General features: G+C 40.5%; 5 protein-coding genes across 9 annotated transcripts; 4 read left to right on the top strand and 1 right to left on the bottom strand.

Moving 5' to 3' along the window:
* Positions 1-29,809: 29,809 nt before the first annotated feature.
* pnoca (prepronociceptin a) lies at positions 29,810-50,114 on the top strand. 2 transcript variants are annotated; one of them, XM_033617142.2, is made up of 3 exons: positions 29,810-29,939; positions 45,645-45,778; positions 47,743-50,114. In XM_033617142.2, the coding sequence occupies exons 2-3, from the start codon at positions 45,659-45,661 to the stop codon at positions 48,358-48,360; spliced, it is 738 nt and encodes a 245-aa protein (XP_033473033.2). In that variant the 5' UTR covers positions 29,810-29,939; positions 45,645-45,658; the 3' UTR covers positions 48,361-50,114. The 2 variants fall into 2 exon arrangements, with proteins under 2 accessions (XP_033473033.2, XP_033473042.2); XM_033617151.2 differs by having other exon boundaries at positions 29,815-29,939; positions 45,648-45,778.
* A 13,858-nt stretch (positions 50,115-63,972) lies between these two features.
* pdpr (pyruvate dehydrogenase phosphatase regulatory subunit) lies at positions 63,973-81,368 on the top strand. Its single transcript, XM_033622713.2, has 18 exons — positions 63,973-64,094; positions 64,798-65,071; positions 65,472-65,605; positions 66,157-66,238; positions 66,702-66,865; positions 67,078-67,199; positions 67,487-67,604; positions 68,206-68,355; positions 69,647-69,839; positions 70,003-70,127; positions 71,086-71,241; positions 71,698-71,831; positions 72,054-72,202; positions 72,289-72,401; positions 79,142-79,236; positions 79,484-79,573; positions 79,722-79,904; positions 80,820-81,368. The coding sequence occupies exons 2-18, from the start codon at positions 64,809-64,811 to the stop codon at positions 81,225-81,227; spliced, it is 2,679 nt and encodes an 892-aa protein (XP_033478604.2). The 5' UTR covers positions 63,973-64,094; positions 64,798-64,808; the 3' UTR covers positions 81,228-81,368.
* A 3,702-nt stretch (positions 81,369-85,070) lies between these two features.
* Positions 85,071-89,288, bottom strand: mrps11 (mitochondrial ribosomal protein S11). The gene is made up of 6 exons (XM_033622725.2): positions 89,112-89,288; positions 88,847-88,951; positions 88,576-88,674; positions 87,485-87,614; positions 86,344-86,409; positions 85,071-85,262 (listed from the first exon to the last, which is right to left on the bottom strand). The coding sequence occupies exons 1-6, from the start codon at positions 89,198-89,200 to the stop codon at positions 85,155-85,157; spliced, it is 597 nt and encodes a 198-aa protein (XP_033478616.1). The 5' UTR covers positions 89,201-89,288; the 3' UTR covers positions 85,071-85,154.
* A 516-nt stretch (positions 89,289-89,804) lies between these two features.
* On the top strand, positions 89,805-96,111 carry mrpl46 (mitochondrial ribosomal protein L46). Of its 2 annotated transcripts, none has more exons than XM_033618441.2 (4): positions 89,805-90,081; positions 92,497-92,695; positions 93,106-93,276; positions 95,732-96,111. In XM_033618441.2, exons 1-4 carry the CDS (start codon positions 89,821-89,823, stop codon positions 95,974-95,976), a joined length of 876 nt encoding a protein of 291 aa, XP_033474332.1. In that variant the 5' UTR covers positions 89,805-89,820; the 3' UTR covers positions 95,977-96,111. The 2 variants fall into 2 exon arrangements, with proteins under 2 accessions (XP_033474332.1, XP_033474324.1); XM_033618433.2 differs by having other exon boundaries at positions 95,729-96,111.
* A 125,491-nt stretch (positions 96,112-221,602) lies between these two features.
* ntrk3b (neurotrophic tyrosine kinase, receptor, type 3b) lies at positions 221,603-479,387 on the top strand. Of its 3 annotated transcripts, none has more exons than XM_078161658.1 (17): positions 221,603-222,234; positions 261,895-261,969; positions 266,897-266,968; positions 327,497-327,565; positions 346,616-346,770; positions 347,369-347,511; positions 352,421-352,562; positions 360,899-361,201; positions 361,846-361,860; positions 365,743-365,798; positions 368,757-368,850; positions 414,853-415,041; positions 438,300-438,430; positions 446,201-446,373; positions 448,325-448,568; positions 471,029-471,187; positions 478,572-479,387. In XM_078161658.1, exons 1-17 carry the CDS (start codon positions 221,993-221,995, stop codon positions 478,755-478,757), a joined length of 2,448 nt encoding a protein of 815 aa, XP_078017784.1. In that variant the 5' UTR covers positions 221,603-221,992; the 3' UTR covers positions 478,758-479,387. The 3 variants fall into 3 exon arrangements, with proteins under 3 accessions (XP_078017784.1, XP_033481802.1, XP_033481811.1); XM_033625911.2 differs by having other exon boundaries at positions 368,757-368,859; XM_033625920.2 differs by lacking the exon at positions 361,846-361,860 and having other exon boundaries at positions 368,757-368,859.
* The last annotated feature ends 23,762 nt before the right edge of the window (positions 479,388-503,149 follow it).

The following is a 503,149-nucleotide window of genomic DNA, read 5'->3' as shown; positions in this document are numbered from 1 at the left end:
TTCCTCAGTTTCGACCTGGACTGTGCTTTCAAGACTGGAAGGTGTCTGACTGACACCTGCTGAACACTGGTGGTACTACGTGACAACATTATTACAGCATGAGGCAATGTCAGATAATATCTATCAAATACATGTATCTGGCATCATCTGTGAGGGAGATGGTCCATTTTTGTGCTGTGTCTGAGAAACTAAAGGCACGAGTGACTAAACATTTAAATATATAGGGCTGGGAGTCAAAGGTACCTTAACTCCCCACCTGCTCCTGCTGATCTGCTGTGTAGTTGTGCCTGGATGTGAAGCCAGATGGAGCTAGTTAGCAGTAGCCTACATGAAGTCAAAACAATAAAATAAGGGAAAGGGTGATGAAGGCCTCCATCAGCAATATGAGGACTTTAAATGATTGTTCAAACACTTCTGGATTTATGCCCTAATGAGAAGCAATGGAGTGTAGCAAAAGTCATTTGTGGACCACTTTAGCATAATTACAAATACACATACACAATCACAGGTTGCTGAAACACTACTTTTACCACTAATTTCTCTATTTGCTTGAATGAAATCAATGACCTGCTCTATCTCGTTTATTTTCTCTACCTGCTTGTTTTGATGCTGAGAGTTTAACCACTGAATGCACAGACTGTGAGATGCAAACCATGTAACACCTATTTCCTCATATGTTTGAGAGTAACAAGACAAGAAACTTCAACTTTTTTTGTCAAGAAGAGTGGACAATTAGGAAACAGGACTTCATCCAAGTCTATATAAGGAGAATTTAAATCAGACCACAAAGAGGAAATGGTCCCTTCACTCACCCCTTTTTGAAAAGGACTGTCAGATGCTCCTGTCTCAAACAAAGTGTCTCATAATTTCTCTTTCACATTTAAAAAATAGAATAGTTACTTGTGTACTCTGAGGGACTTTGGGGCAATTATTTCTTATTTTTACTGAAAGACAAACATGGCCTCAAGAGACATTCTGTTAACTGCTGATTTCAGTTAAAGAGTCTGCGAGGAACATTAAACAAAGTCTGTAAAAAATCTGAATCCTTCTCTTTCTTAAAGAGTGCTTCACAATCTTATCTCAGCAAAGGGGTCAGACGTCAGAAGAAGGGTTTTGGTGTCTTGTTTATGGGCTCTTGAACAAGCAGTACTAACAGTTGCTGGTATCGAAACAGTGGAGCAGTTGAAACCACTGGAGGGCACTCTGCTGCAAGATGTAGCAGCATTGAAGTGTAATGTAGTAGAGAACGACTGACTGTTTAAAGGCATTCCCTGCAGTGTAGAGTTCACCACTTGTTTAACCTTTACATACTGTAATTAAAAGTATAGTTAATTTTGGATCATGTCAAAGTAGGAACACAAAGGTTTTCTCAAAATATAATCATCTTAGTTAAAATGAGTGGTAGGGTGCCTAATGATCAGGGAGTGGAGGTCATAATTTAAATTCTTTTAAAGTAGACCCCAGCATCCCTTCAGCTTGTTTCAACCAATCCCGTTCCACCAGGTGAACTGCGCCTTTAGGAAATGTTGACCTGAAGGATGGAATGCATTAAACTCTTGTCGTCAGAAAGTCGAGAGCGTAGGCAGAGGGGAGACAAACGCACACAGAGATGGTACCCCGCCTCTTTTTTCCAAGAACCATGTACACACCAGCATCTGGCGTCATTGCTTATGTCTGAAGAATTACTGTCATTCTTTTTTCTGCTGGGTGGCTCACAGTGTGAATGTACTGTGGTGCTATATGAAACAGAGCGTGGGTAAAAAATGCAATGTAAAAAGTACATTGGTCAGCTACAGCATTCCCTCCAATGACTGACATTTAGGAGATGAAAGCTAAAGAAAAGTAAATGTATAATTCAAGAAAAAAAAACAGTGTCTAGACTCCTTTGTAAAATGTCGATATATTTGGTTCCCAAACGGTTTGCATAAACGAAAATAAACAGATAAAGCCCCATAAGATGTTAATGTAATCTCACTGAAATGGTTCTCTCAAGCAGTAAAACAGTGAGATGGCTTTTTTCAGTATTAAAGTGTTCATCAAGAATACTCAGTACCTGATACACAATCACTGGCATCTAATATACTGTACACACTCATCCACAATGTAGAGAATATGTCTGAAAACCATTTTAATTAAGAGTTAGGATAAAGTCTGTAGCTGTGCTCATCTTTTTTTATGATCATAAACTCAGCAACCAAATCCACAAAGGGGTGAGGCAAGTAGACAGGTCATCTAAAGTGCAGTCAAACTGTTGTGAAAAGGATACAGAACAATGGCTAATAAAGCAACATAGACCTGTGTGCTAAATATATACCATGCGCTAGCAACTGCTTAGCTTAGCTTAGCTTAGCATAAAGACTTCAAATATGGGAAATCGGCTAGCCAGGTTTCTTCTTTAAGTAACAAAACAAACCTACCAGCACCTGTAAAGCAGCAATGATGTAATATGATGGACAAGTGACATACACCGATCAGCCAAAACATTAAAACCACTGACAGGTGCCGTGCTGTTGGAAAACTTTGGGTTCTGACATTCATGTGGTTGCCATTAGACATGCTCCACCCACCTAAACACCAGTGCAGACCAGGCACCCCCCTCATGACAATGGCACTCCTCAGTAGCAGTGCTCCCCCCCAACAGGACAATGCACCATGCCACACCACAAAAACTGTTCAGGAGTGGCCCAAGGAACATGACAGAGACCTCAAGGCATTGAACTGGCCTCCAAATTCCCCAAATCCCAGTTTGATCAAACATCTGTGGAACGTGCTGTTTCCCCACCTCACAACCTACAGGACCCAAAAGATCTGAAGCCAACGTGTTGGTGCCAGACACTATAGGACACCCCCCAGAGGTCCTGTGTTCATGCCTTGACAGGTCAGAGCCAAGTCCGGTCCAAGGAGGACCCACTGTGGATTGGGGGTACCTCTGGGGTACCAGCACGTCCCTCAAATATTCAGTCAATTTGGGATCAGGGGTATTTGGAGGCCAGGTCAACACCTTGAGCTCTTTGTCCAATTCCTTTGGTCATTCCTGAGTAGTTTTTGTGGTGTGGCATGGTGCACTGTCCTGCTGAGGGGGGCACTGCCATCGACAAGAATCATTGCCATAAGGGGGTTACTTGGTCTGCAATGGTGTTTGGGTAGGTGGAGCGCATCAGGTAGCACCTACATGAATGCCAGGACCCAAGGTTTCCCAATGGAATATTGCACTGTAACAAGATGATCAACGTTATTCACTTCACCCACCAGTAGTTTTAATGTTTTGGCTGATCGGTGTACATTGCATGTGAGTAACTTCTGCAACAGCCTGTGATAAACAACATGTTTATGCTATTAATAAATAACCAGTACAGAGTTTATGCCTGTTTCAATTATTTACACCCTGCAGGTTTCATTGTTCCAATTCATGCAATGTATATATACAACAAAACTACCTAAATGTAAGACATTGGTTAGGCTATAGAACATGGTCAGAAGATATTTCCCATCTTAACATGCTGATGAGGATCGCTTAAATACTCCTTTAAGGTCCAATGTGTAGGATTTAGTGCCATCTGGCAGCTGAGGTTGTTGATTGCAGTCAACTGAAATATCTCCTGTGTGCCAAATGTGTAGGAGAGCTACGGTGGCCGATGTGAACAGATGCAAATGTGAAACGACAAATGACCCTATTGAGAGCCTGTGTTTGGTTTTGGTCTGGGCTACTTCAGAAGCATGGTGGTGCAAAATGGCGGACTCCATGGATGAGGACACGATCCCTATGTAAGTGGTTTATACTAAGGTAATGACAGTGCAACAATTTTTCTTTTCAGGTGATTATACACTAAGGAGAACATATTTATTATATGATGTTACATTTCTGCCAATATATCTGCCTAAACCCTACACACTGGGCGTTAAAAGGATGGAAGGGTACATTGGTTGTGTTTTCCAAATTCTAACAAAAAGAAGACTGTTGTTGCTACCACATTTGGAAGAGCCCGTGGGTTAGCCCTTGTCTCTTCATTATTATGTATCATGCAAATTTCTCATCATCCAGCCCCTGAAATGGGGCCCAGAATGGCTCATGGGGAACAGGTGAGCGGGCAGGAGGTGGGATCAGGTGGCTGGCAGAGTGGGAATATTGCTGGGGGCGATTAGTGGACAGGTGATGGCAAACCACATTGCAGTCTGATGTTTCAGTATCTGAAGAGTCAAATGGCCATCAGTGACACTCATCAGGGCTGTGGGAGTGAGTGATATACACCTTAGGGCACATTACACAGAATGCATTGTGATCTCTCACTATTTCCTGTGCACAGTGCCCAATGGAAAATCAAGTGATGAAAGTGTAGGTAAAACAATGAGTGTTAAAGAAGTTATTAAAAAAAACCTTTCCCATCTGGTGGTTTTTAATCATTTATGATTCTCACATAATAGGCCTGCTTATAGGCAAGCATATTTGATTTTAATCCTCTGCTCCCCTACCCTATGCTCTGCACATGGCCACTCGTGACGTACATTGCTACGCAAGTGATGACTGGAAGTGAATAAGGAAATGTCAAACGATTAGTGAATTGCACCACTTCTCTTATACGTAGGAGAACTGGAAATAGCAGGTTTAAACAGAAGACGTGAGGGGCACAGTGCGGAGGAGAGAAGGATGTCACAGCTTTCACCGTGACACATTGTAAGTGACTAGATTTAAAAAAAAAAAAATTAAGTTATGCCCCACAGATCTGTTTACTTTCTTTCAGGCTGGTTAATTCAAAGTAAATGTTTGCACCCCACAATCGAAGGAAACCTGGAGAGCTTAGAGTGATTAAGACTCCTGAGGGGTTTTCCTGAGCAAAGGGCAGAGGCTTTGAAGAATATTAAGAACACTCCTACTGTTTATATTATTCAATTTCAATCAGCATCTTTCGCTCAGGGTAATGAGGAATTAGCCTCTTGTTATCTCCCTCACACAGATACGTACAGTAAATACATTTCAAATGAGAGGTCAGAGGTCAACAGGGAGAAACACCCAGGAAGGAAACACATGGAGCAGTTAACTACACCCTCAAACTGGCTAGATCCAAGTTGTAAAAATGTTTTGTTCTGTATTACTTTTGCTCTGGTGTGTGTGTGTGTGTGTGTGTGTTTGCGGGTGTGGTGATGTGAGTGATAAGGGCGGAGGGATGGAGGGGATGGTCTGACTCCTTATCTGCTCCTTTGTTGAGATGACACGATTACAGTAATTGTTCCGGCCACTAATCAGACCAAAGCAGGAGATTGTGTGTGTGTGTGTGTGTGTGTGTGTGTGTGTGTGTGTGTGTGTGTGTGTGTGTGTGTGGTGATTTGCTGAAAGATGGGGATTCTTAACATTATCTAAGATTATACAGAACAGGTATTTGGGCATTCTGATTGGTTACAGCTGTAGTCCATCATTTTCAGTTGTATGTGCGTGCTTTTTGGGTGTATATATATGATATCACACTTGTGGAGTTGTTGCGTTGCCTTGTGTCTCAGCCAAAAAAAGGTGCACATGAACACACCGCAAAGACTACGGCCAATGGACAACTAGCATGTACTTCCTGTACCTGCGTGAGAGGAAACAACTACCATAGCAGCAGGTGGAGGTAGTCTGTAATTGTCATTCAAAAAGGGAAAGTGTAACCAACAGGGCAGTCTGAAAATGCTAGTTACCCAATTAGCACATCAAATCGAATCAACATGCTGCATTGGCCAAAAAAAGCTGACAGGAACCACCTAGTGCCAGACATGCCGCAAAAACTAGGGCGACAGACACTCACCGACAGCCCAACACTGACCAACAGCAGACTGTCGGCTTTGTGTGTCAGGGCCCTTACGGGTGATCTGCCGCTTCTCATTACAGGCTGTTGGTATATGTGTTTATTTATTTATTTTTTACATGAATGTTCCACAAAATGTTTCTGGTGTTAAGCATGATTCTCCAGCAATAGGGGCTTAGGTGCCTTGTTCAAAGGCATGCTGACAGTCGTTACTGAGGATCGGGGGGGTGGGGGGCACTACACATTCTTACTCCCTGTGCAGGTAGTGATAATGTGATACATTAAATGTTCCGCATAGTGGGGACATTAACCAACTTTTCTTGTTTCCTTGTCTGTCTGCAGCCTACAGCAGTTGCAACAGGTTACAGAAGCCGGCTGCTGATTGGAGGGCTGCTCGCTTGAATTCCCAAAAGGCCTGGGGAAATCCAGGCGGAGTGAAGATATAATTGAGTGATGCTACCCTCCAGCCTCACACACAAGCACAATGTTTCAGTGCTTTTGTTGATAACGATGTCTGCTACTGAACATTACTTTTGAGCCTGCGGGTTATACCCTCTCACTGTCTGTCCTCACTCTATCAGGGCTAAAAAGAAGGCTGTGTGAGACTTACAGTACTTTTGGGAAACTAATGTTGTCAACTTCTCAAAACTTAAAATTGTCCTCCAGTATTTTACCAGCCACTTAAATATTTAATGTTCAACAGAACTTGTTGGACACGGACCATTTTTGACTATCCTACGCTAGACAACGTCACAAGTGACTTTTGACGTCTGAACATGATCTGAGAGTAGACCACCTAAGGACATAGTCACGACCTGAGCGATGTGATGTCATCGTGTCCATTACAAGAGGAAAAGCAATGCATCAAACCTTCCACATCGTCTAAACCTGAAGCTCCAGCCAACCAAACCCTAATGGGATCTCAAATGGTTGCTTAATATAATTGTCTTTATTGCCTATTGCCTCAGTGCAGGGCAAGGCGGGGGTTAGGGGTGCAGTTAGTGTTGGGTGTGTGCAGGGGAGGGGGCGGAGGTATGCGGCTAAAAGCAGAGCCCTGTTCAGGAGACAGTGGAGATTGCTCTTTATGGCTTCAGTGGCGGAGGTCCATGCCAGAATATGGCCGTCCATTACAGCGGGCTCTATAAGGTTAATGACTTTAGCAGCTTTATGGCCATGAGCTCATTACTTAGACAGGCCAATCTAATCAGCAGCCGCATTGGTGACCACCAACAAAGCAAACTGGTTTGTGGGTAAAAACAGGCCCAAGGGTTTTCCCTGTGCAGCCTGGGAGATACCGTGTTGTGCGTAGACACAAACGACTTATCAAAGGTACTACACATATGTAGTGTACGTGAAGCAGAAGCCTTCCATGAGCTTTGATGATTGCAGTGTTAGACTTTATCTACAACTTACGTCACATTAACAAAAGATCCAGGCTATGATGAAACAACACATTCTCTATGACGCTTTAGGTATTCCTCTAGCGTCAGTTTGGGAACTGCCCATTGGTCCGACATCCCATTGTTCCGACCATATTTAACCCATTGTTCCAAAGTCCCATTGTTCCGAAATCATCATGATGCCCTGTGGTTAAGGTCTGGTTAGGTTTAGGCACAAAAACCACTTGGTTAGGGTCAGGAAAAGATCATGGTGTGGGTTAAAATGAAAAAGAAAGTGGCAAACACATAAGCCGTGAGCCTGCTCTGCCTCAAGCCTTTCCCAGCTGACCCAGAGCTGGTCGCGGCACACCATCAAGGTAGAAATACACCTGCCGGGAGCCGTTCAGCACTGCGGACCGTCGGACTAATGGGATGTTGGACCAATGGGCTGTTGGACCAATGACATGGACCTGTCAGTTTTGGGCATGTCTTTTGAAAATAAACATCCTAATTCCCAGGAAACGTGCAGGGTTAGGACCACAAAAAGTATAGGCAACAAAACTAATTGGTAAGCCTTAGAAAAAAGATCATGGTTTGGGTTTAAATAACTGGTGGGTTTACATCACAGTTACTTGGAAGCCCGGAGTGTCTCATACAGACACTTTGCACATCAGTATTAAAAGCCGAGGGCACCTGACCAAGTTGCTGTTTTTGACGCCCTGGGAATGAGAACGGGTTGATTCTACATACACTGACAAAAGTGTAAAGCTCGTTTAAATGTCTGGAATATCGTGTGTTTATTTGTATACAGTATGCATGCTTGTATGTGAGTGTGTGTTTTTTGTAGATATAGACTTTTTAAGCCTCCATCAGACAGGCAGATAGTGATGAAACAGCCGCCTGCAGCATCATCATCGACTGTTCCTGCATCGACTCATTGGCCTGGTGCTTCCTGGGTCTGCAGTGTTCAATAGGAAGCTGCAAGAGCTTGTTTGGTTCATCTCACACAGCAACCACTGACAGGGTTATTTTAAACCCAGAAATTGATGGTACACAGTGGTCTAGAAGCTGGAACACGGCTTGTGATGGCCAGGGTAAATGTAAATCCACGTTGCTGTTTTTTTCATCCCATGTTCAGCAAACTTAATTTTGTGCTCTTGTGCCACTTTCCACCCTGCTTTATCTACCCCAGATGCTGATTTCGTTCAGTATGTATGTTTTCCAACATGTATGTTAATATATAAGCCCCCATATAATATGATAATGTGCATAGTAGGTGGACAGTGCGATGGGAATGTAAGAACGTTGTTCCAGATGACAAAACCAAAATCCTGCCCTGTAGAGGAACAAAACCTGTTGCCATTCAACCTGATCACCAAACATTATATTAATACTTATGTTTGATAATATTTTTGAATTTTTAATGCCAATGTTTTTTTAATATAATAATATTAAAGAGCAAGCTAATTAGTTAGTTGGGAACTTGGGATAATGTTGTGGTTCTTTGAAAAACAACAACATGGTAAATGTGTGGCAACATCACTTTGTTGAGGTTAACAAAAGATTAAGAGTTATGTACTTGAGGACAGTATTAATGGCTATATGTGACAGAACTTCAGTCTCTCCAGCATGAAAGTCACTCTGACTTGTTACCCTGACCTCTCAGTGACCACGTTTTCATGCACAAAATATTGGGGGTTTTGCCCTTATTCTGGAAAAAAAACACAGTATTCACACTGAGCTGTTTACATGGCTAATGAAAATGAGTATTCCACTAATATTCTTGTTTACATTCAGTCATGCATCTTTTGTTGTATCTGCTCTCCTTTGAATGGCTGACACTTAGCCAGGGTTGGTTGAGACAGTATATTCTTTAAAGTTTCACCTTGTTGCAAATTAACAAAAAGTGGACAAAAATATGACAGCGGCTTTTCCTAATTGAGTAAGACCCACTGTGAAGTCACTGAGTGAATGTTTACTCTGTGAACTTCATACAGGCCCACATTTGAACCCATGAGCATATTTTGAATGTGCAGAGTTCAAGCTGTTTTAACGCAAGTTGTTGTTATTGACTTCTTCTTTTTCTTTGGCAAAATGAAACAAACTCAGTAGCCTTCATAAAGCTATAGACTACATGTAGCCTATATTGGCACCACATTGAGCAGAAAGGTGCCACTGAAATGAAGGAAGCTAAATTCCATATCTCAGTAATTTGTGAAAATATAATAATTTTACAAATGTTTATGATTTCTCAAAGAAATATGTGAACAGTTGACATTGTAAATGTAGGGTGTTCAAATTTAGGCTGCAAAGTTTTCATGGCCATTTCATGATGTTTTTTTGCCCAGAACAACATGTCTCAGCCAATGCAACCCACTGCACCAACCATCCCAAGGAGGCTGAATTTTGGGAAAATGCACTCCTTGAATATTTTTAACATCAAATCAAATTATTGTTATTATTTTTATTTTTCAAGTAGTCTGTGAGTTATAGAAGGTCATTTCATGTTGATGCAAAAATGTCCCAACTGACCCTGCTCTCCCCTATTTATTTTTTTTTTATTTATTTATTTTTTTTTTTTTTTTGTATGATAGACTAAAAGGAGTTAAGCTAGCAGGGCTGTTTATTCCTAAATGGTCCAGTGGCATGTACAGCTACTTTCAAATCAAAATATTCTCAAAACTTTCATAGTTGGTACGTGTGTTTAATCACGTCACTCATTTCACACTTTCCCTTTTTTCTCTGCTCTCTATTTTCATGTACAAGCTGTGTATGATTGTGAATCAGTGAGTGTTTTGTGTGTGTGTGTGTGTGTGTGTGTGTGTGTGTGTGTGTGTGTGTGTGAAAGAGAGACACAGAGACATGACAGCAGAAGTGAAGCATCCAGGGAACACTGGTAGATAACAGAGTGTTTCTGTTCTCTGCTCTGCTGAACACCAATCACTTCCTCTTTCAGATAAAGCCCAGAGGAATGAAAATAGACTGGTGAATGTGTGTATGTGTGAGTGTATTTTTAAGTCCACACAGGGATGTGCAACAGTGAGCCTATTACTATTTTAAAAGTCCTATGTTTAATATTTCTGCAGTTTGCTGATCCAGCTGTCCTTGAGTCACTTTTCTCATCTTGGTTCGAACTGACCCTCAGGCAGAAAACCCCTCATAACCATTGGGCCATGCATCTCTCAGTCCCTGATGCTTTGGCCTGTTGTCCACATCCAGATTTCTTAGCTAATGGTTCTGACCTCTATTAGTGCCCCTTTCCAACAAAGACTTACCTCTTCAATCCTCCTCCACATATCAGCCTCCTCCTGTTCTGCTCCTGACTCTTTTTGTTTCTTAAATGCACTTTTTCATTTCAACTATGCTCTCTACCTCCGAATCCAACAGGAATGCCACTCTCCCTTACACTGGCAACATCAGCACTGGATCAAGATATAGACACTCCAGTGGGGTTAAACCAGTATGTGACACAAAGAACATGAGGTTTGTTAAACATAACCCAAAAAAGGATCCACTGAAAATCTACCACAGCCACGAAGTCTTGACTTTATCTTTATTGTGAGTATGTGACCTGAAAAGATGCTTCAGCTTCACTTTTAAGTTTGTAAAGTGCACCAGTTAAGAAACCCAAGACAAGAAGATAAGAACTTTGTATTTAGTTAAACTGTATCAGGTTTGTGGTATCTGGAGCTTCTAGAGCTTTCTCACATGAGAGAGCTGAAAATGCACATATCTGGAAAGTGTATTGTGAATATGGTGCACATTTGCAGACTAAAAACATACTAACTTTTCACATCTTCCGCAAAGGTATACTAAAAACTAATGTAATTTTTATAATTGTTTCTCTTTATCAGTGGTTCCTAGCCTGAGGGTCTACAGATAAATGTGAAAGGTCGTGAGATAATTTAAAGGAATATTTCACCCCCCAAATGATCAATTGTAGGTCAATTACTCACTCACCCCTTGTTACCTGGAATTCAAGAAGAAAACTATGTTTTTGCCTCCATGTTACTATTCAAACAGTTTCACATACAGATGAGTAGTGTGTCTGTGGAAGTGATTTAATTATTATGGTTTTGAAGAGGGAGCTGAGCCGGAAGGTGAAGCTTTCGATTTACTGCTCCATCTACATCCCAACCCTCACCTATGGTCATGAGCTCTGGGTAGTGACCGAAAGAATGAGATCGCGGATACATGAGGCCAAAATGGGTTTCCTCTGTGGGGTGGCTGGGCTCAGCCTTAGAGATAGTGTGAGGAGCTCGGACATCTGAGGGAGCTCGGAATAGAGCCGCTGCTCCTTCAAGTCAAAAGGGGTCAGTTCGGGCATCTGATCAGGATGCCTCCTGGGCGCCTCCTGCTGGAGGTGTTCCAAGCACATCCCACTGGTAAGAGGCCCAGGGGCAGACCCAGAACACGCTAGAGGGATTACATATCTCATCTGGCCTGGGAGCACCTTGGGGTCCCCAGGAGGAGCTGGAAAGTGTTGCTGGGAACAGGGACGTCTGGGGTGCTTTGCGTGGCCTGCTGCCCCCGAGACCCGGCCCCGAATAAGCAGATGAAAATGGATGGATGGATGGTTTTAGAGAAAATGTATGTGTTTGGCGAGCATACAACTCAATTAATGAGACTTGGATTATACTGCATGAGTTGTGTGAGAGTTTGGAAACGGATGTATTGATATAGTTTTGCTGTTGTTTTACATGATTCCCTGCGACTTCAATTCATCAAATTTTTTCTTTGTTTTTGGATTCTTCGTTCACTGAAGAGGCTTGTGAGAAAAACAAGGTTTTCATATGGAATTCAGCATAACACAGGTTGAGTATTTGACTTGCAAAGGGTCATTTGGAGAGTGAAGTATTCCTTTAAGTGTTGAAGAATGGAGGAGAGGAAAATAGTAATGCTTCAAAATATTATGTTTATTTCGGGTTTCCTCTGATGTCATGACACTTGACATTTTTTAGAAATATGCTTATTCACTTTCTCACCAAGAGTGAGATGAGTAGATACCGCTTTGGGGTTGCATTTTTGATGTATGTAAGGCACTATATAAATAAAGTTTGATTGATTGATTGATTGATTGATTGATACCATTCTCATGTCTGTTGTGTAAATATGAAGATCCAGCAAGAGGATGGGTGACGTAACCTAGCATGAAGACTGGAAACAGCAGGAAGCAGCTAGCCTGTAAACATAAAAACAGTTGTTGCCAGTGTAAGAATAACCAGGTGACCAGAAAAGACTACACTCAGCCAAGACGTTCTTCTGCACATAACAACGTATCTTTTATTTTTTTTAAACCCTTTTCACAAAGAAATGAGACATAACATGGTAATGAGTGAGCTTTAGAGGTGCTGGCAGGGTATCTTCTACCTGTGGACGGAGCCAGAATAGCTGGCTCTCCCTGTGTCTAGTCTCAGTGCTGAGCCAATTGCCTCATGGCTGTAGTTTACCAATTCATGAACAGACATGAAAGTGGAATTGATCTTCTCATCATCATTTGTGTGAAAGCAAATCAACATATTTCCCAAAACTATTGAACTACTTCCTTATGGGGTCACAAATCAAGAAGGTTGGCAAACACTGCTCTGAATCAATACATCCTCATACCCTCATATTTTAGACTGTATTGTTTTTTTTATGTTGTATTCAGAGCACATCATTGACTGCCATGTAAGGAATCACATCATCCTGTTTCGTTTTTAGTATATCTTTGATAGTTAAAGCATTTATTGCAGACAGTGAAGAGACAACAAGAAATGAGGGAGAGAGGCCAGACACAAACTGGGGTCTTAGCACTCTATGGTTGGCATGTTTAACCCAAAGATGCATATGATGGCAAATTAAAGGGATAGTGCACCCAAACATGAAAATTCAGCCATTATCTACTCACCCATATGCCGACGGAGGCCCTGGTGAAGTTTTAGAGTCCTCACATCCCTTGTGGAGATCGGTGGGGGGAGCGGCTAGCACACCTAATGGCTGACGGCGCCCCAGACTAACATCCAAGAACACAAAATTGAAACCACAAAATATCTCCAACATGCTCATCCGTAGTGATCCCAGTGTGCTGCAGCCCAGACATAAAAAGTTGTTTTGAAAAACGTCATATGAACTCTGTTTTTAGCCTCACTGTAGCCTGTAGCTCTGACTGCTTCGCTGTGCTCCGCGTTCACGTGTGCGTGCTCAGGTTGATCGGTGATGCACGGTCTCTGAAGAGCAGCAGTCTCGTCAGTACTGATGTCCAGATTCTCAAGTGCAGGCATCGCCAATTCCCAGTCTGAGCAGCAAAGACTTTCCTCATCCGTTGGCATTGCTTTCCATTTGAAACAACTACACCACCAGGTTTCCAGTGCTCGACTCCGGTATTCTGCGGCTGGCTGAGGGTTAGGCTCATGAGCTGCAGCGGCTGCTTCGTCCAGTAGCCTGAGTTCCGTCCGTATACTCGGGCTCAAACAAATACGGCTCAACAAAGAAATGCTGTTCCTCCTCAATTTCAAAGTCTTCAGACATGTTGGGCTGTCCTTTGCTAAAAGACCCCAGTGCAAATTATCTTTTAGCTACTGTGGTTACTGCTGTCTCCCCCTGTGGTGCACGTGTCACGTGATGTAAACACGGGTGAACAAAGCTCATGCTTTCGCTTTTGCACGGAGGACAGAGAAGCAGTCAGAGCTACAGGCTACAGTGAGTTCATATGATGTTTTTCGAAACAACTTTTTATGTCGGGGCTGCAGCACACTTGGATCACTATGGAAATACTTTGTGGATTCAATTTTGTGTTCTTGGACGTTAGTCTGGGGCGCCGTCAGCCATAAGGTGTGCTCGCCGCTCCCCCCGCCAATCTCCGCAAGGGATGTGAGGACTCTAAAACTTCACCTGAGCCTCTGTCGGCATATGGGTGAGTAGATAATGGCTGAATTTTAATTTTTGGGTGCACTATCCCTTTAATGGGGAAAACATGACTTTTTCCTTTGGTGTTGCAATGACTTAATACATTTCAATCTCCTGTCTTATTGTTTTGTTTTCTGGCTGCTTCCAAATCAACCATGTGACTCCTTTTGAAGTTGCCTATCCCAGGTTGAGAGCAGTTGGTGCTGGTCAACTTGCCATACCAAACCCCCACCTCAGACTATTTATAGAGACCTTCCGCTCTATCACTGATCACTCACTATCCAGATAAGGAGCTCTGTGGGATGGGGAAGGAACACATCAGTCCATTGACGTAGAAATCCCAGATGTGTCACTGCAGTCTGTTTATCATGGGAGTGAGTAGCGCTTTAAATTCCTTTCCTTTCTCCATCTGGCCCTCCTCCTTTTATTTTTCTTGTTTTTCCTCCTCTCTCCAACACCATTCTATTGAACAGCTGATGGCGAGATTATTGACGCTCTCGCCATTGACCAGCTGATGACTCCCTCCTATGAATAATGGGTATTGCATTGAGTTTTACAGCACCAAAGCCGCTCTCTGTCATCATTAAACTCATTGGATGCAACAGGCCATCACAAGACAGTGATGAAGAAATATGTTTATTCCATCATTTGCTCAGGAGTTCAAGCCGATGTGGCCATCACGGTGTGGCTTTTAGAGGCTGATAAATCAGCCAAGATAGTGGAGGTGGGATTAAAGCTCTAATTGGCTCTAGCCTCAATGTCTACTGTTAAATGAAGCAGGCGATGGTGAAAAGAGCAACAAAAACGAGCTGTGATCCTCACTTCCGTCATCATAAGCATTAGTCAAGGCCATGACGATGGGGCGGAACGCTTCCTCTCAAGTGATACCTGATCTGACGTCACCAATTGATTAGATGAATTGATCAGGACTTCAGGAGTACAATACTTTTTGAAATGTATATGGTAATAGGAGAGGAGTAAACAACAAACAGAATAAACTTACTGTTTGAATCGTTCAGCTCCAGACATTCAAATCAGCTCCAGTGCAAATTTTACAGAGTGGTGCAGGAATGAGTCCTCACACCTGCAAATGAGTTAGCATTTTTGCACTTCAGGTTCCCTCATCTCAGAGCTTGTGGGTTTTTAAATAGGTTGCTTCAAAAATCATCAGTTTGGGGGTCTTAGTCTTTCTAACACCAAAAACACAGTTAATCTGTATGAAATGGATCGAAGTGTGTATTTACCTGCTCTAACTAAACTGCCACTGATAGCATGTCTGCCTAACTAACTTACTACCTTACGGTGGTAAACCATAGATTGTAAATGAAAATGGACGACATGACTGTTTCATAAAAGTGAAGCCAAAACATCTTGATTGCCCCCTGGTGGCTGGCTGCAGTATAGCTCATAAAGCATGCCCCCTCCATGTTAGCTGATGGGACATGATCCAAACTAAAAACTCAAAGTACACATTAAATAAGTTTTTCCCAAAGATGTTTTTTGTCATTTTACAAAGTTATTGTCACCCTGATATTTGCTTAAGTATTCACTTTTCTGATAAGTTTGTTTATAACTAGTTATTTGGTGTTATTGACCTCATGATTGACAGCTGTGTGTGCCAATCTGTATGCTCACGATAAATGGCGTTGCACGTGATTGGTGGGACTGGTGTATGGGCAGAGATCGTTACTGTGCAGACTCTGGCTCCATATGATGTCACCAGTGCAAGATGGCAGCCACTGTATCTGGGATATTTTGGCTTCATTATTATACAGTAGGAGGAAATGGAGATGCATCATCCATCTTTATATACGGTCGATGTGATAAATGAAAAAAAAAAGCCTCATTCATGACTACCACAGCCAGCCAATAAAAAAGCAAAGCAACAGTAACTCAGCAAACAATTTTCAGCTTTACTTTTACTAGAAATGTACAATGGCACATCATCATCAGGTAGTGGCAAGAGGATGACTATTAACCGTAATAGACAGGGGCTCAATTATATGTGAAAGAATGGCAGCTGTCTGCAGCAGAGAGGAAAGGGGCAGTCACAGTAACCTTTTTGGCACCTTGGTGGGTAAGAAAGTGGCAAGGTCTGACGCCTTCTCAATGAATCACATCTCTGACATTTGGTCCATTGAGAGGTTTTCACACATGGTCTGGTGGCTAGCAACACCCCCACACAGGCAACTAAACATCAATCACATGGCTCAGAGAAGGTAAGTTCAAGATTGTTGAGTATGAAAAAGTTGCACACTTTCTGGAGCACGTGGAAACGGTGGCTGCCTACTGGACTTTGCCTATTCTGTGCTTTATTTGGTTTAGGAAATTGTGTCATGTCTAGTAGGGATGAGTACTGCGTCCCCTGAAGGGAACAATTCAAAGTAACTTGTCTGGCACCAAATAAGTGCTTCCAAAATAACAGCACATTGTTATCTCTGTTTGAATCTCTTTATGTTAAAGGGATAGTTCGACATTTTGGCAAATTCGCCTATTGCCGTAATCCCTATAGTCACGAGTAGGTACATTACCTTTAATTGTCAGTGCGTGCTGTTCTGAGATCGGTGGGGCAGAGCTGCCCGCTGAAATGGAGGTGAACGGTACAGGTCCCTCTCTCCCTCAAAACTAATCAAATACACCATCAAATGACTCCAAAACGCTCTTGTGGACAACTTGTAGCTTACACATTCACCACGCTATGAAATAATAATGTAATATTACGAGACAGAGTTGTTTTGAAGCCAAATGCACAGCTGGAACTACATTCCAGACATACAGTACTTGCTGGGCGGAGTGATTTCAAACAGCGTATGTTTAGTGCAGTTACTCCCGTCATCAGAACAACAAGTTTGTTGAGAAGAAGCCAGAATATACAGAGGAAGACTTACAGGTTTTGGAAGAAGAGAGAGCAAGAAGAGAGGTTGAGGCTGCCGAGCAACCAGGGGCTGAGGGGAGACCCAGAGCCGGTGGTGTAAATGTGGGGCTTACTGGCCACTTTATTAGGTACACCTGTGCAATATAGAGTAACTTAAGCCTCAAAATAATCACCGGAACATGGGGAGAACATGCTAACTCCACACTCATAAATCACCACAGCTCCCGAGGGAACAACAACATAAAATGTTCCCTAGCAGTCTGTTTATTCCCAACAATGAGAAGTAATGCCAGTGACTTCACTATGTGCTCTGGGCAAGCACTTATCCATAACATAACCACAACAACATATTTAGCTGAGCAAAATACACAATGATCACTTACCACGTCTGCTCGTTTGTGATGCCGACAGATGGTATGACAGTATCTTTGAAGAAAAGCATTTGAACCATTCCTGAGCTTCTGCGCTCCATCCTTTCAGCGTAGTCCTCCGGTAAAAAATGGCAGGAGCACGCAAACATTTTTCGATGTCTAGCACAAATAGCCATTGTTTCATCCTGTCCGTATTACTGGTTGGAACTACGTGAAACTTCACTTTGCTCCACGTCTTCGGCTTGTTACTGCAACCTTTTACAATGCATGTGTAAACCATGATTTACAAAAACACTTGTAAACTTTCCTCAAACCTTCTGGTGTGTTCAGCTGACGATACCGCAAATGGCTACAAGCAATAACTACGGCACTGTCTCAGCTGCGCACTGTGTCACTCCGCCCAGTGGTTTACTCAAGAAAGTAGTTCCGAGTATTTGCTTCATGTGTCGTAATATTACTTAATTATACATTATTATTTCATAGCGTGGGGAATGCGCAAGCCATGTGTTGTCCACTAGAGCGTTTTGGAGTCATTTGATGGTGTATTTGATTAGTTTTGAGGGAGAGAGGGACCTGTACCGTTTACCTCCATTTCAGCAGGCAGCTCTGTCCCACCGATCTCAGAACAGCACGCACTGACAATTAAAGGTAATGTACCTACTCGTGTGACTATAGGGATTACGGCAATAGGCGAATTTGCCAAAATGTTGAACTATCCCTTTAATGCCGTAACACTTCCCCAGAAAATCTCCATCTTAAAATCACTGCAATGCTCCTTTAAGATGATATGGAATTAAACAAAAGGAGCCCCCACCCCTCCATCAACATCTTTGTTTTCCCCGCAGCCTACTTCATATTGAGTCTTGGGTGTAAAAGTCGATGAATTCTTTTAACCAGGTCTCGATTGGATCAGGCCTTCCAGCATCTGGCAGGGAGAAGATAAGACCTGTTATCTCTCTCCGACAAACCTGCAACCTCCCTCCGTCCTCCCCATGACTGGACCAGAGGAAGAGGAAAAGAGATTGAAAGAGAGAAAAGACAAAAATACGTCAGTACTCTTAACGGTGGTGGTAACAATGCTAAAAAGCTCTGTAGAGTACAGGGTTGGCTGATATTTCTCTCTGGGTCCATCAAGATGACTGACCCCTTTCACATACAGCCAGTCATATGATCCACTAATGATATGAAAATATTGATTATAACAGCTTTAAGTAAATCTCAATCTTGTGTGACACAAGCAATGTGAAGTTGCCCAGTGATTCTAGTGCATAGAAGGTGCTATGGACTGGATTAACTGGAGATTCGGAGCAATAAAGGCGATTAGACACATTATTTATCTGATCGTTTCTTGGTGTTGCTATTTTAATTCTTGGTGGAGCCATTGCTGAATCTACTTCCACATCGCATATGGCAGTAATTGTAATAGACCTTGAAAAATAACTGAATACATCTACAAAGCTAATATGTGTACAGTGTGAAATAAGTTATAAACAGGATTGAAAGTGATTATGCTTGCTGATTTAAAGGTTGCTCTCGTTATGGTGGTGGTAAAATTGAACATAAATGCAGCTGAGAATGTAGTATGGCGCATTTGATGGAGCATGACGAGTCATGGAGATGAAACTAAATGCACAAGCAGCAGCTGGTGAATATAACAGGCGGAGTGCTTGGATATGCATGATTGGTAGATGCTTCGTTAGCATCAGACTTGTGTTTAAGATTTATCAAGTCGTGAACTTAAGGGCACTATTCCACATTAAGACTGTGGGCAGGGATTGCCTCCAGATGGCTCTCACCTCTGACGTCACACATAAACACGCAAGTGGCTGAGCCAAAATGGCGGCTGTGGTAACAGTGCTAACACCAAAGAGAACTGGAGGGTGGGAGTTAAGGCCCAGACACACCAAACCCACTTCAGAGAATTAGGAGCAACAAAGGGCCCCTGCTGCATTGCCTGATGTCACTGTGTCTCACCCAAAATCATTGCACATGAACACAGCACATGCGTTCTGCACCTGCATTAAAGGAAATAACACTCTACACGAGCAGATCGTGGTTGTCTATAATCCTCATTCACAAAGGGAAACCGTCTTGACATTAGCTAGCCAGTTAACAAATTAACAACACAATCCAGTGTTGAAAAAGCAAAGCATATTTACTGTATGCCAGTAAACAGTAACACAGACCATTGTGAAATGTTTCTGCTAAAGAGTTCAGTGGACAAAGAAAATAATGGTACCTTATGTAACAAGTTTGTTTTGATCTTACTCCCTCTTGCCTTTAGTTCTTCGAATACTGTGCTCACTTCTGTTTCTTTTCTCGTGCGCTGAGCTGAACTGCCAATCAGAGTAATTTAATTCACCAACAGGCTCTGCTGTTGAGGGACAATATTGCGAGACACTGCACTGATGAGGGCGGCAGACGCTCATCAGCGGCCCAACTTTGACCAACAGCTGACCATTGGCTTGGTGTGTCAGGGTCTTCATACTTCTGTGACAGTGTCATTCCACCGCTGTGGGTTGGGACAGCAAATTAGCGGCAACCAGGGGTGGACTGGCCATTTGGCATACCAGGCAGTTTCCCATAGGGCCAATGCAACTACTACAGGTAGTCTGGCCCATTGGTATATTTTCTTCATTGACACTGGGCTGGCACAATCACATTTTTAACCCCTTCCCCCTTTGGGCTCAGTACCAAGGGAGATGTGGTCAGAAAAATACTTATAATCAGGACTTTTACCTGCCTTTTAGCAACTTGCTGGCTGATCAGAATAACTCAGTCTTGTCTCTCCCACTCCTCTCTCACTGTGAGCAGGCAGGCAGGAGGGAGTTACTATGGTTACACAAACTGGCATCTCCAGGTTATTTTATTGTGAGCCTGTCATAATGTAAGCCTATGTATAGTTCTACAAAAACTGTGATAGTCTTTGTAACATGGATTTTGTCATGCCTGTTAAAATAAATGCAGGTCTGTGTGTGTGCTAAGTGACACAAGTAACAGCTGACAGGTACAGAGCACAGCGGGTGCGATTAACTAGCCAGTGGGACATGAAGGGGGGGTCTTACATGCATGGCCAGCCCTGCTACTAAAACAAAGGACAGAGAAGCTCAGATTATAACACACATAGAGGGAGTGTGACTTCATTCTCTGCTCAGGACACCATAACTCCACTATGACTTTACATTGCAAATAGTGGTTTGCTGCTATATTAAAGGGGAACTAATGTTTTTTTCAACCTGGGCCCTATTTTCCGATCTTCTTTTATCTAAATGAGTGATAGGATGTTCAATATTTGACATTTCTCCAGTATGAAGCTAGGGCTGACTTGCCTGCAGCCCGTGAACACGCGCTATATTAAATAATAGGGCACTCAGATGGCGTCAAACAACAGCAAATACATCCACTAAGAGTGCATTTTTTTCACACAGATAGGCTCGGATTGTTAGTATAATTATCCAACAACATAACGGAAAGCAGAAATGAACGTCAAATGAACTTTAAATAAATATGGGCGGTCATCAAATTCAAATTGCTCATCCAGATCCAGTTGGTCAATTCAGCCATGACTACTCCAAATAGAGTAACTCCTCGCGTTTGTAAGGTCACTCCAGCAGTAACTTCCTGCAACAACTCAAATCTCGCAAGACGTGAGATTTCAGAGCCAGACTTTCACTCTCTGAGCGAGTGTTTTGACTTGCCACAACAAACATGTCCGAATTTTTACCTGATTTTGACCAACTGGATCTGGATGAGCCATTTGAATTTGATGACCGCCCGTATTTATTTGTACACGGACGTACACGGATGCAGAGCTCATTGAAACTGAAGAGCGGACAAGGAGAGAGCAGTGTTACTTCGGTAGCACATATACTAAAATTGCAACAGGCAGATGAACATGTCCGAATCCAGCTAAAGGTAAAGACAGACGTTCATTTCTCCTTTCCGTTATGTTGTTGGATAATTATACTAACAATCCGAGCCTATCTGTGTGAAAAAAATGCACTTTTAGTGGACGTATTTTGACGTTGTTTGACACCATCTGAGTGGCCTATTATTTAATATAGCACGCGCTCATGGGCTGCAGGCAGGTCAGCCCTAGTTTCGTACTGGAGAAATGTCGAATATTGAACATCTTATCACTCATTTAGACAAAAGTAGATCGGCAAAAAGGGCCAAGGTTGAAAAAAACATTAGTTCCCCTTTAATATTCAAAACCTCACATATAGAACCTTAATTGTTGGGCAAGTGGAAATTTGGATAGATTTTAGTAAGTCAATATGATCAAGTTAGAAATAGTGATGACTTTCAGGAGGAGGTGGACAAGAGACATGATTTTGCAGCTAATTTAAGGCACAACAAAGAACAGTAAGACGTAATATCGGGTGTAAACTTTGGTGGCACCCGCTCAAATATAAATCACATTGGTGTATCTTTGAATAAAATTGTTTCTTCTTTCTTCTGGTTGTTCTGAAGAAGGTTAAAATTAGCATCTGTTGTGGTTCTATCTAATTTACTGTTGAGCTATCAGCCATTTCCCACAGGAAAAGTCTTAACGAGTATTTAATTAATGACATTGATTCATTTGGCGGAGGAAAATCTGCTACTTGGATCAGATACTGAGATCAGACAAAGCGATGTCTCTCAGTCCTTGTCTCAGTTACTCACTTTGTGTTTTACACACACTCTAAATTTCTTTAAATGTCTTTATAGTGCTCCAAGGTGGTCTTGTGTGTTGCCACTGTAGAAACCCAACATATCTCTGTGGTGGTGTTGAGCTCAATTAGCGATCAGCTAACCGCAGTCGGCTCCACAATGCAACCTAATTGCTCATTTAGCATTTTGTGTCTCTTTTCAGATCACCAAAACACCAGAATGCGTAATCAGGGGTGGGCACTCGATGAGGCGAGGCAAATAAGTCAGCATTGCAGAGCATCATCACTGTGTGGGTGACTGTCTGATGCCGCTGACGTTTGTTTCCTCCTGTCTGGTCTCTGAAGATGGAGTACTGAACTGAGGGAGATATCCATCTGATGACTCTGTCTCTGCTCTCATTATTACGCACTATCTGCCCTCTGTTAATTTCATTTGTGTGTGAGTTTATTCCATATTATTTGATCTGAGCGGAGTTGAGTCAAATTATTTAATTCTTTCTGGCCTCTTACTGACAACCAAGCTACAACCACTGCCCATCAGTGTTAATTACAACCAGCTAGGGAAGATTTATCATTCACTTAACTGTTAAAAAAGTAATTATGTGAGTACTCATGAGGCAATAAAACGCACTGTCCTCACATTGAAGTCATGTCCTTATATCTCTGTTCTGCATGAACAATTTCATATTCTTTCAGCAATGAATGGTAAGAAAAATTCAAGTTTCAATGCTTTTGACATTTTACTAATGTTTGTTGATTGCTTTGAGGTGTATCGTGACATGACACGATGTGTGTATAGTGGGGCTGGACAGAAATGTTAGACGTGTAGGCACTGAACCTGTGACGACTTAATTTTGGGACAGTCTATGGATTACTTGACCAAGCCGCTGTCTCTCCTGCGATGCCTATCTACTAATGAACCACTGACTAGAAGAGACAAACACCATAATAGCCTATTGAACTCCAGAGGGCTGTCTTTACTGCCGCAATAACCAGTCTGTCTGGACAACACTTTGCTGGTTTGTTGGCAGTACAGTAACATTTTTGGTCCACTTTACAGAGTTGAGACCTCAGCAGTGATTCATCATTTATAAGATGCTTTCAGTAACTCAAAGGACTTGTTTGTCATTTTTGGGAAGCAAACACCTATCACTTTCTTCTGAAGAGTTAGATGAAAAATAATATCTTTTATATATTTTGTTGGATACAAAGCAAGAGCCAAAAGACAGTTTTATTCATTCATTTATTTATCTATTATCCTTTATTTAGCAGGTTCTATTGATATTCAAGATCTCTTATTCCAGGGAGTCCTGGTCAAGACGACAGCACGATCAGTATTATCAATTAGCATCATACTGTCACTCCCAACTTGTCCAATACAGACACTTGGTCAGAGGCCCTACACGTCAAACTATAGCCCTTTTTCCACCAAGCAGTACGGTACAGTTCAGTTCAGTATGCTTTTTTTCCATTTCCACTGTGAAAAGTTATGGATGGTACCCCATTTTTGGTACCCCTTCTGTTGCGTTACCTAACACACAGATCTGGTACTAAAAGGTGGAGCTGTGAACACTGCAGTCCATTGATTGGTCAATAGCAGATGGTCACTTGTGCTGGTTGTGTGGCAGGTTTTGAGGCCACTGCTCATACCGTGGAGGGATTTACATATATTAGCAAACAGTAACTATAAAATGAAAGGATGTTTTACTGCCTCTTGGAGCAGCTGGAGTCTGAGAAAATATAACTTAAAGCAGCTGTGCGGAACTTTTTACCATTAATAAAACTGTCCCTAGTTCGTATCACCCCCCCTTGAAGATCCGCATATTTATTTGAACCCAACAGCGACAAAAAAGCCTTTCTCTATATGGCTATTTAGCGTAGCCTCGCTCGGGTCGGACACACAGCGGAAGTCAGCAAACCGGAATACGGCACCCGAGGCAGAAGTGATTCTGCTCGCCCACAGCGATTAAACCACAGAAGAAGGAGCCGTGTTTACAGTGTTCTTTGAGTAAGCAGTACGCAACGGGCATTGCTGAACACATAACACCTAACAGTTTTACCAGAGATGTATCTATGAGGACTTGGTTGTACTTTTGATGTCATAGCGGATAACGAAGGAGCATCATCTAAAATTATCTGTGACTGTGACCATGAACACAAATATACAGCAGGCAGTTGTCCTCAGTTTATAAGAAATTCAGAGCTACACCAGAACATTTATGAACAGGTCTTACTTTACTACTAATTTGTGTGTAACGTTAGCATGTTAGCATGTTTCCACTAATCACTTGGACTGACCTAACGTTAGTAGCGTTAGCTTTGCAAGCGAAGGCTGCAGGTAACAGCTTTGCTGTGTTAGGATTATGTTGTGTCTTCACTGTGTATCTTCACATAAAAGAATACTCCGACAATTTGGGAGGTATGCCCTTTCTCTATCATTTTCATATTGAGACAACATGATCGATATCTTTTTTGTGTCTGTACGTCCAGTGGCTGGGTCTCAGCGGTTAGCATTGCGCTTATAGGGGGTCAGTACGTCCTGCACTGTGATCCGCGGAGGGATACACCGGTGAGCAGGCACAGACGTAGCTTGTAAACAAAACTCAGTTGTTTATTTAGCCTAGCGATATCCCCGGATTTTAGTAGCTGCAATGGACGACTTTGAACGATTTTGAAGAGTTTCTTGTGGCGGACACAGACCCAGAGCCATACCTGTTTGAGCCGGAGAACACAGATGAGGAACACCATGTGTTGAATGCTGAGCGGGCGAGAAGAGAGGCTGAATCCTCCGCTCCCATTGTGCTGCACAGAATGGGATTCGGTGCTACCATCGTTGGGGAGATATATCATCAGGAGGAAAAGCGCCGCAGAGAGTGCATCACAAGGAGTGAAAACTTTGCAGCAATCACTAATCCTGGCGTGATTGAAACTTTTTTTCATGTTCCTAAGATGAACTGGAAAAAACGCCCCAGGCCTGCAGGAGCTGATGGACAGCTTTCAGTCGGGTGAGTAATATCGTCAGTGTCGTCTCTTTGTCTACTTTTACCGAGTGACCTAGCGTACCTGTCCCAGAGCCAGCTGCAGCTGTTACTCACCGGTGTATCCCTCCGCGCAAGATGTACTGACCCCCTACTAGCGCCAAGATATCCATCATGTTGTCTCAATATGAAAATGATAGAGAAAGGGCATAACTCCCAAATCGTCGGAGTATTCTTTTCACATAATAATGCGGACTCAGCAGATGAGTTATTAACTGTTTATTCCTCCTTACACCGAACGTACACGGCTGCTTCTCATTGTTTCCAGTAGCACAACAACGGTTACTACATTACCCAGAATAACTTGAGGCTCACACTACTACTGTAGCCTTAGTAGCTCAAAATACACAACAGATTAGATTAGATAAGAACAGAAACATGACAGGAGAATTTACTGAGTAATTTTGCTGTTTCCACTAATTACTTGGACCGACCTGACGTTAGTTAATCCTCTCGCTCTCCAAAACAAATGCATGCGGTAATTGCCGGCTGCCGTCGGAATTTTACGACACCAGGCTGTGGGTGTCATACCGCTTCGACCAAAGGGGCGCTATAATCAACGAAAACAAAAAGTTCCGCACAGCTGCTTTAATTCACTGAGCTGACTGCCGGTGACTTTTAAGGTGGAACTTTTACTTGTAATGCAACTCAATGAATGAGTTTACAACATGAATCAATCAACACACCTTAAATTTCAATGTGACAACTTTGACCATTACTTCAGTTTTTATTGTCTCTCTTGGATGACATACACTTTTAGTAATGAGTGTATCTTCATGCGTTTAAAAATATATATTAATTTCGACCAGATTATGTGAACTGCATATATTCTAATCCTCACTCTGAGAAAAAAAAAGTAATTCCTGTGGGCTCCGGGAACACTAAACCCCTGAGGTTGCCTGAGAAGGACTAAATGCACAAACCTGCTACTTTTAAATATCCCATGGAGAGAGACTCTCACTGCAGCCTGTTCTCTTATGTTCTGAAAATGTTGGTGTGCAGCTTTGTTCTGTGGATGATAAACAAGGTGCAGACTGATAAAGGAAGAAATACAGTGAGTGCTGGGCAGAGCAGTGAGTGACAACAACTCTGCCCACATTTAAGGGTACTGTTTGCAGTGGAAACACCAGGGTCTATGTACCATGTCTGAAGGCTTACTTTTGGTTCCAAAGTTACCATACCGAAAGTGTTTGGTGGAAACGGGGCTTATGACACCCTAGGTACCCCTTTAGCATCAGTTTTGAGGGACGTTGAGGGACGATGTGTCAATCTCTGCGTATAACATGTATTGTGTCTTTTCAAAATAAACTTCCATTTTCAAAGGGAAAGTTATAATTTCTGCTGATTAAATCCATACATCACATGACACACACACATTATGTTGTTGTTAAAATAACTTGATTGATTTTGTTTTCACATGGGAAACAAACGGCGTTCACCTGGAGTTTGTTTGACACATCCACAGACCTGCAGACTTTTTTGCTTTTTAAACTATGGCAGTTACTTGAAGTGTCAAAAAAATCTACCTATCAGCAACTCTAATGTTTCCTTCTTAATATATCTCACTTGTTTAATCCATACAAAAAATTGTGTAATGAAATAATTATGGTTTTACTTGGGGTTATATACCAGACTATTTCTTGGTTGGAAGCAGTACTTGAGTCTCTGTTGTTGTTGGGGAAGATTCTCAGTCATCCAGGTCATGGTAATTTGAAGTGCTATATCGTTATGCAACTGGATTTGAGTTTGAGCTCTTGAAGATGTTTAACCTCTCATCCAAGTGGCTCCATCAACTCTTCTCTGCTGTTTGCCTCACAAACTTCACTGTGACACCAAGACTCTATTTTACATGTTCAGTCTTTGTTTTTTGTATGGATATAACAAATTGGATAACAGATGTTAATCAGTGAGCTTTACAGGTGCTGGTATGCGGACTTTTGTATGTTTACACAAAGCCAGCTGTTTTCCCCTGTTTCCAGTCTTTGTGCTAAGCTAAGCCAACCATCTCCTGGTTCTCACTCCAGCTTCATACGTAATGGACAGATGTGAGAGAGGGATTAATCTTCCCGTCTATCTCTGAGCAAGAAAGTGAATTTAAAAAGAAAAGAGGCATATTGCCCACAATGTCTAACTTTGTCTTTAAAAAGAATAGGAAACGTCGTCCGCTGGCCTGTCTGTCAGAAAAACAGGGCTTGTTTGTTGGTGTGTGTGTACGCAGACTGAAGAGGAAGAGCCTTCTGCAGTTTTTAGATCCCATCTCACAAAACCTCTGTTGACTTAAGGAAACCAAACATGATGCACACAACCTGAGACAGGAAATACTCCAGAAATAGTAAACTAACCCACCAGGTTGACATGAATCCTCATGAAGAATGACCACTTGACAAAACCTATTTTAGGTTGCCTCAGCTCCTTGAAAATCCCCCATCTGAATAATTCATTCTGCCATTTATGACTATGATTTATTGTACAAAAATACAACATGCACTGTAGAATCGGAAGATTTAGCCTAATCTTTAAAATGCAGATTGATGACGGATGAAAGGGAACACCTGAACAAATGAGTGGAGACCCATATTGAATGATTCCATATGGTGCTCGAGGCAGTAAATGGTTTGACAAGCATGAAAATGATCTTTTTATATGGCCTTCACAGTAAGCAAATCACCAGAGACACTGATGAAAGCAAACCTTTCACAATAACAAAGTGCGCATAGGTGGACATGTGTATGCTCAGCACACACATGCAACCATCAATGAACATACACCATGTAATAAGAAGTGAGTGGTTCAAATACTATCACAATCAAAATCTCTCTTTGCACTTGACTGTTGACCAAATACACAACCAATATTTCTTTGTTTGTTGTTGGATTTAAACACTTAATTAAAAAAGTAAAAGTGAATACTAGATTGTTTGGCCAGTTCAGCAGAGAACCAAATATCACAATGATAAAAACATTCTGAAATATGACAAATGACCTGTTCTGTCATATAGATCCAAGGACCTGCTGCAAATCTTCGTCCTTCCTTCTTCGTGTAAGCTCTAAGTTTTTAAAAAAGAAAATGATTTTCTATTCTTCTCTCTTATGTAAAGAGATGCCACACTTTACTGTACGCACAGAGATATAAATTGATTCATTATATTACAGCCACACATCCCTGCTTTCAGTTAACCTTGTATCTCCTGTTTCCTCAAAGTTTTTTTTTATTGTTACAGAACTTGTGTGTTTCATTTTGAGTTTCATCCTGCATCATAACAAATACATGGCCAAAATAAAATAACCCTAATTAGAGAGAAACAGAACACATCCTTCTGATAATGAAGGCCGGACAGATGCATAATAAGAAACTCACGCTCGTCGTGATTCTTTTGTTTCAAGCTCTGATTTTTGTTTGTGAGCAGAATGACAGTAATACAGTCCTGCCACTGCCTGAAGAGAGGTTGGAGGACATCTGACTGTCACTCCCACAACATGGTGGAGGAGTGACAGCCACATGTCCCCCAACCTCTCCTGAAAAGAACGCTGCACATAAATACATTTTCGTTGTGTTTTATATGGACGTTACAGTTCATGCAGTGTATTAATGAGGGGATTGATAGTTAGTAGTATATAGTATACAAGTAATAATCAGCTGAAATGCACAACTGAGTGTACTGTTTAGCTGTAGAATGAGAAAGTGTGCTCCTGCTGGTGGGCAGTGCTTGGTTTTTGCTTGACTGTTTTCAAAATGGCAGCTGGGTCACTGTACAGTTCTTTTTGTGCCTCTGCGCATCTACATCCATCCCACTCTCATGAATGTATTATCTTAAGAAAGCCACGAGGGAATTTCCTCAAATTTGGCACAAATGTTCACTTGGATTCAAGAATGAAGATTTTAGTGGTCAAAAACCAAAGGAAAAGAAAAAGGTTACTGTGACCTGGTCTGTCTCATTCTAGTGAGCACGATATCTCAAGAACACCATGAGGAAATTTCTTCAATTTTGGCACAAATGTCCACTTGGACTCAAGAATGAACTTATTAGATTTTGTTGGCCAAATGTGAAAAGTCACTGTGACTTTGCATCCATCTTATTCTTGTGAGTTCGATAACTCAGTAACACTTTGAGGGAATTTCTTCAAATTTGGCACAATTGTCTCAACTCAACTCAAGAATCTCACACAGTAATTATAACAACCCGCAAATGTCTAATAGGACATAATGATGACATTTCATATCCAAAAGGTCAAAGGCCAATTTCACTGTCACATCATAATGTTCTGAAAAAACACTTTTCTGGTCATTATTCAATGCCATAACTCAGGAACAGAAGGGGAGACTGAATTGGTGACACTAACAGGGTCACAGGGTTAGGGTTGTATAGATCTTCTGTGCCGCTGGGTTGAAGATGTGTGTGAAGCATCTGTATTTAGAATTTGTAGCTTCTTTGCAGCAACATTCATATTTGAAGCATTGGTTACTGTCATGGCTACATATGAAAAGACATGGATGTAAATCATAACTGCATCTTGACTGGTTGGCGGAGGTGTACGATAGCGAGGCGGTAATTCTAGTTTTTTCCTGCCAGTGTCTATCTTGCCTCCTCTCTTTTCCTCCTCCTTCCTTTGGCTATTTACTTTTCTTCCTATCCTAACTCTTATTTTTCTCTCCTCCTCTCCCTCCCCACATCACACCCTGTCCCTGCTCTTCCCCCATCTCCTCTCTCCTCCCTCCTTCTTTCTAATTTCCATCCCTCCCTCCCTCTGTGATGAAAGAGGGAGTTTTGAAAGAGAGAGAGAGAGAATCAGAGGAGGAGGTTGAAGGGGAGGGGTGGGTCCCTATAAGAGCAGCTGCATTCAGCCTCCACATAGCCCGAAAAACCACACTGAGTCTGAGAGAGGGAAACGTATAAGCTGACCAACCTCAACCTGCACCCAAGGGACCCCTATCGGCACCCGCAATCTCACCCCAACACAGGTAAGAAGACCCTGCAGAGAAGGAAAAAGATAGAGGGGGAAAGAAGTGGCTTGACCTCTGACCTTTGATACAGAATGTTTTGCTTTTTCGTCATAGAAGAGAAAACTGACACTTGTTACTTTTGTTAGTAGGACTGACAGGCGGGAATTAAGGAAGACGAAATTTATTGTACAGAGGCCACACTCTCCAGGAAGAGGAAAGTACCTCTAACGTTGGTAATGTAGCAGATCTTGAGAGCGCAATAGATGGCCACTATTCAAAAGTGAATTCCCTTTTAATTATTTCCAAATTCAGCTGAGACAATCGGACACTAAGAAGAAGAGGGGACATGTTTGTAAATTGTTTTCATCCCTGCAGTATTTGTCTCGATCGCTTGTCTATAACCCGTGACCCTCTGACCCTTGAGCACCGTAAGGCTGAATGCTTGTGATGACGCTGATTAAAGAATTCAAGCTTTTCTTTTATTGACAGACAGAGTGGGTTAGGACAATGTCTCAGCTCAATGTAGTTAACCATGGTTGTTTTTTTCATGGCATCAATCCATCACCTCTAAAGGTGCAACCACAGACTATTACATCCCATAAACATTCCCCCAAGGTTAAGTACTATGTGTGTGAGTGGGTTAAAAGCAGCAGGGATGTGCACACTACGGAGGGCACGAGGTGTAGCCGCCCAGTAAGGACTACACACTGCAGTTTGTTTTGTCAAGAGGGAAAGGTCATTTATCGTTCGGCACGATTAGTCATTAATCTTTAGGGCCTGATTTACTGCCGAGCTCTGATGGGTTTCATGAATGAAAGGGGACTCTTCACAGAAAGCTGCTGCGTGATTGTGTTTACGCTGTCACTTAAGACACAGAGTAATGAAAGGTAATCTGGGAGAGTGCACGTTGATTAATCAGGGTCAGATTATCATTACTCACTTCTTTAAAAGATTATCCTTAGGCTTTTGTCTTAAGGTAACTAAGTCAATATTTTAATATACTTTGTAGGCAATGCCCCGCTAAATGACTGAGTATAAAAATGACTTATCTGTAAAGGTTTTTAATTTGTAACAAACATGCACAGTTAGAGGGTACTAATATTAGAATAGTGCTGTAATGTGAAATGAAACCTACTTATAAATGCAATGGTGTGGAAATTGAGGGTTTCACTGACAATAAATACGAACACGTCTCAGGCTGGTTTTGTTGTTGACATTCACAACCTGTTCAAACTAGAAAAAAGGGATGCTCAGCACATGAAGAGATGTTAAAGGTTAATGACAATAAACAGAGTAAATGGATTTAAACAAATTTTAACGATCACATAAAACAACTGACTGCATCTGGCCTGTAGCGAGAATGCAGACCACATTGCTCTTCATCAGCCAAAACCAGCCTTATTTTTCCAAGGTTGGATTTATGGACTAATAAAAGGCTACATAAGACTGAATCAGGTCTTAAATTTAAAATATATCATATATAATATTATATATATATGAAATGACATCATTATAAAATGTGACTTGGTTCTATCTAATGACTTGGAGTTAAGATTATGCAAAATTTTGAGATGATAACTCGATTTTTTTTTATCTGAATTTACCAGTATTGTCATTAGTAGCAGCAGCAGCAGCATTTCTATTTCCGTAGTCGGACTACCTACTAATATTATTTCCCTCATGCCTCAAGGCATTTATGTATAAAACTCATTATTTGGTGTATTTTTAAGCTGCCAGGAAACTGATATGAAGTTAATAAACTTTAGGTTTGGGTGTCACCTTATTTCACGTTGAATAATTAACATGGTGTATTTGTTTAGCCTGGGGCTCACTTTCCATTTGACCTTGAAAGAAACTCCATAAACAAAGACACCATTCAAAATTGGCTACTTTAAGTCAGCTATTATACAAAAGGCTCTTCGTTCCATTGATGATAATGGACATGAAAGTGCATGTAACAGGCTCTAATTGTCTGACAAGCTTCTTGCATATACTATATCAGATAGAAGCTGATGCAGATCTACAGATAGCGCTGGGGCTGGAACAAAGCTGTTTTGAACTAATTCCGAGAAAATTAGAAGCTGCTTTCTCATACCCTTAGAGCAAATACTCAGATTTGGGTGACTGTGGTGAAGTGTTTTTACTTTCTTTTAGCTTTGTATTATGTTCTAGCATTTCTGCATTGGCTGGATGAAACAAGGCAAGTAATGTCTTCAGTGAGGCTGTGTAGAAGGAACAGAACAGAAAAGTAAATAAATGAACCTCAGTCTGAATGGATATAGTACATTAAAAGGAAGCCATAATTTCTGCTGAAATTAAAGGTGTTAAATGTAGCTGATTTTAGGTAAATACATGAATATTCAGAGACAGAGATGTGTGACACACACAAGCTGCTGGTGATGAACATTCTGTGTGCATTGTGTTCCTGTAGAGAGATGGCTAAACATAGAGGAGGCGATGATGACATATGGGGCTGAGAGAGGGATTCCAACACCTGCTGTACTAGAATTTTAAACATAAAATGTCTGAAATATCCAACACAGCTCATGTGAACCTTCTGGTGCAAGTCCCTCAAACGCAACGGGCAAGGTTGTCTTTCTATTTCACCAACTTGTGTTTTGAGGAAAGAGTGCCATTTCTGGACTTTAAATACCCCAAATGGCATCATTCTGTCTACCTACACACAAAACAGCAGAATGCATCAAGTGCAAACAGTTTGTGTAAATATGGTGAAAACTCATCTGTAAATTATTGTTACCTGGTGAATTAGCACTGCTGTACAGGAAGTTATACATTTAATGTGTTGAGCAACAATAATGGCAGTTTGTTTGAGGTAAACTGATTGTAAGAGCTGGTGGTCATTGTGCAGACAGTGAGACATATGCATATAGATGAAAGAAATTCCATTAGCAAAAATCCAAACTGAATTGACAAGACAAACCAAGAATGTACACAAATCCATAGATTATTTGGTGTTAAAGGAGCAGTATGGAGGATTTATTGGCATCTAGCAGTGAGGTTGCGGACGGCAACCAACTAAGAACCCCTTTTCTCACCCCACCCTTTTCAAGCATGTAGGAGACCATGGTGCACCCCCATTCCCACAGCCACGTATCTCATCTTCTAAGTATCAGTCAATGCATTGTTTTCCTCCACAACACTCATATAAACTTCAGGAAACCACTCAAGACACCATTCTCATAGGCAGATGGGGAAAATGAAGGAAGGATAAGGAGCGTTGGATCACAGTTCACTCTGCATCATACAGGTGTGTACAGCTCTAGCGGCTGCAGTGAACGGACTGTGAATGTGGAGTGGAGTTAATCCAAGGATACAATGTTCCTAACACAGCAGGGTCCCTGTCCATCCTTTTGTACTGGGAGGATTTCAGAGATCCTCCTTCATGCCCCCAGCGCGCTCCTCTTTCTCCTCGTCTGTTTCTATATCAAAGACCTGACCCTTGTCAGAAGCAGTTGCACTGATGGCAGAGTTACACATTTTCTTTTGTCGTCTTTGATTACATGAATGTTTAGCAGTACAGGAAAATGATCAGAACACAAAGGCCCTGTTCTTTCTCTGGGCTCCTTGGTTTGTTTTATTGTAATTTTGGTAATCTAATAATTGGTAATCTAATAACTGAGTCATTGAAGCTGAGATAAGTGCCAGTTATTTACATATTACATATCTGCTCTGCGTATTAAGAGAGCTGGATATGTGTGCTGCCAGTTGTATACAATCACACTAGCCTCCTATAATTCAGAGTCTGAGATATCAGGAATTTCTGACAGATATAAAATCCCTTGCTTGGTGAAAAGAACTATAGGTAGTGTCAACTAACCACAAAATGGCCGGAAGGCTGCAATCTCTGATGGTTACATCTAAATAGAATACAGTACATTAGGAAGAGTAATACGATTGATTCAGGCAAATAAAAATGAGCTTTAGTATCTGGTTTAACATGTTGAACTTTTCTAAATGTGCAAAAGTAGTTATTTCGGCTATTTAAGTGATGTGACTACAAGGCTAGCAGTGGGTGTTAGCATCTTAATTAATGCGCAACAAAAGCAAGGTAAGAACAAGGAAAGAACAGAAAAGCTTTCCCATTTTGCTGATGTTATCTAAGTGCAGCAAGCAAATGTACAAGTGCGAAGGGTTGCACAACAACAGAATTTAACCAGGAAGAAAGAAAACCTCTTTTGGTGTGTGCACTTGGTGAGCACAGTAGGTAGAGCTGTGGCTGCAGCAGCGACATGACTTACCCATCATACCTATGTGTCAGTCTGCTATCAGTCCCCTTGGCTCCTTGGTCCAGAAGCCTTAAAGCAAATGCAAAGTTAGCATATAGCTATTAAGTAATGAGTCAACAGACAGGCGGTTAAGGTTACTGTAAGGGCAATGGTATGGATTACTGCTGCATTTGGCCTCATTTTTATTCACTACAACATTGCATTGTAGCAGGGTTCAGATAACCGTCCCGTTGTTGGGTTTGTCTTGTACTCGTGGTTGGCAGGGTTTGTTTGGGCATGTCACGTACACTACAAAGAGAATGTGTCTGTAGCATTCTCTGGTGAGTAACTTCCATTTAAATAAACAAACGCCATCTTGGGGTCTAGTATTCTGTTCTTAAAATAAATCTTTGTTGAATGATGATGTGCTCAGTTTTTAGCCTACTCTTGACTACAGTCAAAGATACCAATGAAATCATGGTGTCATTTTTCAGAATTCCATAAAAAGTAGCAAAATAAATACTTTATGAGAAAAGGTAAAGCTAATAGAACAGGTAAAAATGTAACCCTGTTTTGGAGGTGTACAAATGTGTATAATTAGCAGAGACTGTGGTGCACACTACCAAGGTTTGCAAGGGCCAAGTTCAGCAAGCCAATCACACCTGAATAAAATGCAGCCATTTGTGTTGTTGTTAGTTGCATCCATGTCTGATAAGGTGCGTTGAACATGCTAATTCATCAGTCACATCTCATTCCAAAGTTGTCAAATACTTCCACTTTGTCAGAGATTTTGGTGTCAGTCACCTTCGCCAAAAGCTGCCTTTTGCAGCCCCATTGTACACCTTTGGGTGGCATTAGTTGGTAACGTTGCCGGATGGAACCTTTTGTGGTGTTACGATTTGCCACCAGTTGGCTGGATGGCACCTGTTGCTGTGGTATGATATGTGGCTGGATGATGTCAGGTTGAAAGACTGCCAGTAACGATGTAATATAAGGAGCAGGAAAGTCCACATAGGGCACTGGACTGTTACCTGGGAGGTCAGTGTGTGCTTCCCATATGGATGTAGAGCCAAACCATGGTGTTTTTTTCTAAACCTTACCATGTCACTTTATTGATATCCCGGTGTTGGTAGCGACATCCCGGAGCAGCAACAGCAGACGCAGAAGGATTCCTAGTATGTAGAGGTGAAATGCCACTGACAAAGCAGCAACATGTGACGATTTGGGATGAGATACTTGATCCCAACAATATGTGTTTGTTAATAATCCAGCAATACAGAGGGATAGAAGAGGTGGGCTAGAAAAGCAAAAATATACAGGACATCACGTCATCTCAAAACAAAGAAAAAATCAATATGAAATGAGTTTAATGTGACCCCGTCTAAATATGAGTACACCTCCCAACCATTAATTGACCTTAAGTGACAAAGTGCATAAAGGAGGGAAATTGATTTAGCTTAGCGTGTCTGCCTGTAATGGCTTCAGTATGTAATCTACTGCCACATCACACACAGTCTGACTGACAGGGTACATTTCGTAAAAGCAGAAAAGGTTCCTTCTGGCTGGAGATAATCAAAACGCCCACTCTTCAGACACATCACTGAGCTGACATGGCCTCTGACCAGGAGACAAGGAGCAGGATCATAGGAAATAATGTCTTTTGCCAGTGGCAGTGGAAGAGTAGCTGTACTATTACTGCCTTTTTTCTATGTTTTCTTACAATAAATCAGATCATCTCAATATAAAAAAAGGCAGTTTAACATAACAGGTAAAATAATCAGTGTGAAATGGTGTCATATTTTTCATAACGTGGAATCTAGTTGATTCTGTACAGCATTCAGTTTTTAATTCTGAATATCAGAGTCCATTGTGAACTTTTAGGCCAGTGGAACCGATCCACACACCCAACCTAAGCCTCAGGGGACAACAGCCAATATTACAGGAGATCCGGTGTAGCCAGCAGATATCCAGGCCAATTCCACCTTTTCTATGCACCAGTCATTTCAGCCAGAGACGATTTAGAAACTAAACAGCGAACTTCACAGTCATATCTTGTATCTGTCATGTGGGTACCACCAATGCCCTGCCCATTTAGCAGACTAGCAGCAGGTCCTGAGTCAGTGCACTCCAATGGTAGAAGTGAACATGAGCACAGATTATGAGCGATTCTTCTCTTCATAGTCACACTGAAGTAAATACTGGACCCATTTTAACAAGCCCTAACCTCCTATAAACATTCTGACACTAAAATTGCATTTTACAGTCAGACCTGTCTCTGTCTCAGCAACACACTGTCCTAAGATCTAGCAACAACAGATACGATCTTATACTGACATCGGATATTAGGCTAGCAGATAAAAAAAGAAGCAGCAAAATAGGTAGCAAACATTAAATTTCTGCTGTATTATAGTGTTGTATTGTGTTGAATGTGCTTTAATCCATCCACACAATGCTCACATTTCAAAATGAGATGGGTGGATGGAGGAGAGACGACCCCACTCATGTAGGAGACATTTCATACCATTGGCGCAGCTTGTAATGCATCATCATTTTGTTAAAGAGCATCTTTGTTATGGCTAAACTCTACAAACAGATATCTACATTTGAATGCAGATACATTTTGAAAAGAAAATATAAAGCTAAATCATCGTCAGACAATAGCCAGTGCGTTTAGAGATTGCATTATGGCCTATGTACTCTGCCTCTCCACATGGACTGTTTAACCTGCTGCTTGAACGTGATTAGTCAGTACTAATTGAACTACAAATGGAAACCAGAACGAAAACCGATACCAAAATCTTGTCCCCTTGCTCACATATAGTGCATATATATACGCAGATATCTGTTTATAGAGATTGTGTCATAGTAGTAGTAATTTTGTCAGGTTTTGTGTGTGAGTGAAAGACAAAGACTGAAAAAGTGTGTGTGGGTTAGGGAGAGCATGAGTGGGTGGAAATGAAACTTTAAGGGAACAAAAAGTAATTAGAGGAAGAGAAAGGTAATGACAGATAAATCCGTTGGTAGATAATGTATATATATAGTGTCAGAGACCATTAAATGTATATTGGTAGATCAGATATTTTCAATCAATGTGATTGGTGTTATAGATCTACTGTCCTGAAATGTGTCACATCAATGACCACTCCGTCATGTTGCCAGATAGCCATCAATATTAAAACAAAGAGCACAATGTATTTTGAGTGGGCCTGAGACAAGCTGCCAATCAAAGTGACTTTTCTGACAGTTAAACTAGACGACCATGTGGCTCCAGGCAGAAGACTAAATAACATTTAATTACCTGTCAAACTGACTCATCAACCAACAAAGCCATCATCATGAATGTGCTCTAATTATTCAATATTTAATTTGTTTTCATTAATTTGCTGGCTCGCTCTCCTTAAAGGCTTGGAAGTGATTGTTCTTCAGTTTAATTTAAAGCTTTAAAGCAGATTTAAAGCCACAGTTTATTAGGCCAGTATGCAGTTGTGCAAAATAATCTTTGGTGTTAGTACTTCAGAAAAGCTTTGAATCATTAACATATCAGTTACTGTTTCATCACCCTAACTATCAGACGCATACAGGCTTTTTATACATGAAAAGTCAATAAAGGAACATTTCATTGCATATTGATATAGACCGGGTTTGAACTAGCACATTGAACTTTTAAATTAGATTTAACTTGAGTCATGAAGGACCCAAACTTATAATGAGATGCAAACACCATACCACAGAATGTAAATTAGGTGATAAAAAGGAAGCAATTTCTGATTTGCGTGCTGTACTTGCACAGACATGTGACTACAGTGTGTCCAAATGTCAGGATCAACATTATATAGAAAGCACCATCAAACACCCACTGACGCAAATTTGACGGTATTATGGTTATTACATTTTAAATAACTTAATAATCTGTAGTTCGGCTTTTAAAAATAAATGTGAACTGCAAGACGGATGCACCCTGCTCCTCTGTTCAACCATGCGTAAATAATCCGGCTTTAAGTCTGTCTTCGGGCTGAGAGTAATTTATTTTGTACTTCCTGTGCTCGTTTAGAAAATGGCAATAACGGAGGAAAATGGTGGGAAAAAGGTGCAAACAGTTGATAACACAGCGTTGAGACGGTTTTAGAATTTTGTACTTAGGAGTGAATTGTGAGTTGTCTGATGACGGGACTATGAATCAGACCGCAACAAACGTTTCTGTAACTTTAACAGTACTTATTTATGGTTGACTACACATATTTTTAATCAACAACTAAAAGATATTCATGAGGTTCAGTACTTTTCCTATCCAACCAGGTAATGCTTGTTGAACTTACATACAGTTACACATATACAGGAGATGCTTCCCAGGAGATAGACTACAGAACTTGTGCTGGTGTTCGCATTCAGTAAAGCGTCATTTCTCTGATTATTTATCTGATCACTTATCTTTATCTGTTTTACAAAACATGGATGAAACCACATACTATAGCTGATCTATTGGTAACCTTGAATTTAAACTTGGATTAGATGTTTCTCAGGTAGCAAAACAGATCAAATTGCACAAAATCAGCTCATGCAGTGGCATGGTAACAGGTTGAACCTGGATGAGAGATACTGTATGGACAGGAGTTTCTCTCATCTGAAAGATGGTCTTTATATCATCCACTGGACTGTAAGAACTCCATCAGCAGCGTGTCAGCACAGCACCAGACAGTAATGACTTAATTAACTGGTTTATTTAGTGGTTAATCAGTTAATTAAAAGCAGAGTAATTGGGTTTTAAGGGCTCTCGAGAGAACCTGGCAGACGTCAGTAGAAGACGAAAAAAATAAAATAAAATCAGTCGTTTTGAAGTCCAATTCAATTTTACAGAGCATCTAGTTTAAAGACAAGAGGACAAAAAACAGATCACAGTCAATGCAGTGCCTACCTGTGTGTCTGTGTCAAATCTATCTGTAATATCCTGAGTGAAGCTTGAGTGACTGCAGCCAGGCTGTATGCATTCTGTGTTTGTATGTAGGGAGAAAATCAGAGATGAACTGTCATCAGCAGAAAACAAAATGTTTGGAACTGCCAGTACTTAGTCTGGCCACAATAGTTCCCTGCAGTTGCGCTCAAATAGGATTTATACTGCTCCTTAAACCTCAAATGACAGCTGCCAAAACCTATTCTGTGATTCATGTTTATTCATGTTTTACCAAGTTAAGATTATTAGGAAGGAATTCATCCTCACAGGGGAGGGCATTGTCCTGTCCTGTCTGAACCCTTGCAGTAAGCATGTAAACATTTAACATGGCACAAAACTTAGTTATAGCTTTAGCTCCTGCTGCTTTTAGCTATGCTCGCGCTGTGGCTCTGGAGATGGAAATGTTGCTCTGTTGGTCAGTCTCCATCATTTAGATACAGACTGAAATATCTAAAACTACTGGATACTGGATGAGCTGCTAACCACAGACATTCATGGTTCCCAGGACATAAAGCCTAATGACAGTGGTGATCTCTGAGGATTCCTTTAGTACCACAATGAAGTTGACATTTGTTGTTTTCATTGAAATGTTTCAACGAATAATGGATGGACTTAACTTTTTATGTATCACCATCACTACAGAATGAATTTCTCCAATATGTTGATTCATTCCCATCAGCCTCAGCTGTTGGCTACTTTGTGTTTTAATTAGCAAATATTAGCATGCTAACATGCTAAACTAAGATGGAGATCATGGTAAACATTAAAGGGTTACTTTACCTCTTAAATGACCATCAATTACTCACCTATCTTAAGTTGACTTTGTGGAAAAAAATCTTCCCCATGCCTCTGGTGAACGAAGAATCCAAAAACAGAAAATTCTTGATGACTTGAAGTCATAGGCGACCACGTTTAACAACAACAAAACTATATTAAAAAATTGGTTTACAAACTCTCACTCAACTTTGGCAGTATAATCCAAGTTTTACTTATCCAGTCACACGCTCAGTACTTTCCAAATAAACAGTTGTTTCTGACGGAGAACTTAACTAAAGGTGAAACTTGAAACTTGGCTCAGTTTACAAACGCAGTAATTTTACCTCACTGAACACAGTAGCTGCTGCACTGCTACTACTGCCTTGTTCATTGGACTCTTTTAATGTGGGATGATTTTTGGTGAGCAGGGCTTAGCTGGAGGCAAAACAATTTTCCACAGACATTAGCTAGTGCAAGCTAGCAAGCTCTGTTGGCTTGTTTTAGACAATGGAGGAAGATGATGTGAGTGGTGCATTCAGAAATACTCATTCCTTATGCTGCAGCGTACTCTGGCACAAACTTGACCATTGGTAAATTTGGAGAATGTACCATTTGGTTACTGAGAGCACCGCAATCAGAGTAGCAGAGCGCACTCTGGGCACTCTGCCTGTGGAGATGGAGCAGCAGAGTGCCGAGCGGAGTGAGTGCGTGATTAGCTTAACCGTTTGCTAATTTATATAGAAATATAAAGCTCTGTTTCTTCAACCTACGGGGCTCTCATTGTAGTGAAGAGCATCAGTCTGAATTTACAAATGCACCATGTTAGGTCACTCACTCTCCGGGACCGCAAATCTTCATTGAATAAGTAAACATGGACCAGCGGGACCAGACTGGTCAACCTGTATGCTCTCAGTGGATGAATGATTGACAGGAAGGTTTGTGGCTGATTAATATGCCAGTTTTACAAAGGAAGATGACACTTGAACAGTTTTGTCCAGTTTGTTGCACTAAATAGTTAGTGTCACGGAGAAATACAAAATTCCTCTTAAAACCTTCCCAGTTTCTGATTAGGTGGACAAGTATCACTCAATACACATAACGTTATTCATCCAGTCAACAGTGAATAGTTTTCCCCTGAACTAATATGCAAGATTTTTGTTGTATGCCTGCATCCAGTCCTTTCGTCTTACCGCATTTAACCATAGTTGTCTTTGTTTTCGTTTGTTTGCGATAAAATTTGAGTTTTGAGCCATGCCTCCTTCTATTCTGGCTCCCATTAACCCAACAAGATGACATTTTAAGATTTCTATATAGCCTACAGTCCTGTGGTGCAAGTTGTGTTTTGCCTCCAGCTGATAAAATGACATCATTGTGACGTCAACCCTACAAGGGTGTGTAGTTTGTTTGCATTATTATGTGACTTTGCTGAATCTGAACTGACTTTAAAGTTCAAGTCACACAATAACACAATCTACTGATTGAGGCAGTGATAGACCAGCAACCCCTGTGTTCAGCAAGGTAAAAGACTGTTTTTGTCAATAGAGTCTGGCTTTAAAAATAGCAGAGATAAAGTTTCTCTTTTAGTTCAATTACCTGTTGGAAAGGATTGTGTGGGACACACTGAGCATATGACTCAATAAATGAGACTTGGATTGTACTGCATGAGTTGTGTGAGATTTTTTGGAAATTGATATTTTGATCTAGTTTTGCCATTGTTAAATGTGGTCGCCTATGACCTCAATTCATCAAGACTTTTCTCCTGTTGAGGCATGGGAGAAAAACGTTTTTTTCACCAATTTAACTTAAAGCCCCTACAAGGAACTTTCATTTTGAGTTGATTTTGGCGACCCTGTGGACAAAAGCGGTAGTGTTTTGCTGGAATGAAGCCTACATTTCCCATGAGCTCTAGCGCGTATTGTCGTAAAGACGCTTACCTGGCTCGCGCATGTGTTTGTTGTGGGGATGAATGAAACAACAAGACGGGAAAACTTTGCCCCCGCTCCTATCGGGGATCCCAGCTCACCTCTGCTGTGCCCCAGCTCCACCTCTCCGGCATAAGCGCCACTGCCGCCGGGGTAAATTCAGCGGTCGGCTGGTAAGGATGAAAGCCTGTTTGGCGAGCACTTCCACGGCTTCTTGGACTGAGTATGGAGCGGTGCCTCGCCTCTTTATTTCTCGGCACTTACTGGACCCTGTCGACGCCTGGCTGTTACCTGTCGTCGGCCCGGATGAGGTGTTCCAGCCCTGTGGCCCCTGCTCTCCTCCTCCCCACTGGCACGGGGTGAATCTGTGCAACCTGCGGCCTCTGTGTATGGCTCCCCAGACAGCTAACGCTGTGTACCCACTGGCTCCTGCCAGGATTGGGCTGGTAAATGCTAGATTGCTAGCGAACAAAACGTTTATCCTGAAGGATTTCCTGACTTCCCGAGGATTGGATTTTCTCTGTGTGACTGAGACATGGCTGACTGTTGGTGAGTCCAGTGCTTTCACAGAACTTTTACACGATGATTGCTGCTATTTTAACTCCCCGTGGACGTCGGGTCGAGGAGGAGGAATAGCGACTATTTATAAGAGTCACTAAATGTAAGCAGCTAGGTAAGATGAAGTGTGCCATCTGAGTGCCGTAAATCGCTTCGTCCTGGAAGCGACCTGGGGCGGACCCGGACACAGTTTCCTAAAGGTATGGATATACACTATATAGAAATAGCTTATCTTCACACCGATGGTCTCATTTGCTGTTGTAGGTCACGCACTGACATCAGCAGAAACAAGAGACTTTTGCATATCCAGTTAAAAGTTCCTTGTGGCGGCTTTAACATCTGGTAAGTAATTGATATACAAATGGTCATTTGCGGTATGCCAAACCTGTTGAATACAGCCTCACAGAGCTATTAGTGTGCCGTTAGACTTTAAGTCTAGAATATTACGGTTTGATAGTATGGGGGTAAGCGTATATTCCATTTTCATTGTCTTCACTTACTCTAAATCAAGGCCGTGTGTATGCGTCCTGTGGCGACCCCTCAGTAGATACCAGAGATGAGAAGATGTGGAGTCTCCTTCATGCATTATCCTTAATGATGGCAGTTCATTTTTGGAAGCCAAGTCAGCACGAAGTCAGTGACAGGAGGTTGGAGAATGGGATGCATTTGGGCCAAATGAATACACCCAAGCTGTTTGTCTAAATCCACTGCCATCTGCCAATACCGCCCGCCCTTAGCTGTCCTCCAATATCCCTGCCTAAAATGGCTGCGCTGCTCTTTTGTCCTTCACTGACAAACCCATCTTCTTTCCTATCACGCTAAAGATGCACTTGACACACATTTTTATTGTTTGCAGACTAGGACACTGATTAATTTTGATTAATTTTGCAGAGCTGCCATTTAATGGTTAGTTAGAGATTGGAACGAGCCGTGGTGTAATTACACCTTTATCAGCTTTTAATTACTCTGAATAAATTCCAAATTTCTTAGACATTATAAAGTGGGGTTTGATTGAAGAGAAATTAGTTTTACTTTCAGCCACGTCAGTTTAATAGATAATGACAGCAACCTACAATTGAAAGAGCAGTGTGGTAATGTGTGTGTGTGTGAATTTGTATTTCAGTTTGTCTATCAGTCACTGTGTAGTGGGCATACATAGTGGGCACATGCATGTATTTGTATGAATGTGTGTTTGGGTGCTGCACAGCCTAAATTTGTGTGTCTGAATGTTTTGTGCATGTGAGTGTGTGTGTTTGTCTGCAACAAACAATGACTCAGTTTGTTGCCAAAGGCATTAATTGAGGCATCAATTAAAGGAGTTAACGAGTTTGTTTAATGAGATGAAAACTCTGGTTGTGTTTCTGACGTCAGACTCACCAGACTGGGCTGTTTCTACCAGAATAAGGTCAAACTATTTTCTTTTGCTTTTTTTCAGCTGTTTAATCTTTGTTTGTCAAATTTTATATCTGCTGTGCCTTCTGTGTGTCCCCTAGTCTCACTCCATGTCCCCTATGATACTTTTACTGTCCTCTGTGTCCCTCCTCTTCCCATTGCAGTGTCAGAGTCAACAAATTTAAAAAAAAAAAAATACTCCAAGATTTAGGAAATGTTCTTGCTTTATTTGTTACCTTGAGTAAGATGAAAAGATTGATATCTATAGACCTTTTCCATGACAGACATTTTCACTTGTCATAGCAGGAAAATCCAAATTTCATCAAGTAATCCAGCTGTAGCCATAACAGTGATCTACATCACACAATACCAGGACCCAGACAGTAGCTCATATAAATACAGTGCAGTCATTTCTAATGTTAACAGTTATACATGTGCCTTTCCTGCTATGACTAAGTATAGAACGAGTTAGCTTAGCACAAACACATAAGCACGGGGAAGCCGCCAGTCTTGTTAGCCTTGATGTACTGTATGTTTAAGGGAGCAGTGTGTAACATTTAGGGGATTTTAGTGGCATCTAGTGGTGAGGATTGCAGATTGCAACCAGCTGAAACATCACCAGGCTAGAATTCCATCAGCGTTCATTGTTCAGGAGGTTTTTACCCGGAGCTGAATTATCCACGGAGGTCACTTTCTCTGCAAAACAAATGGACCTGGTGCTTTAAACCACTATAAACACTGAATAAAGTAGTTTCACCTTACAAATCAGTGTTTCTCCTATGCTGTTCGGCATGTGCAGACAAGCAGCTAGCCCAGCACCTGCTAATGTGTACTTACCTAGGAGGTTTTTACCATGAGTTGAATTATCTGCAGAGGTCCCATTCTCTCCACAACAAATGGACCTGGTAATTTAAATTACCAACTTTCATGTCGCGGAGGGGCTGCTAACTAGGGCGAGGACTTCCCTATGTAGATATAAACAGCTCATTCTAAGGTAACGAAAACAAAACGACTCCTATTTTCAGGCAGTTATACACTAAAGAAAACATACTTACTACAATATATTCCATTTCTGCCAATATATCCCCCTAAATCCTACACACTGACTGGACCTTTAACACATGAACAGCCTCATTCTGGAGCTTAACGAGCAGCTGATTACTGACCAACATCAGCTGTGCTTAGTGATAACATGTAGCATCTAAGAGGTTAGCCTTTGCACACTTTTGGACCTTTAGAACAACATCACTAAGGTGATTCTTTGATTGTTTGGTTGCAAGTATGCTGGCTAAGAAGATACAACATGTAAATGAAACACTTTCAAAGCTGTTGAGAGGCATGAAAGCTGCTTCCATTCTTGGTCTTAAGCTAGCTTTAAACGTATCCTTGGCTAATGCTACTTTGACTCTCCAATCAATACTCTGTCACTACTTTTATTTCTTAAAAGACAAAGGTTTGACTATTATTATTATTATTATTATTAATTTATATATAACATTAGATATTATCAGTAGTAATAATGTTTTTCTCTCTCCCTCATTTTTTTTTTTTTTACAAGGTTATATTGTGATGTTATCTTATTGTACTATGTGTTATGTGTATTATTTGCCTGTATTAAATACATTTAAAAAATACAAACCATAATGCACTTTGATCATATTTATGAATAGAACACTTTTCATTTCCTCTTTATAATTCTACCTTTGCTTGATCAAGCTTAGACACCCTCTCAATTAAGACAATATATGTTATAATAACCTGCATCACTGTTGGAAACCTTGTAATAGCAGTGCTTAGTAAAACTTGAGACAACCCAGTCAGAGACCACTCCATTGCAAAGAAGAAAGAGAAACTGTTTGATAAGTGAAGTATTAAATTGTTGGACTGAACATGTGTATTTGCTTTGTCCTGTGTTGTGCAGCAGACAGTGGGACCATGAAGACTTTGGTGGCTCTGCTGCTGCTCTGTCTGTGTGATCCTGGACAGAGTGACTGTCAGGCAGACTGCCTGTCCTGCAGCAACATCCTGCCCAAACAGCTCAGTTTCAACACTATGGTGAGTACTCCACACACACACACACACACACACACACACACATACACACACACTGCAGATTGCAAGAGTAGAGCTTCCACTCGAAAGGGTGGTCCTAAGTCCATTGTGTCCGGTGGCGTTAAAAACTGAAATAAGATAAAGACAAATCTTGCTCTGAAATATTAGTTAGCAAACCTCATAGCACTCTCACACATATACAAACTCACACACACAAAATGTCTCCACTGGGCTCTTTTAAATTGGTGATTAAAAAAAAGTGGAAACCCCTCACCCACCTTCCTGTATTCATCCCCTCTTCCCATCCTGACTCAACAAATTACCCTTTTGGCATTTGAGTTTTAATTTGTTGTGGTTAATTGATTCCTGGGGATAGATGTGTGTTTCTCCTCTCAGAGCTTATGCCTGGTGGTTGTTTCTTTCTGGATAATGACATGTCTGCATCTCAGACATTTTGGCAGCTAGCACACGGGGGAGACTCAAGTGCACATGGCTTAAAACATACAACTTTGAAAGCAGCGTTGTTAGTGTTAGGTGATTGAAAAGGACCTCCTACTGATGGCATTTATTTTCTTGTTAGACCGAGACAATTCTTGCCACAAGCCATCTACTGACTCCCCACACCACCCCTCACCCCTGTTGTTGTTTTTTTCTAAGAATCCCTGTTTTCTTCTGCTTATTGTAATTGTCTCCTCTCCTTTATCACCCTCAATCATTTCTGGCTGAAAGGCATTTTACTTGTAAATCAATGAGAGATCACAGCTCCCATGATTAGTATGCTTTATGGAAATGGTAAATGATGCAAAGCACTGTGGTCACTGTGGTCCTAAAATCCTTAGTCTTATTCTGACAGATACATTTCCTCAGATAGCACACACACACACACACACACACCAACAACAACAACACACACAACATCACACATCTATTGAACCACTGAAGATGAAGATAGAACAAAATCCAATCAATTTTCTTCTGTCACATTGAATTTTGTATTGTCCAAGTTAAGAATGAGTTGAGGACTTCCAATCAAAACAAATCTAGCACATCAAATCCTTTGAGTAATACACAATCTAGATCTCCCTCATGACAGACGTATTTGAAACATGTGTAATTAATAACACTAATAAATGACAGCAGTTCATCAGGACCAGGTCTTGGCTACCGTGCTTTAATTAATTAATTTTATTGTTGTTTAGTCCTAGTTCTAGTCATCTGCAGCATCTTTTTTTCAAGAAAATATTCAGGCAATGATTAAAAAAAAAAAAAGAACAATGATTATTTCAGTGTGTTGAAACTTATTTCCATTTAAATGAGACCATTCATGTACATTCACTAAAAATGAAACAAGAACAGCTTTCTGTTTACTTTGGGTATGCTTTGGATGTGTGTTTATTTGAATTCAGGTGAATTTTACAGGAATGGTAAGAGGTTTTAAGAATTTTGCATTTTTATTTATACACCCAATGATGAGCTTTAGGGGTTTGTTGCAAAGGGTCAGTTCACCCTAGTCACACAACATATTTGTAAATGTCTCGCCCCATGCTTATGCTCCGCAGGTATAATGTTCATGACCTTATTTTTGCGTGTTAGCATGCTAACATTTGCTAATTTGCATTGAGCATGAAGTACATCTGAGGCTGATGTAATTAGTTTTGCAGGTATTTCCTCATAATTAAAAGTACTGAACAAAAGAAATGTTGACCCCATTGTGACACTATATGAAAGGTTAAGCGACAACCCAAGCAATAATTCATCCCGAAGGGGAACATGAATGTGTGTGAAATAAAATCATGGGAGACCAGCCAATAGTTGTTGCATTCTGATCAGTGCAGTGGACTGACCAACTAAACGCCTGACAGACCTACACTGTCATTCCAAGAGCCAGGCTGAAAACTGTTCATTTTATGATATAAACTGCCTTCAGAAAGAAATTTCATATTATCTCTTGTCTTTGTCCCTGTAAGGTGTGTCTCACTGAGTGTGAAGCCAACATCTCCCCAGCCTTCTCCTGGGACTTCTGTTGTAAGGTGCTGTCCTCGCCAATTTCCTCCCTTACCGGTACTCTGCGGAAAAGATCTCAGGAGGAGGTGGAGGCCCTGTTTCCTGAAGAGGAAGCGCAGGTAGAGGGAGGTCTGTTGCTGCCCTTTGCATTGCAAAGGTACGATCACTTGACCCGGGCACTTGGGGTGGATCAAAGGGATCTAGGTGGCAAAGGCAACCAGCTGAACACTGCCTACAATTCCCAGAATGCCCTGTCTCTTGAGGATGAATATGAGGAGGAGGCAGGGCAGGACGAAGGGGCTGCTGACGCAGCAGCAAGAGGACAGAGCGACGCAGGGCTGAGTGTCTCCAAAAGGTTCGGCGGCTTCGTCAAAGGGAGGCACGGCTACAGGAAGCTGATGTCTCCAGGAAGATCGTACCAGAAGAGGTATGGTGGCTTTATCGGAATTCGGAAGTCAGCCCGCAAGTGGAACAGCCAAAAACGTTTCAGCGAGTTCCTGAAGCAGTACCTGGGGATGAGTGCTAAGGCCACTGAGTTCAACAGCGTGTCAGAAGACCTCACCCAACAGAATGAAGTCTAACAGAGTGCACCTTTATGCCACTGACATAAAACTATTTCCTGATGTATTTTCACTGATCTTGTTTTGTATTTCACCAACATGTCAAACTTTCTCTGGTGTCACCAAAGTTGACCTATTGAATTGAAGTAATTTACCACAAAGTGAAAACTAAGCCCATGATCTAAGTCTGCCACTGAAGTCCTCTTTGTCTCACGATATTAGAATTTGCTGTTTCTGTTTTCCTTTTAATTATGATGCAAACAATTTGCCTTTAAATATCAGACCTTTTTTTTATAAATTTTTTAAGCAGCTTAACCCTCCAGTAGAAGTTTTTCCACTCAGTCGCCAGAAAAAATATGGCCATTGTACATTTTTGCAAACCACAGATATGTTACATTTGTACATTATTATGTAGTGGATATGTTGAAACTTAACGCTGTGGTTAACATGTGGTTAGGTTTAGGCACAAGAACCACTTGGTTATAATTTGGAAAATATCATGTTTTGACTTAAAATACCTGCCATTGGTAGCACGATCCTGCCTATAAAAATGCAGTGATGCCTCTTTAAAAAACAATCACTTTTCATGGCACTATCACCGCTGATAAACAGCAATGGGTCCCTAAAACACAACCAGTTCTGTTGTTTGTTGGTCTCGAACAGTGGTCTGCAGTAGTCTGCAGGTCTCTCTCCTAAGTACCATGGTATCCACCACCACCTCCACCTCCAATGACAAAGTCACTTTTGAAACGTCGATATGATATGTATAAAACATGCAAATGTAATTTATTTGTGGTTTGCAGAAACGTAAAATGCCAACAATTTACTCTGGTGACTGGGCGGATTTTTAGGCCCCTATCAAAACAGCTGAGCTGAGCTGTGAGACTATATCATCCCTGGCATCTTCCAGGCCTTCTGTCCAGCTCTGGGCACCCTGAGTCATTCAGGCCTCCCATTTGGTACCAGTTGATGGATCATTTGATTAGCTGCCCGAGCCCTTATCCTCATGAGCTTTGAAGAAAGCCCTCACTATGAAAATTTCTTCCAGCCTTGATATGCAGTAAAATATAGGCTTCATTTTACTATTTACTATAAACTGCTAAATTAACATTTGCTTTTCTGATTCCCTTTATCATACAGTATATTTGACCAATTAATTACTCTGCTGGGTCATCTGCAAAAAGTTCTTAATCTTTTTACATGGAGGCCTCTGGCTTTAGGGGGTTATTATTGTTGAAGGTGTACAAGAAGTCTAACAGGGCCACTCTTTTTGTTATACTGCCATCTTGTGGCAAGATGCATAACTCAGTCTCTCTTACAGGACAATACCAGTGTTATTTTCATGTTTTGGCATTATGGTTAGGGTACTGTCAGCAGTGATGTAAACTATATTCTATGTGATTTGTGGTAAATAAATGAAAACATGCAAAAACACAGCTAAAAGTCAATGATGTATCACTGTGCCAAAACACACCTGAGACAGGGCTACTGATGCAGGTTTAATAAAAAGATCTCTTCTTCAATCTGGTGAAATGGTGACATGAAAGACAACAGAGCACTCAGTATTCATGCATATATGCTCCTGATCTGTCGGCCAAACTGATGTTATGTGCAAGTGAGCATCATCTCTGACTGGCTCCTGTGTCAAGAGGCCAGGTTCCTGTATGTACAAACAATTTTTTCTTTCTTCAAACTGTAATGGTGTGAAATGTTGCCCACTATGAGAACTTGTAAATAGCTGACTTTAAACATGTCAATAAAAATAGTTTACTATTTCCTTCGTGGCTTGTTATGCAGCAACTGATTCTGTGTCTTGAGGTGTTTTGTTCTTAGTATTGGGTTACATTAATCTCTTTACTTCTTTTAGTTACTTTTAGATTTTTTGAGAGTACTATACTTTTGTAGATGTGTTGTAAGCCATTGATAAGAACAGCATTAAGGCTGCCAAGTTGTGTAATACTCCTTTGGCTGATGTTTAAAATGTTTATATTTATATTTCATTGATCCCATTTTTTTCTTCATCTAAAGAGTAATTGGTTCCTCTGCAGACAGAGGAACATGGACTCCATGATACCTTAAAATAATCCGCAAGTACAGAAAATGTTCATTCTACTGTTGGAAATACAGATTAGGTAAAGTCCCACCAATATTAACAACAAAGACAAACAACAGAGATCCTTCATGGTAAACATGTAGAATACTTTCTAAAGAGCAGGGTGAGTGGAGGCTGGAGGAGCAGGCTCTTCAGGTATCTGACTGAAATGTTGAAATGCTAATGTTAAAGAATTTGATTTTTAACCATGCTAGCAGCACAGCTCTAGGGATGGCATTGTTGATTGGCCATTTGCAGTGGCGAAGGAAGTAACCAGATCTTTTACTAAATTAAAAGCAGCAATACCACAGTTTGTGAATATTCTGTAACAAGTAAATGTTCTGAAATATATATTTTTTCATTAAACAAAAGTACAAAAGTAGTAGCATCAAAATATACTTTAAATAGGCTATCAAAAGTAAAAGTGCTCATTTTGCAGAATATCCCATTTCAGAATTTCCACTTATTGTACTTACGTGTTTGTAGTACTGTATTTCTGCAGTGCATCAAGATATTTACAGTCTGTTTCTTACACATGCGGTGGGACCTACTGCCAACTGTCACACCAAATTAGGGGTCAGTCAGAACTTGTATATTGAAATTACATGTGTCCAGGTGTGTGTTACCTTCCATTTGGCCTTGCTTTAATTTGGACTACATTAAACCAGTGATTACAGCATGCATCTTTCACAGTTGTGGTCATTACGTTAGCTGTTACTTACGGGTAAAAAGCATGTTAGCTAATATTAATATTACTGTCAGAATCACCAAGGCCACCAAGACTAACAATTTAACAGGCTAGCGAGGGAGCAGTATCATAATGCAGGAAATGTATTGTAAATTGACTGGGGAAAAAGATAAAGCCATTGGGTATATCAACACCTTCTTCAGACATATGACAACAATTTGAAGGAACAGCTCTATACAACTAAAATTACAATACATTAACCTATCATGAATCAAAAAACTAACATCCATAACTTCTGCCATTTCTGAAAATGTCAGCAAATGCATCATATCTCGAGAACTTGAAGCTTCCAGAAAATTTCCACTTAAGAGGTCGGAATACCACAAGAGGGAGGCGTTCACAGGGACATTTGCTGTGAACAAGGTAAACACCACCCAACTGAAAGCACCGATATACAGGATGGAAAGCAGTATAAATATTTAAAGGTATGTGAGAGCATATGTAGTACAGGTGAGTGTGTGTACAGTAGACAGTATGTCAGTAATAAGTAGGTACAAGCCAGCAGCTGGTGAGTGGTCTTACTTAATTAAAATCAACTTGTTTAAAATGTCCAGTTCACCTGAATTGCATGTGTTTGGCATGTGGTGGGAAACCCATGAAGTCGCAGGGAGAACATGCAAACTCCACACAGACAGGAAGAAGGCCAAGACCTCCTGCTGTGAAGCCACAGTGCAAACCACTGAGCCACCGTGCTTAAAAAAGAAAACCTTCTCTTGTCATTCTCACTGAGTAAATGAGAAGAATGTCTTCCTCATACAAGAGAAGAAGCACTGGACAAAGTTCTTCTTTTTTTTCTTCTTCTCCTGGATCATAGTGTTGACTGAAAATGAAAGGACATTAAACACCTCAACCATCCTTCAAAAGAACAATTCAGACAGAAGAGGAAGTGACTGTGTGAGTGGCTGTTGTGTCACTGTCACAGACTTTTCTCTGAGGATATCTTGTCAGCCTGCAATCTATACACACACACACACACACACACACACACCCACACACACACACACACACACACACACACACACACACACTAAGGGTATTTATTCCTGTTATTGTCATGACATCTTCAAGGAATTATGTAAGCTTCAGTCATGACCAGAGGAAATCCACTGCACTCTGTTCATCTTCCAGCTGCAGTGTGTTCTCAGGTGCAGCAAGCCGAACCATGATCACACCTGATGGAAGACCTATGGGAGATGCTGCACTGTGTTGGTCTGGGTGGATGCCGCTGGTGTCATCCTCTCTCAGAGCAGCAGTAGCAGGCAGCTCCTCACTTACAGATGCCAATGCTGCATTTCTTGACTTCCTGTCAATGTCAGTCTTCAAACTAAACACACAAACACACACAGTTAGTGTATTATTCCTGTTGTTGTCATCTCAAAAGAAATGTCATACCTGACAGATATGTTTTATGACCAGAAGAGATAATCTCACCTGATGTCCAGATCATGGCGCATCTTCAGGAAGCCCTTGGCTGCTTTAGGACGAACCATGATCGGACTGGTTGGAAGCTGTGTGGAAGCTGGGCTGAGGCCTCCATTTTTTGTGTGTGTCATTTCCATGGTCATCTTGATCCTATTCCTGTTCTTTTTAATGTTGGGTTGGAAACAAGACTCAGAGCTTACCACAACAATAAACAAGTATGCAACAATCACTAATCCAATTGTAATAAAAATGACTCACGTCAGGACGAAACACACTCACACACACTTACTTGGAGCTGTGGTGGCCCTTGTCAATATATGGATGGATGATGACTTCACTGGGAGTGATCCTCTCATTCTGTTCCAGTTCTAACATGGCCTCCAGGAGATCAATGCACTGCCTTTGCTCAACAGCCTCAGCTTTGTTCTTCCACTCCAGACGTAGCTATTTTAGAAAGCAATGGTCAAATCCTCTGTTAGTCAAGTCCTCATGATTGATGAAAAGAGTTTCAGATCATCTAGAGAGGAATAACAGTTGGGAATGCGGGGCATGTGAGGGGATTGTCCCCAGAACTCTTGATGGGTCTAAATGAAGGTTCAGTGTATTGTATGAATGTTCCTCTTAAAGGGTAACTTCAGTATTTTCAACCTGGACCCAATTTTCCCAGGTTCTTTTGTCTAAATCAATCACTAATGGGATCAACAGTTTTTGAAACTGGTCCAGTAAACTAAAAGTAAACTAAAAGTGCTCGTTTTTGCCACTGACAGACTCAGATTTTTTATTCTAGGTGTCTGACAACATTATGGAAAAGATCCAGACAGAGATAGAGCTTTTGTTTAAGCAGAAACAGCCCAGAGCTCACTATCCCAAACCCACCAGACTCAACTCAACTTTCAACATAAAACACACATCATTCAAAGTCAACAGAAACAAAACAAAACACACAAAACCCTTTTTGGTTCATCTTCCAACAGAACGCTCAAATGACTGCTTTATGGTGGGTGTGGCAATAGCAATTTTGGGGTGGTTTCTGGTTAACAAAATGGACCATTTCATTTATATGTCTGTCTCTATAGGGACCCTTCCTATAATGCTATCAGACACTTTTAATAACAATCTGAGCCTGTTAGTGGCAAAAACAAGCACTGTCAGTGGAGGTAAACTGACGGTGCACAAACGCCCTGAGTGGTTACATTGCAGTCTGTTTCGCCACTGACGGCTGCAGCCCTCTTGCTTAAAGCTAGACTGATTTCAAAAATTGTTGTTCCAATTGACATAGACACAAAAACATATGATTAACTGTTAAATGTTGGGGGGTGTAAATTCTTATCTTAATTAGAGATGAAATACGTTTATTGTGGTACCTTGAGCCCCCAGCTGTTTGACTCAGTCCTGGTGAAATGCTGCTCTGTTCTTTGTCCATCATTGAGAAGATGGTCTGCGGACTGACCCAGGATTTTAACAATGGAATTCATCTGGTAAAAAAAACACAGCATCACATCAACACATGCAACAGGGACACTTCTTTTCTTTTCTCATTTAGATTCTACTGCCAATAAATCCTGTGATAGCTAATGCCCAAATTTCTTTACACTAAACATCACACTACTTTCTTCTGTGATCCTGAAGTTAGTTTGTCTTCAAATGGAAAAAAAACAACTACCAACAGAGTAAGGACATTTTTGAAAGTGAGGATGTTTTGGCCAGTCCTCACTTCTGCAAAGGCCTGTTTGAGGGTTAATGTCAGGCCAAAGTCTATCAGCTTAACTTTGAAGGGTCGTCTCTGCTGATCCACCATCATGATATTGTCTGGTTTATATCATTGTGGATCAATCCAGTCCTCTTCAATGTATCCAATGCTGTGGCAGACTTGCACAAGTTAAGTGACTGGCAAGACTGCAGCATATTTGCTGAATGAGGTCAAGCGCTTGAGTCAAGTTTCCAAAGTGTGCATACTAAAAGAATGTTGACTCTGGCTGGTAATATTACACCTGACCCCTCTAACAGGCCCCGGTTTGTTTCCATTTGCGCGTTCTGACATCCTGACGTGAAATGACCATGACCTTTTAACACCATCGTTTCTAGAGTACTATCTAAAATATCTGAAATTAGCCAACATCCTTGCTTTTTCTTAACATAGTTCATCTAGGTGCAGTGTCATTACTTGTTCGGCTTTACTAGATATTAGATATATTCAGTAGATCTATCTTTTTATGACCCTATTTTACAACTCTATTTTACAAGCCACAAAAACCGTTTCTAGCATATTAACTAAAATATCGAAAATTAGCCAACATCTGTACTTTCTCTTATCATAGTTCATCTAGGTGCAGTATAATTACTAGTTAGGCTTTACTAGATATTAGATATATTGGGTAGATATATCTTTTTTCAACCCTATTTAGAATCCTACTTTGCAAATCAGAAGAACTACAACTATGTTGCTGATATGTATCAAGCTGCATGGAGTAGTGCGATGGAATTGTAGTTTTTTAAAAATATAAGTGTTTTTCCTAGATTTGGAAGTTGGAATACTAAATTGAGAGTACACTGTGGACTTTAAGGGGACGGTTAACATACTCGTGTAATCAGATTTTAAATATCTAATTTCTAAATGGGTGAAAATTATTTTTATCCATATTTACCCATATCTGACAGCACCCCCAGTTTTTGACTCTACTCACATGATAGTTGAGGTCAAGAGCTCTCTATAACAGTTCGTCCCATGTCTGTATCCCCTTTTGTTGTTTGTCCTTTCCAATGATGTATTTGGTTTAGCTCTCAACAAAGTTTTGATTTTTTGGACACTAGTCATGCCAGGTGTAGTTTCAGAGAGCACTTTGAAGGCCCAGTGTATAAAATGATTTTTGTTTGTTTCTTTGCTTGTTTTTTTCTGTTTTACTGTCAGTTACTAAAATGAATCTTCCTCAGACAATACTACTAAAAAGTAAACCAATATTAATACTACAACCCCATGAAATCATTATACTATGTGATGTTTAGATAGACTAGGTTGATCTATTCTAATGTGAATTATGTTTTAGGCAATTACTATATAATTACAATGTAATGTATGTGTAATAACAATAGTTAATGTATATTTTTTAATCAAGAATTCAATATAAGCATGAATTATGACAACCAACTGCCAACATTGTCAACTGTGTTAAGCCCTGTCAACTGTGTTACAGTTGATGGGTGACACAGTTGACAGGTAACACAGTTGACATTACAGCCATTTTAGGGCCTTGTGCTAACTGCTAACCTTGGACCTGTCGCTCCTTGCCCTTGATTAACTCATATCTTTGTACACCTTCTCTACATATTTGTAAAAATAATATCTAAACCAAGTTCAAAAGAATATGTTAATAACACAGTTGACCGTCAATTAATCTACTCTATGGGTAAAAAATAGTATTGATGAAATATTGAAGAGAGGGAGTAGTAACTTACAACACTGTCTTTAAAATTCCCTCCAAAAGGAATGGCATCATTGTGGTTGAGCATGTGACTTTGGAGCAAACCATTGCTGTTTTATAAGAGCTTTTTCAACGAGTAACACAGTTGACAGAGATTTCTTGGACACATGCAAAATTGATGTTTTAATGTACATGAATGATCCAAATCATTTTTTTCTTTTTTTTTTCCATGTTCTGATGATTATTTTAAACAAATAATGATGAAAGTTATATACAAAATGTGTATTTTATTGTTATTTGGAAGAGCAAAACCTGACATTCAGCAAAGTGGACAGCACAAAATCAGCAGATTCCAGTATAGCATACGCATTTTCTGCTAAATATAGGATGGGACCTGTTGAAATATTTGTATTACATAAAAGAGAACTGTGCCACAATATAAATTAATCATTGCGTGAATATTTTATAAAATTTGATAAATATAACCCATGGACATGAAATGTACCTCTAATTATAGAATGACTCATAGTTATTGTTATGGACAGGGTGTAACACGCTGCTCGCACAGCAGCGCAGCACAGCACTGTACACACAGTCTATGTGTGTATCTACATACAGGGCTCTCAAGTCTCATGCTTTGAGAGTGTGACACGCATTTTAACCTTTTCACACTCTCACCCGCCACACCTGGTATTTCTCATGCATAAAAAAATAAATATTATGATAACACCCACAAAGTTACATCGTTATTTATGTAGTGGAACGTGTTGCAAGACGCCATGGATACCGTAGAGCTCAGCAATCGTTTGCCATGCTCCAGCCAATAAAAATAAGACATAGCTACATATCAGCCAATCAAAAAAATAACACAACAATAATAACATCATATTAGTGCAGTCAGTGGATCAGGATCCACAGGCCGACCCAGGACGTCTGATTGTGACAGAAAAATATTTAGCCAATATGTTATGACTTTTGGGCAGTGCCAGAACATATGGGCTAGTGAGGCTGGTGATTGCCCACAATGGTCGCAGACTGGACTTATATTTGGATACATTTTACAGAGCTTATTTTTTGACAAGTGAAGTCTATGCAGTATTTTAAATTGCAAAAGTCCATGTCTAGCACAAACTCAGGAAGAATGTGCCAGTAGTTGGGCTTTTGTTCATGGCTCTTGAAATAACATCCCGCAAATCATTTTCCCAGGCTACTTTTAAATACTCTAGGGAGGTGGTAAAATGTAAACTTTTGTTTTGTTTTAATTTGAGATTTATTTATTTATTTTAAAATGGGACAATATGCATTAATGGACATTTACATGTAAATGTACGAGATTATAGCCAGGTGGCTAATTTCCATCTCCAGTCCTATTGGCAGGTTGGTGTCAAACACACAAAATTAACAATGCCAACAAAAGAAAAGAAAATACACAGAGAAGAACAACATAAGGACAACATAAGTAAATCCACAAAGCACACAACAGGCAAAGAGTTGGGCGACCATAGAAATTTCAATCTGATTACAAAGTGCAGGTGTGCTAGTTAAAGTGGAGGGTGCCAAAATGCTGAGTGCGTATTGCAGACCCCCTGGTATATTGCACATGCCCTAATGCAGTAAAGTGCATAGTGCAATAACATGGTAAAGTGCATAGTGCAGTTTGTAAAGTGCTAATTTGCTAAGTGCCAATTCATATTGCACAATGTCACCTACAGCACTTGACACACTTGTACATACAAATATGGTACCCCAACAAACCAGTTGCACAGATACACAGAACAATAATAAGAGAATACATTAAAATAATAATAAATAAAATAAAATTCTTAGGATGCATAAGTGCAAATTTGATTCTCTAGTAGCCCTGTTTTGAAATGTCTAGTCAATGAGACAAGTTGGTGAATCCCGTATAGTACTTGGTATGGTGCTCAATCTCTGGGACGCTCGATATGAAAACACTGTCTGTCCGAAAACACTTTTCCTGAGCAGGACTTGACAATCCCCTCTAGAGCTGGCTCTCGTTGACCTCATAGGATTCCTTTTTATAAATTCATCTAATAGAAGCAGAGCCAGACCATGGAGAATTTTGTACACCAAGACACCATCTGCATGTTTTATTGTGTTTCAGAAGACCATATTTTTTCAAAATGTTGCAATGGTGGTATGCTTTGGGTTTTTTGTCTAAAATTTTGATGCCTGTTTATACACAATTTCAGCTGATTCAAGCGTGGCCTTGCATGCCAGTGCCCAGGTTGCTTTGCAATAAGTTAAACATTGAATTTCCCCTCAGGGGGATTAATAAAGTAAATAAACTTAAACTTAAAACTTAAATGTGGCATTGTGTGTATATATATATATATATATATATATATATATATATATATATATATATATATATATATATATATATAGCACTGAAGTATAGTTTTGCTGATTCGGTAGTCCAATGTTTCTTATGTATCTGAAGTTAGGTTGAATTTGGTTTCAGTTCACAGCTCTCTTTAGTTGTTGCTTAAAGCATAGTTGTGAATCAATAATTATTCCAAGATATTTGAATTCACGTACCACTTCAAGCTTGTTGCCGTTTACAAACACATCAGGTAATATGTCATCATTTTCTTTTGAGAAAAACATGTGGACGGTTTTTGATACATTAAGATGTAACAGTGAGAATTGTAGCCAGTTTGAAACATGAACCATAGCAGAAGATAGATCTTGTGCGGCCTCACATTTGTTTTTAGCCTGTACATACAACACTGCGTCATCTGCATACATCTGACAGGATACATTTCGAGGACAGTAGAGTAGAGAGAGTTGGTAGATCATTGATATATAGAATGAATAACAGTGGCCCAAGAATTGACCCTTGAGGCACACCAACAATGTTATCACAAGTTGCAGATTTTACATTGTCTAATCTGACACATTGTTTTCTTTCTGCAATATATGATCCCATCCATTTCAAACTGCTCAATGAAAAGTTAAAATAAGACAGCTTAGTCAACAAGGTCTCATGATTTACCGTATCGAATGCCTTTTTAAATTCTAAAAACACAGCTCCTATATCTCCTCCTGCATCAATCTTTGATTTTACATCTTCCAGAAAAAAACAAACTGCTGTCTCTGTGGAGTTTTTTTCTGAAGCCAAATTGCATTGGATTTAGTGTGTATGGACTATTGTTCACGTGCTTAATGAGTTGTTCTGCAGTCCATTTCTCAGCAATTTTGGAAACTGTTGGTAGAATGCTTATGGGCCTATAGTTACTAATTGATGTTGGGTTTATCTGATTTGAAAATTGGTGTAATAACTGCAGATTTCCAGGAATTTGGAAAAACCCCTTCTGTAAAGGAGGAGGTTAACTTATTCTAGTGGTGGCTATCGTCACAGAACATTGGTCAAAATGTACAGCAGGAGAAGAGACGTAGGTCATTTAAGGTGGTTTATTCTCAACATCCAGTGAATATGAAAAGGGGGGAAACAGATACACATGGATCTGAAAGAAAGCAAACATAAGATTAAAACTAAACATAAATTTGCCTCATGTCTCATCTTTTGAACTAAGGAAACAAACAAAGACACTCACCAGGGGCCTGTATCACGAAGCGAGATCAACCTTCCCAGGGTTACCCAGACCTATCCTGGGTTGACTAACCCTAACAATGGCAATCAGGATAATCGGTATCATGACGCTGGATATCAACTCAGTATTTCAACCCAGGGTTGCTTTATCAAGAGCCGTGAACGCGCACGCAGCGGACAAATCACAATCATGAGAGAAGCGCAGCATCACTGAGCGTCACTGAGCGTCCTCACTGAGCATCCTCACAGAGCCGTATGTGAGGGAAAAAAGTATTTCTTGTGAGGATCAGAGATTAATTCTACTAAAATATGAGGAGGAGAAAAGCAACATCTGATCCTATAAAAAGCACCACCCACTGGCCAATCAGCTGTTCGGAAAAAAATGACTCCGCTGACAGAAATGCAGCCCAGTCATGACGGGAAGTTTAATTCATTTGATTTATTTTGATTTGAAAGTTTATTTTGAACATTAAAAAAAGAAAAGAAAGCAACAACAACAGACAATGAAAAGATTGTTCAAACAAGAGTGGAAAGAAGGCAAAATTTCATCCCACCCCTTCATAAGAAAGAAACTGATCATTTGCGGACACTTAATAGCACCATTAATTAGTGCCAACATTTTGTTTTGTTGGAGGAAATGATCTCTGTTAAACATAATGGGCCTAATTGACAGCTTTGCTGCTGGAAATGTGGAAAGTAGCCTATCATGTCTACATTTCATGGTGTTTGAGGGATTTTCCTTTTTGTTTTTTAAAGAGGGAGACTAGGTATATTTTTGCGCAGCTGTTAATTTCTAACGCAGCTCAATATCAGGATGATTGTATTCAGACTATCAATTTGGTGTTGATATGATTTAATTGTGGCGGCAGCTTTAAGTTTTATTGTAGCATATATAACGTTATGACAAAGAAGACCAATTTATCAGACGCAATGATGTTAGACGATAATTGTAATACACGCAATTCATCTGCGCAGCATTGATTTCATGGGATTCAAGGGTGTGATCAGTGTCAGATGTACAGGTACAGGTACTGTAGCTGCTTGAACCAGTGATGAGTAGTTTAACCTACACATAATTTTATTTGCTACCTTGTTTTGTCTTGATTTTTCCCTCTCTCCTCCTCTATTTCTTCTTTCCTGACCCGGTTTTTTTTTCTTCTCTATTATGTGATTTCATTGATGTTTTGACGGGAATTTCTTTGATAAGCTTTTAGTGGCTTCTAACCTCTCCGGCACTTTTCTTTTTTTAATCTTGTAAAGTTTATACTGTCTGTTTTTAACATTATGTGCAAATAAACTAATCTAAACTAAAACTGAACATTATTCATCCCGTTATACGTTGCCACGCATGTTTCCTCCTCCTGCAGCTGCCACGGTGTTGGCCTTTTCTGTAATGTTGCTTTTCTCCTCATATTTTAGTAGAATTAATCTCTGATCCTCATGAGAAATACTTTTTTTTCCCTCACATACGGCGCTCTGTGAGGACGCTCAGTGACGCTCAGTGATGCTGCGCTTCTCTCATGATTGTGATTGGTCCGCTGCGTGCGCGTTCACGGTTCTTGATAAAGCAACCCTGGGTTGAAATACCGAGTTGATATCCAGCGTTGTGATACCGATTATCCTGATTGCCATTGTTAGGGTTAGTCAACCCAGGATAGGTCTGGGTAACCCTGGAAAGGTTGATCTCGCTTCGTGATACAGGCCCCTGCTCTGGAGCAGGATAGCCGTTCAGAGTAAGTTACCATGGTGATCTACCCCGATAAGAACTGAACCGGCTTCGCGAGACCGAAAACCCAGGGTTAACCCTGAAGTTACCTCGCTAAGACATTAATCCTGCTTCGTGATACAGGCCCCTGGTTTGCCACCCCATGTGAAGGTGAAAATAAAGAGTGAAGGGCAGTGCAGCCTTAAATAGGGGAGTAAACAGGTGAACTTAATCAAGGAAATGAGGTGACAAGCTAGAAACCACCCCAGTGAGCAATAAGGAAGTGAGACAGGAAGGAAGAAAAAGGTCAACAAAATAAGAGCTTTACAACACCTTAATTTATGGTCTGATTGATTATACTGGTAAGTGGAGCAATGAATGATTGTTTATTGGCTTTCACAAAAATAGTGTCCACAGATAATCCTGTCAACATTTATCTGTGATATTTCATGTAATGTGAAGACTGGAGTACCGCTATTCAGAGGCATTAGAGGCATGATTTGTGGGCAGGAAGTGGAGCTAAGGGACAAGTTTCTTACAGAGTCTATAAAATAGGTGTTAAGAGCAGTTACTATTGCATTTTGATCATGGGTTACATTATTATCTAATTGCAACTCCCTGATGCTCCTATTTGTGAAATGATTTCCAGTTAATTTCGTTGTTTGTCCATACTTCCTTAGCATTGCCCCTAGCATGTCTTTAATGAAGAAATGTGCCTTTGCATTTCTTATTTCCTTTGTGACTTTGTTTCTGAGTGTAGTGAATATTTTCCTATTATGAGCAGTTTTTGTCTTGATGGCCATTTTAAGGGCATGGTTCCACTGTTTCATCAGTGACCATATTTCACTATTCAGCCAAGGTAGATTATCCTTTTTTCATGGTTTTGATTTACACATTTTCATAAAGCCATACATTGTGTCCTGAATAACAGTCATGAAAACATGATCATAGGTGAGATGGTCAGACCAAATAATGTCATTCAAGGCTTTTACTACATTTTGTATCTCACCCTTGGGAATTCTCAATTGCTCAGATCGTTTACCTGGGAGACAAGTGAATCTAATTTTTGTCAGTTTTCTTGAAAAAAGGATCGTATTATGGTCTGACAGGCCGGTGACCATGTTATAGATTTTTTGTATTCTATCAGCTTTGTTGGTGAAAACCAAATCTATATGTTTCAGAAGAGCTGCTTATTTGTGTAGGTCCCTTTATAAGTTGTGTTAATTCAAAGCTATTTGCTAAGAGTTTTAAATGCTTCCGATTGGTTTTATCATTCCAGTTAACACTGAAATCACCAAGTAAACCAACCTCATTTTAAAAATTGCATTCTTTTAAAATGGCCTTCAATTCCTCATAGAATCCACTAGGAGCCAACGGAGGTCTGTAAATTCCAATTAGTGTAAATGTCATTTGCTGTGAGAGGGTAATAGTGAGGCCGATACATTCTAGATTAGTTACACTTGACCATGTTATTTGTTTACACTTTAAGTGGTCCCTAACATAAAACATCACCCCACCGCCTCTGCCCTCTGACCTGTCTTTTCGAAAAAATATTGTAGCCCGGTACATTTAGCCCTGCTGTTGGAGAGTTGGTGTGTAGCCATGTCTCGGAGATACAAAGATAATGTAAGTTTGAATCATTTAATATACTTGATCACATTTGGATACAATGCTTCGTATATTCAAGTGTCTGCCAAGAAAACCCTTAGGTTTAGCGTTGATGTCCCATACAAAATGAGCGTGGTTCAGAGTTTGAAGTAACCTGTATTTATGATGTTTAATAACAGCCCTATTTTTCTGCTTCATTGGTTTATCTTGATCAAGAGCACTTGGGGCAACACAGAGGGGCAATGGTGGGGAGAGTGCACCCATATTCACTAGCCCTTCGCTAGCTGTTGCTATGTGCTGGGGTAGCTGCACCACATGTTCAAAGAGTGATTGCTGTGTGTTGACACCAGCATCACCATTTATCGCTGTTGGGCAAGGGATTAACTCTATGTCACCAGCCAGGAGTACTGTTAGCGCAAGCTGAGCGAGTCCCAAGCTCAAGTTAGCTGGTGAGGGTTCCTCGCTCTCCTTTGTTGAAGGTGCCCTGGCTAGTCCATTGTCCAAAAACCTTTCAAAAAGCATTTGTTGGCTGCCCCAAGCATTAAGTGAACTGGTGTCTTCAGATCCTTGTGCACCCACAGGTCCTTTTATTGAGCCCAGGGGCCTGAAAAGCACGAGGTTCCCCATGTGGCTTTGATTGGGATACTATATACTAAAGGACTATGTATATATATATATATATATATATATATATATATATATATATATGAAGTGAATTTGCATATTAGCCAAATATTTAGTTTTACCCTATAGTTTTACTTTTTTTTTTTTTTTTTACATAAACCATGTAAGATTTAGATTCAATATTTAATATTTAGATTTAACATTTAGATTCAATATTTGATTTAACATTTAATATTTAGATTTATTTTTAACAAGAAAAATAAATATGACACAGTTCACATATATTACTGTAAATCTAGCCAAACAAACAAACAAAAAAACTTTAAAAAAAATCACACCACTTTTTATAGTTGTTGTTTAAAGACGGTTAGACGCTTAGACGGATAGGATTTTATTTTGAATGTTTAGACCGGAAGTGCTACTAGTGATTGAAGTTAGCATAACGCAGAGCACGGCGGTACTGACTGCTGCACACAAACAAGACTTTCTGTCATGTCAGTCAGTTACTGGTAGTCCTCTCTAACTTTACCATACCACAACGTCTGGACTTGACTGATTCGGTGAGATTTATGACGTTTTAAACAATGAAGGTAGTGCCAGTTGGAAACTTTCTGAAGACGGTTGACGTTTTGCTAGCTTGTGGTAATATCAACATTAACTGTTAGCTAGCTTTTCGGTAGCCTAAGCTATGTACGCTAGCTACCAGTGCCACTTACACTAACTTTCACCATGGGAGCTCAAAAAACACACAGTGACAGAAAGATTTTTCAAAACTCTACACGTGTACAAGTCAGCAGAGGCTCTTTACCTGTAAGATAAAGTTCAGGATGATGTATAGAGGCACTGACGTACTGAAAGCTAAAGCTAAATATGCTGCCAAATGGATAACTTAACGTTACATGATTAGAGCTAACATTACACTGTAATAAAATAGTGACAGTGGAAGGACTTTTGTGTGGTAAGTTAACCTTGCTGGCTTCTGAGGCCCTGCCTTCGTTGCAAAGGGTCGAGTACTGTATTTAATGTCAACCTGCGTTAGTTGATCTAACATTAAACAACAACAACAACAACTTAATCGCAGTCTCCAAAAAGCTACAACCAAATAAAAAACAGCATTAACTTAGGTCTTAATAAACCTTTTAGAGATTGCATTGTGACGATTGCAGTGTTGACAGTGTAACCTGCCTTATGGTAACCTTGAATCCTTGAAGACATTAAGCGCTATGTGAGGCTGTGCGTTTATGTGTGTCTTTGTGATTGCAGACGGCACAGCTATGTGCAGCTGTGTGCGGAGCTCCAGGGCTCTGTCCCCTGTGCTGCTCCCCAGGCTGCTGCCTCCTCAGGCGGGGTACAGATTGGCCGGCAGGGGACTTTGGACCTCCCCGCACTGTATGGCTGTCAGTGGAGACTCTCAGCCGCTCCCACTGCCCAGTCAGGCCCGTGTGGTGATCTGTGGAGGAGGTATTGTGGGAACATCAGTAGCCTTCCACCTGGCCAAATTGGGCTGGACTGATATAGTGCTGCTGGAACAGGGCAGGTGAGATAAGTGTCTGTATTTTCATTCGTTAGTTTTAGTGGTGGGTCAGTTGCATGTCCAGACTATTATTACAATATCTTTCAATGTCTTACATTCCTATGTTTATCATTTATTTTAAAGGATAAATAGACCAAACAATCGCCATATAGGTGGATGTCTCCTTTTAAATGTATTGTAAATCATCCATACTTTACTCTTTAAGCTCTCAAAAAGAAACTATACATCCAAAAGTAGGATACATACAAAAGATAACAATGCACATAAAAAAATACAGTCACAAAATAAAGCACACAAAATTAAAATAAACAAGCTTGTGTGGACAAAATATTCCATACTGCCAGATGTTGTTGGATATTGTTCTGCTAATGCTGTATTGCCTGTCCTTTTATCCTGTTGGCAGACTTGGGGCGGGAACGACCAGACTGTGTGCTGGCATTGTCAGTGTGGCAAAGCCTATTTCCATTGAGTGTAAAATGGCAAACTACTCTAATGGTCTTTACCAGCAGCTGGAGGAGGAGACTGGGGTCAAAACAGGTCAGCCACTTTGACATGTTTAGCTTTTACTCATATTTAACGTATCCTTATGTTAATCATGAAAAAAAATGGTATACTCTATTATAAGTATTATTATCCTGCTAATAAATTACCATAAACATATTCCAATTATGTATGACCACCTGTTCTTTATCTTGTTTAACTACTTATTATCTATACTTTTGTCTCTCTAGGTGATATTGAGGTGTGTAGTGCATCTTGCTTTTCTCAGACAGTGAAGCAAACAAATAATGCATTTTTAGAAAATTGCATTTGATTTCAGTGCACTCATTTTTACAAAAACACAGCTGAAACATTTGCATGTGGCATGCACTACCAGCCATTTCCTATTGGAGTCAGTTGATGTGCCTCTCCATAACACTTGCAAAGCTAAAATACTACACCCCTACAGTTTATGAGTTTTACTGTTATTTTGGCCTAACTTTTTTAGAAGTAGAATTAGAGTATTTGAGTGAGCAAGAGCCTTGAGCAGTTTGAGACCTGCTGAGTTGCATAATATGTGGTTTGGTGTGTTTATTTGTGTGTTTCAGGGTATGTGAAGACAGGGTCTTTGTGTCTGGCCCAAAATCAGGATCGCTTCCTCTCTCTGAAGCGCCTGGCATCCCGACTAAAGTAAGACCCTAAAAACTCAAGTCAGTATTTAGTAGAGGTACCTTTGGCAGCATCTACTGCTTTGAATCATTGTGGATGAGGCAGCTTTGCACATGGGGACACAGAAACTTTTCTTATATTTCTTGACAAAACTGCTGAAGTCTTTCAATTCTTGATTTAGTTGAGGTCTTGGCTCTGACTTGGCCCCCAAGGACATAACTATTTTGCCTGGTGGAGGCACAATGCTGCAAGATTACTTTTATTCTTTGACTGTACAGTTTTATTGCTGGTACAAAATCATACCTACACTCAGCTCCAGTATCAACAGCCTCTACTTGAGCTGAGCACTGCTTTCACATCAAAAAGCGATGTTTTTTCCCCCTGCGATATTGAATATGCTAATGTTACAACGCCCACATCTCTTAAATATAAAATCTGTATTAGCATTAGGCTTTGATCTTTATCTTTTTCACTTTATTCTCAGGGTAATGGGGATCAGCTGTAACATCATTAAGCCAAAAGAGGTGGCCAAACTCCACCCTCTTGTTAACATCCATGATCTGGTGGGGGCACTCCACCTTCCTGCAGATGCTGTGGTGTCTCCACCTGATGTTAACCATGCCCTGGCCGTGGCTGCTGCTGGGCATGGTAAGAGACTCAAGCTGACAACTTGCCTGTGATGGAGCACTAAGGGATAATTAAAACAAAATGTGACACAAGCAGTATTTATTTTCTACCTCTAATTCTAACCTTTTTACTGTTTCTCCCTTTGATTCTCCTGGCATCTCCTCTTTCCACGCTCTTTCCTCTTCTTCTCTTTCCCTCCTCCTACATCTCCTTATCTTTCTCATCCTATCCAGGGGTTCAGATCCTGGATCGAACCACTGTCCAGCAGGTTCTGGTAGAGAAGGGTCAAGTGATGGCAGTTGAGACTGATCGTGGCTCCATTGAGTGTGAATATTTCGTCAACTGTGCTGGACAGGTAAACTTCAGTGTGGGATTGTGGGATACAAATGGGGGAGTACCAAGAAATCCCAGTCCCAACTTTAATCAAACCTCTGTAAGCATTTAGGGATTTATTCATCATTTCTGCCCTAGTTTGGCATACATTTTGGTCTGATTCTCAACCACATTATGCTAATTGATAAATACAGTATGACTAAACCAATAGATTTACAGGACAGATTGTAGTGTTTCAAATCTGGGGCACAATATACCTGTGTTCAGAGCAGCAGATAGACATATTTGTTCTATCTGTCTCTGCTCTAGTGGGCTTATGAGCTGGGCCAGGCTAGTGAGACGAAGGTGTCGGTTCCTCTTCATGGCTGTGAACACTTCTACCTCCTCACCAAACCTCTCCAGGAGCCACTTCCACCCAGCACACCAGGTCTCACATATTGAACACATGGGAAATTTAACTGTTTTTTTTTCCAGCAGGCACAGTTGCTAGTGGATGACAGTTTTGCCAGCTAAATATGATTTCTGTTATAGAGAGGAATCACCACATTTTGATTTGTTATTTCGCAAATTGATGGATCTAGTAACTCATTGCACAGTGTATTACTGCAACAAGCGCCCCCCTGCCTGTCCTCCATTTTTCTCTTTAAAGATGAAGTTCCCAGTTAACACTCAGTGATATAAGGTGAAAATCTGCTCTGTGACTGTATGCCGTTATGATTTGCACCAAATATTTTTAGCCAACACCTCAATTTAATAAGTACCTCACCATCATTACAGTGGAGCGTATGTCAGTGCTAATAATGTGAAATGCATTTATAGAGTAGAGCAGGGAAATGTCTTGAAATACACCGTAAAACGTAATTTCCTTTGATTCTCGTGACTCTCCAGGTTGAGTGACTGTGTGTGTTCAGGAGAGAGAGGATAGAGGATGTGCTCATTGATTATTTTTTTGAATTGAATGTCTTTCTTAGTGTGAAATAATTTAGTCTGTTGGAGATGATATCACTGAGCCTGTGTCTTGTGTCCAGTGGTGATCGATATGGACGGCAGGATATATGCACGACCATGGCAGGGAGGCATTCTATCAGGGGGCTTTGAGAAGAACCCCAAACCCATCTTCACTGAAGGACGCAACCAGCTGGAGATCCAGAACATGCAGGAGGACTGGGACCACTTCGGTAATGGAGGGAGGGATGGGAGGGAGGATAGGTTTCGAGGAAGATTGTTCAAAAAATATGCATGCACTGGCAGTCCGGGGCATTATTTGTTTTTTGTTTTTGGCCCTGTTTAGTCCAGTATAATTCCTGTACTGATCACCCCAGATTTCTTTCCATCAAATTTCGGATTTATTTTTTGGCAAGGTTCAAGTCAAAGTGTTCAGTGTGTTATTATGCATTTTTGTTTAAAGTGTCCTTCAGTGATTAAGGAAAAAATACCTGTTTCAGTTTAAGAATCTTTTATACAGACGTTTGAATTGTTTATTTCATACTGTTATTTAAACAGTAAGCAATGTCAGTTCAAGGTACACCTCACACATATAAACACACACACACACACACACACACACACCTGTCTTTTGGCCTTGGCCTTATGCCAGTAATCTGAGATTCCTAATGCAGCCTGACTGGTTGTCGTAAAGACAGCAGTATATCACCAGCCAGCCTTGAAGTGGAGCAGGGCAGAGTCAAGCAAAGCCACCAGGCGTTCTGTAGTTGACATCATTGTTATTTTGCACATTACCTAACATTTGCATATTGTATTTTAAAAGTACTACTTGAAAAAACAGTGTCTCTCATGAATATATGTGAATGAAATATATGGAATTGAACACCAGTGCACCTTCTGCTACGAAGTGTTATTGTAATACTTGAAGGTATGAACAGTAAAGTCTCTAGAGTTTGCTCTTTAATCATGTTGGGTCGCAAGTCTGCAATTAAAAACAGGAAAGTTTCACATACAGATGTTAATGTATGTGTAACATATTGTTGTCGATAAGTGACTACATACAAGTCCAGCACATCTTTTGGTTTTTGCAAGCAATGCATATTTACACTCCGCCACTTTGGACCCACTGTTTCAGCTTTCATGTTGAGAAACCTGCTGGACTGTTTATAGGACAACATGTGAAAAGGTGCAGTTACTGCTGCATAGCTGGTTCTTTAGCTTTTTGAGTCTTTGTAATAGTCATAGTAGCCAACTAGAGTGGTTGTTCACTTCTGTTTTTCAGTAATGGGTGAAACAGTACAGAGGGGCAGGAGGAGAAGGAGCAGGAAGCAAGTGGGTTTATTGGAAATGTGGCTTTAAATGTTAAGAAATACTAATACTGATAATACAGCTGGCATAGCTTCAGGTCAACCTTTGTCTTTATCACATAATTTTAAAGCATGACTGATTTGAAAATGCTATATTTTGATGTGGACATAGTTTTAATAGAAATTGTGTACAAACCTTATTGTCTTCTACCTCCAGAGCCAATGCTCAGTGCCTTGCTGAGGAGAATGCCGAATCTTGAATCAGCTGAGATCCATCAGCTGGTCAACTGTCCAGAGTCCTTCACCCCTGATATGCGCTGCCTGATGGGAGAGACGCCAGGTGTCTCGGGCTACTACGTGCTGGCAGGGATGAACTCCTCTGGCCTGTCCTTTGCTGGGGGAGCTGGCAAGTAAGCATGGGTATTTGTGTATTTGCTTTGCTCGAGGATATCTTACGGTGTTTATAAGGACAGAGATTAGCATTGAATTAGTAAAATCAGCTCCGTGGTCTGGATATGTTTTGACTGCATTACAGTGAAGCACAAATGGCATGTTTTGTGCTTTGGCATCCAGGTACCTGGCAGAATGGATGACCTATGGCTACCCCACAGCCAATGTCTGGCCGCTAGACATCAAACGCTTTGGCAACCTGCAGAGCAGCCGAACTTTCTTGCGACACAGAGTAATGGAGGTCATGCGTGAGTAGTGAACTCTTGTTACAGTTTATATATTTCTTAAAACAATACTGGCATTCCAAGAAAGATTCCAAGGCACTGTGAATTCAGCTGGAGATAATATGTCTTGGTCAGACAAAACAAGTGTGTATCTTCCAAAGTTACAATCTCTTCAGTACAAAATCCTCTCATTGTTTTCTTTTCACAGCAGTTCAGCGAGGACACACTGCCTGAGGAATTTTGTTCTCAACTTCTCAACCCGCCAAATTTAGCCAGCTCACACTGTAGAAGCCTCATATTTCTTTATGTTGAACTTTGGAATGCATTTAGCATGAAAAGAGGATTGTGGATTTGTGGAAACTCTCTTTATGGCCAGCATTGAAAAGGGGAATGGTCGCAGCAACTAAAAAGCCTTTCAACCTAAGTATGATACTAGAAATCATTTAAACCTGTCTTTTAATTAAAGAGACATACAAGCAACCATGGCCTATATTTCTGTTGTGACAGGCTGGTTAACAACAACATACAGTGGCAAAGGTTATAAAAAATTACATATTGATTATTGATTGAACTGTTCTCTCAAGATGAGCAGCACCTCCAGCACAGTTAACACCTGATAAGTTACAACTTGGCAGCACGGTGGTGCACTGGTTAGCATTGTTGTCTCACAGCAAGAGGGTTCCTGGTTTGAACCCAGGGTGGGTTGGTCAGTCCACAAAAAGCTCCCCACCCTTTGGTGGCAACAGTTTTCACCCTAGGAACCTAAAACTTGTGTGTATGTGTATGTGCGTGCATGCGTGCGTGTGTGTGTGAGTTTGTGAAGGTGTGTGTTTCTGTTTATGTCAACTGGCTAAAAGGGGGCGTGGCAATGGGAGGGATGCATGAGCATAAGTGGTCGCTGAAATTGCTGAAATTGTTTTGCCTTGATGCCTTGTATGATTAGGTTTGTGCTTCTGATGTGTCTGCGTGTGTCTGTGTCCAGCCCTGCTGTATGAACTAAAGGTTCCTCGGTGGGACTTTCAGACTGGGCGTCAACTGCGGACCAGCCCTCTGTATGATCGTCTGGACACCCAGGGAGCTCGCTGGATGGAGAAACATGGTTTTGAAAGGCCCAAATACTTTGTTCCCCCAGGAAAAGGTACAGAGTACTCGCCAGGAACAGGCTTTTTAGTGTAGTATTTGTCAGTGAATCCTTGTAGACCTGAGGATGCTGATGTCACATGACTGAGAATCACTTTTATAAAAACGGATTCCTTAAACTAGCTATGGTTTATAATGCAGCTCTTGTGATTAGCTGAAAGTATGCAGGCTTTTTGTTAAAGACTGCAGCAGGTCATTTCACTGATAAGTTGTGCTATATTTTCCTGTAGTTGGACATTGCGACTCTAAAGCACTAAAAACTTTTGCATCTGTGTAAAGGGCTGTTTAATTTTTATTTAGTATTTCTCAGTGAGACACTGAGAGATTTATCCTATAATTTAACACAGCTTAATGAGTGTAATCACCTGGTGTGGATTGATTGTATATTCTCCATCCTTCATGGTATACACTCGCCTAAATTGTCTAAAGTATGTCTGGCTGTGTATGTGTATAGATCTGCTGTCTCTGGACCAGAGTAAGACCTTCTACAAGCCAGACTGGTTTGACATTGTTGGAGCAGAAGTGAAATGCTGCAAAGAGGCTGTCTGTGTCATCGACATGTCCTCCTTCACCAAGTTTGAACTTACTGTAAGTCATGATCACATCGGCCAGAAAACTGCTGTTGCACTTTCCTTTTTGTGGGTTCAGACTTTTTAGCAGCAGATGATGCAATTTTTGGTCAGCTGGGAGCCACTAATGAAAAACTGTCTTTTTAAATGAATGAGCTTCAGTTGTGGTTGTAGTTGAGTGCTGCATCCACTCGGATGACGTAATTTAATTTGAACCTTGTGGTCTGTCTTGATGTCCCAGTCAACAGGGGACCAGGCCCTGGACCTGCTGCAACATCTGTGTGCCAATGACCTGGATGTTCCTGTTGGACACATCGTCCACACCGGTATGCTGAATGAGAGGGGAGGCTATGAGAACGACTGCAGCGTGGTCCGCCTCAGCAAGAACAGGTTCATAACACAAAGACAATAATACTGTGGACATGCACTTGACTGTAGGCACTATAATATAACTCACGTTTTTGTCCCATCTTCAGCTTCTTCATCATCTCTCCGACAGACCAGCAGGTCCACTGTTGGTCCTGGATAAAGAAACACATGCCTAATGACCCACACCTCCACCTAGAGGATGTCACCTGGAAGTACACTGGTAAGCACACAGCACCATTGTTTAAGCATGCCAACATTTGCTGGCAGATGCCCAAAAGTTGTGCTGCAACGGCCTTATAGTTCTCTGTAAAGTAGACCCCACATGGTATTCAGCAACATTAGAGTCTCCGTGACACAGAATGTATAGTTTCTTATTCTCTAAATTTTTATTTTCCACAGGGAAAGCAGGTGTACATCAACATATAATGTCTGTCAGTTGTATACGATAAATATACATATCTTCTCACATTAACAACAGAACATTAACAGAGAAATAGATAAACAAAACAAAAGTAGCAAAACAAAAAATATAACTCCAACCCATTTCTGTTAAATTCATAATAATTATTTGCATTATGAGTAGTAAATAGGCCAGTAACAGATACAAGAAAAAAACAACAACAATACAAGACATCTGCATATTTTATAGCTCCTTAACCCTGAAAAAACAAAAAACAAACAAATAAGAATAAAGAGTTATATCTTAGTTCTACGTTGAGTGCCTCTTTCCTGGCCTTGAGCACAACCTGACCTGCCCCATTCATTCTAGCAACAGAGAGCTCCATAGATAACACCTCTTGTCCACTGATGCATAGAGAGAGTGTTTGGTGGTTGCCACCTAACCGCCAACATCTTTTTAGCAACAGTACATGATGACAGCCACAACAATCTTTGCATATGGTTAAAGTTCTGCCTGGAATCATCATTCAAGAGCATACATTTTGGAGAGCAGTCGATCTCTAAACCAAGTGTTTCAGAGAGACGTTTTGTTATTTGTTCCCAAAAATTTCGAGCTGATGGACACTCCCACATGATATGTAAAAAGGTTCCCATTTGATTCAAATCACATAAATTACAGTTTGGAGAAGTGGTTAAATTAATCATAAAATGTCGCTTTGGTGTTAAATAGGTACGATAGATGAAATTCAGATTTCTTTTTTTTTTTTTTTAAATCTTATCAGTCTGTTTAATTTATTGCTTTTCTTTTTTATGATTGAAACAGGGTTTATTTACAGTTAGAAATGCTTCACCATACAATTTAAACATGATTTTGTGTCTACAGTTACTATCAGCCCATAAGTGGCACAAAAAAAGAAGTGCCAAAGCAGTTTCCATATTCACATTATTTTACCCCAGTATGACGAAATTCTGATTTGTTAATTTATTATTTAGATTTTGTGAGGAATAGGAAACATTCCTCCAAACTCTAGCCCAGTCTACAGATGATTCAGAGCAGTCTTTATTCCATACTTTAGTTATCGCTAACGGGGTCTGTATATGTTTCAACAAAGTGTTATAGATTGCAGAAACATGTCCTTTAGTTAGTGATAATTTCTTAAATGATTCCATCATTGGATGATTAGTAGGTTGTTTTCCAATCTGCTAACATCATCTCTGTGCAAATGTGTCTCCTGGAACATAGCTAAATCAATTTTATTTCTTGCTAGTAAATCTAAGCAAGCCATTCTTTTATTAGGACAACTGAGGCCCTTTAAGTTGCAACAAAAAATATTTAGGCTAGCTGTAAGGTTTTTGATCTATAATGTTTTTGAGAAGGAAAACTATGTGTAGTTTCTTTAGCGTCATATTTCCCAGTGAAACTGAGGAATTTAAATCAAATCCTTTGCATTTAATTGGACCGCTAAAAAGTGGGCATGTTTAGAGTTTAGCATGATACAGAGCCACAGCTGAGTTCACTACTGAGGACAGTGTGGACATGCCAAAAAGCTGGGGTTCCTCAAATAACCACTTGAGGTTGGCTCCAGAAGTGACCCCATCTTAAAATGCCCAATTTTATGGCAGAAATAAACATGTTTACAGCCTGGTACAAAAAAACGGGAGGTGGCCATTTTGAGTGACAGGCTGTCTGCCAAAACCCAAATGTCCTTGGATTCTCAGTCAGATCCACCCATTGTTTCTCCACAGCTCCACCCTGTCATCCAAATATGGTCACTCCTGGCTCCAAAAACTTGAGGTGGCAACAGCCAAAATACCGAACTCCAGGCATCAACATTTGAGGCCACAAACTCATGTGTGACGTCACAGTGCCCACCACCATTATTTTTACAGTCTATTATTTAGCCAATTAAAGCCCCAGTTAAACAGGACTGTCTTTAGTTTGAGATTTTCAGTGAAACAGAATATTTGAGCCATGTAGTTAGAAGTGGTATTTGAATTAAATCTGTCACATTTGATTGGATTGCTAAAAAGTGGGCAGGCTTAGAGTTTGTTCACCAGGGAACCCTGCTGGTGAACGTACTGTTGACTCCACAACAAGACACAACCTTTGGCACTGAAAATGAGGACAGCATGGAAGTGCCAAAAAGCTGGAATTCCTCTAATGACCACTTCAATCAATCAATTTTATTTATAAAGCCCAATATCACAAATCACAATTTGCCTCACAGGGCTTTACAGCATATGACATCCCTCTGTCCTTAGGACCCTCACAGCGGATAAGGAAAAACTCCCCCAAAAAAACACTTTAACGGGGGAAAAAACGGTAGAAACCTCAGGAAGAGCAACTGAGGAGGGATCCCTCTTCCAGGACGGACAGACGAGCAATAGATGTCGTACAGAACAGATCAGCATAATAAATTAACAGTAATCCGTATGACACAATGAGACAGAAAAAGAGAGAGACAGAGACAGAGACAGAGAGAGATGCAGGACAGACGATAATGACAGTAGCTTACAACAACATTAATGAAAGTAATAATATTATAATTATAGTTCTGGCTACTGTGATACAATATGTTGAAAGTATATATTAATATCTGACAGTGTGACAATAATCATATGTGTATAATAACAGCAGAAGTATGACTAATGACTAATGATGGCAGCAGCAGCAGGAGGCATCTGGCAGGACCACGGCAGCAGCACAACCACACACGTCACACTATCCAGGCACCGCTGCAATATGATTTAACCTGAGAGACAATGGAGCACAAAGGCTCCGGAGAAGAAGCCGAGTTAGTGACATCCAGAATGGCCGAGTTAGCAAGATGTAGTAATAGGATGAGAGAGAGAGAGAGAGAGAGAGAGAGACAAGGAGATAAGGTGCCCGGTGTATTATAGGGGGTCCCCCTGGCAGACTAGGCCTAAGTCAGCCTAACTAGGGGCTGGTACAGGGCAAGCCTGAGCCAGCCCTAACTATAAGCTTTATCAAAGAGGAAAGTCTTAAGTCTAGTCTTAAATGTGGAGATGGTGTCTGCCTCCCGGACCGCATCAGGAAGATGATTCCACAGGAGAGGAGCCTGATAGCTGAAGGCTCTGGCTCCTGATCTACTTTTGGAGACTTTAGGGACCACGAGTAACCCTGCATTCTCCGAGTGCAGTGTTCTGGTGGGATAATATGGCACTATGAGCTCTCTAAGATATGACGGAGCTTGACCATTTAGAGCTTTATAAGTTAACAGTAGGATTTTAAATTCAATTCTGGATTTTACAGGGAGCCAGTGCAGAGAAGCTAAAACAGGAGAAACATGATCTCGTTTCTTAGTTCCTGTAAGTACACGTGCTGCTGCATTCTGAATTAGCTGGAGAGTTTTTAAGGACTTATTAGAGCTATCTGATAATAGAGAGTTAGAGTAATCCAGCCTTGAGGTAACAAAAGCGTGGACCAATTTTTCTGCATCTTTTCGGGTCAGGATAGGCCTAATTTTCGCAATATTACACAGATGAAAAAATGCAGTCTGTGAGGTTTGTTTTAAATGAGAATTAAAAGAGAAATGTTGATCAAATGTTACTCCGAGGTTTCTTCCGGTAGCGCTAGAGGCCAGAGCAGTGCCATCTAGAGAAACTGTGTCATCAGATAAAGAGTCTCTGAGTTGTTTGGGGCCCAGAACAATAACTTCAGTTTTGTCTGAATTTAACATCAGGAAATTGGTGCTCATCCAGGTTTTTATGTCTTTAAGGCAATTATGAAGTTTAGTTAATTGATTACTTTCTTCTGGCTTCATAGATAAATACAAATGTGTATCATCCGCATAACAATGGAAGTTTACAGAGTGATTTCTAATGATGTTACCTAAAGGAAGCATATATAGAGTAAATAGGATTGGTCCAAGCACAGAACCTTGCGGAACTCCAAAACAAACTTTGGTACGTAAGGATGATTCATTATGAACGTGAACAAACTGAAAACGATCAGATAAATAAGATTTAAACCAGCTCAGTGGAGAATCTTTTAGGCCAATTAAGTGATCCAGTCTCTGCAGTAGAATTTGATGGTCAATAGTGTCAAACGCCGCACTAAGATCTAATAAAACAAGTACAGAGACGAGTCCTTTTTCTGAAGCAATCAGGAGGTCATTTGTAATTTTAACTAGTGCTGTCTCAGTGCTATGATGCACTCTAAATCCTGACTGAAATTCCTCAAATAAATTATTATCATGGAGAAAATCAAACAGCTGGTCTGCGACTACTTTCTCAAGGATCTTTGAAATAAAGGGAAGATTAGATATTGGTCTATAGTTGGCTAACACCTCTGGATCCAGGGTGGGCTTTTTTAGGAGAGGTTTAATTACAGCTACCTTAAAAGACTGTGGGAAATAGCCTGTTAATAACGATATATTGATCATATCTAATATATGAGTGTTAACTAAAGGTAAGACCTCCTTCAGTAGCCTAGTTGGGATGGGGTCTAAGAGACACGTTGATGATTTAGATGAAGAAATCACTGCAGTCAATTCTTGAAGAGAAATTGGGGAGAAGCAATCTAAATATATATTAGGTCTTACAGCCGTGTTTGAGGTTAGATAGGTACTATCTGAGGACAAGAGGTCATGAATTTTGCCTCTAATAGTTAGAATTTTGTCATTAAAAAAGCTCATAAAATCATTACTGCTAAGGGCTAAAGGAATACAAGGCTCAATAGAGCTCTGACTCTCAGTCAGCCTGGCTACAGTGCTGAAAAGAACCTGGGGTTGTTCTTGTTTTCTTCTATTAATGCTGAGTAATAGTTTGCTCTGGCATTGCGGAGGCCCCTCTTATACATTTTGAGACTGTCTGCCCAGATTAAATGAGATTCTTCCAGTTTGGTTAATCGCCAATTCCTTTCAAATTTTCGCGATATTTGTTTTAACTTATGGGTTTGAGAGTTATACCAAGGAGTGAACATTCTTTGCTTTGTTAACTTCTTTTTAAGAGGAGCTACAGAGTCGAGTGTTGTTTGCAGTGAGCCTATGGTGCTATCGACAAGATGATCAATTCGGGAGAGGTTAAAGTCGGTACGGGAAACCTCTGTTACTGAAGGACATGGTATTGAATTTAACGACGGAGTAATCATTTCCTTAAATTTTGCGACAGCACTATCTGATAAACATCTAGTATAGTAACTGTTGCTGAGTGGCGTGTAATCGAGTAAAAAGAAATCAAAAGTAATCAAATAATGATCCGATAGCGAGGGAACTAACTCAGTTAACAGTTTGTTCATCAGGGTGGAAGCCCACTCACAGTCTCTGGGTTTTAGGCTCGAGTGTTGAACCAGTCTGAACCCAGAAACGGGGCCATGAGCCCACAGACCAACACATTTCAAACTGTAGGGGGGGGGTGACGGTACCTGAAAGGGGCAGGCAAGGGACGTGATTGAAGAGGCAGATGGTTCAGAACCAGACGAGCAGGTGTATGAGGCAGAGGAACTGATGAGGGATGAGCAGCAGGGAAACCAGGACAAGGCAATGGATTCAGAACCAGGTAGGCAAGCAGACAGAGCATAGGTGCCGAAAACTAGCAGAAAGCAAATAGAAACCAGGGCGATGTGGAGAAAAAACTGTTTGTTTTGTTTTCAGTAACAAGTCAAAGCCACATTTGAGGTGTCACAAGCACTTTTATAAAAACAGACTGAGATCAAAATAAAATACAAAGACAGGGATTTTATTCCTGTTTGAAAATATACAGCTGTCAAGTGCTGTAAAGTTTAGTGGATTAAAAACAAACATTAAACACACATTAAACACACATTAAGTCCTGAAGTGATGGCGCCATCTAGTGCCCACTCAATAGTAAAGCGTGAAAGCAATGCAACAGTACTCTTCTCTTAACCCAGTTATTTCAGTGGCCTGATTTAGGGTTTGGCATTTGCAAAATCACTAGAGGGACCAAGAAGGTAGTTAATTACATGTCCAGAGTTTAATTTGTATATTGATAATTTAATTACCATAGCTGTCTGAAATGTGAGAAACACTAGGCCCACATTCCATTTTTACTATGCAAAATAAAATCACCAACTGAGGATCTCTATCCCAGAATGTACCTTGTACAGTATGTCCCTGCACTACTGATAAACATCTTTTCATGTAAATATGATAATATGATATTCATTTCCTCCAAAGTAAAAAAAACAGCCAGCTCAGATTTTGAAAAAAATGATAAAACACTCATGAAACACTGTCCTCTCTGTGTATTTTAGACTCTACTCCTCAACAACTCTTGCCATTTTCAAGCAGGATAGCTAGTAGGGCAGGGTATCCGTACTTGATACCTTTCGGATATTGACCGAAATAACCCAGCACAAAGTAGTGTTGAAACTCCAGTCAAAAAGGACTTGTAGGTCTTGGTTTTGCTTATGGTCAGTCACTGGCATGCTGTGTTTTTTTTAACAATACCCAGCTATCATTACTAGTGAACACACATGCAGTTATGCGTTGAACAGATTAATTAATTGAGAACTGAGTCAGGAAACCTGCAGGAGGAATGTACCTGAACAGAGTCATAACTCTGGTTCTTTACCCACAGCTTTAAATCTGATTGGACCTCGGGCAATGGATGTTCTGGCTGAGTTGTCATATGTTTCTATGACACCTGATCACTTCCCCTCCATGTTCTGTAAGGTAAGAAACACAGGGTAGTTTCAGTAACATTACCAGAGTAATAATAACAATAGCCTATTGGTGATAGCCGTAGGAAGGGTGGTAATTGTTGAAGTAGCTGAAGTTGTTGCAGCTGCAGTACCTTATGTTGCACCTGTGGTTGTGTTAGTGTTGCTAACAGAAGCTTAAGTAACTGTTTCTATCTGATTATTTGTCACACATTGACAAGAACAGTAATTGACCATTTGTGTGTTCTGTGTGTTTACAGGAGATGAGTGTCGGCTATGCCAACGGGATCAGAGTGATGAGTATGACTCACACTGGTGAACCAGGTTTTATGCTCTACATACCTATAGAGGTGCGACCTGCTCACATCTGCTAACACACAAAAAATATGTTTCTATTCACCATTCCACAGGATGGTTGGTACGGTGGTAAAGTTCTAGTAAGTGCTACGTACTGTTCAGTGCATCAGGTCTGACAGTATTTCCTTCTGCTCTCCACAGTATGCTCTGCATGTGTACAACGAGGTGATGTCAGTGGGTCAGAAGTACGGGGTTCGTAATGCAGGGTACTACGCACTGCGCAGCCTACGCATAGAGAAATTCTTTGCCTTCTGGGGTCAGGACCTCGACACCTTCACCACCCCGCTGGAATGTGGACGAGAGTTCAGGGTTAAGTTTGACACGGTCAGTTGCCAGTTCATCTGTGTATGTGTAACAAACTGTGTGGTAATCAGCCAGTGTTTATTCTGAATGAGTGCTGCTGTCTGGCTTTTAGTTAAAAAAAGCCTTGTTTTTTGGCATTATGGTGTTTTAGTCAAGAGCAAGTCCTTGCTGTTACCAAGGTAATTTTAGTTAAGAGAGATTTAAATAATATGCTACTTTTATAATACTGTCTGTTACATTATTACACTATTTGCCAACCTGATTTATAATTGAAGCTCTTACTTAGATTTTATGCTTCACTCTTTCTTTCTTTCTTTTTTTTTTTTTTACTTTAAAGTGGTTGAAGATGAGGAAATAATTGCATAGTACTATGCCATCTGCATTGCTAAACCCTGAAACATTTGTGTTATAGTCTTTGCTGGGATGTAGAAGTAAAATTGTCACCAAGCTGCACCTGCAGGCACAACAGGTGGTACTTTACACCAGCAGTGATAAAGTTTGTCATTTTGAAAATGGTGGAACATCAGGTGTGTTGTCTGCTGCAAACTGCAATAATGTCAGCACAGTATTAACAAATGGACCTCACAGTGTAAAATTGGTTTCACAGATTGCTTTCAGATGAGCAGTCAGCAGCAGAAGCAATGTCTTAAATGTGAAGTTTATCGAAGAAGTTTATGAAATGAAAAGTTGTTTCGTGTTGCTCCCAACTGAACTGTGAAGTGTTTTTAGATTAATTGTTTACAGACCATGTCCATAACACCTAACAGTGCTCCTTCCTTTATCTCTTCTTCTCATCTTTTACTTTCCTCTCTCCTCTACTTTGTCATTTTCCTCTGTTTGACTCCTACTTTTCTTAATTTCCCACATTCCTCTTTCCCTCACCTATTTCTTCTATTTTCTCCTTTCTCGCCTGTCTTCTCTCTGTGCCTCCATCAGGACACTGATTTCCTTGGTCGTGAAGCCTTGATGCAGCAGCGTCAGGAGGGTGCGTCTCGGCGATTCGTCATGCTGGTTCTGGAGGACCACGACACTGAGCTGGACCTGTGGCCGTGGTGGGGCGAGCCCATCTACCGTAACGGTGAGTTAGCTGGGACGACCACCAGCAGCGCCTACAGCTACACTCTGGAGCGCCACGTCTGCCTCGGCTTCGTATCTCCACCGCCAGGCCCAGAGGGGCTTCCCACTCCCATCACCCCAGACTTCATCAACCGTGGCGACTACGAGGTGGACATTGCTGGCCAGCGGTACCCAGCCAAAGCTAAACTCTACCCCTTCAGCTCCCTCTTCACCCAACAAAAACGCCGCAAGGAAGACTTGGAGTTGAGCAACCTCCAGGGGAAGTGATGCGAAGTAATAGAATGCCTCTCTTTTGCTTTGGTAGAGGCTTCTGTGACACTCCTTCAGTTCACCAAATCCACTCCCGCACTTACCTGGAAGTGCCAACCTGTCGTCCCTTCTCTAGCTCCTAATCAGAGGGCTGTATGCACAATCACTCCATGTCTCTCTAATATTGAACTCCCACGCTGCATCTCCCTCTTTCAAAGTGCAATAATTAAAAAGCACCAAATGCTCGAGCTGTATCAAATACAGCAAAACAACTACGCCTGTGTCGTCAGATCCTGTAGTTGTTTTCAGTCATGCTTCACACTCAAACAAGGTCCACAGTTTACAGGGGACAGTCTGCGGTTAAGTGCCTTTGTCAAGGCAACATCAACAATATGTGTTGGAGGACTCTTTCACTTCGTTCACTTTAACCCACCCAGAAGGGATTTAGACCGACAATCTCCTCCAGCAGCGCTCCAGTCATTGTAACTGTTCAACACTGCACAGTCTGGAAGAGTCTGAAAAAAAATGTCATTCAATGCTGATGTGCAAATGCCTACACAGTCGATGCAGTACTTGACGTTATCGTCATTTTACAAGTTGTAATGTTGCTGCTGTAAAGCGTGAGTGATGTGGCCTAATTCACATACTTTATATTGTTCACTACTAAAGGTATCCTTCTCAGTCAGGGGAAGGAGTGATGAAGCCTGATGTAATCATTAGTAAACCATTGTTTTCCTCCTTTAGTCCTGTTGAAAAGGCTCCCAGGCTCTATAACATCCTCAAATGATCTTTTCCCACTTGATTTTGTCATTATCATCGAGCTGTTCCGCTGTTATTCTGCTGTGTGTTGAGCTTGTGGTAATGTATTTACAGTATAATAATATAATCCACCCTGTTATTTATGTATGTGGTCGTTTTGAGGCAGCGTTGCTTTTTTGATTGTCAAGTTTTCATTTTTGTGTAGTTGAATGTGTGGCTGATGTTCGGCGACCCACAGATTGGGGGGGGGGGGGGGGTAGTATAGGGAAGTGTGCGACTGGAGCTGTATTCCAGACATCTTACATTGTTGATATTTTTTTTTTTTTTTTTTGCCTGGTCCAGAGTTCTGATGTTTGTGAAAAGGAAGGACCTCATTGCTTTGTGAAATAATGCAGTGTATTTTTGTATAGCTAGTGTGTATAAAATCTCTATTTTCAGTACTGCACATTTTATCTAGCCAATCAGCTTTAAGTCATATCAGCTGTATAAAGCATCTGTGCTTTGGTTGGTTGTTTCATTCTTGCAGACGTCCCCCTGATTTTGCGTCACTTCAAATACTGTTCAGAACTATTCTGTCCATGTAAATGTCATCTGTCAGCCACAGCTTGATGTTTTCCGACATGTGCATTCATATTCACCTTTTCAGTCATTTGATCCTTTAACCTCTTGCCCCCTTCAGAGGTTAAAAGTCAGGGAGGGCTACAGATCAGCGTGGAGCTGGTCGTGCTTCCCTCCAGCACTGTTGTTGTGAATAACAATGTTGAGATCAGTTTAAAGTTGAATTCATCCAGCCAGTCACATCATACTGGGCAAATAGACACTTGAGTGTTTGATCAGTGTGTGAGGACTGTGTGTTTCTCGTTGTCAAAAGGCACCAGTGTTCCCCTGCTGGGAAAGTGAAAGCTAGCCTGACCAGCTGAACGCTTGAGCGAAACCGCCCTGTTGCGCAGTACAGGTGCTTCTGATGCTCCTTCATAATCCTGTCATATTCAGATTTGGATGCAGATTGTTTTACTTGTTACTTCCAGCATTTAGAAATGTGCTTGAGGAAGGCTGCACATGCGAAAATGTGAGGGAAACTATAAACAGAAGGAGTCCACTGTAATAACTCCCAGTGTTTGAGTAGACAGATAAGTAAACTGTCAGTTGAGTCACAAAAGGCTTATCGACAGTGTATCTCCAACTCTGTCTATACCTGAATTTATATAAATGGAAATGTACAAATTGGTCCTTTAACTATTGGCTTACTTGGAATAGAAAATCTTTGACCTTTTGTGTACCTTTGTAAGGGGAGAAAATGGCTTCCTCTTTAAGTTTGGATGTTGCAGAAGATCAGACATTGTGTTGACAAAACAAGAATATGAAACGCCCCACCAAACCTTCAGACTTGTTTCAATCCTACTAGTTTATTTTTTTTTATTATTTTGCTAACATCTCAGGCTTTTCCACTACAAATGATGCACTTACATAGGGATGAATACACAAGTTGAGTTAGTTGAGTTGAGTTAGATATACTCATTAGATTCTGGTGTGACGTATGAAGTCCTGATGGATCCAGAAAGAAGAAACCAGCTGCAACAGTGAGTCAGATGTTGCTTTCAAAGGGCTAATTTCTCATTGTGTGTGTTATGTTTGTAAATATTAAATGAAGCATAATACATGTGAGAGTGCGGTGAATCATTGTGAGTCTTTGTGTCAGAGTACAGTTACTGTGGTGCTGTGACCTGACCCTCCTGGTCCTGTAGTACCAACAACAGTGTTACTCTGCTATGACTTTATGTGGTAAACCTTTGCGTCCTCATCTATTCAAGAGTCGTACACATTTTACACTTATCATTTCTGTTTTCTCATGTCAGTGTTGTATACATAAGGTCCCACTGATAATAACAGTTTAACTGAAGGGGCTTATGATTAATGGCATCCCTCAAGTCCCTGTATCCTCACTGAAAGCTTCATGTCCAGTAGCTGTGAGGACGCCTCTGGCTTTGGTGTGAAGGTGTCTGAAACACATCGCTGCAAAAACAAACTGCTGTTGACACTGATCACATGACCTATTAGGTCATATCAGCTGTCGCCATTTTTCTGTTTCTCACCTGTCAGACTACATTTTTGAGTGTATGAAGGGAAATGGCCCCGACCATTTGCACTAAACAAAAGCAGCCTGCTGTTGTCTTTTTTTGTTTCTTTATATGCTTACAGGCTTTCTATGGGAATCTGGAATTTGAGTTTTCTTGTATTTCAAATGTAAAACAAACCCCCAACCCTACAAACACTACAGTACTTGGTGCAGCGAGCACTCCTGCTCCACATCAAGTGTAATGTAAACCATCCAAAGAGTTTAAAGGGACAGTTCATCCCAACATCAAAAATAGGTTTTTGCCCTCTTACCTGTAGAGATATTTGTCAATCTAGATTGATAAATGTTACTACAGGTTTAAGGGGAAATAGATATATATATATATTTTATTTGAGGGTTAACTGTTTCTGTCAGGAAAAAAATAGTGAACGGTAAAAATGCAGTGTTGGTGAAGGTCTGGAAAAGCATGTAAAGAAAAGTCTGTAGTAATGACTACACAGTAACACTCCACATCCTTGGTGAATGGTTTGGTGCATGTTTGTCCCTCAGTTAATGTCTCCATATTAACACCTCTTGTACTGGACTGACCTGTATGTATGTTTCCGTCAGAGCTTTACAAACATGTATTTATACCATGTTAAAGATGTTTGGCTGTCTAATGTACTTTAAATAAAATATTAAGAGAATTCAATTTGCTTTATGTGTTGACTTCAGATACACGTCGTGTGGTCCTGTGAGCTTAGTGGTGTAGTACTGCTTTAACCCAGCCCGCTTCATAGGTTCGGTCTCCATGGCGACCAGTACAGCATTGATGCAGTGAAACCTTGTGCTGTCTCTCTCCCCACACAGGGCCATCAGTCTGTTTCTGCACACATCAGTCTCCTAATCAATGTCAGAGCGGCTGAAGGTTTACTCACGTGTCAGCAGTCTCAGCAGAGGACTCAGACAACTGCACTCTGCTCGTTAATAACACCATCTGCAATTACTTCCACTAATGAATTATGTAAGGTCAGCGTAGAGCCGGGGAAGTTATACAACAACACACTTTATTAGCATTTTACAACACAACACCGCTTCCTCTCCTTGCAGTGCATTCTGGGTTGGGGAGATCAGGTCCTTCTTGCTTTGCGTGGGCGGCATCCATTGTGCGGCACGGGGGTGTTGTCGGTGATCGATACCACCTCCAGGCCTCCCATCGTCAGGCCTTTGATGGCAGACTGCACAACAGAGAGAAATACATTCATTCATTCCCAAAGCTAACGGGAACAGATCGAGATGTCTGTGGCTCCTTAAACAGCTTTAAATTACCCTCATTATAAAAAGACTCAAATTAATTAGAGGTCGACTGTCTTCATGCAGTGACAGGTTTATACGAGTTGTGCTCCTGCTATAAGATCAACACAGAGCAAGTCTGTAGCTTCACTTTCATCCAATTATCCTATGATCCTAAAATGCCTCTTTATGCTTTATAAACTTTAATGTGCTTCAGTGTGAATCTTTAAATTATGAGGCCACTTATTGCTATTAAATAACCTTGGAAAAAAAAGTGCATACAGGTAGTTATTAATACATATGGGCATCTTAAGCTGAGTTGATCAATGAGTTTGAGTGCTTTGTAAAGAACCAGAAATGTATGGAAAATAATTCTGACAACTGAATAATTATTTAAGTTGTTCGTTCAGCATAAATGATAAAGATTTGCTGGTTCCAGCTTTTCAGCCGTGAGGATTTGCTACTTTAATCTGTTTTATATCAGTTATAATTAAAAACTGTTGTTCGGACAAAACAAAATAGACGTCACCTCGGACACTGGGAAATAGCAGTGTGCATTTTTCACTATTTTCTGATATTTTATAGATTAAACAATTAAATAATCAATTTTTAACAACAACATTTAAGATTACTAAATGTTGAATGATAACATTTGCAATAATTCAAGACTTCATTCGGCACCTACAAACACAGTATAATATAGCTGCAATGATCAATTGATTAGTTGTAAACAATTAAATCAATAGCCAACTAATTTTATGATTGATTAATTGGTGTTCTTTGATTCCGGTGTCTTAATTGTGAATATTTTCTGGTTTCTTTACACAAAACAAGACATTTGAGGATATCATCTTGGGCTATGAGAGATTTTCTGACATTTCATAGATCAAAAAACAAATCGTTTAATCGAGAAGAGATCAACAGATGAATCAGCAATGAAAACAATAATTAGTTGCAGCTCCACAGTGGAACGGGATCATAATGTGATAATGCACAATCGAAGCAATCTCTTCTTCTTCTACTCACCAGACGTCCAGGACCAAGACCTTTGACCACAACACGGACGAATGTCACTCCCTTCGCTTTGGCTTTCTGTTCAGAGGAGACACAGAAGATTGACATCTTCATCTGCAGCCGTCCATCTGACTCCACTATTCAAGTGCAACTAGAGAAGTTTAATTTTCCCCTCCAGCATGGAGCGGGAAAATTAACTTCACTGCATCATGTTTACTATTAAGACTTCCCCTTTATATATGCCAAAAAACAAGCCCATCAAAACATTCTTACATTACATGAATGCATATACAAAAACTTTTATCTGTTGGTGACGGTAACAGACCGATTCTAAAACGTGGCTTTTTTTCATGGTTTACCAGCCACCTATACTGTACGTTTAGAACAGACATCCACTCCAATTGGCTGATCAATGTCAAAAGAGCCCTGGTTACAGCTTCGCAATTGTGAAAACTTGCTGTTTTTCTTTACTGTCTAATGTGATGTGAATAGAATATATTTCACTTTTAGACTCTTACACATAACACCTTGGGCTCTTTGATTGCTATTTTATCCATATTGTCTGACACTTTTCAGGCTGAATGATCGATTGGTTATTTGAGAAAATTAGCAGGTCAAAAGATAATAAAAATAATCAATGGTAGCAGCTCTACTTTACTGTCTGTACAATAGAAAAAGAACACTGAGGTTGACCAGCATGATTTCTTTTCTCTTTTTTTGGAGATACTAGTAATTGTCCATCCTGGCTTTCAGTCACTAACAAAATTAAATAAAACTCCCACAAGATGTAGTTACCAGGTTTCAATTTTTAGCTCTACAACATCCAAAAACAGCAGATCAGAGGTTAGAATAATCTCACATATCTGCCCACCTCATAAAAAATTGTAACTGTAACAGTAATCAGGGCAAATATTAAGTCCAAATGAGCACTCAACACCAACTGCTGCACTCCGACAGTCCTCAGAGAGGGCAGCTTATTTGCATCAAACATTTCATATTCATAAACTACATTATGTTACACAGTTAGAAAAAGCAGACTGGAACAAATATGAAACAAAACAAACCCTCAACAGTCACATGCTCCTGACCAACACACTTAAACCTGACCACTCACAGTGAGTTACAATCATCAGAGTAACATGTGAGAGCGTACCATAGCAGCAGAGATGCCTGCACTCTGAGCAGCGATGGGCGTCGACTTCTTGATATTCTTGAAGCCTTCTGTTCCACAGGACGTCCTGACCAACGACTGTCCTGTGCTCTCTGTCAGCTGGATATGTGTGCTAGTATAGGACAGGACAGTTGACTGTGTCAATGACTCATAACTGATGTTTTTGAAGTCAAAAATATGTACAATATGAGGAAAATATGCAACATGCAATAAAGTTGTTGAGTATTACGCTAACAATATTACTTGCGAAAAACATATCATAGCTCCAATGTGTAGCCCTATCTAAATTACTTTTTTTTTTATCATTACCCACATTACTGATTTGACTGCATCACATAACATAGCTAAAAAAATATTCATCAACTCTGTAGGGGTCTGCTTCACTTAAACCAGCTTCTTCTGGTTCAGGAGTCCTGTTCGACAGATCTACTCAAATCAACACCCAGTAGACTTTACAAGACCAACAGCCATTTTTTACCCGGGTAATTTTGATAAGAACTATTAAATTTCAAAATACATTTTCTACATGACTAATCATGTCCTTATCTACTTGAAGTAACAGATAAAGCTACAATCCGCTCCCTTTTACAAGCTCAACACCAATATAGGTCTTATCTTAAGTTTTAGAACATCTTCCATCTTCCAAGAGTCTTTGACTAGATCTTTATTAGCATCTAGGTATGCAGAGTATTTTGTTATTCATTTAGTCCATAAGGAGGCACTTGCAAAGCTAAACTTGTGATTTGCAGAAATTTGAAGGTGGCAAAATTAAATGCCAATTTGAAAACCACAAAAATATGGAGTTTTTTTTCTTTACAGAAATAATTAAGGTTTGACTTTTCATGGCAGGAAAACAGGCGGGACTAAAAAATTGAAGGATGGCTCTGCTTCAGCAAATATTGTAATGCAGCAGTCAGTAAAATGATGTTAGTAGCTGCACTTGTGTCTTTATTGTTATATTTTTGCGACTTGTCCTATTTGGGATCCAGTGACCTTTCCTAACTTTACAATTTGAAGATCAAGTTGATCTAGTGAATCACCGTTTTGTTGTCACTCTTGCAGTTTCTACTTACTTATTATATGTGGCTTTAATGTGAGCGATTGGTAACTCCTCAAACTTCCTCCCACTCCATCTCAGTGAACTGTCCTCGCCAGGCAGTGGAGGCAAGTGGCTAAAGGATTAGATCGAAGTAAATATCTCATCAGCATTATTATACTGCAGTGAGTTGTGCTTCTACTCAGTGAACAAACACATAAGTTTAAAGGTAAATACTAAAACTAGTCCAGGATCATTCAGTCAGTAGACAGACAGTGTGTACAGGTGCATGTGTGTTGTTCTCTGACCTGAAGCCTGTGGAGGTTTTCTCAGATTCTGTGGTGGATGCTGCGGTCTCCTGAAGTCTGACGACACTGGTACACAATGTGCGCTGCAACCCAATGTTGCCACACCTGTGCACACAGAACTTAATTAGCAACATCTTCATAAATGCTACGAGCATCACAAGTGTCAGCTGAACATTATGTACAACTGAAGGCATGCTACATAACACTTAGCATACATGTCAGAACTAGCCGTTAGCTAAGAGGGATGCTAGTAAAAAACACTTACAGAGAGCTACTATTTGTAGTTAGGGAGGCGGCGAGCTGTCGGCATGCGTTACCCACAGAACTAACAAACATACATTTTAATTTATACATGTTTAATGCGCTTTTAAAACTATTTCGCTATCATACATCAACTACTTTAACCACGGCAAGCGTGACATTGAAGCTGCTGTAAACTCAGAGCAGACCATTAATATCTTTATGTTTTTAGGGGTGGGAAAGTCACAATATCATTATTATTACTATTATAAATACAGTCATCACCAAAAAATTGGTGTCAAACACAAAAAATCTTTAAATAAATATCAATATTACTTTTCGTATTACACACAATGAGATATGTTGTGTAAAATAAAAAAAAACATTAATATCATCCACCCCCACTTTTATCTGAATAGACCGTTCGTTTTTCTGCACAGGATTGTGGGTAGACGTAGAATTTATGCTACCTTCAAGTACTACATAAACCGTCGTAAAAAATCCAAATATCATGGTAAACACTCGCTAGAGCTAACAATTAATCTGCCGCTTGCTCAAGAGAAAACAAATGAGAACATTAAACATCGTGCACTGGCGTTAATATTTTTTTCATCTTGTATTTTGCTATCACTGCGAGAGTAACGTGGTTTTAAACTCCTCCTCCAGCCTATTTTAATGGGTAGTAGCCAGCGTCAGGATTTTTTTGTACAGACAGTGAATGTAACAAAAAAAAGATGGCTGCGCCATGTAGAACGATGGCGAGTCGGTCTCTCTTACAGTTTCTGTCTTGTTTTAGCCGGACAGCGGTCGGAAACGCGAGATTTCGTCAGTTTTCCAGCACGTCTGTTTGTCGGGCGGCTTTACAGTCGCAGTGTGTGACGGAAAGACCAGCTTCTCCGTGGACTTTGATGGCAGCTGTGTGTCTGCAGAGGCTTCCGGTCATTTCAGCGGACCTAAGCCCGATAGAGCAGCAGTTCAAAGACATGATGTACCAGGTGCGTTTGTTTGGCATTAAAGAGTGGTTCAGAAGGTTTGTTAGCTATGCTCAAATGTGTACAACAAATTAAAGATTCAAAACTTAAAGGTCCCATGTGGTGGAAAGTCAGACTTCCATGTGTTTTTTTTTTTGTTGTTGCTATAAAGCATTTGTAGGTGCTCTATAAGTCTGTGAAAGTATTAAAACATTCACTCTACAGAGAAATGCAGAAAGTCCGCATTCAGAAACTGTGCCTGCAAACGAGCTGTTAGGGTTTCCTTAAAGTTGTGATGTCACAACTACACCATGTAAAGGTAAAAACTGCCTCTACATTGCAGTTACAGTTATTCCCTGGCTGTAACGACAATGCAGAGACACCACAGATATGGAAGACCTGAACGCTGGCCAACCAGAGCAGACAGGATTTTTTTGGGAGGGGGGCTTAACGAGACAGGTGCTGAAACAAAGCATTTTAGACAGAGGGTGAATACAGGTGTTTCAGCACAGACATTAGGAAGAAAATAAAGTGTTTTTGAACATTAAGGCATGTAAACATATGCTAGTAAGAAGCCGAAATACAAGTATGAACCTGATAATGAGTATAATATGGGACCTTTAATTACCATAGCTATTAGGAATAGATTGCTCCAGGGATGACATTGTTCTGTAGGCAGATGCAGAAGTTAGTATAGCTCTGTTCCCTCATCAAAAAGCCTATGGGAGTTTTTCACTGGATTTTTAGTTACTGCAGAAAAGAAGCTCTGTAGCAAACAAAAGTTTCTGATATTTATACATTTTGTTCAGCCAGATAATCTTCACAAATGAACACCACTTTTACAATATTTGAAGCCTAAATGCATTTGCCAGAAGTAAAAAACTAATGTTAGGCTATAAATGAACTACACTATGGTCGCATGACTTATGGCGTGATGACCTTCTGTAGTCCCATTTAGCCACTTGTTAGCAACCACCTTATTAAAGACACATAAAAGTTTCAAAATGAGCAGGTGGGGTCTTTACTGATGTATTTTATGTTGTAGAACAAAACGTGAAAATCTATCAAGTTGGTGTTAACCACAGACCTTACTTCAGACCTGTAACCAAAAACCAATTCAAAAAATCAATTGACTTCAAGATGAGGGACTTCTCTCCTGGGGCTCTTTATTTGCCTCAGTGTGCACATGATGACAGCTTAACCACCAATCACAGCATTAAAGCCGAAACACATAAATAGAAATCAAATCACATGGGCCCTACAAATGATGATCATCTGAATACTGAAGAGGCACTTATTTTGTTAACAATTATCCAAATAGCCTGTTCTTTATTGTTATCATTTGCGCAACAATTACAGAGAAGCAGTCGTTGTTGGCAATGAAAATCTAAGGTCTGAGGCTCCCTAAGACAATGCTCATTAAATATCTATAAAAAAGAATGTAGTATGCAAGTAAAAGCAAAATCGAAATGGACATAAAATTAGACATAAAATAGTACAAGTTTAAATGTAGGGCTAAAATATAAACATAAATAATTGAATAAAGTAATATGAATTTGTGTAGACAGTATGGCAAATGAACAAATTAAATTTAAGCAGTCATTTAGCACATGTAATGAGAAGTAATAAATATACATACACAGTTATACAGTTTTTAAAACAGTAAGTAAGTATATAAAGAGAGAGTGACTGTATAATGGTAGATAGACAAGTGATGAGCAGAGTTCACATGTTTCGTTTAAAGAAACAATTCATATTTTGAAATTACATGTGCAGTAATCAGTGTGGAGGATTCATATTTCTGCGATGTGAATCCAGTCTGTGCTCAGATTCCTCTCTCTCCATGAACGACTGAGAGATGCTGCCATTCCCAGATCATAAAAATGTGAAACTGTGCAGTCCAGAAAAAAAGTTAAATTCAGATCAGATGGGCAGTAATTGATTATTATATGATTCCTTTTATTAGAATTATATCCTTGAATAAAATACTGCTATACTCCTGTTAGCAGAATGAGTAACAAAAAAGCCAACAGCATCAATCTGTTTTAAATTGAGATCTAAAACAAATTAGTTTATTTGAGAAACACAGTTTTGTCAAACCTCATTTAACCATAAATGTCACCACACTAACAGTCTGTTTTCATCACTGTGCAAGTAATATGTACAAGTAATTTAGGATTATCGTGATATAAATTCTGTCCAAATTGCTTTTTGCTTCTTCACATTACATGCAACAGCAGACACTGATCTTTCACGTGTTGTGACACCTACAGCTGTAGAATAATGTTTATCTGCAGAGGGTTAAGAGGAAGATGACTGTCACATTGTTCCACTGCAATCAGATGACACCCAGCAACTATTTCCAAATGGGGTCAGTAAACAGCAGTCTGAAAAGGGTCCTGGAGGTTGAAATGGAAACCTGCTCTGACTTAATTTCAGATGGAGCTGGAGAAGAGCGTGCTGTCGGACCACGAGCTGCGGCTGCTGGAGGACGCTGACAGGTTGAGTCGTAAGCAGGCGGACGACTATGACTCAGATGAGGAGGACGTCAGGGACCAGGAGATCATATTGGCTCAGGACCTGGAAGACTCCTGGGAGCAGAAGCTGAGGAAGTTCCAGCCAGAGCCGAGGGTCAAAGGTCAGTATGGGAAATGGACAAAATGTTTGATCAGTGGGGTAATATGCACAATTTGAAAATGTACTGAAATATTACAAGTGTGCCTGATGAAATAGATGATAGACTCCATGCAGCTTTTGTGTTGCTCCAGTCATTAATCAAGTGAAACAGAATGGAAAGGAAATTTAGATCATCTGAAGGCATCGCACACATTGGGGTTTAAAGTAAATTACCAGGGAGGAAAGAGACTTGTATTAATCTCAGTGCAGGGTTCTAATGGTTTTTTGACATTCAGGAAATCTATTCGCTCCAGCACTCCCAATTTGCATTTTATTTCCCGTGACATTTCCAAAGTTTGTGTGAATTTTGCCCTACAGTCGCAGAGAGACGTAGCTGTCGTGAGGTAGCTGACGCTCCTGTCTCTTGTTTAGCTGATGTAGATAAGGACCTGACCTCACTGGAGCGCTGCCTGTCCGACACGCTGCTTCTTCTGGCCCAGCAGCAGGTTGGGAGTGAGAAGATGTGGTTGCTGCCTCAGACTCAGTGGCAGGAAGGAGAAACGCTGCGGCAGACGGCTGAGAGAGCCCTCGCTTCCCTGCCAGGTAACATAAACATGAGCTTTTAAAGGCTGACACAAAGAATGTTTAATTGAAGCTGCTGATATTCAGAACCACCCTAGAGTTGGTTATAATTTCGCTTTCAACCATGCTTGTTGTGGCCGTGGGTAACAGTATGACATCAATGTCAACAAGTTGAAATATCACAAGTATCACAGTGTTAATTTTTGATATGATATTAAAAATGATACCAGTATTATTGTGAATGAGATGATTTGGCACACCCCTAACCCAGACTGCAGCAAATGTAGTATTAGTATTAAGTATATTATTTAACCAATCAAGGAAATCTACATGACATAGTTCAACCACAGGTCATATAGTTATTAACACTATCCCTATAAAGCACAGTAAACATCATCCATGCTTGTGTCCCAGAGGTAGTTTAGGTATGATATCCCGAGCAGGAGCCATCTGCACTGCACTGCTCTGTCTTAATCTGTTTTACCCTGATATACAACTATTGTCATATTGCCAATATGCTTTTTATAAACTGTTTGAATGCTGTTTCCTGTATTTATATATCAGTGTCAGTGCATTATGATGACAGTGGTGCTGCACGAGGAAGCTATGTACTGCTATTATCATGCAGTCATACTATTTAGAATCACTATTAGGAGAGTAAATGTTTTATTTTTATCTTAACTACAGGAGCACTAATATTTACTGTCTTACCTTGTATTTATGGGTAATTCTAGCATCTTTGAATGTTGCTGTAAATAAATGGGTATTGAAGAGTGCAGAGGGCATGTGGAAATTGGTTTTAATGTATTTCGATTAACCTCAGAGCCATCACTTAGGCAGGCTATAGGGTACTATCCATATCCAAAACACAGCAGTTATAGGTTGTATTATTGTCAACACACTTCATTTGCTGCATTATTACTGTGTCCACATCCAAATCTCTTTAGCTGTAATGACCCAGTTTTATCCTGAGGATCATTAAAGTTTGATGTGATCATATCTAAAATAGCTGTGTGGTGCTTGCTGTACAATCATCCATATTAACCACAACAAGAGGATCAAACAGTCCTTAAAGGGACAGTTCACCCCCAAAATCAAAACTGTGGATTTTTCCTCTTACCTGTGGTGCTGCCTAGATTGTTTTGGTGTGAGTTGCCGAGTGTTGGAGATATCGACCGTAGAGATGTCTGCCTTCTCTTCAGTATAATGGAAAGAGATGGAAACTAGATAATCCACAGACCTTGTTGTGAGCAGTTTCAGGTAGGAATTGTTTTCTTTCTACTGAAGGAAACATGCATTTACTCATGGACGAGAGGCTTGTGCTCGTGACAGTGCAAGATATGAACATTAATGGCATCCTCCTCTGCTGTAACGTTAGCTCAGTGGTGCTGGGTGAGCTAGCAGTAGGTATAATTTGGTAGAAAGAAAATAGTTGTCTTGAGTAACCAGGTCATGATTTCTGAAAAGAGATATTGCTGTTGAGTTTTTTTTTTTTAAATATTTTTTTTTTTGCCACTTTGAGCACCACAAGCCGAGTACCATCTAGTTCCATTACATTGGAGAGAAGGCAGACATCTCTACTGCTGATATCTCCAACACTGAGCAACACACTCCAAAACAATCTAGGCTGGTAAACAGCACCACAGGTAAGAGGAAAAATGTGTATTTTTGATTTTGGGGTGGACTATTCCTTTAAACCTCTAACCAACAATTAATTTATATACGCAGCATTTTATCAATCATATTCCAGTAATTAGTTCCAAGTTGTCACCTCCAGTGATGTCAGCTGTCAATTAGGCTTCAGGATCAGCACCAGTAAGCAAAAAGGAAGTTTGGGTGTCAAGGCTGGCAACACATGGAATAAATGCTTGAGTGACCCTGTAATCATCCCTGGACAAGATATTTAACATTAACTGTAAAACAGACTTTTCCCTCAGTTTTTTCTCTCTGATTCTGACGGAAATCAAGCCTTTAAGCTCTTAACCATTTAAATAAACTGCCAGTGACTGAGCATGTTAAACTGTTTCACAACACTGCTCATGAACTATTAATGTGCCAACTCCATCAATCACTCCCCATTAAGACTTTCCACTTGACATTAACGTGTGCCATTTGGTGGAGGGTTTTATTTAAAGTGCCTCACAGTAGCAGGAGTCAATCCATTTTTAATATAAGCGGACTCAGTGGGAGTTGCGTCTCTAACGTGGCCGTGTTGGTGCCTTACTCTGCATGTTGAGCCAACTGCGAGCATGTGATTTAGACGACATGAGATTTGATTAAAACGTAATTGAGAAAAGTGTTTTGTTGTCACAGCGCAGAATGGGAAACAGTATTAGGGTAGTACCACACTTAATTATAACGCCGCATAAACTAAATACAGCTGCAGCATCTGCATAAAACTTCAGAACATCTGCACTTTCACTCACCTTTTGTCTCCAGCTGAATGAACTCACACCCTGTTCTCTTCCCACAGCAGCTGGTTTCAAGGCGACTTTCCTCGGAAATGCCCCCTGCGGAGTGTACAAGTACAAACTGCCCAAGGCTGTTCGGACGGTGAGCTCGGTCGGAAGTAAGGTGTTCTTCTTCAAAGCCATTTTGTCAGAAAGCGGCCCCCCCGCTGCCCCAAACGCTCCCATTCTATGGGTGAAGAAAAGTGAACTGCAGCGCTACCTGAAACCAGCGTACATGATGCAGGTGGAGCGCTTTTTCCTCAGCCTGTGATGAACACAGCGCCGGGACACTATTTATGAGACCCAGAGAGTTAACCATGTCACTTACCTGTTGTCTTGTATCATAGAATGTTCTTTCATTCATGTATGTGTTTAGTTGAATGAATAAATTGTTTTTCCAGACAAATTGCATGCTTGGTGTGTTTTAAGTCAGCAAAACCATCTGATCTGACGTGCACCTTTTCGACCAAGTAATATTTACACCAGTATGTATAAAACTTCTACAATATCATCCCCAAATTAGTCTAAAACTTTGACTTATGAGTAAAGAAAATTTTCAAATATGCTAAAATTTATTGATCACAAAGTCGAAGTGTGAGTCTTAAATAGTGAGTTGACTGCAATTGTCTACCCACAGTGCCCTCCCTAAAGCACTAAATCACCCAATGGCAAACCTCAAAAGATGATGAGCTGCATCATAGTGTCGCACGCACCTTGGTTGCAGACAAAAGATCCTTTTTTATTAGGAAGGTTCCCAACTGAGTGAAATGACCTAGAAGTATAAGATAAGATGATATGATAAGAGCTGGTCGAATTCTCTAAATGCTAAAGGAAAGGTACTTCTGTGCTTCCTCTCCCATTTCCTTTAGCACAGGATGCTCTGGATGATTCTTTACAAAAGGAAAGAAAATAATGCATCCCACAATTCCTTGCGGCAGCAACATTCACACTGATGCACCATTCGGCGGTTCACAAAAACAATACGCTGAGCTTGCATAAATTAAAAAAAAAAAATTCATACGAACACACTAATTAGGATTGTGTTGATAAATATGGACGGACGTTTCTCAGTGTGACAACCATTTAATTACCAATCACGATTTCGCAACAGCTGGTGTTGTTTTCACCTTGTGAGCTTGTGTCATCATACCAAAAATTGGTCCTGTAACACCTACCATAGTGGGAACTACCACAGAAGCCATTTTCAGTATTTTGCCAGGAGATGCCCCTGGCACACATTAGTTTTAAGTCTCAGCTGCATCGCCGCTGGAGTGATCCCATCACAAGATGGTCTCTAGTTTTTGTGACTGGTAACCTATAGTCCTTTTTCAATTTCAATTTCAACCTTGGTACTGCAGTCAATTTTTTATAAAGTCAGCATGAAACAACACAGTGAGAATACAAGGGCGAAAATACCTAAAGGTGCTTTCAGTAGTCCATCTTTGGAACACTGGAGTTTTACCTCGGCAGACCCATGTCAGTAACATCTGCTGTCACATACTTATGGAGCCTAGTGTAAGTGCAGCTGGATTCTCTGTTGTTGTTTTTGTTGTCTTTTCCTAAGTCCTAACGAATTCTCCTACACATCTCTTCTTGACCTCATGGCATTTTCCTTTAAGGTCACAGAAAAGTGTTAGGGGACCATAGGATGTAATTTTTTGACTCTGACTGCAGCCCCTGTCACTATCCTGCATGTGTTGCATATTTTAATGTATTGGAACATGTTGGAACAAACCTTACAGACGACATTTCCCCTGCACTTATGTAGACAATGTCAACCTGTGCTATGGAATATTAACGATAAGTAAGCAAGTGAATTAAAGAATAACGGTAACATTTGATGTGAGAATCATCTGCGGAGGCCTTATGAAACATTTGTGTGTTAATCAAATTAATATTAAATTGTTTCTGATTTTGCAGTTTATAGGCTTTTATAATTCACACTTTAGGTAGTACAATTATTAAATGTTTTATTATTGAAACATAGTTAATGTAAACATTTAAAAGAATCACACTAAGGTGAACATTTGATTGTATTCATCAGTCAGAGAGTCAGTGCATATCAGGACATTTCCCAGGAAATATGATTATTAGCTCAAACAAATCATGTGAACAGGTGCAGATGTCTTGCCCAAAGTGTTTCCCTCTTTTAGACCTGCTGCAGTTAATGAGTACACACGGAGTGCTGAAAACTGAAAACCAAATGTTGTTGCTGCTGGAGTGCACACTTAATCTTGAACTGTGTGGGCCTAGCAGGCCTGCTGGAGGTGAACTGCAGAGCTCCAGCAGCAGGCAGATTCTCATGGTGCAACAGTAGATGGCAGTATTTGCACACCAGCCACAGACACAGCACTGTGAGAAGCTGTGTAATTACGCCTGTGTGGTGACCTCAGAGGGGGACTGCAGAGAGAGCTTTTCTGATCAACTTGGCTTCCTCTTACTCATACTGAAAATATCCATCATAGCAGGCAAATGTTCCTCTGGAATAGTTACGATAATTCATCTTAGGTAAAGAGCATTCTGATGTTCCCGACCCAGTCTCTGCAATCAGCCTGTTCTTTCTATTTGTGTCTGCTGGGACAAGGAGTTATTAATGTTGGCATTAGATTTTTCCATCTTTATTTTCGGGTTTTGTTGAAAGCCTGTGGCCTGAGCTGTTTGTGAAATTGGCTGAGTGCAATGCAGCTCCGCTCTGTCAGTTGAGATGTGAAAGTCAGGATGAGCTAATAAAGGCCATTTCTAACTGTTAGACAATTTGGTTGGCACACAAAACCAGAGCTTACTGTTTTGCCAGCTGACAGTGGCCTCTTGCTGCCCTCCTGCTGCCCTCTTGCTGCCCTCCGTCCAGTTCTGGTACCTGATGTCCAATCAAGGTGTAATCACAGGTACAAAAAGAGCAGCAGTCACTGCTTTCATCTCTAAGGGGAGTCTGATGAAAGCGTCTTTACCCAGTTTGTAGTGAAAGGGCCTAAGAGGTTAGAGAAATTGGCTTGGGATCAAAAGGTTGCCAGTCTGAGTCCAGAAACCATCAGGGAGTTTTAAGTGACCAAATGTCTTTCTACCCTCCATGGAACACCAGTCAATGTGTTCTTGAGCCAGGCACTCTTACCATATGGGCTCTTGTTGAACTGCTTTGAATGGTTGTTGGGCAACTCATGGTTTGAAATAATGCCATAAATGCAAGAAAGACGAATGTTAAATGGTCATTCCACCAATTCTACATGTCAAAGTCAATTCAGTAGTCATGGGGAGTGCTACTTTGGCTGTGAAAACAGGTATAAATTGTCCTTTATATCTCTTGAGGAGGTTTGTCAAGTTTGAGCAACTCTGTGTCCTAGAAATTAGCCTAAGTATATATAAAACTAGATTGCATTCATAATTACGTCGTAGTGACAATGTTATCACTGTCTGGATTATGTTCAGAGATCTGTTTTTTTGTTAATGAAATGCTATATTTATGTATCACATAAGACTTGCAGTGAGGTGGAAAGAATTTATGGTGGACTTACAATGACCTAGCCTAGCATTGTCAGATAATTCACATATGTGAATTGATTTGATTTGATTTGATTTGATTTGATTTGAATTGAATTGAACTTAATTGAACTTAATTGAACTGAATCGAATCAAATCGAATTGAATTGAACTGAATAAAGCTGAATTGTCTTGACTCTCACTCTCGGTTCATTTTCAATTTGCAGTTGGAGTTATCAGTGGGCACAGACCAAAATACCTCTGGACACAATTGGATAAACTTTCAACCAGAGCAATGAAACGTGACAATCAAAGCAACATAACATGTGACATTGCACTGAATGACACATGCAATTTGGGGTTGTGCATGGTTCGTTTTAAAGCAGGAAAAAATGGCTGCCTGGTCACAAACTTTCTCCAATTAGAGCTAAACTGTTCTCAAAGATTTGAGAAGGTAACTGGGCAATGCAGTAACAAAATCCTGATTTATATTTGATCAGCATTGCCAAGTTTGACAGTATGATATCTGGGTTTCATGAGCCTGGTGCATTGCACAGGATGGAGCAGAGACTGATGATGCTGCTACGTCAATCATCGTATCAAACCAGCCCCATATTAGATAAATGGTTGTGACTGGGCTTCCCAGGATCTGGCTAGGGGAAATCTGTTTGAATAGGAGGAGGACCAGGAGCATCTATTTGAGCAAATGAAACATGAGCTTGCAGATTCATCTGACTCCCAAAGTGCAGGACTATGAAGCCAGAATCCTGGGTTTCATTTTAGGCAACAAAACCAAGACAGGTAAAAGATTGTGATTTTGGATTAAATATTGATAAGAAAAGGTAATGATAAAAAAGTAATGCTGTTGTCTCTATGAGTGGAAAGTGTGTAGCGAGATTGCATATTTTGGCAAAAAACAACTGAAATACGTTTTGAGTAAACATTTTGCGGATATGTTGAGTGTCAAGTCAGACGCCGAATACAGGTATTTATGGATGGGATTTCTGAGAGACAGGGCTGATTTCAGAAAATGGTCCTAATAATGCCATCAGGGAGGCTTGCACTAAAACATGCTATCCAGTTGCATTATGGGACGTGTAGAGTAATCACTTAAATTTTGACCATTCTCTTTTAAAATCTGTCTCTTGTGAGTCCCCCCCAACTTTATAAAAGTGCAATACTAAATCCTGTGAGTACTCTTGAAAAGATTTAAAGAGGATGAGTTCTGTCCAAACCCTTTAGTGTGAGCTCTCACTAGCAGTCAAAGGCAGAGTGCATATTTATAATATTGTGATTTCAAAAAGTTGGGGGACTTCTAAGTGACACTGGCTGGTAAATGCCCACATCTTTCAACAATATATAAATCTAAACTCAAGATACGATACGATACGATACAATACGATGTGATCCGATATGATACGATACAATATGATACAATACGATATACTATATACTGATATCAGCCTATACTGATGACATCACTTTGACATCACCAGGGTTACCTTAGAAAGCTCTAGTTAGTCAGCCAGTTAGATGATGATGATGGCTACTTTAGCTATGAGGGGGGAAACTCTCACAGCAGCAATACACAAATGACACAGCACTGAACAATAATAGTGCAAATAATCAAATATCAAATACATGAGAGTTAAAAGTTTAAAAAAGGATGCCCTTTGAACATACAAGAGCTTTCACAGGCTGAGTAGCAATCCTCTTGTTGAGTGAACTGAAATTTGTGTAACATCAGAGGAAAAATATAATCAGATGTTTTTCTTATTTTCTAGGACAGTTGATTAATTTTTGACTGTCTCCAAGCAGAAATTAACAAGACACATTTGTGCATGTGTTCTCTTGGTTTGATTTCCTGTTACTAAGATCAACAGATCATCCTGTGTCTTGTATCATACAGAGGAACAGATCTGCCAATGTTAAAACACCTGGACAGGTCAAGACAGGCAGAGGGAGAAGATCATGGATTCACTTTAGTAAAGTATCTCACCTCCTCCTCCTGCTAGAGGCTGGCCCCACAGTCTACCTCTTCATCTAATTAGATAGCACATGATAGCACCAGGATAACAAATGTCAAAAGAAAGGTCTTGCAGTTTTTTGCCACTGTAAAGGGTAGAAGTGAGATGTAAATACCGGGAATGAGGCGCATGACTTGGAGGTGGCTGATGGCTGCTTTTCAAGCCCTGGCGCTGGAAACAGTTGCACATAGAGCAAAAGATGTTACCACTGCGCCATACTGTCACATTCACACTGGCCTCGTTCTCACTGGGGATTTCAAACTGATTTTGAAGCAGGCACTGAATTTTTAACCTTATTCTTGTGATCCTTTGAAGTTCAATGCAATGAGTGAGGCACTGCCAGGCTGAGGGGCTCAGATCCATTAGGATGTCCTGTGCTAATAATAGTACATTCACTTATGGCACTGTCAGGCACTATCAGGGGTACAAGCCTCCACCAAATGCTAAATTGTATCTCCTCTTGCGTAGGTGCTTTTCTATCTACCTGTTTATGCCCATTTTCAAATTGCACTGAATAACAATCCCCCAAATTTGATAAAAATCTCAAAATGTAGCAAGACAGCATCTACACTTTAGTAGGGTGGAAAAATTGGAGGTGGATAAACATTCCAATCCTTTCATTAAAGAAATATGGCACAAAGTGCTTTACAATAAGGAAATGATATGCACGGAGTGCTTCACATGAATATAGAATAAAAGGTAAAGAGATGGAAACAGATTAAGCTGATTTATGATGACGTCGATGTTACCATCATTGCAGAGGCCACTGGAAGCTGACTTTGTTGTCTCGGGATGGCTTTTGACATAACTTTGTATGCACACTGGGCTTTTAGCAGAACTGTTCCAATAGCACATAGTCATATCATGTTTAAAACTCTTTATTTCCAATGTCTAGTGTTGCCTCCCCATTGTTATGCATCCATTAGTTTCCTTTGTTTTGGGTTTAACTGGTGCTCTTTTTACTTAATTGTCATCTCATTGAGCTCTCTGATTCTGTAGCACCTGACCACAGACTGTATATAGAGATGGACAATGTCAATGTCAATGTCAATGTCAGCTTTATTTATATAGCACATCAAAATCAGCCAACGGCCAACTAAAGTGCTTTACAGTTAAAATAAGCAAAAACAACAACACACAAAAACATTTATACAGTGAAATATAACAAAGATAACATGACAGCTCCAGGCCATTTCAGGCTGTTTCCATGGATAGCAAAGGAATGACCCACCCTGCTCTTACTCTAAGTGGCTGGGACTTGGTACCTTTATTGGGTGGGTTGGTGGGTATCAGGCAAGAGAACTGAGGTTGGTTAGGGTTAGGGTAAGAATGTCACGGTAAGCAAATCAGGGGTAGGGTTAGACAGAGTGGGGCGGGTCATGCCTTCATTATTCTACGAAACACAGGAAGTGTGGAGGGCTTTGAAGCCGATTTTTTGCAGTGGCCAAAAAGGATCAGATGGGTGTATATGTGGGACCTTGTTACTGTGGCTCCACCCCTGATCACTACCATGCAAATTCTGGCTCCAAGAGATGTCACCAGTGCAAGATGGCAGCGCCTGTGTCTGGAATATTTTGGCTCCGTTTTGTACAGTGGAGACACACTCTATGCACCTGACTGGAGAATTAGCACAACCCACTGCTTGTGTCTATGAACCATCTCCCAATATGCGGTTAAGAGTCGTGGATGAAAAAGTGCATACATTTGCATTTTCTTTTGCCAATTTTCTGAAAATTAGGTTTATAAATGTGTGCTACATTTGGATGGAAACCACATTATTGATAATGTTGGTTGATGCAACATTGTGTTCATATATCAGGACAATTATTTGTCTCAAGTACCTATGAGAATATACTGCACAGGTAAAATCTACACACTTTGGCAGCAGTTTTGCAGAGCAGTGAAAATGGATTTAGAGCAAAAGAGCACACAGTCAAACTTCTCCACTCTGACCTGTCGTTGTCATCTGTGGTTATAAACAAAGCCTGGTTGCAGAAGACAGCAACCAGCAGGGCAGCTCTGTTTGGAGTCAACCTGACTTAGTGAGAATAAAGGACTGCCCCCCTTCCCCTCCCCTCCCCTTCATCAACTGTGTTTATACACTGAACTTTTTTCTTCTGAAAATTTTATGCAAATCTATGACTGGGAGGGATGTAAGCAGGCCAGTCGTCCACAGCAGCTTACAAAACCATTTGATAAAGAAGCTTATTAAGACTCTTTATGTAACACACAATAACACACAGAAACATGCAGGTAAAGGAGTGCCGTTCAGAGCAAGTCTACTGGATCCCGACCGAGCTGGACCACCTTAAGCTCCTTAACCAGCACCCTCCTTAGTTCCACTCTCCCAGCATGCAGTGCTACCAGCACTGCACAATATTTCTTACCCTTAATCATTCAGTGACAGTCAGCTACGCACGCACACTTTCAGCCCCATCCTGCTTCTCCTTTATACAGCTGCACAAACTGAAACAGAAGTCTGCCAGGAGAGTTTTGCCTTTTTGTTAACCACCATTCAAGTGCATTCACTCACCGGTGTTCCTACTACCTAAGCACCTAACAACAGATTAGGTTAGATCCAACTTTATTGTCATTGCACACCGTAAGTACCAGTACTTACATCTCACCAGAGAGTGCAAACGGTAGTAAAAGTGTACATAGAGATATATAAAGATAAACTCATGTACAGAAGTAAACAATACTAGCCCTGCACAGCCAACTCACACCAGCTACCACACTGCAAACAATCCCTTTCTATAAACAAGCACAACAGTCTGTTATTTACAGCAACATGTGAGTATCAAACAAAAAAATCTACCAGGGTAGAAAGAAAAGGGACTTGGTAGGATCTCTATCATAAAATCAGGCCACTGCGAAACAATTGGCTAAAAATATATAAACAATTAGAAATTCAAATCAATTAGCGAATTGAGAAATACCACATTTTTGACTGAAAACAATTTACAAGTCTCATTTTTTTGATAACATTAAAAAATAACAATCAAAGTTAGAAATCCAGAAAAATAACATCAAACTAAGCTATTATTGATAAAAAGTTTAACAGGCGTAGACTCAGCTTATCTGCGTCATCAAGACTTTGTGTGTGTGTGTGTGTGTGTGTGTGTTTGTGTGTGTGAGAGAGAGAGAGAGAGAGAGAGAGAGAGATCAGATTTACTTGACAGTTGCCTGGCAAAAAAACAGACCACCAACTGACCTCTACTTTGTTGAGCTATTCTTGAATTACAGTGTACTGAAAACAAAACCCCCAGAACCTTCTTCTTCTATCCCAGTAGTCAATTTTACAACCTCTGAAACACAGTCTTTTTACCATAAGAGCAGACTGTTAAACTGTGACAGTGTTAAAAGAAAATGCAACAAATGCACTAGGCCTGCTACCTGCTGCGCTGCTGAGGGCTTTCTAACAGCCAGCGTAGCAGAGTGGAGGGGGAGGAGATGGGAGGAGGGGATGCATTTTGCAGCAGCGACCCGTCCTCTTGCTAATGTCTGTCCTGTTGCAGAAATGTGATTTCTGTCCCTCCACTGGCTGGATAAACATCTTCATCTCCAATCATAAGCAGACGACCAAAGTAGAGAGTATTTTTCCTGGATGTAAAAGCTTTGGTGTCATTTGGGGGGCAGTATGGTGGAAATGGTTGAGAGGTGAGTCACAGGTTCCATCCTCGAAACAGGCCTCTGCAAAACTGGATGCATATTTGGGTGAGGCACTGAAACCCTACCTGCATCATTGAAAATTTTATCCCGACATGCTTTAGAATAGTATAGAATATAAGATACGATTGTTTTGATGAAATAAAATACAATAACAATCTATATTTGTACATGTTGGTCACTTGACACAGAAAAAAACACTTTCGAAGGTATATACCGCAGTATATTGTAGACTTTGTGCATTATGTTTCTGAAGGGTAAATGTAAATATATGAATGCTAAATGAAAAATATGTTTCTATTCTCTAATTTGGGTGAACTGACACTTTAAAGTGAGACTATGTATTCACTGAAAGAAGTAATAATATGCTCTCCTCTTACAAATAGGTAAATTCCAATGGAATAAAAAGCATGCTTGCTTAAACCAATGTGCTAATATTAGCAAATTTAAGTTTGGTGTTGTGTAACTTACATTAATGAGTAATGTTATAGCTACTCTCCTCTTGTGCTCCTTTTACACTATGTCACCGATGAAAATGATTTCTTTAAAAAGGTACTGTTTTTTTTGCCATCAAGAGGCAGCAGAAACAAGCAGTAAACACATTATTTTATTGCTGCTGCATTAAAAAGTTGATTTTTAGCATGTAGTTGGGTTCACATCAAGCAGATATGATGCAACATTAACATCAATTTCAAGTCAAGTTTGTGTCCACCTGGCGAATGCCATGGCTGTATAAAGAGAGCACTGTGGGGCGGGGCCCTGTTCATTCCTATGACAACTGCTCAGTATGCATTAAGCTAAATCTTTGCGGTACGTACGGGCAAACAGCCAACTTCCGGTTTAGCCCTCTGCTAACTTCAGTGGGTCTAAAATTGATTTAATCATGCAGCTCTTGGAGGGTTTGGAAGTGTTACTGGACAAAATGAATCAAGTCCTGGTGCTGTTCCTGGGGGCTTCATGAATGCAAGTCCAATAATAACGCTCCTTTTACCTCTGGTTTGGTCTCCACCAGCTGCTAAAGGAAATATCTGGCTCTTCAGCTGCTAAATTCTCTAGAATGTTGACCAGCTAGCTACTAACCTTGTCTCTGTGTTGTCTGGTCCTGGAAAGGTAGCACACAGTCAGTTTTCAGAGATGTTTTTGCTAAAACAGTTGCCTGCTACAGTCAGAATTGATACTGATAAGACCACTGAGACTGAACTAACACAGTGGCCTACGAATGCAGGCCGAAAAACTGAGTAAAGATGCTAAAACACTCGTTGGAGCCTTTGGCAACTGCAGAGTCAGGTGATAATTATCTGTTGGTCCATCATATGCTGAACATGTAATCCAGCTGATCTATTGCTGCTTTAAAGCAATTGATGCAAGAGAACCCTGAGAAATGAGGGCAAATACAACAATTCTGTAGGTACCACTTGTGGCTACAGAGATTAAGCAACGTAACCTTATGTAAGGAGGTAAAGAGGCAGAGGTCACAGCACAGGGCTCCATAGAGAAAACATACATACACGCTAATATCAGTGATAAATGGGACCATGAAGTGCAGATTTTTTCAAATGGATAAGCTTAATGTAAATGTGTGAATTTATGTGTGAATGTAATTTTATGAGAGATGATGTGTATGCGACAGAGTCAGTGTACTGTGATGCTGTATCTTTAGCTGAAGCAAGGCATTAAATCATCAAACTAAATGTTTCATATTTCACTTTTGGCTGTTCCTGTTTTGTGTAAGTCCAGCCTGAGTGAATCTGCATGTATTAGGAAAGAGCAAGAGATTGTGTGTGATGTTGTTGGGATGGAACAGTTGGAGATGGCAGACGCTCCTCCTGCTTCCTCCTGCCCTAGTCTCTACTCTGCAGGTGGAAGCTTTAGTCCTCCACACCTCCGTCTATCCTTCCTTCTCGCCTTCCTCCTTCCCATCCCTTCTTCCATCCCTCCATCTAAAGCTGTGCATCTCTTAGTCATTCTTATGATTAATATATCAAAGATTTGTTTCTTATGTTGTGTTTTTGTAAATTGTACGCATGTGATGTGATTTATCTATATATCTCTGTCAGGTGTAAGCCTGGAGGGGATCATTCGTTCGGTTGTGTGTAAGCATGCATGCCTGTGTGTGTCTGTGTATCTGTCTGCAGCTAATCTCACACAGTATGGGACCCATCAGCCTAATATTTGTTGTGCACATACAGTACAGGCCAAAAGTTTGGACACACCTTCTCATTCAATGCGTTTTCTTTATTTTCATGACTATTTACATTGTAGATTCTCACTGAAGGCATCAAAACTATGAATGAACACATGTGGAGTTATGTACTTAACAAAAAAGGTGAAATAACTGAAAACGTGTTTTATATTCTAGTTTCTTCAAAATAGCCACCCTTTGCTCTGATTACTGCTTTGCACACTCTTGGCATTCTCTCCATGAGCTTCAAGAGGTAGTCACCTGAAATGGTTTCCACTTCACAGGTGTGCCTTATCAGGGTTAATTAGTGGAATTTCTTGCTTTATCAATGGGGTTGGGACCATCAGTTGTGTTGTGCAGAAGTCAGGTTAATACACAGCCGACAGCCCTATTGGACAACTGTTAAAATTCATATTATGGCAAGAACCAATCAGCTAACTAAAGAAAAATGAGTGGCCATCATTACTTTAAGAAATGAAGGTCAGTCAGTCCGGAAAATTGCAAAAACTTTAAATGTGTCCCCAAGTGGAGTCGCAAAAACCATCAAGCGCTACAACGAAACTGGCACACATGAGGACCGACCCAGGAAAGGAAGACCAAGAGTCACCTCTGCTTCTGAGGATAAGTTCATCCGAGTCACCAGCCTCAGAAATGGCAAGTTAACAGCAACTCAGATCAGAGACCAGATGAATGCCACACAGAGTTCTAGCAGCAGACCCATCTCTAGAACAACTGTTAAGAGGAGACTGCGCCAATCAGGCCTTCATGGTCAAATAGCTGCTAGGAAACCACTGCTAAGGAGAGGCAACAAGCAGAAGAGATTTGTTTGGGCCAAGAAACACAAGGAATGGACATTAGACCAGTGGAAATCTGTGCTTTGGTCTGAGGAGTCCAAATTTGAGATCTTTGGTTCCAACCGCCGTGTCTTTGTGAGACGCAGAAAAGGTGAACGGATGGATTCCACATGCCTGGTTCCCACTGTGAAGCATGGAGGAGGAGGTGTGATGGTGTGGGGGTGTTTTGCTGGTGACACTGTTGGGGATTTATTCAAAATTGAAGGCACACTGAACCAGCATGGCTACCACAGCATCCTGCAGCGACATGCCATCCCATCTGGTTTGCGTTTAGTTGGACGATCATTTATTTTTCAACAGGACAATGACCCCAAACACACCTCCAGGCTGTGTAAGGGCTATTTGACCAAGAAGGAGAGTGATGGAGTGCTGCGGCAGATGACCTGGCCTCCACAGTCACCGGACCTGAACCCAATCGAGATGGTTTGGGGTGAGCTGGACCGCAGAGTGAAGGCAAAGGGGTTAACAAGTGCTAAACACCTCTGGGAACTCCTTCAAGACTGTTGGAAAACCATTTCAGGTGACTACCTCTTGAAGCTCATGGAGAGAATGCCAAGAGTGTGCAAAGCAGTAATCAGAGCAAAGGGTGGCTATTTTGAAGAAACTAGAATATAAAACATGTTTTCAGTTATTTCACCTTTTTTTGTTAAGTACATAACTCCACATGTGTTCATTCATAGTTTTGATGCCTTCAGTGAGAATCTACAATGTAAATAGTCATGAAAATAAAGAAAACGCATTGAATGAGAAGGTGTGTCCAAACTTTTGGCCTGTACTGTATATGACTATGCTCAAGGAACTCTCATGGTGCCAGTAATTCAGATTTAAAGAAAAATATCTACTGACTGCTGACAACTCCTCACTCCTCTTAACCAACTGGTAAGGGCCACAAATGATCAACAAAATCACATGACAAAAGGCAATTCAGACAACCAGCAAGGCTAAAAACAAGCCTTACCTAGTGTGTTGCAGGCCACATTTTGGCCTTTGTCATGGCTCAAAAACTGACATTCACAGAAATGTTTTGGTTTCATCTTGAACTGGAGCATCTGCAGATTATATTTATACCAGATTTTTTTGATCCACTAAAGTTAGGTAAGATGAATAAAGCCCCGTTTTGTCATCTTTGCCACCATCTTGAATGTAAGGGAGTTGTGAGGGACAATTGAGTGACATTCAACTCTTCTTTGTTTTGGAAGGCAGAGGGAGGGGTTTTATTGGACATAGTCTCTGGGGTTTTTTCTCCGTACAGCCTGGACTGGTTACACGCCAGTAATGTAACCTGCACTCCCCTCCATTCCACTACTGTCATGCATACACACTGGACACACAATCTGCCCTGCTCTCCCTGTCTTTCCCCTTTTTAAAAATGTATTTCTTGCCCCTCTTATTTCTTCTCCCTTTCTCTCTAAAAACTCATCCAACCCTCTTCCCATTCATTCCTCTCTGCCTCACTCCCTCCAACACACACAAACACACACACACACACACAAGCAGATCCGTTCATACTGTGTCTGGCAGGCAGACCTCCGGCCTGCAGGGTGAGTCCTCCTCCCATACTCCGACTGTCTGGATATGCCACCTCCTCCGCATCCTTCCCCTTTTCCCTGGGAGCTGTCAATCCAAAACAGCCTGTTGAGTGGGTTGTGTGGGGGGGGAGGGGGAGGATGGATAGATGACAAATGGGGTGTTGGGGTTGGAGGTGGGGTGAGGAAAAAGAGAGTGTGAATGGACAGCAGGAGGGTTAAGGTCACAGCCTACTGTACGGTAAGATGGCATCATGTCAGAGCGGACGACCCCTTCACTGACCTCTACTTCCTCCATCACTGTCAACCCCTCACAGCGCCCCTTCTCTTTTCCTTCTAGCTTGCAAGCCGTCCGACTGGCTGCTGGGGTTAGCAGTTCACTACCAACCACCAGGTGGACCAGAGCGTCATCACACCTCCAGGTCAATGGTAGCATATGGAAGGAAGGCTGGAACAAGTTCAGTGGTTCAATATTGTGTAATAATGTATAAAGAGAGGAGACAGAGGTGTTTGATTTTCATCTGATCAAAGAACTACAAATGTAGAACAACTGCCGACACAAAATCAAATGAAACCAAATCAGATGAGTGGCCTTTAGATGATTATAAATATAAAAAAAGAGAACCTTCACATGCAGGGTGTTCATTTATTGGTGTGGATAATTTGTTGGCAGCAGCCCGTGAAGGGGCGAGTCCCCTTCCAAAGACCTTTCTGATGACGATCAATGTTCCCCGAGGAATTTCTGAATAGCTCTGCTTTGGCAGCAGCTCCCGTCCGACATCCCCTGGGACTGGAGGGACAACAGCTGCTACAGCAGGACCAAACATCTGGCAGAAAGGTAGAAAAGTCAAAGTCTTGTCCGGAAGGTTGTTAATAGAGACGGTGGCACTGAAGATCATGTAAGACGATGCTGTCATCGTTAACAGAGACTGCAAACAGCACGGCACACAACTCCCCAGACGGAGGAGTCATCTGTATCTTTCCTTCAAAGTGCTGCTGAACATTTCAGCAATGATAAAAGACACAGTGGTTTTGATAGGAAGGCCTGAGGGATTATGTTAGGCTGTGTTGCATACTGCATGCATGGTGGCAGTCGGTGTAGAAGACTCATTTTTTTAGCGCCTGTCTGTTGAACTACTGCTGCACTCCAGCTTCCTTCCTGTGAGGAATGAGTCAAGAACACTTAGTCTCCATTCATGCATTTTCATCTCTGGGGGTTGTTTACACCTTTGGGTCAGTGAGGTTAAATGAGGCTGTCAGAGTCACGAGAGAGAAGGTGTGATTTGTTGTGTGAAAAACAATGATAGCGTGAAAGAGGACTTTTATGATGCACGTGATAGTTGAGACCGTCACAGTCACCACCTCTAAGTTAACCTCGTGGTGATTTTCTGATCACAAGAATGAATACAAATTCAACCTGTCCCTGCGATATTTGCCTGAATCTGGGGTCACTATCCAAAGAGCCATTTCAGCCCTCCCCAAAAAAAGCTGTAATCATATACGAGCCTTACAATGAGGGTAACACAGCCTATTAAGTCTAAATTAGCCTAGCAGCATTACTAATAGGTCTAAATGAGCATTCAGTAATATGTTTTATTACAAGGTGGCTATTATGCAGCGGGCTGAGCGTAATTATGTGGTACTTTAAATTTGCAGTGTTGGTGACGAGCAAATAAATCTTTTTTTTTTTTAATACATTTTTTAAAAAATTCATTAATATTTCAAAACAACCAATAAATTACACAGTGACAAACAAAACATAATATTGCACATAAGAACAAACAATAGAAGGTATGTCCAAGACTACCCACCCAAGATTCAGCAAAATTAAGAGGAAATTTGTGTAACACAAATTTTAGCTGATGAAATGTTACAACATTTTTTTTTGATTTGGTGTAGAGGCTATACAATTTTGTGAATGTAACAATCACTTTAGGCCAACATCAATGATAAAAGAAAATTAAAATGGAAAAAAAAACAACAAAAAAAACCCCTGTTTGCTTTATCATTTAAATTTTTTTGTCAAAGCCAGTGACAAGTTGCCATTTTTATAATTCTCCAATGCAACATTTTTGTGTTCTAACTTCGCAATTTTCCCAAGAAGACAACACATAAACAGCATCAACAACCTAACCCTAACCACACTGTGAAAATACAGAAAAAAAGCAAACAGAAAAAAGCTGCAAGTGGTTCACAGCATCAGAATGAAGTAAACAGAAATGGGGCCAAATATCAGAAAAGTGTCAGATGCCCAACAGTTTCATAGAGCAATGCAATGTCATGTAACATCTTGTTTTGTATGACAAACATTCCAAAACAAACAAACAAACAATAAATACGTTTATTAATTAAATTAAAAATCAATTTATATCATGTTAAAGAAAGGAAAAGTGTTTTTATTTGCATTTGCATTAGTTCCTTTTGTTTTTTTCCTTAACTTGTGTTTGGTGTGCGTTCAGCAATTTTCAGCCCCCAAGTCAGAAGAATGTTTGCCAGTTTTACCTATCACTGCACTTTAATGTCTTAAAAGAAATACATATCAGAAACACTTTCAAAAACCAAAGTCAAATAAAAGTCAACTTCAGTCTTCACAAACAAATGCTCTGGTAACTAAAGTGGAAAGCCTTTGTTTCTTCGCAGGCAGCGCTCGCCCTCAGGCTACATGTATCACTTCAACCAAGCTTGTGCAATCGGCCAAATTTTAAGTTGCCACATCTAAATCTGTTCTAATCTAATACCTTTAACAAGCCATTTTTGTGCAGCGTAATGATAATGTTTCATGGCATTTAAAAGTTGCCTCAGAGACTAAATTAACTGAGCGAAAAGACAAGTTGAGATCCTGCGAGATTACAAAACTTCACTGGAACTCATTTTATGAATAAGATCTTTTTTCAGCTGCAATTTTTAAATGATATTACAAGTTATTTATAAACCAAGCAGAACTTTAAATGCTCCAAGGTGAAGCAACACCTCGTGCAAGACATCTTCAGGCAAAAACAGCCCGGCTACAAAAAAAGATCAACTCCAGGCATTTGCTCTGCCTTTGATAATGATTTCAAATACCGTTTCTGGCGATGTCGGTGTCTTGTAGCTTTCATCCCATCATGCACTATGCATTATTATAGCTAGTCAATGCTCTTCCAGCCATTTTTATTTCATTTGCCCTTGTCAGTACTTACCCCTCTTCACTCTGATGGAGAAGTTCCACAGGAGGTTGCTGAGCATACATTCTTAACAGAATCCCTTTTCAAATTAAATTTAAATGACCCCCTCAGCTCATAAGCAGAGGCTCTCCTGACAACTTAATTCATAATTCAGTGCTGAGCCAGGGCCTTGAGGGCCATAATGACGGCCTAAATGGAGGGGAGATGCTACTAAATGGGCTGTTTGTTTGCACCTAAACCTCTTTACAGGCCACAAGTCCACAGCTCAGCACTGTGGTGGTGAGCAGGAGAGGGGCTGATGTAGAGAGGAGGTGGAGGGCCAAGGCTATTTGCTGACCAGCCGCTTTCATGTCTCAGGTCCCCATGCACTGCATGACCACATAGGTTTGGGGAGGTTTTGCATGTTTAAGAGAGGATCTCCACTCGTAAGATGCCCGTAAGTTAATGGCTGTGGTTTATTCGTGTGTTGGCGTAGGCTCCAGGAAGAGACAGAATTGCATTCATGAGATATTTATGTGGAGGAGTAGATGATGTAAGTGGTGACACAGTAAAGCCACCAAACTAGGCCGACAGTTACAAGAATCATCTAATGGGAGGGAACATCTGAGTTTATCGCACAGCCTCTAACCTGTGATGGTGGATGATGAGAAGGAGCACACTGTGAAAGACAGTGGGGTGTAAAGGATGTGGAGGAGAATGCTGATAGATACAAACAACAGAGGTGGAGAAAACCACAGAAGGGTTAGAGAACACTGGCTACCACCCATGCTATTTTTTTTCTTTTAAAGTGAATGTGAAAGTGAGGCTGTACCCTATGGGGTTAGGTCAAGGGGTTATCTCAGGGTCTGAAAACTGAAGCCAATGCTGAAGTGCCTTCTACCTGCAGTCTTTTAATAGTCAGCAGGGGCAACTCTACTGGTTGCATAAAGAGGTCTACAGCGCCTTCTACACTAAAGATACAATCATGGAATGAGGGGACAGGGTTTTTTTTTTTTTTTTTTGCCTTTAAGGTGGCATCGAAGGTGTTAACAGTGCCAAAATAACGTTTATATAAATATTAAAGCCAGCAGGGACAGGATCATGAGTGGCACGGGTATGATTTTTTGACAACATTTTATGTGTGCAACCCACCCCCAGGAGATTTAAAAAGTAGCTAATAGCAGTTAGCAGCTAACTTGAAGAAGAACAGCATCCGAAAATGTCAACAAATTGGGAGAATAATGGGGTCAGGAAGCTCCATACTCTCTGAGCAGAGGACGAGATCAGCCACCATATAACAGGGATGGTACATAATTGTTATTATTTAGAAAGGACTGCCTACATGCATGCTATATATTACACGAGAGACTAATGCTGCTGTGTTACATGTCACGGCCACACGCCTCTTTTGCTTCTGCGATGCTGGCATGCTGTCTTAAATCATACAATGGAGCGGCATGATGCTGCTGTTGATTTGTTCTGTGTAAAAAACCCAACTTCTAACTTAATATATTACCTCAGTAAATATTTTTCCTAATGACTTTATGGTCTTTATTGCTAGTGTTAATGCTTCTTCAGTACAACGTGATATTCATTTTGGTAATTATGGTCTGATTTAGAGTAAATGGAATGGACTTGCATCTGTATAGCACAGTTCTAGTCTTCCGACCACTCAAAACACTTTTACACATGTCACATTCACCCATTCAGACACACATTCACACAATGATGGCCCAGGCTACCTAATCCAGGTGCCTGACCCATACAAGAGCAGCAGAAGCACATTCAGAGACAATATTTACCCCAGGAACATTGATCCTAAAAACACAGGTACTGTGCACCAGAAGGCACTCGTAAATTGTGATTTTCAATGGGATGAGATTCAAATTTCTCTTCTTCACAAATCACAATGGTATGTATGGGTCAGATACGTTATATATTGCCAGGACAAGATGGAGGCCCGCAGGAAGCTATGCTACAAGTATCACTAAGTAGCACATGCTAAAGGATGAAATTGAAATGATATCCACAGTTTCATCACTTTCTTTTGAATCCTTATTGCTGAAGACAAGTGAGCCTCTGACAAGAAAGGCTAAGCTACTATGGCAACAGTAACCAAGCTAACAGACTGTCAATGCAATCACAGCCTCAGTTAGCCTATTTGCAAAGTATCAGGCTTATTATTGGTAGCATTTTGCTTTACTCTGATGAAACACATTCATGGTGACAACAAATTTTCAACGACACTGGAGATACACACGTAACTCAAGGCATTGCTGTTGCTTCACTCTTGGTCTGCATTATTTTTAAAAGACAGCCATGGCAATGCATTACTGTCCTCGCCTTATGAAAGTCAGAGCAAACTTTTAAAGTTAGGCCTTGTAGATCTAATATGAGTGAAGATTCAGCAAATAATTGCCAGATTTGCTCAGAGACAGATTTTGGTGGACTGTTGAGATGAAATAACTGAGGTTTATCTGCATATTTTCCTTTTTTCCAAATCAGAGGACAGGACCAATGCATTATGTGCATAGGATTGTGGGTGCTTTTAAAGTGCTGAGGTTACACAGGTAATTCTCTGAATGAAGGGCTCGGTCCTTGGCAGAATTCAAAGGATCCTAGACATCGGAACAATCCTTTGGCGGGATTCGAGGAGGTAACATGCCTGAAAAGCAGTTAATGCAGCAATTTAAGGATCCTTTCTTGACTTTGAGAAGCACCTAGTGACAAAAGGACTCTTTTGCTCCAGGAAGACTAAACTGCTGAACAGTCAAAAGCCCATTGGTCTGTAATGGTTCATGTATCAGGATACCGTTTTGTGCTACTGTTTAGGGAACAGCTTGAATAGACACACACAGTACACAACACATTAGGAGCAGCTGAAAATATGTGCAGAAGACATGATGCCAATATGCATGGTAGAAAAGTGGGGATTCAAGAAGCTTTTAAAAATAATCGACCAGTGATATGAGCTCTCTGGTCAAAACATTCTCACTCCCAACTCATCAAATACTGATGCTTGGTCAGTCGCCATACACGTCAAAATAGCATATGTGCTATGTACCCCTCCTGCATCAGTTTTGGACATTCGGGGACAGCGTGTCAGTTTACACTTGTAACATGCATTGTGCCTTTTCAAAATAAACATCCATTTTCACAGGAAATGTACAGCATACTGTTTTTTCGTTCTTAAATAAACTTAGAATGTAGATAAAAAAAAACTTTGTTTTTAGGGTAACTTCCTGAAGGTTAGGCAACAAAAGCACAAGGTTGTCACAGCTCCACTCTCCCAGTTTCCCTGCTCTCCCTCTCCCTCAGTAATTTTCCACAATCTCCGCCTCTGCTCCACTCTACCTGCTAGCCACTCCCACCTCATCAGCCCAAGTCCACTCACCTGCAAGCACAGCTGCAGCTCATCTCTAATCAGCCAAGTATTTAAGCTTCTCCAGCTCACTCACCCTTTGCCAGATTGTTCTTCAGCTTCATGCAAGACTTCCCAGCAGTCATTTCCTGCCTGGTCTTCCATTGCTGACTCAGCCTGCCTCTGACCAGCCTTCCTCGTCCGACTCCAGTAAACACACCAGCCTTCAGTCTCGACGCCACAGTGTGAGAGTTCCCATCTGCTTTGCCCATGTGTGCGTACTCTTCTCTCCTCGATCCCTCGCCTGGTCTCTCTTCACCTCCTGCTCGTCCCCTGTCGGCACCTCTGCTCTGTCTGCCTGCCTACCTGGTTCTGAACCCTTCGCCTGGTCTTGCTCCTACTCGTCCCTCTGCTTCATTTGCCTGCTCGCCTGGTTCTGAAACCACTGCCTCATCAAACATGTCCCCAGCCTGCCCCTCTCAGGTACTGTCACCCCCTGACAGACTGAACTGTGTTGGTCCATGGGCTCATGTCCCTACTCACGGCCAGGTTTCCTGGTTTGCCCCGGTTCAACCCTCGAGCCTGAACCTCAGACTGCATGAGCTTCCAGTCTGAAGAACAAAATGTTACCTTTGTTTCTTCATCTGCCCAAGTGCCTTCTTGCCTCTGTTTAATTAAAGGTCATTACCAACTGTCACTGGCTTCCAGTGAATGCTTCATTTGGGTCCTCAATACACTCGTCATAGTGGTTAGGTTTAGAATAATATCACAGCTTAAAATAAGTAGTGGTTGTTCTTAAGCTAATTTAAGTGTTACGTGACATGTCACTGCCATATTATGCTACACATATAGCACACTACATTGTTATTAAAATAACTCCACTGACATTTGGTTTCACAGGGGACACCAACAGCACGCTCTGAAAGTGAGTTTATTTGACCCAACCACCTCCCCTTACAAAGAAGAATAATACATTTTATTTCTAGGGGCCATTCAAGACACTCAAGGTCACCTTACAGGGAAAGAGGGAAAATCACAAATCAGTCAACAGGATAAGCAATAAAGTAACATCAAAAATAACAAAACAACAAATAATCAGCAAAACAAGCTTACAATGAATTACATTTATTGTGAATAGCGGATATGTGTGGCTAGACAGACGGGAGTCAAACTGAACAGGCTATTTGAAAAAGATGAGTTTTAAGGCGGGATTTGAAAGCAGAGAGAGAGTTGATATGAATGCCTGCTAGGAGCGAGTTCCAGAGGCAGGGGGCAGAGCGGCTGAAGGCTCTAGACCCCATGGTGGTCAGAGGGTTGGAAGGTGGATGGAAGAGGAAGACCTGAGAGTGCGGATGCGGTGGAGGTGTGGATGAGCAAGAGTTCAGAGAGGTACGGAGGAGCTAGGTTGTGGATGGCCTGAAAGGTGAGGCGTAAGATCTTAAAGTCAGTGTGTTATTTAACAGGGAGCCAGTGAAGGTGCTGAAGGACGGGAGTGATGTGATTGATGGACGGGGTTCTGGTGATGATGCAAGCGGCTGAGTACTGGACAAGTTGAAATTTGTCAATGGACATAAGATGGAGATAATCAATATGGGATGTAACTGGGGTGTGAACAAGAATGGCGGTACTGTGCAATGTGAGAGACGGGTGACAACCGCCCTATGTGTACTTTCTCACTTTTTATACCTCTGTAGTTGCTTGTAGCATCAAAAAATAGTGCCATCCAGTTCGTGTCATACCGCCACTAAAAGGTGCCTCAGTGCGTCTGATGCTGAGGGACACTGACCAAATGCTGACGAGTTGGGAGTGAGACCAGGTTGCTCTGATCACAAGTATTTCTTTTCACCATGGAAATTTGGAGAAACAGCTTCAAAGTGTTCACTTCTCCGCCATCTTTAATCTGTCAACCATAGCAACCTATCCTTCCACTACTGCTCCAAATGGAAGCCTACAAAGACCTCACGTCCCTGAAGACCACACTGGTGAGGCTGTTGCCCAAAGCCTTACTGAGTGCACTGGCATCCTTGAGGTTGAGCCAAGACAGAAGAATGGGCATTACAACTAAGAGTGGGAATAATATGGTTAATGGCACTTAACCTAACAACTGGACCTGCTGCAGTGCTTCAGGCAGAGTAACTGTGATAATTGTTAAACTGAAAGAATAATCAGCACAAAAAAGATAAGGCAGTGTTTTCTGGCTAAATACAATTTAGGCAGCAAATTGTTATTATTTTATTGTTACATCATCTCTGGAATGTTTTATTTGACTTAATGTTAGTTAAAATTGTAATCTACCTGTTTTCATTAAAGAGCAGGCAAAGACTAGCGAATGAAGTGAACTGTGGCCGCCTTACTTACTTTTGGAAAAACGGCTGCTGCTCAGGATGAACATCACCTGCTAGTACACAAGCTGGTAGTCAAGTCACCAAGCAGGTGGGACACTCATTGAAAGATGATGGCAAAGCAACACAAGGTCATCTCATTCAGTGCTGACAAGTGGGTCACACACTTGATGTACTGGAGACATGAAGGAGGCCTTGAATCCACTGCTGGAATACTTCGATTCACCCGAGCCATCTTCAGCTCCATCTTTTCACCACACAGATTCTAAAAACCTCAGCGGACAATGCACAGCTCAAAAACAACACAAAGACATCAGTCAAGGTATATTTTGATGAATGCTGACCCGACAAAGGGCAACTCTCTTGGTGTTGTGACATTGCGCGATCCACAATTTAACACATAATAAATCAAACCGGACAAGACTGAGGTCACCGACATAAGAGCAGCTGCTGAAAATATAGAGACAAAGCGAGACATTTTCACTCACAGTGTTCAATCAGAGAAGAGGAGACAGGAAGAGCAAGGAGCTGCTGCAGCTTAAACTACAAGAGTAAAAGATGAAGTCACTGTACAGTTTGCTCGACCTCAGGACTCGATGACACACAGACAAGAGATTGAGAAGCAGTTACAGACACACAATGACAGACACTGAAAATCTCTGAGTTGATGTTTCCTGTCATGTTTGTTTTTTTCTCTGTTTATTGTCCTGTAACAACTGACAGCAAAAAATAAACGTCAAAACTTTGAGTCTGGCAAAAGGCAAATGATGTGTGCTGACAAAATTTGATGTCTAACTTTGTGATATCTTATAATTGTTACATTTTATGCTGTCCAGAAGGCAAATATTGGGTATGTGTTTTATTCTTTCTTATTTGTTTTGCTAAAAGGCTACAAAGTTGTTGTTTTTTGTGTACTTTTTTGAGTATTTTTGAAAATCTATAATTTTACTTTTATTTTATTATATTTCAAGTCACTTGTCACAGAGCAAAAACAAAATGAAAAAGTCTTGATAACCTGTCAGAGTGGAACAAAAGAAAGTAGATAAATCAGCAGCTGCAGAAGAGAGGAAGCTGCTGGTTTGTCTGCGGCCGCAGGAGAGCAGGACGTCACAGACGAGACACTCTACTCTCAGCTGACCAACCCTGTCTCCCAGAAATGACGTTTCTGTGTTAGTAAATTGCTTTCATAATTACATTGTGGTGACTGCGTAATCGCTCCCGGATTATGTTCAGAGACAATGTGTCTTTGAGTTAATAAAATACTATATTTATTTGCTGAGCTGGATTCACAGCGAAGTGGCTGGGGTGGATGGCAGACACACAAAGTGCAGGACTGTTACACTAGAACTCCTGGTTAACGTCCAGGCTGCTTTAAAGCACTTTGGCTAAAGTTAGGGAAATATTGCGGTTTTGGTTAAATGTTAATAAAAAAGGAAATAACACAAAAACAATGCTGCAGTCACTAACAGTGGATACTGCATCATGAGATTGTCTATTTTAGCTGGAAACAATAAAATACATTGTCAGTGATACATTCAGTATCAACATTTTTGCGACTTCTAAGGCACATTAATTTGCAGCATTTCCTCATTTTTAATAGAAAGCGTAATTCCTTGGGTCTTACATTTCCCTCAAAAACACATTTGCTGTTTCAGATTTGTTGTGTACGTAATTTCTCGGAGACAGGACTGAGCCAGAGTCCTGCACGTGTCTGACCTTCAAGACTCACTCCCGAACTGGAACTGTGACATGCACCACCGCACATACACTACATGAATATTTTTTGCTTATTCTGGTATTATTGAGCAGCACATCTCCACAGTTGACTTGCCTGTTAGTAATGCACATGGCTGAAGCATCTCTCATATTCCAGCTGGTGCAGAAGACAGGGCCGACACACAAAGTCAGCAGAGGATTAAAAATTTAAAACATTAAATTAAATCCTTCTTCTCATTTTGTTTCAATATATGTATCATCCAACACCCATGATCTGACCTGCATGTTCTTTTTTTGCCACCCAGAATTGAACCCAGAAAAAAAGGACAAAGTACCCCTTGTGAATTAGCTTTTTTTGCAGGTCACCCGCCAGGTAAATGCATGTACCCGACCAGATGTAGGGCTCTGGGCTGAGCTGAAGAGGAAGAGTTACAAGTTCAACATGTTTTCACTGGATGAGTTTTCAGGGGGCGCGAGGGTTTGCTGAAGCTAGCAGTGAATGAACAGTACAAGAAATGTACAACAATGCAATTACATTAAGGATCACCTCCTCATGGGTTATTGTTAGCATTATTTTATCTCTGCATAGTTAAAAACCCACACCCACAATGTTATATGAACAGGTGCATGCTAGGTCTGGACTGGTTATACTATGGTTAAATAATGAACAAGCAGAGAGGACGACTTTGCTGAACTCAAAACTTGCATAATGCCATTCAGAAAGGTGAGCAGAACAAACTCACTGAACTTATTCTTAAGATGAGGACATCAACAATTGGTGGTCTGGAGGCCGCTGCAGTGCCTCAGGAGCAACCCCTTACCACATGAGTCAGAACACCACAGGGCAGCCTGCAAGCAGTGATAACCCCTATAATGACTGCCCCACCTTCATATCTAGCCTCTCTAAAAATGTATGTACACCCCAGTTTTTCAAAGTGGTGGACATCACAAGACCTCCACATTTGCTATTGCGATTCTTGAAGCACCTCAGAGCAAGAAACCCAACCCCTACTTTAATGGAGTGGCAAACAAAATAACACTGTGGTCAAAGTGATCAGTTCCCCACAGTGAATAGTGAATGAGTACATGGTGTAGGGGTGTAGTGTTTATCTTGGGTAAATAAAGATTAAAGGGACAGTTCACCCTAAAATTATAAATTTTTCTCTTACTTAGAGTGCTATTTGTCAAAATTGTTTTGGTGTGAGTTACTGAGTGTTGGAGATATTGGCCACAGAGATATCTGCCCTCTTTTGGCACAAAACCCCCCCAAAACAAAACAAACAAAAACCCTTAAAAGCTTTGTCTCTTTCCAGAAAGCTTTGGCCACAGACCTTGTTGAGAGCAGTTTCATAGGGTTTGTTTTTTTCAACTGAACCACACCCACCATCTGTATCATCGTGCAGAAGGAAGCATGTATCTACTGCTAGCTCAGCTAGCACCACTAAGCTAGCTAAGATTATAGCTCCACCAAAGAGGATACCACTAATGTTTACATCTTGCACTGTCAAGAGTACGAGCCTCTCATCCATGAGCAGATGCATGCTTTTCTGCTGTGCAGTGATGCAATTGGCAGGTGTTGTTAGGTAAAAAATACTTCCACTTCGACTACTACTAATAATCTAGCTTGATAAACAGCACCATATGTTAAAGGAAAAATGTGTATTTTTTGGGGTGAACTGTCCCCTTAAAATGATCAAAAATTTAAAGTAATGATTATTCCTCTGTCTCCACAATTTGCCAAGTGCAAGAGTAGCATTTAAGAGCATGTGTCAAGTCACATCATTTGATCAAACACATGTATGCTCTGTGCAGGAATACCTAAATAAACACAAGCATTTACCCTCCTTTTTTTTTTATTTTAGGAAATAAATCCATATTTTTGGCTGTTTGACAGTGGATGAATTAATTAGCCTACAACGCAACTGCTGACCTAACTGACACTAACTGTCAGTTTTGATTTGATTGTTGATTGCAATCAGCTGTGAGGCGGCGTGATACATACACAGTGAAATAACCGTGATGTTGTACTCCAATATCATCACGGTTTTACTGTCTCTCGACCAATCAGATTGCATGGCCGGAACTAACTGTTGTATAATACAGATTTGTAATGGTTTTGTAAAGCGCAGACAAATGAAGCTCCAGCATTCTGTTCTATCAGGTAAACTTTCTTTTTGCTTCATTCATTGACAGTTCTCTCTCTTTCCATCTCACTCCCTCTGCTTCTTTCAATCAGCTGATTACGGGTGTTCGCTCTTCCAGTTAAACCGATCAAACTTTGTCATGATCTCTATCAGAAATATCATGTTACTGCTGTCAAACTTTAAATCTTTTCTCCTCTCTGCTGCAATCAGCTGTCATTTTAGGCAGAATCGCCTTGCCCTCCTCCAACCCAGTCATCATATCCAGTGCCCTGGTCGAGCTCATCAAAAGTCCACCCCTCATCACATTCAGATCCTCAGCACCCTCTTTAATTTGAGCTCACTTTATGTCAGAAAAAATCAGAAATTGTTTGCAGTCCAGAATGCTAAATGTTTCACTTAAATACAAAAATCCTTCATCTCATCATCACCACCATCTCATCCTTATTCTACTACTGCTTTACCAATCCCCTACAAATATATGACATCACAGTGGGGTCTAATCGCCAAAGACTGTTTATATTCTCATACTTTTTTGCACACCACACTTAATATTCTATCTCTCCTGTTGACATGTTTTATATGTCAGTCTAATGGGGATAGACAAAGAACACATTTTGTCATCTAGTTTGGAAGACTTGTTGTATATGGACCAGTTTAAGGCATCTTTTGGTTACTAGGAAACAACATCATTGTTCCATGTAGACTTCCAGTCCAGCCACTGCTGCACTCAAACGGCATATGACACATTGTGGGAAATGGCAGTATTAGTTTTAGGACCTCACTGCAAAATGATAGGTTGTCCTCTTTAACAAGGTACAACCTGATGTTAGAAATAAAAGTCTACCACCTACGTAAAGCAATGAACCAGTGGTGGAGGTGGAAACTCCAGGGTCTGTGGTGCTCATTTCAGTTTTGCAATTTTTTGGAAAATGATAATGACAAGACAAGACAGACACACAGCACACACAAAGACAAATGCTCCTCTCTTCCTCTGTACACTGTTGGCAAGTGATCATTAGCTTGAACAAGCTATTGATGCTGGCTAGCAACTGTTAGCTTGTTCAAGCTTATTCACCAGTGTGCGCTACAGTGACCCTGTAGTTTCCCAACAGTGTCCAGTTCTTTCATTGAATACTTCAATCCATGCTTTGCGCTAGTTTTTGCCTTTTAGGAAGCGGCAGACTTTCATTTCTGACATCAAGTTTGTATCTTTTCAAAAGGAGCGACTTTACATTGAGCAGCAACACTGCATTTCTCACAGTGTGTACTTCAGGTCAGGAGGACGAATAGTTCAGCGTTTCATATTTTGTTTTTGTGCAGCAGTGGCTGGACCGGAAGTTCACATGGAGCAGAGATGCCATTTCCCAACAATCAAAAAAATCCTTGAAATGGTCCATATGAAAATACAGGTGTGTCCACTCTTGAGCGTTTAATCTTCCATCCAGCTCTTCTTTCATAACTACAGATATAGAACTAATCATTGTGCCTTATAGAGTAGAGACAGAAGAGACAGTTCATCAGCAGTGTCTAAAGCCCATTTCTATAAAAACTTTATTGATCACTGCAGGACCTGAAAATTGAGGAGTAAAACACCAAATAACAGCTGAAGTTGTAGATACTAATTTAGAAATATGAAACGCTGCTTTTTAATTTTATTTTAAAAAGTCATCTCATGGATTTGTCAGCCTTAGCTCCTCAGGCACAATGTTCTAAAGTCTAGGAGTCCAACTGAGTGTGGACCCTGTAAAGAGGAGCCCAACACACATCTACAGAGAGCTGCTGTTACCTGAGGGGGCAGCTGCTTTTAAAGAGCCTGGACCACCCATGTCCTGCTGTGCCATTACCAGCTTTAACAGCAGTGATTCGTTGGTGACTCTCCCTGGCACTCTGTGATGTAGGTTTGGGAGTGAGCTCTATTAAAAAGTCATTAAAGCTGAGAGAAAGCATGGTGGGTTCAACCCTCTTGGCGAAAGGTGCCTCTGGAAATTACTCCATCCATCATAATTACACCAACCGGACACTGCCTCACAGAGGCCAGGGGACACAGATCCCTTCATGACCTCACTGAACCAGGCTAAGAGCATATAGGGAGGGAAGGAAGGGATGGATAGAGAAAGGGGAAGGTGTGGAGAAAGAAAACTAAAAGAAAGAAGGAAGGAAGGAGGCAGATCAGAGTGGAGCATTAAGAGGATAGAGGAAATGAACAGAGCAGGAGGAAGGATTCAGGGAGTGATGGAGGTAAGTAGGAAGGCATAAAGTAACAACACACGACCCTGTTTGAGCACAGTTAACTGTGAAGAAAGGCTGCTGTCATAAAACGGATGATAAAAAGAGGAACCCATTTCCTCAGTATCTCACTGCGGGCTCTGTTATGTGAATCAGTGGCACAGGATGTGAGTGCACAGGGTGTGGCGTCTCAGTTTTGGTAATTTTGAGGCCAGAGGCAAACAGCGCAGCTGGAAATTAGGTTGGATGTAGAGAAATACATTATCTGTGCGTCTGGCTTCAGTCACGACCAATCAGATAAGCACTTTCCTTCCTTTTAAAGTTGGAAAATTTTGTGATGTAATAGTCCAGAGCATCTCAAAAGCCTCTCTTGAAAGGAAACTAATGTCCTTGTGTGGGAGGCTCAGAATTGCCAAGTGAATATATGGTACCTTAAATAAACTACTTAGGGCTGTTGATTGTATTTGTTGCCGTGGCCATAGGGGAACAGTTGCCCGGTGCAGGAAATGATATTAGACAAAGAGACAATCAAAGGTTGGCAGCAAATCACAGTGTTAGCCCACACTATTGACTCCAGACTGTCCCAGTGCACGTTGTTTAGAGAAAATAGAAACAACCTTGATGACCTGTCAGTCCATTATGGGGCTTACCCAGATAAACACATATATTGAAATCCAAGAGAGAATTGTTCTCTCTAGAGTTGGAGTTTGATTTTATTGAGTCTAAATCCAATATCCAATCCTTTATTGAAAACAACTGATTCAACATTTACAAGTAACTAAAGTTTAAATAACTAAAACTCAACCATCTGTGAGTGTGATTTTCAAGGGATGTTTCAGACAGCTGATGTAGCCTTTCACCGGTGATGCTTCTCATTCGTTACTGGTGAGCACCAGTTATGAATGACCACACAGGTTCAGAAAGCTCTTAACAAGCAGTCCTGCACAAACTCTCCATTACCTTACCATCCTTAGTAACTTACTGAGTCACCACATAACTTGCCATTGTTACATATTCAGTACTTTCTCCAAGATTTGTGAAGACTGACTGTTGGGCAGATAAGTCTTGCTGAAAAGGTTTAACACTACCTTTGTGCACCTCACCCCTGAACTTGCCGTGGGACTTGTGATTGATCTCATAACAGGATTTAACATTAGTTCCTTGAGCACTGAATATTACATGTTTGCAGGTGCGGTCTATGTCTGTCCTCCGAGGTCCGATAATGTAAGAGTAAATCCATTTTTCCTGAAACTTCCTTTCCTCCTCAACCATACAGCATTATTTCCTGCTGGCATTACCATCTCACTTCTCCATTAAACTGCAGAGTTGTCCACTGTAACTGCTAATTTTAGCCAACAGCACTAGCATCGATGACCCAATGTAATTCCCGCAACATTCCCAAGATGCCATCAGTTGCCAAGCAACCAGTAGCTTTCTTTATGTTGTTAATCCTAACCTGACAGACACTTGTTAGGGGAGCACAGTTAGTGCATTAAATGTAAGATGTTGGATGTGGAAGTATCAAAAATAGATAATATAATGCATGCTTTTTATATCACATTCGGGGGTGGGGGGTGGGGGGTGGGGGGTGGGCGGTGTACAAACTAACGCTTACTATTTTTCCACTTCACAAATTTAACACGAAATGTCTTCTTTGCTACAACAGACCCTTCTCAGTGTAAGTGAACTGGAGCCTTCACATTTTCACATCACACTTGTGTAAGCTGCATACTGGACCATAATTGGCTTCCAATCCAGCCGTGTAGTCACAAAATAAAGCCTGTATGTACACATCCTCAACTGGGATATAAGATGAGCACACAGAAACGTCCCCCTCATCTGCAAATGAATGTGAAAACTGCCTTCTCTGTAGTATCCTTGTACACACATCACTCTGCACAGTGAAGCTCAAACATCCAAATTAGGTGACAATGAGCAAAACACAATTTTTTTTTAACAAATTTGTGTATTTGTTCAAATATCCCTTGTCCAAAATGAAACTGGCTACCCAGCCCTAGTCCCACCTTACTGACAGTAAGAAGCTCAGGATAACATGGCCATGGGATGATTGTGCAAGGCTGACACAGGAGAGACCCGTAAACCAACCCACCTACTGCATGCAGTGAGGCCACAGTGGTAGCCACTATGCCAAAGTGTCCCTCCAATGTAACTTTGCATAAAATGTACAAATAAATTCATAATTCTACACACACATACACAGGCGCCAGGGAGTAAAGTTGCAACACAGAAAAAGTAAGGACAGCTGGAGAATGTGCTCTAAATGTATTTATCATTCTAGCACTTTCAGTTTGATAAAAGTGCAATACATCTTCTAAATAAACCAATCAAGTTTTGCCTGACCCATTTAGTCTGGTTTATCAGTAGCAGCCTATCTCACATAATGAATTCAATAACCTTTTATAGAACAGTGTGACACAATATAATTTATTGTTAAACCCCTACGTTATATTTTTTAATCCACTGCGTACTCCATGTGAGACCAAATCCTTTAGTATTCCGAGAGCTCACTTTGCTGTTTGTGTTGCTGTGTGCAGCCTGCTGTCTGGATTTCACTACCTGTGTGTCTGGACTGATCTACGTAACTCCTCCATCTCTCTGTGCACTGGTGGCTTTGAGCCTGGCAGCGCTGCCAACAGGCTGGAGGAAACATCAGCCCGGAGACACAGAAACACGCAGCGAGCAGGGACTGGGGTTATTAATGATGACCGCTGGAGCTCGGTAGAATGACAAAACAGGGAAACAAATAGCGTGTGAAATGCACACCTGTCTGCTGAGTCTCAGAGGTGGTGTGAAGGAGAAGGTGAATTCTATGAAGATGGACGAGGAGGTGCGGGGCGCTGTAGAGAAGGAAGACGAGGTGGTGGTGCAGGGAAGGAGAGGAGTGTTGTAGAGGCCAAAGGAGGAGGAGAACAATAAGGAGGTGAACACTGTAGAAAGAAAACAATTGAAGAGCTGGAGGGAAGAAAACAGTGAAAGAGGTGGTGTAAGTCTCTGTAGAGGAGGATGGGATGTAGAACACTACAGAGAAAGAGGAAAGGGAGGTACAGAATACAGAAGAAAGAGGAGGCGTATAATACTGTTGCAGAGAAGGAGTAGGTGGAGGAAGAGAAAGCTGCAGCACAGGCTCTGTTCAGCTGTTTTTGAGTCTGGAATAGAGTCACGTCTGCTGGGTCTGACAGAAAAAAATAGGGAAAGGGAGAGACAGAAAGGAAAGAGAGAGAGAGTGAGATGCTAACCCATATTTCTATTACTATGTGGTGTCAGTGGTCAGTGTGTGAGGTTTCCTGTTGCTTAGTTACTGTATTGCAACAGCAGCGTCAGTGTCTGTGTTTGTATGTGTCATCCTCCCAGTGGTGGGTGTCTGCACGACTCTCCCACTGCTGCTGCCATGTCTGCTGCCTTGAAACTGTGCTGCTGTTGACAAGAATCAGTCTTCTGACAGAGAACTTTCACCCCGGCCGCTCCTATAGGCGCCTCAGCCGCCTTGCTACATCTCCTTCTCCAGGCTGTCGGTAGCTACTGTAGAGGGAATAACGGTGCCCAGCTGGCATAGAGGAGCCAACATGCTCCCTGGATGAGCTGTGTGCATTGGCCCAGGTGCCCTGTCATAACCCCGCCCATCAATCACCATTGGCTGACAGCCCCAGCCATGGCTCCCGCCCTAAGGAAACGTGAATCTCCCTTTTACCCCCTTCAGGATGATGGATGAGTACGGAGCACTGGGCCCTAAGGGCTCAGGCTCTATGGAGTGTGAAGTTGCATAGAGGTAGAGGGGGGGCAGAAGCAACCCAGGGAGAAGTTACTAAAGAATAAGTGAATAAGTCATATCTTATTGTAAGACTTGAAAATCACAATTTTTTGTCAAAATAAGTGAAAAATTATCCTTTGGCTGTGATGACTTCACTCCACGGTACATGAACTCATTTTGACATTTTTTTTCAATTGAGTGACAAAAAAAAAAAATACACAATTGCCTATTGACCTCAACTTTCCTGGTATTAGCAGCAAAGCAGACAGGGTCAGGGTCAGGTTTATTTCACTTGTATAAGGACACACTAAATCAGGGGAAACAAATTTGAGATGAAATGATTTCTTCAGTTGGACAGTTTTTGTGTCATGAGGTTTTGTAAGGAGGAGAAAGGTCCCAGAGCAATGTATGTGATGAAACTTGTTTCTTACAATGAACCTGTTTACACCTCACTCTACATGCAGATAAACACCTACATCATTGCATTCACCATTATTAGACAACCGCTGCAAGAGTGTGAGCTTCATGCTAGGGGCAGGAGAGCGTCCGCCCGCACACACACTGAACACATCTAATTATTAGCACGACACGGCTAATGTTACCTAACGGATATCAACAGGTTAAATGGCAGAGTTGAGCCTTTTGGTATCAGTGTGAGCTTGTAGGGGCCGTTGAAGAGCTGCTGCTGTGTTAGCTCATGTTAACTGGGCACAAGGGCGTAAATTCCATTTCACTGTTGGAATTTACTGAGAGTCTCATCCTACTCTCTAATGTGCTATGTGTGAGCTCAGTCCTGCGTGTTCTTTAATGAAGCAATAGGAGAAGATATTCGGTCTCAGTTAATGTAGTTTATTAAGCAGTAAAGGAATAAAATTACAGAGCTCTGGGTCTCAACTTCACGTCCCTGACGAACAACAAAGGTGTGTCAGTTCACGAAGTCTGACCTCCTGTCCTTTCCCTGACCCAGTATATTTGAGCGTAACAGAGTGTCATTGTGCACGCAAGGCGTTGTCCTCTTCTCATTGGCAGTTCCACTTCCTCCTTCACCACACCACGCCCCTGCCTCGTGTTAATCTGACTCCTTCCCGCTGGCGGTGGGGGCGTGGTTCCTGTTTTGAAAGACAAGACAACAACACAACTCCCTACACGTGCTGTACCTTACTATCTGTATATCACTTTCTATTCTTTTTACCATATATGAAACTAATTATCTAAGCATTGCGGTATGTGCTCCTCAGACTCCATGTCTCTTCCTCTCCTGTACTTCTCCACTTCTGCAAAGCAAACACATTCAGATCAGCTGAAATCATCTCAGTATTCTCATTGTTCACACATCTAAAACTTATATAGTGAAACACAACTTATAGTAAAACACATAACATCATTCTATTCCCAACACTGTTGAGGGGGAGACAATAAACAGAAATATTTCTCAAGAGTTCTTTTGGGGTGTTGCAGTCAAATGTACTGGAACCAGCATGGTCAGATTTAATAATCATATTAAATGTAATAATGTTTAGAACAGCATCCCTTATCAAAACAACAGCCCCTATATAAAAGTTTTTAATTTGTTCAACCCGCATTACCAAGAATGACTAAGTGGCAATGTACATCAAATATGGGCGACGTCCTTATTACAAACACTGAAAATTACAATGAAGATTTTTTCAGTTTGAATTTATCTTGTCATCATATATTTGTGTAGTCATTCAATAAGTGTCACTCATTTTATCTATTTCTGGTTATTTACAGTAGTAGGAGAGAGGCAGCACCTGTCAACTGAATTAAAGCTACTATATGCCTAATTGGATTTAATTTTTCCAAAGAAGCAAATTTATTTGTTTTGCTGTCTGTACATATATAAAAAAAAAAAAACTCACATCACTATGAAGGCTGCCGGAGACTTGATTTTTTTAAGTGTTTGCTGTAATGATGTTATTTTTCTAATCAAGTCTTCATTTATTTAAAAGATTATAAACAAAATCACACCATGGCAATGACTTTAAAGTAGGAAAAATATACTTGGAACTTAATTGTTTTAGGTACGTTGATTTTAAAAATAAATATATTACAGTTACCATTTACAAAAGATAAAAAAAAAAATTGTAGGAGAATGAAGTATGCTCTTTCGTAAACACACTTCTGTAAATTGTAACAATCTAAACTGCACTAAAATTGGTCCAACATTCTTTGAGTCTGAATGATTTTTAGCGGCTGGGCTGTTTGTGTGACTGCTGCATTCACACAAAAGATTCAACCGCGAGGTAATGAAGTGATCAAAATGCTGTCTGGTTACAACTGGTAACGTGTTTTATTCTGTTGAAAAGTAGAAGTAAATAAAGGTGTCCGACATGTCTCTTGTTTTAAGTGAACTTTTGCAAAGTAGTTACTTCCTGGAGCTCAGTGTCCTCTACTATGACACTCTCTCACTGATCCACAGTCAGTCCTGCAGAGTGCTGCTGTATGCCGGTGTATGTAGACACGGACCAAACCATTGTAAGGCAGATGAGCGAGGAGGAGTTTTAAATGCATTGTGTTGCATATATAATTGGCACAACTGCTTTCAGTTTTTATTATTATAAAGCAAGCAAAGCTTTCAATTTTACTGGTCCATCTATGTCCCAACCCTCATCTATGGTCATGAACTCTGGGTAGTGACCGAAAGAATGAGATCGCGGATACAAGCGGTGGAAATGAGTTTCCTCCATGGGGTGGCTGGGCTCAGCCTTAGAGATAGGGTGAGAAGCTCAGACATCTGGAGGGAGCTCGGAGTAGAGCCACTGCTCCTTCACGTTGAAAGGGGTCAGATGAGGTGGCTCGGGCATCTGATCAGGATGCCTTCTGGGCGCCTCCCCCTGGAGGTGTTCTGGGCACGTCCCACTGGTAGGAGGCCCTGGGGCAGACCCGGAACACGCTGGAGGGGTTATATATCTCGTTTGGCCTGGGAATGCCTTGGGGTCCCCCAGGAGGAGCTAGAAAGTGTTGCTGGGGAGAGGGATGTCTGGGGTGCTTTGCTCGGCCCGCTGCCCCCACGACCCGGCCCTGGATAAGTGGATGAAAATGGATGGATGGATGGAAGGATAGTTTAAAATTCTATAGTTTCCTCATATAATATTTTGGCAGGACGACTCAGCATTTCCACCTATGACCGGGCAGACATTAAACTCACTGTTTACTGGGAGGAGAGGTGCTCTGGACACAGTCATTCAGTGCTGCATTGACATGTGTAAAGGCAGCAACAGAAGGTTTTCTTATTTGACAGGGAGTTGCATAAGCAAGGATGTCAGCTGTCTAGGTAGTCCTTTAATGTCACCTGGGATACATTAGCGTGCACACTGTAGAAAGAATGTGGCCATATGCGGCCCAGACCACCTCTGATTGTGATCTGAGTGATCAGATCTCAAGACACATTGAGGATCCATTGGGCACATTCACCAGGTGTAAACAGGGCTTATGTGTAATTGCTTTACCATAAAAACATGTCTCTCCTGATTGAAATAACAGTAGCAACAATCAGTGTAGTCCACCACCATTAACCGTTTCTTGTTTTTTTAAATGGAACAAGGCTGAGTCAAAGTGCGACACAACACTGTGGTGTCGTTTGACATATTACTGGGCCATTCCTTGTTTGACTTCCAATTACAGAAACAAACTGACATAGAAAAACAACTTAACATTGTATAACAGAAATTCCTCCAGAAAACTCAAGAAATCTGACAAATTGCCTGGAGTAATGTTGTGACACCGCCACAAATATGGGGAGAAGGATAATTATTGGATGGTTTAATACTAGAAACCCTGGTAAGATTAAAGCTCTGGTGCATTGTGTCCATTTTGCCCAAGCTTTAATGTGTTTGTAATGCATAATGTCACATGGCCAACACTGGTCAGGTGATCTTTTTCCTCTAGAGGCACAGATGTGAGGGGGCAATGATGTTTTTTTCTTGCAATTTTCTGAATTGTATTTTTAAGTTTTGGAGGGAGGACATGTATTCAGTTTTTGTTCTTTGGACATTTTGCTTGGATTTTGCGCTCTTGTTAAGGAGGACATTTTTGTGTTGGACAAACCTTGTGGATATTAGTTATTTTCTGTACATTTACTGTGTTTGGGTGGTGGTGTTAAAACATAAATTTAAGTTTCCTTATAGTGCATTCTTTAGTTGTTTTTGAGGAGGTCTTTAAAGTCAGTCAGGGTCTTTGAATTTCTTCTTTTAAATTAATCAGACCTTGGTATCACAGTTGCTCTTAGCTCTAGAATCTAGTAGCTCTAGAATTATAATTGTTATGAGGCTTAACACTTACTAGCATAGCACACCTTAATTCTGTGAATATACTGTCAGTGGTTGACTTGAATTGTGGGTAATGTAGGAGCCAAGTTCTGACAGGTAAGAAGGATGCATGGAAGAACAAAGTCATCTCTAGTTCTGCTGCCAGAACCAATCAGTCTATTGTAAGCCTGACAGTTTTATTGGAGTGCAATGTCACATTAGTAGAGGACCCATACTGGCTCCAACAGCCAGATTTCTAATCCCACAGGATTCTCATGTTGCTCTGTCTGCTGGATATGTGAGTAGGCAGTTGTTTGTTTATGTGGTAGCCATAAGCCCTATTGGTATACCAGCTGTATTCCAAGTCTGTGGCCACCTCTTTTGTTTCAACTGCTGTTTGGACTTTGTGAATATATTACCTGCCTTTTCATTAACTTAACATTTCCAAACGAACAAACAAATACATTTAAATACAATTTGGAGGTACTTCTGATCATTCAGTTTTATACTGCTTTATAGTTCTTCATTGTATTTTGGAGGCAAACATTGTTCCTTTCACTCCACTACATTGAGCTTTAATTACTTTCAAACTATTACTGCAAAAAATTAACAGGTAATAAATTCTGATGTAATATTATAACTTAAGCTACTTACGCTACTCAGCAGTATATTAAGTAGTTACAATTAGCCACCTTTACTAGCTGTAATATGATGCTCACATATCAATGAATCCGTAGTTATAATCCAATAAAATAGGCAATTCTGCATAATGATTGCTTGAATTCAGGACTTTTACTCGTAACAGATAATTTCTATTCTGTGCTATTGCCAATTTCACTGAAGAAAAGATCTGAGTACTGCCTCTGACAAACACACAGCACATCCCTGCTGGATCCTTGCTGTTTTCAATGAACCTGCTGACGAATGTAGACATAAACTATGTAGTTTCTTGGTCACCAAGATCCCTCTCTTTTTAGCCCCTGTACACCTTGCATCAATACATGTCTCATATCTGGAAGATGTTGTTTTATGTCTTTATGACATTAGGATACCTCAGTGAAAACACAAGCACTCCTGAGGGCCTTGTCTCACCTTATCTCAAAGGTTGCCTCCTCAGTGTGTCTGTGGTTTTTCATGGCCACTGGTTTTAACACACTCATAAAGCAACATATGATATCTCTCCCAGAAGACACGCTTTCTAAATGAACAGTGGCAGCTGAGAGACTCAGTGGATGCAGTCATGCTAATAAATGTAAAAGGGATGAATAGTTGATTTTTGCTGCTCCTCTTTCAGCAGAGAAATGATAAGAGTGAAATTAAGGCCGTATGAGTTGATGTTGTTACGGGCCAGCTGCAGCACTGCTCAGATTATGCAAATGTGTTTAATGCCTTATCCTCCAAATAAATAGTTGCCGCCAATGTTTTTTTTTTCCCCAACTCGTGTTGAGATGTGCTCAGCGACGCAGCTCCACTTTATTCCACAGACGCCAGCTAACTGCAGTGAAGAGGATTTTCCCTGTAGCATGTTGAAAAATGAGAAACATTGTCTTCAATAGTGTAATGGCCATAAACACAAGCCTACAACTGGAGTTCTGCTGAACACATTAACTGCTTCATAAATGAGCTGACTTTATTTGGACCCTATTAGACGCGTCAGCTGCATGATTTAGATGGAGCGAAACTCTTAGTAGCGTAATGAGATCCTCATACAATGGCCTGCTTTGCATCTTCTCCGTCCCGGACAATGTAAAATATGGAGGCCCTCATCACAGAATGGGAGCTAATTGCTGTAGAGTCATATGTAATATTTTAAGCTTTTATGGAAGACATTTTCAGGCTCAGTATTATTGTGTGTAAGAGGGTAAAAATGTCAAATAGTGGAGATTTTTAGAGAGTTTAAACATTCAATAAATTATGAAAAATGACCAACATTATTGAGCAGGGTGAAATTGGAACATTATTGTGTGTTTTATAGTGGAGTAACAGAGTGGCTTGCAAAATGAACGGTTGCACCAGGAGCACTTTGTGGCAGAGACAATTCTCAAACCAAAATGTCCTCCTATCAGGTAATGTGAATTAATTAACTGAAATGTGTCCCTGAGCAAGGTGCTAACACTCTACCTGCTCATTGTCTCTTCATGTCCCGTACGTAAATGTAATACATATACATCTTATTGAATTTCCATACAGGTACAAATTTGTGAAAAACTATTTAACAAATCTATTAAAAACTGAAACAATTTCATATACTGACAAATGGTATATTCATAGCCCATACAAATATGTATGTTTATGTATAATACATTTAATGTCATAAATTATATAATTAAATACACATTACAAATATATATATATATATAACAATTCACAAAATATATATATTGTAAAACTTCAATTAATAGCCTGGGCTAATATTTCCTTAAATTACTGAAATCAATAGGCCTGTATTTGGGACAGGCATTGAAACTTGTATGAATATTACTTATTCAAAAATTAGGCTTCAGATTATATATCAATTATGAATCATTCATTTGATCTAGTTCTGACAAACAGTGCATCAAGGATTACGGCACCAAGCGTACTGACACAACATAACTTTATCCTGTTTAAAACAATTTTCACATCGTGGATTCATTTTTATGAAAAACCCTTTTGATGCTTTTGATCATTTGACCCTTACGGACTAAAGCAATATAAATAACTTACAGGGTAATCAAGAAATGGACGCATCATTTCAGGTAGCCAACAACCCGGTTTTTAAATCCGAAGAACTTCTATGAATAAACTGAACTGCTTGGCAACCAGACAGGTGTCTATTTGAGTCAATTTGTCAAAATGTGTAGCTACATGGGGCTAGTAAAAGGAAATGGGTGTTTAACTGGGAAGAGGCTTTTAATTAAAGTTTACAGTGTATTTTAATAAATTAATAGGATAAAGATATAAGCAAACAGACATTTTGTATATATATGTTGTTTTCATAAACTTGCATATATTAATTAATTTGCTGTATACATACACACACACACACACACATATATATATATATATACATATATATATATATATATATAATATAAAGTACAGGCTGATACTGTAGACATATATGTTATGTACATAAAGCCCATCACTATATGTTGGTTTTACATATTTAAATTGAAAAGATAGACACGTATGTCAAAAAATAATAAGAAAAACTGATAAGCATATAGTATTTTTGTCTAAATGTTGTTTTCCTTATCTTACGTATATAAATTAAATATATATTATTATAGCATAATACCATAATAATTCATCACATAGATATTTTTAATATAAGTACATAACAGATTTTATTTTTGGTATTTTATATACATTATATATCTTCATATATCTAGAAGATGTATGCATATGATGACAATATATTATGGGTAATATATGGCAACATGACTTTTGATAAAGAGGCCATATATAACATTTCTGTTAGGGGTTGCTTAAGTAAAACTCTATTTATATTTATATTTATAAAGCACATTTCATACTCAGACCAATTCATTGTGTTTTATACAACAACATAATTTATATGAAAATGATATTAAAGTGCATTTATCTTAGATTACAAGATATCTGTAAACATGAAGCCCAGCTGGCAGTAATAGACTCTAAAATACTATGCATCAATTTTTAAAAGAAAACATTAACTTAAGTTGATGGTTCAATGCATATTGACTCCAAAAGACCGAGTATCCCATCAGTTTAATAAACACAGAATTATTTTTAAAAAAAAAACAAAAAAAAACCTTACCAAGGACTTCAGTATATCCTTCAGCAAAATAGTTTAATTTCCTGCTATTGAACGTGTTGTTTTATTTCCCATGTAATTCATTTTGAAATAAACTCTTTGAACACTTTCCCAGCCCTGAACTCTCTATTGTCCCACTCTGATACTTAGTGCTGGCAGATAAGACTCCTTTATGTGGCGCAGATAGAGAAATGTGATCTCTTGCACACGCTGCTGCTCGCTTCGCTACAGAGAGGAATACGGAAAAATTGGAACTGACAAAACGACCTCCAAGACAGAGAGCATGTTGAATAGGATTTTAGAGTGCATTGCCTTAGTGTGCCAGTTCCATAGATTCTTGGGTGAACAGCACCGGTGTGATGTGCAGAGAGGATTCTTTGTTTTGATTTTAAGCATGGCCATGTTAATTATATATCACCTTCAATTATTCAGGCTTTAAAGGGGACAACTCATAATGTCTTGCGACAGTGCTCTTTTTAGACTTGTTATTTGTACTACTGAGCTGCATGACTATTGAAAGTTTACACATTTTAAGCGGGGGGATAGTGAGAAATCAGTCTGCCATGTTGAAGAACAGGAAGTGAATCAGCCAGAGTGGCAGAGCAGCTTTTCTTCTCCCACATAACTAATGATTTTCCTCAGCTGTAGGAGGAAAAGGTCTGGAATGAATAAAGCATTTAGTGATGTGCACCTAACATTTCAACATCAGCACCACTGAAAGAGAATTAAGACTACTCCCAAAGACTTCTGTTGGAATAGCAAAAGAAGGAAGTAACACGTGTGACCAAATTTGGACAAAACTGTACATTGTGGAGGACCGAGGGCCGAGGGATGGATCTGAGTCCGAGGACACTATCCATAAACAGCCAGTCACTCAAAGCAGCCATGCCCTCAATTATACTTAACCTTACCTGCTAATAAAATTTAAACAGGTGAGTTATATAAAAATCCATGTCATAAATATTGAAATGTGCTATACAGACCAAAACTGCTTTTTGTACCAGGCTGTAAACATGTTTATTTCTGCTGTAAATTTGGGCATTTTTACATGAGGGTCTATAGGGATTGACTCATTGCTGGAGTCAGCCTCAAGTGGCCATTAGAGGAACTGCAGTTTTTTGGCACTTCTGCATTTGCTTCAGTTTTCAGCCCCAAAAGTCACTGCTTTAAATCAACCAGTCCAAACCATGAATAGTTGAATTGAATTTTCAGCGTTTCCCAAACATGCTCGTTGGTAAGTTGATGAAATCACTGCATTTTTTGACATTATACATAGCCTAATAGCTAGATAGATTCTGATTGCACTTAGCTAACGTGAAATAACCTTTCGTTAACTTCCTTAAAGGGACAATTCATCAAAAATACATATTTTTCCTCATACCTGTAGTGCTATTTATCAGTCTATTGTTTTGGTGTGAGCTGCAGAGTGTTGGCGATAGCGGCTGTAGAGATGTCTGCCATCTCTTGAATATAGTGGGATTGGATGGCACTCAGCTTGTGTATATTTTGGCACTTTGAGCACCACAAGCTGAGTGCCATCTAGTTCCATTGGAGAGAAGGCAGACATCTTCATGGCTGTTATCTCCAATACTCTCCCAGACACGGCAACTCACACCAAAACAATCAACATAGATAAACAGCACTACAGGTAAAAGAAGAAAATATGTATTTTTGATTTTGGGGTTAATCAGATGTCAGTTGACCTGCTTTTTACCTCAAAATATTACACTTACTGGCATTTGTTGGCACACGCAGTTTATTTTCAGTTATCAAAATTATTATATTGTTGCAACACATACTTGGAACCATTTCAGTACATCTGATTGAAGTTCCCGTGAGTGGCTTATTTAATTAGATAATATGGCTAGCAAGATTCTAGCAAGGGTGGTTAATTCAATCACTATTACACACATCGTTTGATAGGCATTGCAGCACTGAGAGGTCATAAGATCAAAATGTGGATGATCACAGTAAAAAGAAAGTAGAAGCGCAGGTAGCTAATTGTGAGGGAGCTGGGAAGCATCCCCCTCACTAAGGTGACGAACATTGCACACATATAGTAAAGTTGGGTGTGTTAAACTAATACAGGAAGTTTTCTTTTGGTTGTTGTTGTGCTTTTATTTTGAACCCTGCTAACTCCTCTTTGTCTCTGAGGTCAACTTCCAGGAGGGCGTGGTTTCGTGGAGTGCATACATGAGCCACAGGACTCCAGCTGGCTCCAATAATTACCTGGTTAGGCTGAACCAAGAGTGTAGGAGCAGAGAGGGGAGGGGGTAGAGGGTTTGTGTTGAGTTTGGCTTTAGTTTGGTCTCTCGTCAGTTTATTATGTGTTTTGTTTAACCTGTATTAGTCAGCATTTATTTGTATTGTGTGTATGTAAGTATTAGTGGGGCTAATTTGTACATGTACTGTATATAGTATGGTAATGGGGTTTTTGGGAACCTTTCTATGTAATGGTACAGGCCAGGGGTAGATATGCCAGGTGAGGAAGGTAGTTTGGGTGTCAGAGAGAGGGGGTCAGGTTGGGGGCCACGTCTGCTGCCAGAACTGCTGTTGAGCATGGAAGCCTTTTTTTCCCCTTTTTGTAAAATCTTATGCTGTAACTGAAGATCATGGACATTTTGTACCTTGCTTATTTTGTATAAGTAAAGAAAAAACAGAGCTCTGAACAATCCCTGCTGCTTATTTCCCCTTGTTACATCTCAGTCCTGCCTGGTTTCATCCTGTTTGTAAGGGAGTACCACCTACGAAACCTTACACTAATTATTTATGTTATGCTAATTATTGTTTTGTTGCTGTTGTGATTGTTATGACCTTAAAGGCCATAAATCTACAAAAGATCCAAAAGGCAACAAGGTATGTAATTGTCAGTCATTTCTGTAGCATCAAAAAGTCAGAAAAACTCAGAAGTTGGAGATATTTGAAGATACAACTAGGCCCATATGTGTCTGGACACAGATACAGATACAGACAACTTTATTAATCCCACCAGGGGCAATTGGATACTGACACAATATCTGCCGATATCCCTGTAAGCTATGTGATATATTCTTGAAAAATAAGTGATGGGTATGCAAGAGTGCTGAATATCTTATATTTCAACCATGTAATGACGTGTGTGAGACAGTGTGTGTGTTCAGTCTGAGCTTTGTGAGTGGCAGTCGTGACAGTGAGGGCCGGATCAAGCACTACCAACGATCCATGTCCAGTCTGTTCCACCCATGGAGGATGGGACAGACTGGACATGGGTGCTCGGCTGTGGGATGAGGCGTAAATAGCCCATTCATGACCAGGTTTCAGCCCTGCTCTTGCCTGATAGCATAGTATGTCAATGAAAGGGGACTTGCAGCTGGTGGAAGAATGCCCTGGCTATTTTGAACACTTGTGTGCCCTTGCTGGTCAGCTTTCTGCCGCCTTTCTCTCCCTGTAGGAGGTCAAATTTTCTTTGATAACTGCCCATTCAAGGCAAAACGTATCCACTATCTTCCTTGACACACAAAATGTTTTATTGGGTGCAATTTGTTGCCTTGTATGTTTGCACTATTGGCTGAATTTCTTGCTTGGTTTAAACTTAGCAGCTACTGCTATTTATTGACATTTACTTGTTGTGCATGTTTATGTGAATGGCTTTACAAGAAGACCTATTCAAATCCTTTACTTAAGTGAGAGTATTAATTCTACACTGTGGGAATTCTCCACTACAAGTAAAGGTCCTACATTTAAGAGATTACTTTATCAAACTATGTAAGTATTGTCAGCAAAATGTACTTAAAGTATGAAAATTGAGTACTCATTGTGCAGTAAAATGTTCCCTGTCAGTGTTTTACTATTGTCTATGATGTTGTTTGATTAATGTTCCTGCTGTGTTATGTGCATTTTACTGCTGTACATCTTTAAGGTTGTGCTCATTTTAACTCCTGTATAATATATTGTTAGGAAGCTTAATCTACATGATCATATTGTATAAGATCATCATATGATTGTAGTGTTGTTGTTCTGTGAGAACCATGTATCTTGAAAAAGTCTACTTTTGATGGTGTCAGGAAACCAGCCCTGTTTTCTAGCCTGGTAAGACCATTCTGATGACATGAGCTCAATGTTTTGTTTCACTCTCTGTATCAGTCTGGACTTGATGCCTCCATGAACACTTTCAGAGGGAGTACTCACCTTGACAGATAAACTCCCTCAGCCAATCAGCATAACAATACACTGGGAAACATCTTCCTTATCACTTGATAAATCAAGCTTTTGCCAAATCCAGTAGGGAGAACGGCAAAAAAAACCATTTCCTCCCCAAAGAAACTCTGCGAGTGTGTACTCTTGTTCTTGTCTGATTGTTGTTACCTACTGTATTTTTACAGTAACTTCACGTACTGCTGTGTTTACTTACTAACGTTGGAGTTAGCGCTTGGTGCTTCGGGAGCCACCTTTACTGACCTGCAAGCTGCAGCCTGCATTTTACATCATCAACTTCAGTGCAGTCCCTGATTGGCCGATCACATTGTCAACTTTGGTACAGATCCCTGAGTGGCCCTAATTGAATCTCAGTTTCTGGAAAGTGTTTGGGCTGTCAGAGTCCAGACTGATGCAGAGAGCAAAACAGAATGCTGAGCTCATGTAATGGGGATGGTCTTACCAGGCTTCCTGTTTTCGGCTTTGTGACAATACATTTTTCCAGCCAATCACAGAGGGTTTTTAAGGGGTATGAGAGAGTATAAGAAAAAACACTGCCAGCTTGTCACAAATATTCAAAATCAAGTCATCTGGAGTTACATCGTTTTCATTGGCCAGGAAATGTATGAAAAAATGAAATCTGAAAAGTAATTAGTAACTAAAGTCACATTGCATAAATGTAGAGGAGTAAAAAGTAGTTGCCCCTGAGATGTAATGGAATGCAGGTATAAAGTGGCATAAAATGGAAATACTTGACTTACTAAACTTCTACGAACATTTCTGTGAGATGAGAAATTATGATGACAGTGAAGTGTTTGGTAATAGAAAGATATCTCGCTTTTAATCAAAGTCTCACCTCTTTTATTATGAACTGGAGAATTGTCACCTACAGCCAATTAGCCAAATAAGGTCTGGTTAAGGTTTTAAAGCTGCTGTCAGCAAAGAGTTCGACAATAGTTAAAAGCACTGCATGTTCCAGAGGAAAAAAAATGAATCTACTTTTTCTCCATGGTGACAATGCTGATGTTCATTATACTGCTTAAGATTTCATATGCAGACAGAATAAACAGAAAGCATTGTTGTATTATGTGGCATGTCCAGAGAACATTTATTTTTGACCCTTACAGAGATCATTTTTCCTGTGAAATTTAAAACATTGTGGAAAAAGCAATTGCAGTTACATTGTACAATTTTTTTTGCCCATGCCTTGTTTTGAGCCTATTGGAAGAAAAATTACTTTTTAACTCCCTTTATATCCACAATCAAACAATATTGATGTCCTGCAGTAACACTAGTTTTCTGAACATATTAAAAGCTTTATTCATGATCGTGTGCTCTACAACTCATCCATCCTACCTCTGATTGCCCTGTCTGTAGATGCACAGAAATCTTTACATGGGTTTAATATCTCATCCATCTTCAGCATCTGTCTGTTACAATTTAGGCACGATGCTCCTCTCCAGAGAAATGGACAGTGAATGAGGAGGAAGGGGATCTGTTTGTAGCTCAAGGTTACACCGACAGAACACGCGGCTGTTTTTGGAAACACTGGCTGTCGTGTGGGTCAAACGTGTGATGTTACAATCATAACCTTTTTATCCACTTGGTCATCCTGGTGGCCAATATGAAGAGATCTGTACGCAGAGCTGACAGTCCTGATTTGTTCTAGCGAGTGCAGTAACGTAGTTTGGAATGTCCACCTAACTCAGACGACTCAATCGCAGCGTGCCGGCTGTGCTTCATTGCCTCATCTCATATCTCATCCCAACCAGCCCAGCTCCATTGCTTTTTTCCCCCCTCTGCTAGTTTTCTCATTACATTCCTGGCAATCCAAAGGAAATAATACAGAGCTTTTCTATTGGTCTCCGTGGAAAAATGCATTTCCTTTCATCTAGCCCTATGTGTGCGTGCAGGATCCACATACAGTACCTGTCCTATCAAAATGTGTACACTGCCCCCTCTCCCACTCCTCAGGCTCCTTAAATAGGCTATTTTCTCCTCTAATGTTGTTTCCTCTCTTCTCTTCTCTTGTATTGATTGGACAAGCTCGCTGGATCAATAGATTGCTGTAGATCAGAGCGATTGCTGCTCAGGCGGGCTACCGCATCTCCCAGCATTCAACACGGCCTCCCCATAAACCACTCAGAGAGGCTCTCATTTCTGCGCCAAGGTTATGAAATAAAGGGCTGATAAAAGTTGACGGTGAGGCTTGTTTGTTTTGACCGATGAACAGGTTAACTGCTCTGGCATTGTAGCAAGCCTTCCGCGAGCGCTCTGGGTCTCACCTCATTGTGGAGCAAATTACCTTGAATCTATGGTCTCTTTATTGCACTCACAAATCCTGAAAGTTGTTAGTGCCACAGGGCTGTAGAACAGAAGGGAAGATTGTATACTAATGGCCCCATGATGCCTGTGTTTTTTTTTTTATTCAGTTGAGATATCAAACCATCAATCATTGTGCTGTGGGCTACTATTAAACCAGAAGTTCTTCCCTACTATCGTTTTACTTACTTTTCTTTTCACTTTTTGACGTTTGGCTGACACTGCATTCTCGTCAGAATTTCCAGTACAAACCTGACACTACCTCAACTTAAATTTCCCCCGCATTCATCCTGTATAAATCGGCAAACTATTCCTCTGTGTATCGCCAACAGAGAGCATCCTTCAAATGAAATACTTGTTATTTCCACTGGACTTTATCTCCACTAAATTTTTAGAAGAGACCACACAGTTGCCTTAAAACACAAACAGCTCTGAGACTATACCGCCAATGTCCTATACTAGTTTCCTTAAACGGCTTTTTGGCACCATCCTACTGGAAAAAGTCGTTACAAAATACCCATGTTTGGTGGCTGAAAAGCTGCTGGAAACACAGCAATGACTCGCTTTGCTCTTTGTTGGTTTTAAACAGAGGTCTTTAGCCTGGCAGGCATTTCACCACCATCCTCTCCACCTCTAGATGACAAAATCAGCTCATATACTACATCACTTTAGAAACATAGATATGAATAAAACATGCAAATGTATTTGTGGTTTGCAGAAATGTACCATGCCAATATTTTCTTCTGGTGCCTGGGCTGTTCAGGCTGTTAGAGGAACCACTAGATGGATTACTATGAAATTTTATTTTGTCCCAGAGGATGAAGCCTACTGCCGTCAATGATCCCTAAGGTTTCCTGTAGTGCTGCTCTGAGGTTGACATTCTCAGCTTTTAGTTAAATATTTCAACAACTATTGACTGGATTGCTATGAAATTACACATTCATGGTGCCCAGAGGATGACTTTGCTTAACTCTCTAACCATAACTCTGGTGCCATCAACAAGTCACAATTTACACTAATCCAGTGAAATATCTAAACAAACATTCATTGTTTAAAGACAATGTATCCTAATAACTTTAATTATTCTTTGGACTTTTCCTATAGAGCAATCTTGAGATTCACAGTTTTGGTTTTGAGTGACAACTATTTGATGGACTGCCATGACATTTGGGTCAAATAACAGTTCCCTGAGAAATAATTTTTGGCCCTATTTCTTTGCCTGCTGTATAACGTGCTTCCTTCTTCCAGTTGCTTTGCAGTGTAGCAAGTATGTCACACCCAGTAATGTATCAGTGTCCAGAAAATGTAATAAAACCTGAAAATATGATAAAATTTACACTTAACTCAATCGAAAATGCCATAAAAGTAAAGGATGTTATGACTTGACCAATGTAATAAAATATCCTGACTCATGTTATAATACCGGGCGGCACGGAGGTGTGGTGGTTAGCACTGTCGCCTCACAGCAAGAGGGTTGCCGATTCGATCCCGGGTGTGGGAGCCCTTCTGTGCGGAGTTTGCATGTTCTCCCCGTGTCAGCGTGGGTTGTCTCCGGGCACTCCGGCTTCCTCCCACAGTCCAAAGACATGCAGATTGGGGACTAGGTTAATTGATAACTCTAAATTGTCCGTAGGTGTGAATGTGAGCGTGAATGGTCAGCCCTGTGATAGATGTCCAGGGTGTACCCTGCCTCTCGCCCGATGTCAGCTGGGATAGGCTCCAGCCCCCCTGCGACCCTCAAGAGGATGAAGCGGTTAGAAGATGAATGAATGAATTAATGTTATAATACCTTTTTTTCTTATAATATAATACCTTTCTTAGATCTTAGACTGGAATCCATCAGAAGATGAAAAAATCTACAGAAGACACAAATGAGCAAAGAAGGCAAAACAGCTGATTCAATGAGAACAAGATGTTGCATGTGTCTGAGTTACTGCACATGTACATATGGCTGTATGGTGCTCAAAGTCTTCACTTTATCCTTGTCTTTCTATTATTTTAAAAAACATGTAACACTTAAATTCTTGGAGCAAAAAATGTAGAATGTTGCACTGAAAATGAACATAGTATTACATTATGCATCAAAAGCACTACATTTTTATCTGTAAAAATGTTCTTACAATGTAAGTCTGGCCATTTTATTAAATTATTGGTCAAGTTATTACATTATTGGGTTCTATTACATTTTCGATCAAATTTTATTAGGCTACATTTTCAGGATGTGTTATTACATTTTTGGGGTGGGATATTATTACATTATTGGGTGCTGCATACCTTAATCCATCTCATTTTTATTTTAGTGTCCTGCCATTTCTGGCCCATCCCACATGGGATTATAAGACACTTCTACCTAACAACCATCTTCCAGTCTTACATGCGCAGAGCAAAATATGGAGGAAGAAAAGAAAAATACAAATCTTAAAACAAGCAAGCCATCTTTGTTTGCTCTCTTATATGAAAACTTTTTAATACCCCACGCTACCCTGGCTGTTCATTGTTGTTTTCTGCAGCTGATGATCATTGATAAAAGAATGCCCTTTTATCTTTTGCAGACCTTGAGACTTTTACCCACACTTTTATCCCATCTCGTTTATACGACTGCTACAAACTGCACTCTGGGTTAAATCAAAGGTTGCTCTCCGTGCTGCAGCATGCCCAAAATGTAGGCAAGATACAAGGTTTTAAACAAGCTTTCAAGAGATTGCGAGCATATTCCTGTTTTAGACTTTCTCCAGATAACTGCTTCAGAGCTGAATTTTTCACTGGACACAAGTTTTACTTTAAGAAACAAGTAAATGGAAAATTTTCTGTTCTATTCCATTTGTCCTGTAATTGAAATATTATTTTATAAAGTATTTTCCTGTCCTTATTCTAATTGACTTCTCTCTCACTGTGTAGAGTTTCTAAAGGTGTACTCTTTGAGTGTATGTTTTATTTTATCAATGCTAACCTGTGTCCTCTTCTAATTTCAGTGTAATCCACTTGAAACATAGCATGTAAAATGTGGCCTAGAAGAAATCTTGGCCTTCTCCCTGCACCATGGCACCTGGCATTGCAACTAATCATAACACAAAGATGGCCCTCTACACACTCGTCACCAAACATGGTTTCTGTTTTGCTGTTGGCTCAAAATGATGTTTTAAAGTCTTATTGCATTGTGGAGTCATTTTACTACTACCTGTTATGACTCCTCTAGAGGGATACTCCAAAACTAAAGCCAACTCTCAAACAAGGGGGAGGGTTTTAGGGGGAGAACTGGGACAAAGCATTATTATTTGTATTATGACTGAAAATGGTTCATTTATTGTGGAAGCTGGCATATAACAGGCAAGGTCTTAATGAGGCCTCATCCATCTTTCTTGCTATGCAGCCTGCAACCACAGTATCCAGCACTCCAAAGGCGTGAACTGCGGCTCTGTCCATTTTAAATGACTGGCTTCTTCACCTGTGCTACATGCTCTGGGACATTATGTAAATGTCCAATCCCCTCACTAGCAGACCCCACTGCTCTCTGCCTGTAATCAGACGTGATTATGCACTGTTGGCTGCAAACGCTTCTTCAGCAAATAAATTCACAATGACCATTATCATATTCCGTCCTGGTGGAGCGAGGTGAGGGCAGGGGGTGGACAGGTGTAGTATATCCAAAGATGCACAAATTGCTGTGTTAGGTGGTGTTGGTTGTGGCGGGGAAATGTCAAGTGAAGGAATTAAGCTAGTGCGTGGGTTTGATCATGATCATGAATAAATTAAGATAAAAAATGTTCCATTTTGGAGAGAAACTGAACTTGCTATTCATGGAAAGATCTCTCAGTTGCTTTTTCTTCTTTCACAAAGTTAGCAGCAAGACCCTGAAGTGAACCTGTAAAGAGCCACAGCAGACAACCTTACAGTAAACAAGACCTCCATGCTTGGTGTAGTTCTATCCTTCTGTTATGCTATGTTATGTTCCTGTCTTCATGGCACCATGGAGGACTAACTCTGGCCTCATTACAGGGAACAGATTCTGCACTGATGAAAGCCTGTTGGCCATGCAAAATATCTGGTTCAATATTTCAATATTTCATCATGCCCTTACGGCAGAGAGAGTAAACAGCGCTCTGCAATTCCCCCAAACTCCCATCTCTTTTTCTATGCTAACATATCTGTATTGTCTCATTTGGTGCATTCTTATCTTTCTGCTGTCCTTTTATTTCTTTCCTATCTTCATTTATTTCCTTCTCCTCCACATGCTGTGCTCTTCTTTTCTTTCTGTCTGGATTAAATCATGTTAACCAAGTGCACTACAGAGCACACAGTGGGTATTTCAGAGGTCCTTGGAGAGTGGAGATTTCCCAGTAAATACACACAGCTGTGCCTTTCAGAAATTTTGGAATCTGAGACATTATGTTTATTTTGAAACATAACCCTGACTTTAAAGGGATAGTTGGGTTGTATGAATACAGTAGATGGTCTGCACTCCCCCAGTGTGGAAAGGCAGGCAGGAGTAGCAACAAGGTATCTAGACATTGCTTATCTCCATGTCTGTACCCTACTTCTCCAAACTGGAGGCATGCGGACTGACATTACCCAGACGGATTTATCACCAAACTGGGACAGCTGCATTATCCACCATTAACATAACTATTCATTGGTGGCTTGTGCTTGCCAAAATGTCATGTTAGCTAATGCCTCCTCCTATAACAAAAAAATAGTCAGTTTGCAGGACATTAACCCTACACTAACGCTAACCCTAACCATTAATTTTTCCATGACTTTCCCCTCTTCTTTGTCATTTGCTTTAAGTTCTACCCTCTGACATAATTTGAAAATTGACAGAGCTCAGTCACACCTGCATTTAAAACTGAAAACTGAAAATGAAAAAAAAAAAAAGAGTTTTGAGTAAGACTCTTGTATTTTTCTTGAATCACCATGATCAGTCGAGCAGACTAAGTTAAAGTGTGGTGAACTTTGACACAAATTCTTGTTGTTGACCAACTGCAAACTGGGAGGGTCTATGAGACACATACGTCACATTAATTGTGTTAACTAAGTGATGTAATGTTGATCCTTTTACTGCACTTAAATATGTTTTTCCCCCTCAGCCTGCTGTTGCAAAGCTGCTCTCCTCCAGACAGCTGGGCTCGACAGTGCGAGCATTTTGCGAAAGTGAAATATTGATTGTTTGAGTTTGACAAAATATATGAATTCACTGAGCTTCAACACTAACAAATCTGTTACTGAATCTCTTTTCTCCTCGCTCTTAGCAAAGAGCAGTGTACAAAACATTCAGGCAGCAGCTACTCTTTTTATTTTCACCGAGATTGACCGTTGCCAAATGTCACCGGCGGCAGGTCATATCCACTGTTGCTAATTAATGTTAATTCCATGAGTAGCTTGATGACAAGCCAAAATGAAACTTGGCTGTTGTCAGAATTTGGTGCTCTCTGTAAATTGGAGTCTGTACTCAGCCAAAGATCATTTGGGAGGTAAGAAACTTCACTGAATATCACTACTATACAACACTGAATGGACCGAGTATTTTTGTAGTTCCAACAACTCCAACATACGTAGTAATGCCTCTTTTCTATAGCTGATTACCAAGTCACTTTCAGGTGTTGGAACCTCCCAGCTAATCTTTCAGTCATATCATATTAATAATTTAATCTGGTAAATAGTTTTGAATCACACCCCTCAGCATTTGGGCCAAGAAGCTCATGAAAAGTCAAATTTGCAAAATTTAGAAGGTAACACCTCTTACTTCAATGTGTCAGATATGTATACTACATTTTTACCCAAAATTTTTTGAGGATGAATGAATTTGTATCTTTCAGGTAGCTTTAGTGTGCACTGGGCAGCTGGGTCATCTTATCTTACTATATAATGACGAAAACTCTGTGTGTGGGTCTGTCTGTGTCTCTGTTCCACGTTTTTCTCCTCACTGACTTGGTCAATCCATGTGAAATTTGGCACAGTGGTAGAGGGTCATGGAGGATGCGAATGAAGCAATATTACATCAATTGGCCAAAGGGGGGCGCTATAGCAACCGACTGAAATTGCAAACTTTTAATGGGCATATCTCATGCCCTGTATGTCGTAGAGACATGAAACTTTGCACAGAGATGCCTCTCCTCATGAGGAACAAATTTGCCTCAAGAACCTCATAACTTCCGGTTATATAGATTTTCCGCTAGAGAGCTAATTTCATATCTAGGCCTAACTGCCATATGGATTTTTACTAAACTTGGTAGATATATAGAACAGGACGCCTCAAGGTGACTGGAGAAATTTAACTCTAATTGGCAACTGGGTGGCGCTATAACAACAGAAAAATGCTTAAAAATGGCTAAAATGCGACAGATCGCTGTGGCTCCCCCTGTGGCCGAATGTTGCTGTTTGTTTTGGGTTTTTTTTCTAATTTTTGGTATGACTAAGTCATGGCATGGTATGCTGTACATAATCACGGAAACTGTCAGTGTGTCATTCTGTCAGTCCCACATTTTTCTACTCACTGACGTGGTCAATCTATTGTACTTTCAATAAAGCAATCATACTATCAAATTCACAAAAACTCTGTCTGAATACATTGCTCTTCTGGGTTCACTTGACTATTTAATCTGCAATTTCCTATGACCTATATCCCAAACACACACCATGTGAAACTGTACGTGGGCAGCTGTGCACTCAATGGGTATGGACTAGTGTATGTAATTATAAGTTTCAGATTGGACAAGGTATCAGCAGATACTCAGTGTTAAATGACTCGTATTGGGACCAAAAGTCTAGATTGAGACATCTCTATCAACCGAGGTGACCGAGCTGGCCCTGCAAGTTGTCACTGTGTTGGCAAAATTCCAGCACAGCCTATTTAATGAGGATATCCAAATGAACCTAGCAGTGCCACTCTTTGGCCTGGCTATGGCTTCATTTTCACCATCATGTAGCCTTTGGCAGCTATGGACCGGAGGGAGGGAGTGGTCTAGCTAACCGGTGTGTGCAGCTGCAAGTAGTTGAGTTGATGATCAGTACAGCCAAAAGGGCAATGCACCATCAGCCTCACTCTGCTCTTATGCTGTGCTGCTGCTGCCACAGCACATACAGTGTTACTGTATAAAGTGTTGTTATTGGACTGACAACACTGATACTGATCGGAAACCTGGACTTTTAAGGACCTGTTAATAAAATCTTGTGTGTGTGTGTGTGTTTGAGGGCCAAAACCTGTCCTTGCTCCATATATCATAACCCAGAGACAGAGAACATTATTACACTCACGGCCCTGACAGCCAAACTCTACAGTATGACCAGTTTGGAGCTGGTCATATTGTTGGTTGTCAGGGGGAATTGTTGAAACACATGCTCAAGTTCTTTCAAACTGGGTCAGCGAACCAGTGAATCACCACACATACCCCACCCACATCTTCCTCCTTGTTCTAACTCACTGAAGAAATAGCCTAACTACCTTTCTCCTTTGCTCTGTTTCTTTATGTATTCATAGAACATCTATCCCAGGAATATTGTCAAGCTACTTAATGTCCTGCATTTCTTACTACTTGTAATTTTGGTGATCCTAAATTCAAAGCGTATTCTGTTTTACACTCACTGTAATTCAATCTGGGTAGCAGCTAAATGCATAAAATCTAAACACCAACTCATGAATCTAATAGACTTTAAATCAGTGTAAGAAAGCATCAACTGATCCCTCTGAAGGTTTTGTCATTGTAGTTTTTCTAAACACCCCAAAGACTCAGAATGCCAGTCCCCGAGTGTGTTACAAAGGAAAGCTAACCAAACCTGAATCAAAGTCAATCATTTCCGTCAAACAGGAATTGCCTGTGGGGGGGCCCAAAACAGGTGTATAATCTACATAACGCAATCACCACATAATCACAGCAATTACATGCACACTAAATTGTGGCTTGCATTAAAATCCACTGAGCGTGTAGCTTGTTTTGGCATCAGGCCCCTCTGTGCCAAGACTTAACTGCAAGCACCCGCCCCCCCCACCCCCCCTTACATTCACATTTAATTGAGCTGAATCCCAAGGAAAATCCCTTAAGTAGAACAAACTTGTGGATCCTTAACAATACAAAATAAGTGATGGTAAGATGGTCAGGGCTCGTGGTCCCTGAGCGGTGTGACAGTGATTTAGCATTTATGGGTATCAAAAGTGACAAACGTAAGTGTTAGATCAAAGTAATTGATTATATGAATTAGCAGGGGCCACATGCTGACACTGTGCAGCTCAGAGGACAGGGAGGAGGCTTTAATTAATTTGCTTGATTGTTTTGACACTAAGTTCCTCCTGTAATGGCTCATTTCAATCTTTAGTGTTTACTTTCTTTCTAAGCCTGTGCCATTTTTACAAACTTAAATAGTTTAAGTGTCTGTGTCTGTGTTACTCTGACAAAGTAATACACACACACACACACACACACACACACACACATATATATATATATATATGTGTATTACTACTTTGTCAGAGTAACACAGACACAGACACAAACTATTTAAAACAAAGAGTGATTGTCATGTTATTGTGATACACGTATATTTTCAACCCAATAATAACAATAACATGACAATCACTCTTTGTTTTAATCTTTTGAGCAGATGAAACTATATCTCATCTTATAGAATATGTCTTGTGATATTCTTCTAAAAACTAAATACAGATCAATGAGTCACACAGCTGCACTGGGTGACACGTTTCTTCATTACTGTGAACATGGGCACTGTAGGTTATTTTGATAGAATCCCACATACATCATCCTGGTGCCATAAATACTAACAGGACATTAAATGTGTATTAATCTGCAGCTAAAAATAGATGCCCCTAAATGCATGATTCACTCCTGTTTGAGTAACATTTGCCTTAAACAAAAGCGTTTAGCAGTCATAAATGTTTTTTTTTAATGTCAGACATTTTATTTCAGTTTACAGATTCATGTGAACTGTATTCATTTAGTGCCTCTAAAATTCTTACAATGGCATGAACACTTCTTAATGCTAAGAATACCGCCGTGCAATGCATTACATTCTCTGTATGCAAAATTTAGGAGTGCCAGGACACGACAGCTAACATGTCAAAAAATGATAATAAGCTTGTTTATACTTATGGTATTAACATATGTTTCTGTGATCCGAACACAAAATGACAGCTGAAACACATTGCCCGTCACACCTGTGTCTATCATGCATCTCCAGTTATTACCTCCACACATTTGCTAGCTTCTCTTTCGCATAATCGCTAGACACGTTAGTGGTTGTGTCAGGACAGCTAGAGCTATCGCTGTCAGCAGAATTCAACATGTCTTCCATCGAACTCCACATAAAATGGGTAAGTTAAAGAGCTTTTAGCGCACTGTCACTAAAACAACCAGCATGGCCTGCACTGATGGCGTAGTCCTTGTCAGGGATGCATCGGGATGTGTCAGTGTTTATACTATAAAAGATATGTGGTTAAATGCATCCTGCACCACCTCAACAAGTGGTTTAAGTGATTGGATCACAATGCGTCTGGGTGGTTGTTTGAATATGTATTTAGCGCTATCCACTTGTGATCAGATCACCCAAAATGCTTAGGCCTACTACTTACTACCACATCTGAATGGGAACTGCCCATTGGTCCGACAGCCCATTGGTTCGACATCCCATTGTTCCGACCATATTAAACCCATTGTTCCGAAGTCCTGTTGTTCCGAAATCATCATGATGCCCTGTGGTTAAGGTCTGGTTAGGTTTAGGCACAAAAACCACTTGGTTAGGGTCAGGAAAAGATCATGGTGTGGGTTAAAATGAAAAAGAAAGTGACAAACACATAAGCCGTGAGCCTGCTTCACCTCAAGCCTTTCCCAGCTGACCCAGAGCCGGTCGCGGCGCACCATCAAGGCAGAAATACGCCCGCCGGGAGCCGTTCAGCACCGCGGCCCATCGGACTAATGGGATGTCGGACCAATGACATGGACCCCATCTGAACAGCCTCTACATGTGTCTCGAGCTAACCAGTTATGTTCAGATTTTGGTACTGCCTGCATCACCTACTGTATGCTACGGCCCCATGCATATTTATTTTGTCCAGAGTCTTGCTAGCTGCTTTCTAGCATTCTCGCTAGTCACGTTGGGTCCATGTCATTGGTTCGACAGCCCATTGGTTTGACATCCCATTAGTCTGACTGTCCGCGGTGCTGAACGGCTCGCGGCGGGCGTATGATGCGCTGCGACCGGCTTGAGGTGGAGCAGGCTCACAGCTTATGTGTTTGTCACTTTCTTTTTCATTTTAACCCACACCATGATCCTTTCCTGACCCTAACCAAGTGTTTTTTGTGCCTAAACCTAACCAGACCTTAACCACAGGGCATCATGATGATTTCGGAATGGACTTCGGAACAATGAGTTTAATATGGTCGGAACAATGGGCTGTCGAACCAATGGGCAGTTCCCAGTCACGTTAGCGGTTGTGTTTATAGAGCTGGAGATATCGCTGTTGGCAGAATTTAACATGTCTCCTTCCATAGAGCAAAAGGATGGATGGTCGTGCTTCACTTTGTCCATCTCGTTGTAAAATGGGCAAGTTAAAGAGCGTTAGCGCACTATCACCAAAACGACCACCTCATCTTGTTGACATAGTCCTTGTTGGGAATGCATCAGGACGCATTAGCGTTGACACTACAGTAGATATGTGCTCCACTTGTGATCAGATCACCCACACACAGTTTAATGTCAGCTGTAAACAGGCTTAATGATTAGTAAGTATCCAAAATGTCAATTTCCTGCTGACTATAGCGTAAACCATGTGTGTTATACAGGAGGTAGTGAATGAGAGGACGGGGGAGTGATTTTGGAGACAGCCTTAGTCTATTCATGGGGTTTGTTGACAATAACAAATATATAGAGTGCTGCCAGTTTTATCCTTTAATAGAGGTTTGAAGAAGCGAAGGTTTGGCAGGTGAAACAGGAGGAGGATGGGTGAAGAAGAGGAAGAGGCAGTCAGGGCTGCTAATTACTTCCGCCTGAGGTTTTTAACAGCAGGTCTGCAGGTTAAACAGCAGCTTCACTCTGGAGGCTGTCAGGACAGTCAGGTAGGGCTGATAGATGAACCAGCACATGGCTGTTGGTGGACTATTAAAGAAAGCTCATCAGCAGGACATACAGCACATTGCAGGCTCATAGCAATTCCTTGCTTGTACAGATGACCTAGCTTACAGGGACTGACAAACATTATTCGCCATTAGAACAGCTAAATATTGACAAACTGCTGCTAGATGATTTTTTTGGCTACGATCTTACCAATTTAAAAGCTGTTCTCAATTCAGTTTTCATTGACAAGCATGACATAAGGCAATCAATCAATGAACATGATGAGTGATTGGTTATCATAATTTATTGCTTGGTCGTCATCAGCAGCCTCCAATCAGCCAGATGGTTCTTGAAGCAGCATCCTTTGTTATTCAGTTTGAAAGGAAGAGACTGTATTCCTTTCTGTTTACAGCTTTAAGCCATCTGTGTTAATCTGTAAGTATGAGCAGAATTCTACATGGATGGATATTACACTGTCTCTGTAAAGGGCACAGGCTTATTTCGCTGAATAAATTGCAGGGAGGTTAAAAAGAAACCAAACAGATGGCAACTGCAGAGCCCACTGGCCCAGAGCAACACGTGTAGCTGGTTACAGCACAGGTATGATTGATCTAGAAAGGGGGTTAAGAAGCATGTGTTAGGAGGCAGGACAGATCTATAAATCAATACCTAATAATATAAAAAAAAAATCTCCCCATATGGGCTAAATCTGTTTCAAGTTCCACACTAATGTGTGCATTTGAAGTCTTTGACATGACAATGTGTAGATCATAATGTGGTATCACGGCAGCACACTTTGTTGTGCAGATGGGTGCCTTTTATCATGTTAATGCTCTTCATATTGCTGATAGGGGTGGCAGGGTACTCAAGCACTGGGAGAGACAGACATCCGTCACTGCTGCCTGTTCTTTATCAGATTTTGTGGGGTGAATTAAATTTTGGAACATTAAACTCAAATAGCTCAAACTGCTTCTTGTACGACCTGACTGTACTATAAGCACCTTCCCGTGGCTAAAAAATGAAAACGTATTCAATTCTTCCCAACAGTTTTTCTCAGAGGCATGAAATGCAGGACTAGTCATTCCTGTCATTACCTTACATGTCGTGAGTATAAATAGGCTAGTCATATCACACTTGTGCATTTGATAGCATGGGAAAGTTGTAAAAAAAAAAGGGCTCTGGTGAAACACATGATAAAGCTCTTCATTTTAACCTGAAGGTAAAACGAAGTTAAAGTCACAGTGAGTGAATGTAACATCTAATCCCTCCGTTTAATCCCAGCCTGAAGAGAAATGCTGACAAACTAATGCTGTGGTGAGAGAATTGCTTGGAAGAAATATGCATTTGCTTAACTTAACAGTGATGTGTGGTGGCTGCAAGCAGAGATAATCCAACAGGCACCATGCACACAGATGGAGACTACAGGCTATGTGTTGGCATCATTTTGTCACGTGGTATCACACCCCTCACCTCTACTGACTGGACAGATAAACAAACAGGTAATTATAATAACTTGCATTTATCTAGCATCTTTCAAGGGACCCAAGGACGCTTCACACATGGGAGGCAGCACAAGAAACACAAGAACACAAGAACAAAACAGTTATCTAAGTCCATAGGCTGTGGTGAGAATGGAGCCTGTACAGGGCTTTGCTGGGCTTTGGGTACCCTGAACAGGAGTCAGGTGCAGTCTCTTAAATGGGAGGGGATGAAGGCATGGATGGCAGGTGATGGATTTGATGTGTAAATGGAATAAGAGGGTGGAGTCCAGACTGACATCCAGGCTATGAACTTCTGGGGATGGGCAGATATGGAGCAACCTTCTATGTCATGGAGAAGATCTCTAGCCATCTGGCCAAGTTGGTTTCTTTTCCCCAACCATGACCACGTGCACATTCTCCTCATCCTCCTCTTCTTCAGATCTTTTTCAACACACATAAATGCCACTATAGCAAGGGCTCGATACATGTTCTCATTTTTGTCTTACCACTACAGTGGCATAGATGCATGATGCATGCTGATGACGTTTTGTTCTTGCGCATTCTTGGAACCCATCGCTTGTATTCGGTGTCTGACTTCCGGCACATGGCGATACAGCCTCTGGGGGCAGACCCCCAATTTTTTGGCATTCCGGTTTGATTTGTGCAGAGGAGGCGAATTTCCGTTTCCAACTTCTGTTTATATATAAGTAAATATGCTGAACCATTGCGATGGATTCAGAGTTTGTAGTGACGCCAATTATGTTCCGCCTCGTTAGTTCACTGCATGGATGGTTTAACCTGGCAAAACTGCAGCTGGCTGAAACGTGATTGATCAATATCACGCGGAAACCAGGGCTCTTCTACTCTTCTTCTGGAGGCAAGATCTCCGGGGTTTGCCTCTACATTCACTGAATGTAGAGTCTGTATATTGAGACTAGTTCTTGCATAACCTGCAATTCAGTAAGAGTTGTCATCGTACAGGATACGTACATCAAACTTGATGTTGTACCCAAGTTTATTAAATCATGTCGCCCAGTGTAAGATTGTAAAATCTAAAAGTTTGTTGGAGACTTAAGCGGGGAGCTGGTTGGATGGTAGATGGCATAATAGTGGAAGCTTAGGCCTTAATGACAAAAATAAATCAATAGTTTGGAAAAAAAGAAGACCATCAGAACTGCCAGTGATCCCTTTTAAACCCTAAGCCTGTTTTATAGGCCTCTGCTCGAAAATTGCATACCCATAATGAAAGATCTACAAGGTCTATTTGAATACTTTTGGTGTCATGGTAAAGGGAACACTTGTGAGATTTGTTAAGATGTGTAAATATCAGTATATGTGTTATATGTGAGGAGTAAATGAAGATGGCACACAGCACAAATTAAATATTTTGAGGTTCGCCTAAAAAAAAAAGCATTTTCAGGATGAGTATCCCTTTGGAATGATGCAGCTGCAGCTCTAAACCTCAATCAAATCATAGTACAATATGTGAACATTAACTCTGCAAAGGCTGATTCTGTGTGAAGCAGAACAATATTAGAGAGGTTTTAGTATAGAAAATTCAGACGAGCTCTCCAAAATTGCACCATGTTTGCATGTGATTTTTGTCATGTACAATCCTATATCTTTCATTTTTTGTTTCTGTAAATCCCCAGTGATGTTTAGGATATACACATACAACTGTCCATTTCGTTTTTTTCCTTTATTTCCCAGTCCAAACTGACCAATACACACCTTCTACATTTGAAACTGATTTTCTATTCTGAGATTTGGAGGCCCATATCTCTGTGACGGCTTGGTCGATTTGAGTGATTGACACCTCGTTTGATTCGTTAGAGCCAATAGAATGATGCTATACCCACCAAAATGAAATTGACAGCACTGTAAGCTAATCAGAGTCAGCAGAACCCGCTGTGGGGAGATGTTGGCTGCTGTGAGTGGTCATTGTTATGCTTACCCCGGAACCTCCGGCTGTCAAGGTTTCTGCCCGGATTCCTTTGAATGACGGACATCATGTCGGTCAACGGGAATGAAGCGTGATTTAACGGCAGAATGAGCTTTTCACGGCAAAATAACAAGGTAAGAGAAACATTACAAATATATATCGGTGAAAAAATTTCTGTTGTTGTTGTTCTTTGGCCTCTATCTCTCTGATGCTCTGTCACATATGTGTGGAAACAGCGGAGTCTCAGCTTTCATTTGAGAAGAACAGGGTGTTTTTTGAATAATGTGTGGTTGAGTTAGAGCCCGAAATATACCAAATGGGTCGGGATATTGGTGCTGTATGGAGTTGGATTTATTGTTGTTTATTTAGTTGTTGTTTGAGCTGTGTTTGGGGCACGTAAAAAGGGTTTCTACAGCCTTGTAGCCCAGGTTCTGCTATTTAATTTGATGTGCAACATCACTATATTCTTCGTGATCAGTGCATTGTTTTACACTGTGTTTGCAAAGTCGCTAATTCGCAATTGGGGGACTTTTGGTTTTAACAGGTCTAAGAAGAAACAGACAGTCTGTTGAAATGTGAATTCCCCAACAGAGAGTAGTTATTTTTGGTCAACAAAGTGTGTGACTTTGACGTAGCAGACCACTGTTCACATGCTTTTCCCCCAATAACATTCAACAAGGTTTTTAATTTTTTTATAGAGTATAACCATCTCCATTTGTGGGTACTTTCCAGCAACATTCACAAATTACTGTTGCAAAAGTAAAAATGTTTTTTGATTTGACAGCGCTTTATAGATTGGTTAAATGTAGTCACTGAAATGACTTAAGATTAGAGGGCCTTTGTTGTGATGGTTGAAATAATATTTACATGGTTAAGGCTAAGGTTAGGAAATAGTCAAGGTCATAGTTAAAAGAAGGCTCTGTCTATGTAACAGGAAGCAGATAGCAGCCTTCTGAATGAATATCCAACATTTTGTTGATCAGACATCCGTCTGATCTGATCCACTCCAAACCCACTCCCTTTGGAGAATAGTGGCTCTGTTTCTACATCAATCTACTTTGTCCTTTTCTCCAAAAGACCAAAAGGTCCAAAAAACTTAAGACTTGGCCCAGACCTTGACCCTAAAGATTCGAGACTTGAATCAGACTTGGTCCAAAAGACTTGAGACTTGGCTTAGAACTTGACCCAAAAGACTTGAGACTTGACTCTGACATGGTCCAAAAGACTTAAGACTTGACTCTGACTTGTTCTTAAAGACTTGAGACTTGAATCAGACTTGGTCCAAAATACTTGAGACCTGGCTGAGACCTTGACCCAAAAGACTTGAGACTTGACTCTAACACGGTCCAAAAGACTTAAGACTTGACTCTGACTTGTTCTTAAAGACTTGAGACTTGAATCATACTTGGGCCAAAAGACTTGAGACTTGACTCCACTTGACTTGGTGTGGACTTCAAAAGATTTAAAAGCTGGACCAATGGCTGTTTCTTCAGAACTTATTTCATTTAGTAGCTTATACTTGTACATTACTGACACTGACATTAAGGACTGTAATGACTAGTGGTTTAGAGTATGTCACTCATTGATACTGGACACTTTTGCTTTCAATACGTAACTAAGAACTCTGTATAAACCATAACAAGCCTTTTAAAGACACAATAATTTTATTGAAATGAAGCTAAATTAAGGTTAAATTAAAAGGTTTTATAAGAGGTGAGGGAGTATTTACTGAGCAGTAAACAAGTCATTAATCATTCCACCTCCTCACAGTTCCTCATATCTATATATACTGTAGGAAACAAATCAGTTTCTTTAGTTCCCAGTTGTGAGAAAATCAAAACCCATACACTTCACAAGATTTTAGAGGTTATAGTGTTGCGTCTAATTAGACCAATCATCCTTCATCTGAGTTTCCCTTTTGATAGGTTTAATGGCAAAATTGCTCCCACTGTTTCTCAACAGACATTCACTGGAGGTTTGAAGTAGGAGTGATTTTTACATTGCTCCTTGTAGATTAGTAAATTGACTGTTTTCCACAGAAACTGTCTCAAATGTGAGCAGTCAGAAAAAAAATTAAATCAAAAACCAAGAACTTGTCTGTTCCTTCGAGGGGCCCCATAGAGATCTGATGCAAATTAAAATCAGGTTGCCAATTATTGTGGAATATGAAGAGAAAATATGTCTAAGAAATTCGTTAAATGATGATTTAAAAGTAAAACGATGGATAAACAGGCTGCCTGAATGTTTTCTACAGGTCATCCAGAGGAAGAACGATGGTCTGTGCAGGTTATTTTCCATCAGCACAGCCAATGTTCATTTCTCAGCCAAACTAATGGCACAGGCGAGTGTTTGAGGAAAAACAGGAACGTCATTAACATATGAATGTGCTATGTTTACTGTCAGGAATAATTAATGGTGGCTACATCTAAAACTTAAAATGTTCCTGAAACATGCTGAGACTCTTTGATGCATCAATATGAAGACAGAGCCACACTGACAGAGTGGACCGATAATTCACTATTCACAGGCAGCTGCTCGACTCCATCAAACAAGGTGGAAAATAAACACTTTATTTTTGACATTCAAAAAAGCCATTTCTTCACTAAGAGTCACTAACTACTGCTCTACTTCTAACTTTTGCTTTCATGATTTAATTTCAAGGCAATTTCATGTAAACAGCGTAGAGCTGCAGGAAGAGGCGGCTTGTGAGCGGCCGGGCTTGCCCCCCGGGCCCGGTGCCGGTGTCGGCTCGCGGGGAGGGGACGTAATGTGCACCCTTCCTCACCCCTTACCCCAACCCCAAGCAGTTAGCTTTGCTACGCGTAAACATATCCCCAATCGTGGAGGTGATGCTGCAGGAAACAACACAATTTTAGCCAGAGGGGAACATTATTCCAAATACTTCTACACAACGCCAGAGAGACAGCCGGCCGGCACCGGTCTCTCTGGCTTTGAGGGTCGGTGTGTGTCAGAGTAAAGACATATTTAATCTATTAAGACTGGATGTGTTTGAATGAAAAAGGCTATTATCAGAAAAACAGAGCAGAGATTTATGTTTTCAATGAAAATGTATCTCAAAAAAGAAAGGCAAAGTGCTAGCCTCCCGTTGTCATTCATCTAAGCTAACACTGCATGTAAAAGTTATGCTAACTATTCTACGAAGTAACATTAATACAAAACATTTTGAAACTTACCATTCAGTGACCACCTGAAAGGAATCATTTTCAGCTGGCAGGGCTTTTGCTTCGTCCTCTGAATCATCAGAGGGCTCAAACATGTACGGCTGGATTAAATTTGTGGCAGCCATTGCTGAGCCAGGGAGATGTCAATCAAAACGTCAATCAGAGTGTTATCTGCCACGCCCACTCTGTCCTGGCAAGTGGTCTAAACAGCAAAATGAGCTGTTTTTCAACCAGGTTTTCTAATAGTTATGAATGGTTATTTTCACTCAGACTTTTGTGGATGATTAAAGGTAGGATCTGGAGGATTTTCAAACAAAACAAAATATAGACATATACAAATGAATCATCACCTATGGGCTTCTACTCATGTGTGGTGCTGACTCTGTTTGCAGAGCTCCTGCCCTTTAACTGTATTTTGATGTTTTTGTGAGCCCGGACCACTTCTGGGTGGAGATTTCCCCAGCCAATGAGAGAGCGCAGGTGCCGTGCCCGAGCGTGTCCGAGCGTGCACCAGCAGGAGCCTTGCCTGAACCTCTTCTGTGAAGCCTTTATCCGTACCTCCGGGCTCCGTATACCCGGGAGAGTTGAGCCTGATAGGAGGGGACGAATTTTACAGTTTACAGTTTACAAACAGCAACTGGAAAATCCTCCAGACCCTACCTTTAATGAGACACTCGACTTTGATATAATATATGCATTTTTACTATTTCAAGCTGTGTTTCCAAAGGCTTTAAGTTACAAGGACATGCTGTATACTGTGTATATTAAAGGCATGATGCACATTTTCTATGTTGCTTTTTATTTACTTAAGCACAAAACCCCAGATAGAGGAAAGAAAAATCAGGATTTTATCAGGAAGTAATTTTTTTGATGTTGCTTAAAATGGAGCTTGTGACCTACAGGACCACTCTCCAGTTATGTCAAACCCTACTCTAAGAATCTTGACATTTTATTTGACCTCAATCTTAAATCAAATAAATGCTGTTGTTGAGTCATATTTTTACCCTCTTAGAGTAAGCAAGGTCAAGCACTTTGTTTTCAAATCATGCTTTTATTTCTTATTGCCTGGTTCATTGTAGTGCACTATGTTTCAGAGTCAGTCAGACTCTCACACCTTCACCTGGTGCAAAATGCAGCCGCACATCTGCTCACAAAATCTAAATATTTTGCACCATATAACTCTGATTTTAAAGTCATTGTGTTTTTGTCACTGTCTTTGTGTCATTTGTCAGTTTCTCCACTTTTTCCGTTTCACTGTGTAAAGCACTTTGGTCAACTGCTGGCGGTTTTTAAACTTTACTATATAAATAAACTGATTTGACTTGAGAGCAAGATGCCAGATGGGTATGGGCAGAGGGGAAGCATATGGTGTCACTAGTTGGACTCAAAGTGAGTTTAAACCAATCTGAAGTTTTTAAAAAAGAAGTCTGGTGAAAACCAATAAATATTGCTATGGAGGATAACCAATTTATACAGCAATACCTTTTAAAATACCAAATATATCGAAGTATTTTTCCTGTTGGAGTCATTAGGTTAGTATAAACTCAGTACTCAGATCTTTTAATTTAATAAAAGTAGTAATAAATGTGTACTTTATTAGTAAAAGTACAAACATGTTGGCATTAAAATGTAATGGAAGTACCAACAGCAAAAGTCCTCATCATGCAGAATGGTCCATTTCAAAATAATAGATATTACTGGATTATAATTATTGATGCAGTGATGTGTATATTTAGGGGCCGGGCAGCCTAAGCTGCCAGGACCCTATTGTTATCCTGCATGCTCTTCTTCTTCTTCTTCTTCTTCTTCCGAGGAAATCATACTCCCCATGCGCATCATCACCATCACCAAACTTTGCACAATTAAAGGTCCAGTCTCATGGCAGACTGCTTCAGCTGCAAAAACAGGCCAATAGTCCTGATGGTGGCGCTACAGCAAGCCTCTAAATTTCAAAATTTTGAAAATTCACAACAAATCAACCATATGTGCTACAGATTTGCAACTTTTACCAAAATGTAGCCTCAATACTGAAGAAACTGTTGTACATTTAAACCTAGGCAAGGCAAGGCAAGTTTATTTGTAGAGCACAATTCGTACACAAAGTAATTCAAAGTGCTTTACAGAACAAGAAAATGCATTAAAATCACAATACAAAATAAAAACATAAATAATCATTATAAAATGAAAACCTATTGCAAATTATGAAGTTCATCACTGTTTTTTTCAAAAACTGTAAAACTTCTTAAACCTATCTCCTCAAAGAGGCCTATCTCCCACAATTTTTGCTCAATTGACACCAAACTTGCTACAGAGCATCTTCAGACTGTCCTACACAAACGATCCACACAGATTTTTGATTTATCAAAAATTGAGCCTACAGTGCATCAAAATGTTTGACTGTAAATGGTATTATAAACATATACTTGCAAATTCTTGCTAAATACATTTTCAATGTTGATTAAAAAAATGACAAAATTTTGGAGTCATGGTAGATGATGTGTGGCAAATTTCAGAATTTTATCTCAAAAACTGAATTTTTTACAGCATTTTGAATTTTGCTCTCATGTGAACAATTGGAGTCAATGCAAAAATGGCATTTTTAAACATCAGTTTTTCACTTATGGAGCAAATCAATCATTGTTAAAAACAAATTACCAACATCTCCATGCTGTCTAGATGCAATTTGTGTATTTTTGTATTTTTGTCTTAATAACTGAATTTTTGACAGCCATTTGAAATCTGCCTTTACACACTAACAGCTGCTGTCTTGCACACAGGTGACTGGCTTAGTCAATTTGTGAAGCCACACATGAACTGTCACTTGCCAGTTAGCTCAGAGAGATAAAAGCTGGACCTCACTCTCAGAAGTTGTGAGTTCAAGCCTCAGCTAAGGCAGAATGGACATTCTAATGTGAAAGTCCTATGTTCAGGCATCATGCTATGTGGATTAGAGACTACCAAGGTTAAAATAATTATGATCCAGGCAGGTTTGCGGAGGGACAAATACTCTTTATCAACACTTTTCCCTGGTATCCCTTGTCTCTTTTCCCTGTTTATTTGGCTTAGCTATCAGTCAATATGCAGAGTCTATCCAATAGCTACTTTTACATTTTAAAAAATGTTTTCATCTTTGTCACCATGGATAATGTTTAGCTTTAAGCTAGATCAGGCCGGTTTGTTCATAATTGCTAGCAGTTAATGTTATTCTTACTTTCTTGTTCTTGAGTTTTTTCTTTCCTTTGTATATTATGAGTCTGATCACTTCAGCCACTCATCCACAATTTGAAGGGCATGCCATAATTATATGATGTAACTTCTATGTTGTGATATGCTTTGTTTTAGTGTGTGTGTTGCTCAGAATTGCCTAATTTTGCCTAAAATTGCCCGGCCCCGACCATTGCTGCGCAGCAGCTATAATTACTTTAATGTTACAGCTGGTAAAGGTTTGGCAAATTTTAACAACTTAAAATACTGTGTAGCTTGTGAATTTCCCCCTTGGGATCACTAAAGGCTTATCATAATGTATAATAGTGCATCAACATTTATTTGTTGATTACATTTTGTGTTATTAATCTAGACATGCAAAGTAACTAAAGTTATCAGATAAATGCAGTGGAGTAAAAAGTACAATATTTGCCTCTGCACTGTAGTGGAATAGAGGAATACAGTGGCAGAAAAATGAAATACTAGGACCTCAAAATTGTTTTTAAATATAACACTTGAGTAAATATACTTAGTTACTTTCCACCACTGCCTGGTCATCACTTTCTCAAACTAAATCTCAGTTTAAATGCCTCCTGTGCTCAACACAAATCTAGTCTATACTGTGATCTTTTGAGTTATCAAAGCAATGTTTTCTACTGTCATGCTGATGCTGCACGACAGACTCACCCCCCTTTCAACTTTAAGGTCAGCAACTTTCTCATTCTTCACAATTTTTCTCTGTTTTAGATAAAAAGTTCGCTCTTGCCATTTATTTTGTTTATTTTGTGTTTGTGAAACGAAAACTACATCATTCACTGTTTACATGCACTTATGTAACCTTGCTCTCTGCAGTAATTCTAATGTAAATGAGAAACTTGGTTTTCTTAAAGGCCCTCCGCACCTACGGTACGCCCACACAGGTAATGTTAATTACTGTGCATGATTAGACCTTAGAGGACTGTGTAGGTGTGCACAGACTAAAATCTGTCTGACCAAACCATTAGCTGTGTGGCACCTGTTAGGGGAGAATAGCTATACCATGATGATTCTGACCTCAGATGAATTCACCATTGTTCCAACCTAAGTTAACCTGAGCTGAAATCCAACAAGCTGTCAAATTGAAAACACCTGAGAGCAGTAGTTAACACAGCTACTTCTCTGCAGGAGAAACCTACTTCTGTACCATGTGTACAGATCACTGGGATTCAAACAGGACAAAGACTTCAGATAGGGAAAGTAAACTGTGTGACAGTATGGTGCGCTACACAGACTTACTTCTTATATCCAAAATAATTCAAGCCAAAATCTGACCAAAACTGAAATAAATAAATCAAAATGAGTCAGTTTCTACAGCTGAACAGTAGAGCATTTGTAAAATCCAGACACATGCACACTGTAAGGAAAAACTGTGCTGTCACACCACACAGCCTGTCCTCTCACTGCACCGCCACTCCAAATGTTCCAACAAAAAGGCTGCAGACTCATATCACTAATTCACTTACAATGAGACAGCCTTACTTCAAAAATACAGTAAAAGGACATCAGAGGAATCTGATTACTGACCAGCTGAAGCAGCTCACTGCAGTGCATGTAAACATAATATTTCAGCCCTCTGTCCTCTTTGCTCTCATATATTAATGTATGACCCACATCTCTCTGTTGTTCTTATTCTTACTCTTATTAATAGTAGTAGTAGTAGTAGTAGTTTACATCTGTTTAAAGTCTAGTTCCTATTATATCAAGTCAGCCTGACATCAGTCAACAATCCTCTGAATTATCCAAATTCAGAGCACCTATGTAAACACCTGATGTTGATATCTAACCACCTGCGTTAAGATGTCCAGCATTAACCATGTGACCATATGGAAGTTTTGTTTACCTAAGTAGTATCTCTCCCAAGATGGAGTCTGTGCCAAAATTTCATCTTCATTTTTATCAACCCTTTGTACAAGTAGACTATCTGTCCTGATCGAACTGTCTTATAAAGCTTTGGCGCTCTCAGTGTGACAAACTGCTACTGACCGACTGTCAGGCTGACTTGGTGCATATAAACAATGACAAATAGGTAGCAACTCTTCCTGCGCCCACTCTATATAAAATGAATTATATATGATGTCCTGTGAACATTTCAACTACTCTTTAAATAACTGCGGCAGTTAACTGCAAATCATCTTGTAATAGAGTTCACTGCTTTCAAGAAACACTGGACAATATCTCCAAACAGGTGAGTAATGTGGTTTACATCATACTTGTGCTTGTAATTACAAAAAAAAAACCCAACCAACAACCCTGAAAATGCATTTAGAAAAGGGCAAAATTCAAAGAAATATGAAACTGTCTGGCTCCATTAACATTTTTTTCTTCTTTTAAATGCTTTTAGCAGAAAGAATGTTTGGCATCTAACACTATAATAAATAGTTAAGACTGCTCTTTTGCTGCCCATTACAAAGTTTGCAACTCACTGCATTTCCAAAAGGCTTCTGGTAAACCAACTACAAGCCATATGGACTGTGAATTATCCAACCACAAAATGTCTGCACCAGCACTAACTTGATCAAATCATCTGATTAATATTGAACTGTAACAGCACCTCCAGGCCTTAAACATCTCCTCATACAACTGGACTGCATTTTAGCTTCACAAATGACTCTGTGATTGGACAAAACATGCTGATGTGCATTTTTTAGGGGTGTGTGGAATAGCATTAGTGGTTTGGTATAGCCAGGGGGGTGGGGGGGGTGGGGGGGGGGGGGGGATTGGTTATTTTCAATAATTACATTAAGAAAGTGATACTGGCTGACTTAAAATGGAATAAACATGAGTGCTTAATGCACCCCTACATTATGCTTCCCATCCCCCTTGCATTGTTCTTAAGAAATTGGGCTTCTGAGAATTCATAATTACTTGTTTTATTCTTGGCCTAGCTTATGAAAGATTAAAATTACGTTTAAGGCAGGCTTCTGCCTCTGTTGTTACAGAAGTGCCTTTGTATGCCAATATCTGGGGTACTTATCACAGAAACGGATATCTCATGAACGGGTGCTCATGGATACTCACGGCTACTCTGCCAAATTTGTCAGCGTCAAATGTAACATCTAAACTCGGTTCAGACATGCTGGGCAAGTGAAGCCCAAAGGAGCTCTCTAAAGAGAAGATCGAAGGGACCAAATGACAGAAAATAAACGGCGTGGAAAAACATGGGCTTATGATAAGTCTACAGAGAAATGGTTTGCTGGCCCTGTGCCTTTTAATATCAGTTTGAATTAGAATGATATTATTGATTTTTGCAAGAGAGGCCTGACAATGCGCCTGTAGCCAGTCCTCGGAGAGTGAAGAGACAGCGGCAGAAAAAGGCGAGGGGACTGAGGGAGGCAGGGAGGGAGATAAAGAGGAGCGGGCAGAGGAAGACAGATAGAGGGAGGGAGGGAGGGAGGGAGGGGAGAGGCAGATACAGGGAGGGGTGGGATAAAGGAAGAGCAAGAGCCAGAAGCATGAGTGAGGGTCTGCTTGCAGAAATAGAACGACTCCCCAATCAATTGTGCGTCGGTGGCCCTGCTGTGAGACTGCAGGGGATCCCTCAGCAGGAACACATAAAGGAGAGGTCGTAATAGGCCAATACATTAGATAAATGGCATTTACTGCTATGGAAACGACTCCGACCTGGCTGGAGGTTGCCCACCGTGCTGGCAGCAGGTTTGTATTTATAGTCCTCTCCTGCACCTCGCTGTGCAATTTCTCTGGCACCCTACCACCATCATCACACACACGTACACCGCCACCTCCTCCTCCTCCTCTTCAGCCTTGTCTTCTCTCTCCTTCTTCACCTCCCTTGGTCTCAGTGATCCTACATCTGATATCCTGCCTCCCACGTACGCAGCTGCCCCTCCTTTTCCTACAACCAGTTCCTGCCGTCTGCGGCGTTCCAGGATGGCGCTGTTGGCGACTCACCACTTCCTGTCAGCGCAAGACATGGCCTGCTGGTGCACTAAGTGTTGCCCAGGGAGCACCAGAGGCAGGAAGTGGCCATGAGGGGAGAAGATCAAATAAGTCAAGACTGTGTTCAGGACTGTGGGACATTTGTGGCAATAAAGGACATAATTACTGAATGTGTCGTTAATTCTCGATCAGTTTATCCATTTGTGATGTCAGCAGGAACTATCTCAAGTGGTAATCAGCTGCCTTAAAAGCAGCTTTAATCAATATAATTACACTTCATAAAAAATACCATGTGTAAAATCAAAGGTGTTGCTTGTATTGACAAACCCACAAATATAGATTATCACCCAACTCTGCTGTTCCCCTGAGCTGTATCGACTGTTTTACCATATTTCAGCTTATTGCTCTGGCATACAACCAATATACTGTTTTGCTTCAGTCTTACTGCATTCATCAGCCTTGCTTCCAGCCACAAGCAACCAGCTGTTCTCAGGGGAAAATGCGCTTCTTATTTCCCAGCAGCTAGTTCCTAAATACAAGTTGTTGTTTGCAGCGTGTTGCAATGCCCTCAAGTGGCCAAGAAAAGGTATATACGGCAGGTTTAGGTCTTATGAACATGGATGTATAAAGAAAACTGGACACAGCACTGGAGGCGGGGCTCTGTTCATTCCTGTGAACGTTGCTCAGTGGCACATAAAGCAAAAAATAATTAATTTTAGGACATAAAATTACCCACAACTTCAGCACTGTGGGGCCCGCAAAACAAGTGCAATGGCGTTTTCTTTAACTCCATCTTCCAACTGTTGGGTCTCAGTTTCACTCACATTAGTAACATTTGGAACATTACTCTGGATTTGGCTATTAGTGAATTTTACAACTTTTAGGAGACAATCATTACGTGCCATTGAAGTATTCGCAGTGGGAAGTTGATGTACCACCTCTAAAAAAATTATCAGCTGATTTACAGATACCCCTTTCATGATGTACGTCTATGAAGAAAAACAAAAAAGGGTTCAAGGGCCCCATGGTGTCATGTAATGCGCACAGGAGTTGTAATTCCATGGTTTGGCCACTATGTCAAATTGGCTTTAAAGCGCAGTGCTGTTCCTGGGGGCTTGCTCATTAAGAATGGCCCTAGCAAACATAGCTAGCTCTGCTCTGCTGTTACCTAGGTGCTGCTGATACAACTGTGTCACAAATTCTCTTGTACTTCTGTGGGTTTTTTCCTGCAGTCAAAACAACACTGTAATAAAGACAGTGATGAGTCTTTTTTTTTTGCCTGAATAGGTTCCAGTAAAAATAAAAAGCCTGTTTCTGATTACAATGCGTGTAAGATAAGGTAACATTTATAAACTCAAATTATTATCTCACATCTCACTTTGGGAAACTAAGTGGGAAAACAATGAAATCGTGCCTCCTCCATCCCGACACAATTATTACATCCCCATATGACAGACATTTTAATTGGTTCTTGATAAGTAAAGTGCATTTTAAATTAAATCGTGATGATTTAGGATTCACTGTGTGAGTCAAGCCTCTCTGAGCATTGACGTCACTTGGGCAAAGGGATGATGAGTTTTAATAGTGTACAGATTTAGAGAGATAAATGGTCTTACAGTCTGACCTCTGGACTTAAATGGCTCTGTGGTGCCATAGCAACAAATACAAAAATTAGAGGACTGCAGGTGGTGTCTCTGGCTTTTGGTGAAATAAATCATGTGGTACACAGCCAACAGGTGACTGATCTGATACTGATTATTGTTACAGAAGGAAGATTGGGAAAATGATGGCATGAATGCTTACACTCGGCATTTTTAATTTCCGTCACTGGCTTTGATGTGGTTCCAGGAGTCAGTAATACAAGGACATTTTCATTTGGAATAAAGATGCTCCTCTGTCTGTTTTCACTGTTCCCATTTATACAGAGGCCTTAATTTCAGCTCCACTGACACCTAAAAAGATTTCAGAATCTATTGTGTACAAAAACACCGCCTCTTCTCTCCTCCACACTCTTTATTTCCCAACTGCAGATGAATAATTAATTCCTTATTCAATGGAAAAGGGCAAGCCATCTCACAATATTGTCTATGGACAAGTACTTATAACCCACAGACCATTGTCACGTTCATGTCTCCCAGGGGAGCAATTCCACCACAATTTACTGAGCATGAACATTAGACTGTCAGAACCAGGCCAGAGCTCCTGCCTTCCCAACACAACAACTGTGGTCAACTAATGCACAGGGGAAGAGAAGACATCAGGGAAGGCTTTGCTTTCAGGTAATGGCTCTAAGCGACGCCTATTCATTAAACAGAGTGTCTGAACAATAGAGCTCTATGTAATGCATCTACTTTACACACCCTGCATTATTTATGAGTGTAGAACAGCTTTATATTCAGAATGGGTTAAAAGCTTAAAGGTTGTTGAGGGACTTGTTTTTATTCAACTCGATGCATTCAGTGTAATGGTGAAATTCTAAAAGGACACTTATTAAAAGCTACAATGACCAACTTTTTCACGGTAAAAAAATATATTTTGTGACAGAGTAATAATTCTGTCTGCCACCCAATGTGTTTGTGTGTGTGTGCAAAGGCCTAAATCAGCCTCTCTGCCTAAAGGTGTCAGCTCAAAGTTCAGTTCACATTAATTGAAATGATCTAGTTCACATTCATAGTTAACAATTTGAATTTGGAACTTAGTTCACAGTCCAAAAAAATGAACTCCATGTCTTGTGATCATCAATTTGTTGCTAATGATAATGATAGTTTAAAAGTTAAGTTTCAAATACAGCTCAGCATCTTTCCAATTATGTCTTTCCATTCATAAGAACACGCCATTTGCGGGTGCCATGGTTAAGACAAGTCTGGATGTGGACTATAAAAAGACTTCCAGTTACTGATGACGAGAGAAGACACACAACACTAACTGTGAGGCAGAAAATGTTTAATACAATGTATATCACTGCTGGTAAAACTTTAACATCTCACCAAAATGTCTGGGATTATGAGTGCAAATGACTGACAGAAGGGAACATTACAAAACAGGTGTTAACTCCTGAGATACTTTAACTTCTTACTAGCAGCAGCCATGTTTCCTGCTAGCTTTCCCAACAGTGTCTATCCCACCTGTAGTGACAGTCCAGTCAGCCTCACCAAACTGAGCATAAGTGCCATGGGGGAGTGTAGTGCAGGTATGAGCTGCTGGGAAATAGAATTTTAAAAATATGAAACTTTTGGCATCTCAGAAATTGAAGAGTCACTTTCAAAGGCCTGGAATGGTGGTGCAGTGGTTGGCAGTTTCACCTCACAGCAAGAAGTTCAAACGCACTTGCCAGTTTGGTCACTTTATTTTGTGGAGGTTGCATGTTCTCCTTGTGTAGGTGTAAATGGGAGCTGAAACGATTGTCTGTCTCTGTGTGTCGGCTCTGACTGTCTGATGCCTTTTACAGGGTGTATCTCTCTTTTGCCCAATGTCATCTTGGGAAAACAATGATGTCTGGGAGCTCCTTACCCTCCAGGCAGAGGATGAGAGCAGCCCCCATGTAACAGGGACAGTGAATGATTGTTATTGCCATGTTTTGCCATTTTTATTGTTTAGAAAGTGCTGCCTGACGTATATGACATATGTCACACTAGAGACCGACAATCTTGTGTTACATGTCACGACCATCACACCTCTTGAGTCCACAGTGCAGACATGCTGTCTATAATCACACATGGGATTGGCAGGATGCTGCTGTTGTTTGGTTCTGTGTAAAAAATTAAAGGTGGCATGAAGAGGGGACTTAGTAGCGGCCCTATAGCATGTTCTATTTTCAAAAAGGGCTTCTGCTTTAGAAAGAGTGAATTGTGGATTTCAAATGCCGCCACGTCCACCGTGGAGGAGGCAGAGCCTGATGACTCGGGAGAACTCTTGCCCATATCCCTGGCAGAGGTTGCTGAGGGAGTTAAAAAGCTCCCCAGCGGCAAGGCTTCAGGTGTGGATGAGATTCGCCCTGAGATGCTGAAGGTTCTGGACACTGCTGGGCTGTCTTGGCTGACACGCCTTTTCCGTGTCGTGTGGAGGTCAGGTCTGGTGCCTGCAGAGTGGCAGACCGGGGGGGTGGTTTCCATTTTCAAAAAAGAGGACTGGAGGGTGTGCTCCAACTATTGGGGTATCACACTGCTCAGCCTCCCGGGGAAATACTCCAGGATGCTGGAGAGGAGGCTCTGACCGATTGTCGAACCTTGGATTCAGGAGGAGCAATGCGGATTGCGTCCTGGCCATTGAACAGTGGACGAGCTCTTCACCCTTGCGAGGCTACTGGAGGGGTCATGGGAGTTTGCCCATCCAGTCTACATGTGCTTTGTGGACTTGGAGAAGGCTTACAACCGCGTCACTCGGGGGGCTCTTGTGGGGGGTACCACGGGAGTACAGGGTACGGAGCTCGCTGCTAGGAGCCATCTGATCTTTGTATGACCAAAGTGAGAGCTGTGTCTGCAAACTTGGCATACAGTCAAACACGTTCTAGGTGGGTGTTGGCCTCCGCCAGGGTTGTCCCTTGTCACTGATCCTGTTTGTGATTTTGTGACAGGATCTAGAGGCGCAGCCAAGGGGAGGAAGGGGTCCGATTTGAATTACATCTCTGCTTTTCACAGACGACGTGGTTCTGTTGGCTTCATCACACCTTGACCTCCAGCAGTGGGGCGGTCGGGATGACAGTCAGGACCTCCAAATCTGAGGCCATGGTTCTCTGCTGGAAACCGGTGGACTGCCCTATCCGGGTTGGGGGAGAGTTACTGCCTCAAGTGAGGGAGTTCAAGTATTTCGAGGTCTTGTTCACGAGTGAGGGCAGAATGGAGCTTGACATGGATCAGTGGTTTGGTCTGGCTTCTGCAGTGATGTGGACGCCGTGCTGGTCCATTGTGGCGACGAGGGAGCTGAGCCAGATGGTGAAGCTTTCGACTTACTGGTTCATCTACGTCCCAACCCTCACCTATGGTCTGCTCTGGGTAGTGACCCAAAGAATGAGATCGTGGATACAAGTGGCCGAAATGAGTTTCCTAAGTTTCCTTAGAGATGGGGGGGGGCTCAGACATCCAGAGGGAGCCTGGAGTAGAGCCACTGCTCCTTCGCGTCGAAAGGGGTCAGTTGAGGTGGTTCAGGCATCTGATCAGGATGCCTCCTGGGCGCCTCCCGCTGGAGGTATTTCGGGCACGTCCCACTGGTAGAAGGCCCTGGGGCAGACCCAGAACATGCTGGGGGGATTACATATCTCATCTGGCATGGGAACGCCTTTGGGTCCCCCAGGAGGAGCTGGAAAGTGTTGCTGGGGAGGAGGATGTCTGGGGTGCTTTGCTCAGCCTGCTGCCCCTGGGACCCGGCCTTGGATAAGTGGATGAAAATGGATGGATGCATGGAAATGCAAAGAAGGGAAAAAATGTGTTATTTATTGGCAGAAAGTTTTATTTGTGAACCAAACTGCATTACATGAGAAGCACATTCATACACACTGCCCTGACATAATTCCATTCATCCAAGTTCTAATATATAAATATAACCTTGAAACCATATAAAAGAATAAATTAGGCAGTTTGCACAGCATCGCTTGCTCACATGTTCAGAGAGAATGCACCTCTTGTCAGCTGCTGATTTCAGGGCTTTCTGGTCTGGGTAATTTTGGTGTAAAAACCAAACCAAACCAAAAAACAAAACAAAAACTTTAAGATTTATTCAGAAAAGCCAAATAACTCAGTAAATGTGTTCGATGTAATGCATTTACCTCTTTCCAACTCCATTGAGCCAAACACACTTTGTTGTGTGAACAGCTGTTGTACAGAATTATGACAGATTGCCATTAAACTTTGTAAAGACATGTTCCATAGAACAAACCATAATCACTGTGCTGATTCACTGAATTTTCCACTTGTGCCATAGTTAGGACATTCAAATTTCTCCAGTACTTTTGTTTAGGCTTTGACCAAATACCTGCAAAAAGAAATGACAATAGCCTCAGCTGCACTCTGTGTTTAGTGTTAATTTGCAAACAATAGCATGCTCACATGCCAAACTAAGATTGTGAACATGGTAAATATTATACCTGATAAACATTAGCATGCCACAGTCATCATTATGAGCATGTTTGCATGGTGACCTTTAGTTCAAGGGACAGCTGTATCTAAATAAAACCTCACAGAGACACAACCATAAACTCTTGTTTTTATACACTGAAGCGGTATCCTGCCCCAGTATTTTTTTTTCCTTTAATCCATACTTCATTGTGTCCACCTGCTAAACTCCACCAGGATAGCCATTCTCAAGATGTTATATCAGGATAAAACTTAACCATTTTTGTACAGGTTGTTTTTTGACTTCATATTGTTTTTAGTAAGTCCACTGTAACTAGTGTGAACTCTTATCGGCACATAGAGACTTGCTGGAACTATCTCTCTCCAACAGCTCTGTTATTGCAAGCAACCAGGCCCATTCACTATTCTTGTGGTCTCCACATGGCATCGCTGCGGTCCCAACATGTCATAGTTTTTGAGGAGGTGCGCGCAAGCTCCGGAGCTTCTGCATGTATCTTCTGCAATGCCCTGACGCACATGTATAAATCCGGCACAACACACATATAGAACATTCGCATACGGCACATGCAGACATTCACACACACCAAGACACACATGCAGAGCTGGCATCTACAGTATCTCTGTGTTCTCAGTACAGATGGGGATGTAGGAGTGATTAAATGAGGTGTGTGTGTATGTGTTAGAGGGGTGATGGTGGGGGTAATCGTCTGCCTGCTGGTAAATCTTGTCCTCTATAACCTCTCACTTCCACCTATATCGTCACCTCTCAGCTTCCAGCAGAGTGTGTACATGTATGTGTTTTACAGTGTTAATAAAATGTCACACACATACAGCATATTGTATATTCACACACAGAGATAACAGAGGAAGTAGCAAAGACATAATATAGACACAAATTAGACATATTTAAGTTCATATAAACACTATTAAAATGGATATGTGTACATTCTGTTTGTAATTATGTTTGTTTTTGCCCCATATGTGTGCATGTTGCACAGTATACAGAAGTCTCCTTTAGCCTAAATAGCAAGACCCACTTTCAGGCTCAATACCTTATTGTCTCTGACAGCAAGTTAATCACACAACACAATACATAAAGAGAGTAAACACAATAACACTGCAAACAGAAACCAGAAAACCAAGCTGAAACTGGGTCAAATCATTAAAAAGCATGTAAGCTTGATTCATCATTTTGGATATGTGTTATATTTCAAATATAAAACATTTTGCTTGCACTCAGGCCATGATGCCTGAGTGCAAGAAACAAAACTTCATTTACTCACAAATTCAACTCAATTTTAGCATCCAAACCACATGGTTAGAAGGAGTAGAATTTCTTTTCATATCCACAAATAACCCTAACTCTTAAGGAGAGGAACGACAGTCAGTCCTTGCGACTCATAGTTACATTGAGGCAACTCTCCTTTCTCTGGGGAGAACTCTAATACAGCAGCACATAGATGGGGGCTTGTGAGCATTCCCCCTATCCTGCCTTTTACCCTGGATAACTCAAGAAAGTAAGAGACTCCAGCCAGGTCCAGAAGTTTGGTTCCAGTGCTATGTGTACAGCTGAGGCCAACTATACCTAGCGGGTACAACTCTACCAACCACACTAGCACACTATTCTGACCTTGCTGAATACCCAATGCCTGTTTCATATGGTTGGTGGGCCCAAAGGTTGGCTGCTTCATATAATTCTCCATGGGCTAAGGTCTGGTGCCCAAACACTCACCTACCAGGTCTGACTCCAGGGGCCCTGGTTTCCCTGATCCAGACAATGTCGAGCTGGCCAATTCTGCGTGAGCACTACCTATGAATAATTTGTGACATATAAAACACAATACTTATATGACTCTAAACTTCATTCATAAAAATGCAAACTTTATTGTCATGTATTGACTGTGTCCTTGGACTCGCAGCTGCAGCTCACTGCTTAAATAAGACAATGGAGAATCAGACACAAACTCTCTTCTACTTGGTTGTTTGACCTCTGAAAGGACTGTCAGTTCCTGAGCCTATCTCAGTGGAAGTTAGCCACAGTGTGAGTGGACTTATCGGCTAAGACACAAGTCAAAATGAATAGCTTCCACCTGGTGCGGTATCAGGGGATTACTGTACAGTTTCTGAACCAGTGTAGGCAAAACAACAACTGTGTGGTTCTGGATGAGCTGAAGGTTCCTCCCACACATCTGATGATGAATTTCCATGATTGACACCTGCACTAAGCTATTACTGTAAGCTACTTGGATCACAGTCTGGACCTGGGCAGAGCACAAGTGGTTTTCCATATGACAGGATGGCATGGTAAAAAAAAAAGTATCTCCTGATGACATGTTGGAAGTTTGACTTCTCCGTGACTGTGCCTGTTGCCTGCAGCTCTTCATCTTGTTGTGCACTATATCTAGGGATAATTATAGAATGTTCTATTTGATGTCAAAAATGCTGTACATTTCTCATATATCATTCAGAGACCTTGAAAAGTCTTGTAAACAAGCATTTTGTATTTTCACACACATAGCTGCAGTTTAATCCTTTGCTGGCTTAGTGCTTGGGGAATAGGATGGACAGTATTATCAGGCATTATACATTTGGGAAATCTGTCTGCCATCTTGTTAGCTCTGTAACTTTAGAAGCCCACATTGCTCAACAGTGATATACAGTATATTGACATACTAAGAGCTCAGTATATTTGGTGAAGTATGATAGCTGCTTTTGGGCCCAGGTGTGGGCCAGAGAAGCGATATTATGGTCCAAGTATTGGTCTGGGATTTGCTACAAGAAAACTGCAGTAGTAGAGGACTGCTGCCCTCCACTCCAGATGTAGATCAGCTGCACATGCTAGCAGTCTAATTATGTGATTATATGAACATGTCACATCATCATTTATCACGTCTTACTAAATTCTGTTCATTCTATTCATCTTATATGTACATTGTGGAAGGCTACAGATGTTTTGCAGAATTTTATTGTTGAAGGTTGGTGATTTTTCCAGACAGTTCTCATGCACTGAAAAGTAATGCACCCACTTAAACATGAGCCAGTAAATTTGTATGAGCCAGGTATTTGGGAAGGCTGCAATCATGTGACCAATGTGCTGATGGGAATACAGAATAAAGAAAAAAGCATTTCTGCCAGGTTGAAGGATGTGGTGGTGGATGGTCACAAAACACAGGACTTTCCCCCAGTACTTTCCCTTGGAGTATAGTGTTCAGAACCGTGTGAACTTTGAGTCAGTTTAAGGTATGTTGTCACCGCGTGTCTTTCCCTAAACCTAACCTCCGTAACTTTATCTTAAGTATGTTACTTTATGTTAAATACGTATTGCCCTTCATGGACGCTAATGCGTAGGATATCATACAAAGCTTTGTGTGTGCATTTTTGCACAATATCATACAGGCCATCGTATGAAGATATGTTGGCCTTTCCTCCTTTGTGATGCATGCATTGGTCAAAAACTTCTGTTAAGGTTTATACAGTATGAACAAGGTCTCATACCCTCAAATTCTTCACTTTAGTGTTTGGAAAGATTTTACTGGGGAAATGTTCGATCAGAGCTCTAAATGATTTAGTGGACCCAGGGCCAGACAGGGACTCTGGACCAAATACCACACACATTTACTGCTCCAATCCAGGGTCCCAGATGAACTGTTATCAGGGGGGCATAGAACTTCTAGTGACGCCCCTCTAAGGACTTCAGGACTTAATGTAGTGATGATCAGTTAACGTATTCCCAACTGCCATGTCAGTGGTTTTGTCTGTTGGAGTAACAAGTTGTTATCAGCACAGTTTCTCTTGTAGGAAATACTGTAAACCAACCTCAGGTGTCTGGGCTGGCAATGCAGTGAAGAAACAGAAAACAAGGGATTGCAACTCAAACAGACTTACTGCCAGAACCAATCAATGCTGAATTAGAGAGTGCAGAGTTCAGAGACTAAAAATCAACAGAGGTAAACAGGAGGTCGATGTCCAAGTTTGTTACAGTTTGTTAAATTACATTGTAAAAGTCATGATGGCAGTCTTGGCAAATCAGAAGTAACATCAACACTCTGAAAACAACACAAGCCTGAATCAAAAGTTATGGGATTAACATAATATAGGTTAAATATGTTTAAAGAAATCCACGACTTGTTTGCCTTATTGAGAGTACTGGAGTAAATTTATCACTTAACCATTATCTATTATGTACAAATTAAAGAAATCAGTTTTAGAACAATGTGAATTTTACAAGTACCAACCTGTGTTTTATTATAAATAAATAAAAGTTCTGTTATGTGTTTCTAACCAAGACACACTGTGTGTAATATTGTGGTCTAACAAAGCGCATTTCCGTCCTCATAAAACATTTGCAAAGCTGATTTTAAAAATATTTAAAATCATGTGTTTGCTGTCTAGCAGTAAAAACCTCACAACAATAATCACCAGATCATTACTTACAGACTGCTGGACATTATAAAACAGAATTCAAAGGCTGAAACTGATCATAAAACTTAAATGGAGATTCACTAGAGAAGCAGGGGCAATAATTAAGACCTCAATTAGAAATCATCTGTGATTCACCCTGTGAGAGAAGCAAATACACTTTTTTTTAATCATGACTGTCCAACTCATGGATGTTCTCCAGTCATGACGCTGCTCCCCTGCTCACATCAGGTGCCACATATTGTGAGTGCACTGTAGCGCTTCCTGTAAAGGCCCTGTCATGTGTGAATAAAGCAGTATGAGAAACATTTACATTACGTAGCTCTGGAAAACAAAGAGCCATCACTTACACAGACAGATGAAGCCAGGGATGTTATGAATTTCATGTCTGCAAGGGGCTACACAGAAGTATGTGAAAGACGTGATATATGGCACGACAGATGCTCTGCACCGTATATCTCTGACACATCTATATATAACTCAAAGGTGTCATATACTATGAATAGCAAACGTCGACATGTCTCAGTCATTTGCTCAGGCTTTTGACAGGTTGGATCATCAGATATTTATGAGATACTTTAAAATTCTGTCTCCTTTAGTCACCTAATAAGACTTTCTCAAATGGCTGGATTTAATATATATACATATACGCATGTGTGTGTGTGTGTGTGTGTGTGTGTGTGTGTGTGTGTGTGTGTGCGTGTGCCTGCGTGTGTGTGTGTGTGTGTGTGTGTGTGTGTGTGTGTGTGTGTGTGTACAGTATATGTGTGTAATTTAAATTAATTAATTTTAATCTTCAGGTGATATTGTATTAGTTTATTGGTTTTATTGAAGAGTCCTTTTACTGTATTTGTATAAATTATATATTGTATAAATTTTCATTCTTGTGCTTGAATCCAGCCATTTTTGATTATCTTATTAAGTGACTGAAGGAGACAGAATTTTAAAGCATCTTATAAATATCTGATGATGAAATATATTTATTTGGTTGTTGTTTTTTTGTGTCTGGTCAGAGGCCTGGGAGTTTGAGGATTCTGTGCAGTATCTTTGCTGTTCTGTTCTTTGCTCTTCTGGAATGAGACCTCAGATGTTGTACCTAGAATTTGCTGGAGCCACTCTCCTAGTTTTGGGGGTCACAACCTCTTAAAAATGACAAGAAATGAAAGCACACAAGTGTATGCATTCTGATCCAATGGTAAACTGATAAATAAACTATGTAAGAAAATTGTGAGAAATTAACAGTTAAATCAGAGATGAATGCATATTGTGAGCAGATACCAGCACAAGGACCTGTTCTTACTTTGTGTACATGTGTAACAGTTCAGACTCTATGGGCCATGGTTTTGAGGCTGTTATTCTCTTTGATCAAAAATATGGGTAACACAGTCGATGTCTTGTATTCGCTTTAACACATCTACAAACGAATCCAGGGTGGGGGGTTCAAACTACAGGGTGGGGGAGCCCTTCTAGGCAGAGTTTGCATGTTTTTCCCATGTCCCGTTTCTCTTCCTTCCACTTCCACTGAGTCCGCCATGTTGAACCCCAATGTTTCTACAGTAGCCCAGAACGGACAAACCAATAACTTGCTCTAGATAGGGCAATTTGCATTTTTGCGTCGGCCCCCATAGTTAGCAGCCCCCTCTCTGTTGATAATTTGATTCCCTGTACAAACCTCCTGAACAATGAACATTGAAGGAATTCTAACCAAGAGACATTTTGCAATCTGCAATCCTCACCGCTAGATGCCACTAAGTTCCCCTTAAAGCTTACACACTGTTGCTTTAAAGCTGATTCTGTTAATTAAAATCTTTGAAAATAATAATTTGCCAGGTACTATGCTGTCCTATTTTCTCAAGTGTGTGTTCCCTAGTTGGTATGTCATTTGAAAAAACAAAAGTCTTTACTTTGCTTGAACATCTGCAGTAGATGCATTGCTCCAGTGCAGTGATGGAAAATATATTATCGTGTAAAAGCAGTGCATAGCAGTGGTGCGTCACCATTTGGACTGAAAGATTTTGAGGCATTTTTACACTTGCAAGCACGTTAACTACAGGGTTAAAGATAAAATCGTTTTTAAAATGAGAGATGTTGAGTGTTAACAGCAGCTGATGTGCATCCCATCTCTGTTTGCAAGGTGCTGTAGGCCGATGAATAATTGAAACTGTGGATGTACAGCCACAAAGTGTAGCACTGGGCTGGCTGTGATAGAGCCTGGCTGAACAAACTGAGAACAGCAGGAGTGTTTTAGCAGGCTGGCTGCCGCTCTGTGATGCCACCTCTAGTCTGGCAGGGACAGATCGCTGTGTAACGAGCCTCATTAGAACACAACTCCATTGCCACATCAAAGGCTTCCCTTTTTATACCAGGAGTGGGATCACAATCCTTGGGATATTTCAGCACCTACTCCATCCCCAAAACCTTCACATCTCCTCTCTCTGAGAGCAGGAGGAGGCAAAGTCAAAGTTTTGGGTCATTTTTAGATCTCTGCTGCCGAGTAGCGGAGGCGGGCGCTGATTAATACAGAATTATGATAATGATCTGGAGGATGAGGAAAGGGCAGATGAGGCTTCTTATTATTCCCCCACACCCCCGCTCAGGTGTGATGGATCTGGGCTGTGCTGCTCTCTGACTTTGGGGAAGGGACAGAGATGGACTTTTTCATTTTGTCAAGTCAACACGCCTCATATCAGGAGAATGTTTTTGCTTTCTGATTTTTTTCTTTTTCTGGGCTACGCCACTGTCCGTTTCTTGGTCAAGGCTTTCATGCTGGGTTGTAAATATCTCAGGGAGGAGAGTCTGACCTCATTTCCACCTGATCTCCCCCATGCACCTCCTCCTCTGTTCTGCATTACTCTAATTGGAGCTCAGGCAATGCAGGCATTGCCAGACACCCCCTTTTCTCTTTCTGTCTGTCTTTATCAGTCTCCCTCACTGTCTCCATGTCAGAGTCACATTTATGTCTCTTTGCACGTCTCTTTCTCTTGCCATCTGCCAGTTTTCAGTTGAATTGAATAAGTTTAACTAGCTGTTTTATATAGCCATTTGCTTTATATTTTTGGTATAGATTTTGTAGAGGTAGTTGTTTGTCAGTTGTGGATATCCTCTCATAGACTGCATGCAGGGCCACAACAAGATAAAGTCCGAAACTGAAACCTTTGACCAATGACCCTTTTTTTCCACACAGATTAGTCCACAAAGAGTGGTTCGTTCAGCTGAACCTACTGTAGGGGCTGCTCTACCCTGCCTAAAGGATATTTACACCAGGCGCTGCAGGAATAAGGCCAGGAGAATCATTAAGGATCCCAACCATCCGGATAACGGCCTTTTCTCCCTGCTGAGGTTTGGAAAAAGCTACGGTATACACCAGGCCAGCACTGAGAGGCTCAGGAAAAGCTTCTACCCTCAGGCTAAAGGATCCTAAATGAAGACACTGCCTAAGACTGTCCAATCATATATCCAGTATTACAGTTTTTTTTTTAAAGACGCACAATATAGGAACTGATGGGATTACATTTCACTGGAATTGTATTTTATATGATTTCACGTGACAAAAAAATTGATTGATTGTTGTCATGCGCAGTTTGTAGGTATACCTACAAAAAGTAATGCACCGCAATGTGAATATAACCCATGAATTAAGCTAGTAATTTGTTTATTACTTGCATTATTAGGAAGGCTGCTATCACGTCAATGCACTATGAGAGAAAAGAAGGAAGTAGTGTAAAGACTGTAAGTCCATGTAAGGACGCAGTTTGGGGTGGTGGATGGGTCAATCGACACAGGACTTTCCCCCAGGAGACCAGTGATTGGAACCATGTGAAAACAGCTGAACTTTGAGTTATTTTAAGGTACGCTGTTATCATTTTTCTTTTCCTAAACCTAACCTACCTAACTTTATGTTAAGTATGTAACGTCATTTGTGGGGAGCTAATTAGTTAGATATCATCTAAAATGTTCTATAAGGGTACATTGGCTTGATTAATTGACTGATTTAAGATCAGTTTCCCTGGTAAAACTCAACCAAATGGATTTATTTCCTTCGTACTATTGGTTTATTTTCAACTACTACTTTTCTGTGTCATTGATCAATGAAATTCCAAGTCAGTCATCTCCAGCCTTCAGGCATACACATCACACAAATGTTCCTTCCACAGCAGTTCAATACTCCCACTCCACTCACAACAGAATTTTCATACACTACAGGAGATACTATAAAAACTATTATTGGTAACACTATTTATGGACACTGCTTAATGCTACTTCCACCATGAGAATCAGTGCACCTATAGGCATACGCAATTTCACAAGTGCAATTTGTAATGTGTTAAGACTAATTACTTACAGATGGAAAGCTGAAGAAAAAGGTCAAAAGGCTACTCTCATGCAAGACTATATCAAGAGCAATTTATTGAACAGTTTTTGCCTTGAGTCCATGGTACGCAACATCTCATGCATGGTTCAACAGTGGCGATGTTTACCAGTGCTCTTAAAGACCCCCTCCAATGAAAACCTTTTTTCATTTGTTTTGTTTTGTTTCTTAGATTTTTTTTTGGCATTTTCAGACTTTTATTGATAGTGACAGAGAGATATGAATGTGGACAGAGAGGGAAGGACATGCAGCAAAGGGCCCTGGCCCAAACTCAAAACCATGCCACTGCAGTAAAGACTTAGCCTTAATGATGTGCTCTTTACTCAGTGAGCTACCATGACACCTTGAAAATCAAGTTTTCAACCTTGTTAACATATCCATATCTGCTGCAAGGCAAATCATGAGCAAAATAAGCAGTCATCACAACGTGGCTTAGCATTTCCACCTTGGAGCTGCAGTTTACCGATGGTTCCAAAAACATGGATTTGACTAACCCTGGTTTGTTACATCACAAACTTAAGACACCAATCAATCATCACTTGAGGGGCAGGGCTTTTCATAATGCTGGCAAAACAAGGGGTATAAGAAGAGAAGCCAGGTGTAGTTATGTTAACATTAGCAGCGCACTTAGCTATGTGATAATGTAGTCAAGCTGAAGGCTCATGTTATCTATTACTGTTTACAAGCAGAGGATTGTGTGTTTAATGAGCAGAGTGAAGGTCAGCGGGTACATTGGAGCTGCAGGCAAGTGGTTCGGGGGTGGGGCTAATTTGCATATTCACAGATCCACGCATATTAAATAAATTTGAGGTGTACAGTTACATCAGATCCATTATAAAACATGAAGGGATGTTTTTCATGGAAAACTTTTTAATATTTAATTTTAATGAACAGATTAGTTTTGAGCAGTTTAATGAATGCCTGGAGAGGGAGTTTAAAATAGTGCCATAGGGATATAATTGTGCAAATGGCTAATAAAACTAAAAATTGCCATAGCTGATTTGCACACTTGCCAATGTATCAGGTTGTATGATATCCTATGAATTAGCACCCCACAAATGATGTTACGTCTTTAACATAAAGTTATGTAATTAATGTACAGTTATGGAGGTTAAATTTAGGCAAGTAAAGTTACTGTGGTAAGGTTTGGGAATAAAGAAATATGGTGAGGACAAACCTTTAAAATGACTCAAAGTTCACACAGATACAAACACGGTTCTCCCAGGGAAAGTCCCATGGGAAAGTCCTATGTTTTATGAACCATCCACCACCCCAACCTGTCTCATAACCGGACCACTCAGGACCGCTTCCTTGTTTACCCCTGTCAGTGCATTGGTCACATGATTTCAGCCTTCCAAAATCCATGGGTTGTGCATGAATTACTGGCTCATCATTACATAGGAAATGTATGAATTTGGTGCATTACTTTTCTTAAGTATGCGTATAAAGAGCGCATGAGAATAGCCTGCACATGGATGGTTATTCTTTGAGACTTCTTAAGCATAATGTCTTTAAAATGATCCACAAAATGACCCAACGAAGCCTTCTGCCTTACTGCATAGTCCAACTTTCTCAAAGCTTTCAATCATGTACCAGTAGCCTATTTGCCTGAGCGCTAGTTGCGTTCCACAAAGCAGGGGACTTAGAAATTGGCAACACGTGGAGATCAGATGGAAGATTGCAAGGAAATAGGGTGCAGTAGTTGGTTAGTGGAAGTCTTACTGCTTTGTTTCTGTACATTCATGTATTTGGTGTCGGCCCAGACAACCTGCCTTATTGTACTGCAATGTTCAGTTTGCAGGGAAAGACTCAAATTACAGCTTGTGTCTCAGTTATGGGATAATATGTGAACTGGTTGTCCTGTCACAGTTTTTGAAATGACAAAAACCCAGGGGATTTCGGGTGTGCTACATCAGAAATCCACCAAGTAACTTTTGATTCTTTGTCTCGACCTCAGATTATTACAGTAAACATAAAAAGAGGGAAGAGACACATTTATGACACATGCGATATAAACTGTAATATGAGCATATTTAAAGCATCAAAATCCTTACAAATAATTCAAATAAATATGAATATAAATGCAGGCAATAACTAAAACAACTGAAAAATTCTCCAAAACAGAATGAACTTTTTTTTAATGATCAAAAAGATCTTCTCTCCTCTGTCCCCACTCTTTCTCTGCCTCGATCTCTCTCTCTTTCCAGATCAAAGTAGTTGCTGTAGTCCTTCCAGTGCTGTTTAATGAACATATTTCCAATCCACCCACCTGCTTATTCAGAGCCGCCCACATCAAAGAACTTAGGAGGAACCTTGACTGTTGCTGTGATGAAGACTAGGCCTACCGTTCCGTTATTCCAGCTCTGCCTCGGGCTTCAGCTCCAGCGCCTGGGAGTTCCTCCACTTAATGTCCTCCTTCCTGACAGTGGAGAGGTCTGGAGCCGCGATTAAGACCGTGTGCTAAGATTTTTAGAAGCAAGTGAATAAAAAGTAAAAATCAGAGGCCAAGTTTGTGTGTGCTGGTTTATGAAGGCATGTCTCTGTTGAGGCAGAAGCTTTACCTTCAGGTCACTTTTGGAGACTTTAAGAACCAGGGACAAAGTACATTGTGCATAGATGAAGAGTTGATATCAAATATATATACATATTGTTTTCAACGCTCTCATGCCCTACTTACTACGATCCCACAGTAAATGTCTTATTTTTGTCCTCTGAAAAAGATTTTATTTGCAGTTCCACTCTCTCCCTAACAGATATCATATAACTCTCAGGTGCATGCAAACATCAGCACAATAAACAGAGGAAGAAATGAGAAGTAGGCATGAAGAGGGGGTGCCAGATATGGTTTCATAATAGAAAGAGCACTAGGAAGTCTGACTTAATCAACAGAAGTCCCATGGAAAAAAGTAATGAATTAATCACACAAAGCAAATCAAGCATGCTAAAATGGAGAGTGACTTTCTCAAAGCCAGAACTGTAACATTGGTATTGCCTTTCCAAGATGAAAAGCACTTAAAAAAGAGAGCGGAGGAAGCTGCAGATGTGGCTCTTATCCAGCTCAAGACAGTCTGATTATGGTCAGCTCAGTCACCAAAAAACATTAACTCAAAAGTGGCTTTGCTAGTGACAAGGCTGCCTATGCTGACTTTTGTTTATTGAACACTAATCTGACAAAATGATTTCCTCTGCCCCAATATTGCATATTTACCACGAAGCGCGCCGGTATCCATGCCTGCTTGTGATTTAGCTGTGGATATGGCGGCTGTCAGAATTGTCATCAGCAGAGCTCAGGATTTTAAGAGAGGAGGTGGTGGGAAAGTCACACGTTCCTGAGGAATCTGTCATGCTTAGCAGTGATTTCAGAAATAGCAATAGTATACTGTCTGACTAAAGCACCAGAGGGACAGATGGCATTTTTCATGAATCACCTTTCCAACATGTTTGCAACCAGATGGTCCGGTGGCACAGAAAAATCCACAACAAAACTGGTAAAACTGAGTACAGTTCTTATGAATTACAGAATTTAAGGTGACAGTTTAAACCTTTTTCATGAACATTTTTACCTGAATAAAGTGAAGTAACATGGGTGCAACACTCTTTAAGATGTTATAGTCTATACCAACTCTTAAGGTGCAGCTTTGGCATTTTAGTGGCTAAATGTGGCACGATGTTGACCAGCTAGGTCCTGACTTTGTCTAGCCGCCATTTGGTGTTATTGGCCAGGTAGCATACAGTGGATTTATCAGAGCCTTTGTGCTGAAAACTGTAGCCTGCTGCTGCTGGAAAGCTGTGACGCTCAACTAAAACAGGTAAGCAGCAAGGTGAAAAACATAACCAGTTAGCTTAACTGCTATAAATTAGTAGAGCTGATAGAAAATGCAGAGTTAGGTCATAATTTTCTGTGGGTTGATTACGAGCCCTTTAATTTTACAGATAATTTGACAGATTTTTAATATAAAAATTATGATATCTAAAGTAACACACCTATTCTGGCTCCCACTTTCTCTTACCTGCAGACAAACAAAAAGTTAGCCAAGGACAGCTTGGTCTGAAACTCCATTAGCAGTCATCCTCTGGTCTGCTGGCAATTGCTTATCCCCACGAGCAATGTTGCAAGTGTCTCAGCACCGAGCACGTGTGTAGTGGACAAGCCAGAATGCTCTCTATGCAGAGAGGTGCCGGCAGTGTTACAGATATTTTGGTTACTCCCCGGAGCTGCAGTTGGAACACAATGATAGTGACGACCTTCTGTGCCAGAAAGGATGTGTTCAGGACCAGCCCTCCCGCCCCTGATAAAAGGAGACTCCACGCCACCCACTGTTTGACACTGACAGTAATGCCCCCTTGGCCATGTTTGCTCATTCAAAGTTATATTATTTTATCAGTCCAGCTTCTTCTCTAGTAAGAGGAGATTTTTGTCAACTAAAAGCACTGACAGACTGCGGGAAATGTAGACCATGGTAACAGCACTTACAGATTGTTTTCCTGCTGCCCTCTGTGCCTCAGCTGTTCATACAGCAGGCCTACAGACAGGTGACAGGAGTGAGACCTGTCATCTGTTACAGTCATGACTGATTTATGAGGCAGCTGGGACCGATGAAACCGTTTCGGTGGTCCCCCCATAGTTACGTACAGGGTTGATTTTGATTCATAGTTTGAGTTTATTGATTTAACCCATTGACTTTCATGTCAACTTTGCATTATTTTAATTACTTTGGGTTCCAGAGCTCCAATCACAGTGAGGAGGTTTGCAGTGGAAATGGATTTGCTTGCAGTATGGAGGTTCTTCTGACTTGAGGATAGAGCTGGCACAGTATCACAATTATGGAGGCCAAAAGAATTCACACTATCAATATTATTGTGATATCCATTTAAAATTATTATTATTTAAAATATTGATAATGCTGTCCATCACATTCATCTTAATCTTTGTTTATGGTGTGTTTAGTGCTTTTTTTTCTGGCAAATGAATTACACTCAAAATAGAAGTGTAGGGAGGTGGAGAGGGAGACACAGCGAGACAGAATGAAAAGGAAATGATTTAAGAAGTGCTGCATTATTTCCATGATATTATCATATGTGTATCAATATTTCATTTCCAATATCAGGATTATCATCAGTACCAGTGTAGGGCGATACCCCTTCTGGAGGAGTTTACATTCCACACTTAAACCTAATTTACACATTTTAAAGCCTTATTTAATTTTTTAAAATCCATCTGTAACTTTGACTGTTTAGGGGCAAAAAAAAATTTTCCAACAGAGTTATATTCCCAACAAAAATATGAAGGCTTTGGAACAACATAAGGATGGTCATGTGCAAAAATGAAATAAACATGGAAAAAACATTTTACAGACTTTTTATTTTTGATGGGTAATAAAAAATGTATTGGAAGAATTTATTCTTATCACTTCAGTGTTTCTGAAATCCTAGCTACAGCTCTGAATATGTGATTACAATCTGTCTAGCATTACTATATAAAAGGTGAATGAGTATATCTTTAACCTACTGCATGCTGTCCTCACTGGCAATAAACACTGCCAGCACCATAAACATGTACAGAAGGAGAATACATATGCAGGCCAAGATCTTGCTATAATAGTATTTATATATAACACCTACGTTAACAGGTAGTGCAACAACCACATGAGGAAGTAAAACTTCATCTTGAGACTCTAAGCCTAGGTCTTAAATGTTCCATGGTCACTAAAGCTACTTTCTAACTAATTTGTTTGTGTTTTAAAATGCAGAACTGTTGCTATATGTTCAGCATCCACACTACTCTGGTGATTTGGAACCTCTAAAATGGAGACCTTCTGCTAGAAAAACTTGGGGGTTGTGAATTAGACTGGATGGGCGGACACAGATGACACAAACATCAATTTTCCCTTCCTGACTGGATCTTACCAGTCATGATGAGTCAGGCAAAAGGCTTACCTACCTTTTGTGATTTCATTCTTCTTGTGTGGGTACTCCTTTCCCATTGCCATGGCTTCCTCCAATGATGTATAATCCTCTCAGCCCGTACCGCTCTGATATGTCGCTGTATTTGGTTTACAACAACTCCTAATGTTTTCCCTTGCCTTGACTGCCTTGTACTTTTGTGTTACTTTCAGTTACAGTTTCATTCTTATTGTTGGTCAAAGCAACTTCTCTGGTCCCTGGCCTCCGTAATATTTTCTGTAACTAAGCAACCAACTGCTAAGAGATTCTGCCTTTTGTTTACACTGCCACGTGCGTGCCCTGTCTATGTGAATGGTTAGGTGATATCCACTCTCAGGTGTGTTAGTGTGGACGGAGATTATTTCTAAAATGGTACTAAAATGCTCATGCATAAGGGGGGCGTGTTCATTTTAAAACAGCATTTTAAAATGAAAGAAGTATCAGTGTTGCCTTAAGGCTGTGTTGCTATCATGGATTATGTCATGGCCCTGACCACTGTCAGAATCTGGTAGATGCAGCATAATACTGTATCACAATATTTCAGCACAACACAGGAATAGTTCCTGGATGTTCAGCCGAATGGTTGTGGTGAACAGCTGTGTGTGTCTGCTGTAGGCAAACAATTCATTCCAACGAAGGACTCTGAGGCATGTAAGAAGGAGGTGAAGGTGACCAGTTTTACATAGAGCTCTCATTTCCTGAGAGTCATCAGGTGAGTTCAGTCTCCCTCACCACTTTATGGTAACGCTGAAAAACACAGTTATGAAGAACCCTCATCAATTAAAGGACCAGTGTGCAGGATTTAGAGTAATCTATTGGTAGAAATGGAATATAATAAACATAACTGTGTTTTCATCAGTGTATAGTCACCTGTTAATTAAGAATGAATACTTTGTATCTACATCGGGACTGGGTCCTCCTCCATGAAGCTTGCTATGTTTCTACAGTAGTAAAGAACAGACAAACAAAATACTGGCTTTCAAGCTCTGGCTCTCTCTGCATTTTTACCATCGTCTGCATAGAAAAATACACAAATTAAAACAATGGACGTAGCCACTGTGAAGTCACCCAGTGGTTTGTAGAGTCCCGCTTTGAAGCTTCAAGTCTGGCATTTTGGCAATCACCATCTTGGATTTTTGGTGATAGAAACATAGATTTTGATAGCTACTAGATACCGAATGCCAAGATAGCGCCTTTTCATTCCAATGGAGTTGCCTCCCTAGCGCAAAAAAGTTTTCTAGCTGTCGCGGTATGCAGCCCACTGAATATGTGCAGTAGTGGTAATAAAAAATTGTTGCGTAGAATTAGGCAAGAGGATTGAGATTGGCCAGGGTTAGGGTAAGAATGTCAGGGTAAGCCAATCAGAGGCAGGGTAAGACAGAATAGGGCAGCACATGCCTTCACTATCCTAGTAATGCGCATTTGGGAATGTTTAAGCAGCTATGGAGACCAAAACTTCTTTTAAAGTTTGACATTTTAACATGGATGTCTAAGGGTATTGACTCGCTTTGGGAGGCAGCCTCAAGTGGCCATTCAAGGAACTGCAGTTTTTGGCACTTCCCAGCTTCACACAATGCCACCTGGTTTTTATGGTTTGGTTACCTGAAGGCCACCATAGGTTCTCTACATGCTTGGAAAAGGAGGGGTGAGGGAAGGCCTATTCAGCTAGTTGCTATTTGCAACCTCACTGCTAAATGCCACGAAATCCTACACACTGATCCCTGAATGATATCCTACTAATGGTTTGTTGTTGTAGAGAAAATAGCACTGCACAGAAATTATATATTTTCTTTGTTTTGTGTAAAAAGATATGGCAATAATGCTGATATGAAAGATTTTCTTCTTGTCTAACCATTGAAAATTATTCAGTGAGCACTCAGTGACAGGCCTCTTTTAATTTGTGTAGGAGCTTCTTAATGTTTGGATTATTCCTCCCACCTCACATCTCAGAGGAACAGCATAATCAAGCAAGTCACTGCACACAGTACATGCAAAACTGCACCTAGTACCTGAGCAACTGTGTAATCACATCTGAAAACTTGAAACCTGACACTTGCTTGACACAAATCAGTAGCACACGGTTTTAAGCCCTCTTATTAACAGCCATAATGTTTTCAGTGAAAAAGAAAAGCCTGTATATCCTGTGGTGCTTTATAATGAATGTGTAGAGACAGACATTATTACTGCCAGGGTTATGAGTTCAACTGTCTGCATAGCATGATGGGAAGAGCCGGGCAGTAGCAGAAATTCTGTCTATGCTGCTGGACTCATACTTTAAGAATTTGTAGTTAATTAAAATATAGTTATACTATGATGTATAGTTCTTGATCAAAGCCTTGTGTCCTTGAAAGAGTCTCTGTAAAGCAAATGTTTGGCAACCTGAAAGTGCCTAACCTAACATGGCAGCTGAGTTTTTGTTTTTTTTTTGAAAAGGCGGTAGCTGATAGAAACACAGACTTGAAATGTGAGAATCTATAAACTTTGGGGTAAAAGAATCCCGGACTTAAGTATTCCCACTGCAATCAGAATGCTTAATTTACGCCTTGGTTCGATGTTGCCAGCTGTGCCTGTGTAAAAACTCTGTACTTTGCTCGAATGATAGGACATCTGATGTCAGTCGAACGACAGCAGAATGAACAATATCCAGATTTGATTTGTTAGGGAAAAAAAAAGTTCCATATTTAACCTGTAGTTAGTCCGCTCCACACAGGTTAAAGTCCATCTGATCATTTCAGCTATTTGACAGATTTTGGTCTCAGACATGTGTTTACTTGACATGAGTCCTTTGTTTTAAATCTGGCCTCCAGACGTGTGTTGAAATTAGATGAGAGTTTGAAGCATGTACAGTATCTGTGAGCTCATTTCCACATTAACATCTGCGTTCCCTAACGCGTGGACTTGCAGAATGACTTGTTGGGGGACTTCAAAACTATTGTTGTCCATGGACAGATGGCATCCGACTGCACTGCAATTCTCTGGGCTGGATTTTAGCAGCCGAGTTGATAACATCCATCGACACAGTCACCGTGACCCAAGTATTGACATTCACAAAAGCCAAGCCCGTTGCACTCTCCCCACGCTTATCAGATGTGCATTAAAGTAGTTTCCAAGTACTTTTCAATGATGGTGCAAATTGTAGTTGTGAGGTCTCTGTGTGTGAGTCAGCAGTGCAGCATGCACTTTAGCCCGAGCCAGTCCTACTGAGTTGGCTGCCATACAATCCTTCCTAATATAATAGAAACCAATTAACTGAGTGGGTGGCTTTACCCAAATCTTGATTTAATATGGAGCTTTATTAAAAGAGTTACAATGTGGCAGCATGCTTAACCTGACTGGTGGCAGAGATATGATAAGGAATGTAATCCCTGAGGCGAGAGCTGATTAGCTTATCCAGTCAGAGTCACAGCTAGTGCAGAATTAAAATGGCTGCCGTACTGGGGTTAAAAAAAAAAAAAATGCTATTAAAAGGTCTTCAGAATTTTTTGTTTTGTTTTGTTTTCAGGGACAGAAATACAGACACTGAGACAGACTGACACATGCTCACTGATTGGCCGAGTTGCTAATGGCATTTTAATGAGGTGTCAGTGGGACAGTAATATACCAAGGGCGGTGGTAGAAGGATTGAAAGACCAGCACATCTACACAGATCTGCACACCTGTATCCACTGTGTCTGTCTGTCTGTCTGTCTGTCTGTCTGTCTGTCAATTTATCATGGATGGATTATGAGATAATGGGCCACTGGGCACAGATATGACAAGGGCCCCACCACTTCTCCTACATATGAGCAAGACACAGAGACTTTGTGGTGGTTTTGCATCTCTTTGTAGTTATTTTGTGTCTCTTTGTGGTTGTTTTGTGTCACATTGAGGAAATTTTGTGACTTTTTTAGTCTGTTTTTGTCCCTTTGTATTCATTTTGTGTCTCTCTGAGGTTGTGTTGTGTCACTTTGTGGTCATTTTGTGTCTCTGAGGAAATTTTGTGTCTGTCTTAGTCTTTTTGTGTCACTTAATAATTTTGTTCCCCCTTGTTGTTGTTATTTTGTCACTGTCTAGTCATTTTGTATCTACTTGTTGTTCTTTGTCACTTTTTTAAGAATTTTGTGTCTCTTTGAGGAAATTTTGTATCCCTTTGTAGTCATTTTGTGTCTCTTTGAGGTTGTTTTGTGTCGCGTTGTGGTAATTTTGTGTCTCTTTGAGGAAATTTTGTATCCCTTTGAAGTCATTTTGTGTCTCTTTGAGGTTGTTTTGTGTCGCATTGTGGTAATTATGTGTTTCTTTGAGGAAATTTGTGTCGCTTTGTGGTCATTTTATGTCTCTCTGAGAAAATTTTGTGTCTTTTTTAGTCTTTTATTTTCCCTTCATAGTCATTTTGTGCCTCCTTGTTGTTTTTGTTACTTTGAAGTCATTTTGTGTCATTGTGTGGTTTTTTTCTTTGTTGCTTTGTAGACATTTTGTGTCTCTTTGAGGTCATTTTGTGTCTCTTTGAGGTCATTTTGTGTCTCTTTGTGGGTGTTTTGTTGCTTTGTAGTCATTTTGTGTCCCCTTTGATTGTTTTGAATCTCTTTGAGGTCATCTTGTGTCTTTTTTAGTAATTTTTGTCACTTTAAAGTCAATTTGTACCCCCTTGTTGTTGTTTTTCTGTTGCTTTGTAGTCATTTTGTGTCTGTGAGGCTTTTTTTGTGTCACTCTGTGGTCACTTTGTGTCTCCGCATGGTTCTGTTGTGTCTCTCCGGTGATTTTGTGGGGTTTTTTTGTGTGTGTTTTTTAAGTAATTTTATGTCTTTTTGAGGTCATTTTGTATGTCTTTGTATGTGTTCTGTTGCTTTGTAGTAATTTTGTCTCTCATTGTGGTTGTTTTGAGTCTCTTTGAGGTAATTTTGTGTCATTTTCCTATCACTTTGTAGTAATTTTGTGTCTCCTTATGATTATTTTGTGTCTCTTTTGGGTAATTTTCTGGGGTTTTTTTGTCATTTTTTGTCGCTTTGTAATCATTCCGTGTCTCCTTGTGGTTGTTTTGAGTCTATTATAGTTGGTTTGTGTCTCATGTTTTGCTTATTTTTCTAGTTATTATCTATCTATCTATCTATCTATCTATCTATCTATCTATCTATATGTCTTTGCATGGCTGAGAAGCAGTGATGTTTAATGTATAATAATCCATAATGCATTATGTTTGTTGCTATGAAACATGCCCTTGCTCCTCACACAGTGTGGGCTTGTGTTTTATCCTTGCCAGAGCCCCTCCATGTCAATCAAACAGTGAATGTAAAATGTAATGTAAATGGAGCCTTGGTAGAAACCTCCAGCTGGCTTGTTTGACTTGGCTGGCCGGCACTCTGTATTGAAGGTACAGCCATCTTTTACTCCTGCAGGCTTCCTGTTTGCCTGCTCCTTGTCAGTGTTTATCTATGGATTACACCTTGTCTGCTTGTCTGCATGTCGCACTCCAATTGCTGCCTCGTCTTCTTGCTGAACAAGCATCTCTCTTGGATGGCCACTGCGGTGCAAATGAGGAAAACGGCATCTTTTTACACAAAACAGGATTTATGGGAAAGGTGTTAAGGATTTAGTCCTCATTTTTTCTAAAAATATAATTGTGTTCCCACAAATTGGCTGTAATACATTAAATAACTTCTTTCATGCTGGAAATTGAAATGTGTGCAATAGAAAAGTGTCGCTCCTTCTGCAGCGTATAGATTTCTGTTGTAGAGGCTAGGGAAGTAGGCTGACGTTTTACTTGGAGTGGCTGTGCTCTAACCTACCAGCTCAGTATCTGTAGGAAATGCGTCCTTATTAGGTGATTCTGCACCTCACGTTTGCCTTGTCATTTACCATAACCATGATCCTTCCCTAACCTCACCCTCAAGTGTTTGAATCACTGAACCCTAACCACACCTTAACCATAGCACCTTTTTTCATTATTAGTTGCCCTGGATATGACCTTGGTATATTGAACAGATCACAAATACACCACCATTGTGCTCCTGTCACATCCTGTGAGCTGAGAGAATGAAGCAAAATCCTTGAGTCTCCCGGGGTTGATGACCATTGTAGTTTGAAAGAATGGTGCTAATGTAAACAACAACAAAGGTTTACAGCCTTGCTAGCTGCTCTGTGATGTTGTATGTAGCTGTGCTTTCAGCTAATATGAGCTTTCTTACAATGTTAGCATGCTGATATCTAGTTGATATAATGTTTACCAAGTTCACAATCTTAAGCCTCTTTTCCACTGAACAGAAAAAACACCTTCCAACATCTGGCTTTTGTATTTAATGGGAAAGGTTACAATCTGCATACACACTTGGGAGACATGATTCTGCAGTGGTCATGGGTATTTATCGACTCCAGTGTGGCCCCTTTGCTGGCACAATGCAGTTACACACTGCCACAAAAAACATGTCTGTCTCTGTCCAAGCAGCGCTTGAAGATCCTTTCCAATTTAGTCAGCACAGAGATTGAAGGAGAGACTGAATAACTAAGAAATATAAAGAGGAGGTAACCACCATAACATCTTCACTTGCCTCCTTGCTGCTTCCTACTGTCTATGAACGCTGTTTTCCAGCCTATTCGTGACATTGAACGTGACACAGTAGTGGCCTGCAGTTACCCAGTCATGGACTTTCGTTTGCCTTTAGCTTACAGAGCTGGCATGAGCTGGTCTTGTTGTTGCAGTCCACCCTAAAAACTTACATAAATACACGAAATGAAGAACAATACACTGAGGAATTTTAACCTCAGTACACAACAGAAAAGATTTGCTTTCTGCGGAGCTGTAACACTAATCAGCTCATTACTGCTCAATAAAACCCAACCATACTCACTTCTCTTCAGCTCTATCAGAGCCAAGTTCCACTGATAACAATATTTTGTAAAATGTCCTATTGACGCAGATTACTAAAGGAAAATTGTGTCATTGTTTCAGCACCTGTTCCGACATTTTAACACCTAATATTCCCTTCCATTTCAATGACTGTAATGTATTATTTGCACCTTCTCCTCTTAACGATGTCAGCTTCCGTTCTGACATTGTAACATGGAATGGTCAATACCGTGTAAAATATAAATTTAAGACTTATGTCATACAGACACAGCTTTTCCCCAAACAAACTGATAAGTTGATGTTCTTTCCTCCATCCAAAACCATTTTGCCCACAGCTAGCTATCTTCCCCTTTGATTGATTTCATTAAAAAAAAAAATAGACGAAAACACATTCCGATTCAAGCCATATGATGAGAAATTACAGCCTGACCCAGCCCAAACCTGGTGGATCAGGTTGGGCCCAATCGGGACTCAGGGTTGGGGCTGAATAATTTTGAAGGACTCAACCACCATGTTGAAGAATGCTAACAGTCTGAATCCATACACAGAGAGGTGTTGACCAGTGTGAGTTTTAATACAAAACCTTCTAAATTAAACTAAAAAGTAACCTCTCTGAAGAAGGCAAGATTGTATGTATACTTTATCAGAGTATTAAAAAGCCTTATGTGACTTCATTTTACTTTTGCAGGCAGCATATGAGAGAGTGAGCTATATTATTTCAACCTTTGATCCAACATGGTGGCATGTGTCTTCTAAATGTTGGTTCTGACCCCACTGTGACAAGCCTCCATTAGACTCTGATCTGTGTCATCTTAGTAACAAGAAGTCATGTCACCTCTGAATGAAGAATATCATGACTTTTTCATTTACAAACTGTAATTTCTATTTATTCTCTTCCTCATTCCATTTAGTTCTGGTCAGGTCCATCTCCTGAACATTACTACACACAGCCCGCCTGCACCGGATAACTGATCAGTGGCTGATATAGGCCGCAGGATAATGATGGACTGTCTGATACAAATCAGATGGTCAGATATAAATCATCAGTCTCATTAATGTTCTTTTGTGGTACTTTCTGATAAGAATCTACTAACATTGGTTGGGTGGTGGAGATAAAACAGACAAAACACACTTGATTTTCAAAAACGGAAAAAAAAAAAGACACATTCAGAATCACACTGAGTCAAATAACAGTTCACATTTTTAGACTGACAGGCCATTACTTGATGAAACATCCTCTTGACAGAGACTGTATGTTGCCAACACACACATGGGTGCACAGGGGGCTAATTGCAGGGAACCGTGGTGGAACGTTGTTTGACACCACCTGCTGCGATGTAAGTATACGGAGGCATCAGACTACTGAAGATACTAGCTGAGAGAGAACCAGGTCACGGTTTTATTTTGCAACCTGCAAAATTCTCCTCCAAGACAGCCCTCCATTGTTAGACTTGCCATGATAGTTCTTTGATCTGGAAGTGTAGGAACTATTTCCATCTGGACATTTATAACGTGATCTCTACAACGAGAAACCAGTGAGTGCAACAATAAAAAGAAGAATATGCTTCACTCCGATAATAAACACCGGAGGAAAACTCACAGTATGAGGCATAGGGGTCACAGGCATACAGTAGAAACCTTTAATTAGATGTAATAAATATTTCTATATGGCTGGTATGAGATCACAAGCTGCAAAACAAAAAGGAGAAATAAATGTTTAGTGGGGAGGTCAGACATCTGTTTACTGCTGATTCCTCACGTACAAGCTCACTGAAATAACCTCACGTTTGAACTTAGAAGCCATAAATGCTGAAAATCTCTGGATGGAGCTGCACATACCTGTAGGCCAAAATACTGTTGGTGGACAAATACTAAATAATAATTTTACTGGTGCCTTCAGCTCAGCTTAAGAGACTCTGCATCATTAGCTGTTCAAGACATTTGAGAAATGGATTACTCTTATCATTGATATATGTAGTTCAAAGATATTTTAGCATTAACAACAAAAAATATATACGTCACCTGAAAGAAATGACTGTAATGCATCATCAGCGCTGTGGTTTAAGTGTGTTTATGTATAGGCACAAGAACCGCTTGGTAATGGTTTGGAAAATTTTTAACATTTTTAACTGGGACAAACTCTAAGGGTCCTGTGATACGTCTGGCGCAGACACCGGGCAGAGCAGCTATGATTGCTTGTTTCAGACCAATGCAGTTGTCATTTTCACAGCCTGAGCCCATGTTGTGTCCTCATCTGTGCACCCATGGGTATGTAGGTCTTAAAATGAGCTGTGGTCAGGCGCATTGTTGGTGTATTGCTATTTTGAAGCAGCAGAAAGAATTGTGACATCAACCAACAAAAACCTGTTCTAAAGTCAGAATGGCACAAGATTTTGATAAATGGTAAATGGACTGCACTTGTATAGCGCCTTTCTAGTCTTCTTGACAACTCAAAGTGCTTTTACACTACTGAGTCACATTCATCCATTCACACACCCAGTCACACACTAGTGGCCCAGGCTGCCATACAGGATGCCACCTGCTACACAGTAACCATTCGCACGCTCTTACACACCAATGGAACAGCCATCAGGGGCAATTTGGGGTTCAGTAACTTGCCCAAGGATGCTTTGACATGCAGACTGGAGGAGCCAGGGACTGAACCCTGACTTGGTGGGTGGTCCACCAATTGGACTGACTTTCTAATTGGTGGACCACCCGCTCTTCTTCTGAGCCACAGACATTTCCCTGCTATTTAAAGGGCTTATTAACATAGTAAGATGCACCTACATAGGCAGGTCCACTCTGCTTGTTACACAGGCAGAGAAGCGTAGATTGGTTGGGGTGGGTGAAAAATTAAATCCTTAATAAGTAAAATATCAATGACTATCAATTAATATTAATGAATTTTCTAAAATGTGAACATAGCAGAGAGAAGAGCAGAGCTGTAGAGTTCCAATTACGCATGAGGTGAAGCATAACTTTACTGTTTATTTCAGAAAGCTAAAAGTTTAGCCCTGTTTCCTCTGTCAGGTTTATAACGACAGTTTTTTGTTTTGCTGCTTAAATATCCCACACTATTTGCTTTAGTGACATTAGCGCTCTTACTGCATTACTTTCAGCAGATTATGCATCGTTTAATTAGCAAAAGCGGAGTTGGACACACCTTTAATGCACTTGTGCCGTGCACTTTAGACCATGTGTTACTGATTGTTTGAATAGGGCTGTAAGTTTTGTCTACATAGGAAGCGTTTTGTTGTTTCTAATAGAACTGATCTGAACACAGACTTCATGTCTATGCACTTCCTTTGTCTATTTAGTCATTGTGTATTGGGCTCTGAGAGTGGCCACAACAGATGACCAACACACAGTACTCATGCCTAAAATGCATTCTGTGGAGACACTGATGGAGGACTGAAGCTGCTGCTTCTGTACTACTGATGTGCGGCTTCCATCTTACAGCCTGTGCAGACATTGTGGTCATGTAAGAGCATCAGGAGCTTTGTCCAGTCTCCTCTATCAAAAAACCCATAGGTTCTTTAATGGACAGTTTATGAGATAATGAGCCCTTGGGCTTATAAGCTTTATCATTGTTGGTCAGGAGACTGCACAGATATACAGATTTATGATTTCTTCAGCAGATTCAGAGAGCCCATATTGCATGTTATTAATGCTGAACTCGACCTAAACATCCTACATATAACCTGAGGGGATAAATAATCCCTTTGAAAGTATCATGAAGGCAAATGCAAAGTGAATGTTGAGGTTAGTTGTACATCACTTCAGTCCAAGATCTGAATGGCAGTCACTTCACACAGAGGCTCTGACTTAAATATAAACAGCACAGATGCAACGTTACACTATGCGGCAACCTCCTGGGCTGAAAAGTGAAGCCAACAAACCTGCAGTTCTTCTTATGGCCACTTGAGGCTGGCTCCAGAATGTTAAAATGCCCAACTTTACAGCAGAAACAAACATTTTACATTTACATGAATGTTTACACTGTGGTACAAAACAGTTCTCTTTAACTAATTTCAACAGTCATGACAGCTATATGGGGGTGAATTTTTATATAACTCACCTGTTTACATTTTTTAAGGCTTAAAGTTACGTATAATTAAGGGTGGGACCGCCTTGAGTGACAGGCTGCCTGTGAGGCGTCACCACAGCCATCAGTCGGATCCACCCTCCACTCCTCCACAGCTCCACCCTCTTGTCCAAATATGGTCACTTCTGGCTCCAAAAAACCAAGATGGCGACCACCAAAATGCCGAACTCAAGGCCTCCAAATGTGAGTCCATAAATGGGTGACAGCATGGTAGCTATGTCCATTATTTTATACAGTCTATGCAGGTCACATTGGCAGGCTGGAAAAGTTTTTTTACCTGCTACAAAGACATCATGTTTGCAGCGATTGCTGCAAACTTCACTGTGTGCATATTGTGTTTTGCCAAGTCATCATGCAGTTGGTTTTGCCAGATTTGGAAGCTTAAGCTGTAAAAACTGGTACTAAATTGATTAAGTGGATCATTTTTACTACAGGATGCATTCATTTAATTGATTCATTTTAATGTGAAATGTAAAAACACCCACAAGGTTGCTCTGCTACATCATATTGCTTCACATATAATGAGGTGTTTAAAGGGAAATTTCAGTTTATTTCAACCCGTCTCCCATCGTCCTAAATTTGTTTCAAGTCACTAGTGACATAGAAATAATAGTTAGCATGTTAGCCATTAGCCTAGATACAGCCATAGCGTCAGACCTGTTAAAACGTAAGTGAACGGACATACTTCAAGTGCAAAGTTAGTCCACTAAACAAGCTTTTTCTTCACAAAGACCACCTCATATCGTTAGGATAAATGTCAGAGAACATATAGAAAATGAACAGCGTGGTGCCATGTTTGTTGTTTACCATTTAGCTAAGGCTTCAACAGGTCCCATTCCTTGCAACAGAGGTATTCCTCTTCTGTGGGCATTGGGGCACAGCATTCACAGGTAACGTTACACCACCAATCTCCAGAGCTAAAGCCTTCCAGCAGCCATTTCTCCCCTCTCGTCCTCTACCTGTTGTGCCTCTCTCTCCTCCTCCTCCGTTCTTCAATTTCACGAAGCTCTTCGTCAGTGTATTCTGGCTCAAATAAATAAGGGCGGCCATCAAACTCTGCAAAATCAAATTCCTCCTCCACAAAGTCGAAGTCTGGTAAAAAGTCAGCCATTATTCTATAAATATTTCATAAAATAAATGAATGAACCTTTCAGGCTACTGTCCAGTTCTGCCTTGCAGCTGCTGCTGCTTGTTCTAGCGAGATTTCAGGCACGGTATGAGATCGCTGCTTGTTCTTGCAATATTTCTGCCGCGCTTTGGGAAGCAGAGGTAAATGGTAAACACACCGTAAGGTAAGACAACAACTCTGAAGACCACCTAAATGTGGAATGTTAGTATATAGGCTTTCCACATCGAGAGTCGATGGCCGCCCTTATTTATTTGAGCCAGAATACACTGACGAAGAGCTTTGTGAAACTGAAGAACAGAGGAGGAGAGAGAGAGAGGCACAACAGGTAACGTTAGAGGACGACAGAGGAGGAATGGCTGCTGGAAGGCTTTAGCTCTGGAGATTGGTGGTGTGACGTTAACCTGTGAATGCTGTACCCCAATGCCCACAGAAGAGGAATACCTCTGTTGCAAGGAATGGGACCAGTTGCAGCCTTAGCTAAATGGTAAACAACAAACATGGCACCACACCGGTAAGGTAAGACAACACGTTTACATGTCATTTTCTATATGTTCTCTGACATTTATCCTAATGATATGAGGTGGTCTTTGTGGAGAAAAAGCTTGTTTAGTGGACTAACTTTGCACTTGAAAGGATGCCCGTTCACTTACGTTTTAACAGGTCTGACGCTACGGCTGTATCTAGGCTAACGGCTAACATGCTAACTATTATTTCTATGTCACTAGTGACTGGAAACAAATTTAGGACGATAGGAGACGGGTTAAAATAAACCGAAATTTCCCTTTAATCCAATCATTTTCAAACAGATTGTATTCAGTTTTTACACAGTTCAATGTAATTTTTACCTGTTGGAGGGCCGCAGAGACAAGCGTAGAGAAAAAAAAAAATCAGCAATGACAATATACTGTTGAGCCTCAAGGTGTCTGTGCAGGAAAGCGAGGGAAAGCTATAGTCACTGTAGCAGCTTCACCTGATTGAAATGGACTGCGATGGCCCCTGGGCCCCTGCCTGGTAGGTGTTTTGAGCAATCCATCTGTTGGCTCTTTGAAGTCAGACCAGAACTGAGAAATGTTAGATGGTTGCAGGAGAACTGCATCTTAATTTGTATTATTTAAATAGTTCTTAAATACTTAAATTTAGACAAAACCTTATTTTTCAATACAACAAGATATTTTATTGTTCTTTTCTGTCAGACATTTGTAGTTTGGACCATGTCTTTAAGGAAGCTAACAATATATAATTAAGTTCTTATCACAGGACAAAAAAGGACTATTTCATTCTGACATGCAAGTTTATTCAAGAAAACCCTCCACAGCTCCAGACCACGTAAGAAGCACTTGCCTTTTAAAAAGGGGAAAAAGTCTGAAAGACGCCTGACTAACATGACAGCAGTCTTTTTTTTAGAGCAGGTATCACATGTGTAAAAATGATGGACATCTTCATCATCTTGGAAAGAACCTTGAAATTGCTAAGCTGCCCGCACTTGCTTGTGTGTCCCATCACTTTCTGTGTGTTGAAGTGTAGTGAAGGTGATGGAAACCACATTCGTACGTGTACACCTGTCACACTAACAGCTTTGAAGTTGCTATCTTCCACTGTCTCTGTCTTTGCTTTTGACTTTAGTTGTTCTTCCTGCTTTAAGTTTCCAGGAGTGTATGCCCTTAATCACTGCAAATTTTCACTCAACATATTCTGAATTGCTACTCCGCTTTGGCTCCATCCGCTAAAGGAAAAAACAAATTTTATTCACTTTTCACCAGTGGAAATTTAAAAAGGAATGGCTAACGTGTTGGTTTGAGACACATTGAGTATTCAAACATTAAAGAGGAAATATCTGTGATATTTGTGCAGGAAATGAAGGAGCAACTCCACAATAACAATAAATGCACACATGCAAAGACATTCCAAACACACTCATACAGCCAATTTTCTTTCCTCCTGACAAAAAAGGAGGCCTATTCTGGGTGTCTGGCCTTTATAATGCTCCCTCTCATTTCTCCACAGTGCTGTTTGTCCTCTCAGCTGCTTCCCTGCCAGCCAGTGCTGCCTCTTCCACTCCCCTGCTCCTCCTGCTATTCTCGCCAAGCTAAGCCACAACTGTCCCACATGCCATGTCTGCTGGATGTGTGAACAAAGCTCGGAGGGAGCGAGGCGAAAACGGACCTCTTAAGTGAGTCGGACGCAGTCAGGCAGGACGGCTGGAAATGTCTTCCCCTTTGATTCCCTGGGGAACAGAGACGGAAAACAAATGGAGTCTGACTCCCTTATTTTCTCAAGGTCCTGGAAGTGACCTGCCGCTGCTGCGGAACATGGGCTGGAGCGCTGATGTTCGCTGCCTGGCCGCCGAGCTGTCCAGCGGTCTGTCAGCCTGAAACAATTGAAAAAGGCCCCTCAACCATCCCCCCTTCCTCATCCCCATTCAATCCCAGCCAGAGTCCACAGCACAGCCTGCTCAGTGGCACTGCTGACAACTCAGTCGGCCTGCTCACACGGCGATGACCCGGTGAGTAATTGGTCGATAGAAGTCGGCAGGCATCGACTTGTGTGGCTTAGCAGGCTGTGATGACTCATTGTGGTGTTCGCTCTCACTGGCCATGCTGTGGACGCACGCGCCTGTTCCGAGAAAAAATTACGAGATCCTGAGGGATAAAACGGAAATTCACAGAGAAGTAAAAATAACCAATGAATAATTAATGCAACAATAACAGCATACATGCACTCGCATTTATCTAATCATCCCGCAGTGGGAATGTGTACATAATAAGAATATTATCTGTCTGCAGTGTAGCTGCCAACAGGCTCGGCCCATTTGGCTGGGAACTCACAGAGCCGTTTGGCTACCAGTTATCGCACCACTGCATCTCAGCAACTGGATAGCTGATTCTGGCACATGAATACAGGATTTCCATCTTAACACATCAGAAGCATTAGGTCTGAATTGAGCATTGTGTTAATGATCCAGATTCTAAGAGAGACAGAGACGGAGGGAGGGGGAGTTAGAGGTTTCTCTACTCACATGCAAACAGGCACACATGCAGAAACACACACACTTATGACACACACTTTCTGCAGGGTGTTGCAACAAATGCTGCTCCTCTGCTCTGCATAGTTTAATAAAACACCAGGTTACAGAGTGAGACATAATAGTAGGTGCTTTGTCAATACTGAGAGTATCAACGTCAAAACACAAAATGGCCTTTCATCAAAGCAGTGTCCCACTTTACAGGCAGGGGCCTCAAGTGTCTTGCTCAAGGACACTTTGACGGGAGGCATGGCTGATAATTGGCACAAACTCATTGCACAAGTTATTGAGTGCATGAGATTATAGGGAACGAAGGTTTTTCAGGCCACTGTGTTAGCTCCCTAATTTGCTACTGCAAATACATTTTGAAAGAAAGGAGAGAACCTATGAAAACTAGCAACTGAGTGTGTAAGTACATTGCATGCACTCACTTCATTTTAAAGTCAGTACAAGTGACCAGCAGTGTTTTTTAAATTCACAGTGGTTAGCATTGTCACCTCGCAGCAAGAGGGTTCCCGGGGGTTCAAATCCTGAGGCAGGGGAGCCCTTCTGTCCGAAGATTTGCAGATTAGGTTAGTGACTTTAAGTTGGTGAATCTAAACTGGCTGTATGTGTGAATGTGTGTGTGTGAAAGGTTGTCTGTCTCTATGTGTCAGCCCTGTGATAGTCTGGAGATCTGTCCAGGGTGTACCCGTCTCTTGTCCAATGTCAGCTGGGATAGGCTCCAGCCCCCCAGCAACCCCCAACAGGATAAGCAGTTACGGAAAAATGAATGAATGAACAATGAATAAAACTGCAAATATTGATACTGAATGCGTCAGTATGAAACTGTCCCACATGATGCTGTTTGACTGGCAGTGAGTCGGGAGACAGGCAGAAGACTATACTCTGGCATTTATTAGCAATATTGCTAATATTAGCTAGCAAGTAAGCTTTTCGTGTCCGTCACATGAGGCCTCAGCAGGAGAGGTATATGACTGTGCCCTCGATCTTGTTTTCTGCTGTTTACCCCTCCCTTGTGTTTTTTTCTTTTTGGTCCACTGTTTGTTCTCTCTCTGTGTCTGTGTGTATCTGTCTGGTTGTGGTGCTCCATTTCCACTTCATACTTGCAACCAATCCACTCATCAAGCTCCTGAAGTACATATACCCCAGTTCTACACTTCCAGTCTTCACCAGATGGCTCAGTTTGCCCATGTGGTACTAACAATACAGCCTGTCTCAAGTTTAAGTCAGTATTTTCCTCATGTTTGCCTGCACTTTGAGGAACTCTGTGGCTACCTTTGCCTCAGGTCCATTGTCTTCCTGTGATCTGCACCTGCCTTGCCCAGCGCCTCGCCAGTCAGCCTTCCAGCTGACAGCCCAGCTCACTTTAAGGGCAGCTATTGGCAAACATTAAATACAATATTAATAACTATGTATTCATTAGTTTAAAAGGACCTAAAACCATGAATCCTCATCTTTTCATTACTTTTAAGTGTCCACAAATGAGCACAACAGGTATATGTTAAGCAGAATGAAATATAAGATGCAGCAAACTCAAAATGTAGTGTTCTCATATGAGGATCCAGGGTGGCAGGACTTAGGGGGACATATTGGCAGAAATGGAGAATGTTTTCTTTAGTTTCTAATCACCTGAAAACAACAATTGCTGTCTTTTCGTTACCTTAGAATGAGCTGTTTATCTACATACAGAGCAAGTCCTCTCCCAATGAGTCCGCCATGTTATTTCTACAGTAGCCCAGAACAGACAAACCAAACATTGGCTCTAGATGAGACTATTTATGTTTTGCACCTGCCACCATAGTCCTTCCACACACTTGCAACACGGGAGAAGTTTCACTTCTGCAACCTCACCACTAGATGCCAATAAATCCTACACAGTGAACATTCAGTTACGCAATAATCTTTTTTTTTTTAAGAAAACAAATGACTAAAAATAAAGTAAAGGGCATTGCTCTTAGCGGTGGCCCCACAGAAAGTGATTACCCAACTGCAGTTTTCCACAGCTCTACAGGGCATTTTAGCGATTTTTAGCTTATTGTTTTGGTTTAACGGCCTATGACATCACATATCATGAGTCATGACATCCAGATGCTGTTTAAGCAAAGAATGTTCAAAAAGCCACCGTACGGTATTAGCAATGAGCTGGTGAACATATTGTAGTAGCACATTTAGCAACAAAAAAGTATAAAGGAAAAGAAAAATGACTCCAAATGAATGCTGATGTTGGTGTGTCAATAAGCAACTGTTTGCTAACACTGTTGCTATGTCAATCTATAGATGATATTTAGGAGTTTTGTTTACAGTTTGTTTACAACGCCCCACAGTGGCCAAAAAAATCAGCAGACTTAAAGATTTGGAAAGAAACAAATACTGAAAAAATAATGCTCACTTCAAACTGCACAGGTTGGTTTACTTCTTCAATTTTTAACCCACACCATCAACTCTAATCTTTATACAAAACAGTTCAACTGTTTCACACCTGGATCTGCCCGGTGTGACCTCAGTCGTTTTGTTAGTGACTCCAGATGATCTCCCACTTCTGCTGCTAGCTGAGTCATTAAGGTGTTAAATACATTGCCTAATGGCACCTCGACAGGAGACGAGTGTATGATGCAGGCACTTTGCTCTCATTTTTTTTCCAGCCCAAATTATCCCAGCAGGTCACACATTTGAATACACAACCTTGTGCTCACAAACCCACATCTTTAAAGCATTCCAGGGGGCTCTTCACTCCAATCACACAGCCAGTGAGCTAATTGTGAGCCATCTAGAAATCACTTGTTATTCATTTTTTATTTCCTCTCCCTCTGCAGTAAGCATAAAGAGCGCGTGAATCCTGCAGAGACGGGAAGTGAACGCGGAGAATTTTGATGGCAGTGTCAGTAACACTCAGAGCTATGTTGGTCCAGTACAGAGAGAGTTTGTCAGGTGTGTATCTACCCAGTCTTAAAATAATATCAGGAATCTGGATTGAACTTTTAAAGATTCCCCATGTTGCTACATGCTTGCCGCTCTACAGTGGCACTGTTTTCCTACAGACGGAAAAAGTTCTTTTGAAAATTCAGCAAAGTGTTTCAAAAGACAGGGTTTGTGTAACAATGTGCACACTCTGTTTCTGGCAGGTTGAAATGCTGAAACATTCGATTGTTTTGAACCTTATTTTCTAAAAGATTTGAAAGCTTTTGTTATCCCCAGTCCAACTTTCAAGCCTCTCCACTGTTATCTTAGACCACTGTTCATGGTCACATTATTGGTAATCCAAGTGTAGCATCACCATCAAAATTTAACTGAAACCTGCTGTCACTTTATCAGTGATGCAACACTGGGCAACAGCTACATTTCAGTTTATTCTTTGTTGTTCATATACACAAATAAAACATTTTCAATTATTTCCCTGTTCAAATCATTTTTTCCTCCTCCAAGGCTGTCAGACAACAGGCCTGGCAAGGACATCGCTGCTGTCACTGACTTAAACAGAGTGAATGAAGCTGCGGTGTCAGGGCTCTGCTAATTTGAAACATCTAAAAACCTTTGTGCCTTGTTCAAATCTATCAACGCTTGTGATGTAATTACGTTTTAAATAGGCTTGGGTGATAAATTGAATCTCTATACTGTTCTGCCTATAACCAAACTTGATTAATCCATTTTTAATCAGTTGGTGGCAGGGAGGTGCCTTGATGTTTCATTTAACCGAGGCTGACAGCTGAGACAGTCACGCCTTTTGTTGGATGAATCCTGCTCAACATTGAGACCACAGATTGGAAACAGAGGAAAAGGCCGGAGATTTACTAAGAATTTCAAAACCCATATGACACCTAGTTTGTTCTGCGTGGGGACACTGAGTGCTCACGTGTACTCTGTTATGATGCTGTTGTGTTTGTGTAGGCTGATCTTAAAGAATGACCACCTTAAAGCAGCCCGCTCCCTTCAGTTACTGTACAGTAGGTGGGCGAGATAACAGTCCAGCTAAGCAGAAGCGCTGCTAATTATAGATGACAGACACAGGGTCCCCCAGCGTCTTCCTCCTCCCAGTGGCCATGCTGAGAAGAGAAACACTTCAAAATAAGGGAACCTTTGCCCTCTCATGTTGCAAACTAAGAAGCCAAATGCAATAAGAGGCCCAGTGATATAGTGTGTACTAAATATAGAAAGAGTTGTTCTATTATTAAAGCAAGATGTGGCAAAAGATGAGTGTGCCTAAGTGCAATTCAAGGTACTTCTACTTTACTTGAGTATTTCCATTTCATGCTACTTTACCTTAATCTACTTACTTTACTACAATTCCAATGGAAATACTGTAATTGTCAAGCTAAATTTACATCATATCTATAGTTACAGGTAACTCTACAAAATAAGATTTTACACACACAAAATTGCATATACCTTATAAAATATGACGCAGCTTATACTGGACAGCATCATCTGTGGCAACAAACCGCAATTATGTGACAAAGGTAGCACAAATAAAGAACAGTCAGTCACTCAGTAGTGTCCCCAGTGTTGCCAGATTTGTTAGGTTGTGGTTATTTGGACTACTTTTTGTACCATTAGGATGGATTACATTATTGAAAAGTGATACTCCGATAAATCAGCCCCTCCTCTCCTTGAGTGGTATGATTGAGACTGACAGCACTGAGTTTAGCTCAGCTTGACATGCAATGACTGACTAAATGTTAGGTGCTGAGGGAAAAAAAAAAAAGTTCAAAAAAGTTAATAACTTCCAAATTATGGCGAAAAGGCAGTTTCTTGCAACCCTAGAATTCAGATAAAAATATTCACAAATGAAAAAAACACTTCTGGTTGCTGATACGTAGTGTTTAACTTTTGATTTAACACTAAAAATTACAACCCTCTGCGCGCACTGCAGCGCAAGCAAAAAGATGCGCCACTCAGAGCAGCATGTGTCACTGACACCAGACTCAGAGTGCAGCGGACCGGTGGAAAATGTCACCATCGGCATATTATTTTACATCAATAAAATCTATTTAATCATTATTTTGAGTCACATTGTTGAAAGAATTTAGTTGTCTGTGTTCAAGCAAGATAATAGGTCTCCATTCGTCGGGCTTTCGATTTCCTTGTAGGAGATGGTGTTGCGTTCAAGGTCCCCCAAAAAAACGGGAGGAAAAAAAAAGGCCGAATATTCAATTTTATTTTTTTCACAATCGAATCCCGTGCCATCGAACGAAGCTTCGAATTTTTTGGGTCAGCCCTACTCTGTTTCCAACATTTTTTCTTCTTCTGAGAAACCCTGATGTCAGCTCATTAATGTATTTCTTTATATAGCCATCTGTTCCAGGCATGCATACTCCAAGTGTTATGTTATGTAGCTTACACGGCTGCATGTAGCTACACACTAACCTTAGGGAAATGATGGTTGCAGATGTACATTTTTCTGGAATTTCTTTTGGATCATATTCTGGTTGTGAAGATTCTGGTTCAGAAGCCTTTACCAGTAGTCTTGGTTGCCAATGTTGTTAATTTCTCCCTGATTTTGGATCATATTGCTGCTGGAATATGTCTGGCTGCGCTTATAGGCTTTCAGTGGTCATTTTTTTTATGATAAAAATTGCAGCTAAACTTAAACTTAAACTGTTACTGTCATTCCACCGGCTGCAATGCGGGTGAAACAGCACAGATGTGGAAGACCCAGAATCACTGACCAGTTGGAGCAGACTGTGCTCTTTTAGGCGGACAGACAGTAGTTGTTTTTTAAAGAGTTTTTAAAATATTAAAGCATGTGAATGTGTTCTAGTCGAAACCCAAAATACAAGTTTGAACCTGAAAATGAGCATAATAGGTCCCCTTTAAACTATCTACAAGGCTGTATAAACACAGATTATATATACAGTATATATGTTTGATTATATGTACAGAATATATATATATATATATATATATATATATATATATATATATCTGTATGTATGTATATATGTGTGTCCACACACACATATGTGTGCATGTGTGCATGTATGTGGACACACATATATACATACAGATAGATAGATAGATAGATAGATAGATAGACCCTTTCCTAAATAAGAAATTCAAAACTGGGCTTTTTGTCAGTCCCATCTGGCAACACAGAATGTAAACATGCTGGTGCCGGATGCTACCATACATGGCGCCTCTTGACTTGCTACTCATTCACACGCCCTCACTTTGTACTTCACTGTACTTTGAAAGTAAACTATGGTTACTTATGAGCCAGTTAGCTGGACATGCTAACATTTGCAGCTGACATTACAGCAGATATGCTCACTGTTTAATCCATGTCTTACACTTTTGCCCTTTGTGGTTTTGGTTTTGGAAAGGCTGAGATTCAAACTGTCATTTGCATGCACTTGATCTTAAGGTCTTGATCAGAATGTTTATTCATGATTCACAAACATGTAGTAAATATCCTGGTTACGCTGCAATGTGGATATTTCAGCTGAGGATTACTATTGTCTTATTTCTATGTGAACCTGTCTCTTTGAAGAAGAGGGCAGATGAGTCATGTGTGGCGCCTGTGCAAATACATTTGATTTTCAGGCTACAGTTATAGCTCAATGTAATGGCACTCAATTATATAATTCACATACAGAAAAATCATAAAAATCCACCATTTCCACCAAGAAACATGAACTGTCACCAGTTTGAGGGGATTACATCCGTCTTCTCGCGGCAGAGGCACTGAGGGGTGTAAATCTCAGGTCAGGATGACAATGTGTAATGCACCTTGACTAATTGACTGTAGCATTTTGAATGGCAGGAGCTGAATGGATGTGAAAACAAAGAAACTATAGGGGCTGTTGTGGAGCGAGGTGGGGTGTATTTACTGTAGCTTCTGGACTGCTGGGCGTGTTGGCTGCATCCTCGACAGAGCCGGAGTGGCTCGGAGAAAAAAAACATTCCTCCCATCCTGTCACTGTGAAGCTTTTCTTTCCAAATCCTCCTTTATGTCCCGTCACATTCATCTCCTCTTTCCTCCCACTCTCCTCATCTTAAATTTTCATCTGTCGTCTTTTCTTCCTTTTCCGTCTTGCTTTCCTTTTCACCTTCCGTCTCCTTTAAAAAATACAACAATTCTTCATTGCATCATCTAATAATCTTCATTGCATCAGTCATCTAACTTTTTTTCAGTAACAGCATTTAAAAGCTGTTACACAGGCCTCTTCAAAAATCAATTCATAATTTTAGTGATTTCCTGAAACAGTGCATACAATAAAACATTAGTCACTCCTCTACGCTCCCATCTGGTAGATGAGGGCAGGGATCTGACTATTTGAATAAAATGTTGACACAATCCGTCCTTCGGAAATAGCATAAAGTTAAATTTGCTTCCCTTCCTTACTGTGAATTAGTGAGGCGAGACACAATAGAGCTGAGGACAACAGGAACTGAACGAATGACGTCTGTGACAAGTCACTTCACCAGAAAGTGAGGCATGAGTGAGAACTTTCTCGGAGTTGAAACATTTCAAACTGAGTGCCTCTCTTCCGAGTGTGCACTGATTGAATGTGGTGAGTTCCTCCATTAGTCCTGAACAGTAGGCTACACAGGAAAGTGGATTTAATCTCTTAAAACAAATTATGATCTTGATAATGCAATATCTAAATTGACATAATTGATATATTTCATGGAAATTTAACCCTCACTAGATGCTTCCTGAGGAGCTAAAGTTCAAGAGGCAGCAAAATACTTTCCTTTATATACTCTCTTTGTCTAACTCGGGTAGTATTTTTTGTAACTCATTTCTGTGATTATCTAGAGAAGTCTGAAGTCCATCTAGCCCCTTGATGTTGCCAATTACAATCATTCTCGAGCTGTCGGCCCCTGGAAGCAGCCTGGTCGTCATCTGCTTGTGACCACAGAACAGACCCTCATGAGCTGCTGGGGTTAAATACCTTGCTGATTGGTACTTTTATAGTTGTCAATGAAATATTCACAGAATTGACTTCTTAGGCTTACTACCCTTATAAATAGACAAACCAGTAGTGATTTGACATTTGGTCCCCTTTTGATCTTACCCAAAGACAACAACACATGCACAAAACAGGGTGGTACCATAAGTATCCAAAGGTATCTTTAGTGGATGGTAGGCATGCTCATTATGGAAGGAGGCCCAGCACCCTACATAGCAAGGAGATCCCTAAACTGGAGCCTCTGTTTAAAGTGACAGATTTTTAATCCTAATCCTTTAAAGGAATAGTTTGACCTTTTTGGAAAAGATCAATACCACTCTCATAGCTGTGTTGTAAATATAAAGCAACAGCCAAAAGAGAGCCGAAAGATATGTGTTTGTAGGTTGATTTTGTTACTTTTGGACAGAGCCAGCTGTTTCCCATGTTTTTGATTGACTGATACTGCTCTTATATCTGTACCTTAAATATGAAGCTACTGCCAGCAGCTGTTAGCTTAGCTTCTCTTGGAGACAAAAAGCAAATGAATTAGCCAATATACCAAAATGATGGATTATTCCTTTAATGCTAACCTGCAAAACACCATGGAGAACAGCCCAGTCACCAGTGGTGTCTGCAAAACATTGATAGGTTGGTACGTTTTATTGGCACTATATCAACATTTCTTAAGTGACGTAGTATATGAGTTGACTTTGTCATTGATAGTTGGAGGGGATGGTGGATGGTGTGACACCTAGGTAAGATGACTGTCAATCAGCAGACCACTGCCGACCAGTGTTCGCAACCAACAAACAAGCTTTTTTTTATTTTTAAGGGAGTCATCAAAGTGTTGCAAGGAGCTTTTCCACCACTAAATGTGGATGTTTTTTGGCAGCCCATCGCTATGTTTCCAAGGGCGTTTGTGCCACCAAACGTCTGTGTTTTTAGCAACCCATTGCTGCATTTCCACTGGCATTTGTGTCACCAAATGGGGGTGTTTTTTGGAAGCTAATCACTACATTTCCAGTTGCATTTGTGCTATCAATTGTCTTTGTTTTTAAATAACCTGTGGTTGCGTTTCCAGTGGCATTTGTGAGACTAAACGTGGGTGTTTTTTTAACAACCTATTGCTTCGTTTCCAGTGGCAACTGTGACACCAAGCATAGGTGTTTTTTTTAGCACCTTACCACTGCTTTTCCAGGTGAGTTTATGCCACTAAAGTTCAGTCTTTTGAGCGACCCATGGTTTCTGGTGGCGTTTGTGCAATCAGGGTATTTTAAGTCAAGTCATGATCTTTTCTTAATCATAACCAAAGAAATGTAAACTTTCAGTGCATCCACTACATAAAACATACAAATGTAACATATCCCTGATTTGCAGAAACATTAATCCTGGAGATTGGGTTGTAGAAAAACATTTAAAACACCTGCAAACAAAATGGCAAGGTGCTCTGACAGAAAGAAGGGGCCTTTTCCTGTATGTGTCTGTACCAAGGGGCCACTGGTTTACAATCCATATTCATTAGAGAGCCTATCCTGTAAGCAAAATATAAAAGGGACAGCCAGTGAGTGCATCAACAAATCACCCTATGTGACAGAGTGGGCCAAATTCCTAAATGTAAAAGGGATTGAGTTGTACTGTTCAATGATAACTGGCACATGACAGATATATTCTTAATAACCTAAGTTGCATGTTGTATATGAGGTACTCAAGAAAAATCACACAGGAAGTTGTGAGAGTAGGTTAAGATGAAAGTTTCATAAGGTTACTTAAAAGCTTATTCTTAACTCCCGTGGTGACATGTACAGTGCACCACAGAAGAGAGGGAAACAGTGTAATTACCTGCAAGTAATACAGGAAAAAAGAATAATGTGAAAGCATCACTGATTCGGCTGAGGGAAAAACACACAACAGAGAGGGAAGGAAAATCGGTGAAGTATACAAGCTTCAACTTGTATATTGTATATTTTTATTTTTGAAGGCCATTTTAAGGCTTTTGCACACTGAGTCCGTTTTTTTGTATTTTTTTAAAAAATCCGTCATCTGAAAAAAACTGTACCTCACAGAAACCCTGTACGCTGACTCCGATGGGTTTTATTGTTGTATTTGTTGTGAAAATGCACAATACAAGCGAAATGTAAACACACATTTGCTCCCATGCTTCTCTCCACTGGATTACCTCCCTGTCTGTCACCACTCTCTGCTGCCGTCTTGCAGTTGGCACCGCAGCTGAAGGGACTGAGCCATCCTCACTCTCTGTCTCCATACTGTCACTCTCTCTATCTGTATGCAGTCCACATTCCCTTTCTCATCATCATCATCCACCTGAATGTCACTATCTGACCTGTGGAAAGTGGGCTATCTGATTTACGAAAGGATATCGTGTGACCTGTTCCTTTCTCTTGTTGCAGATGTGTTCTTCTGCCACATTTTCTTCACTGCTTCTTGGTCACCAACTCTCTAAATCTGCAGAAAAATCGAACCTGTTCCTAAAACTATAATGATGAACGAAAGTTTCCCAGGCAGTGTGATATTGACACAACATGTGGTCATATGTCTTTTTAGACCTGCGTCATCTTTGGATGAAAAAAAAAATGACCTCACTGTGTAAATACCTTCACTCTCAGTTGGGGATACATGTTTTGCAATTTCAATTTGACCCATTTTTTGAAAATACAATTAAGTTACTCAAGGCTAAACCTCTGTCAGAATTCAGAAAATCCCACTAAAACCTGTCTTTTAAATTTACCAGTCCGCATCAGAAAGTAGGTTAATGTGGGCAAACTCTGGTGAATGGTCATGTTAGACCTTCAAAAGCCCTTTGATACTGTAGATCATGATATCCTGCTGTTTAAGCTAACGACCATGGGGTTTAGCAAGTTGGTGATTCAGTGAGTCAGCTCTCATCTCACAGATAGAGATTGTCATTTTTGAAAGTTATAACTGACCATGTTTCTTCTTTTAAAAATGACATGAAAGAAACCAGTTCATCTGACCTTTTTATTTATGCAGACGATTCAGCTATTCTTGTGTCTCATGAAGATTCAGCAGTTGTGGAAAAGTGTTTGAGTGAAGTGCTTCAAAATGTTGGGACTTGGCTGCCTGATAACAAGCTGTCTCTTCATCTAGGGAAAACACAGGCCATCCTTTCTGGATCCAGAATAAAACTAGGACAGACCCAAGAGATGAAGGCAAAGGTAGGAGAGCCTGTTATTTTGGCTAAGGACACAACGAACTATCTAGGATGTACATTAGACAAATATCGATCAGGGTCGGCCATGGCTATGAAAGTTCTCACCAAAATCTGCCAAAAGACAATATTTTTGCCCATAAAATCAGGGTTGCTGCATAGATGAATGTTAAATACATTAGCTGAAGTTAAATAATCAGGGGTGTATTAAGTTACATCCCAATACCCATCTTGCCTCAGCACATTTTCTACAACTTAATTGTCTTCCAGTTGATAATAGACTCACACAAATCAAGATGGGACTTACCCCAGAGGATCACAATGGAAACGAGCCTGTGGGCTTTATTGTATAATTTAATTCTTGACAGTTGTAGGTGTATGTGATAACTGTCTTCAGGTGAAGCATGTGTATTTTATGACTGACAAATAATCTATCTGTCCATCTATGTTTAAGTCAGTGGTTCCCAACTGGTCCAGCCACGGGGTCCAGATTTCTCCCTAGTCATTAGGTCAAGATCCACACAGTTTAATACATGCAGCATCATACTTGCGTTTGGCCATGTCATCCAGTGAGTTTGCTGTCTCTGTTAAGTAGCTGTCTGTTAGTCACTCACTCTACAGCAGGAAACAGCACTTCAAAATGAAAGCTATATGCCAGAAATTCACTGCACTTAAATATAAAGTATGTTTTATACAAGCTTGACACATTTGTGAGTCACTTGCGGTCCATTCATAATGGAGCCATGACCCATTTTTGAACCACAACTCACCATTTGGGAACCACATCCTTTCGTAAATCATGCAAGTCCAAGAAGTTCAATGCGTGAACTATTTTAAGGGAACACAAAAACATCTGTATAAGAGCTGGAAAGGCATCAGTCCAGTAGTGAGCCAGCAGGGTCAGATGCCAAGCCAACTGAGAGCTTGGATAAACTACTTTTTAAGTTTGTAGTTTATTCTGCTAACAGACAGGCTGAGCCACAGAGTTTCGGGGCTTGAGTTTTTCGAAATTCTTCAGAACAGCCCTAAAAAGTAAGTTGGCCATCCTCCGTGGACACACTGCTCAGTATAACAACACATTTCCAGCCACAGAAGAGCCACTGAGGTTTCAGTTGTTGTATCCCTGGTAGGTAAATACTGTCGAAGCTTTATCTTTAGAGAGGTTTACCTGGGTGTCTTTTTTTGGCTTCTCTCATCAACCAGATCACATATGAGTTAGTATGTGTACTGCTGTAAGGACCAAATCCATAACCTTAGCATTAAAACCAAGGAGGAAACTCCATCAGTGCACTTGTGGGTTATTTGAAACTACTACAACTTCCAAATATTGCCGTACTTCTCTGCACAGAAGCAGTTTGTATGGAGAGCTAGTGACTAGAAGCACAATGTTCTGCTAAACTTTTAGTCTGATACCTTGCTGTGGTCCGGTAACACAGTCTTGCCCACCGCTCCTTTTACTGGTGTATAAGAGATCTAAGAGTATGTCGTCTTTTAAGTTGCTCAGTTTGGAGAGATGGCAAAACACTCCCTCCACTTAATTAGTCCTCTACAACTCCATGCTCTGCTCATGTAGCCCTTCATCTTCAGCTAGACCCTTTGAAGGCTGCACTGTCATATTGGGTGTTCCTGATTGATTCTAGCAGACCAGCTGAGCTGGTAAAGAACTGAAGGGAGATGGATGTCACGGCAAACACACATTTTAAATCAGACCGGCTTCGTGCGCAGTTGATGAGCCAACGAAGGATGATAATTGATTGAACAGAAGGAAGTAAGATGGAGGCCTGACGTCAGGCTGCAGATGGTCTGGCTTCATGTTGGCCTTCCCAGAGAGAGGTGTACTGATGGGTGACAGCCACAGTGATGGCAGCCTGTTTGAAAAGGAAAATGAAGATGGCCCTGGAGATCACCTGATAGCCCTGGAGATATTAAAATCCAGTGATTGCTCACAGAAGTTGTATGGAACAAAAGAGCAATGGCTCCACTCATTCTCATTTGATTGGAGATGGAAAGCTGTCATGTGCTCGATAAGGCCTTTGGTGACTTTTTTCCAACTTCATTCATGAAAATATTTCAAAGACAAGGACAAATAGAACTTCAGGATGGGATCAAGCGGCCGGGTGACATCACATTTTGATAGAGCGCCGGATGACACTTGAAAAGACCGTTCTCAAAGGGCTTTCATGTCTGTTTGGTTTTTTATAAATAAAACTTTATCTCAGATTAGGTCAGAATTACTTTGACACGTGGTTGTTATTATCAGCCGCCCATCTGCCCCAAAAATATATCAGAGAGGAAAAAGACAGATATTAGAATTCTCAAACAAACTTTTGAGAAGATTACATGTGACAAAATGATTTAAATTAAATGAAATTTAGATATATAAATAATGAAGTAAATATAAATGCACTGACATATACATGTGTATATATTTCATTTGTCAGTGCTTGGGATTTCTTTTCAGCATTGAGGGGCACTGAGATTATTGTATGGGCCACTGAACGTAATGGATTTAGTGTTTATCAAATGACAACAGACAAGAATTAGCAAGTTACCAGCGCCCAGCAACACTCTGCCTCACTCCCTGGGCCCCCCACAGTGATGTGGTGATCAGTGCAGCCTGAAGTGTACTGTATGTTGCTGCAGCAACAGAAGTTTGCTGATTTGGTGGGCATTTGGGGAGGTTGAGAGGGCAGTCTGGGATCAGACCCTTGGCATTCAGGTGTTCAGTCTTTCTCTAGCTGAATTCGAGTTGCTACAGGGCACTAAGTAAAGGCACCCATTGAGAAAGGTTTATTTGTATATATTATAGAGGAAGCAAATGCACATTGTCCAAAAAAGTTAACACAAGCTTAAAAAGAAAAAGTGCCTGTTGATTCTAAAATGACGCAAAAACATGCATGCACCGAACAGTAACTACAGCAAATTCTCTGCATAATTTCTTACTGTCAAAGTTTTTCCTGTAAAAACATGGTGCAGTTATGAAAGTGTTTGCACCTGTTGATATAAAGCAATGCCTTTTAATAAGACTTCAAAAAAAATCTGAAAATTTACATGCAGAACACAACTGGACTGGTATACAGACACTGCATGATACTGACTCAGGTGTCTGCTCCAGTGAGTGCCATCTATTCTTGCTCTTTGAGTGTTTCATATTTCATTAGCTTTCAGAAGTTATTAGCTTTATTTCTATTAGAAGTTGAATGGACATGCTTGGGGGGGGGGGGGCTGTATAATGGCATAGTTTCATAGAAGAAAATTGGTCATTATAAGTAATGTTACACACAGAAGATGTAGAAGGAAAGGAGAGAGGTGATTGGTTGACTGGGACATTAAAGGATACTGGGAGATCTCATCATGTATGAACAGGAGGAATGATTACAGCAAGAAGAACCTGCTTCAATTTTCATACGGCATTTGACTATTGCTTTAGGACAAACTTGAAAAAATGTGAACTTAGCCTTTAACATAAAAATTAGTTATTTTACAGTACATAGAGGCAAGTAGCACCAGCAAACCAGCTGTACAGTGCTATACATTACCAGTTAATTGATGTAAACATTGTACATTAATTCAATAGAGGACCTGCTGTAAAAATGAAAACAATTTGTGTTTTATTAGACTATGAAAGCATCAATGAAATTTTCCATAATGGTGCTTTGCCGGGCTCTCTCAGATAAACAATACAGGAACAACATTAATTTGATTTGATGCCATCTAGTCTCAAAACTGCCTGGATAATTACATTTGAACATTAAATCATTTTCATCCAGCCACCCACTAAACCTGATATTTCCTCATTGTCAGAACCTCACAGGATCCAACTCAGGGAATACCAAACAGAGCCATCATGCTGTAACATGCATTGGGCCTGTAACAGGCCCAATGCATCAGGGGCCCCCCTGGCCTTCATCTGCAAAATATCACCCAAATTAGAGACAAAAATGACCAAATTACCAAAACAACAAGAAAGAGACACAAAATGCCGATTTAAGTCACAAAATGACCTCAGAGAAACACAAACCATCAATAGATGCCTAACGACGATGAAGAGGCATAAAACAACTTCAGTCAGGAGAAACCGAATAATTAGCCTAAGTAAAGATAATATTTAATACAGAATATGACAGGACAGATTAACAGATGATTTGTGCTGATTAAGATTTACCAGAAGTCTTTGGTACTTGGACACCAAGAGGGAGATAATTTGTGATCGTGGGGCATCTGAGCGGCAGCAAGATAAAGCTGCCTGATGAAGTCCAGACACTGGTAGTCTCACCACCAGACAATCAGAGATCTCCGCCTTCTGATAGTCTGGGGACACTCCTTTCTAAAGTGTGTTTAACACACTGGCGAAAACGGCCGGCAACAAAACAACGCCTCTTGCATTTTTTAAAAGGACACGCCTTCCCGGAAATGTGCGCTCCCCCTTTTCTTGTCCGCAAGGAAACAAACACACAGAGAGCTTGAAAATGGATGCCAAGAGATTTAACTCCGTTTTATCAAACGTGTGCTCAGTCCACAAGATTGTGGAAATGAAGGACTTACAGCGACTTTGTTTAAAACTTTTAACGCAGTCGGACTATGTTTACGAGCACAAGAGTTCAGCGAGCCACCGAAGGACCGCCCTGCGGATTTACTATTGGTTCTGCAACGTAGGGAGTTTTTTTAAACTCTGAAATTGTATCCGCCCATCTAAACACAAAATCAGGGAGAAAGACATCAGTCTTTAGTTAAGCAAAGCGTCTAAAGACTGACTTGTGAGTCTAAGACACTGGTGGTGGTGGCTGCTGACTCTGAGACTGCTGACTGCTGACTGCTGAGGCAGATTAGGCTGATGAATCCATAAGGACCAGGTGTGATGGGGAGGTGAGGGTGTGCACAACTGCAGCAGGAAAAAACTGCAGCAGAAGAGAAACATATTTAAAATAGAGAGCAGTAAGATGATAGGCTGACAGAGAAGGTGCGTCGCTGTGCTATTGGTTGATTGTGAATCAGCTGAAAAAAAGCTAATGACTCAATCGACCTACCCAGACAATGACACCTAGAGATAGTGAGTGAGCATGTGTGCAAGGAGCTAATGGCAGGTTGATAACGAAAACTTACAGCCTGAGCATGAAAAGTATGTGGCGCCTTTTTGTGTATCTGTGCCCAGGGGCCCATTGTGTCATAATATGCTCATGGCACACAAGGTTACTTTTCATAACATGACAGTGGCAGTTATTTGCCAATTTATTTGGCAACATGGTGGCTGTGGCACAGGAGGTGCAGTGGTCGATTGTTAGTGGTAGAAAGGTCAATAGTTTGATCCCTGGTGCCTGCAGCATGTGTCAAAGTGTCCTCGGGCAGAATACTAAACCCTTAAATTTGGGTTTGATACCTCTGATAAGCAGGTTGCTTGGAGTAAAAACAGTGCTATATAAATGCAGTCCATTTACTACAGTATATAGATGATTTACATAGTAATACTGTAGTTGCCATTGTAGCTGAGCTGCTTCTAACTTCATGTCTTTCACATCTTTCGGGGTGGCAATAGTTCAGTCCATATTGACTTGGATTTGAAACAGAAGGGTCACCGGTTTCAGTCCCACTGCCAAGGTGCCCTTGAGCAAGGCATCAAACCCCCAACTGCTCAGTGCGCCTGTTCATGGGCAGCCCCCTCGCTCTGACATCTCTCCATTTAATGCATGTCCTCTCTGTGCATGTGTGTGTATTTCGCGCCTGTGTGTATGTGACAACAGAATGGAAAAACTGAATTGCCCCTCAGCTATTAATAAAGTATATCTTCTTCTTCTTCTTTTTTTTTTTTAAAGGTATTTTTTGAGCATTTTTAGCCTTTAATGGATAGGACAGACAAGTCTGAAATGGGGAGAGAGAGAGAGGGAGTGACATGCAGCAAAGGGCCACAGGCTGGGGTCGAACCCGGGCCGCTGCGGCAACAGCCTTGTACATGGGGTGCCTGCTCTACCCACTAAGCCACCAACAACTCATCTCCTTCTTCTTTTTAACCAGTGAATGTAAACAATGTTTCTTAGTAACAGATAAAGACCCTTTAAGGTCACCTTGAAAATAGATACCTACATGTCTATATGGCTTAGCTCCAAAGCAGCAAACCACTGATGATAGATACACCAGATCTGTGGCAGGAAGGGATTGTATAATACCTATGAGGTGGACTGCCTTTGGACAGGAAGCTCTCTCAGTGAGAGCAGCTCACACATTTGCCAGCACTCACCAGAGACTGTGACACATATCCTTTATTTAAAATTCATTTAGAATCATGGTTAAAAGACAATCAAGTGTGCGACCACACTCTATGACTTATTCAAATAACCCGAGGCGCTCTTTGTTTTATGTTTTATGTATTGCTGTCTTTGTTTTCAAGTATTTCATGTGTTTTTTATGAAATATGCTCTGCTACATACTGTATTGCTGTGCCTGTGTGAATATATTTCATGTGTATTTTGTAGCTGTCACTACACCTGCGCGGGGACTGCGGTTAAAAAATGAGCTAAGAGGGCTAAACTGGCACATTTATGGAAATGTCTGTTTATGTTCACCGTCCCTGTAACTCTATAAATAAATGAGTATATAAATAAATAAAGTGATCTAAATGAATTACGGATATAAAATGCATGTCTGGAGAGGTATGTGCCATCTACAAGTCAGTGGTTATAAAGGTGTGTCCTACTTAAGTATGCCAACATGTATTTGTAATTAATTTATTATGTGTGCTTTATAGTTGTGATTATTGTAGATCATTCTGTGTAGATCTCTTTTTACTTTGACATTAAAGGTCTTTTTCTGTTTTTCATTTTTTTTCCATTACGTATTTTGTGACATTATTCTAAATTATTTTTATATTTCCAAAATTATTATTATATTGTTCTATAAGATCATTTTAAGTACATATGGTTATTTTGGATTCACTAAATCATCAGTTTAATGACCCTATCATTCTTTATTTATATGTTTATGTGATGCTTTGTATTTTGATCACATAATAGGCTACAGTCATGCTGATGCAGTACAGCAGTCCCTGTATGAAAGTGGACTTGTGATCACTGTTGATTGCATGCAGTTTCTGCAGGTGTCAGTATGACTGTAGCCAGTAGGAGGGACTTGATGCTCCAACTTCTCATTTTGTGTCTCTCTGCTCTCCAGCCAGTCGTCCTGGTCCTGCTTGGAGAGAGACGACGGCATCAGCAGCACGGCATTCCGGGGAAACACCATGCATCTTAGGCTAAAAAGACGACTGGAGCCTCACCGTATTTCGCGTTCTTATTTTTGATTTCCGTTTTTTTTTTTGTTTCGTCTCCCCCCCTCCCCCTCCCTCCTCTCTCCTTTTCACCCAATCTCTGACGCGCAAGGACACTACAGCATCCATCCACGGCAGGAACGCTCACATAGAGCATCCTCTGTACAGACGCACCACCACCACCACCATCCTCCTCCTTCCTTCCTTCCTTCCTCCCACTCTCCTCCTCTCCTCTCTCCTGTTCTGTTCTAACCCAGAGGACATCGGGACATCTTCTCCCCCCTCTCTACCCGGAGACATGGATCTATGGTTTCATTCGATCCGGATTTGCTGGTGGAGGGTTTTGTTTCTGATGAGTGTTTTCCAGGACTATCTGAGCTCCATGCTGGACTGCCCGCCGACCTGCAGCTGCTCTCAAACAGAGATCTATTGCAATAAGTCCGACAACGGCAGGTTTTTCCCTTTACTCGCCCTGCAAGATACTGGGAGCAATGGGACCAGTGTTGACATAGCAGAGTTATTCAAAAACATCACCTCTATGTAAGTAGATGCGGATTATGCCGTGCGTTTTTTTTTTTTTTGAATCATTAATTGATCATATCCTCAGTGAGGCGTCTGTGCTTTCAGGCTGTCTGTTGCTTTCCTCGCACTGATCTGACTTGTTGGCTGATTATGTCTTATTTCCAGACTTTCTGCACTTCTATCAGTCTTATAAGTGGCCTTTAATGATAATACCACCTAATAATCGGGTTTTATACGGAGCGTAATGCGCTTATTCTGTCTCCCCTGCACATATAAGGCAAATCCTTTGCAACGTTTCTCAGACGTGGCAACAAACTACTTGATGTGGAGCCTCGGTTGATGGATGATTTTTTTTTTTTTTTTTTTTTTTGTTAGTGTGTCCTCATAAAGTTGCTCCTCCGCAGCGGCTCCGCAGGCCTACACGGCCAAATGACAGAAAGGATGTTGCGGAGAACCTCAGATTACCCATTCACTCGATTCCCCGTCCTCGTGTACGGCAACTGCTCCGACAGATTGTGCTAAATGAAACAGAAATAAATGGTGCAGTAAGGTCAAGCAGTTACATTTCAGCCCGCATCCTCAGACCGATGCGACCCGACAAACTTTATTATGTGCTGGGGGAGATCTGGAGGAGGGGGTGTTGGGAAAAAAACGTCACTTGTGGCGTTTTTTTTTGTCTCTCCCCCCTCTCCCCTGAAGATTTGGACGTGCAGCAGGACGCTGTGCTTTCAGAGGATTCATAAATCGTTAGCTTAAAACAGTGGAGCTATGATGACGGCAGCCTCTCCAGCTCCCCCTCACCCACACACCCCCAGAAGTACATTTTCATTCTGCATCCTCTCCCTCCTCCCTCCTGCTCTCTCTCTCTCTCTCTCTCTCTCCCTGGCATCGATCCTTCCTGCCAACATCAAAGCTTTCTTTCTTGAAAAGTCAGTACAAAAAAAAAAAGAAAAAAAAAAACGGAGCTCGGGCCTTAAAATAAGACCTCTGGTGTCGATGAGGCTGATTTGCATATAAAGTAAACATCTCCCCGTTAACGCACTGGAATTCCCCGCACGGCTTCCTCCGCGTCGTCTTACGCCACAAAGGGACTTTTCCTCCCATCACTTTTGGTATCCCGTTTACCCTTTTATCCGTTGGAGGCAGACAACAACTTATTTTGTGACACGGTTCATCGCTTCCCTGTGCCACTAGAGGGTAGCCTGGTACCCTCTATACACTGGGAACCAAGTGCTCCTTCCAACACTGGAGTCATTTACTGTACGTGACTGTTTTATCAGAGTGTTTTTAGTCAAATCAGGGCGCCAGAATAACACTCAGTCGCCACCATGAGCTTATGATGGTAAACAGACGAAAGGTCAAAGGTCAAAGCCCACTATAAGTGATTAGTGTGACCCCAGGGTGACCCTCGGATAAAGATTTTCTCTTTGTAAAACCTGCTCCTTACAGGTTACGCTCATTAGTCTTTGCTCTCGTCCACATCAACAGTAGAATAAACTACCTCTTGTTTTTAAATTGTTCAGTGAAATAGCCACTGTACAGAAGCACAAAGCCGTGCACTGATTGCCTTTTTGCCTTTGAGAAACCCTAATGCAATTGACCCAGGACTAACTGTGCATTTCATGGCCCCTCGCCAAGCAGACTGCTTGTTTTCTTGCTGCTCAGCATGGACGGCAACCTCCACCCAGCACCACCACCGGCAGCAGCTCAATGACAGCATATCAGAGACAATAGCTCCCAATGTCACATCAGCTAACACATCAGATAGGATTCATCCATTCAACAACACACAGAGATGATTTGTACATTTTGTGTAAAATCTGCTCAACTGTTGTGTCTATAAGCATGTATTTAAAAAGCACAGTTAATTATTTCAATTAACAATTTAACTCTTGCTTACACAACAACCATAAATACATACTGCACTAATTGAAATCTATAAATGAACAAGTATAACTGGCAGTTAAAGGCTTGATGCTATTTTATTTTCTGGCCAGAAAACACGCTCTTTAAAAATAATAACCAGTAACCATAGTAATACAGAGCAGGCAGTGAGCGAGGCCACATGCAGTACAAATTGTCCCCGGCCCTCTCTCTTTGTAAGGTGTTGGATGCATGAGTTTTGCTAACGAGAGGTCTATTCCGCTCATCGCAGGGGAAACAGGGAGCGATGGGGACAATTTATGGAGATGGAAAACTAGAGCGAGGGCCCCTAGCAGAAACCGTGGGACGATTGGCCAGCCAAAGAAAACTGCCAAGTCCAAATAATAGTTTTCCAGTTCTCTCACATTAGAGATTCATCACAAGAGGCATCTCTGTTTGAAGTGGATAAGATAAGGCCTTGCTGTGATACTTGAAGAAAAAAAAGGTTTTCTGAGAGCAGCTGAAGCGTTTGACAGGGTTGTGTAGCTCTGACTGCAGGTGCGTGTTTGTTTGCAGAATCCAATCAGCGCCTTCACCTCTGGTGATGACGTTTGGCCTCATTTTGTTCTTTTCCTTTCCGAACCACCCTCTGAGAGTGTGGTTTGTAAGGAGAGGCTAGAGTATCAGACCAGTCTGTGCAAGTCATCACCATGGCGTCAACTACTGTATGTCTCCAACATGTATTTAGATAAAAAAAATCACCTCTCTGCCTTCCTCGTCTCCTCTGCTCTTGAGTTCATCCTTCCATTCAGCTCCTATAATGGTATATGTATTCACCAGCATATACCTTCACCCTCACCGCTGAAACTGCAGAGCGATTAAATCAATTTCTGAGAATTAGTAAAAGTCAAAGTGTAAAAGGTACATCATCTGTGGTGTAATTGTGGTAATAGTCAATCTAAAACTTTGCTTTTCACTAGTAATATAACAATAAAATGGTCATATAATGTAATTTCCTCATAATTATCCTACAGGGACTTCTCTGCAGTCAAGTAGTCATTTACATAAAAATGGGAAAGATGATATTATTTCTTCCTTGTGCGCTCGAGATAGAAAAAATATTAGAACACCAGCTTGAACCAAAATCTCAATTTGACAGATGTATGACTGTTACCATGTGCTGGCTTTCTTGCAAGTGTTGCATTTTACAATTTTCTGCTGCACTTATCTCAACATTTGACAAAAAATGAGGTTAAGCACAAGGTTTTTTTATGTCTCACAATTTCCCCAGAATTTGCACAAGTAAAGATCATCATTTGATAGGGATTAATGGTTTGTCAGTTATTCTTCAGACATGTCTTAAAGAGACAGTTTACCCCAAAACCAAAAATACTTATTGTCATCTTACTTGTAGTGTTGTTTATCCATCTAGATCATTTATGTGTGAGTCTGCTGAACTACACCTGCCAACTGTATCACCATGCAGAAGGAAGTGTGCATCTACTGAGCTAACTAACGTTACAGCTCAGCAGAGGAGGACGCCATTAATGTTTACATCTTGGGCTGTCAAATGCATGAGCCTCTGGTCTATGAGTAGATGCACACTTCCTTCTGTGCAGGTTAGTGGCTGTAGTTCAGTAGAAAGCAGATTATTTTGGGTAATAGGGTCACGATTTCTGGAAAGAGACATTGCTGTTGAGTTTTTCAAATTGATTTTTTTTTCCACTTTGAGCACCACAAGCCAAGTGCTGTTTTGTTCCATTATATTTCTTCTCTACAGCCGATATCTCCAACACTTGGCAACTTTCAGCGAAACAATCTAGATCCATAGCACTACAGATGAGAGGCAAGATATGTACTTTGGATTTGGGGGTAGACTGTCTCCATAAACATATATAAATATTGTGCTTTGATAATATTTTGTGCCTGATATTGCTCAGTTACATCTGCTCCTTTGTCATTAAGATACAGAATCTATGCATATGCTTTTTTTAACTAGACACAAGATGTTTAGTAGTCCATTAACTGAGAAGTCCATTCTCAGTTAATCTGCACTGGAGGTTTCAAGTTTCAACTGTTGCATTGTGGACCATGATTGGCCATCTAGTTGTGTCATGGATGGACATCATAAGCTCAGTTGAAGACAGAGAAGCTTCCCTCTCATCATCAGATGAATGTGAAAACAGCCTATTAGTGTCGAACTCTGCACATATGTCATTCTGCAGTCAGTGAAGCTCAAAAATCTAAGTTAAGTAATAATTTAAGAAAAACACATTTGACTATAGAGGGAATTTAAAGAAACAATTCATTTAGTTAAAGTAACCGATAGCATCCCAGAATTTCCAAATTCCTCAACATGGTTCACAAATGACCTACAAACATCTGGTCATGAAGACATGTTGAAATTTTGTAGCATTGACAGGCTTGATTAGAAACCAAGAAGTGTACATATAACAAAAATCCATCCATCCATCCATGAAGAACGTCCGAATCCCTGCTGCTTTTGATGTCTTAACGTGTCACTTGCGTACTGTATATATCTCATTATGTATGATATTTGATTTTGCTATAATATTCATTAGAAGATGATGTTCTCTTTAAATGTGAATGTTAAAATCAGAAGTCCTCTATTTGCCTTTGAAATGAGAATGCTCTTCCAAAAGCGTCATAGTTTGGCTTCTTTAATGCCATCTCTTTCTTCAATCAAAGGGATTTATGTGGACTTGTAAAATTGCCATCTGTTTATCTGCAAACAAACTGAGAGTTCCACACTCTGAAATGGTTCAGCGTTTATCTACTTTGCCAAAATACAGCTTGAAGTTTATCGTTTGATATCTTTAAAATCTTGATCATCCAGTCAATAAAAGGCTGTGTCTTCTAATTTCCAAGGAAACAAGTTCTCCTTTAAAATGCATCATAATGTTATATTTATCGTGATTAATCTTTTACTTACTGGAGGTGTCACTTTCAAACAAAAGAAGTCACACTTTGGAATGAAGCTAAATCAGGTTCAGGTTTTATTTCGGTAGCATTGAACCAAAGGCAATCTTTAAAGGATAACGGAGAAGTCTCCTGTGGAAAAGCGAAGGTAAAAATGCAATTTCAGGTGTATTATGCCATAGAATAGGATCATGGGATAGGGTGTGATCTAACAGGACAGGATATGTTGTGAAAAAGCGCAAAAGAATATCAAAGCTGTCACATCCATCCATCCATCCACTGCTTTACTGGCTACATATTTCACCAGCCATCGCTTTCAACAATTACCCCCAAACTCTGGCTCAATGCCAGTTACTCTGCTTCCTTAAAAAGTATTTGGAGAAGTTTTTCCTCTCATTTTTCTTTTTCAAATTTTAAAACAGCTCAGCTCCGCTTGAAACTATCGATCGGTGGACACCTTCAACTACACATCTTATATGAAACCTGCCAGCAAGCTGATGCTGCCAAAGAAACCTGTTTTATACAGGAATGTTTCCAAGGTCCGCTTATAGGTGACTTGTGTGGGCTGCAAGTGTCCCCCGGTTCAGACGCTGAGCATTACTGCATTACATAAATTCAGCGTTTTCTCAGGCTCTTAAAACTCCTGTGCAGCCCACATAAGTGTGTGACTGTGGCCAATAGCAACTTCACATCCAAATATCTGCTATATAATTCTTGCATAAGGCTTCTGAATGGGAATTGATAACTTTTATGGAATTTCACTGAAACTGATGTAGTCAAGTATTCCCTGTTCAACTGAGAGTCTTAGCTAAAGTGTTGGAGTACTAGTTGACCCTACAATGATAAAATCTTTTGCACATTTGTGTAATGTATTTAGAAGAGGAACTCCAGCAATTAAAAAAAAAAGAAAAGAATGGTCGAACTTAAACAGTGCAGGACAAGATCTCCTGAATTTTAATCCCTACTATTGCTGAAGCTACAAAAATGCTGGAACAGACATTTCCCATAATGCAGCTCCATGCCTTCTTTCATTAGACCCTCACTAAATGCCCAAGTCTTTCAAACCTCCAGTTTGTAACACAGGCTTTCTGTTACTAATTTGGAGTCTGAAGCTCAATCAGAGATATAATCACTCTTCAGTGTTCAGCTGTCTCAACTTTGCTCTCAACCATCACAGGCTGATATGGACTTGTGTAAATTAGTGGATGTCGGAATACATGCTCTACGAAAGGTGAAGGGTTGGACTCATTAATAGAAAATACATGGATCCAACTGTGAATCCAAAATGTACTGCAAAATATGTTTATTTCTCAGCCTTGGGGCCGTGTTAAAAGAAGCATTCATTACATGAATGCTTAAAGCTACAGTTGGTAACTGTCTGTCATATTTTCCATTACTGTATCCACTCAGTAGCACATGAGACAGTTATGTTTCTGAAAACATGTGAGGGGAGGAATCAGCAATGCAGGAACAGAATCTTAATTCATATTTGATAAGCGCTGCCTCGTTTGACAGTTTGACTGCAGTTGATGAGCAGTGATTGGCATGACTGTCAGCTGCGTTAGAGTTTTCTCGGCTCTGATTGGTTGTTTTCATTCATGCAGTGATTTCTTGCAAATGTCATTATAGGCACTATGGAGGTAAAAGAACATGGTTTTTTCATAGATTATCTGTCTTGTGCACTATTGTGTGGATATAGTGATATGACAAAAATGTATTTTTATAAAAATGAACTACAGCTTTAAAGATTCAGTGTGTGAGATTTAGGAGGGGTTAGTGGCATCTAGTGGTGAGGATTGCAGATTGCAACCAGCTGAAACTTCTCCTGGTTCAGGTGCCATAGGTGGTTTTTACAGGGAGCCAGTTTATCCGCAGAGGCTTCTTCAGATCAGGTGATGAAAATTGGTAAAACCAAAACACTGAATAAAGCAGTTTCACATTATAAATCAGAGAATGGACTGCTAGCCTAGCACCTGTTAATGTGAGCTTACCTCTTACAACTTAGATCAAGACAGAGCAGAGGTGTCTGATTTTCCAAAAGAAACGAACCTGGTGATTTATGTAGTCTCATGTTAAAAAATTCTGTGTTTTTCTGACACTGTTTGTTGCGCAGAGGCTGCTAACCAGGCTGCTAACCATGGTGCTGCAAAAATGCAAATGGCCCTATCTAAAGCCAGTGTTTGGTTTGTCCGTTCTGGACTACTGTAGAAACATAGCAGTGAAACATGACAATCCATAGACGAGGACCCACTTCCTATGTAGATATAAACAGCTCATTCTAAGCTAAAAAAAACACAACTATTCCTATTTTTAGGTGATTATACACCAAAAAATATGCTTATGTCATATCATATTCCATTTCTGCCGATGAACCCCCCTAAATCCTGCACACTGGACCTTTAAGTTTGGTTGGTAGAATATAGGTGTTGAATTTTGGTATCATTAGTGGAGACATAAAAGATAAGAGAAATACCTGTAAATGGAAAAAATGTGGTATATCTCCTCAATATGAGTCATACTGACTGAGAGAAAATCCAAAAAAGGACATTTTATAATATAACCTGGTTTAATTGGTAGAAGCACGCTTGCAGACTTGACTGTATGAATCTCAGATATTCTGATGAATATCTTTTGGGAAAATAACTGATAACTTCCATGGCTCCCTGGGCCCAGTCAGCTGGAGCCCAGTCAAAGGGTTTGGTTTTGCCCCCTAATCTGGGGTGTTGGATGGATGTACAGAGCAGTCTGCCCCTCCGTCCACAAGCTCTCACACACTTTGATTCTGACTGAAACACTCCTACCTTCCCCCGCCTCGCTGCCAGTATGTGTATTTATTTCCCCACCTCCTCCCTCCCGTTCTTTATCCTTTGTCTTTGTTCTCGTCTCCGCTCTGTGAAGTTTTGAGATGTCGGTTTTCTGATGCCCAGCTCACCTGTATCTGTTTGTCGTCTTGATTTATTTTTCTTTGTCACCTTGATATTCCTCTCTGTCATTTCCATTTTATTGAGTTTTTTTTTATTTTTTATTATTTTTTTGCTCTTTAGGGGTGAGATGTTTTTACAAGCCTGCTGGGGTTTCTTTGTGTGATCTGCAGTTTTCAGTGCCTTAGTATCATTTGAAAGCACAAATAAATTATACATAAACCTCACTTACCCTCTGTTAGCTGTTCACGAGGAATGTAGCTCAGAGCTTTACACCTGTCTGATATCAGCCTTGGATATCTGCTTTATATCTAAGCACAAAACAAAAAATAACACTGTTCAGTTCTTAATGCAGTCGTGCTGCACTGCTGCTCCTTATTTAAGAGGAATTATGTGGAAACCGGTTAATGCATTGACATTTAGATAGAGCTGTGCAGTGCCTAATACCCAAACAATACTTTTGTTTTTCCTCCATTCTTTTTTAAATAATTTAACTCAGATGCAAGGGCGTAGGTTTTGTTTCAACATGGGGGAGACACAGATGAATGAAGGCGTTTTTGGGGGGGGGTCCGCCCCAGAAAATTAAGAGTGTCAAACACTTAATTTCCTGCATTCTGGTGGAGTTTTATGCACTAATTTGTGCCTTTTCTGCATCAATTTATGGTGTAAATGTCTTTCATTCTGTCAAAATAAAAATCTTCTACTACATTCCTGTTTTTATGAGGGGTGGGGTCGGGGGGCAATAAAAACTACACCTAGTTTTGAAGTATTCAGATGGCAAACACTGGCAGACAGCTGGCAAATCTTTAGATAGACATAGCTCCACACAGACATATATTTATTATTATTATACTGGATGCAGAAACAGATGGATTGTATTTCACTGAAACTGTATTCTTGTGATTTCATGTGACATTAATTGATGGATTGATTGACTGATTGACTGACTGAAGTAAATCAGATTAGTGCTGTGGCCAGGCGTTTGATGTCAAATTTCGATACTTACCATTTTTTAAGACTCATTTCATATGTTAAAAAAAAGGAAGTTTCAAGGGTTTTTGAAGAAGTAGCAGAATACATGATTAGATGGTGTGTTTGTGGCAATCTGCTTACTCAGCCCCCAACATCACTACAGTATTTTAGAAAAGTCTACAGGAGCTGCGGTACTTGCTGATGCAGGATGGATGCAACAAGGGGGACGTTTTTGATATCTGCCGTTGTAGTTTTATGTGAGCACTATTCACATTCATTCATTAATTATTAGCTTGTCTTAGGCTATTAAATCACTTCCAAATGAAGGGCTTGTCTTATGGGGTTCAGGTGATCTTGACAACCTTGCAAAGCCCTTGTTGCGTCACTTGTCCCATGTTGTATCAGTGTCATCAACGCGGATGTCGTCTAACCACCCAGGACGGAGTTGCTAACACGCGTCTTGCCAGTTGGTCGCTACCATACAGACCCCCTGCTGCCTCCGCATTGCGAGGCTCACCTCAGGCAGTGCACGACGGGCTCCTCTGTTATAAGCATATCATCAAGTTTGCATGAGCCTGTCTTTGTGGAAAGTAGGTCACGGCTGCCATCTGAGAATTAGGAGGAGAGAGAACGGTGGTTTTCGTTCAGATCCTCCTGCATACAGGGATGCTGTGAGAAGTCTCGGCCATGTGACTGACCCAGCTTCTCCCACGCCCCCACCACCTCAACTCCCGCATCTGCAGGCAGCCTTCGCGCCTTAAAAGATGCATACTAATGAAGCACCTTCCCCCCCCTTTAACAATCAAAAGATGCATTGAGGATCGAGGGGTGAAAAATACTGAGGGCTCGGCTGTTTCAGCCAGGATTAGAAAAACCCTTTAAAGCCTTGCAGCGGCATTCCAGGGGCTTTCTGTTGACATTTAGTTGAGCTTCTGCTTTTATACAGCAGATTATGAGTCAGTGCCGCTACTGTGGGCAACAGTTTATCATGTCAAATTTAGGAGATTGAAGGGAGCAGAAAAAATCATGTATCCACCTATTTAATCCGCAATTTGTTCCATGGTGGCATGAAAAAACACAACATAAACCCGACTGAAATGTTTCCCTTGTGCATAATCCATCAATTTACATCTATTTACATGCATTTCATTTTGCTGTATTTTTTATTATAATGTCTTATGTGGCTGCTCACGAGTAAGGAACAATTATCAAGTATCTGCTGCTGTTAGATATCTACTGATGAACACAAGACTGACAGTTTTATGTCTAATCAGGTAGCATGAGCTTTACTGAGGCTTTATTACAGTTAATCATGTTTAAACATGATATCTGTAAGCTCAGTGAAGGCACACTGAAAACAGCTAATTCTTTCGACTGCATCATCCTCCTTTATAATGTGTAATGGCGGTGGCTTGGAAACTCTCTTTTCTCTCTTGATCTCTTTCTCCTTCCTCTCTGTGTTTCTCTGTCGGTCCATCTCTCTCACACACACCTTTAATTTCCTCAGAGATAACTTCTTCCCTGGCGAGGATGTGTCTCTGACCTCCATGGTGTCCATCACCGTGTGCCAACTCCCACCAGGCACCACTGACATAAAACCCCAACCTTCCTCCTTTCTCTACCGGGCCCCTAATAAAGCTCCCACTTATTATTCATGTTGGATGTTTTGTGTCTCAAAAAAACATCAATCATCATGTATTATCAAGTAGGAGGAGTCACCCCACTGTCCTCCATGTCAGCGATGACTGGCAGGGCTGTGTGAATAATGCAGCTCTCTCAGTTTTCACTGAGCTTCAGCCATGTTCTCCTACACGACATGCATGTTGATGAAGGCTATTCAGCAGCATTCTCTCTTCTCTTTCACAGAATGCATCATTTTAAACAAAGTCCAAAGTGCTTTGGAAATGAATTGTTCATCTCTGTGTGTATTCTGTCCACCTGCACTCCTGTATTGTGTGCCACTGTGTGCATCAAAATCTTGCTTCAGCACGTCTCAGTGTGTCCTCAGATGGCTCCTGTTCAGGATCACATGGGGGATGGAGCTTATCCTAACTTAACACTCAAGTATTCTTATTATTCTTGTTATTAATTTTTATCATTTTTTAAGGCCATGGCATTTTGGTAAGCTCTGTTCTAGATAAACACACTTTTTTTCCAAACCTGAAAAGTACTTGCTTTGTGTTTTTGGCCTTTCTTTGTTCTGACAAAGCAAAGCAGTACATTACCAGCAGTGCGCTGCCCTCTCCTGCCCTCATCCGTCCATCAGCTCTCCATCTGTACAAATGAGTGAGGTCTGGTTGAGGCAATATGTGCGCTGATGTTTGGGCGGTAAACACTCACACAGAATGAATTAATGGCTCCACAATCCTCGCTGTTTAGCTTTGACCGCCAACATCATCATCCGTGAGGACAGGATAAAGCATCATCACCACAAATGCACCTTCATATTTCCCAGAAAGCAGAAAGATATATATATTGGCCCTGAGTGCCACAGCAGCCTCTATTTATTGATTACTTTAAATGCGCTGATATCTGTATTTGCTCTGTTCTGTAGACTATTGGTGCGTATTGCACTACATCAAAACATTATGGACCTGGCAGGCCATTCAGCTATACTCACCGATCATTCTCAGTGAGCCGAGGACTCTCGGTGGCAGTAGTCAAGAGCACCAGGAGGGTTTTTTAAGACCCCGACAGTGCTTTGTGTGAAGGCAGATGAGAACACATTAAAAGTAAATGGTCCACTGGGACTCAACTCTCCTTCCTACTGGCTCCCTGTTGGTGCAATGACCTTGCTACTCCAGTCAGAATATCACAGTCACTCTTCATCTTCCTTCATAGGCTAAAAAACTCATCTTTTTAAGAAGTACCTGACATTGCCCTCTCTTGCTGCTGATATCTGCCTCCTCTAATATGCTCTCTCCTTGAAGTTAAAAACCCCTATCTCTCATACTCCATTCCTACAATTTGGACTCTACATAAGTCCAGTGGATGCCAAACTTTTTCTAATCATTGCACCCTTTCATAGTGATTATCACACCCCACACATACACACATCAGATATGTCACATAAACTATATCTATATCTAGAATAAATCAAGTAGAAGCCTGTAAAAGCCTTCAGATCTGCAGTCCATCTGGGCAGATTTGCAGATACATTTAGGACTTGTGTATGCTCATTGGTCTCTTGCTGAAACGTTGATACAGAACATTGATGAGCTACCAATTTCATGTCTGCATGCCAAATATGTAGGCCTTGCTACAGTGAAGCAGTCGATCAGCTTAGTGTAGTATAAAGAGCCAAAACAAGAATCAGTTTGTCACCATGACAGCAAAGACTCCAGGAAGACTTCAAGGAGTTACTGCGCCTGGTGAAGACAAAGCCTGGCATAGAACCACCGGTAAAACCACAATTCGTTATTTTTTTCATGGACTAAAGCAGACCCCTAGGAATGCTGCTCAGTCTTGCTACCATTTGTTCCCAGTGGCCACTTGCGGTACTGCAGAGTAACATCCCCTATAGAGTAAAAAAGCATTTTCCCCATAAACCACCACTATAAAAGAGATGTCTGTAAAACTGTTGCCAGAACACTTCAAAGTGCAAACAAGGTCAGTTTAGAATCTTTCTATTATGAATTTTTGATCCATGGAGGTTTAATATTCGTAAAACTGTCCTTGAGCTGAGAAAAACTATTTAAAAATCCATGACATCATCACAATGTAAAATCTTTGAGCTGAGCAGGGACTCATGGGCGGAGCCAGCAGGAGAAACACTACTGCGCATATTTAGTGGGCTGCACATCACAACAGTAATCCTGGAAGCAAAAACATCTTTGGTATATGTGCCAGCCGAGCAGCTCCATAGGACTGAATAGGCAACTTCTTAGCATCCATTATCTGTGTATTATACATTTACGTCTATTTGACATAATGTGTTAATTAGTGATATTAAGAGTTGCTGGTAGTCGGAGTTGGTTACCTTCAGCCAGAGCGAGGCTAGTTGTTCCCCTCTGTTTAAGTCTTTATGCTAAGCTATGCTAACCTGCTGCGTCTTCATGTTTGGCAAACAGATATATCTTATCAGGCAACTTTTGCCAGTCAAATAAGTGCTTTTCCTGTTAAACTTAAGCTTTAAATCAAACAGTGAAAAACTGCACGTGAATTGGTTTCATCTGTGGTTGTCATGAACAAAAAGCATGCAGACATGACATCATGTATTGATTCTTACTAGCTGCGTGAATTATTCAGTATCTTTGCTGATCAAATCAAGGTTTCAAGATGTCTCCTGAGCTTACGTAGTATCATTGTTACATTTCACATTTGTTCTTGCAGATCAGGTAGTCTGGTGGGGTCAGCTAGCTTGCCCTCTCCATGAAAAGCTGTAAGCAAAGTAGCTTTCAGTAGTAGCTGAGGTCATTTGGTCGACTCAGGTTCTCAGCTGCCCCATCTTGTATGTGGCTAAATGCTACTAAAAATGAATAATAACAGATTGGAAGGAGTGTTGTGTATTATACATCTACATCTATTTGACATAATGTGTTAATTAGTGAACTTAAGAGTTGCTGGTAGGCGGAGTTGGTTACCTTCAACCAGAGCGAGGCTAGTTGTTCCCCTCTGTTAAAGTCTTTATGCTAAGCTATGCTAACCTGCTGCGTCTTCATGTTTGGCAAACAGATATAATGGTATCAATCTTATCGGGCAACATTTGCCAGTCAAATAAGTGCTTTTCCTGTCAAACTTTAGCTTTGAATCAAACAGTGAAAAATTGCACATGTGAATTGGTTTCATCTGTGGTTGTCATGGACAAAAAGCATGCAGACATGACATCATGTATTGATTCTTACTAGCTGCTTGAATTATTCAGTATCTTTGCTGATCAAATCAAGGTTTCAAGATGTCTCCTGAGCTTACGTAGTATCATTGTTACATTTCACATTTGTTCTTGCAGATCAGGCAGTCTGGTGGGGTCAGCTAGCTTGCCCTCTCCATGAAAAGCTGTAAGCAAAGTAGCTTTCAGTAGTAGCTGAGGTCATTTGGTCAGGTCCATGTCATTGGTCCGACATCCCATTAGTCTGACGTCCCGTTGTTCTGATATGTGATTATACTAGGCTATACTGTATTTGTGTACCATAGGGGATCAGCAAACGCAACAAAAGTAGGCTACTGGTCGAGATACAAGTGCCATAGAGAGGAGAGAGTGAAACACCATAACCTCCTGTTATTAGGGAGGGTTGTGCGGAGAGCTCTCTGCGGGGCTGAACGGCTCCCGGCGGGTGTATTTCTGCCTTGATGGTGTGCCCGCAACCAGCTCTGGGTCAGCTGGGAAAGGCTTGAGGCGAAGCAGGCTCACGGCTTATGTGTTTGCCACTTTCTTTTTCATTTTAACCCACACCATGATCTTTTCCTGACCCTAACCAAGTGGTTTTTGTGCCTAAACCTAACCAGACCTTAACCACAGGGCATCATGATGATTTCGGAACAACAGGACTTCGGAACAATGGGTTTAATATGGTTGGAACAATGGGATGTCGGACCAATGGGCAGTTCCCATTTGGTCGACTCAGGTTCTCAGCTGCCCCATCTTGTATGTGGCTAAATGCTACTAAAAATGAATAATAACAGATTGGAAGGAGTGTTGTGGCTCTGAAAATTGCCCTTTGTTATATGCTGAATAATGTTTGGGTTAGTAATCTGGGAATTAAAATTATTCACTTACATTCCAAAAATATACAGTGAAATGCCAAATGAGCATTGTATTGATGATGAAGCTGAACGAACACATTGTTGTAGCTGCTGCCATGACTCATATGTTCTTTGGGGATGAAACAGGCCGTGAAAGCAGAGGCGTCAACATAAGGATGTTTGTCAGAACTGTTAGACTGAATTAGCTTAACCTTTCACAAGGTTAATATGGGGGACATGGGATATTTGCATTGAGATTGTTCTAGGTCAAGAATCCAAAGGAAAATCATTAATGTGGTGCAAACTGAACTGTCATAACATGTTTTTGGCATTCATTTGCTGTCTTTGCTTTCTTTAGAGGTATTCATACTTATAAATATACCAAGATGACTTTGAAATACCTTCTGTGCACAATTTTACAATGTTAAATCACTGAAAGACAAACTTTTGACAAATGTTGACCTTAAACAACCACAATCGGGACACAGGAGATTTCAGCAAATTTCATCACCCTCTATTTCATGCATTTCATGAAACACAGAGGTGGGTTTATAATTTATTAATCACATGAGGCCCCCACATTATGTGAGTCAATGTCAACAGAGTCAACAGGGCTAAACAACAACAACAACCACCACGAGTGAAAATATTACTTGGGGGAGTGCCACCACGCAAACTAATCTGGTGCTTTGGCTAAATTGGCCTCCATGTGGAAAAGTGGCATCTCTTCTTTGACAACACTTTGATGGAGAAACTGGCTGGCACGACAGACAGGGGAAGTGACTTGCAGCGGCAGCTGTCTACATTTGACACTGTGAACTGTAGAGGCTTCTTATTTCCAGAGGAAGCCATAACCTGTCAGGCATCACTAATGTGTTTATTGTTACTGGAAAGATCAACTTGTTCCCCTCTGGTTATTTTAGAGAGGAGACAGTGGGAGTGTCAGTGATTGAATGTTCAGCGTTGTGCAGATTTCTGTGCTGTCGAAGTGCATTGTTTTAGAGCCTTGGAGTTACTGTACCTGAATAATTACTACACTTTTAACATCATCTGATATATAGGTGTATGCACATGGATGGATTATGAGAGTCATGAAAAAGGCACCCAGCCTAGACGCACAAAATGACTGCTGTGTCTTTGTTAGTTGTTTTGTGTCCACTCACAGTTGTTTTGAGGATTTTTGAAGGCAGAGACTTCAGACAGAGGCTCTGGGAGGACCGTTCAGTAATTCATACATGTGTATGTGTATCTTATCACCAATGATATGTTCAGAAGCACTTATAAAACATGCACCGACAGGTGACAGCCAGCTGCCAAGGCTTCATGTCTTCAGGTAGACTGATGAGATGTGTCCTCAGATTGCCCTGTCTCGCTGGCAGGATTAGGAGTCACTCTCTGACCGTCATTTTGATAAAGCACTGACTGTGTATGTGTTACAGAGAGAGTGTGTGTGTGTGTGTGTGTGTAAGTGTGTGTGTGTGTGTCTGAGAGAAGCAGTTGCTTAAATGGAAGCAAGGAGAAAAATAGGAAACAATCAAATATTCAACAACCTTGAGTTATACTGCTCCCCAGTTCCATCTCTCCTTCTGGAGGTAATTGGTTGACACTGTAGACTTATGTGAGAACTGTAGTATGTGAGGACTAGATGTTATTGCATTTCACATCTCAGTCAGAAAACAAGAAGACAAATTCGAGAGGAATTTAACAAGAACCTTCTAAGACTTCCCTCTCTGCTTGCATTTCACTAAGTCGGAGAAAGTTGATGTTTATTGATTTACCCAGAGAGATGAAATTGTAGAAGTGTTGTTTTTTTATTCCATGTGTATTGTGTTGTAATGAAACGATTCTTCTGCCAAACACTGACAGTGTCAACTATTCTGTAGTTCAACTTTTTGAAATGTTCTTCGGACTGCACCAGCACATGTACCAGCCCAAAATTTAAGACATTTTTCAGACAGTTCCAAGAGATCTGATACCACCGGTTCCGTGCACACCTGAACTAATTGAAGTCTTGACAAATGAACAGCTCAACATGTTTTGCCAAGGGTTTGATGAGTGATGGAAACAGTACCGGTCTTGTGTCTGTTTGGTTAGCATGAAGATTGGAAAGAGGGGGGAAACAGCTCGCCTGGCTAGGCCTTAAAATCCACCTGCCAGCCCCCCAACAATAAGTCTCACAAATTATAACACTTTCTTACATTTGTTTGATCCACAGCAAACTGAAAAGTTAAATGACAAGTTAGCTGTATGGTTGAGCTATGGAGTGAGCCATGTTTCCCGCTGCTTCCAGTCTTTATGCTATAACTCGACTCCTGGCTCTAGCTCCATCAGTCTTCTCATCCAAGTCTGAGCAAGAAAGCAAATAAGCATATTTCAAAAAACGTCTATTTGAAGGGTGGCATTGTCGCCTCACAGCAAGAGGATTCCTGGTTCGTCCCCAGGGTTTGGGGATCAAACTCTGGGGTGGGGGGAGCCTTTCTGTGCGAAGTTTGCATGTTCTTCCTGTGTCAGCGAGGGTATTCTCTGGGTACTCCAGCTTCCTCCCACAGTCCAAAGTCATGCACATTAGGTTAACTGATAACTCTAAATTAACTGTAGGTGTGAATGTGAGCATGAATTGTCTTTAAGTGTCAGCCCTGTGATAGTCTGGCGACCTGTCCAGGGTGTACCCCACCTCTCGTCCATGTCAGCTGGTATAGGCTCCTACTGTGAAGTATTTAGGGGCATCTAGCGGTGCGCTTGTAGATTGCAACCAACTCCATGTACCAACCATGTAGGAGAATCAAGATGGTCAGCACGAAAACACTAAAACAGGAATGGCCCTATTAAAGCCAGTGTTGGGTTTGTCCATTCTGGGCGACTGTAGAAACAGGATTCTGTGTAAGACAACCTGTTTCATCATATGTAGATATAAAATCAGCTTATTCCAAGGTAATAAGAACCTCACTAATTCTTAGTTTCAGGTGAATATATAATCGTAAAAATATAATTATTAATATTATATATCATTTTTGCCAATATAGTTCCCTCTAAATCCTACACACTCAACACTTAAAAGAAATTGACCATTTTTCTTGTTTGACCATTGTGATGAATACCTGAACAAAGGACCCATAATTTTATAACCAGCCAGACTGCTGTGAAGACCAGGAGTCACCATATTTTTTAGCATCAGATTGTATACTCTGTTGTGCATTGTAACAGGGTTATTAGACAGTCTATGAAAATATCCACAGTGACCAAAAAGACAAGATTATAATCTATTTTTAAAAAAGAAAACATAGTTAATGTTTACATGTACGTTTTAAGTCCAGTTAAGTTCTACATGGTGGTAGTGTCCTGCATGTGGAACAGTTGGAGGTAATATGTTAAGAGTATTGTGTCTATTGATCAATTTAATATCATCTTGTTAAAGAACAAGCATGGTTGTATAAATGAATTACACATATTTGCACTGTACTTGAAAAACACACTTCCCTGTGCTCAGCCTGGCAAATAAAGTCTGGATGCATCTCTAATCCTAATGGTCTCCCTTTGAGGTGAAATTTTAAATAAATTAAACCTTTGAACACAAAAAGTCTTTGATCCTTTGTTTTTCAGATGATAGTGCCGTTTTGTTTTTAGGTTTTTTATTTTCACTCTCCTTTTACACCTCAGTGCGTTTTACTCCCCAAAACAGGACACCCTCACTCACTGTCGACCCTGTTAACCAGTGTCTGTGTTCTCGCAAAAATAGCATTCTGTTATTTTGACACCTGGCTAAATATCACCCCGGCTGAATTTAATTCCAGCTGTGAGTCTTGTTCCTTTGCTGCATGTGTAAATTCCTCCTGTCAGAGTCCTCTGCAACATGGAAATGCTAATTTATCGAGAGCTCTAATTAGCACGAGGACTCAGGTGGAGAAGTGTCACACACATGATTCAGCTTAACCTTTCGCTTTGATTTCCCTCAAGCCTTATTTCTGGTCTTCACAGGGAAATATCTCTGAAGCTGTGTCATATCGTTGTGTCATTTTAAAAAAAATTATATGCTTCAAGTTAATATACATAATATATTTTTTACCAGGAATCAAATTATTGTGTGTGGTTGAAGCATCTCTGCACTCGGTTTTTTAGTTGCATCACTGTGATCTTACTGTCTTGCTTCATGACTAATTGAAATGATGTACATGTCTTCCTTATGAAAGATGAATACTCTCAAATCAGCTCCTCAGACCTCTTTCTTCTACCAGAATAACATCCTCCTCCACCCCATCCTCTTTTACCCACCTTAATTTGCTCTTGAAATAAAATGATAACAAAAAGAGGCAATCGTAGGGTTCTAAGTGCGATGCTCCGAGATGACTGAAGATTGCTTTCAGAGAAAAATGAAGAAGTAAAAAAAAGGATGTAAGCTCTAATTTTTGGGTGTTATTTCTTATCCATCATCTAAAAAAGTTGCACAGAAACATTATACACTGACTGTAATTGAATCTGGCATTTTGCCTGTCGTCATATTGTTTAGTTTAGTTTTATTTTTTTGAGCAATACTTGGATGAGAGGGTGGAGCTAACTGAGAGCCTGAGGGCAAGAAGGTGCACCAGTGGTAGTGACTTGTGAATCAGAAGGTAGCCACACCCGAGAGCATATCCTGTTTCATCGTTTATTTTTATTTACTTAAATAGGACCATTTTGTATTTAAAAGACTTTAAACTAGGGATTTAGACTATAAACCCGTTAGAAAAATGATTACTGAAGTAATAAAGGATTTTAACATATTGGACCATTCACATATATGATCATACCAGCCCAGTATCCCGAGGAACTAGGCTCATATTGCATGGTTCAACACTTCATGATGTATCAGCTAATGCCAATGTCTACTGCCAGTTGGGGAAGTTGTGTGCCCTGCAGTATACAGGATAAATGTAAAGTAAGGGTATGGAGCTCTGATGGATGGTATGAGTTTGCCTCTTGTTACAGACCTGCAATCAGTGATGGTTTGACGTGCACGGATGCTGTAAGAATCATCTTAAAAATGTCACTGATTCAAATCTGAGTTTTTGCTGAGTCATCCAACGTCTGCATTTTGTCTTCCAATATGATTGAGGATCATTGTTTATTCTGCTCATATTATTAAGCACATCATTCTGTTATTTCCAAAAGACAATATCACAATCAGCCTATCACTGTGACATTGGTATAAGAAGTAGAATGTACCAACGCAAGGCAAACAGGACTAGAAATATTGGCTCAACTCCTCATCACAGACACACATTGCTAGAGTGGGCTAGCGACTCCAAAATCACACATTTCTTGCATCTTTTGTCATACTTCCTGGATGAGAATATTTCCTAATAAAGGAAATGTGCAAATGTAAGGTATCTGTGGTTTGCAGATCTTCTGGTGACTGGGCTGACAGGTGATATGATAAGGAGGAGACTGAATATAAGTTGAGTGACAGCAAGTATTGTTTTTAGGTTGTCTGCCAGTTATGAGTGATGAATTCCATCTATATTTTTATTTACATTTAAGCCATCATCTCCCTGTTAATTATCATTTCACTTATGTAAAGCGCTGTGTTCAGTCAGTTTCAGTGTGAGATCTACTGTATGAATAATTGATCATCCCTCTGATGTTTAATAATAATCATGATTTAGATTTTACAGTGATGATGGTTTGCTGAAACGTGATGAATTAGCAGTATGGGTGCTACAAATAGTTGCAGCTGTGTGTACTGACAGCTGCTCTGTTAGAGAACCTCACTGGTGCAACTTAGTTGTAGAGTAGCTCTGTCTTATTTCTTATTGACAGGTCGAGTGGTGGAGCAGCAGTGGCGTGAGGTAGTTGGGACGGGCCCTAGTACATGCTATTATGACCTCAGTGCACGCTAATTAATAGTTAGAAAGCACACACACACACACACACACACACACACACACACTGTTAGGCATATATTTTTACTAACAATGTATCTGTAATATCTAATTCAGCGAACTTTGCTACATTTTCCTTTTGTTTTTTACATCTTGTCTTTTCTTACTGCTGCTTTTGAAAGGCGTGACTGCTCGCTCAGCTTGCAAATGTGCTTGTCAGTCTTGACAGAACTTGTGTCCAGTTACCGTATATTGTATCGTCTCATTAGATGACTAAATAGAGACTTGGCATTGGACAAGATTAACATACACACATTAATCATTACTGCATATCTTTACATGACAAAATACCAAAGAAAATGAGAATTTTTCCCTAAAATTAATAGTTTTTTTTTAATAGTTAATAGTTTTGTAATAAATTGCTACTGACTATTTTACCAAGAAAATAAATGAACACCATGATGGAAATGGGTTTGTCTTTTCAAGGACATATAAAGCAAATGACACAGTTTTTAATTTAAGGTGAACTGAACACAGATGTAATCCCAAAATGGCAATCTGAATCACTTGCAAGGGCCTCTTCTGCACCCAACACATTGTTGGAGGTGCCCCACCCCAAAGGCCCCAGTGCAACTGCATTGCCTGCACTGTCTATATTTCTGTCCCTGTGGAACAGGCACAAGTATCAGTATGCAAAAAGATTATAAAGAACGTTTATATATCCATTGATTGACTGTGTGTGTGGAAATGAGGCTCAGGCATGTGTGCCCAGCTCCACAATATTTTAGATTCATAAAACAGAAGCATGTGTATGTGTGGCTTTATAAGTGTGATGTAAAAAATGCATATGCATATTTCTGTCTTTGGATATACTGTGTTTTAATGGTAAATCTACACATAGTTTTATGCATCTGGCCCCAGATGTCCAGTCTGCACCTGCAGTATATGTAAAATTTATCATTGGTGCTCGTGAAATGTATATGGATATTCCAGTTCTGACCATGTTTTAGCAATTTAGCCAATTATTTCAATCGCTCTCAACCAGCTCAATGCTATAATCATCAACGTATCAGTGTATAATCAGTGAATGTTGGGGTGTGCTCCTGCACCAAGTAAAAAAAAAACAAAAAAATGCTGAGCAGGTCTGTATACACCGACAGTAAAATCATTGCTATTGTATTTCAGATGTGTTCTCGGAAATAAACCACTTTTCTTCTGTGAACCTTACAAGTCTCAGACTGAGAGTGTCATCAAAATGCTGAAATTTACATTTAATGATAGCTTTGAGTTTACTGCTAGATCGTTCCATCACAGTGTTGTTGCTACAAGTATGTTCTGATGTTGTCTGACTTATAACTACCCTGGAGGGCATGCATAAGGTGGTCCAATTAATTTCTGTGCTGGATTTTCTCTTACAAAGTGAGGGGAAAAATAATTAGAATATTTTAATGAATCAATTATGCTCCTCAGGGATACAAGGACAACTGTGGGCTGCAAAAGTAGTCAGTGAACATGAACATTTGATTGAAAAATAAAGCAAGGTACATCATAAATTTACCTAGATGTATTGTTTTAGGATGTAGCAATAAAGTTGCTAAATCAGAGTCACATTTACATTTTTGTCATGGAGCTCATCCTTTGTGCTGAGCTAGTTTATAAAAATAATAATAATAATAAAAAAAATACAACAATAAAACAACCATTATTTTCCAAATCATATCTAGCAGCCATTTTTACAGAGGTTGAAGGTTAGAGCATCTAAACAGCAAAGGGTGATAAAACAGAATGGATGATAAAGAACTGTCAGGTACAGAAATGACATATAAACAGAGATGTGAAAAGATCTCTAAATGTCAGTTTTAACTGTAAATCGGGAGATAGTGACAGACTTCTTTTTGACCGGAACACTGTGATGGAGTGCAGCGAAGTGTATCTCAACCTAAACCAAGTAATTACATTTTTTTTCCCTGAGCTGATGGAACTGCTTGGATAAGGAAGGTGAGAGGTGGGCAATAGCTTTTAAGTCCCTAAATGTCCAGAAGTTATATCAAAATTGGACTTTTGCATTAAGAACAAGATTAACATTGCAGATGAAGTCGTTATTTAAAGGGTGCATTTAAAACCTTTGGCAAGAGATAATGACTGTGGCTTAAATGCTGCAACTTTGGCAACTCTAAATATCACATATTTTTGCAACAGCTAAGATGCTATGCTGTACACACAGATCAAAGTCCAGAAGTCAATGGAGATTAATATCAGAAGTAGACACACGGGCACATTTAACCCAGGTAATATCTTTGTTTCATAATTGTGATAATAGTCGTGCCTTTGTCACGTAATCTCATAATAGGGATTCTTATCAGATGCTATTAAAGCTAATTATACTATTTATACTCGCACGATTAGGTACATCCTTGAGACTCACTTTCAGGACTGTGAACTGATCTCAACTTCAGATAGAGAGTGTGGACATGAGCAGAATGTATACATTATGACACTATAGGATGCTTACAGTATTCTGAGTTGGGTAGTTACAAGATGCAAAAAGTGTCGCTATAGCCGAATGTTTACTTACTGTAAAAGCAATTGACATGGTCTGGTGTTCATGAATAAATTCCATGTGCACAGCCAGAAACCAGAGACAGGCCATTCAGAGTGCATTTAACTGATAATCGAGATGTGAAGTAATTACAGAGCTGAAATATCGATCAGTTTGGATTCCAAAGGATCCGTCAAGTCTTGCCAGGTTTGAAAAGATCACAAAGTTCCTTAAAGGTTATCTCGACATGTTGGCAGGTGTCCGGAGCGTACAGGCACTTCACTCCCCGGCCCCTCAATCCAAACCATCACTCATATTTCAGTCCAATTCTAAATTTCAAACTTCTCCTCTCCACAATGACACCCAGCCTTTTGAGAGTGACTTTAAAAGGAGGATGAACTCTGAGCTCGGCTAGTCAAATCAATCTAGTCACGGTGGAGAAACGGAGCGGTTCATTACTGGGAGGGCTGAGGAGCTCTCCGATCAGCTCTCTAATATCACTGTGATCCTCTTCTCTTTTCTTACCTAATTGAATTCTCCAGGAGAGATGCCCCTCAGCTGCAGATTTATCATATCCTGAAATTGAAGGAGACTAGCTCCATGAAGGACGTGCGCAGAACATTTAATCCACTCCTCACGCTGTAAGCTGAGCTCTGCGGTCTCTGCCAGGACTTGACTTATCCCACAGTGGACCACTGGCCTTCAGAGAGGTGTCTTTATTCAGCAATGCCCAAGATGAACAGGAGCTGCAACAGGAGGTGCACGCATCCCTTATCAAATATGCTGCCTGTCATGTACAGTGTGACCACCATTCACAACAGATGGCATCATAATCTGTAATCAAAGCCCCTTAAATGCAGCTCACTGCACAATATGTCTCTCTCTACTTCAAACCTTTCCTTGTCTTCACCTCTAACTTCCTCTCTTCTTGCAGTCAGACATTTAGTGCCTCCTTTCCTTCCCTTTCCTTTCCTTTCCTTTCCTCTCTACACTGTAGTAATGAAAGGTTTTGACAGGGGAGATAAGATAACTGGGAGGTGGTCAAATGTGGGACTGGGTGTCTTGTTAACATAAAGATCGAGTGCAGATAAGTAAGTGAATCATAATAAGGAGCTGTGGAGAACAGTCGCACACAATGGAAATGTGCAGGGGGCTATTTCCATTGTTGAGGATCATGTCACAGTGCACCAACACTATAAGGACCTGTCTTTCATTATTTAGATTCATGGCATTCAAATCCTGTCTCATCCTATCGTGGTCTATCCTGTGCAACTTTATATTATTTTACATGCCCACTTGTATTAATTTGTATTCTGTATCTATCCTATTTAATTCAGTTCCATATCCTGTCCTGTATTATTTCATTTGCTATGCTTTTCAAAGCCTATTTTATTCTCATCTATCCTATCCAATCCTATATCCTGTCCTTTATTCCTTCCTGCCTTATCTCTTTTCCTATAGTCTTCTCTTGACTGTGTTTTCCCTGATCCTATATCCTATCTTACATCTTTCCTGTGTTGTCTCATTCCTGCTTTACCTCCCAACCTATATCTTATAGCCTATTTCAAATTCTTTCCTGCATTATCTCTTTCCTATGTCATCTCTGATCCTATATCCTATTTTAAATTATTTTTTGCGTTAACTCCTCCCGACGTTATCTCCTATCCTATATCCTATATCAGATTTTTTTATTCTTCCCTGTGTTATCTCATCCCTGCTTTATCCCCAATTCTATATCCTATATCAGATCTTATATTCTTTCCTGCATTATCTCGTCCCTGCATTACCTCCAATCCTATATCCTATATCCTATCATACATTCTTCCCTGCGTTATCTCTTCCCTGCAGTATCTTGGATCCTATATCATATCTTTTATTCTTCCCTGCATTATCTCTGAGCCTTTATCCTATTTTATATTATTTCCTTATCTTCTGCATTATCCCTTATGTGTGTTATCTTGGATCTTATATCCTATCTTTTGTTCTTAATGGTATGGTTATCTCAGATCCTAAATCTGATCTTATATTCTTCCCTGTGTTATCTCATCCCTGCGTTACCTCCAATCCTGTATCCTATATCAGATCTTATATTCTTTCCTGCATTATCTCGTCCCTGCATTACCTCCAATCCTATATCCTATATCCTATCATACATTCTTCCCTGCGTTATCTCTTCCCTGCAGTATCTTGGATCCTATATCATATCTTTTATTCTTCCCTGCATTATCTCTGAGCCTTTATTCTATTTTATATTATTTCCTTATCTTCTGCATTATCCCTTATGTGTGTTATCTTGGATCTTATATCCTATCTTTTGTTCTTAATGGTATGGTTATCTCAGATCCTAAATCTGATCTTATATTCTTCCCTGTGTTATCTCATCCCTGCGTTACCTCCAATCCTGTATCCTATATCCTGTCATATATTCTTCCCCTTGTTACCTCTTCCCTGCTTTATCTCGGATCCTATAACCTTTCATTTTTTCCTGCATTATCTATGAGCCTATATCCTATATCATATATCATATATCCTATCATACATTCTTCCCTGCGTTATCTCTTCCTTGCATTATCTTGGATCCTTTATCCTATCTTTTGTTCTTCCATGTGTTATCTCCAATCCTATATCCTATATCCTTTTTCCTGTCATACATTATTCCTGCATTATCTCTTCTCTGCGTTATCTCAGATCCTATATCCTATCTTATATGTTCTTTTATGCATTCTCTGGTCCCTGCCTTATTTTAGAACGTATATCATATGCTGTCCTATCTATTCTCAGGATAGGATGTCATCTTATTGTCTATTCTGTATTCTAAATGTATTCCATCCAATCCTATTACCTGTCCTAGCCTATTTTGTGTATCCTACTCTATGCTGCCCCATCCTGTAGCTTATTCTATCCCATATTTTATTCTATTATTACCCTCTCCTATCATATGTTCTAATATATCATATCCGATACTGTATCGTATCGTATCGCATCATATCCAGTCCTGTTTTCTATTCCACCTTATCTCTTATCCTGTCCCGTCCTTGTTTTGTCCTGTTCTGTCCAGCCCTGCTCTACTTTCCTCACTGAACAAAGCCTTCCATAGTATAATCAGAAATATAACCATATAAACTATACTTTTATAGTCTGCCTTTTTGAGATTGTGTTTAGTGTGTGCAGGAAGTGCTAAGTTTGAACGAGATCCCATGCATATCATTCCAATAATTATGCAGGTCTCCAGATGGGATGTATATTAAGTATACTGCCTCTCTCTGTGCTTAAGGTCTCCTACATTTGCATCCAGTATGGCATTTCTGGCAGAGATCCAGTGCTATAAGATCACTTATTTGATTAAACATTATCATGCTCAGCAGGACAGTGGAGCTCTAAGAAGAGTTGAGGTATAACTGCTGACAGCAGCAGAAATCCCTCTGAATCATGCTAAGGTTTTATTGTGGTAGTGAATGGGAAGATCTGCTGTTCATCATCGAGTTTCTCATGGCCAATAACCTTGAATATAATAAAAGCAGCCTGTGATTAGGATCATTGGGATTTTTGCATGTTTAAAAAATAATTTCATATCTCAGCATAAATTTTATATCCTTTTGCCTCTTTCAGTGTTTTGTTGATTTATTAATGGATTTACTTTTTTCAAGCTTCTTTTTCTACCAGAGGTAAACAAAAAAAGCTGTGCTGTGGACTTGTTTCATTTACGATTCTCCTTGTTTCACATTGGTAGCAGGCAGTCGCTGAAATTGTTCACAGTAATTTATTTTGACCCAAACCTTCCAGGACTCTGCAATCCAAAATATGATATCCACAAACTCAATGAAACCCTTAACAGCAGAAATTGTACATTTACTGATAATACTATTGTAAGAAATAGTTGTTTACTTAAAGCTGAGCATGTCAATATATTTATATTACTTATGGCTCAGTGAAAACTTGTAAGGAGTTGCTTGTGACAGAAACTTAAGAAAATTATCAACCAACCCTGCAGTTTCCTTCAGCTCCACAGAGCATGTTAGCATATTTTGACTTATTTTGGTTTTATGTCCCACAGCTTTTCTGTTTTGATTCACTGTCGCCGTTGTCATTACATTTCTAGGAGTAGTAGGAAGCCGTTATCAGCAATAAAGCTTAAATAAACCCACGACGCTGCAGACAGACAAAGTTAGCAACCAGTTGGAGTAAAGAGTGGTGCATTTAGCAGCTAAAGAGCCAGATATTTCCCTCAGGAGTTGATGGTGGCTAAACAAAGCTAAAAATACATATAAGAATATTGGATTTATCTGCCAGGCCATAAGAAATGCAGCTCCAAATTAACTCAGTGCATATGGACTATACCAGTAGCAGCTTCATATAGAGATAACTTGTCAATGTTGTGCTTACAGCTGGTTCTCAAGCCCCCCAAAATCAGTTTTCACTGATTTAAGTTTTTGGTTGCCATGAAAACAAAGAGGACTGACTCCTCTCATTGTTATACATACATTTTCAAATTTATGAGCGAGACACTCACAGGGCATGTCTGCTCTTTTCAAATGGCCTGTGTTTAAGATTCAGAACATTTAATGGTGTAATGATAACTGCGGGTTGCCAGTGTTGACGTACACTGCTTATTATTCCACACAGATGGAGGTGTACAGTGTTGAAAGTGACATCGGTTGATGTGCAGATCCATCGCCTTCTGAGCTGCTGCTGCTGAGTAACTCTAGAATGGAGCTGAATCCGGAGAGGATCATAGCCTGATGACACTTGGCAAAATGGCACACTAATTATAGTCATTTTCATTTTGGGCAGAAAGGCTTGAGCTTAGTCATGTGCGAAGTGTTGATACCTTTCAGAGCACGGACCAATGCTCCCACGATGTTTAGCCCTGCCAAATCTCTGCTGCGGATTGGCGGAGCCTGTAGCGAACAGTGACACTCAGAGGCTTAGGTAGTTTCCACCCAGGGCTGGATCGGCAAACCAGTGACACAGAACAGTCTGGGGGCAGCCGTGGGACGGCATCCTGGCTGGGAATATTAGCAGCGTTAAAACACTTTGAGCTGATGGCTCTGGCATGGCTTCAGAGAAGCACAGCTATCACACATGCAGGAAGTACACTGAATGGTAAACTGAAAGTTATTTTCACTCTGTATAGAGCTGCACTTTGAGTTTAGTTGTAGGAAAAGAATAAAATAATTCAATCACCACAGTCTGTAATATAAATGATTAAGTATTGGAGTTTTATAGTTCATTATTTTCACATAATTGAGTGTGATGCATGTATGCGCGCGTGCACACACACACACACACACACACACACACACACACACTACAATAGCCCACAGGCTCTAGTACTGTCTAGAATATGCAAAGCCCTCTTAACGAAATGAATGGTCAAACATTGTGCGACTTTATGCAAGTTTCTCATAGCTTAACAACGTGAGTTATTAACCAGGAACAATAATATTCTCTAAGAATATTATTAGAATCAGGAATAGAATATGACCTTCTTTTATACTGATTTTATGATTATAAAAAGCACAGGAGAATAGAGGTTTGATTTGAAGAATGGTGGAGACTAAGGACTGAAAGTGTAGAATGATATTGCCAGCCACTGCATGCGCTTCCTAAAAGCAGTTCTTGGTGTGATTGTTATTGACAGGTGTGCAGTTAAGGGCTGTGAAGGCAATGGAGAACGGGTAGGTAGGCATCATTAACTATACACTATGATCAGTATACAGTAACTACCCACACAGTCTGTGTAGTGCTCTTAAAAAGGACTGTAGAGTGTTGTAGCTCAAATAATGGCCAGGTCCACTGAGACCAGCACTTAGTAGAAGCAACTATTTGGCTGATTGGTCCATATTTCGGGCCATCCCTCCCCTAGAGGATCAGTCCCTGGGAAACCTCTGATAACTAAAGCAATCAATTGAAATTTCATTCCTGCTTTTTTTTTTTTTTTCATTTCGCTTTATACTGAACTCTACACTCTCTCTTTCCCTCCATTTATCTGTCCCCATGGATTTTCAGATGCAGTTGCTGGAAAAATTGGGCTCCATCCTTAGTGCTGAATCCATCGTTTCTATGTGGGGGAATCATTTTTAATATAGCTGTAATTTGGTCAATTTTGCCTGTCACTTTAATATCGATATCATATTCTCCAGCTCACAGTCTCTGCTGTTAATGTAATTGAGACAAATTGTCACAATTTGCCTGGTTTTCATATTTTTCCAGTAAAAATGCGGTAGAGAAGAACAGCAAGCCAGTTTGTCTCCATGATGTTTCCATCTGCCAATATGAACACTGAATCGTTTTTTAATTTTAAACTTCGTTTATCAAAGGAAGACTCGTTCAGCATGCATGGTCATTTTGTGTCTCCTGACCAATACTGGGACAAAATAAGAGAGGAAAGTGGATTATAGGCTTTCTACGGAAATCCATACTAACATGCTAAAGGCACTAAAACAGTTTGTGGGATTTTTAGAATGTCTAGAAGTTAATATGAAACCAATAGTAGTTAACTGGCTACTATTGGTGTTGACATTTAGAATGCAAACACTGGGCACTACGCATGTACATAAATATCCCACAATGCAATGTAGTAGATGTCAATCTTAATAATGGACAGCGACTGCGACAGCTCTGTAACATCAATAACACTTAGATTTAAAGAAGTATTTCACTGCTGGTCTTTTCAATAACTGGGCTGTCTATGCAGTAGAGAGAAGCAAATACTTTTGAAACTGGCGCCACATGAATGGAGAACACTGGGAAAAAGGACTGCAGCATTTACTTTTGCTCAAAAGGATAGAAAACGTACAGCTTCCAGGATGCACTGTGCCACACTAGACCAATAAATGCTCCCAATGGTGGGTAGCGTAATGTAAGCTTGGCCATTTTGAGATATGTACAGCTCAGACACATTCTGTTTGTAGCATACACGACATGCACCCACAAACCGCACCCACCACTAGTACAAGACACAGCCACCAACACTGTAAATAAGAGACCAGTATAGCAATAATCCCCTTTATAATTCATAATACAGGAAGACATGATTCACTGTATTAGTAACCAGATGCAACCCTTCCCATTAACCTTATATTACCCTTAACCATCTCACTTCACAGCTAGCTAATAGCTAACTTAGCATGTGCATTGGGGCTTCTGCTTCTGGCCCAAGGAGCAAAGGGGGCTGATTGTGGACTGATGTGTAGGTATGGTGGGCGAGTCATGTAGCTGGTGGGGGTGTCACACAGGTGCAGTTATACTACTCGGCAGCTTTTCCACAGGAAACAACATGGCAGCCAGCTGGTAACAAACAATATAAAATTACATTTAAGAGATAAGTGAGATAAAATGTGTTTCTGAAACATTTTAGGTGAGAGATAGGGAATACAGTAACATAATCTTCATATTTTACTAGCAGTGCTGTTAGATCACAGTCTTTTAGCCTTCATTTTTACAGTTCAGAAACAATATGGTGCCCACTTCCTGTTCATAAATTCTCGCATAACAACTCAACACTGCACTAAAATATATTCTGAAGACATTTTATTAAAGAAAGTGTAGGTAAGATTTCACTTTGGTGGCCGTAATATATTTTTAAATTACCATAGAGCTGAGGTTGGCACAGGTTACCATGGTTATGCCTCTTCACCTGGCAAAGAGGCTGTCAGGATATGGGGCATGTAGTGTGTGATCTTGGATGCAGCGATGGATTCCTTTCACCACTTCAATCTCGATATGCACAGCACCTGCTGTTAGGGTGCACTTGCAAGGCATGCTTCACCACACTTCTCTCGTAAATCTTCTCTTTGTCCATGTAGCTGTATGAACATGGAGCAGGGCGGGGCTCCAACAACCCTCTCTGGAGAAATAAAGGTGGGAAAAAAAGTACACCATACACCCCAGTTGGCTTTGTATATTAATACTGTTGGAAGCCATTTTATAAATCAGATTCTGACCAACAGATGGAAGGCGGATATAATTTCATAGGCTCATACATTAGGAGGGAAGCCTGTACATCTGTCTGCCTGTGCGTGTGATTGCATTTGCATAGAGGTAGCAGCCGCGGGTTTGTCTCAGTGAGTGAAACTGGAGAGATCGAAATACTTGATTCCTATTTACAAGCTTTGAATGCCAAATGTCCCTTATGATTGGTTTGGGGGATGACTTGTTCCAGCCTACCAGTTGCAGTAAATGTTGAGGGAAATAGCTTCCTTTTCCTGTTTTTCATCATCGCTACTTCCTCCGTGTCCTTTTAATACGTCTCCCAGCTCCATCTTTACAATGCAGCTTGCAAACACTTATGAGTCAAGCAACAAAACAAAAAACAAACAAGCAACAACAACAAAAAAACAGGTTATCTGATTGATGTTAGGCGTGTGCTTTAATCTAGAGGAGTGCTACTTCACCTCTGCATCCCCACTCTGAAGTGTTTGGGCTGTGGAAGACTGCTGCTCTGCCTCTGAAAACAGAGAGGGAGGCAGAATGTAGATCAATATCCCAGAAACACACCAGAGACATTCTATTTTATTAAACATTTTCCCATTAAAGCGGTGGTGCGAGCGTTGTAGATCATCCCAACAAAGTCGTAAATCACAGACAGACAGCGGTATTGGAAACAATGGGCAGAATCAGAGGAGATTACCAAGAAACAGAAGATATTTGGTGTTTGCACCACTGGGAGCCTCATGTATCTTGTTCTTATATTACCACACATTTCAGCTGAGGGATCAGTGTAGTGATAGTGTAACATCAAAACCACATCATGTACATCACAACACAACATACTTCTTCATTTCCCAGGTATGGCTCTCTAGCTAATCACATGTTTCTAATCTTATTCAAGACTGACTGAAGTTGCAAACCATGCTTTCTAACTGAGCAGATGTTTGGAGTAAAGGGAAGTGTCTTGCTAAAGGTCTCCAAAGATACAGAAGATCATGACTAAACCACGATGTGAACCCAAAGCAGATTTAAAGATGTACTGATTAATTATTCAAGTCAACAATGGATTAAGTGGCTACATGTAATGTGAAAGGGGATACCTGTAGTGACAAAAACAAAACACTGAGAATTGCCACCTGACTTTGAATAAGCTACCTGCCCAGAGCCAAATAGTAGACAGACAAATAGCTGGTGCACAAAGTGGAACATTTGGTCAAAACAATCCAGATATTTTCCTCACAATTTGGTTGAACTTAAAGGCGAGTAAATACTGGGCTTAAGGCCTTTGCATACAAAGTCTGACTTTTTGGTCCAATATTGTTGCAGATTTAAAAACCTCTTGATATATCTTTAATGTTTACACACCAACTCTGAAACTGTTGCCCATCATTCACATTTTGAGAACAGGTTTGGTTTTCTTCATTTTTTTGCATTCATGTGTGTGTGTGTGTGTGTGTGTGTGTGTGTCCTTACCTGACATATTGCCAGCTGCTGTTCAGGGTCAGTTGAGTCACAGAAATTTGTAGTCTTCTTTTTAATGTGTGATTTTCATATTGCTAGCAGCCATCAAACCAGACCATTGACATAGTCATCTGGAAGTGACGCCTTCTTAGGATTGGATGGACCCAGGTAGACAGTCCAGGTGGAGATGTGAAACACATTGGCTAAAATACAATCTCGGAACCCACAGGCTATTGTTGACAACGAATGAGCTTGAATTTTTTTTTTTTTTTTAAATTTATCGGCATTCCTACACAGATATCTGTTGATAGAGACTAGTCTGAAATGACTGGTCAATGGAGAGGAAGTCTTGGCTCAGATATCTGTTGGCTGCACCGGATTGGCCCAAAATATTGTCCCTCGTCCCTAGAGCATTATCGTCACCAGACCAATAGCTGATGTGTTTAGAGATTGTTGTTAACATACAAATAGCCAAAGTGAGAGAATGCACATAGACAGCACTGAGCAAGAAAGTCCTACTGTTTGCCTAGAAATATGAAGTCCTCCAATATAAGTCTTCTTGCAGTCCCTCAAATCCTGAATCGCACATTACTGCTCAGAACTATTCAGTGCTCGCTTAATAGTTTAGTCACTAATAAACTTCCATGCATCAACTGCAGTTGCGAAAAAAGACAGAAAATAGCCTCCAAATGACTTTTATTTCAGAGCTATCTGTTTGTGATGTTTGAATTTATATCTTTCTATTCTTTCAAGTTCTGCCTTTGTACTTGTTGTTTTCACCTATTAAGACATGAAAAACTGTCTTTTTTCTGGTGCTTGTATTCACAGGAGCTCAGAACAAGCAGGTAGGGGTTCAGTGCGTTGCCCAGGGCCGCTTCAACACAACAGATGGCTGTTGCTGGGATCGAATCTGTTACTGTTTGGTTCCAGGGTGTTCTCCTCAAGCACTGAACCACCCTGCCACCCAGTTCAGATTGTACTTTGTTGGAGGCCATTTTCTAAAGCAGATGGAAGGTGGCTGCAATTTCATAGGCTTTTATGTTAGAGAGCAAGCCAGTAGATCTGCCTGTACAATTTGTCCTGATAGTATCCTGCTCATTTCCTCCGTTCCTGCCAGTTATTAATCAAGTCCTGTCATGGAAGATTTATTTAGAAAGCCCTTCAAGAAATCTGAATTGTTATGAAATACCGTACAGAGAACAAATAATTTGAGACAGATAAGGGAGAAGAGGCAGAAATAAGAGAGACAGACTTTCATTCTGTTCGTGTTGCCAAGAGAAAAAAAAACGCTCATCCCCTTTTCTCCATCACTCAAATCTCTTTTCTTCTGTGTAATATTCATTTTGACAAAGCAGCAATTTAAAATTATTGTACTGTCTAAATCACTGTAAGTCTAGATGAGAGTGTCTTCTTCAATGGCCTGAAATGTAAAATGTTAGCATCTCCATTACCTTTGGAATAATGTTGATTTTTATTTTTGTACCATTTTATTTGTGCATCCTCCTAGGACGTGGGAATAACAGGACAGAGATTGAATGGCCCTGTATAATCATAGCATCTTTGTTATTCATATCCATCTTTTCACAGCAGTCTTATCCACATGCATATTCAATGTGCCGCGGACAATCAGAGGTTCTGAGCAGACAACATGCTCAGGTCCGCAGGGAGGTTGTTCTCTGCTTCCTCTGTTCCTGTTTGTTGACAGCAGCTTGATGAAAATGGGGATGGTGCTAAATTTTATCACAGGGCATAAAGCGGAGCTGCAAATGAAAACATTTTGTGCTCACATAAATTAGACTTTTTTTCATATCACAATATTGCGTCAGTATCTAGTATACAGTATTATTGAAATTATGTCCCATTGATGCGAGCCTGTCATATTGCCTTGTGTATTTAATCACTGTACATGCCAAAAAAAAGCTGTTTCCCAATGAGGATAGAAACAGTATAAAACTGTCAACTATTGCATCAAGTTAGCCTGAACAATGTGAATAGAAACAACTGCTGAGATCTGAGCGAGGTTCAGTGCACACCAGCTCTTTAGATATGACAGAAAACTGTTAAGCTGTTTCTTATTTGCCAATCATTTTTGGGACTCTGGGCTCAGACTCTTTTACTTTAGTTTTGTATCCATTTCTCTATGTAATGAAATTTTCGGCAGTATTAGAATCAAAGAAATTTACTTTTTTGTGACTTAAAGGTTCTGTATGTGACATTCAGAGCATTTGTATAGCAGAAAATGACTATTTGCTATTTAAAGACATATTGAATTAATGGCTCCTGAGCAGAGAATGAAGTCAAGTTAATACCTGTGTGTGTTGTATTCAGAGCTTCTCTGCCTGTTGTGGTAGACAGCCCGGCCGCACCTACATGTTATTGCATGTGTATATTGCAGCGTACTTATACAATGGTCAGTATCAGTATCAGTTACCACTGATACTATGATGGCGTAATCTGAGAAGGGTAGCACCCATCTTCCAAGTCCCCCCTGGTTAACACCATTAGCTCTGTTAGCACTGTTGCAGTTGTTTTATTAAGATATTTTGGGGGGGCTTTTTGGCTTTATTTGCTAATTTGCTAGGACAGATATAGCGTGACAGGGGTAGAGCGATGGGGGATGACATGCAGCAAAGGACCAGAGGAATCGAATCCACAGCTACTGCGGCACAGACACAGCCTTTTTACATGGAGCACCTGCTCTACCAGGTGAGCTAGTGGGTGCCCCACTGCTGCCGCTGTTTAGCAGTGTTTATGGAGTTGGCACTGTTAGCTGTTAGCTGCCAGCTCAGCCAACTCCATGTCAAGAACCATGTCCAGAGAACCCGTATGCTCTGAGTTTTGTATCAAGCCCCTTAAAGGAACAGCGTGTAAGATTTAGGGGGATTTAGTGGCACCTAGTGGTGAGGACTGCAGATTGCAACCAGCTGAAACTTCTCCAGGATAGAATTCCTTCAGTGTTTTTTGTTTAAAAGATTTTCACCGGGAGCTAAATTATCCGCAGAGGTCTCATTCTCTCCAACTCAAACAGTCCAGGTGATTAAAACTGGTAAAAAAAAAAAGAATAAAGCAGTTTCTCGTTACAAATTAGTGTTTGTCCACTGCTGTTTGGCAGGTCGCAGACAGGCCGCCAGCCCAGCACCTGCTGATTTATGCTCACCTTTTTTCCCTGAGGACTTAATGTGTGCTCACCTCATTTTCAGAGTATCACATGATTCTCTGAAAATCAATAACAAACAAGGCCTTGCTTTCATCTCAGTTGTCAGATTTCTTGCCTGAAACTGCAAAACTGAAAAACTGTAAAAACTCTCTAATGCTAAATATCTCGCCTCCTTGGTCCCAAGATCAATTGATTCATCAATCTGGGGCAGAGGGTCCGTGACACTGAGGAAATGGAAAGTGGCTGCCTGGATGTTTCATTTCACAAGCTGAGATCCAAGAGGGATGACTGAGGATTTTTGCATTAGGGACTATTATTCAATTATTCAGTAAAAGAGTTTTTTTTTTTTAGCTTATTTTGCTGGTTTTTAGTATTTACCCAGCTTTTCTGTGCCTTTATTCTCTTGTGGTTTGTGTTGCAGCTGCTACTGTTTAACATTTTTTCGAGTACTTTTATTTTGAAATGTCTGTATTAGGGGTGCAACATCCTTTAGAGGTTTGCCAAACATGTGTCCAGTCCTGATTGGATAATTAACACAGATTCAGCCATATTGTGGTGTTTGTATAAGCTGCATGTTTTCAGATTCTGTAAAGCAGTCTGATGAAGGCTCCCTGCCAAAATGTGTTGGTTAAATGAGATGCAGACTCTTTCAGTAAGTCAGCTCTTCTCGCTGTTGCTGTTATTTTCTTTCTTTTCTGTGACTTGAGCCTGATTTAATTTACATGTGAGACAAACATTAATGTTTCCTCTGAGCTGCTAGGGCTACAATTACGTTGTTAGAATTGATGCAAAATTGATTCTGAATATTAAAGTAAATTGTTTGAAGCCACAGACGTTTCAAACATTTGTCACTTCACCCACTGTTAAAGGCACAGGCAGTGAAAGATTGGGTTTATTGACTGCATATTTCTAACAGCTGACCTCTCTTCTGAAGTTTTTAAGTGCATTGTCTGCAAATTGCCCACCTCAAAATGTCAAAACACTATAGGCCTAGCCTAAATGATTTGGGCTTTAACTTGTAAGATTTTGATCAGTGCAACCTCACCCATGTTTCCGGTCTTTGAGCACATGAGACCCCAGTGTATAGACTTTCTCCCCAGTCCCCGGGGTAACACAGCAGTACTGTGAGTAAGCAAAGCCTTCCGAGGGGAATCTGTCATGTCTGCTTGCAGGTCACATTAATGACTCAGCTCCTTGCTTTCAGAATCAGCTGCCTTCAGTTCAACACTAATCTCAACATCAGCAGTGTTACTCTGCTGGCATGAAGCAGTTACAGCCACCACACATTTTTAAGCCACACTTTCACATTCCTGCCTACAAACACACATTTAGCTTTTATGTGGCAGTCAGCTTTAATGCCTTGATTGTCTGTATGATTGTTTCTGTGAGTAAGTGACTGTCTGCTGTATGAGTGGGCTTATGTAACACTGGTAATACTGGCAGCGTCTATTAGCACCCAGTTGCTAATGCCCCTAAATGCTAGCATTTCATTTTACTATTGATATTTTACAGTGCATATTTAAAAGTTGGATACCTTTGTGTTTTTGTAGCTCAGCTGGCTTGTTCTAATTCTAATATCCACGTTTACATGTCGCACAGTACTTCATGTGTCTTGGGCAGATCAGATCAGTTTGACGATTAAATGATCTGTGTGAGTGAAAGAGCAACGGGGACGAGAGCCTGTGATGGCAAGTTTATAATTAATTTATAAAAGTGATTCATCCATTAATTTGTGTTTAAGTTCTGGATAGTTGTTAGCTAGCTAACTGTTATTGCTAACAGTTAACTGTTGTAGACACTTGAAATAACAAACATAAATGGCACCAAAACGGATAGCAAAGTCAGTGGTAAACAGAGCGCATTTGGTTTACAAGATGGCGTCGCAAGCAATTGTGAACCAGTATGGTGCTAAAGTAGTATGAAAGCAGACCAGTGGGGGGTGGGGCAGACAAATCTGGTTTGTCAAACAAACAAAGGCAAGAACCAGACAGGAGTTCCAAACACTTTATTTGCTCTCAGTAGTTTTAATCATACCACATTTTGATCCAACAGAGATCTTCGTCAGGCATTTTGAAGTCACCATCACAAAGCAACTTTAAGGTCTTAATATTTCTTGTTCTGCTTTGTGATGGTGAGTACAAAATGCCTGACGAAGATCTCTGTTAGATTGAAACATTGCACAAATAAAACTACTAGGGGCTTTTAACCCTGTGAAACCTGAGCAAATTAGCTTGGTTTCTTTCAAAAACATGGGTAGAAGGCAATGAGCAACGAAAGACGAAATGACCCAAAAATTAGCATGAAATTAGTAGACAGAGAAAATTAAAAACAAGAAAAATAGTAAAAAAAAAAAAACAAAAAAAAGGAAAGTTAAGAACAAACAAAAACACAAGGAAAAATGATCTTAAAAATTACAAATAATTTTAAATATATAATAATGATAAGTATTAATATAGTTTTTCCCCTAGCTTTTTAGAAATAATTTTCAAAATCTATTTTTTACCAAGTTGCTCCCTTCTTCCCCTTCTTTTTTTTTTTTTATCCAGCACGTGAAAATGTTTTTTGGATGCCAAGCCCTCCACCCTGCTTGTCAAGCAAACAAACTCAATTTAAAAACCATAGACTGTCTAAAAATAATGGACGTGGTCATTTTGGAGGCTCGAATTTGGCACTTTGGCTAAAGCTATCTCGGAAAAGTTGGAGCTAGGGAGGAGCAAGGGGTGGATCCAACTCATAGACTATGGTGATGCTCCTGATTATGCGTAACTTTAAGCCGGATGACTTATATAAAAATTCCCCCCCTGTACAGTTGACATGAAGGTGAAAATAAGCTACAGAGAACAAAACTGTGTTTTGTACCAGGCTGTAAACATGATTATCGCCACTTTCTAAAATTGGGCATTTAAACATGAGCGTCTATAGGGATTGACTACTTTTGGAGCCAGCCTCTGGTGGCCATTCAAGGAACTGCAGTTTTTGGTATTTGTGTGTTTGCTTCAGTTTCCAGCCAGAGAAGTTTCCACTTAGTAACAACAGTCTTAGTCACATGTTTACGTTCACAATGTCCAAAACCATTTGGCACATTAAAGCACAATGTCCTGTGACTCAGCTCACATTACAATCTGAATTGCTGGTAATCTGGATTTAATCTAAATTTTAAGACTCATTTACTGGATAAACGACCTGAAACGGCATCACTCGTGTTCTCTTATTGCTAACTACCTCCACCTGCCAGCCTTCATAAAAAAAATTGGCAGCCTAGTAGCCAACAATAATGTCATGCAAAGCAAGGTTTTACCGGTGCTGGTTACATTTGGCAGACCTGTGTTCTCCTCCCCACCAAAGCAGGTGATGCACCCCCCGAGCTCAGTGCTCAAATAAACAGAATGTCTCAGAAGCCGGCTCATCATTGTACACCAGATGCACAAGAGCCAAAAGATATGCTACAGGAGCAAGTTTGCCAAAACCAATTGCAGGAATGTTATTTTCCTGCTGTTGTCATAAAATACAAACTGCTATCTGATTGCAGAGCCCATACTGAACGATGAAATGTCAGTGCAATTCAAATCTCAGGTTTAGGCTGCAAGATTGGTATGTGTTTCTGTGTCTATGGATGAGTATGTATGTATGTGTCTCTACTATATCTGTGCTGCAGCAAACAGGCAATCAGCTGTCATGCTGCCAAGTATAAACATCTATGTGTATCCCTGATTGATGTGTTCATAGTCCTAATTTGAAATTTGACATTTAGGATGAAGTTCCCTTTAGCGTTTAATGATATTTTCCCCTTTCCAAAACAAAGCAATGAAGCCTTTGCCAGGTCTACTGTTACATCTTCTCATTTCCCCGGCTTAATTGAAACCGGTGTGCCCTATGTGTGTTGCCTATTTCCTTTCCCCAACCATAACAAACAAATCATTTACAAATGTTCTTTGTCCTGGAGCTAATTTAAAGACGCCAGCTTCACCTCTTTTATCCCGTCACATAGAGAGAGTTTTTCCCTGGCAGTCTAGTGATAGTATTAGACAAAGTAAAGTCATCTGCAGTATTTATTGGGTCGGCCCCCCCTCACACTCCCCCCTTCCCATAGATTAAGCTTCAGAAGCCGCCTCTTGGCAATTAAATCTATCAGAGGGCAGCAGAGAGCGCTCTGTCAGAACTGTTCCAATAATTGCAATTTAAATGAATATGGATTTAAAAACGTTGACAACACAAAGTCAGTTGTTGGGCAACTTGGGACTGACAAAAAAAAAAAAAAAAGAAGGTTTTCTCCTGTCATATCTCCCGGATTGTTTTCCTTTCTCCTCAAACGAACAGGAACCTCTCATTTACTATTCTCTTTCTCTCTGTTTACAGACACATAGAGAACTGGACGGGATTGCAGACTCTGAGAGACGTCGATATGGAGCTCTACACTGGACTACAGAGACTGTGAGTGTTGATGCTGTTATCTGGAGGGGGAGTGAGGGCAGACCTATGATAGAGACACTTCACTGTATTTCACTCCTGCTGTGTTGCAGATGTGGGAAAAGGACAGTGGAACCTGTACCGCTGTTAATCCCTATTTTCCATCAGGTCGCCTGCCTGCTTGATACAGAGAGGCCACTGGTTTTCTCCTATATGAGAGCAGTAATTCAGCTCAGAGTACAAGTGGCTGCAGCTGTGGCGTCACCGACGAGGCATTGGGATTTAATGTCCGATATTTCTCTGAATGTGACACAATCCCGGCTAATTCTCAGAGGAGATGACAAGGTGTTAGTCAGGGTGTGTAGAGAGAAGAGGGAGTGAAGGGTGTGTTTCTGATCCTAACACAAGCCGATGTTTAAACAGGCTTTTAATTCTCGACAGTCACACGCCGGTGGAACATCCCCTTCGCTTTGCTTAGCCACTGATCAAATAATGCTAAAAAGCAGCAGGGAAAATTGAATTAGAGGTCCCTGCTGTAGCGTTGTGATTTTTTTTTTTAATTCTCATCTTCACTTCTTAAAGCAATGTTCCTCTCCCTTTCCTGCTTTGCTACCGTACACTATGAGGCCACATCCTTTACATTCCGCTCACCCTGTCACTGCTCCCTCAGCCGCTGCCTCCCGACCTCCTCTTCCTCTTGATTTCTTTCTCCTTCTCTGCAGAGAACCGTATTCTCCTTTGCCCTCCAAAGTCAGAGCTGGCCTCTCCCCTGATCCCCTTGATCCCTCATCAGGGAGGCCAAGTGCAATATCTCCACTACTAAATTAGCATTTTTCTCATTACCACCACCTCTCTCCTGCTGCCTTGTCTGGGGACACTGGCTCCTCCCTGGCTGGAGTCGGTTACCTTCCCATGGATGGCTGTTACCTTGTTTGATGCTTCCTTGTGGGCCTGTTAGCAGTATGGAGAGATGAGTGAGGAAAAAGTCACTTTAGAATACCTTCCACCTGGATTTTAATTTGACCTCATTCATCTTTACTTGAATCAAATAAAAAAGTATGCATAATTAAAGTAAACACTGATATCATCTGACTGTATGCTTCATCTCTTAAAAAAGGAAACTGACTGCATTCCTCAACAGCTCATTATTATATTCTTCCACAAAAGATTATCCTCGCTTTTCTACAATATTGTTGCATTGATAGTTGTTGGACAGCAATGGAGCTCTGACACAGAAGAATAAAATATGTCAGACTTTGGATTAGGGTTGGATGGAGAAAATCAAACATTGCTATATTTTTGAACAAATAAGTATAACGATATTTTGACGGTACTAGAGGGTTGACTATTGGTGCTTTTACAAAACATTTAAGGCTCATTTATACTCCCTTCACGTACGAAAATAAATGTGTCTTCCTTTACGATGGCACAGTTACAGCCAATAGATGGCACTAAAGGGCATAGTCAAATGTTTTACACAACAACAAACAAGGCGACGGTGGAGGAGGTTGTAATATTGTATCTTTTAACAGAGGCAGCCTAGTAGATGGCAGCTTTATATGTGGCCATTATATACATCCCGACATGTGGATGGAGAATTATTTTCAATATATTACCATTTCATTACGTTCCGCCATTTATATAAACCTTTATTTAATCAGGTAAGTCCTGTTGAGATCGAGATCTCATTTTCAAGAGAGACCTAAATACATAAATGAAGACATAAAACAACCAATTAAAAAGTACAATGTAATATAATATAATATAATAATGAGCCAGTTAAAACAAGTTAAAAAAAAAAAGTCACCATTAACATCCATCAGGTATTTCACTAGATTTCTGAATTAACCAATTGAATTGGAATTAGAGTATCAAGCTTCAAAGTACACTACAATTCATTCCAGGTGTATGGTGTCAAAGAATCTTAAAGCAGTCTTTCCCAAATCAGTGTTAGTTCTAGGAACCTGCAGTAATAACCAGTCCTGCGAATGTGTGGTATGTGTTACGTGTGATGTCAAATATGAAGGCAATTTTTGCAATGTTTTGTCCCCTATGAATAAATAACAACAAATGCTTCTAATAGAAAAAGAAGGCCAACCCACTTTTTTAAAGAAAACAATGATGAGTGTCATAGCTGTCCCCAGTTATAGATCTAAGGGCTGAATGGTAAACAGCATTAAGGGGCATAAGAGTGAAGGCTGCGGCATGGAGATAAATTACATCACCATAGTCTAGCACTCACAGAAAGATTGCTTCCACAATCTTCTTTCTTAAAGATATAAGAAAAGATGACTTCTTTCTGTATAAAAAACAGGCTTAATTTGCATTTTTTGTGAGTGCATCAATATATGGTTTGAAAGTGAATTTGTCATCAATCCAGATGCCTAAATATTTATAATGTGGAACTTGTTCAATGGCTGTACCATTTAGAGTGCAGATTTGAAGAGTTCTGTGGTTAATGTGTTTGGCTCTGGAGGACAGCATACATTTTGTTTTGTTGCCATTTAATACAAGTTTGAGATTTATAAGTGCATTTTGCAGAGCATTGCAAGAATGCTGCCGGTTTTCAGTAGCCGAATTTACAGAGTCAGCCTAACAATATAAAATAGTGTCATCGGCATAAAAGTCGACATTACAGTTTTGCAGAGACAAAGCTATATCATTTATACAGTGTATAGCACTGGTACTAACACTGAACCTCGTGGGACACTTTTATCCCAGTTGTAATTGTTGAACCATCTAATGGCTTGTGAATCAGATTCAATATTTGATAGTCTTTGCAGGAGGAGGGAATGATTAACTGTATCATAGGCTTTTGATAAATCACTAAAGAGAGCAACACAGTGCTTCCTATTATCTACAGCTGTCACAAAAAATATTAAAAATAAGGAGGTAGCAGCGTCTTTGCTTAAATACCTTTGTCATGGTCGTATCTTGCTTGAAATACGCTACATTGCTTCCACGATCTCCAGTGGTACTGCTCTGTTTTGTCCGTATCCTTAAACTTTTGGGAAATGTGCACACATATGGCCAAAATAAATGTAGACTTCGGACAGAGGGCTCTGTCTGTCACTGTCTCTGTTTCTAACATTGATCTTAAATCAGCCCTTACACTCCTATTTAATAAATAATTATCACTAATGTGGATATAATGAATATGTGGGTAAAGACAAATAAAGGTCTGATAAGTTAAGAAAATTACATCACTTACTGATATGCAGACTTTAAAACCAGGAAAAGACAACACTTAAAATGTTAAAATAAATCTCAGGTGATATCAAGATATTGATATGATATGAATTTATTGCCCAGCTTTACTTTGGATACACAGAAAATACAATGGATAAGTACCTCATACAGCCCCACTTCAAAAAAATACTATAAACTATAAATAGAAAAATATAGAATATAACTGGACTCATCCCTGCTACTTTGGCGCATGATTGTGCTAAGATTTACTTTAGCTGGTTGCCAATTGGCATTTACCACAATTCTGGTATTGCATGTTCAAGTAGATTTTTACCTTGTTTTTTTTTTTATCTAATTTCTATCTGGCAAAGATAAAATGATAAAAAAAACTGAATATTCTAAGAAGAGGAGAAGAACAGGCAGTGTGTCCAATTTTTCAAGGTAGTACAAAGGCACTCTTTAAGGAAGAAAAAAAAAACAACAAGTTTTGGTGAAGTGCTGTGGCCTTTTAGTTGGGTCTTTGTGTGACTTGGAAAGCTAAATGTCCGCCTCTCAAAACTTTCAGAGTTGTCTAAGACTCCACATTAAATGCAGCAAACATCAAATCACTGCTGTTTACAGAGATGATTGTGTTCAATATAATTGTCATTACTGCTGGGAGGATAATAACCAAAGCTCAACAGTCATCTCTGAACATTGCTATGCTAATTTCGACGGAGTGAAATAACAGTGAAGTTATTGTTTGTAATATTTCTGGGGAACCCATCAGAAGATTTCCAAGGGCCCCAAAACCTCTGAAGGACCCTTGAAGGTCCCAGAGCCCCACTTTGGGAACTTTCGGGTGATGAAACGTGATGTCCCTGTCAAACACCACAGAGGCATGATCAGACATCTAGAAGGTAATTGGCATCAACAGCTGGGTATAATCAGCACACTGCGTTATGAGGCGCTCGCTGATGATGTCAATGACTTCTTTTGGAGACAGACATCTGTGATTACAAGATTAGAAGTCATTACCATTGTAGCCCAGAACAGTGGTTTCCAAACTGGGTCGCTGGGAATTCCAGGACTCCTTTAGAGGATTCCATGGGGTCCCCCAGCAAAATGAGGATTAGTTTAATTTCACAGTTATTTCACTCCATACAAGTTAACACAATGTATAAATGTGTTGGAATGCATGCTCTAATCAGAGGTTCCACTCACTTTACAGTAAAGACACACAAGTTCACAAATCTTTCATCAAGTGGTGGTTCAAAGTGAATTTTCATTTCAGTGCCAGCTCCGCAGGGTGTACACATGCAGATTGAAGTTGAAATAATTGGAATAGACATGGACTTGTTACAGTGGACGGCTGCAGCAGAGACTAAAAGATGTAAAAATATCTGGAAATGCACTTTGAGAGCACAAGTTTTTTTCATTTAAATTTGCAGATTTATTCAAATGCCAAAATATTTTCAAACTGGAAAAGACAAAAACATTAACAAACTTGGACACAAATGGTGAAAGAAATCTTGAGAGGGTTCTAAAAAACAAAAGCAAAAAAGAGCAAAGAGGCTCAAGCGCGAGAAAGGATAAGCAAGCAGCAATAAATAAAAAGAAAAAAGAAAAAAAAAATCAAAATGGCCTTGATGCATGATGATCACAGCAGTGAAGTTCTGTGTGTATGCATGTGCCCACGCCAGGAAGAAAAGAAATGTCTATGTGTTGTGGTTATTTATTTTTTACAGTTTCATCTGTATTTTATCTTTTTTTTCCATTTCAGAACTATCATGAATTGCAACCTGAGGGTGATCCAGGCTCGAGCGTTCGCTCAGAACCCACACCTACGCTACATGTGAGTAAATATTCTATCTTTGACAGCCATGTTTCCCATGCCCTCAAATGATTTGTTATGATCTGTAATGCCTGACAGCTTGAAGCATAAGGCTATAGATGAGTTAGTGTTGAGCAGAAGATGATGCAGTTGATAGAGACTGGCTTCGGGAAAATTGTGGCGCTGCCATTACTGTCGCAGTAGCCGCACATCCTAAATGAGACATCCATTATTTGCCTTGGATAATTGGATTCCTATCTGCCTTGGTTCTTTGTGCTTCGGTAAAGCAACATGCCAAAGACGCAGTTCCATTTAGCCTGCACTCACCAAATGGACAATATGTCCAGGAGGCCGAGCATCAGAGAGCTGCGCGAAGAGCAAAGTAATTTCTTTAACAAAGGCTGATGTGTCACCGTATGACAGCCTGTTATTCCCCAATTTTCCAGGAGTAAACACGGTGAGGAACTCAGTCACAGTCTTTTACCTGAACACATTGCCATTTGCAATTTCCAGTTGTCAGCTGAGAGGCAGTTTGGTCTCTCTTTTCTGCTGCGGATGACTGCTGTTAGGCTTGAATCTGTGCACGTTGCACTGCGTGTGTGTATATGTGTGGGTGGGAGAGATAGCAAGCGGTAGTTTATAATGTGGATGCTAAAGTAAATTCAGTGTTTGACATTTTTGAACCTAACACAGAAAAGACTAGTCTGATTATCAAATTCATCGTCTTGCAAACTGACTTTTGGGAATTGGAGTATGTGTGTACGCCTCTGTGCTGTGTGTGTGTGTGTGTGTGTGTGTGTGTGTGTGTGCGTGTGTTTATGTGTATAGACTTCTTCAAAGTAAAGTTGGTATTTGCTTGTCTCTTTATCTAGTTAGGTGATTGGTAGAGCTAATCGAGCTCATCAACATTTAATGAAAGTTATTTAAATCCCCCCATCTCTTTAATTGTCTCCCCAGAAGATGGATTTACTAACATAAGACTGAAAACAAATAAATGATTGTAACCTTCTCACCTCTTCCTCCCTCTTTCTTCCTGAACTTAATTGCTGTGCGGGAGTGAGCTGAAGATATAAGAAAAGATTAGGTGAGAGGGTGATAATGCCTTTCTTTCCCCTTTGTTCTCACCTGTGGTGTAATGGTAAATAAGTGTGAAGTTAGTGATCATTATAATACAAACCATTATAGCACAACCAAAAATAAAATCGTTCCAGAAGTGTTAATTTATGCCTTTCCCCTCTCCAAGATCTCATGCTATATGAAATTCTCATTGGATTCAGGCTAAAAGTGTGATGAATGATGTTCTACAAATAGAAAGGATAAATCAAGTGAGTTCTTCACTTCTCCTACATGGAGGCATTTGCATTGTAACGAGTGAGAGCCCCACCCCAGACAGTCCGCGACAGGCTCCTTTTGTGATCTCATTAATGCAGATGGACTGTTGCTAGGTGACACGGAGGATGATGATGTCAAAGAAGATTAATTATTATGCCTAAGCTTAGCCTCAGAAGGCCGACCTCATTGATGTCTGTGTCAGACAGGTCTGCTCAAAGCCGGGGCCATCAAATGCTCAACTGGTTGCTCCTTTTGTGAGGAGATTTGTAGCTGTTCTCTTCATCACATGTTCCGGCTAAAGACAGACATGTTAAAGACACATTAAAGGAATACTTTACCTCCAGAATGACCATTTGTATATCAATTGCTCACCCCATGTTACACTGAATTTACATTGAAACATTTTTCTCCCGTGCCTCTGGTGAAGGAAGAATCCAAAAACGAATAAAATTCTTGATGAAGGAAAAGGGGTCTGCATTTCACAACAGCAAAACTATATCAAAACATCCATTCACAGACTAACACAACTTGTGCAGTAAAATCCAAGTCTCATTTATCTAGTCATATGCTTTCCAATCGGACAGCCCTGTCTGAGTATAGATTGTATAAAAATAATGAGCGTAGGGACCATGAGGTCATGCATATGGTTTGCAGACTCCCATTTTGGCGCCTCAATTTCGATCATTGTCATCTTGGTTTTTGGAGCCAGAGGTGACCATATTTAGAAAAGACGATGAGGGTGTTGAGGAGCGAGGAGTGGATCTGACTGTAGCAGCACCTCTACTGTCACTCAAGCGGTCCCACCCTTAAATATGTGTAACTTAAAACCCTAATAAAATGTTAGTGGGTGAGTTATAAAATAAATTCATCTCCCGTACAGTTGTCATGAAGACGGAAATCAGCTACACAGACCCAGGCTGTAAATATGTTAATTTTGCTGTACAGTTAAGATGAGAGGTCTATGGGGATTGACTGGCTTCTGGAGCCAGCCTCAAGTGGCCATTTAAGGAACTGCACTTCCTGTCTGGCTTCATTTTTCAGCCCCTGAGGTTGCTGCTTGAGTTTAATACATGTGCCATGCATTCTGTATGTACAGTATGTATTCTTGCCTCTCAGTCGTACAATAATTATCTAATAATGAGTTAGCAAGTGTGAGGAGGCACAGCAGGCATGTCAAGCTGAAGCGGTGTGTATCCACCTTATTTTCAAACACGGAAGTAAATAGTGATCAACTTTCGTGTTTTTGTGCGTGACTTCCGGTCAGCCGCTTTCCCTCATGCTTTCCCTTACCGGAGCTAACGGTGCAAGCTAATTTTTTCAATTTTCAATTGTTTATGTTAGTCAATCAGTTAGTTAGTTAGTTAGTTAGTTAGTCTGTGTATTTTATATAGATAACTGTGCCCACGTTTTCGTTATCCGGTAATTGCCAGTAAAAATAATTCCCTCTAAATGCGAATAAATCGCACGTCAATCAAAAACTATGAACCAAAAAGCACAATCTATCCCGAGTGAGACAAACTGCTTGATCCCCGTCTCCAGTGTACTAGCAGAGAACCTGCAGAACCAAATCAGCAAAAAAACAAACTGGGTTACACAGCCTCTCTACCTGAGCAGCTGAAGCTGCGGCTCGCACCCTCGGCACACAGACACACAGACTGTGCTTCTGCATGCCAGCCAAACGTGTGCGCAACTGTGAGAAATAGATATGTGAGGTGTACGCTGCTTTTCTATCTTTTTTTTTCCTTTTCTTTCTTTCTTTCTTTCTTTCTGTCAGCAACATACACTCCTAACACAGGACGGGTTGTTTTTATTGACTGAGTTGATTAATAAGCCATAGTGATGCGTGGATCGGCTCTGATAGCACCTGAATCAGCATGTACGCATCAACCATCCAGCCGTTACAACATGATTGAGCTAGCAAAGCAGTTTTGTGTTGCTATGTGTGGTATTTATTCAGTTTGGGGAAATCACAATGTCTAGAAAGCATCAGTGCCTGCAGCAGCAGCAAAGCTAACATCAGGACATCATCTGTTAAAAGCCTCCCGTTGTCGGATACGACATGAAACTACTCCAGTTAGCTCAATCATGTTGTAACTAAGACATCCGCTGGAAAAAATATTTTTTTCACGGACCATTTATTAAGTTATTACAGACACCGCTAACGGCTAACAGCTAACAGCTAACGGTTAGCCCAGCTAATCTACGATAACCATGTTATTAATTACACACACAGAAATAGTAATGTTTGTTCAATCATTGTGTTTATGGACTTTACAAACATCAGATTAGTCTAAACGGTGATATAGTGACGTGAAAAATGTGATATATATATATATATATATATATATATATATATATATAGCTAAACTCAACAAAGTAAACAACAAGGCGATTCCCATTTACACAGTGGTCAAGAGTGCTGGACCGGAAGTGTCGCACAAAAAAACAGAAGCTGGCTGCGTTCTGTTTTGCCTCTGTGTTTCTGTGAAAAATAAGGTGAATAGGGTTGTAATATAAGCTATACTTAGCTTCCAGAGTGATGGTTTTTGGCCACTGCAAATAATGTTAACAACTTAATAACATGCATTACTGAAATAATGAGTTAAACATCAGACTCTTGCACATTTTGACCATAGAAACATCAAGGTGATGAACTGATTGTCATTTTAAATGTCATATCTGCAGTGGATGTGATGCTGTCAGGTCATATGAACTCATTAATGTGGACACGTGTTCCCAGCGTTATAGTAGGTTGTCTGAATCAGTCAGGATTGTGAATTTTTACTCGTTGTTTTTGCTACAGCCAACAATAGCAACCGGAAGTTAACAGGAAATGGAACATAAGTTCAATAAGGTAGCACCCTAATAATTCAACAAAAACCAAGGAAAGCTTGCTTTTACAGTAACTAGTCAGACACAAATGTAAAAAAACAGAATGCTGTGTAAAACACACCAAAGCAATGACAGTCAGATGTCAAAACAAACAAACAAACAAACAAACAAACAAAAGCACAGTACAGTTAACAAGATCTACCAGCCCAGATAATCTGAAAACATCTGCCTGGTTCATTAGAAATGAACTCAGCAATATTTAATGTCCTTTTTTATTTTTTGTAGCATTGTTTATTTTCCCAACAGCTCCTGTCAAAGCATCGGTGCTGTAATTATGAAGTGACCTCTGCGGGTCTGCTATATTTTATTTGAGCCCAAAATAAAGGTAATTACAGTATACTATGTCCCGAGGGAGTGCTTTATTGTCATCAGCAGGATCCTGGTGCACAAAGGAGGTACAGAGATTTAATCCATGCAGCAGCCAATATGTTCAATAACCCTATATCCTGCTAAAGTGCCTTCGAGCAAGACGCCAGGCCTCTTAATTTTCTGCTAAGACAGCTCAGATGAGAGTATCAATTGAATGCCATAATGGTAAATACACATTGTTATACATACAAAGCTCCAGGCTGTGATTAGCTCTCCAGCATTAAATCTGTGTAACATAAACTCATGACACAAATATTTAAGCAGCACTCTGAATTAATGTCCTTGCAAGATGCAAACAGAAAAATAAGCAAACTGTTAAATGTACTGCTTGCTGATGCTTTTCTGGTGAATGATTTACAGCACCATTAGGGTTACAGCCTGAGATTCCAAGACCACAGATAATACAAGCAGCCAGTGGTCAGAGTCAATACCACAAGATTGTACCTTGTCTGTGAGCATCGCTGTGTCACACTCTCACCTCAGCCTCATCTCCGCAGTGACTTAGCATAGGTTAGTAAATGTTCACCATGCCATTAAGGGAAGACAGTCCTAAACACCACTACTGATGGACCATAATATTGAACAGTTTGATAACTGGCTTTTTCTTTTTGCCTTTCTTGAGTTAGATGAGATGATCAGTGCTGCAGCTGTGTATGAATACCTCTAAGGTGTCAACCAAACCAATCCAGTGCTAAGTAGTATCAAAATGTCTCCAGTCAAATGATATCTGCATTTGATCCTTAATGTGCCATATGTCTGATCCCAGACATTTCTGATTCCTGGCCGGATCAGCAAACCTTTTGTTAGTGCTGTCTCTGGAGCCGCTTTCCTCCTGGCAAGTCTTTTTGACGTCTAACCGGCCCATTTAGCGCAAGCTCACACAACAGCAGTGGCTAACATCCAATAACGAGCCATTAAATAGTCCCAACAAACTCACACAGACATCAAAATCAGGGTTCCCACACATTTTCATGGATAAAATTTCAAAAGCTTTCCATGACTTTTCATTAATTCATTCATTTTCCGTAACTGCTTATCCTGCTGGGGGTCGCGGGGGGCTGGAGCCTATCCCAGCTGACATTGGGCGAGAGGCGAGGTACACCCTGGACAGGTAGCCAGACTATCGCAGGTACTGCAGGACTATCTAACATATAGAGACAGACAACCATTCACATCAACACCAATTTAGAGTCACCAATTAACCTAACCTGCATGTCTTTGTGGGAGGAAGCCAGAATACCCGGAGAAAACCCACGCTGACATGCAAAGTCCGCACAGAAGGACTCTCCCACCCTGGGTTCGAACCCCCCACCCTGAGTTCAAACCAGGAACCCTCCTGCTAACCACTGCACCTCCATGCCATCATGATAAAAATTTCCATGACCATTCACAATGTATAACATGAACACAATTGTATAGTACACGTTACTCCAACTTACATTATTATAGATGGCCTGCAGACATGGAGCAGTAGAGATCCCAGAGTCAGGGAGTGACCGCCAACAGTTTGGTTGGCTGGTTTGTTGATTTCTTTGGGAAAAAAAGGAATGGTCTGTACCTTTAAACTATCATGCTCTACTTTGAGAGCACTTCAAACAAAATCAAAGGCATGACAACTGAAAGCACTGGGCTGCCCATGTCAATCCTAAAAAATCCATAGAATTTAAAACTATTAGTGAGGCATAGGTATGGAAACTTTGGAAATCATTACCCTACATGTTACCTTATGCTGTCACAACATTGTTTTTCTTGCCCCACTTACTTGGTGTTATTCAAACATATCAAACTATTCAAACATGATTCCAGCTAGCTGGCATACATGGAGGGAGAAACTTAAAATGGGGAGAAAATGAAGAAACATACGTGATGGTAAACAAAATGTAACACACTGACGCATAGCTACGCAGAGCAGAGCTACGTTACATCAACAGCTACAGAAAATAAATTCACCTTTATGTTACATTATGTGGAAAGTTATCCACAGAAGATTATTATAACAATTTCATACCACACAATACAATTTCATGCCTTTTCTGAAACTCAAGGATTTTTTTTTACAAATTCCATGACTTTTTCAGGCTTGGAAAATGAGGTTAAGGAATTCTATGACTGTTCCAGGTGGGACCCCTGCAAAACAGCTCGACTCTGTTGTTAAACTCATTAATAACCCTGTCACTACGTGTGTGCGGCTTGGTGGATTCTCATCAACTGTCCTCAGTGTGGATCTCACACTCCTGCAGCAGAAGGTAGAACCCATACAGTCTGTGGTGTAGTGAAGTCGAGCCTGGTGTATTTGATGGAACTGGCAGCTCAGCCCTGAGATGTCAACAAAACATTCAAAAGTATGGCTATACTACATGTCACTCCATTCACTTTATGGGTAGAGAATTAAGTACTCCACTGGTATTGGTATCATTTAAGGGTACTGGTGCAGGTACTGGTATCATAATTTTTTAAACTATACCCACCCCTAATTAATACCACTCTCATGTGCACATATTAAATATAAAGTTGTAACCAGTTAGCGTAGTTAGTATACACACTGGAAACAGCTAGCCTGGCTCTGTCCAAAGGCAACAACACCCACCTATGAGCTCCTCTTAAACTCACTAATTAAAACTTCATGTCATGTTTGTCTAATTTGTACACAGGTAACAATGTCACATTGTGGTTTTAATGGCACGGTTATGTGCCAAACCAACTCTTGGTCTTGATGTTATTGCCTGTGAGGGTGCCAGGGAATCAGTGGAGACTCCATGCAGTGCAAGCAGCAAGGACTCTGAGGCCATGAGAATATATTTCCTGAAGTATTAAACACCAAGTGTTGAAATTTGTTATAAAAGTAAGTGATGGATATTTTTATTTGATGTGTGACATTTTGTTGGCAAGTGGCCATGGTGGGATAATAAGTATATTCAACTCATGTCAGGTGGTATTATTCCTTACATAAAGTGCAAAGAGGTTCGATAAAATGGTCTAAATAAGTGAAACCTATTAAAATGGTAATACAGTTTTTTAAAGTTAATATTCAGGTCATATATATACTCATAACTATTCTCTTAAGCACTGGTGCCCAGCCTTTTTCCTTAAGGGACTCTATTATGAGTGAACAGACATATTTTATAGATGTTTCATATTACATCTAATGCATTGCAGTAACAGTACAGGAAAACTGTACAATTAGCCCAAATAGTGAGCTCAATAACTGCAGGAAGCTGAGGAAGTAAAACGAGCAATTTGGATGAATTTTAGCAGATTATTCACTGTAAATATTGCCTCAGAAATTAATTTAAGGATTATTTTAAGAACATTCTTTATACAATTCTCTGTTGGTATTATGTTTTTAATTTCTAACAATCATACCTAATAGGCTTCATTTTGATAAATTCATCTTCTTCTTCTTCTTCCTCCCTCTCCCACTCCTCTGTTTGTCCGTTGTTCTATTACCTCTTTGATTGTTTTAACTGTGTACTTTTCTTATGCAGGAGAAGGCTGTTTAGCAGGTAGTGGAAGCTCTGTCAATATTGTCTCCATAGAGCCCTTATCCTATGAGATTTTTTTTTAAAGTTCATATCTTGATTATTTGTCTAAAAATAACGATTTTATTTGGTTTTCGTCATAGAAATGAATGAAATGCTGAGATGGCCTACTGTGTAAAAATATATTTTTTCCAAGTTCTTACAACACTCAAAATCAGGAAGGTCTTGTGACCCCCCTATTAAGCTTTGATGACATTTAGTGTGGGTCAGGACCCCCAGGTTGAGAGCCAGGGCTCTGAAGGCTTTGAGTTTACTCTGTTCTGTTTTCTGAGAGGGCTGTTTCAGAGTTAATGAGTCTCTGCTCTTGCAGCTTCTTCAAACACAAACAAAATGTCTAATTTTGGCCCAATAGCGTCCAGAAAATGTGTTTGCTAACTTAACCCACGAGTGCAAATGAGTCCGTTTATTAATATTAAAGTGAAAACTTTCTCTAGTCAAGCAATTCTGAAATATTTCTCTTGGATATTGGTCTTAAAATAGATCAGTCATCAAGTAAACATATTACCATGTTTGTCTCAGTGGCGCCAGTGACTCAGCAGCAAATCCCATCTCACCAATTGTTGTGGCTGGAGAAACTGATGAAACAGCCTTGAACCTCTTAAGTACCATAAGGGGACATTAAAGGAACAGTCAGTAATATTTTGCACAGTCTTTGCAGAAGATGACCGTACTCAGTGCCAGTAAGTCCACAGTTACATCAATGGCTGCTGAGATGTCAAGCTGTCTTGTCTGTACTCTGTATTCCATTTCATGCCTGTCCAACCTCTTCTCTCTGGACTTTCCCGAATGTGTGCCGCCAAACTTTGCTCTTTGCTTTTGGTTTTACAGTGGAAACTGCTTATAGTGTTCATGGTAACAGTGATCAACCACTCATATGGATCAAAAACAGAATCATTCCTATGTAAATGATGTTGAAATTATTTGCTTATGGTAATCAAGTAGTCTGCTTACAGAGTTGTTGTTATCATCATCGGTAATTCTCACCATAATTCTGCCCCCTTGAGCAGGCCCTTGTAGTGAAGCTGTCCTTTTCATTGTTTTATCTTACTATATAATGATGAAAACTCTGTCTGTCTGTGTGTCTGTTCCACGTTTTTCTCCTCACTGACTTGGTCAATCCATGTGAAATTTGGCTCAGTGGTAGAGGGTCATGGAGGATGCGAATGAAGCAATATTACATCAATTGGCCAAAGGGGGGCGCTATAGGAATCGCTTGAAATTGCAAACTTTGAATGGGCATATCTCATGCCCCGTATGTCGTAGAGACATGAAACTTTGCACAGAGATGCCTCTCCTCATGAGGAACAAATTTGCCTCAAGAACCTCATAACATCCAGTATATGTATACGTATACTGGAATATACGTATATGTACGTTTCCGCCATTTTGAATTTTTTGAAAAACACTTAAAATTGATCTCTTCCTAGGAAGTTTTACCGATCTGTATGAAACTCGGTGAACATAATCTAGGGACCAATATCTAAAGTTCCCTCTTGGCAAAAGTTGGAAAACTTACTAAAACTGAGCTTCTATAAGGCAATGGATATTGCGGAGGGCGTGGCTCATCACATAAAGGTGTATAACATCTCAAGGGTTTCACTGATCACCACGCAACTTTGTAGGCATATGACCACACATAATCTGAGGGGACCCCTCCAATATTGACCCCATCAAACAAAATGGGGGTGCTATAGGGCTAATTTCTTACCAAGGCCTAACCGCCACATCGATTTTTACTAAACTTGGTAGATATGTAGAACAGGACGCCTCAAGGTGACTGGAGAAATTTAACTCTAATTGGCAACTGGGTGGCGCTATAACAACAGAAAAATGCTAAAAAATGGCTAAAATGCGACCGATCACTGTGGCTCCCCCTGTGGCCGAATGTTGTTGGTTTTTTCTAATTTTTGTTATGACCAAGTCATGGTATGGTATGCTGTACATAATCACGGAAACTGTCAGTCAGACATTCTGTCTGTCCCATGTTTTTCTACTCACTGACGTGGTCAATCTATGTGAAACTGCACATAGGCATTGAGGATTGGCAGAGGTAGAAGGTGATAAAGCTACCAATGGGTATGGACTAGTTCATGTAATTAATATACAAATGTCAGTAGATGGTAATCTGCTTTACAAATAAAGATGAAGAACAAAAATGTGTTCATATTCATCTTCTGTTAGACCAGTTTCAGTTGGTCAGACGTGATCACTATGTTTGCACATTTTTGGAAGATCATAAAACTACCAGACAACATAGAAAATGGCTCCCTTGGCAGGTTCACATCGTAATTTCACACCACAAAACATAAAATAGGACTGTTTTCCACTAATATCTCTTTGTTATCTGCAGGCTTTGGCACCATGGGAAGAGGGTGGTGATAGGTTAGGCTGGAGGAGGAGGAGAGTTTTAGTTTCTACTTTCTGCTATTAAATAGAACTAAAAAGTCCATCTTACAGATTGTTGATGCAGTGGGTACTTCGCAGTGTGAGATGAGCTGAGAGCTGTAGATTTACTTCAAAGAACCAATAAAGAAAATTACATGTAGACAGAAGGTAATGTCTGTAATGCAAATAACTGTTTTATTAAGACTACAATATTACAGGCAGGATTGTGCACTTGACAGCTCAGTCATCAGGAGAAAATGTTTGTTTTGTACATTTCTGCAAACGAAGAATATGTTACATTTGCATGTTTCATACATATCATCTCAGTGTTTCTACTGTGGTGTCATATGTGAGCTGGCTTTGTCACTGGGAGGTGGAGGGGATGGTGGACGATGCCTGCCAAGCTGCAGATCACTGTTTGAGACCAACTGAAACATAAAGGTTGTGATTTCCCAAGTCATTGCCCAAACATGGGTGTTATGTAGTGACACGCCATGGTTTTTCCACCAGGGATAGTGCCATGAAAAGCATTTATTTTAAGACATTGCTGTGTTTCCACTGAGAATTGTGCCCCCAAAACCAGGTACTGTTCAGCTGTTTGATAGAGCAAATTTTGAGTCACTATATCTTAATGGAATATATATATGTATAGATATATATATATATATATATATATATATATATATATATGTATATAAAAATCCCTCCAGACGTGGGCTCTGTGTGGTCGGATTTTCAATGGAAGGCATTTTTTTAACATGTTATAGTTTTAGAGCTCTTACTAAACAGATTTATCTAACTTATACAAAAAATAAGTCTTTTAAGGGTCAAATAATTAAAAAAATAAATAAAAAAATACTCTACCAAACAGTTAATTTGTCCTTTTATGGTAAAGGTAGTGAAGCTCAGCTAATGTTACTAAAACTGACTATTTGCTACAAAATAAATACACTTCTGATAATTCACTGTTGTTAAATAAGACATTGATGTTACCCAATATATATGCTGAAATGCTTTTATTGTTTTGACCGTTTAAAGCCAAATGGTTGAATTATCCTTTTATGGTAAAGATAGTGATGCAAAGATAATCAAGTTACAACATTTCTGAAATAAATAAAAGGATGATACTATACATTTAATTTCATTTCATTATATATTATATGAAAAACATATATCAGTATGATGTCACAATTTCTGAGATATTTCCAAAGCATTGTAATAGTAAATATCTAGAATAAATAGCCTATGTGGAAATAATACTGGAACTGTTAATATTACTAATTCCATGGTAACAATTTTATTTATGTTAGTATTGATTTTTAGTAGTTTGTTACCTGTAATTTTTTTCTTTCTGTTTTACAATTACCATTAAGTGACTTCCAACTGTTTGGTAAAGACCGATATTTAAAAGAACCTATGGAATCTGTTTAAAAATAAATTGAATGAATTAAAAAAATAGTTTTTTGTTATTATTGCCCAAAGGAAATGAAAAATGCAAAGAAAATGATTTCCCATTGTTGTTTTCCTGGTGTGGACATGAAAGGGTTAAGTCAAAACATGATCTTTTCCTAACCATAACCAAATGGTTTTCGTAGCCACATTTTAACCATAGCGATGAAACACAAGATTTTAACATAACCATTGCATCATAATGTACAACTGGAACATATCCATGGCTTACAGGAATGTACAAGGCCAGCATGTTTGCAGGCGATTGGGTTGGCAATTGAACTGTTAGTGATGGTTGGACTGGATGCACTGCATGTGGCGTAATTGCACCACTGCTCCTGCAGCCCGGGCCAGGTGGAGGGTTTAAACAAGCATAATTGTCTAATTTTAGTGTAATTGAGTAGGTGTAAGATCTCCTTAATGTGGCTGTTTATCAAGTGTATTAAAAGTAGTAGCTGTGTGTTTTCTCACTCTTTCCCACCCTCCATTTAGTTTTCTCATTTAGTACAGTTCTATTCAAAAGCTTTACTGGCATGACAGTAAAGAAGTCCCTGCTACTGAGGTACAATGTTGCTCATTCGGGAGATTAAATAGGCATTAACAGATAGCTTTCAGTCACTTAACAAATACAGAAGTCTGACCGTTGACTGAGATAATATCACATTCAGTTCGATGGTCCACTCCCTGAACACAAATGAGTCAGCCGCTTTATTCCAAGCATGATGAAAAAGTAAAACAACAAGACTTTTCACTTGACTTGTTCTCTAACTAGTACATTTACAATTCTCCTGCAATAGTTACAAAGTGTTTCTGCATGTTTAGTAGCCCCGGCTCAATTGCTGTTGTCAGTGCGTCAGAAATGAACTCACACCGTAGCATCTGATTGGAAATAGGGGCTTTACTTTCACCTGCTGAATGTGATGGTGGAGATATAAAGAATGAGAACCCTTGTAAAAAGTGTCCAGATAATAGTAATTGTATTGAAGCTTTAATCTCCTTCAAAATGTGTTTTGAGATTACCCACACACACACACACCTAGTGCCATTGCCGCCATGCCAATGATTCCAGTAAAGGACATCATCTTGTGTATTGCTGCTATGGAGATTTATTTTACAGGAATTAATTGTGTTATCTCAGCATGGTGATGGGACTGTACTGGGTTAGCTTCATTATCATTAAATCATTATTGTTTATTGCTCATTGTGGCCTGCTCTGTTCCTGTCTCTCCCACACTCGTGCAGTTACAAGCGTCTAACAAGTGGTGATATGACCTTGCTTTGCTTGGTCAGACGGGCAGAGGAGGCATGCCATTGAAAAATGGTTGCACGATGTAGGACTGTGCCCCCGCAGTTTAAAATTCAGTGCTTTCTCTGAGGCTTTGAGTGAGGAGATGCATCCACAAATATTTTTTTCCTGTGATAACTGTATGTGTACTTGACCGCTGACCTTTTACATAGCATGACTCACTTTACTGTGACTCGTGGCGTGCATGTTGCTCTGACCTTAAAGGAATACTGCCTAGAATATATCATGACTCTGATTCCTGGATGACCTCCATTTCCCAACAACTGTTTCTGTAACCATACATTTTGAAGTCTACCTGAGATACTGTTGGTCCAGGATAAGTTCCCACGCTTGAAGCCTTTTCTCTCGTAAAGTAAAACACTACGTTTTTTGCTTGTCTATAAGTCACACACTCCCACACTCTACTGTCAGGCTCTTGAAATGGTCAGAATGACTGTATTATGCAGCTGGCATTTTTCAGACTGTCCTCCTCATCGTGTCTTTATTTGATAGCTATAACTCTTTGTTGATTGACTGAAGATTTAGTCTCTGGTTAGTGCTGCAGTAAAGACATCGGGACTACTTCCACCAGCAAGCCACCAGCAACTCTTGTAGGTCAAAGCAAGCTAACTAGATATTTCTAAGGTAGATTAACTCTAAAAGACACACTATCAATGCACTTAAAGAAACTTGCTAACCTAGCAGCATTAAAACAACAAACAACCCATAATGCAACACACTCCATTCCCCAAGATTACCTGCTGTTGTAAATACATATTGGTGGAATCCATGAATATTACAACCCACAATTTTTCAACCCTAATTGAAAAGAAACAAGTTTTCATATAGTTGGGCCCATATTTCTTCTCTTTCTTGGCCAGGAGCAATGAATTTCTGGTAGGTGTATTTTGACCTTTAGACACAACCAGGCTAACTGTTCCCCCTGTTTCCAGTCTTCATGTTAAGCTAAGCTAACTGGATGCTCCAGACATGAAATGGTATCAACCTTCTCATCTGAGTATCTGCAACAATGCAAGCAAGAGTAATTCCCCAAAAAACAAGACTTGTGACTTCAATTTTCCATGAGACAGAGTAACTTGTTCATCTGATTAATTCCTGAAGACAACACCATTTCAACAACCACTTCCTGTCCTGGTGCTAGGGTAAATAAAGTGCTGTAAGGATGATGTTATTCTGCAGGCCAAGGTGGAAGTTGGCGTCACCCTGATTTCCTCCTCAAAAAGCCTATGGAATTTTTGCATTGGAGTTTTAATTACTGCAGAAAATAAACTCTGTGGCAAACAAACTTTTATGATACTTAGAGATTTTGTTCAGCAAGATAATCTTCATAAATAAACACCACCTAATGATTTTTAAAGCCAAACTGCAATTGCCAGAAGTAAAAAGCTTACATTGGGCTATTAACAACCTACACCACGACACATGACTAATGATGCCACCACAATGAATCTGTAAAGCAGAGTTTGGTCTGATGATGTTCTGTAGTCTCATTTAGCCACTTGTTAACAGCTGCCTTTTTTAAAAGACATAAAAGCTTCAGAATTCAGGAGTGGGGTATTTACTGATGTTTTTTATGTTGTAGAACAAAAACATGAAAGTCTCTTAATTAATTGTTAATCACAGATCTGATTTCAGGCATCTAACCAAAAAAAACATTAAACCGTTAAAAAAAAACAAAAAACACGGACTTCAAGACGAGAGAACCTTGAGCGCTAAAATGCTAATTGATTTCTGGGTTTAAGGACTCATTCCGGGAACACACTCTTCTTAAAATTGTAATGATGCTACTGCTCTAACCGATACTGCTCATTGTTCAGGTACTTAACAGTATTTCGTTTTTTAGGAGAAAAAAAAACCACCTCTCTAATTTACGTTAACATTCTTGAGTAGTAGTTACAACAGTATTGCTTTGAACAAATAAGTATTGTAGACCATAACATTGTGAATTTATAATCAGACCCACATTTATAGCTAAAAATCAGCTGGCTAATGGTTACTGTTTATCATAAGCCCATGTTTGTTCCATTAAGTTCATTTGTGAATTACAAGCAACTTGAAACGGCTCATTACTCTGCCTGTATGTGCTGCACTTTCACTATGTTTCGAAAGATTGCTTGTGTGTCCACTCTTACATGCAAAAGACTTGTGTCAGCATGGACTCTAATGAAGGGTAACCAGACTTCTGAGTGTTTAGTTCTCTCTGCTGTTGTCACTAAGAGCAGGGTCCAGCGCTGTACAGGCCACCTGGACAAATTCCGTGGACCGCCGCTTCAATGGGCCGGTGGACCGTCAAAAAATTCCATAAATATTTTACTGGCCATCTGGCCCTGTCTGTCTCTGTCATTCAAGATGCGTATGAGAGCATGCTGTGTGCACGTTCTAGGACTAGGATCAGTGGCCAATCACATCCAAGCTGGTTAAAGTTGGGCTCACGTCATAGGCTCAGTTGTAGCCTACTCCATTGCGACCATTAAGGTTCTAAAACTCTGGATACATTTTTTTCATTTGCATATTTTTCATCTATATTTTTACAAGATCTATTTTATTAATTTCTCCAATACCAAGAGCAGAGGCGGTAACGTTGGAACTTATCAGTACTATGGTCTTTAATAATTTAGCCCCAGGGCCCGTTTATTACCGGGTTTCTGTACCCATCCCTAGCTGCTCCCCTTTGATTTCTCCCTGTGTCTGGGTGTGAATACCCAGTGTTCCTCCTCTGCCACTATGGCATTCATTTCGCACACATTTATCCTGCACTCAAAGTAGCAGGTGGAAATGAAGTCAATCAACAAAGGCGCCACTACAAGGTCTTGGGCTTTCAACTCATTTCTGCCACCGCTGGGTCCAGTTTTCTATTTGATGCTGCTGGCCGGCCAGGCGTCGTGCGCCGTGCTTGTCCCCGCCTGTGTCAAATTAAAGGTCAGCGTCTGGATGGCGAGGCAACTCTTCCCTTTATTCCAGTGCAGCCGAGGGAGAGGCCCAGTAAATCTGGAGGGAACGTTGTCACCAGGGAGTCGGAAAGGTCATTCCCCACAGGGAGAAGGAAGTGGAGAGACTCTCTCTCATTAAATCTTCCCGGCTACGTGTTTTTTTTTTTTTTTATCTTTTTTTTTTTTTTTTCCCCTAAATGTCACTTTCATACTCGGGTCAGCTGGCTGGATAGCCGGAGACCACCTTTAATTAGAAGTCTGATTATTCTTTGTTTACCTTGTCGAGGCTTTCAAACTCTCTGCTTTCTCTTCAGCATTCCTTTTAAAATAGACTTCCTTTTCTGCGTCCCTCTCTATGTCTTTTTGAAAGAGTTACTCCTTCAGGTCTTCAGGTAGCCTTTTCACTTCAGGCTGTGGCTGACTGGGAGATGAAACGGTTATCCAGATGACACCTGCAGTCTCTGTAGTGTTCCGCCTGGCGCTTCCACTGGCACATAAAAATAGAGCGCTGATCTCAAAGGTGTAAATGAATGCTAAACCCTGATACAGTGTCTGTGTCAAGCAGCTTACATTCACATTTCAGGCAGTTATCTCACGCTGTATCCCAGAGAAATCAGGACGGGTCTGATGTAATGCTGGAGGTCACCTTAACCAAACATAGTGCTGTCTTGACTCACTGGCCGTTGAAGGGACTGAAATTGAAACCTTATTTTTATGAGACATGCAGCCATGATGCTACGCTCTCTAGTGTAGACAGGTCAGTTGTTAAGTGTGTCATAAATGTTTGCTTTTACTTGTTCTCAAAGGCAAGAAATCAATCTAAAAAAGGCTGCTAACACCGTAACCCTCCACTGGTGTATGAAACAAGTTGAGGTGGCAATAACCCAATTACTAAAGTGGACTGCAACCTGGAGAGCTGCCATTTTAAAGTACAAACAAACTGGTGAAATTTGTGAGGAAGTAAAAGCAGATTTTCCTGTAACCTACGCAAGTGCTTCATTAGAGATGCTCAGTTGTACTGAGGAGCTTTTAGGGTGAGTGTATGTAACAGCATGAATATAAAGCAGGATGTTAAACAGCATCCATGCTGAGCTCATCTCTTCTGGAAATAATAAATAACTTCACCAGTTAAAAAAAAAAAAAAAAAAGAAAGTGGCAGGCAGCCTCAGCCTTTATTAACAAGTAATACACCTGCTATTACTGAAGCTGTTTCAGTCTATCACTTGGGTATCTTGGAGTGTTTATTTTCATTTACAATGTATGATTGTAGATGTGAACAAACTCTTGGTTTGTCTTTTTATGTACACATGTAGATACTTTAAAGGAAGCAGAGCCAATTTCAGTTTAAAGGTCCAGTGTGTAGGATTAAGGGGGATACATTGGCAAAAACAGAATATATGAAAAGTACGTTTTCTTTAGTGTATAACCACCTGAAAATACAAATGGTTGTGCTTTCTCTACTTGCGAATGAGCCGTTTATATTTACATAGGGAGCAGGTCCATGTCTACAGAAATCACCATGTTGCACTGCCATGTTTCTACTGTAAGCCAGAGTGGACAAACCAATCAAACTCATGTTTCTGCATCTTTCTTGCGGCCACCATAGTTAGCAGCCCCTCTGTGAAGAGCAGCTTTTGAAAAACACAGATTCTTGAACATGAAACTAGTATATTCAGTGTTTTTATTGGCTTAAATCATTGGGTTCCTTTGCTTCAAAGTGGGAGAGACCTCTGTGGATAAATTAGCTCATGGTAAAAACATCTTGAATATCTAAATCAGAAATGAGATGAGCACATATTGAGTTAACAGAGAAAAATTGGTAAGCACATATTTGCAGGTCTTGTGCAACATCCCAAACAAGGTAGGAGAAGCACTGATTTGAAACATGCTTTATTCAGTGCTTTTACTGGTTTTAATCACTTGGTCTGTTTGTTCTGGAGAGGAGGAGACCTCTGCTGACAATTAATCTCCTGATAAAAACCTCCTGAACAATGAACACTGAAAGACTTGGACCTAGGAATTTCAGCTTGTTGCAGTCTGCAATCCTCACCGCTAGATTCCAATAAAGCCCCCCCAAACCTTACACACTGGACCTTTAAAGCAGTGATTTTTTTAGATACATATCACACATTACTGTCTCTTTTGAAGGAGGTAATTACAATTCCTGAAATCAAAATGTGTCAGGTTGATTCATTAATGCCATCAAAGTAAGTGTTGGGGAACAGAGAAAGCTAATTAAAATCCATCTACTTCCCCAAAGAGGAAAATATTTCTATCTGTTTTTGGATATCTGAAAGTATGGCAAAACAGAATACATTAGAATAACTATTAAGCTGTGTTTGCAAAGCTGCAAAAGTAAATTCAGTAATGTTGGCTACCGTAAATGTTTTGCTTCTGTGGGAGTCACGGCATGACTTTTGATTCTTTAAGAAATGCATAACGGCTGTTTATTTCTCCCCATGCTGTCCTTTCTCAATTTAGCATTGCTCTGGAGGAGTACTTCCTCCTACACGCAGGCTGTACCCTTTGGAGACCAACACTGTTCATTCCAGTGAGCCTTCGTTTCCATCAGATAAAACGTATGCATTATTACGCTGAGTGCTTGCTATATATATATATATATATATATATATATATATATATATATATATGCACTAGATGCACATACTTGCATTTCATTGCAGAATCAACTCTTGAATCAACAGTTATTCAGCTGAGATCACACTCACACGCCGCTCCTGCCCACTGTACTTTGTGTAGTCGCGTTCCTGCTTTCCAAGTGTGTTAAATTGAAAGTTGGCATTGCTCTGCGGGTAAAGGTTGCGTGGACCTGATTCCCTCCCACGGGCTGGCCTGCTGCTCTGCCCTACCAGGGCTGAAGCCATGTGACTGTGGGAGATAGCTGATGGGGAGGTGAAGGGTACTTCAGGATCTCCCTCTAACATTAGATTTTGTAGTAGACCGCCCCCGCCAATTTTTGAAAAACCTCACCACCCACAATGCACCACATGAAATCACTCTTCAGTATGGGAAACGGGCCGTCGAACATGTTGTTGCCATGCCAGCTGCTGTGTTGCTACAGTGGGTGAACCAAACTGGTATTTGATAATACTCACTGTTTGGCTTTCCAGAGAGTGGGGGGTAATGGATTTTTCCAATATAGAAAAAAGTGAAAAAAAAAAACAAAAAACCTGCAGCTCAACAACACAGAAGAATGCATTAGACGCGGCAGTTAAACAGGGCATATAGCAAGGCTTATTTCCCAGACGTGGAGGTTTGGGAGAGCAAACAAGCAGTTCAAATTGAATCAGCTTATTCATAAATTTATACTGAGTTCAAATTTACATTCCATCCTCATGCTCCGGTGCTTGGATGTGCATGTGGCTAATCTCACTGTAAACACAAACAGGAAGGCTTACCACCCTCTGATAGTGGTGTCATGGAGCATGGTATCTGCCGGCTGTGTCGACTGCAGGGAGAAACGCACGGCTGCTCACCGGCCAACTATCTGCCACGGCTTGACCGCTGGGACACTTGCTGGATGTGAATGCAATGCATCAGTCCATGCTCTACGTCTATACTGGTTGTATTTATCTATAGAATGAGCTCTGTGGCCAGAAGAGATGGTACAGAGCTTCGATAGACTGATGCTGAGGGAGTACATCTCAGAATGCAATGTACAGAAGAAGTGGCTCTTGTGTTCTGTCAAACAGAAAGGCTTGTCAAGGCATGCCAGAGGCTGCTTGTCCTGCACAGAGTTTCCTTCCTGTGTTCTTTGACCAACTGAAGTTAAAGGAACTTGACTGAAAACTAGTCATTTAAGGATACAGAAGTTTTGACACTCAGATATACCATGGAATGAATACTCACACAGCTCACTAAATATGATTACAATCCAATGAAATGCACATTACAGTTCCAAATGGATGTATAAACAAGGAACTATTTGCAACATGACATTAATGGATAATTTTGTGTTTTTGTAGTTTTGGCCATCTTGTGTATTGGTTACGGTATCACTGTACACACCAACCATTTGCCTCTGGGGGCCAGTCCAACTCTGGCTTAACCCAAAAGCAGACCAGCACTTACAAACAAGAGTCCTCATCTTGCTAAACTCTGATTAAATCAAATTTCCTATCATTGTTCTTCACACCAATTAACATTTATTTATTCTGAGGTCAGTTTGCCTTTGCCAATCAGGGATGTTTGTTTTGTTATTTGTCTAAGAGGATCATTCACATCTTATGGGAATGACAAGGGTGTTTATTAGCAGTGGCTATCTCACATCTGTACTAATCATAACCTTGTTTTAACACATTTTAGACATAATTCATAGAAAGGTTGAGCTGAATGATGAAATGAGTATCCAGTACAAATACGGGATACATACTCTTTGCAAGTATGACCATCATCTGAGTAAAATGTGTCAATATCTGTAGTGGTGATGAAGGAAAATCTCCATTTGGGTAGCTGTGTTCAGTCTCTTTCCATTGTGATCAAAAATTATCTGAAGCTTAACCCTTAGGCTTTTCTGTAAATAGTTCTCTAATAAAAAATATGTATAGCAACTTCTGATCAACCCATATCAATACCTATGGCTAAGTCCCGCCCTCAAACGCAATGTGCCAATCACAGTGTGTATAGCCATTCCCATACTCGGACATTCTCTGCCTGGACGTTCATTGAATTGCATTACAGAAAGTCAGTTTTGTTCGGTTTTATGAGCTTTTTCGGAGATTTGAAGTTTAAAAATGGTCAAACGGTGTGCATGGGGTACATGCAACTTCGACACAAGGTATCCTGAGAGGCTGGGCGACGAGGTGTATTTTTTACCCTTTCCTAAACCACATCTCAACCGAGAAAAGTGTCTCCTTTGGATAAAGTTGTGTGGTAACGTTAGACCACAACATCAACTCAACATGAATAAGATTAACAATGAGTGTGTTTACAAGGTCTTTAATATCCCGGTTTTGATTGGGTTTTTAAGTATCCCATTTTTGTGTTTGTGCATGTAAACACCATATCCCAAATTCAGAAACCGGGTTATGCCCTTTTCCCGTTTTCAAGAAACCCGGTTTTGCCACCTGGAGTACTCCGATAGAAGCCGGGATACTGGAGCATGTATACGCCTTATCCCGGTCTCTGACGTCTGCCCGCCATGTGCACAGGCACCAGAGTTACACACCAGATATACAAGCAACATAGCGGCAACGAGAGCTTCCCATTTTTGGAGCGACGAAGAGACTGAATTTTGCCTGAAAATGATGAAAGAACTCAACATGACTACGTGTTTAGATGGCAGAAGACACAGAAATGACAAGCTACGTGACACTGGTCACTGAATGTCAATGAATAACCGGGTTTCTCTGTGTTCCATGTAAACATCATATCCCAGATATGTTCAAAGCTGGGATAAGTCTCAAAACCGGGATACTAAAGACCTTGTAAACGCAGTCAGTGATGTCTACATCTGTTTTAAGGTAAGTCAACATTGTGTTTGAGGCAACATATTGTCATTTTGCTGGAAAGAAATATAAAGTTATCTTCAACATCTCTAGCTAACGTTAGCTAAAGTTAGCCTAATGTTAGCTCCTAGCTGTGTTGTACATCTTGTCACCTTGTTTGCTGGGAGTTCATTAGCCTATTTTGTTCTAGTTTTGTACTTTGGTGATCGTACATCATTGTTAGCTGTTGTTCAAAGGGCTCTAGTTAAGATAACGTTAACTCCTGGAGCTTAGCTTCATTAACTGATAATTAATCGCAGAGATAACAAAGGTTGGCAAACGTTATGCTGAATGATTCAGTATAAACCTAATAAACTTTTCATCAACCTTCTCAACAATAAAATGATGAATATATCCCTCCAATGTGTAGTTTAGGCCCTTTTTGTTACTCCTCAATGACATCTGATCGTTATGTCCCCAAAAAACATCAATTGCCTCCTGCGAAATGCCGTGTACTGTGACACCTGCCATAGCGCTGGTCACTGATTGTTGATGAGTGGAGAGGGCGTGGATTAGCCATAGGTCAATTACAGGTTTAGAAGAACAACTTATGGTTAGGTCCCACCTGTTTCCAAGTTTAACCACCGCCCATTCCAAACATGGATAGGGATGATTGGGTTGGTTGAACAGATACAGATAATTGTGTACTCGCTCATCCCTAATTCATAGTGAATTGAAAATGAAAATAATCACAGACTTTTCCACAACAACTAGCATATCTATCATGTAGTACACCAGACACAGACCAAAACAAGCATGAAGTGAACAGCTATATAAACCCTGGATTCCACCATTTGTGAATCGTCCAAAAAGCAGCTCTCGTCTCTGCTCAGCTAAAAATACGCACATAGTCTATTTTTGATGGAGCAGCGGCGCGTTGCACAGAACAGATCCCTGTGCTGTTTCCTTCACTGGCTGAGGGGATGCAAATAGATGATGAAGGTTAATTTCTTTTTAATTCTAAAATTTTTTCAGTGATTATTTTGGAAGAGCTGCACTTTCCATAACCTCTTAGCACCACCTATGAGTAAAACAATACTTATTTTGAGAGTGAGCAAACGGGAGTCAAGTTGAGTAAGGTTTGTGTAATATTTTCACTGTTCGCCTTTATGAACTTTTCCATAGAAATCTGGCTTGAGGATTTAGTTAAAGCCTGTATAACCACGTCTTGCACAGCTTGGCTACTTTTTAGCTTCCCCAAATCTCAGCAACTGATTTACTGAGTACAGTTTAATGAAATCCAATAGAAATAATGTCCAAACCTTGAAAAATAAGACTCAAATCCTTGTGGGTTTGTTTTTGAGTCTTTTTACCTCCAAGTGGTCCACAATCACTCAAGGCAACTTAAAACTCAATTACTAGATGGTAGTTAGCTGCTAGTGTGTGTGTGTGTGTGTGTGTGTGTGTGTCCCTCAGTGTTTCTTTGGGGCCGTAATTACTTTTCTTGCCTCACTCAGTCAACGTCCTGACAAATTGATGTTGGAGTGATGCAGGGCTATGAAATGCCTCGGCCTTTCATAGCCAGAAAGCAGACAGACAGAAAGCGAGATTCAGAAATAGAAACTGCGAGACATAGGCTACAGTAGATAACGACAGAGAGAAAGAGCAAGAGAAATTAGGCGTGAAAGCACTACTAAGGGAGAAGGAGGCCTTCACCTCGAGGCCCATTCGGAGAGACGGAGAGTAGCCAGGCTGCACGGGCGATCTTTACATCCATAATCACAGCAGTCTAACAGAGCCTAATGCTTTATGATGGCTGTGCTGGTCCTGAGACGGCGGTGGGTGGTTGTGGGTCGTGGTGAGCCACAGGAATAATGGCTTCAGTTAATCTGCAGTACAGGACATTCAGTCTCAAGGGACTCCATGTCAACTGGCGTGACTGGATCAATAGCGTCTGTAACACTGAGCTCTCTCCCACCGCCTCAAGTTCAAACCTCCCACCGACAGTTCACTGCATCCTCACCTCGCTGCCTCTGCTTTCCTGACGTCACTTTTGATCTCTCGTGTGTTGAACAACCAAAAGGGGGAAAAAATGATCGAGGCGAGACAACATTTTCTTTACCTGTGCTGAAAGAGCAGCTAAAAATAGTTGCTTTCATCTTGGCGAAGGATTGGTTTTAGGCGGTGTGCAGGAGCAACTCTGCGATGCTCCGTCCTCTTAGCTAAGACGCTGGAGTGCTTTCAAGTTGTGGTGCAGGGGTCGAACATGCAGTGTCATCATGCTCCACTCTCGCAGTGTTAACTGTGTCTGTCAGTGCCTGAGACTAAAAGCTGGAGCAGCAGCAGCAGCAGCTCCTCTCTGAGGCAGCCAAATCCCACAGGCCAGATGAGGTTCTGATTCCTGAGGCAGCACTTCGCTTCGTCCGTCCTCCCCTCCCGCTCAATTCCACCCTCTTCCATCCTCCCACATCACTCGCCACTCGCTTCGCAACCTGTGAACTGACAGACAGTTGTCTGGCTGAGGCCTGACATTCGGTGTACACAGCGCCAAGCCCTCCAACACAGGCGCTGTCAATCAAACGACACTGGCGAGAAACCCTCAGATGTGTTTGGACAAGAGGATGAGGATTTCAGCCGAGCAGATTGCTATTTACTGTGCCACAGGGGGGAGAGGATCGGGCCTTCTCTCCCCAGCCCTGTGGCTCCGCCGCCTGGCCTCTGGATGGAGCCTCCGGCCTCTCACACTAATGCCGTGTGGTGCAGTGAGACTGTGGCAGTGGGCTGATTTCCCCGTGACAGAGACAGATAGAGGAGACTGACTTTGATAATGTGAAAAAGGAAATAAGGTTTTTTCCCTTCTGTGTATCCAGGGAGGCTGATAAGATGGCTGTTTGGAGCAGCGGAGTCACAGTCTGTTTCCATCTCCACACTTTCACAGAATCATAGAATACAGCTTCAATAACAGATTGTGCGAAAAAATCAATTTGTTCCCAAATCTAATCATGAATAACAACTGCAATCTATTAAAACAATTTTGGCCGTAATCATCTTACTTGGCCAAATGATTAATTGTTTTAAAGTCAAAATCTTGATTTGAAAGAGTGTAATTTTCAAAATGCAAAAGCAGCAATTTTAATTATAAGCTACATAATTAACAATGTCTTAACAAGCTGTTGCACTTGACGGCAACAGTTATTGGCTAGAATGATAACTGTCTCCGACAAAATTACTCAGCTGTAGTTAATTAAAGTTAATTAATGTTAACTTTGTGAGTTGGCAAAACAACAAAAATGATGTGATTGTTTTATTGGTTTTGATTTCTGCTGGTCAGCGTCTGATCCATGTATGCTCGGCCAAGAATGCTTTCTTCGAAGAGAATACATCACTCATCATTTTGCGCTTTGTTGGTCTTTTTTGAAGCAAAAAAAGTATTTTTCTTCGTAAAAGATCTAGGTGATAAGTTCAGACGTGTACAGCAGTGGAAGGTAGCTCTGCAGTTGATGACGGTAAACAACATTAGGTGTACTAAGTTGACAGAATCTCCCATTAAACTGTGTGAGGAGGCACATCCTGTCAGTCTGTGAAGCTAACATTAGCCTAAGCAGCTACAGCACGGAGCTGTCAACAGCATCACTGAAGACCAGTGTTCTGGTGAGTTTGTCACATGACAGAAAAATGTTATAAACCACCCAGTCAATTTGAAAAGATTAAAACTGACGTATTGCAAGCACGTGGGCACAGCGCTGGCCTTTGACACCAATTTGACATGGTGGCCAAACAGTTGAATTACAACTTCCAGGACTGTCTGGTGATGCTTTGGAGCCCAAAAAATCTTTTTTCCCCATAGACTTTACATTGTGAAAAGTTATTATTATACATGTCTGCAACACTCATAGATGTATATTAATAACTACACACTGGATCCCATGATAACATCCATTCAGTCCAACAGAACTGCTCACCTTGTGCAAATGTTAAAAAACACTAGCTAGCTTCAAGGTTTACTTCTGCCGTACATGGCCGACTGCTGGCCCCACCCGCGAGTTCTCACTCAGTTCATAGACTTTACAGATTTTTTAAATTGCTTTTCTTGGCTTAAGGAAAGTTTTACAAATATAAAACCTCCATGGATCAAAAATTCATAACAGAAAAGAGTCATAATTGATAATGTTTGCAGTTTGAGGTGTCCTGTCAATGGTTTCATAGATGTCTCTATTATAATGGTGGTTTATGGGGTAAATCCGTTTTGGGCTGCAGGTTTTTTTTGTGCTGCAATACTACAAGTGGCCACCGGGAAAAGTGAATGTAAGGCTGAGCTTCTTCCCTGGGGGCTTGGCACCGCTAGTGAAGTGAGTGCTATAACTAAGGATTGAGTGGGAGAGCCTCTGATGCTATGCACTCTAGTTTTTATATAGTGTCTTCAAGCCATGATTTCAGGCCTACCCAAAATATCCTGAACACAAGAATGGTGAAAAACAGTCTGACTCCACGTTTCAGCACTTCAGTGTCTTTAAATGTTTTCAGCAATTGTTTTCTAACGTGAGTTTAGATGCAAATGTCTATTTAACTTCACCTGGAAGGGTTCATAATATAAGAACACTGTCAGACACCTACCACCAGTTTGGCATCATTGTCGTAAATGGGAGACCATTGAGACTTTTAATAACTAAAGTAGCTGTTTATGTTGGAATTGTAAAATACTCAAGTATTTCCAGTTATGTTATATCTTTACACATGTGGGTGAAATTAGTTCAGTATTCTATAGAAAACAAGGCAGGTTTACATAGAAGTTCACTTTTTTTCTGACTGACAAAAAAACCCAGCCCTGTGAGGTCATCAGTAACAAAATAGTCACAATTTAAATCACAATACTGGTTAAAAGAAAATTACATCATGTGCTTTCGCAGTTTGTTTAACCAACATTAGTAGCACAAATTATTTTCATGACAAAATTTAAAATGCAATCAAATAAAGCCAGCGGAGTGTGCATGGATTATTGAGACTCTACATTAAATGGTTATATAGTCTAGATAGCTATTGATCTTTAAAAATAGCCGGTGTATTTCACAGAAAATAAAACTATTTGAGCCTTATATAGCAGCCACAGAGATGAGACGGCTCGAGTAAGTGATAATTTTCAGAGGTGCTAACTCCCTGCCTCTCTCCAAATGTCTAAAAGACTCTAAGGTGATGTAAGCAATCACTGCTTAAGACGCACTGAACCCTTTGATAATCATTAGAGCCTTCTCTCATAAATGTCACCACAAGTGTAAGATGCTGCACACACACATACTGCTGTCATTATCACTGTCCACATCAGAGATTTTTAATTGCTTTTCCTTTACTTGTGCTTGATTTTTTTTTGTCTTTTAATCCTTTCTTAGTGGTGTATATCTCTTATTGAGACAATTCAAATTTAGTCCTTTAGAAGAATGAATTTGTCACAAAACGACACATGGCTTCAGTAAGCAAAAGCAGTTGGCTCAAGTCGAAGGTAACATTAGCGCTATCTGCTACCATTAGCTTAGCTTGACTTGTTTTGACTGCAACACTGAAGGACTTCTCAGTTGATTTACTTTACAATGCGTCTTTTGAAGACTGCATAATGCAATGTAGGCTAAAGATTTCAGACAGAGATACAAGTAGTCTGACATTTTTTCAACACAGGAATTTTGTTGATGTCTTGAGACCATAGCAAGCTAGCAGGAGAGCAGCAAGTCGCACATGCCGACACAGACACACATTAGAGGAAACAGAGATATCATGAATCATTCGTATAATTTCATCAGAAAAATATGAACAAACTACATTAGTCACTGACTTATAATCTCCGAACTAAGCTACATGACTGCACCACCATTGAAGTGCACTTACCTACATACAGACTGCTTCTCAGTGTACATTAGTAAGCAGTCGGGGTACAAGAGTGCAGAAAGAAAGAGCTTTAAAAGGTCATTTTTTTATGCCTACACGCCGGCGCCAGCCGTGGCTGGAGGCATCATGTTTTCGTGGTGTCCTTCCATCCATCCCATTCTCGTGGGCTCAATATCTTAAAAACTCTTTGAGGCAATTTTCTCAGATTTGGCATAAATGTCCACTTGGTCTCAAGGATGAACTGATTAGATTTTGACGGTCAAACGTCATTGTGACCTCACATCAATCCCATTCTCTTAAATGCAATATCTCAGGAACGGCCTGAGGAAATTTCATTAAATCGAGAACAAACGTCCAATTGGGCTCACAGATGAACTGATCCGATATAAGTGGTCAAAGGTCACTGGACCTCACAAAACACAATTTTGGCCATAACTCCACAATTTATATGCTAATTATGACACAATTTCACACAAATGTCTAATAGGATAAAACAATAAAGCAATGGCATTTTACATCCAAAAGGTCAAAAGTCGGCTTCTCTGTGGCATTATAATGTTCTGCAAAAACATTTTTCTGGCAATTACTCAACGTCATAACTCAGGAACAGAAGGGGAGACATTTGGTCGGATACTGAATAGGTGACAATATTCTTGGGCGCCCATCTTGAAACTGAGCTGATTGTATACTTCTTCTGTGCTGCCAGGTTGAAGATGTGTGTGAAGCATCCACATTTAGAATTTGTAGCTTCTTTGCAGCAACATTCATTTATTTGAAGCATTGTCTACTGTCACGAGTCAGGACAGATGTGGATGTAAACTGCCACTTGACTGATTGGCAGAGGCATACAACTGCAAGGCACTAATTCTAGTTTGACTGCTAACTTTTTGTTTTTTTTCATGTAGAACTTGGGATTTGGGTCAGATCTATAGATGTGCATCAGTGTATCAAAATCTGAGCTGGTTAGTCTTTACACTTTTAAGAGTAATGTTCTCTAAATATTTCAGCAGATTTTTTAATATTAAGTAGGTTTCTTGTTTGGCAACTACAAACAAACTCACTCAGGACTAAAGTGTGAGGACCAGTCCATTGCACCACCTCCCCTTGACAAACTGCTCCGTTTTTCTTCAGCTTTTGATATTCGACCAAGTTTTCCAGGTGCAGATTTAATGCAAACCATTCGGCTCTGGCTGTAATTAAATCTGTTCTACTAATGATCCAATTAAATCTGAAGAAGTTAAAGAAAGGCTATGGCACTTTAATTAAGTCATGTCAGCGGAGAGTAAAACATTGGCATAGCCTTCCTTGGCTTCACAGTTGGCTTACTGGCTAACTCAGACTAGAGAGGATTGCTCTGGCCTCTGGTTTGAATGGTGTTACGTGATAATACACACCAGCTTCATCACTTCATCCTGCACAGCTCGTGGCCGTTTACTTCTGTGGTCTCTCCAATAATCCTATAGATGCCCAACGCATTAATCCATATTCTGTTCTCTTTTTTATTTTACCATCTTTTTGACACCACAAAGGGTTTTGTTATGGCTTACACTCTGCCCCAAGGAAAAAGAGAATGGAAAAAGCTCATTGCATGATAAATGGAGCCATAGGTTGCTTTAAGGTTACGACAGAAGAATACATCTGGTTGGGTTGACTGGTATTAGATATTGAATGTTTCTTTACTCCTCGTTGGCCTCTTTTCATTATCTCCCTCAAGAAACTGACTCCAGAAGAACTACCAGTGTGGTCTTGACCTGCCTACTTCATTACTGAAGGCAAATAAGAGACAGGGTTGTTTGTATTTGTAAATGGATGGTGGCTTTGCACACAGTGCACAATTCTTGGCTTATAAAGCTAGCAGCATGGCCTTATGGATGGCAATGTTGGTCATTCCTAAGGTGTCAAAAATGTCAGCCTGGTCTGTGGCTCTTGGCTTCTGTTACTGACGCCCAAGGTACTTCAAAGCAATTGTATGAGATGCACCAGGCTTTCAGCCAACTCCAATGTAATCCTGCCCACAACAATAATGTCGTAAAATGATCAGTCAGAGTAGGGCTGGAGGGAAGTGAGTGGATGGGTCAAAGGCACACAGCACTTTCACCCAGTGAACCGTGTTTGTGTCCTGTGTAAAACTTATTATTATTATTTCAACCACGAAACACAGTTATGTGACGCTAGACAGGGTATCAAAGTTTGAGACGTAGGGCCACTGACCAAGTTGCCATATCTGATGAGTTGGAGGTGAGAATCTTTTGGTCAACAGACCAACACCCAGTTCATCACTTCCACACTAAAATATCTCATTAACTAAACTAATCACAAAAAGTAAGGAAATTTGTGTTTGGTCGATTATTTTTTTGTTGTAACAATGCTTCTTGGCAATAAATCTTATACTGTTGGAAAGCCTGTTTATTTCCCTTTTAAATGGTGCCACATTTTTAAGGAACATGCATTTGTGGGATGGGCAGCAGAGCTGAGTATGTGGGTTGCGTCCATGAAAAATTTGCCAAATCTTCTCTGCCAATGCCAAACAGCTTTTTCTTTTGCTGTTTCTACTGACTCTTGTTCTTAGCTTCTGGTATCTCCAGGTGCTGAAAATCAGGCACCTGATTGTCGGCACCTGTGAGCATGGGCCCTGCTACAATGGTCAATTGGCGTCTGCTCCAAGAATGGGCATGCCACTTTTGACTGATCTGGATAGGGCCCGTGCGATAGGGGAACTTCAAGCTGGTGTTTCACAAAACCAAGTTTGGAGTGAGCCCTAGTACCATTTGCAAACTGAAGGCCAAGTTCCACATAACGGGGGATGCCACAGACAGGCTGCGAAGTGGGCGTCCCAAGAACACGGCACCCCAAGAACATCCTGTCAGCACTTAGGAACCGTAGGTAGTCTTCTACAGATTTGCAGTGAAGGTTTGCAGGACGATATGGGTGACGGCCCTCTGCCCAGACAATGCCGAACAGACTGCACGCAGCCAATCTCCGGTCTCATAGGTCTGCCAGGAGGCCTGCTATGACTGCCCTTGACTGTCAGGCAACACGTGCACTGGAACCTGAAAATGTGGAGGAATGTCATGTTCAGCAATGAGTCCAGATTCTGCTGGATTGTAGGGTCAAAGTGTGGAGAAGACACGGAGAACGCTTTGCTGATTGCTGCAACGATAGAGTAACATCTTTTGGTGGAGGCAGTGTGATGGTGTGGGGCGGCATCTCCCTCACTGGAAAAACAAGGCTTGTCATCATTGGAGGCAATCTCAATGCTGAGAGATATCGAGATGAAACTCTGCAACCAGTGGCAATCCCATATCTCCACAATCTGGGACCGAACTCTATCCTCCAAGATGACAACGCTCGCCCCCACAGAGTGGGTTCATCAGAGATTACCTCCAGAATTTGGGAGTGGAGAGGATGGAATGGCCTGCCAGTACTGACTTCAACCCCATTGAACACTTGTGGGATCAGCTTGGGCTTGCTGCTTGTGCCAGAATAACCAACACAACCACGTTGGCTGGTTGAAGAATGGGATGCAATCCCACAGCAGTGTGTGACCAGGCTGGTGACCAGCGTGAGAAGGAGGTGCCAGGCTGTTGTGGCTGTGTATGGTTCTTCCACATGATACTGAGGCTCCTGTTTGTTAAATGAATAAATTGTTAAATTGCCAATATGTCTTGTTTCTTCAGACTTCAAATCATTCAATCCACCAAACAACACCAAACAAGAGTCAACAGCAAAAAAAAAAAGCTGTTTGGCACTGGCAGAGAAGATTTGGCAAATTTTTCATGGGCACAACCCATATACTCAGCTCTGCTGCTCATCCCACAAATGCATGTTCCTTACAAATGTGGCACCATTTAAAAGGGAAATAAACAGGCTTGCCAACGATATAAAATTTATTGCCAAGAAGCATTGTTACAAAAAAGAAATAATAAGAAATAATCTAACACATATTTCCTTACTTTATGTGCTTATTTTATGTAAAAGATTGCCATGAAATTTTGCACATACACTGATGTTGCCCAAAGAATGAATCCTAATGATTATGGTGATCCCTTTACTTTTCACCTAGTGCTACAAGCACATGCCCTTGTTCAATACTTTAGTTTATGACCAAATACCAGCAAAACTACTCACATAAGCAAATGTTAGAATGCAGACATTTGCTAAACTAAGATGATCAATATGATAATCATTATCCCTGCTAAACATCAGCAGAAGCATGTTACCTTACTATCCTTAGACACAGCAGTGCTTTGAGCTGAATGCTAAGTAGAGCCTCACAGAGCTGCTGGTGTGGCTGCAGATTATTGGTCTTGTTTTTCAAATAAATTTTACTCTCATTTCATTTCAAATTAACGCATTTTCTGTTTTTATATTAAGGTTTTTTAATATGAACCCTTCCCTTCTCTCTCTTTCACCCACTCTCTCTTTCCCTCAGCTTCCTCTTCATCAAAATTCGCATTAATATGCTCGTAGTCATCAGGTTGTTGCATTTAATAGCACAGAAACTGAAATTAGCCAACATGCACAGAATTTCCCTAATAGGATGTTTGGCAGAATGCTAGCCAATGACCTAGGGGCTGCTGGGAGGCCGGGCTGTCTGAGCTGTCTTCACCGGGCCTGGATCTGCATGGCCCGCGGCCCTCTGTCTCCAGTGGGGGGATGGGAATTAAGATCTGGCAGCCCCGGCTGGGTCAAGGTGGCTTCCTGCTGTCTGAGACTCGTAGGGATGCCCGGCTCGATGCCAGCCACGTCACCCCTGCCAGTTTAACAGTACCATCTGCCCCTGCTCCTCCTTCCACTCAGCCAGCCTCGTCAAAACAAGTCAAGATGGCAGCCCCAGGTGGCTGTGTATGACAGCTACGGCAGAGGGGATGCTGGGAGATGCTGAGAGCTGCTGTGCGGTAGTGGCAATCATCCAGGCAAGCCCAGGCTGGTGTTATACAGTATAACCACCTCAACACCTTCTCAGCTGCGAGACAGCAACGTAACAACCTGGTGCCCCTTCACCAGATACACCCCTGTTTGGGGATTTCAAGTTAGCTTTGGATCAGCTCAAAGGGGCTGGCAGACTGCCGGCACTCTGCAACATGGGAGCTGCCGCAGTTTGATTGCTAAGCTGCTGTTTGTCTGTTTTGGTTTCCTATTGTTTAAATATCAAGTTCTGGAAAAACTTCAATGGTCTCTGATGTTCAATTAGTGTGAAATGGCAGCCGTCATGGGATGATTCTGGACATGTAAGAAGGTTATAGAACCTGACAAGCTGTTTAAGATGTAGGAAATTTTGTTTATTTAAATATTTATTTCTCAGTTTTCTCATATTTCTCTCATTAGCACTGTGTAGTCATTAAGGGAAAACAACATTGTGCTATACACTGGTTAATATTCTATATGTAGCCTTCATAGCTGTTAAATAGTTGATTGTCCCTTAAGGAGAATATTTAAAGCATACTAAACATTTGCCACATGCTAAACTATAAGACCACAGCTGGCTTCAGTGGAATAAACTAATTGTCCGGTGAGGGAAGAGACCAACAGTGGGGTTATTTAATTTATACTGGTTTGAGTCATGTGAGCCACTGAATTAGGAGGAGGCAAATTAAAGAAGTAATTTATTATATGAGCACTTAACCACACAAATTAGGCAGTGTAATCCAAAATAAGATTAAAAATGTCATTAATGCATCAAGATGAACAGAAATATGTTTTATTAATGAGGCTAGATGATATTCTTCCACAGAACATCTTTGCTTTCATTCTCCGCACAACTTGATTCCACCTTTCAACAGGTGCCAAAGTGGAAATCAATGTGCCCACTCTGTTCTCATTCTACAGCACAAGCTTAAATAATACAATGACTCCATTACAGTCTGGCAACAAACTCATTCATGTACAGTGTCGTATAAACTTCTAGCACAATTGTATGTGCTACATATTTTTAATGGTAGATTTTTATGGTTGTATTTTTGTCTGAGACCCATTTAATTCTTTGCTATAATGAAAGCAAGAAAATTCTGTTTTTCTTCATAAAGTAAAACTCAAATAAATTAAAGATGGTGTGCAAAAGTGGGACTTCACCCTTGTGTGAGGAACATAGCCCTTTATCCTTAAAGCATCTTAAGGTATTGGCTTTAAGATGCTTTTAGGAAATAGGGCCCTTAAACCTGAGGTGTTTCCTCAAAGCCTCGTAACTTAGCTTAACTAAGCTCTTAGGAATGATCACAGATGAATGAGTGTCTTTAACCTGCTCGTAGGAGGCTCCTGATCCCGCAGGAGGAACCAAAAACAATAGGGTTTTTTATGCTTTTTTTAAGTCGACACATTTATCATGAACACTGATTTTTGTTCATGAGGTTTGATGAAAAACAGAGTGATTATTTTTAAATTAGAAAGTAAGAACACAGCTTAACTATCACACACACAAATTAATTCAAAAATTGATTTGCACAATTGATCTGCTTGTTTCTGTCGTTATCTTCCTCCTCTGTCTCTTCTCATCCAACATATTAATCTCCTCTGCCTGAGATGCCACTTTACTGTCTGTTTATTTTTAGCTTAGGTACTTCTTGTTTTCTGGTGTGTATGTTGTTTGCCACAAGTTTATATACAGCAGGTGTAATACAGAAATGATGACATTCGATAGATGACGTTCACATTCATGAAACCTTTAGGAACTGCCACTGCTTTATTTTAGGTTTATGAGCTTAAGAGTAAAGTCTGCCTTGAGCAGCAGCTAAATCAAAGTTTACTTTCTTTAACCGACTTTCAATTCAAAGATGAATTATGAATCTGTGGACATTAAAGCTACAGTTGGTAACTTTTATAAAAATAACTTTTTGCCATATTTGCTGAAACAGTGACTACATCCACACAGAAGTACATAAGACAGATAGTTTATGAAAGAAAATCTCCTCCTCCTTGTAGTACTTCCAATGGCATTTGAAAAACATCCACTGCAGCTGAACGACAGCAACCAATCAGAGCCGAGGGGTCTCAAACGCAGCTGTCAATCATATCAATCACTCCTTCTGAGTTGAAGTCAAACTGTCAAACTAGGCAGTGCTGATCAGATATGAATAAAGCTTCTGTTACTGCATTGTCTATTTCTCGTCTCAAATGTTTTGAGAAGCATATTTTAGTGTACTGTTTAGCTGTATGAGAGTTTTCTCTGACCGCAGTGTTTAGTTTTTGTCTTAATGGTTTTCAACATGGCAGCAGGGACACAATTTTTCTTATTATACAGCTAAATAGTACACCAAAATATGTTTCAACATTTTAGATGAGAAATAGGCAACACAGTAAAACAATCTTAAGTTAAATTTGATCAGCACTGCCTAGTTTGACAGTTTGTAGTTCAGGAATGATTGATATATTTGACAGCTACGTTTGAGACTCCTCAGTTCTGATTGGTTGCTTTCATTCTTGTGCTGTAATGCCATTAGGAGCACTATCAGGAGGCAGAGGAATATGATCTTTTGTCACAGTTATCGATCTGATGTGCTACTGTTTGGATATAGTGACAGTCTCAGCAAATGTGTGGAAGTTTGTATTAAAGTTACCATCTACAGCTTTAACTCCATTAATTCCTCTTTATTTGAATTGGACTATCTCCAAATTTACTGTCTGATGGGAAAAAAAAAGAAAAGTAATAAAATGAATGATAATATAGTTATTCATTTAAGCACCAATTTTTCTAAGCTTCACCGAACACTGTGACCATCACTAAAATTTAGGAGACAAAGTGGAGTTGGGTGTGCGTGGGCTGTGGATAAGTTTAATGCTGTTTTACTTTTTAGTTTGCAGTTAAATGTCTTGTCTTGCGCATATTGTACATTGCCCTTCATGTTTTTTTTCTCAGTCTTTTCCTGTTTGCAGAAAATATTTTTGGAACAGTTGTAGGCATAAAATAATACAGAATTCAAAGGTTTTGCAAAAGTCATTAAGTATCAAACTGAATTTGTAGTTTGTGCAAGAAAAATAACTTCTTAAAGTTTTAGTCAATATAAAGACATTGCTAAACATAAAATGCCTCAGAGGGTTAATGTAAAAATAATTGAAATTAACCCTATTTCAGTTTGATATTCTGCCGCTGTCATCTGCACAAAATGGGGTGAGAAGCTGACAGTTTCAGGTGTGAGATAAAAGGGTTGAACTGTTTCCCTAAATGCTGAATTTCCTCACAGGTGATGTCATCATTGTCTACTCTTTTCATCTCCCATCCCTTCATCTTTCACCCTCCTTTGCTCCCGTCGTGCTCAGGAGGAGTTTAAACCCTGCGCACCTGAGTCGATGTGATTAGCTCTCCTTCCCTGCTTCTTTTAACCATTACTCATTACTGGGAACACTGAGGAGACGCCACTTGGCCAAAGCCGCCCTGATGTGTGATGCATGGCAAGGCGATGGTGTTATTGTTGCAGGAGTGCAATGTGATGAAAGGATAAATGGATCCTTCAGGCTAATGGAGGGAGGCGGCCCAACCTGCAGCCTACTGAGTGGAGCCAGCTGTAACCGAGCTGGGAGGAACCTCTCCGGCTGGGCGGCAGAGCTGTTTTTCATGTTCTGAATGTCGCCGTGCTCATTTCTGCCGGCAAGAGCGGGAATGATTTGGATGTCACCTGCTAGGGTTATGTTTCTAAAACACGAGGTCCATCCACCTGAATTTATCATTGTCATTCAGCTCACGGCCTCTGTGCTTCACCCCCTCTGCAGAGGAGCTGCCGGCTGTGCAGATGTTAGACATGACAACTCTGGTTGAGCTGACAAACAGCTGCTGTTCACTAAATCTCTGCTTACATTTACACACCATTAAGAAGGAGACACTTTGTTTTTTGGAGAATAAATTGACTGGCTGTAGTGACGAGGTACTTGATGTGAATATTAGCTGCCATCTTTTTCAATAATCACTATTATTGTTTTCATCCTGTGCTACTAAAGTCCTTTAAACACCTCCTATTTACATTTCTTTTGGCGTCAGACAGGATGTGACGAGACCAGAGTACAAAGTTATTTCCACCACTTTTATCTGCTCTTATTATTCTTTTATGAGCAATTTTCAGCATTATTGTGGGAGTTGGTCAAGTAATTAGCCTACTTCCAACTGACTGCCTCTGGAATATTATTCATTTTGATGCAGTTCCTTGGTGAATTTTAGAAAACTTGTGCAGTGTCTGTTCAAAACCTGCCTGTTCAGAATGGGACAATTGCCCAGCTTCTGGTATTGCTGCTTGCAGCTTCCTCGAGAACCGCTCATACATACAACTTCACACTCCACACTGTGCTTACTTTCGTCTTGAACAATACACCTGCCATTACATATTCGTGTCCCCCAATGCCAGAGTATATGCATCATCTGGATGCAAAAGCTCAGATGGACATTCCATGGCCTTATTGGAGTCAAGGCCACCTCCTCTACCACTGCCAACACCAACATTCCTAGTTAGAGGAAAAGGTGCAAATAAACCAAGACAGTGTTTGCCTGGAGCCTCCAAATCACTAAATCTGCCTATACTAAGCAGAGGTCTAAATTTCCAAGTCCCTTGCTTTGACATAACCACAGCGGTTATGAAGAAGAGCATGGATTTAATTAGCGGTGGTATTTTACTGGCTGTAACGTTATTAGTTTTACTATGGCAGTTAGTATGATACAATTTGAGTTGCAATGTCATCCATCAGAGTGAAGTCATTCCTGTAGGCCCTCCACTTGTGCTGGATGACTCCAGGGTAGTGAAGAAGGGCTTGGTTTTAACGTTAGTAGGACCTATATCCAGACTCCAGCAGCAAAGGTAAACTGCAGTCAATGTGCCCTGGCTTGTAGGCAGAACCCTGAAGCTCCGCCACCACTGCACAAAGTGCTGTTCATTGTTTATTCAAGGTGTATTAATAGTGAACATGACGCTCGTCCAAATTGCACCAAATTCAATACAGCACATCCTTGGGTCCCCAGCAATACACACACAAAGTGTGAAGCAGTTCAGATGAACGATTCTTCAAAAATGGGAAGGACAGACAGATACAAATACCTTGAATTATGGTTCAATGCATCTTGTTGGATTAATGCCATTATTTCTTCTGAACAGAATTCCATACTTGCAGCCTCGTTTAAAATAATCTACCGTAGCTCATTTTCAGAATAAGCTCTCATTGTGGTTTATTAACAACTAGCATGGCTGTCTGTCACCACTGCTACCCATTTCAGCTTGTTAAGATTCATTTGATCAATATGAATGCAGAAAGTACGCTTACTACACACACTACAAGTACACACACTGGATAATCTTCAGGGAATGCAAGGGGAAATCGCAGTATCCAAACTAAATATGTTCTTTTAGTCGTCTTGTCCATTTATTTCTTTTTTCAGATGTAATAAAATGCTAAAATTCATGTAGATGAATAAAATATATCTCTAGCTAGGTATTTGCCTATCCAATTACTAATATTGAAATTCCTTGAATATATTAATTTAAAATTTAATATATTTCATTCAAAGGTAGTTAAGCCATTACATCACAGGAATCCACTAAAATCAAAAGCTGAGGTTGTAAATAATGAGAGGCTAGCTACATTTAGCTGGAGTTTTTCCTCCATCATGATAGGATTTTGCTACTGCTGCATTTAATTATGTGGGATAACTTGCTGAATCACCAAAGCCAGTTTATCAAAAATATATATTTTTCAGTTACAGAAAACACCTAGAGGAAATTCAGTCAACTTAAGTAAATTTAGCTTTGGTTTTAGCTAAGGCTAGCTGTGGCTATTTCACCTACTAGTTACTGCAGCCAGGGCAGAAATAATAACTACCCAGAATGCATAGCCAGAGTGCAGTTACTGCTGTTTAGTGTGTTTTTAGCCACATTTTGTAGTTTTGTTTTTTTTTTGTAAATTTAAAAAGCTTTTTATCACATAAACTACACCTTTAATTGGCATATATCTTGATATGGTTAAACCAAGTCAGATTCAGATTTTAACTCAGTTTGCTTTTTCTATGGCACATAATTCTTTACATTATGTATAGGCGACCTTTAATGTGTGTAACCTCAGGATTGAGCTGCTTGTCCTGAGCCTCCATATGCATATCCATGTTATGTGTATGCAGAAGCTGTCAAGGGTGTGGGTGGCAGGCAATCACTTTAAGATAACAACACATTATCTGAAGATGCTTAGACAGTAAATCTTCATTCCCCACACCCTTACCTGCATTTCCATAAATTCTTGTTGTGTTAGTAAGTGGTGCATTGGAAAGTTGAGTGTCCTTGAGGCCATTGTTTTTGAGCTGTGAAGGAGAAACCGCTCTTCATATGCAATTCTTTTTTTTTTCCTTTAATGAAACAGGAAGGAGTGGAGACAGTCTTCATTTCATGCATCAGATTGTTAAAATGCTTGAAGGCGCTAAAGCGTACACACTTGACATCCCGGGTCACTGGCTGTCTTGCTCTTGCGTGTTACTGTATATGCAGTAAACAAGCTGTTTGGACATCGTATAGGGAATGAGCACTGAGCAGATGCTTTTGCAACACACATAAGCTTTTTGGCATCACTATAGGAACGATCTATTATAGCAAGCCATGCAATCCTCCAACAAAAACAGCCAGATTTGAAGAAGCATGGAGTGTGCATTTATGACATAACCCTTTATGTAATGAGTAACATCCTATTCATAATATATGTGTCTGTCTCTCTCAGGCAGTAATCCGTGCTTTGTCTCCCAGAATTGCTTCAACAAATTTAATTAAAAAAGTGTATTTCAGCTCTTGCTGCAGTTGGTCTGTTGGTTTCCACAGTAACCAATACTCACACATTATCTTGAGATGCACGCTGAGAGGCTAAGCTACACTGCAGCCATAGAAGGAAGGCTTCCTTTGAAATTAATGAAAGATTCTCTATTACTACACAGTGCTGGCAGTATGCTATGTTGGCACTGTCTTACACTGACGTGGCATTGGCATTACATTCCTGATAGAAGCAACCGAGCACAAGCAAGTCTCGGTACTTGATTAGTGCATTCATCTTCTCATAGTGCATTCAAATAACCGGAGATAAGGTTGCTGTTAGTGTATTGATGATGTAAACAAAATCATAAAATGAACAGTAATGCTCACAGGCTTTGATGTCCAATTTACAAAAGATGACACATTTTTCATCATGACAGACTCCAGCAAAGTGGCTCATTTTTAACCTACAACTGTAGATTAGTGTCCGGGTGTAATTTGTGAAGATGTGGAATATGCTCGCTGCTGTCAAAGAAAAACATAGTTTGTGCTCCTGGATTATACAGCAGTGATGGGAAGTACCTTCGTACATGTACTGCTGTAATTTCCTCCATTTAAACCTCTAATTTCAGATAGAAGTGTTGTACGTTTCACTCCATTGCAGTTATTTGACAGTTATAGTTGCTGGTTATTTTACAGACTAAGATTTCAGATACAGATCATACAATCAACATGTTGTAGCTCAGCTGCAGCAGTTAAATGCTTCTTAAACATCATTGCTCTTATGAATGATATAGTGTCACACTGACAGGACCATATTTCTGCATTAGTAATCTTATATTACATTTATCATACTATTATATGTATTTTTGTTACTTTCAGTAAATGTTGCTGGTAATACTTGTGTGCTTCTAGTCCATGACTCTGGTACAGACTGAAATATCTCAACAAGTATTAGATGAATTGCAATGACATTTTGTGCAGACATTCATGTCCCCCTCAGGATGAATTGGAATCACTTTGGTGTTGCCTTCCCTTTTCACCTAGCACCATATGTCCAATACTTTGCTTTATGACCCAGTACCAGCCAAACTCATGACATTTCCATCAGCCTCAGCTGTACTTTGTGTTTAATGCTCGTTAACAAATGTGTGCATGCTAACATACTGAACTAAGATGGTTATATTGCAAAATAATAAACCGGCTAAACATCAGCATGTTAGCATTGTTACTGTTAGCATGTTTGTACGTTGCCATTGGCATTTAGCTTAAAACATTGGTGCAGCCTCACAGAGCAGCTGTAGACTCTGACTGTGCATTCCCATCAAAAGTGTCTTAAGTGGCCGGCAGCCAATCATTTTCAATGCACACTGGAGATGAGGGGCGTCAGGGGCGTCGGCTGCAGCGAGCGGCACGATGCCAGCGACCAGAGCGTCAAGTAGAAGTTGAGAGAAGCTGAACTTTGTGCAAATGAGCAGCGCCGCCGCCGAAGCAGCAGCCAATTGCAGACCGGGATTCGGATATGGAGGAGAAACTTATCAGCACGGTCTGGGCTCTCCCGGAGCTGTACGAGCCGGTGCAATTCCCCGTAGAGTTGGCAAGTTTGCAGGACTCTGTGGACCCAGACGGCCCGACGGCTCCGGGCCCTGCGTTTCCTCAGTAAACATGCCGATACAATACAAAGGAGGCTCCCGAAAGTGCGATCCATGAGCTCCCGCTTATTTACCACCAATTACATTTCTCAGTGGTCCTACGTGCCAACAGGACGGTAAAATCATAATACCAAAAGACAGGCTATATGACTGTGTTTATTAGCGTTATTTTAATTGTGCAATGAAAGTCTTGGATAATACATAGTGAAGACATAAATGGTAGTATATTTGTTCATCCTTGTAAAGTGCACAGCCGGTCAGCCCAGATGGACACATCTGCAGCAGCCAACCCCGCCCCTTTGGCCGCTGCAAGCGCCTGCTAGAGCTGGCAGTGTGAGCGATGTCAGAGCGACCAGAGCGCCTGCAGGCGATTGTGTTGCTTTTGGTGGGAATGCACAGTTAGCTCAGTAGTTGTGACGCAGTATTTCCCATTGTGGTATTGCTACTTTAATATACAGTAAGTAAAAGAACGGAATACTTTATCCACCAATACAGTAATAGCTATGGTGCATATATGCGCTAACATGATTGCAAACTATGTTTTATAATGTTCTGCAGCTAGAGACAGTCTGGATCCAGTTCAAGACCACTCCCAATAACCTCCGAGGGCAAAGGGGAAGAAAATTACATTTTTCCAAACCATTTCTCTTGGGGAAGTGTATTAGGAGTTCAGCAAGTCTCCAGTAAAAACTGGGATTTCTACAATTGCTCACCCTGCAGCTTCTGACAGCGGAACAGGATTCCCCTGCTCCACATCTAGGTGATAAGAGCTTTGATTGCACAAGCCTTCAGGGCTTGGAAGAGTTATGTTCATTTTCTTGCAGTTCCCATGGCCATTGTCTTGGTTATTGGTAGGGAGAAACAATCGTTGTGGCAAAGACTGAAACAAGGGCCGGGCCTGTGGCTCCGTAGAAATGCTTTAATTAACTGAAACAATGCTTAATCCGGTCCTCTGGACTGTGGAATTACAAATGGGCACAGCAGAAGCCCAGCGTTGCATTCTGGTCTGTCTGCCCGCTTCAGGCAGCAGTGGATTTGGACTCAGGTCCGCTTCGTACGAAATGCCTCGATCACTTCTCTAAAACCTCTGGATTATGACTGAAAAGCACTCAGCTGGTCAGGCTCAGAGCAACAGATTTAAGAAGTCCTGCTTTGAGGCAAGGTGCCAAAGTCAATGTCTTCCCCCTGACTACCACCATGTGGTTATTTCCTGGGTGGGAATTAGGAGGCCAATGATATTTGAACCCAATAACCAAAATCACCTGGTCAGAGTCTTGAGGTCCATTATTACCTCTACCCGTACACATGGGAGAATACTTTTTCATTACAGATGCTGGAGTTTTTCTGTGTAGCAAACAAATACAATATGGAATGTATTTACTACAATCATGCTGTGTTGACTTGCTTGCTTGCTGGAAAAGCACTCTGAGAAACAAGGCCGGAAGAGAGGCTGAAAATGTTTCTCGCAGTCATCTGAAGAAAAATACTCCCGGGTGTCTTTATTGGTGTTTTAATCAACTCTAACATTTTATCGATTTCGGCAAGAGGCATTTCATAAAGCAGCAGGCCAGAACAGGTTGGCAGTGTGTACCTTCAGCTGAACAAGCAGCAAACTTCTCTCCATGGGAACCACAAGCCTCGGTTCACTATCAGAGAACTCCACAGCAGCCCACTACTGCTGCTCTCCCTGCAGTTTCTCTCCTAGGACAAAGACTTTTTTGCACTGCATTTTGTCTGAGGCTCTGCATATTTCATCTCCATAATTAACAAATGCAATCAGAGTTATGGCTAAAAGGTTCAAGTCTACCTGTGGCAATGCTGTCAGCCCAGTGGCAGTTCTGTCTCTGCTTGTCTCATTAGATTGATGACAATTTTCATTACATTACTGAGTCTATATTAACATCTCCATCCCTATCTGGAGAAATAATCAGAATCATGGCTTAAAGGCTTCGTTCTCTTGTGTCTTGGAACGTTGACTCACATCTCTCCCTTACAATCAGCGGCGTAGACGGATGACTGTGCACAATATTGTCTTGCATTAATTACACTGACAAACTGAAACCTCAAATGATATTGCAGGGAAATATTTCAGTTGCTAATGCCTTAACCATAATAGCACTAACCTGACTCAATGGCTCAGTGAGCTTGGATGTAAGGTGCCTTTCATGCTGGCTCATACCTTTTCACTTCATCCGCTTTTTCCATTCATCTTCCTAACTACCCTTTGCTATTAACGCATGCAGAAATAGCACAAAAATGCTGTTTGGAGATTAGAATCAGCCAACAATGCTGCTACACGGAGAGTAATTTGTTGGCGTTATTATACTGATAGCAGGATTCATAAAAAGATACCAAAAAGACAGGATTAAGCCCTTATTAAAAGTAATCATTCCTTGTCATTTGCAGCTGTTGCTGAAGTGAAATGGGCTACAAATATTACAGGCTGTTATTAATGTGATGAGTCACCATAAGGCCTTTGTTTACAGACGTTATTGGGCTGAAGATAAAATCATCTTATTATCAAATAGTGATTTATTCAGGCATACCTTTTGTGAAACATTGACTTCTCCTCTATCCATCATCAGGTTAAATTGTACTTTGTAAAATACTTTGGTTTATGACAAAATACCTACAAACTAAGCGACAGTTCCATCATGATGTACTTGGTGTTTAATGCAAATTAGCAAATGTTAGCATGCTAACTACCCAAACAAAGCTAAAACTGATACTGAGGCTGCAGAGCGCATGGTGGTCTCTCTGTCATCTAATACTGGCTGTCTCCCTCATCTGGAATGTATTCTTCCTGATGACCATTGTCTTTACAGTCAGGTAGGCCTGTGTCATCAGGGCTCCCTGGAGTGCGTTGGGTTTTAAAGCATGTGGCCAAACAGTGAAATTACATCCGTTATGCAATGCCTTGAGGCCCAAAAAGACAGTCTCCCCTTGACTTACATGACAAAAAAGACTTCTGTAAATTAATTATGCACTACTCTATGGGCCAAACGGTGTGGAAGCAGTGACGCTTATCTGGATAATTTTATACGTGGCAGTTGAACTTTTGTGGCTTCATGTACCACTGGGCAACTTTCATGGCAATAAACGGGGCCCCGCCTCCAAAGCTGTATCCAGTATCTTTGTATATCCATGATGTCATCCTCGTGGACCTGGCTGTTGCCTTTTAAACCTTCCTGACTGGCTGTGACATATATATAACAAAGAAACTATGGAATGGCAAAGATTTCTTTAAAAATGTTTGTTGTATTTTTAGACCAATATTGGCTTTGAAAAAGTTATTATTATTGTTTTTTTTTTTACTTTAGAGGGCAGGGCCCTTTTGGACTGGCCCTTCCGCACCGAGGCTACATGGGTATACTTTATGGGCCAGAGTCAAGACAAGACCAAGTCTCTGCCTTTCATTTGGTCTGATGAAAGTAAACAAGTGAAACTTGGCAACTAATTTTGCAACAGAGCCATTTATGAAGCAATGGCTACAACCTTTTGGTTGTTTGAGCCAGACAGAATAATCTGATGCCAATGTGGACACTGGAGACACATATTATTACCAGATGTAAATGTAATCAGGGACAGACCACAAGGTAAATTATGGTAAAAAGGCGACACAATTGCATAAAAAGTCACTGGATAGACACGGGACATGAATTTGCCTGTGGCTGGCGTGAACTGAGGCATAACAGCATCCACAGGAGCTGAAAATGAGTCAGCTTGAATGAAATATTCGTGTTTATCCTGGGGGTTTATGAATCTGCTTCATAAGGAAAAGGGAGAGTTCCTGGTGAGTCTAAGCTGCCACACAAATACATAGAAAGTCACACATGGCCAGTGTGTCTGTTTCTAGCTGGTTTACAGCTAACAGGTGAACAGTTGGTGTATTACTGTAGCTGTTTGAGGTAAATCAATATGGACTGATTAAACAGTGGTCGAATTTGCTCAAATGAAATGAATGAAAAAATTGCTTCCTGTCTGAACACACCCTTGCTTGTGAAAAACTGCTTCCAACAATATTCTTTTCCATGTGCTTTACTCTGCACCCCTTTACTTTACATTACATGGCACTGTTTAAGCTGCCCAGCACAACCATAATACAGACTGATACTGATTATCATCCAAAGTTGCTATTATACCTTTGACAAACACTTGGACTCATTAAAACAGGCAAGGGTTATGTAGCTCGCTCAAGGGTACTTTGATAGTATTTCCAGTTTCATGTTATTTAACCCAGTTGGATGTGGAGGAGGAAAAAACAGGTTTAAAAGCAGATGAGAGAAATTCCGCAGCAAGATTAGCACGACACAAGCACACGTATACCACAACCAGAGGATTTCTCTGAGATTAAAGAATCGACTATTTTTATCCCTCTTCCCCAGAGCCAACCTTACCTATGCTCGATGCAGATTTGGGGCGAATAATATTCTCGACTATAATGAAGTGGTGGCTGTTTGAAGTTTCTCCTTGGCTGTTTTGACGAAATGAATTCCATATGGTACCTCCAACACAATTTCTGGAACTCACTCCCCCTCTCACTCTTTGTATTTCCAGTGATTGAACTGCCTAAGGAGGGAGATTTTAAGCACATTCAGTCTAATTCCTTTGTCAATAATACTATGCAAGCGCTGTCTCACTGAAGCACATCCATCAGTGAGACACATCAGTGAGACGTATTTATACTTCGTCATAAATGATTTACAGTTTGCCCTTGTGGTGGAGTGGTGGCAGAGCGATCATCGACAGATAACATCAGTGCTAAGAGTATGTTCCTGATACTAATTCCCAAAGATATGAGCCTCAACAGAAGGAAAGCAGACCTAAAGAGGGCAACCAGTAACTAATGGTTTACCAGCCATGACAGGTGATTATTTACTGCCAGTGAACTAGTTCCCAAAATGTTGTGGCTGATGCTCCACATGCCAATCGGCAGAATAAATGTAGACACTGTACCTTTCTGCAAACCGCAAATATGCCACATTAGTACATACACGTAGTGGGTACATTGACATTTTACATTTCAGCGACACTGCGGTTAGCGTGTAGTGAGGTTTAGGCACAAAAAACACTTTATTATGACAATCAAAGATTACATTTTTATTTAAACACCCAGTTTTTGTCGGCTAAAAAGTTGCTGGAAATGCAGTGATGCCTTGGTAAAAAAAACCAACTACTTTACTGGCACTATTCCCGGTGGAGACTCAGCAACAGGTTGCAAAAAACACCCACGTTTGGTGGCTAAAGAGAGGCTGGAAGATGCAGCAATGACTTGCTAAAAAACAATCAGTTCTATCATTTGTTAGTCTTGAACAGAGTTCTACAGAGGTCTGCAGTTTGGCAGGTGTCTCATCTAGGTGACATGCCATGCACCATCCCCCAAAATCAGCGTATACATCACCTTAGAAACGTTAATATGAGACATATGAAACGTACAAATGTAATAAATCCATGGTTTGCAGAGACGAATAATGTCAGCATTTTCTTCTGGTAACTGGGCTGCGCTCCACTCTGTTGCTTCTAGTGTAGAGATGACAGTCCATGCACTGAATTGTGTGACAAGGGAGGGATATGAGTAAAGACAAACCTCATTTCCTTTGTGCAAAATATTCTATTTTTAATTATGTTCCACATTTTGGCATTAATAAATCATTACCTCATTGATTTTAAGACATTTGGGTAATGACTGTAAACAAATGAGACAGTCACTGAGTAGCCTGTCAGTTTCTGCATTGCATTTTACATAAAGCATTCCCAAGTCAGATTGTGCCAAAATCATTTTTTTTTAATCCTAAAAGGAGACTGTTTTATAGCTTCAGCTCCTCTGCTAGGCAAAACATGATTTGGAGAAACCTTGGATGGTGAAAGAGCCAGAGTCTCCTTATCTTATTAACAATAGTATGATTCATTTGATAAAGTTACTGTATAATGAAAAATACCATGTGTCCATCTGATACAAAAATGATCATACAGTATGATCATTAAAATTAAGCAGTCAACTATGAAGTCAATTAGCATTCATAGCCTAAATATAATTACAAGAAAAAGTTATTAATTTAATGTAAATACCAAAGATTATTTACCAGCAAGTCGTGCAAACTGTTCATGAGTGTGTTTAGTCTGAGCTGAATTTACCATTTCAGCAACAGAGTTCACCAACTTGTGCTGATTCTTTGGCCACTTCAAGGCAGTGCACCAAGCTGTAAACACAGCAACAAATGCTTTCTTACCCATCCAGTAAACAAGCAGTAACATAAGCACACGTCTGGAGTTTTCTGGTCTCAAATACATACATACGTCGATAATGGGCATTCGTTGAAATGACTGATGCTGTTCTTTATCTTGGGAGAACAGTCTTGTTTCTGGCTGCCTGGAGAATTTAAGCCCAGCATCCACTCATCTATTAGCTCTGTTTTAGGTTTCCACCAGCTCTTGAGAGATACGTGACTCGTAAGCTGCTGGATTCTTCACTATGTGTCTACTTTACATGTTTGTCTGTCTGTCTGCTGTGTTGTGCTGGGCAGGCATCACACAGTGGGTTTATCACAGACTGTAAAAATAATGGCTCTAGCTACCGTGACGACATATTAGTTTATGGAGTGCCGTTTTGAAGCCTCAAGTTTGGCTTTCCGGCCATTGTCAGATTGTTTTTTTGGAGCCAGAAGTCACCATATTTGGATGAGAGGGTGGAGCTGTGGAGGAGCGAGGGGTGGATCTGACTGTAGTGACACCTAGCAGGCAGCCTGTCACTCAAGCAGCCCCTCCTTTAAATATGTCTAACTCTGGGCCGTCATAAAATGTTAATGGGTGAAAATAGGGACTAAAACCATTTTTTTTTGTACCAGGATGTAAACATGTTTATCTCTGCTGTTAAGTTGGGCATTTTAACATGGGGGTCTATGGGGATTTACTCGGTTTTGGTGCCAGCCTCAAGTGGCCATTTGATGAACTGCAGTTTATGGCACATTTGCATCGGCTTCATTTTTCAGTCCCGGAGGTTGCCGCTTGGTTCATCAGAACATTTTCACTGAGAACAGCTGCCTGCTGAGGCTGGAAACAGGATGTGCACTGAGACTGCACAAAAACAGTGAAGCCAAAATGCTTTGAGGACGTCTGTAGATAATTCTCCATCACATTGCAGATAGTCAACTGATCCATTGTTGATATAAAAATATTACAAAGGCAGCTTTAAAATTAGTTTTTGGCTATTTTATGCTTTTTATTTTTTGACAGCAGACAGTAGAGCAATGAAAGGGAGTGAGGGGAGAGATAGAACAGAAATGATGCACAAAAGTTCCGAGTACGCAAACTGGGGAAGCTGCAGTTCATGGTCTAACACCTCGGCCACAAGGGAGCCCCAATATAAGCAACTTTATGTTGTGTAGCCGCTCAAGTCATGTTAGGATGTGTTTGATACTCAGCCAAGTCTCCAGTGGAATTGGGGTTGGGCACTCTATTGATATTATTTCGATTGTGACATGAGACGAGATAACTTGTCTTAGATTTTTGATATTGTAATATCCTAAGTGTTGTGTTTTCCTGGTTGTGAAGGATGAATTACAGTAAGATGATGTAATTTTCTGAACCTACCAGACTGTTTCTAGCTGTTCTGTTCTTTTCTTTTCCTTTACCCACTCAGTCATTATATTCACATTACTGATGATTATTAATCAAAAATCCCATTGTGTAAATATGTTGTGAAAGCACCTTTTGTCAACCCTAATATAGTGTCACGAATCAATATGGAGGTATTTATCAAAAACATGATATTTGATATACTCCATATTGCCCAGCAGGAATTACATTCATATGTGATGATTCTATATTTGTCCAATGGCAATGCTCATTGCCAGAGTTGGGTATAACGCGTTAGAGCAGAGTCCTGCACGGGTCCAGTTTTCAAGATCCGCCCCGACCCGACCCGGCAATCTACAAACCCGCACCCGAACCGCAAACCCGCGCATCAGGCCAATTAGTACCACAACCCGGTCTGACCTGTTGAAACACGACCTGCAGCCCGACCCGTAACCTGGATTTAAAGTAATCATTTTGGGTCATATTGGCTGAATATTGAACAGCATATCGCCACAGTTAAGGTGCCAGTAAGTAAACAACGACCTGAATGAAGCAGCTCTCACAATAAAAACCTGACTTCAGCTCCATCATCAACCCTCTGTGTTCTTCTCCCATACGAGTGTAAAAACACTCGTTTGTTACGTTTAATGCTTTTAAACTTTTAATCTATGTAAAGGAACTTTACATGTGTAATAACAGACTTACTTTCTGTCCAGAGTGACATTCTATGGAAGCCCATTTCCGCCACTTAATGGAAAAAAATAAGATCTAATAAGTCAAAATAATGAGATACTAAGTCAAAATAATGCAATACTAAGTCAAAATTATGACGTGCTAAGTCAAAATAATGAGATACTAAGTCAAAATAATGACGTGCTAAGTCAAAATAATGAGATACTAAGTCAAAATAATGAGGTGAATGAGTACAGTTACAGCCTTCGACAATCCATACTCTTCATCTCTCAGTCACGATGGATAACATCATTGACGGATACTAACTCAAAACAGTGAGGTAATAACTCATGTACATCGGATATGCCACACATGATGTGACGTATGGGGTAAGTTTGGCTACTTAAGTAGTCTACAAATTACAAAATGTAGTAAAATAGCATTGATTTTAAGTGTTCTGTTTGGCTAAGACATAAAGTTAATTATACAACAGTTAGTTCCGACCGAGTAATTTGATTGGACGAGAAGCATTCCGTGAGTGCTGATATAGAGTATAACATCACTGGGACTTGTAACAGTAAAATCACTCTGCTCACAGGTGTTAAAAATATAAACACAACCGTTAATTAACCAACTGTCACACTCGCTACACTGACACAAACTGACACTAGCGTTACACCAAGAAGATGGACATTTTCCCCAAAATTACATTTGAATTAAATTATGAGTGGTCATCAGGAGAGCCAGGAGTCTTCTGTGCAGACCTCCAGGCAGGGACGTCGTTTCAGCAAAAGCTAAAATATGGCAACATGACATGACATCACAGAGCTACTGATGATGGAGTTTCAAAAATATGAACTTATATAAAACTTCACTTTGGTCTTTGACCTGTCAGAAGTACATACTATGCTATTGAAAACTGTTTCAAAAGACATGAAGCTGATTCTCACATTCATAATAGGCTACCTCATGTCTGCATGTAATGCACAACTTGATGAGAGCAGTGAAAACATCGGACCTATTTCGGTGCATATTTCAGCACCACGGACAGCGAGTGGACGTTTAATTATCATTAGTCATCTGTTTAACTTCACAGAAAATAAAGAAAATAAATTAATTACAAGCTCATTTCTAGAAGATAACCAAGGGGTCCGGAGTATGAAACAGTAAAACAAAGGCCAATTTGATACAATACTGTATAGGCGAATTTATTGGAGTGTCTCCAGAGACCGAAAATACAAGCTTAACATGCCGACATGAAGAAAAAAACCCCACATACAATCAGACAGGCTTCAAGACATCATTTAGACAGGCTGTCAGCAGCAGAGCAAAATGCTTTTACAACACATAGATACCGTATTTTTCCAAATAGTAGCCCGGGCGTTTATTTCACAAAATCGATTTTGACCCCAGGTGTTTAAAAGAACCAGGGGCTATTTGCTCAAGGCTTTTTTATTTTTTTTTTTTTGCACCGACCTGCACCAGGCCGTTACTTGGTTACAGTTCCTGTCCAGTATGTTTTTAGTGCAAAAATACTGTATAATGTAGGGGTGAGTTCGTGTACAAAAATCTCTACATTTAACATTTAGAGTGGGTCATTTTTTTCGTGTACACGGGTTTCACTGCTGGATGGTGCTATTGCATTATACCAGTAAAGCCCCAGTTATCTGAATACCAACCGAACGGGCCATTTAACCAACAGTTACAGGCCGCCACACCGAAATATCGCCATCCCGACGGTCCGCCATCCCAAATTCTGGTCCCTGAGTCCTGACAGTAAGCTATGGCGAGCCTGTAGAAGCTGTATTCCCCATGCATGTCAGCGATTTTCACCGGGGACGCACGTGAGTAATTCAGGCTGACATTACCTGTTTTTCAGCGAACTCTTCTGGTAATTTTGTTAAAAGGCATGGCATATAGGTCCACAGTAGCTTATCATTATTATTATTATTATTATTATTATTGGGTCTTATAAGAGTGAGCTACAATGAGTACCGGCCATCAAATCACAGCATCCGCGGTGAGAGGACACGGACACGCTTTTACGCACGCGAGTCAAGGCGATCACGGATATTTGATGTGGGAAAGATGTAGCCAGATGTATTACCTGTTTTAGATACGTGGCTGTCTGTCCGTCCGTCCGTCTGTCCGTAGCACGAGTCACGTGCACCACTTCACCACCGACCCGTGCGTAAAAGCGCAAAGAGAGAGATGAGAGATGAAGAGTATGGATTGTCGAAGGCTTTAACTGTACTCATTCACCTCATTATTGGACTTGGTATCTCATTATTTTGACTTAGTAAGTCATTATTTTGACTTAGTATCTCATAATTTTGACTTAATATCTCATTATTTTGACTTAGTATCTCATTATTTTGACTTAGTAAATTATTATTTTGACTTAGTAAGTCATAATTTTGACTTAATATCTCATTATTTTGACTTAGTAAGTCATAATTTTGACTTAGTATCTCATTATTTTGACTTAGTAAATTATTATTTTGACTTAGTATCTCATAATTTTGACTTAGTATCTCATTATTTTGACTTAGTAAGTCATAATTTTGACTTAGTATCTCATTATTTTGAGTTAATAGATTTTTTTTTCCATCAAGTGGCAGAAATGGGCTTCCATAATGTTCAGCAGTTACGAGCCGTCACATGTTTTTAGAATCCATCGAGGAGAGAAGTAATCCATCAGGGAAACATTTCAGAAACATTACAAAGTGATAGCTGTACGTTTTATCCACTTATTTCTCAAAAAACTAAATAATTATTTACTGTTTTGGAAGCAGCGCTTATTAGATGGTGGCAGCCGTGTTGATTCTGTCGTCCAATCACAAACTGTGTTATTAGATGGTGAAACGTTGTAAACAGCTGAACCAATGACCATTGCGAAATAGCGGAGGCGATCCTCAGAGAGTAAATAATGACCAAGATAGTTATCTGTAGTTTACCGAACTGGGTCGGTAAACCGAACTGGGTCGGGTACCCGCGGGTACCCCCGACCCAGTGCAGGACTCTGCATTAGAGTACTTTGATTACTTTTTGCAGTAACGAGTAACCTAACGCGTTAGTTTGCTGTTTGAGTAATCAAATACTTAAGTACATTTTCAAACAAGACATCAGTTACTTCCGTTACTTTTAGAACGCTGGTCCTTCAGCTCTGAAACAGCAACGGCTGTCGTTTGGTTCTAATAACGGAGATAACGTTAAACCTATCAGTCTGAAAGAAGCCACGGAGCTTGTGGCTCGCTACGTGGTCGGAGAAATGCTGCCATTGTCTATGGTGGAGTCTCAATAGGTGGAGTAGGACTCGCTGACAGACATATTTCAGACTCAGGACTTGCATTATGCCTGGTACACGCTACACGCTGGTACTCACCAAATATCTCCAGTCGTCTTTCACGGCGTGTGTGATGTCATCGGGTTATTCTTGTCCTGTTTTTATTACTTTCACTATTATTTGAGTCACTGCCAGAACTGTGTCTGTTCATGTGCCAGCCGACATGTTGTTGTAGTCACCTAAAAGCGTCAGCAGATGGCAGGAGCTACATTTGAAGCGCCATACGTAAACTGTCAAGCCACTGTATCTTCCACAGGAAGTTCTGACAAATGTTTCAGAATAAACGCCTATTTAGAAAATGGAGGGATTCTCTAGCCGAGGTTATAAGGGGCTTTTAATTTGAAACAAGTGTTGAGTTTGAAATGACGGTGCAATATGTTAACTTTACAAAGACAACGGAGCGGATAAAAAGTAAATATATAAACACACAGAGGGATTAATAAATAACGAACCGTCTATAATGTAGTCTGTTTCAAATGAAGCTGGGAGCCTCTGCAGTTGTGGTGAGTAAAAGTCCCGCCGCTATTTGTTAATCTTATTACTTTATGTCCGACCGTGAGGATGTACCATTGTTTGCTAGCTTGATGCTAATGACAGTAAGGTTAACTCAGCGGGTTGACAAAGTGCCTCTGCTGTTTCACACCATCATTTCCCCCTTTTACTCTGTGTGGTAACATCCCTAGAGGAAATATTAAAAATGCTGGGGTGTTGTTGTCATACAGTTGTCTATGGCAGCAGATCGTGCTGTGTTTCTACTGGTCAAAGTGACGGCTGTGATGGGTCCATTGCCCAATAGGAAATGTAGAATACTCAAAAATACTTTACAAGTGCTTGAGTTACTTTTCTCAGGGAGTAACGTTGGAAGTGCTTTTAAAGTTATCGAGTTACTTCACTCAGGGAGTAACACAGTAAAGTATCTGGTTACTTTTTTAAAAAGTAACGCAGTAACGTACTTTGATTACTTTTAAAGTAACCCTTACCCAACACTGCTCATTGCAAATTCAGGAAACAGTAGGACACAGTTCAGTGAGAGACACTTACATCAAGGAATTTACCAAATATTTTGCAGTGATTGTACAACAGATTTGGCTGAAAAGACTCTTTGGAGGAGCTCTCAAAGAATCTATGCAGCAACAGGGTGATCCCCGTATAACAAAACGAGAACTTGGAGAGACATATTTTATATGAGATCATAGCAACACTCAACAATACTAAAAGCATCAGCACATGAGGTGTTGGTGTTGGAAGCCCAGCAAATTGATCTGAAGAGATAAAAACTGCAGGAAGGGAGATGTTAGAAGGTACAGTAGCGCTGTCAAGGTGTTTTAAATAGATTCGATGAGGCATATTTTAGGGTTTACATGATATGTATTTCATGTTTTTTTCCCCCTCAGTAATTTACATTTAAATGTGAATTGCATTCTGGTGAGATCTGAGTCATGTCAGTCCCCAGATAATATCTCCACAGAGCAGAGAAGGTGAACTAAGAAGATATTTCGAATGAGCTTTTTCAGCCTGCAACAAAGGCATAGCTGGTTTGGTTGAATATGCATATCAACATACATTCAGGACTCTATCATTATGTGCATTCAGGCGGGATACAGGCTGTAGGTCTCAGCTGTAGAGGGGACAGTGCATTGGACTGGTGGACCATGAGATGCATAGTTACACTGGGTGGGATGAAAAGCATGAAATAAGTTCTGAGGATTATCAGGCAGACAGATGCAGAAGGCTGGAGTGGTGCATGAGTAGACCCGTGCAGATCTTATTAGTAGCTTATACTTGTATTTTTCAATGTGGGGTTTTTATATCTGACCCTTAAGCTATAGGGCAGTCTCGGGGTTGTCATGAGTTCATTCTCAGCAAATGAGGGCAAGTATTTATTCTGGGAACACCTTTGGTGATAAGCAGTGGCTTTGATGTTTTAGGAACTGGATCAACACAATAAATACAGAATATTATGTTGCATCTTTGGAACTGAATGCTGACATTCAGTCTTCTTGGAGAGAGTTTCCAGGTAAGAAGGATTTTTTCTGGCTGGTTTGGATGTACTAAAGCTTGAATGTGAACTTGACTGCAGGCTGAATCACTGTTGTGTTGCATCAGTCATAGATAGAGAGAGGCAGAATGTGTCTTAAAAATGGTTTGGATTTGATGTGTTTTATGTGATACTGTAATTACCCATTTAGGTAATCTGAAACAATATTCTCTGAATTGTACACACTGTACTGCTGATTTCCGATTTGAGACAAGAGATGGCCGAGATCAAAGTATACTCCTACCTTTATATTATTAATGCAACATTATTTTATAAACTGCACATGGCTGCATACAGAATGCTCCCTTCTTAAAAATGTCAGCTTTTCAGGACTGAAGAAAAACAAGTTTCTTTTAAGATTGACACCCCTGATATTTTAAAGTTAGACAACACATTATAAGAGGTGTGTTTTTGCTGCTTACAGTCGTCAGCGTTACTCATAACACAAAGGGCTCTGAGACATTTCAGAAAACAAAATGCTGTGAAAAATGAACCCTCCAAAAAAGGATGCAATTAGTTTATGTTGCTGCAGCAAATATTAGCGGCTTCTGCTCAGCCTGACAGATGACGACTAGATTTCACGACGTCCATACTGCTGATCCGTTGCGACATCTCGCTCAGTGGCTGTCTGGTTCTCCTCTGCGTGGTCCTGAATGTCAATCTGCAGAGCTCCCCCACACTCAGACAGTAGCTACCAGTGATGCTGCACTAATTAGCCAACCCTCTCGAGTAGCCAAGCCCTCCCAATGGCATCTGTGCCAAACAGAATTATTAAAGAAGGAGGGAGGAGGAGTCGCACCTCCTCTGCAGAGGAGCAAACACCCAGGTTCAGTTTAGCATTCACTCCGTCACCCTCTGGCTGGGGAGCCGACGCTGTCATCAATATTAAAACCTAGATACATCCGTCGCCGTAACGCATATTTTTTTTACCCCAACCTAATGAAAATTTCATGTGAATCACATAATTATAATTCCGTATTCAAATGAGCACTGTCTGGAGGTGATTTGTGGTGGCTCAGTGACTGAAAAGCAGTTGGATGCTGATGCTGTGTCTGTTTTACAGTTTAGTCAAAGTGGTGGAGGTCTGTGTGTATAAATGTGTGTGTTTGTTGGGTGGGCGGTATATGTCCTTCCAGGCCTGGAAACGGAGCTGCCTAGCTTCTAAATAGATTAATTATCTACACCGCTAATTTTTAAATTTAATAATCATTGCCCCCCTCCTCTCCACAGCGCTTGGCCTTCCTCACCTCCTGTCTTTTGGCATTCCGTCGTCTTTGATGGCTTATTTGCTGATTTGTTTATATATTTATTAATTCATTTACCCCCTCCCCAATCCAATTTTATCTGACATTTCTTGTCGAGATGCGAAGGATGACCTTTGAAAACAGAACACTTCCTGCCAGAGATGTGAAGGAGGTCTCACTCTCTGCTCAGGAAACACTCCTCCAGTCCTCTCCTCTCCTCTTACGTGCACTCAGTGACAAAAGGTGTAAAATACATTTACATTTGCCACTTAATTTTAAGTCTTTTGTGTACTAACACTTTTATGACTGTGATCTTTTAAGTAGATGGTTCACTTAAACAAGAAACACATTTCAGAGTCTCCACAAGCATTTCATAAAAATGGCAACATCTGATTTAAAAAAACATGCAAAGGGTGAAGGGAACAGAACAAAGTTGAAAAGGTACTGTAGTAGTCTGGCATTGATGGAGATCATTTGATGTCTTGCAGAGACTCAGATGAAAAGATTGAAGCCACTCTCCTATTGTCCAGTGAATCTAAGGCTACAGCCAGCAGCTGGTTAGCCTAACTTAGCTTAAAACTTCAAATTTGGGAAACAGAAAGCACAGCCCTGTCCAAAGGTAACAAAATCTGTCGACCAGTTCCTGTGAGGCTCACTAAATTACAATTTATATTTTGTTTGTTTAATATGTACAAAAACCAGAGTGTAAAAATGGCTGTCATGCTCCGTGGCATGACACAGATGACACCCTTTGGTGTCCCTACAAGATGCACTGGATTTTCATCACAGAGACTGTTGTTCTGTCCTCTGTGAAACCAAAACTCAGTGCTGTTTTAATGTAACTTTACATCATTCAACACTGTTTTAGCATAGCTTATGTTCATGTGTCACATACTACGTTACTCGCCTGACATATTTACGTCACATTACGTACTTAATTTAACCCAAAACATGATGTTTTTCTTAAACCTCACCAAGTAGATTCATGGCTTAACCTAGCTGCGAGTTTTTGACAATGTTAACCATGTGTAACAACATGTTTGACCCAGGACACATCTGCACGGCACATTAAGACACTAAAGGGTGCCCTTTGGCACTGGTATTGCATGCCGAGGGGTGTGAGAAAGCTTGCTTTTCATGACCTGGATGAGAATGTGTTGAAATGACAAGTTGTGGTTTTATGCTTATGCTAAACTAAGCTAACTTGCAGTTCACGGTAGCTTACCATTAAAGTTATATCTTCATCTAACTCTGACATTTTGGGAAATAAGCCTATTGTTTTTAATGTATTTTTGAGACTTAACATGAAATCACCATTATTTTTTGTATGCTTTGCTGTGTCTAGCAGCTCTAGCTAACGTTAGCTGGATAGAAAATAGAAAACAGGTCCATGAGAACAATGGTAACAGTGTCTATGTTACCTATGTTTATAATGCCTTATAAACGTACTCACAATTTTACTTACGTACTCCATCTGCTTATAGCATTGTATAAACATAAGCACTCATAAATATTCATTATGTTTTATAACAATAATCATAACACATAATGAAGCATTTCATAATTAGCCTCGACTACTTATAAAGTCAAGTATTATAAGACTTCATAATTGCTGATCAGTCATTGGCTTTGTCTTTGCAAGGATTAGGGTGTATTGCACCATGCTCATAGTTATACATTATAATCCATCAGCTCCATTAGTGTTGTTCAGAGCACCATCCCCAGGACGTCTGCAATTGCTGAGCCAAAAATGACAGCTCCGAAAATGTTCATGGCCTTACCTCCCTGGAATGAGAGGGCGGAGAAACTATCCACTTTTGTCGACAGATGTCTCTCAGCGATGACCATCGACATAAAAGAAAAGATCAAAAAGATGAACTCTTATGATGAGCTGCTACCCTTCGCCACTTCACAGTGAATGTTCTCTCTCTCTCTCTTTCTGTCTCTCAAAGTTGAGATGTACGTTTTTTTAATAATTCACCTTTTTGTGATCAAACATTCACACTGAAGTAAAATGTACAGCTACAGTTAAAGGAGAACTTGATTCAGATATTATCTATAATTTAATTCAATTTAGTGTGATGAGTGAGCCACTTTAGTCAAATGTAAATGTCCATCATTTAGTTGTCCATCATCAAAAAGTTGTGTCACTTTACAGGACTCAATTTCCGTAATGACCTGTTAAACACATGAATTAACTGGACACCATTTTATGTGTTGCTCAAACAATGACCACTTATAGTGACTTTTGACAGCTTGTAATGTAGGAATGCATGAAACTTGACCTTACACGTCATTATAAAATACGATGATTACTGTTATAAATTGTTATGAATATTTATGAGTACTTATAACTATAATCATACAGTGCTACAAAATAGATTATAGTGCATTATAGACATAGATGTCATAGAAAGTATTAACAGTAAATGACTGAACGAACAAGAGGAAGACTAATGAATATGAAATGCTACACATTTTGGTTGAAGAATGTGAAAAACATGTCAGAATAAGTAAATGCATTTAAATGAACCAACATCAATTTGGACAGTGAAAGATTTTTTTTTTCCAGCAACAAAATAAATACTGCTTTAGCTTCATGGTTCTTGCTATTGCAGGCTAGCATTGCTAATGTGCTGTTTGTGCTCCTGCTGTTGGTCCACTGTCCAGAGACCTTCAGGGCCCCCTGAGGTGTTTCCAGGAGTCCTTAAGGTGACTCCAGGGACCTGCAAAGTTTCCAGGGGTCTCTTGCAAAATGGGAAAGGGTTAAATTCTTTTTCATTTGCTCACTAGAAATGATCCAATTTGAAGACTTCTTTATGAAACTGAGTGTTTTATAATAAGATACATCAGCAACAGAAGCTTCAGATGAGGGTCTGTGGTCTGATGTGTGTCTCTTTGAAGGTTTGTGTGTGTCTGCTCGGAGGTCTGGGGTCTAATGTATGTATATTTGGAGATCTATTTCAGAGTCTGTCGTTTGACGTGTGTCTATTTGGAGATCTGTGGTCTAAATGTGCATCTATTTTGGGGTATGTGATTTGAGCGGCCCTGCTCTACATCACCTAATGAGCTGCTGTTTGCCTGCCCACCTTTTCTCTCTCTCCCCCTCTGTAATGTATTCTTTCAGTGTATAATACAGTCCCCGTGGGACCACAGGTTTTCGTTGGGAGGTGAAATTTCATGCAGCAGCTTCACATATTCTCACATGCACCCCGTGTTTTTAGAGCAGCCGTGCATTTGCACAGGCAAACATTTCAAGGTGACAATATTTAACCAGTGTGTGAATGACTTTGTGCAAACGTACCTCTGTGGGCTTCACCTGTGTGTGTGTCTGCCTTTACGTGTGTGTGTGTCTGCGGGCGTGTGTGTGTGTAATTGCATGTGTGGTATCACAGGAAATAAGAGAGACCTGCAACATCCTTAGCTCCCTGTTGCCATGGCGACACTTCTGGTTACAGGAGTATCTAATAGGTCTCCCATACAAATTAACCTGCCATAGAGTGTGTGTGTGTGTGTGCATCGTGCACTGAAATGGAAATTCTTAAAATGCTATAAATATTTACTGCTGCTTGCTCATGTACTGCTATATATTGATTCAGACTGGTATTTTTATTATTTTTCAAATTAATTTCATATTGTTTATAAGATTTATTTGAAAATTGTTTTGTTTTTGTCTTATGCATTAGTTTTACCTCTACTACAGCCTTAAAACCATTTTTGTACACATAATATGTTATAGTGTGAAACTCTGAGTCACCTATAATGTTTTAACTGCTATATTCTGACATGTATTGTGATTGTCATGGCTACATTTTATTGGTGTTTGAAATGCCTTAGTGTCTCCTATCGCTATATGCTATATATGTGTCACTTCAGTTAGTGGCTGAATAGATGACTACGCTCTGCACTATAGACTCTGTGAGCTGTGATGTCAGGTGTCGTGTTCAAAGTCGCAATAATGTGCAGAGCATGTGAGTCATCAGGCGAGTGTTGAGGCAAAACCATGGCCACGCACATCAAAGAAAACAAATGAACAGATAGTAACATCACTCTGTTGTTTTCCCTCTCCTGATGTAATCCATGAACTGATAATGGGATGTGATAGTGTACTTTATCACTAACTGCTGCGTCAAAGCTCTTATGGAGATACTGTATGTCTTGATAACTGTACAAACAGATGTCTGATGTTCATATTTAAACAAATTCAAGGTTCTGGTCAAATCACTTGTAGGTCTCTGGCTATTTGCTATTGAATTTAATGGCTTCCTGAGCCAGAGGGGTTTCTTAAGTCAATTGAATTATTTGACTTGAAAGCGGTCAACTTTCTTTTATTGAGTTGGCTGAGCCCTGAAGCTCCTCACAGCCAGGCCTGTTTCCCTTTCTTTGTCAATAGTACTTTGCCTTATTTTCAGCCATTAATGCAGGCCTGTATATCCAGCTCCCTCTTTGCTTATTTTACTTACTTTATTCTATTCAAGTAAAGCTGAATCTATTTTATTTTACTGGACTTTAGTCTATTTTACTTACAGCTACACACCAGAGTACTGTAGATATAAGTACACATTGATGTTTCCCAGAGAGAGTAAAAAATTCATTTCGCTTCAAAAGCTAGAGAGGAAATGGCAAAATGACCCACAGAAAGATTTGCTAATTGGGTTTCTGAATCCAAAGGACATCAAAACTGAAAAAGAGAGCAAACGGTACAAAACAGAACAGAATTAACATCAAGCAAGAGACATAAAATAATTCATATAAAATAAATCTATTTAACTTTCGCTTTGTTTCTTCTTTCTTCCACAGAAACTTGTCAAAGAATCCTCTCACCACTCTGTCATGGCAGCTCTTCCAGCACCTCCAAGTCTCGGAGCTGTAAGTCTTCTTCCCCTGTCTGATCTCTCTTGTTGGCTTTTGTTTGTATTTTATTAGAGCAATTTATCATCGCTCCCTGCACACTATCTTCCTCAATACAAATTGTTTTCACTGCATGCCATTATAATTCCCGTCTTTGTTGTACAGAACCTCTAATTTGTCTCAGCACATGTAAAAGACTGAACCTATAGGCAGTATAGTGGCACTGTGATCTTATAAGTCATTTGTTGACTTAATTAAGGCGCACAAAGGGAATGTAATGGTCTGGTAGGAGGAGGGAGTCTAACCCCATTTTCTTGTTTGTTATGAATATTTTAGTGATCGTTGTGTTTATGAAATGAGTTTGCTCTTTCACCACCAGGGAGAACATTGCGATGTCGACCCGCTTGTAATTTACACATCATTACGCCTGTCAGCACTGTCCATCATTTGAACCTTCACTATGCTTTGAGCGCTGCTTCCAGTGCCTCCTGGTACATAAAGCTGAGGTATAGCAGGATGTGATATGAAACTATTTCAAGCAGGCCTCCTTATTGTGCTATTTTCAGAGGTAGAAGCAGGGCAGGTCCTCTGAGAGCACGGCACAATGCTGATCTGGGGTAGTCCTGCTGCTGTACACTCCAGGCAGCAGGGCAGAGGGATAGCCCTGCTTACATTGACAGTATACGTTTGCATTTTTGGCATTTAGCTTATGCTGTCATCCTGAGGGAAACTTACCCCTCGCACAGGCAGGACCTGCCGATATTACAGAACACTCATTCTTATCCATCTTCTTGTGTAGGATGCAATTCGCAGCGGACCCCATACTAGTGCTACACAAGTGTCATCTCACTATGGGCCCTCATCAGAGGCAGATGGGTCTCTGAATCCCTCATTGTGCCTGTTATTGAGTTGTGAATTTCATTCTTCACTGGATTGTAGAAGTTCTGTACTCTTGTTGTCTTACCAGCTGTCCAATTCTGCTATTGTAGAAGTGAGTTTGGCCTTTAGCTTCTCCCACTGCTGCTGCTCCTGCAGTGTCTAAGATTTGTATCCTGTGCTTCTATATGTATGGCATATTATGTAATACACTGTATTTGTGGTGGAAAAGATCTTGTACTTCACAATAACACATCAGTATCACACTGTAAAAATGCTCCATTACAAGTAAAATGAATCTTTCTGAATCCTACTTCCTGAATTCTACGTAGGTATAGATTTCAGGGGGGGGGCAGGGGTCACATCCCTCTTAATATTTATAACATGTGCATTTGCCCTGAACCCCCCTACAATAAATTAATGTGTTGAAATGAAACCTACAGCCAAGCATGAGCACACTGCTCTTCGCCAAAGTTGCAACAGATTTATTTATCTCACATAAGAGATTTCAGTATTTCTGTTTTCCTCTGTGCTCAACTTACTGATTAGAAGTGGGCGGGGTCCAGTTAGAAAAAAGTCATGTCACCTACTTCCTTGCACCAATCAGGATTTAGCAGCACTTGAATCAGAATCTGATGGTAGGTTGTTTGTTTTACTGCCTATCAAATCTAATCCTGATGGAGCAGATTTTGTTCAGGGTAATATAAATAATAACATTTTTTATTGGATTATCTATCAGTGGGAAACTGCACCCATTTTCAAAATTCATACATCTTATGCCTATGATCTAAGATGGTCCATAAATATTAGCAAACATGCACAACTCTCTCCCAAGGCCAAAAACCAGGGTGTTGAAACGGAAATTTGTGATGTCATAGTGTTTGAAGTCTGGATGACAGTGCATTGGGAAAGATGTTATAGATGACACTGAGAGCACCCAGGAGAATGTTCTGAGTATATGGAGACATTTTCTGTTTTAGAACGAGCTCATTTGGGCATTAAAAAAAAAAAAATAAATAAAAAATTCTGTAACAAAATCAGGCTTCCATTCATTGTATATGCAGCAGCTCCAGTTTTTATACATCACAACTTTGAGATTTACTTCCCTGGTCTCTGGCTTCGAGAGAGAGTAGCTCATGTTCACAAATATTGATTGACCTTTCCAAGGCCATGGAAACAACAACATATTGATGATGAATTGATGAACATGATGAATTCATAATTTAGGTGGTGTTCCTCTTTGATGTGTAGGCCGTATATTGATGTTGTAGCTGGTGAAGTTGGAGTATTTTCATTCAGCTTTTATACAGTTGAGTAGTTTGATTTATAATGATGTATCCTATTTTACATGCCCATCATATGTTTCAGTTACACTTTCACCACTGAATATATCATATAAAGCAGCTTTAACTTCATACTTTTATACAAGAAAAACAAGATTGGGGCTGTTTTGCCCACAGGAACACTGAGGAGTACAGTAGTAGAGTTCAGCAGTTAAATGACCTTCTATTCCTCGACAGACATCACATGCAACAAACTAAAATAACTAGCGAAGATCTGTCCTTAACCGAATCACTGCCACAGCTCAAAGAGCACAACTTGCTCTGATGTGCATTCCCATTTCTTCTTAAGCAACCGTTTTAGATGGGTACAAATGGTGCCCTTGTTGTTCTACATAAAAATCAGGGCCGGGATGATGCCCGTGTTTCCCCAGTGAATGCTGATGAGGAGTGAGGGTTTATGTCTATTCCATTTGGTATGTTTGGTTAAGAGGTGTCAGTTGGAGTGGCGTGGCGGCACAGACGAGGGCCGAGGCGTTGTGCAAGAGGGAAGCCATGTGGAATCAGGCCTCGCTAAAAGGAAATGAGTCACTCTATCATGGGCAGAGTCTGCGACGTGGCCCTGACATCATTACTCTCTTCACTGTGTCTATTTGCTCACCCAAACCATATTAGCTTGGTGAGTGCCAATCATTCAATCGTGCCAAATGAAGCGCGCTCACCGGGCGACTATTGCCTTTAATTATTAGAATAATACACAATGCGGTATCAATCATAAGTGCCCACCCATGCTGCTGAACCGCACTGATATTATGTAAATAGAGGAAGATCAAACCAGCTGAAATAATTTCCGTTTTATGTGACGAAAGGAGAGCATGGCCCTTTGCCATGACGCTGTCGCTACACCGTGTTATCTCAGTTACTCTAGGCACTGTTATTGTAATTGTATTTCATGTTTTTAACAATGAAAGAGTACCAATTTCAAAGCTGCAACACGGTGACAGTGACCTGCAATGAATAGGAAATGCAGGAGTCATTTTTTTAAGCCTGGAATTACACTGTAAGCCCTTCAAACGCATTAAAATACCAACGTTTGTATGGATTTGTTAATGATATATTTTATAAAGGTCCATTGTTTTATTGCTCTGCTACTCTTGCTTTCACAACTTGTTGTGAAAAATGTGAAAGAAAAGAAATAGAAACAAGTGAGGAAATAGAGTGGACACTATTAAGAAAAGAGGTCATTTGTATATATCAAACATGCTGATCAAAAAGGTAATAAATAAATAAAAATACCGATGCCCAAATCATCCTGAAACAATGTGTTCTTTCATCAAGGACTTGTAATTGGCCGAGCGTGGAATTAAACGCTTTTAAGTGTTACTTCACGCATAATCAATTTGGTGTAAAACATGCCTTACCCAATAAAAAGAGGCGTGTAACCGTTAAAGAATCGTTAATTCAGCTACCGTAACATGAAGTCAAGACTTCTTTGTTAACCTCAAACAGCCACTGAGTGTGTAGTCCAGTGCTGACCCACTATGTGGTCCAGGGGCGTAAGCATGCTTTCGACATTTGGGGGGACTCATATGAAGTGTGAGGTTGTGGGGGTCCTTCCCAAGGAAACTTGAGCATCGGACACTTAATGTCCTGCTTTCTGGTAAATGTATGCACCAGTTTGTGGAATTATCTTTAGTTTTGTCAAAACAGAAGTCCTCTGCTATTTCAGCGGAATAAATGCATATGTTCTAAATATTAGGGAGACGTGTCCCTTGTGTCTCCTCAAAAAAACTCTACAGCTATGATGTGAAACAGCTCCTCAAAACCATAGAAAGCTACACCGGATTCCACAATTAAAACCAGCCTTGGGAAGAGAGGAAAAGAGGGAGAAGCACTTACCATCAGTCAATGTACATTAAGTCAGTTTTTCCCTTATCAGGCACTCCCTATCAAACCTTGTGAGGTGTAACAGAAAAACAGTTGCTTTGTTTCGCAGGTTGGTTGCACAGATATTTCACACTCCCTGCAATATCTTAATATCAGTGACAATGACAATACTATCAGTGAAATCTCAATAATCTCAAGTCTTTTGTGACTCTTGTGAAAAGGCCCCAACATCACATTGAAGCTCTACAATAGACCTCTGCTGTGTGCTGCCTCTGGATGAGACACAGATAATCGGCTCTGCCTCTTTGTTTGTGTGCCCTTTAGCCAAAGGACCAGAGCTACTGCAGTGTGGTGCACTGGCCCAGCCAATCATAAGCCAGAGTACAGCAGCAGGGGGAACGGGGCGACTAAAATGCTAAATCTGCCGCTGTGGCATCCAGGGTGATATTATTGGAGATTATTTGAAGCTGAGTTAACGGCAGTCACCGATACCAGCATCTTTGAGGAAGCTCATTCTGTCTGGTCCACAAAAAGAAGAAAATATTCCCCGTCTTTAGCAACTGAAGCGATCTGCCTGAGGCAATGTGCATCCCGAATCCCTTTATTCTGTTAGCACTCCTTTAATCCCAGCTCTCTGGGAAGCAGGGGCCGACGCAAAGTCAAACATTTACGCCTCTCAGAGCAAAATGAATTTTTCTTTGAATATGGATGAAATGTGAATAGATCAAACCTGTAATCTTCTGATATGACTGCCAGTGTATTAGGATGAATTAAACATTACATTTCCAAGGGCTGCATGACAGGTAAATTACTAAATTTTAACCTTCATTTTATTGGGGTCCAATTGCACTCAGGGCAAAATCTTGCTGAAATTACATGACATTTATACAGACTCTTCAAAAACAGCAAAGAGTGACTTGCAAGAGGGAAAGTGAGTATTAAAATGTTAAATGTAGTAGAAGAGCCTAGATTGGGGGGCAGTGGTGGCCTAGACGCCACAGAGATCACCAGCTTAAAACCCATGCTGCAGAATCCATGAAACTATGCGGGGTAAATGAAGAACCCCTTAACTTTTAAAAGCTGTTTTCCTTTTGTTCTTTTCTAGATTTTTGGGCATTTCTCCTTTTTTTTGATAGAGTGAGAGAGAGAGGCAGGAAGGGCTAGGGTGAAAGAGAAAATGATGTGGGGCAAGGGGGCTTGGACGGACTTGAACTGAGGACTCAACCTTAAAGAGATACTCAACGGATTTTCAACCAGCTTTATAGCAATGTGGGTAGTATGTGTAAATTAAACATGTTATGTTATGTCTTTCCAGTGCCCAGATCTCCCTGCTCATATGCCACCATGTTTTTTTTTCACTGGCTGTACGGCCGTTGCTGGAACTACAGATTGTGCCTTGGCATTAGGAGAAAGTATAAAAGCAGATCGAGAAAGAAAGCCAACCCTCTAACTCAAACTCAAACCATTCTCTGATTAAATGGTAAAACTACTTAAACTCGCACTATTTGAAATACTTCTTCAGTGGTAAGCACTCTATACGAAGAGCTACCGGGGCATCCCACACTATTTTTCTGAAAGCAGCCACAAATACAGATGCAAACACAAGGCCTTTCCTTTTAAGGGCAATATACCTTGTTCTAATGTAGTATGAAGAGAGTTTACAGCAGGTTGAGTGCAGTTAACAGCAGTAAGTGCTTGTTCAATAACATATTCTCCATTATTTTTTTTTATTGTTGTTAATGAGTTTTATTTACTAAAATAAAGGTCATCAGTCAAATATCAGCTCACCATGATAAACCGTTTCACTTGCATAAAACAGTCCATTTTGTTACTCTATGGTGGCAACTGGGATCTAATCAGCTGAAAAGAGGGGCCCTCAATCATGCATAAGCAGCAGAGGATGGCATTTTGGTTAAGGATCACCCTCTTTTCCAACCCAGCTCAGTCAATGTCTTTGTAATTTTATTTTGAAGAATGTTCGAACGCGCAGAGGACGTGTCCTTGATCCTTTACTCTCCACCTTTGATAGAACTGCTGTTGAGTGTTTTTAGTCACTCTACATTCAATTATGTGAATCCTGTACATGTAACTAAAGATACAAGCATCGCTCTATGTATTTGTCATATTTCCTCATGCATGTGTTAATGGACAAAAGCTGGACGCTGAAATTAAACTTCCTCGCCTGAACTGCAATAACAAAACCACCAGTGCACCACTTCATGCTTCTACTCAGACAAGGCTTGATTAAAACCACACAATTCCCAAACAGGCACTAATAAAAAAAAAACAAAAAACAATAGTTGCGCCTCATTGCGCTGTGCCTCTGTTGAAGTGGAACCTTTACCTGCTGTATGGCAGCAGAGCAGCCTGTGTTTAGTCTCTGTGAGAGCTACTTTTTGCCCCACTGGGTGCAACAGGCAAATAAAGGATGATCGATTGAAATACAGTCAGCTGGTTTGTATTTTATTTTAAAAGTTATGTGTAACTTTAATGAACAGTTCACTCCAAAATTAAAAATATATTTGTTTCCTCTCACCTGTAGTGCAGTTTATCAATCTACATTGTTTTGGTGCGAGTTGCCGAGTGTTGGAGATATCGACTGTAGAGATGTCTGCCGTCCTTTCAGTGTAATGGAACTACAAGGCAGTCAACATGTGGTGCTCAAAGCGGCAAAAAAATCTATGCATCTACTCATACACGAGAGGTTAGTGCTCATGACAGCGCGAGATGTAAACACTGATGGCGTCTTCCTCGGCTGAGCTGCAACATTAGCAAGCTCAGTGGTTCTAGTTGAGCTAGCAGTAGATGCACATGTCCTTCTGCACAGTGATACAGTCAGTGGGTGTAGTTCAGTAGAAAGAAAATAGTTCCTACGTTAAACTGTTCACAACAAGGTCTGTGGATTATCTTGAGTAACCAGGTCTTGATTTCTGGAAAGAGACATTGCTGTTGAGTTTTTCAAATGTATGTGTAATAACATTGACTGAAGGCGACCATCTCTACAACACTCAGTAGCTCACATCAAAACAATCTAGACTGATAAATTGCATCAGAGGCAAGAGGAAAAAATATGTATTTTTGATTTTGGGGTGAACTGTTCCTTTAATACAACAAAATATACACTGGAATGGAATTGATCTTGTAAAAAGCAGTAAAGTAACAACTCTCCCTTAAAAAAATGACACCATATGTGTCACATTATAAATGGATAGCACATATATCATCCATCCTGGATACACACTATGAATACACACATAAAGGAGCTCTAAAAACATCAATCGTCTAAAAATCCCCATCAAAAGTATCTCTGTGCTAAAATCTTTGCCTCTGAAGAAGAAATTGCCTGAAGCTCCCGCTCACTTTGTCCATTTTTCCTACCTAGAGCCTCCCCTGACCTGACTCGGGTGTCCCCTCTCCTCTACATGATTGCAGTGCAGGTGGTGTTGTCGATAAGCCAAATTCAGGTCTGGCTCCTCAGACAAATAAAGCCGTAGAGGTTTGAAAATAAAAGTCAGGCAGCGAGAGAGCCTGCAGGGACGCTGACTGGCCAAATGGCTGCAACCTTACAGAAAAGCAATGATGGGACAAAACGGTGATTTATTTATTTGCAGCATACTGCTTTATCCATGACACAAGCGGAAGATACAGCGTGAGAATGATGGAGCGGGTCCAGGGACAGCCAGGAGTGTGGTGAAGCAATGATACACACTTATTACGGTGTGGTAAAAGCAACTGTTTAGCAAATTTAGCAGGATCAGGGGAAACTGCTTATGTTGTAAAAGCTCTCAGTGAAGAGAAGAGTATTAAATTTGACATCGGTTGAGTCAACTCTCTGCTTTTTCTGCATTTATTCCCACTGATTGATTTATACTATTCTTTCTCACAACTGTAATCTCTCCAACCCCTGCTGTACAATGAAAACTGAGCATAATTTGACATTTCTGGTGGCGTAAGAGCAACTGTGCAGCAGCGATATGCAAACATGCAGTGAAAAAAAAATGAGACCAGTTCATGGCTACATCTGTCTATTCGGCCTGTTGCTTATGAATAGATGTCCGACTGTCAATCAACTGCTTCAAGACTCTAAAAGCCAATCTGATGGCATGACAGCTAGATTATCTCTTTTCCACACTATAATAATAATGACAGTACTGGCCACTGTTTGATTGACAAGTGATCTACGGGAATTGCAGTGCAGAGACACAACAGCAATGAGTGCTTTGCATCAAAGATGAAGACAAAAAGAAAATAGAGTGATATGATTAAAAAACATGCAACAAAATATAAATCAGTATACCATCGAGGAGAAAGGACTGACTGTTCAGTAGGCACCGCCCTTAGTTACTGTTGCTACGCCTGTCAATCTTTCCTGGGGTACAGCACAGTGTACAGTTTACAGTGATAACAGTGGCAGTTACCCTCCGAAATTCACAGTGATTTCTGCAACAATGGGCTTTTGATTTGACACAAACGCAAACAAAAGCAGGCTTCTCATTCCTAGACAAAGAGCGTGGAATTTGACAGCTGAAATGATGACTGTTGCTTGCAGATTTGATCAAACAACAAGCCTGTAAAATGGTCTTAAATGTCCACATGATGGCTGCATACATGGTTTAATGCTAAAAGGCTGAGGCTAAAGCTACATAGCAGAAAGTCAGCATCCATTAGAGCTGATCCATTTAGAAGACAGGGAAATTGTTAGTGTATTGCAGGGATAATGTACTTACTGCTAATTTTCCATTTAGGTGTACTAGTATATTTTTTAACAGGAGAAAATGATTTGTGGAAGAGGAATAACTGAGGAGTTTGGCAAACATAATGCTAATGCAGGTTTGGCTGGAGCTGCTGCAGTGTGAATTTGTCCAAACCCAAAAAAGAGTGCAGAGCTGCTATGTTTTTTATCAGAAGAGAGGGGGTGGTTTGGGTGGCTGGGGTGACTATGTTTTTTGGTTGTTTTGTTTTGTTTTGTAATTACTTTTTTTTATTCATCTATTCATTTATTATCTTGACATTTCCCAAATATTACAAATAGTTTTCCTTGAGCCTCCCTGAGTGACTGTGGTTAAATGTTTAACCCTCCCTCCTCCATGGATAGCCGTATTTTAATATATTCATACCAAATGTAGACTTCCTACAGTCTGCATTTGGGGGTGAGAGTTAATAACAAAACCAACAGCTTAATTCTTAAGCAAAATGCAAATGTTCCCATACAAATCATGTCATTACAGAGGCTGTGTGCACTTCAGCAGAATATAGGTGCATGACAGCCACTCGTCCTAGCACACAAAAACAACAATTTAATAAGCCCCCCCCCCCCCCCCCCCACACACACACACACACACACACACACACACACACACACAGAGCATGTACACAGTCAGCATTAGCAACATGTGCATATTATTGACTGTTTTCCCAAACAAAACGTAACATACACAACAGTATCAGCAGCGGCCAGAATAATATCTGTAACTTGGCATGGCAGCCAATATGAGATTATAAGAACATAGCCTCTGATAATCAAAAGTTACTTGAAAACAAAATCCTGGAGTTGAAAAAAGCCACAGTTTTTTAATACTGTTGCACATGCCTCATGTCCAGTGGGCGGTTGAGGAGGGGCGTGAGGTCCAATGAGGTTATGAGATATTTAGTTTAGCGAGTCCCATCACCATACATACACAAGCACTTTATAAAGACAAATATGTATTTGGAATAAATACAAAATAAAACCACTTAAAGTTGTGCCAGCCAAAAATAATGCTGCTTCTTGGGTTTGCCCATGTCTGATCACACAGTAAAACTAGGCAGAGATGATCAAATAAAAATCAAGATTATGTCACTACACTGCCTGACATATTTTAGTGACCTTTTTAACCAAAATAGTGAGAGTTCATGAACAGGAAGTGGGAGCCATTTTGTTTTCTGTACAGTAAAAGTGGAGGCCAAAAAAACTGAGATCAAATGGTAAAACTAAGATTCTGTTACTGAGTTGCATACCGTAAAACTTCAATAAGTAGCCCGGGCTATTTTGCTTAAATTACTGAAAACAACAGGCCGTTTTTTGGGTCAAGTGTCTATGGGACATATACGCAGAACTGTTATATCACTTGTATAAAAATTAGGCTTTGAATAACATACCAAATACAAAACATTCATATGCTCTAGTTCCGACAGACAAGGCATCAGAGTGAGAACATTATGACACTCTTTTTACTGCACTTGAGGATTACAGTACCCAACATACTGACCCAACACCACTTTATCCTGTTAAAACAATATTCACAACTTGGATTATTTTTTATGAAAAACCTTTTGATTCTTTTCATCAGTGGACCCTTACGGACTAAAGGAATATGAATAACTTACTGGGCAGTCAAGGAACAGGCACATATTCTGACTCAGTCTTCTCTGGTGCTCATGGGTTCAGTAAAATGAACTAAACAACTGAAATCTGGAGAATTTAACCAAACTAAACCAAAGTTTAAACATTTGAATTTGTATGTGTAATTTTAACAGCTCACTAAAGTTAGTTCAAGTGGGTAGCCAACAACCTGCGTTATACTACATCCAAATAACTTCTATAAAAAATACCTGCTTGGAAACTCGACCAGGCCTCTTATTGAGACAGGCCTTTATTTGTCAAACTGTGTAGCTACATTGGGAGGAATCCTGCTCAAAATGACACTGACAATAACTGTATAAAATTTAAAACAAGATTACTGTACAGCGTCTGAGAAAATTAAAGGGAAAGTCACTTCCAAAGTCAGAAAATATCACTGGACATGCCATTGACCTTGGCTCCCACACAGTGAGTGTTGCTGTCCTGAACAGGTACTTTTCTAATCAAACCCCACATAATAGTATAGCTGCCTAATAATATGCTCCTTCATTAATTTAAAAATAAAGCAAGCTTATTACTAGTCATAGATTCGCAAATATATTTTCCTTATTAATATTCATTAACATCTGGCTGTACTATATTATAGTACAAGTGACTAACAATGTGACAAGCGGTGCACCCAGAGCAGCTAACTACACATCCTTCAGCTGAATTACCACAAAGCCAGGCATCACAGGAAATACAACATACAGTCACACCCAAGATCAGTAGCACTGTGGAAAATAAGGCGATTTATTAAACACACAGGATTTAAAAACCTCCAATAATTCCCAACAACAGTATAAGGAGAGGAAGCGGTGCATTCAAGCTGAGATCAAAGCGCGCGAGCAACAATGCGGTATATAGCTTATCGTTGCCTGTGATCCACGGCTCCTCAGCCAAAGCACCTGTGTGTACATTTCCCAGAAAAACAGCCTCTGGTGGTGATCATTACCTCTCCTCTGGAGTAGTGGGGTGGATCGTTAGCCAGCTTCAAGGAAACATCATGCTGTTAGCTCTCTGCATCTAGGGTCACACTGCTGTTTGCTTTTGTTCTTTTCAAAGTCTAATCTGCTCTCCTCCAGACATTTATCAACTTCCAGCTGTCAGTTTGCAGTTTTTTTCCCTTTTGTTTGTCTTATTGCTTGTTTAGATGGTAGAGCTGTAAACTCACAACCATGTTACTGTACTGTACAGGCTGGGCGCACATTTGAAACAGAGGGTTCCAGCTTTCTTGTGTGCAATATCCTGCTATTTTCAGCATTTTTTCTGTATCTGTGCAGCTGCACGTTGGCCCTGATCAGCTCGCCCAGAGGAATAGTGGCTAATGTATGGAGGTGGTGGTTCGTAACAATTAACATAATTACAGTGTAAAGAGGGGAAGCCTGGACCGCCCTGCTCTGGTGAGCTTTGATCTCTTGTGGTTGAACTTGCTGAGCATTAAATGAAAACCTTTAACAGTGGAATTCTCCTCCGCACCAACAAGCAGGGAGCTACCTGTCTGTAGAATGAACTCCTTTGTGCTATATCGCATAGAGTAGGTTTTATAGTCCACATTAAGGTTGCTTTGGTGCACCTTTATTTCTACTGGTGAAGTTCACATCTGACATTTTTAAAAACTGGGTATTAATTGGGTTGATTCCAGTGTTTTTTGAGTCAGTGTATTTAAATAAGACTACTTTGGGCCAAGAAAATGAGTAAAGTTTAATAAGGGATTCAATATTTCTCCATCCACTTCAAACTTGTACTCCTTTAGTGTTTGGAGAGGATTCGAAAGCCTCATTGCCACTGAAGTTAAGGTTTTTCGCTCAGAATATGAGAAAAGGATAACAGCCTTTTTACCATCCTCACTTTAGTGTCTCTCCATTCGTTTGGTGCTACAGTATTTACATTGAATCATTCACAGTGATAAGAATAACGGCGTTATAAATAAACGGCGTTACTAACGGCGCTACTTTTTTCAGTAACGAGTAATCAAAAAAGTTACCGTCTCCCCTGTTATAACGCCATTACCGTTACTCGTAATAAAATGCGCCGTTACTCGGCTTTACTTGAGTTCACTGCAGCTGCTTTCACCCAAGCAAGCTCCTTCTCTGCGAGCTTTGAAGTTTGTCTTCTTTGGTGAGGGCAGGTGAGGGGGAAGAGAGGTAGAGACAACCGCATAAGTGATGATGATTGGCTTAGGGAGAGTAAAAATTCATCATGAACCAATCAGAGGCAGTGTAGGGCGGGCATTCACAACCACCAGTGTTGCCAACTTAGCGACTTTGTCGCTATATTTAGCGACTTTTCAGACCCCTCTAGCGACTCTTTTTCAAAAAAGCGACTAGCGACAAATCTAGCGACTTTTTCTGATGTTATTCAAGACTTCTGGAGACTCTGTTGTGAGAGCACATATCATTCTTAGTCTTCTCAATGGGTAGCGGATGCTGCCGTGAGCTCCTCTCTCGCCCCAAAGCACTCACAGATGGCCCAGTCCTCCCTCCCAGCAGCAGTCAGAGCAGGAGACGTTAACCCCTCCACGTCCAGACTGCAAGTGAATCGCACATGCGCGGAACCACCGCTGGCTGATCTATCGCTCTGATCCCGACCTGGTTTACAGTCAGGGCGGGATGTAAATGTAAAATTTGCTTTGTCTAATATAAATCACTGAAAAAAGGTTCATTTGTAGTTCTAAACATATTCAGGGTGTTTTTTTACTCAGTTTTTGTCTCTCCCACGACGTTATTCCTCTCTCCTACAGCATCCATTACAATTACATGCATATGGACAATTATGCAAATTAGGCGATGACGTCATTTAGTGAGTTCTAGCGACTTTTAGGACAGCCAATAGCTACTTTTCTTACTGAGGAGTTGGCAACAGTGACAACCACACATGCAGGGTTGTCCGGTCCGACTTTGGGCTTGTGTTTTTGTGAAGTCGCTTACAAATATTGGTAGTAGCGGGTTGTGTTTTTTTGGGCTTGTTTCTGAAGTGGAGTTGCTTATTTGGGCTTGCTCTCTAAACGTCGCCTTTCTCTATATCCGTCTAATAAGTTATTTAAACTCATGAAAGTACGACGGACTACAGGATGTTTCCACAGCTCGGCTCCCTCCGCCCCTCTCCCTCTCCGCATACACACAGGTGACGGTCAGTCAATGAGACTTTTCACATTTAAATTGCGCGATTAATGGAGGTTCTTTAACTAGTGTAGCCTAGATAAGTGTACAATGTTTTATAATAATGATTTATTCTATTAAGTGTCAATTTCATTCATTTAACATATTCAGTGTTGAGTTTCATTACATACAGTTTGTCCTGTCCTCTTCATACGTCTTGCATAAATTCACAGGCAGATAAACTCCATCCCCAATTACCACGCAGACAGTCATGTATCAAGTTGACCGTCTTTAATGAGGTAACTGGCAGTAGGGTAAAACTGACAAAGAAAAGGGATACAATTAACAAAGTGTCCAAATTCCTACTACAATATATGTAAGAGAACCATTAAGTACCTTAACCTAAAAAAAATACAGTGCATTAAACAATACAACTAATTTCCAATTATACCATAAGTTGACAACTGGAAGCATAATGTTGCTAGATACAATATATCTTATGCACATTTCCTTACTGAGAGCTAGTCAGAACATGTGGTTGACATGAATACACTATCAACATTTTTATCTTTATATAAACCTTACAAACATCTCAAATCTATAAAAATATACAAATAAATGAATAAATGATAAACCCAAGGTTTATTTTTACATACCAATGATGCTTTCAAAAGCCCGAACACCAGAATGATGTCCGATAAAAAAGGGCATGAGCTCTTCCCTGGCTCTGACATGGAGAACTGATCAGTCGCCTACTGATGATGTCATCAGCTAGAGACACACACTATGTGATTTTAAATGACTGCTATAAAAATCCACCAACAGGGGGTGTTAAGTGATAACTAAACATACTGACTAATAAAATAACCCTGGTAAAGCAGAACACAGTTCCATTAAAGGGGGTGTCCAAGCAGTTTGACATATGAGTATTTTATAAAAAAAAGTTATGCTTTTGTTTTTCCAGGTAATTAGTTACTTTTATAGTGCAGTAACTCAGTTACTAACTCACTTACTTTTTGGGGAAAGTAAGTAGTAACTATAACTAATTATTTTTTTAAAGTAACGTTCCCAACACTGATCAGTTAGCATAACGTTTGCCAACCTTTGTTATCTCTGCGATTACAGATACATTAATGAAGCTAAGCTCCAGAAGTTAACATTAGCTTAACTAGAGCCCTTTGGACAACAGCTAACAATGATGTACGATCACCAAAGTACAAAACTAGAACAAAATAGGCTAATGAACTGCCAGCAAACAAGGTGACATGATGAACAACGCATCTAGGCGCTAACGTTAGGCTAACTTTAGCTAACGTTAGCTAGAGATGTTAAAGATAACTTTATATTTCTTTCCAGCAAAGTGACAATATGTTGCCTCAAACACAATGTTGACTTACCTTAGAACAGATGTAGACATCATTGTTAATCTTATTCACGTTGAGTTGATGTTGTGGTCTAACGTTACCACACAACTTTATCCAAAGGAGACAATCAGTTGAGATGTGGTTTAGGAAAGGGTAAAAAATACACCTCGTGTTGGAGTTGCATGTACCCCATGCACACCGTTTGACCATTTTTAAACTTCAAATCTCAGAAAAAGCTCATAAAACCGAACGAAACTGACTTTCTGTAATGCATTTCAATGTACGTCCAGGCAGAGAATGTCCGAGTGTATGGGAATGGCTATACGCACTTTGATTGGCTCATTGTGTTTCAGGGCGGGGCTTAGCCATAGGTCAATTCAGCCAACCCAGCACACACACTCCACTGGATCAGCAAACTTTGTGTTGCTGTTGTTACACAGGTTAGACCCAGCCATCTGTGAATCCCAGCGTTGTCCCGGAGCTGGGTTTTGTGCTGGCTGAATTTGAGTCGCTACAGCCGCCACTGAGTGTATCCTTGGAGCTTCTGCCCACTCTCGTCATGGCAAATACTCTTTCACTGGTGTAGAGAGGCGGAGAGACCGCGGGGTAAATGAGCTAGCTAATTCTATTCTCATGTGCAGTCTGATAAACAGAGGAAAAGCGCAGCTCTACAAAGGAATACAATTTTACCCATCAATCAATAAGTAGCAGTCAGCGATGCAGCTGCCTCAAAAAAATCAATGTATGGGAAACACAGCAAGCTTGATGAGCACAGACATGTTGCAGTTTACTATAAAAAGTATTTCTTATGCATTCTGTTGTAGATCGTAACATATATTTTAGTAAGTAAGTAAGTAAAGTTTATTTACGTTTCATTATAATCATTAATAACATTAATACTGTCTCTGGAACCAAGGAGAAAAGGATGGATGGATATGGTGTTCCTTGTTAGCTCAATCAGTACGCTGCCATATAGTGAATATGAAAAGGCTCTGCTCTAACTACAGTATCTGATCCAGTGAGCACCTGATAATAAGCGAGATCCACCTGCGGAAATCTATTCTCATTACTTTATATAGCATGGTGGATGTAGTACATGCATTATTCATGATTTCTGCAATATCTTATTGACCTCTGTCAAGGACATTTGGACAGGCATTCATCTTGACAAAATTGGCCAATCACAGCCTCCAATTTGGACATATGCAAAATGCAGAGGTGGCATACGATGTAGAATAATGTGGACTCTCACGCTGCACACTGCTGTGAGAGTGAAATGTATGCACAGAGGAGTCTAATGATACCTGCCTGCCGCTAATACAGCCTGAGACTGATAGCCCGAACACTGCTTTGACCTTTGACCTTCTCACATTTGAATGCCGTGCTGCAGGCCAGCATTGTTGTTCGTCTAATCCGTTGATTTGAACAAGTCCAAATATTTTGAAACCTGATATAGCATAGTCATATATCAGCGGTGGATGTCACGTGAGCTTATGAATGAGCAGTCACTCCATCATCACTGTTAATTGTATTGATATTGTATTGTATTGTTGGCATCATGAAGAATGTTGCTAATTAGCCAGACATTGTTGTCTCTAATGTTGCTCTTCGTGCAGCTGGAGATTGCTCTTGCTTTCTCTCTTGCTGTTGCTAATAGAGAGGGTTAAGTGTGTGCACAGCTTGATGGAAGCAGCACACTCAAGTTTCTGTGCGACTTTAAAATGGAAACTTACCAGGACTATGTAATTCTTTCCCCCAGTAATGGAGTTTAAACAGAGAACTGCAGATAAGTAAACAAAATGCTTTCCACTCAGATATTCTGATGTTTTTCTTCATCATATGTGCCAGTAAAACAACCATTCCTCTTAAAAGTACACCATTTCTGAACTGGAAAAACACACTGCCAACTACACAGAGTCATCAGACCCTCTGGTCGCCAACATATCCTCTTGACTTTATCAGTTTTAATACGTCCGAGTGGTTACAAGAGCATGTATGACCATCTTTACAGTGGTGACCTGAGGTTATTAATGCATGGAGTCAGCCTGATAGTGTCATTGGACTGACTTTGTGTTTTCACTCCACCTAACCAAACCACACCACTGTGGAGAGGCGGAAAAGGAAACGTCTAATACATCCATGGGGATGTTATGTTGATAGTTTGAAGAGTAAGAGAGGAATTATTGGTTATGACCTCAGGGCTATATATGTACGTGATGCTTTACCTGTTGAACGCCACAGTTTATCTGCCTGCATAGTTTCTGTTTTTGTACTCAGCTGTGTTCACACATAATAGTAAATTTTGCCACGCAGCTGAACAGTAGGCTGCCATTTTATCATGAGAAAATTCAGTTGCCAGGATAAATGTTGGAGATGTACATTTCTGCAAACAGCAGTTATCTGAGTTTTGTATGCTATTATGTAGCAAATATGTTAAAACTTTACTTTTCTCACATTTCAACACCACTGAGGTTAATGTGTGGTTATGCTTAGGGGCAGAAATACATGGTTGTGGTTGGGAAAACATCATGTTTTGATAGGTTATTATTATATTATATTGTATCGGCACAGTAGCTACCTGGAGCTCGCATAAACGGAGCCTGGGTTTGTTGAAGGTGGTAGTGTTGTTTGGGCTGAAAAAGCCATGTGTAGTGTAAGGCAAAGGAGGTTGTTGGGTCAGTGTGGGGAGCAGTGAGAACTGGCATTAGGGGAGTGTCTCTGGGACACCAGAGATCACTGTCTAGCTTCCTGGAGGTGTCGTGGGACCAACAAAAGACAAAACACTGGTGAAAGGAGGTTCCCACCTGATGACTCCAAAGACGTGTTAGTTATCACTGCTCATTGGTCTGTATAGTTAAGAGTTGCCATAATAGCTTATCATAGGGCTTAGGAGGTTATTCACTGAGCACTGATCCTTTATCTAGAGCACAAATTTCTTGTGTTTATTTGAAAGAAAATGCACAATTGCTGTTGGAAATGCAGCAGTAGGTCGCTACAATGGTCTCAAACAGTAGTCGGTCTTGGCCTCAGGTCATCCACCATCCTCTCCACTCGTTGTTTGGTTTGCAGAAATGTACAATGCCAACATTTTCTTCTTCTGATTGGGCTGCATGAAAAATAATTAGAAAAAAAAACCAAGTTGTTTTACAGCTCTTCAGTTTGTATTTTTCCTGGACAACTGGATAAGATTTTAAAGAAATCTCCCCTTTTTGTCAGTCTAAATACCCCATATCCCACCCTTTAATATTACTGGTGCTGTTGTTGAGGAGGTATACTGCCTTCAGTTGTAGACTGCTGTCTCACTGCTATAGTAATATTTATGTTGCTGAGGATATGAACTGAATGCAGCTTGTTGTTGTTATACTGATTCCAATATTTGTGTTTTCTGGGGTGACCAGTGTGGAAAGTGTTTGTTGTTGTTGTTTGGTGGTTGGTAGGTGTGTGAAGGGGTACGCAATTAACCACATGCAACACAACTTTTTCTCATGGCCATTATTTAAAAAAAGATCTTGGCTCAGATATTTTTTTTCACATAAATCCCACTGATTACACAATGCAAACAGGAACTGCTTGTAGCCATAGCAGCATGACTTTCCATGATGTCAGTTTGCCAAAATGTGAACGAATAGCCTAAAACCATAGAGTGTACACTGGATAGTTTAAAATTCGATATTCAGACATTTAGTGAGATTCATCCTCAATAACTTTTCACCATATTTGTTGCTCAGTGCGGAAACAAGCTTGACTCATATTCCACAGGTGTTATTTTTACCTCATGATCTAATACTGCAGCCTGGCATCTCGGTAACTCAACAGCAGTGGGACCATCTCACAAATGCAAAACAGCCAAGAGAGCTTTTCAGATTTTTGTCAACAGCTTTCTAATTTTTTTCATCAGACACTTTAGAGCAACTCTCTCTTCATCCAGACCCTCTACCACTTCATGCAAAACCCCTTTTTTTAAATTATGCAATATAGCCAATGAGCTATAAGGGCCCATGTTTTGTCAGCAGCTCTCAGTGTTGATCACAGACACGTTGGACAACCTTCAGTTTTTAACTATAAATCACGCAACATGGCTGCAGGTATTTCTGTGACATAAACAGAAAGCGGCTTTGCATTGCACCCCCCGTGGTTACATTGTCATTGTTGATTGTGTTTTTATTTCATTGTGTTTCCAGGCGCCTGGACGGCGTTGTGTTTGAATGTGGTTGTGACATTCGCTGGATCCAGCTGTGGCAGCAGAGAGGAGAGGCTGGGCTCCACACACAGCAGCTGTACTGCAGGAACGGAGCCTCCAAGATCCGACTGCACAACATGTACATCCACAACTGTGGTAAGAGCAGGAGGAGGAGGAGGAGGAGGAGGAGGGAGGTTGTGATGTGCATTTAGAAACAGAGGAAAAGAGAAAGGAAGGGGAGGCAGCATAGTGGGGGGTGGGGGGGGGGGGGGGGGAGCGTCGGGTGGAGAGGAGACGAGCTGACGGAAGGAGACAGGAAAAGCAGGAGAAGGAGGGAAAGGGTTAAAGGTGAAATAGAGAAAAGAGAAGAGGAGCAGGGAGACGAGTGGAGGCGGGAAGGGGAGGAGGTGTGACAGAGTTCAGAGGGTGAATCTGATGTGAGGAGCTGTGCGTTGATTCTGACAGAGGCTGGAGACTCTGCAGTATTATCTCCTGGTGGTGACTCATGCCTGTGACATCTAATGTGTGTGTATGTGTGTGTGTATGTGTCAAGTTGCCTCCTTTGTACTAATTGTGTTACATTAATGAAAAGTGATTAATTGATTTGATGTGAAAATATGTAGACGCAGGCAGTGACAGGTGTGTGTTATCATGAGCATACACTGTGTGTGTGTGTGTGTGTGTGTATGTGTGTGTATTCATATATACGTGTGTGTGTGTGTGTGTGTGTGTGTGTGTGTGTGTGTGTTTTCAGACTTACCAGAGATCAGTGTGAGCCATAGCAGTGTGTTGGTGATGGAGGGCGACAATGTGACGGTGAGCTGCAATGGATCTGGATCACCGCTGCCTGAAGTGGACTGGACTGTCAGCGGCCTGCACTCCATCAACACACACCTGGTAAGGCGCGCACACACACACACACACACACACACACAGCTGTAGATTCACTGTTATCAGGATGCTTTTATAGCTTTGCAGCCACAAAATGACACAGAAAGAATGTCAGAATGGCAATTATTGAAAATGATGCCAAAATACTGAAACTGGTTATGTAACATATATTTTTCTTTTTATGGACCATTAGCGCCCTTTGAGTCATTTGATGTCACTAAGTCAAACACTGGTGATGGAAAGACACGCTTCACAGGGCTCACATTGCTTCTTTTGAATTACATGTTACCTCCATCCAGGCTAACGTGTTGTTGTCACCATAGTGGGAGAAATACTCAGATCCTTCATTTAAGCGAAAGAAGCAGGACAACAGTGTTAAAAGAAAATCTAAAGAAGCATTTCACAGCAGGAAAGATGTTCTTTTCATAAAACTAGGCTGTTATGCAGTAAAAAGACACAAATACTTTTGAAATTGGTGCCACACGACCAGAGGAGACAGAGGAAAAGGGCTGTGCACTGTACTGCATCGGACCAATACACGCTACAGCTAGATAGACGTAGGAAGCAATATGGCGGCCGGCTGGTAACAAATGATCTTGAATTATAGTTAGAGTGAACAAAAAAATGTTTCTGAAAACCTCTTTGGAGAGAAACAGGCAACACAGGAACAGAATCTTGGTTTATATTTGATCAGCACTGACTAGTTTTATCATTTGATCTTAGTACTCTCAGCCTTTATTTTTACAATACAGGAAGCAGTATGGCACCCACTTCCTGTTCATAAATTCTTGTAATACAGCTAAACAGTGCACTAAAATATGTTTCTGAAGACATTTTAGGCCAGAAATAGGCACGACAGTGACACAATCTTGGCTTAGAGTTGATCAGGGCTGCCTAGTTTGACAGTTTGGTCTTAATTGTGGGAGAGAGGTAGTGGGGGTTGGGTGGGGCAGACCTCTCTCCTAGTCTGCTTCTATACTCTTTGTGTCCATGGTGGCAAGCATATGAAAATGTAGAAGTGCAATCGATAGGTAAAAGAAAAGCCCTAGCGGTAACGCAAACCCGAATCCAAGCTGAGAGATGGGCAGGGAGATCAGGATGCTGGTAGGATTGAAGTTGACCATAGTTCATTTACACATACTACCAACATTTTTATGTCTCCGCACTGGTGATAGCCATGGCCAGCATTATGTTTTCAGGTTGTCCGCCAGTCCGTCCATCTGTCTGCCCGTCCCATTCTTGTGAGCATGATATCTCAAGAATGCGGTCAGAGATTTTTTTCAAATATGGCCCAAATGTCCACTTGGACTCAACAATGAAGTGATTAGATAACGGTGGTCATAGGTCAAAGGTCAAAGTCACTGTGACCTTGTCTGTCTCACTCTTTTGTGCATGATATCTCAAGAACGCCTTGAGGGAATTTCTTTAAATTTGGCACAAACATTCACTTTGACTTGAGCATGAACTGATCAGATTTTGGTAGTCAAGGGTTAAAGGTCAAGTCCATGTGACCACATCTGTCTCATTCTTGTGAACATGATATCTCAAGAACACTTTGAGGGAATTTCTTCAAATTTGGTACAAACGTTCACTTGGACTCAAAATTAACTGATTGAATTTTGGTGGTCAAAGGTCAAGGTCAGGGTGACGTTGCATTCATCTCATTCTCGTGAATGCAATATCTCAAGAACAGCTTGAAGGAATTTCAAACTTTGCACAAATTTCCATTTGGACTCAACAATTAACTCATTAGTTTTTGGTAGTCATAAGTCAAAGGTCAAGGTTACTGTGACCTTGTCTGCCTCATTCTCATGAGCATGATATCTCAAGAATGTCTTGAGGTAATTGCTTCGAATTTGGCACCAACATTCACTTGGACTCAAGGATGAACTGATTAGATTTTGGTAGGCATAGGTCAAAGGTCAAGTCCATGTGACCACATCTGTCTCATTCTTGTGAACATGATATCTCAAGAACACTTTGAGGGAATTTTTTCAAATTTGGTACAAACGTTTACTTGGACTCAACAATGAACTGATTGAATTTTGGTGGTCAAAGGTCAAGGTCAGGGTGACGTTGCATCTGTCTCATTCTCATGAACACGTTATCTCTTGAGCACCTTAAGGGAATTTCTTTAAATTTGTCACAAACGTCCATTTGGACTGAAGAATAAATTGATCAGACTTTCATGGTTAAAGTTTAAAGGTCAAGGTCAGTGTGACCTCACAAATTATTTTTGACCATAACTCAAGAATTTGTATGCTATGTATGACACAGCAGGAACAGAAGCAGAAATAATTGTTCAGATACTTAATTAGTGACACTCATCTTGGATGCCCACTTTGGAACCGTTCAGATTGTATAGATCTTCTGTGCTACCGGGGGGACAATGGGTGTGAAGCATCCATGTTTTCACAGACATGGATGTAAAGTGTAAGAGAAACTTAATTGGTGCATGAAGGCATGCAACTGCAGGGTGGTATTTCTAGTTATGTTACAAAGATGGTTGAAATTCAGTATCCCTAGAAATATTAAGAAGAAGAAGAAGTAGTAGCGGTATTATTGTAATACTCCCTGTAGGATTAGGATACTTTTATCCATAGTAAGTGGATATAGAGAAAAGAGAAGAGGAGCAAGTGGATTCAACCTTGAAAAGTGCAAGAATCTTGTAAGTACATCAACCTTGTCAAATATGCTAATCTACTTCAAGTGCTGCATTTAGAGATAATTGGTGACAGAATTTTTTATTTATTTATTTATTTTAATGACCAAGATGCGATATCTTAGTCTGTGACACAAGATGTGGAGAGTTTCTGCTGTCCTGATATCAATATGGAGTTCTTTCCACCATTGTGAAGCCAGGACAGCGAACAGTCATGATTAATGGCCCCTATGACTGAATTATTGTTTTATTTGACATCATTAGATAGTTAATACTGATGCAACAATGTGTAAGCAGCCTTTTACTCTCATCAGTGGTTGAGGTGGTACACGTTTTAACTACTGTGTTGGGTAATCTACTCCAGTGGACTGGGCCACTGCAAAGGGTCACAAGATAAATCATAGAGGTGATGAGATGATTAATAGGAAAGGGAAGTAGGAAAAAAAAGTTTGCTTCACAAGTTCATGTTCATATTTCTGACTTATCCTCTGATCTCTGCTTTTTCGTGAAATATTGGATAATTTGACCTCTCTTGGTTTTGAAGTTATTTAAATGAAACCATCTGAGAAGTTTAGAGGGAAATCATCTGTTTGGAACTTAAAGACATCAGAAACATGAAAAGGCCCCAGGTGTTTTTCATGGGTCAAAATCATTGGGAACAACTGGTTTAATCTTTAACAATCTAGTGTATTTTATACAAGCTTGATGTATGTTTTCTTTCCAAAAACTTATTCTGAAAACTAATGACTATGTCTCTATACTGTATGTCTTCTTTTATCGATCATTTCTCATCCAGCCAGTTTTGTTAACATAGGGGATTGATTTGTGACCCTTGAATAAACATATTTTGAATGAAATAATGCTCTCATTTTGACATAAATGCAACATGAGTAGAGCCAAAGACAAGATTAACACTCATGTGATTGGCTGAGTGCCGATCGTGTCTTTGCACATACATGAGGTACAGTAGGCCTACTGGGAAAGCTCATGCACAGGGGGAGTAGACTCATGGACATTGATTCTACTTAATGTGTGTTCCTGCATTGTTATTGGTGTTGTTTTGTTGCGTATGGTTCTCCACAATGTTCTCACTTTTTCCACATTCTCAGTATTAATGCAGTCAGCCGGTATTGTAAGAGAATCTGGTTACAGTATGAATGATGACGTTTACACTATTAGTGAGGTTTTCACACCACTAATGGCCAACCTGGTGGCTGAATTTGGATTGGTTATTTTACTTATTTTTTATTTTATTGTGTACTTCATCATGTGTATTATTTCGCTTTCACACTATTGTGATAAATACACCACCAGATTGTAGTTGTTTCTAAATAGCGTGCATGTTCTCATCTTAAATCACAATTACATGATATCATACTGTATCTAAGAATGACTTCATTTAAAGGACATAAGCCTAAAAACTCATAATCCTGACTTGTTGCCATGACAATGGCTCCAGATAGATTTTAACTATGCTTTTGAAGCACTGACAATCCAGGCTTGTGTCATATCATTAACAGTCAAGTCAGATTTACTCACTTATTCCCATGTGAAGAATAGGGCCTTGGATTAACCTGCTCTGTGCCTCTTAAATTAGATGTGCAGCATTACTTACCATGATGATCTACCCCGTGCAAAAGGAGCTAGTTTTGAGAGACTGAGAGTCCTGGCTTGAACCCACAGTGAGCCAGCTAACCCAGGCCCCAGGGACGTCACAGCAATAACAACAGCAGAGATAAACAGCAAGGAGAGGAGAACAGCGGTGTCTGAAAATGCCGTGTGGCTGTATTTGTCATCTGTGTCTTTAATGCTCGAGGTGACTTTACAGATGAAAGTCACCTCAGCCTCGGGCTTGATGTTTAAGGGTAGACTGATACTGTAGCTCATCAGGATGAGTGAGGTGTTGGGGAACCTGGCCAACTGAAGACAAGGAGGGAAGCATAAGCATTGTTTTTGGCTACTTAAAGGTGAAAAGCTGTGAATCAGTCACATTAGTGCCAAAATTTAAAATATACATTTACACTTTACATGATTGCTGCAGTTTAAGGCCTCCATTTATAAAATCAGACTAGAACACTGTATTGATTAAGTCCCACTGGTAGAGGGTACTCCTTCACTTTATTCTCTATTATTTAATCAATCAATAACTCAATTTTATTTTAATTTAGTAATTACATTGCATATGCTATATATCTTTCACATGCCTTAATGCCTCTCTCTTCTCTGTCTGTCTCTCTCATTCTCTCTCCATAGTCCAATGTATACTGGCCGAACATCCACTCTATCAACCTGACTCTTTTCAACATCAGCCGAGATGACAACAACTTCCAGCTGACCTGCATTGCGGAGAACGTGGTGGGGATGACCAACTCCTCCATCCAGCTCAATGTACAATGTGAGTTGGATCTCTGTGATGGTTAAATCTTTGGAAACTCTGGCTGTGCATTACACAGTAATTCATGGCCAGTGACACACATTTGAAATGTACACCACAGGTTCTCCCTATAAATGACCTGCTCCTACCTTGCGTACCTTGTTGCATAAATTTGTATATTAATAAGTAAATATTACTTATTGGAATTAATAAAATTCTGTATCGCTTTAAGATGCAGAGCCCATGTGTTATGTGAAGATAGGTATGTTAACATATGCTTATTTTCATCTCCTAATTTGCATAGCCTGTGGGTTTATTATCAGCAAGGTAAATGGTGGAACATAAGTATGCTGAGGGCAAAGAAAAAAATCAAGAGTCAAATTTCTTGAAAGGCCACTGAAACTGATTCTGATTCTCAGTAGCATGGCCCAAGGCCTGAACATAATGTAGAATAATATCATCAGGACAATAATGACATAAGAAAAATGTGGAACCAAATGTTGATTTATATTGGTTTTAGGTTTAGAATTGTAACACCCATGGTTTGACTGATGAAGTTTTATTTAAAACCTGGGTTAATGACAAGTGAAAACATCTGGGGCTGAAAATTGAAGCCAACGCTGAAGTGCTAAAAACTGCAATTCCTCTAATGACCACTTGAAGCTGTCTAAGATGGCGATGACTAAAATGCCAGACTCAAGGCTTCAAAACGGGGATCCACAAACCAGTGGGTGATGTCACGGTGGCTACATTCATTATTTTTACACAGTCTTTGGACTACAGTCTAATCTGATTGCATCAGTTTTTTTAATTTCACATTATACGACCATGAGCATTTTTTACTAGAAGGTACTAGAAGCTAACACCAGCATGTTAACATGTTCACAATGCTAATGCTAATGTTAAGATAGTAAAATGTTTACCATATCATCATTTTTAGTTGAGTGTTCTCAGTTTTTGTATGAGCTTGATTAAACAGTGCAGCTGATGCTGATGGGAGTGTCAGTACTATCGCAAGTAAACCAAAGTTCCGGACAAATGTGAATTTTGACCTTATCTGTATTATCAGAGATCAAAATGTATTACAGTTTAATGGGAGCATGAATGTCTGTGTAAAATTTCATAGAAATCCATACCATAGTTATCAAGGCACGTCGCTAAATGCCAAATATGTCAACCTCAGGATGCTGTTGGAGGAAAATTCAAATATTAACCACTAAAATGGTGGACTTTCAGACCAATATTGCCTTCTCTATATCCATGCCATCCAATTGGCTAAATGTGCTAGGGTGTCATGTTGTATGCTCTTACACAGTTAGTAGGGTTACCACATGGATAAATCTAGTGTGGGTGTCTGTACTGGCAAGCAACCTTCATCAATCGTGCAATTAAAGAAATATCCATCCCGTTACCACAACATTTGTAATGTCTCCATTAATAGCTTTATAATTAATCGTTTCTCGGGTATTAGATCTTATTTGATCAGTCTTCACAGAGGCTCTTAATACGACTCTAATGCTTAAAATGTCAAATTATGCTGCTCTGTGGCCGAAGGTGCTAATCACTGAACACTGCTGGTGTAGTGATTGTTTGGAATCAAATCTAAGCCGACCACTGAGCTAGTGGCTTATCCACATTAGACCCATCAGCTAATCTAGGGACAACCATGGTTTAGCGGCAAGGCTGGTATGATTAATAAACCATGCACCGAAAGACAGCACAATTTGAAAAATACTTTGAGTGATGAAGTGACATTTGCACAGCTGACAGCTTCATTGTTAGTCTTCTGCCTGTCAATCATTTTGGGAGGCATACATCAAGGTCCCACGGCTACTGTAACTATTTATTTATAGCCAAGACAAGCTGCCGTTGGTGGGTTAAAGGAATAATTCACCACACAGATGACCGTTTGTATTTCAATTACTTGACCCCTGTTACGCTGAATTCTCAAATAAAACTTTGCCTTTCTCGCATGCCTCCAGAGAGCGAAGAATCGAAAAATGGAGAAAATTCTTGATCAATTGAAGCAAAAGGGGGCCATGTCTAAAAACAGCAAAACTACATCAAAACATCTGCTTGCTTGCAAATTCTGACACAATCCATGCGTGTTTGATCCAGGCCTCATTTATCCAGTCATATGCTCAGCACTTCCCAAACACATTACATTACCTTGCGGTCAGCCCTTTCCAACAGGGACTGAAAGTGAAACTTATCTCTCTTCTAAGCCAGACTCTATTGACAAAAACAATAATGTTACCTGACTCCTGTTACACAGGAGCTGCTGGTCTACCACTGCCTCCATCACCTAACCTGTTTGTGTTACAGCCTTACCTTTGGTGGTTTAAAGGTTTAGTTCAGATTCACCAAAGTCACACAATAACAAACAAAAATACCAATCTAGGCAGCAGCTCCCTTGTTCACCAAGGTAAAATTGCTGTTTTTGTTTGTAGTCTGGCTTTGAAGAGAGCATAGATGACGTTTCACTTTCAGTTCAGGCCCCTGTTCAAAAGTCCTGTCTGTTTGGGAAGTACTGATCATAAGAATGCTTTGATATAGTTTTGCTGTTGTTAAACACAGTCGCTTATTAATCAAGGATTCTCTCATTTTTTTGATTTTTATTTTTATTTTTTTGTTCACCACAGGCATACATAACAGGTGAATATTTGATACACAAATAGTCATTTGGGTCAGTGAAGTATTCCTTTAGAGACAGCAGGTCTGCCAGCTGTGGTTTTGAATGACTATAGGGAACAACTAACACCGGTGGTTTCCTGGCTCAATAATTTCACTGTTTTGGTTCATTCTACCACTCTCATCAGTGTTGTTTCCAGAAGCAGCGGGCAGATAAAGGTCTGATAAATGGACTGTACACTACCTGCCCAGCACTAAATGGGTGACGAAGTGAGTGACTTACTTGTGAACATAGTGGAATATTTAGCAGGTAAAAAGTCAGATTCTTCTCTGAGGAGTTGATAGAAGCTATGGTTAAAGGAAAGTAAATTTTGGACTTTTGTCAGGGTGCCAGAAACATGATTTCAAACAGCTAGCATGTTACATCAACTTAGAAGGTCCTAGTACAGCTTGTCTGTCTGTGATGCTTGTTTCTGCTGCCTCCAAGTGGCCAAAAAAATCAGTTAATTCATGTTTAGCCAAGTGGTTTTGTAACCTAAATTTAACAACACATGGGACGTAGGACTCAAATTGTGGTCTACAGTGTCCAAGTCCTGTTCTTTGTACAGTCAACCATAAACCAACCGTACTTACATGTAATCCAGAGAGTAATCACATTTCCTACAAAATGTTTTTCTTTTCAAATCACATAAGTATATATACAGATTTTGAAAGAGACAGAGCTGTCTGTGCAGATTTGCAGCTGTTTTGATGAACAGCTCAAACTCAATGAATAGAAAGGAAGGATATTGACTGCGTTGCCTCAGTTTTGTTGAATCACCTTAAATTATCTTAAATCAATAACAACATGTTGCATTATGCTATTAGGATTATTATATCAACTGTGAATAGACATTATATGGAGATATTATTAGCTGATGTATTTGGGTTCTCTGTCATGTTCCCAAAGTTATATAACATGTAGGTCACAACAGAAATGGTTATGTTTTAGTTTAGCTAGACAAAATGTGGCAGACAGCAAAGACTAATACTGTAAGAAAGGAAAATAAAATCCTTTTTTTTAGAATGCAGCTGGTACAGTACGAATGCTCGGAGGCAAGACCACTAGTTTTCTTCTGCATGAGATGCGTTTCATGGCAGCTTTGATGGACTTGTGTTGGGGACTGAAATATATCTTGTATTAATGACACTGACAGTCTAAGAGAATAATTTACAGCAGTGAAAAAAATCACCTTTATCAAGCAGAACAGCCAAATTATGCAGGTACATTTAGAATGCAATGAGGTGTTACACAGTTACAAACCAAATGAAATTGATGTAGCCAATTAGCAAGAATATACCCTCCAGCCCACATGAAAACTCAGCCTTGATCTGAGCGGGAAGAGAAAAGGAAAAAAAAAAAAAAACACCCTCAGCAATGATAAAGCAATGATTTGGTAACCATCGGAATGTTCCTCTAATATCCAGACCACGAATTACACTATACATGTCAGCTCTTACATAAGTTCACCCTGTGGATTGCCCCTGGGCAGATTTGGGACGGACTGTATTCAAAGCCAATATTTATCAAAGGTGCCTGACATTTTTCTCTTTGTAGCAAGCTTGCTGTTGTAGAGCACAATCTATTGTGGCTGTTTGCAATGCATCACGCTACAGGACAGGGGAGATTTGTCACCAATTCAAACACTCCCTACTCGAGCAGAGCTGCTAAGGACCGTGCTAGAATGACAGATTGACTTTGCAACATCTAGTCTTCAGGGCTTCCTCCTCATGGACAGACACTCTATGGATGTACATCTCCAGGCATTTTTTTTTTTTCTGTTGACACTCTCTGCTGGTGCTGCAAATTAACTTATTAATTTTTCACCACATGCTCCGATGGTAATTACATTTCCTCCCCTGTGCAGCCTATTGTCTCTGGAAATGTCATAAAATAGCTTAAACTGCTGCTCTGATTAGGGAGTAATCTGATTGACAGCGAAATTACCAGCCGTCAAGTAACATTCTCTGCATTCAAAGATGAGTTCCCTACTTTAGCGAAACTGTAATTAACCACAATGCAAATTCTGCAGACCCATTGTTCTGCTGCTGTCTGCAACAATGGCAGCTCTACAGCATTGTGGACTCACATAACTTACCGTGTTTTTCCTTTAGTCCTACTGTATAGGCAGGTGTTGCTCTCTATGGAAAACAAGGCACTGACTAACGCTTAGGTTAGTTGTTATGCTCCCTGAGTAGCACTACAGTTAGAGCAAAGCATCACCTCTAATATAAGTAACTAATGTGGGAATGAAGTGATTCCATCCCTCCAGAGACTCTACATAATATCACTTTGCTGCTTCTTACAGGTTAAAATCTCAATCACTATGTGGTTTACCCCAGAGGGAATATCTATCCAGTTAAACTCCCCTGTCATCGTCAGCCATGATGTCCTATCTGGCTGGAACATGGCATTTGATATATGTCACCAGTGTTACCACTAGATAACATTGCTCAACTAGGCTTGCACTTAGTGTTCTCACTGATCAAAGGCATGTAGTTATCAAAGCTTGTCATCTATATGAGCGCCACGAGGACACCATGTTGTTACCGACCAGTATGGAGCACAGTAATGACTTGTATTGTATTGACTGAGATGGAGGTGACAGCCATGCTGAGGGGAAAATGGATCGGTCGCTAACTGTCCATCAACGAGAATTTCATGTTTTTTTTCCTCTCTCTTTCTCTCTCTTTAGGCTGCACAGCTATACACCGCCCTCACTTCATGCCCATCTTCCTCCCTCCTCTCTCTTTCTTTTCTCTCTGCACTATCTTGTCTCTTTCTTCCTGCGCACAAAATCACAGCTCTGCACACACCCCCACACCAGCACGTTCACACACACACATGCCTTAGCCTTTAGTGCAATTGAATGACTTTATTGTCACTATTGTCTAGCAGGAACAATATCACCAAAGCAATTTATGAAATGACAGCTTTCAAACACCGAGAAACACTTTATTCATCTTTTTTTTTTTTACCGGATGATTATTTGGTTTGAAAACACAAGCAATCCTTTGGTAGACAGTCAATGACAATCATAATGACCAGGGCAGTTACTTTTATTATCAGTCTATCTGACAATCGTTCATATATTAATCAATCACAGTCTATCACTACTAGTAATGATGGGCTATGCTTGAAAAGAACTAGTTTGTACACCATGTTGTCTGACTACGTCAAAGTACAGAAGTGTTTCTACCTGTTCTGAACGGCCACACTAGAAGGCGTTTAAAAATTGGGATCACGGCTTACATTTTCTGACAGCCTGTCCTGGAAGGCATTGATAGTGTTGTGCTTGGTTGTTCATATCACAAAATGACAGAAATAGTTGTGTTAAGAATGAAACGAGAGGGAGCTTGAGAGAGATTTCAAATTCCTTAGTCCAGAAGTTTGTCCAAACAAACAAACAACAAACAAAACAAAACACTCAAGCTGGATTACCATCTGATCAAAATGGTCCAAGTGGGCAGCTGCCCATTTTCAATGAGTGTCAATAGGTTGTATGTTATTAAGTGCAAACTTATTTGTAAGTGCAAATTGGTTACAACTTTGCACTGCAAAAGGACAATATCAGCTATCACAGAATCTGTGTTATAACCTTATGTTGGCCTTGTCTTGGAGACAACCTTTTTAGCCATTCTAAAAGCATCACAGTGATGGTCGTTCACCACTTTGGTCCAGACTGAAATATCTCTACAACTATTACAGGGATTGTCATCAAACTTTGAACAGATATTCATGGTCATCAGAGGATAAATCCTAATGACTTTGAAGGTTCACTGACCTTTCCTTTGGTGCCGCCAGCAGGTCAAATTTTTTATCCACCAAAATATCTCAACATCTTCCAGATGCGTTGGCCCCAAACTTTGCGAAGACATTGAGGATAAATCCTACTGACTTTGGGGATCTCCTGACTTTTCATACAGTGCCACTATGAGGTTCTAAGTGAAAAGCCTCAACAAATATTAGATGTAGTGCCTTGAAATTAGCTTCAGACATTCATGTCCTTCTCAAAATGAATTGTAACAATCTCAAATTTTGGACCAAATACCTGCATTTACATCAGCCTCAGCTGTACTTCATGTTCTGCATAACATGCTAAACAAAGATTGAAAAAATGGTAAACATCACACCTCCTAAACATAAGCATGGGAATATTGGTATTATGGGGGACGCCCAGGTATTTCCCTGCGTAGAGCGTGTACCATTAAGCTGAGTCCGTACTGAAGCGGCACGGGTTCAAGTCTGGCCCAGGCCCCTCCATCCTCTCTCTCCCTTGTCATATCCATGTCTGTCTCTCAATAGAGCATGAAAAAAAGCAAAAAATATAAAAGAAAAAAAAAACATTGTCATCATGAGCATTTTGCCATGTTGGTGTAAATGTGTTTTCCCCACACAGAAAACCTAATCCAAGTCCTATTACTCACTGGATATCTGGGCAAACAATGGAGCTGCCATACAGTCTGCCTTGTGTACTGTTCTAACAGTAATGGGAACTTGGAGGCTTAGAGGGTACATACACAATACACAAAGGATCATAGGTATGGAGAAGGCAATAGGGGCTGAAAAACAAAACTTTTGCCCTGGGTCCTTGAAACAGGTTAATCTGGCCATCCAAATCCCCTATGTGGTGCTTGTGAGAATCAAATATTTGGTATTTTTAATTAACAAACACTTTAACTAACCCTGGCCCTATTTCTAATTAAATTGTAGGCTGATAACATGTACAAGTACATAGCATGAAACCGCAGGTGGAGATTCACTGGGGCAGCTGCAGTGTTGTCTGAATGACAGCATAAACACACACACAGTCTACCATGATACAGCAAATGTAAACAGGATTGCTCACACAAGCCTATAGAAATTGCAGCTTTCATTGAGGCCCAGCAAAAGACAAAACAGTGGTGTATAATGAGTATATGTGTAAGTGGTGGAGGTGGGTGGATAGGTTTGGGGGTAGGGTGGGGTGTGGGTTGGGAGGTGGGGTGCCTAGTATGTAGAACAGACACATAGAGAGACTGCCAGGTAATACCATCTGCCAAATATTTCCTTTTGATGATGTAGCTGCATGAGTGACTCATTGCAAAGACAAATCAGTGGATGAATTGTTTATGAAATGTATCTGATGGTATTAAAGTGATGAATTGCCTCTCAGCTTGGCGGCATTGTGGACCCAGAGGTGTGTTGCTGAACGTCAGGAGAGAGAAGCTATGTGCTTGTTTTTAGAGAGGAGATTCCTCTTTCTATTTCAAGCAAAACGAGTCCCTCTCTCTGTTTGTTTTCCTTACTGTCCTATGCACTGCTGCAATATGTAACACACAGTAAAAGGCTCATTGCCACTCCCAAGCTAGAAACCTACCTCCTAAATGTCATGCTTCCCAGAACAAATCAAAACAGCTTTGTGTTTAGTCTGCTGAAGCATTTCTTTTGAGGTTCTTCAAAGAAGTAGGGCAGGTTTTCATCAGCCCAAGGGTTGCAGAACTTTCTTCTAAAGGTCTTTGTAATACTTCAAGCTACATTATAACTAAAAATCAGACAGACTGATGAGGGTTTCAAGAGGGGAAAATAACTTTATGTGATCCAGGAACTGCTCATTCTGCTTTCTCGATGCTATGGATCGAGTGTCAGTATGACTAAAATGTTTATATCATTTAAATGACACGGTTTCTTTTCTTCTTCACCGCAGTTCCTCCAGTCATCCTGAGGCTGGCTGAACCTGAGCAGCGCCACGATACCTGCATTGAGTTTACAGTTCGGGGTTACCCCCATCCCAAGCTGCGTTGGTTCTACAAGCAAAAGGAGATTGTCCAGAATGATTACATTCGAACTGAGATGGACTTCTACCAGGACTATCTGGAAGGCTGTCTGACCTTCCAGAACCCAACACACATCAACAACGGGAACTACACTCTGGAGGCCAGCAACCCTCTGGGAACAGTCTCCAAGACAGTGTATGGTCACTTCCTTATGGACCCAGGTATTGATGAAGGTGAGTGGGTTGTTTCTGCTTGGTGGCTATTAGTCACTGCACTTGTGGTTGATGAGTGATGCACTGTTGGCAGCTTGCAGCGGTGATGTCCCCATAATCACAATAGCGATTATACTCATGGGTAAAACATCATTTATACAAGGATTATTAAGACATTTTTACTGCCTAAACATCGCCGTCATTCTTCTGGGTTTAAATGAAAATAAAAGCACAGGAGAAAAGAAGAAATACTGCCAAGTAACTCCCCGATTCCCACAAGAGCTAACATGGCCCACTTTTTGGGGAATGAGCCTCACGATTGGAACAAGTCTTCGACTAGTTGAATTTCTTGTTTAAACTACCTGTTGTATGAATTATAGGTTCCATCCCAGGTGGAAGAACTATTGGGAGCTTTTAGTTTTTATTAAAAACTCCCTTCACAGGGTGCAGGTTGTGGAGCTGATCCCTGCTGGCTGGATCACAGCCAGGGTTCATCCACAGTTCAGTCAGGTAGATTGTTCACTTGCAGTTCATCCTGAGTTCACAGGGAGGGGGAATAAACCCACAAAGACTGGCAAATTTCTCCCCATGGTCAATATTCCAAGGTTAATACCATGTGTCAGTTTATTGACATAGCATGACTTTCTCTGTCTTCTCTTTTGCAGACATAGAGGAACTAGGTGAGTGTTTCTCTTTTGAAATTCAACCCTGCTATTATTTTTTATTATTATTTGTATTTTTTTTTTCAACTACTTGTTTGTTTGGTGTCAGTATGCACACGCAAACACATCACTTATCATTGGAATATCACTGTTAAGATAGTAACCATGGAGAAATTTGTTCACTTTGTGTTGCAATTCATAAAAAGCTGTTAAGCACTGCTGCTCAATTTCTAGACCCTGATAGTATTATTAATCTCCATGAAGGCTTTGCAAAACATAGCATTCGGACTGAATGCTATATTCATTCAGATGCCTTGCTCAAGGCATCTCAAGCTAGTGATCTGGTAGGTGACTCTGATCTCCCCAGACAGTCTCAAGATTTGAACTGCCAACATCAGAGTCCAAAAACCTGCCCTTTTCAGGTTGTTTGAGGTCTCTAAAGGAGGACAGCATTCAGCTCAGTGGCTTGTGGTTTCCTAAATTCACCAGACACTTCTTTGCCGTTTTTATGGGGGATTTGATGCTTCAGTGATGCCCTGCTTTACCCTTGTACGTTTCCATACACTCTCACAGTAAGGTAACCTGTATAGCCACAGTCTACCTCTGCTGGTTCTTTCTGCTGGTTCACTAAGTCCTGCTCCCCTTACTTACTGTTTCACCTGTTGATAACGGGGGCAGATTTACCACTCAAAATTCTTATTTTTTTAAGCAATGGGTGGTAGACAAAATCAGACTTCTCTTTGTAGCATGCAACTATCAACTTTGCCAGATTTTATTGGCTGTAGCTATTAAGCAAATAGTATTAGCTAAGCTTGAATGCTTCAAGATAACTTATTTTGCAACAACAACTACAACAACACTGATGTTGGACACTCACTTGGCCTGGGCAAATCATAGGTCTGCGTCTTGCGCTACATCATTAGCAGCCATATATATCCATCCTGATGGCTATGCCCCTGCAGTAGAAATCCCTTGCAACAATGGCAAAATGGCCATTTACAGACTGTGTTATTCCAGCTCTTGTCATTAAGGAGTACTACAGCAGCAACCTTCCTGTGCCCAGGATTAAGTAGAGTGAAAATTCAGTAAATCTAATAAAGAGAAAGAGACAAGTTAGCTCTTTGCTGACCCTTGACATTGCGTTCATATGTTGGTTACTGCTGATAACTGGATGGCGTCATTGTGAAGGCGTAGCGCTCACCCTCCTGTTCCCCCTTGGTTAACACTGTTGAGTGTTTACCAGAAGTGAGCACTGTTAGCTGCTATTGTTCAGGCATCTCCATGTTAAGAACCGTGTCCATTTGCCCTGAATTTTGCAAAGAGCTCCTTAAACTTTAGATTGTTTTTGGTTTTGTAAAGGTTTAAAAGAGGAATCACCCTTTAAACTCTGGTAATCAACTCCATGCACACTGTCTCAACATGTGAAGAGACAGACTGAGTTTGACATGCAACAGCCGTTTGACTTTAAGGGCACCCCAGGTTTTAGTCATTCTCTTTAAAGGGAGTTGTATACAGCAACTCAGCGGGCATTACGCTTCCTCTCCAACCCTTAACTAACCAGCCGCGATGTAAACAAGCTAGTTTCCCACCCCGTTAGCTGGTAATGTGTGAATGTTTGTGAAGCGGTAAGTGCAGTCATATTGCTGGAACGATGCTTTGGCCGTCTCTCGCACTGAATCGTAAATCTCCTGCGTGTGATGTGTGGTTTGGCCCCAGGCTGTTGTGGCAGCCTCACTGTTGATGGCTTAAACTAAGTGGGCCGGTCTGATCTCTGACCTTCATCAGAGTCTTCTTCCATCTCCATATGAGGCCATTCTTTCTAATCAGCCATGGATTATAAAGCTGCAGCATGGCCTGGGATGGAGACGGATGGACGCCGCTGACTGTGTGGCGAGCTGCATTAGGCAGCAACGACTTTGTGCCGCCACACATGCACGCACGCTCGCACAGCTTCTGGGAGTGAGGCAGGTGAGGGAGAGGTGTTTAGGTGATGAGAGTGTGAAACATTATAGCAGCGGTGTGTGAGGGAGTTGAGCTGTGGAAGGGAGACTGACAGGCTGACTGATACTAACGCTGCTGAGGAGAGAGGAGGGCAGGGGGAGGAGAGGAGAGAGGGACAGAGTCAGGGCACACACACTCACACACTGAGCAATGCACTTTAGTGTACTGTGTGTGTCTGAGCCAGTGGCAGCCAGTCTACCATGTGGCCATTAATTTGCCCACAATTACTCTCTGATGTCCTGGCTGGAGGCCTCAGACTGGAGTTTCCCTGACACCAGTTCATTTCGTTTCATGGCTCTGTCTCTGTCCTCTTCTCCTTCCCCTCCCAAGACCTCTGCTGTTTGCCAAAACTCTCATTTGTAGAGGCATGTCATGTAGCAATTTAACACCAAGAGATTAATTTCAGGATCATTTTGAGACATTAATATCACTACAGTACTAGGGTTCCGCGACATGACTTGAGTCCAGCATCCAGTCAAGTCTGAGAACTTGGGTCAGATTTTTTTAAATGAAGGTGTCAAGTTTGAGTTGGTGTGGTGCAGTTTTCCAGCTGATTTAATTTCACCTAATTTGACATTTGGTGCTCTTGGCTGTATGAGCTTCTTTTCTGTTTTCTGCCTGTATAATCATGTATAATTCTAAAGCAGCTTGTTTTAATTATTCTGTGTCCTTTTCTATGTACAAGCACAAGCATGCATTTGTGCTAGAAAAAATTCACGTCTTTTCTGTCATTACCATAAGAAGCTTGGGTCTGGTTAAAACTCTGAATAACCAGCCCAGTTGGCAGAAGAAAATGTTGCTATTGTATGTCACTGCATTTGTGCATTTTCTATGTATTATATCAACATTTGTAAAGTTACGTAATATATGAGCTGACTTTATCATCAGGAGATTGAGGGGATGATGAATTGCGCGTCACCTGGGCGAGACACCTGCCAAGCTGCAGACCACTATTCAAGACCAGCATACTACAGAACTGTTGTGATTTAGTCTTTGCAGTGTTCCCAGTGGCTTTAAGGCACTAAATTGGGGTGTCGGGGGGGCGTTAAGTTTCAATGTATCTGCTACATAATATCCTGAATGCAAATATATCACATCCGTGGTCTGGAGAAACATTCAATGTCAACATTTTTTCTAGGGATTGAATTGGCACAGCAGACTTCAGGCTTTGTCAGGAACCTTGTGACAGGTGTCAGACTTTGGTGTGCATTTAATAAGGCTGAGCACACTTCTAACTGAAAGCCTTTTACCAGCCTCTACATACACAAATGCATTCTTCATTTTCTAACATTGTCTCAAGCTTTCATTGTGCAGAGCAGTGGCAAGGTTCTCCCTGTTTACATCAATCCAGTTCCTAAAGGGAGGACAGTTTCAGTCTGCGTCCAGAGATTTAACATATATTCAATACTCCAAAAAACATGAGGGGCAAGTGCTCTTATTTTCAAGAGTTTAAATGAAATGAAAGACATACAAATGAGGAGAGCAAAGAAGATGTTTTCAACTAGCAATTAGATCTATCACAAAGCATTTATAAAGCCATTTGGCTTTGTGGAGATACTGAAAATATGCTCTCAATTATATACACTAGAGAGCACATTGGGTCGTCTTATTCTAGCCTGTTAGGCTGTGCATTAACCCATGTAAGTGTTACTTACACACTTATTTAATGTGATAATAGGTGCATAAACAGGTTCACACAGAGGATTAAACCATGGACTGAAAAGAAGCTGCTTATTCCTGTGCATCCACTGTGCATAAGAATACACTGCAATAAAGAACCACACAAAGTGTGAAAGTCAGTCTACTACATATTTACTGTAAATAAGTGTGGGAGTAAAGCACAGCCATTAAAGGTTTCTTCTCAGCCACTGATGTGTGTTTTGTGTTTTTGTGTTGCAGCTACTCCGACGCCATCAGAGGGAGAGTCAGGCCCACCAGATGAAGATACGTTTGGGGTAAGTTTTCTGCATAATGATGTTGATGAAACAGCTGCTAAAGATGTTGCCCCTGGTCTCAACAGAGAGCTGCTCTATGTTTCAACACAAATCTTTTTTGTGTTTTCTTTTTTTTTTTTTTTTTGTCAAAGGACCCTTGTAGGGGTTTTTACTGTTGACATGCAGCTTTGAGGCACAAAGACTACAATACACAAAACAATGTAACAGTCATTTTTCAGTGTTGTATGCTCGGCTATTAACGATGTTGATGATGGTAAAAATGCAGTGTGTGCTGCTTAAATGTTATGTAATGTCGGGGATTCTGTATAGTTTTTTTAAACCAGCGCTGGTGAGTTATTCCACTGAAGTGCAGTAGATCGAACGAGATGCTAACACTACCATGGTTAATGAGCTTTTTAGATCGTAGACATTTTTACATTTCCCCAGGAAAAGCAGCCCAGTTGCTAGGAGAAAATGTTGCCATAGTATATTTCTGCAAACCTCTGACATGTTACATGTATGTGTCATGTTATCATATCAGTGTCTCAGAAAATATGTAGTTCTGATTACCTGTATGTTAGTCTCCATATACAGACTCTCCATTCAGTGAATGTAGAGTCTGTAGGCAAACCCCGGAGATCTTGCCTTCGGAAGAAGAGCGGAAGAGCCCTGGTTTCCAGTTGTAGGTTGTTTGTAGTCCACATGATATTGACCAATCACGTTTGAGCCGGCTTCAGTTGTTGCCAGGTTAAACGGTCTGTGTGGTGAACTAACGGGGTGGAACATAATTGGCGTCACTGCAAACTCTGAATCCATCGCAGTGGTTCTGCATATTTACTTACATATAAATGGAAGTTGGAAACGGAAATTCGCCTCCTCCACCCAAATCAAACCGGAATGCCAAAAAATCAGGGGTCTGCCCCCAGAGGCTGTATCGCCATCTGCCGGAAGTCAGATGCCAAATACAGCTGATGGGTTCTAAGAATGCCTGTATATGAACTGCCTTTGTCATGTCGAGGCAGAAGGGAAAGTGGAAGATGTGACTACAAGGGGATGGTGGTCAAGCTGTAGACCATGAAATATCACATAAATACATGATATGAACACAATCTCTTAGTACCACAATATGTGGTGGTGGCACATTACGTCTTAAATTACACGGTGGTGGCTCGCTCTTCATGCTACCTATGGGGTCATAACATTAACCACCCCCAAATGCATGACGTCATTGAACCAGGAAATTTGCATGTCCAACACGACGAAGGATCCTAATTGACTTTCCACTGGCATTATCCTGTGGTGCCCCCACATAATATTAACACATTACATGCCACCACTATGTAAGGTGGTGTTAAGAGGCGTGGTCACTTCATGTATTTTGACCAGGTTGGTCCAAGACCAACAAAAACACAAGCCCATTTGAGACATTGCGTTGTCTCCAGCGGTGTTTGTGCAACCAAACCTGTGTGGGGTGTTTTTTTGCAACACATTGTGGTGTTTTTAGAGACAGGCTTCCAGGTACTTTAAGCCAAAACCTGATCTTCTCCTGACTATACCCACAGACTGTAGAAACAATGGATGTAGCTACTCTGATGTCACTCATTGTTTTGTTGACTACTGTTTTGAAGCCTCATGTCCTGCATTTCAAACAACAGTAGTGAGTGAGAGGCTGGAGCAGAGACTGGACTGAGAACCCAAGGACGCTACCAGCAGACAGCCTGTCACTTAAAGCAGCCCACCCTTAATTATGCATAACTTTAAGCCTTGATAAAATGTTAACAGCTGAGTTATAAAAAAAAATCACCCCCCGTCCAGTTGACATAAATGGGTGTCTATGAGAATTGACTGGCTTTTTGTAGCCAGCCTCAAGTGGCCAATCAAGGAACTGCAGTTTTTGGCACTTCTATGTTGGCTCCATTTTTCAGCCCTGGAGGTTGCTGCTTGACCATAACCAATTGGTTTTTATGGATAAACATAACCACAAGTTAACCATTGTTGTTGTTATAATGTAAAGTTTCAACATGCTGCATTGTTACGTACAAATGTGACAAATCTGTGGTTTGCAGAAATGTGCAGTGCCAGCATTTATTTTGATGATTGGGTTGCAAAAAGCACAGGTATAATTAATAACACTGATAATGGCCAACTACTACTGTGGGTAGTAATCTAGTTAGCAGGGCATGCTAAAGATTGCAGCTTACATTGGAACTTATAAAGACACTGTTAAATGTTAAATAAATTCCTTACACTTTTTACTCTGGTGTTTTTGGTGTTGGAAGGTATTTCTCTTAATCCAGCCCCATGCACACCACTTTAATGTATGAAGAAATCCAAAGCTTGACAGGCCTGCTGTGCCAATGGACCATTTTCCTTGCAGACATTTTAACTTGTCACAGTGTGAAAAGCAAGTAAAACAAATTAATTATGACGGCTCAGTTTAAGTCTTAATTTGTTCATGTATTTGCTTTTTGATTTGATAAAAAAAACAAGTATTAATTGGATTATTTGACAGTGCATTAAAGATGAGAACATTATAGCATATTGGTGATGATAAGCAAACTGGTCTATGTAAACTGGAAAAAAAGCAGCTGTCTATATTTTCATTATTTACAGTAATTAAACTTTACTTATCCAAATTAGTCAAACATAAATGTCAGAAATAACTGGTTGTAATGATGATGATGATGATGATGATGATGAGTGAGGCTTGTGACTTTAAGTATCTCTCAGTGGCTTTAAAACTGCACCGAGAGTGAGTCTGCCTGTAGATGAGGATCATATTCAAATTACTTTCTGTCAACTGGAATACGTCTCAGCCGAGACAGGTGTTGAACTTTTCTCCAGACTGCTGTAATCTGTGAGAAAGCAGTAGTCACAATCTAGTGGATTAAACTGTGATTTGCAGTATTTAAGGTGATCAGAAATCTGGAGAGGATTATGATGTGAACACAGTCTGACACAGCATTTCATTTCTCTCAGGTTTCCATCGCCGTGGGTTTGGCGGGTTTCGCTTGCGTCCTCCTCCTCGTCCTTTTTGTTCTCATCAACAAATACGGCCGGCGCTCCAAATTCGGTATGAAAGGTAAGTCTACACAAATAGGCAGATAGGCAGGCAGACAGTGAGCTTTGTTTTTCTCCTTTCTGCCAGTTGCATCATTGTGCAGAATCCATTCCCCCAGCTAATCTTCTCTTCAAAACCTTTGTTCATCAGAAAATGTACATACTGCAGCTACTGTAGAAGTCCTACTTTTTACTGCATGTTTACAGATCCACCACTGCACTTCAGTCATATCCCCAAGAGGACTTGCTTGGGAAAAAAAATAAAGGTTTTCCATCGTTGAAAGAGAAACTATTAATGATCCTGTCGACTGTTGCAGGACACTGGAGTGTTGTGTTGCTGTATGCTACACACAGAGTCCTGCTAAAGGCCATACATTTGCAACCACCCATACACGTGCACACATATAGACAGCTGGATCAATACTAAAGGGCAGTGTGCATGCAAACGAGTTCTATGCACTGTACATACACCTCACACATTCACTGCATCTGCTATGTAGAGCGATCGCAGAAAGGATCCTGAATTAATAAGTGGACTCGGCGCTGTCGATCACGCTGAGGAATTCAATAGGATTAACATGGCTTTTGTGCATGCTGAGCTTTCATTTTATGTCAGCTCCAGGTTTTGCTTGTCTCTCTGGCGTTGGTGTCGTGGAAGAGGCAAAAGCCGTTGTAGTGCTGATCTAGGAACAGAGAGCATAGAAGAGAGGAGCGAATGGTAGCAGCTCTAACAGGTCCTGTGGTTCGAGCTCAAGTGTTTGCCCACCCAGCTACAGCTCTTATCAGTTGGCAGGCTGAGTAGTGCTATTTGCTTGTGTTTGGTGATTTGTGGGAGATTCTGTGTTTCACTCAAGGCAGTATTTATATTATATATTTGGAGGTGGGGACATCCCCCCAGTTTTCAAATATGCTCAAAATATCCCCACCCATATACTGATAAAAAAAAAAAAAATTGAATTGAATTGAATTGAAAACAAACAAACAAAAAACGGCTATGCTATGACAGGCAACCATGCTCTACAGATGGAAATGTAATCCTTATCATAATTAAGTTAAACAAATGACTACCATTAGTTTAGTATTAAAGCGTACTGCAGTTCTGTGTGTGGTTTGTCCATGTGGTGTTGCTGTACTCCAGTAAAAGCTGTTGCCGAGTCGACTGCTGTAAGTAGGTACAATCAATGTCAAACACTGTACTGTTTCTATTTTGTTACCTTCAAGTGTATCGGAAAATAGGCATTTAAGAATGTAGAAAAAGAAGAATATACACTTTATAAAAACTCCAAGGGGAAAGTCGATTTTTTTCACTCTGTTGTCATGTGCACACAGGCCTGAAATACACACACATTTAAAAACAGGACCTTTACATGCAATTGAGAGGTAAGTGTGAGGGGTTTGCTTTGGATAGGTGCCCCGAGCAGTTGGGGGTTCAGTGCCTCATTCAAAGGTGCCTCGGCAGTGCCCAGGAGGCAAATTGGCATGTCTCCAGCTACCTGTCCATGCTCCATACTTGGTCTGTACAGGGACGTGGGCCAGCATCCCTCTGGTTCCCAAGCCAAGTCCCTATGGAGTTAGATACTGCTGCCCCTCAGTATGAGGAATATGAGTTTTAAAATGTCAGTCATTTATGTTGTACTGCATATGTAATTTAGACAATAACGGCTTTCATCTATTGTATATTCATATAATGTACTCTAACTAGGAATGTCAATGGTTAACTGTTAAACGGACAGCTTACACATGTCAGTCTATAGGTTATCATAATTGTGGCACTTGTCAGTTTACTGCACTGCGCACCACCAAAGTCTGGGGGGAGCTAGCTAGCATTTACAATGCCGCTCATTGAGCCATTACTGCTAGGAAACGTGCCCTCCCTTCCGTCTCCGCCTGGCTCAACCCAATAAGTAAATGGCTCAGTTTTGAACCATTAAATCCCCTTTGCATTGTTGAGTATGTTACCACTGTTAGCAATGTCAGCATGACTACTGGTGCTAACATAGTAAACAATGCTAAATGGGTTTTACATTTCAAAATGAAACTGCTTACTCACCGAGGAGACTGTTTCCACTGCAAGGCATTCTGCCATTGGGACGGTGTTACCAGCTGTAGCTAATCGCTGAATGAGTGGCTGCTAGCTAACGCTAGCTAGCTCCCTCCCAAACCAAGTGGTGCACAGTGCAGAGTGGCCAAGAACCCAGTGGAGACTGGAGGGCAGTGGACATGTTTCCACATATTAACACAGCTAGCCAGCTGTCTGTCAGCAAAGCCAACAGAAAATAAAATATACCTCACATTTACATTACACAAGATTCAAAAAGAAGCACTGGGCTAAAAGGAAAAGCCTCTGGTATTTTATGTCTTTTTTTTTTTCTTTTTTCTTTTTTTTTTTTAAATTAATCACTTACCAATTAATATCTGTTGGCCTTTCAAAAGCAAAATGAACCAAACTGACATCCTCTAACACTGTACTTGCATGTTAAATATGGTAAAATATAATGGGAAATTAGTTTTCAAATTTAGAATTTTTTCTGGGGTCCCAGCCGTTTTGGTCCTTGGCCTTATTATTGCTTATAACACACATACCCTCTGTCCCTCCATGTGTGGATTCGAACTTGTCTTCCTCCTGGATATACATTTTTTCTCTCCTGGTTTAAATTACTGTTGACTCTTTTCTGTCAATTTCTAGCGTGTCACTTTTTTCTCTTTAATCTACAGACGTTCTAATAACATGCCACCGTGACCCAACACCTCAAACCATGCATGTGTCTCATTTTATACCGTAAGCATGGTGTAAAGTAGCATTAGCCACTACCCCCCATTTAATTAGCTACTTTACAGGATTAGAGTCCGTTACTTACCTCGGTAAAGAACTCTCCGCTGTAATTATTTAGGGGGTGGCAATTATTGCATTGGCCTAAAGCTGGCTCTAATCAAGGATGAGTCTTATAGTTAATGAGGCTTTTCAGACGTGTTTGTAATGTCATGGTAAGTCATGTGAATTTAAGCTGTGCTAACAAACTGGTTTGACACAGAGAAAACAGAAGTAACAAATCCATTATTCTAATATATATATGTATATATATATATATATATATATATATATATATATATATATATATATATATATGTGTGTGTGTGTGTGTGTGTGTGTGTGTATACACTGTACACACACATAAATATATATATATATACATATATATATATCTGTATATCTATCTATCTATCTATATATATATACATATATATATATACACAGTACAGGCCAAAAGTTTCACTTTATTTTCATGACTATTTACATTGTAGATTCTCACTGAAGGCATCAAAACTATGAATGAACACATGTGGAGTTATGTACTTAACAAAAAAAGGTGAAATAACTGAAAACATGTTTTATATTCTAGTTTCTTCAAAATAGCCACCCTTTGCTCTGATTACTGCTTTGCACACTCTTGGCATTCTCTCCATGAGCTTCAAGAGGTAGTCACCTGAAATGGTTTTCCAACAGTCTTGAAGGAGTTCCCAGAGGTGTTTAGCACTTGTTGGCCCCTTTGCCTTCACTCTGCGGTCCAGCTCACCCCAAACCATCTCGATTGGGTTCAGGTCCAGTGACTGTGGAGGCCAGGTCATCTGCCGCAGCACTCCATCACTCTCCTTCTTGGTCAAATAGCCCTTACACAGCCTGGAGGTGTGTTTGGGGTCATTGTCCTGTTGCCAAGAGTGTGCAAAGCAGTAATCAGAGCAAAGGGTGGCTATTTTGAAGAAACTAGAATATAAAACATGTTTTCAGTTATTTCACCTTTTTTTGTTAAGTACATAACTCCACATGTGTTCATTCATAGTTTTGATGCCTTCAGTGAGAATCTACAATGTAAATAGTCATGAAAATAAAGAAAACGCATTGAATGAGAAGGTGTGTCCAAACTTTTGGCCAGTGCTGTGTATATATATATATATATATATATATATATATATATATATATATACATAAATGTATATATACATATATATATGTATGCAAGATGTTGCAAATAAGAAGTCAAACTCCATGACATGAAGTCAGTTTCATACAATTTGTGAGATACAATTTAATTGGTGACACAGCTACTTGCTAATGATGTGCAATGTGTAGCTTCCTCATTTCTTTATAACTAAACCAACCTAATGCAGTGGGTGGCAGTGCATTTTAAGCTGGATGGCAAGGTTCAAAAGTTCAAAGTTCTCTTGGACACTATAGAACTTTTTTTAATTGCATTGCATGGCTGTCTCACACAGTGCCATGTGGTCTCACTCACTGCTTCCCACAATATGTTAAGATTACACGCTTTGCTGAAGTGCACCTCAGCATTCTCTGTCAAGACACTGAAAAGCATTTTTCATACTTTTTCCCCCCCCAGAGTAATTTGTGCTCAACTGCCTTGTTCAAGGTAACAAATAGTTTTATGAATTACTGCGATCGTGCATGAAAAAGAAACATATTGAAGGCTGAGCAAAATGCCAGGTTGAGCCAGTACCACTGTTGACAATTTTTTTTTTTCAGTTTTTACATAAAGGTCAATGTTATCTGGAACAGCATACTGTATTTCTGCCCTGTTATTAGAATTATTGGTGGGGGGGGGGGGGGGTGGGGGGTGGGGGGTGGTGGATGCAGGGGACACTTTCCCCTCAATATTAATGAAATGATGAAAATTATGAAACTAAAGACATTTCCACCATAAAATTGGAGCAGAAAAGGCACAAATTGGTGAATAAAAATTCCTCTTCTTATTTACTATCAGGTAGCAGTGTGTCGCCAGACTGTGGGCGCTGTACATTAGCCACTTCAGTTTAAATAGAGATGCTGCGGTCGCCACTGTCACTGTGAGTGATTGAAGGTATAAAAGACTTAAAGAGAGGTGATGTCGGTGTGGACTCTTTCAGGACCTCACGGTGTTCTGTACAAAAGCCTTATTTGTCCAGTGTGTGTGTGTGTGTGTGTGTGTGTGTGTGTTTTATCCCCTCCCACTCTTGTTCTGGAGAATCAGCTGGAAGGCCTGAAGAAGTCATTACCTTTGGATGGAGCCATAATGGATTTTCGCTCCACTAAATCACTGTGGCTCTTTTGGCTGTTTGAGTTTGATCACCGACCGTTTCTGGGCATCCAATAAAAACCTGTTTTTATTTTTTTCCTTTATGTGGCTGGAGTGTGTGTGTGTGTGTGCGCGTGTGTGCCCAAGCTATATCCAATTGATTTGCTAGCATTTCAAGGCCCACCGCCAGCTCCGTCCACTAGTTGCCTTGCATTTACAGCTCGGACTGATATGCTCCAGCTCACTTTATGTGGTTGTAATTGTGGTGGTTTTATGAAAGATACTTTGCTTGTCTGCATGTGCTTGCGTTTGTGCACGCACATGTGTGAAAAATGACTCGTACTCTAGATAACCTGTTGCTCTGATCAATATGTTGTCAACTTACCTCCCAGCTAAAGCATCTTGCCGTCTAAGCAGCAGGCTCATCTTTCACATTGTGATTCACACCAGTGGGTTTGAAGTGTCTTTCACACAGATTTTTGTCAGCAGGGAATCAATAATGCTTCTTTAGAAAAAGACACTCAGCATGTCAGTAATAAGTATTATGCTCCCCTGTCATCTTTTCTTATGTTCTGGTAGAAAATTACCCCACCCCTGCTGCTGAAAGTGCTGCCAATATATAACTAAATGTATATCATTTTGTCACCTTCCATCTTCTAAATAAAATCTCCTAAGAAGTGCAGATCCAGGTTAGACGTTTCCATACTCTTTGTTAAGATCTATTGGCTGCAGCCTCCTTTATCACAGGGGCTGCAGTAAATCTGACTTTTAAAACTGTAACTGACTGCAAAAACAGAAAACCTCACAAACTTCACCAGGACTAAAGTGATTTTGGGCTTTGAAAAAATATAAGAAAACCTGTGGATAAGGAGTCACTAACACACCTAAAACTTTATAGAGTAACAATGCTATGAAGATAATACAGAACCAAAAGAAAGAAACCGAAGCTTGACAAGTTCCTGGTTATATTCTGACAGTCTCTGTCAGATAGTTTTGTCATCATATCAATATAGTAACTAACCTCGATCTGAATTTTAGAAATCATTTTAAACTAATTCTGAGGGCCCCAGTAGGTCTCGGGAATCAATGCCACATTGTGCTGCATTCTGGGTATTTCTGGGGCTCATCCACAATAGTTGTTGGCAGCTGCTGTGTGTTTATATAAGGAGCAGATGATACAGGCGCTATTTTTGGCTACATGTCACTGCAGAGTTTAGACTGAAAATATACAGTGAACAAACAAAGGCAGAGGTAACATGTCAGGAGGAGGAAGTGACAGATGAAGGAAGGATGACATTCATTTTAGAAAAGGCAAGACACTTGGAGTTATCAATCACTATAAAGATAGATGTTTTTATGAACCCAAGAAACTTGATGTATTTTTGTATCGTTCTTTTTATTGCACTTTTTTCCTCTTATTTCGTCTTTGATGTAGAACTCAGTACAGTAAAAGTTTTTTGTTTCTCTTCCAAAACTTTCTTTTACGTAACAGTGCAAAGCTGTACGGCTCCCTTTTGGAGGCAGAATTAGGAAGAAGTTACTGCTTCCAGGCAAAGCCAAGTTCTATGAAATACTGGTCCACAATTATCCATAAAATCACTACTTGTTGCTGTAAGACTTTGGTTATTAGTACAGATTAAACAAACTGATATAACTTAATAAAATACAGAGCTTTAGAGCTTCTAATAAGCGAGCTTTGTTGCCTTCAGCAATGTGATCTCATCCCTACCCGTAATATTTTGGTAATTTAGCAGAAGCCTTTTGCATTGTATCAAGCCTGCAACAGCAATTATGAATATAAAGGTTATTTTTGTTGTATTAATAATAGTTAATATTTTGGTTCTTAATTCTGTGTTTTTATCATTTCTTATATTTTGTATGAACATGATTTTTGCTGGCCTCCATGGGCCCCCCCTTGGCAGCTGGGCCCATGAAAGCTTTCCCCTTTCCCCCCCCTTGTGGGCAGCCCTGCATTGTATCTGTATTACTTACTTCATTATTGACTAACAAGTGACTATTGACTCACATGACAAAATAACTCAACATAATTTCACACGGGACACGAACACTGGACTCCTGGGTCAAAGTCCTGTGCTTGCTGGATCCATCCACCTCCACGTCAATCTGCCCTGAGCCAACTTATGTGCTCCTTAAACTACGTCTGTTCTAAACATCTAATCTAATAATGATGTAGTACATTAGAGCTTGTTGAAAGCCCATTCCGTCTCACACAGACCATATAGGGTGTTTTGTCGGGAGCCACTGACCAAGCAGTGTTTTTTGACACCCTGGGAGTGAAACCAGGCTGCCTTTAGACAGAGCCAGGCTAGCTGTTTTCCCTTATTTCCAGTCTTTATGCTAAGATAAGCTAACTAGGCTGCTAGCTGTTGCCAACTGGTAATTAGAGTGGTGTCAATATTTTCATCAAATTCTTGGCAAGGAATCAGCAAAGCATAATTCCCAAATTTAAACCCATGACTACAGTGTTTACACGTAGGCTGGGCCTCATATACACAAACTGCACTTTCAGTCCAGTGTGCCTGTTGGATGAGTCACACACAAGTCTGAAGGTGCAGAATGCATGCGAAAGAAATTTGGCCCTCAGTCTTTAACCCTATTAAATACTATGAGGCTGAAAATGCTGACCAAAGCATTTGACTGACTCATAAAATGCTGAGACACCAAGAAGCCAGGGTCAGATGAAGCCAAGTAAGAGGGACCGGGCAGGAGGCTACCTGTAAGTCAAGGTGAGCAGACGCTGTTCTCATTTAATCAAATTTAGTCATCTAGCTATATCGTTAACACTGTTAGTCAGAGTGCGGAGGCTGGGGTCTTTCTTAGTGATCAGCAGCCCATGTTGTGAGAACTGCAGCTGTGACATTTTAAGACGTTGGCCAGTCCGCCCTCATTAGAATTTTGATTTAATCAGCACAGACAGTTTTTCAGGTTTTCAGACGTGAAAACAGACATGTAGGTAAATCACAGAAATGCCCAGAACACACTGTCACACATAACCACGCTGACACACACACACACACACACACACACACACACACACACACAAACACACATAAACCATACCCTGCGGCGGCCAGCTAGCCTCTGCGATCCAGACGTGTGTCAGGGCGGCTTACCCTCCTCTCCGCTACATTACCTGAACCAGGCCTGGGGATGATCAGCCCACACACACACTGCAGCATTTACCGCATCACTGCCTCACTTGGCCTCCAGTGGCCAGAGTGAGCTCTGCCCCCAAGCAGCGAGACATGTCCGTCTACAGACGGACGGGCAGACGGACACTCCTGCTGAGTGTCTGTACAAATGTCAAGCCCATTTTCAGCCGAAAATCTGTCAATTAAATGTAATTCTCAAAGTCCATACAACAGAAGTCAGAAACGTGACAGACCGTCTCCGTATGCAGTGGAGAGTCATTAAATACAATTACTCAAGTAGAGAGTACAATTTTAAGGTACATAATTTAAACATTTACATTTTATACTACTTCTACTCCACTATATATGAGGCAAACAGTATACTTTCTACTGAACTGCATTTATCTGACAGCTTTAGTTCTATAGTTACACATTTACTCAGAAAAGCTACAATAAGTTTATAAAATTATGCATTATTATGCCTTAAACTGCAAGTTAGTAACTTTTATAAAGTACAATAGGTAACACTACCTCCACACTGACCAGCTACAACATTAAAGGGACAGTACACCCCAAAGAAATTTTTTTGGTGTGAGTTGCAGAGTGTTGGAGATATCGGCTGTAGAGGTGTGTGTCTTCTCTCGAATATAATGAAACTAGATTGCACTCGGCTTGTGGTGCTCAAAGCGAAAATAACTAATTAAATAAAAAGATTTGAAAAACTCAACAGCAATGTCTCTTTCCAGAGATAATGACCTGGTAACTCAAGATAATCACAGACCTTGTTGTGAGCAGTTTCATGTAGGAACTATTTTCTCTCTACTGAACTGCAGCTGCCAATTGTATCATTTTTATTATCATTCCTTTTATTCCACTTTGAGCACCACAATCTGAGTGCCATCTGGTTTTATTATATTCAAGACAGGGTGGTCATTTCTATGCTTTATATCTCCAAAACTCAGCAACTCACAACAAAGCAATCTGGGTTATTAAATAGCACTATGGCTAAGAGGAAAAATACGTATTTTTATTTGGGGGGTGAACTGTCCCTTGCTACCTAAGAAATAATAATCTGACATCATATATAAAGTAAAGGATACAATATGCATACATTTTAGTATTTCTTCAAGCTAGTAAAGGTATTTAAAATAAAAGTAATTCATGGAAGACATTGGACAATGTAGTAAATCACAGGGATATCATTTATAATATGTCATTTTTATGTGACAATCATAGTATTAATAGCTGCTTTGGTGGTGTATATGGCAGAGTGGAAAACACTGGCTGTAGTGGTAATGACAAAGAGCACAGTTAGAAATGATCAGTTTACACATCACTGTGATTCTGAGCGAAAAAAAACAACTGAACTGAAAGTGTAAATCCACACTAAGTCACAGAGGGCAGACAAGTGCTAACACATTAACACTGTTGCTAATCCTGTGCAGATGGAGACTTTTAAATAGAAGAAACTAAATGTTTGGCTTCCGGCATCCTGGACAGGTGTTGCAGGGACATTTCAGGCCCCATTTAAACCACAGTGTATGAGACTGATTCACTAAATGTTCTGCTGCATAATTAATGAAAATAAAATGTAAAAAAAAGAGATTTTCTCATGATGTTCAAACATCATATAAAAAGCCTCTGCGTCATCCACAGAGGCACAGAGATACAGATCACAAACCTCTCGTCTTTCCTGCACAAATGGTGTTTACCCTTTGCTCAGTTGCTACAGCACCAGCCATCTTAATTGGCTGTAATTCATTCTTCTGAACGCATGCGACAGATGGGGACTGCCAAGAAAACAGCAACAGGCGCACCAGGGAAGTGCTTCTTGTTATATCTCTTCCCAGAAAAGATTTCAGTTTTCAGGAAGTAAAGTTCATCTTCCATCATGTCTGTCGCCATATTGGGTTGTTATTCAGACTATCAGATCGCCGGCGCTTTTAGTGACCCCTAAAAGGATTTGGATGCCTGCCTGCAACCTCTCAGCCACAGCATTACCTCACATGTCATTCCTTAGCTCTTTTTGCACCTTCTATGGAAAATGAAAATACAAAAAAGGCCTGTTTACTTATTTATCTCACTTAAAAGTTGCATGAGAGCCTTTCCCTGGGAGTTTGGCTGTGGTGCTTGTCCGTCCCTGGGTGGATATAGAGTGCTGGGTGGCCTGGGGTTGTTGCTGTGGACATGGTGTTCCTGGTACAAATAGGATAGCTATTTTTTGTTTTATTTTATTTTGGACTTCGAACTGTCAGCACCAGACTGCTAACAGCTAAGTGCCTTCTGTCCTCTCGGTGTCTGTCTGCAGAGCTGTACACGGCTCTGATGTGCCGCACATTGTAAAGTAACTCCCAGTAAAAGGCCGGGCTTGCAGAGTGGTCTAGTTGAATGCACTTTAACTGGGTATTTGGAAGCTTCTTCCCTTTTAAGCCCGTGCTATCAATAGTTCAGAAGGTTGTCGTAGGTCTTTTGAGTTTAACAATAGCTTAATATAACGTCTTTAAAATTTCAGCATATGGCAGAATACAGATGTGGGAGGAGAGGAAGAAGCCGCACTCTTCTTCTGCTGCAGGCTTTCTGAATTGCTGCAGCAATTTGGCTCCGTCCCCAAGAGGGAATTGTTTAGAAAATATCATGTTTGCTCCTTTTTTTCCAGCCACAGAAAGCTACAAGAGCTAGCTGTGCGAGAGACATAAGCATTTTGTCTTATAATGAATACAGATGTAGTTGCACTGTAAACCATTAAAGAGGCAGAACTGTCTTCAGTGCAGCTGAACAACAGGGCCATGAAAATGCATCAGGGACAACTTCTGCATCTCCATGTTTCAATTAGTATTGATCAGGAAAACTCAACTGCTGCTCCACACTGCTTTTCTGTTTTCTTTGTGTGCTTTATCCGAAATAGAGAAAAGTGTTCTGTGAATCTAAACATTACGTCAGTGCTTTTATTCCGATGCCAGTCAAGTATATTAGTATTGTTAGTGCGCACAACGCTGCATCATTTTGGAATTTTCACACTTTATTTAGCTCATGGTTGCAGCACATTTTCCTAATATTTATCCTGCACAGCACACCCACAGCCTTTTATCTACCATTTCCGATTGGCCATATGTCTTGTGAGGACATACACACACACACATATATATATATATATATACATATATATATATATATATATATATATACATATATATATGTATATATATATATATATATATATATATATATATATAAAATTTGCATGGACAAGCTCCCAAATAAAGATATATTAACTTAAAGGGTAAGTTCAGTATCTTTCAACCTAACCCCATTTGCCCATTGTTTGTGACTAAGTAACTAATGGAAACAACAAATTGGGGAATTAGTCCAGTATTCAGTAAAACCACTTAAGCCAGGATCGGTGAAACCAGCCGCAGTGTAATCCCCACAGGTAATTAGGCACCGTCAATTTATGTCCACAAAAAGTGCTTGTTTTTGCCACTGACGGTTCAGACTGTTATTCTAAGTGTCTGACCATGTTATGGAAAGGATCCCTAAAGAGACTGACATTTCTGGTAGAGAGTAAAATCCTTTTTGTTTAACCAGAACCAGCCCCAAAGTCGCCAACACCAATTCCACCTTTTCACACATTTTCACACCTTACTGTGTGAATTAAGGGTTTAATTCAATCAGCAAGTGTTGGTGATTGTTGGAACAGTGGAAAGATTGAACCCAGATGCTTTTTGTGAGTTATATTTTGTTTGTTTCGACTTTGAATGAAGTGTGTTTTACAACGACAAAATTACTGTTAATTTAAATGGAGTCTGGTGGGCTTGGCTGTAGTGATTTCAGGGCTATTTTCTGTTCAACAAAAAGGATCTTACTCTGTATCCGTTGTCAGAAATTAGTAATCTAAAAATGTCAGTGACAAAAACACGCACTGTTAGTGGACGTACATTGATGGTGCAAACATGCACCGAATGGTGAAATTGCAGCCTGTTTCACCACTGCCATCTGCAGTGCTCTTGATCAAAACTGGACCACTTAAAAAAAAAAAAAAAAAAACGTTACAATGAGTACCTATTGGTCACTTAGACACAAAAAATATAATTTCCAGGTTGAAAAAAAGGATTTACTCTTTAAAAATATGATATTATTGTGACACATGACTTAAGCATTTGATAGAAATACCAAAAAGTGGCTGTATAAATCAACACATTTTTTTTATTTCCAAATCTTACGTCATTTTTTCACCCTATACCTCCTGGGCTGATCCGCCCCTGCTTGAATTAACATTGACAGTTGGCTAACAAGGGGATACTCTTTTAATTAACTTCCTGCCTAAATCTCTGTGACTGGAGTTCAAACACCTCTCTAACCATTGAGATACTGCTTCACCATTTAAATCACATCGCTGGCACATAATGGATAGAGATGCATTCATGCAGTATAAGCTTTTTTTTGGTAAGAGGTGAGAGAATCTCTATTAACTCAATAAGCAATCATAAACACATTTATTTCTGCTTTGAACTTTGATTCAACCTCCCAACCATACAGTACATTCCCTATCCTGGAGGACTTTGCTAATGATTATTGCACTCATATTTTCTGCAATTTACATGAGGCCTTGAAATAGACTCATGCGGTATAGTGCTGATGAGTTTCTACCGAGTTAATGAACATTAAGGGACTCGGTCTCACCAGACGGCCCTCTTGGAGCACAGCGAACTCAGCTTGGACAGCACTCCTCACATCCTGCAATACAGCACTGACTGTTCCCTGTTGGCTACACAGTGTCAGCAGGAGGTGTTTGTAAGTGCTGCCCTTGTTGTAACCATTTAAAAAAAGCCGTGTTCAAGCCCTGTTGTGGCTAAACAAGATATATGAAGGCCTGGCTAAAACTGGCGATCTACAGAAAGTTTGCTTTCTCAGCTGCTTCGGGCTATTACAACAACTCAGCTAGCTGCTAACTGACTGGAGAGACAATAACCTGCACTGTAAAACACTAGCCTCAGAAACAGGCTGAATGAAGAGGTGTAGCTCAGTCATAAACCTCCAGCTTGCGCGGCTCAACATTTCAGCCCTTTGTTCCCCTCCAGAAACCTTTGGCATGACTCCAGTTTGGATTTTCTACTTGCGGAGGGTGATGCGTTGCTTATTATACCACACGAGAGAGCATCCACTCAGAGGTGGGAAGGTGATTTTCAGGGTCTGAGATGAGATTCCTGCCTAATTTAAAAAAAGACTGAAAAAGAGAACATGCTGTGAAGGTTTTTAGCCCCCACTGTAACCACTAGTTAATTCAGTGTGAATTCTAGCCACAGGCCCAGCAAACAGCTCATATTATGTAACAGCCAAATGTAGGGTGCCGCATGCTCACTCCTACGCTGGATAGGATTGTGATCCTTTTATACTGACAGATACAAAATACAAGCTACTGCATTGAAATTAATTTCTTTGCTAAATCATGACGATGTGACAGCATGTTTAATAATGACAGCATTTTAAATATTTAACAGTGAGAATATTTACTACAATAAATCTGTATATAATCAAGGCAACATTGTAAATATTGCATCATAGGTTTAATAGTATAATAGTACTCTTCTTTGGTATAGATAACAGTGATGGGACTCTGCTGTATATCAAGCAGCCACAGCACCACTATGTTTAATAGCAGCATATTCTACTGTGGTAAATGGTGACATATTCAACTTTGCATTACATCATAGTAAAGGTTTTCCAGTACTCCAGTCCAGTAAGTTATACATTGCTGTATTGTATATATATAGCTTTATTGTCAGTAGCTTTAACAGTATTATATTATATGCACATAAGAAAGGACTAGTGTACCGTGGATGACAGTACTATACTGTGTTTAATAATGGAAATATTCTGCCACATGATTGCATTAACAGAGCTCTGCAGTATTCTCAGCCCTGATGATATTTTCCTGGATGTTCACTATAACCATGTGTAGCCTTCTTTAAGTAGAAGTATCTAAGTAACAACAGCACTTTATTAAAACAATCTGTCATATTTGTGTTATGAATTATATATTTACATACACATTAATTAGTGAGTGTATTTTATTCTCTCTTATATTTAACAGTGACAACATTGTATGTTTTAAAGTCATAATGTTGTGTAAAATTAAACACTGAAATACATATTATGGACAGTGTATAGTAATTATTTCCACTATGCATTTATAAGAACAGTAGTTTGCTATATGTGTCATACAGTATACACATGTGTTTTCATGAACAGTGACAGAAATTCTACTATTACATAACAGTACTGTAAATGTAAGACAGTAATGTGCAATAGGAGTAAAAGTGACAGATCTGACAGTATACAGTTATATGTTTTGAATGGTGACAGGATTCTTCTATTATATAACGGTTAAAGTATTCTTCTAAATGAGAGAGACAATATTGTACCACAGATGTATTAGAGATAGTTATAGAATTATAGTGCTGTGACATTGTGCCTGCTTCTTTTATAACACACACCGCAGACACAGAGGGGCCCTTATGTAATTTTTTTTATGAATAAAAATGAATAGTATCTCTGTTTTTTTTTTTCTTTTTTTCTTTTCTTTTTCAGAACTTGTACTTTAAGCAAGCCAAACGTTATTGGGCACCATCACTCACACCCACTGACTGACTACTTTTAATTTCACTGCGCTTGTCTCAAGTATGTGGGTGTGTGCGTGGCTTTGCACATCTTGCCCGTCTCTGTGTGTTTAAGATATTTATCTCCTGTGTGCTGACGCGTGATAATAATGATGTTGATTTAGGATGTGTTTTGGTTATGGGCTGGATGTTTGCTATTGTTTCAGCTGTGCGTTTATGGGTAAATAGGCTTGGCCTCTTGTGTGGGTGTGAAATTTAGTGTTGGATCAGAGCTGTTATCATAAACTGTATGAAAATTATAGACCACCATGACATCACCTCATGGTGTGTGGAGTGTTTTGAAGCCTCGTGTTTGGCAGTTTGGACATTACAACATTGGATGTTTGGAGCTAGAAGCGACCATATTTGGATGAGAAGGTGGATCTGACTCATAGATTGTGGTGACGCCTCGCAGACAGCCTGTCACTCAAAGCGGCCTTGCCCTTAGTTATATATTTACATACACATGTTAATCAAAAGTGACAGTATTCTGTTAGACTGTATGTACAGTAAGCTCATATGTTTAACAGTGACAACATTTTATTTTACCTATAACAGCATTTGGCATTTTGGCCATTGCAATCTTGGATTTTTGGAGCCGTGACCATATTTGGATGAGAGGGTGGTTATGACTCATAGACTGTGCTGATGCCTCGCAGACAGCCTGTCACTCAAAACAGCTTTAATTATGTATAACTTGAAGCCTTAAAAAAATGTAAATCACTGAGTTTTATAAGTATTCACCCCCATACAGTTGTCATGAACGGGAGTATTTGCTATAGAGACGAAAAACTGTTTTCATACCAGGCTGTAAAGTTGGGCATTTTAATGTGCCTGTCTAAGGGGATTGACTCGCTTCTGGATCCAGCCTCAAGTGGCCATTCGTGGAACTGCAGTTTTTAGCACTACGCTTCATTTTTCAGCCCTGTAGAGTGCCGTTTGGTTTCATCTGAGCATGTGTATTTCAATGTGTGCATGTTCATCATACATGCAGATCTGTGGCTGTGTGTCCCAGACTTAAAAAAGTGTTTTGAAATGTAGCTCAGAACTCATACATCAGTAACATAGTCCTATGTCATTTCAGTACATAGGCTATATCCCTCCACCCCCTGCATGTGCCCTAAAAATATACTTTCACCTTTTCAGACCTCTAAAAAGACTTCAAATGAAACATTCTGGGAAGAAAAAAAAAAACACTTCTCCTCTAAAATATTTTTGGGCATAAACGTCAGTAATAGATGAAGCGTACACAGCACGTCTAGCAGTCCAGTAAGCCTGAATTCACAGTGATCAGACGCCTTCCTTCTGTTAAATATGGAGCTGTCCTTCCATCAGCCGCACTTTCCATCTCCCCGTATTCCCATCGGCTCATGTTCCCATCAGCCTCTCCCCCAGTTTGCATTAACACACCTCTGGGACCGGCAGACCGCAGCCTCTGTGTTATAGATAGAGAACAAGCCTCCATCTTTCATAAGGATGGTTAAAGTTTTAGCTCTAGAGAGTAATTGTTGTGTAATCACAACTAGGGGATTAATTATTCATAGAGACATGCACGCACACACACACACACACACACACACACACACACACACACAAAGTGAATCTCCTCGAATCTCTTTCTGCATCTCTCTGTTCTCTTCCTCTATTTGTCTCTCTCTCTCCACCTTTCTTTCCATATGTCTCTCTATCATCCGATCTCCTCGCCATTTCTCCATCTCTCTCTCTCCAACTCTCACACTAATGGAGTTAGTGAGCGCCGAGGATAAAACAATTAAAACAAAATTCATTTGAATGAATTAAAGAGCAGGGAGCTGCAGTAGCTGACACTTCTGAGGCAAGACGAATTATCCTGCATGGCTTGTTTAGTAGCATTTTACAGTGGCCTCGTCCCACCTCATTAACCTGTGTATTAACCCGTGGAGAAGCATTGTTACTACACTGTGAGGGAAAACAGATGAAGGGGTGAACATGTGAGGAAGGGAAATGGTTACTGCGCTGTGTTAATGTTGCTCTGCACCTGTCTGATGGACTTGGACTTACCTGTGAGCCTTCAAGGACTGCGTGGTGAATAATGAGTCACCTTCCAGACATCTCCATGTATTTTCCAAATGTTTTTCGGTGAGCAGCAACAGGAGGATGCACAAGATCCGCCGCCTGGCTTACGAAAGACTTCAGAGGCTGTTAAGGAAATGCCAAGGCCATCTGTGCTGCTCTAAGAGGGTGTGAAATGAAGATGGAGAGTGTGTCACCCTGAGAGGAGAGGTCATTACTGGCTTCTCAAAGGCAGCAGATTATGTCAATTTTACAGGTCACAGTCTTGTGGGTCACCACATTTTTTATCCCCTTCGTCTCTGCGACACCTTAACGCTTCGTAATGAGTCCAGAAGTGTCTGGAGTTCAAATGTGCGTCAGGAGCTGTGATGCTCAGGAACAGCAGCCTAAGCGGGTGTCGCTGGCGATGATTAGATGCAGCCAGATGGCATCAGGATGTTGCGTCTTGTGCTCGGAGTCATTGCAACAATCACTCTCTCTCTCCTGGCAGATTGTCACTTTATGTGTTTATATGTGGCGTAATGACTGAGTACACTCCACAGGTTGTGAATCTTGCTAGCTCAATAGCAGCGTTTTTATTTGACTGGAGTGTCTGTGATCCAGGAGGTCTACCTCGTGCTGTCTGGGGACGTGCTCTTAGGCGAGACACTGAAACCACTCTCAGCTCATAGTCTGTTCTGCTGCTGACCCTGACCTGTGACCTGTCTGTAGAGAGGAGCATGAGAAAAAACAGGATTTCCCTGCAGGGAGCCATATATAGTTTCAGGGATTTAGTTCGTCTAGGGTTTTTTTTGTGCGGATTCAGACCACACACAGCCCTGCATTAAAATAGTGCAAGGGACTGAGTCAGTGGAGGCATGGTGTTTAATGAAATATGATCAGTTTGAGTAGGTGTTATGATATAGCAGAGATTGTGTTCATGATGTTCAGGTGGTAAGTGAAGCTTTGGAACTTTTCTGACTTGAAATTGTGCTATTTTTTTTGTCAGGCCACATTTAATTGCCAACACAGACACACAGAGCTTTGATTCTGTGTAGACACACACAGACCTGCCCAGAATGGCATAAACTCCTTTTATAAATGTACATGCAAGACCCCTTTACACAGATGTATGTTATTTAGTGCAAGCAGTGCCGGACCTAGCACATTTGGCGCCCTGGGCAAGCTTCCTCTGTCACCCACCAAAAAAAAAGTTGCTGTATTTATTATAAAAAATAACCGGAGCTAATGAGAAATGAACACAAACAACTTAGCTAACAAACAATAATTTATCTTTTTTTTTTTTTTTACCTTGCCTGATTCCTTTCAGATGGCCTTTTGCCTTTCCATTTTCTCTCCCACTAATGCTCTCGACATGCACTCTACTCCACCATACCCATCAATGTTCTAGCATGTTCTGACTAAGAGGATTTTAGTATTCCCTCCCCTCCGCTGGCACCCTAGGTAACTGCCTATGTTGCCTTTAGAAAGATTGGCCCCTGAGTGCAAGTTTTAAGGCACATTATTCAGTTTCCAATGCACCAAGGCTAACTCTGGATCAGTGCGTCATTCTTACCTGTGATGTCAACCACTTCTTGTAAGGTGTATTCTTCTTATTTCCAATCTAGTTTAAGAATAATTACACAACACCTGTCCATTTTGTGCACCACATTAGTGTTTGTATAGCTTGTACAAAGTTTGTAGTGCAAATCATCTGGACTATTGACGCCATCTTCTGATCTCTATCCATCTCTGCTTATGTCCAGTCCTATTTTCACCTGATTTCACTGCAGTCCTTCTGCTAACAGTGTATTCATGCAAGATTTTTAAGTGCTGCATCAAGATTGAGCTTTTACCTCTGGTAACCAAAATCTGACAAGAAAACCCACATGTGCTTGTGCCACAGTTCTCCATTTCATTGTACTTGCATCCATTTTCATGAAAATGGAGCCCACTGTGTTTTGTAGAGCTGAAACTTTGACCTGTGTGTTAGAGGAACATTTTTTTTTCTGCCTCTATTAAAGTCATACCTTTTAAGCAGTCGATCTTTTAAAAAAAACATTCCCAGGAGAGTTTCTGTCTCTCTATCCCATTTACTATGTTTTGGAGAGCCTTCTCAGAATCCAATAGGTGCTGTAATATTGTATTGTAGCTGTAATATTGCGTTTCAGCTGCTTGGAAAAGTGGCTTTATTTCTGTGTTTGGGCTTCATGGCAGCTAACTGGCAGGGAGATAAACTCCATGTGGCCCAGGGGAGCGTGGTGATGATGAACTAAACAAACAGGCTAACAGCGCTACAGCACAACGGAGTGTGCTGAACACAGCATGGTCTTTATGTATGGAGAGGATAGAGGGAGGAGGAGGTGTGAGGTAGAAAGAAGAGGAAGAACGAGAGAGGGAAGAGAGGAGGGGGGAAAATGAAGAGAACAGGCAGAGGTGTTAAGGGAGCTCTGACAGGCTGGCTCAGCTGTGTTTTAGCTAATGGGTGAACTGGCTACTCTGCTGACTCCTCTGTGACTGTTGGGATGAACATTTCACTGTAGTAGGTTCAATTCCTTTGCAGCTGGGGGTCTCTAAAACAAATCTCTCCAGTCCTGAGAGAAATAGGTTGGACATAGATTTAAACTGCCAAGAACATTATAATTATTACTGTAGCAATGAAATATACACAAGTGAGTAAAAGTGAAGTTGAAATAAACGCAGAGCGTCAAGAAATTTATTAGAATAATAAAATGTGGATTACACACGAGGCCATACGCTGTGAAAATTACATCATGTCATATGCATGATGTGCAAGACTGCACTCGTATTCACATCATGTCTAAGGATTGTTACATATGTATAAGTCTGGAGATGCATTGTCATGCATTGTGTGTGTGTGTGCATGCGTGCGCGGGCACACTTGATTTAAAACCACCTCTAGCGACTGAGCTCTGATTTAAGAGCATCTTCATGGCGACCACAGCAATAGGCACTTTCTGGGTCATGTGAGAGCTGGCATCACTTAGATGTATCAACTCCTCCCACCCTCTACACACAAACACACACACACACACACACACACATTTGCACATCAAGCACGTATTTGAATGTGGCTAGGTTCAGTTTGTGTGCGGACAAAGAGAGAAAGGGAGGCAGGGTCTAGTTTGTATGTGCTCGTGTTTACGTGTGTGTCCAGTATCTTTGCTCTGTCAACAGTTGAACACAGTTGAAGCCTATTTCCACTGAGAGAGGGGCAGCAATATGTTTTGGACCAAAGCTGCAGCTAAGATAAGATCCACGCTACTGCAGCCCACAATCTGATCCTACCGCTGTGCCAGAGGGCAAAATCCAATTTCCTCCACACTGTGAAAAAAAAAGAAAAGAAAAAAAAAATGCAAAACAAAAAAGCAAAACATTTTTTTAATCAATGGTTAATGCCTTGCAGGAGATGACTATTTATCTTTTGCATATTCCAGTAGGACGAACAGCTAATGTATTGTTTGTACTCTCAGTAGGTACTCTCGGTAGGTTTTTGGCAGAATAATTGTATGGTAAGGCCTGGCACGTCTTTAACCTGAGCTTTTGTCTCTCCCTGGCCTTCTTCCACCAGGCCATGTTTGCCTTCTCACAACATGACATTTGGAGCGCAAATTGTCTGGCCTTTCAGAGGGCTGGACTGTCTAGCTCATACTGACAAGACAGACAAAACAGTCTCTCAGATAACTGCTCCATCCTCAATTATTAGACTTCTTTGAACTGAATGTTCCCTGCACTGTGCATGTCTGTCATCTGCTGGAGATAAACGGGGGGCCCACAGCGCAGCTACTACTCTGCTGTTGATTTGCTACTGGACTTTGTCCCTGTGTCACTCTGGGTGGGGAGAAGCACTTGCTCATAGGTCAGCATGAGACAATCAAACCAAAGCATCAGGCAAAACATACTGAGGAGCAGAACTGCTAAACTCCACCCACGGACAGTGATCGTCCAATCATACAGTAACTGTAAATAGCCACAAAAGGCCCGTCAAGCTTTGGATTTCTCTGCATGGTAAAGCAATGTGCATGAGACTGTAGTAAGGATAATGTTGTGTATATGGAGCGTTTGGAGGATGGTTACTTCAAAGGAAAAACATAAGAGTGTGGTGACCAGATTAAACTGTGTTTATCAAGCTCTAACATACATTAATCCAGCCCTGCCGCCAGAATAACATGTTGGCATTGGGCGTTTCTGCAAACCACGGACACGTTACAGTTCATTTCATACATATTTTATCGGTGTATCCAAAGTGACGCAGTTCAGTTACATGTGTGAGCTGAGTTTCTCATCTTGAGGAGAAGGGGATAGTGGATGGAGTAACACCAAGGTGAGAAAGCAACCAAGCAACAGACAGTAGCAGACCACTGTTCGAGACCAACAAACAACAAAAGCTGGTATTTTTTAATGAGACACTGGGACATTTCCAGCCATATTTGTAGTGACAAAACCAGGTATTTTTTATCAAGAGGTCAGGACTTTTCCAGTCGCGATTGTAGTGCCAAAACCAGGTACTTTTTAATGAGATGTCAGGATATTTCCAGCCAGTTTATCTCAACAAAACCAGGTATTTTTTATGAGATGTCAGGACATTTCCAGCTGTGATGGTAGTGACAAAACCAGGTATTTTTTTTTAACAAGAGGCTGGGACTTTTCTAGCTGTGATTGTAGCAACAAAACCAGGTATTTTTTAATGAGACGTTGGGACATTTCTAGACATATTTGTCGCAACTAAACCAGGAGATGTCAGGACATTTCCAGCTGTGATGGTAGGGACATATCTGTGGTTTGCCATCAAGTGCATATTTAAGACCCATTTCAAAAGTGCTTAAAACAAGTCAGCTGGAAATTTTCAAAAGTATGCCAGCTGTGGCATTTTCAACTCATAAAACTAATGTTAGATTAATAAGCTATGGGCTGATGAAATTAGCCAGCTAAAGTTATGTTAAGCTGCCAAAATGGAGAGTCATCGACTTTTACTGAGACTTTCAAGTGGTAACTTCCAGCGTTATCACTGTAAACTGCTAACTGAGGGGAACGGGGCTCTGCAAAAGGTCAACCATTGTATATTTGTGATAAAGCAGAGAAGGGGATTAGCACGCTGTGTTTAGACTGGTAGTTGTTTTAGATAAACTTCATAGTATATTCTGGCTTTTACTTTGGTGCGTTAGTTGCTACAGATGTGTTGAATAGAACACTCTCAACCAGCTTCTCTGTAAACAATTCCATGTAACTTACAAATTAACTTTATGAAAAAAGAGGGGGGGGAAACAACATGAGTTTAAACTATTTCTCTCTGGAGGATGCAGCCAAAGTGCATCAGTAGTTCATCAGGCATGCAGCAGGGTGAGGCAGTGCTACAGTAGCACCATCTGTATGTAATCCTCTCTTCATTAACATGTAGTGCTACTGTATTTCTCAGCTAGCCAGCCCCTCTTGTTGCCCCCAGAGTCTTAATCCTTCCTCTGCCTGTTGTGTTTCTGCTCCACTGGGGACCAATCGTGCCAATTCCACTCATCGAGCTTGATAATTAGTGACAATTGTAAAAGTAATTTACAAACTCAAGCGATGCCATTGAGCAAATGGTGCCAATTAACTAGAGATGCTAATGTGGGCAGAAATGCGGAAAAGCAGCATCCGACCTCCATTACAGTGAGAGGAGGAGGGCCAGGAAGCTGTCCTCTGAGTGTCAGGGAGAATTGTCCAGGGAGGAGAGGGGAGGCGATACACATTGTTGGGCTGGGCATGCCACCATGCTGCAGATTATTCCCACAATACAAGTACAAGTATCGTGACCAGGGCAACAACATTTTAATTTACATTTAAGGCTTTTAGCTGATGCCTTATTTAGTGTCACTGCAACTCCAGCAGTAGAATATGGCATAGCCCCTACTTCATCAGCATTGCAAACAATTCAAGTTAGACTTTTTGGGAATAATACATTTGTCTTGTCAGCTGAAATTAAAAGGCTGTGTGCATCATAAAGGGGCGACACTATCACACTGAGATACTGGACGTCACCACAGATTGTTATTGGTGTCAGATCTGGTTATTGGTAAAAATCACCACACACAGGAGCTTTTCAGCTAATATGTTAGATCAAGAAACCACAGCAGACCTCGTCTACAGTATGGCTGGTTCTTAGCCCAGTGAGATGATTTATGGTGTGAAAATGAGCTTTTTTTATCATGAACTAATTAATATCTGCACCCCGCAGGTTCCTGCCTTTAATTAATCAAGTAAAATAGCCTGGAAAAGGAAAATAAGAATCGTTTAGCTTAAAGGTTCACCGTTTGACCATTAGACGTTTTCTAAGTCTCCGACTGGAGGTCAGGAACTGAGGTTAAATACCTTGAAACCACTGCTTTGCAATACTAATTTAAACCAACTGCAGACATTAAAGCCACTTTCTTTTATGTGATTATAGACATTGTTAACCCTAAGGGTGAATTGGCAACTTTGGTGGTTCCTTCACATTTCAGGCGACATCATGAGGTCACTATGCTACTTTGTTGAGTGCTTTGGTTCATTTCATGCATTCATTTTATTTGTAAGGGACCACATACAATATTAAATGCAAATTTTCATCTGCAGTCCCTGTCATTGCAAAACTAACGACTTTCCCATCAGATTGACTTTGTATTTAGTGCTAATTAGCAAATATTAGCTCGCTAACATGCTAAACCAATGGTGAATATGGTAAACATTGGCAATATCAGCATGTTAGCATTGCCACTGTGAACATGTTAGCATTAGGATATTAGCATTTAGTGCAAAGCCACCGTGTTTTAGGACAGCCTCAAACAGCCTTACTTATGGCCCACACAGGATTCATTTTACTGGGCAATTATTAGGGGTCTAAAGATTAACGAGTACATATTAAAAAATTGTTTAAATATGTAGCTGTCAGTCCAGTTGTGCCATTCATTTACTGCATGGCAAACTTGGTAAACTTACACAAGCAACTCAGATCCCTATTGTCCCACTTCTAAAGTATCCTCTTGGGTCATAGATTAGACAGACTGCAACATTAAAGCTTTTCAGTCGGCACTTTTTGCCACACCAAGTCAAACCAATGCCACATCAATTTGCATTTCCATTAAACAGTTTGCATGCCATACCATGTTGCACCCCAGATAGACCATCTCCAGAGTTGGGTGCACAGTGAGTCTGACCACCTCCAAGCAGGTTGCAGTGATGTCAGAGGGGCTACCTCATCAACTTTCAATGTCAACATTTAGTGAACATTCAGCAACATGTCAATCAATCAATCAATCAGTATATTTGTCACATGAAATCATACAAGCTACAACTCCAGTGAAATGCAGTCCTGTCAGCACATCATCTTCTTCATAACAATTGAATTAGGCATTGATGTTTAAACAAACCTTATCACAAAAGAAGCTTTCAGAAGAGCGATGCATATTTCATCAAAAAAATTTAATTTACTGTACCACTCAAAGGCTACCAGCCACCGACAATGCATTAGTTGATGTCTGGAACCAATCAATAAACCTTGAAAGTCAGTATGACAACTTCAACCACTCCATTTGTTTTTACCTCTTTTGAATGACATACGGTTTAGTGATGATTGGATTTTTATGCACTTAAAAATTAATTTTACCCAGATTATGCAAACTCTGAATATTCTATTTTCTCACTTACAGAAAAAAGGGTGTTGTTTTGGTGTGAAAAACAACAGCCAGTTACTGTAACTGCTTGCTCATCTGTCCCTTAGCAGTATTTTTGAGAAATGGGAGAATGATTCACTTTTCTCCGCTATCCAAATATTCCCTGCCTCGACCCTAATTTCCCATTCTCTGTTTGAGATATAAAATGACAACCTTTCATTACCACGCTTCCCTGTGTAACTTCTAGTTTCCTGAGTTTCAGGACACCCCGCTCTTCATTTTTCTAAATCAAGAGATCTATAAGACTGCTGGAGAGTGGGAACATAATACTGTAGATGACGTGGACAGATTAAATTTCATTCTATTTGTGTTTTAGCAAAGAGAATGTCTCAAAGAGGCTCGTTATTTGAAGTCAAGGCCCCGCTGTCTCATTATGAGCGGTGTAATTGTTGCTCGGTTCAATGCTTCCAGCTTTCCCAGACCTGAAAAAGAATCAGTAATGTAACTAATCCAGTGTAAGCAAGAGGGAGCTGAGTTGGTTAATGGTACAGTTTGCCCTTTGTAAAAACCTCTCCGCTCCCCTCCACCCCTCTTCCTTCTCTGGGATTAAAAACAGGAGGTGTATTCCCATTCTGTCAGTCACAGCCTCTCTGCCTCCTAGGCCTCAGCCTCTATCAGTGTAAACAGAAGAGAGGAAACAGTGTTTGGTGTTTTCTCCTGTCTAAAAAAACGCCTTTTGGTGTCTCTTTGATCGCAGGCGCTGGAATAGTAATTGCTATCACTTATGAAACAAAATGACAAGCGCTGCCAACAGCTTAGCAATGCAAATACAAAAGAAGAGAGTGTAGTGGGGATAGAGGTCTATGAAGAAGGGTATGTGGAGGTCCTGAGCTTGCAGCTAGGAGGCTTTTGATTGATGTTGGAAGGGCCATGAGATGTGGGAGAGATATTTTTATTTTCATACATATTCTTTTAAAGTGGCAATCCACAGGAACCATATCGTCTCTTCTGGTGCTGCATAGAGTAGTCAGTGCTGTTTTTCTCTGTACCATTTCAAAAGAGAGCCATAGGCAACTTTCAATAGAAGCTGCCATTTGCTGCACAAATTTGCAAAATTGATTTTTTGTCATACATTGGATATAATAATTTTTGTATCGCAATTAGCCAAGGGTCAAGCATTGCACTAAGCCTGAAAAAAGCTAGAAGAAAATCTCTTTATTATAAGAAATCTTTCCAGGAGAACTGAGAACCAGCAGTACTGGGAGCTGAAGTCTGGCCTTTCTGGCTTACATAAAGTGGTCAAAGCCAAAGCAGCGATGGCTGGATGCTGCTTATTCAAACAGCATACAGTTAGAGAGAAATGAAGGAATTGGATGGCTCCTCTTCCCTCTTTAAAGCTGTGGAAGTGGATAAGCCTCTGGTGTTATTCACAGGCTCCCTCTGACATCTTCTGTTGATGTTTATTTAAATGGCGCTCAGATCGGTGTGGAAATCGTCCCGTTGCGAATGCCCAGCAGGACACAAAACAGCTGGGCTCTGGAAGGGAAACAGAGAAAGGGAGAGAGAGAGGGAGAGAGAGAGGGAGAGAGAGAGAGAGAGAGAGAGAGAGAGAGAGAGAGAGAGAGAGAGAGAGAGAGAGAGAGAGAGCGCAGGATAGAAATATTCCTAAAAGGACAGAGGAAGAATAAGAAGAGAGAGAGAAAACTTGAGGGTTTTATGTAAAGGAAGGGATTTGTATGAAATGTATTTTGTGTAATGAGACGCCCCAATTCTGCTCTTTGAAATAGTGTTACCTGGAGCTGGAAAATAAAAATCTCTCCTTTTGCCTGTCCCCCACGGAGCCGGCTGTTCTCGACTTACACTGGGCCCTATCCTCCATTTCACAAAAACACTCAAGCTCTGTATTTTCTTAGATTTAGTCGTCAGGCTGGTCGTCAGGAGAGGGTGTCATTTCAGAGCTCCTGCTGGGAGATTGCTCTTTCTTCCAGGACTTCCTGACACAGAGCGTTAATAATGTAGCTTTCCTTTCATAGCACTCACAAACACAGCCATCGACCCCATTGGCCATCAACAGAAATGTCCATCCACTGAATAAGCTGCTGTTTTATATTGTATTTGTCATTGTATTTCCCAAGATGTAGTGGGGTTTGTTGCCTCTGTGTGGAAGGCGTTGGACACCCATTTTGCTCTTACAACATGGGAACACTGTTTTTTCAGTGTGATGAGCATCATTTGACAGTTCCCTGCCTCTGCATCCACAGCATCCAAGCCCATTTACAGCCAGCTCATTCACTTTATTGCCATTCGCTGATGGCAGCACTTTGAAGTGTTTGCTAAGGGAGGGTGGGGGGTGGCGTGGGGGCAGGGGAAGCTTAATTGGCTGCATTAGTTGGTTTGCTCCTCTTCTTCTTTCTTGGTGCCCCCCAGCCACAGTGAGCCGGATTAGGCGACCTACATTTTAGTTTTGCTTTTTTCGCCCCATCTTGATTCAGTCCAACCAGTCTTCCTCATGTCGTGTTTTGGGTTCTTTGAAGAATCCCAGTTCATCTCTGCCGGCTCCTCGCAAAATGAGCTCTGGTTGTTTGCTTTGTGTAAGAAAAATAAGACAATGAGACATCTGAGAAGTCCACAGTCTCCTGCATTTACATTGCCATGGATGTGTTCACACGGACCACAGGGAAAGTTAAATTTAGCAACTTCATCCCTATGCACATGACACTGATTGACAGCCCGCTGTGGGTAACGATGTGTTCCGTTTCACAATGCGTCGCCCACAGCAGTCGCCCTCTGAGAAGTTTTGATGTTTGTTTTGTTTGAAACGCCTATACGCTCTTGTACATCCAGGATGACATCTCCTGCAGTATGTTTGGGCTGGATGAGGCTTCCATGTGGAGAAAGACAGTCAAATCAATCATTTAAGGGCTTGAAATTTTTGGTAACAAACTGATTGGCCCCAGGATTATGAAATTTTGTTTCAATTTATCTTTGTTTTTTACTGCTTCACTTCTGTACTGTACATCTATTCAACGCAGTGGCACCCACAGAAACTTTTCATGTGAGTAGCCAGACGAGGCCACTAAAAATTTTGTGCTGCAACACCAAAACCGAAAGTCATTACTGAATTTCATTAATTCATTCGTTATCCATAGCTGCTTATCCTGGTACAGAGGTGACACAGGGAGATCATGCAAACTCCACACAGAAGGGCCCAAGCTGGCCAGCCAACCGTACTGTAACTGAATTTCAGGAATTAGCTTATGCCGTCGAAGCATAAAGGCCAGGTGCAAAACTATATCAATATGGAAAGTTCAAGAAACCCATACTCATTTACTCTGGTTCCTTATTTTACAGTCACTAATTATCTGATGCGCAAAGACTAATACCGGTTTTCCATAAAAAGACGAATATACAGCTTTAATTTGAAGGAGTACATTGATTGCAAGAACATAACATTTACTGGGAGCAAACCTTCTCAAGTTAAGGGGACACTCGTGGGTTTCTTTTGAACATATTTTCATTCAGATATCTTGAGGTGAGAGTTCAAGGAATGCTTTTAACAATTGCAATGCCAGTTGTTTCCTTCACAAAATTTAGCTAACTTTGGAGCATTATTTAATCCTCCTCCTGTAAGGTATGTCAACATGGTTGGTACCAATGGATCCCTTAGGTTGATTAGTTTCACGAGATACCACCACCTTTGCATGACCAGCCTAGTAATTATTGTACAATTATTTTCTCCAGGGGGGTAATCTTTTACGGCGCCTTAAATAGCATTATTTAGAAAATTATCTAATCTATACAGAGAAAATAAGACCCTCTGTGGTAAAAACCGATACAAATGCTTGAATATATTTGATGGAAGATATAATTTAGTCTGGCACCAATGATCACAAGTTTGGGGTTTTTATAATCCGGGCTTTTGGATGCTAATAAAAAACATTTTAAATGAACAAGCTCAAAATGTACAAACTACAAGCATTCAAATGTAGAGTTTTCATTCGATTTATTTTTGACCCAATTGCAACAAAAGATAACAGTTAAATTAATACTTAACTTAATCCTCTTAATTGCAGTTTGTCACACATGCTATAGCGCAAAGCTGAAATGCTGCACTCCTTATGGTGCTGCAAAGACCCATTAAACAGCTTAGAAAATTATCAACATTAAAGAAGTTTCCTAAGAACCACACAGAACTTAATCCATAATTTACCAGCAATGTATTATATTTGAGGCATTATGCGATATGGAACTCTTACCCAAAAGAACCCTGTGAAGAAGAGTCCTCTTTTCTCTGGGCGTAGTAGTACAGCGTTCAGGTTCAAATGAAGGGAGGTTGATGTTACAGCTAACCTTGGCTATGCGCCCTGCATGACTGCCCCTGTAAGCCATCAGTCTGGTGGGAGTCTGACTGAAATATTAAAGAGCCTGTCTGCTCTGCTGCTGTAGCACCTCACCAGTGAGTGACCAGAGTGCATGGTGTAGTATGTGTCATAGGTACAGTAGGTGTGTAATGGATGGAGACCGAAGTGAAACAAGAGCGGAAGACTGTTCTCACTTTAATTGACACTTATATCACTATCAGTCTTTTGATGTATTTATCCATCCACCTATACAATCATTACCTGCCTGCAGTACATGATATTTGTTACTGATAGATGATTGAGGGCATAAATACATCCTGTTATTATGGAAGAGGTGCCCTTGCAGCGGTAAAAAGAAGATGGAAGTCACCTGGCCCTGCTGTAGATCACCTTACAGCACACCACAATACACAAGTGCCTGCTCTGATTTCAATCACACAGGTACATGCATGTATGTATTGGTTGGCAGCTTGTAGTACAGCAACCAGGTGATAGTAAGACATTTCTGGAACACCGCAGTATCCCTGAAAATTAGGCTTTTTTGATTTAATCCCAATGCCAATATCCAGCACCATCGCAGGAAGCAGTATGCCCTTTATGCAGTGAAGCGAAAAATAAGGAGGTCGAGATTAGGCAGAGGAGTGTGAAGGTTGATTTGCGTTTATGTGTTTTGGTTTGATGTGTAATTAGCATGACCCTCCTGCACACATTCAGATGCATTCACAGACACAGACACAATCACTGCCTCCTTCTCAGTGATGAAAGAAGTACTCAAATCTATTATTGAGGTAAAAGAAATACCACACTGTAGAAATCATAAGCCTGTGTCAGCTAATCTGTTTTATAACTCTAATTTAAGAAGTGCATCAGACATCAAAAATACAATAAAATGTTTTTATTGTCCAAATTGGGAGCTTGGGAGTTAACCAGAGCACCCAGAGTAATCCCAGACAGACACATGGAGAAACTCCACACAGCGACAACAGTCGAGGTTGCTGTGACTCTGACCTTGTTGCTGTGAGGCCACAGTATTAACCACTGAGCCACTTTGCGGCCCAATAGACTTCTGAGAGCAGACTTTGCTGCGCTGGTGCACTCGTCCTCCTCATGTTTCTGCTGGTGTGCTGCTTCATGGAATGAGTGGAAAGACGGCAGCCAGCCTGTATAGCTACAAAAAAAAAGCAGAAATGGGACGACTTTTATCTAATATCTATATCAGGATCCAGATTCAATAGCCTGATGTTGGTAACCATGCAAAGAGCATTTGGCCGTGAGGAGCACAGTGAGCCCCTGAAGATCCAAGCGGGGATGGAGGCAGCATGTCCTTTACTATCTGGAAAGACCTTCATGACATCCAACCAAACTCAAATGAACAACAGCTTGCCTATTCCTTTCTGATTACAGTTTAAACATGCATGGAGAATGTTCCTTTCACCATGCTGGAGCAACTGCAAAGACACTAGATTGCTACGCTACTGACGTCGAGTGACTGCTCCAAGCCCAGAACACATTCTACGGCCCATAAACTAAAATATTTCCCTCTGAAATGTTGTGGAGTAGAACAATAAAGTGACAAAATAGAAATACTCAAGTAAAGTACACATACCTCAGATCTGTACTTAAGTACATCACTTGAGTAAATGTACTCAGTTACTTTCATCCACTGCCTCTTCTCTCCCTCTTCCGCCTTCTAGGCTAACAAATCTGTTTGGCAGAGAACCCTCCAGTGGAGGGAGGCGGTTGTGAAAGAACTGAGGCAGCAATCAAGACCCCTGGGGCTAGAAACAAGAAAGGGGAAGGGAAAAAGGCAGGGACAGAAAGAGACAATAGACGGAGATGAAATAAATGATGGGAGTCTTTTTAAAACTGCTTTAAAGTTATGATGAAACAGCAGTTCAAGCTTGAGTAAAACATGCGGATAGACGAATTTTAGACTTTGAATGATTGCTGCTGCTGTCACTCTGAAGGCATTTTATTTTCTAATCATTATTAGTATGATTGCTAGTATTTCGACTCACTTTGGCAACATGTTCCACATCCTGACAACAAAGGCCATTGAATGGATATAAAGTCATCCGTTAAACGGTGGAGAGAAAACAAAGGAAGGCAAGAGAGGGGAGAAGAGAGCTACAAGAGAAAAAAGGAGAACATTGATACCTGATTGAGTGATATTCCACAGTGGGCCAGTGATTTGTGTGTGTGAGTGTGTTTGTGTGTGACTTAGACTGGATGAATGCTAAGGAAATGGGACCTGAATGCACCCAAGTGGAGAAAACGTGGTTAACAATGACCTCAATGTGCTACCTCCAATTCATTTTAAGCCCTCACAGAGTGCTTGCCACTGTTACCTTAATCAGCTGGAAACCTCAGATTAAAAATGAATCAGCTTTACACTGGTGTATTCTAAACTGCCATCACCTCGTTCACTTCAGCATTACAAGAGTCTAATGCATCTCTCCTGGGACAATGGCTTTTTAGCCCCGCTAGCAGGATCGCTAGGTCTGTTGGTCCACTTGTTCCAGACCAGATTATCTCAACAACTATCAAAACGATGGCCATGAAAGTTTTCATGTGTTCATCATTCTTAAAGGATGAATCCTACTGACTTTAGTGATCCCCCGACATTTTCACTAGTGCCACCATGAGGTTGATTAATTTGTTTTATAGTAAAATATCGTGACAGCTACTGAATGGATTGCCATGAAATTCGATAAAGGTACCCCCTTTTCCTTCAGGATGAACTGTAGAAACCCTAACCTATAATATAGTGTCCAATATGTCCAATACCCATCAGCCTCAACTGTATTTTAGTGCTAAGTAGCAAATGTTAGCATGTTAACACATTAAACTATGATAGTTAAAAATGGTAAACATTGAGCCCAGTCTCTCTCCGATGGAGCTAAAATCTGGCACTTGGGCAGTGACTTATGGCATCAACAAACACTGACCTTCACCCGCAGAGCTTGACACGATGTCCCAGAACGTCAGCAAACAATGCACCCATGGTACCTTGCACATTCTATGTGGACATGGAAACCAAACATCAATATTTGACGAGGTCGGAGTGAGAATGTTGTTAACATTATACCTGCTAAGCATGTTCACATTGTCATTGTGAGTCTAGTTCACCTCCATGTAGTAAGTCCACTACTTTGATCCAGGCTAGAGTATCTTGACAGTGAATATATTTGATATAGAACTTCATTGTTCCGAAGGACAAAGCCTGACTGATTTTGGCATGACAACTGTTTGATGGATTACCACAAACTTTGGTACATATATTCAAGGTCCACAGCAAATGAATTCTGTTTCTAAGTAGTACGTTAGACTGCTGTAAGATGGAAAACAAGCTAAACATGACTTGCGTAACATCAGCATGTGAGCATCATCCAAGATACAGTTGGTATTTATGGGCGCACCCACAAATTGTCACACTTTCACATCCTTTTACGCCGAGGGGAAAAACAAACCATATGCTACCATGTTGAAGAGCTGCTGTAACTTTCTGCACAACAAATAAACCTCCAAAATTGAAGGGTATTTTTTAACCTGGACCCCATTGCCCCATGTTTTGTGTCTAAATGATTAATGGGAACAACATTTTTTAGAAAATTGGTCCAGTATTGAGCGAGAGCAGCAGCCAGGCTGCAATGTAAACACTCAGGGCATGTTTGCACCTTCAATTTAAGTCCTCTAAAACTACTTGTTTTGCCACAGACAGGCTCAGATTGTTATTTTAAGTGTCTGACAAGGTTATTGAAAGCATTTTTACAGAGACAGACCTTGTTGTTAAATGCCTTTTGTTCAAACCCTTTTGTCCAACCCACCAGACTCCATTTAGATAAACATTTATCCATGTAAAACACGCTACACTTGACAGAAAAAAAAAAAAAAAACAGTTTGGTTCATCTTTCCACTGTACCAAAAACCACTTACTCTGGTTTGGTTAAAGTAAACCTGTAATTTACCTAGTTAGATGTGACAATATGCTGGCTTTACTCACGCTAAAATTACTGTTTATTTAAATGGAGTCTGGTGGGTTTGGAAATGGCGATTTCGGGGCTGTTTCTGGTTAAACAAGAGGGATCTAACACTTCATCCAAACAGCCTTAGATTACTTTGCCACTGGTAAATAACCTGTGTGATAACGTTGCAGCACATCGTCCTAACAGGCTAATGGCATTGGGCAACATTAGTGCTGCTAAACTGTCTCCAAATGTGCATGGAATTCACTAAAACATGTTAGTCTATTACATCATAGTGTTAATGGCTGTAGGGTACTGATATTATGGTAAGTTTAATTAATCATATCTATGTAATAGTGTAATAGTTATCATTTAGCTCAAAGTCCTGCTGTGCCTGAGAATAGCCTCATAGAGCCACTAGCATGGTGGCAGACTCCTTGTTTGGTAGTGATACACACACAGCATAGTAAGGGTTAGATTGGATCCAATCAGATATTTGCAGACAAACTGGTTTGGGTCCTTGGATTTTCAGCCACCTTTTTAGGCTTCAGCTACACACTGATCATGTTCCATATGCAGACTGAAAACATTTTTCCTCTCAGGAGCACAATGAAGTAGCTGTCTGTCTAGCTACCGAGCCGGTTATAAATATTTATAGATTGGGAATCATTCAGGTTCAATGACGCCTTTGAATTCAATTTGATGATATATGTCTGTTCAGTAAACCCCTTCCCAGATCTTCACTGCATTTTTCTGGAATTTATCACATTGAAGAAATACCTTATCAGCCCTTCTGACTAATAATTTACCTCTCTGTTCAACCCCACCACCACCATTAAAACACTTGTTTCATCCCACTAGAATAGTGGGACACATTAGCATGCAGGGGCTTCACCCGCAGCACTGATGTGCACAATCATCAAGCCGTTTTGTGGGCTGCAATGGCTGAATGTGGTTCTCCTTTGTGATTTACATGCAAACTCTGCCAGATGCTCGACGTTGGGGAATCGTTTCATATTCTAATGCCATGACAAGAAATATAGCCGAGGTGTGTGCGGCTGCTGCTGTGCATATGTTTGTACTATATGTGTGTATGCATGCGCTGTTGCCTTTAGTGCTGAGTTTATGATGCAAACTAGTTTCCGTAACAATTCCACCACAAGCTTTTCATTTGGCCCTTTCTGATTACATTTCCGTGGAGAAGAATGAAATCCCAAACAGAGTTGAGACTTATATGGTTCCGAATATATTCTCGAATTGCTGTATGTTTTGTTTTCAATTTGTGTTTGGGCGCATAACAGGTAATAAAATGTAGGTCCCAGTTTTGGTAAAGATCCTGACTCTGTCGTTGTCATAAATCAAGGAACAGACCCGGGAGAGCTTGGCTGTTGGATGATGTCATTTTCCATCACTTTTCAGACTTGTGTAAAATTACTTCGTCTGTCTTCAGGGAGCTTACAGAGTAATGTGTTGTCAAAGATATAAAAGCTGATAGGGCACTGTGAGAACAGAGTCAGAATAACAATCTCACTGTTTTGTTTTATTATCATTCTGAGCATCAAGACTGCAGATATACAGCAACACAAACTGTAATTGGTTCAGTGGTGTGTCATTGCAGATAATGTTCGGCACTGTGTCGACGCTTCATTTTAGAGGACGTATAAGTGGCTTCAGATGCAATGACTGATAGGTTTACAGCAGATTTCAAATGCGTGTTTATTTCTGTCTTGACTCGGCCGTCCTTCCCCTCAGTGTTTGGCGTTGTTTATACCACAATAAAAAGAGAGCACATTGAGCTGCGCGGGGAGACTGTAAATTGTCGATAGCCTACATTGCAGAGGACCATAAATATCAGCTCAATATTTGTCACAGTTGGTCACCATCAACTGGAGAGGAAACAGCAGGCGGTGCAGGGCTGCTTTTTGGATACCCCCGGCCTGCACGGCTGTCACATGTTCACAGTGTTCGTCTGAGTGGAAGGTTGAGTGAGCAGGTTGAGGCCATTTGTCAGAGGAGCTATTTACATGTCTTCTTTTGTGCAGCGGGGAGAGTTGTCATCTGAGCTGTGCACATAACCCCAAGGCTTCTTCACACGATACTGGCATTTGGCAATTAAGTGGCTTTTTTATAGCGCCAATGCTACACGCTCTGTGTGTAATTGCACATTTGCGGCTACTAAGCTTGTAGTTGTGACATCATAATGGCTCTCACTAATCATGTGAGGTGACGAACTTGTTTATTTCAGTTAGGGTTTGAGTTAAAGAATCTTGTTTACAAGTGTTGTTTGGAAGGCAGGTGTTAAGATATTACATAAGACGTTTGCTGGTTTGAATTGCAGCAATATATCCATTAATTATCATGCTGTATAGTCACGGCACTGAATGGCAAAATATTTCTGATAGATTTATGGAAACAGTTGGTTAATAATGTGTTTCTTCTTCACAAGCATGATGTTCGCCTTGATTTCACTGTTTTCTACGCTTCCCACGTATGGACTTAATTTGTTTCAAATCCATCGTTAACTAGAAGCGGGGCCTTGCCTCAGTGAGTTATCCTTCCTGTGTTCTCTTGTTCATTTTACATGTCCTCAAGTTAATTCCAGTCCTAATTAACTACCTTTGAAAGGAATCTGTGTGATAATTACCACAAGGAGGTGGAACGGAAGCAATCACACTCTGCACAATTTATTTCCCACCACAGGGAAAACCCTACAGAGTCACCCGCTGGCTTTTTGTTTTTTTTTTTTTTGGCCCAAGAATCACCTTCAACTCTCACTTTAGAAGCAGAGACACAAACAATCAGGAGGCTCCACAGACAAACCCTCCTGCTGAGTTTTTAGTCTGGTGTGGTATATTTGTACAAATAATTATTATAATAAAAACAATGAGGGCTGTAATAAATAAACTGTGCAGAAAACCCAGAGGCATTTTGAAAAATAGCTCCTGCAGCAGAGAACAAGGAGGAAAAACGAGGTATGGACATACTAATAATATCTAATGTCACCAATTGGGAGAATAGTGTTTAAATAAGGACACACAGTGTCACTGATGTATTAAAGCACCCAAAAATCGACCAGGCCAACATGATCCAGTTCCAGAGACACAGCAGCAGCAGTTTCAAAAGCCAGGACACAGGCAGTATAACAAGTAACAGAAAGACAATGTACTGTAAACCTGTGTATTGTCTTAAAGGGACAGTTCACACCATAATCAAAAATACATATTTTTCCTTTCAACTGTAGTGCTAATTGTGACTCCAGATTATTTTGGTGTGAGTTGCCAAGTGTTTGAGATATCAGCCATAGAGATGTCTGCCTTCTCTCCAGTATAATGGAACTAGATGGCACTCGGTTTGTGGTGCTCCAAGCGCCAAAAAGTACAGAATGTCATCAATGTCTCTTTTTACAAATTATAACCTGTTTACTCAAGATAATCCACAGATCTTGTTGTGAGCAGTTTCATGAAGGAACTATTTTCTTTCATGGACGAGAGGCTCGTGACCGCCCAAGATGTAAACATTAATTGCGTCCTCCTCGGCTGAGCTGCAACGTTAGCTAGCTCAGTGGTGCTAGGTTAGCCAGCAGTAGATACTTCCTTCTGCACAGTGATATGGTTGCAGGTGTAGTTCAGAAGAAAGAAAATAGTTCCTACTATCACCATGGATAATGTCAGTGTACTGTTTTGTCTGATGTTCAATTCTAGCATCTTTTTAGGAGAGCATTAGGTGTGAATAAGAATATAACCTGAAAGAGTAGTATCTGCAGGTATTCTTTCCAGCCTACATACAACCTCACTTACCTTCACCAATAAGATAGATGGAGCAGCTGCTGTATGTTGCCTGAGAGGCGAAAGCCAGGGCAAAAGAGAGACCAGAAGGCACTTGCTGCTCCACTCACACAGTATTAACCGAGGACAACTCTAAAACATTTTTTATCAACGTATTTTTCCTCGTCTGGACTTTGGTGACATGACAGTAAAAGAATAAAAGTGCGGGAGGCAAAAATAGAAGGAGGGCACTCATCACCCCCACAACACACTCTTGCATTAGAGAGGGAATGACAGGGTCCTCACCACAGTGTTTCTGTGAGACATAAAGAGGTTCTCTTTCACATTTGCAGGTTTCTTTTTTTTTTTTGAGCATTCTTAAAAAGGTTAGCGTGATTATGCTTACAACGTGACAAAACCTGGAGATAACAGCCAGCCTGTGTCTGAAAGGTGGCTAGTTCAAAGGTTTGAATGCTCTTTTAATTTGTCACTGAAGCCTTGTCCACAGATGGATCCTCTGGCCCAGCACTTGGACAGTACCTTAATGAACGAGTCCATTTTAAAACCCAGGAGAGGAAGGCGCCTCTATCTCTCCTCCTGTAGAGTAAATTAGATTGACTTCTAAACTCAGAGAAACAGATGATGCAAATGTCAGACTTGATCAATTGATTTTGCCGAATTAGCTAATGCACCTGCGCACCACACCTTGCATAAACATTAACCATTTGTGGCACCGCCACAAGCTGGGATTGTGGAACGTTACGTGACGGGACACTGAGTAATGCCGACTGGAGTGGCATGACTCTTGCAAAAATAATGGAGGAATTTCAGCTGGAGTGACACATTTCCCACAGAAAAGTAAAAGGATGTTTGCTGGAGAGAAGTATCAGCTGGCAAAGTGAGGAAGGATGTGAGCAATGAGATTTAACTAACCTTCAAATGACAGCACGCCACTGTGATCTAAGACTTTTCCGGGAGGAATTCCTGAACAAACTTATGTCTGTTACTCTGAACATGTTAAATGAATGATTTCTTTTTTTTTTTTTCTCAAGTGTTGGCACATCCTTTGATGATTGAGTGCATTGTTGCCAGCTTGTGCGTTAGATGCAGCTGTGTTTGAGGTCTGATTTGAGAAGAGAGGGAAACCAGTCTATTTTGGACTATTTGACTTAACTGTTTGGTTTGAAATTTTGCTTAATGCACTTATGCATTTTGTTGCTGAGAGTTAGATGAGAAGATGAAGACCAGACTCTCATATCTGTACAGTAAACATGGAGCTTCTACCAGCAGCCAGTTAGCTCAGCTTAGGATAAAGGCTATAAGCTGGGAAACAGCTGGTCCATATGCTTACTACAACAGTCATGCACTCCAGAAAGTGGCAAGGACGAGCGGGTCAGATCATTTACAGAATATTATGTCCTTAGATTAAGCTTGAAGGTATACAATGTGAATAGAGTGATTCACAATTATTAAACCCAAAAGATATCAGAGCATGTATGAAAACATCAATGTGTCCAGAGACACAGACACTGTTTCCTTTTTTTTTTCTCCGATGCAATAAAATCTAAGGCATGTAAGTCATTTTACTATAATTTAGCACCAACATCTGTAAGCTTGTTTATACAGTTTACATTTGTCATTCTGGGCCACAATAATTCTAAGCTAAAAACCTGATACTGGCAATTTTGTAGGGCAGCAGTAGCTCAGTCCATGGGGACTTGGCTTGGAAACTGGAGGGTCACCAATTCAAGTCCCTGTACGCACCAAGTGTGGAGCGTGGACTGGTAGCTGGAGAGGTGCCAGTTCACCCCCTGAGCACTGCCGCAGTGCCCTTGCGCAAGGCACTGAACCCCCAACTGATCGGGGCGCCTGTCCAAGGCAGCCCCCTCACTCTGACATCTCTACATTTACTGCATGTATAGATCCTGTTTGTGCATGTGTATGTATGCTGGGCCTACCTTCTTCTTTTTCAGGAGAGTGATATCGATCTTCTCATCTAAAAACAGAGCTGTGCAGTTACAGTGTTAGGCAGTAGCGTGTTACATGTAACTACAGAAACATGTTACAGAAATAACATCACTTTTTTCAGTAACAAGTAGAGTGACTAATTACTAATAAAATGTATGTAATAACATAAGAGTTACCCCAAACCCAAACAACTCATTACAACGTTACTTTTGTTATCACACTACACTACACTACACTACACTACTGACTTGAAATGCAACAATTACATCAGTGGATTCATTTTCATAATCATCATGCTGCCCACACACATCACAAAGCGGTAAAGTAGTTATGGAGATGGAAATGCTTACCTTAAGCAGCTGGAAATATTCCCATTACATTGATTTTGTCGGGAGGAAAGATGACAGGAACACTGCTGCAGATAGTCGTACTAAAACTCTTTCCCCTGCGAAAAACATATCTTGAAATCTCAGGTCTGAAACATCTATTACGATAGCACAACAACATGAAGCTCCAAAGTAAACACCCCACTTAAGATGAGCCCTCCTTGGCTGTGGAGGGTGGCTTTAGCCCTACGCTGGCTAAACAACCAAAACTGGATTTTTATCATGGACAGCTGCAGGCTACAAAAAAAAGTAATGAACTTTGAGGCTGGATATGTGATGCAATGTTGCTCCATGAGTGACTCTTCGTCTTTCAGGCAGAGCCTTGTGAAAGTACTCGTCACAGACATCAGAAAATCCCCAGGTAAAAAAAATAATTATGTGCTATCTAGCCTTAGCTACACTTAGCCTACCAGGGATTACCCTGTCATTCACAGAGGCACACGACGGAATTTTTATGAGATACGCAATTACCAATTTTATGGGGTGTAACTGGAAAGTAATACAATGAGTAGTGCAACGAATTAGTGTTGGCAGGGAATAATAAGTTAAAAAATAACATTACTTTTAAAAAGAGTAACAAGTGATGAGTAACGTATTACATTTTTAGAGTAATGAGCCTGCAGGGATGACGTTTATTTGTAGGCCAGCCCAGAAGCTAACAGTGCCCTGGTTCCCTCCACAAAAAGCCAATTTGATTTTTTTTTCCATTGGATTTTGGATTGTTGTAGAAAATGAGCTCTGTGGTAAACAAAAGTTTATGATTCTTACATGTTTTTTTCAGCAATATAATCTTCATTAAAGAGCGCCACTTCGGCTATTTGTTAGCAACTGTCTTTTTTAAAACCTATAAAAGCTTTAAAATTTACAAGTGAGGTATTAACTGGTGTGGTTTATGTGCTAGAGCCAAACATGACGGTCTCTTATGTTAACCACAGACCTTATTTGAGGCATCTAACCAAAAACATTTATAAAAATTCCATTGACTGAGACTCATTGGTTGAGACAAGGGAACTGGAAGTACTAAAATACTAACTCATTTGTAGCAAAGCAAGTCATTCCCAAAATGGTAAAGTATTTCTTTGAAATGGAATTTACCTGCTTTACACCATGAACTGAAATTTAGATGAATAAAGACAAATTGACTTTACTAAGGCCCTGTTCACACCTGGCAACAACATGTGCATTGGGTAATCAGATCACACGCAGTTGTGTGAATGCATCTAATGTGTCCTCAATGACTCTTGAGATCCGATCACTCAGACCACATTTGGAGGTGTTTTGGATCTCATATGGTCACATTCTCTCAGCAGTGTGTATGCTAATGTGTCCTGGGCTACACTGAAGGACCGCCTACCCAGCTGACGCCCTCTGCATTGCCCTGTTCAACATCACCTGCACTGCATTTGCTAATTCTGTACTGTAGGGTTGGGTCATTGTTTATCCACGATGGCAGTAAGTCATCAACCACTCAACCCACAATTGTGATTTAGACGTCCCCTTCCATCCGTCCATCCATTCGCCTTCCTTTTCAACAGCAGAGTGTGGGTTTGCAGTGGTGCTAATGACATCATTGTGTGCTTAAAAAGTAACAGTTCTGATCATGTAAACTGCAAACTGCTAGATGGGTGAAGTGGTGGCTTTTTTAGCGACCAAGTTTGGTGCTGCTGTCACACCATGATTAATAAATATCTGCTTACATCCGCTGGGTTGACTACCAGTTTTTGTTTTCGTTTTAAATGACCAGTATATAAATATCACGGATGTTAGCGGAGTGGTCAAAAAAAAGAAAGCAAATCGGCATCCTAAGTGGGTTAATGATAACTTAAAGTAACACTGCGTGCACTTTTTCCTCCCCTCTCAGTCACTGTCTCTCTTAAACACACACACTTTCATGCTGTGGTGCTCAGTCCTTGTATCTCTGTCCTTGTCTCAGGCCTTAGTCCTGACAAGTATGCTACTCTAACCCGTAAAGCTGTACAAATACATAAACAGTGTTATCTCCCATCACAATGTTTCCCTGTGGACATCGTCATATGCCAATTCATTGGACGTCACCCAACCCTAACAAACAGTATGTATGATGCTCTAATAGTAGTCACTTATAAAATATAACTATGTATGGATGATGGATGTAAATTGTTTCCCAGTTTATAGGTCTAGTTTGCTTTTCTCAGTTTTACTGAGTGGTAGGTTGAGAAACATAGCATTTTGCAGCATTGTCTTTTTCCATCCAATGAAAGTTGGCTATAATCTATGGTCTTATGTTGTGGCCATAGACACAGGTAACATGGGGACATAGTTTTACTTTTTAAACTGCCTTTTATTAACAACAAAAACTTTGTGTTTGTTGTCAGAAATGATGTAAGTGTTTATGTGCATATAGAGCATGGAAGTAAGATCTGATCACAAGTGGTCACTTTAGCCGCATGTGGAGACGCATTCTGATGCCAGGTGTTGACAGACAGACTTAGAGCTGTCTGATGTATCGTTAGATGGATACTGAGATGATGTGAGGGCAGATGTGCAAGTTTACATATTTATCCTTACATCTTCATCCTAAGACTGTAGTACTTAAAGAACAGAAAAGTTAGAACCAAAAACTATACAAAGTCCTTAGTCAAGGTCTGAATTAGACCCAGTGGCACGGCTGAATTTACCTTCTGTATGAACCTTATTACCACTTAAAAAGTTGTGAAAGAGATGAGAGATGAAAAGAATGGGCAAAATAGCCGAAAGTTGGCTCATTTCATTGTACAGTTTTCCTGAATAAATCAAAGTTGGTTAATAGAGAGGAACTTTACTCTCAGATAGATGTTTCGGGGGGAAATGCCCACTTCCTGTTCCAATTCCATTCTGTGCACAGGCAACGTCTCAGAAGATAAAAACCCTCTCAGAGGCCGTTGGGCCTTTTCATCACCCAGGTAACATAAATGCAATTTTTTTTTGGATGTTCTGAAGTCAAGAAGTCCAATTTCCCCTTCACTCCTCAGAAAACCATCATCTCCCAAAGAATCAAGGGGGAGGTTTTGTGTAGTTCTGAGTGCAGCGGTTTGGAGGGAGGCCAAGCGTTCCTCGAGGCCTCATCGATCTGGTACTGGAGTCTGACCAGATGGGTTTTCATTCCAATTCATATTGTATTAAAAAGCAGGGCATAATACTAGGATCCTTTTGAGGTATCTTTTCTCATTTTTTTTTAAAGATTTCTACCTTTGGCTCAGCATAACTTTCTGTGTAATGATTTTATTTTGTGTGTAGTGATGTTTGAAGTATTTTACTGCTCATATATCTATCTGTCTGTGCTGTGTAGTGGAGGGTCAGAGGTATCGCAAGAGATTTAAGGCTGTAGTGTGCCACTTGTCCCCCGTGGTTGGGAAGGTAGTCGCCTGGTGAGGACCTGTGCTCTGCTGTGCACATCTCTCCAATAAAGCGGGTGCTCAGCTATGAAAACCCTGCATAAGAGCAAATGTTGTAAATAAATTGATGCTCACGTGTCACTTCATCACACCCCGCCTCCCCGCCGCTCAGCGTCTATAATTTGACATGACTGGGTCTTGATTACTATTTACTGTGTTGTCAAGGTGAGCGAGAGATTCAACTTTGTGGGGAAACGGATTGACTGTCACAGCTCCACTGAATCAGCGACTGTTGGCTGTTGACTTTTTATCCACTTGCTGTTTCTTTCCTCCCTCCCCTCTGAAGATTGCAGTTGTCAGAGCTGTGTGTTGCTTCAGACACAGCAGTGACAGAACAGGAAACTGGATCACATTGGCTGACAGTAAATCATGTCAGGGCCTTTTTTTTTTTAAATTTGATTAGAGAAATTACAGTTGGTTGACAGGAATGTGTTTTATGACACCATACATTTAACTGTCAGTGCTTTAAACAAATATGTATTTTGATTGAGTATCTAATTTTGTGGACTGGAACATGAAAGAACAGATGAATCAATTAATAAACTGGGGCTGCAACTAAAGATTATTTTCATTTTGTATTAACCTGCAAATTATTTTTTTCTGATTAATCAATTACTCGTTTTGTCTCTAAATGTCAGACAATACTGGTACAATTTCCCAGAGCCCGAGGCGACATATTCAAATTGCCTGCTTTATCAGATTTACAGTCCAAACCCCAAAGATACTCAGTTCACAATAATACATGATAATATTTAAAAAGCACCAAATAATAATGTTTAATGAGCTGGAACCAGAGGCTTTTTTGTTTGGAAAATGACTGAAACAACTAATGGATCAACAGAATAGTTGTAGGTACATTTTTCTGTCAATCAACTGATAGTTTCAGCTTTAGAATAAACAAATTAATCTTTTCATACATTGACTAATTTGACATTTGATTGTAGCACCATTTGATGAATTAAAACACAGAAAATGACTAAGAAAAAACACACCACTTTTGTGTGTCACTTTTTTAAAACATTTGTGGTAAACAGTCCTTTTCATTTAACCAGACTTGTCTCTTTTTTAACACATGTAGGTTTTTCAAAATTGTATGAAAGTGTTTTTCTCCCATGAAAAAGATTTTAAAAAATGGGCAAATAATTAAGTTGTTTTTGTTTTTACATGTTTAAAGATGTGTTGATGCCAACTGTCAGTTAATTCTTATGTCCATCAAACCAAGGTTTCTACAACAACAAGAACAACATCTCTTTTCTTTATTAAAAGTCATTCATAATACTTTGCAGTAGTCAGCCATAGATTTGAGTTCATATGGGTAGGTTCAGTGTGCAAAATGAAGTCATTTTGCAGCATCCACCCTGAACACTAGCCACAGACATACTTATTTTCACTGGCCTGTGGTAGAACACTGAAAACAAACCACCTATCACTACAACAGTAACCTGTATGTCATTTGATTAAGCTGACTATGTCTGGTATGGTTTTCCCAAGTTCATATTATTAAAAATTCCATCAATGCCTCCTCCTTCATTGAAATATCCAGAATCTGTGAATATGCAAATAACTGCTTGATACAAGATGTCTCCTACTTCACTGAAAAGCCCTCAGCCTACTTTCCACATCACACTTGTGTAAGTTGCATACTGGACCCCACTTGACCTTCAAAACTGTGATGATACAAAGTCATGCTTCTACATACCAGCCTGAGGCCTGTACTATGAGGCAGGATTTGGAGTTAGCAAGATAACTTAAGGGTCAACTCTAGGTTTTCAGCACTATGAAGCTGGTTCTCTTTTTACAGGGATAACTCACCGGGGTAATGGGTTACCCTGGTGAGGTAACGGATTATGTTCGGAGTATTAGATCACAGCCTGTCAACACCCCGACCCCTGACCAGTCAGATCACTGAAGAAAAAAGTGTCCATGGAGCCTATATATTGTTATAGGTCAACATTAATAGTGGTCATTCCATTGTTTCAGGGCTCTGTTTCCACTGGTTTTTAAATAGAACTTCTAACAAACAGAGAGATCGTTTACAACACTGAAAACATGATTTGAGCAGTATTTTAACCTTTACACTCTGATTCCATCACTGCAGTTCAAAATAACGAGACACCTGTGTAATGAGAATGGGAGGAAAAAAACCTTTTATTAGAAAAATAATCCACATTGTGTTAATTGGCTACATTTCAGTCAGCTAGACCTCATCAGTCATTGAATAGGTTACTTTTCCACCCTTTCCTCAGTAGCAGAAACAGTCTTGCATTACTTTAAGGTGTTTCATGTGACATATTCATCATCATCCAACTAAATAGCAAAAAAAAAAACCTATATACTAATGTCACATATAGCCTAGTGATACTAATAATTTACGTCTCAGTGACTTTTAAGATGATATTTTCAATATTTCTACATCTTCATTATAGGATTACAGACTATTGTTTACATCCCATGCCACTGACATTTTACTGTCTCACAGCTGCAGATATTTTCAGTACCGTTTCATCTCATATGATATGAAGCAACCTACTTCATTTATGGTTCTAATGATGTCACTACTTCTTAACACCCCTGCCTCTTTCACGTGGCTGGATAGGAAAACCCAGAGTTGACTGAACTGTTGATAACCACCTTAGTAATACTGGTTGTCCAGACGTCCAGTGTTAGGGTTAATCAAGCCAGATAATGCATATATATCTTGTGTAAGTTGAAATGGCTTTGTAGTACAGGCCTTTGGTCTCAATTCCAGGCTGTCAAATACAGACCTTTTGTCACACCCTGATACTGACGCACAAGGCCCCCCTTAGTGTGTGTATCGGAAGCAACAGGCTTTCAGTTTACCCTAATGTAAACCTAATACCTACCTGCCGTAAAGAGGGACAAAGCTTTGGTAGGGAAACACAGGACTTTCACCTGGGAGACTGCTGTTTATGTCCAGTGTGAAACCAAAAGTCAATTTTACTTATTCTAGTGTAACATCATGTACATCCCATACATGAAGTAGTTACATTATGTATTTATGCCTGTTAGTTTTGCCTTACATAACGCTGTAACAAACATACTTATTTCAACCCAAACCATGATCTCTTTCCTACACCTAACCAACGAGCTTTGTTGTCTATGCCTAACCACAATTGTTTTACAAAGGTTTACCACAAGTTATAATGTGTGTTTCATTGAGGAGACTGCTTTTTGTCTCATACAGGCAATAAAGGGTGCCTTGTGCATCCAAATCAGATGCTGAGGGGGCATGACAAAGTGTCGGTATTTGAAGACCCAGGGTTGAAAACTGATTGCACATGCATGTTGAGCTCAAAGAAAACTTTCCCTTTAGAAGATGAATGAGAGAACTTCATAGCCTCTAGTGTTAAATTCTGCACATACATGATTCTGTGCAGTGAAGCTCAAACATCACAGTGAAGCAACAATGAGTGCATTTTCTATTTTTGTATCTGCATTTATATTTCAGTCATCAAATATGTTGTCATACTGTACATGACAATGACACAGACCAAACGTATTATTGTACAAGTCAGATAAGCTCGGCTTGAGCTCATCATTTAGACTCTGAACTGTTAAATAACTCATCTTTCTTTTGTTCTTCCAGGTCCAGTAGCTGTGATCAGTGGTGAAGAAGACTCTGCCAGCCCTCTTCATCACGTCAACCATGGGATTATTACCCCCTGTACTCTGGATGCGGGTCCTGATGCCGTTGTCATAGGGATGACTCGTATTCCTGTGGTGGAGAATCCTCAGTACTTCAGGCACGGACACAACTGCAACAAGCCGACCACTCGTAAGTCCCTGTAAAGTTTCTACTTGTGGCGTGACCCTCGTTAGTACTGGTGAACATTACCACACATTATTTAATTTTATGGAGAGACCCTTGAGCTCCAGTTGTTTAAGCATGACCCTAAGTATACTAAAACTGTAAGGCACTTAAGAAACACAAACTCCCACAGAGTGTTATGGACTGTAAAGTGAAGTGCACCATCTAGTCTGAGAGCCAGATATCAAACACCACATCTTTATTAGGCTCATTCCAACTGTTGCATCGTCATTGTAATTTGCTGTTTATCTTTACTATGAGAAGAGCTGTGGCCCCTCGGGGCAATAGTGTAATTCAGTGCCATCTACAGAGTCAGTGTGATCATATGGTGTTAGCATCTGCTGGCCCAGTTCCAGGCTCTTCATATAGGATCTGTTTAGACAAAAGCAGCCTTCTGTATACCAGCAACTGGTGTTCAAACAGCCCCCCTCCCAACCCCCATCCCCATCCCTCACTCTCCCCTGGGACTCATGTTCCAGGTTGGGGAAAGACAAGACCACTTTAAGGCCTAATTACTCACAATTACATCAACTGCTCAAGAGAATCAGCAGAAAACAACTGTGCCAGCAGCCAACGACAGCCTGGTGCCTGCTGCTTCCCTTCCTCATGATACCAGTCACATCGAGTGGATTCAGTCAGCGAAAAGCCACTTCGTCTTGTCTGAACGGCAGCACGTGAGATCAGGTTATCCTGGTCGCCTTTAAACTCGGATCTGAATCGTATACATTTTGGCTCGCTCTCAAAATGGCCGTCGGTCAGGCTAACAGAAGTTGACTCCTGAGTCAGAGCCAATGAGAGGGAAGGAAATCCCATTTAGAGGTGATAAATAAATGACGGCTCTTATGTTTTATGAATTGCATGAATTGTTAATGGCCAGCCGGTGACTGATTTATAACGTCTCATGCCTTGCACAGGAGATCTGATTGCAAGCTAATGAATAAATGACAGTGGGCACAAATGAAACTTTCTCCCGATTACCGTGCGCCTGGAATTGAAAGTGGAGACGGCGGATGTGCACAATGGCAGTGTTGGTGCTGTCTTCAAAGAATGTTATCCCTCTCAGGATGCTGCATCCCTTGTCTTTTTCTAGATTTAATTCTATGTGCATGCATTACAAAAAAAGGAAATGAACCCTGAATTCATCACAAGGTCATAATGGCCAGTGCTTTCTGCCAGCGGCTAGAAAAGCAAAATGGCTCTGAACGGCTTCTGCCTCTGCCGATCATTCACTGAATATAAATGTATTCTTTACCCTGAGGACACATACAGACGAGGAAAGGAAATTTCTATATGTGTCCATGTGTGTATCTACAGTATGTGTGTAGGTGTATGACAGGGGAAATAAATCTGTGCATGTATGTGGATGTAGGTGTACTGTTAGTGGGCTTGTAGATAGAATGAATTTGCTTATCTCTCACCTTACTTTGCTCTATCTATCTATGGTTTGATAAGTGTCTTTAGTCAGGGGTCCCTTGGGTGCCCTCATGGACCCTTGGGTCCCCATTGCACTGCTGGTCTTACTAAGCCTGACTGTCCTGCAGCTTCATTCTGCTCACATACAGTATGGCCGCTTTATTGATGCTAGGCTACCAATCCATAATGTATTCATTCATTTACTTGAAAGCCTCTTATCCAGGAGAATAGCTTGCTGCCAGTTTGTCTCGATTTACGATTGGACCCCGACTGATCCTGTCGTGGTGACGGGACAATTACACACGTGCGCACATACACACACACACCTCCCCAGTTCAGTCCAGCATAAGTCACTCTAGTGCACATAAATTTAAACACACTCACGCTTCTCCTTACCTTGGTCCATCAGGAGTTCACTAATGTGATGGTCAGTCCCAGTCCGCTCCCACCACCAGTCTCCTACGTAATTTATAGTGTTCCTAGCTGTCGGGCTCTGTGCATTTTGAAACCAGCTCCAACAATAACAGTGAGGAGGAGGAGGAGGAGGAGGAGGAGGAGGAGGAGGAGGAGGAGGAGGAACAGTCTGTTGCTGCTGTTGGTTGTGCTGGCTCCTGTTAAAACAGCTGCATGTAATGGGAAATCACCTGCTGCAGAGCTCACACCAGTGATTCCAGTTGGCCTTAACAGATGTATTATTCATGAGTGTTTGATCTCCAAGTCAATTCTGCCAAATATATATGTACAGTTCACATATATAGTGTACCATCAGTTTAATAGTTCTAGTCACACAGAACAGAGTTAAGACTGAGCACACAGTATCTCACAGTCGAAGCTCTGCTGTTATTCCAACACTGCAAGAACAAAACATGAAAAAATAACATGAATATCATCCTATTGTAGTTGCCCCCCGGTTGAACTGGCAACCCGTACACATGCAGTTGTAAACAAGCTGCAGAGATTGGGTGGTATTACGAGAAAAGTGTCAGCATAGTTGTCATTGTCATGCCAATTTAAAAACATGAAGTGCTGTCATTCAATTGGATCATCTCCTGGATGAACCGGTGGCCTCGACTTTGGTTGCGGTAAACAGGCGAGCCGTGACTGATTAGGTCGTTCGTTGAGATCAGCTTTTTTTTTTTTTTTTCACGCCAGGGCTGAAAAAGACCAATCCCGGGGAAATATAGCCGCATTAGGGAGATAAAGGCAGAAAAGGCAAAGGACAATTCTTTAGCCTAATGACAGATCCATATCTATCCGGATCCGCTGTCTCCCAGCAAGTGGCTTTGTTTTATCACTCAGCTTGCTATTTTAATTACGGATTTGTCACATCCCGCTGGCCAAAATTAGACAATAGCTTTTGATGTTGGAGTATAGCACGTAGCCTTTCATTATACCCATGTTATTAGGGATGTCATGCGTGGGCGCGGCTCGGACTAACCCCCACTCTGTCCCCTCTGCTTTTGGTGCAACAGAGACATAATTGTGCTTCAGGTGATGTTTTTGAAGATTAAAATGTTTCCAGCAGAGACAAGGAGTGACTAATTTGGCAGCTGGAAAGCTCAGCAAATGAATGCAAATGTAGAGCAGATTGACTGAAAGGCAGTTATCATGTTCTGAGGCTATGATTCCATGAATTATAGTTTGAAACAGAACAGCCCCACAGGCTAGCCAGTTGTGAATTCAAACAACCTACTTTAATTCATTACTCAAGAAGTCCAAGATGAGCTCCTTTCAGCTCAGCCCAGACTGGAGCAAAGTATAAACTTCTTGCTAGTGAGAGCTCTAAAAAAACTCTTGTTAGTGCCAGGTGCAGTCCTATGAACACCATATCCAGATGGACTGAAACCACATTGAAATTCACTTAAGATCCCATCAGACAAACCTCAAGACACAGTAAAAAGTGCAAATGCAACTGCCTCTTTCACTCTACGGCAGTGCAACTACACAGACTAAGAAATAAGCAATGGAAATGAAATAAATTAAAGAGTAAATTAAAAATGTTTGCTTCTGCAAACACGTTTAATTGGTTTCCAAACCTTTTGCAAACTAGAGTGGTGGCAGGATGCTACAAACAAGCTAGAATCAATTAAAATGCCAAACCGTTTCTCCAGATTTCTTGGCGCCCACCTCTGTAAGCTGTGACAAACATGCCATGTTATTATAAATATGGGACATGTATTATGAGAGCATGTGGTGTGCACAAAAACACATCCTACGTTAGCATTAACGCTGGACCAATTAAAGTTGAATGTAAAAGTACCACAGTCTCATGAGTGTTGACAGGTAAGCACTTTAATGAATAGTTCCCTCGCATCACTGAGGACCCAGCCCACAGTTTTTTATAGCAACAGAATAAAACAAACTTACATAAATGTACTTTTCTGCTTTTATAAAAAAAAAAATAAAATAAAAAAGCATATTTTATACTATGTATCTGTGGGGACTACCAGCTCCTCTAAGATGTCAAATATAGCTATTTTCTGTTGGTAGTCTAGACTCTTAAAGAACTTCCCTTGGGCTGCAAGTGTAAAGTACTTAGTGCTTAAGTGTACTTAATGCTTAAATTATAATCCAGCAATAACACTGAGGTTGAGCTCAGGGAGAAGCCATTGTCAAAAGGAATCAATATACAGTTTTTAACCATATGTAAGTCTTGTAGCATGCAGGCACTAAGTGTTCAATATTAAATAATTAAGACATAATGAAATAACCATTAGCTTAAATTGTGTAAAACATTTAAATAAACCAATACTTTGTGACACAATTTAGGAAATGAAGGTCACGTCATTAGTTTTAAACGATATTTCATTATGCTTATTTTCATATTTACCGTTGCATTATCGGCGTTTTAATTTCATAATGTTGCTTGTTGTTGTCACCAATCACTGCCCCCTCATCTTTCAGCCAGTCACATGCCTCCTGCCTCGCTTACACAAGCTTAACAAGTGCTGCAACATGTGGGCAGTCAGCTAGGTAGAGTAACAACAGTGCCTTAATAAATCTGAATCAACCAATGAGCTTCTCCTGCAGATGACCACATTACACAGACACAGATGCTTTATGCTAAACAAGGCTGCACGTGCAATGCAGCTAGTCATCGTGCTCTGTATAATGAGCAAAAAGACAATCTTATGTAATTAAATTACACAATTATATTAAATTATGACACTATTTATGTCATAATGTCTTATATTTTTTTTAATATTGAATACTTTGGGACTCCATATTGCTGGACTTAGACTTTTGTATGGTCCAATCCCAATGTCCAGACTCACAGGCTCACACACCTGGGCAAAGGGGTATCCTTTTTAGTGACCAAGTTTGATGCTTTGATGCTGCCATTTTATAGATTTTCCACCATCACCGATCAATATCTACACATATTTTTTTTTTTTTTTTTTTTCATTCACTGGTAAGGTCATGTAAATATCACAGATTCCAGGGGCCGGGTCAAAAGATGACAAAGTATTACATTTTAAGTAAGTTATTAATACTCAGGCCTACGGAAACGTGCATGCAATAGTCCACCTCACCTCACACCTTTTCTTACCCTCTCTCTGTCTCCCTCAAACACACACACACACACACACACTCTCCTTCAGTGCAGTTTAGACCAAAGATTTGCAACGAGACCAGTCGAAACAGGTAGCTATTTGCAATGTGCCACTCTGTAGTGTTCTAAAGTGTTCACACCAGTGTAACCAGATGAGACAGTGTATCATCTCTATGCAACAACTCTCTGTCCTACCGTTCTGATTTCCAGCTTTTCAGGCTTATTTTGTGGCTGAGTATAATTTCTAGCTTTTTAAAATATGAAAGAGGATAGCGATCGTGAGATACTGGCTGCAGTTACATTTGTAGTAGTGATGAAACAGCGAAAATCAGAAACAAAATGAGCATCAGACGGACTGTATTCATAATAAATACACCACAATAATATTAATTACCAGTGCCAGTTAATCCGTCAGTGATAATGTGTGTGTGTGTGTGAGGGGGCATAAGCACATATAGCCAGCAGCAACAGCGACCCACTGTCTGACACCTGCACACCGTGAGGACATAAACAGAGGGCTCAGCAGGAACGGAGCACTTGCCACAGCAAGCGAAAACGCCATCTGTGGTCATTTTGACTTCACCAAAAGACTCCTCTAAAAGCTGATTGGCTGTTGAAACAGGTGACATGTTTTGTATTCTAAAGCCAGCCGCTGGCAATTTGACAAGCTGAGTTGCAGGTGACACCATCAACAAGCTTGGGTCGAGCTCAGACCAGCCTTGTTTCTGTCCTCAGTCCTGACATTCGCGCTACTTTAAGGCATATAGTTTGCAGTTCTGGTGGTTTACTTACACATATTTTTGCAACCACTCCAAAACAACAATGCCATCAGGATGTTTCAGTGACAAATGTCATTTGCCAAGTCAGTAAACACTAGTCCATAACCATTGGTAGCTTTGTCACCTTCTACCTATGCTAATCCTCAATGCCTATGTGCAGTTTCACATAGACTGACCATGTCAGTGAGTAGAAAAATGTGGGACAGACAGAATGACTGACTGACAGAATGACACACTGACAGTTTCTGTGAATATGTACAGCATACCATACCATGACTTAGTCATACCAAAAATTAGAAAAAAACCCCAAACATTTGGCCACAGGGGGAGCTACAGCGATCGGTCGCATTTTAGCCATTTTTAAACATTTTTCTGTTGTTATAGCGCCACCCAGTTGCCAATTAGAGTTAAATTTCTCCAGTCACCTTGAGGCATCCTGTTCTACGTATCTACCAAGTTTAGTAAAAATCAATACGGCGGTTAGGCCTACATCAGAAATTAGCTCTCTAGCGCCCCCATTTTGTTTGATTGAGTCAAAAATGGAGGGGTCCCCTCAGATTATGTGTGGTCATATGCCTACAAAGTTGCGTGGTGATCGGTGAAACCCTTGAGATGTTATACACCTTTATGTGATGAGCCACGCCCTCCGCAGGGGGTCAGTTTTAGTAAGTTTTCCAACTTTTGCCAAGAGGGAACTTTAGATATTGGTCCCTAGATTATGTTCACAGAGTTTCATGCAGATCGGTCAAAGAGATCAAAAGTGTTTTTCAAAAAATTCAAAATGGCGGAAAATCTATATAACCGGAAGTTATGGGTTCTTGAGGCAAATTTGTTCCTCATGAGGAGAGGCATCTCTGTGCAAAGTTTCATGTCTCTACGACATTCGGGGCATGAGATATGCCCATTCAAAGCAATTTCATTCAGTTGCCATAGCACCTCCCTTTGGCCAATTGATGTAATGTTGCTTCATTCACATCCTCCATGACCCTCTACCACTGTGCCAAATTTCACATGGATGGACCAAGTCAGTGAGGAGAAAAACGTGGAACAGAGAAACAGACAGAGTTTTCGTCAATATATACCAAGATCACCCAACCCTAGTACCGGCTAAGTCCGCGAGGGCTCAGGTCTATCCCGCTGTAAAATCACCAAGTGCACGAGGGCTCTCTCACAGACATTTTGAGCCCTTTATGCATTTTTTTCTCTAAGTTCTCATTTCTGCAGACTTTGCCTGAGGGAATAACTCACAGTCCACAGCTTTGTGACATTTAAACAAGGGGTCATGAGGGGAGGGCTGGAAGCTTGAAAAAATGAAATAAAATAAAATGTAAACAAGGATGACTGGCACATGAGTGCTGAGCCTGGCTCACTGGGTTCGACTGTATTTACAAAGAAATACTGCATTAACAAGGGTTTCAAGATGGTACATAAAAGCATATAAAATCATAGGAATGCAAGCATCAACCATTTCTTTTATTTTGCTTAACCCTATGGGCCCTAGGCGTTTTTGGGGTATTTTTACTGCCTTTACTTTTAAGCTCATATCACAGTCATTATAAAGGCTACATACACATGCTATATCTTGTTTTGTTTTGTTTTTTTCAGGACACTGTGGGCTAACCAGATTTGCCATCATTACATGTCCTTCTATGTGCCTGTATTTTATATTAATTTTTATATCAGTGAAAAAAAACAAATCCGTGTTACTAAATTCTTACATTTTTACATGTATCTCAGCATAGCAAGTTGGAAGAAGACATATTCTGCCATATATGAAGAGGGGAGACTCTCTGGAATCTGGCAATATAAGAACCATGATGGTGGGACATTCTGTCACTTCACAGTTGTCCAAAACATGTGGTTTGTGCCAGGCGGACATGATTACCAGTATTTTTTCATTATTGCAAGAAATTCCACTGACTCATTCACAAGACAAAAATGTGTTTTATCTGAAAGAAACATGCAATATTTACATCTAAGATCATAGAAAAATAGTCAACCAAGTGCAATGATGTCCTCCAAGATAATATTTGCCAGTTTGTTTGCAGTAAACAAAGTTTGTTGTTGTTTTTCAGTTTCAGTTATATATTGGGGGGCATTTTGGGCATTGGGGGGAGACATGTCCCCCTCAATGTATATGGTGACTGCGGCCCTGTCATGCATGCATAATTAGGCTATAGTTGTCTGGGTGCGCAAAGGTGAAGTGCGCTGGTCTTGTCATACAAAGTTTGATGGAGTGTCAACTGGACAATATGGAGATATTTGCATCTTGAAAGCCGGACTATAAATGTGGATAGACAGGGAGAAACACACGCAAGCCTAAGACGTGGTAAGATACGATATTCCTCACCATATGAAGTGACTGACAACAAGATCTATATAATGGATTGTAAAGAAATTTGTCAGGTTTTTATTTTGTAGACAATTAATCTGTATTTATAGCGTGATGGGATGATAGCACAATGATGTGTGTAGTATCATTGGAAAGCTCTGCTCCTGCACTTTCATGTGATATGCGTGGCATTTCTATGCGAGTAATCCATTCAAGAGTAATGTGTGTGCAAAGCTGTATGAAAGCTCTGTTATACATAATTTTAGTGTAACTTTATCCTTTTTTTTCACTGTGAAAACATCGGCCTTGTCGGAAAGCTACAATTCCTCTGTTTCACGTGATATGCGTGGCTTCTCGCTCTGACGCAGGGTCGTGGAGAAAATCAACAGAGAAGAACAGGTGTGAATTTGGATGCACTATGTGTCGTTCGGGCCCATAGGGTTAATGATGCTGTTTTGACAAAAAATAGTAAATTGAATTTTTTGACAAGTACCTCTCATCCCCTCTGTAAGGCAAGAGCCTGGAAGACATTCAAATCATAAACAGAGACCCCAGAGGTGCCTTGACCGTGAAGACTGTAAAAATCGTAAAATAAAACCTCCCAAACCCACAATTGGGTGTGAACTGTTTTGGCGTCGTCAAGGTAAAGTAGTATGTCTTAAAGTGCTGTCCCTTTCCTGTTTATATCATTTCGAGCCCTTGCAGCCTCTTGCACTCCAACACTTCCCAGGTGATGTCAGTTATGTCCTTAAGGCTGGAGAGTTCAGGGTTTAGGCCTTAGGCAGGATGACGGAATTGGGCCTATGTCTCCGAAATGCTACTAAAATAGCCGTTTATGCTTCCAGCTGCCAGCTTGTTCCATGAGCTTGGCCTTTTCTTTGTTTCTGCAAATTTATACTCAAACAAATGTAATCAGGATGATTTTATGTATGATACATTTTTTGTTGTTATAGCTCAGCCATGCATAGGTGGTGACTCACACATAGACACAGTGTTCATCAAGGACCAGCAGCAGGGACAGAAACACAGGCCGGCAGGCAGCCAGCCGCAGCAGGTTAGGAGGAGATACCCACTGAGAGTCAACAGTAAGTGCTGGTTGTTCATGTCACAATCGCACAATGATGCCAACAGACACAGAGCCCCTGTGCAACACTGAATGTAATGGCGGAGAGCTTTTTGTATGTGCTTATCTGCTGGATGAGTACCTCTCACCTAACTATTAGCTTCCTGTGGTGCGTGTTTTGTAGGCAAGCTAAACTATGAGTACATTACAGTGATCCAGGGCTTGACATTAGCACCTGCCCACCAAATGCGGGTAGTATTTGTGTGTAACACAGTCACTTTGGTGGGTGGCGCATGCATGCTGACATATCACTATGCATTACTTGTCCTGGCGAGATTGTGATATGTTTTTATGTTGTATCATAGAATTCAGCGAAGTAGTTGAGTTTTTCTTCCATCACTCTTTACCTCCCCTGCTAGCATGTGTCGCTTCTGGTTATGTCACATACAGCTGTATTTTATAGTTGCGGCAGCTGAGGTCAAAGTTGCGTCGCCATTTCCCCTATAGGAAAACAATGCCATAGCTGGCACAAAGCAGTTTCACCACCATTTATGTGTGTGTGCAGCTTCATGCACAAGCTTAATATTTTATTATTCAATGTATTTAGTATTTTCAATTTCACAGCACAAGAGATGCTTCTCAGTTTTACAGCCTATTGTGACCTGCTGACTTCTGGGAAAGTGTTTTTGTAATAAGGGAATGTTTGAAATGTTTCTCACTTTTATGATGAAAACACTTTTCCACAGTTGCCAGTGAGCAAAATGTTACTTCAGTCCCCGGTAAGACGATTGTGTTTGTCTTTGACACCTGCACCACTGTTCCAAATCAATGAAAACAAAATGTATCCTTATGCATTTGTTTTCTCATCCGCCCTGGAGAAAACACAAATTGAATTGATTAGACAAAATGAATTTGTTCTCCACTGGATAGATTTCTAGTATTTTCTAGTTTTTATTATTCATTGCAGTTGTTGATAAATATTTAGACAAAGTCTATCTCTTGCTATTTTTCACTTAGTTTTTATTATTATTTATTATTTATTACTTATTTTTATTATTTTCAATTTATGCTCTAAACCCCTGCATCTGAATGCAATGAGGAGCTACTATTTTTATGTCTTTGTCTTAATCGGTTGCGTATTTTTATACAAAAGGAGCTTTACACACAACCAGGAACTGAACATTGAATGGCTGTAGATGCTTACAGTGGTCATCTACATTAAAAAGGGTTGTGAATTTAGTACTTCAAGTAATTGTAATACGACATTGTGAACTTTATTCAAATAAATCTCCCAGCAGCAAAATGTGGCTATTGAAAATGCTAGTGGCTATCAGCATTGGAAAACCACTAGCTACAGAGGCTGGTGAGCAAAAAAGCTAATGTCAGTCCTGCAGTAGTGATCTCAGTGAATTTAATTTCCTTCTGATTCTTTTTTAAGTCACACTGACAGAATATAATTATAAAATCTCAGTGACGAATAGAAACATTTATATATTAAGTATTATAATACAATGCTTTAATAATCCTTTGTGTTTGTGGCAATAATCAGAAAATATGTGACTGATAAACAGTCATAAACATTCAGAAGTAATGCTGTAATGTTTTATGAGATCTGACCTAATGTGGCAGTGTCTTGTTTTGTTCTTTGTCCCGAAGATAAAAATTGTGCGAGTGAATTATAATTACTGATTAATAAGTTTATGTACAAAGTATCTAAATGTAGAGCTGATGCAGGAAATAAGAATTTGGAAGGATGTCCTCAGTATTTTTGATTGAGCCACCGTATCTCACTGTTAAAGCATTCACCCTGCAAAAGACATGTTGTCAATGACCAGGAGGCACAAATCGATCGACCCACTACACACACTCAAGGAAGCTGTCAGGCAGAAAAATACTCACACACACACACCTGTGAGGCAGAGACACACACATGAATGCACAAAGCTGTCAGGTAGATGGAGAAAAACACACCTTCAAATGCACACGCAAACAGACATCCATACGTACTGAAACTGGGGGAAGTTGGCAAGTCGTTGTGGTGACATGCACACACACACACACAGTTGGAGAACAGAGCCCTCTAAACATGTGTGCTCCCCCAGCAGCCTGACCTGAGTAACATTTGGTTCTGCGTCGTCTCTCAGCCTCCAGGGAGAATGTTTGCTGGCATCGAGGCCTCAGGTGAGCCAGGACAAATGAATGATGCTGAGCTGTGGGATGGAGATTTAATCTCAGGGCTTTTCAGCGTGCCACTCTGGGTAAATAGGCTGCAGGATGCAGCCTGAGTCTGCCTGCAGAGGAAACTGAAGGTTAAAGTAACTCTTCCCCGTCGCTGTCAATAGGCGTGCTCCATAATAGCTGCTTCATTCCCATCAGTGGAGGGGGGGGGCAAGGTGGTCAGTGGCTATTTAGCTGCTGAGGACAACAAACCTAGATGGAATATTTACATCTGGGAAATAAGTAAGAGAGGGCAACTGGTACAAATGGTGAGTTAAACAGGTTTCCAATGTTGCTGAATTAGTGGTGGACACAGTGGTATCCTCAGGAGGACTCCACATTTTCTTTCATTAATTTCCTGCAGCAGACTTTATTTAACAGTTTTACAGTCAATTACCAGGCAATAACCTGGAATCTCTTCACCGAACCACCCAGCTATGACGATAATACACTGTTTATATTTAAGTGTTATTATTATTATTATTATTATTATTATTATTATTATTATTGTTGTTGTTATTGTTAGTATTATTATTATTATTGTAACCATAATAATTTAAACAAGTTTGTTTTGGCTGTATATAAGCTATAATGACAACAGTCACTAAGGATTAAAACTAATTTTATATTTACATGAAACTCCACTGATTCTCCTCATCTTAATCTGCGTGTAGATCTTTGGCTTTATTTTTGCATATGTGAAAAAAAAGCCTTTTGTTGATGCAGAGAGAGTTGTGTGAAGTTTGATAAAAGCTCGATGTCATTTGGGGCTAAAGTTTCAAAGTCTGACGGTGTAGAGCTAGAAAGAAATGAGACCTCTATAGCTCTCTCCTCATTTCTGCTCAAAGCTTGCATGCTTGAGGCTACATTAGCAGCTAACGCCTCCAAATCTCCAACCAAACTGTCAGCGGCCCAGTTGCATTATGGGTTATGCATGCATCAGGTTTTGATGAGGTGGTGTCTCTGGTTTTGTTGCATCAGTTTTGATAATTATAGTTTTAAATTGTCAATCATGATTCCAACAATGTTATCAAAGTGCAATGGTAAATCTGTGAAGCAAAGTTATTAACTAATCTGTGTGATTACTGTTCAGTAGATTTAAGCACAGTAAGTTCTTCCAAGTTACTTTAATATCTGATATTTGCCATTTTTCGCAGCTATTATCTTCAGTAGCTCCGTGTCAAAGCCTCAATTTCTCCCAGTTTTTAAATATGTTGGAAAGCTAGCTTATGCAGATATTTCACAGCTTTAGTCAATCAAAAATGACGATGCAGTTGAGAGCATAATGAATGAGGGTCCATCCAATGCACCTGTGACTATAGGCAAAGTTAGGGTTAGGGTTAGATTAAATCACTTCTCGTGTGTCTTGGATATCAAGATTGTTTTTCCCCAAACTAACAACTGTGGTAATTGTGAAAGAATGTTCCAGGCACATGATGTGTGATTTGAAATAAATATATTCAGAAATGAGCAAGTTATTGAAATTATATCCTTGAGATGTCCATATTTAAGGTTATAGGTCACTGATAATTCATGCTAAGACATTTGCTAAGGGCTTTTCCAGAAACTACCTGCTGTGACAGTTGTGATAGAATGTCATAGACACATGACATGATTTGACATCAGTATATTCCCCAATGAGCAAGTTATTGAAAGTACAACCTTGAAATGTACTTATTCAAGCAATAGGTCATTGATAATGATGCGAAGGGATTTGCTGAAGGCAATCTCACAGTTTCATCTTACAACAACTGTAAACGTTGTGAGGGAATGTCAGAGACACATCAGAGGTGGTTTCACGTCAATATACTCATGAAGGAGCAAGCTACTGACATCACAACATTGAAATGTGCATAATTAAGAAAAAAGGTCATTGATAACCATGATTTGCTACATTAGTTATTTATTTATTTTACTAGCTGACACTTGGAATGTTTACGGGCTGCCACTTTCTATAATAGTAGTGATTTGAGATTTCTATGTTGAAAAACAATAAAATTATTGTATATTGAATAGGTCGTATTGCACTTTTACTACGGTCCCTTACTAAGCCTATAGTCACAGTTGTGTTGGACAGACATTCAGTTCGATGAGCTCAACTGCATCATCATTTTGATTATTTCGAGTTGACTAAAACTGTGATACGGTGCTGCAAAAAATATATTAATATCAAATAAAAAAGTAACCTCACCCCTGGAGACAGGCTGATTTATTGTGCTGGCTCTCTGTAACATTACATTTACCTTGAGCACACAAATTAACCAAAATGAGGGAACAAATTAAACAGTCTCGAGGCCACACAACAGCATTTTGTTTGCTCAGTTTAGTAAAATGTGGCCTGGACTTCTTTATTTTTTCTCTCCATGGCACATCCTGGGCTCCGTAGAAATTAGTCAATGCATTTGTGGAAGATTTTTCAGGGTTATAACACTAGTTTGTATAACAAGTTCTGTGTAACAACCCAACCAGCAGTACCTGCAAGTTTTGATCATTCATTTGCAATCTATGAATTCTTGCAATATAAATTTTCCAAGATAAAACGCACAATTTATTCAGTCAGCCACATCACTATGAAACACATACACTGTGAAATTTCGACCAGGACACAGAGGGAGTGCAGGAGATGAATTAAGATGAACTGGGCCTGTAGAAGCTCAGTCCGTAGAGACTGAACTTGTGAAGTGGAGGGTTGTCGGTCCAAGTCCAGCACAGACCAGATACGGAGGATTGACTGGTAGTGGGAGGGGTTCCAGTTCATATCCTTGTCACGTCCAAGTAGCCTTTGAGCAAGGCATCAGACCCTGAACTACTTGGGGTACTGTGCTGTGGCAACCCATCATTTTGACATCTCTCCACATTGGTGTGTGTGTGTGCGTGTGTGTGTGTGTTGTGTGTGGGCCAATTACTAAAACTAAAAACAGAATGAGCAATGATTTTCCCTAGGGGGCCACATTAAAGTACATTACCATTAACCAAACTTCGGGTATTAGAGGCTTGTGGAATTTTCGTCAGCTGACAACAACACAGCTCAGTATGGTTTGGTGCAGTGTGCAAACATGCACGACTAACTGCCACTCTTGTTGCAAAGAAACATTCAGCTGCAAGTGTGTCAGCGTATTTGCTTTATGTCAGCACATCTGATAAATAATACTCAGCTAATGACCACATCAAACCTCCACATGGGTATCAAAACCAAATGTCAGAGTAGGCTGATGATGATGATAATGATGATGATGATGATGATGATGATGCTGATGATGATAATACGGCCAACTAAAGCAGGGCACAGTAAACTCTGCATAGTGATGTACTATGTTCTATGGTTTATTGGCACAAACAAGACATGAGTGGGCCAAATAGAAAAACAGCCTATATACACACAAATATCTGAGCATTTAATTAAAAGCAGAGCGTGCCAGGTGGCCTACAAGCAACTGAGTCGTCATTCACAATGGTTTACGTTACTCATCATTTGCAGATGAGCATAACTTCTATACACAATTAAGATACTAAATGCGGGGTCCAATTCTCATTCCAGTTTTTCAGATATCACCACTTGATGTCAGTGGGATTTCAGATCTATATGACACACTAGGGAAACTCTGTTGCTGATGTTTTGGACACCATGTCAGTTTACGCTCATTAGATGCATCCAGTCTTTTTCAAAATACATTTGCAAGGCTGGTAAACTTGTTCAACAAAAGCACGTGATTAGGCTTAGGTGGTTTGGCTCAACATTCACACAGGAAGTGAACAGCAGGCTCCTGGCTAAAAGTCCAGGGTTTGTTGGACACATTCATCTCCCTAACTGCCCGCCCTACAGGGATTTTCCAGGTCCTTATATTGCAATGTTACAGACAGTGTTACAGACCGATGTCTTCCGGTGGTGTTATCAACTGACGCTGGCTGGTGGAGTATCATACTGCCGCCAACAGTGCCTTCTTCCATTAGTATCTGATGCCGATATCACTGACAAAGCAGCAGCATTTGACGAGTTGGGAATGAGAACGGGCTGGAGGGTCATGTAACAACAAACCATCATAAATCATCACTAGCCTTATTTGAGGCATGATCCAGGATAATGAAAATACAGAAAAATAGAAGGGGAAAACAGAAATGCATGCCAAAAATAGGATACTGTCAATATAACAGACCCCACAAAATTTCACAAATCATGTTTTGAGGTAAGCTCATGTCTTCTTTAGAGTTGCCAGCTTCACCTGGCTCCCCTGTAGTTTGCACCATGGTTTGCTGATTTGCAGGTGAAAAAAGAAATTAAGGCATATATTCAAACTGGACCAGCTTTAGTGTTTGATATTATGACCTTTACTTCAGTAGCACTTCACTGACCATATTTTTCAACAGCACCTCCCTGTCCTATTTCTTGGCAAAAACAGCTAAAAGTAAAATGTCATAAATTACAGTTTTGCAGGTTTAAAAGTCAACTTGTTTACCGCCCCAGATTGGTCTATATGCAAATCCCCCAGTGCAGTCACCACGTACTGATGGATAGCCTCATTTTTATATCAATACCAGTATGACTTACAGTTTAACAATATATCCCTGTGTCATCTTATATTGTTATACATCAGTGTGGTCCAGTGTATCAGCCTGTTTACACTAGAGTGTCGTTTTTGAATAATCGGATTTGAAAAGTTTCCAAATCTGGTGACAAAGTTGCTAAATTGGCAGCTATGTTCATCTTAAATCATCTAAATATTTTCCCGCCAGGAATAATAAAGTGCTCTATCTATCTATCTATCTTACAGGAAGGAAAAAGTGACACCAGTGTTCTGCTACCTGATGAAGAGTCCACATAGCTTGTCAAACTATCAGTCGAGCTCTCATCAGTTATTCCACTCAGCTACATTTAATTCTTGACACATTTTGACACCTACAGTTAAGGCATATTTTAGCTTTCCGACTGCAGTGTAACCTGTCATATAACAGATCACAGTGGGTAACTTATAATGCATTAAGGAGAGCAAAAAACAGTTCCTACCAACAATTCCTGGAGTAAAAGTGCAGAGAGAGTTCATCTAGCAGTGACGGGTGACTACCTCTGTGTGATTAGTGGGCAGACATATCAGAAAGGAGAGTGGACAGTGTTTCACAGTAAGTGTGACTCAGTTGAGTTGATTTACATCATGTCAAAGTTAGAAGTGTAGATATTCCCACTGAGCAAGCAACGTCTGTGGACGTCCAAGTCTAGTTGATATCATGTCCACAGACGTGATATCAACTAGACTCCGACGTCCACAGACGTTGCTTGCTCAGTGGGATTGTGATAAGACTGATAAGATATGATTAAAACAGATGCAGATTACCAATTTGCACATGTGAGATAAGAAATCCATCACACCACCTCACCTCACTGCGAAGGAGAAGATACATAAAGTAAAAGTCAAGATAACAATCACATACTAACTTCTGAGGGAAAGTTAGAAAAATCATATCATATTCTAGCATTGTGTGGTTGAAACAGTCTCTGAGCCTCCGTCTGCTGATAGATGAAAACCTTCACATTTTTACATTTTTTGGGCATTTCACCAACTGTCTCATCCATAGAGGCTTAATGGTGGGTACGACAATAGTATAAGCTCCAATACCTGGATCATCAGCATGACAGGCAAGCGATAATAAGGCCAACACTGATCCTTGAATGATCGTGAATGATGGAGGCGTGCACAGAAAAAGAATTAAAGCAGAGATAAAAGATTATTCATATTTTCTTAAAGAAAGTACAGTAGTGGAGAAGGAGAGATAGGATTCAGTGGGGAATAGATGTTAAGTCTGGAAACTCTTAAGACTTGAAACAAATCTCAGTTCCTTTATCAGCTGAGAAAGTGTCAGAGACATTTGGCCTTCGAAATCAAGTCAAAACACATTTTGAATTAAAATGTATGTGTATCGACTTAAGGATGTTTTTCTCGGCTCTTGGAAAGCAGATTTTTAGAGGATGAAGCTTTGACAGCAGTGATGTGTGAGTGTCCCTGGTGGGGCTCTCACCCGGCAAACTGACTGCCAGTTTCTGCAGACACTTGTGTTCTGATCTACTTTAAAACTGGGACATGTCTTCATATTTAACACTGATTTCAGAAATGGTGGTTAAGATACAGTCTGACGGGAACACCAGTGGAGCAGGTGATATTTTTTATAAATCACCTTGACATAATCACGACCAGATGGTCTGGTGATTATGCAGATATCACAGAAAAAAAGAGGAATGGTCAAATTGTAAACTAGTAATCTGTGTTTATGAATGGGGAAAGCATTTTAGCGATTACACCATTTGTTAACTCCTTTTGGATAAAGCCACAGCAATCAGTGCAAGAAATAAATGGACCTGCTGCCTCCAATTTATTATTCTCACCACAAATCATCTAGTTGCATAGCGAGATCACGGGTGGTAAGAGTTCAAATAAATGAACTGGAAAATCGTGGTGTGGTAACCAATCACACCGTAGATACAGTATGTATTTATTAAATTGACTTAAAACCCCTTCCCTTTGAAACAGCGATTGTTCAATCATTGCTTAGCAACCATAACTAGGCAGTGCAGCCTGTCAAGCACGGGGCTGTAGAAAGAGAGATACTCCATACATGAAGAGTTTGGATGATGGGTTCTGTTTTTTTAACTCTCCAAAACCAGAAACACAAAAACCAAAGTGTAAGTAATGGATGTAAAGTGTGTTTGTCTGCTCTAACATAGACTGCAGATGTTAGCATGCCTGGCTATCTAGCTTACAACCTACAACCTGACCATATCTTAATGTTACTCTCAAGGTCAGTGACATTTCATACTACATTTTGTGGGGTCCCAGGTTTCCTAAAAGACCTGTAGCACCTCCACTGGGTAGGATTACCTCACTGTGTGCAGATTAACATCAGCAGCTCTGGCAGCTGTTAAATATGGGGATGTTTTTATCCATAGAAATTGAGATCTGCTTATGTATACAGAATATAGGCAACGGGACAAGATTTTGTTGTTGTGGTTGAAATTGTTGAAATTGACATATTGGCTGAAAAGCAATCTGGGAACCCATTGGATATTGTATGATGTATGAATGGATGATGAATTCATATGCAGATGTATGTTTCATAAGTGCTATATCGTAGGCAGCTGGACTTGCTTTAGTTTCTTGAAGACGTTTCACCTCTCATCCAAGAAGCTTCTTCAATTCTAAATGACTGGTACGGAGTTGCAGCCTTTAAAGCCTGTGTGGGTGTGAGTCAACGACTTAGTCAACGATATAGTGATGATTACCATGACCTGGATGACTGAGAATCTTCACCGACTTGTCTTGTCCAAGTTTGTGAGCAAAACTGACCAACGGGGTTATTTCAACACAAGAAAAATGCTAATATCTTATTTTCACATCATAGAAATGCATCACTAGCTGGGGAGGATGCTGACTTTTTCCTGGAGACGTGCAGATTAAGTATTTTTCTTGTAGCATATCATGTACATAGCCATCATGTGCATATTCAAGACCCTTTTACAGGGCTCTTGTTTCAAAACAAGTCAGCAGGACACATTCAAATGCCAGCTGCAGACAATTATTTTTAGTCAATTTATGAAGCCAACATTAGCATAATTAGCTTGCATGATAGAGCTGAAATGGGCTTCTATTGTCTACCTGTCTCAAACAAAGGACCTGTTGTTTCAAAAGTTACTAAGACTGTCAAATGGTAATTCTTAGGGGTGTAAATCCCAACACAATATTATATCAATTTGCTGGACAATAATGCCCTATTTGCTGATATCTGAAAGTCTGCCACGATACGTTTTCAATTAGATTATTTAGGAGCCTTGGAGGATCCATATGAGACAATATTGTGTTTTTCTTGGCTGCTTACCATTATCTGTCTGGTACTGGGTTGTTAGCACTGTCTGAACTGTCTGACACAGACATGCCATGGCAATTTCATAATAAAGGTGTATCTTAAAGATGACGATATGTTAGCATCAATAATACTGGATCCTTACCTCCAGTAATTCTGCCAAGATCATCACTGAAACCTGCATATGTGGCGTGTGACAACTGAAAGTTAGACAGGCATAACAACTATAACCAGATGGTAGGACTCAGTGAAAGGTCAGTTGGAAGTTGTAGGCTAAAGTAAACCGATTCATCTGTAGAAAAAGATCAAATAGCCTGAAGTGTACGGAGAAGCTGAAGTTTCAGGATGCCTCTCTGTTATATTTGCTGATGACAACAGATGCAACAGCTCACGAGCTCTTGCTGCAGGGACATCAGTGTTTTCTCAGTACATATAGTCTTGTGTGCTCAATGACATATTTTCTATGATACGTGATGATGCGACCGCCAAGTGTGGTAAAAAGAACACACAGATGGAGGATGGATAAAGATCCTGGAAGTTTTCTCATCGACCAAAGACACATTCAATTTGGTGACCGGGCTAACAAGAACCTGTAAGAACCTTGAAGATATATTGTGAAATTGATGCAGGATGTCTCAGCAGCACCTTTAGTCTTTAGTCAAGAGCCGGCTGTTACAGCTGAAGAAATAAACACTACATAATAGTACATAATTTCCCAAGGACTGTTAAGTCAATACCTGCAAATATTTAGTACACAACTTTATCCTAGATAAAAGATGCAGAAGTGAGCCGTGAATTAGTGATGCCACTGTCAAACCTGACTCTGCTGCATAAGATCAAGTGATTTAGCTTTATTTTAAATGAGATTAAAATTCTGGTTCCTTCTTTTAATGCCTTGCGTTATCATCTCATGGTGCCTCATGTATTTATTGTCTATGGAATGGATGCTGGTATACCTTTGCAGTGAAGTTCAAGCTCATAAAGGCTTTGGTCAGCTTAACAGAAGAGTGGTGCACAAACACTGAATTATCTGTCCTTGGGTATGAATAAATAACATAATAGCTAAATTCTCCTTTATATACTGTATCATATAATGGTTAGACAAATATTGGAGACTGATTGCAACTGCTAGAATTTAATTTAATACCAGAGGTTCACATTTAATTTATTTTCTAATTCATGATTCAGTTAAATACATAATAACTTTGTTTTGGCCCTTTACCTATGGTTTTGTTTCCTGTTGCTGAGCATTAAACATGCTTGTTTATTTTAATTCATTAAAAGCAGAGAGAACCACTCTACACCTCACCATGACGTCCAACCTTGTATATCGTGATGTGAAGCACTCACGTAGTGCCTCTCATCATCGTCTAAATGTCTTGTCGGGAAACTATGTATAAATATATAAGTGTGTGTGTGTAAGTGTGGGCCTTTATAGAAGCAGTGCGATTTCATGGTAAACCTACAAGCTGTCATGTTTTATTCAGAGTCAGGCCTGAAGAGCAGTTCTGTTCATGAGCCAACAACTCCTACACTCTCCCAACTCTTTCATACCAAGCCTGGCAGGTATCAGGGGTAACATTTTTACCCCTGATACCTGCCAGGCTCCATACTTTCTCTCTCACAATTTCTCTTTCTTCCTGTTTCTGTGGCTTTTTCACTTTTTCTGCCTGAGTGTGGTCAACTTGCAAGATTTAGGCCACCAGTTTTGTTAGGCTAATCAATGGAAGACTATGGAAGGAAAAAAACAGCTAAAGGTCACAACATCCCAAATAGAAAGACCTATATGCTTTTTGTTATTTGTCATATTTATAATTTTACAGTGTAGGATGTTCATCTTAAATGGCGCCAAAGTTTCAAATGATGAGGTAAACATAAGTAATCCTCAAAATTTCTCCCCAGTTTTGGATCATATGCCTGCTGAAACATGTCTAGTTGTGTTAAAAGGCTTTACTTGTTTGTTTTTAATGGGAGAAAGTGCCACTATACACAGTCATTCCCCAGCTGGAGGAATACTGTGCTACTGGAGCTACATGCTTACTTTAGGGAAGCATGTCATCTTGGCCAATAATGTTAATTTTTCCACTGATTTCAGATCATATTCCTGTTGGAACATGTCCAGTTGTGTTAAGATGCTTTACTTGTTGGTTTTTAATGGGAAAAGGTGCCACTATATGCAGTTATTCCCCGGCTCCAAGTACACTGCTACGTATAGCTACATGCTAACTTCAGGGAAGCATAATCTTGGTTAAAGATGTTGTTAATTTTTCACAGATTTTGAATCATATTTCTGATGGAACATATCCAGTTGTGTTAAGAGGCTTTACTTGGTGGTTTTTAATGGGAGAAAGTGCCATTATATGCAGTTAATCCCCGGCTACAAGTACACTGCTTCGTGTAGCTATGTGCTAACTTTAGGGAAGCATAATCCTGGTTAAAAATGTTAATTTGTCACTGATTTTGAATCATATTTCTGCTGGAACATATCCAGTTGTGTTAAGATGCTTTACTTGGTGGTCTTTAATGGGAAAAAGTGCCACCATATGCAGTCATTCCCCGGCTCCAAGTACACTGCTACTTGTAGATACATGCTAACTTCAGGGAAGCATAATCTTGAATGAAAATGTTAATTTTTCACTGATTTTGAATCATATTTCCGCTGGAACATATCCAGTTGTGTTAAGAGGCTTTACTTTGTGGTTTTTAATGGGAGAAAGTGCCACTAAACTCAGTCATTTCCTAGCTGCAATTACACTACTACATGTAGCCACCTGTAAACTTCAGGGAAACATGTAATTTTGTTTGCTTATTTTGTTAATTTCTCCCCAGTTCTGGATCACATGCCTGCTGTTAGCTTAGAAGCTGTTAGTTGTGATTATTATTGTAGAAAGTGTTGTGTTTCTCTGTTATTCCCCGGCTGCAATGACGGAGCAGAGACTCAAAGATGCAGAGTACCTGGAAATGCTGACCAATCAGAGCAGACTGGGCTTTTTGGGAGAAGACTTAAAGAAACAGGCACTAAAACAAAGCATTTCAGACAGAGAGTGCATACAGGTGTTCCAGCACAGACAGGATGAGGAAAATGAAGTCTTTTTTTGAACATTAAAGCAGGTAAACGTGTTCTATTAGAAAACTCATATACAATTATGAAGCTGAAAATGAGCTTAGGAGGTTCCCTTTAACTGTCCCGCAACTCTCACAGAGATTTTTCCAAAGTAGACATTTTACAATTCTGTTCTCATTAGAAAATGTCCCTCCTGTGCTGTTTCAATGCCAACAGTATAACCAACGGATCCAGATAAGGGATTTGCAGCTCAGCAGGTCCAGTGTCATCTCACAGTTTATTTGCACTTTGAAGATTTTAAACCACTTGAACCCTAATGTTCCCAATATTCTCTCTTAAGTAGCTTCAAAGTTAGATAAAACATTTTTTACAGTTTGACAATATCACATATTCTGTAACTGCTTTTTTTTTCAGCACTTCAGTGAAGCTGTATCGCACTTATATTAAGAGGAGTATTCAAATACTCAAGACGTTTGTTTTTTATGGATTCAATATTACATCAAAGAGAAAATTTAAGATGTCTCGTGCATCATTTTGTGCACACGTCCTTGTAATTCAGCATGACATATTTCATACTATATCTTTAGCAACTTGAAATCTTGACTAGAATTTTAAGTACTACAAAGTAGCTGCACCCACAGTGCAGCACATACAGCTGCCAGTACACTGTATCTCTGTCTCTCTTTGCTTCTCTTGTCTGACTGCTTCATATTCTCTCACTCCTTCCTCTTTGCCTGTCTTTTCCTCTTTTACATCTGCTTATACCCATGATTAAAAGATGATGATATTCATGTGGGGGTAAAGTTTTCCCTCTAAATATATTTTTCTGCAAATACTGTATGAATTTCTGTCCCATAAAAATGTGCTAAGGTTTAATATCTGAGCAAAGGTTTCTTTAAAATGACTCTTGTCACTGTTTTCTCTCTCCCCTTTTCTCTCCCTGCCTGTCTGTTGTTTAGTTGTCCAGCATATAAAGCGGAGAGACATCATCCTGAAGAGGGAGTTGGGTGAAGGAGCGTTCGGTAAAGTCTTCTTGGCAGAGTGTTACAACCTCAGTCCCACCAAGGACAAGATGCTGGTGGCTGTCAAGGTACGTTTTCTCTGTGTGGTTGTGTGTGTGTGTGTGTATGTGTGTTGTAAACAGCACAAAAGAAATTGTACGACATTTTGGGTACTGCACTTATTCACTTTCCTGTGGAGGGTCAGATGAGAAGATCACTACACAAACAGGGGAAACAGCAAGTCTTATCCACAATATAGTGCACTCAGAAATACCACAGTGGAACAAAAGAAGTAATGTCCATGTCATGTACACTGCTCTCTATGTCTCAGTCTCTAAATTCAAAAAATACAGCAGTCGTAAGTACACAATGAAATGTGCCAAAAGCCAGGTGAGCCCTCCTGTGGAGGTCCAATATTGCTGTTAAATGATGTTTTGACCTATCACCAGGCCTTGCAGTGGGCTGTGCCATCATAAATCACTGAGCCCTCTGACAGGCGACATCAGTCTCGAGCCCTGACCTTGCTCACCTTTAAGCTACCTTTAAATCCTGCTCTCTCCCAAGCAAAGAGCAGAGACTCAGTGGCATGACCTGGCCTTGTATCTACATTGTATCTGCTTAGATTAAACTACAGTCGTTGGCCCAAATCATGTGATAGGTAGTATCGTGAATTTTATGGCCCGCTCCTCAGTCCAATCACCAGCACTGTATATCTAGTACCACTAGTCTTACCAATAGCCTCTAGTCAGTAATCTTTCTAGTAGGGCATAGTGAGTGGAATGTGGCACACACGGGAGAACGTTTTCCTGGAAATCTATCCATTTTAACCTAAACCACAATTTTTTTTTCTTAACCCTAACCAAGAAATCCCTTTACGGCAGAAAACCCTCTTGGCAGACATCTCCCAACAGCGAGAGTGGCACATAAGCTAGGCTAAGCTAACTGTCTCCTGATTGTAGCTTCACAAGTAATGGACACATATGAGAGTGAAATCAATCCTCAAATCCAGGGGTGTCAAACATATGGCCCATGGGCCAGAACCAGCCCGCCAAAGGATCCAATCCGGCCCACTAGAAGGCTAGGCTAAGAGGTGCCAGGTTTTAGGAGCAAGTTAAACAGTGAGTAGCTGCTTCATATAAAATGCTGCTTCAGAGGCTTTTCCATCTTGACCAGAATATAGTTCTCTGAAAAAAAACACAGAATACTGAATGATATTGAATATTGTGCGAAATATTGTCAATCAGCAGCTTCAGCACCAAAGAATCTGTATCAGACTTCTATCCTAAAACAATACTGGTAGAACCCTTCTGCTAAAAAATGGAAATGTATGGTTAAATGCACATGTAATGACAGCGAGAAGTAGACTGACTGAATGTGGAAAAACTGAGACATATTGTTGAAATTGCACTTATTTTTCTTAAAACATCTCAGGTTGCTCATCTATCTTGTAAACAGCTGAACGTTTATAGATTGTACTTGTGCGTCTTTACAAAAAAAAAGGGTAATCATTTGAGCTATTTTTATTTATGGATTATTATGCATTGGTTTCATTGGTTCCACCCACTTGAGATCAAGTTAGGCTGTATGTGGCCCCTGAACTGAAATGAGTTTGACACCCCAGTTCTAATCTAACCCCCAGCAAGAAAGTGAATAAAGGTACTATGCAGGATAAAACAGCATCACTATTCTTCTTAAAAAGAATGGATGAGGCCCACAAACTGTTATGCAGTTTTCAATAACATTTTATCATTCACCTTTGTTTTGTTATTTGGGATTTATTCTTAGGTAAAAACAGAATCTATGCACACTCATGAAAACACATGCACATTTTGTGCTGACAAGTTTGTGCAAAACACTTTGGTTATTGTGTTTATTTCAATTCTACAGTTGCGTAATATTATAATATAATATATATTATTAAATGATATTTATAAAATTTCTTAATAACTACTTTACAAAAAGCATTATGGTCTTCTAAAATAAAAACAAACAATTCACATCAGTTATGTTAATGGGAACCATGGCATCTAATAATTAGTGATTAATCATGCCTGAAAATATCACGGGCGGTTCAGGTCAAAAGGTGACAAAGCAGCGTTCCGAGTAAGTTATTAATTAGAAACATTGCATTAAATAATCCACCTTCCAACTCCTCTCTCATAAACACAAACACATGCACAGCTTGGAGAGCACCATGGCACACGTCTCTGTTGTCCTGACAGTCCTGACAGTTACGCTATACAGCATCAAGGTTGCAGTTTGCGGGTCAGTCGGTTGATTAATGTGTTGTTGGTTTTTTTGTGTCTTTTTTGTGTTGAATATGATTCAATATGACAGCGCGCTTGGCTTTTACTTCCCGCAGAAGTACCTCCACTTCAGAACTATTGAAGTTTTTTTGGTTTTTGTTTTACGTTACCCTCTGCAAACTTTAAGTTGGGCTTTCTTGACTCAATTCTTTCAACATTTCTTCTTCTGCAATTTATGTGTGCACACGGCCATGCAGTCTCAAGCTCTGTTATTGGAATTTGTGAGGTATTTACATGCTAATTTGGATCAACTGGCATGCTCTGTCAACTTGCAAGGACAGTGGGATTCGTCATTATAAGAACACAGGTGCGAACAATGCTGTGGTTTAAGAACATGTCATGAATCTGACGTCGACTCTTCTTAGGATCTTTTTTAAGGACAAATTTAACAAAAACCTTGGGAAGATATTGGTGAATGAAGCCCATTGTTAGTAGGGAGTTTTGGCATCTGTAACCTGAGACACAGTGTAGATAAAAAGAGATTTAAAAAAAGTGCTCTGGTTAGAGGCGGAGGGCTCTCCCACCTGAGGTGCCCCAACCTCTACCTGTCTTTGCACTCGCTCAAAAGTTGTCTAAGTATCAGCCTAGGGACTGGCAATTACTGTCAAGCAAAGTTAATACTCCAGTGAGCTGGATGCTTTGTTTTAAAGAGCTTAAAGCATTGGAGGCATTGCCCCTGCATGGTGGCTCTCAATGCTTTCACAGTGCTCAACATTAAATTGTGCTTGCCAGCTCCCAGTGTGAATATGAGCAACTGTTTGAATGTGAAGAAGGGTAATACTGAATATTAAGTTGCAGACTCAGCAAACCCACCCTGCATAAAAAAAATAAAAAAAATCCAGTCAGAAAACCATCCTGACCTTGACAGCAGAACTTAGCCAAAGAGTTGAGAAGAAGATGATGGTGTGTCTGACTGTCACATCCTTTTCTTAGTATTAAAGAGTTAGAAGAAAAAGCAGTTTTCCAATGAGCCTCCCCTGCGAGGACCTCTTCATTTTTAAAACACAATGCAATGTGCATTTTCATCTGAACATGTTCCTGTCTGAGATAAAGCAGAAAGAGGCTCTCCGAATACACTTAAAGGTCAACAAAGGGAAAATTCATTGCAGCGCTTTACCTCAATTTATTGTAGTCGAGCACTTGAAGGTATTGTTTTGGAGGGATGCCCAGACAAGAAACATTTCCTTAAGAGTGCGGTTTGATTTGGTAATAGAATTTTATGGCCATTTTACCTACTCTGCCGTACATCTCAACCACCTCCAGCACTTCACTGCAAGAACAGCACATATGAGTAAATGTATTTCCATCCCAAGGTCTTTCCATCTGTAATAACGTCAGCAGCAAGCTGAGAAAGCAGGACTCCAGGCCAAGGAGATCAAGAGAGGCAACTTGCTGTGTTTTCTTGTTGCAGATGAGGTGTCAAGAGTCTTTTTTCCTCCAATAGAGGCAGCAATAAGGCATGTTATTGCTGTTATTTGATTTCTTTCCCCTTTTTTACTGATACTGGCGGCTTTAACCAACATCCCATCAAGATTTGATTTTTCATGTGTACTCCACTTCAAAGGAGTTCACGGTACTCCTTGCTTGATCCGTCTACCAATCAGATCAATTTGTTCTGTGTACGGATGTTCCAGTCAGCTGCCAAAAAACTATGTACAGGATTATTAGGTGGATATAATGCATAGCCACCTACAGAGCGTAGTGGAGTGGTGAGAATTTCAGCTTCTCGCTCACCAAGCTGTTCGCTCCCTCTGCTCCCCCGGTCGAAACCGCTTCAGGCCGCTCTGCTCGACATTGCTCCGCGTGTAATTCAGATTTCACCCCGCGTCCACCCAAATCGCTCAACACTCACTCCAAATAAAGAAAAAAGCTGCATTAGTGTTACAGGGAGCATATACTGTACATGTCTGACTTCTTAGTTTCCTTTTGAAAGTACTTTGTAAACTCCATTGTCAAGCTCACAGCAGCTGATTTCTGACAGGAAATAGTGTGTGCACAATACACAGGTGCATTCTGGGTTGGGCATGCTTTGAACTCATGTTGCAAGCTATACCAGAGTGAAATCGGAGTAGGATGGAGCAGTAGATGAGGCATTGCTCCAACTTCTTAAAAAATTCACTTTGGACTCGGCTCACATGCTCTGACCACCTACTGTATGCTGTACTACTTAACAGCAGAGAAAATGCTGTTGAATCAGGACAGACACAGTTTCAAAGCTTTATTATTGATAAATATGAAGGCAATTTAACACAATTTGGTGTGGACTCAGTGTTGTGTTTACCATCCACCATCAGGCGAACTCAAAAATCAAACAGCAACTGTTATCTACTCTATTCCCATGGAGTCAATCTGGTGCTTTTGGGGAGGATGTGGGCAAACAAGTGCATCAACAACATGAGCTGGAGGCAGTAACAGATGAGTGGGTGTAAAAAAAATAGTTCAGAGGATAATGTTTGGAGCCACCACACCCAAGACACCAAGACAGGAGTCTACAGGATTATTGTTAATTTATCATGTTGATGTGTTCTGTACGACATCTATTGCACGTCTGTCCGTCCTGGAAGAGGGATCCCTCCTCAGTTGCTCTTCCTGAGGTTTCTACCATTTTTTTTCCCCCGTTAAAGGGTTTTTTGGGGGAGTTTTTCCTTATCTGCTGCGAGGGTCTAAGGACAGAGGGATGTCGTATACCAGGGGTGGCCAACCCGCGGCTCGCGAGCCTCATATGGCTCTTTGCCTATCAGTGTGCGGCTCTTCGATTCATTAATTAAAACCATCGGCGTGTGGCTCTTCCATCCGTCATAAAAAATCAATTCATTGTGTGTGTGTGTGTGTGTGTGTGTGTGTGGAGAGAGAGTATGAGAGAGGGAGAGACTGTGTGTGTGTGTGTGTGTGTGTGGAGAGAGAGTATGAGAGAGGGAGAGACTGTGTTTGTGTGTGTGTGTGTGTGTGTGTGTGGAGAGAGAGTATGAGAGAGGGAGAGACTGTGTGTGGATGTGTGTGGAGAGAGTATGAGAGAGGGAGAGACCGTGTGTGGATGTGTGTGGAGAGAGAGTATGAGAGAGGGAGAGACCGTGTGTGGATGTGTGTGGAGAGAGAGTATGAGAGAGGGAGAGACCGTGTGTGGATGTGTGTGGAGAGAGAGTATGAGAGAGGGAGAGACTGTGTGTGGAGAGAGTATGAGAGAGGGAGAGACCGTGTGTGGAGAGAGAGTATGAGAGAGGGAGAGACTGTGTGTGTGTGTGTGTGTGTGTGTGTGTGTGTGTGTGTATCTCTCTTCATGGCTATTCATATGTGTGTGAGATAAATAAATCTGGCTTTGGAAATTGGAATTGTTTGGATTTTGATTTTATGTCATGTCGTGTTTGTGTGACAGAGGGAGTGCGTTTGTAAGCACACGTGTATGATGTGGCTCTTCGTAGTACCACAGTACTTTTTTGTGGCTCTTGGTCTCTGACTGGTTGGCCACTCCTGTTGTATGCTGTAAAGCCCTGTGAGGCAAATTGTGATTTGTGATATTGGGCTTTATAAATAAAATTGATTGATTGAGACAGCAATGCTAGCTGCTCACTGAGGCTGTACTTGGACACAGTGGTGCTTTGACCTAATGCTAAAGTCAGAATGCTACCATCCTCTTAAAGCCAATGCTAACTTTTAGCATGTTCTTAATTTTGTTTAGCATGCTAACATTTTTTTAATCAGCACTGAACAGAGATGTGTTAGTTAAGCTGAGGCTGATGGGAATTTCATTACTTTTATTAGGGAGTTTAATTTGGTCCTAAACAAAAGATTGAAGAGGTTTAAATTTTGACCTGCTGGTGGCAGCAGGTTTACGGTAGATGAATAGTCACCAAACTTGTAAGGTCATTACTGGGGACCTTAAATATCTATATCAAATGTCATAGTAATCCATTTAGCAGTAGTAGAGACATTTCACTCAAAAAAAAAAACTGCAAACATTTTGGTGGTACCAGAGGAATAGTGAGATGATCAACACGTTTGTAGGATTCTGGGAGTGTACATCAGTAGTTTCATCAAGACTCAATATTATTCCAATTATTTGGACATCTTATTGATATTTGCTTAGGTTACTGAAGAAGCTGCCACTCCTTCAATGCTTAAAAATAAGAACATTTAACAAAAGTATCAAAATCAGCTCAATATTAACTGTCAATGTTCATAGGAAAAAATATTTTTTGCAAGTCACCACTATCAGCTTTAGCACTTTTCATGCATAAATTGGCCAAGTTGATAGTATAGGTTGCCAACCCCTGTCGGATTGGCAACCTGTACTATCAACAATCAAACAAACAATCCGTGTGGAGCCACAAAACATACTTCAGCCTTATAATAAAGGTAACACAGCCTATTAAGTCTAAATTAGCTTTGTAACATTGTTAGAAGAGAGAGAGCAGCTTCTATTGCTGAAACTAGAGCAACAAGTTAGTAGAGTGAGATGCCTGGCCAGGTTCTCACGTTTTCTGAGTATTTTATCTTGTTAAATTGGTTGCATATGACATGTGCTTCATCTGTTGATGCATCAAAATATTTCCACTGCTGCTGATTAATTCCCAAGAACGGAATAAATTCATCTTTTTCTTGGCTGTTTGCCATTATGTGTCTAGTACTACTTTGACAGTGACATACCATGAGAATTTCGACATAATGGCGTATCTTAAAATCGTTTTCACTTTGCATTGATCATATGATACGATCAGATTGATGGATCATTGCACCCCTATAGGATTCATCCATGAGGGACCATGAATGCCTGACCATAATTTTGTGGCAATCTATGAAATAATTGTTGAGATAGTTCAGTCTGGACCGAAGTGGTGGACTGACCAAACTGCAGACGTCAGCCCTCGAGCTGAGCCTCGAGCATGACTACAAATTGAAGGACAAATTGGGTGTACTGAATGGATAATTCAAACCAAAAATCAGTTAACTGATTGGATTATTTAGGACAGCAGGAGAAAAAAGAAGAGCACTGTGTGTAATTTAAAATGCAGCACAATTACGGGGCCAGAGACTGGATACAGCTAAAGAAAGTGTGTTCCTGAAAGGACCGGAGGTTGAGGATGAACCAACAACATGGTTTATTGTGTTCCTCTTCTGTAGGAGACGATGTTTCTGTCTTAAACCTCAAGGAGACCTAAAGTAATGGCACATTCAAGTTGTCACTGTCAATTTGTACAAACATTTCCAATTTTGTCAAGAAGGTTGCCCTCATATGGCTGCTAAGTGGTAAACTAGTTTTGCTCCAACAAATGAACATCAAGCAATTTATGTACCAGTATTATTATAATAAAGCTCATGTATCCTGTATATAGTTCTACAGCTGACTTCCATAGATTTTAAGTGGAATTTACCATCAGACAAATGACTGGCACAGTGGACTGCAAGGTACTGAGGGCTGCAAAGTATACACTAGTTGATTTGTCCAAACTTGGACTGGGTCAGGCCTCGTGTACTCATTACGACCACCCTAACCATCCATTCTAATGTTTACCTTCTCTGAATGTGTAAATTTGACTTTTGTATTTGGCTTTTCAGACACTGAAAGATCCCAACCTGTCGGCAAGAAAGGATTTCCAGAGGGAGGCAGAGCTGCTGACCAATCTGCAGCATGATCACATCGTTAAATTCTATGGTGTGTGTGTAGATGGAGACCCTCTCATCATGGTGTTCGAATACATGAAGCATGGAGACCTCAACAAATTCCTCAGGTCAGTCCTTCACTGAAGGTTAAGTCAATTAAACCTTAATGTACCGGGCTAGTGCTGGCTGAGCAAATTAGAAATTCATCATATGGACAGTCAGTAGCAAACTAAAGTAGGTGAAAGCCTAATTACAATGCAAATGTGTGTCTGTGTGGGTGTGCCACCTGTGCTAGGAGCATTTTCACTCAGGCTCCTGGCAAGACTTTTAGACTGAAGTGTCTGCCAACTTATTGACAGGAAGTAAATGTAAAACTTCAATAAGAGAAAGAAAACTAAAATTACTTTGTCAAATTCCTGCCGCCGATACAATATCCAGCCAACTTTACAGCTTTCTGGGTTAGCAAACATGAGTGCTTTAGTGCTTTTGTTTGGTAATGTCAGACTGTACCGGGGGAAGTGACCTCTGATAAGCCGCAACAAAAGCGACAATGCCTGTACAGCGAGCGCTTTGGTAATGGGAAGCTTCACTGGAGTTGATGTCAGTGTGCACAGGAGCAGTCTGGGAAAGAAGTGTGTTGTTCCAAGTGCGTTGACGGCAGCAGTGTGTGTGCGTGCGTGTGGTCTATCTTGTTTTTGAAGTTTGAGCAATAGTTGAAAAGATGACATGTTACGATTGAGCGTGAGTGCCTGTGTGTGTGTGTGTGTGTGTGTGTGTGTGTGTGCATTCAGAGTGCGTGAAGACTTTCTGTTGGGAAATCATTCCTGAAATGAAAGGCAATGTCGCGAATGATGAAATTCTTTCATGCAAGGTGCAAGACGTGGCTGATTTTTGGTCTATTGGTCCTGTTGGTCACATTTAACAAATGAAATGTGTGGGGAATCTGTAAGAATGAATAGAGTATCTGATGTGCAGGTCCAGCTGAACTTTCAGATAAGCGGAGGGCGACCTGCAGTCATTCAGCCACTACTAGATTTCTGTGAAGTAAAATAGAGGCAGAGAGACAAAAAGACACACACTATGGAAGAGCCCCACTAATCCCTCTACAGTGGAGCTGAATTATTACACACACACTTAAAGCAAAGAACATTGAATTGCACTAAAACTGAGAGATTGTAAAAGAAAGACAGCCTGAGAGGGAGCGGGAGAACTTCCCCGCATGGCGCCTGGTCTTTAGTCATAGAGACAAGAAGGTGAAGAGAACAGCAGGGACTTCTCACAGGAAATGAGTTCTTCATTGTCACCCACAAATACTAAGCGGGGAAAGAACTCTAACTGTAAACTTGCACTGGTAAATGTACGACTTAGGGCACTTTGATGAAATGCCTGAGTTTGGTTAAAATTCCTGACAGGCTGGGATTCATAAAAATGTTGCTCTAAAACCACCAAAGACAGCCCTGAAATTAATTTAAAAACAAAACAAAACAAACAAAAAAAACCTGTGCAGACACAACAGTTTATCATTGCAATTAAAGCAGCCTAAGTGCTTGCAGATTACAGATAATTTTTTTAATATTTTTAACACTGCCTTTGTTATGCTAATTATTCTCAATGGGTACAAAAAAGGCACCAATACTTTCAGGATAAGGGTTTATCAGCACTCTAAGGAGCTTTGGGGTACTTATTAAAGGGCAGACAGGTTACACTCTGCCATGCTGAAAAGGCTTTAAAGGTTCCAACATCCTGTTGTTACAGTAAGATTATGTAACTTTTAAAATAGAAAATAACACAAGCAACAACACAAATCTCTGCGTAATTCTGTACAGCATAACTCTGGTCCCATATGGCTGGAAGCTTATTATGGCTAATGTTCGCAAACTTTAGATAGATATTGATTCATAACAGACATTACTGAGTCAGTTCACTGACTTTATGACTCTTCTCTACTTGTGCGACTGTTTTTTATCATAGATAAACAGTAAAAGTTACATAGTTTGACTTTTAAACAGACTAGAAAACTCCCTGATCAATATTAGTTCATCAAATCAATGTTTTTGTTTTGTTTTTTTGGTTACTCAGAGCCCACGGCCCAGACGCTATGATTCTGGTAGACGGCCAGCCGCTGCAATCCAACGGAGAGCTGGGCCTTTCCCAGATGCTGCACATTGCCACCCAGATCGCCTCGGGCATGGTGTACCTGGGCTCCCAGCACTTTGTCCACAGAGATCTGGCAACCCGTAATTGCCTGGTGGGAAATGGCCTGCTGGTTAAGATTGGAGACTTCGGCATGTCAAGGGATATCTACAGCAGTGACTACTACAGGGTAAGATTTCATCACAGTCCTTATTTATGCCTGTATTCGCCATCAACATACAGAGGTTTCAGTGTTCAGACTGCCAAAATGATTGGCAGGCTGGAAAGATGGAAAGAGGACACACTTTAAATATGTTTTCCATGGATGCCATATGTTCAACAGAAAGAAATGCCAATAAAAGTGTCAAATCCACTGTAGTCCTTAAAGGGACAGTTTACACCCAAAGATAAAAATACATTTTTTTCCTCATTTTCATCAATCAAGAGGTTGTTTTGGTGTGACTTGCCGAGTATTAGAGATATAAGCTATGGAGATGTCTGCCGTCACTCCAATATACTGGAACTAAATGGCACTCGGCTTGTGGTGCTCAAAAGAACACCTCTGAAAAACTCAACCTTGTTACTCAAGATAATTCACAGACCTGGAGATGTAAACAGCTACATTCACCATACTGGTGACAAAGCTACAGCGTGGCCAATTTCATTATCACCAAGTCGTCGCTGAAGTGTTGCTCAAGTACTCCTTGACGAAGTTATGTCGTCATGACCCTGTGTGTGTCTACTACTTGCAACAAAGCACCTTGACTGTCATTTAAAATCTGTTTTTGGTCAAAAAATACCTGAGCCCATTCTAAAATCACATTTCGCCTCCCCATTGCATTCATGTGCTCACTGCAACACTCAAAAAGCTAGCATAGCATCAGCTGACTTAGCTAAATAATGCAGTACCACAGCTAGAAACAAAAACATGATCGGTTAGTGCAGGGGTAGGCAACCTGCGGGTCCAGAGCTGCACATGGCTCTTTAGCCCCTCTCCAGTGGCTCCCTGTGGCATTGACAGAACATTTTAATTTTCATTTATTGTTGTAGGCCTAAAGTGACTGTTATATTCTTCACCTGTAAAAATGTGTAGCCTATTCACCAATTTAAAAAATGTTTTATTTAATTTAACCTTTCGTCATACATGACAGTCAGATTAGGGCAGTTGTGAAGTCGGGTTTCTTTCAACTGAGGCTGCTAGCAAAAATAAAACCTCTTCTCTCAAGGCAACACTTAGAAATGATAATCCACGCCTTTGTAACTAGTCGGCTAGACTATTGCAACGCTTTATATATAGGGGTTAGCGCATCCGCCGTCACCCGCCTCCAGGTGGTGCAAAATGCCACCGCACACCTTTTAAGTGGCACTAACAAACGTGAGCACATTTCCCCTATTTTAACAGCGTTACACTGGCTGCCCATACGTTTTAGGACCCATTTTAAAATTCTTTCTGTTTTTAAGTCTCTTAATGGCCTCGCCCCACTATACCTCTCTGAGCTGCTAGAGCCATACACTCCTACACGCCCTCTCAGGTCAGCTGACCAGCTGCTCCTGAAAGTTCCCAAAACAGCAAACAGGCTCAGAGGGGACCACGCTTTCTCAGTTGTGGAATATGGAACTATGGAATGACCTGCCTCTCGACATCAGACAAGTTCCATCACTGCATGTTTTTAAAAAGCGCCTTAAAACCCACCTGTTCTCCATGGCCTTTGATCCCGAATAAATTGATGTCTTTTAATTTGCTATTACTCTTTTTATTGACTAATTTTACTTATGTGCTGTGCCTTAAAATGTTTTATTGGTTTTATATTGTGTTATTTTATTGCACTTTTATGTTTTTATCTTTATTGTTTTTATTTTGCTTTGTTTTATGTATATTTTATGTATTATGCCTATTGTGCACTTTATGTTTAATTGTGTACAGCACTTTGGTCCATTGGGTTTTTAAAGTGCTTTATAAATAAAGTTGGTATGGTATGGTACATCTGTGACTTGGTGCCATTTCCTCTGAAAACATCACTAGCAATGGCTACAGTAGTCTTGATTCTCTCTAGCTGGGCTAGCTGTGGATTCCAAATCCAAAAAGGAAGAAGCCTCAGAGGAAAACAGAGAATTTAATAGTGCATGGAATTTAATTGCTTTTATCGACAATGCTGCAAAGTGAAAGTACCAAATAATCAAAATTAGCCCACTGCAGAATAGCCACCTTGTGCTAAAACATATTCATGGTTGCTCTATTAGATTTATTAGTAATGTCGATTTGACTTAAAAGGCTGTGTTACCTTTAATATGAGACTCAAATATGTTTTGTGGCTCTAGACAGATATTTTATTTTATTTTTTGACCAAAGATGGCTCTTTTGATGGTAAAGGTTGCCGACCCCCGGTTTAGCGCTTCACCATATCCCTGGAGCACTGAAAAAAGTTGCGGCCAGCTCAACTTTGATTTGTTGCACGTCATATCAGTCACGCAGTCAAGTGTCGGGCATCAGCTTGTAGTTTCACAGGTTACCATCAAAAATGACTTGCAGCCTGTTGCAGTAGATGTACACTTCCTTCTGCACAGTGATACAGTTGGCGGGAGTAGTTCAGAAGAAAAAAAAAAGTTCCTGCATGAAACTGACCACAACAAGCTATGTGGATTATCTTGAGTAACCAGGTCATGATTTCTTTTTTCTTTTTTGCTTTGAGCACTGCAAGCCAAGTGCCATCTAATTCCATTATACTGACATCTCTAAATCTTCAACTTTCAAAAACTCATGCCAAAACAATCTAGACTGATAAATAGCCCTACAGGTAAGAAGGAAAATATGTATTTTGGATTTTGGTAATAACTGTCCCTTTAAATGTAGCTGTTGGCCATCATTGTGTCTCTCTCTCTCTCTCTCTCTCTACATTTTAACGTAAGGCACATATGGCCAAAGCTTTAGTAGCTTCTACCTGACACCTAAAAGTACATTTTCAGTTTAGATGTTCACAATACTTTTGACTTTGTTTCTAATTGGGTCCAAAACAACCCTAAATAAATCCTGCAGGCCTGCTAACTAAAAAAGTATTTCTAAGAGGTGAAGACTGCTGCTCTCTCTCGGGTCGTTTTTTTGTTTATATGTTTTTGTTTCCATCTTTGCTTTTCTACGGAGAGTTAACAGCTCTCCTTCCCCAGTGGAGCCTCAGGCCCCCACACCAGCCCTCATACATTCATGGGAGGATGGAGAGGTTTAGCAGTTGTAGGAGATGAGCCTGCTGAGCCTCCAGCCTGATGCTTAGAGGCTTGTTTATATAGCTTCCGATTCATGTCCTCTTTACTGTTTAACACGATTAGCAACTCTGAACGCCGCAAACCAGGCGGCAACTGCTGGGCTGAAAGAATTTAGCATTTTGATGAATAAATAAGTGGATATTATGGAGTGATGGCTGCTACAAATGTGGATCACTTAAATAGCCTGGTCTTGTGAAATGACTTTAGGTGCGTCTGATTTTGTTTTCCCAGCGTGACAGCTGGGCCGGTTCGGACCTTGCTGGGGGCAACGCCAGCAGTTATGAAGTACTTGCCTGCTGGGTGAGCAGCTCAGCACACATAAAATAATTTGTACAGAAATTTGAGTGGATGTCTTTAGTGTTTGGTACATTACTCTTCCATGCACACCATCTGTGTGGTGTGTATATTATTACAATCTGAATTATTTGTTTGGGTTGTTAAAGAATTATGGCAATATTGTGTGTGTGTCTGTGTGTGTATTGTTCAGTGCAAGCTGGGGATATGGATGAGTGTGTGTCTTGTTTGGCCTTTGAATAGACACGTGTCAGGTTGTCAAGTTTCAGCAGGAACAGAAAGTCACTACTCTGACTATTAATAATGGTCATGCATAATTCTGTTTAAAGATCTCTGATCACTGCGGAGCAGCAGTGTTGGGAGGCTGTTGAGATCAAAACATGTAAAACTTAACAACAACATAAGCATGTGTAGATTTCATATATAAATGCCAACATTGCCTTAATCTAAGACCAATTTCACAACTGAGTAGAATTTTATGTTCATGTAAAACTGTTTAGATTACAGTATATCAAAGACCTCTCTCGTGCTCTGTGACATAGCTTAATGGCGTATCCATTTTCCAGCCGCACTTCTGATATATAATATTCAAAGCTTATTGTGGGTTTAGCATCAAGGACATATAAATACTCTATTCACAGTCTTGAATTCTCATTATAAGCTCTTTGTAGAGGAGAGTAATTGGATGTTTAGACACTGGCTCTTCATGTAGGCCAGTTTTATGGTAACCATGGCAGATCTTATGCCATTCATCTTGCATGTAAGTTGTTGTTTCCCTGTGACAGAAATAACGGTAACCACACATTATTCTGAGTGTGTAATTGCTATTTGAGTGTGTCATTTAAATGATCATGGCATGGCTGTCAGTGAAAAAATGTTTGTGCTTATTGCAGTAGCCTGAAATGCATTTGAACAAAAGATTCTCGTCTTTATTTCTAAACTGACTTGATTTAGAGTCACCCATGAATGTTTAAGTTGAAGTTAAGGTGCGAGTCTGATCCCTGCTTATCATGGCATCTTGATTTGCAGAGATGAAATGTCCTCCTCTTTGCAGATGACGTTGTAATAATGGTCCCTACTCCTCTACTTTCTCAAAAGCAGCTTACAAAAGAGTGCTGACAGTCTTTTAAGTCTGTGGAACTTGGAAACTGTAAAACAACTTTAAAAAGTTGAAAAGCAAAACCCTCTGGGTCATATATCAAATAAATTCAAATATCAGTGAATGTCCAGTATGGGAGATGACCATATGGTCATGAGTTTGAAGTGTTTTCCTGATTGTGGGCATTGATAATACCATGACCTATACTGCAGCAAGCCACCAGACAGCAATCAAAATTTCTGCTTTCACTTGTGGGGAACTGTCACAGTGTTCATCTACAGTCTATGGTCACAGGTCACCAGAGAAGAATTGTTACATGATCAGTCATGTTTGTTACTCTACCCGTGGCTTCCAGCTCTGCACTTTTCAAAATGTATCTGGAAGATCTTTAATTTTAGACTTTTATTTTTACTGACTCTGACCTGACTTGTAGCTGCTAGCATCTAAATAGCTTTAAACAGTCTAAGCCAGTGCTGCTGTGAAAGATGATGGCCATTGCAACCTTACATGAGTGCTTCTCAAAGTCAAGCTTGCTTCCTTAGTTTGACGAGTCCTTCCAAATTGGGCCCTACAGAGGCTGGCAAGACTCCTTTCTAGAATTCAGTGAACACACAATGAAACATGCTACCTAGTGCCCAGGTGTGAAGAGGCCCCGCCTTCAATTCTGGCAAATTGTGTGTAAAGAATTGTGGGTACTTCATGCCTATTGAGGATACATGCATATCCTTGAAATTTCTCTGAAGGAAGGACTTGGTCCTCGCTAGAACTCGGAGGCTCCTTGATACTGAAACAGTGTTTCTGCTGAACTGGATGACGTAGCCAGCTTGAAATTCAGCCGTTTAGGGATCCTTCCTTCATGTTGAGAAGCACCAAGGGACTTCTTTTCTGTGGCATTGAACACAACACATTGCCTCTCAGTAAATTATATATGGCAACCAGAGCTTATCTACACACTTTATGGTTGACTAAAGTAACATAACTACCCCAGCTAGCATGAGCCCTTTGTGGCTGTGGTATCCATACTTGCCAACCTCAAAAATCTGAGTTTCAGTAATTTTGTTTCTTTCAATTTGATGTCTCTTAATGAATGAATGAAAAAATAAGAAAACCATTATTACACTGCATCAGCATTTTTATGTTAAATACATTTAATGATTATGATACTCCAGCAGAATACAAGGAGCCAGGGAAACTAAGCTGTAGGTTTGGCCTGTGACAGGGACCCACAGCAGGCTGTCCTTCCAGGCCCACACATCCTGGGTCCTGGATGCCTGAGCAAGGCATAACAGGAATGTCACTGACCCTGGAAGACAGCCGAGTACCCTGCTGTGGCATAGGAGGGCAAGCCACTAGAGTGTACCGTCAGACTTGCACACACATAACGCAGTCAGTGCGGAGATGAGGTGTCCACCGGCAGCTGACGGGTTCCCTTCTCCATCCTTGGAGGGTCAGAAAAGGAGGGATAGAGGGGGAAGTGCCAATGGGTAAGAAGCAGTACATTTTTAGAGATGTTGGGCTTTTACACACCGTATAGTGCCAGAGACAGGTTATGATGATGAAAAGGAAAAAAAAGGTGTGAAAGTTTGTCATAAATCAGGAGAGATACTAGAGAGATGTTTCTCTGGGAGGAAACCAGGAGAGGGCAATGAAAAACATGAATCTCTCAGGAAAAACAGGGACGGCTGGCAAGTATGGTGGCAACATGCTGGTACTTTTTTTTTTAATTGCATTGAGGCTATACAGTTGAGTAACTAGTCTGTTCCAATTCCCTTCTCTATACCCTCAGCTAGTCCACTGTGGGTACACTGGGCAGCTCCCGCTATGTCTGTGGAACAGTGAGAGCTCAGGTGCGTCCCTCTGGACAAATAAAGGACAAAACTGTGTGTGTTTCAGTTCCAGTTCGTCTAATTGTCTCTGAAGACCAAGTCACAGCTGATTTAGCAGGCAGATACTGCTCCATTTAAAGATTAAATGGTTCAGCTGATTGTTCTTGTCTGAACAATTATAAGCCTAATATATACTGTAGGTGCTGTGAGTTAACTGTTCCGTCAAACGACAGACAAAGAGCAACTGCAAGAGGTCTATGCTCTTAGATTATCTATGTGTCTGTGAGCAAAAGACACAGTAATTTAATAAGGAAGTGTCAGGGTGGTTAGCACACCTCAATCCTGGACTGCAGTGCCCGACACAGTCATAATGTGGGAAGCCAGTGAGGGATCATGTCCTTGACATTACACTAGAGACTTAGGCTGGTTGCTCAGTGTGTCTGTGTAGAGGGGGGTAGACCTGCAAGTGAAAAGGTGGCCCTCCAAGCACATTATAGGCCTCACTGACAGGTGAAAAGAGGCAGCTGGTGACTCCATGTGTATCTACACTCTGCCCCGGCTAACACTGGAGTTAGCATTGCAAAGGACCGCAGGGTTGGGGGAATTGGCCAGTCTGAAGTGGAAAAAAGGGGAAATATGCAGCAAGGTACACAGTAAGAAATATGTCCAAAACTTTTTTCAAACATTGGTTCTTGCTATCAAACTCAGTAGTGAATTTACTGGGGAAAGTTTAGATGGTTGAATAATTTATTGAATAATGTACACACACACACACACACACACTGCAGTGAGGATCTTGTAAGTCTGTATGTTGGATTAGGCAGAAACCAGAGAAATAGTTTGTAAAAAAAAAGACCAATGTCAGTTTGAATTTAGGGTGCTGTGTGTATGTGTATGTGTGTGTGTGTGTGTATGTGTGTGTGTGTGTGTGTGTGTGTGTGTGTGGTATGCCTTGTGTGAAGCTGCTGTTTGGTGCGTTGTGATAGCATCACTGCCCGCCTACACAGAGGAATATTGACAGAGCCCAGAGATAAGGAGCTCCTAACAGTATTGGACACTTTCCCTGTGTTGAGTGATTATAAATAGCAGCGCCCTGCCAAGAACACAATCCTCCCATCGCTGACTAGTCGTATTGACGCTTGTTGCCCTCTGGGACTCCCAAGACACTTTGCAGCAGGAGGGAACAACTTCACGAAAGAGATGAATATTGTCCTAAATCACATCCATCTGTCATATCCTCCTGCTCCGCCTGCTATGAATGTGCTTTTGTGTTGTTTCAAAAGAGACAACTGCAGAACCTGCAAAGGCCGACGGCAGCACTGGTGCCTGCTATGTAGATGTTTTATACCACTGCCTCACAATATATCAGGTAATGTTTTCCTGAGTTCAGAGAGTGAAACACTGAATTATGCATGTTTAGGAAGGTATAAATGACAGTGAATGCTCTAAAGGTTCCTATGCATTAAAGTTGGAAGACTGAGTGAAATACTGATTTATTTTTATTTTTACTTTATATTTTTTGTTACCAGAAATGTTTCAGGAAAAGCATCGATGGGAGAGATGGAGGAGCTCAATGCAGGGTCTTTGTCAATCTGCAGGTCTTCTCAAATATTAAATATCATTATTACATGTATTATTTTCTCACAGTGCAATGACAGCTCTCTTTGAATTGCATGTCTTTAATTCAGAACAGAGTTGCTAGTACAATGTGCATTGCAGTAAATGTGATGGCCCTTGACAGCTAATTTCCTTCTGTCATTTTTCTTATAAAACCTAGTTACATTTACACAATATCATTGGCTATGTTGAATCAGGAGTTCCAGAAAGCTGCTCCCTGGTTTGGAACAGTTTTTCATTGTGTTTTTGTCGTTGGTGTTCAAGGAATACTGTGCCCACAAACGTATCATTTATATATCAGTTACAGACCCCAGGGGGCGTAAATAAAGACAGTGCAGGCAGTGCGGGCCCCGTGGAGGGAGGGGCCCGATTGTCACCTGGAAATACGCCTGTGTTGAAAAAACTCACATTAAATCAAAAATGTTCAATTTTCTGTACGTGCTCTCAAAAAGACAACCCCATCTCCATCATGGCTTTCTGTTTGTTTGAAATAGTATCCATCTATAACAAAATGATATGCTTATTATACATACCCTATCAAAATATATATAATTTAACTGCAAAAAAAAATATTTAGTTTAACTAATAATTTCCTATTTTCTTTATAGTTTTGTCATGTACAGATATGCAATGATGATTGCTGGGTAACATGTATGTTGATGTTGTCCAATAAGAAGTCTCTGTTTAGTCATGTAATGAGACGATACGATTTACAGTAGCTAGTTTAGATGCAAAATTTCTCAAGATTGACAAGCTGGGCACATCTGCAAGTAGATAGAACGTAAAAGCGGCAGTAAGACACTGTTGGTAAAATATATATATACGCCTAAAACTCTGTGTGTGTGTGTTTCACAACTAGTACCTAGGACACACTAGGGCCTGTCATAATAGCGTGCACTGGGGCCCATCGTAACTACCTTACGCCACTGACTGACCCTGTGTTACCTTGCATTCATGAAGAAAACTTTGTCTTCCTGCATGTCTCCACAGTGAATGAAGAATCTAAAAACAGGAAATTCTTGATGAATAGAAGTAATTGGAGGTGCGTATGATGACAGCAAAACTATATCAAAACATTAGTTTACAAATTCTCACACAACTAATGCAGTAAAATCCAAGTCTCAGAAGTCATACTATGTGGGTATGAACACTGCGTATATGTGCTACTCGTATGAGGAAGTGTTTTCTATCATAAGGTTTTAAGCAAACATGCATTTGTTTGGAAGTACCAAGCATACAGCTGGATAAATGAGACCTGGATTTTATTACAAGAGTTGTGTGAGTTTGTAAACTGATGTTTTGCTGTTGTTAAATGTGCCCCCCATTTATTTAAATTTATCAAGAATTTTCTCCATTTTTGGATTCTTCGTTCACGATGGAGGTATGTGAGAAAAACAGAGTTTTCTGTACAAATTCAACATGACACGGGGTGAGTAACTGGTATACAAATAATCATTTTGTGGATGACGTTTTTATTTAAATTCGATTCCTTGTGGCATGAAAAAAAAGTTCTATAAATTTTTTTTAGTTTAGCTTTCTGAATGCTGAAGGTAAACTGCAATGTTAAGCTGGTTCTTCCCGACAAGGAGAGAAATGGCTTCAAAACAGCTCATTAAAGCCAAATTATGAACAGTGACTTATAGTTTCCTGTCAGAGGATAAGATGTAGAGGCTTCCAGTTTCTCCTTTTTTGCTAGAGAATATTAAAAATTCTTCAGACTTTTCTCCAGAGGCTTGCTTGCAGCCTGAATATTTTGATTTAGCAATGGAGGGGTTTTCTTCTTCATCTCAATGAGTGCAACATTGTTTGAATGTAAAGGAGGTCGGTGCTGAGACAGAGAAAGCAAGTGTCCAGCTAACGGCGGTTAGAAAGCAACAATTACAATCTTAACATTTAATAGGAAATAAAATAGTTTTAAAACCAGAATTTGCATTTTTGAATCAGACTAATGTCAAACACTGTAACAATGTTATAAACTAATGACTCAGTTTCAAGGACTTGGTGTTCTTTGTGACTCTGCCAGAAAGCCTCTGCTTACCTGCACTGCATTGCTTTGAAGAAAAATGGTCCCCAGGTTTCTTGTGTTTCAAGGATCAAACAGACACTCCTCTGTTGCATTATTTATTGAGCACAAGCTCCTCAAAACTGTATGCAGCTTGGTGCTAATGAGTACACAGGCCATATTTATTACTGCTGCATGAAGGCATGAAAAAACTCCATCTCTCTCCTCAGGCCTAGTTTTTTTTTTTTCTTTCCTTCCTTGGCCTAGTACTCCTCTCTTACACGATCTCTCTATCTCTATATAATATATATATTATCGAGAACTAAATCTCAGAAATTAGAGATGCTTCTGTTGACCTCAAAGGAGCTCTGGTTTTATAGGGCACAAGAAATACAGTTTTTTGCATTATGTACAGCTAATCTAACACTTAGATGACAAGACTGATACCAGTCTCATGTCTGCAGAGTAAATGTGAAGTTAGTGCCAGCAGCCAGTTAGCTTAGCTTAGCATAAAGACTGGAAGCAGAAGAGAAAACAGCAAGCCTGACTGGGTTTGTAGGTTACTAAATCTGCTCACCAGCACCTGTAACGCCTAAAATACAGCAACTTACATTCTTCTGTGGCCAGGAGGCGTGTTCATGTGTTTACTGACTGGCTGCAGGTATTCGCTGGCTACAATTTGCCACTAAAAGTTCCCCAGCTTTTGATTTTATCGCACTTTGCTGCAGAATCAAACTGCCACAACCCAGAGCGACTGCAGCAGCTTTCCATAGACACTGTATGGCTGCTTGCTGCAGGCCGCACTTCAACACTGCTTGGTGTGTTTTCAGTGTAAAGCATGCTAATTTACACTTTACATGTCGTTTGTCTGTGTAACTTTTTGAGCATGTTAGCACACTGACGTTAGCTTTTAGTTTAAGCGTCACTGTGCCTAAAAGCAGCCCTAACAGAGCTGCTAGCATGGCTTTAGGCTCATAAACTGCATCCGAAATCACATACTATGCACTACATACCAAAGACAGGGTTTCCCACACATACATTTATTTGTGGCAGGCGCCATGATTAAAACATCTGCCGCCACAAATAGACTTTCTACTGTTGGAGCTGGACCATTCAGTAGGAGCGCTATTAGAATATTTATACTGTTCACTTATTTATAGCACCACATTGCTGGTGTGCAGAGTGCTCTCTGGGCACAGACAGAGCAGCAGAACGTCAGGTGCATTGAAAGTGAAACGTAATTGTTCATTCTGCTGGTGTGCTTTCACTCACAGCTGTCCCTCTTATCCATCGATCTGATCTGATCAGCTCTGATTGGCTTGACAGATCAGTTATCCACCCCACGAGTTGCAAACTGCTGCTGAGAGAAAAATAAAACATAAAAAACATGGAGAGCTCTGCCTGCGCTGCGTTCATGGACCCACAAAAACGTCCAAATTTAGAGAAGGGAAACGTAATACTCCCAACGCCTGTCATTGACTCACACACACATACACTGTAATTCTGTGGGAAACACTGCAGTATGTGTACTACTGTTCAACATACTTTTGTGTACATAATAAGTTTTTTTTTTTTCGACTGTAGGGGTAACGTTACTTCATCTGTTAGAAAATGTAAACCACAGGCGAACTTGTTTTAAAACATTGTGTCAGGAACATCTTCATTGCCAGATGCTATAATGCATCAGCATGCTAACAACATCAGTATGCTAACAGACTGATGTTTATAGCAGGTAATGTTTATGTGTGTACTAAATTTCATGGCATGCAATCCAAATAGTTAATAGGTATTTTTTGGGGCTTTTGTTGTCTCAACCTAACCATGTGTGTTAGCTGTTGAAGGAAAAAAAAAACGTGAATTTGCAGTGTTGTACTAATGTAGTGTTTACTTTTAAAGAGACTGTATGTAAAGGGTAAATGTCCTGTGCAAACAAAGTGTATTTTGAAAGAAGACAATGCGTGGAACAGGCACAACTTGACATGGCGTCCCAGAAGTTCAACAATCAACGCACCCAGGGTACCTTGCACGTCGTATCTGGATGTGGAAACTCTATACATCAATATGTGACGAGGTCGAAGTGAGAATGTGTTGACCCAAAACAAAGCTCAGTAATCATGTAATATGTCATCCACCTGTAATGGAACCCCTACCACAATACTTCATATGGTGTTTACCCGATGCACATCAGGCAGCAGACTGTGATCAAAGCTATTCACCTCTAGACATGTATTTACTGATGCAGCCTTGGTGTTGCTCTTCATTTAACACCAAGTTTAACTGAGGTAGAAGGCACTCCAATACATACGAATCCAATTAAAGAGCATCAGAGGGCTGTGCTGCTAATTATTTCATATCAGGGTGCAGTTAGAGAATCAGCAGCAACACAGAGGAGCTACCTATCCACACATTGTATTGCACAAGTTGGTTTGGAGAGCGTAATACTAAAAATGATAGCAATGATGTGTGTGTGTGTGTGTGTGTGTTGAAAACCTTTAGAAACTTTCACCACCCACTGGCATGCTGCGGCCAGAGTAGATACCACTTTATCTCCACTTGGCAGCAGCGCAGCAGGTAGAAACCTAATGGACATCATAGCCTCTAAAAGTGAACTTGTGTTCGCTGCTGTTTGAGCTGGGAGAGCAGAGATAGCGCCGTGGTTAGAGCAGGGAGAGAGAGTGTGTCTAGATGGTTATCGGGGCCCTTTAAGATGTCTGGGGCCTCCCAGGGCTCCCTGCAGGCCACAGAGCGCCCATCGAAGAGCCCAACTGGGCTAGTAATCTATCCCCCTGCCATGCTGCTGTGCTCTCCACGCCGTTAATCCAATCACTCCCCTGCCACGGTGGGACAGGCAGAGCACTAATCCAGTTTACACAGCAACAAAAAAAAGCCCCAGACTCATTCCTCACTCCCCGCAGAGCATTGCCAGCTTCTCGATGTGACATTGAGTGAGAAAGATGAGGATAATTACTGGGGCAATTATTTTATTTTTATTATGTGTTCAGCCTTTTTTTTTTTTCCTTTTTCCCCCCATGTTCCAAGCTAATTGCCATGGCCTTGTGACAAAAACCCAAGGTGATAGCACACAATCATTTGGGAAGCAGAGACTCAGCCAGTTTTAATGCCCCTCGCCACAGCAGCAGCGGTTGAATCATTAGTATGCATCTGATGAGGTTTAGCCTTGCATGCAATGGGCTGGGTGGACCTCAGATAAGTCATTTAGACTAACAGGAACTTAATTAATTTTGTTTAATCTTTATAAAGCTCCACAGGGGGACAGATTGGTATACAGCCCCTCGCCAACTCCTTCACCTCACTTTCAGCCCACCCAGCCAAGCTCGGCTCAGAGGTTTTACACAACAGGGGCGACTGGTTTCAGCATCGATATTGGCTTAATGTTGTGTACAATACTAAAACATGTCATGTCTAATGAGACTAGATGGGGTATAAGTCAGTGTTCGTTTGGCCATTAGCTTGCAGTGGAACCAGGGCAAATGAGTTTGAGGGTGAACGAGAGGGAAAACTATTGCAAACTCTCCTCGCCGCCACAAAATTCACTCTGGGAATGTCAATAAATAATGTGTGTGTTCAAGATGCAGAGAAAGGGCACCTTACTCGAAACACCTCTTAAATTTATGTTTACCGAAATTACTATTTTATCTGTCCAGCCACTGAAAGAAAACACCAACAGCTTCGATTGCCTTCCAGGGTGGTGTTGGTGGATCATACTTGTTTAGTCCAGGACTGAGCCAGAGAGTGCACTGGCAGGGAGGAGTTGGAAAAATTAGGAGGTAAAGGATGTTTCTGTCTTTGAGATTCTGCTAACACCTCAGATGCCCTTGGGCAAGTTATAGAGAAGAAGAAATGTGACTGGAGGATCCTGGGAAAACGACACCAAAGTGTTCTCTCCTCGCATTATAACCCTGAGACACACTGCAGTTGAGCAGAGCACTTAACCCCTGGTGGGATTAGCAGAAAAAACTGTGGTTGTACTGGGTGGCTCTGAGGCGTAAATGTGTGTAAATGTATTAATGTGAAGCAGGACGGAGCTGAAAAATAAGTGTGTGCTCAGCAAACCCTCTCTGGACTCAGAGATGAATGTGAGAAAATAAAAGTTTTAAAACACAGTGAACTGAGGAGTAAAAAAATTCAACATAACTACATTTTGCTGTCATAGCAAACATAAATCGAAATTCCAAAGCCCATCCATTTTGATGTAAATTTCAAAACTGTTTCTGAAGTCACATTTATAGTCCATCTAAACGTTCCGTCAAAGTGAAGAAAGAGTTAAAGACTGACTGCAGTATTAAATAATTTGTTTAGATAGGCAGTTTTTCAGTGAGGGAGGAATTGAAGTGAAATAATGCGCTCCATTTGTTTTGCTGAAACATTTCCAGGACCAAAAGTTGCTCATTCTGGAGGTTAATGGAGTGTGCTTTTGATTCACAGTCAGCATGTAGGTGTTGTGTTGTAGAAAACCGTCTCTAATGGTCTAGTTGACCTCCAGGCCATGTGTACAAATATCGATTTGTGTTAAATGTAAGGAAGTCACGCAGCCTTGTGATATGACTGTGCAGTAAACGCACTACACTACACACAGTTATCGACTTCTTTAAGACACTCAAAACAAGAGGTTACACGGAGAAGCTTCAAGTCCAATGTGGCACAAAGTACCGATGACCATAGTGAAGATCCAATAGTGAAAGCATAGGGAGAAACTTCCAGTTTTAACAAGCCTTGTTAACTATGACACACTTTCAAAGCAATGTCTTCCTCTCAGTGTCTAACAACAGGAGCCAGTGGCACTAGCTGTTATTAAGCAAGACTAACCACTGTGGCCACATTTTGTCAATACAGGATAATGTTTGCGGTCATTTCCAACATCTCCAAGTCAGCTGCTTTAAGGTAACTGTGTAAGTGAAGGAAGTGTGTAAGATTAGGGGGGATTTTGTGTTATATAGAGGTGAGAATTGCAGGTTGCAGGCAGTTGAAACTACTCCTGGTTCGAATTCTTTCAGTGTTCATCGTTCAGCAGGTTTCTTGGAAGCTGATTTTTTTAGGAGAGTCTTCCTCTCAAAAACAATTAGACCAGGTGATTTGAACCAGCAAAAACACTTGATAAAGCAGCTTCACACTACAAATAAGTGTTTCTCTTACACAGTTTGACACATTGCAGATGGGCCACTAGCGTAGTACCTGCTAATTTGTGCTCACCTATTTTCTCTGATAATTTAATGTGTGCTCACCTTATTTCTGATTTAGATGTTCAGGAAGTTTTTCCAGTGAGCAGAGTTATCCACAGAAGTCTCCTCCTCTCCAAAACAAACGGACCCGGTGGTTTAAACTGGTAAAAGCACTGAATAAAGCAGTTTTATGTTAAAAAAAAATATCAGTGTTTTTCCGATGGTCCTGTTGCAGAGAAGGTGCTAAATATAGTTCCTGACGCGAAAACATAAACGCTATGTAGAGCCAGTGTTTGGTCTATCCATCCAGGGCTACCGAAGAAACATGGCGGTGTAACATAGCCATTTCTGTAGACAAAAACATGTACCTATCTACCTTTGTAGATATAAACAGCTCATTCTAAGGACGCATTCACACTGTCACTATTTGGTCCGCTTTAAACGAACCCTGGTCTGCTTCCACGGATAGTTTGGTTCTTCTGGAGTGGTGCGAACGCTCATTTGAACTCTGGTCCGTTTGAAAACTGGGGGCCTTGGTTCACTTGCAAGTGAACCCTGATTAGTCTGGTTTTCTTATTCCTCGTAACTGCATGACTTTGTCCAGGCGGTTTGGTCTGCTTTAAAAAGTGCAGTGTGAAAGTGAACTGAACCAAATGAAGGTGTGAAATATTTTGGCATTCCCCGCCCAATCGAACCGGGTCCCCCAGACTATCCTGGTATGAATGCGCCCTAAGGCAACAAAAACACAATGATTCTTATTTTCAGGTTATTAAAACACTAAATAAAACATACATATTACATTGTATTCCATTTATAAAGTAACAGTTGTGTTTGGTTGTTTTTATTGTTTTTTTAATTGCTCTTACTTACTATTTATCACATAGTTTAAAAAAATATAGATATGAATATGTGGCCGTGAGAATGATACGATGAATGAGTGTGTGTTGGTGCATATGTAAAATTTATATGCTGCTAAATGAATTGCTCCAACAAAGTTTCATTGTATAACATACAATGATAATAAAGGATTTATCTTTTAAAGACATCACGATTAGGAGACTCGACTTGAAAACTGTTGTGCGAGCTTTGCACAAATAAAGAAGAGCCATAAAGTCAGCAAAGTGACACAGAAATGCCAGTTACGTATCTGTCTAAAATTTGCTTAAATTAACAAATTAGCAAGCATAAGAGACTGGTAGTACCAGACCAAGTAGGCTGTAGCAGCAAAGCATATTGAATTGAGCAACGGTGCATTTTATTGATTATGAATTGAACATTTAATTCTTAAAAGATTAGGTTGTGTTAATTATTCTTTCAAAAGATACATAGTGTCACTTTAAGTCCAAACTTTAGCCTATTTAATGTATGTATTTACACATTACTGAATTAAAACAGGCTCCATCATACAAAGTAACTTCTTCCATAGAGGTAAATTGTTACAACAAATGTACCTATACTAACTGCCAGGTGTAACTGTTACTGTATGTAGCTGGCTTACATGGCTAATGTTAGCTTGCTAATACAGGAAGACCTTTTTATCCAGATGTAGGAATACAAAAGGTTAAAGAATATGAGAAACACATCTGACCTTATCTCTGTCAACAGATATTGGCATATATGTAGAATCTTTAGGCAACAGAACAAGGTTTTGGTATCTGAAGCGTTCTGGTTTCCAATATGTCCGGTTGTAATCCAAGTAGCATTGACCAATCACTTTTGAGCCTGAGGCATACAGTGCATGTAAAGGCCAAACTCACATTGGCCAAAATGCAATCTTGGAACTCACTGGTGACAATTTAGCTTATAAGTAGTTTTTAAAAAAGAAAAAAAAATCATGTATTTATGCAGATATCTGTTTAAAGAAAGTAACTGAAATGACTGGAAGAGGAACTCTTGGCCAGGATATCTGCTTGCTACTGTACACCAGATCTCCCAGTATCTTAGCAATTGCCCCCAGAGGCTAACTGTTAATGGACAGACTGAAATTGCATTTGACTTGACATTTGATCAAAATGAATTAGATTTTGGACTTAATGAAGTTAAAAAATATCTGAGGATTTAATTACACAAACTGATTCCATAAATCACTACCTTGAAAATAGCTATTAGTTACTGAGTGCTTAGACAGAACTAACACATAAACTTGGTCACTGATGTTCAAATAGCTGCTGCAACCAAATCCTGGACTCCATATGAGGTTATCAGTGAAGGACAACAAAAGGCAAACAAAAAGAGGCCTATACTCTGCAGCTAAATCTGATGAAGTGTACAAACCCGAGGACGTTCTGTATAAATGCCCAGGAAAGATCAGCCTTTTGGCAGGATGACAAATCTCATGTTTCTTTAAAACATCCAGAAGATTCATCTGCTGCGTCAAGCTGACACGCAGAGATTGTGTTTGACTTTCAAAGGAAATGTGCGATGAGCGTGCAACGGAACTAGGAGGTAATTAGTAAGACTTGAGTTGATTTTTTTTTTTTCTCGATACTTAAAATGCCACACAATACTCACAGCTGAAGGCACACAGATGTTGGAGCTGGTAAATGGCATTGGAAGGAGAGCTTATTATGATTAAATGAATGTGATTGTGTTGTAACCCAGAGGTACGGAGCGGAGGAGCTATGCGAGGGTGAATGCAGCTACAGTAAGAGGTTGTCCTAATGATGATTTCAGAGCTTACGGTATGTGCGACTGTGTATTTTATTTATTTATTTTTTTGTCCTTAAGCGCAGAAAAGAAGCTCAACGGGATAGATGGATGCATGGATGGATGGTTGGATAGATGGTTCAGTGAATGCATGGATGGATGGGTGGTTGTGATGATGAATGGATGATAGATGTGTGTCTGATATGCCGCGGGAGCACTTCCACTGACTAAGAGATAAAAACCTCAAAGGGGCTTAAAAATCCATCTTATTGTTATCTTGACAAAAATGTCAAGATAACAACAGCAAAAGCCAAAAACTGAACCAGATAAGGGAAAATAAATGACAGCAGAAATCAGCAAGGAAGGAAGTGATAGGACAACAAATTCCATACAATAATTATTTTGGGTATTGCAATATATTTCCATTGTCATAAAGCAACACAATGACACTTCGACCAAAATAGTTTAATTTTTGAACTTATTTTCACGATGATCAGATAGGATTAATACAGAATCGATGGATCCGGTATTTGCTAATATCACAAACTCTGCCACAATATGACTTTGACTCGATACATGGGCCTGCAGTCAAAATGAGATGATGTCAGTAAATGTCCTCATTGTGTTTTTCTTGGCTGCTTACCATTATCTGCCTGGCGTTAGGCCACTAGCACTGTTTGAATGTTTAGGAAGAAGGTGCAATTGGACAGAAATAATGACACAGAGGTGCCATGGGAATTTCAAAAATAAAGGCATATTGTAAAGATGATGATATGATTTCTGTTAGGGGACCAACCCACTTCAAAAGATTCAGTGTCCTCCATCTATACTGAGTGGGTCCAGACCACTGTCACGTTGGGTAAGAGAGTGTTCTTGCAACAATGGTCAATCAGTACCAGACTGGCATGATCTGCTTGCTGGAGTGACATCTTATGAACAGGTATCCTCCTCTCTGCTGGGCAGGATAGAATGGTATGCAAAATGGGAAACTTTTCCTTACTACATCAATGGCCTTCAAAGACAAACCCATGCACACATGCACATATACATCCATGCTTACTCACTTGGTCCCAAGGGAGCACTTTCTATGAAGACCACATCTATAATATGTTATGAGAGCGTTCATAGTGAATTATAATGCATTTACAGTGCTCTATGACTACACTTATAAACACACATAATGCTTCCTGATGCACTTATCAACAGTCAAACATTATAGATGTGACTTAAAATTGCAAGTGTCTGATGGATGCAATTGACTAGTTATGAATTAGAGGTTGACTGACAGGGCTTATAATGTATTATGAACACCTGCACTCACCTAATTCACTATGGATGCCCTCATAGCGCATTACAGGTATGGACTTTATAGAAAGTGTTACAGGTCCCACCTAAACACTACAATACTCACTACTCTTATTTTACTTATCAGTCTTTTGTTTTAAGTTACATATATGTATATATATATATATATATATATATATATATATATATATATATATTACATGTATATATGGAGAGAGAGAGATATATAGATATAGATATTGTCCTTTACTCCTTATGTTGTGTTTTATTGTTTCCCCACATTTTTCTAAAATTCAATAAAATGCAAAGTATAAGAAAAGATGATTATATGTGTCATTATTTTCACTTTACATTGATAATATTGGACCATCGAATTGATATATTGATCCAAATTGATGTATAGTTACAACCCTACTGTGTATTAGGTTCTACAGTATATAGCAACAAAAAGAAACACCTATACTGGCTGTATAGTAAGTGTTTACTCAAACCAATCACTTATCTGTAAATACCATTTCAACCAATTCATACTTTTCTTTTTCTTTTTAGTAGTCAATTTGTACTCTCCAGGTTTCATTATTTCCATTTAATCTTTGGCGTGCTAACTACAGCTTTTTTATATATATTGCATGCTCTGTACGGGCAGCACAGTAGGCCCGTTTCCACTGAAGAAGTTCCTGGTACTATTTGGGGGGCAGGAACTACTACAGGAACGTCCTCTCGCTCGGCCCTCTCAACCGCCGTGTCTCCACTGAGAGAGCGGAGTACGAGGAAGGTTCCTGTAAAGTTACGTGCTCTGGATGTGACGTAATCGTTGCGCGACCATTTACCGGGGCGACGTAGGGACGCCGTTAGCTGATAGCCCTTAGCGGTGTCTGTAATAACTCACTAAATGGGCCGTGAAAAAAAAAAAAATTCCAGCGGATGTCTTACTTACAACATGATTGAACTAACTGGAGTAGTTTCATGTCGTATCCGACAACGGGAGGCTTTTAACAGATGACGTCCTGATGTTAGCCTGCTGTTAGCTGTCCCTGTCAGCGGCAGCCACTGATGCTTTCTAGACATCGTGATTTCCCAAAACTGAATAAATACCACACATAGCAACACAAAACTGCTTTGCTTGCTCAATCATGTTGTAACTAAGATATCTGCTGGAAAAAATATTTTTTTCACGGGCCATTTAGTGATTTTTTTTTACATGACGGAGGAAGCTATATGAACGAGCTAATCCTCGTCTGCTGAGTTTTAAAAATGCCGGCTATTTTGTTGCTTTCTGTTGACATCACATCCCTCCTTGAGTATATCCAATCAGCACCAAGTAATCCCCAAGCCCCAGCTGGGAGTCTTTCGGGGCCGTTCTGAGTACCTACCCTGAGGCAGGGACTTGTTTAGCCCCCGTAAAAGTTCCGGAACTCTGTCCTTCGGGGGTGGTTCCTGCGGTGGAGACACGCACCAATGGCCCCGGCCCTGTAAAATTACCCCGAAGTTCCTGCGGTGAAAACAGGCCTAATGGTGCAGTGGTTAGCATTGTCACCTTACAGCAAAAGGGTTCCTGGTTCAAACCTAGGGTGATTGGTGTGAACCCCAGGGTGGGGGAGCATGCTTCCTCCCACAGTCCAAAGACATGCAGATTAAGTGACTCTAAATTGGCTGTAGGTGTCAATGTGAGTGTGAATGTGTCAGCCCTGTGATAGTCTGACAACCTGACCAGGGTGTACTGTAGTATCTGAAGTTCTACATGGTATGTGACGTCTTGGGTCTGATGATCAGTTAGGGGCCCAGTTAGGGGCCCAGGGTCAAGAAGGTATATATGGCCAGGGTCAAGAGGGTATTTATGGCCCAGGTAAAGGATTGGTGAAGTCCAACTAGGGTGTCTCTCTGTGATCTGTTTCATTTTGTTTCACATTTCACAAAAACAACCAACCTATATAAGCAGGGTAGTTGGAGCTGTTATTCAGAGCAGTTCATATTGGCTTTGAACCCTCTCTCAGGCAATCCTAGGTGCTTGATTTGATGCTGTAGTTCTTGTAATAAACCTTTCTTTATACAAGCAAGACGGTGTCAGCGGAGTCTCCTTCATCACCTTCACATCATCGCTATTTAATAAACAACAGTACCCTGCCTCTTGCCCAGTATCAGCTGGGATAGGCTCCAGCCTTTTTGGGCGTAACTTTAACCTCAAGGTTTAATTTCTATTTTGTTTGTTGGGTTTTCACCGCATCTCATGGTCTTCCTCAGCAGACGAAGTTTGCTCAGTGATCATGGAGTCAGCTCAAGCGTCATCATCAAGTCACATGATAATAGGTGGCTATGTATGATTTAATTGTGCAAACTGGTTATGGTGGTTAAAAGCTCTGGGAAAAAAATGAAACTGAAAATGAAAGGGTTTTTTTTCTCAATGTAGCCTAGATTCTGATGCTTGAGACAATCTGTTGTACTTCAAACACTTCTCTCAGGATGGAAAGGAATCACAGCAGCAAGTCAGCATGCTGTAACTACAGTGGCTCCAGCAGGCGTCAAATCAAATCACAGCAGCATGTTAATAACATTATCTGTCAATAGTGTACTTTGACTCCCGAGCTCCACAGTCATCACTGTAATTAATACTGTCCGAGGATTCTGTGCTGAAACTTGCGATACTTTGCCGTTCTTTCCCACATCAGTCTTGTCCAGCTCATTAAAGCACAGTCAGCGACATGAATGGGAAATAGATTTTAAAACAACGCCTGCTAATGGAAGCTGAGAGCAAGGATGATTAATGGATGATTGTTTAATCGATTAATATCCAGCCTCAGAGGATTTACAGCAAGGGAGACTTCATTTCATGTTTTGCTGGTCTGGAGACATTAAAGAGCTTGCAGCTGATATTTCCCCCATCTCAGCCGCCACCTTTCTTTATGCAAACCTTATGAATGGAGGAGGTTTACATGCTGATAAGTTTCAATGCTGACATTTACATTAGCAGCCATATTAACTTCCTTACTATGAGGATCCATATGAGCATACATTCAATAGTCTTTTCAACCCGACTTATTTAAAACACTGATTAGAACGCATTCAATACCACGCTTTGAGACTCTGATCCTCTGCTTAATGTCAATACTTGTGCAGAGAATGGAATGCAGATTGCCATATTTCATCAAGAACAAAGTATTACTTAATACCATAACCTAAAGAATTTCACATTCTGCGCTTCTATACATACAGAGCATTTTCCTGTATTGCTTCAGTGTCAACATCCAGCAGCACAGCAGACATTCATGAGATGTTAAGCCGTCGTCTCAGTCACATGCAAGGACTGTTAATCCCCAGACGCCCAGGAGTTGTGTTGATGACAGCATTTCCTAATCTGTGTTTTAGCTACATTTCATATGCAATAAAGATCTCTTCTCTCCTCTCTTCTTCTTCTCCTCCCCTCAGGTTGGAGGACATACCATGCTACCTATTCGCTGGATGCCCCCAGAGAGCATCATGTACAGGAAATTCTCAACGGAAAGTGACGTCTGGAGCTTTGGAGTGATCTTGTGGGAGATCTTTACCTATGGGAAGCAACCTTGGTTTCAGCTGGGTAACAATGAGGTACAAAGAGCCTGAAGCGTTTACATAACACCCATTCTTGAGAACTGGGACAAACCTAATTTTGGGGCAAGGGTTTGATTTTTACACTTCAGTTAGGCTTGGAAAATATCAAAGTCTTGACTATTAAATCTTGTAATGGGCTAACCTCCCAGTGATTAAATTTTATCTTATAGCATATATGATGGATGTCAGAGGTAAGATCTGACAGAGTTGACATCTTACAGAGTTGAAAAAAGTTCTCTTACTGCTAATCAAAACTAATTTTAAACCATAATTCTTATGTAGGTTTGATTTAGAAGAGCACAGACTGGGACATTTGAGGACATGAGGGGGCTTAGCCTGATCCTCTGTAGGTGCCCTTGGGAGTGTTCTTTTCTTTCTTTCTTTTTTTGATGAACAAGCTCCATATTGATCATTTTTTTTATGCACAGTAGTGTTTTATTTACCCTTAGAAATAAGTATTGAGTAAAAACAGAATACTTTGCAACTGCCATCATTAAAATTTACATAAATTTGTACTTGAGTATTTACATTTTATGCTAATATTTATACTCCACTACATCTCTTAGAGAAGTATTGTACTTCTTACCCTACTACATCTATTTATTTGTCTGCTTTAGTTACTTAAAAAAAATAATAAAGTCACACTCAGAGAGGACCCAAAATTTGCATTTTTGATCACCGATATATTATTTTGGGGGGGCTGTAATGCATAAACGGACAGATCATTAGATCAGGAGCTTTTTGGTTTTTTTGTCAGGCCTATTTGTATTTTTTAAAATATAGATGTAGCTTTAATATTTAGACCTGGGGCTTTCAATGAAACATCTGAGGCTGAAGCCTCACACGCCCAGGCCTGACAACATCACTGGCGACAGAGTTGACATGTTACGGTAGAGACACATCTGATAGCCATATTATTCAAACTTTCCCACCTTTTTGGCAACCAGGAGGTGAGACAGGAGTCTAACCACTTTTATGCCTGGTTAAATTACGTTTTTTAAGAAATCTGAGGGAGTTGACACAATCTGGGGCACATCTTTAAAGAGCCAACAATTTCACAAAATGTACATTTTAAAACAAAGATGATTATAACATTACATTTGATACCAATGTTATTAGTATGTACTATTAATTTCAGAATTTGAAGGCTTTTAATGCATTTTTGAAGTTGTGAATTCTTGTCTGGGACAAGGCTGTGTTCTGGCCCAAGTACTTCTGGCGCAAGTTAAAAGTTTAAGTTAAGTTAAAAGTAAAAAAAAATGAAAGCATATCAAAATATTTTATAGATCATATTTATTTAATGTATGTAAATCATTTAAAAATAATGTTTCACCCCAGAAATGGAATTAGCATGTTAATAAGTTAGAATTTCAAGGGTTTCTTTGTGGTTAGACATAATTTGTCCCCATTCACAAGAATAGGTGATAAGCTTTCACGTGATACACTACATGTTTATTATCAAAGACTGTACCACAGGCCTTCATGCACACATTGAAATTGCAGCTCCAGTTTTTTCATTGGTAAAAGTCTTCCATTGCATTTCCTGCTAGTAAATGTATTTATTTCAAATCACATTAAAAACAGTAAATTAATTGAGTTGTTTTTAAAGTAGGAATTGAATAGCGTGGCTTACAGAGATGCGATGGCTGACTTGAAAGCATGAGCACTCTAATAGCTGATTTAAATGAACACTGCCATGCTGGATCTTACTCTACTGCCTCGTGTTGTTTCTGTTCTCTTTCTGAGAGTCGCGCCGGCCCAACGAGGTGATAAATTGATGCCGCTTTGCCACCAGACAAGATGCTGCATTACATAACACCCATGATTGGTTTGTTTTTTCATTGGAGGCTCTGCTTTGAATCAATAAAATTCAATTAGGATTACTCTTGTAAAGCGGGCATATTGAGAAAATTAAATTGACCTAAAAGAATAACCTGGCATGTGGCATGCATTGCACTTATAAGTATTTCAATTGAAACATCAATACATTCTTGGGCTTGACACAAATTGGTATTTCCACATTTCTGTGCATCTCCAGCTGAAAGATTTTCTAGACACTCTAAAATGAAACACTCAGCTGATTAAACTATATTGCCGAAACCTTACGGCAGTGTAATGAGATGAGCACCATATTATGTCATAGCCAAAAAAGAACAGGGAAAATCCACAATCTGTTTCTCAGTTGTAGTTTTGTCTTCAGGTGCTGTTAGATTGGAATATTTTATTCACTATTCAGTAATTCAGATTTGTCTAACACACTACACAATGATACATTATGGCAACAATTATTATATACATATATATATATATATATGTACAGGGGTATCAGTGACAGTGATAAATTATCACCTGTGGGAACTTGTTTCAAACAGGCCTCATTCTCCTCTGGGCTCTATGGGCTCCACTACTTTTCAATGCTTTTATTTACAAAAAAAGGAAAAAAAGAAAAAGCTATCGCAGACAAAAAAAAATAAAATTATAGCAGAAGGGCAACTGCCTTTTTGCCAAACATCGTTCGAACTCACAATTTATTATAGATTCTAGTGGAGATTGCAAGGTTTTCAAAGATACCAAATATGTCTGAAATTGAAAGAAATATGTATTAAATTATGCATAAGACAATTGATGGTATGGTGCTGCCATAATAAAAACATAGGTTTGTTTATTTCACTTAGTGTAAACATCACATAGCTTTGGGGAAGAGCTGGAACAAGCTGATACAGGATGTATACAAGATGCTGCCAGGCAGTGAGAAAAGATCATTTTAACAACTCTGAAGATACTTTCAATGAAGTACAAGGGGATACATGTGAGCATTTTACTAAGATACCTCTGCTACAGGAGGTCTAGGGTTAGCTAGTCTTCTACTCCGGTGCTCCTGCAGCCTGCTAAACCTCCCTGTAGCTAGCGCTAAGCTGACAAATACACTCTTTATTTTCACTGCTCCCTTTTCTATTACAAAAAGTAGCATTTTATTGCTCTGTGTTAGGCACCAGTAAGCTCTTGTGTTTTTAAAACTATTGCCATGTCTAAAGCCAAAAACTATTTTATAAAGTAGTCATACACAGAACCCACACAGGTGTACTCACTTGTTGTCTGATTAAACCTCTCCTCAGGATAATGTGGGCGTGTACAAACATCTCCCTCTCATTAGTAGCATAGAGACTGGTGACATCAGTTATTCCCAGCACAGAGTTCCAGATCAGCCAGGGTAATTGAGAACACCTGTGTGGGTGTACAGGGCTTTTAATTTGCAAAGTAACACACAACTACAGCTGTCAAATACATGAAGTGGATTACAATTTACAGTAAGTACCTCTATTATCGCTATCAACAAATATAACCATCATTTCAAAAAAGTTGGGACGCTGTGTAAAACAGAAATAAAAACAGAATGCAATGATTTGCAAATCCATTTTGACTTATATTCAACTGAATATAGTATAAAGACAAACTGGAAGAGCTTTATTATTTCCTTGTAAAATATATAGCCTTCTTATTCTGAATTTGATGCTTTTAATACATTCCAAAAAAATGGGACAGGGAGAACAAAACGCTGGGGAAGTAGAGGACTGCTCAAAAAACAACTAAACAACTAAACAGGTTAATTGGTAACATGACAGGATCATGATTAGAGTGAAAGGGGCATGCTCAAAAGACTCAGTCGTCCACAAGCAAACATGGCATGAGGTTCACCACTGTGTGAAAAACTGTGGGCAAACAGTCCAACAGTTCAAGAATAACGTTACCCAACACACATTTGCATAAATTTAGTGATTTCACCGTCAATATTATCCAAAGATTTAGAGAATCCAGAGAAATCTCTGCACATAAGGGGCAAGGCTGGTACTACATCAAAATCGGCACAAGTGTTAAAAAGATATTACTTCATGGGTTAGGAAACACTTTGGAAAACTTTTGTCAGTAAACACAGTTTGGTGCTGTATCTGCAAATGCAATTTTATCACGTAAAGTGAAAGCCATATTTTAACAACATACAGAAACACAGCCAACTTCTCTGGGCCTGAGCTCATCTGAGATGGACAGACACAAAGTGGAAAAGTGTGCTGTGGTCTGATGAGTCCACATTTCATATTGTATTTGGAAACCATGGATGTTTTGTCCTCCAAGTTAAAGAGGAAAAGAATCATCCAGATTGTCACCAGCACAAAGTTCAAAGCCAGCATCTGTGATGGTGTGGGGGTGTGTTAATGCCCATGGCATCATGGGTAACTTGCACATCTGTGAAGGCACCATGAATGCTGAAAGGTACATACAGGTCTTAGAGCAACATATGCTGCCATCTTGACAATGTCTTTTTTAGGGATGGCCCTGTTTATTCCAGCAAATCAATCCCAAGCCACATTCAGCACGTGTTACAACAGCGTGGCTTTGTAGTAAGAGTATTGGTACTAGAATTGCCTGCCTGCAGTCCAGACCTGACTAATGTGTGGCGCATTATGGAGCAAATTGCAGAAGTGAAGACCCCGAACTGTTGAGCAGCTGAAGTCGTATATCAACCCAGAATGGGAAATAATTTCACTTTCAGCACTGCAACAAACAGTGTCCTCAGTTCCCAACACTTACTGAGTGTTGTTGAAAAAAGGTAATGTTTGAACGGTTCAATCCCCGGCTCCTCCACTCTGCATGTCGAAGTATCCTTGAGCAAGATACTGAACCCCAAATTGGTCCCAATGATGCTTCCATCGGAGTGTGAGTGTGTTAAAAACTGAGTAGCAGGTGGCACCTTGTATGGTAGCCTCAGCAGCCAGTGTATGAATGTGTGTATGTGTGTGTGTGAATGGGTGAGTGTGACTCATAGTGTAAAAAGCGCTTTGAGTGGTCGGATGACTATAAAGGTGCAATACAAATGCAGGTCCCTTTAACATTTACCATTTAAACATGTCCCTGTCCCAACTTTTTTGGAAGGTGTTACAGACATCAAATTCAGAATGAGTGTATATAAGTGTAAGTTAATCCGTTTGAACATCAAATATCTTGTCTTTGTACTGTTTTCAATTGAACATAAGTCGAAAAAGATTCACAAATCATTGCATACTGGTTTTATTTACGTTTTACACAGAATCCCTATTTTTTTGGCATTGGGGTTGTATGTGCATATGTATGCAGAATCTGAAGGCAACAGTACAAGATATTTGTAGCAGAAGCATTCTGGTTTTTGTTTGTTGTCAAAGAAATCACATTTATGCCGCAGGTAAACAGCCTGTGTAGAGAGCAAAAGAGGTGGAAAACACTGGCCAAAATGCAATCTGAGAACTCACAGGCTATCGTCTGATGACAGTTTCGCTTTATATTAGCTTTTATGACATTTTATCTGCATGCATATGTAGATATCTCTTTATAGAGATTAGCCAAAATGACCAGCATGGGGGAGAGGAAGTTGCCGATGGGTTTTGAGATTGATAGGTCTACCTGTAATGCAGTGATGTAGATGAAAGTACATTACATTTCACAGGTGGCTGCTGTACAGTTAGACATTGATACGTTACGTAAAAGTACATTAGCACCTGTTATGCATGTTGACTTTGAAGGCACATCCATGAGCACAGTCACACATAAGTTACACAGCTAAGGACGAAATAGAACCTGAGGTGTGATATCGCCTTCAATTAAGGCTTAAGTTTGTCACTTAAAGGGGAACTCCACTCATTTTACTAATCAAAGTCTGTTTACAGGTCTTGAGGGAAAAAAGTGAAAAAAGTTGTGCAGAGTCTTTTATGGCACCAGCGGTTGCAGCATGAAGCTAACAAATTGCCTCAAATTGTGTCACTTCGTCAGCTGGATCTAAAGACTACATGTTTCAACAATGGTGTGGAGTTTGTGAGAAGTTACCTTTCCAGATCTCTGTAGCCTGCTCCACAACTGTGCTTGATGGCAGCAGCGCAAGGCTTCGTTAGCTGCTATTAGCATAACACAACCAGTCCTCCCTCTGCAGCAAAGTTGCATTGTGTGTAATGTAGATTTTGACAAGAAAGGAGAACGTGGGGAGAGAAAAGCTGATATCTCTGGTTCTGCTGGGTTAATTAATTTATTTTTTTCGTCCATCATGAGTCCAACAATAGTGAGTGCAATAATAAATCAGTAGAGGAAATACAAGACATTTCTCTCCTACAACCTTGTTGCTAGGTAGTGGATTTATTAAAAAGTTTCTATAGGTTACAACAGCAGTATGGTTGTAAATTAGCTGGCATTCATGATAACTCCCAGGATCGTTCTCTCACATCTGTTTGGTCGTATGCTGTTGCCATGACCACTGCAGCTTTTACCAGAGGTTGTTTGTAATGTTCCTGAACTGGGAATTTATGCAAAGTGGCTACATATGTCTTTGCAGGAATTGACACTCTATCCCCTCAGTCTAAGTCTCAAGGCAGTCTGTCTGCCAGGCCTCTCATCCTTTGGTGACAAGACATGACAAACAGAATGTAACAATAGAGAGAAAGCAGTGCTTTACCTTGGTACACGGATGCAACAGGTGGAACAATAAAACAGGGTATTCCCAGTTGGTTTTTGTAATATTCTGTATTGTTTCAGCTTTTTACTGTTGTTGACACTCTTGAGTAAAAACCACAGTGAAATCACATTTATTTAAACACAGATTATGTTTGTCGTACATTCTTTCCAGAAAATTAGGCCTCAGATAGTAGTAGATTATCAAATGCTTTGTTCTGACACCGTGCTGCTGTGCTGCTAGCTTGCAAGAGCATGAAATTGCATGACACCATAATATGTCTTACGGGGAGCGTTTCCCTTTTTCTTCTATAGCTGGGCTGATAATTATTCTGCACCTTAATAACCGAAAAACTTTTGAAATGAACATAATGTTTGAGCTGGTGTCAGTACCTGCGTTTGAAACATGAAGAAATTGTGTGTGGTGACAATGCTGAAAAACAAACAAACTGAAAATAACAATTTTTCTGTGTACTTTTTCCAGTGCAGCCTCACTCATTACACACAAATAATAGGCCCCTATTCAGTCTCTTAAGCTACAGTGGCCTGGAATTGACACAAATAATAAAGTCAAATTGTCCTGCAGCGATGAGTCATCTGGCTAATTAGAGCACAAGTCGAACAAAGAAATGATCAATCCCCCTTTTATTAACATCTCAAACATCCACTCCCACAGATACTCAGTATTATTATTTTGTGCTGTGGCACCAAGAAAAAAAACATCTTGTTCCTCCTTTAATATTGGACAAATTTAAGAGTGAATGCATACTGTTTATTTCTTTCATCTCAGTTTCATTAGTTCAAACCTCAAAGGACAGTCTGCTCAGTGTCACCGGTTTCTCATTATAACTAAAGCAAAGCAATCAGTCAGTGAAAACCTCTGTCTCACTCCACTGCCCTGTCTCCTCTGCAGGTTATTGAGTGCATAACCCAGGGTCGGGTTCTGGAGAGGCCACGGATTTGTCCTAAGGAGGTGTACGACATCATGCTGGGCTGCTGGCAGAGGGAACCGCAGCAGCGACTGAACATTAAGGACATTCAGAAGGTCCTGTTCGCCATGGGGAAAGCCACGCCGGTCTACCTGGACATCCTGGGCTAGCAGCCATCCGGGGTGGCCCGTTCCTCGCCAGACAGACAGAACGACAGAGACATACAGACAGACCGACCCACACGAATCCAGGAATAACCAAACCAACCTACTCCACTGTCGAAAAACACCTACAATGTTTGGGAAGGACTTAAGTGCCTGCAACACTTTTGGATATAGTGGATATAACGTATTCAAAAAACACGCACTTTTACATTTTGTTTACTTGCGTATAAGATGTACAGGTTTGAAGAAGACTTTTTTTTTCCTCGAAAAACTGCAAAAATACACAAAAATGGAGACAAAAAGGGAAGTGAACTGGCAATAGGAAAATGGCCACAGTTTGATCATATTATGGAGAGAACACATCAGAGTTAAAATCTATCCTGGGTTTGGTTTTATGAATATATATAGAAATATTACATATATTTTATATTTATTTCTTTTTGTCAGGATGTTGAAGGGTCTGCCATGTTTGTTGCTAAGGGCTCGGCCCTGCCCGAAGACGTCACCGACAAACTATTGGCAGGGACTCGACGATGGTAGCCTTACTTGCACTCTGATTGGCTGGCACTGAGCTTTTGACGGGAACTCTGCTTCTGTGGAATTACACTGGATGGTTGAGAAAAAAAAAAAAAGAAGCGCTCTGTAGAGGACCTACCCAATCAGACAACCGACAAATCTATTTTAATTTAAAAATAATGTACATATTGTAAAATTCTATGTGTCAAAATTATGTTAACTTATTTTTTCGGGTGTTATTTTGGTTCCTTTTCTGACTGTGATCTGGGTGGCTAAAGTATAAAGCTATGGTATTTGTTTTCATCCTAATCCAGAAGAGATTTCTCTTGGGAATTACCTGTGTCGGTGCTGGTAAGTTGTCTTATGTGGTGAAGGTGAATGGCAGTGAATACAGTTCGATAAGTCAGCTGACACCGAATCACAGAGACTCTGGAGAATGGGGGACGACTCGGAGCCATCAACACGACACTTTTCCAAAGAGGCAATGAAGCCTCTTATTCACTTTCCGGTTCATTTGCTTTCTATGGCAAAAATAATGCGTTGATAAGTACTATGTTACACCACATCCCTCGAACACATACACACGCTTTGAGAAACTGTTCTGTCATTTTTAGGCTTTTTGGTGTGAAACTGCTTTTCCACTCTAAAGAAAACATTTTTGTAACTGGAAGGATGAATCATCTGTTAGCTGCAGGTGTGTGTGTGTGTGTGTCGCATACACAGCCCAAGAAAATCTCTAACTTAAAGGAATAGTTAGACATTTTTGGAAATAGTCTTAGTTACTTTTTTTGCTTAGAGTTTGATGAGAGGGTTGATGCGAGTCTCATATCTGTCAGCTCAACATGAAGCTGGAGCCTGAAAACAGGGAAAAAACTAGCCTGGCTCTATCCAAAGGTAACATCTACCAGTTCCTTTAAAGCTCACATATGCTGTGTTCAAAGGGGGTCGTGTTTATCACGTTTACAAGAAGAGTCCACGTGAATGCCCCCCTGTTAGGATATTTATGACCTTGTCAGTGAAAATTTCTGAGAGCTTCATGTTCACGACTTAGTGTACGTGACTTCCCATGTCTTTAACATGAGCTCACGAGTTCCACTCGAATGCAGTACTAACCATTTTATCTTATGCTAAGCTACAATAACCACTTGCTATAAATAGCTTGATTTCAGTCAGTTCAATATGAAGCTGGAGCCAGGAGTTGGTTTGCTTATCTTAGCACATAGACTGAAAACAGAGGGAAATAGCTCACCTGGCTTTATCCAAAGGTAACAAAAAACACCTATCAGCCCTTCTAAAGCCCACATAAGACTGTTAGCTTATGCCAAGCTAAAATAACTGGTTGCTATAAGTAGCTTCATATTTACTGTCACCCCAGTATGAAGCTAGAGCTAGGAGTTGGTTAGCTTAGTTTAGCACACAGACTAAGAACACAGGGAAAATGGCTGGCCTGGTTATATCCAAAGGTAACCAAAAACACCAATCAGCACTTCTTTAGCTTACATAAGCCCATTAGCTCATGCTAAGCTAAGATAATAGGTTGCTATAAGTAGCTTTGTATTTACTGTACAGACACGAGAGTGGTATCAGTCTTCTCATCTAACTCTCAGAAAGAAAGCAAATGAGTATATTTCCCAAAAATTGTCAAACTTGATTGCAAACATTTAGGTCAATACCATAAGGATCCCGTCACTTCACAAGCTGAGAAAAAAACATGGTGGCTTCTTCCCTCACATTTCATTTAGAACAACAAAATAAAAACTTTAAGTTTTTACTTTTCTGATTTTTTTTTCTTTACCATCAACTGTACATGACACACAGTCACTCTTTTCTTCCTCGCACTCGTGGCCTTTGCATGTTTAGCAATGATGAGGTTTTGCACCCATCTATTGCTTTGATAAAAACCTCTTCTGCCACGACCAGAGAGGAGCCACTGAAGCAGGTAGACACTTGTGTTAATTTGTGGATGGTACATCAAAAATAATAATCACTAAAGTGGATCAGCTAACTGTGTGGTATTGCGCGTTCCATATTTTTGATAATTACAGTATTTAATGAACTGGTAAACATGAAGAGTTTTGTTCCAAAATGTGGCAGAAAAACATGACCCCCAAAAAGCTTCACAGCAAAAAAAGAAAAAAAAATCTAAAACCAAATGAAATTACTTTTAAAGACTCGTTCTTAATTAAGTGCTCGAAAATGAGTTCATTTTTACAGAGTGGATTCTGTAGATTTCTCAGACACCGAATGGAAAACCTCAGGCAACAATTTTATTTTATGTTGTATCTGGATATATAGCGTTTTGGAGTGGAACTCTTCACATCTCTTCCTTATTATCTTAACATGAATTCTCACAGTATCACAGTGTTGTCTCTGTTCCCCTTGGGACTATGTAAATCATTAATGAGCATTCAGTTATTTCAAGTATTTTATATGAAAGGCAGGATCAAATCCAACGAGTTACCCAAAGCATTGAGTTTTTGTGTATTCTCTTGTGGTAAAGATAAACGCTTAAAGACATTATGACACAGACCGTGAGCATTTGCAGGGTATTGTAATCCTTTCATGGTGAGTTGAATATTGTTTTAAAAAAAAGTTTTCCTTTTCTTTTCTTGGATGAACTAACTGAACACTTTTTGAAGCAAAGTTGGCATATTACCATGTACACATGTTACAGAATATAAAAATGTGGTATAACAGCTGCAGTATATAAAATACTGGTATTCCATGATAGATCTTTGTATTAATGTGACTCTCTTAAGAAAATGTCTTCAAACAATCAGACGATCTCCTTTTCCATTTTGTCCTGTCTTATAAAGATGTGTAAATTTGACAAAATGTTGTCCTCATCTAAATCTCTGCGAGAGATTGCATGTGTTCAGTGTGCGTCCTGTATTATCTGCTGTTCTATCCACTTCTGAAGTGATAGAGACATGTGTTTAGGGGCGGCTGTGGTTAAGGAGGTGGAGCAGGTCGTCTGTTAATTACGGAACTGGCAGTTCGATCCTTGGCTCCTCCTGCCCACATGTCAAGTGTCCTTGAGCAAGATGGGCAGAGGCCAGCACCTTGCATAGCAGCTCTGTGGCCCAATCGACTAAATCCAAGTTTTTTTTGCTTTCCATCTTTATTTCTTTTTTGTTAAAATTTTAATTGCGGTTGCTCAGTTCTGAACAATGGTGTATGATGTATTCACATATTTCACTAAAAGTAACAGTACTTCAGTGTAAAGATACTCCAGTCCAAGTAAAAGTCCTGCATTCAAAACCTTAGGTAACACTACAAAAGTACGGAAGCGCATTGCATTCACTGGATAGAAAAAAAATTAGACACCTTATCTCGTAATTACGAGAAAAGATCTCGTAATTATGAGATCAGGATCTCGTAATTACGAGATAAGATCTTGTAATTATGAGATCAGGAAAGGTGCCACATTGGCCACTGCTTCGCTCAGAATCACATAGCCTACTGCACATCCACGAAGGGGGTCGGAACTACTGTAACCAGCTGCCACTCGGATGGTGCCATCTTGACTATATCCCGTATATTTATTACAGTGTGCATATATTGTAAATTACGACGGAGTATTAGGGCCACATTGAAGAAAAAAAAATTGGAGATTTCGAGAATAAGGTCATAACTGAGAAAAAGTCAGAATATTACGAGAAGTCGTAGTTTTTAAGGAAATAACCAACAACAAACAGAATGTCAGATTGTCTTTCATGCCGTTGTAAGTAGCCTACTTAATTAGGTTCGGGAACCGGGACTGTGCCGGTTCTGTGTCAGTCGAAATGCGCTGTTTGTGACTCCGGGCCCAACTCTGCCACCGATTGGCCAGTCTGTCATCCTTCATAATACATAAAGAACGTTAGTGAAACACATAGGCCTAACAGAAACATGCGTTCATTTGGGGACAAGTTAGTGGTCACTGATTTAGCTTCAGCACCGCGGTAGTGGCCAGCTCCTGTTAAGAGTTTCTTAAAGAGCGATCTCAAGTAAAATCTTAAATGGATGCAGAAAGTGAAAAGAAAGCAATTTAAAAAGTTGCCTCTATTGAAAATGCATTTAATCTCTGATTCAATTTGAAAGCTATTTCTCAAGACAAGTTCTGTAATTACTCTGTCCGCTTTCATTCTGTTTATATCTTAACAGGAGCTGGCCACTACCGCGGTGCTGAAACTAAATCAATCGATGTCAGGCACATCAATCACTCACCACTTCATCAGTGCATAAGTCACACACAGCCTACTTATTTTTTGTCTTAATATTATTTTTCTTCCGCCAGATTTCGGTGCGTAACTTGTGCCACAGCTCTGAGCGCACACAGGGTCTTCATAAAACACAGATTCAAGATTCAATATGCACAGTAAGGACACGCATTTCCCTGCAGAATGAAATTTGTTCTTTTCTGTCACCAATTAATGCCAAACAATATAAATCTTAAGTATGAAATAGATCAAAATATATACGGCGCGCACTGTTGTCCTTGCTTAGTGTAATACTCCGTCGTAATTTACAATATATACACATTATAATAAAGATATGGGATATAGTCAAGATGGCACCACCTGAGTGGCAGCTGGTTACAGTAGTTCCGACCCCCTTCATGGATGTGCAGTAAGCCTATGTGATTCTGAGCGAAGCGGTGGCCAATGTGGCACCTTTACTGATCTCATAATTATGAGTTCTTATCTTGTAATTACGAGATCCTGATCTCGTAATTACGAGATCTTTTCTCGTAATTACGAGATCTTTTCTCGTAATTACAAGATAAGGTGTCTAATTTTTTTTTTTTTTTTTATCCAGTGAATGCAGTGCGCTTCCGTACAAAAGTATTAACATCAAAATAGACTTAAAGTACCAAAACAAAGCAATTAAAATGCAAAATGGCTGTTTAAAAATAATGTATATTACTGGATTATAATAAGTAGTGCATTAATGTGTTAATCACGCAAGTGATTAATGTGTTCATCACTTGCTGCCGCTGGTAATTGTGAGGCTTATTTCAATTACTGCTGGGTAGATTAATCTTGATAATACTTCATAAATTATTAGCTGATTTATATTTTCTATGAATCTGAGTCTGCAAAGTAACTCGTAATTAAGGTTGTCAAATAAATGCAGTGAACTTAAAAGTACAATACTTCCCTAAATCTAGTAGAGTACAAGTATAAAGTAACACAAAATGAAAATACTCAAATAAAGTACCTTGAATTTGTACTTAAGTACATTACATGGTTAAATGTACTTAGTTACATTCCACTACTGATTCTGAACACAGGAGTCATACACATATTGCCAAAATCACAACAACTTTTTGTGCTCCAGTGATGACAATATCTCTAATGTCCATTGAGGATTAACTTCCATAAATCAGCATAGAAATCACACAAGAAAGACGTCTCATATGTCCCCATGTTTTTACATTTTCATCAGCATTAAAAGTAATCAGGCTCAATTTATGCCTGTAAAGATACCGTAACAACAAGTACTACTAGTTACCAGCACAGCGTGACTTTTCATAATGCAGGTTCACCAAAATTTAAATAAATGTAGAACTTGCAGCGTGAAAGGCATTCTAGACTAATTTAATCTTTCTGTTAATAGCTATTGTTTTTACTGGACTTTACTGTATTGTCCCACACCCACTGCACTCTGACTCACTGACTCCATGGCAACAGAATACTGTTTCCATCACCTAATGCATAATGTGACCTACAGTCCCAAAACCCAGAACATGTTTATTCCAAATAGAAATAGGAAACACAACTGGAGTGACACGATCCCATAGACTGTATAAATAATGGACACAGCTACTGTGACGTCACTGGTTGGTTTGTGGACTCCCAATGTGACGCCTCAAGTTCAAGTTCAAGGTCAAGTTTGGCTGTAACTGCCGTGGATTTTTTGGAGCAAGACTTGACCATCTTTGGGCGAGAGGCTGGTGCTGTGGAGGATCGAGGAGCGAGGGGTGGATGGATAGAGACTGATCTATAGAGCTATAGAGGAAATGCAGTTTATGGCACTTCAATGTTGGCTTCATTTTTCTGCCACTTACAAGATCCATTAATACTAGCTTTTTGTTGTTGCTGCTGCTGCTGTTGTTTAGCAAGGTCAGTACTTTCTTTTCAGTACTGACAGTGGGGCTCCACCGGGCACGTCAGCGGCACGACACATCTGCAGCGCGAGTCCCGTAGCAGCTCGCCCGCCTGTTGATCAATTACAGTGGCTGCACCGGCAATGGGAGTGGCGCAACAACCCCCGTCTGTCGCGCGACACCTCTCTATTTTACGCGGCTCTTCTGTTTTTGTCGCGCTACGCTCCCCTACGCGACCCTCCAGCAGATAAAAACTACATGCAATAGTGTGCTAAACGAGCACAATGTGTTTTTAAATGAATAAAACATTATCAGAGGTGATATGTGATGATTTTTTTCTCATGCATTTACCCATGTTTACCGTGACATTGTGTAAATGTCCGTGGCGGACATTTGAAAGCGAGTAGATGACAAACAGTACAGTAAACTTGTAGATAACTCAAATATATGTAATAACTTAGGTGGAAAATGCTTTAACATTTCATGCAGCCTCTCGGCTCGGCAAACGGTAAACAACCCCGCTGGCTTCTTTACGTGTCGCTTCCATACGCAGTCAGTGGAGTCCAGATGAATACGCTATGACGCTACGCTGACGTGACGCTTGCAGCCGGTGGAGCCCGGCTGTAAGGCTCAGATTGTGCCATACACATGATCCTTCCATCTAAATCCTTGGAACACACACACTCCTCTATCTGTCCATACACAAATATTTGTGACCTATCATAAACTTCTAGCCTGAAGAAAGTCAACTTCTAATTGTCTAAAACTTTGTTGCTGTTATTGTTTTCATAAAGAGTGACCTACAGCATGCAGGCTTTAGTACAACTCACATCCAACTTGACTGCATCTCTGAGAAGCCCAGCATACACTGAAAGTACCTAAACAACTGACTCTGCTGAGGAGAAACTGAGAAAATAGTAATAATACTGAAGGCGAATCATTCTATACTTAGGCGATGTCTCCCAAATTAGCATATGACGATGTCCACAGTGAAAGATACCAATGTACAATGATGCATCAACTTTCCAAGCCCGACCCGCAGACTGCCAGCTTCATACATCATAGTAGCAGAACTGACTGAGACGAACAGAGACACAAGGACTGAGAACCGTGGTGCAGGTATGTATTTCAGAGAGAGAGAAAATAGGGAAGGGGGGAGGAGAACATGGAAGCTGGACTACTGCACGCAATGTTTCTGTAATGGCCTTACTTAATTGGGATTCTGCTTTGTCGCTTTGTGACCTGCCCGCCAACAGCGACAGCGTCGTCCATCAGCCCAGCCCTACCTCACTGAGGCTGGATTTACCACTAATTTGATCCCTTGCAAGGAAACCAGTAGTTTCAGCACAATGCTATTGTGCACATGCTATAACATCATCTACCTGAAAATCATATGTTTGATTGGGCAGCTTGTAACATTGCCAGATGAGGTTAGACTGTGCTGCAGCAAAGGTTGGACCAGGATAACCTCTTTTGCTGTGTGACCCAATATTTCCGTCTTTCTTTTTTTGCCAGAGGCCCTTGTTAAGTCCTCCCTGCCTCACCAGTGCAGTGGTCTTGATGAAATAACACCTGCTCCTCAAAATGAAAAAAAAAACAAAACAAAAAAAAAAAAACATCCTATACCTGCTCCTCACATCTGACCTTTTCAACATTAAGGCTCAGATTGTCCTATGCACATGATCATTCCGTCATTATCCCTGGAACAAATCAAACACCAGCAGTTAAGTGTATTCAGGGAACACTGAGATCAGGTCTTGTCTAATTAACTAAGCTAACCAGCTAACCAAGCATTGGAACAACTGCATATTAAGTGCCTTGCTCAGAAGAGCATGACGTGTCAGTCTTGAGGAAAAAGAACATGTTGTCTGACAACCCTAGTTATTTAAAAAAAAAATTGACTCCGTTGGACAGCTGATAATATGGAGCCAGACAGGAAATAAAGAGACAGAGAGAGAGAGAGAGAGAGCAACTAAGGTCTCCGTCTGGAATCGAACAAGAGACGTTGCAGTAAAACACCGCTAGCCATTTACTATTAAACACCACAGTCTGAAAATGCAAAAAAAAAAACAACAAAAAGAAACAGAAACATTTACACTTTATAGTTGCTACGTACTATGAGACTGTGGCAAGTGGCCACATATTAGGTGACAGCCATTCCATTATTGCTTTAGTTGCCCTCGCACAAACAACTGGAAAATGGAGCCAGTGTCAGCGTCGAGGGATTTGAGGTCAGTAAGCAGTGTGTTATGATGGTGGTGCCTTAATTGTTTATGGATTTACAATTACAGGGTGTTTTGTGGGTTTAGGTTTCTCTCTTTCTGTGTGTGTGTGTGTGTGTGTGTGGTTTAGTCCTGAGAATGTCAGGTGTCCAGTTTCAGTGTCCGTATGCTTTACATGCAGCCTGTAACATCAGCTGAGAAATGTATACAGGGTTGACAAAAAGTGCACAGTCTGACAAGGAATGATATCACATGCAAATAAATACACACAAACTGGCAACAATTCAGTCAGTCAGTTTAATTTAAAAAAAAAAAGACACGCACACACTGAAAGCTAAAGGCTATGTACTATATAAGATGTTGGGAAGTGATGCTATTTGACAACAATACATAGGCTACAGCTTTGCTAAAGTGACTTAGTTTTATTTATTTATTTACATAATTTATTCATTGTTTAAGTGTCCGTGCTTTTTTCTTTACCCAAACACCTCTTGTTTTAATGAAGTTTGGTCCTGCATATGCATAGGTAGTTATGCTTAGACTTGCACTGTTTGCTGCACTTTAAGTAACAAGCTGAGTCTGTCATTAGAGCTGGGTATCGTTTAAAAAATTACAGTACCAGCACATTTAAAGTAATACCAATACCAACAGAGTACTTCACCTAACGCCCATAATGTGTATGGAGTGGTGTTTATACCATAAAAATTAATAGCCTGGGCTTTTATTTGCTTCAATCAGACAGACAGAGTGTTATGACACTCGTTTAAAGGCACCACAGGATCACGGCACAACACAACACCTCTCTTTATCCTCCTAAAACAACCCTGCTGGCCACCAACGTTGTTAGACGTTGATGTTTTGTTGAATTCAGGTTGTGACATCTGGTGACCAAAGAAATTGAGGCCGTTGCTGCTGCTGAGTGTGATCATCACACGGGGAGAAGTCGTGAGAGTCCGCTTGGCTGCACACATATAGTGACAGGGCTAACTGTTAGTATTCCACAGCTTTTAATCAACCGGTGTAATGACAGAGTCCAGTCATTTCAGTGCTGGTGTGAGTGTGTTAGGACCGTTTCACGGCGTGGTGCTGGATGGTAGATGCTGCAGCTGTGTAGCTTGCTTACCGGACAGACATTGAACAGACTGTTCGCCAGGAACAGTGGCTCTGGAGACAGCTGTAACAGAAGGTCTGCTGATCCACCGGGGAGATGGGACAGTCAAGGGTTAGACCACAAGTGAAAAAAGGACTGAATGCAGGTATCGTTTGACAGGAGATGCTTCGATACTACATGGCACTGAGTTATTTCGGTCAATACCTTAAAGGTATCGAGTATACCGATACCCAGCCCTAATGTATATTGACTGTGCCCTTTTGCCCCAAGTGGTTACATCACAGCCCATTTTGCCTCTCACTCAATACTAGAGCAATTTCAAAAATTGTTGTTCCCATTGGTCACTTAGACAGAAAGAAACATCAGAAAATACAGTCTAGACTGAAGCATACATAAGTTTCCCATTACACACTGAGGGCAAACTGTCTACTGGAGACTATCCAGCCCTCTTCTCACATACTGAACAAGGTGACCAAATGAACAGTCAAAGACCCAAAATGGTTCGTTGATGAGATGTGTGTAGTTGTACTGTATTGTACTTAAAAAATGTGAAAGGTATGAAACATACGTAGGAGTTACAAAGCACACTGAAAGCAGTGGGTGGTTCCTAATGTATGTTAATTAATCGGTTATCATCTCAGAATACCTACACTCATTTATAATAATGATGTAAGACAGAGCTGGTTGTTAATTATTTTGCCTGGGAGATGAATGGATCTCAATGAACAAGAACAAGTTAAGTTTTAGCTTATGGTGGGCTGTCACTCGTCCTCACAGCTACAGTACAGTTACTGCAACTCCATAGGTGTTTCTGGGTAGGAGGATAATTTTCATATTCTAAAAACCCTCTATTTTATTGTATTCACACAGCAACAAGAAGGGATAATTGTAGTTTTTGGAGCACCACTTTGTAGCACCCTTTTCAGAGTAAATACTCTTCCACCTCAAGAGGAACCTTGAGTTATTAAAGTATACAGTGGTTAGTCGAGATGTAAGTGTATGTGATTGGTAGAACACAGCTCATACGGCACCAGCAACTGCCTCTTTTTTTAGTTGTGTAAACGATAGATAGCACAAAACCCAAACAACAGCCTCTAAAGGAAAAAAGAAACATGGACCAAACAAATCCAGGCTTTATACTGAGCAAATATGCAAAGTGGGAAATAACACACAATTCTGCATACGTCACTTTAGTGTTCCTATTGGCGGTGCAAATGCAAACGGAAAAAAAAAAACCTGAAGGTATGTACTTGTTGGGGGAGCTCCCCAGTGGACAGGATCTCTCAGGGAGTTCCCATAACCATTCAGAAAAATGCGAAATGTTGCATGACAAACAGGACTGAGGCCTTGTCTTCTAATATTGTTCTGAGGAATTACTGCTGATTAGAATGAGAACACCCAATCTAATCTGTGTTTTGTAATGCGCATGTAACTCTGTTATCTGGTTATCTGGCAGCAGGCAAGGAGAAGGAAAGGTTTTCAAACAGACATTGTAGGAATGGTGGGAGGGGGGTGAGGGGGGGTTCATGTCCTCCCTCTAGTTGAGCTGACAGTGGCGTGGGAAGAGGGATGCAAAGAGGCCCATGAGAGACAGGCCTAGAAGTACCAGCCCTTAGTTCAGGAGTGCAAGGACAAGGGATGGCAGGCATGGGTGATCCCCGTGGAGATCGGCTGCAGAGGCTTCCAAGCCAAATCAGCATGGCAGTTGTTGTCAGCTCTGAGCTTGGACGAAAGGAACAAGACACAAGCAGCTTGCAGGATATGGAGTAGGTGAGAGGAGGGAAGCTGAAAGCCAGGAGCAGATGGACACTGACTTTGCCACCACTGCCTGACCAACTGGAGAGTGTTGTGGCTAACGGTTGATATACTCAACCACCTGATGACATCTGTTCCTGGCTGAAGACTACGGTTCTCTCACGGGGTAACCAAGGTTGGGTACCATTCACATTTGAACTGATACCAGTTCTGGTACCTGGAATTCAGTACCAGTACCCAACGGTACCTTTTTCAATACTTTTTTTTGTGGAATAACGAAAATGCGGGCGGCACGGTGGTATGGTGTTTAGCACTGTCGCCTCACAGCACAAGGGTTCCCGGTTCGATCCCGGGTGTGGGAACCCTTCTGTGCGGAGTTCACATGTTCTCCCCGTGTCAGCGTGGGTTCTCTCCGGGCACTCCAGCTTCCTCCCACAGTCCAAAGACATGCAGATTGGGGATTTGGTTAATTGATAACTCTAAATTGTCCGTAGGTATGAATGAGAGCGTGAATGGTTGTCTGTCTCTATGTGTCAGCCCTGCGACAGTCTGGCGACCTGTCCAGGGTGTACCCTGCCTCTCGGCTCCAGCCCCCCCGCAACCCTCAAGAGGATGAAGCGGTTAGAAAATGGATGGATGGATGGATGGAGGGAATAACGAAAATGCTATTCTGAATGAGCTGAAGAGGGGACACAGGAGACTAAAACACACTTCTGCTCTTTTCTAATCACACAGAGTTCATTTTCTGTCTCTGTCTGCTTCTGCTTGTGTATGTGTATAGGTGTCTGCTCATCTAGCAGTGATACTAGGCTATTAGTAAAATGAAATAGATAAGACAATAGACCAGATACCAAAACTATTGTGGCAGATCAGTGCTACAGCAATAGTTTTGGCTTGCTGGGAAGCCGATGGAGCAGTCACAGAGCTCTGTGGCCAGCTTCCTTGTTTCAGGTCACTTCAGCCTCCTGTTTAAAGTTGAACCCAGCAGCTTGGTGGAGCTCTGTTACAGACATCAGATGTCTGTGGCTGGCCTCCAGGCATTGAGTCACTTTAAGTCTTGTCTAAAGCCAGTGTTCTCACCCAGATGTGCTTTCAGGTACCACTACTTGGCATCAATGGATTAAATGTGAATTGGTACTCGGTACCCTTACAAGTACCGAGTTCTGTGCCTAACCCTAAAGGAAACCAAAGAATGCACCCATACAGTTGTATGTCACAATCTTTACTGGCGTCATAACTGAATGAAATTGAAATCATACACATATTTTTAGATTTAATGTACCCAGTGTTTTGCAAAAATATTTATCTTTAATTGCCAAATAAATGTCCATAAATTTGCTTGGGATTCATCCAAAGAAATATGTTCCTAGCAACTCCATAGTTTGTTTAAGAATGATCATTATTTTAAATATTCTTCAGTGGTCTTGATTTTATTTGAGCCATATTTGGGTCCAGATTATCAGACTTTGAAAACCCCTAATGCTGGCCACGGACACACACTCAAAAAATGTGTGTCCTACTGCAACATTTGATTGATTAAGATTACCATCGTGATGACAACTGTCAATATTAGTAATTAATCTACAGCTACCTGGTTCTGCAGTTGCCAAACAGTATTCATTAGCTGAACTGTGGGTGCTTAGTATTTTCTTCTCATACACAGCCGCTGACTGCTGCTGTGAACAGTCTCCCATGCATGTGACATGAAAGCTCCTGCTGAGTGTGTATTTAGGGTGAATATATTGTCGTGTTCCTGAGGCAGATTGCTTCTCAGTATTCCAGCATTGTTTGTCAGAATCAAGTGCTGCAACGCAGCCGAGCCTTTCGAGCGAAAATCCAAACATATACAGGAAAGGCGTTATTTCGAAATTGCTTTTAAAACTGTATTCACCTTCAAGTATTTCAGTCTGAGTCATCCTCATCTGTGTCTTTCAAAAACAAAATGACTACAAGGAAATGATTCACTCCCCTCACCAAAGACTGTCTATCTCATTTCATGAAAAAAAAAATCCTGCATTGTACTCAGCTGTCAGTTTGGCTTGTATAAGCAGGTATTGAACTTCATTGATAACTGTGGTGGCGTTATAGAAAAGACTAGGACAAAAACAGGGGGGCTGAGGGCTCTCTGCATCTGCTCTTTAGTGCAAAGATGAGGAGGTGAGCTCATTTGTGAGGAAGAGGTTGGGCAAACAAAAAGAGATGCTACTCAGAGGCTCATTATATAATCCAATACCTTGCTGTTTTCTTACTACCAGACACGCAAGCAAATGTACTGACCTTGAATACAAAATTGCCCACCGCTATTTGATCAAAAAAGGTTCCTTCCGTTTGATAAGTTGAGAAACCATAATCTTCTGTTCTGCCTCAAAGCAGTCTCCGGTGCTATCGCACTGTAAACAGTGTTTTTGCTGAGTACCTGAACCCAGAGCAGCCTTCTCACCACCCAGGGAGAATGCCTTTGACTAATCCCCAAGGCTTTCTTATCAAGTGTGATTGAATAGAGCCTTCAGTCCCCAGAAGACGGGCTAACCTTTATCTTGCCTATTTTCTATTTCTGCATCTCTTTCTTTTCTCTCCACAACAAGGTGTCTGTGGGAAAAGGAGACCTGTTAACTGTTTACACCCTCCAATATGCAACACCGTTTCCCCAGTGGGTGTGCGTTTGAAACATGAAAGGCTCCTAACAAAATGGAAAATTTCCACTCCATTTGCCATGCAGCCAATCAGTGCGCACTGACCCAGATAAGGAGTGTGATATTGATGATGACAGCAATAAAGACGTATTTTCACCACAAGCCTTCCTTCTAATTAGGTTGATCTGCGGAGAAAATAAATGAATTTTGACAAAATGCAAAAGAGGTGGTGTGCTGGTAGGATTAGTCAGGAGAGTATGACAACAGAAGGGGGTGGGGGTTCAGAAGGGTTAAGTGAGTCCACTGTAGGGGAATGGGTGTCAATTACCGCCGAAATGAGATTTTGTGGCTTCAGGTGCCTCCTAAATACGGCGTTTGGTCAAAGTAATTGTTCAGGGTCAAGTCGGTGATGATGCTTTGGATGTTTTTGCATCTCTTGAGAGGCCCCTGTACTTCAGACAAACTACAGTGTTTACAGTATTAAAAGTATGTCTATTGCTGTTCACGCTGCACATGCACACGCTGATATATTAAAGAAGGCCTTTATTATTACTGAGAACTTAAGGGTAGTGGGAGTCTAGAGGGTTTTTTGGTAATGCTGATTAGAATACCAAACAGCCTTTATAGAGCAGCATGACATATCTGAATGGGATTTCTCCCCTCCCCTCACACTGTTGGAGTGCCTTTGGGCAAAAGAGTAAACTTCTCTATTATTTCCTAGTGCTATTATCTTAGCTTTTTAAACTGTATAAAGGATATAAAAGTCCCTCTAAATAAGAGTGCAGAAATTAGGCCACACTTTTCTTAAATCTAGCTGTGATTTCATGGACTCTGGTTCACAGAAGCATTTTGTTGTTGTTTATGTCGTACTTTGAAAGTGCTGTCATTGACAGAGGGTGGGTAATGTGATGTCAGATATTGGTGAAACCATTTATTTTGGCAAATATCTGTATGGGTGTTTATACAGAATTACATAATGACCACATGGATGCCCTGTGGCAATGCTATGTAACTTGCATCTGACAATTTATCTTACTATAGGCTATAATGACGAAAACTCTGTCTGTCTCTCTGTCTGTCTGTCTGTGTGTGTGTGTGTGTGTGTGTGTGTCTGTTCAACATTTTTCTCCTCACTGACTTGGTCCATCCATGTGAAATTTGGCACAGTGGTAGAGGGTCATGGAGGATGCGAATGAAGCAATATTACATCAATTGGCCAAAGGGGGGCGCTATAGGAATCGCTTGAAATTGCAAACTTTGAATGGGCATATCTCATGCCCCGTATGTCGTAGAGACATGAAACTTTGCACAGAGATGCCTCTCCTCATGAGGAACAAATTTGCCTCAAGAACCCATAACTTCCGGTTATATAGATTTTCCGCCATTTTGAATTTTTTGAAAAACACTTAAAATTGATCTCTTCCTAGGAAGTTTGACCGATCTGCATGAAACTCTGTGAACATAATCTAGGGACCAATATCTAAAGTTCCCTCTTGGCAAAAGTTGGAAAACTTACTAAAACTGAGTTTCTTTAAGGCAATCAATGTAGCGGAGAACGTATATATATATATATATATATATATATATATATATATATATATTGAACTATATATTTGTAAATACTCCTGTTAAATTTCTTATATTTTCACTTATCTTTCCACTATTGCAAGGAGCACCTGCAACGCAAATGATTTCCCCTCAGGGATCAATAAAGTATTTCAGATTCTGATTCTGATTCTGATTCTAAAGGTGTATAACATCTCAAGGGTTTCACCGATCACCACGCAACTTTGTAGGCATATGACCACACATAATCTGAGGGGACCCCTCCATTATTGACCCCATCAAACAAAATGGGGGCGCTAGAGAGCTAATTTCTTATCTAGGCCTAACCGCCATATCGATTTTTACTGAACTTGGTAGATATATAGAACAGGACGCCTCAAGGTGACTGGAGAAATTTAACTCTAATTGGCAACTGGGTGGCGCTATAACAACAGAAAAATGCTTAAAAATGGCTAAAATGTGACCAATCACTGTGGCTCCCCCTGTGGCCGAATGTTGGGTTTTTTTTCTAATTTTTGGTATGACTAAGTCATGGTATGGTATGCTGTACATAATCACGGAAACTGTCAGTGTGTCATTCTGTCAGTCAGTCATTCTACCAGTGTGCCCAACTTTTAAGTCAATACAACATATAAACACTTTAACCATCTGCCTTTCAACGTGCTACCTCAACTACTAATGTACAGTTTTAGCCCACTAACTATCCCACTATTGGCAATGGTACTATTGTACTTTCAATAAAGCAATCGTACTATCAAATTCACAAAAACTCTGTCTGAATACATTGCTCTTCTTAATGGGTTCAGTTGACTATTTAATCTGCAATTTCCTACAGTATGACCTGTATCCCAAACACACACCATGTGAAACTGTACGTGGGCAACTGTGCACTCAATGGGTATGGACTAGTTAAAATTGTAATCTTGAAACTTTCATCATTTCAAACCCAATTTTTGATCTATTCTGCTGTAGCAATTAAAGAGTTACTTTGCTGATTTTCATCCAGCTTTGCATCATAACAATATGGGTACTATGTCTAAATGAACTATGGTGAACCTCCCCCCATCTTACCAGTGCCCAGACCTCCCTGCTCATATCTCAGCTCAAATCCACTTGATGAAATTTTCGCTGGCTCTACCTTGAACCACAGATTGTACATCCCTATTTTCATATGTCCACCACTATGGACAGAAAGAGTATGGAATTGGATCGAGTGAGCGAACTGCCCCTCTCTCTTTCTCAAACTCAGACCAAACTCCAATCAAACCGTAAAACTAGGCAGTGCTGATCAAATATAAACCAACATTCTGTTACGACATTGCCTATTTCTCGCCTAAAATGTCTTCAGAAACATATTTAAGTGCACTATTACAGTTAAACAGTGCACTAAACATATTTTAGTGCACTGTTTAACTGTAATAACTGAGAATGTCTGAACAAGAAGAGGGTGGCATACTGTATTATAAAAATGGAGGTTTATAAAACTGAGATCATACAGCAAAACTAAGCAGTGCTGATAAAATGGCTGTTACTGTGTTGCCTATTTCTTTCTCAGTTTATTTCAGAAACATATTTTAATTTACCATTTAAGTGTAATTCCAGATCATTTGTTACCAGCTGGCTGCCATACTGTCTTCCTCACCCACCAGCAGGAGTGTTCATGCACTTGAGGAAGACTACAGTCTCCTCATCACACCACATATACTTTAGTTTTCTGCCATATTTTTAATCTCTTCAGAGGAATGGAAGCTTCAGTGGACATTAAAGTTTAAGTCACATGCTTTATGCATCTCATGGCTTTCTCACATTTTACACCGACTTTACCACCTCATCATTTGTTTCTCCTTCCGGGCTCAAGACAAAAGGAGACTGTGCTTTTGAGGTCATCACTTAAACTGAACTTTGGAGCTCTCTCCTGTTGGACTGCAGGTCTGTGGACACTGCAAATGCCTTTATAAAGCAACTCAAGACCCACTTCTTCAGACTTGCCTTTATTTAGTTTTTAGTATGTCACTTCATTTTATAGTTTTTATGTTTTTGGCATGTTTTATGTCTGTATGTTGTGTCTGTTGTGCTGTCTTTTATTTTCTTTTTTGTATTTAATTGTGAAGCACTTTTTGACACCTGCTCTACACACTTACTAGATACTTTAAGCTTAGATAGCCATGTCATTTGGAGAAAGACACAGAACATCAGAAGAGCCCCAAACTATGATTTCAATATCATGAAACTACATCGGATCTGAATGATGCTATATTTGGAATTTCTTTTATCCTTCCTTTTATCAGGAAGATAAATATTTGACCTTCTGGAAAGGGGCTGCAGGCCATCGAAAACAAACAACAACAAAATCAATTTCTAACAACTTCATAACATTAACAACTGCAAAATCAATGGATTACTATATGCATCCATTATCAATACTTCATTAACATATTTTAGAATTGCAGATGACTGATGAGCTTTTGCTGATGGCTTATTGGGAATTGAAACTCGAGACTCTTTGTAGTGACATACTAATATTCTAAACTGTAGACAGTAGACACTGATGATTGTAAGAAAGTGAGAGACAAACAAGCATTTTCAAACCAATTCAAGCCAAATTTACTGACATAGAGCCAAATCATGATTAAAAAAAAACTAATCTCAGAACACTTTCATACAGAGCAGGGTGGATGTCACGTGGAAGTGGAATAAGTTTCTCTGTTAGAAAATGTTGGGGGATGGAATTGCCCTCCCAGCCCTTAGTTAAGTCCAACAGGGCTGCAGAAAAGCACAAAGAGTTTGCACTCTACACATTATTTTTAGATATTCAATTACACAGCATCCCTGTTTCCACTTGAAAACTTCGACAGGTTTAATAACTTCTAACATGTATTCAGGTTAACTGGAAATTCATGGTTTAGACACTAAGACACTACCAAATATCCCATAGTGTTATGCACCAGCCTGATCCACAGGACCATGAGTTCAAACCAGTTGGCAGAAGAAAAGCTCTTTCTGGTGGATGAAGTTCAGCATCTTCGTAAGTCAGATGTATGTTGATGGCTGGGTGCTCTTTTACACAACATTTGGACATACCTGTTAGAGGAAGAAGACAAACTGAATGTAACAGAGAGGTGGCTTTAATTTATCAGCCCAGGTATGCTATTATTACACAGTTATGATTGTCTATCTTACCTGTAGGTTATATTTGTGAGTGCATCTCTGCTCTTTGGTCCCTGGTGCATCTCTGGTCCCTTATCAGCAACAATGATGAGACAAAGTACAAGAGTGAGGTGAACCATTTGGCCTTGTGGTGCAGACACAACAATCTCTCTCTGAACGTCGAGAACACGAAGGAGATTGTTGTGGACTTCAGGAGAGTGCACACACAACATGCTCCTCTGACCATCAACAGGGCTGCTGTGGAGAGGGTGAGCAGCACCAAGTTCCTCGGTGTGCACGTCACAGAGGACCTCTCCTGGTCCAACAACATCACATCACTGGCCAAGAAAGCCCATCAATGCCTCTACTTCCTCTGGAAACTGAGAAGAGCCAGAGCCCCGGCCCCCATCATGCAGACCTTCTACAGAGGCGCCGTTGAGAGCATCCTGGCCAGCTCCATCACGGTGTGGTACGGCGCCTGACCCTCCAGCGCATCGTGAGAGCAGCTGAGAAGATCGTCGGTGCCTCTCTCCTTTCCCTTCAGGACATATACTGTACCCGCCTCACCCGCAAAGCCCTCTGCATCACTGGTGACCCCACCCACCCGTCACACAGCCTCTTCAGTCTGCTGCCATCAGGAAGAAGACTGCGGAGTCTCCGGGCCAGGACCAGCAGACTGAAAGACAGCTTTTTCCACCAGGCTGTCAGGATGCTTAACTCTCTCCCTGCTCTGCCCCCTGCCCACTCAGTCGCTGGACGATGAACCTCCTCCCCCCATGAACACTGAACTCTGATCTATACATGCACACATTCACTTTATCCAGCACATACGCTCGAATTTGCACTACTGCTACTCAATTTGCACCCTAGGCGTTTCTAGCCCATTTTTTTTAACAAGCTAGAAAAGTGTCAAAACCATACAGTACTTGGTTGCAACGTAATATTTTAACAACAAAAATACAGCAGCACCCCCTCTGAGCACTCTATCTGCACAGAGCAATGCGCTGCCTTCCAGAGTGGGTCATATGCAGTAGTGGTGTAAGTACCTGGCTCAGTGTGATATGTGGCACACTTCTTAACTTCTACCACTCAATACCAACACATTATTTAATGGTAGGTCACTGTTTATGTTGTTAGGTAGGAGTTAGCTGAAGTTTTTTCTAGCTAGGAAACGTTACAGGTGGTCAGTACCACTGTCCTCTGTTTGAATTGGAATGAGAGAAGCTAGCTGTTGTGTCATGTGCATGTGTTAATATTAAAGCCAAGGTGCTACTGACTAGCTAACTGACTGGATGCCCATCAACATTATAACTCCTATTGTGTGTATTTATTATTATGATTTTGTAGATTTCAAGCACTTTTCTTTTTTGAAGTGTATTTTTATTTATGTAGGCTATTTGTATTATATAATACAGACAAGAAGGAAAAAGGCAGAGACAAACATCGAAAAAGTCAATTACTGTTAATATGTTAATGTTACATGTTGTGCATTTCATTTCAAATAAAAGTCCAAAAATAAGTCCAAGGTCCATTTTTGGTATTTTTGTACTCACTATAGGGGGCTGGTTTACTCCAGAAATATATATACTGTTTATGTGTATGTTGAGGAGCTGCTGTATCAAAATGAGTTGTCTTCCTCCAGAAATTAGGATTACGATATGTTTCTGTTATGATTCCAATCCATTCCTCTTTTGCTGTGGCTCAGCATTTAAATAACCTTTATCAGATTTGATGGTTTAGTCACAGACTTTCCCAAAAAGTGTTGTGCTTTTCTTTCACAAATGTGGGAATGAAATTGAGTTTAAATGTACAAAACAGTAAAATTTATCTTGCCTGGCCGGGCAGCTCTCTGGGTGCTCAGCACCCCTAAACCTCTGATCCTAGAATCGCCCTTGAGAATAGCGTACACTGGACCTCAAACTGGAAAGTATACAAAGTATTGAGTGTGTTGTTACAGTCGCCTCTGCATGTGGGGGCAGATGTAACGTCTGACTTCTACTGTTTCAATGATGTGACTCTAACATAGCTAATAAAAACAACTGATGACTGTCAACAAGTAGAGCACAGATACAGATTCTTTTGTACTGAAGCTTCTGATTGACAATATTTTGCACAATGTTTAATATCTTAACAATGACCACAAGTAAGTATTCATTGTATTTTGGAGAACTGTGTTCAAATACGGTTGCTTGGTCAGTGGTCCTCAGTGTCTCATACTGAAATATTAGAGGCACTCTTAGGGTGCATTCCAAATCGCATACTTTTTCTTTTTACTTATAGTATGTACTGCAGCTGCCCCTCAAAAGTGGGTACTGTTGCATGCAGTATGCACACAATCGAGACATACTACTGTCTCATAATGTTACGCACTAAACTTTGCCAAGAGGTTCAGCGCTGACGATCAGAGGAGCTGGTGTAGGAGTAATAACAGCAGTGTTGTTCTCTGATAGGTTCAGTGTCCTCCTAGACTCCTGATTAACACTTCCAGCCTCCTGGTGCTGCTCTGTCAGTCTCCTGGCCTGACAGTCAGGGGCCCTTGGAATTGTCCTAACTTTTCCCCCCTATACAGCACCACTGGTTAATGGGTCCCGTATAGCGGATTGCACACTAGTAACAGTAGGTTTTGACTTCTTGAGCAAAAGTGAATCTCACAGATCTTTCCCTTTCTACTGCATAGTCAGCCAGGTTTTATGAAAACACCATCTTCCCAGCAAATACTTCTTTAAATTTATTAATTAGTTACAAAGTAATTTGCAATGTCAGTGGCGGGGTCTGCCTTCTGGCTGGATTCAAATGCTGTGCACATAAAAAATACCCGCCATGCCGTAGTTTCCTGCATGATACATGAGGTGCTGAAATTGGGCAAGTACAAGGACATAACAAATACCCTTTTTACACAGTAATGTGCTGGCTTGGCTTGGCTTGGCTTGGTTTGCTTTGACATTGCATGTCAGCCCAGTGCGGGATTTGCGTCTCCATTACAACAGGACTTCCTGCTTGAAGGTATGTTATTAACTGATGACAGTTTGTCGAGTGATGACATTTAAAAGCAGCGGACTGATCATCGGCTGAAGTCCCTCACTGTTTTGCTGTAGGTATTTTCCATTACACAGTACGGCAGGTAAAAGAGGTTTACCTGTTGGAGGTGAGCTGCTTTCAGAGGTGCAGTAAGAGTCTATCGTCTGCAGCTCTTCATCTCACATCTCACTGTGGCTGTTTCTGCTTTTATTCTTCCTCCCTTCCTCCCAAAAAGACTTGTTTGGTTAGGCATATTTGGTGATAAACACGTAGATAAACACAATTTCCTATACATTCCTCACAATAAAAGTCCCCCATTATTTCGTTATGTAAAAGTTTAGATTGTGAAGCAGCAAAATAAGGCAATGTTCATTTGTTTTAACAGCAGTAACTTAACTCAACTCCTACATAGCTGAAAGCAAACATGAAACAGTAAAACACAAGAGAAACTAAACTCTAAACCACAGAGATTCACTTAGAAGCTACAAAAGTACTGAGAGCTGAACACAGAGACTTTTAAAAATATTTTTCTCTCTGGTCTCCTGCACAGACAGACGTGAGTTGAGTCTTGCAACATACATGCTCATTTCAGGGGGAGAAAGGGGGATGTCGGGGGTTGGTTGCAGTCAGTGAGACGTGACTGCTACCTGCTTTTAGGCGGTTGAGCACATATTTGGCCCTGCTCCAGAAAAGGTCCATCTCTGGTGGGTCGGCATGTTAAAACTGACAAAGGAAATGCAAATGAGCGTTGCATAGTTTGACTCTGCACAGCCAAAAGTGCTTATGTAACAAAGACTAGGGCCTCAAAGTGCTTAGAGGACAAAAAAATTGTTACATGCTTGAGAGAAAACACTAAAATTGGATGAAAACTTTATATATACTTTATATATAAATTTTCATTAAACTCCTAAGACAGACTCAATCATGCATTGAAGTAATGCACAGGCACTGCTACATTTTACTCGTTGGTGTCTACTGTGACTTTATCTTGTGCCCCGGCACTTCTCACAAGCTGCCAGTATTCTTTTTTGTCCTCTCCATACCAGGTTCTCTGGGGGATTAATAATGGCCCAAAATAAACTGCATTACCCAGGGCACACTGGGGGCACTATGTGACGCTCACCTGTTTCCATTCTCGCCTGCCTGTTTTTCTGTGTCGGCAGCTAGTCTAATTAATGTTACATTACAATGATGCTGGCCTGGCTCCAGAAGGGCAACAAAAAGAGAACAGGAACAGTCAGAAGATGACACAACTGAGCTTTCAGAGTCATCATACGTTACAAAATGAAGGCCAGGGGAAGCAAGTTATGTTAGTGCCACCCCTAGTAGCAAAGAGCCTGTTGATGTTTCCTGCAGCTACCACCACCGCTAGTGATAAGTCTTTTGGTTCAACCCCCCCCCCCACACACACACACACACACACACACACACCAGCATGTTAATAAGAGGAGTAATGGCACTTATTTTGTTCCACTTTGAGCGCTAAATGCTTTTATGTGAGGAATTAAAGGATGAACCACAGGTGGTGATACTGTTGCTGTTCCCCCCACCTATATTTATTTACACCATCCTAAAAGATGAACACTTCAGCTGCTTGAAAATGTCATGGAGGAGGTTGGGAGTGTGGCCAGAGTGGATAGGAAGCAATCAAGCAAGCAAGTAAGCAGGTCAGCAGCCAAAGTGCCAGGAGGAACAGTCATGCACGGCAGCACTGAAATACCAACCTCTACACTTCCTCCTGGAGGGAGGATGAAATCAGCTGCCGCATTAAGTTTCCACAGCGGAGGGGAAGATGGGGGATGTCACCCCACAGCAATCCGCTGCACACTCAGCAGGTGCTGACATCTAGATTAACCTTGGACTGCTGTGAGTCCAATTCCTCTGGAAGGCAGTGTCTTATTAGAATGCACACAGAGAGCTCGTATCCAATCCCTGGCTTCTAAGGCTCCCAGGTACTGCCCCTCATTCACCGGCCTGTCAGTCAAAGGGTCATCCAAGCATTGCTGCAGGGACGTGGGAAACTTGGAGGCTGGCCTGGACTTTTAACCCAACAATAACTGAGTCCCTCCTAATTCATATTACTTTGACTGCTCCTACAGGAGCTTTTCAAGTTCGCTCATGAGGGAGCAACCCCACAGGGTAAACTCAGTATGGAGTATGTACAACTTAACCCTTAAATGCCTGGGGATTTTCCTGATATTCCTATATACCAATGTGACCAACATAGCCTGTTATCTTTTATATTTATATAAATACTGTATTGCACTGTGTAACACATGGGCTCCTGTAACTGCTCGTTGACACATAAGTAATTCAGCACAGTAACAGCATAACACAGT

The sequence above is a fragment of the Epinephelus lanceolatus genome, chromosome 2 (assembly GCF_041903045.1).
Source record: "Epinephelus lanceolatus isolate andai-2023 chromosome 2, ASM4190304v1, whole genome shotgun sequence".
Classification (NCBI taxonomy): Eukaryota; Metazoa; Chordata; class Actinopteri; order Perciformes; family Serranidae; genus Epinephelus; species Epinephelus lanceolatus.
This window is presented reverse-complemented; position numbering and strand designations above follow the sequence as displayed.

Coding starts and splice junctions, on each gene's coding strand:
- ntrk3b (XM_033625911.2), top strand. CDS start 221,993: ATGGATCTATGGTTTCATTCGATCCGGATTTGCTGGTGGAGGGTTTTG. Junction 222,235..261,894: donor TTCAAAAACATCACCTCTAT/GTAAGTAGATGC, acceptor CTCTGTTTACAG/ACACATAGAGAACTGGACGG. Junction 415,042..438,299: donor CTGCAACAAGCCGACCACTC/GTAAGTCCCTGT, acceptor TCTGTTGTTTAG/TTGTCCAGCATATAAAGCGG.
- pdpr (XM_033622713.2), top strand. CDS start 64,809: ATGTGCAGCTGTGTGCGGAGCTCCAGGGCTCTGTCCCCTGTGCTGCTC. Junction 67,605..68,205: donor ACTTCCACCCAGCACACCAG/GTCTCACATATT, acceptor TCTTGTGTCCAG/TGGTGATCGATATGGACGGC. Junction 79,905..80,819: donor TCAGGGTTAAGTTTGACACG/GTCAGTTGCCAG, acceptor TGCCTCCATCAG/GACACTGATTTCCTTGGTCG.
- pnoca (XM_033617142.2), top strand. CDS start 45,659: ATGAAGACTTTGGTGGCTCTGCTGCTGCTCTGTCTGTGTGATCCTGGA. Junction 45,779..47,742: donor AGCTCAGTTTCAACACTATG/GTGAGTACTCCA, acceptor TGTCCCTGTAAG/GTGTGTCTCACTGAGTGTGA.
- mrps11 (XM_033622725.2), bottom strand. CDS start 89,200: ATGTATAAATTAAAATGTATGTTTGTTAGTTCTGTGGGTAACGCATGC. Junction 88,952..89,111: donor ACTACAAATAGTAGCTCTCT/GTAAGTGTTTTT, acceptor CTGTGTGCACAG/GTGTGGCAACATTGGGTTGC. Junction 86,410..87,484: donor CAGGCATCTCTGCTGCTATG/GTACGCTCTCAC, acceptor TCCTCTGAACAG/AAAGCCAAAGCGAAGGGAGT.
- mrpl46 (XM_033618433.2), top strand. CDS start 89,821: ATGGCTGCGCCATGTAGAACGATGGCGAGTCGGTCTCTCTTACAGTTT. Junction 90,082..92,496: donor TCAAAGACATGATGTACCAG/GTGCGTTTGTTT, acceptor ACTTAATTTCAG/ATGGAGCTGGAGAAGAGCGT. Junction 93,277..95,728: donor AGCCCTCGCTTCCCTGCCAG/GTAACATAAACA, acceptor CTCTTCCCACAG/CAGCTGGTTTCAAGGCGACT.